Here is a 576,716-nt window from a genome sequence, read left to right on the forward strand (position 1 = left end):
TTTAGTTTCAGCCCTGCTACACGTGTCCCTTCATAAACTCCACTGCGCTAGTTACATGTGGATCAGCAATGCTGTAACTTGTTATTAAAATAGGTGGTGCAAAACGCAACACGGAAGAGGTAAAGTTGACTTTGGGCACTGCTGGGACGCTCTGTGGTCACTGGGCAGGTGTTGTGGTCTTTCAGCAGTTTGGGATACTAACAGTGTGTATGTAACAACTGATCTTTAGCTGAAGAGGCACTTAAATGTGAGCTACCCTGGATAGTTTAAGTGAGGCCTAGTTCTGGAAATACTTTTGCACGCGAGTTAAATCCAACGTGTAAAAGGTCCTCTGAATTTAGCGGGACCATTTACATAGACTTACAGGATTTGCCTTTTAAAAGTACAAAAACCAAGGAAAGAAAATGCAGGTGGCTTGCCAGCCCCGACCATTACTCATAACACCACTCATAGCGTGCACGGTGGTCACGCTGACTTCGGTGCTGACTGCAGGCCTAAGCTCGCTCTCTGTTTTAACGTAAAACGTCCTGCTTTCAGAAATAGATGCTCCGCAACCCTAGCAGCAGAGGTAGGGAGAGATGGTTTAAACACCCGTGATTAAATCCTGCCAGGGTCTGCGCGAGTCTTTTGCTCTCCTTAGCAGCGACGCCATTGTGCTAGCGAATTGCCAAACTACCGCCGTGCCTCCCTCCGGCCCCGCGCCGCGCAGACCACGGGGCGCACGGGGGCACCCCCAATTTAACCCGGTGCCATAGGAGTCTGTGTGTGTGTGTGTGTCCCCCACCCTCCCCCAGCCTTCCCCTGCAGAGGCTCGTAGGAGATTCGGGGGGGCGCGGCGCCGGGCCTGCACGGCAGCAGCGTTATTCCTCGCCTACCTTCGTCTTGCATTTCGGGTGCTTTTTTTCTTTTTTCCCCTTTTTTTTTTTTAATTTTAATTTTTTTTTGGTGTGCTGTCGTCCCCGTCTCCACCCCCCCCACCCCCCCCCCCGGCGCCGCCGCCGGCCCGCGGTGGCTCGGCAAATGGCCTGCTGGCGGCTGGCGGCGTGTGCGTGCCTCTGTGTGTCCCCGCGTCCCCCGGGCGAGGTGTCCCGTCCGCCGGCGGAGGACTCGGCCGCCCGCATCCGGGCTGCCGGGGGGTGGCACCCCCTCCCCGCCCCCGTTTTCGGTAGTTGGTTTTTGGGGTGGTTTTTGTTTGGGTTTTTTGGGGTTTTTTTTTGTTTTGTTTTGTTTTGTTTGTTTTTTTTCCAGGTGGGACTTGGCGGTGACCGGCGAGGCTCGCCTGGCACTGAATGTCACCCTGAAGGTAAAATGAAAGACAAAAAGATGAACGCATGCCTGCTCCCCTCGGCCGCGCCGCCCCGCGCCGCCGCCGCCGCTGCTCCCCCGCGCCCGCCGGCGAGCGGCCGCCACCATCGCGGGGCGGCAGCCCCCGCCGCGCCCCGGATTTCCTGTCCCGGCTTTTTATTATTTCGCTTAAAAAAAAAAAAATCAAAAAAGAAAAAAAACCGCATGCAAAAGAAACGTGCACGTACCCGGTAACGAGCCCAGGAAAAACCCGGCCGCTTCCCCCTTCTCCTGCCAAGTTATCATTGAGAAAACAGACAGGCGGCGTGACGTCCCGGGTCAGGCCGAGTGCGGACCGGCGCTACCAAGGCGGCAGGGAGGCCCGGGGACGCCGCCGGGGCCGGGGACGCGGGGGCCGGAGCCGCCGCCGCCCGCCCGCCCGCCGCTCGCCGCCCGCCGGGCCGCGCCCGCCGCCGCCGCCGCCCCCCGCGCCCCCCGCCCCGCCGCCGCGGCGCCGCGCGGCCTGCCGCCCGCCGGCGGCTCCCCCCTCGCCGGCGGAGGTCGCGGGAGCCCAGTTAAAGGAGGCGTGTGTAAAGATTTTGCAATGTCCCTGCATGGTGTTGTAGACTTTCCTAGCAAAGAAACCGGCTTCGGCTTCTTTAAAATCCCCGACGACTCACCTGATTAACCTGCCTGCGGTTCTGAGCTGACCAGGTAAAGCGAGCCCCCCCCCTCCCCACCCCGCACCTCTGCGAGCTGACATTGCATCGGGGGCATGTTTTTGCTTGGAGACGAGCCGCTGCCAGAAGCGCTCCCCCCCCCCCCCCCATTCCACCTTCAGACCTCGCCAATTGCACTTGCTCAGAGTCATTCCCCCCCAAAAAAATCAGCTTCGTAAAAAGCCGCACAACAGCACCGGCCACCCGGGGTTTAGTGGTTCTCGTCTTTCGGACAATTATTTAAATTATTGGCCCGGGGGGCGGGGGGGGGGAAGGGAGAATGATATTTTTTCTGCTGACAGATCCTACCCCAGCAGGTTTTGTCCTCCCCCCCCCCCCCCTTGCCCAGGGTCAGGAGTGCCGGGGAAGTGACGAGGCTTTAGCCAGCAAGAGTTTGGGGCCGGGGTCCCGGGGTGGCTCTGGCGGTTGCGAGCGGGGAAGGGGGACCGGACTCTCAAAGCCGGTGCCGGGGCGCGTGTGATTGTCGCGGCGGCTGCCCGTGTTGCCCTGCCTCCCTCGGGGTGCCCTTTCGGGAGCCCCGAAGTGTCCCGGCTGCGGCGCGGCGCGGCCCGGGCAGCGGCGGGGCCCGCCCGCCCCGGCGGGGAGAGGCCGGCGGGGGGGGGGGGGAGCCCGTCCTCGTCCCCGTCCCTCCCCCGCCGCCCTCTCCTTCCTGAAACACTTCTGCGAGCGGTTCGTGGGAGCCGAGCAGGCCTGCTGGGAGCCCTGCACGCCGGGCGGGGGGGCATTGCTGCTGCTGCTGGGTGTTGCTTTATTGCTGTCCCCGGCTGGCTGGAGCGGCGGCGTGGCCGTGCCACGCGGGACGCACTTTGCTCTGCTTGTGCCGTAGTGTCAGGACCCGCGGCCGGGCGAGCGGGCGCAGAGGGACACGCACACAACAAAGGCAGCCGGGCCGCTCGCACCCAAAATCAGGAGGGGCGAAGGAAAGTGTGGAAAGTCAACGTACTGCTTGCTCCTCCTGATACTTCACCCTCCCAGCTCCGGGCGTGAGGGGGTTTAGAGAAGTGGTTTCGTGTGTGTGTGGCGGGGGGGGGGCTGCATGTGACCCGGCTGCGAGGAAATTTTTTTTCCTTTTTTATTTTTTTAATTTTATTTTCTCCTGGGCATTAATGCTATGAAGGAGCGAGTGGTCTGGAGGTATATTTTGAAGTGCTGCAGGGGAAGCGCTCCGAGTACTTGGTCTAGTTAATATGTTTCTCGTGATACTAAAGAAGAGAGGACTGCATTTAGGAGATGACTAAATAATGGGGGAGGCAAGTAACAATGAGTAGAATATAAAGGAGGGGGAAAATGAAGGTGAACGGTAGTGTGGGAAGGCAGGCACTGAGCAGCTTGGGTTTCTCTCCTGTAATTACCACCCCCCCTCCCCAATCCCGTCTTTTCATACTATTAAGGAGACTCTAACAGCAAACATAACCCAACAGAAAAACAGATGACCCCCCCACACACTTCAGCCTATCATCATTTGTGGCCAGGAGAGAAATCTGAATGCCTTTTGTATAAAAGCACCAAAGTTTTAAGCATTTATTAGCCACCCTGCCTCAAATACAAAGTGTAAAACTTGCCTGATGATACATTTTGGTGTTATTTCCCTGTTTCATTTCAGAGGACAAAATGTTCTGGTGTAGCATACCTACCGTCACTTTCAGAATGGGAGTAGTTTACAATATAACCTACATTAGATTACACATGGTGCGTGCATTGCATTTCCACTGAAAATAGCCAAAGACTTAGAATGACGAAGCGACTCGTGGTTATGATCTTCCTTGGCTTGAGAGCATCGAGGTAGCTGTGGTTCTGCGTGCTGGGGAGGGGGGGGGTCTGTGGTGTGAGGGGTTTCATGTCTGTACAGGAATCTGGCAGGTCTCCTTTTAGAGGACTTTACAGTTTAAAATGTGCCAGAGGCAGGAGAAGGTAAACACGACATTGAGTGTGCTCATTATCAAAATAAGGAAAACAAATCGATTGCATTAACTGTGTGTGCAGTATCACAGTTATTCCACAGTATTTTGTCAGAAATTAAAAGGTTACCACTAGAGTACTATATCCCTATCTCGAGCCTGGCACCACTTATTACTGCAACGGTATTTCAATATTAAGTGATCTTAGAGATATTTCATCTTTCATTTTGAATCCTGAATTTGAATCAGCATTAGGATGTCAGGGCTGCGAGATAAGGTATAACAAACTAAGTAGACAGCTGAAGGGCTCCTGGTGAAGGTGTTGCTGAGAAGGATATCTTGGGCCGTTCACAGTAACCTTGTTTACAGGGACATTTCAATTGCAACCTGAATTTCAGCGAGAGGCTGCCTGGACTAATGCCTGCGTGTCTGAAACCCATCACGAGTGTCTTTTGCACTCGAAACCTTCTCTCTGCCTTCCTTGCATACTCGCCAAAACTTTTCTGGAAGGTTAGGGTGATTTTCTGATATGAAAATTAAGATGTTTTCCTAAGAGGAATGCTGCTCTTTGAACTCGTGTATATTAGCAACAAAGTATTCATGAGGTTTGATTTTTTTTTTTTTGGTCCTCTGATGTGTCAGGATCAGTAGTTACACCAGTCTTTTTAACTTCACGTATATGGCTTTGATTTATTATATTTAAGTCTCGGCGGTTTAGAATGTATTTTGCAGCGCGTGAAGTCGGTTCAAGTCAGAATGTGAAAAGATGCATATTGTAACAAGGAACAGTTTTGTAGTGATCTGCTAATTTTTTGTTTTCTTTTCCTAAAGCTGTTCCAGGAATATCACGTGCATTTAGCGAGTGGGTGCTAAATGCCAGCAGCCACATTGATGAAGAAAAATGCCGTTGAAATACTTTGGAATAATAAATAGGATACGTAATGGTCAACCACAAGATAAAAATTTTACACAGTGTTTTTATGGCTCTAAATTGGCTGCATTGTAAACCAAGCTTACTACTCTATTAAGTCATCAGAGTTTTCAATTATTTAAGATTTCTAGTCAAGCTATCTAATATAGTCTTCATCGTCCATATCAGAAAATTATACATAAGGTTGTAATTCCTTGTTGTTGGTATGTGAGGGCTTGTTGTGGATGGGGGTTTAATTTTGACTTACCAGGACAAATATTACAAAGCATGCACACAGAGAAATGATATGGAAATAGCCCCAGTCCTACGAAATGGGGATAGTTACAGCACTGAAATGTACCTAATACAATTTGAGATCCACTCACTAAGAAACCTTGACAGTATCTGCCTTGCAGGTACCGTGCATTTGGAAATACTATATCTCCATTTAAATGCAGATCTTCAGTTTTCTCCAGGGGGCAGTTGGCGAATCTTTTGATTGAACCACCGGTACTAGAAAAACTAACTGAAGATTTACCCATGAACAAGAGACCCTTTCAAGTCTGCCTTTTTGAAATAACGATTATAAAATTTCCTAATATTGCAATTTTATATTGATTTTGAATGCCTTTTCAAAAGTCACAGGAAAGGAATAGTGTCTTTTACTCAAGGTAGGCCAATGTTTGCACGCTTGTTTAGCAATCTTAAGAGAGATAACTGTTACAAATAAGTTCTTTGTTTTTACATGGGCATTGTGTTTGCATGTGAGTTTTGTCAAATGGACAGAGCAGTCTTGCTTTGATTTTGACCTAGATTCCTCCTGATTATTCCTACACAGCTAGTACCTGCTTATTTCCCACTGTGAAAATAGGAGAACAACTGTTGATGCTATCTAGCTGGGGCTGCATGGGCAATAGGCACGCACGTCCAGTTATCTCCCCTCCTCCTCCAAGGCTTCATTAGTAACAGATAGAATAGCGCTGCAGTCCAAAGAGGGTGCAAGCCAGTATTTCCTCTCCTGTGAATTCTTGTTCTTTGAGGGTTTGATTCAAAGGAAGACAGGGGGAAAAAAAAAAAGGGTGGAATGAGTGAATTCTACTTCTGTTTCCAGATTTGGCACACAGATTTTGCACGCTTGCAGGGATGAACAGGGCTATGTTTTATTTGAAACAAGTCTCAGATCCAGCTTACTCCATATTTGCTTGAAACTCAGCGCCAGTAGGTGTCAGTCCTCCTTAGAGGGGCTTGTCCCAGCCAGTCCAGTTCTCTATATTGTTTGCCAGCTGTCTAGTTTGCGGTGTAACCCAAGGCATTAAAAGCCCAGGACACAGGGAACGGGAGCTCCCTGTTTGGGGTGCAGGCAGCACAAACTACCTGGTGCAGGGGACACAAAAGGTCGTGACCTTTTCTATGCTGGGTGCCATGCGCTGCACGTGTTCCCGGCCGCTCCGGTCTCCCCACCGTGGGCAAGGGTGCTGCTGGGGGATGCTGTCCTTGTCCCTGTGCCAGAGCCATGAGGTTGTGGAGATATCATCCGTATTATGCTCACCTGGTAATGGCATATAACCCATCGGCCTCAATACCCTGGAGAAAACATGCACTTCAGCCTCTGCGTGGAGTTCAGGCAGATCTGCAAAGTCCAATCTTACATGCACCAGCGTTAGTGGTAGAGCTCCCATTCAGCTTAATTGATATTCCTATAAACATCTGCAGGTTTCTGTTTCTAGTGGAAGCTGCAGCTGGGTGGACTTCTTAAATGAATGTTTTGCATACTGAGGTTGAAAGGAAAGTCGAGCTGATACATTAACTTCTCATCTGTGTCGTTCTCTTGACATCAGTTGGATTACTACAAGCATGTATGACAAGGAGATTAGGTGCCAGATCTTCACACACACATGCTTTTGTTAGCATGTTGATCAGTGGAGATGTTACTTCTCTGAAAACCGTGTTCTAAGTCAAGTCTAGGCAAGCACAAACCTGTGCATGCATATACAAGTTGAGCAGGGCCTATCCTTTATAATACAATTTTTTTCCTTTAATATCTGAGCAAGGTCTCTTATTATAACTCAACCATTAAGGGAAAGAAAATGGAACTTTTCTCAAACAGCTTTTCTGTTGGGGAATCTAGTGGCAGTTGCTTTGAAGCATGTGTAATTGATTATCATACATTTATTTTAAAAAGGAGACATAACAAGGAATCTAACATGATGTTTTGGAATATATCTTCTCTCCACAATGTTCTTGAGGGAAATGTAAGGTTGCAGGCATCATTTCATGCCCTGTATGTTTTTGAACGTAAATCAAAGAAATTGTTGGAGAGTTATAGATGTTCATAGCAACTGTAGCTATAATAAACACATGCAGTATATATTTTCCAAGCTATTTTGTATGGGTGAAAAGCTGAAGCTGGCGTTTTGTACGAACAATTCAACTTCATCACTGAAAATTTATTTCCTAGTTAGGGTGGATTACCAGTGTAGCATGAAGTCGCACACCTTCGTTTAAGTTCATCTGGTTATGAAGCCTCAGTTAAAATTGGGTAAGACTTTAAATTGGATCTAGACACCTTGAATGAATTATTCCAAATGTCAAATTTATTGTGATGCCTCCATGGCGATATTTACATCTATATTATCACCTATATTGATTTCAAAGTATACCGGATACTTTAGAGAGCAAATAAAAGACAAGAATGGTATGAAAAACCAAACAGTTTTAATTGTACACATAGCACAAAATGTGAGCGTAGTAAATACAACAGGAAAGAGAATCCTGAACGATCAGGTAGTGCAGAGCTGCTAATGGGAACAAGAACCAGCTTAGGCATACAAATTTCTTGATGATTGTATTAGTTTTGGTTTAAAGTCTTAATAGATGAAAAGGGAGAAGTGACTTTTATAGATGAATTTCAATGAGGAGAGCATAGTCCCTCGGTGTGTGAGGATGAGGAAGGTGTTCCATATGTTGACAAGGATCCAAATGCATTAAAATGCAAAAAAAGAAAATCCAGTATTCACAGTTAATATGTATATGGATAGACTGGGAATAGGACACATTCAGGATCTGTGCAGAGATCAGACAGATGTAGAAGAACAGAGTTTCGGGCTTAATATTTAAGCAAAATCCCAAGTGTCTGAATAAAACAGGTAGGATGTGTTTCTTGGAGTCTGGCCTTCCAGGTGCTTTCAGGTGTAGCTCTCATTACTCTGTGTACTCCCTATTGGGTTCAGAGATTGATAATTAAAACCAATACTTCTTATTGAAAATTTTGAGACTAGCTAAAAGGTGTGACTTTTAAAAGTGTCACTGTACTTCTGCCGGACTTCTGTTTTATGTGGTTACTTTCAATCATTCCTCTTTTATTACAAGAGCCAGAAATCTCTTTTTAAAAGAGAAAGCTGGTCTCGTATTACTTGACTCCTCGAAACAGGGTTTTAAAATATACAACAAATATCCTGAGATTGGTGCTGAAACTGAGAATTTGCTCTGTTTTACTTGTTTGTAGTATTAGCCTTAAATGACTTCCTCTTGATGATGTCTTTGAATTTTAAGACCTGCCTGAATTAAACAAGAAGCTTTCTAAATTGTTACAACTGATGGTCGTCAGGAAGGCAGGACATGGTGCATCTGGGGCACCAGTAACTAGTTTAGACTTCAGAAGAGCAGGCAGTGGGGTTGATTTCCAAGGGCCAGCCTTTCCACTGGGGACGGTTGGAGGAGGGATGGAGACAGACAGCTTCTGACATCGTGTAAGCTCAGGGTCAGCTTCCCCTTCTTCATTTCTCGCCTAGCTCTTGCTCCCCATCCTCTCCAAATATTTTTTGTGGTCTCTCCTTAGTAGCCAGGCTACTTTACCCTGTCCTCTGAAGGTCGGAAAATGGACTTTGAATTGTTACTGTGCTCCCTGCTGGATACAATGCTGTGAAAACAAAATTCAATGAGAAAATCAGAAAGGAGAGAAAAGGGAAGACAGAGTGTCGCAGGTTGAGGTATAGCTGGGAAGACTGGAAGGAGAAAGATTTGGAAATTCCTGTGTGTCCTGTAATCAGGATCTGTGTATACTTTTACAAAGTAAAAGGGAGCTGTGTCCCTGGATCTGTGTTGACCCAGCTGTGACGGATGGGACACGATTATCAAGGAGAGGTAAGGAGAAGTGGTGTCTAACCCGGAGTGGACGTCCTCCAGCCTTGACAAGTGCCAGTTGGGCTGTGTGGGTTAGGACTGCTGAATACGGTCAGATTACTGCTCTCATGCTGCATTCGGAAGTCTCAGCCTTTCTGCGCAGACACTTGGGTATTCAGAGGCTCTTGAGGAGGAAACTTCATTCACTGAAATTCCTGCTTCCACAGGGATTTTTTTTTTTTACTTGTCTTAAATTAATGTCTTGAGTTCCACCTGACAAAAAGAGCTTGTTTTACTCTGTGCTGAATTTCTAACAGAAAAAAACCCTCTCCTGCCGTATTACAGTCAAAAGAGACCAGGTGGACAAGGGCTGAGAGCAAGGTACGCGGAGTCTGGGCAGCAGGCTGGGCACCGGAGCACAGAGGGCAGGCGGTCCAAGGTCACGGCCCTTCTTACGGCACAGCTGGGAGCTGGATGCACAACCTCAGGTTTTAGTCCTTTACCTTTCTCCGACATGCAATCCCTGTCTCGCAGCTTGAGCAACGGAGGCACAGAAACTGTGCTTTTGCAACACGCGTTAAATGTGACGGTGCCCGTTTAGGCACGGAAAGGTGAGGCGATGTGTCGGAGGTGACACCAGCCAGTCAGTGAGCCCAGCCTCGTAGTCAGGATTTCGATTCCCTGCCTTGCGCTGTCTCTCCAGGGAGAAGAGCAAGATTAATCCTGCTGGTGCCACCACACGCTTTCATTTCGCTGGTGTGACACGGTCCAGGGGCAGACAGGATCCTTCTCCCAAAAGAGAGGGGCAAATTTGGGTGGAAGTGCATGTTGAATCAGTATGGTTACCCTGCTATAAACGGTGCCTACCTTTTATAAAAATTATTTTTAATGTTTTACTAATCAGATTTTGCTTGTTCTTACTTTTTTTAATTGAAGGGGGGTAAGGACATGAACTATGAGTGTCTCTGAAAATTGGGCCACGAACCCTTGTACTTGTTTGTGCTTGTGAGTGAGTGTGCGCGAGCGTGTGCAACGTGCGTACGCACACTCAGATGTTGTGTATGCACAGGATCTCAATTATTTTGCTGTTTGAATCATAGAGCATGCTGTCTTGATGTACTGTCAGTTTTGGTTTCTGCCCTTTGGAATAAAGTTCAAAATATTAAAGAAATAACATGCAATATACTAGTAGCTAGAATAGTCATAGCGCCCGAGGGGAAAAGAGGGTGGTGAATAATCCGTCTTACAAATGCCTGGAAAAAAACCCTTAACTCCTCCTAACCAAACTCTGCAAAGGTGCACTTTTAAAAGGGACTCTTCTAAATTTTGTTTCTGAGGTTTGCTGGTTATCCTGGAGAGAGAAGTAGGTCCTGTTTGGAAAGCAGCGTGCAAGCTCTACGGTCACGCTCTGACTGTGTGCTGGGGGAATGTACGGTCCCAGTTACTCTTTGGAGAATCACCCTGGGCTAAATGGTGAAACAACTAAATCCGAATTAATTATTGATAATTCTTTAACATCAGATGTGAGGATGTGTTTGGAGTATGGCTTCCCAGTTTAAGAGTTGAAATAGCACTAGCGGATGTATTATTTTTAAATGTTGCTTTTCTGGTCTTATTAGTTTACTGGGACAGCAGTAAGAACCGCAGAAGCTGATGCAGGTTCTGCCCATCCCTGGCTGGTTCTGGAGGGCCGAGGTAGGAGCTAAGGGGCCACTAACAGATATTTGGAGTCACACTGGGACATTGGTCAGAATACCAAACTTTGCCGTATTTGGGATGCTGTACTCCACGGTTTTAGTCCAACAGGGACCATGCACAAAGGCTCTAGATAAGATACTAAATGAAAGAACCAGCCCCCTCCCACTCCCAAAATCTTTTAACTTGTACCCTGTATCAGAAAAAAAAGCGCTGAGAAATGTGTGACTGATGCAAGGCAGGCTCGGGATGAATTTAGGATAAACAGGATGCCTATTGCACTTAATTTAGCAATTCTGAGGCAGAAAATGCTTTTGAGCGCAGCTAACAGCTTCTCATCTCCAAATGCCACAGTCAAGACAAAGCAAAATATATTGTGGCAAATTCTGCAGTTCGCAGTCGTGACACAGTCAAAACCTCCTATTACAGTGAGGGAGACTTTTGCTTGTATCACGACTGCCTAGGGTGCAGGATTTCAGAGCGGCGTTAATAAAAATAATACAGTAAATATACAGTTTCAAAAGTCCTGCAGGACATGCAGCAAACGCCGATGATTCGAACTGGGTGAAGTTGTCAAAGGTTGCTTTGCTCTCCAGAGCCTGGCAGTAGCTCCACTGAAATGTGATGCCATTGGTTTTCAGCAAAGGTTTCTTTCTGCAGGGCTGCAAACAGAGATCAGCTGCTACTGTGTATACACAACTAGGGAGCAAATCAAGCAGCACATTTAAGCAGCCTTTTTAACCCTGAGACTTTCCAAGATTTCTTCTTCACGCAGGAAGTTTCCTTTATATTGTCAGCTGTAGCACTTTGCTCATGTAATGAGATCAGAGCTAGGATCACTGCTGCACAGTAGAAAGACTTCCTTAAGACATTTGTCCTTGAAACTGCACCAAACTCTTGGAAGAACCCAGAACCTGTAAGTATGTATGATATAGGCAACAATAGCACGGTGCAAAGCTGCAATCAACCATTATACAATATCCGATTAGCAGGGCAGGAGGGATTTTTTTTTTTTTTTTCCGGATGTTATGTTACATTCATTTTCAATTTGTTCTAAGGAAACAAATCAATTCGGGCTTCTGATACAGTGACTTTGCAGTAGATGAGCTAGTAGTAATATGTTTGATTTAACTATTTGTTGCTCTCGTGTAGCTTGTGGGACAATTATTGTAGCGATCAAACTATAGAGAACTTTTCTTATGTTTTTAGGCATTTTAAAGTATTTGGGGGTCCAGCTTGCAAATAAGTTTTTGCTTTGCTTTTTGATTTTGGCAACCCCACCCTACGCCAAACTATAAATAACAGGGCAAATGGAATTAGTGCGTATTGTTCTTAGGTAGCAATAAAATATATTTGTTTGCAGGCTTAATTTAGTTGTTAACAACGTTGCACTGTTTGGGGTGGTTTTTGTCTTAATTGAATTCTACTCAAGGCTGTCTATTTTGTGTTTTACTATCTTGTCTGTGTCTGTTTAAGTTACTTTGCCGGGACTGCAGTCTGGTTAAACCTGTATTTAAGCACTATTTATATTCCGAGCACATTTCTGGTAAAATAAGTGTTTGAGATTTTTTTTTTTTAAAGCCTTAAACAGTATAGTTTTATTACCAGTGAGCGCCAGAGAAGGCACAACATGGATGAATGTCAGACATAGACCACATAACCTAAGTCTTCCGTGCACTAAGTCTGATCCGAACGTGTCCACTTTTGCGACTGCAACTAATAAAAGCCTTGAGCTCCCTTTCAATAAATTTTTCATACACAACGATACTTCTGTTTATCAGATTAATTTCTCCCAGGTTAGCCTGATTGATAGCTGGATTGTGGTTTCTTAAGAGCTTTCTCCATGAAACCCCACCGAAGAGCTGCATTCCATTTAACCAGTGAATGTAAAAACTGGTAACCATGGATTCAGCCACCACTAACTGTCGAGAGCAATGACTTGTTGTAAACAATACAAATGAGCCAGGATAGCAGAAGCAACCAGACATGAAATGATTTTAATAGAAATTACGGTAAAGGTCATGTGATACTGTATCGGCTTGAATTCAGTGTTAAAGGGAAAGTATTTCAGTTTTTCAGGTTTGATTTAAATTGCACATCTCCACTGGCTTCACGTTTGTGTAAGACCCCCAGAGGGAAAATGAAGCAGTTCTTTGGAAATGCCTCTGCTTAATTGCACGTTGTGACTTAGGGCCTGATCCTGAATATGTAGGAATAGCTCTAATCAGTGGGATTATTCACGTACTTAAAATTAAGTGTGTTTGTAGGGTCGAGGCCTTTCTAGATAAGTTAGTAAGAAAAAAAAATATATTCTAAGGAAATAATAACCTGTCACTAAAGACAAATAATGGAAATGCAAGTTTGACTACTGTTGTGTGGTTTGGTTGGAGATTTTTGTTTGCTTGTTTTGATAACATGAAAACAAGTTATATTTATCCCTTCGTTTTTAAATGTTATGACTTTCATTTCTCATCCACCATTCCTCAAATCCTCTTCCTAATTTATAGCCTCTCTTTTGGAGAACTGGTAAACCATAGTGTCAGCTATTATAATACAGCATGATGATAGGCACATGCAGATCGCATGAGCAGTCGTGTGTCCTATCTCAGGAATTTCCATCCCTACAAAATCTTTGCTGACTCCCAGCTGTCACATGGCTGTCACTCACAAATTCTAACCATAACCAAATCCTCCTCCCTGGGCATGCGCTCACCAAACCTCTCTACGTACACGTAGATGCAGGCACAAATGTCCCTGCTTAAGCACTTTCTCTACGTAAATGGGTCTCTCCCCCAAGCCTGCTGCATTCCACTAATGTTTCTCCCTTGATTTGTTCCTGGGTGCTACTTCCCTGCCGTGCCTGTGCTTTGTAAGGAGGAAACTGGCATGGGAATAGTAGTCAGTAAGAAATGCAAACAAAAATAACTTTGCGCGTTATTTAATATAACAATTCAAATCAGTGTGAATCTGAACTCACAACTTTCATGGCCCCCTAAACCTCTCAAAAAAATTAACCCTTACTGTTCTGTAGGCAGCACTGTCACCTTGCGGTGTACTGACTTACTGTTTTGTGTATTTACTTGTGGTAACATTTATATTATTTGGAAAACTTAGATTATAGAGATTAAGAGTCCTAGACTGGAACTTTGGTTATTTCTACATTTCTAGGTTTTTTCTATATTTCATAGATGTCACATACATCTATGTTGTTTTGTCAGTAATTATGATTTATATATTTTTCAACCAGAAGTATTTCAAACAATTTCTCATCAATCTGTTACAGCTGGCCAGTCTCTGTCAAGCACAGGTTGCAGCTAAAATGCATAGGTAGATACAGGAGAGATCCTGCTTTCCCTATTCTTCTGAGCTGCCTTGCCAGACGGAGGGGGCGATTGCTTTTGCGAGTCAGGAAGGTAAGATTTAGCTTATACATAGATTAACAGCAGGCAAAAATAGACTGACTTCTACTGAAAAGAAATACTTTTGAGAAGTAAAAGGAAAGCACTTAAACAGGAATATTTGAAAAAGATATGCCAAATTGTAAAATATTTTCTGTTGCTTGTCTGTGTCAGTGTTAAGAGCGTATTGGGGTACTCCTGTAAATCAGACCTATAAGTATACTAACACTTTACCAAAAGGGAGGAGGTGGCTGGACAGAAAAGATACCACTGTGACTTTGCGTACGTATCCTCGGACAAATCCAGAACTGAAAGTAAAATGCAGGTGAAAGCACAGTGAGACTCAAGACCAATATCCACATAAATTGGGGAAACCACACTGGCCTCCTTACCATGAGCTTATTATGAAGCATTAGTAATTGCTACACCCCCTGAAAACCAGGTGGGGGATGTTTGAATCATTGTGCCTGGCAGAAGAAACCAAGTTTCAATCTGGAGAGATAATGCAGTGTTCAGGAAGGAAGGAGTACACCGTGGTCCCATGGACTTCACTGGCATGGGACAACGGGCAATTTTCCTTTGTTCAAAGTATCTTTGGCATCTTTACGATCTGTGACATATGTGCTTGTGTACTCTCCTGTATTTTGCATCAAATACTGATTTTGTAATGCAAAACTTGCAGGAGTTAGTGGGTGAGCTGCCAGAACTCTTTGCCCATCTGCAGATAGGAAGAACTGTTTCTCTCCCAGTTTATAAAGTTCAGGTGCTGGTTGATGGGCAGCTGCAGGAGACTTAGACCAGAATTCTCATTTGAAGCAGAGCTCTGTGAAGATGTATTTGAATTCCCAAAATGGAGACCTCAGTGTTTTACTCATAGAGAAATCTCAGTGTGTGCAGTCAGGCAAACGTTGCAGTGCATACTTGGGGACCGGCAGAAATATTGACCATTAAAATAATTAATAATAACTAATTATATCTCCCTTGTAAACACAATAATATAGAATAATAACAAAAAGTTGTATTTTATGATTGTAATTCTAATCTACTACTTTTATGCAAAGACCACTTTTGTCAATTAGATATTTTTTGTATATGAAAATATCATATAGGCAGTCCTGTCAACTAAATTCAAGTGGTGTAAGTACAGGCACCTTTAAAAAAAAGTAGTCTTGATATGGAGGTACCAGGCATAGGGAATATAGGGTAAACTGGTATTTGCGTCTACTCACACTTTACTTCATGGTTGAGACAGCCAACAGCACTGCAGGTAAGTGAGAAATAAATTGGTAGCTTTTGTCAGGTGGACTCCTGGCTATCAGGAACTGGACTGAAATGACTTAATTTCATGGAGCATGGCAAACTAGTTGGTCACTGAATGACAGAATATTGTTCTTTGAATTATTAACTCTATGTAAGCATTACAGCGTTTTATAAATTTCTGCTTCTTCCTAGTTTTACCTCTTAGCTGGTGAGGGTAAGTGAAGGTTTTTTGAGGACTCCTATAGTCGTTTTGTCTTCTGAACATTTCCAAATGTACCTCTTCCCATGGGCTATTGAAGACCCATGATTTATGGGTTATAATGTCCTCCAGGTCAGCAAAACTGTCGTGGGGTCTAAAGACAGGACTGTGATCTGTATCAGCTGCATTAACTTTCCATTAACTTTCTGTGACTAGAACGCATCTTTGATTATTCTGCATTATTCCTTTATACAAAATAAGGTCGTTCTCTGTGTATTTTAGTTTTAACAGAACCAGACTGTCGCTGACCATCAGCTTTTGCATGCATAGACTCTCTCCTTCCTGGCAAGGCTTTAGGCCCAGATCCACAAAAGGATTAGATGACTTAAGTAGGATTTAGGCATTGAAAGCCCAAACTGAGATCCTCAATATCCCCACTGTACTGCCACCTAACCTTAGAAGTTGCCTAACCTGTGTGAGTGCCTAAGTTTTCAATATCCAGCTTTCCCACGTGGCCAAAGATCTGCTTTGGATGTTCTTAAGCACTTCCAGCCTGACAAGGTTGAGCCTCTCTGCTCCCATCTTTCCCCCCACGTCCTGACAGACTTCAGAAAGCATGAGCTCCTCTTGCAAAATGGTGGATTTCTGTATGTGATGTATCTCACTTTCTCCAGCTGTGTCCTTGAAGGAAAGGACTCTCCAGTAGGTTTCTTTCAGGAGCAGCTTGGGAACCTTGAAAAAGATAACAAAACTAAGAGATTTGAATATCACTGCTTAAACACGTAGGTCCTAGAGAAGAAGTGAGACTTCAGATGTGCGTGGCCTTCGTTGTCTCCTACTGGCAGTCTTGGACTGTTCTCTCCTTGGCGATGGCCGCTTGTGAATTTGCTGGCACTGCACAAGACATGGGGGCAACTAACAGGGCTGAGGGCTCTATCTCATGGGCAGAGCACCTGAAAGTTGGGTACCAGGATGTGAAATTATTATTGCTCCTGGAGGTTTTCTTGAAGAATCCAGGCCCTGGTGTTTTGTAACAGCAGTTTTGGGGGGAAGCACTTTGGAGGGGAAGAACTCTTTTCTGCAAGTCACTTAGGGTTTCACCTGACTCTGTGATACATGGCGGATGTTTTGTTTTTTGAAAGCCAGACTTACTGGGGTGTTCCATGTGCGCGCCCGGAAATAATAATCACTTTTTGAGGGCTTCAGTCTCAAGAATTTCTGGAGCTGTGGCTGGATTGATAGCTGTCTCGCTCTGCGGAGGCCAAAGCAAATAATGTCTTGTTAGTAGCTGAGTAAGTGGTCCTGTGCCATCACTTATTTCTCAGCTGTACTCGTGACATTTCATGTGTTCTCAGCCATGTCTGTTGTTTGTTTAAATCCTGCTCAGTTCCTTGATTTATCAGTTTTCTGTAGACTTTTGTTCCAGTAGTCCCAAATGCTATCCTATTTCAAATAGATGCATCCTTATCAGCAAATAGTCTTTCATCAATAACTTTAACTCTTTCATGTAACTCTGCATATGTTCACTTTGACCTTCTAATTTTTAAAATATTGGATTTTTTAATGGGGGCAGTATTTAGGAAATCTGTTAGAATTTCTCCTGAATCATTCCCTCTTTTTATGCAAAAGTTGTACAGGCATTTGCCTGTACCTGTTCTCCACATTAATAGATAAGAGCATTTTTGGTTTTCCCCCCCTTTTTTTTTTCTCCTGAAAGAGAGAACTTTTTCTCAGGGAATTCCTAGTTTTCCAATTTGTCAAAGATAACTAGACTGCATGCAACCTTAATATTATTTATTGCTGCTTTTGATTTATGTACATGTATACAATTCTGAAAACAACAATGCAGAATGTGAAACATATTTGTATAGAGGTATAGCCTAGAAACCATACAAGCACAAAAAAAATGTACGCTTTGAAAATTTAGAAACTGCAATGATAAGAAGCCTATATATAGTGAATAAACTTAACACGTAATAACAAGTGCTATGTGTGTTCCTTACAAAACCTAGTTGTGTTTATACTGAGGTAGCTAAAATTTGTAGGACTGTCTATGATAATGACATCTTAATAGCTAAGAATATTATTCATGTATTTTTAAAACTGATACAGGGAGATCAGTTATTTTAATGGAGAGTGTATGATATAAATTAACCTGTAACTTTCAATCCACTAACTTTGTGTTTTCAGAATAGCATACTTGAATTATTATACATTTATTTTGGTATTTTAATACGTACAAACACTGGCTCCTAAGCACATCTTTCATAATTTCATTTGTACTTTTGAGTTATTTGTCACATAATCTCACTGTGGCATTTCAAGGACAAACAGTTTCATAAAATTTGTTAGGGGCAGTCTTGTGAGTGTTCCTGTCTTGCTGTTTTACCTCTTTTACTGCAGAAGATCTACTCCTGGACTTCCATGAAGACACTAACATATTATACGGAGTGACAAGACTGAGCACAAATTAGGTATAGCCAGGTATATTAGGCTTATATACCTACACCTAATATAATACTTTATATTAGGTATATAAAGAAACCCATTGCTGGCTGATTGCAGGAAGGAGCTGGTATTATGAGTGTTAAATCATCATACATAATGAACGTATGACTGTTGCATGGAACCAATTTTAGGTATAGGAAGTTCAGCAAATATTGTGCCTTGGTGGTTGCCAGATCACTTGCGTGCTTGCTAAATCCTATATACAGTGCTTCCGTTTGCTGGGTTACTCATTGAGCTTTTAATAGTCAACTTAATTTTAGTTAAGGTTCAGTTTAGTAACTCTCGCAATTAGTGGAAAATATTGCCAGCATTCATGTGGTAAACCATATTACATATGATATGCACACACACGGTACATGTGGAGGTAAAAGATAACAGATCGATTCTGATGGATCCCATCGTGACTAGCTTTTAAGGATAAATTACAGAACCTTTTAATTATTGGGGGTAATCTTGCAGAAAATTGAATCTTGAGTTTGCACGTAGGAGGAAGTTTGGTCTCCCTTGCTCACCATTGCTTCCCAATACCGACAGCGGCTCCATGCGCTGGGGTCCCCGGCTATCTGTCAGCCTGCGGGCTTCGTGTCAGCGCCGGTTACATGCTGCTGCTGAGGCGGGCTTAGAGCCGTCGTAAAAGCGAGAGGTCTTACTTTCGGGCAAGCTTCTAAGCCTCGTCTTGCTTATTTGCTTTGTCTCTCTGAAAGCAGCTGAGGTACAGGAGGTAAGTCTGCTACTTGACTCTTTTAAGGCATTTTTATGGGTTGTTTTATGGGTACGGGTAAAGGACTACAGGTGAGATTTTTTTGCCCTCATATAAAATGGAGATATGACTTCAGCCAGCCAGATAGCGTCCTGCGAAATGAAATACTGGGGACAATAACCCTACCCAAGGATTAACTTGGAAATAAAGGCAAAAGTACAACAACTAAATGCAGCAAGAGGGCGTTTCTTCTTTTTTGCCGAGTGAATAGGTTAAAATGTATGTGTCTGGCTGACGTTGCTGGAAAACGAAGGCCCATATGTTCCCACAGGACGGACATTACAAGGACAGTTAGAGCGATGTCTTGCCCTGTCAACAGTGCTCATGTCTGAACTAGGATTTCTCAGATCCATAAATACCCAAAACGCAGGTGTCTCTGACAAAATAAGTAGAAATTGTATAATAGAGGAGGCACAAGGGCATATGCTGTCTTTATCATAATTGTGTCCCTTGCTCAGAAGTAAATGCTGGTTACTTCTGTGTGGAGTGAAATTCAGGAGTGCATGTGCCGATCTATTGGGCTACAAGTCACTGTCTTGAAACTGTCTTGTGTGTGCAGGGTCCTACCCCGGTTAGAAATACACTGATTAAAGTAAAGGTAATAGTATTTTTCTGCCATAGAAACCTAATGTAGAAAAGGTGAGACTGGCAATGGACCCCTATTGAGTTGGGTGAAGAACAGGCAGCAGAGAACTCTGATTTCTAGGCGGGTGTAGGTAAGTGAGGATCTTTGCATACGAAATCATTCTCCAGCTGTATGGAAAAGCGTACAGGATAAAGTCTTGGCTTCGCTGAGATCAGTGGGAATCAGTTTTGATATCATTGTAGTTTCTGCATACTCCTGCGGTGCTCTCGTTGCCGGTGACGGAAACCCCAGTACAGGCTTCAGCAGAATCCTCACCATCACATTAGGTTTGATCTTTACAGGAGAGGTATCACTGCGACTAATATTATGGAATAAAAAATACTGCCAAAGACAGGGGTTTTAAAGCTTTCTATTTTATATTTTGACCCTGTTATTTTGAGTGATACCAGCATAGAAATTGAAATGTCTGTGGGGCTTTTTGCAAAGCAGGGCAAGAATGGTTTTTTCTCCCAGTTTTTCCAGTTATAGGAAACTGAGGATCAAGGTTTTGGATGCTAATCATAAGAGGTCTCGAAAAAGGAAAAATAGCAATACCTACCTTGTAGGAATATTTGTTCGTTTGTAAACTATGTGAACTCCTTGACAGAAAGGAGCCATAAGAAGTTCCAGGCGGTTATTCCTCTGTGGCAGAAGTCTGTGTTTAGGCTTCTGTTAGTCTTTTTTATTTATAACAAAACCTTTGAATATAATTTCCAAGATGTTCAGCTATCAGAAACGATGTGATAATGAGGACAGAGGATAGGTCACGAGTCTGCAAATATGTGTGAAGAGATGGTGAGCTTAACCTACTAGGTGAAAGAAAGGTTAGTATAGCAACTGCATGAACACTTCAAAGCATGCACCTAGTTTGCTGCACTAACTTAATTATCCCTGCTATAGATATGTTTGACAAACATATCTATAGCCCAGATACTGTTACTTCTCAGTGGGAAATAGCAGAAGGCTTCTGTTTGGTTGCCAGTTGACCAAATCCTTCCTTCTACCTCCCTGCATTACTCTTTTCAAGGACTTTCCCTGCCTCTTTGCTCATTTGATGAAGAGAAACTTACCCGTTTCTTTTTAATGATGGAAAATACTATAAGATGGGGAATGATGCAGCCTGATGGGATGGGTGTAAAATGATTTTTAAGCAAGTCTTATGAGTATTTAATTCTATTTTAATCAAATACTGCCTGAGCCAACCAAAAATAAGCTTTTATCACTCATGCTGAATCAATGGTATTCTGGTGTCAGCACTATTTCTCAGCAAGCATCTTGTGTCCTCCATGTAATACTACAGGGTGTTTTTGAGCATCCCAGTGTTGTTGACTTTCTCCACAAACAGTGTGATCTGAAATGTAAAGAGGGACGTTTACCCCAGCACTTCCCATCGCACAGAAACGCAAGCCGGTGCCCTGTTCTTTGACACTAAAACATGGCCTGCTGTTGGCAAGCTGTGGGCTTTAATAGGGAAAGACCGTGGGGAACTTTTGAGCTTTTTAGTCTTTCTGCTTCTGTAGAGTCTGTTATGCAGGGAGGTACAGTTCTTAAACGTGGTCATTTTTAATTCCTGTCCCTGGAGTCTGGTTGGCAGATTGGGAGTGCAGAGGATGGGAGCGGGCTGAAAAGACAAGCTGAAAACACAGGATGTATACGTACATTAAAATGGAGCAAAACAAAAACAAATGAACTTAGGTGAACACAGAGGGGATCTGTTTTAGGGCCACTCTTAATGCCTGTTTTAGATGACCTGTGGTGAAAATCATTAGCTTAAAAAGATGCTATTTATGTCTCCTTTGAACTGAGTTTATGCAAACTCACTCATTAGCCAGCAGTTCTAACTGGAGAGAATGGAGATAAAATTTTGGTAGACTTTTTCCTTTTTGTTCTGAACAAGACTATTTTCATTGCAAACCTTAAAAAAAAAAAAAGCAAAAAAAAAAAGCTGTGACATACGTTCTTTTTCATGCATAGTTTATATTAGCTAACTCCTTGTTCGGAAGCCTGTAGGCATTGGTGTATGCTAACTATTGTTTGTTCAACAAAGACTTAAAAATCAGAAATGTGGTTTCATAGGTGTAAATCTGGAATTTATCCACTGTCTTTTGAGGTGTTACTGTGGATTCCCACTTTTGTAGCAAGGATCAAAACTTGTTTGTTGACGGTAGTTTTCTGATTTGAGAATGCAGGTGAACATTGGTATGTTTTATTGACTCACTTTGCTTTCTGTACTGATTTTGACAGGTCACGCTGAAAGTAACACTTTGAGCTTTCCAAATTTGTATTTGTTCTATGTTGGCCATTTGAATTTTGTTATGAAACCCTACTACTTTGATAATTTCTGCAAGCTTGTCTCTTTTGGAGGAAAGTATTGACTTTTCCCTATTTCTAGCAAACTCTTCATGGTTTTCTGTTTGTTTCCTCTATCATAATAATTTTTATTTTATCTTGATGGTCGTTAAACCTATTTTTTCCTTTATACGTGGAAGAGAATAAAAGTTTTGAGAAGAGGCATTTATAGTTTGATTATTGTCTGCTTTCCTACTGTAACTGAAAGGAGGATTGCACCTTACATGAAGTATTACTTATACATGTAGTAGTAGCTAGAGTAGCATAGGTGCATTGTGAGCTATTATTTTTAAACACAGAGTGTTTGAAACAAGGTATTAAAAGCAATCAGTGTATAGAAAATTAAGGAAAAACTATTCCTTTGATGCACGTATGCATCTTTCCATGTCAACTATAAGAGAAGTGTGCTCATACCTGCAGGTAGTGATGTAGTCTAATGGAAAGAGCAAATGCCTGAGAGTTAGGGGGTGGATTGCATTCTGGCTCTTTCCCAGTCTGCACACCTTTGTAAAATACTTTGAGATTTCTGGATGAAAAGCATTATAAAAGAGCTAAGTGTTATTTAAGCCTGCTTAGTTAGACAGTAGGCTTTAGTCTGTATTATTTTCTGGTTTGTGTGTTACATGAATAAAGTGTGAAACTGCTAGGAGAGGCTTTTGTTCTTGCACACTGGCTCTTCCTTCAGCCTCTTTTTTTTCTGGCTTAATCACATGTTATTGGGTGGTAAAGCATACAGCAGCTACTGGTGCAATAAGGAGGTGCATAAATAGCAAACATATTGAACCGTGAACAACAACTAGTTTTTTGGATGCCTCTGGAAGAGCACTGACCCTCTCGGTGCATTACTGTGGGGAGATGACAGGTACACGCTGTCCCATGATTGTCCATGTAGCTGGTACTTCTTCGGTGTCCTGCGATGTGCTCCCTATCCCATTCTGCTACAAGGCCACTCTGTCCTCTCTAAACAGTGACAGGAGACTAATGGGTAGCTTCAGAGCCCCATCGATGACAGATATGTATTTATGGCTTTATTAGTATATGTGCCACTTAAAAACATAACCTGTAGGGCAAGACTTCCAAAGTGCCACCATCACAGAAGGATCTTTCCTGTTGTGCAATGTAATAGCTGCAGGAGACCCCTCTTCTCTGCTGGACTATGCGCAGAAGACCTGTACAGCAGTTCAAGCAGCACGTGCTGCCCAAATACTTGTTTTGCCCTTTCCTCTGGGATGAGGGCAGCAGGCTGGATTTCTCCATATCGGTATGTAATAGCTCGCTTAGCACAAGAAACATGCGATGTAGTGGAGAACCTTGCTCTAAAAAGAGTCTGTAACTGTAAGGGAAGATTTCTAAAAGCAGATCGCTAATCTGGAAAAAATGTATGTATTGTGTTAAAGGAAGTCTCTGAGCCACAAATAGATGGATGTTGGGAAGAGTAGTCTGGGGAATTGTCACTATACGCCTGCCCCATGACCTTCACTAAGCATCTGCTGTTTGCCACTGTCCCGGACAAGCCTATAAGCGTAAGTGGCCCTCTGGTTTCACCTGCTGTGGCCGTTCTTCTAGATACAGCAGAACACAGATGACCGTGAATATGTATGTGTGTGTATGCATGTGGATAGCTGAGTGGACATTCACTGTGGAATATGTAGCAGTGGGGACATTAACTACATCTCCTCATAATCCCTTTTCTGACAGTTTCTCTTAAAGTTAGGTTTTTTTTCTGGGAGTGTATGAAAATGCTGTTGACTACCTTGCGCTTGAGAGTCAAGCAAATTCAACAAGCTTATTTCTTTCTTGTTGCTCTTTGGGTGTCTTCTGGAGCAAGAACTTGAACTTCTGCAATTCTAGCCCTGTATTTGTAATTCAGTGTGTATGGTCACCAGCATGCCATGGGTTTTTTATTATTATTATTATTTTGTTTAATTCACTTCTTGGCTAGTCCACAGCTGTAAAAATAAGGCCAGGCTGTGACAAAAAGAGATGACCTAAAACTGATGTTAAACAAATAGTCTCCTATTGCATCAGAAATGGAGACTGGACCCTTGCAGTTTTAATCTCTCACAGAGGGGGGATGACACTTCCCTTCGATGTGGAATGTGAATGTCGCCTTTGTGAATGGCAGAATATGATGTTATCCTGTGATATGGTGATTTCACCTGCTCGTTTTTAAGGACTGCCCCACCTCTGAAGCCTAGGAGCTTCTCCGAAATATTATTTAGTTAATTCGAAAACATAATTGTCTCCAAAATATCCTTGTCTAGAGTTTCTACAAAGTCTATGGAGGCTTGATGCATGGTGGATTTTTTTTTATCAAGCACCTGCTTTCTTTGCCTAGCTCAGTTATGCAGCAAGGTTGTTTTTACAGTACTAAGAAGTGAGCAATATATTCCATATGCCACCAAGCTTTGTAAAGAATCCTGCTGATGACAATTTCACAGCTGCTGAGAAATAGGCCAAGCCTTCCCTACAAAGTGACAGTAAGGAAAAGAATATCTGTTCCATTGGGACTGGCCATGCGTCCTCCCCAACTTCTTCCCTCTTGAAGGAAAATGCTAGCACTTCCAAACTATGTAACAACAGATGGTGGCAGAAACCGATTTCCACTGCAAAGCCATTTGGTCAGGAAGTATCAAAAAATGTTTTGGAATTGTGAAAATGAATTCTTGGCTGCAGGGCTACCAGCAGCCTACTAGGAATGAGACATGAAGCAACTGCTTAACAAACCTAAGAGCCTGCTTGGCCCTGAAAGACATGGCTTTGGTCAAACATTTTAGAAATTAAAACCTTTACATGTGTAGGGTCTGGACTTCAGAAGTGTTCTGTGTATTATGGGTGTTATAAGAATTAGGTTCTTAATTTCTGGACACCGATTGCTTGACCGACTACCAAGAAAGCAGCCTTCAAAATAGGCAGAATGACCTCCAGCTGAGACAAGCTTAATATAGCTCCTACTGGCCTAGTCAGGTGGAACCTTCCCTTTTGGCTCAGCCGATTTGCTGCCCACAGACCATGAAAGTCCCAGGGCTCTGGTAACATACAGGGACACAAAATTAATGCGGGAACAGAACAGGCCACTCTACTGATGGGTTACGTCTAGTAAGTTGTGTGCGTCCACGAGTTGCTGGACACAGCAGGTTCCTTTGGTGATTTCTGTGGCTGACCAAATGTGCCTCTTCGGAGAGCACTTTGAGAAATATAATGTGTTTCTTTTTAGAAGTGCACCATAGATGTCTGTCTGTGCCATAACTCTCTGAAATAAACAGCAACATGTTTTTCCCTCCAGCATTTCTGTTGCGAGTCTTAGCTGCTCATATAGCGCCGTATGTTGAAAATGGTTTGAGAGAACTTCCCATAGATGTGGGACATAAATGATACTTGCCGAGCCATCTTGTTTTATCTATTCTGTTAGAAATGTATACCAAATTATACGGTAATGTCATGTCACCAGAAACACAGAGCAGATGGAAGTATCTTTCCACATATTGACTCATGTTACTCTGATGAAAGGAATTTGTTTCTCTCCTTCTGTCAAGCCTGCTAGCCTCTGGCAAAGGATGCAACCCTCAGCGAGGAGAACTTTACCAATAATGTTCAAGTGACCATCTGATTTAAATATACTATCGTTGGCCGATACAGTTAGCCTGCATCAGCCACTGTTTGGAGTAGCCAGTCCTATTTGTTATGTTTGTGTAAGGTAACTTAAACCAAGTAGTGTTGTTCCAGGTTGAGGAGACCTCATGGAATTAACCCTTGAGGAAGCAGACATTCAGCTTTTATAAGGAAACCTTCAAGGCCCCAATACTGGGCCCTTTGGAGACTAATCCTAATCAAGCAAGTGCCAGGTCTCTGACCTGTACTTTTATATAGAAAAGTGACAGCCCCCACAACATGGGTTGTAAGTGCTGTGTGTTAGCTACCAAAAATATGGTTTGCAAACCGCCAGTGAAATCCTGACAAATAAAATATAGATGTGCCGTGAGCAACTGAAAAGCAGGTACCCTCCATATTTCTGTTTATTGTGTGTGGTATTTGACTTGATGAGAGCGCAGTTCTCAGATTGAAAACACGTGAAACTGAAGTCAAAAGGGAGTCAGTGTAATCATTAACTGACTCACCTTCTGGATGTGACAAGTAATGAACCAGTCTAAACTTGCCTGGAGCTTTCTTTGGGACAATACCCACAGGGGAAACCCTCTTACGCTCAAGTGAAGCGTTATCAAATGGGCCTTCTATTTTCCCCAAATGCCAGCTCTTTTCTGTCTTGTCTCTAACCACCTGAGGACATATAAGTGCTGATCTCAGCATCCCAGCCAGCATTTGCATCTCAAGGCTTAAGTACACGATAGTAAAATCCCCAACACAGCCTTTTTTACAAAAATTGCGTATGCTTTCTGTTTGTTTCTTTTTTTCTTACTAGCCTACTCCCACAACCGGGAAACGTTTTATCTGCCCGCACTGGGATTTTCGCATTTGCAAACCTCTTTAACCAGCATTTGGCTCTTTCCACTTTCTTACTTTGATTTGGATGACTGCCTGAAGCACCTGCTAATGGCCTGAAGCATTCAAGCCGAAATTTGCAGTTTGTGTCCCACACGCACTCAGACTGTTCCTTACCTGCCTTCTGGAGCACCTGCTACACGGTTTGGGCTTGAGAGCCTGCTCTCTACCCACTGACAGCAGCACTCCTCACAACACCGGTTCTCCTCAGCTTTGTCCTGCTCTCTCCCCTGCTCTCCGTAGCCCGTACTTCAGCTTTGCCTTGGCCTTCAAGGTAACATCACTGTTGTCCTGCTTGTTCTAATGCTTGAGTGAAGAACGGGGTTTCCCCCAGTACATAGGGACAAAGGTGATGCAAAGGTGAATCAGTCATTGTGGTCATCTTAAAACCTTCACCATGGCATTCACGAGCAGACTTTTAATTTTTTTAAAAAAGGTTTTATAGGGAAATTGTGAACTGGGGCAGCTTGCTGAAATTTGCCTGTAGATCAGTGGTGGTCAGAAGCTGAATGGTAATTTGGTGTTCAGGAAATGTAGGAAACATCATGGCCACTTTACGGAGAAGGACCAAAAGAAACCTGAGAGACCTGAGGAATGCTCCTCTCTTTCTCCCGCTCCTGCTGCCTTTTGAAGATCTTTTGTACGCTTTTCCATGTGGTTGCTCCTTGATACCTAAACATAGGGAAGGCTGTTAGAATTAGCTCTATATGCTGCCTTTCATGCATTGCTCTGGCAAGGGGCAATCCTAATGGAGGCTTTCAGAGGTAACAACTTCCAAGAGGGAATTTTCTTTCCATTCTGCCTTGGGAAGTATTAACTTTTCCCAGAGTCTTGGTCTGTGCCGAGGGTATAATTTACACGGACCTTCCCTTTCCAAAAAGGTGTTTGTTTTCTCTGTTAGAAGGATGCCATTAACAGCTACAGAAGAAGCTTACATATTGGCTTCCCGCCTGGATATTTACGCCTACATTACCTGCCAGTCCCTTTACCGGCAGGATCATCCTCTTCCCCAAAGAGCTATGTTCCTTAATACAGCCACACTGTGCCCTCCACCCACCTTCCATGTTAGTGCCGTGTGGGGTTTCCCCCAGGAACCAAAGCATCTCTCTACGTGCCTAGGCTGCAAACGGGGGCTTGTCCGCACCAGCAACATCTGCTCTTGCAGAACTGGGCTGGGCAAGGGCTGATTTTTTCCTCCTCGCTTTCCTTTGGTTGCCTCAAAATAACCCTAATTAGTTTTGTGGAGAGTGGAGAGTTTAGTTTGCTCTCATGATGGGATTGCTCTTTGTGCGGATCTCTTGCATGCTATATTTAGGTATGGTTTTTGGAACACCATGTGACCCGAATCAGATAACTTCTGAACTACTAATCGTGTCTTTGACACTGACTCCCTCCGTGGCTTTGGGGCACTTTACAGCTGTTTTCTTACATACAGAATGAAAACAGATATACTCATCTGCCTTGTAAATGCTGCTGCCAGGGTTAACAAATATTTAAGGCATTGGTTTAAGCTAAATTTCATTTTATTATTTCTACTGTAGTCATAATTTTATTGTTTCTTAGATGTTTAACTTCAGAAAATGATTCTTTACCATCTTAGTTTTTCTTAATGGATGACCCTGTTTCACCATTTTAAAAGAAACAAACAAGCTGCTTCTGCGTTTGTAGATGAAAATAGGGCAGAGAGAAAAAACCTAAATGCCCTCATTTCCTGCCCCACACAAACTTTCTTCCTTTGTTTACTAGTTGGTTGATCCATGTAGATGGAAAACCCAAAACATTGACCTGAACTATTTCCCCTCGCGCTAGCTATGTCCCTTTTCTTAACAGGGGAAGTTAGTTATCTGCTTGTTTTTTTCCTGATTCTTCAAGTTATGCAGCCTGACTTGTATCCTGTCATCATCCACTGCTCGAGGCCACTCAAGCCCTGGAGGAAGCCAAGCTCCCTTTGGCTCTGCATCCAGCACGGCTGGGGTTTGGAGCCTGTCATCCATTTCAAGGCATCATCTCTTTGTTACTCGTGTCCGTAATTGCTGCTTTCTGTGTCTTGGCTGCTTCTGCAGGGAGCGGTGGTACTGGCATTTCTTTTGGCTTCACCTTTTTTTGCCCTGACCCCTTAAGGCCTTTTGATAGGCAACTGGGTCAAAAGGCCTTTTTGGCCCTCAGTAGTTGGAAAGGAGCTTAGTTTGACCAGGTATTTAGTCAGATAAAGTATAGGAGAAATTATGGGAATACTTCTCATCCTTTAGGAAATAGTGGACAGAGAGGAAGAGAATCCTTCCTTATTGCAAGTCAAATGTATTAAGTCTAATTACAAATAGTAGCTTTTTACCCCCCCCTTTTTTCCTTTTTTTAAAAAAATTCCTTCAGAATTAAATCCTTTGCCCAAGTGCTTATTCTTTCCCTCCTACAATAGCAGGGAAAGCAAAATAATACGTATAACAAAAATCAGGTTTGAGAAAAAGGCAGATAATGAAATATTTGCCAAAGACTCTGCAATATGTGTCTGTCAGAGAAAAAAAGAACATTCTTATATTTGAATCTCTGAAATGTAACTGCACTGGACTAGTTGGGGAAAATTTGTTTGAAGATGTATTACGTTCCACGATCAAATGGAAAAAATGGCACCTGTCATCATATTTAGAAAACAGCTGGGTAACATGGCCAAGTGCCATCGTCTCTTTTCACATGGCCTTTATGCTGAAACCATCCAAGCTCCATTCTCAGCAACTGGAGAAACCCTGTGCCTTTAAATGGTTACAGAAACATCTACTTAGGGGCCAGCTCTTATTGCAGCAAAGCCTGCTTCTGATGCTTCTAATTAGCAGTTAATGGATTATACTTTACTTTTATAACCAACCCAGCAGGCACTCTTCTATAGTATTTTTCAGCTATTTTTGGTAAAAGATATATGCAATTGTGCTGCTCTTCATGCTTTCATTTTGAGCATGCAGAAAATATTAGAAATAAATCACTATCTGAGATTATTTTAGCACTCAAATGCTTAATTTAAGTCCGATTAAGCATTTCCTAAATGTATTTTCTTTCATCTAATATCTTTAGAAAAACTGTAATGGGTTAATTGCCCTATCTGATCTAGACTTTGATGCAGAATCTCCTAAACTCATACATATTGTTAATTAAAATATTTATATACCCAGTGAAAAGCCTGGTTTTTTAAAATTTGCAAACACAGCTCCAATATGTATTCATTTAGGAAAAAATGTTTTTCCAGCTGAACACAATACAGGTACATACAGAAGCTTAGATGCTTCAGAAGTTAGATGGGCTTGTAGAAACTAACGGTTTTTATACTTGCTTTGAATTAAAATAGCAATGAGATTAGTGGCATTAAAGATTTGCAATGCTATATGTGTGTGTGTGCACATATATATGTATATACACTATATATATAGTATATATGTATCAGAGTATGTATACAAACCTGTGCATGTGCACATATATCTATGTTTAATAAATAAATACATTTACATAGGTTTTAATTGGAAGATTATACTATTTCTCCCTCAGGGAATTAATTTTGGTGCCAGTTTCTAGCAGGAAACCCCGCTCACTGATACTGCCTTTGAACCTGCTCTCCTCACTCAGGCCACACTTCCAGTAGGACAAGGTCTAACATTGGTTAGACTGGAACAGGAGGGGGAGCTCTCACTGCACCAGCCAGGAAAGGGGAGGCCGAGGTACCCAAGCCAAGGAAAAGAGGGGGAGCAATCACCAGCTGCAGGTGAGATGTGCCCTCACTCTGCTCCCATTCACTGTGATCCCTTCACCAAAGTGGAGAACTGGGCTTCTCCATCCCTCACATCAGTAACACACAAAAAAAAAGGGTTTGGCTCAAGTGATAAGCAATTCCAGGCTATATCCATGGCTTGCAGCAAAGGAAGTGCCACTTGCAAGGCTCCCAGTTTGAAAGCACGTTTGTATTCTCATCCTGATGCAGCACCGCACTCGCTAGCTACAAGATAGGTACTAAACTGGTACGGTCGTGTTATGGAAGGTAGTGAGTTCCAAAATGCTGTCCAGAAAAAATGTGGAAACGGCTATTATTTTTACACAGTGAATACCAAAAAGGAAGGGAAGAAAAAGGAAGGGTTGGATAGTGGTTATTATGTGAAATAGCTCCCTCGGTGTGATGGGACAAGGGCAACTTACTTTCTGTCCTGGTTTTTGAGGAGGATGGGTTTGGGCTTTTCCTCTGTCCTATAACATCCCAGTGCAGGAGGAGGAGGCTGACTCTGCAGGGGCCAAAGAGCTGTTGTTCCCCTGCCCCTCACAGCCCCTGCCTGTGCTGCAGGTGGGGAGTAGAGGGATGTCTGCTGGGCAGGGCCAGTCCCACCTTGTTCCCGGAGCAGGTCCTCACTCTTTTATCCATTTCCCGTTCCAGCTTTTTCAGGACAGTGCAGCAAGAGACTACCCCTTGCTTGAAGCGAGGCCGTAGTCAAGCCTCTCTGAAATTATTTCATGTTTGCTCACTTGTAATCAGCTGAAGCTATTCTGACATGCTTAAATGTGCTGTTATATTTCCCTTAAGATATGATGTGAAAATCAAGAAGTTCCAGTGTTAACCTTTTTTTCCCCTATAAAAAGCACCATCTCCTCTTGAGTCTGGTAAAAGCTCTGCTTTCTCCCAAAGCTTCTGCAGAGGTAGAGTCCATCTTTTTGCCTGCACTACCTCATCATAGTGCATTATAAACGCAATTTGGGGTGTACAAGGACGGCAGGATTAGCCTCCCTCCAACCTCTGTCTGAAGTGTTGGTCAAAGTACGTGGCTCCTTAGAGCTACATTTCTGACCTCCACACCAGAAGGCAAGACTGAGACACCACCAGTTCAGTGACAGCATCCCGAGATCTGCGTCAGCCAGAGCTCTGGGATGACTTTTGCCTTCCCCAGTTTCATCCCTCAGCAGTTTGTGCCAGGGCAGGGTAAGCCAAGCTTTGCACTAGGTGAGGTTATCAAGGAAAACTTCATCCAGGAGAGTAAAGCTCCTTCAAGCAGACTTTGGTTTGAGTTTTCAGAAGGTCAGCGTGCGAAGTTCCCCGTAAAAGCTGAACTTTGATGTTGGCAGCCAAGACAGATTCAGAAGTTTTGGGAACGTTTTTTTCTTCTTTTTAATTATATCAAATGCAGGAGACCTGTGAATAGGTTATTTTTAGATTGCACATTCAAATATACAGTATCATAGTATGACAGCAAATTAAAATTCTTATCAAATCTTTTTTTTTTTTTTTTTTTAAAGAAATGTACTGTAACTCATAGTGGAAAGTTTGATGAAGAGCAATATGCCGCTCTGTACAGAAATTCTGCTCTTGAGACTAAATTAAACATCACTGGTTGCTCTCATTTAGATGAACCCTTTTGGAAGTTCTTTTTTTAAAGCTAGCGGATTGGACTTCTAATTTTAACTCTTATGGTTTATAATTAGAAACATTTCCAAACTTGTTTACAAACACCTGCACTTGACAGCGTGTGTCTGCAATTTTAGAAGGACTCACTTGTCACTTCTAATGGGGGTTGAGAGGGCATCTGAGTTCTTTTTGTGTTTGTACAGTTAGTGTCAGGACACTGGAACAAAAGTGTGTTTTTTAAAATAAGGTTACAAATATGTGATGTTTTGCGAGGGGGTTGCATGCACCTAATCAGCAAATAGGTCTTATTGACTAGTTGTGGATTATTTCAAAGTCAGAAGGATTGTTAGTTAGTGGTCATTTGGAACAAGACTCAAACTGGCACCCAAAGGAGAAATTCCAGGAACTAATTTTAGCAGTTTGGTCTCTCAGTTGGAGAAGATGGTTTACAGGTTTTCTGTATTTATCTCTTCTTCAAACATACTACTTTCTAGCCAGCTGTCCTTCAGAAGTTATTCAGAAAGAGTTTAAAATTACTTTTGAATAAATCATTGGGTTGTTTTTTCATATGAAGTTAGAAGTAAGTTGCTGAAAGTACAGTGAAGCAACAGAGCATGGTTCCCCTCCAGCTTGAGTGGGACGTGTGTGTTACACAAGTCTGTATGCAAATTGTTTGCAATAGGGTGAATATCATACTATGTTACTCATTGGTCAAGTATATAATCGTGTTAGAGGTAATCAAAATACTTTATATAAAAAAAATCCTTTGTGTCCTCGATATGCTCTTTACACCTGATTTTTAGCTGCATCACATAGGTTAACAATGTTGCTTATCAATTTCTAGTATAATAGGAAAGATTATCCTCGCTAAAAATTGATGCTGTGTGGGAGGGTGGCAGGAAGAATCCTCCAAATATGCTTCAAGGGTACAACTGAATCAGAGGTAGTCAAAGCAGACTTAAGCAGTAGTGGCATAAGGTGTCCTATTGATTGCTTTATGCTTTTGTTGTTACTAATTAGTATGAAAAACTCCAGTTAATTAGATCAGCCTGTTTGGGTGTTGTGTCCTGTACTGGGAACCATGGTCAACGTTAGAGAAACTCCAATATAGAAGAGGATAAGGAGGCCACAGAGCAAAATGGTTTTTATTTTCTGCTGTTTTGTTGTCCAAAAAAGCACGGACCTGGATCCAGATGAGGAATCCACGTTAATGTCGAAGGATCATGTCCTCAGAGGTGCTTACTCTCTATCAATTTCACTGAGAGTTGATCTAAGTGGAATTAGGCACCTAAATACCTTTGTGTATGCATGTTCTTTGAAGTTAAACCTGTAGTCTGCAGCTTGTATCTTGTGCTTGACCCCTCTGCAGAGCACACAGCATATACTCACTGGGGGGCTCTTGCAAAGCAATTGCTTGTAAGTAAACAAACAGATAATTAAATAAACCTTTTGGAGTACAACGTACAGGTCTGAAGAATTAGTTTTTTCCATCTGTAAAACAGCTGTGCCTCGTAGGTGTATTTCTGAATTCCTTTAAGGCAATGATTTTAACAAGCATTCACTTTCTATGGCAAACAGGCATTTTTTTAAATTTTACTTTTTAAACAAGTCAGCTAGCCAAAATTATGATGTTACTTTGATAGTCCACAGCATAATTTCTTAGCAAGTACGGCTGCAATTAATAAACTGTGTTGTAACCATATTAGGCTGTTACCATCTTTGAAAATAGCTTCAAACACAGTTTACAAGCTCCAGTGTTGTCAGGGTCCCAGCTGATCAGAGTTAGAAATACCTAACATTTTAGAAATTGCTCACGATTCAAATACGACCATAGAAATTAGACTCAAGTAGAATTTAATACCACTTCTCGCTTAACTAGAAACTTCTATTTTATTGTGAATTCTATCTGGAGATAGCACTTTCCCAACTGATGTACTGAGGGAAATGTCACTTCATGCCACTGTTTTCAGTGTTCCTCTATTTCTGTTTGCTTGTGTCAGCTCTATGCCCAATTTCCTAAGTGTTAATATGTAGAAATGTTTCCAAAAGGTTAGAGGAGGCACTATGCAAGTGTAGAAAGATCCACCTATCCAGCAACGCCTCGAAAACATGCAAAAACCTCTTTGATGTCAGAAGTCTCGACTGACCATGAAGTTAGTGACAAGCTTTTGCAGATGTACGTGATAAGAAAGGAAGACCTCTATGGAATATTTGTAGAGTTATCCAACCTGCATAAGCCTGACTAGTTCTTTGCTGTGAATCTTTGGGTGAAGTGGAGTGTATGGTGTATGCGTGAAGCGATCCGTTCTCAGGATAATCTGCCTGGCTCCTATAGGTAAACAGCATGGAAAAATCTCTCTTTTGGTGCATTTAAAGGGGTATTGTCTTCCTCAGAAAGTGGTAATTAAGATAAATGGAGGAGCCATGGAAAGAAGGAAAAAGGGCTTCAGAGTTCTGCTTTGGTTCTTCTTAAAATAATTCTCACTTCAGGTAAAATTGTTACTCCTCGCAAAGAATCCCATGGTATGATTGAATAGTATAAGCCACAGCATGCATGGTATACCAGCATGATTTAAGAACTGAATTCATATCCAGGTAGCTGTGCATATGAAGGTATATCGTATACCGTCATATACCATGAGAGGGGAAGCTTGGGAGGCAATATGTGGGTGCAGTTAGAAATCAACTATGGATGTAAGGTGACTGCTTGTATATTGCCAAAGGGAGTTATCCTAGGTTCCCAGTCCTTGAAGTCCCAGCATCGAAGTTATGGCTGCATCCCCAGGGCTGGAACACATTGCAAATCCCTGAGATGCAGATCCTTTGCCTGCTTCTCCCATGGTGCGTAGCTATAAACCAGTTCTTAGGAGTCCATAAATAGGTGCAAAACATGCATTTTCCATAGAAGTAATGAAGGTAAAGAGGACTGTGACTATTACTATGGCCTATTGCAAATTATCTGTAGCTTAAATTTTTGCAGTTTCTTATTACTGGCGCATATGCTTTATATGAGCAGCTGTTTGATATTTCTGAAGTAATCCTGCGCCATAAAAATATGTGTTTTTTCCTTCTTAAAGAAATTGTTACATGCCAGTTGTACCCCAGCTGAATGGATCTAGAGCAAATGTGTATGAAGTGAAACTGCTTCAGAATAACCTGCATTGGTTTAGGGGACAGTTAATGATAAATTTATTTTTGTGACCTGTCTGCCAAGTATTTGTACACTAATTAGGTCCTATTTTGAGGGCAGAGCATGTGAGCTTCTAAGAAACCTCTTGTACAGGATGGGAAGGGCAAGGGGATTTTTGTCCCCAGTGAGTGCAAAACCCATCTTCTTTATGTAGCATCACCTAAATGTGTGCGTTATTTCTAAGTAGCGCATGAATCCCTTGGCTCATATGGAGGCACTTCTTAAATTGGCTCACGGGAGTAGCTGTAGCCAGCTAAGGTGCTCAAGTGTAGAGCACTGGGGAAGAAACTGAACTGACTCAAAGCATAGTCATAGTTTTTAACTCTATATAATGTCTTTCGCAATATAGTAGAAAATTACCTTTATGACTAGTGGCAGGACCTGTTGTATAAGTAATCCAGCCATGGCGCTGGTTGGTATCTCGCTTTTCACTTGAACCTCTCTGCGATGCAGGTCTTGGAGGAGTGAGTGCCTGGTGCAGTTTCTGCCTGGCTCCTTGGTAAGTCATTTGAGTCTGTCTTTCTGTACAGTCACTTTCCAAACTGCCGAGCAAAAATAAGGAAATTTTTCACAGAGTGCTTTAGAAGAGAGCTGCTAATCAATTTTTCTTATTATTTTATGCCCTGTGATTTTTACACCACCCCCACCAGCTGGTTAATCATGCAAAAGCTGAACACTTCATTAGCCAGAACATGTTTGCCCATGGGCATTTCTGTAGTAAATTAGTTCTTTCTATTTATACAGGTAAGTCATGGCCAAAAGTCTTTAAGGTGCCAAAGGTAAGGGTTGGAATTAATTCTTTTTCTGAGTTTTCAAGAGAACTAGGTTTAACTTTGTGCACTGTTGATTTGAAATTACTTTTGAATTAAAGATAGTGTGGATAAAAGAGCATTCTCAGGCTGTTCTGAACTACATTGTGTCTTTCTGGATCTCAAATTTGGCCTTTGTAGTACAGCCTGCCTTAAAAAAATAAAAACAAACCAAAAACACATGCGTGCACCCACCTGTGTGTATATATATATACACACAGTATCTACATCTACATGCAGAGACTCTGCTTGTTTGAGTGGCATGTGGCATATTGACCAGTGTTTTTCCTTTCTTACTCTGTGCCTTTTAAACTATTAATTGAAAATATGTGGTTTGTAGATGCTTTTTTCCCTCAAATCAAATAGTGCCCTCTGAAAGCCTAGTTTAGCTCGACAATGAATTTAGCTTTCAGGCTTTGGCCATTGCAATATTGTTTGAATGCCACCATTTCCTGCAATCAATGTAATTTTATATCTACTTGGAATAGAAAGTCAAGATGGTGATTGCCTTAATTTAACTCAGTGTTGTATTCATTAAGGAGCTGATCCCAAATTCCTTTCAGATCAAAGTCGGTCTTGATTTCAGTGGAACCTTTTGGCGCACAAGGTGTGCGGTAGCCTTCTAAAATGTTGTCATTGTGACTAGTGAATAAAAACTAAATGTGTTGCTAAATTTAGGCTGTTGCTCATGTCAGCTTCCTTTTCTAAATGACGGTAAGTGCATTCCATAAATAGTATGCCTCTTATGTTGTCATATCTCTTTGGCTTGCTTTGCAGTATTTTACAGGATATTTGCAAATGAATTTTGTGTTCAGTAGGCAGGGGATGAAAATAACACTACTCATTGGGACTCCATTAACCCGCAGCTAATGAGGAACCATTTCAAGGGCTGGATGAGTGTAATTCAGATTAGCTTGCGTGCCAGGCTGCTCTGCTCCCGCTCAGGCTTGTGCCGTGCCACGCTCTCGCCGCAGTCTGGAAGGACAGAGCCCGGTGCGGCACAGCTGGCACTCCGGCACGGACTTTTGTCGGTTAAGTTTTCTGTGCTTCAGTTCCCCTTTTGGAAGGTAGGAGAGAAGAGCGAGTGAGTGTGTGTGTGTGTGCGCGCGCGTGCATGCGCACGCGTAGATCGGTGACAGTGATCTTGACCTCCATGGTCAAGTGTTTTGAGATGTAATGAAATACTCTACAAACACTATACTTGTGCTCGCTGGTTGATAGCATTGTTACTTGTTGAAAAGGGTACTACATGATGACAGTAAAGGTGGTCCAGACTGGCCCTTAATTAATTTTATTTTCAAAATCTATATTAGTGACTGTCATGAGGGCACCTGGGCACTTTACATCAATAAAATAATCAATTTAAAAAATGTGTAGACCAGAACTCTGTGTTCACTAACAAAACTCCTGTTCCCCATTATGACTAAAGGTCAGTCCAAGGCTAGCCAAGCAAGCAGGACTCGCATTTCTGCGCCTCGGCGCTTGCCAGACGCGGCTCTGGCGGAACACCACCGGCAGCAGCTTCCAGATGCCCGCGGTCCCTGCGGAGAACGTCTTGCTGCTGGCCGATGACTTGTTAACCCCCTGCAAGTCTCAAATTGGTTTCAGGACCGATGGAAAAGGTGGAGGAAGACTAGTTCGGGGGCAAGTCCCAATTAAAAATGTGACTTTGCCAGTTGCGAGCCACCCACTGACATGCAGGAAACAGGGACGTGGTGGAGCTGTGCTGCTGGAGTAGAGAGGGAGAGAGAGAGAGAGAGAGACCTCCTTCTGAAGAACAGGCTAGAGGTCTCTTAACTGAAGAAACTTTATTGATGATAAATGTTACATTATGCAAGTTTAACAAATTCTCTAGGAATATAGTGCTTCCTAGTTTTTTCTTAACATGTGTTAATATTTTATGATACCTGTGCATTAAGGGCCAATTCCTACAGTGTTTAAGTGAGTTTGGGCTGCTAAATTGCTTTTATGGACTTTTAAAAAAACACTACTGGTCACTACGGATTAGCTAAGTTCCCAATCTCGCTTAACATGCTGATGATATAAAATCAGCTTGTTTCTGGTTTTCATGCATTAAGTGAGCATATGTAATTAAATTAAATGTTGTTGCAAAGCTGCATTTTATTTATTTGTATTAGTACATTTGGGGCAATAATCCCACTTTAATACATATCTAATTGTGCAAACAACACTGAAACGAGGAGTTCCTGGACACCGATGTAATTTTTTAAATGTGAAAAGATAATATATTTTGATGTCTTGAAATCCAATTGAACTCAAGCTGAGCTTAAAAATCCAAGATCTGATTCAGGAGAATTCTGTCCCATCTGGCTGGTGGGTAGCAGGTGTGCAGTGTGTATGTGTAAGGGAGGGAGGTGATTGCAGAGAGTTAAACATTTCTCTTTCCCTCTAAAGCTTTAATTCCAGTTTAACGCTGTGATCTGAGGCTCTCTGCAGTTTAAGTTCTTGCGTAATTACCAACATCTATTGTTGGTCTCCATTTCTACACAACATAATGGTGATGGTGAATGGCAGAAGCAAGTAAGTGTACAGCATTATGGAGAAATACGGTTTCTAATTCTTAAAGTTTTGATTTAGTTTCTGATTACACCCAAGACTCTTCATATGGGAGAGTGCGTTTTTACAAATTGATACATACATGATCCTTGAAGACCAAATGAGAAACGTTTCATTGCGGCATTTGGTATCAAGGTCTTTTTGAGACTTGTTGCATATTCCCACAGCAACATAGAGAAGGTTTGTTTCATCTATTTATTTTTACAAAAGCAAAGAAAATGTATTATGCAATTTCTATTTTCAGCAGATAATAGACATGTTCTACATTTTTGTATTACTGTGATTATAATGAAGGAGGTTTTTTTAATCTTTAGAAGTATTTTAACAATCTATTGGATACTTCAAGCAACTCTACTGGTCCCACTTATACCTTGTAACCTTCAGAAACTTGTCCCAGCCATTCTCGTTTTCCTCTTTCTCCTTCCCTTTCTTCACCTTTTGATCAGATACTGCAGGTTACCCTCTGCCTCTGCCTGGGAACTTTTTACTTAGGAGGTTTAAGAACCTGCTCTTCCTTGACTTTTGGCATTAGCTATCAAGTCAGCTCCCTTTTACACTCCTATCAACTCTCCTTCTTCCAACTTTTAAATATTTCCTGTTCCTTTTATTTGTCTTCACTGCTATATAACTTTGTGCTGGAAAGTCTTTCGGCACATGTGGTTTTTATGGGGTTGGCACGCAAAGCACTACTTACTTAACAAAATAAGTAAGCAAACAGTCATACTTCTTTTCTAGTTTTTAACTTCACACTAATACAGCAGATGACACTTTTTGCTACTGGATTTCACAGGGTTTTTTCATGGTGAACTGACTTAATTTCTAATGTAGAGTGGAGCTGGTGCTGTGTTGCCAAGGGAAGTCCATCTGGTTTGACAGACAAAATGATAAGCGTTTCTCTGGACATCCCTGTAAAGTTCTCCCTTTTATTTGTTTGCTTTATGAAGTTAAATGGAAGAGGTCACCCCCTTTGACAGAGCAAATTCTTTTTTTCTAGCAATAGGGCTTTGCATGAAAACATTTTTTATTAAGCAAGTCATCCATACTGCACCGTAGGCTGTTTGAGTGTAACAGTATGTTACAGTCTGCAAAGTTAATGCAGTTAATATTCAACTGAACTTTTGGGGGGTTGCTAATCCCTTAGGCGGGCTTAGCAGAAAGGGCAAACATATTTATAGCACTTTGAATCAGACTGCAGTGAACGAGTAAGAGTATGTGTTATACCATGCAAATGTTATACAATTTCAGGAAAGCTCAGTGCATAATCATCTTTTAATAGTACTTAAGTCGGTGAAATATCTCGTCTGTAAGCAACAGAGTTGTTGGTTCAGTGGACAACAGGTTTGTTAAAATGAGACTCTGTGAAAGGTCTTGAGATTCCTGTTCTGGTGATAAATTCTGCAAGTTCTGAACAGATTTATGGGCTGTTTAATTAGGAGCTAACTGTATTCTTTAAGCTCTGTCATTTGTATTATTCCCTAATAGGATTTTGTTGGACTTTGTCACATACCTGACTATGACTGAATGCGTGCAGGGTTTTCAATAGCCTATTCCGTATAGACCACGGTTTCTTACTATCTTTGTAGAAGTGAGAAGATCATTCCTGAATGATCTTTCCTCAGAGTGGAAGTGTGACACTGGGTAGAGTTTGCTTTGGTTAGAGCCGTGGGTGCACTGGGCAAAAGAAACGAGAGTGAAGTCACGAGTTGTGGGAAGTTCATAGAGAAGCTGAAGTGCTCAGACTGAGAATGTCCAACAAGGAGGGTCACGTTTCTGTGAGACAGAAACTCTCCACATTTATGTCACAGACAAAACTTGCAGTGAGTGTAAGGTTTGTGGAAAAGCACGTGAAGGCCCTGTAATGCTACCAACCCATTAGGAGCCAGAGAAAAAAAAAATTATGATCTTGGATTTTCCACAGAATTTGATTGTGTAGAATTTTTAGTCTAATAAATAAGAGGTCCATCAACTAGTAGTCAACAAAAAGTCATTTGTACTTTTTTCAGAGAGAGAGATTAATATGACTGCTAACAGCTGTAGTCGGTATGGTAGATTTTTAGGTGAACTTCTGATGCCATGCAAACGTAGAAGACAATGGCTGTTTTATTCTAATTAATATTTTTGATATATTTTACATTTTGGCTACTTCTTCCATTTTTTCTAGATTTTAAATATTGGAATGAGTGACTACAGCACAGAACTTGACCTTAAAGAGGGCTCAGGTGCCTGAATTTATGCATGTAGTCAAGTAATTTGTTGATTTGCCACCTTACCTGCGCTCACTCCTGTCCTTTTCTTTTTGGTCTTTGTAAACCACATTGGCCATTCATAGTCCTTCAGGAAAAAAAGTCCTGCAAAATAATTAATGTGTCAGATTGTTAGGAAAAATGGAACTATTTTGATAAAGATTTTCAAATCTTTTTGTTTATTGTATTTTGAGTTAAAAATAAAATGACTGAATACCGGACTAAGTTAAAAGTATGTATTGGAGTTGTTTATATCTGAAGTACTAGAAAATAACTAGTTTATTATATACAAAATTTCAAATTCCACAATATATTAAAATATTAGCTCAAAGGTCAAAAGCCTTTCCCAAGGAAGGAAGGAGATTAGAAGGAAATTTGGGCTAATCAGGTTAAGACACAGTAGGTCTGTAACGGATGCACAGGGATGATGTGTCTGACATTGATGTGCATTCCTTTGGTTCCTCAGCCCAAATGTCCCCAGCTCATAGTTGGATCACGTAGCTTCTGTCCAAATCCTAAGCAAGATTCAACCTTATGCCTCTATCTATAACAAGACTCCATAACGTTTCTGTCATTTTATTAAATAGTAGATACAGACATCCATAGTAAACGCCTAACTTCACAGAGTATGCTGGTGAAGGTGTGCTGGATCTTAGCTACACATCCTGCAGCCATCTTGGAGCTTAGAAATAAATGAAACCATCTGCAGTTTTATTGGGAAAACAAAGAGTTAACACTCCTGTGATAAAAGGTATGTGTGTGTGTTACTGTGCTGTACTCTATATATTTATGAGCTCTTTTTATAGTGGCATTCCCAGCAGCATTCCCAGGAGCAGTCCAGGTCCAATCAGGACTGGTATGCCATTGTGTGAGGTGTTGTTCTAATTCATGTGTAAATGTGGAGTTGTTACTGCCCTGAGGATATTACAGTGAAATTACGAACAGGATAAAAAATAGTAGGAGGTGTGGAGGAGAAGGAGGGCAGCTGCAGCGAGGTGCACTTGTCTCGTTGGGGTTGCGGTACCTAATGATGTACGTGATACCAAATGATGGCCATTTCATTTATTTATAAGTCTGCTACCTTCAAAACAATTAGCCTTATTGTCTTTCATTTGTGTCTTAGTTATTTAAACAGAAATGTAGAAAGTATGAAATGAATCGCTCCTGAGATCCTTCCAGCCTCTTGTTCTGTCTCTAGCAATGACCAACTCCAGGCGCCTCAAGGAAAGTTGTAAGAGCCTCACAATGGGCAGACATGGGATAATCTTCTCTCTACACGTTCTCATCCTAATCTTTCATTGTTAGGGATTAATTTAAGCTTTGAAGCATGAGGTTTAAAAAAAAAAAAAAAAGTGTTTTTCCCCCTCTTCCACCGTCAACCTTGTTTAAAGTATGAACTATCCTCCCAGGCCTGTGATCTGAGCTCTTCTTGGGGTAATCTGACCTGCTTCTTGGTGCGCTGACCAAATTTGCAGCTTGGGAACTACCATGGTGGTTTTGCTTCCTCTGATGCCAGAAGGCGCTGGTAGATCCTTTTCTGCAGGGAGGTGGGCGAAGGCAGAAGCATGTTGAGCAGTTATGGCCTGGGTATTCCCATGTCGCTGTATGTCAAAGCTGTGATGATGCAGCTGGATCTCTCCCCTTTCTTTTAATATTTTAGTGGCTAATTTGCAGTAAAGCACAATAGGAAATAACCATAAATAAATCTGGGAACCTTTGTATTAATTTCTTTTGCTAGCTGTGTACATATGAGCAGCTTGCCATTTGCATATGTGAATCTTGTCATAACAATTTCGGGAAGTGATTTGTTAATAATCAAGTTCTCAGAACAGCTCTAAATCAGTAATTGATGTAGGTCTGGATAAAGCAAGCCTTCCGCCTGCCTATTTTGTGGAGCATTTTTGGCAAGTTTCAAGCTAGCGTGAAAACTAGCCATCAGAATAAAATTTAGGACAGCTGGGATGCTTTGCAGTGAAGACTTTTGGCTCCACAGTTCAAATAATCACAATAGCAGCTCAATTTAGCCTTTGGCTGGGTAGGTTTGGCAGGGCACAATGAAAAATAATTATTTCATGGCCTGCTTATTTGTCCCTTAACAAATAAACTCTCTGACCTATGCAGGCTTATGTAAATATGCTGCTGTATGTGGGGTTGTAGAACACTGTCATGTCCCCATTTGGAAATATGTTTTATTTCACCCTCATGTTACGAACTTTTTTTAGAGTTCTGTTTGGGAACCAAAGAAAGGGAGAGGCAGTATCGGATACTGAAGCCCAGACAGCCAGGCACAGAGTCTAAAAAGCCATCTAACAAGTCTTCTTTCTGAAAACACATCCATTAGTATGCAGTGTTTTCACTGCTGTAATAATAAGAGCAATCATGATACGAACAAGTCCGTCTCTTCACAGCCTTCCCACGCGGGATGGAGAATGACAGCTCCTAAAGCATTTGGATATTTGCCTGAATGTATGCTGCTTAGCTAACCACGGTTCAACTTGCTCTCCATCTTACGGCTTCCTGGATATCCTTCTCAATTTTTTCAGTGACAGCTTAAAATGTGAGACTTGGAGGGGGGAGATAAAAGCTTAGCAAAAGGCTTTTTGTGTGTGTATTTAAGGGGAAGTTTTATTACACTTGATGGTGGAGAGATGTGCCACACGATTTTCTGTTCTTACAATTTTAGTATTTGCACTTTCTGTTGTATTGGCAGCAGCCAATCTATAATGTTGTCTTTCTGTTTCCCACTCTGGAGGGGGAAAAATACACAGAAGAATACAGATTGATGGTTTTGTCTTCTGACACCACCATTTTGGTTCTGAAACAGTAAAAGAAAGCCTTTTTCCCAATGATCCAAAGATCTCTCTAGAACACCTGCCTTTACACACTCATGCACATATGCACACACGTGCTCACACACATGCACAGGCTCTCGCTAAGGTGGCTATGATCTGTTTTTAATAGTGGCACTTCTTCTCAAAGTGTCATTTAAAAAAACATCAGCAGTCATGTCATGCATCGGGATGAATTTCTAAATGTAAATGAGATTCTCTCAGTAATTTATTTACATTTGTTTTCAGCACAACAAATGAGACATCACGTAGCTTCATAATTTCCCATGACCGAGTCACCAGCATGAGGTGTGTAATTTACCCTGATTTAAGATGCTTATCTAGAGGTTCTTGCAACAATACCTGGTGGGCTTTTTTAATACTACTTTTTGCTGGCTTTTAACCCATCTACTTCACGTCCTTCTCTGTTTTTCAGTTGAAAAAGTAGTATAAATGTGTGTGCTTCATGAGGCCTTTTTTCAATAGAGCTGAGAGAGATGCCTTGTTGCCTTGTTTTGTATATTATTTTCCCTGCCATTTCCTTCTCATTTGGTAAATATCATAGGAGGCTTCCAGAACATATCTTGATTTACAATCTGATGATGCAGGAAGGCAATGCTGATTGTGGACATTTCTGATGGCAAAAAGTTCGTCCAGACATGAAGCATGAATGGGAAGCATCCTGCAGTCGTTGTTTCTCCCCTTTTTTCAGCTGAAATACTAAATCTTAGGCCTGGTCTTGGCTCTGCTACTGACTGAGTTTCTGATCTGCCTGTGGCTGAAGTGATACTTAGATTGAGAGGGGATTTGAACACCAGTTTTCAAATAATGTGGACACAGTCATGTACTACAAAACTCATTTATTTTAAGCCTGTAGTTGGAACATTTAGATGTCTAACTACTTGCTTGAGTATTTCAGGTAGGTAGATGATTAAAGGTGCAATGTACCATGCATACAGTTTTGTACCTCTTATCTTGCAGTCTCAGTTAAGGCTTGACTAAAAATCAGGGCAATAGCTTTTGCTATTTTACAGGGTAACAACACGGGAGAACTGAGAGACTTTGGTGAAAGTTACTGGTAGATCAGCAGCAGTACAAAATGCTATGCTATATAATTGTGCTGTGGCAGTAGTTTGGGATGTTATCATGCAAAAATACTGGACATCTTTATGGAGATCTGCAGGATTAACCTTATGTGGGTTATCTTTTCCTCGCTGAGAGGAAGCATGACACTTCTTTGTGTTAATTCCCAAAGCAAAATTCAATGTCTTCCTTTAAACTGAATAACCAGATTCCAAAAAAGAATAGATTTGGACTGGCTTTTAATGTGCATTGTACATACTAGGACCCAGTTGAGATTTAATTTTTGGCCTGCTGGCCGTTTCCTTAACATTGCACGGGTCTAGCACCAAATTATGCTGATGGCCTGTCTATCACCAAATTATTTACAGAACTGCAGTTAAATTATAGAAATCTTCCAGACGAGCAGTGCTCTGGGCAAATTATTTCATCAAAGTTATTTTCCATGGTATACTTAAGCAAAAGCTTACAGGAACAACATGAATCTTTTTTTGGTATGTGATTATGCATATGTGGTAACAGCCCCCTTTTACAAATAGCTAGCTTTCTACCTGGGAAAACAGAAGAAACCATGATCTGAAAATCACTGATCTCTGTGTTTTTCTTCAGTTTGAAGCAAAAGTTTTACATTATGGAAGTGCAGGACTAGGGCCAGAAGTAGGGTGGCCATTTCTGCACGCTGTCAGCTCGTTCGAGGTCTTGGGACTTTTTTTTCTGTAGACTTACAACTGCACACCTCTGTGCACCTGTAAAATCAGGTACTGCGCAAGCACATCAGCTGGCTTTACTAGTGCTCTGTCACATCCAGGCCCAGTGGTCACTGTCCACTTTTACAGGGAAGTACCTTTGCGTATCTGAAGGCAGTATAGGCTTTTACTGCGTTACCCCTATCTAGTAAGATCTGAGCTGCTGTATGATTATGAAATGTACAAAGAGAATATAAATCCTAAAAGCAGCCTTAACTCCCTATTATAATTGGCATCCTTTCAAACTCTGTTCCAGAGTTTAGAAATATAGTCAGGGTAGAACATCTATATTTGGGTTTATATGTGATGGTCATACCTACTGGTTCACTTGGAAAAACGTTGGCATAGATCACTATTTAAGGACTCTGGATGCAGTGTTTATGTTTAGCTCAGTGGTTTTTATCACTGCATTTTTTTTTTAGTATTCCATTTTAACGTGTTTGCACTGTGAGACAAGAATGCCTTCCCAGCCTCTGCAAGGTTGTGCGCTTTTTGTTTAATGAATAGAGAAATTCAGGTTTTAAACTGACTCCCATGCATAAATTCTACTGGGAAAACAGGTGCTTAAAATTTGTATTTTCCAGATCCCTCTCTGCCCACATCTTTAGGGTAAAACTCAGCCACGTGTAGATGGCAGACTCGAATGGGACCTCTGCACTCAGGGCCCAGATCTTGAAAACCTTACATGTGTCAGGAAGGACAGCAGGCTCAGAGACGCGTGAGAGCTAAAGGTCTTTGCAAACTGAATATCCGATTTAACCTAATTTCCGTCGGGCGTTGGGCTGTGTTTGTTGTTACGTGAGGACTGTGCAGGGCGTTGGGGCCAGACCTGGAGAACCCACTCTGGAGCTCAGCTGGGTCGACTCAATCCAGGCATGTGAGAGGTGGGACTGCAATAGCTGGAGTTTCATTATGTTGTTTGAGGATTTTTTTTTTTGATTGGCAGAATGCGAATATATGTGAAAGCTGGATCTCCTTCGCTCATGATCCTTAGCAGATGCAAGTCTGATTAAGAGCCCCCTTAATTTAGAAATGCTCTTAAAGACAGCAAGATACTTGAAGCTGGCTTTGTCAACAAAATGGAGGAGCTATGCTCTCGAGGCCCATTAACAGTGGTGCCAAGATGACCGCTGCTGCACAAATACTGGGAATTAAGTTTCTAAAATCCCAAGAAGCTCCAAATTGTATATCTCACAAGTTCTTTACTTCCCTAGTTGAAATCCATATCTCACTTATTGCTAGAGTCAACAGTCTAATGGTAACAAAAAATGCAACCTTTCATCATCTATTGATTTTCAGTCTTTAAAAACTGGCAATAAGCTATTTTTTGTCCAATTTCTCAATAAATAGGAACATTTATTGGTTTTTCAGTTTTATTGTATTACATTAGAATATATTTTACTGCATATAGTGGGTAATGTAACATCAGGAGACATGTTTACGTTCAGCAAGTAACTTTTGAAACTGCATAGCTCAACTGAGATATGTAAACAAATTTGTAATACTAGTTTAATTTAGATTACAATGCAGAATACTCAGGCTTGAGCTCATTTTTCTATTTATTCCATTATGATCCTCTAACTAATGGAGGAGAATTGCCATAAAAAATAATTACTGTAGAAAATCAGTAAAGGTGAACATCTACTTTCTTCCCTATCTGAGGGAGAGGGAGGTATTTTGTAGTTAAGTAAGCATCACAATATCTGGGTTTATTTCCTAGAAATCTGCCACAGACAATGTTGTACAGGTTGGGCAAGTCATAAATTCTCTCTGTGTGATAATGTGTGTCAAACGATGTGGCATGAACATCTTCTTTCTCAGTGACCTCTGTTACCTTCTCTCTCCTTTTAAAAAAGGAGACAAACTGGAATATGATTTAGCCGTGGTAGACCTTGGGATGTGGATCCTGAGTTGCCTGCCCACCACCACCTGCCTTCACAGTGGAAGATCACCTGGTGGGTTTTTTCCTTTCCAGAATCTGTCAGGAGACACTGAAGATCAACAGTTGCCTCTTGCTTACTCCTGTGATGAGAAATGGCAATTTGATGATATTTTTATCCCTGCTGTAGAAGCAGTTTAAGCATTTTTTTTTTTTTTTTTTTTTTTTTTTTTTTTAAATTAAGAAGCAGTTAATTTCTCTTCTGGTGACATTCGGCCCAGGTCTCAGTTGTTTCCATCCTACCACCGAAAAACCTGAGGTGGAGGTGCCACTGCTGAAGCGGGGATGTACAAAACAACCTCTGCTTTCAACCAGCTGTGCCACTGCGCCTCTAGCGCTGGCCTTTGCAGACCCAAGTGGTTCTTCTGCTTTGAGGCTATCAAAGTGATCATCCTGGCAGGCTTCTCAGGTGAAAAATTTCACCTAGATCATGAAATATTTTCTGGTACACTATGAACATAGAGACAGTTCTGGCTTATGTTTCATAACCATTGTGCAGTAAGCAGAGAGAGAACCATTTGGGCAAAAGGCTTCATTTTTGCTGAATTGGGTGTGATTCTGCGAGGCATGGGCCCTTTCTCCTAAGCTGCTGTGGATCTTGCTGTCACCTCTGCCTCACAGGATCTGATGCACAAGGAGTTAACAGATATCCAGTGACCAAAGCCATTTATATTTCTCTTTATATACAGAAGTGAAGTGGAGCATGTAAAATTGGAAAGCAGAACCAAACCTGAAATTCTCTAACTTTATGACTTGTGTGTGTGTGTTATTTTCCCATGATCTTTAATTACATTCTGTTCTGGAGCAGGGAGAGGGGGGATGCTAATCTGGTGCACCAACTAGGGGAAAACCAAACTGTTTTACAGCAGGAGTCTAGATGACAGCACACAGCAAATGCAAAATCTGACATTCATATGAAAGTGAGCTAAGCAAGACCTATAGAAGAGAGCCACAATGACTGCAGTAAGAGGAATACAAATGGTTTAAGGAAACCACGGTTTCTGTATTTATTGAAATATGACAGCCGACCTTTAAGGTGGTGGTGATACGATGTAGATTTTGTAGAGCAGCACCAAGAGAGATGGCTGTTATAAAGGGAATGTGTGATTGGATTCAGGTTCATGAGAAGCTAGGTTTAGAAGGGGATTGCCCTTCCCTCTTTGAACTTATAATATAGTGGGGTATTTCTCATTGCACTGAATGGGAAGATGCTATTTTCAGGACTGCTGTTTGCTGTGCTTGCTAATGAATTTCCAAGGGGTGTTTGAGCCTTGGATATTTACTGTAGAGATGCTTGCAGTCAGTTGGAAGAGATGTGACTGAACGTGAAGCTTAGTTCTGTGTACATACAATCCTGCTCTCTGTGATTCTGCCTCAAGTTGTATATTCAATATCAGTCTGCAACAGTAAATAATTTGTGGGAGTCAAGCTGTGACTTAAGGCTTCTCTACAAACAGCATCTAGGGCACAAAGTCACGTGATACCCTTTTTCTTCTCTCACTGGATAAAATAGCCTTTAAAAAACTATTTCCACGTCCAGTCAAAATATTAAAGCCAATGAACTGGGTGGATGCTTTTGCCGGGGTATAGCAAAAATGGTCTCTGCCCTGTTCTTTGGTTCTGATGTCTTCTTCATCCCCTTGGCTGAGAGCTGGGTCACAGCACACTGCTGTGCTCTTCTGCACCACAGGGGCTGAGTTTCTGTGCAGAAGTAAATGTCTTTGCTAAACAGCTTGACTTAGCAGCACTGTACGCTTACTATTTATTGGAGTAAGGGATGAGTGAACTATTTAAAAACAGAATTCCCAGGGTGTTCTAGTGTCAAGTTTGAAAGGCAATGCAGAGTCTGACCTAAAGGTATCCTGTGTAAATAAAGGTATAGGCACAGGTCTTACCTTGTCTCTCTGCTCTTTTTCTTTTTTTTCTTTTTCTTCCCCTTCATATTCATTAGCCTAGTATTCAAATGGCAGTGGCAAATTTTGTCTTGGTGGATAACATGTTCCAAAGGACCCAAGTTCTTCTCTGGGAGGAGGACCAGGGCAACTATGATGTGTGCCAATTTAACACCTTTGAGTGGCATGCGAGGGCATCTCTCCTGCTCCCCAGCAGTGCTATCCCATGAATTGAATAATCATGGAGCCAACGGGGCAGTATGTCTTATATCTCTCTGCACCAGCTGTGACTGGTGTGGATCCCTGGGGTGATATTAAGGATGAAATGAACTCTTGTGTGCTCGGATGTGTCGATTATGAGCAGATCATCACTCAACACCCGTGTTGTTATCACATTCTGGGCAGTTTACCTCTACCACCAAGAACAGTTGTAACAGTGAGCTTTAATCTGGATTCCAATTTAAGTCTAACTTTTATGTGAAACCTTAGAAACAAAAGTTAAATTGTGCTTTGAAAAAGAAAATAAGTGAAAGGTGGAATGAGAAGGTGTAAAATAATCAGGATGCTTTTTTTCTCTTTGGTAGATGCTAGGAAGGAAAAGGAACATACTATGGATCCTCTCCTCTTGTTCATTGTTTTTTGATCCAGCCTATTACACACACTGGTCCCAACACTTTCAATCATTTCCTACCAGCTCTGTCACTCCGAGGCCAGACTTTACTCCCATACCTTTTAGCACTGCACTGGAGTGGGGCATTCCCTTGGGGCATCACTTGCTACTTCTTACCACTCTTAGCCGGAGAAAGCACACTGCGCTTGTGAATCCAAGCCCAACATCACACTTAAGCCATACAAAGGCCACTTGAGATCATTTACATTTTTCATTAGCCTTCTAAAGTAGTTGCTCAAAAGGTACAGTGGCTTTCCTAGCTGTTTGAACTCCTTTGGAAGGCTGTCATTTTGGATCACTAGTCTACCAGTGGCCTATAATTGTTATGCAAAACATTGCACAAACATAACATAACTAATTGCACAATTAAGATTGCTTTCTCCTCATCATCCCATTCATCATACTCCTCATTCACACCTATAGTCAGCATCTGGCATTAACAAAGGCCGTATTTGTCACATTAATACATTCCTTTTGTAGTGAAAACACCTTTTGTATATCCCTTTGTTACTTAGGGATCCTGTCAGCATGTTCAGTAAGCCTGAAAATGGTGTTTAGAAAGCTTTGTAGTGGGCATCCCTTTTTCAAATGTTTAATGGGAGAGTAATGCAGTGGTACTCCAGGATACAAATGCAGCAACTCTCAGAACTTATAAAAGGGACCTGATGCAGATCAGCAAAGGACCCCCCCCCCCCCTTTTCTTAACAACATTGAAGTAAGTAATGCAGTGTTTTGCTACTTTTTAAAATCTGAGGCAAATAATGCAGGATAGCTTTTCTTCACAGTGGACATTTCAAGGTCATCAGTCCTGTTAGCCTGACAGAAGACGCATAATCAGTTCATTCTGATAGTCCACACCAAAACCAAGCAAACCAAACCTATGTTGAAAAGTGCAGGAGGTAGCAGGGAAAAGTCCAAGAATGTCTGTGAAGCAAAACGTGAGAAACTGCCTGGTACCCTTACTGCCAGACCTAGGCAGAAGGTGTTGTGCTTGAAGGTATTGAGCATGTGTTTGCCACTCATGTAAGGACAGGGTGGGAGCGTCTTGGATTGGAAGCCTAAGGAGGTCTGCAGCACTATAATTCTTCTTGGGAAAAGGAAATTATGTAAGTTTCTACTTCTGGAATCTTTCCCCACAACTCTATAAATTTAAAGAAATAGAACACAAACAGAAAATTGATTTTTGAATGACAGTGAATTATTGTCATTAGAGGATATGTAGTTTTGTATCAAGGGAAAAAAAAAAAAAACCTCGGTGTACTGTGTGCTACTTTCTGAAGCATTACTTAATGTACCAGTCATTGCTGGGAACATGGAGTCCTTTTAATGCTAGTCAGGTAATATGTCATTCTCTCTGTAGAAACTCTGTGCAGCAGAGACATGAGTTATATACTGATGTAGTTATCAGAAGATCATGTGGTAGCACTAATGTGAGTCACTACAGTGGAGTTTGCCCCATTTGAAATTTTTACATAATTAAATATAAGTGAGTCATTGTCCAAATTCTGCCAAAGTGCAGATGTCTTTAATTTAACATATGCAATTCAGCTTGCATATGCCTTCCACGGGGTGAGCATCTTTTCCTTTGTACACCAAGCCGGCTTAACTCTGATCTGGGAGCCGTTTCCTTTCGCCGTGCAGGCTTGCAACGTGCAACGTGCAATTCAGCGTGCAACACTCCCATTGAAATCTGTGGCAGCTTTGGTAAAAATAGCTGGAACACCCAGACCTTAAATAGACCTCTCTGCTTCGTTTTATGTTCTGCTGGTAATTCTTTAAATACATGTAGTTAGATCAAAATAAGCGTATTTTTGTTTCTGTAATAACGAAGGATATGGCCTACATATCCTGGTGAAATATGTTCCGTTGCCTTCTATGATATCTGTCTCTGTACCAAGGCAAAGACCAGAGAGAGGATTAGAAAGGTAAGTCAAGTTTCTTTAAGGGAAAGCAAGCTGGATATGCTTACATAAATACTGGACTTTTTTAGTTATAAACTTCAAGATGGTGGACGGCTTAGTACTCGGGGTAGTTAAACCAGATCGTTTTACCCGAGATTAAAACCACCCTCCATGCAGTTAGCTACATCATCGATGTTTCTGAAGATTTCACAAACCATTTGGTTTCTGAGGTCTGAAGATGATGATGTACCATCTCTGAGTCATTTGGCTGAAGAGGCAGCAGCTTTTCTCTCGCTCTTTCGCGCATGCCCCCCCCCTTTCGCACGCTTGCTCTTTTCCATGTGCACCCTCACGCTCTCTCGACCTCTTTTTCGCGCGCTCTCTCGGTCTCTCTTTCTTATTTTTTCCTCCCCCTCCCCCTTTTTCTCAGCTGCAGATCTAATTGTTCTGCATCTAATGCTGAAACGTAACAAAAATGTGATTAACCATCATATTCGGAAGTAGCTCGTAGTTTTGCTGGGCACAGAAGGAAAGAAGAGGCATATATGGAAATGTTGGAAAAATGTCTGATTAACTCATGAGAGATAGTGAAAAGGACTGAGGCTGCTCTGCTAATTTCTGAGTCACTGAGTAGATGCTATTTTTTTTCAAATTTGTCAGTGTCTCTTTTAATAGGGACATTAAATAATGTTTACTACTGTAAATTCTTTCCCAGGAAGGGAAGAGTTGGATTTAAATCCATTTCAGTTTCACTCACAAGTTGGTCTGGATGATGTACCAAACGTTTGATGAACTTGCACTCATTTCCAGATTCATTGCCAGTCCTATGGTCAGGCAAGTTTTGTATGCATTACCGATTTACTTCAGATGTTTAGCACAAACTGTAATGCAGATGACTAGTTCATTTCTTTGGGAGTTTTGGCCTCTCTCTACAAGCTCTATACTTGTAATACTAGTAATACATGTAGGATCCTGTTCTTGAAAAGTAACCTTTGAGTCTTACACCCACAGTTTTCCTTCTGGACTGTAAAATGGTGTGCTACCTTTCTTTGGAGCTCAGAATAGGAGGGTGTGTTACAGAAGAAACTTGTATATTTTATTTAAAAAGTCAGTTGTTCTCCTATAGAAAGACTGCAGGCTTACGCAAGAGGGCAGCATGTATGCTAGCCCATCCAGACAGTAGCCCGCCAAGGGGGTATATGTTTCAAACACCCTCTGGGAGTCTTGAGAGCTGCCTTAGTAATTTATTGATGCCAGAGATGAGAAATAAATTCTTCCCATAGTCTCCCTCCCCATGTTGCTCAGTTAATACTGCCAGCAAAGGAAGAAGGAAGTTCCCACACCTTCACCTGCTGCAGAGAAAGGACTACGCAGGTAAGCAGTCCTGCGTGCCAGGTTAATAAATAGTCAGACTCAGGAGCAAGTGATTTTTGACACCTTCAGTGCCTACTCCCTATTCCTGTTATATTTAAGTGTTCTGCCTTGTTCATGATCTCTGAGCTTTTCCTGTTAACTCCCCCCCACTCCCCGTAAAAATCTTTGTTGCAAAAAATAAAGCTGCACGGATGTGCCTGAATAGCGAAGCACAGTGTCCTAAATGATGTAACTCAGGTTTTGGAAGCAGGATAATTGCAGTAGTGTGACGCTTCTTTTAGAATAATTAGTCTTGCTGAGAACCAGGGTATAAAAGCCTGTGCAGAGCACAGTAATAATGCAGTTACACCATTTCCAGTATTTGTGTGCCCCCGCATAGCACTGCAGATCAGAGCAGGCGTGCCCACAATGGTGGTCAAGGAATGATTTCATCTTTGCAGCCCTGTGCCAGGACTGTGATACAAAATACGTGGGATTCATTCTAAAGAAAACAGTGGCACTCATCTTCCATACTAAACCGGGAGGCCTTTGAGATCATTAAGAATCATTTTTTACAAAGGAGAGGTTTATGTTTCCGTTCATGGAGCCAAAGCCGGTTCTCGTGCCCTGTTACTACCTGGCACTTGCCCATCCAGAAGTGAACTCTACTTCAGCAACATGCACTTGCACATCTTGGGATTTCCATTTCAAAGTACAAACAATTCTAATATTAAAAAGGCTATTTCCCCAGTGGGAATATCGGTTGCATGAGCTTCTTGACTTTTCTTTCTCATCTTTTGATCGTGTATGATAACACCTTTAGATCTCTCTATCACTTTTTTTTTGTCAGCATCACAGTGGACAAAATGTCAGTAGAAGTTAAAGTGGAAAGCATCCTTAGAGAGATAAAGGTTCTTTTCCACCGCCTGCTATATGGTTGACTCTGCTGCTCTTTTCTGTTGGGGTTTAGTCTGCTGGGGCACTTCATGTCTTAACTTAAATTTACTTATCTCTTATATAAATAAGGGATAGTCTTGGCCATTAAGTAAACCTACTGATGGAGGGAAAAGGGATTTTCTAGAGCACCTGTGTGCCTTTCTGAGACATGGAATTCAAAAACATCTGATAATGTAACCTTCAGCTGGCTTTCTGCAATGACTTTTATCAATGAGCCCTAAAAGCATTGATATTTTCAAGCATTATAGCTGAAGAGAACTGCAGTGTGCTTGAACTACCCACTAGCCAAAGGAACAACATCTCCAAACTCAGCTGGTGAATTCCCATGTACTGTCATATGTGACTTACTTTTTCCTTTCTCTCTGGGATGTCTGACTCGTACCAGGACCTTGGCTCTACCCGGTATGCAACACTAGGCTGGTACTGCTCTCAAGTGCTGCCTGGATTTGCTGTTGCCCTCAGAATGTCTGCTCCTATATTGTATAGTGAGGATAATCCTTTGTTTAATTTTTTTTAACATTTTGAAAGGAAAATAGCGGTCTCATTCAGGTCTTTCCATTTTTGCATGATAGTACAGTTGAACAACATGTACATGTGTTAATTAAACATCCCTTCTTATCACTGTTTTGGTAAGTGTCCTGTAAATTTAATCACTACGACACCTCTGTACACATTACAATCCTTTTAAAGATCTAGAGAAAAATCCTGGTGGATTATTCAAAGCACTAAATCACACAGAATTACAGTAGTTATTAGAGGCATTAAAACCTGTGATAAGAAGCTTTATCATGCATTTTTGGGGAGGCTTAGTCTTTATCAGAGATGACTGTAAATAGAAGTGAACAGTAAAAAAACTTGATAACAGTTTATTTTACAGTACATCAATAATTGGGTACTGTAATTACAGTATAATTACATTATAATTATTGCATAGTAGGTAACTACAGTATATTAGTTTTCTTGGTTTTCTGTTATCACAACTACCTGCGAGACCTGAGCCAACAAGGGGCCTTATTCTACTCCCATTTACCCTGGGTTTACACACACACACATATTTACATTATATATGTGTTTTTGACTGACTTCAGAGGAGTTGAGCCTGTGTACATGGAGGAGGAACAGGCAGTGTGACCTGCTAAAGTAGATATGATCTCTTCCACATATACATTTATCCAGACTCAGGACTATAAAAGAAGGGAATCTGATTTTAGCTGTGGTTATATTTAGCTGTCTAATTTATTTTTTTTCCTCTTTTTGGCACCGGAAAAGTTGTGGTATTCTTAATCACTTAGATAAACCTCTCAGTTACAGACCTACTCAGTGTGTGGGTGTTTATATTATATCTGTAGATTATTTATCTCTGCACATCCGCATCTGAATACAGATTAGATTAAGTCTCTGTTAATTGTACTTGGGCTGTGTGTGCATGCCTGTGTTTACATATTTCCAGTAGTAACCCTGAAATGTTCTGTCATTTTGGGGTGTAGGCTAAGTGAAGATAACCAATTAAGTATGACTTCTTCTAATCTAATGCTCTTTGAAATGTTATAGGTTCCAGTTAATTAAGAATAGTTGTGAAGCTGGCAGAAGAAATGTTCACATTGAAATTAAGAGCTTTTCTTGATAGCAAGTGCTGAAGATGTAATACAAAATATAGCCCGTGAGGAGCATGGAGTGACTTCTGCTCTTCACGGCTTTGGTAGGAGCTCAGCTATACCTCTAAGCGCAGATTTGGGCAGCGCACCCCAAATAAGCTACAGAGAGTTTGGATAAAGTCCAAAGGCAAAGCAATCAGGGTGATAAGAGAGTGAGGAAATGTGACCTGTCAGGAAATACTGATGATACTGGGGGTGCTCGGCCTGAAAAAGAGATGTCTGAGGGAGAACATGGCAATGGGCTGTAAGAATACAAAACACTGGTGGAAAAGAAAGTCTAATTTATTCTCCATCTCCATGGTGAGAAATGGGAGGGTATGGGAAGTAATTTGTTAAACAGAACCAAACAAAATTCAGATTAGGTATTAGGAATGACCTTGTAAGGTGGATAAAACCAAACACCAGAAAAAGGCAACCCCGGATGTTGTGGCATGTCTTCTGTTGGAAATTTTTCAGAAACAGGCGTAGATGGTCCTGCCTGGAGGCACAGAGGAGGACAAAAGGCATCAAGACATCTTAACAACACTCCTAGCCCCGTTTTCTGTGACTTGATGATGATCTGTTTAAGAACCATGGCTGCAAGAGGGTGGCGTGTTCCCAGTTTGCTTACCAGTGGGTCAAAAGAAAAACAGATGGATTGCTCATCTGAAATAAGAACTCTATCCAGTAAAAGGTTTTGGAAAGAATCAGCATCCACATGGGTTTGGTAAACTACTGAAACTTCATTTCTATCAAGATTTGAGGGCAGATGCTACACTGGCTGAAGCTGGTGGCAAAACTTCCCCTGGCAGTAGTGGAACCAACGTTAATTTATACCATAAAATCCCTGTGTTTTGCTCATCGTTTTGAACTAGTGATTGCACATGAGAGGCATAGTTTATACTGTTTAATAATAAATTATACAGTGAGAATAATTGCATTTCCAAAAGTAGTGACCCTACTGTTAACTTTAACTTTGTAACTACCATGCAGTTCCCATATCTAAAGTCCAGTAGCAAGTGTGAATGTACACTTAACGTGCTCTAATTTCCTTTTCTCGTCCTTTTGACTGAGTAAAATGTCAGGTAATATATTTACTATCCAGTACTTGTTGATTAGGGGACTCCATGTTTAATTTTCAGGTAAAATAACTCAGGTTTTTCTTTTTTTTCTCTTTCTTGTGTGAAACAACTCTCATTGAGATATCAGTATAACTTTTATAATGCTTTCTAATTTTTTCTAGAATAAATTTTGGTTCTATTTCTATAGTAGCTGGCATTTGTCATAAACACTGAGAGGCAATGACCCAGTTGGAGAACAATTTGCTTGGTACACCAAAAATTCTTCCTGCGGAAGATGATGGTACTGGTTTTTTAGGCTGGGTTTATATAATTCAGTACAGAGAGGTAGTTTTTTGTTTTCCTTGTTTTTTGAACATATAATTGATGAATAAGTACTGTATTTACAACTTTCCAACTGTACTACAAGAGGACCATGCTCTTGGGCACATGGAAAGTATGTTGCATTAAGTGATACTCCTAAACCTGCAGATGCTTTCCCTCTGCGAAATGCTTCAAACTGAGTTTTTTTGAAATTATAACTCCCTCTTAGGTACAGGTGATGCTCATGGCCCCTCTTCCACCTAGCCTATTATCAAATGATGTGCAAAATGCCAGACCGATGAGTAACATGGAAGCGCTGCACTGTCGGGACAGAAAGGTTCAAATCTTAAGAACTAATTTGGAGTTTGTTGGTTCCTTTGCAAATATTTAGCAGGAAACATGAACAGAAAGATGCTGAGGTTGCTGTTTATGGCTGAGGCCACTTCCATGCAGTCCACCGAGTGTATTTACAGTGCTCATTATACTGCTGTGGGGTTTGATCTCAATTTCAGAGAGAAAGGGGTCTCCAGTGGCTATCTGAACACAATGAAAGAAGGACTTTCTAAATGTCTTTTTAGACTCCTGGAATTTCTAATGCTAAGGATTTTAAGGATATGGTTTTCTAAAAATTTGTTTTATTTTAGAAAACATTCTTTTTACAGAGGCACATTAGAGAGGAAAGGTTAGGATTATTTAAGGGAGGGGAATTAATTGTGTCACTTCTATGGGCATTAGGCAAATTGCCTCACTTGGAGTTAAGAGGCAGCATGGGAGTATTTAAGTATAGGGTACCTGCAATGCACTTTATGATAGTCTTAGCTTACGACCTTATATCATTTTATTTCTCTATTAAAGCAAGACATTCCACACTGAGACTGTGATTGTGCACGGTGTGGTAGTTAGCACCTCCATGTCCTGAAGACTATGTGGCGTACTGTGATAAAACAGTGAAGGAAATGTTGAGTACTCGAGAAGTTTGTATGATAATCCAAGAAATAAAAGGTGATATCTGATATGTGGTAGGATGGAAGGTATGTAAATGAGATGGAACAATGTCTGACTCAGAATTACGTTCTATGTGTTTTACCCATAAACTTATTTTAAACAGTACAGCAGATGCCACAGTAAAGAGAATAACTTAAAAAGTAATTATGGGCCACCCAGAATACTAGACCAAGTCCCTGACTCCAGAGGTAGTAAAGACCTTACAGGTCAGTCCAGTGATGGTGCTTAGCGTTTATGTGCTAATTTGGCATTTCACAGAGGAGTGCTCAGATATCTAGGAACAGACTGTGCTGACTTGGAGCACCCTCCTGCCTTGGGGAGAAGGGAGAGCAACTGATGAAAGATATTGTTTCTGAGTTTTATTTTACATGAAACAAGTTCTCACAGGAGGAACAAGAGGATGCCTTTGGACACTAGCAGTACTTAGTTGTTTTCTGCATGGGAGCAAATTCTGACCCTGCTGATGAGTGCTCACTTTAGCCTGACACCATGGATATTGCTGCTTAGGGACTTAGGCAGAGGTAGTTTATGGCTCCTAGATAGGTTTTGGTGCACGTTACATGGTCCAGTCCTTTGCAGAGAGATAACCTGAGCTGTGAGTAGAGATGCAGCTCTAAGGTTCTGTGGACCTTCAAGTCAGAAATGGAAAAACATATCAAGTTTAGACATTTTCAGGGTTGGGGAGCAGCTGGATTCTCAAGATTACTGTTTATAACAGATGAATAAATTCTTCTCCAACTTGGAGGTACGTAGATGCTTCCTTTGACTCCAGCCAAATCCTACGTTTTGTGGGATGGATATTTCAGGTACAGCTGCTTTTGAATGAGAACAAAGCTATCATAGGTACTGTATTGCAAACCAAGCACGGGCTCTTGAACAGACAGCTTTGTGGAGCCAGCTGTTTTTCACAGTAAAGATGTATGTTCATGCAACAGCCAGGCCTTATATTGTCTCTACATGGAATAGTACATCAGCACTTTTTCCTCAATAAGTTCTCCTTCACAAGAATTTAGAGCTTCACTTAAGTGATGTAACACGAGGCCCAGGATGACAAAGAGGTCCAGATCACCAAGCCTTTGCATATTTTAGGCTACTTGGTGCAGTGAGATTCACCAGCCTAAGATGTGCTTTTGGAAAGGTGTTACTGCCCCACTTCATCTAAATGGACGTTGAGCTGCCTACTCAGTGATAAGCCTTTAATTGTCAAACTTGCTAATAATCTGTGTGATCAAAGGTCTGTATAAAAGGAGAGGGAGGAGAGTGAAAAGCTCTTTATGAAAAGCTGCAAGTCCAACGCAAGTAACAGCCAATATTTTACAACAAACAGGAATGAACTGGGTGGTGTGTCCATGCACATTCATTAAATTGATAAAAGGCAAAGGCCAAGGAGACTGGGAAAGCCCAGGGCGGCATCAGGAGCCTCCAAAGGGAGAGCCAAGCTCCCTAAGGCCAAAGGCAGGCAAGAGTCAGCCAAGCTAGAGCAGCCCAGAGGAGCCCACGGGTGTGTGTATCCCTCTCCGTAGGGCAGCTAAGGCAGGGAGCTAGAGAGGATGTTTTTAAACCACTTGTGCATGCTTTTTTGTGAGTGGTGTCTCATGTTTATCTTTGGAGGAAGCTCAAAAGAGAACTGCCACCTCTTTGGTCTAATTCAGCCCTGAATGGGACTCTGTTTGAGGTGTTGGTAGGCAAAATGTGGTTTAGCACTACGAGGCAGAGCCTGGGAAACAGAATTTCTGCATCTAGTGTTTGGCTGCTAATGTATGTAATGGATTACTTCATGTAAGTTTGGCATTTTTGTGATTTGCCATTGCCTTTGAATTGAGCATGTGTCACAGTGAGACACTGAGATCCTCTGCTGAGGAAATGCTGTTCCAAGGGCACTCCTCTAGATGAAGCAGTGTTACCTAGTACTTCTGCATTTAATATTTTCCCTGATGTTAAATACATAAAAACACCAAAGGATTTCCCAGAAGGGTTGGAAAAGCAATTTTAGAAATGTTGTTTCCAGCAGATTCATTGGAAAAACTGAGTATTCATTTCTATGGGAATTACGTTTCTATTCCTGAATTCTTTTTATAAAGTTTATTTTTCAGTAGAAATTCTTGCTGTCTATTCACATCTGATTTTAGGATTCTCATAACTATATGGGAGATCATACCCATGTTGAGTTATTTCATCTCCTCTGTTTCACTTCCTCATCTGTAAAACAGAAATAATGGTACTAGCTCATGGTGTACAGTGCTCTGAGTTCATTAATAAAAATACTGTTGAAAACTTAGATTATGTAATGCTTACAACCCAAAAGCATCACTCTTAAACACTGAAATGATAGTTGTGGGGTTTTTTTCTTTTTGATCCGATTAGTTCAGTGGGAATTGTGTAAATTGGGCATAATTACCACAGAAGGTAATAACTTTAATTATCACCCCTGGAACTACATTTAACCTGTTGACTGAGAAGTGGGTGATATTTTGTGCCCAATATCAAATCTTAAAGCATTAGGCAAACTTTGTAATGGTTCCTGCCACTCTCTGTATGCCAAACATATTCCAGCTGCTCTTAGAGCTGCAGTAACAGTGGAATGGATTTCCAATACATGGGATTTCCAGGAGGAGCCTCCCTTTCATGGGACAAGCGATGCGTAACAACCGGTGCCCGCAGTTTGGCACAAGTGCAAGCCCAGTCTTGGTCTTGCCCCTGGAGCTGCATGGATGGCTGTGCAGAGCAGGAGCTGGCAGCACAGACAACACCGTGACCCGTGTCCAATTTGTGGCTGCTAAGTTAACACGCACACATTTTATGGGCGCAAACTGTAGCTGGAAGAACAACAGAGAGGGTCTTAGCACAGCCTGCAATGTGTGCAAATAAATAGCAAAAAAAGGAACACAGGTTGGCATAGCTGAAATGTCCCTATGTGTGATTAAAAATGTATACCTTCATTTGTTTTTCCTCATGCAGCAAAAGCATAGTAAAAGAAATATACCTGCTCAGGCACCCGGAGTTTCTTCCAGGAAGGTCAGCTCCCAGAAATGAAGTGGAAAAATAAATTAGGTAAGAGTGATGACTAAGGAAAAAAGTGAACTTTGTAACAAAAAGCCAAGAGTGAGATCTCAACATATGAGATCTTTTTGCAGCACAGGATTCAACGAGCAGTAAGTTGTTAAGTTATCACAGCAGAGGACACCATCTAAATATGTAGATAGATTAAAAAAGGTTTCATTTTCTTCTCTCAACAGTAGCTGCTGTGTGGTTTTTGTTGTTATGACTTTTTACAAGCATTGTTTACACAAAAATCACATTATTCTCCCACTACTGACGTAGCTGATGATGTAAATACGCCTGCTCAGGGCCTGTTCCTCAGAGAGGCAGAGCACACAGGGCACTCTGATCTCCTCGGGTTGGTCGGCAGCTCTTAATGCCAGGATTTTGGGACCGGCCGCCTTTGTGTCGAGCTCTCTGAGCTCTGTCACGGGAAACGAGATTTGGTACTCAAGGAAAAAGGACCTCATTTGAGAACCGCGGTGCAGGGTAAATCTCCCTTTTCCTTAAGCAAAGCATTGCATACTGTCTTTTCTGAAAAGAAGTACACTTCTCTGAGTGATAGGAGGCTGTCTGGCAGGATGCAGAATATAGAAACAAATTAACCTTATCTCTGCATTTAGCAGCAATATTAATACTTTCCCAGGCAGCGCTTACACTGTACATCTGTTTGTTTGGTTTTTTAAGTGACATTAAACTATCTTCAAGGTAGATCTCTTCCAAAATCCATTCCAGGCAGAGAAGAGGGATCGTCTGAAAGAAGCCGGCAGCAGCAAGACAGGCTGAACGTGAGCTTCCCGCGAACAATGAGTGCTGCTCCGAGTAAGACATCAGGGAAGGACTTTGTGCAGGAAAATAATGAAAGCACTGACAGGGTGAGACCAGACCGCATGCAGAAAAGGGAAAGCTTATTTCCTTAAGAGGCGCGAACATGCTTTATTAAAGGAGCATTGTAAGGAAACAAATAATGACTTCTCGCAGAAGCAATAGAAAAGGAATTTCTTGTAGGAAAGGAATGCTAGCTGAAGTTTTTTCATGATATACAAACATTCCAGTGTTGTGCTTGCAGCCTGTGAGGAAGAAGGCAAGAAAGAAAGTGAAACTAACTGGGAACGGCTCAAACTAGCTTCACCGTCTAGGCTAAGAGAAATGAGAGATTCAAAAAATAGTTCAATTAATTAACAGTGCATTAGATAACTTTATAAGTGTTTACTTTAACATGGAAAATATTTGTTCTTGTGTGTGTGAATGCAGCCTTTCTTTATTTTTCTTCGGTTTTAATCTGCTTTACTTCTAATGGCGGTGGTTCGATCTGTTTTCAGCAGAAAAGACAGCTCACCAAGACCCCCCGTTTGTTACACACGTAGCTGGAGATTTTGGCAGATCAAGGCGTAAAGCCAGTGGAGCAGAATGTATACTGTAGCTCTGCATTTCATTTCTAACAGTTCATTTTTTGCTGGTTCTGAGCAAAGGTTCTGTATTCAGTCTTGTGCCAAACATGGTTAGCGTTAAACCCATGCCATGCATTAAGCCTCTGGGCTAAGGGATGCAGATTTGCTAGTTAAATGTTTTTTCTCTCTGCCAACTGCTTTGTTCTGGCTGTCTACTCCGTAGCTGTTGTCCCAGTGATCTGAGTAATCTTCTTCCTTCCAGTGGCTCTTGAGCGTGCGTGTTTTCATCAGGAGATGCATAGTTCATTCCATCCCATAGGCAGGTAGTGGCAAAGAGCGTGGGGAGTGGGATGTGAGCTGGGACAGTATATCAGGGAAGACTCAACAAGATAAATGGCATAGTACTTATGCAAGAGGGAGAGGAAAAGTCCTGGCCCAGTGCTGAGTTCAGCCCACATGTTGTCTTCTGAGAGACAGTGGGGTGCGAGAGAACGTGCCCAGCAGCACGTGGCATGGAGGCACTGTCTCCAGCACGTCTCTGCATGCCAAATGTAGCCGCAAGGAAGCAGACTTCGCTAGCAGCTTCTCACAGCTATGGCCATCCACTAGGTAACCTGTTCGTGACTATCACGGTTTACCATGGGGTAGGTATAGATCGAATGGCCCTGGTTTGCCACTTGTGTAGTTGTGACTCAACTGACTGTAGGAGATGTACTTTTGATATGGAATGGCAGAAGTGGAGGTGTATGAGAGCCAACATATAAACTGGTATAAATTGGATCACATTTGGGTCTTTTGTGTTGTCTCAGTGCCCAGGGACAACTTAGGCCATAACACCCATTAGCAACGTGGGAAGATAGGTGTGTAATTCTCACTTTGGAGGAAAATACTTTCCTTAGTGTCCATGTGCCAGCTGCATCGACTCAGAACACTGTAAGGAGCTCCATTAAGTTCTATTGGGTCCATAATCTGCACATTAAGAAAAATTTACATGATAGATGGAGCTGTTAAAGTCTAATTGGGTAATCAAAAATTAGTTAATGTGCCAAAATATGTATTTAGCTGATAAACTCTAATGGTTCCAAAGGGTTCTAGTATTAATAGAAGGCATGCTTGCACATTAAGGAGTTGAGAGTAAGATATTGCTCTTCTAACACTCGTTTCAAATAAAGATCCCAAAGCACTTGACAGATATTAAATCACTTATTGATTTGATTTTTCCAAAATATGTCCATCCAAGGCTCTGGGGGAATGTATGTTAACAATAATGTCAAATTTGCACATAAATAATAAACTATAATTTCCCCCCACTTCCCAAGTCTATCAAGTGCAATAATCACTCCTGCCCTCAAATCCAGTTAAAATCTCTCTAGGCTGGGTCTTCTTTAATTGAACCATATTATGTCCCTGTGATATACTGTATCTACTTGAGTGATAAATAAGTTGAACCCCAGTGAAATGAACTGGTTTCAAAAGGGTTAGAGGTGAAGTCAGTGGCAGAGTCAGTAAAAGAACATGGCATGCTGGTTACTTTTCCTTTACTCTGCAGAGCAACCAACACAGCATTTGTGTTTTCACAGAGCCAGAAGGATGTTTTGGCATTTTGCAAATAGCTTCCTTACCTATTTGTTGAAATTTCATTCTTTTTTAAATGGAGGAAATGAATAAGAATTTTAAAATAACTCTTCTGCTTAATGGTTTCAAAATGTCCTAATGTATTATTAATAGCACGCCACTCCCACATTATAATAGCGTGTGGTTCTGTGTTTGTACAGCATCTAGTGTAACAGGGACCTCATCCAAGAGACTTTTGTAGGCTCTTCTACAGTTCAAACAGATAATGATAGCTTTCAGATGGAAAAAGGTTGTCCTTGTTTTGTGGAGGAAATGGAAGCAGAAAGGTAAAAGCTGTCACAGAAGTAGAACTAGACTCCTGGCTCAGATGTTGCTTTGCTGCTCTGACTACTGGACTACAGCACAGAGGCATTCCTAAACTTGCGCCTGTTAAAAACAATTTATGCTTTGGTTCATATATAATGTGCCTTTATTTCTTTATAGGAGTTATAACAATAACTATCCTAAGTGTATTGGACCTATTGTGCTCTAAAAAAGCCTCTGAACATCTAGAAGTGCCAGACAAATGGCCAAAGTGCCTTCTGTTTGACTAGGCACGACTTTGAGGAGGGAAAGAGACCATCTCCAAGAAAACTCAAACTTAGGGTAGCCTAATCCTATCTCCATATCATGTAAATATTTAAAGACAAAATGCAACAGCCACATTGTTGAATTTCCTACTTTGGATGACTGTCACATTTTTAATGATAGTTGAATAGTTTTGTATTTTATTTATGTGGTGTCATTTGTTTGCTGGGGAATATGAATTGAATGCTTTCCTTGCCTCTGAATTTGAAAATGTATTTTCCCTGATATCATTAGTTGAAGGATGTTAGACAACTGCATGTTTTCTCTTCCACATAAATAAATAAATAAGCCAAGTGTCATGATTGTTTGCTGTCTAATATACATAGATCCAAACGTATACTGAAATGCTGTTTGAAACAGATGAGTCAGTGCGACATTTTCTGACATCTGCCTAGAAAGAGAGGAGAAAAAAAAACCCTCCTAGAGAGGGAAAAAACAGAAACAGTCACTTGGCTTTTTGGGAAAGCTCTGGCCTGAGAAAGGAAGAGAAAAAAAACCGTGGGGAATAATGAATTCATCAAGCTGAAAATGCACAGGCCAATGGAGCGCTTAGATTTCAATAGAAGGCAAATGGAAAGAGAGCCCCCATTACTGTTGAGATGCACCGACACGGCTCCACTAATCGCTTGGTCATGCTTGGTAGACAGTAAGTCATCATGGGCCATGACATGGTGAGAACAGGTGCCAGGGTTTGCTGTAAGAAAAAATTGTTTATTTAACATCCGCAACCAAAATCATCCCCCTCCTTTACCTTGCATCCCTGTGCCCAAATCCATTCCTCTCCGCAGGGGAAGAGCATGCCAGGCAGCACGGTCGGGCTCCCGCTGTGGAGCAGACCTGGGCGGCTCATAACAACGAGGGAATGTTTTTGGTAGGGTGTGACCGAGGTGGCGACAGACAGAACTGGCCCGTAGTGGCAATTAGGCATGTGCTGGTAATGAGAGACAGCGCTGTTGTGGTCTCGGTGGAACAAGCTGGTCGGTTCAGGTGTGTTAGTGCACCAGGGGAAGGAGGGTGGGAGTACTTACTAGTATTAGCACAGGTAGCATGAGTGTGAAAACAAGGAGGGGGGTACTTCGAGATCAGAATTGAAGTAAATTGCTGGATGTTTGTCCTCTGCTTCAGCTGTAGTTGTAAAATGTATTATGGGCCCCTTTAGCAGAGATTCCTCTCCTTTCACAACCAGCTGAGCAGCTAGGTGTATTGTAGAGGCACTAATAAAAATTCTGTATTTAATATACATCAGGACTTACATCAGACATGTCTTGAAATACTTGTCACCTTATGGGTGAGATATCTAAGAGGCTCCTAGGGTATTTGGGTCATGAATTCATTTTTGTAAAGAAAGGATTCAAATAGCATTTTTTCTAGGTTTTGAACAGTCTGTCTCACCAAATTTGTCACCCCTTTAAACAAAATTTATAGTACTTACTAGCTTCAAAATTCATAAAAGTGTCAACATTACTTTTATGTGAGATAGGCTCCCTCTCTTAAAAAAACCAAAACAAACCAACCAACCAACAAAAAAACCCCAACCCCAAACGAAAATCTCCTAGGCTTTCTCTTGGAAAACTGACCACTTCTATTTGAACAAAAGGAAAGACGCTGAATCGAGTGATGCTGAACTGGGAAAATAATGGTCTCTGGGAACTTGCTATTGTAACATTGAGGAAAGTCTCCTCAGAGCCCAGACTTTCGAGGTAGGTAAGCGTTGTTAGAGTTGTTGTACAATGTTACTCATTGATTAATGCAGTGGATGGGAGCTTGGAAGAGCTGGGCTCTATTCTTGGCTCCTGCCACAGACTTCCTATGTGCTGATGAACAAGTCTTTTTAGACCAACGCTTTTTCTTTGTGAGAATTTCCTTGCATTTTAAATCTGTGGGGAATTAAATGGAACGGACATTTAGATTCACTTCCCCACCTCCTTCAGTAATAGATAAAATGGAGAGGATATAGAAACATGTTTAAAAGATCGAATCAATGCACTTATTTTGTAACCAGAAACTAAAGCGAACAAGCTGTTGTTTTGTTAAAAATACACATCTGCTTTTTTTCCCCAGCCTCCCTCTGAGCTAAATCAAAATCAGTCTTTGAAAGATTAATTGAGAAGTCCATATCTCACAAAAATGTAGCCGATGACTGAAAAAAAAAAAAAGGCCTAGTGTTGACTAATAAAACTGTCTAGCTATACAAACCTTTAAAATCAAGAAATTGCCTGTCCATATGTTTTTTCTGCCACATATCTTAATTAGCTCCACAAATAACACTGCCTACTTTCGCTTTCCCATCTATTAATTAGTCCCATACTACTGTGAAGTGAGCACTGAGAAAATAGCCATTCTTCGTTGCTGGTGTTATAATACAGGACATTACCTTCATTCTGACCTGAGGAGAAAGGAAGACTCCTTAAGCTCTTTATGAGAGCTTTGCTGTCTTGTAAGACTCCTGAATTCATTTACAGACTTGCATTATTTCTGTATAAGAAAGAATTTAATGTCCTGAACACACACACACACACACACAAGTATATATTCACACAAAATTAGTAAATCTAGAATACTGAACTGTGGTCTGCTCTAGCGTGTTCCTCTATGATTAAACTAATATTAGGGAAAGAAAGAGACGAGGACACCAGAAGCTAATTTAAAAAAAAAACCAAAAACCTCACGCACTTAAGGCAGAAATAAAGAGCTGAGAATTTTTTGTTTTCTTCCTCTTTCTCTGGTCAAAAAGGAGAAATAATAATGAAGAAAGAAACACTAAAATGAACTCAGCCTGCTCTTTAAAAAAAACACCCAAAATTCCTTGAGTTAAAAACGAGCCTGGATAGCTAGCAGATTCACTTACAAAGTTACCATTGCTCCTCCAGTCCTTATTCAGATGAGGTAAGTTCTTTTTCTGATCAGGCATGTGTGTGAGCTTGTTAACTGAACCCATAATTAACAGACTTCTAACATCTAGAGCCCCAAGTACCTTAAAATGATAATATCTTGAGGGCGCTGACCTGTGAAAGCAGAGGTTTTCAAAGGGTATCGCTCATGCTCGTAAGCTTTCCGAGTGGCCAGAGTAACAAATATAGTTTGGATATTTTCTAGTCAGGTGAAAACTGTATAACCTAGTATCAAAATTTCTGTAATTAGTGGCTTTAGTTTTATTCTTTGCAAACCACTTCCAAGTTGTGGGGATTGAGCTGAAATTGATGGACTTTCCTACTACCTAAGTGTTTTCTACCACCAGGAGACCGCAGACCACCTTGTTGTGAGAGGCAGTCTGCGTTCAGAACAAAGCAGTTTGGAGGGGCTGGAAAAGTAGGGATTTATGGCATGGCATCAAAGTGCAGGTAGGTAACCGCGGCGATACCCACCCTCCAGAAAAATGTCATCCTGCATAGTCCTGAGTTTCCACAAGTCTAACATTATGATATCAGTTATTCAACATCTCTCCAGTGAATAAAAGTTCAGTCTGAGGATCTATCTATTGTTTCATCTTGATGAAGAAAACTTGATTGAGTTTAGGCCAGGCATAGCTAATTTATCTTAATATAAATGAAGCCTGTATACCCATCTTCAAGTTTAGATCATGTTTCCCATCGTGATATCTGAGAGTCTTTAACTATCTGTCATGAGAACTTTCAGTTCCTCACTTAAAAAGGAGTAATTAGAGAATTCAGTATGCCAATTTTATCTGATTTAAAAAAAAGTATATACCCTCTTCCCCCGTAGTTTGTCAAGCTTATTCTATGTATCACCAAAGTTGGGTAAAAAGATAGGTCATTCAAAGAAGACTATGTGGTATACTATGAAGGTTGTTCTTTCAGGTTCATAAAGTGATCTGATTTCATTTTGAGTTCCCAATTGATGTTTGTTTTTATTTAAAATGTCTGTAAGGGTAACTGTTCAGAATGTACTATCCCAGATAATAGCATTAACTGGCATGGCTGCAAAATCAATAATAGTAACAAAAATATACCTCTACTGATTAAGAGTGACATAAAATAAATTTGTTAACTAAAATGGATGTAGTCAACAGTTTGAACACGTGTCTTAAATACTGTAATGCAGTTCATAGCTCTTATTTTAACTTTTAGATAATTTTTTAAAAAGAACGTTTGAAAATATGTACTGCATTTCTGTCCTTACAAAAAGACAAGCAAAACTAAGCTAGAAAGTATTTCACTTCCTCTAATAGAGCCCCCACCCACAAAAATAAACCTGATAACAAAACTGTAGTGGACTTCACCTAGAGAAAATAATTGAAAATGGTAATTCAGAAACCATAGACTAGCTTTGAAGGACAGGTCTTTGTCATCAGGCTTCATGAGAAACAGCAGAGCAGAAATAAAAATAGATCATTGACCAAAAATATCTTTTTCCAGCTGGGTCATTTAAAGAACTGTCTTTTTTTTAATCATACATACAGCTGATTCCAAAACTACCCCAAAAGGGGGTCTAACTCTAAGGTCAAATACTCTGGAGGGTTTTGTTGTTGCTTGCTTGCTTTGGATTTTTTTTGAGAGCAAGAGTGGTTACAGGGATGAAGAAGAGTGATTTGCAAAAATATAAAGCCTGGAATAGAGTCTTTGAGTCAGGTATGTGAGCCTATGTTCATCAAGCTGTGACCAACACTAGGGCACGTGCATCCCAGTCATGTCACTTCCAAACCCAACAGATTCCTACTGCAGCTTTTTGAGGTCTTCTCTGCACTGCCTCATGGGTTTTGGACTTGGCACAGAAATCCACATGTGTGGGCCACATATGCATTAACTTACCAAAGCTGATTATTAGTGTTCTTCACATAAGAAACCTAAAGGCTTTTGGGAACTGAATGGGAACGCTCTGGGCACCCAGCATAGCGTCATTATAAAGACACAGGTCAACAGTATGGCAAGTTAATTTTTACCTAATTTTGAGGGGAAAATGAAGACACTTAGCCATTAATTTAGAGGTTTTCAAGCTGTCGGAAATTTGCTTTTTGGAGACACTGCAGTTGAGATCAGATTCTTATATATCGGGGGTTTTTTTGTGATATATATATGTCGTGGTTTAACCCCAGTCAGCAACTAAGCACCACGCAGCCGCTTCCCCCTCCCCCTCCCAGTGGGGTGAGGAGGAGGAAAGCAAAGGAAAAAAAAGTAAAACTCGTGGGTTGAGATAAGAACAGTTTAATAACTAAAGTAAAATATAATACTAACAATAGTAATAATGAAATATAATAATAATAGTAATGAAAAGGAATGCAACAAAAGAAGGGGGGGGGAAGAAAAAAACCAGTGATGCACAATGCAATTGCTCACCACCGCTGACCGATGCTCAGTTAGTTCCCGAACCGCGATCCGCGCCTCCCGGCCAGCTCCCCCCTGTTTATATACTGGGCATGACGTTCCATGGTATGGAATACCTCTTTGGCTAGTTCAGGTCAGCTGCCCCGGCTCTGCTCCCTCCCAGCTCCTTGCCCACCTGCTTGCTGGCAGAGCATGAGAAACTGAAAAGTCCTTGGCTTAAGATAAGCGCTACTTAGCAACAGCTAAAACATCAGAGTGTTATCAACATCATTCTCACACTAAATCCAAAACACAGCACTGTACCAGCTACTAAAAAGAAAGTTAACTCTGTCCCAGCCGAAACCAGGACAATATATATAGTTGAAAGTCATGGAAATGCTCTGTTTCTGTAGATTATTGCTATTTTCCATTTAGCTGTGGGGATAAGACAGTTAAAAAGTACCTCTTCCCCATGTGGGTAGAGAGGGCACTGAGGAAGTGATTTTCACTGTGCCAGCACAACAAGTCGACTGGAGGCTTAGCAGTACGGCTCCTAGGGTGCCGCGCAGGTACATGTCGCACGATTTCCTTGTATCTCAGCATGTCAAAAAAAGGCTGAGGAGCAGAAGGATGAGTGGCGTGCTCAATGGCAGACCTGCAACAGGGGTTCACCAGCCACCCCTTGAATGTAAGTGGAGAAAAGAAAGGGGGCTGTAGGAGAGGATTCCCCATGGATGTGCATGCTGCACATGCTGACGTGCAGCTCCGAGCAAGGCACCGCGTGCACTTGCTGCAGCTCTGGAGAGCTTTGCCCCATCCCATGGAAGCCTGACAAGAGCTTGAGGTCTGAGCTAACTAGTTTAAAGTTTGCTGCAGTGTAAGCGCTCTGGCATTCGCAAAAGTCTCACCCATTGAGACAGATCTTCAACTTCTATAAACGATTTTTGCTCAAGTGGGGGCCATCGGTTCATACCAGGTACTTATTTTTGCTGCCAGCTAAGATGAAAGTTTGGCAAAGCTTTACTTGTGTCCCCTTCATGCAGTGGCATTTCACAGGAAAGACACATCTGGGAGACTCCTATAGACACTTCAGAAACTGCATAAAATGTTTATTCATCCTAGCTCTTTATTTTAATACATAAGCACAGCTTGAAGCAGAGATATAAAATAAAACTGAGTATTGACAAGAGACACAAATATGAAGATTCTAGTTCAGGACTATCAGAGATAATAATACCTAAACACCTTAACCTCAAACTCATTAGTCTCACATATCTCAATCAATATGGATTCTCTCAGAAATCAATTTTCAGCAGCAAATATGATTGTTAAATAATTCACAAGTTACAGGCCTTCGGGCAAGAAGAGGTTAGAGAAGCAGAAGGGAAGTGGTGATCTCGACCTGAGATGTGATTTCAATTAAAAAGGGAGAGCATCTGTAAAACATAGTTTTATGTTCAAGGTGTCAAACTGTTTAAAGAAAAGAGGATTATAAATGTAAATTACAGTCTTAAGCAGTATGGTATTTAAAACACATTCTTATTTTTTGTACATTAGCAGAAAGAATCTATTCAAGTGATTGGCAAGGAACGTGTCGTTTTAAAAATCCCAGCCAGTACTACTGGCATCATTTCTTTTGTTTATTTGCTTTTGCTTTTTCCCTGTCTGTATTACACAGCTAATTTATTATGAAGTCTCAGTGAAAGGCAGAAGTGGTACAAAACTTCAGGAGATTGTCTCAAATTCTTTGAATATTTCTGACCAAAGGCATTAGAATTTATGCCTATTGTTAATTTTATTTTCTCGTGCTTGCTTGGTTCCATACCTGTGTTTTCATATTCGCTATTAGGTGAAGGACAGTTCTTAGCAGAAACGTTATTTTAGGGATAGAAAGGTCAAGCTGGCAGAAGTCTTACGAGGTGGGATGGTACTAGCACTCCAGTGCTTTTCTCAGGGCCTTATCGTACCTACTGCAGCCCATGGAAAGATTTGTATTGATCTGCTGAATCTTGGATCTGGCTCTAATTATGCTTGTGTAAATTTGGAATTACATCACTGAAGTTAATGGTATAATAACTATATTAGATTAATGCAAATATTCGTATTCAAGCCTTGAATTCTTTGGATTTGTATTTTTGTTGCGATGTCCATAGATGCAAGTTGTACTTTTAACACAATTTAAAAATCATAATTTAATTAAAAATATTTACTAACCTAATTATTTCTATACCAGACATCTCTTTGAAGTAATCGTAATGATACATTTTAATCTGATGTTATCTGTATTCTGCCAGGGATTTTTCAATGGGCATAATTTGGATAAATATCAAGCACTCCAAATGCATTTGAATTCAACCCAGGTCAATAATGGTATTACTGTCTGAAGGCCCTCGATGGGTTTAGTCAGATGAGCTGGTGAGCTTATTCCAGTTTTGACAGCACTTAGATGCTCTGATGTCAGATGCCAGTATAACAATTCAAGCAGATGGAAGAATCGCAGTGAAAAGGTACCTTTAGCGAGGCACAGCTGAGGCTTTCTATAAAGACTTAACTCCTGTCTTAGTCTTCAAAGTGATCTGAGCTAAGGCTCATTGGTTTGGGGTTACCATGCATATGGCAAAACTTGTGTCCCACCCATGTGTTCAGTTTCTTTCCAGAGCACCCCATCCTTCATGGCTGGCTGGCAGCCTTTCACTTGTACAAAGTTTCAGTTACATCAAAACTAAAAAACCAAAAAGAAATCCCAACAAAAACCATCTCCTTCCAGATCTTAGAAACACCATGTAAGCTCACCATCTCTAAGAGTGTGAAAAACATGAACAAAACCCAACCCTTTTTAAAATACTTCCACTATCTCTAAAATTACTTAAAACTTTTTCTCTGTTAGGAGATGCATGAAAGAGTAAAGGAGCTCTGGTTTTCTCAGCTGTGGATGGTGAGTGAATTGTGATCAGAAGTGAAAGGCAGCACCTGGCTGCTGGTGAGAAGAGGGGCAACACTAAGGAAGATCATGGAGATAGTTTTGTTGTGCAGTGATGGGAGAGAGGACTTGATCCCCTTTTCTGTCTCAGCTTACTGTGAAAGCAGAAAATTTGTATCCACGAATACGGTCACGGTCTGAGCCCATGTCCCAAGAAAGTAAAAGAGCGGCAAGGGGAGAGTGTTTATGTTTACTGCTAGGGAATTACAGCGAACCGCGTTAAAAGTGATTTCAGTCAAAAATGGGCTAAAGTAAGTGTAATAGGTATAATATATGCTTATGTTACTCTTCTTTTCTAAATCTGGTTTTGTGTTGAATGAACTTTATTTTTAAAAATATATTTTGAAATGTGATTAGTGGTGAACGTCAGTGAAATTTATTGTACTATTAAAATCCTATTGGGTCTTTGTTTATGAAATGTATTTTCCTGTATTTGAGGTTTAGGGAGGCTTGATAATGAGGCTGTGAAGATTCATGACCCCTTTTCTGCAGCTTAATTTAGGCTCTATATCAAATATGTAAAAGAACATTATATCTTCCTGCAGCCTGTGTATGTGATACATTTTTGTATTATTTCCCTGCCAATGTTATTTCTTTTACAAATGCAAAGCTGGAAAATGGTGACAAACTGACAAGCTTAGCTTTCTGTTATTTTCTAGGCTAGAAAGAGTAAATCTGAAAGGTGCTCTGGTCATAAGTTTTATTAAGTCGAGACATGTGTCCATGGCCACGCGTTCACCAAAGATCGCATTATTCTTGATTTAAAGTAATAATGGACAGCCAGCAGTGAAATTTGTGAGGAGGTGTTTCAGAGGCCCACTGTCTCTGCTGCTGGCTGAGAACTTCCACCTTCCAGTGTAGGACACCTGAAGATAAATGTTCCCGTTGGAAAGCAGCATGGTGCCCCCAGCCATATGCCAGTAACCTGGCAATGACCTTTAGCTTTAGAGGTGTTGCTGAGGGATACTCTTGTCCTCACCTGTAACGAACTTCAGAGGATGGTGATTACAGTGGAAAGGTGTTATTTTGATTTTCACAGAGTTGATCCGATCTCCTCCTCGATTCTGCTGGTGATCAGTGCTGCGATCCGTCAGCGCAGAGAGGTGTGGGTATGGTACAGTCGGTCCCCAGGCCGTTTCGGTCTGTTGCTTGAACACAGCATATCTCTTCCAGGGACGCGTTACAGTGTGTGATTTAGGGCAACACCATATATAGCTCTTTCCCATAATTTAGGAAGATCTTTAATTCCTGTTTTCCTTGTACCGTGGATTATTTCCCTCTCAATGCTCAAATCCTTCCCAAGATCCAGGTTCACCGAGAGTGGTACGTAGGTGTCTCTGGGCAAAATTGCTCTCAATTCTTCAAATACCCTTTTTACTAACTCGGTCAAATGGCTGTCTCCGACCATAAGCAGGAGAGTCGTTTCTGAAGGATGGAGATATAGGAAGAGTAAGGTAAGATGTTCTCATTTGTTATAGGTGCATCCTTAAGTACGAGAGAAGGGCATTGCTTCCCACGTATGTCGGTGTAATTGAAATTAGAACCCTGCCCCAGCAGTCTGTATGGAAACTGATAAAGATCAATTTTGTTACCTCACCGAAAACTGAAATATCACCAATTGATCTCCTCTTGCTTACACTGATATAAACCCAGAGTAATCCCACTGAAGGCTGGGGAATGACATATGTAAAACTCTTGTTCTCTGATCAAGCCCCAAAGTCTTTGGAAGCGAAAGCTTTCACTTGCCGGCGTCTTTTGGATTGGTAGGAGCGGTTAGGGAATGAAACAGTCAGATCCATCTCTATTAACAGTATGTCCCTGTTTGAATTGTTCTGAGTAGTGTCTTTGAATCCTACCTTTGCTATGTCTGAGGCATTGTTTAGCCAGAAAAAAACAAATCTTTAGGGCCAGGCTTTCCTTTCAGCTGTGTCCTGGGATGTCAAGAGAACAAAGCTCTGTTAATTGTTCCTCATTCAAGATGTGTAGCCTAGCATTATAATACTCAAACAATATTCATTAGGCAAAACAATTGCAATAATTATCTTATAAAAAGTCAGGCAGGGTAATTCCTTTTAAAATGAGGATAATCTCCAGAGGAGATTCTGCTCCAGTTTTGTTTTTGTTTGTTTATTTTTGGCTGAATGGTTTTAAATAGAAATTACTGAGGTGTCAATGACCTCTGGGTTCAATTGAATTAAGACATTTAAATGAAGTTTAAGCAATATTGGTATTTGCTGGGAGGTAGAAAATTGTGTCTGTGAAACATACTGCAAAAATGCCACCTACATAAATTTTGTTTTGAAGCCACAGCTAAAAATTGGGTGGTAGAGGGGTTTTAAGCATTTCAGTAAGGCCTTTGAAATTTGGAAAACCAGATCTCATCCTTAACCATCCTCAGGACATTCTGGTTTTTGATGCTTTGAGACATGACTGGGTTTTTTGTGTGTCTGTGGGGACTCATACAGGGCATGAAAAATAGCAATAGCATTCCTTCTCTTGAATTTTCTTTTGCTTCTCAGTTCTCATGTTATTCCTGAGTATTAGCGAGATCCTGGACCTGGGTGATATTATACATGATCAGTACAGAAGAAGGACATGCCCGTAGCCAAGTATTTCAAAAAACAAATAGTCATTTTTACTGGACACCTTGATAATTACCCATCAAAAATGAGGAGTATTTCTAGCAAGCCAAGATTCTCCGTCTTTGGATTCAGTACTGTAGTTTCCAGAAGACACCAATAGTACTGTAAGATTAATGCCATACTAGGATGCAGCTGCATTGATCTTTCTGATGTCATTGCCCTAAATTATTATAGGATACAACTAAAAAACAGGTCTAGAATACATATGAGCAAGGACATGATCCAGGAGTATTTCTTCTCATTCTAATAATGAGTTAGTAGACCAAATCTTCGCTTTGAGAAATCCAACTGTATTTCAGTTTTCATAAGATTCTTATTTTTTTTTTATTTTTCATTCTGAAGGGAGGGGGGGTTCTAGCAAGAAGATTGATCACTGACAGATAAGAGAAGGCTAGAAGCTGATCCTATACTCTCTTATTCAAATTCATGAATAATTTTCACTTGTACGAATTGCCCATTGAAGTCCCTAGCACTTCTTATGTGAGACAGGATCACTCATGCAAATAAAGGTTTACGGGATGAGGATCTAGGATGTGTTATTACAGGGTCATTTCCTGATACAGTCTTGGCTTTTTTACTTCTTACTCACTAATTTTATAGGTTCTATTCTTCTGCCAGAAGAGGTTGTTACATCATTAGTAATGGAGCTTATTATTGCTTTTAATATTTGAATTATATCTGAAAAAGCTTGAAGGTGTATTCATTTCCTCAGGAGCGTTAAAATTAAAAGATGCTAGAGTCTTTGAGTTATACTCTGTATAATTTTAAAATAATTTTGGCATTTTTTCCCCTCTGGCAACTGAAGCCTTTAACCTTATGGGACTCTGATTTACAGTGACACCACAGTCTTTTCAAAGGCAACATTATTATGTCACCGATACTGAAATGGTACAGTCAGAAATAAGCAGAAAGTAATTAAGGGACAAAATTATTACAGTAGAGCAGACTTGACTCAGAGACCAAGGGCCATATCTTGCTTGCTTTATTCGAACAAATAGTCCCGTTGCATCTCATTCAGATGTGCAGCACTAGCATAAACCCAGAGAAAAGCTCACATGAAGTCACCACTGTAACTGAGATGAGAATCTGAGACAGAATTATGCATGTATATGTAGAGGGAGGAAGAGATTGTCCAAAATATTCATTTAATTTGAATATGTATAGAAAGTGAATGAAAGTGTTGGGCCAAATCCTGCTCTCATTTACATTAATGCAGCCCCACGAAGTCTGTTGAGGGTAGAATTTGATCTGACATTAGCACAAACTAACTTTTACATTTGCCAGATTCTTATTTGCTCACAGCGTGTGGCTGGCCAGAAATATAAATAAATCAAATTTGTTTCTAGGAAGAATCCAGCAATCCTTTGAAACTTTCCCTCTTTGCATTACAAGAAAAGAAGGGGTAGAAAAAAGGGGAGAGGATGGAGGGTTACATAAATGAGAGCAGGTGCGGTCGTGCAGAAGTAACTATTCAGCATATGTAAGTGCAGTTGGAAAATCATTGTCTTGCAGAGAATACTTGAAATTGGTCCCTAATGGCCTTGGTTTTTGTCATATGGTCTTGATTATCAGGCTAAAATTGCATTGCCGATGCCTTTAGTGTGAACGAGATGGATGAATAATTATTACGTGCGCTGAATACCTTTCTGCAAGGAGGAACCAGGACATCCCCTGGTCACCGCAGCTACCATTTCACCTTGCTGTCAAGAAAACTGCAAGCGGCCAATTCATCACTTCCTTATTGTTCTTAAAATACATGTTTATAATAATAAACGCTCATACCTGCACTAAGAATGGGCAATGCAAAACCTCAGCGTTGTGAGGAATAATTGCGAGACCCAGTTATTTCTGGGACTAAGGGGGTGCAAACCCTAAGTGCCTTATCCTGTTTCTAAAGACCTTGCTTTATCTTCGTATTCATGCAGATCTCTGTGACTATATTTAATATGAGCAAAATTAGTTTCTAGTAAATAAAATAAGCACATACAAGATACCTCAAATTAGTTTTGGCCTCTGTACAGAAATGAATTACCATCTTTTTTCCTTTTTAGCAGTTAAAAAAGGGCTCACGCTGCCTTACTTCCCTCTGCCTACCTTTGTCTCCATTGCCGGTTACTACTACAATAACAGAAGTAGCAGTAATGAGGTTAACAAAAAATCTTATTGCTAGCACTAAGAATAAGTCTCTGTGGTATTGAGAAGATCACTCCACCCACCACTGGCCCCTCCACAGAAAGGAGAATGTGATGGTAAGGTTCAGAACCGCTCCGAGATTCATGACCACACTGCTTGTTCATCACCTGACTATTTATATTAAATCATGGCAGGGTGTGACTGCTGCTTACTCTCTGTGCAATCCTTTGCAATAGTGACAACTAGTTATGGGATCCACCGGTTCCTAAATGATGCAGGTTGAGCTTCCTCATAGCCACAAATAGAGCACAACAGCCTGCGCTTCCTCTTGGCGTGTGATCAGAAGGATTGCGTGTGCGCAGGGTGCAAGTGTTTCAGGACAAGATTTCTGGTGTCTGCACGTTTTCCTAATTAATTGCTTGATGCCATTTGCCATTAAAACCATCATGAAGCGCCTAAAACCAGTTTTGATTGAATAATCAGACAATCACCCCAACTATTCAGGTCTACTAATTATCTCATACCAGTTGTTGTGGCAGTGACTGCCTATTATGGACCTAAAAAAATATATGTGTATAACTTAAATTTGAAGAAAAGAAAGAAAAAGGTAATAAAAAAATCACATTTAAGAGAACAGGTTTTAACCATGTTTTAGTATCTTCTGTCAAATTCTCCAAATACTCTTCTTGCATGAGTAAATTAATCGTTACAAAACATTTCCCTTGAACTTAGATATTCTTTTATACCTATTTTACAAATGGCTACACTCAAGCGCAGTGTATCTCTACACTCAAAACAAAACATGTAGCTACATCAGGTTAAATATGATCCTATGATCTGGGTGATGACTGATCAAGTTAACAACTGGCGTTAAACCTGAAGAGAAGCCTGAAATGAAGCACAAGCTGCTAGTCTCAGTTCTCAGTTTTCTCTCATTAGCTGTCCCAGGTTATCTGGCCCAAAGTAAGAAGGTTTTCTTTTCCCCCAGAGTACCAAAAGTACCTAAGGAAAAGCCAAGTGACCTGCCTAAAGTAAGTGCCAGAACAGGATGTGAGGATTCGGACTTCACCCAAGCTCCTATGTAATCCGTGAGCGTGCTTGCAGAAAATTTGGGTAGCGGCCTGGCCCCGCTTATCTTTTTAAACCCAGTATGATAGGCATCACTCAAGTGCAACCAAACCATTGACTAATCAAATCACCTGAAGGAAGATCTGATGGTGGAAACTAGTTCTGAATTTTTTTGGAAACATAGTCTATACACTTACATTTTTTACAAGGGCATGTATTGATAGGACAAGGAGTAATGGCTTCAAACTGAAAAAGGATAGATTTAGATTAGATGTAAGGAAGAAGTTCTTCACTGTGAGTGTGATGAGGCACTGGAACAGGTTGCCCAGAGAGGTTGTGGATGCCACATCCCTGGAAGTGTTCAAGGCCAGGCTGGATGGGGCTTTGAGCAACCTGGTCTGGTGGAAGGTGTCCCTGCCCATGGCAGGGGGGTTGGAACTAGATGATCTTTAAGCTCCCTTCCAACCCAACCCATTCTATCATTCTATGATGATTCTATGATGATTCTATGATTCAAGTGATTTGAATCTCCCCCATAGTGCCTCGTTCATTTCTGTTGATACTGATTTACATTGGAGCAGCCTCTGACTTTTTTGAAGTACCCTTTTAAAAGGCTTAATCTGTTCAAATAGTGGACATCAGTCTTAATCTGGGACTGTGATGGACTTTGTGACTGGACTTTTTTGGGTCTCACAAAGGTCTCAGACACCTTCTGTATCATGCAGTGTTGCAAAAGCTCATGCATTTCATACCTTTCTCCACTGCAATCACAGAGCTGCTGCAGGGTGTTGCCAAGGTTCACAGCTATGAGAGTGCAAAGAGTTACTGCCTATCCACGCGTGTTGCTTCCTGATGAACGGTCTTTTGTAAATTCACTCCGTGCCTCTTAGTAAAAATTAATGGAGTCATCTTGCTATGAATAAAATTCTAACCATAGACATCAGGAACATTATTATATAAAAGGATGCTATTGCTATTAAGAAAAAAAAAACAAAACCCAAACCAAAAAACCTAGAGGCTAAAATTTGGTAGTTTATCATGTCCTAGGATTTTCTTTTAACTTTCTTTTCTAATTGAAAAAGCTAAACTGACTGAAGCATTTGAGCCCTGATTTAGCTTTTAAAAAAAGAAGCAAAAGCTAAAAATGGCTCAGCAAAGCAACTGAAATGCTACCACAAGCGAGTGAGATCGATAAGCTAGAAAAAAAAAAGGAAGAAGAAAAGTTTTTGAGTGACAGTGTAAAAATGGGAAATTTAAATACATCTATATCGTTGTATTTTGCTCCATTGTGTATTGCATAAAATACACTTTGACAGTGTGTTTCCATGCAATCTAGAAGGTGATTTATTAGTAACACTGAATTTGTGTTTATGTTCCAAACGGTAAACTACATTTATAGCAATATTTCTGTATTAAGATATTAATGCCAGAAGTGCTACCTAAGCTTAACTTTACCAATATAACTCAAAATGTAGTTTATAGCACTATAAATAGTAACATTGATATTGACACTTACAGCAGCATCTAACTCCCTAGAAAGCTGTTTCTGATGCTAGATGAAAATGCAGGGAGCTGACAGTGTATTTATACATACCAGGGAGCACAAATACTTCATAGTTCTCATTGTTGAGGTTCCCTTGTGCTAAAGAGTAAATATTTAGTGGCATTGCCAAATATTCCAATTCAAAAACCAACGTTTGCATGTATTATTAGATACATGTTATTGTTATTTATAATAATGCTAACCTCACGCATAAAAATATTAAACGACGGGCATAATGCCTGTTACCTGTTGTTGGGGACTGGTCATTCATGATGGTCTTTGACTTTGTTCCTTGCCTATTTTTTTGGAGTCTTCTGGATTTTCACTAGAGATCTTCTCACATCTCTGAAACATCTGGGAGTTACAACCAGGACTGTTGACTTCACCAAAACCTCCTTTAATTGAAGGGTCTGTGATAGGGAGCCACTTAATGGCTTCATCTCTCCTCCTGCAATACACATGGCAAGCTGTTGTATGTGTAACTTTCTCTATATTGTTTAAAGACAGGAGGAGCAAGGGGGGTCATCAGTTCACCAAAACCTGACTTTGACTATTCTGAAAGTATTAACAAAGTGAATCCAAATTTTTCCATACTTTTAATTTAGAAGAACATCTGGCAGGTTAGATCTTTTAAAAGGTTTGTGATTCACTGTCACCTCATTTTAGGCAGTAGCTCAAAGCACTCATTCAGGACATCAGAAACACAAATCCAATTCCTTTTTCTTTCTCAGGGGTCTTGAGCTCCATTCTCAAGAGAAGGCCCTACGCACTGTGTCTCTGAAAAGGAAAATTTCTGAGGGTTGCGTATAACAATCTGTCCAACATGCGACTTCTAAAAAAAATTATCTGCTGAACTGCAAAATGAATTATTCTCACAGCCTTTCACGCTGACATTTTTACTTGCAGCTTGTGGCATAAAAGGGTTTATGTAATTTTTGGCTATATTACACATGCTGAGTACGGCAAGGATGATGTTTTGTGGTTTAGAGTTCCAGGTTTTATTCTCAGCACTCCTAGAGAAACACTGTTCAAGTATGGACAAGTTTATTTCCTGCCTTGTTTTCCTCATTTCTAAATTAAATATGATTGCTTCCTTTAATGATTCCTTACATAAGGATTGTATATTTTGGATTACTGTGGGCCTCATGAGAGGTGCTCAAAAATATAAACTATTTTATCTAAGGTAGATATGTCTATTATGCGTGTATGATATGAATGTGTGCATATGTGTATGTGTTGTATTAGAAGCATATATGTATTAGAGGTTTATCTAGGTTTATGATGCATGACTACTGTGGTGAAGAGTACCAAATGAAATGCCCTTACTTGGATAATTACTGTCACACCATAGTATTCCCTTTTAAAAGGGTATTCTGTCTTTAACTGAAGTTGAAGCTATTCACTTATGTGAGCCAAATTATACCCTCATAGACTATTTAGAACTCATGTCAAACTGACTTTATGATTTTCTCAAACAAGTTGTGGTCCTTAGCATATTTATTTATTGGAGATGAGTTAGAATTGAAGGATCTAAATGTCCCATGTTGACCTGACAGGCATAGGCCCCTCTGAGATTAAGAAAGGTGAGAGGATCCACTCTCTGTAGACCTCCTTAAGTTCTTGCACTTGACTTTTAAGCTCTTCTGCTCCTGTCAGAGCATGTTTTTAGCTGGGGAACAACGGGGATGATTCAGAGGGGATGCTGTATGTGAGTGTTTGGTTTTTTTAATGTGTGGGGTTTTTTTTAATGCTGTGGTTGTGCCCAAATCCCAAAAGTCTCACTGAATCCTAGCCAGTTCACTATCTCATTCTTCTTTCTTTTGCCAAAACTTTTAAAACTTTTTTGCCTTTTTTCTTTTTAAGAAGTTTTAAAAGAGTAGTAAATAACTGTTCAGTTTTATCAAGCCCGATTCCTCACAATACATCTATTGGGAGATTGGCAGCTGCCATTGTAAAGAGAGCTTAGAACAGATGTTCCCTTTCTGCAGTCTGGGTGAAAATGACAGTGGCGAGGTCAGTTTCGTGATTTTTTATAGTTTCTAGCTGTTGATATCTGGGATTCTAATTCAGTGCTTTATATTCTGAAATTAACTTCTTACTTTGGTCCACCAGAGACCATGTTTGGTGTCTCTTGCCTAATGTAAGTTGTGGCCTTCTCAAGCTTTTCCCTGAGAGGGTGACTGTAGGTTGGTAGATGTTTGTCTATTTTGGGCACCAGTCAGTATACTTTATGCTTTGTTGGAGCAGTATGTTACAATAAACGGAAAGATAGCTTGTAGTTTTGTAGCTCTGTGCCTTTATCTGTCCAGGAAATAACAGATTAGCATATTAAAACGCGCTCTGAGAATGCACACTGGTTTTAGAGTATTGCACTTCTGCTTTACATTTCATTTAAAATATCTTTTAAAACCGTTTCATACTGTATTCATGAAACATTCTAGCAAATACTCTTGCAACAAGACCAAGATCTTTCAGAAAGGTTAGGAATATGCTTTCCAGATTATCTTGGTTTTATTTATTGTTAATTTTTTATTTTCTTTTCTTTTCTTCTTTGTTCTGTATTCCCCAGTTTAATTAGATGCCTCCTCCTCCTTTTCCCTCAGGATCCTTTACTTTCTTTCTGTAGCAATTTGTGATTTACTGGCTAATTTGAACTCTAGTTTTCTTTACAGTTGAAAAAACCCCCATGTATATTCAGATTTGTGACTGTGTGATTAGCGTATGGGAGATAAGGTGGGAACATAAAACTGAGAAAGCAAGAGAAAAAGACCGGTCCCAGTATATATGGCAACTGTGTCATAGCTCTGTTATTTATTCATCTGAATAATGGACAAATGGCAAAACTCCCATTGATTTCAGTGGGAGCAGAAGTTAACTCGAAATGAGCAGCTTTCCTACATGTCTAATATTCTGAGGACTCAGGTGTTAATTTGCGAAGAAAGATCAACACAGATGGGAAAAGTTATAGCTTGTGGAAGAATAGCTGGTTGAAATGCAGATCCACACAGTAAGGGCCTAATCTGCTTGATGCCACATACCGACTTCAATAAAAGTCAGGGCCCTTGCAGGAATCCAAGCTAAATGATAGTAAAAAAATCTAGATAGAGGCTAGACAAAGCCCCTCACTGGTGTGAAATCGTGTGTACATATCGCCTTCCATACACAGATTTGTACATATGTTTCCTTAGAATAAAACGTTAATAAAAAGAAAATGGCATCCGGGAAGACAAAGCATCCAAGGCAACCCATCTGCACTCTTGTCATATGATAGACTTGGACAAACCTAAAGCTGCCAATACAACTGCTCAAGAAGTATGCCAAGGGAGCAGATGCTACCTCTGCAAGGATATTTTCCAAAGTTTGGCATTCAGGATCTTGTGATTACCATCCAGAGAGGAAGAGGTGAGGAAGAGAAGTGGAATGATGTTGCCTTGGCACCTCCCGGTGTCAGCTTGCCTTTCACATTCACTTGAGTTAGGTCTTCTCAATTCTTTCTTCTTCTGCCTAAGCGAGGCATCTGGTGTGGAAGTTAAAAAGGAAAAGAGGCATGTATGAAAGTAGAATACTGTGAAACTTGATGCTACCTTTAAAATATTTATTCAAAGGCAAATTCATGAATGTATTTAGATTTATGATGCATAATCATGTTTGGGTTAGCAAAAGGCCCACAGAGGTACTGAATAAATCTGTGAGATCAGAAGCCAGCAGGGTTTTTGTGAACTCAAGTGGTTCGAATAGAAGATTGTTATGATTTTTAGAGAGCAGCCTGAAAACGATGCCTTTTGGAGAAGAGCAGGTCCTGCAGCACCTTTCTTCCTTCAGAAAGCTGGGGCATCCGTTCAGAGCACTGTATGGGTGCTGGGTGAGCCAGCGTTAGTATGGCAGATTCAACGCATGTCTGAGAAACAAGGGACCGCTTTTGTGCAAACTCTTGCACACCAGCAAGACCAGGCCATCGCAGTGAGCCATTGCAGTGTGTGCAGAGGCTCCTGTGCGACATGGTGTGAGAAGTGGGCAGAAGCGGGGGCTGCCGTGGTGCCACTGCTAGCACCTGGTTTGGTAAACTGGGGTTAGTGCTCTGCCCCTGTGGTCAGCACCACCCACAACCAAATATAGATCTTTTCTTTAAAATAAAAAAAATCCTCTATAGAATTGTTTAAATATTTCTCATTGTTTTCATTCCCTCTATATTACTAATTGTAAAGGCGTAACGTGACAGCCAGCAGGCCTGTATTCAGGCGCTTGGCTTTTCTAGTGACCTTCAGCATCCATGTTGGTATGCCTGACGCTAGGCCATATCTGCGAAAATGTCCCTTCTCTGAGCTAATCCGAGGAAACACAAACATATCCAGCCAGTAAGAGTCTCTATTTCCAAAGGTTTATAGTTTCTTTCAGGCTCATGCTGATAAATAATGTTCCAGTGATTTCTTTAACATGAGAAAATACTCTTTGGGGCCATGCTCACAGTTCTTATCAAACTTACTTGGCTTTTGGACTAAGTACGCTTTTAATCAAGCCCCACCAGCACAGGAACTAGTAAGCGATAACCTTTATTTTGTCTTGGGGTTGGAAGAGAGGGAGAAGGAGGCAGGCTAAAACCCGATTCCCGAGGCTCATCCCCGCCGAGCTGCGACCGCCCTGCGCTCTTCCCGCGCCACGGAGAGCGCCTGAACCTTTGCTCCCAGCCCCTCCGAGGAGGAGAGGAGCGAGCGAGGGGGGCTCGGCTGAGCCTCCCAGCAGCTGGCAGCCACCCCGAGGAAGAGGGGAAGGAGGGCCGCTCCGGAGGGGCCCTGCCTTTCCCGCCCTGCCGCGCTCACGCGCAAGCGAGCGTGGTGTTTTCGTACAGCGGCATTTGCTCTCTCCTGCTGCTGGATGCCACGAAAGGTCACCCGAAATGATCCGAATGCATCGTTTCCCTGGTGGGAAGGATGCAGTAGGGAACCTTTGAATGAAGGCGGTGCTTTTATTTGTCCTGCGAGTGTTCCCTTTGCTGTTACAGTTCCTGCAGACGAGTACTGTGACCTGGGTTGAAATCAGCCTCAGACTGCTTTCTGTCCGTGCAGCAGCCTCCGGGGTGGCCGGGACCCTTGCTCACCGCCCTGGAGTGACTGTCTCAGGTGTGAACTCTCTGTCTTACCAGGTGCAGACCCAGGGACTGAGTCCTTGGTCTCATTGGCTCTACACATCCCCGGAGCAACCGACAGTCCGCCAAGGAAGAGGTTTTATACTGGTTTTGGCAGCATTCGTTTGACTGGGGGTTAGCAGTGTCCTGAGCAGAAAAGCACAGGAACTGAATCTCATTTGCTAGGATTGAAATATAGCAACCAAGGCAGATCATCCTGTCTCGCTGTTTTTGTGTGTCCCTGAGTCTAAAGTCATTTTTAAAATGTGAGTGATGCAATTTCTTGCATCTTTCATTTAATATGCTGCTTGGTAAACAGTGTTTTAGATTAGTATATTTGTAATTTAAATGAAGACCATACATCAAGTCAAGTCAGAAAAGAAGGAAGAAGTTTAAGGAATGATTGATGCCTCTTTCAGCGTTATGCCCTCTTCAAAAAGAAAAAAAAAAAAGCTTAAGGAGAGGGAAGAGGTGGGATTATTGAGGATCTAGTGGGGTAAGGGAAAGAGAGAGAAACTATTGTTCATGGGCAGAAATACACTATTTTTAAAACCACAGTCAGCTCTGATAGCTGAATCTGTTTTCTTCAAGCGCACTAATAAATTCTGCCTAATTCATTTTTTATTCTCTCTTGGGGTCTGCTTGCAGATTTGCCTCAACAAAGGAAGCATCATGTTACTTCTTTTAAATAATTGATGGTTCTTGGTCCAAGCCAGCTTGAAGGAAATTCAAAAATAGGTACTGATTGAGTAAATACCCTGCCTCCCCCCCTGCTCTCACCCCCCATCCCTTATTTATTTTTGCAGCCTGGGTGACTGGCAGTTGCCGATGATGTCATCGAAGCTTTGGGTACACCCAGCACTTAGCAGCTCTGATTTCATTTATGTATTTATTTATATTTAAGAAAAGGAGAAGCAGTTAATTGTAAACTGTCTGATGGAGCTAAGAGCTCTTAATAAATCATCAGCAGTCTTGCGCCGTAACAACGAGGGATGGACTTTAACAGGCTGTGGTTGGAACGGATACCAAGAAAAGCATTGGGGAGACTTGCGTATATACGCTCTCCTCTTCGCTGGGGGATGTGGTCTTCTCAGGGTACCTGTGGATCAGTGGTTTCGATTGTGTTGGTTGTTTGCAGGCTTTGTCATGCCACCTCTGACAGCAGTGTTGTTTCCATGGAATAAGTCATTTCACTGGACAACATGGATTTGCTGAAGCTCTGTGATGTCATTTTTAAAGACGCACCTTTTATAATTTCCCCTTTAAATTATTCAAAACAAAAGTGGTCTCAATTAACAACAACAAAACACAGCAATAATTTTTTGATGTTTTTCTCCTTTTGTAGCTAGCCTTGGAGAGCCAGCATGGTCTTTTTCTGCTGTCTTTACAGCAAATACTGCCGCAGCAAGAACATTTTTGGTGTAAAATACTGCATAGGAGAAAATAGTGGAGGAGTTCGCGTCTAGTGAGTTTTGCATTCATACTCTGATTTGTGGTCCACCTGACTTCGTGCCTGCCCAGTTTTGATAGCAGTGTGTTAAACGGCTGAAGAAAAGTTTGTGGAAGGTGGCTTCTGTGTGAAATCGTTATCCCTCTTAGGTTTTCTTTGTAAGGTATATTGACGTTTTGTAACGTTACTTATGCAGTGTTGCATAAGTGATGCTCAGCTATAAAAGGGGCTGATGTCTGTAGAAAAAAATGGGGAACTTTTTTTTTCCAAACAGGCAAGTCCTGCAGTTCATCTCAGTAAAATATTTTAGTGCATGAAACCAGCACTCACCTAGTAAATAACATAAGGTCTTCCTGACCTTGCAGCGTTACGTGGGCACGCATGCCATTCAGCTGAACTACTCTAGTGTCCAATACCTTGGAGAAATTGTCAAGTATTTCCTCTGATGCCATGCTTGTGTCACCCACGCTCGCTCGGTGTTCCTCGCTGCCTGCTAACGGCGCTCAGGCCGTGGAGCAGTTTGAGTGCCGACAGCCATAGCGGGATCAGGCAGGGCCTTTCCAGCTGGGAGAGCAGAGCACCATCAGGGGCATGTCCACATGAGTAGGTGCAGATGGACCGGAGCGGACTGAACATGGTTTGGCTCTGGTCTGGAAGCCATGGAGCTATTTAATGCAATGCTGTCATCAGGCTAATACCCTTATTGTGTATTATTAGTAGCGTTAGATCTAGAAGCTCCAGTATGAAGATTGATCTGTCAGGAGTATGCCGTATATTTTGCTTATTTGTTGTCCTCTTTTCCCTCCTGTAAAGTAAGTATCATCCTCAGTAAAGTAAGCTTTGTAATGGCAGATAATCTAATTTACAAAGAAAGCTTTCTTTGAGAAATGGAGTGATGGAGCCAGTTCTGTGTATTTCTCCTCTTTCCCTCCAGAAATGGACCTCTGGGGGTCTGTATTAAGAAAACCATAGCATTTAGGGGGGCAACACGGAGACATGGGTTCACTGTTTCTGAGGCATTACAATCTAGGCAGCAAAAGGATGATGGAAGAATGAAACTTGAAACAATAATACCAAAAAATGACTGCCAAAGCGAGGCATACAATTGCATATTTGGATATCTACAAAGTGTCCTGTACTCTGAGTACTTCCTCTGACCAATGTGGTGCACATTGGTGCACAACAATGTGTAAGAGGTTTTTCAAGTGATTGTGAATGCATACGCATTTTTATACAAGTGACTGTAGTATTTGGAAACTTTTCTTCTGTGTGGTGCAAAGTTTGCAAGCGGAATTTAGAGATTGTTCAAATTGTCTCTTTATCTGCCAAAAGAACAGGTAAAAAATTCATTTGGCAGTGGGAAAAGCCTAAAACCAGCACACTAGCTCACTTGGCGTGTTAATACAGTCTTTTGCCATAGAGGGAAATCAAGACTTGCTGAAGGCATGGCATACTAAGGTATATCTATTAGTGTGTGCTTAACTCTGTTGCCTGGGAGCTTTTATTAAATGCAATGGCCAGGAAAATTGACCTCACATTTTGTTTTTTTTTCTTTTGGGGTTGGATCCCGACTCATATCACATACATGTATAAAGCTGGCAATTTACTGATTTATCAATGAAAAAACCACTTAGTTGGAAAAAAGGGGAAAACCTTGCAATAACATCATTGGGCTTTGAAATATAAGCTGCATCAGAGGATATGAGTATGTTATTGGGTGTAATAGGGACCCTCTTATCCGTGAATGTAATGCCATATAACAAATATGAGACAAAGTAAAACCAGTTTCTCTGCTGGCTGGACTCTCCAGTTATAAAACGCTATTGCAAGCATTCTGTTTAGGAAGGGAAGTTAAAAGCCTCTCAAGGGTACATAGAAAATGCTGATCCTGAATGTATAAATGGACACATTTTAATCCTTAAGTTATTAATTATTACTCATGATTAATTGTAATTATTTTATTACTACTCCAAACCCTTGGGTCAAATTGCACACTGAAGTTGTGCAATTCTTGTCAAGAATCTCTTGATTTGCTATGTTATCATTATTATATGGAATATTGGACATTATCAGTTGCACTAAAGAGACCAACTGCTATCATGCCATCAAATTACAGGATATATTTGGGTTGCGAGTGTAACTCCATTTCTTTCAGTGTCATCAGATATAACTGTAAATTTAATGCACAAAGGGAAGGGGAAATAATCCCTTCACCCACGAAGACATAAATTAAATGTTGCCCCACGCTAAAAAATGTAACCCTAAATAAACCTTACGTACAGGAAAGTTCAGCACGTACATTCAGTACATAGGCTCTGTTCAAGGAGATGGCAAATACTTTCAGATTTGTGTGTTTTATTGAGGAATTTCCAGTGGAAAAGCTTGGCACCCCCTCCCTCTGGCCAGCCCTACCTTCCGACTGCCTCTCTCTCCTCAAGTAACCAGAAGAATCTTTTTCTTCTGAACATATAGCTTGTAATATACATAAAAGCAGCGTTTGCTTTGATCCTGACAGTGAAACATTTATTTTTAAACTCAGGCTGGGCTGTTGTCCAGCAATGCTCTTTCCTTTGCATCATGCCCTGGGTTTCAGCTCCGCAGCCTGCCCGGGTGCAGCCGGACCTGCTGCAAGAGGGACCTGGCTTGATGGGTCCTGCTGAGCTCCCTCCCTCCCTCTCCCCCCATTCCTCCTCCTCTGGTTTTGAAATTCAAATTGAATGCAATTTTCAGCTCATTTGAGCCAGAATATACTCTTGCTGAGCTTCAGTGGCTCTTAAATTCAAACTCGCAGGAGAAAACAGATATCATCTGTCACCAAGGGTGGGAAAGGGTGTCCTCTGCACATTTTATTCATGGGAGGCAGGGCTGCACTGACTAATTCCAGTCTTTCTGACTAATCACTCACTGGCAAACTAATCAGCTAATCGATGCCACTGGTTTCTTGTAGTTTGGTTTCTTTTTGCAGGGTTTTTTGTATTTCTCCAGCCTATTTAGTATTTATATTTCATGTCCTAGAAGTGCCCTAGCTGGAATGTGTGTGTTCACATTTGACTGTACCTGCTCGTTTCTGGTCTTGTTGTCTCCATCACAGACTATTTGCTTTAAAGAACTACAGATGGAAACGCCCCAAATCGGATAGTTGGCAGAGGAGAGGCAAGGGGAGAGAGATTTTCAAAAGAAGCTTAAAAAATTGAAAGGAGCAAAGGGAGAAAATGTGTTAAATGCATTAGTAGTTGTTATGTCAGCAGGTTTAGGACCATGTACATCTATGGGGTACATGCCATAGCTACTTATACTCTATAAAACCTATTTCATATTAACACATGTACCAATATCTCATGAGTCACCTCATGGGAGGTGGGAGTCCTGCTTAAAAGTAAAGAAATACAACTCCCTATTTTGCATTACTGCTTTTTTTTTAATATTATTTTTGAAATATAAAAAGACTTGCAAAGAGGACCAGCTCCTGCTTTTATTGCACTCCTTTACAAACTCCTTTTTCATTTGGTGAAAATAGCATTGGTCTGGAGACTGGCTACCTTCAAAAGGAAATGTTGCAAGAAACAGCAATTTGGTAGGTGTAAGGGCAAAACTAAAGTACAATCTGTGCTAGTAGGGAAAATAGGTTACTTAATCTAACAGCATGATAACATTTTAATGCTGCTCTGAGCAACATCAGCTTGTTACTGGCAAAAATCCACAACCTGAATTTTTGTTGTAGCAAAATCTACATGCCATAAAGGATGTCAGAAATAGATGGGACATCTGCAAATGGTGAGAACATATTAAAGTCAGGCTGGAAATAATATCAAACACCATGCTGGTCCCTCAATTGTTTTACATGCTCTAAAGCCTTGATATATTACTAAACCTGGCTTATGGTTGGAAACTGCAGTTCTGCAGCTTTCTTGGTGCCTGTTCTTTGTTCCTCATACTGGACAAGGGTTTGCATACAATTAGGGCCCAATCCTGTAAACAGTTTTGTATTTGGTATGCTAATGTCACCCAAACTGAAATTAAACTTTGTGGCAATATCCAGTTGTCACTTTGGGCACCTTAAGTACTTCCAGTTTAGTGTGCTGTAATCCCTAAAAAACCACTTTTTTGACGTGGGCTGAGTCAAAGCAAAAATACTGGCCTGTGCAGTCAGCTGGCCAGTTCGCAATAGCCAGAGACAGGTGCCTTGCACAGAAGCCAGCGCGTTGTTATGGCAGAACTTGTGTGTTTTGTATTAGAGAGTCACTGGCAAAAAGCCGGGATGAGAAAAGAGGGCACCGTTAGTGCGTGTTAGGAGTAGCCCAAGCTCACCTTTGGGACTGGGCCCCTTCACGACACAGGCAGCGTTCAGAGACCTGTATCTGGATCACGGTGGAGTTTAGAGCGGTGACAGGCATGCAGCTGCCAGGGTAGCAGGAACTGATTTCCAGTGGTCTTTATGGTCGTAAATGTTAGCCCTCATGCATTTACAGTTTCTGAAGCGGGGGATTTTGGAATCTCTTTTTTTAATTAGGCAATTAAATTCAGGTTAAGCCCTGTTTTAGGCACCTCAGTGCCTCTCTGAATCTTCTCCTTTGTCTCCAGCGACTCTGTTAGATGTTGACACTGACCTGCAAAGCTGGTACTACAAGTCCTTGTAAAGAAATCTGATATTCCTATGGAAGTTATGATGATGTATGTAAATCAGCTGCCATATCCACACTGTCACCTCTTCGGCTGAAAAAGAAGGGCAAATCATTTCGTTGGTAGCTGCTGAAACCGTCAGCTGCACTGTCATTAATACTCTATCCTCTTTCCTGGAAACTCAATATGTCAGCTACCTGATGTACCCTTCCTCTTCCAAGAATATATCTCTCCATTCCTTCAAATTCTTCTTGAGCTGGGACCTCCCATCTGCCAGTTTATTGTTCTTCTTCTGGCCCATTAGTTTTTCCTCCTATTCTTTTTTCATAGCCTCATGTGTTTTTTATAGAGTTTTATCATGTGCTAATGACCAGAATATCTGAGCTCCTTCCAGGAGCGTATAAAGCGATGTGTCCACCTGCTATTATGCCTTTTTCTTTCCTCTTCTTTCTTGTGGGGAGAACAGTGGGGGGTAAAGCATTAGGTTTTGAATTTTTTTTATTGCTGTGATATATACACCGACTCTGTCACGACCCTGGTCACCCTCTGCTTGTAAGGCATCCCCTGGACTACCCTGCTTGGACTTTGGTGCTGGATCTATTCCTCAGGGAACTGCCCAGATTTCTTTCACTGCTCTCTGGGAAAAGACTCCCCGTGTGGTGTCACTTCTCTGAAGCAGGTCTTCCTGGTTCCTCTCTGTAGATGCCATTGCTGAAATTTCTTGTCCCACACCCCCTACTCTGTCTTGCTGCTTAACCCTGACGGTCCCAGAGATCTTCCATCATCAGTCCCCTCAGCTGTAATTTATCTTTCAGGGGCCACACGGCAGCTGAAGCACTTGCACACAAACTTCATGCTGGGATTTGTATAATAAAAAGTATTTTGCTTTGCAGCAGTACAAGAGCCGTAGAAATCCAGGTGAAATAAGAAGTGCCTGCCTCCTTGCTTTGGTGGATCTCTTGGATCTCACCCCTCTCTGGCACGTGCCCTCCTTTCAGCCCACAGCTGTCTGTCTTGATTTGTGCTTGGCCCATATGAGAAGCTTTCCATTGCAGAAGGAAGCAAAACTCTGGTTGATGTCAGTGGACATTGTCATCAATGGGATTTTTACTTAAAATAAGTTGCTGCAACTTGCCTTTTTGTTGTAGCAGATATTCCTGTACAACTATCATATTACTGAAAAGTAGCAGTTGCACCTGTAAAGTGTTCCATGTGAGCAGAGTCTTGTGTACCTGAGGAATCCTATTAAAGACAGAGATTTCCACGTGAGGAAGAAATGACTGGACTGCAAATCACAAAACTCCTAAAATTGTTGTCCTATCCTATAAAAAACCTGTTAGTGTGTCTATGTGAGTTTTGCATATGTGGGTGTGTATCCATAGAGAAAGACGTACGTTTTATGCTAAAGTAATCTAAATAGCAGATTGCTTGTTGCTATTCAGAGGTCACTGGATGTCCTGCAATTCCTGCCTGATTATAACATGCTCAATAGAGATCACAGTTTCAAATGAATGAATAACTGCCAACCAAACTGTGAGTGCTTGTGGTACTGAAGCTGTAATCGGTTTTTGCATTTTAATTTCCTATCTACTTTTAATATTACATGTGTTAAACCTTCTGATTGGTGGTTATTCTTCTTTATCATTCTGTATATATTTTTTATTTGTTTCTTTACAGCGCTTTGAGAAATTTAGTAGTGTAGGATCAGAACTGTTCTCTTTGAAATTATCTTTAAAACTGCTATTGACTTTAACAGGATTAGTGGTCACGTTAGGGAGCCTGAGAAAGTGGTCTTACAGCACACACAGCATCTGATGCCTAAATAACAAACCTCGTCAAGCCAACTATTTCCCCGAGTCACGTTTTGTTCCGTCCTGGCACAAACCAGACTGGGACGACAAATTGTGTCACCAAAGAGGCATGACATTAGCCTTGCGTATATTTTCACTGGCCTTTCTATTGCCATGGCAACAATAGTTTTAATTATGGAAAGCGAAAACGATAACTTGTATATCAGATGGGGCTCAGTTTTCCCTGTGGACAAAACTCTGATTAGCCATTGGAGAAAAGCTTTGTATCTCGGTTTTCCTCCCAGGCTGGATTTTATTCCCTGCTTTAACAGACAGCTGTTGTGCTGAAGGTGTGAACTTGGAGGGGCTGCAGCCGGCTGGAGGGCTGCTGGACAGTGGCCCGGCGGGAGATGAACTGACCCTCCTGTCTCAGGGGCAGCCTGGCGCCGTGGTGGTTCGCGTGTTTAAGAACGGTTCTCTCACTAAAGGACCGCTCTTGGCTTCCCTTTAAACCGCTGGAGATCTGCATGTTTGGAAAAGCCTGGTGTGAAGTGATGTCTAATAATCGGCCTTGACAGTGTTCAAGATTGTGCTTGGGGGACAAACAAGAAGCTCCACTTCAGCAACAGACGTGAAAATTCGCGAAGCAGATCCACATCCACATCCACATCCAGCTGTGACGTGGGAAATAAATATGTCTGCGTGGTAGGATGGAGGTCAGGAGTGGCCTTCTTCACAGTGGCAAGGGTGGTGTTTAAGTTACTTTTCCAAGCCGGGGCGTGTGAGGACAGTGACCAAAAATGCATGTTACTTAGGGAATTCATACCGAGAGAGAAAAAAACTGATTGATGTAAATCAGTGTCGGGGGTTTTTTTATATATATATATATATATAAAAATCAATTATGTGGACTTCTAATGCATTCATTTCCTATTTTGGATGAATGGTGGCCTTTGGTGGTTATGGTAAGGCTGCTTCTGGGTTTGTGAACTTCCTGGCAGTGTTTGAAGAGCAGAGAGGTTGGTGAGGAGATGGGACGTCACGTAACTTGTCTGGATCTTCTCTGACACGGTGAGATTCCTAGCGTATGTTTTCATGATTGCAGGTCTGAGGCAGTGTCATCAGGAGATTATGGCCAAAGATCATGCAATCACTGAGAATAAGAGTTGCAAGATCACACTGTTAACTAGAAATTCAATTATTCAAATGTGGTTCCAGAATGCAGGGGGCTCAGCAAGCATGTAGGCTAATATTTAGACTTGCTGAATCTCTAATCTCACTCCTTGCAGTGTTACAACAGCCTTTTTTATGACACAAAACCCTGAGCAAGTATTTCACCGGTAATTGTACTGTTGATTCACTTATACTTTTCGAAATTTAAGAAGTCCTGCCTCTGAGATTCTGATTTTGGAATCTGAGATCATAAATTAAGCCCTCTTATGAAAGAAAATAAGAAGTTTGCTGTTGTTTTTAATAAGATTTTACGGTAAGTATGGCAACGGTAGGTCTGTCAGTCCTGGCTTTGCTGCACATGTGCAGCTCTGTGCTTTGAGACCCTTGAAATGTCTGTTTTTAGGACATCAGCAGGGGGCTAATGAAAAGGCTTTGTTGATTTTAACGAATTGCAAGCCACTGTAGCCAAAATAAATATAATCTGCTTTTTGGATTAGTTGTCACACATGATTTTACCTAGTAACAGTGATTAAAGTACCCTGGTGGACCAGAAGCATAGCTGCTCTCTGGTGACTCTTGCTAAAATAGCAATAAACAGAAGTAAATAAAGACTTAGGGCATTAGTTATCTTTAATAAACAGTGACACTGCATATAATGTTGGGGGGAGACTTCAAAAACCTGCAGCATGTACAGCAGTGTCACTCTTTCTAGCGCAGAGAGCGTTGGTCATGTTAGATGTCTGGAAACGATGGCATCACCAAGCTGCTTTCCTTGTGTTACTGACCTGCAGTGCCTCTTCAAGAGCTGCCGACCCAGCCGGACACCTCGTGGAGACCTTCATCGCTCAGCCATTTTCATCCAGCAGCAGACATCACAAACAAAGTTGAAAATGTCCAAAACTAGAGGGATTACAATAGGAAAAAGAAGGGAGTGTTAATTGCTTGTGTAATTATGCAACCTCCGAACCACTGTAATTCCGTCCAGTTAATGAATGGAGGGCTGGTGCTGGTCTCTCTTACCTTTGTCTTTGTAAGCTGATAAAAAGAATTACTTGCTCCTGCTGACATCTTTTGTCCCTGATATTTTCCCAGTAATCAAGGGTGGGTGTGTTTCCTGATCTCCTTCACATTTGTTGTGAGAGGCAACAGTTACAGCTGATGGTATTATACTACTCCTTTGGACTCACTGTTGCTTTTAATCAGTGGATAGAAGAAACAAAACAAACGAAAGCATGTTCTCTCTTCTGAGAGGGAATTATTGCTGCATGTTGGGAATGATTTTAGGTCTGTTGTAAAGGAAAAACACCTTCCTGAGAGTGGCAGGGAATGGAGCAGTTTCCCGGCAGGAACATGGAAAGTCAGGGCTTTTGAAATTAAAAAAGTCAAGGGATAGCAAAACATGAGAAATATTACTTTAAGGAAAAATCTTACCAAAACAGGGAGAGGGTCTGAGCTTTCTAACGAGTCTTCAACTTGTATTCATCTGTCCCTAATTGTACACCCCTGGAAGGCACATGGCACTGTTCTACAAGGAGTTTATCTTTTACATGACAGCTAAAAAACTTCAAATTAATCAAGCAAACATCCTCAGGCTTTTTTAGAATTGTGTAACTCCTTTTTGATGTATGGGGTTAGATTCTTGTTTGGTGTTTTCGGTGAAGTTGTGCGGCGGTTACAATCCACTTCTGGCTTTACAGTCTATGGAAAAAATACTTTGATATCATGCTCAGGAAGGGAGTAAGACCCACCAAGGACCCATCCTTCTCTTGGTTGGCAGTCATTAGGAGTTTGGAGACTTGCCCGATGGTGTAATTCAAGTCTTGACTGCATATCTTATTGGTTAAAAATAGGAGCCAACTCCAGCTCATCAGTTTTGCTAAGAAACTATTGATTGTGATTAGCAAGCTTAAAAATAATTACCTTGTGTGTTCATTGCTATTTTGGACATACTCTCATATTCCTACTCTTATAGAAAGTATTGAGCAGCACAATAGGGCAATTTGATGACTAAGGTGTTACACTGCGTGGGGGGGGAAGAAGGGTATTGAGCACTTCTTAATTGTTCCATCTCCTGGTGATTAAACAAACACGCAACAGCTACACGGGGGAGAAAACCCACTGGCCTTACTGAAGGGTACAAAATGAGCTGTCCACCACCCCCTTGTTCCCATGGGGGAACATATATCCAGTCCTTCCCCGTTTCAGTCATCACTTTCCCCACTCAGCTCTTCTTTGGCAGGAGCCACAGGGCCACCCAGCACCGCAGGTGCTGCACCCTGGGGAGGAGTAAAACACTGATTTGCCTAGCACCTAGGGAAGGGGGGATGAATTTCACCTGGGTTTTAACACCTAGTTTAAAAGCCTGATGGTGCTGATTCATACCTGGTAGTGAGTTGACCCTGAATGGCTGACTCAGTTAATGATACCTGAAAGCCTGTCTGTCTCTGGAAGTTGTTTTTCCTGTAGCAGGGACAGTTGCAGCAAGCAGCTGAATTTTTGTTACTTACGGCACTGTGTATTTCAGTGAACCAGCATCCACTTCAGTCTGCTCAAGCCTGGGCTGCCTGCTGAGCATGTGAGAAGAGCTACCTGTACCTGTCAGACTCCTCATGCAGGTCAGTAGCCACTTCAGGGGGCCACCTTCACCAGGCTTTAACTCTTGAGCACCCTTGGAAAAGCTGATTTCTTGCCATGTTGTTCTTCTTTGTTGAGAGAGTCCAGGAAGAGTAACTTTTCCGTTTAAGTTTGGTGTCAGAAGTTGGATGATGAGAATGCTGTTGCATGATACTATGCCTGTAGGATCTCCCCACCTTGTTCTTTAGGTTTTGTATCCCCTATGAATGTGTCAGTAATTTGAAATTGTAATAATCTGTAATGCCTCGTTTGGTTTTGCATTTTCAGTTTATATTTCTCCTAGAGTTTTACTCTTGCATTGGTTTGGTGTGTACCAGGGTTACCCTCAGCGAGCACCTGATGTGCTGGCAGGGACATGCACAATAACATGGGTTAGAATACAAATTATACAGGTGTTTTGCAACCCTGGATGCTTGCTGTGGTGCTGTGCATATCAAACTGAAGTCTCATTGCACAACCAGATGGTGATGTGTGGGCAGGGTACAGATGAACTCTTCAGGCCACTTGCAAGTCATGTGAAACTGTATGTGTTTGTGTGTCCAGGAGAGGGATTTGTCCCAGTTTTTTGCCTGTTAATAGCAGCTTTTGAAATTCAGAGCTGGAATTTATGGGGGGAGGGGGGGAAATCACTTCTTAAAGTGTTTGCTGGTGCAATGGTCTTCATATCAGCACAGGTGGTAGAGGCAAGTGTTGGGTCACACCGGAGTTATTGTGCCTTATGTGGGTTTTGGGTTTTGTGTTGCTTCAAGAACATAGAAAAATGAAATGTGAGGCTTCAGTACTGTAGTAAAGGAAACCGTGGGCATGTTTGCTTTCCTTTGCACTCTGGTCTGTGTCAGAGGAGGATATGCAGATGGACTGCAGCTGCAGCTCTGAGAAGACAGGGCTGGAGCAGGAGCCCTGCAGGGGTGGCTGAGGAGCCGGTGAACCTTGTGGGAAGGTGCAGCTCTCTTCCTCTTGCTGCCCTGCAAGGGATGTTACGACAGCCCCGAGGAAGGTCTGGGCTGCTTGGATAGAGAGCAGGTGATGGCATGGGAGAAAACTTCACTGACAGGAGTTTCTGACAGCAGCTTTATGCACTAAAGGTATTGTCATATGCTTTTTAAGACTAAGTGACTCTAAACCTGTATACTGCAGTATTTTCTCTATAAATATCTCTGTAAACTCTCAATAGACTCATACACGTAAGCTATGTATTTCCAAAGAATTTGCTTCAAAAATGTTTGGGCTGACTGAGAAAAATATTATTGGAAGAGCTATTTTTTTTCTCCTGTATTGAAAAGGCCTTAGACTTGGGCCCTTAAATTCTGCATCCTTTATTAGGATGATTCCAGGACTTGCAAGGATTTATATAAGAGCTTGAAACATTTAAAATGTATTTTTTTTCACTTCTAAAAACAAATGATACAACTTTAAAATTTGATCTATTGGGCTGTACCAGAGCTAGAAGTGAGTGTTGTATGGCTTTCCTGTGGTTTGAGTACCTTCTCCTTCACCGAGGAGACTGCAACATATTTTTTCATGTCTGGCTGTCTCAGTCTCAGATACTTACATGGCTGCAACTACTGCAGTTTCTGAATGTTTCACAACACTTCTAGGAGAATGTTATTACCTTAAACGTATCACTGGCTCATGAATACTGAGTGCATTTCTTTAGCACAGATGAACTTTGACAAGGCTTTTGGTACTTTTTGGAAAGAAGGGCATGATTTGGAGGAAGTTTACTAACAAATAGCAAGAGCAACTGCAGATTTTGCACGCCAACAGGGAACCCTGGGCTGAAACCCGTCAGGTCTTGGCCATGGAGAAGCTGAGCTAGTCAGGAGTCCCCCATTTACTTTATTTGCCATGTGAATATAACTGTTATACAGCCTATTGGCTACACAAGCAACCTTTGTTCTTACACAGTCATTTTTTTGCGTTATATTTAACACTTTTCTTGACAGAAGCAGTGAGAAACGGGGAGAAATACTTCTGCCTGTATGTAGTTGGTGGCTCAGAGTCAACTACAACCACTAGCCTGGCAACAATTTGAGTTACTGCAAACACATGGGAAGAGTAAAAAAGAAGATGCAGGGCAAAAAAAATAATCATCACCAGGGACATTTCTTAAGGATAATTTTATTAAAAGTTCATGTTTGAAGTGATGTCATCCTTTTCATTCTCTCTATTGAATTACCTTTCTGAAGCTTGGCATAGCTATTCTGATGTGCAGCAAAAATATTATATCAAAGGTGAACGTTTGAATCCTGGCTGAAAAATAAAAAGAGGGCGGTGGGACACAGAGCAGGGGGGAGAACTCTCAAATGACTAAGAGTTCTTAAAAGTAAGATATAAAAGAAAATAATCATTTCTCTCCCCTGACAAATAGTTCAAAAAGTAGCCAACAGTTTGGATCTGGTATGTCACGTTGCATATAAATGAAGAAACTGTCACCATCGGTTTCCTTTGAAACCTTTTGATCTTATCTTCTGTAGTAAAGGGCATGTGACTTGATCAGGGCTTCTCCTCTCTGATACATAGTCAGAGTCCTGATCTACTGCAATATCTGTGACAGGTTTCTCCACTCAATTGATATGATTATTTCTTTTCCTTTCCCTTCAGTGCCTTTGTCTGTGGTGGGTATGGTTCACCCTTCCCTCTCCATCCAGGAAAACCAGGTTTCTAATTTGGCAATTTCCAGCTAATCCTGTATATTATGGCTTAGTCAGTAGTAGTTTTATACCTGTTTTCTCTCCATTTTCCAGGCTGAGCTTTTTTCTAGTAAGAACAAGAAAGTGGAATTGCAATATTTTGTAAAGACACATTGGACACACAATTCTTCTGAAAAGTCACGGGATATGTATTCTGATAAGTAATTAAGGATTGTTTGGTTACAGAGTACCTTTAAATGGACAATTTGAATATGCATGGTCAGTAGTGTCGGGGACAGTAGTGGAAGGAAAATAATTTTACAGACCTCTAATACTTAATCTTTAAAAAGAACAGTTTCTGTGAGGTGTTTATATTTTTAATACGAGCTGTATTAGTTAATGTGCTTTAGCTGATTAATGATTTGGTCCAGAACTAGTGAAGTCGAGGACAATTTTCCCAAAGGGCTGAACTCTGCTACTGTGGCAATTGATGGTAAAACTATCTTTTGATTTCTCTACTGTGAGACTGCACTCTGAGGGAGAGTTGAAATAGGAACTAAGCCCCAGGAGGTCTCACTGGGCTCCTCTTTGCAGAGTAACAGCTGGAACAAAATAACCTTGGGTCCGTGTGTTGTCACTGCTGGGCTTTGCCGCTGAGCTCCTGGTGGAGGACGCCCTTGCTGGTGGTCACCCCGGGGTGGTTTCTGCCCCCCGCCGGCACCCCACAGCTGGAGGAACTAGTTTGCAAAATTTGTGAGTCTTGCAGCAGAGACAAAGAAAGTTTATACTGATTTTCTTTTTTTCTTCTGCTTTTTCTGAGGAAGGTAAGCAGTGATTGAGGTGTCCAGGAATTGTCTCTACCCAAACTCACTAATTAAAAAAAGTGCTGGAGTTACTGAGCGCAAAGCAGCATTTAAATGGGTGAAAGTTAATGGCCAGTGTTTGCACAGGATGTCAACTGGGTGATCTCTTTTAGCCTACAGCCAATTAACCCCCGAGTATGTGATGCTGCCTTGCACTTCAGCCTTGCAGATGGGGAGTTGTCTAAGAGAAACCCAAAGATTTCCCGGTCGTAGGAGTGACCGGCCTGGCAGTGGGCTGCCTGCCTGAGCAGGCTCTGCTCTGTTTGGTTTTCCGCTCGGCTTCTGTTGCCGGCGTGTCCCTGTTACAAGTAACGAGCTGATAGAGACTGGAAGAAAGCCTGAAGCGTGCCAGCTCGTCTGGGAGGTGCAGCTGGGTAAAGTGCAGCAGCAAGTCATTTGCAGTGCTGGTACTGAAAGCCGTTTCACAGAGCAATTTTGTTCTTCAGTGGTTTTAACGCTGCTAGCAATTAGATGCTTTTACATGGTAAGTGTCCCTCTACACGCTGAGGTGGCTTGCATGCCCTGTTCTTCAGAGCTGGAAAAAGGTGGTTGTTGGGTTGCTTGTACAGAAGGGTCTTTTTCAGGGTCTTTCATCGTGTGAAAATCTTTTGGGAGAAACAGAATATGTGGGACCGGTCAAGCAGCATGTTGTCTTCTTGCTGAAGTCCCTCAGCTCTTAGCTCCTGGTTTAGCAGAGTAGGAGAGCATGTCAGGATGTCCTGCTGGGGTCCACATATGTGCTTAGGATGTTGTGCTTCTCGGCTAGCAAGAAAAGTTAGCAAAGCTAACTTGACTTTGTTTCATCTGAAGAATTTGGCTTTTCTCTTCTCTTCTCTGTGCTTTTTCCCTTATGTCATCTGTTGTGTGAAGAGTAAGAACTGGTATTGAATAGTGGTGCCTGAAAAGCAATGGGTTTGGCTGCTGAGTGGAGCTGAAAGTCCTAACTATTGGGATCTTGGAATGCAAATGGCATCCAAATCAACATGGATATACCTTTCATCCGTTAACACAAACGCAGGTCAGATGTCTTAACTATCAACATGGGTGAAAAATCAGTCTTCCCCATGCTCCACAGGACTATCAGTTCAATATATTCTGGATGCTTCAGCCCTGGAGTGTAAATGGCCATGGACAGAAACACCAGGGGGTTGCTTCCTTCTGCACCATCTGGAGATGTTTGCAGTCTCCCCAGCACCATTGATCTGGGGTAGGCAGCACCTCAGCAGCCAGCTGCCAAGCAAGGAGGCCTGCTGGTGGTGCTGAGGGCTGGAAGAAAGACTCAGATATGGCTGGAGATAACAGGCTGCCATTATGACCCCCCCCTCTCCCCTGGCTGGTGGGAGAAGGATGGTGGGGACCTGATGGACTCACCATTTCCCTACGAGGACTGAGGATGTGGGGGAATGTGATGCTTAACACTCAGTGGCAGGGCTTAGGAGATCCAGAAAACCATCCATTTGCTTTCAAGGCTTACTCTGCAATCAGCATAATTTCTCACGAGGAGGGGATTTTACTGTAGAACAGAAGGTTGGGGAATGGAGTGTTTGTAAAGGGAAAAATAATTATACTTATGGACCGGGAGTCTCAGACCTTTTTGGACCCGATCACCTATATCTGTCTGCTTTGCATACAGGAGGCACGTTATTGGATAGTTTAAAATGTTGGCTATTTTATAATAATACTAATAACAATTTAAAGATTTTCCCAGCTGTTGGAGGATGCAATTTTTCTTTCACAGGCCATTATGTATGCAAGACCAATTGGTAAACTGCAATGTACTGTTCTGTAATTATTCTCCCCTGTAGCTTTAATGAGGAGATCTGCGTGCAGTTTGATGGGAGAATATACTCTGCCGACAGCTACATCGAAAATCAAGACAGGTGTAATCTGCTTACTGTAGTCTGTGAATCCTCGCCATGTGGCTATGTTATCTCTAGTGCATGTTTATAGAAAGATGCTTGTAAAAGGATTTAATTTAATGGAATAATGGTAACTGACACTATGAAAATGAAGGGGCTCAAATAATATGGTAAGCAAAGTCATATAAATACTAAAGCAGATGATAAAAAAATTGCTATATTACATCATTCAGTTAACATCACATGAAAGGAAAATACAAATTAAGCCACATTATGTACTAAAAGAAAATGCATTCTTTATTACTAACCTAGTCTTAGAACAGGCTTTGGAGAAAACGCATCATTTTGGAGTATGCCTGTAGAGATATGTGCCCGGTCCCACAGCTGCACTTGCGTGGGCAGATGTGCATGGCTATCGCTGGAGCTCTGCATGGGCACATTTCCAGGACTGGAGTCCTAAAAGCAGAATATCTTTTAGCAGGGAGATACTCTGCTGAGCCATAGCCAAAAGCTGCAGCTTTCTCTCAGGTGGAAGAATAATTGTGTGAGGAAAGGACCAGTTGAGACTTTGTTTAGGAACCCACTCTGTGGTGGGGAGGCTTCAAGACACTCACACATGATGTGCCTATGTTTCCTTACCTGCATGGTAATGATAACAATAAACTATTAGTAGAAAAGCAGCCCAAATAACTTACTATTTTGAAGCCTATTGAGAAAAAGGAGCATCTCCTTGCTAGCAGCGGTTACACAAGATTGTTCATTTGGAAAGATAAAATTATTTAGGCAGAACTGTGAATCTAGTTCTTTTCAGAGGCTGAAAGAAATAATACCCGGTCACTCTCCGTGGATGTGATTTATTAATTATCAGTCATTTTTAATCACCTGATACTGACATATATCTAACACACTGGAGAGTTTAATATCTGAGAGAATACTTAGCATGATTTTTCTCAGCAGTGCATTTTTAAGTGCTGGGGGAGATAATGTGGTGCCAGCACTTTGGTATTGTGTTTCTGATCCTGTATGACTCTGTCCTTGAACGTGGAGTGTGAGTGCACAGAGGATGGCAAAAAGTTGCTAGCAACTAACAAAAGAGCTATGCTAAGTGTTGCCATGCTCCTCACTGAATTGCTTGAAAGCCTTTGGCTTATAGCATTTGGACATCCCGTGACACTTAGGTATTTTTTTAATATTTAACCTTTTTGGTGTTAAGGTAAATGGATCTGATTTATTAACCATACCAAGGATAGTGAAAGTGCGTGATCGGACATATTATGTTACTGCATCAGGCAAAATGTATTTTAAAAAAATAATACTGAAAAGCACTTCTGTTGGGGAAAGTGGGGACTGGATGGGAGTTGGGCATTGCTGTTAATTATTCTTATTATGCTGATCTCACTCAGATTTTGAGTCTGGTGATTGCACTGACAAAGGAGCAGCCTTGATTTCTGCACGTATGTTACAGTTACTTGTAAAACTGGGCTCACAGATTGCTCTGAAGATTTTACTGTTCCTGCAGAACATTTCCGTAGTTCCAGCAGTTTGATCACAAATGCAGTATCTCTCTCCTAATGCTGTGCAGGTTGATAAAACAGTTGCTGAGCTGGAGTCCCTAAAGAAATTATTAATTATCTGGTTAATGTGCATCAGGCTGTGGGAGTGTGAGATTAATCACCAGTGCTGGGATGAGTTGCTGAAGTGGATTTTGGTTTTTCGTCTCCTGTCACTTGGTAATGGCTTTTCCTTCCTTCACCATCAGGTGAACAGGTGCGGAGATGCTGTATTTTCATTTTCCTGTAGTCGGAAACAGCCGGTGACCAGGAGATGCCTTTTTCTCAGTCCTGCTGCATGAGCAGTTTACAACATGGAGCACTACCTGCTTCGGATGTTCCAGCTGCGGGAGATGCTCCTACAGCATAGGACTGACCTGAGCCTTCCCAGATAAACACGTTTGAACACATGCGCTCGGGGAGGGGTGCCAGGGAGGAGTGTTGGGCTGAGCTGGGGCTGGCTCTTCTGTATTCCCCAGGTCTCAAAGGGGTTGACTTATATTTGGATGTGGGATTGCAACTTGACTCCTATTTTGAACATATTTATAGTACTCAGAATTTTTCAGTAAGTGAACATTCAGCGTGCCTCCTTTGTTTAATGTAACAAAAGAAAAATGTGCTCCCTTATTGGAAAGATACAGAAGAAGGTTCTTCTAGCTCAGTCTTTAGTGGTACCATCTTTAAAGTCCACGGGCTGCATAAATATTCAGCCATGGGAGAATGAGTCAGACTCCTTTCTGGTGGTGGTGGATCAGTTGGGGCATTCATGTGTAATGCTGCAGCACTTGTCCTGTCCCGTTAACTGCCATTAACCATCAGCAGCTCCATCAGAAATTGTTCAGTGAAGCCCTGATGTTCTTCCAGAGGCCCCTACTGGATTACACACACTTGCATCACACAGTGCACTGATGAAAAAGCTGAGAAGTAATTTGTCTTTTAAATTTTGCAGTTGTGTTGCTACATGAATCTTGTATGTGAAACTGTAACAGCTCTGCCTCAGGGTCAGGACCATTGACTGGAAGAGTCTTTTGTTTTAGCGACTACTAGTGAGGAGAGGAAGGAAGATGAGATGGAAGGAGCTACGTTGTACGCATCTAAAGCAGACAGTTTGCCTGAGGCCAGGGGAGTATCTTCTAGTGAAGAAGGGAAGAAGCTGTAGATAACAGCATAACAATTGCTCCACTAATATGTGCTGAGGGACAGAAGTAGAGTCTGAACCTCTCTCTTTTTATAAAGTCTAGTCATTTGGATTACTTTATCATGAGTGGTGCTTCTCAGGAAGTTCTGTAAATGACCACAGCTATTGAGACTTTGAGATGCATGGCACTTGAGACTGGAGATCTGTTTTTAACCTTCTACTTGACTAGGTTGTATCAAGCTTTTTTTTCTCATGTGGACATGTAGGTATTGGCCTTCATCAGCTTATGGGTTTTCTTTCTTCTTGGCTGAACTAGTGCGGGTTTTGTCCCTGGTGAACCGAAAATTTTTTATTACCTTGCCACTTCAAGCAGGCAGAGATGTACTTGTATTTGAGATTGCATTGCGCTACTCCATCGTTGAGCTTTTGCTGTCCATATTGTGCTATCCCAAATCCCTCTTCAGCTAAAGATGTTACCTTGGGAGGGGAGGTGAGGTGTGCAGTTTTCAGAGAATTTGCTTTTTATAATAGCTGTGTGCTTCGGTCTGGAATCACTGAAGAGCCCCATGATGGCATGAACATCCATTTGTTTGGCAGGCTATGGTATAACTTCACATTAAATGTACATGACCCATTTGTGTTTGAAACCCCCTAACCAGTGAGTCAGCATGGCAGCAGCAGGGTTTTAAACCTTAAGCAGTCTTCAGGGCTTCAGGTTGAGTATTTGCATCAGAGTTGTTTGGGTTTCTGCTCCTTGTAGAGCTTCCTGAGCTTGTTGTGAGAAGTAAAATAAGTTTACCTTGTTCAGCTCAGCAGTTCCCAGCACTGAAGAGATAACAGGGGGAAAATAAGACCTTTAGGAGACAAGACGTAGATTTCTGTCTGTATGGGGATGCAGGTCGCTCTTTTTGTATGACTTTATGTGGTGGCGATGTACCCATTTCTTTATGCATGGTTGTGTGATCATGCACGCAGGTGTGCTTGCCCACAGTGGTGTACAAAAGTGGTGCAAAAGGAGTGTAAAACTTGGTAAATATATGAACCGTAAAGACAGTAACTCACCAGATTCTTCTGTAGCTGTTGCTCTCTGGTGCTTAAAAATAAGTAGAATAGCAGATTTTCAGATGAGTAAATTGTGCAAATCCATGCCTAATTTACATGTATGATCACCTTGACTGCTTGTACAAATCAGGTAATTGCGCATGCAAATAGCTAATTAACACAATTAGCCGATCTGCTGATGCAGTCTCAGGATCTGTAAGTGTATACCGGCCATGTAGTTGTTATGTATCTGCAAACCAATTGTATGAAAAAAATCTAAGCCCTGATAACTGTTAGCAGGTATGAGGAGTTGCTTATTTTTTAATATCACAGTTTTTTGGCTTTAGGGTGGAGAAGTGTCTGATGGGGATCACAACTGTTATTGCAGCTGGGATCCAAAATCACTTAGGTTTATTAGAAAAATTTCACTTCAAAGTAGCAAGCTGGCATCGCTGCTGAAGCACACTCCCAGCACTGCAACCTGTGACAGGCTAGCTGGTCTGGTGGCATGAAGGCTGCAGTCGTGCCCATCTCATAAATTGTTCCATGTGAGCACAGGACCATGCTAGTTTTGCCCTATGGCTTCATAAAAGTACCTGTGAACAATGCTTGTTCAATACCTACTTATTACTATTTTTAGATAAGGAAAATATTTCAGATTTTAAAGCCGCCTGCCTCCTTCCACCTTGGTAGAAAAGAATTTACTCAAAAAAGATTTAAAGGGCGCATCTCCTGGTTTTATCTATTTGTCCAACTTCGAGATCTCTTCCTTAGCATTTGACTGTGAAGCAAAAATACCCAGGCAAGTTTCAACATGCAAATTGTCAAAGTCTTGCAACTGCATCAATGGACAATAAATATGAGTCCAGGGATTTTAGAAATGTGTTTTTTCCATCTTTGTTTCTATTATTTTCATAACCGCTATGGCGCGGATGGACACCCTTCATCATTGCCATAGTTTAACCCCAGCTGGCAGCTAAGCACCACACAGCCACTCGCTCACTCCCCCCACCCAGTGGGATGGGGGAGAGAATTGGAAAAAAGTAAAACTCGTGGGTTGAGATAAAGGTATTTTAGTAGAAATGCCTTTAATAGAAAAATAAGAAAATAATAATGATGATAATAATATGACAATAATATTAATAAAAGAATTAGAATATGCAAAACAAGTGATGCACAATGCAATTGCTCACCACTTGCCATCAGAAGCCCAGTCAGTTCCTGAGCAGTGGCCCCCGGCCAGCCTTCCCCCCACTTTATATACTGGGCATGACATCATATGGTATGGAATATCCCTTTGGCCAGTTTGGGTCAGCTGTCCTGGCTGTGTCCCCTCCCAACTTCTTGTGCCCCTCCAGCCTTCTTGCTGGCTGGGCATGAGAAGCTGAAAAGTCCTTGACTTAGTATAAACACTACTTAGCAACAACTAAAAACATCAGTGTGTTATCAACATTATTCTCATACTAAATCCAAAAGATAACACTATACTAGCTGCTAGGAAGAAAATTAACTCTATCCCAGCCAAAACTAGGACAATCATAGTAATTATTTATACTTGCAAAGCAAACATAATGTGAACTTGCAATCAGTTCCTACAAATAATATCAGCATTTGTGGCTTCAAGTTGAGTCTGCACAAAAGTAGGTAACAGCATAATCTTCTGAAGGCAGGTATTTCTTGAATTTCCTTTTCAAAAAAGTTCACAGCAGTTTTTTCTATTTTATAACTAGGAAAATGTTTTACTGTCATCTAGGTGGCCACCAGACAAAGACCCAAGGGACTTCAGTGTAAGACCTCGTGCGAAAAAAATCCTATTTCTGGTAGAGCTGTATCCATCTAGTGGTAGTTGGGTGCAGAGTCAGGAGAGAGAAGAGTGTCAGCCCTGATGTGGTCACAAAGTCTCTCCCCTGAGGGTCAGGGTGTTTCTGAGCACGTACAGAGGAAGCCCCTCAAACATGGACAGAAAAATCTACTTAAAGGTACATTTTTAGGAAAGCAGAATGAAAAGCAAAGTAGTGGAGACTTCCACACTTCTTGTCTGCAACGTACACTGTGAAGAAGCATGAAACCCATAGAGAGCCTCCTTTCTCTATCAAGCTGTGCAGCGGCACTATTTGAGGTGGGAATTAACACCCCCCGCCCCCCAAAAAACCCCAAACAAACAAAAACCACCACCCCCCCAAAAAACCGACACCCCCCCCCCCCCCCCCCCAAATCAAAACAAAAAAACCCCAAACCAACCAACCAACCAACCAAATAAAAAAGTCAAGGCTTAGGTGCTAGTTAGCATGCTGATACCCGAGAGCACTTCCAGCCCACGGCTTGCTCTTATCAGCTTCAGTGTCCGAGCCCTGGGAACAGAAGGGAAGAGCTGGGGCCTTGCAAGTATGTGCACAGGCTCTTCCCCCACTTCCAGCGTGTGCTTTGCAATTTAAAGATGCAAAATTCATTGAATGACAAATGATGATTAGTGAGGAGCTGAGGCCTATCTGCCGCAAAAGGGAGCTGGCGAGGATGACTTTACTCCTGGCCCTGTCAGGCTTTCACCTCTGCTGCCCACTTGGTCTTTAAAGGAACAGTGGCAGCTGTTTGTTAAACATTTTATTTAAAAGTTTGTTTTAACAAAAGCAACAGCTTTTATGCTTTTATAACTCATTATTTCTCTATGAATCTTAAAATTTAAAAAATAATTGGCTGTAAAAAATCTTTTCCATTGTCGATCAGCCAAATTTTCCCATTGACTGTACTGGTGATCTGGAATTGAAAACTGATGGGGAATGAGAAGAAAGCAACAAGAAAAATAAGCAGTCTGTTTTTAAAGGCCAAACTGAATGAGACTGGGGAACAAACAAAACTGAAATAAACTAAAAATAAGACAAACAAAGCTTCTGTAGCTCTTTATGTTAGGACAGCTTAACTCCTACTTCTACCAGGTTGCAGAACTGCTTGCAGAATTGGGGCCGAAGGCTATAACATGCTTAAGTGTCTTATAGGTGTGTGGTGTTTTTCCTTCTGACCTGACACTAGCTGTGGGCTATACCGTGCTAGTCAGAGAAAGAAAGAGCCATTTATTGAACTGTTTAGAAGTGGGAAGGGCAGAGATCATACTTAGCTATGGTGATGACATTTACGCTTTCGGTTGGTTGAAATGCTGTTAATATCCATGAATACAGGCTTAAAGCCTTCTTTGAAACCTTAGGAATTACCTGTCTGTTACTTTAAGAGACAGGTCTTTTTTTAGATGATCTATGTCCTATTGAATTCAGTGGGAAAACTTCTACCTGCGATGGGATAAAGTTCCCACTCCCTGCTATGTTTCATTAAGGACTAAAGGAAAAGGCAGGTTTTATGTGCTCTAGAATGGCTTGTGGGCTTTTTTCAGAAAAGATACACCTGCCAAGCAGTGAAGCAGCACCTCTGTTCCTAGGCATCTCACTTGGAAGGTTCTAAAAGTTGGTAGTATTTTTTTTTTCTCCAGTTACTCATAGACATTAAACAAACTGAAAATGCAGTGTTGATACAAGTGCCGAATTGCTGTGATATGCAGATGACTTCTCTCCTTGCCCTTTCCTGTCGAGGACTGTAGTGCCAGCCAGCAAGATGGCTGATTGCCTTTGCCTGAGCAAGGGATGTTTGAGGAACAGCTGATGGCTGAACTCCTCTAAAATGGAGTTGATGATTGTGAAGAGGAGGAACCTGTGCTAAGAGTTGGCAACCATAGTTTATCTAAAAATATGTGCCTGCAGTCACTCCCTCGAGCCTGCAATTCAGAAGCCTGCTTGAAATCTCTCACATTGTGACGTCCACAAAGCATGATCTCCATTATCTCTAGACGATTAGAAGACAATATTTCCTTCTGGCAAAAGATAGCCTCTTCCTAGATATTTACACCTTTGTCTTGCAACCCACAGCCGTTTGGTGTCCCTGGACCTGAAGGAAGTAGCACTTGGGCTAATCTGTTTTGTACAGCATGTAGGAGTGTGTGGCCTCAGCAGCGCAAGTCTCTGAGCATCCTAGCGCTGGCTTCCAGGCAGTTTTAAATCCCATTTGAAATCCTCGGTGTTTATCTCTCAGTTTCTTTGTGGCTGGGCCTTGCTTGGGTATTTTTATTAAAGTCCTGTGACGAAAACTGTGATGAGTGGCTTTGTGCCTCTAGCACAATGGAGTGCTCTGCAATAATGGTGTTAACTTCGCGCCCCCCCCCCCATCTTCTAGTGGAGTCATGGACAGCTATGCAGTGAGTTTAGGCAATAGTTTGGTCATTTCAGGTTTATTGGGGTTCTATCCATTGAAACCTGTCAAAATCCAGTGCTCTACAGCCAGTGCAGAGTTAGTCTGTGCTCCAGGCAGGATTTTCTTGTGGGATGGTCTGAAATGATTACGTGGACTTTCCTACAACTTTCCAGTCACATGTCTGGTCTCATGCACTGAGTGCATGTTCAACATCGTTCTTGCCTTCCCTATCACAACAAGAGGGTCTCTGTTTACAACGCAAACAAAACGCTGCTTGAGTTGTTTCCTTTGTGGAGGGGATGAGAGAAGCAGCAACATCTGAGAGATGGTAATGGTTCCTCAGTGTGATGGTACTGGGGGCAATGTGGCTGTACACCCTAGCACTTCTTGATCCCTATTTCCACGAAATATAGGCTGTTACACCCTTCAGAAAGCAAAGGAAATGTGCCTTGGAACAGATGAAGAAAAAAGAATTGTGTTTTGTCCCGCAGCGCCTTTATTTACAGAGTTTATCCTGGGAACCTCAAAGCATCACTAACTGTAACAGAAACTCGGTACACAATGACTTACTTTTCCCGGTGAATCAACAAGCACATTGTATTGACATTTAAGTTTTGACGTCTTTGTATATCCCTGGTGCAGGAAGGAAGCTCCCAGATCAGCTGCTGCTGGCGAGGAGATGTAGATGCATTATTAGGGATAACTAGGTTTATCTCCTTTGACACTTTTCTGATATCTCTTGATCATTAAGGTCTGGATTAAGTGGGAAAAAACATTACTTGCATGGATGTTATGTAGCTTATGCCTCAGATCTTTTATGAGAGAGTTTGGGTGCTTAATGTCTTCTAATTCAGAAAGAAAAATCAAAGTCTTGTATACAGCTTCCTTCTGTCAGGTGCCGAGATGAGGGTTAGGTGAGTGTGTAACAGAAACCCAGATATTTCAAAGTCACATTTCCAGCTGCATTTAATACAATTGTAGATAAAACACATTGAAGAGGAAGGGGTTGTTTGGGGGTGTTTTTGCCTTTACTTAGTGGGCTTAATAAAGTTTAAGGTGTACTACTCTGTGTCACTCTTGGGAGAGCAGTCACCTATATTTTCTTTCCTGTGAACTTGCATCATGACATTTTTGTGAAGCACTGCTGTGTCAGGAGCTTGCTGTACGTTCATCCGTGGCATCGGGAAGAGATGGCTCTCCAGCAGTGGCATCAGCGGCATTGCACAGATGAGAGAAGGTGCTTGGCAGCTGGCAGGTATTGGAAGAGAGTAGGAAAAGTAGGTCTGTATGTGTCTGGCTGCTCAAAAAACCATACTGATCTTCAGAGAAACGTATTGTTTTTCAGTATTATGTTCCAAATCCCTACTCCACTGAATATGTAGTTATTATTTATACTTAATAAATGAATGGCTTTCATCCTGAACCTGTAACAGCATGCAGAAATCAAATGTTTCTGTCTTTCAGTCCAACCAGAAGTGCCGATTCATGTTTCACAGGAACTCAACAGGCATTTCTGGTACTCCAGAGCTGACGAAAGATCAGGGAGGCTATCGCATTGCTTCACTGTGATAGCAGAAACACCATGGCAATATTGAAATACCTGTCCTAGGGACTGATGTATTTAGCAGCCCGATGCACCCTAACTGGGGCAGTCCTTTATTTATCCTAGTTTGTTCCTCTTCAGCACTTTTCATCTGAGGATTATGAAAAGTGGACTTCACCCTGTGAAGCTGTTACCATAACCGTTTATGGATGGAAAACTGAGGCTCAGATAAATTGCAACTTTCCAAAGGTTACCTCGTATGCCAGTAGCACAAACAAGGAGCTGTGCATCTGTTTTCTGAGCTGCTACTTTTTTTCCACACTTTCTTTAACCACGTGGGAAGAAATCCATCTCTGCACAGGGTCTAGCACGACTTACGTAAGCAAGGATCACTTAAATTGTCAAGTGAGACCTTCTGCTGGTGCTGCACAGAGGGATAAATTGGTCAAGAACTTTGTGGGCTGCTTCACAAAAGACAAATGACCGCATGAAATTTGATTTGCAGAGAAACTGCTTCCTAGGAGAAAGCAGAACCTCAGCATAAGTAGATCTGCAAACTAATGACGTAAAAATAGCTTGGATAATAAAAAGCTGGTAAACAGAGGTATGGTAGCAATTGCAACGTATGCGAGAGACAAGCTAAACTGATCTGAGTTTGGAGGAATTTATTCTCTCACAGAGTTCCTCTGGTTTAACTCAGTCAGTGCGAGGTCACTTTTAGTTGAAGCAGAAGGATATTTATTTGTAGAAGCCTGAAGTCATCTTTCTGTAAAACAAAGCAAAAACCTTCCCAACTGCAAACTCGAGCTTGCTCAGAATAATCCAAATTTGTTTTGAAGGACTTCAGGGGTATATTTCCTTCTGAAGATTCCCATTCTTCTGTATTTTCTTTGCCAAGTGAGTAATTAGTTACTCCTTGATTATTGCTTATCACTTTATACTTTTTCATGGAGACAGCAAGGGACTGTGAGGCTGTTAATAGCTGTACTCAGATCACCTTTCTTTCTCAAGCATGGTCTTATTAGCTTAAAAATAACAGTGGGAGTGAAACATTTTTAAGTTTCTGTACCCTTTTTTTTTAATTACTGGAATCCTGAGTGCTTTCCAGAGCATTCTCAGTGAGTACCAGAAGTGTGTAGTCTCATATTTCTTGCCTTGAATTGCTACACCCCAACAGTGTTGATCAACAGCATCGGACGTGAACGCTTGACTTAAGCGGTCTTAGTCTCTTTTTCATCCCATAGTTGAAAATTTTCTTTCATCTTTTCAGATGTTCCTAAACATGGCAACAAGCGTGGCTCTGCAACAGATGCAATTCTTTCTAGGTCTCTAGGTAACATTTTAACCTGTGTAATGTTCACTGCATAGCATCGTAAGTAATATTCCAGGAAATACGCTGCTGCTTGTTAAAAAGGATAGGACCCCAGAGATGCCTTTAAATATGCCTGTAAAGTGAGAGGTGCCAAGAGAAAGATAATATGGCTGATTATAGTTATTTACCTTACATTTTCATTCGCCCTTAACTGGGTGTAATTTAGGGGCATGAAATCTCTTATTGGAAGTGTATTTGCATTAAACAGCTCTAAGCAACCATGAAAGTGCAGAAGCTGAAAAATTGACAGACTGGGTTCCTAGAATCCCAAAGTAGCATTTTTGTAATAGGCATACAAACAAATCAAATAAACATGTTTTGCTTCAACGATTTAAAGAATATGGTCTTTGGAGTAATTTGTCTTTTTTTTCTTTTTTTTTTTTTTTTATAAACTATCATTTCTAACCTTTTCATTGCCTATCTCTAGTTTGCAGCTCCTCCTAACAATCTGCAGCAATTTCTAACCCAGCTGTTGTGGTTGCAGAGCATTGTGCCTTTGTTTAGCTTTCTCTGAGCTATCAAATCAGCCTGTAAAGGGGATTACCTGGCTGGTGATGTTGTTTTTCAGGTCTGCACTTTTTAACAAATAATTGTTTCACAGTGGCATTTCAAAAAAAAAAAAAAAAAACAAACCCAAAAAAACCCCAAAACAACCACCCCCCAAAACCCCAAAAAACTCTGAAAATCAAACTTTACAGTTGGATGGAATCAAGTCTTGCAAGTAGGCACCTTAGGTTGACTTTGATAATCCCCCTCGCTTCCTTTGCAAGCGATCATAAACAAGTCAAAAACAACTGCGAGAGTAGTGGATCTTGTCAATCAGGTCATGTCTTCATAGCAAGACTTAAATTTTCATGTGTGCTTTATTTAAAAAAAGACCTTTTTCATCTGCTATGTTGATGTGTGCTAAGCCTGCAAAATTTATAATACGACTGTGTACTACTAAACAGGTATGATCTTCCACCTCTACCTCCTAGTAGTTGGTCAGTTCTTTTATATCCATTGCCTCTCCCACAAGGCAGTTTAACTGAAGTTTGTGAAATGTTGTGATCTTTGTATGAATGGAGTTATTGAAGTGAAAACCATTAGCAATATTTATTTCAGCAGGTTGCAGAATTAATGACTAAAGAAGAAAAACTGGTAAAACTTGCTTTTTAGATATACAATAGTCTTTAAGAAACTTAATTCATATTTAAGTATGCAGACGTGTCTGCCTGAGTTTATATTACGGTATATATGCTCCCCGTATCATGCTGTGTCGAAAGTTTTCTAACAATGTATGTTATTGAAATATACCTATAGTATTCATTTTTTAGTATTTTCTTATATTGAGTGTTAAATGGAAGCTAGTGTCTGCCTTGCTCTGCTCAGTACAAAAGATGTATTTACTGTACTTGAGCGTCTTCAATTTTGGTTCTCATTTTGCAAACACAGTACATTTTAATTAAGGCTTATCACTCGAGATCTAATGAATACATTTACTGTAATGTCTCCATCTTCAGGAGGTGAATTTGACTTAGAACTGGTCTCTGTCACAGAGGGGCTGATAATATCAGTTTAAAGATTTCTTCTTTTCCTGGGGAAGAGCGGTTCGCGTGGTTTGTGCTGCTCTTGCTGGGTACGAGGTAGCAGCGCTTGCCTAAAGGATCGCAGAACGATGCTTACTGCAACATACAGACAGACAAGAAAAATCCGTAAAGACACGTATGTGCATTTAGCTCAGAGAATGCACCTGTGTGAGACTGTCTTTTTTTTTTATTCCCTTTTTTCTTTGACACAGTTTCAGAGGTGGTTTATTGATTATATCTGGAAAGATTAAGAAACTCCTCTCCCCAAATCACGCTTCTGTTAGCATATGAGAGGACTTTGTTCAAATAAACAGTGAATTGTCTAATACACTCAGTTAAAAAAAAAAAATTCCGATAATTGACCTTTTACCTGTGCTTGTTTCTACTCTGGTGGGTGGGGACTGCGCATGAGGACGGTTGCCATGCTCCTGTGTCTCCAACTGATGTTGCTGTTGGCGTTAAAACTCCTGCTTTTAATGCCAAGTCAAAACCATAACTAAATTTACTGTCATGTAAACGCCATTTTATGTCCTGTTGTTGTGTGGGAAAGCACTGAAAAGTGAATTTGGAGTCTTTAAGAGAAAGAAACTAAGCAAAGCCTCAAATTTTTTGCCTTTCAGTGTTGCAGTATTTTAAACTGAAATTATTTTCAGCTAGTTAAATCAAGATTATATTATGGTGCTGTCTTCTGGTGGAGTGTTGTGGGGGAAAGGCTTTAGCCCCCAAGCTTCTTCCCCAGCCTCTTCTAGCAGCAGCTTTTACCTTCACCATATCCAAACTGCGTTACATCAGCCTGTGTTAGAAAATGCTGGGTTTTGCATGGAGGAAGGGCGTCGAGATGAAAGGGCGATGCTGGGGGGACCCCACAGGGCACAGGAAGGTGTCCTGCCCCAGCATCTCTGGTGGGGTGGCTGCCCACCTCTGGGCTCTCTTCTTCCTCCCGTCCTTCAGCTGAGAGTGCCAGGCAGCGCTTTGTGCGACAGCAAAATGGCAGGGTCGGACAGTGCCTGTGGCACGGAGGGGTTGAGAACAGGAGGCGCAATAAGAGTGGGAGAAGGCTGGTGGGATCCTCCGAGAGCATCCTACACCGTGTGCAGTACGGGGATGCCCAAAAGAGAAGCCAACGGGGTGGCTGCTTGCTCGTCGTCCTCAGATGTCCTGGTTAGGGACTTATTTAGCAGGTAGTATCCGATTCACTTGCAATCATCCAATGCAAATGTTTGGGAAGTGTTATTGTGTCTGTTTTGTGTGTGAGGAATCATGTCATACCGAGAGCAAAGCCCGGATTTTCAAATGTACTTAGGCACTCATGTGTTGGTGTCCTCATCCAGGGTCCTGGAGGAGCTGTGTGATGGCGAGGGGAACCAAGGTTGCCTCACCCAAATCACACCACGGGGCTCGTCCTTTCCTCCGACAGCCCATGCCTGCTGCAAGGGTGGCAGGAGCAGGCTGGGGACAGGGATGCTCTGCCCTCCAGCTGCTGCTGCGGAGGGGCAGGGAGTTAAGTGCTGTGAAGGGCCCTGAATGGGCTGCCTGCGAGGTGGCGGGTTATGGCTAATGACAAACACGTGCCACTGATAGGTACATGCTTTTTTGACCTGCCTCAATTTTTCTAGCTGGGCCTTTAATTGCCAGGGAAAGGTATAGACAAATGCAATAAAAAAGCCAAACAAATCAGAGCTATAGCAAGGCTCTACAAGGAAATACGTTTTAGAAAGGGGGTTTTTTTTGGTTAATTAATCGGGGTTTTGTTGTCAGGCTAAAACAGACTAAAAATAAACAGCTGTATAGTACTTCATTAAGCTGCCTGCTTGGACTGATTTTCCCATTGATTAGTCTCAGGGCTAATGCTGGTTCATTCCTCATTTCATTGCTAATTAACATCAGCTCTGCTCCTGACCACTTGACCGCACTCTCTCTGTGAACATGTGCTGGTTTGGCAAGTAGTAACTGCTCCCTCCCTCTTAAAAGAGAGAATTAAGGGAGAAAATAGCTATCAAGCGTAGATCTCTGGCTGCTCCTACTGTAAGGAGAGCAAACTAAAACCGTATCGGCCCGTATGAAGGGTAATAAACATAGTTTACAGAGCGCAGGAGTTTGATTGAGGAACTATGTAAATACAGATGATGAGCTCAAGCTGCCGTATGAATTGACAGGCTTGGCTCATCTGCTGTCAGTCGAGTTGATTCAGGCTCTTCTGGGATGCTTGCGGTGCAGATTACCTGACCCAGGGGCTTACGGCTGCTGGCCATCAGGGAGAGGGCTGCTTTGGATGGGCAGCACTTACTTTTCCAAGTCTCCACAATGTTCTCGGAGTCCGAATAATACATTGGCAGCGGGTACGGCAAGAGCAGGAAACAACGCCACGGTTATAGCTTTGTCAGGCCGCTTCCATGCAAGCGGAATATAGATGAAAATAGGGGAATGAAATACTAGAATTGGCATGGATGCACTCTGAGAAAATATCTAACAACTTTAATGAAATTAGCAGCCTCTGTTCTGGGTGAAAAGGTCAATTTTTCCATAAAACCCAACTAAACTGGCATTTTGAAAAGCATCTACTAAACTTGGCACAGAATAAATAACATTATCCCAAAGTCTTGGTTCAATTCCAGATCATAGCATTTTCTTTTAATTGAATTGGGTATTGCATTTCATTTTCAGAAAGTCTTTTTTTTATTATTCCTACATTTTGAAGCATTCATATCTCAGAACTAATCAGAAACTCAGCCTTATACAAATCTATCAATCAGGAACAGTCACTGGAGAGAGAGCTTGCCTGAGTGATAATCCTTTTCTACCTACTTTTGAGCAGAATCCTAATTCACTTGTTCATCAATTATATATTTTATATATTTCCACCATTAATTTAATGGATTTAGGGCTCAGTCTTGCAAACACTTCTGCACGTGAGTAACTTTATTCATGCAAGCAGGCTGCTCATGTGAGTAAAATTAACCATGTGAGATATTTGTAGGATCAAGCCTTGCAGTAGTTGTATGTATCCACGCACAAGGCCATTGCCTTCCTAATTCCCATTCTTTGATCTGTAGTAATGAGAAGCATCTTTTACTCACATGAGTGTAAAAAAAAAAAAAATTTTAGTAACTGTACTAATTATGATAAGACAGACAGTGAAGTCATTCCTATGTTTAAGAATGTAACCACTTTGGGTTAGGAAGGACTGCCTCCTAATTAAGTATTGCATGATTAGTTAAGTCATGTAGCCTTCATGGATGGCTCTGGAATTGGCCTCAGAGCTGAGACAGAAGTGTAGAAAATCCCCAAATCCCATGTTGTTGTCAACTGACTTTAGACAAGGCTAAAATGATATTGTGCTGCAGACTCTGTTCAGTTGGAAAATGGAAACGGAATTTTGCTTCTTGTTCCCAGGATACATCCGGCATCTCCTCTTTCTAAAAAAGATGCCTACGATATTTTTAACTGTTCTCATGATACTTCCATTTCCAGTCCTGGTCAGATGCAAAACAAAACAGCAAACAAATATTAGTTAATAATAAAATAAATAAACCCAAGAAAAATATTTCCTTGGATGATTTTAAACTGTAAGGAGTCCTGTTTGAGAGAATGTCTTGGTCTGTATCTTGCTTCTGGTAGGTCAGTAGTTACACTCTCTTGCTTGCATTCAGATACTTCATATTTTGCTCTCCTGTGGAGAGGTATCGGGATATGGTAAAATACTGATTCGTTGTTGGCATAAAAATAACCCCAAAGTTGTTTTCTTTCCTCTCGTTTCTGTAGTGAAATAAGCTTATCCATGTACTTTTGCACGTACGTATTAGGAGCAAGCGTAGTTCTTCTGCAAGACAGTGTCCAAGCCGCTTGCTGACTGTCCATGTTGATGTGAGCTTTCTGGGCAGCTTCACTGGCTGCGTGATGTGGGGTAACACCGGTGGGCAGTCCCCAGGGCGCAGGGACAAGCTCTGCAGCCCCCATGGCAGGGTTGGAGGGGACTCCAACGGTGATGGAGAGAAGAGCAAGCAAATGAGCCAAGCACTATGGGCAGGACTGTGGCTTGGGGGCGGTGAGTGCCCGGAGTATTGCAGATTTAGCTGAAGCAGTAAATCTGTGGATGGTTCCTTACCTGTTACCAAAGCATTTAATAAAGAAGTTGAAAGCTGGGTGTCTTCTATTTTTCTTCTTTGCCTCTTCATTCAAAGAATGTCAAAGGAAGGAGCTAAGACAGTTTTAAAAACCCTTATGAAGATGGCATGCTTTAAGATCTTAGAGGAGACTGACTTGGGTGACAGAGACTTTGTGATCCTCAGCAGTGGGACTATTTAAGATATAAACCTTATGATGCCCCTTCTGGCCTTGTTACCCTCACTACTTAAAAAGAAAATGAATCTTTGAGTTTTCAGAGTTGAAAGGTACTGTGAGGGCCTCCAGTTGTTTGAACTGTAAGTTGGCATATCATATTAAATAAGCTTCAGTAGCTGCTTCTTTCACTACAGGCTAGAATTTGGTGAATAAAGTATGATTAATAGCTCTTACAAACCTCTGGATGGACACCCAAAGGAGAGGAATAATACAGTTGCATTATTACAAGTCAGAAGCATATTAAACTTTTTTTTTCCTTAGGAAAGGATTTCCTGTAGAGGTCCTGAAGAAAAATAAGTTTCATTAGTCGAGCGTCGAGCAGAGATAGAGCAACAGGATTGATTGTAATAAGCCTCTCCTTTTTACCGAAATCCATTACTTTCTGAGCTATTAAGTGATGAAAGGGATTAAGAGAATAAAAAAATATAAGCGGGACTGTATTCGTAAATCTAATAAAGTTGATAACAGTAGAGCGTTTTGTGAAATTTGCATGTGAATTTATAACATCCTAATCCATCGGCAGGCAGCGTTGCACTGCAGAGGGAAGGGGGTGCACCGTGCATACAGGATAAAAATGCAAGAGCAGAACTTCTGGCCAAGAAGCCTTTTCTTTTTTTTTTTTTTTTTGTTTTTTCCCCCCCATATGGATATCCATATGTTTTATCACAGATTCCATACTTTTGGTGCCAGGATCCATATGTTTAGCTTTTGCTCAAATAAAAGACTAAAATCATTCTTCATTATCTATTTCTTCCTAGCTGGTGTTTTTGTAGACATAACCAATGTGATGCTAGATGTTTGAGGCATACCCAGATAGGATGCAGTTGGATCTCATCAGAGGTATTTAAAACCAGTACCTGGGGATTTCAAGGGCTGGATTATATTCTGAGTATAATGCCCCTTGACAGTGCTCAAACAGTGCAGGGGGTGCTCTCATCTGATTGCAAAGTCCTGGCAAGGCTTTTCCCGTATAAAAGAGAAGCTCCTTTGGGAGCAACAATGAGAATTTTTCTCCTTTTTATTTTGTTTAATTCTCGATGTGCACCTCTGCCTCTGTGCTTCTGCTGAAGGCTGTGTGATGCAGGGAGATGACATGACAGAGCTTTATTTTACTTTTGCCTTTTCTGCTTGCCCAAGGCCTGCAGTTGGCAGAATAGCAGCAGAATTTAGAAGTGCTGATATAGAGAATTTGGGGTTGGCATAAGGATGGTGCATCACCATCTCCTTGACATGACCCAGTCTGCTCTGTGCCAAGCAGATATCACTCACTGAGAATTGTGTCTAAGAAGGTTTTATTTTTCCTTTTCTTTCCCACCCCCCCCCCACCCCCCTTGATGGAAATGTTAATATCATGCTTGTAAAGGTGTAAAACAATTCAGTGTCCACGGTTAGATCTTGGAATAGGTAGCAAGTAACCATCAATAGTAAAATCTGCATGTTGGCTCTCCGGTCGCATCCTATCTTCACTTGGACTTCCAGTCCTTAACTTCTGTGCTGGGACAACATGCAGCAGAAAAGCAGCTGTGGTGTGTGCATTTACTTCTCTTGGGAGTTTGATTGCCTGCCAGCAGGTTCTGACTGTCCTATGGCTATGGCATTTTTAACTTGCAGAAGGGGTAAGGAATACCCTGTAATTTTGAATAGGAGAAAATTAGGGTAGTCATAATTACAAGCATTACAGTACACAGTTTCAAAATAAAGGCAGCAATGTGAATATTTTATTTGCAGTTCCTGCCTCTAGCCCATGAAATGTAACCCTGAGGTAGGCTTGGAGTTATGCTTTATCCCCTACATTCCTGACAATAATAGAAATTATTGTGAAAGGTTAATAACCATTGTGCATCAGAGCTGTATTATCTTTCACATGGAAGAAAGAAAAGGGAACTACCTTCTCTGAATAAACCAAGCAGTAGCATCTTGACTTTAGAGAGGAGACAATCAACGCTGTAAGAACCCCACGAAAGCAGCTACATCTCGGATAGACTCATATTAATTTTCAGGCTAACCCTACTCTCATCAGAGACAAAAGCAAAACTTACCACTGATATCATTCAAAGCAGACGCGACTCCTGATATTATCTGTACAGAAGCTATAGAGAAACTTAACCTTTCTTTTGAGATTTACTTGTAAAAGTATCATCCATTTGAGGTTGAATTTAGTTTGCATTTCAGTGAAAATAATCCATCATTTTTCAGCTCTACCTTTCCTTCCCAGGGCTGTGGCTCTGGCAAGGTCAGTGGCAGGTTTGTAGCGAGTTGCCAGCTGCGAGCTACCTCATGGGTCTTGATTGATAGTGCAGTGAGCCACTATTCAAAAGAGTTGGCTCACAAGGCATGCCCCATGCGTGGTGGTGTGCCCCACGCGTGGTGGCCTTCTGCGTGCCGCAGTTGTTGGGCACGATGGTCAGACATCCCAGTTTGACCTCCCTGGCTGCCTGGCCCATGCATGCCATCCCCACTGTAGATGTCTCAGTGTGAGGAGCTGCTATTTTGACCCCCAAGTTGGCAAGAGGTTGGCAGTCACCTACTTGTTATGTTCATACGGGGAGGATAGACTCTAACTACTAAATGCAACTCCAGCTGATTGTCCAGAGAAATTGAGTGACACCTTTCCTCCTTTCAGAAATGATTCTCTTGCAAAAATGCTGTGCTTTTTTTTTCTTTTCCTTTTTTTCCCCCCTCACCCAGTGTTTGAATACTAGATTGAGCTAATTTTAAGATTCCTCAGGGCAGTGGCACTGCATTCCTTCCACTCCGCTATTCCTTACCACATTACCTCACCACATCAGCACTCGTATCTCCTGCTGATGGCATCCAGTTTCCATTCCATTCACAGCGGCCAAGGATCGTATCTCTGATCCACTTAGAAACACAATGATCTCTACCCCTGAGAATGCAAACGCTTTCTCAGTCAAATCTATTGATCTACAGGGCTCTATTTCTGGCTTTCCATTCACTCACTCGATGTTTGGGATGCTGCATATTCTTTCTGGGGAAAGAGTTAACTTGGCTGCTAGGAACTCAATGAAGAACATTTCTGCAGAATCCAAAGATAAACGTGATCTCTTATATATTTTTGTGTCTGTACAAATACTACACTTCTTAACTGAGCAAAATGAAAACCTCCCAGCCAGCACTGTGACAATGATAGACTTGAGCGTGCTATCGCATTCTTATCCCAAGCCGATTCACTGGGCGTGCTCATGTTGAGTTGAAACAGGGAAGCACATGCTGACTTCGGCAAGGGGAGAGGTAAACAGTTTACACATGGTCTCCAGGCTAGGGGGATTTACAATCTGAAAAGATGAGACCAATAGGCAAGGGCACTGAATGTGAAGAATGATGTGGTTTGACAAACATAAAAAATCAGTGAAAGCACTTCAATGAAAAACAAGAAATTTTTCTGAAGCATTGCTGCTGCGGAACTTGACTCCTAAGGGCTTGACTCTGGGCTCTCTCAGAAGCGTGGTTATGAAGAAAAGTAGTGAGTATTCCAGCCTCCCACACAGGTTATGTATTGAAATAGGCCTCTCCAGGAGGCAAGCCCAACGTGTGCTTCAAATGGTCCTCAGGAAGTCCTCTTCTTTCATCACTGATAGCACAGGCTATAGAGCAAATACACCTATGTGCCTAACTTTGGCCTTGTTGGTGTTCGGAGATGTCCACCATCACCCCCAAATGCGATTTTGGCTCTTAAAATATGGGATTTTAAGGATTTTCAGGTATTGCTCAACATTGACCTTGAACTCATCTTTAAAAGAAATCCAGGCACCATGATGTTGAGTGAGCTGTGCTTGAGTTAATTTAATTATCTAGACCTTAGACAATTTTTAAAATATTACCCGTAATTCATGTCTTCCGGGTTCCAGCTGAGTGCCCTGTTTTCTCTACTTGTACATGACAAATGAATCCACTGTTTCTGTGTGGGTTTTTTTTAAATACAGATATTAGGTTACAACTTGGTCTAAGAGAAGACTTTTATTATTCAACACTTAGACTGCCAGGGGCATAGTAGCTAACCTGGTTTGGTCTTGATTGTGTCATGCTATAGCTAAAGTTTTTTCCCACCACTCATGGTGTTCAGTCTAACAACTGACACCATATAGGTAAGTCAAACAGGCAGAGATGGAAAGGGTCCCAGGTGAAATAATTATGGGGTTGATTACTGTGATTATATACAATTATAATCTTTCTTAGTATATCCATGAAGAGCATTGATGTATGAGAGAATTTGACTTGTGAAAGAGTATAAAATTTTTACATGGAAGCTTACTCGGAAGTTAAACAGATACTGGCTCCTGATGTGCAGGATTAGTACGCAGTTGGTGGTGAACTGCCTTACTTCACTTTCTGCTTGAGCTACAGAAGTTTTCTTCCTCTTCTCTTGTGAGCTTTGCCTGCAAAGATAGGTAATAAGAAATAACCAGTGCACTTTGTAACTTCCCCATGTAGCTAGCTCCTCTAACTGTTCAGCATGTTTGTCAGCATTTCCAAATTTAAACTGAGGGAGGGGCAGGAAATTTCTCTTTTCTAATCAAAAAATGCAGAAAGAATAGTATAAAAATATGAACACTGAAATTAATACATAATGTGATATAATGTCCTTGTCTGGACATTTCATTGCCTTTACAGTAATAATTTAATGTTCTAAAACTCCTGGGTTGCAATAGTGCATGGATGATCCTTCCCTGCTTACAGACATGAAATAGGCTTGTACACGTACATACACGCAGGTGAAAGCTTCCCCTCTCTTCATCTTTCCAGCAGGTACAAAGCATTGATCATCTTTGATTTCGGCAGAAACTGGGGGAGTGGGCAAGCATCTTTTAGGAAAAGCCCAGAGCTGCTTGCCCAAGTCTCTGATAAATCCAGTCCTCTTGATTCTAAGTCCTGTACCTTAGCTGCCTTCTCCCAGCAAATGACACAGATTGTAATTCTTTGGCATAAAATAAGAAAGATTAATTACTTTGAAGATTTTATTACTTTGTTTTTCAGTCCTTGCTCCTAGTACACCGCTCACTAATGCCTTTCCCTCTGAAAGAAAAGAGCGTTCAACTTTTTCCATCTACCTCCCTTATCTGTACGTGCACGTAGCACGTCTATGCACGCAGCACCCATAGGTCTCCGTAGAAGAGAGTGTCTTCTCTAGCAGGTTGTCATGACGTGCCCACCACCAAAAAGGTTTCTGTACCGGTTTGGGCAGTGGCTTTATAAGATTTCAAGCCTCCCTCTTCCCACCCCCTCCCTCTCCCAGTTCCAAATAAAGAACTTCAGGGGGCAAATATGCCAGTGCTGGTAGACATGTAGCTACTGTTGTGTTACGGGGTTTTGTTTTGTTTTTTTGCCAGCTACTTGACATTGTTTTACAGCTGGACTGTGCAGCCATTTCAAAAAGGCTCAGCTAATTCTGTTGTCCTTTTTTATCAAGGAAATTCTTGAGAAACCACAATAAAGCAGCTGTAACCCTGGCGATGCTTACAACTGCGGCCAAAAATAGAAATCGGTGCTTCATGCATTTTCTTAATGAGGGTATAGGGGTTTTTTTTCAGTGTGGTCCTTGACACCTAGCCAAGTTAGGGCTTGGCTCTAAATGTTTAGAGCAAGCTTTATAAATAGCCCTAGATAGATGGGGCATTTCTTTTCCCAGCGGCACGCCCTCTCCAGGCTGGCCCTTCCCGGGGCTGCTTGGGGCAACTGCGCTCTTGGGACATGATAGAGTATCTGCAATGAGCCTTTTAGGCCACAGCTGCCAAATACTTCACAGGAGATGCTGATCGCCTTGGGTCCCCGTTGGCTTGGAGGAGAAGGCTCAGCATCTTGCAGAATTAGAGCTGTAAGCTTTTGTTATTAATAACTGCCTTCGTGTTCGTTTTGCTTACAGACAGGATTTATTTGGCTTTCAACTATCAGTGAAAGTGTCCCTATAACTGGATTTTTATGTTCTCTCTGTACAAATAGGAAACCTTGGTTTGTTTGCCAACTCAAATAAGATTTTACAATTGTGGCACATAACGTGGCTAGTAAATGGGTATGAAATAGCTCGATGCTGGGATTTCACAATGTTCCCACAGGCAGAAGAGAGAGAGATGGGGGAAGATGAATTAAAACTTTGGGAAAGTTCAGTCAACAAACTAAGAAGTGCAGACGTACTGATTTATAAAGATACTATAACTTTTAAACATGTACTTTCAATCTGAAGGACTGCAGTAGGGATTTAAAATATGACTATTTAATTTTTTAAAATTACATAAATTAAGTGAACAGCCCATTAATGGGATGCCATCAGGATCACATGGCCAATTCAGTTCAAGTTATATTATCTTGCTGGCCGGATTTGAATAAGAATTAAGAAATTACTATTCAAAGTAGTATGGGACATTGATCCTCATTCACAATGAAATTCGTCACCATAACTACCTGGAATTCCACTGCTTTCACAGAGGTGTTCCACTGAATCTTCTTTATGGAGCAACTAGAAGGGAATTGTATTAGTCAGAGGAAAAAAGCTGCTAATTAGTTGTTCTGCCTACATGTTAAATGAAGTCTTGTCTTGCAGAGAGTTCACAGATAAGCAGCAAGACATGTCTAATGAATGGTAACCCAGATCCAATAGACAGCAAACTTCCTCCAGCTGGTCCATCGCTTGACTAAAGGTTCACCTCAGGGGCTATTTATCTGTCCTAGCAAGAGGAGCTTGCCTCTTATTTAGCAGGTGATACTTCATATTTGAACTTGGCAAATCGAAGCATGTGTGTTAGGGTTAACCAAGCTGAGTGATGCGCTTTAAGGATAAGTTGTTCTCAGTGAAATATCTTCCAGAGTCTCTGTTAAACTGAATAACCAAAATTTGCCATTACATACAGCTATTTAGTTACTTTTCACAATTTTGGAAACCTGTTTGAAAACACCCAAAAAATATCAACTTAGTTCAGTGCTACACTATGTCAAGAACCTGTAAAGAGTAAAACAAAAAGCTGCTACGCATGGTCCAGCAACTCGTGTTACAGTTTAAAGAAACAAAGTCAACATTATTAATCTTAACTACGTTCAGTTTATTTTATAAATATTAATTTTACCAAGCAACAGCATTTTTCTTGACTGCACTGGAGTGCATTTCAAGTCTAATTTCTGTGATGATTAAAATGTGAATATCAGAATCTAATTCTGCTTTTGCACCATTTTTTTTTTTGCTCCAGTTTAACTCTATTGACTTGCTGCTAATTTACACTGGCATAAATGCAAGACTACTGGGCTCAGCAGTTCAGCATGTTGAGATCAAAACCTTTTAAAGCCTTTTACTGACAGAGAACACTTGGAATGGCAGATGCTGAGTATTTGCATTATTAATAATTTACAAAATGTGATAGTTGTATATAAATACTAAAATGAATGCCACGAGATAAGTTATACGTCCACACCTCAGCTGAAATTAGCATTCTGGAGTGTGCAGTCCACGGGAATAATTGCAGTAGATGGTCATGAATATTTGCATTGCTCACGGTTACCTGATGTTTCATAGGCTGGTACCTGTATCTGATGAAACACAGATGTGTTCCCTTGAAAAGACTGGCAAAAAATTTATTCATGTTATTTTTTATGAAGTCTTTTCTGCACCTGGGCTCCCCTAAGGTCACAAATTACTATCATAGGCTTTTTTTTTTCCCTCTTTTTGCTTATAATGAGTAGCTACCGTAAGAATGCAGTAGCAGGGAGTAATGTCAGCATGACTGTCGGTTTCAATGATCCATTTTAAACAATCGCAAACAAAACATAAGAAGTGTCTGTGTAATGAAGTTAAGCAATCTACCACTTGCTGATGGTTACCTATGTTCCAAGATAAGAAATAAAACCACACTTTTTTTTTTTCTTTTTGTTCAACATTCTGTAGCGTTCTTGCATATCTTTTCACTGCCAGCATCTTACCGGCAACGTAATGGGAAAGGGACTTCTCATAGGTTTTCTAGCTATGACTAGAAGCAGAAGAACCTAAAACCTCAGAGGAAAGACTAGGCTAGTAAGATTTGCATTCATATGTGCAGTCCCAGTTGGATCAGAGACACTTTTAGAGAAGCAGCTGGTGATGATCTGAATTTGACCAGAATTCTAAACCTTTTCATTTAGGTGATGTGCTGAAATTGATCTTGAATAATATTTTTCTGAAATACAATATTTAACTTCATTTTAGAAGGTTCTTGGTACCAGTGTTCTGGTTTTGATGTTTAAATTCCACGTCAGCGGAAGGTTGTCGACGAGGATGCCAATGGGGCTGTGCTCTGCTATCTTCAGATGATGACGAGAGAGGAAATTTATACTCTGAAAACTCACAATTTCCTGGTGTAGCATAAACTACAACCAAAGACTTAAAAAACAAACTTATATTGCTTATCTGTTTTGTAATCACTTCAGCTGTAAACGTGAGCTTGAATTTTACTTGATGAGCTGCTGCAGTACAGTGAATTGCTAAGTCCTGTGCTGGCCATACACTGGTGTTGGTGTATGATTTATGTGGTGGGACGCTGATTTGGAAAATCAGAACAAAATTCTTGGGAAAGGAGCAAATCAAGGAGGATGATGTGGGATCTGACTATGACCACAACATACAAATATTTTTTGTGTGACTGTAAACGTTAACTGGAAGAAGTGAAATGTCCATCGAGCTGGTCATCTGACAGCAGCCTGAGATTATTTCTTAATTTTTTTTTGAAGGATGTTGAAGTGTTATTGTTTGTAGTGTGGTAGCAACTAGAGAATTCTGTCCCTTTGTTCTAAGCAAAAAGCAGGCATGTATCAAAATGACAGTTTCTGCCATACAGTGACTCAGCTGAGACTGATTTTTAAAAGGAGGTTTTCTGAAATTCCCGTGGTTTGCTGCTCTGTTGTTTCTTCTGTAAAGATTTCAGTTTTCACTGCCTTTTGAATACTTTCACCCTATCTACAGAGTTTTGTTCATCCAGCCAAGGAAGAAAAACCCTTCAGTGTGTTTTGTGTAGCTAATGGCAATTAACCAATAAAATTTGGAATAGATTTGTTTCAGGGTCAATAAAATTTATTTTACTTTATTAAAAATAAACCCAGCTAAAACTAAAGAATTAAAAAAACCAAACAAACAAAAAACCAAAACCAAAAGAGGGGACGAATTACTTCAGGCAGGCATGTGTCAGGGGATTATACAAACTAGCTGTTAGAGGGTGGCTGGCAAGCCTTCTACCTACGTGTCAGGCCATTTTTTAATGGCTGTGTTTTCTCCTTACCTGCATCTCATTTTAATTTTGCCTGTCTAATGGAAATACAAAATGAGCTTACATGACACCAGGATGGAAAACTGAGTAGTTCCCCAGTTTGCAAGTCTTCTGTTGCACATGGATCAAGGGGAGTATTTGGCCTCCAGTGCCAGGAAATGTGAAGGGAATTTTCCTATGTCAAAAATGAGTACCTAAGCAAGATGTGTGGTTTTGTTTTTTGTTTTTTGGTTTTTTTTAATTCTTTTGAACACACACACACACAGATGCTTTTGTATGCAAGACTGACATTCATACAACAATGGTGATTTGATCACAGTTCCTGTTGCAGTGCTCTCCTTTGAAAAATGCATTGTAAGCGCCTCTTTTTTGGTTTTTATTTACTGCCAACCTGTGTTGGATCACATAGCTCTGGACAAGAAAAAATACTTTAATTGAAACTTCGCTTTGCATTTATATCTCCTGTTGTTTTGAGGTTCAGTTCAAGACAGTACTTAGGCTCATGCTTAGGCTGAGCTCAGTTCAGGCGGGTGCGTGAGGCTGTGCTCATCTTTAGTGCTACTCAGCACAAGCTGAAGCGTTGCTTTAAATTCAAAGCACTTTCTTGCAACAGCGTTGGCTGGGAGGGAAGCTGGGGCATGGAGAGACTTGACCCTCCTTCCCAGCCGACATCTCATCTGCTGCAGGAGTTGTGGAACACTTGCTGCTGGGCACCATTTTGTTGCCCAGTAAAGCCCATGGCAGAGGTCCCGGTGCCTCACTGGTGGTGGTGGTGTCATTGCAGGGGGAAGGAAGGACCTGCAGTGGAAGAGGGATGGTGCCTTCCCTCTGCTCGGACTGCATTAATGTGGCAGTGTGGCAGCAGCTGTCCTTTTTAAACAGCTTTATTTGTTTTTTCTTTTTCCTCCCGTAGAGTAAGCTGAACAGATTTGCAGTTTATAAAACTGGGACAGCCTAGCAGGGGATAGGGTTGTCCACGCACCATCTTCAGGGGATAATAATATCCATCAGAGAATGACTGCCACGACAATTGCAGAGAGAGGTGAATTGCCGTGTGTGTGTACCCACGCAGTAAACAGTTTCCTTAAAGAGCAAAAGATGGGGAAGGCTCCCAAACTGGGTGCTGGCTTTCACTAGAGCTGGAGCAAAGCGCTTGCCGAACAGTTGAACTCCGGACAACGTGCTCCTGTAAACTCTTCACCTCGGTATTGTTTAGAGAGAAGAAGGGCTGCAAGAATTGGTTTAAATAAATAAACAGAGCTAGTGAGGATTCTTTCAAGCTCTCACCACTCCGGGTTTGCAGCTAGAAGTAAAATATTGTGGATAACAAAAAGAAATCGCTCTCCTACGAGCAGTGTTTTTCTTCTTGCGCTGTGGATCTCTCTCTTTACCAGGCACCCAAGTGCGGCTCCTCCGATTTCTTCTGTCTCAGCTGGTCCCACGGAGCCAGGGTTAGTTGATGTTGGGGACATGCTCCAGGGGCTGCCTGTTTTATCTGGCTCTTCCTGAGGGGCTGGATTAGTGGGGTGCAGCGAGGGAAGGCAAAGCCGTGGTACTGCGGGCGTTTGAAGGTCTGTTAACGTAGCTGTTGGATGAATGACGACTGCTGGACGAAACCTTCTGCTGGTTTGTATGCTCACCGCAAGTTTTCAAGGGGAAAGATTTTTCCCTGTGTATTTTTAACTGATGTATAGAAAAAATGAAACACAATTTGAAACAATCTTTGTTTCTTCTGTTCTGTTGAGGCCTCGGGGGCAAAGAAGAGCAAATAGCCCCGAGCCTACCTGGCGTGTTTGAATACCAGCCGTGTTTAGAAACCTGCTGGTTCAACAAAGCCCTATTTACTTGTTGCTCACAGGACAGCTGATGCTCCATTCCCCTACCTGGTTCACGGTGTTCCCAGGGGCATTAAAAGTAAGAATTACCAACTTGTGCATATAGAAAGGAGGATTGGATTACCTGGGGAAGATTGTAATAGCACAGCTGTCAGTTTTTTACTTTTCCTCAGCCTTTAAAACTGTAGATTCAGTCTTGCATCTTTTCTCCTGCGAAAGTACTACACATGCATGCGCATACATACATATATATATATATATATATGTATGTATATGCCTCTCTGACAGCCACCCAGACTTGAATCCTACTCTTTCAAAGTGCTTTCCAGTCTCTGAACTGAATCAGAGATACTCAATAATATCCTTCTGTTTGGTTGCCATTGCTGGTTACCACCATATATCCCTGGTGCTGCTACAAACCAAGCCATTTGGATTTTTCCATCACAATTAATGTTTTGAATAGTCAAATACAGATAAGTCTCAGCTGTGTCATAGCTTGGTGAATGTCACAAGGAGGTAGATCACTTAATCAGTATGTTTTAACTAAATCTTTGAAAGGAAACGGGAAAGGCACAAGAAATTAGAGACAGCAACATTTTTTTCTTTTAATATGGTGACAGGACCAAATTTAGATGAGGAAAAACTGGGAGCGTAAGTCAGATGTTTTCTCCTCTAACTTATAGAAGACAGTGAACTGATAAAAGCAGGAGGAAGATTGTATTTGTTAAAAGCCTCTTATATCTTGAAAACGATATACATCATTCCATTTCTTGGCTTTCACTCCTGTCTAAACATTTTAAAGACAAAAACTAGACCATCTATTTTGTGTACACATGTGGTTATCTATTTACCCATACGCATCAATGTGTGCACATGTATATATAAACCTGTACCTCATAGGTGTGCTTTAAAATGCTCTTCAGTAATTTTTTTTTCCCAACTCCTAGATTTCAGTGTTTGACCCCCTACTTCAAAAAACCCAAGAGATTAAGCAGGACCCACTATTTTGACATCAAATGGAAGCCCTAAACTGTTGCTAGGATACAGGATGTGGCACTATAATATTGCTGTGGTGTAAGGTTATATTGTCTTAAGTGTAGGGAGTAGGCCATATTATAAATCTAAGTAAGTTGATAGAAGAGATAACGATTGCTGCTCTTACACTGTAATTAAAAGGAAGGGAATGTGTATAAAACAATTTGGTCATATACTCCGCTTTTATTTGGACAGTAAGTGAAGCACTATCAATAAGCAATTTCATTACAGTCAGTATGGGTTTTGTCTACTTTCAGTTTCCATCTGCATTAATTTAGAGTAATTTTACGGGTTTATTATTGACTGACACCAGTTTAAGCAATGCTAAAATTTGGCTGTGATGTAAGATGTGTTAATTTTCTCTCTTTACTTTTCTTTTGTGATCATATTAATTGAAACGTGGCTTCTGATTTCAGTGGTATCAATTCAGGGGTGTTTTCTTACACTTTCTATAGGGCTCAAATGAGCTGCAAACTTGGTGTGTTGTGGAAAAAAAATGTTTGCCTTTGATTTTTGTTGTAGACTTGGGGGAGTTGTATAATTTTTTCAGATGTCACATATCTAAATTGGCTCAGATGCAGCGTCTAAATGAGCCGAATCAACTGCATGTGTGACTGTACAGAAAAGAAGCGGATGTTTTTATTACTTTTATTTTGTTTTGTCTTTTCAGGAGGGAAAAAAACCCAAAACAAACACACAAAAAAACCCCAAACCAGCAAAATGGAGATTTCTTTCTTTTATTTTTTCTTTTAAATCCCAGCGAGTTGTGTTGAGGAAAGGCAGTGGTTTATATGCAGCCCCTGCATGCAATTGCCACTCGTAAAGCAGCTGGCTCATGTGGAGTGAGAGCCTGCGCTCTGCTGTAGAGCTGAAGTCTCTGTCACAGAGAAAAAAAGACAGACCGTTGACTACACAGGTGGCAGACAGGGGTAGGTGCAGGTGGAACGTGAATGTAGCTACCTCCTGGGTCAAGTTGTCCACTAAGCCCACAGTGGGCCAGATCAGCACGGCAGCCTCCTCACCTATGAAAATCAGTGATTTTTCATAGGTGAGGATGCTGCCAGTGATTCTTGGCTTCTTCACCACTGTTGATGCAGACAGATCACAGGCTGCTCCATGGGTCTTATCGAGATGCAAAAGGACCTTTCAGTGTACTTAATGCGGGTGTGTTTGTCCTTATCACAAATGCCAGAGTTGAAGGGACATCCCAGCTGGTACCTCAGAAAAGTAGCCTAAGTTGGAGATGGTTGAATAGTAACTGTGTTTATTGGGGCCAAAATAGTACATGTTTGGATGGAGCATAACCAAACAAGCCATTGTGGGTCTAACTGGTGCAATGAAAGAGGCTAGTGCCTTCAGAGAGAGAGATAATGTGAGTTTTCCTACTCTGGGAGTGGGTGCGGTGAGTGAAGCTGCTGATGGTTGTCCTGGAATGGACTGGAGTGCTCTTGTGAGCAGCTGGTGAGGCTGCGCTAAGAGACCGCTAGTCAACAGTGGAGGGCAACACCACCTTAAAGCAGCAGAGTGGCTTCCAGTGGGTTTCTCTGTCCTTGCTCTCACAGCCACCCAAGTGCATCCAGTTTGGGAAGCACCACAGGCTTTATTCCTTGTGTTGCCACAACAAAAAGTTTCCTTTTCCAGGATTATCAGGCAAGGATCATGTGCTCGATGTTCACGTAGTCCAACCCACTGGTTAATGGCTAAGAAGGTATTTCATAGCCAGCAAATAGCCGACCCATTGACTGATAGAGAGCAGTTCTGGACAGCTGATTCAGGCTGCATAGCTATGTTTTAGCAGACTGGCTTATGTCTGGTACTTATTGATTTCAATGACTTCATAGTGTTACACCACCTATAAGAGGTTCCACTTTGTGCTATTCAGTAGCAATCATTTTAGGGTCATTTTAGTCGAATGATGAAATACTTCCATACCTATTTAATCACATCTGTGCGAATATCAAGTTAATTCTTGTGAAATCTCTTTTAAGATGTTAGCTTTATCTTCCCTATTTTATGCATAAAGACATGTAGGTTCAGCCCCTAGGCTAACAGACACCTGAAAAAATCAGATTTCTGTGTCAGGTGTCTCCTAGTTCTCTGGTTTCAGGACACTGCGAATTTTAGAAGTGCAACTATAAGCCTAATCAAAATGAAGTTGGATGTGCAATAACAGAAGTAGAAAATGGTCTACATATTTTGGCTAAAAAGCCTTTTCCAAGGTCAAAAAGAGAACCAGTAGCAGAGCCAGGAATAGAACCGTTATCTCCCAGGCCTTTTTCTTTTGCTTCTGTCCCAAAAGACACTATGCAAGGTACAATATCCATTTGACAAATTGCACAGTTATGTGATGAATTGCATTTATAATGCACATTTTATGGCCTCTTTTGGCCACTTCCTACTAATCCATCTTTCCTGGGGTATGTTCTTAACACTCCACAGCTCTCAGTGGCTATTAAACAACAACACAAAAATGTTCTTTTCTCCCAAATGTAGAATTTACCTCAACTTCTTTCGTCTGAAGCAGAGGCCTGGAAATATTCAGGCCTGCTCAGGTGACAGGTTTAAGGCCTGATGCGCTTCAGCCTAAGGGGGTAGGAAATAATTCTTGTATGGCAAAAGGGACATGAGAATTTCCCAGTTTCTCATTAAAAACATAAATTCCTTCTACTCCTGCATGTTTATAAGGTCTGGTATTTATACATAATTCTATGATTTGGTACTAAATATAATTTGGACTTTTTTGTAAGACTTGTATCTCCCAGCCAAAGCTTTGCCTCTCATTACTCGTGTCAAATCTGTAGCAATCAGCAAGTTACCAATTACTTCTTAACATCATGTATCTAACATGTACATACATATACTCGCTGACTTATCAGTAACGTGAATATTTCAGAATATAAAACGGTTATTTACTGTGGTTCTAATCTCTTGCAGTAAATACGTATGTACTGTGGTGCAGGATAAAGTGACTGGACTGGGGCCTGAGTTGCTGGGACATATATAGACTTAGGCTAAGGAAGTACCTCCGATCAGGACAGCTGGAATTGAACGAAAGCCAGGCAGGACTTATGGGCGTCCTTGAAGTTAGGCAAGTAAGATCCTGGATAAGGATGCATCTTAAGTATATGCTTCAGTGTCATGTTGAGCTGAAGAGTTGTCAAAGTTTCTGAGGCATCTTCATGGTGACGGTTGGATTTTTGGGGCTGTACTTGTATTGCTACCACTAATGCATCATAGTCTTAGAAACACCACTTAACCTTTCTGTTACCTAGTTTATATACCTGTAAAACAGATATAAAAGCACCTACTTCTCAAAGATCTTGTGAGAATTAATGAATACTGAAGTGTCTTGAAACTCTTGGCCAAAAGTCATTTACAGAGGTACAAAGTTGTCCTATAATTGTCCATGTCTATAATGTTGTGTCTCTATATAAATGCATATGGTTCAAAAACACAGTTCATTTAAAAATAAAAAAAATTCCAGGTGCAAATCTGAAAATATTGCTATAAAACTGGGTCTTAAGCTCCATGACAGAGGGCATAGATGAAAACACCTTTAACAGAAGTTACCTTTACTCTAAATTAACATCGTGAATGTACTTAATTTTCAGCAAACCTTATGACCCCTTTTGCTCTCCATCCTTCTCCCGAGAAGACTGGGAGAAATAAACTTGTTACTACACCAGCTTTATCCTCCTGCCTTTGGCGTTTCATATTGTGTTTCAGAAAACATGAACCATGACCAAAAAAAAAGTGTTTATTTTTAAATACGAAACTATGTGGACAATATTATTGTTGCACTTCTTGAAATGTGTCCAGAATTCAAACCTGGAGGCAATAGACGTGTGAGAGTGAAATTGGCCCTAGACAGTTAATAAATTCTGAGCAGAGATGCATAAATCAGCAAGGGTATTTTTCAAACTTTTTTTTTTTTTTTCTCCAAAGGGTGGGCATGGGGGAGGGAAACGTCTTTGGAGAATTGTTTTCTATCAGTTCAGAAAATAGAGAAAAGAATTCAGCAATACCCAGTGCTGGTTAGCAGATTGTCATTTTTGGGTTTGATGTTCCTGGGTTTAATTGTCTTTCATGTGAACAATGGCAGGAGCTCTCTAGTGTGCCATGCGAGCATGATAAAAGGGGGCCGTTCTTGCATAGCAATGCCTTTTTTTTATTATTAGCGTAAAAAATTAGCAAGCTGGAAGTCGTTAGAAGGAGTTCCATTGGCATTAATTGTAATGCAGCCTGAATTTGTTTGCAGACCAGTGCGGCAAGACAATAGCAGCAGGGAAAAAAAGCAATATTAATAGCCTTTTACTTATTGTATCATTTTAGTGAGCCTTAATAAGGTGTCTGCTGTCAACTGGAATTTATTAAAATAAAAAAAAAAAAGACATGGTAATTGATGTATTGCAGTAAGTATGGATGAGGGCTCAACTTGATTAATGTATGAGTTGGCTTTTTAAGGCATTTTAAAAAGGCTTCTTAACTGGGTCTTAAGAGACTGGCACAAGCCCACTGTAAACTACCTCATTGCAGTTGGAAAACAGCCTGACAGCTGCTGATGTCTCCTGTGGCTTTGCTTTTTTTTCTGATCAGAGAAAACTGAAGTAATATAGTCCTCGTCAATAATTGCAGCGCTTAAAAATCTTATAAAGGGATTTCTATTCTTCCCTCCGGAGATAACTTTTCAAAGGTTAAATTAGTTTTACTTGTGTGTGCTTCAAATATCTTGGCTCCCAATAAGGATCAAGTTTTGTTTTAAATAAACTGCTGGTTTGTGTGTTGCATTGGATTAGCACCTTGCTGAATACCTTCTCTTTCAGTATGAGATGGACACTGCAAAGTGTTTGGCTTAAGTCTAGCTGGAGTCTCCCAAAAGCTTCAAGATATTGACTCGCTTGGCTAGTTTAGTTCAGAGATGGGTACTGTCTGTTGTTGTTGTTTTTTGTGGTGAACTTCCCCTGAATTTATCAGCTTTGCTGTGCCATCTTACTACTCAGCATAACTTCAAGAAGTAGTGGTGGAAAGATTTGCAAGGAGGCCTATGGGAATTAGGGACCCTGGTATCTTTTGACTTCAGTGTGCACCTGATTTCAAGAAGGTCTCAGTCTAAAATATTCTGTCTGTCTAGGTTCTTCTCACACTGCCAAAATGCTGAAGGATATATGATAACAGGAAGGCCCTAACGTGTGAGGAGGCTGTTTTATGTAGATTATGAGGAAACAGTTTTGTAGAAATATGGATTATAAAACAGTAGTATTTCTGTAACTATATGTAGGTTTTTGTCTTAACCCACCTGTTTTGTCCTAGGGCAAAAACCCAAATATTTGGCACACTGTATAGAGAAGTTGCTTGTGCTTACCTGGCATTTCAGTTGTATTTACCAGGTAGTCTGTGAGCACACAGAGAAATGCCTTGTGAAGAACAGATGGAGGTGTCACCTGTAGAAATTGTTCAGTTAGTCTGAATAAATATATTCCATATTTTCTGTTGGGGTCACCATAAGCCTAAGGTGTAAGGTGAAGCAAGAGTGTCTAGTTTTATTAAAAATTTCCAGATTTGTCTCCTAGGATAATAGATGACTTTCTACTGGCTAGACTAATCAAGGTTCTTCTTTCCGTAGCATTGTCCCCATCAGTGCTGCAAATGTCATCCAAGTAGATATCAAAGTCAAAGGGAGAGAAACAGACTTTTAATTTGTTACAGTACCATGTTGTCCTTCCTGATAGCTCCGGGCCTTTCCCAGAGGAAGTGCTTATGCTTCATTATGGATGTAAGCTTTATTAGTATAGACGTCATCAGGTTCAAGTGTTAGGAAAAGCCTCTGCTTGCTAACAAAGGCCATGGCCTTGAATAATGCGACTGTTCTCCTTACTGAAGGTTGTAAGTCAGTGTGGACGATACTCTACTCATCTCCTTGTATTTTTTTTTTTTTTTTAACATCCTGGTCCTGCTTGGAGATCTTGTGTCGTGTGATTCTCCTTCTCTGAAGGCTAAAAAGGAGAACTTGAGTGCTCTGTTTTCAGTATGTTCCTTTTGCTTTACATCCAACCACTTACCAGAGAAAAAGCCTAGTTGAAGTCATTTCAGAAATCTGTGTATAACCTACAGTCAATTAATCCACAGACTGCCATATATGAATAATACTTCCTTTAAGATTTCTTCTTCAGGTTTCAGATACCAGAAGTGCAGCAGCACAGCGTACGCACTTGTGATCCCCCCCCCCCCCCCCCCCCCCCCCCCCCCCCCTTCTGGCAGGTTTGCTATTAAATGAAATTGTTGCATAGCTCTAAATATGAGTTTCAAATTCTTTTTACATTAGAAGTCTGACCTTTAACGTCTTTCTATGCAGGCTATCTTCTGCACGAGAGATGCAGCTGAGGGGTGATTTTTCTAGGAACTTTCTTTTCTTGTCACCTTTATTTTATCCAACGACACTTCGTTCTCCAGTAGCTGTTAGGCAAAACCTTTCTTTCTCCTGTTCCCTGCTAGGAGGTGAGAGAAAACTTGAATGAATTGATAGTGATACAGCATTGCATTAATTGCAGCTCCTGCTCCTTCTTCAGCCTGTTGGCCACCAGGGCTTTCCAGTTCCAAGCAACACTCCAGTGGCTCCCATATGCCATTGAGGATAATATTTAAATACAGACATCTTAGATATTTACTGTTCTAGTTACACTGCTGTGCCAGATGCTGCAGTGGTCCAGCATAATATCTCTGTGATCTGTGCAAAAAAACCCCATGCTGTCCCAATAGTTCCTTCATTTAGCCTAACTCACAGTTTACATAATTCACTTCAAGGTCTGATTCACCTCGAGTCATTTTCTCCTTCTCATTCCCTTCTCTCTTTCATTTTTAGGCATGCACTTTCTGAAATCTGTTCCTGAATATACACAAAGGTTGCAAGCATTTGAAAGTTAAGTGTGGATTCTGATCAAAATTTTACAAATGGTTTCCATTTTATTAAGGAGTCAGATTGAAGACCATTAATAAAATGGAAACTCTGCAGCTTAATCTAACCTTGATATATTTCCAGCCTAATGCATCTGCTTATAGCCCTGTCACCGATGGATCTGAGCACCGAGAGCATTGTTGAATACATTTTAATACCTTTGCATTTTTTCCCCCCCCATCCCAAGTTAGGCCAGTTCTCCACTGTTCCAGGCATCTTTCTTTCCCTGACTTTGGCTAGCCTTTATTTGATACCCTGTTTGCTGCTCAACGTACAACTTGTTTAGTGGAAGAGGAGTGATGCAGAAGGGACGTTGAACTTGTGGCAGATTTTGAAGGTAAATAAGACTGAGTGCTACATAGCTTAATTATCTGCAAGAGTTACGCTGATGAGCAACCCCATAGCACAACCCTATCAAAGCAATAAGTAGTGATGGTGACCAAGCAGAAGTCTGCAGGCCTGACTTATAAGATTTCATTTCACAGAATTCAAGTTACCCACCACATTTGGCTCTGCTGAAACTTCAGCTTTACTATGAACTTTGTGTGGACCTTTGTGTGCATTGGTGACTCTTCTTCCTCCCACCCCAAAAATTCAGTTTCCCGAGTTGATGTACAGAGGTAACCTCCTACTTAGGTTGCAGGTCTGTTGCAAATCTGACTGAATGGATTTATCACTGAATTGTGGATTATCCCTGCTTGCACTTGCAATTTTTGAAGTGCGTGCTTGAAAAAGCCCAGTTTCCTCTTTTGTTCGGGTACCGTTACAAAGCCTGGCACAAAGTCCTTTCAGTAGCACTGAAAGAGGTCTCGTCTCTCACCACATCAGAGCACGAATCTCAGATTCCCTCTTCTGAAAGTGGCCTCTAGTTATTACATGAGTAAAAATACAGACGATCTCTGCCAGACATACACGGAGACTAGGTGTCTGTGCTGACACATCAATACAAAGAACTGTTATCACAGGAAAATTTCTCCTTCTAAACCTGGGCTTAAACTAATATGAACAGACATACAAAGGCCCCAGTGGGTGACCTTTGTTCACACGAGAATATGTCTGCTCAGGGATTTCTTAGTTCATGTTAATTGATTGCCTGATGGGATTGATTAACTAATTGATTTACTGTGGTTTGTGATTTAACAGAAGGATTGGCCTAGGGTATACTTCAAAAGTTTTTGACGTAGAAGAGAAATTTGGGAAAAGCTGGCACTAGCAGTGATAGTCTTTTTGAGCGCAACTCCAGTGTCTTATGCCGGATGAATCCCATTGCTGAGGGTGTTAATACTTAGCATGAGTAACGCTTTATAGGCTGGGTTAGAGCAAAGTAAGCAGAGGAGAGGAATGAATTTACACCGTCTTTGTTAACCCATATTTATTTCATATAAGCCCACTTCAAGTGCATGTTAATAATGTCAGTGTGTGAGGTATCCATCTTCTCTCTTATCCTTTGGCAGGCAAAGTGAGAGGGACTACTGGCAGGGTCTGTGCTCAAAATCGTTATCCCTTCCCTCTTTCTGCGGGAGTGGGCTCCTAGTCATTATTCTCCGTGTGCCTCTACTCCCCCCCCCTTCACCATGGTACCTATATACTTGAGCGGTTTTTACCATGGAGGTGCAGAGAAAGACATGAAAACCCTCACAGGAGACCAGCCTTGCAGCAAAGAGTACCCCCGATGCTGTGGTTCACGTGTCTCTCCTTCCTGGCGAAAAATGCCATTTAGTGTGAGACAGTAGAACCAAAATTCAGATCTATATGACAGTTTTGAAAGCATGGTCTAAGTGCCTGGTGGATGCGGTTGAAATGGCTTTCCTGTTGCTTATATAAACTTGTTTCAAAGAAATCGTGTTGTAGACCTACAGTGAGGGCGCAATAGTCTTTCTATGCATGGTCTGGGTATTTCTTGGTACTTAGGAGACTCAAAAAAAAAAAAAAGAAAATATTTCCTATTAACCTGTTTTGAAAATAGTCTTCCCATATCAAAGCATGTTTAAAAAGCAGATTGCATTTGATAGCAGTAACTAAAATGCAGTAAGAAGCAGCCTTTTGATCTGTTGCAAATAAACTCTTTTGCAGATAAATACGTTACAAGTGTATTTTTGTTCATTTGCTATCAAATTTAATAACAACCAGTGGAATTGAGTTCAACCAAAATGGTTTCATATCAGACTTTGAATACATACTTTTAAATATTAAAAGATAATGATTTGTATGGCATTGTTATATAATGCATTTCTTGTCTTCTCTTGTGTGCATGTGACAAATTCCAGTCGATAAGCCCAGGACTCTGGAGTCAGTTGTCTGGCTAGTTATTAAGATTAAGATAAGTACTGAGAAGGGAAAGATACAGCACATTGTACTGCCCTGCTGGGACGGGGCCACCTCGGATTCCAAGTGTAAACAATGCATTAGTTCTCCCTGGCTTATTTCAAACCTGAGGTGTACACTGTAAATATTTGGGAAATATGATGGAAAGAGTGTGGAAAGACTTTTTTAATTTTTTTATCCATTAAATGTTATTACTAAAAAGTGAACCTTAGCCCCCCCCCCAGGTCCCAAATCATTACTCATCTGTAAAAATCCAAGGCCAATTTCTGTTAATTACTTATGAAAAAATAACTTTTTTCTCCTTACCCAAGCCATAAAAAAGCAGACAGACATTTGGATGGCGTTATCGCTAGGCATTTCATGCTGAATGTGCCACAACAATAACAACATCGTTAATGCTCACACAGCAAAGCTCAATTAGGGTTTTCAGGGGAAAAGGGGAGGAATAGGACTGGAAAGCCTGAACTACAGAATACTGAGGCTAATGCAAAGTCTCCTTATGACTTCAGTAAACTTTGGATTGGGTCCAAAATGAAAGTTAGTGAGGTCAGTGCTTTCTGAGCATGTTGGAGCTGTTATTGCTGGTGTCTCTGCGGTGGAGTCCTAAGGGCATCATGCAGCCTTTGCCAAAGGGGGAGAGAGTTTTCTGTTATTCCAAAATATTACTGAGATATTTGAAAAAGACAAATATTTCCTGAAGTTCAGTTGTTGATTTTCACTAACTATAATAAATATGAGCTTTGCTACAAATTGGTAGTCAACGCTTTCAACACAGCAAAGTTTGACTTATCTGTAGGATCACTGGAGGAGTGATAGAAAGCAGTAATTTAGAAAGTGTATCGAAGCTGCGTGCTATGCAATGTAGACCACTGGGTAGCAATTAATTTTTGTTAATGAATTTAAAACTAGATGTATGGAAATGGTTATATAAAATGTATGCACTGCTAAACAGCTAACTAGTCCTTGGGGTTTGCATTTTCATTATCTGTATGTAAATCATTTCAGTGAGCATGATCTAATGAGTCAAAAACTGCTCTGAAATTTGAATTAAAATTTGCAAGACACTTTTTGAAAATCCTTATGCCCTGCTTCATCATATGGCCCTTACAATGAAGCTATGTCTGTCCTCTGATTAATCACCTCTTATGTGAAAGATAGTTTGTAGGTTTTATTGTGTTTCAGAAGGCTTATTTCTAAACTCTAGGAATAGCCTGCATTAGTGGGGATGGGAAATTAAGGAACATTCAAAACCATTCAAGAGAAACAAGGAGCACAGCTGAATGGTCCCCAGTGACCCCTCCTAAATCTAATGTTTCTTATGCGGTAGGAGATAAATAAAAAAATAAAATAGTTAACTGTAAAAGGTTATCTGACAAAACCATGCAAACTGCTTTTTCCTGAGCACCAGAAAGTTCTATTACTGAATTAGAAGCTGTCTCTTTCCTTCATATGCCAGTTAAATCATTGTACTTCCTTAGCTCCCCTAAGGTATATGTTACAATTTCCTCTTAACCAGCAATGAAGATAAATAGCTCCTGTATCTTTTCTGTTTACAGTTATCTTAAGCAAAACCAAAATTAAAGCAGAATCACTGTGGCATCACAGTTTCTTAAGGAATCCTGAATATAGGACAAAAAGTTGGAATACCTCAGAAAGGATATATAATATATGAAATATAAAATACGTGTATGTGTATATACTTGCATGCATGTTTATAACTTCCATTACTAATAGACCTCAAAAAATTGAGTAATTAAAACCGATATCTAAACTTGATGTGCTGTAACCAGATAAATTAAATGTACAGAGTGGACTGGAATATTTGGAATACCATGCTCCGTTTCCCACCCCTTTTTTCACAGCGTGAGCATTATATCATGTTTGTGTACATTCCAGTTAGCTGCAAGTGAGAAATCACTGCCGAGGTCACTGAAATGTCAGTGCCACATACGCTGAGGACAAAAATGGATGGAATTCCCCGTTATAACTCTAATTATCAAAACTCATATGATACAAGAGGAAAGTGTGTGTGTCCTGTGTGTTGTGCACTGCAGTCTAACAGAGACACTGCCTGGCTGAAAAGCCCTACAAACAAACCTATGCCCTAACCTATTTTAGATTTTTAAACATTTCATATGCCAGGTGAGTAAATTTAGTCTCTGGCACACACTTACGGCTTTATGCTGTATATTCACTGAATACTCTTGAAACCAGCTACATGTTTTTAAAGCTCTTTAGCTGAACCCTGTACGGTCTGAAATACCCAGGTAGTTAGCATTCCTGCCAATTTGATATGATTGAGACCTTTACTTGAACTGACCTCAGAAGGAATAGAAGACTAATTGAGGCAGCCCTAGTTCTAGCTCTCTAGAGGTGTAAAACACTGCAAATGGTATCTGGTGCATGCATAAAAAGGTTTACATAGTGGAAGAGGGACATGGGAAGGAAAAGAAAGACTTTTCTTTCTCCGTCTCTCAGCAGCCTATTCCCCCTTCCCCCTGAAGCTTCAAGAAAAAATAATTTTATTCCCATCTTAATGTCATTGCCTGGTAAAATAATAAGTAAAAACAAAAAGGAAATGCACCCAAACAATGCAGAAGGTAAAATTAGGACAGTACTTGGGTGCCTCAGGGCTGTAATTAAAGCTATCTAGATAAAAAGAGATATTCTCCTTCAGATTTATGTTCTGAGAAGGGAAAAAAAAAAAAAGGCTGAAAGTGAAACACAGCAAAAGAAATCCGTAATTCCAATGTATTCAACTCGCCCATCAGAAGAAATGGCATTAATTCAGGTACCCAATTACTGTAATGTGGTTCAGAGCACCTCAATAGGTGTTTCAATCTCAAGCCAGGACTAACATTTGTAATCCTTTAAATGCACTTAAGAAATTGATGTTACAGCCCCACAATCTGTTAGGGGCCTTGCTTCCTGGCTGATTGCAAAGTATCCCACCATTAATTGGATCATCAGAATGTGATCCGCGTTCTGGTCCCCGGATTATGTAAGACTGACTTTGCTCTGACGCACTGAACCAGAGGCTTCTTTTGCTGGATATTTTGACCCTTAATGTAGATAAGTGGTATTTTTCATCAATCTTAGCTTGCATTAAAAAAGGGAAATGTCAATTCAATGTGGGGCGTTTAACTTAATTCAACATCTTTTAATTTAATACCTTGGAAAAGTTAGTCTGTCTCCGACCTGCTGGAGACTTCTGCTGATGGAATGGTTTGCAGAGCGGGGCTGGAGGCACGTCGTTCCCGCTCCGTAACACGGTCAGGTCCCAAAGTCTCTTCATGCTTTGTCTCTGTATGAAAGGGAAAGGTAGGAAAAAAAACCCTGAACAGCCCCCTGACCATGCTTTGCCGTATTGGTAATGAGTTTCCTCAGCTCCTTTGGACTGTTCCCTAATGACTGCTCTACGTGCCTGAGGGAAGAGAGACAAAAAAATTAATTCACTGTTTACTGCCCTGTTTTCTTCTTGGACTTCAGGTTTTTTTGATTTTTTTTTTTTAAATTTTTCTTTTTGTTTTGGTGGATCAGGGTGCTTTGATTAATTTGCTCAATATTCTTAACATGTTTTGGTGCTACAATAACAGCCAGTTTGGCAATCCTCTACATGGACTAGACCTAAAATCCTGTTGAAAATAAGGGACATTCTTTCTGACAGAAGGAGGTTTTATCTCAAAAAAAAAAAAAAAAAAAAAAAAAAAAAAATTACCAGAATAGGAACAGGACATATCATAACACCTTTTTTCTTTCTTTTTTTTTTTTTTTACTTTTTCCTTTTTTTTCTTGTACTGCAACATAAAATCCCTCCTAGTGCTTCTCTTCCTGATACTGAATGCATTTGTCCCAGTGGTACAGACAGAAGTTCAAAGGCAACTGCAAGATTTTTTTTTTTTTTTCTTTCAATGAAAATAGTAAGCTTCCCAGTATTCTGGGCATTGCAATGAGCATCAGATTCATTTGAGTCTTACCATGGCTTTGGAAAAACCATTATATGGTATGGTGTCTCTTGGTCTCACGGTTGTTAGAAGTGAAGGCGGTGAGGTGAAGAGAATAACATTAGGTTTCATGACCAAGACTTGATGTTTCTCCTGGAACTGACACTTAATAATCCTGGGTATGGCGATAATTTTAGTAAAGTTAGTACCTGCTATCTACATATATATATATATACACACACATCAAAAATCACTGGCAGAATCTGACACTTTCAGTGTTTCAGAGAAAGAGTAAGCTCTTTTCATCTGTGTCACACAGAGGCAGAAGCTCGTAGAAATCATTTTGCAGCTGAGGCTGGCTGACACAGGTCTCCTTTCTTTTGTTTTCTGCCAAGATCTCGGTCTTATTTTTCAAACTCTCCTTTTTCCCCCTCTTTTGCAAGTTATTCAAAAATAGTGCTGTACTGTGGGCAGGAAGAACTGCCGAGGCACAGCAATGGTGAGGGAGGGGTTGGACTTCCATGTTTTGCCGCCATCTTCTAGGCTGTAGAGACTTTTTTTGAGAGGTCTTTAGAACTTTACAGGTTGAGGAAAAACAAGCTTTTGAGGCAGCATCTTTGTTTCATGAGAAATGTTCAATCCCAAGGAGAATCAGACTGAAGAATGGTGGTTCTTGCATTTCTCCCACTCTCCTGCTGGCCAGGACCAACTTAAAGTCTGCCGTGTAGGGAAAAAAGGTCAAAACTTTGAGGCAGGGAGTTTAAATAGGAGGTTTGGGACAGTCTTGTTTTTGCAGTTGCTTAGGATGATACCCTGTGAGCTTTCTCAGTGTGTCAGAGAACATAGCTGTCCTCGTCTTTGGTCCACACTAATGAGGTTTTGTAGATTAGCAGAATACCTAGGTTAGCCTTCTCGCCAGATTTACAGAAACAATAAACACAGATGCATAAAAAGGCTTTTGGTGGGAGATATCTTTGATCTTGAACACTAATAGGAAGAGAACTGGTCTGGTGTTTGGACTGAGCTGACCTACAATTAATTGCACACTGAGCAGGAGGAGGCAGTGTTTCTGGTCTTGGGTTGGGGATTTGGGTCCATGTGAGGTTGCTGTTGCTCATACAAGGTGTGTGGCTCATACGTAAGTGCCTGACCTTGCTTCCCCCCCCCCCCCTTTTTTTTTTTCTTTCTCCTTTCTTCCTGATATGAATTGAATAGGCAGGTAGATATATACAGTTCTGGTCAGCATAATTGGTGCGAGAGGTGATACGGTGCTACGCTAGGACAGGATAACCTTTAGGTTTAGGCTCCTGGCTGGAGCACAAGAAACGTGCTTTCAATTCCCAGCAGTTCTCTGGCTGGTCTGTTTGAATTGCAGTATGTATTGGTCATGGTGGTCTTCTCTCTTTGCACTTGTACAGCTCCTGGTGCAGGAGGATCTCACCTGGAACAATAACCGCTGAACTGTAAATAAGAGCCCTGGCTAGAGATTCCTATAAGCAGGTGACCAGCTTTCAAAAATATAATACTTTTCTACCAAGCGAGTTTCATGTTACAGTATTTGAATCTCTATGTTCTCCTTGAAACTGCCCCCATGGATGAAGAATGTGAGTTCGTGCTGTAATGTTACATACTTGCTATACTAACATGCAAAGAGAAGTCCAAAGATGTATACTTATATATTATCCATGAGGGAATTACACCTATTTAAGCTTAACTGTTTTAACAAGCAGTGTTGAAGGAAGCTTGTTTGGCCATGTTCAGACCTGGTATAAACAGAATCACCTTTCCTGAAGTGAGTGAAGCTGTATCTACTGCCAGACCTAAGTTTAGATTGGAGACTTCCAGATAAGTACTAGTCTCACAACTCGGCTCATTCAACAACGATACAAAGCTCTTTTATGAAAAGAGAAATATAAAGCAATATAGGTAAGTCTAGAATTACTTTGGCCACAGAACAAACATATCGTTTCTTCCTGCTTGGAAGGGCCTAACTTTCTGTAGGGAGAGTAGGATCTGTGGTATCTCCGGTATTGATAGTGTTCCTACAGCAACTGCGTTTTCCAGCAAGGTTTGTACTAGCATAAGGTGCTTCTGAGTTATTCCAGTGTATGGAGGGGAAAGGAAACCTTTTGTAGCTTGTGGCGATGCCTTCCTGGGCAATTGATTTTAAACACAGAGTGTATCTCAGGGTGTTTTGCTGTATGGAGTTGCACTGGAAGTGCATCGCTTCCAATCTGTTTAATTGGAGTCTTGGGTGACACTTCTCTGCTGCCTTATCCCTGGATAGAAAGCTGATCTACGTTTTAGCTTTAAGTACACTACAAGGTTGGAAAGTAAAGTTGAGTTTGCAGTGAAGCAGATATATTGGCTTCCCATGCTTTGAAGACAAATGGAGTCTCATCCATCGCTGCTATACCAGTATGCCGGTGCTGTTTCAGGCTGCTTTGGGTTAGGATTTCAGTTTGCCCTTCCTTCCTAATGGGGTCCCTTGGTGGAGAATGCCATCCAAGCGCAGGATGGATGAGATGCCCTAAGGACCTGTATCAGGCTTGCCTTTTAAGAAGTGCCTTGCTGTACAGTGAACTGGGCTTTTCTTGGAGTGCTGCATGAGGATATGAATTCAACTTTGAAACAAAAAAAAAAGGGAACAAACACCACATACAGCAGCATATGTCAGCCTGAAAGCACACAATATTCGGTGGCAGTATTAATACACATGTAAAATTATTTTCTTCTGGTGTCTTAAGTGTTTCCCAGGGGCTCCTTTCTTTGTTCTAACTCCCTGTGGAAGGGGCAGAGAAAAATGGCTGGTGCGTTTGCTTCGGCCACTGTCAGCGACAGGCTCGCAGCAGAATGAATTCTGTCCTCTCTAATGACCGTCAGTTACCTCATTGCCAGGGAAATGGCCCCCTCCGTCTGCAGGATCATAGCAACTAAGTTTCGTTACACAGGACAACATGCTTCTCTCCTCCAGGCTGCCTGCGAAGGCTGAAGCGTTTCTGCTTGCCTGTATGGCCGAGCCGCGCAGGTTTCTCTGTTTGGTAATGCTTACCTGTCCCAGGGTAGGCTGTGTATCGACAGCTTGCATGTCCACTGCTTGGTGTGTTACTGTTTTTGTTTTTTTCTCTGAAAAGTAAACCCTGTGTTTCCTTCACATGGTGGGGAAAAAAGATCTAAAAGAAGTGGGCAGAATGAAACAAACCCATGTGCTGTATCCATCATGATCGTATCCTCACCTGGGCTTCTCGGTTCCCTGGGAAGATGTGTTTGCAAGACCAGGTGGATATGTATAAATACTGAATGTTTTTTGCATTGGGATGCATACTTTTTTGGGGTTGGACTCCTGCTTGAATTCATGAGTCCACCTTTCACACAGGCCCAACCGCACAAAATGCAAATACTTTTCAAGGCAACATTGATTAATTCAGCAAATTCAGACCATCCTACACAGCGGTGCAAAACAAATGCCCTGTTTCTGTTTCCCAAACTTGCACTCACTACGAACTTTACCTGTGCAATTAGTTGGATGCTGTTGCTAAAAATGTAGGACAAAGGTGTCCTATAAGGGAGCGCTAGTCAGCATATTTTGGTATGTTGTGAGTGATAGCTCAGGTGTACTAGGGTGTGAAGCTGAGCAAGTGTCTTTTAAATGGTTGATTTGGGTTTCAGTGTTGAGCCCAGCTGTTCCTTGAAACACTCTGTACAGTACAGTAATTTAGAGTGTAATGGTCTCGTATAAGGAGGCAGATGTGAATCATAGGTGAACTACTTCTGAATGATGACAAGAGTGTGAGCACTCTCCCTGCCCTTGTCTTTCTCCTCCCAGTCTCTCATTCTCCTATTTTTTTTTTTTATTTTTTTTCTTTCCTACCACCACCTCTTTGCAACACAGGTGGGCATGTTCCAGTGTGACTCTGATGAGCCTGCTATGTACTGGTTAATCTGGTTCTCGTGTTTGATTTTAATGTCTTTTTTCACCTTGCCTACCCTAAGAAACCCATACTGCCTCAAGTAGCTTTGAATGTACCAATAAGTGTATGTTATAGAGTGAGAAGTGAAACAGAGAATGTGTCTTCACCCAAGATTTGGAAGTGGTAGGAAATGACCTCTTACACGTCTTTTGCTTTTTAGATCTTTAAGCCCTAAGCCACCCTAAATCTACTGTCCCTATAAAAAGCTGCATTTTAAAAGGCTTTAGGAGGCTTGCTGACCTTGCAACCTACTTTGTAAGGAGTCTGCACCCACAGCTATTAAACAAAATTAATTTCAGCACTTTTAAATTGTTAATCTTGCAAAAGACAACTTGCTTGCTCTCCAGTGATCCCACAGGTCATCATTCTGTGAGCTGCAAGCCATCACCAGGGTTCATGGCTCTGAACATCATCAGTCTGCTTGTGTTCTCCCAAATGCCTTGCAAAATTAATTCCTCTGCCCTCCACTTTTCCTCCCCAGCAGCTCTTTGAGATCTGGGTGCTTGGTGAGCTCTGTGTGTGTAGCAGCTATAGCCACACCACAGACTGTTCTCATTTAAGTATACTCTATTCTAAATCAGTGCTTCCAGTCCTCAACTCACGGTAATGAACTTTGGGCAGCAGGACATGAATTCAGGTAGGAAATGACAGTTTTAGTCTTTGCAGTGTTAGAGTTTCTATTGAAAGGGCGACGTCTCTTGTAAGTTAAGTTTCTCCATACCCATGGGGCTGATGCTTTACCAGGTACTAATTTATTTTGAATCTTCTTAAATGTATTTTTTTCTGCCTGGCCGTGAAACTCAGAAACGTTGCCTTTTTTTCTCCAGGTAGCGATATGTGTGAATGCACTGGGGGTGGGGGAGAAAGTGTGTGCTGTATCTGGTATTATCATGCCTGGTTGTCCCTGCTCCTTCCACCTCTTTTGTCTCTGCCACTCAAGCCAATTTCAGCCATCCGCTGACTCTCATTTGGGATAATAGCCTCTCTTTTTACTGTTGTCTTGTCATGTTTGATTCGGCAGCACAAGGGTTTTAAATTAGCCAAAACGTTTGCATGCTGGGCTTACTCCGCTGCCACTACCAGTTGTAGAGCCACTAAACCACTTGATGCTGAAATTGATGATTGCTCAGAAGGAATAAGAAATTGTTGGTGGCTACCGGGAAGATTCGTTCACGCCGAGCCCCTTTTAAGAAACCTAGGGGGGAGGGAGAGAGAGATTTCCTTCATTTTCCTGCTGCCTGGCTGGTGGTTGCATTGTGCTTGTGCCAGGTTCCTGCTGAGTGATTACAGCCTTGCTAGGCTGCGTAGTTCCTGTGATTTCAACATAAAAACAGAAGAAGAAAAATACAGAGGGAAAGGAAGGGGGGGATAATGCTCCAAAGACTTGCAGTTCAATTCAGTAATGCAGAATTGTGATGTTTTAACTCACTGCCCACTTTTTTTGTTGTGGTTTTTTTTTTTTTTTTTAATCTAATTTATCCCCCCTGGCTAGAAGTTTACTTGTTAGAAGTTTTACCCAGTAGAAGACTCTCTGTATCGGCCTGTCTGACTTGGTGATGCTAAACCACAGCTGGACTGTAAGCAGTTTTTAATACTCTCTGGATTAAAAATGACCTGTCATTAATGGGAGCTGGGATCACCAAGAAACTACAAAACTTCTAATAATACCCCCACATCCCCCCCCCCAATGCCTTTTACTTGTTTATATTAGTGTTTAAACATACGGAGGGCCAGAATTTATAAGAGAAAAGAAGATGACAGTGCTTGAGAAACTGTACAAAGAGAAAACAAATGAAGCTGTAGAATTAAATGTGAATGACTAGAGTTGTACGAGGGATATAATTATATTTCAGAACTATATACAATCACATATGCAAAGTGAGAGAGGCATCTTTTATTTCCATTGAGTGGATTTGGTTTCTTTTTGAAGAGAGAGTTTGTTTTGGCCTTTTTTTTTTTTTTTTTTTTTATATTCTTGCACTAGCTTCTGGGTTACAGTGATGATAGATAGTCAAATGGTCAGAAAAGGTCAGTAAGAGACCCATGTACAATGGCTCAGGATTTCCAAGTCCAAAGACAAACACTATCTAACAGAAAATAGTAGCAACTGTTATTTAAAAACAAAACAACCAAACAAACCAACCCAAACCCTCTATTAGCCATATATGCAAGTTCCCAGACAGTTAGAAGTATGGCTTCAGATATATAATTCATTATACAGTGTCACAAATGAGACTCTAAATATAACACATGTGGGAATACAATTGCATAGCATCCAAACCAAAAAAGATGTTCTCATTTATATAATATTGCTAACAGTATTATTAGTAATATTCTAGCACTTTTTTCCTGATTGCTAAGCTACATGTTCTCGTGCATAAGATGCCCTTTTTCTGCTAAAAAAAAAAAAAATCTTGTAAATTTGAAGGTGTTGGCATCCTATTTCTCTCTTGTATGTAATAAATCGTGAAGAAATCATGTGAATGACTAAAGCTCTAAAAATACAAATCTAACTAAGAGGCCGAATCTCTGGGGCCCAGCAGCGGCGTGCTGTTGTGCAAGCCTAGCTCTAAGGGCTTCCGTCTGTGCCAATTAACAGTAGATTGGAAAGCCAGGCGACCATGATGGGTTTAGTCCTGTTATCTGTCTCTAACTGCTGCACTGTTCAGAATTGCTGATTTCTCTGCAAAATCATGACAGATGTATTACAGGAAAATGTGTTGGTCGAGTAGCTAGTGAGAGAGTTAATGCAAGGGATAATAAGTAGCTAAGGCTGTGTCCTCCAGCAGACTTTGATGTGGTTTGATAATATATGGGATGGGTCAATCTGCCCTATTAGCAAATGTAGCCAGTTTATGCTCTACATACAAACTAGAGATTTGATAAAGCACTAAATTAGTTTTCACAAGGTATTAGATGTTAGATACTTAATGGGATCATCATGCTTTTGCTACACTTGGTTAAGATGTGTTCTGTAACAGAAGCATGCGGCAGCATGATATTTCACCAGGAAAGGAAGCGTGTCTTGTGACTGAATCATGAGTCTGGGAATTATAACATCCAGGCATCGCTTGGCTTCCGAATTACTGTCTGTCTGATTTACCAGAGAGGTTTCTCTTTTCACATCTGCAGAATGGGACCCTGTCCTTCCCTTTTCTCTTTGCCTCCTCGTGAAGCTTAAGCCACCAATGCTTGTAAAGTGTATTTTTTTTTTTTTTTTAAATCCTTGGATGCAAAGGGTGCAAGTAATCATAATTCTGTGAAGCTTCACTTGCACGAGACTAATACTGTCCCACTCAGTAGGTGCTGGGAAATTCCCTAAACTTGACAGCACAGAGTTTACAGGTTCAAGCAAATTTGAATAAGAAACCTTAGTAGAGTGTGAAAGGAGAAGCTCAGGGATTTGATGTAGTGCTCCACAACCATGCTCTGCGTTCACTCTGTGCCAGTGTTCAACTAGTATTTAAAAGGTGAAGTAAAACCAATAGTTCAGTGAAGCTAGTAAAATTTTTGTACAGCCAAAAATCCATTGGTAAGATACATCACGGGGAACAACGTCCTTGTCTTCACGCACTTGCACCCATTCTACTGGTGCTGCTGCTTTGGTTAGCTGGTAACGCTTTTATAAGCTTGTTTCTTCACTATCAAAGACAGGGCTGTAAAATTACTTTTTTTTTTTAAGTTCTGTGTTTTTTGTCTTGATAAATAAAAATCTAAACCTGCTGACAGCAGTGTGTGCCCACAGCTACCTTCAGAAAACTACACTTTAAAACCCATTAAGCGTTTTGTATTTATCACGTGAATCTAATTTTTGCTAATGTTATTTTTCCCTGTGTTTACAGATACTGTTCTTAATTACATTTGAAATGCATCATTTTACTTTCTCTAACATCTTACTACTTATGCAAGTAGCCGGTCCTGAATGACCACTGCCAGGCTTTGCACTTCTCCTAGCGCTAGGGAAACATTCCTACCTTTTTGTGAAATGCAACAAGAGTGTCATATATAAAATGATCCTGTTTGAAAGGATAGAAGCCGCATCCCAATATAGATCACAGTGGAAAATGACTCAAAATTACATGACAGCTTCTCTCCCCCATTTACCCCCCCACTCCTTCCCTTTCTCAACCTGTTTCCCAGTCGGGCTGCGGTAAGAAATGCGTCGTGTATTGTGACATTTTAGTTTACTGTTACTAATAATCCCTTTGCATCTTTCATTAGCGTGTTATTTATAGGATCGCAAAAGGGCATCGGTACCGCTCAGCCTCTGAGGTGGCGCTGCCAGTGTCCCAAGGACTGAAATGTTTTTTAAAAGCGCTGGGTCCCACCTTGGCCTCGGCAGCGGGCTCGCCTAGCTCTGGCAGAAGCCTGTGCCATGCTTTGGGCTGAAATCCCGCATTTTAAAACCCGCTGAGGCCAGCGTGGGCTTCGGATGCTTGTATAAACAAGAAGGCTTTGCCTCATAACTCCTCCTAAGCCTGCACCTGACGTGCCGCTCGGAGCTGGAGGGCTGCGTTTCCCCTAATAAATTCCTTTTTGTGAACCCACTTGTTAGTCAAGCGTTGTGCACACTAACTACAGCGAGGGCCCTGTGTCTTGGGCATAAATTACTCTCGCGTGGCACTGTCTCCGAGCAGCCCCCCAGTTATGGATTACTTTGTTCTCGACTTGACAGGAACATAATTAGAACTGTTGATGAAATCTACCAAATTGTTCCTCCGTGGCCTCAATGGTCAGGAAATTTGGCTGAGTCGTATTTGTCACCGACGTAAAGGCTCTAAACACTTCATATTAACTATGTTATTAATGTGCCCTCTAATCTGTCCGTGAATTGGTAACACTTGGAGTGAGCTTGTGCTCTAATAGCACCTTGTGATGAATACATTGTAATACGGTTAAAAAGTTTCTGGAGGGTGGGGGGTGGGTGGGTGGGGAACCAACAACCTTAATAAAAAAGTGAACATTTCTAGGTTGTTTCTTTTCTCTGTATGTGCATTTTTATGTTATACAGTTTTGTTTTGTTTAATTGGAGATTCATTTAGGCTTTACATTGACAGACCGTTTTCTGTTCTATAGGATTTGCTGACATTTGGGCTGTTTCATTGCCAGAGGAGGCTTTGTGTGTCCCAAAGGAAGTGAGTGATCTGGCCATAACAAATCCTGCCAAAATATTTTAACACCGTTACGATTTTCTAATGCAATGCGTAGTGAATGTGACTAGAAAAGGATGGTGAGTCCACGAAGGGGGTTTGCTCCCTCTCCTCTGCGATTTGTCTGGTGGAACGAGCACGCAGGAGCTGCCGGGGGTGGTGGGAGACCGCAGCCAGCAGTGAGGGGGTTGTTTGCCTCCTGAAGCATATCGCTTCAGACACAGGAATGGCTCACGCTTAATCTTTAAGCCAACCTTTCAAATTCTGGTCCTGCTCTTGAACTTTCCGAGAGTCCAGGGTGATCAGAGACAGCGTTTTAGTTATGTTAAATAAATGCATTTTGGCTGCTGTAAATGTTCAGTAAGTTAAAACAAGGAAACAAGTGTTAGACACTTATAGATGAGAGAGAGATTAGTGGCTGAAGGTCCTAGAAGTTGACAAGCTGCTGTCTTGGCTAAAACAGGCTCTTACCTTCAAAACAAAGGGCGATCTCATACTTCAGTATGGTTTTGAAGAACACTAAGGTGGTTCTTAACTATATAAGCAACTGTGCTTAGATAAAGCATTAGAACACAAAAATAAGAGTTTTCACATGTAGCGTTCAGGGGATGAAGATAATTCTGACAATCTAATGTTCAGCATAGAGCTGGAAGTATGGGAAAATAATAATTTAGATCCCTGAGCTATTCTCTAAAGCAGCAGGTAAATTAACTGCTGTTTTTCTAATACTTTTGTGATTTGCTTATATTAAATTTAACTCCACCCACTCACCCCCACCCCCCCCCCAAAAAACCAAACCATGGATAAAGTTAGTATTTAGTAAACAATTTAAAATTTAAAACTAGCAAGCAGTTCAAAATGTGCTGACTGCAGAATATCAGCCATCATCTCTCGTGCCCAACATACACCATATTGGATTACTCTGGCAATTAGCTTCTGTACCAGGGTAAACTCATGTTTCTTTGGTCATTTTACACTCACATACTTAAGAATAAACAGAGTAGCTAACCATGTGTACCAGCAAGTTTTGCTGGAGGGAGGAAAGCTAATGAGAAATAGGAAAGTTGAGCACAACCGCAGCTTTGGAAGTTGTTCCACGTGAGCAGATCTTTCCACTTCTACAGAGCGGTCCCAGGTTTCTGACTAGGTTGAACTATTTGCCCCTGACCTGTGTTGTCAGGTGCTCAGATGGATGTAAATAAAGTCAGGCTTTTCACTGTTGATGGTGTTTCCCACTTGGATGTTTCTCTCTTTGTTTGTCTTTGAATACCGAACAGATTTGCAAGTTCTCATGCTCATCTCTGAAGGCCTCGTTCAGTTTTTGCTGGGCTCACTCAAACTGCCTCTTCCCTGGGGCCACTGTATGTGTTATTTCCTGGGTCCCAGGGGCAATGATGCTGTTACCAACAGGAGCGAAGTGTTAGCCTGGGATTTAGGACTTACTTTGAGACTTCATTTTATGATCTTAGTATTCGTAAATGAAATGGGAATCTAACTCTGCACCTTTCTCATGCAAATCAATCTATTTCTAGTAATGAGCAATTTAAGCATTTTTTTTTTAATGTGTAGTTGCCATCTCTGGAAATCAGGATCAGAATTCAGGATGCTCAAATTAGGTGTTAGTGCGTACAGATATTCTGTTGATGACTCTATTATTAGAATAAATAGTAGACCAGTACTTTCCCTGGATCTGTTTCTTTTCACTGCTTTTGTCTCTTTTTCTCTCTCAGTTCATCTTGTCTAAGTTTTTCTTCTATTCTTTAATTTCACCCTTTAATTCATTTCTACCAAAGCCATGGGATCTTGAAGGGCTTTCAAAATAAGTAGATCTCGTTACTTATTTGCAGTGTGTTCAAAACTGAATTACAGTTTCTTTTATCATAGTCTTGTTTTATGACTGTGCTAAAATGGGACATTATTTGGGGCATTCTGACCCAAAAGCATGCTTTATGCTGTCCCGGCTGTACTTCATCTGTCTTTGTAATATACATTTGCTACCAAAAAATTTTCTTTAAGTGAATGAGTATTGTATTATCCTTGAATGTTACTAGTTTTCTGGTTTTTTGTTTTTTTTTGTTTTTTGGGTTTTTTCCAGTTTCCAGTGGGAATGTCATGATACGCGTCCTGAAAATACAAATCTAACTTGTGTCATTCAGTAGACCAAAATGCATCATGAGCAGAGCTTAATCCTGATCTTACTTTTTGCTTAAGAGTAGGAAGTAAAATTACTTCTGTAGAAACCAAGGCCCTTACTCAAGGAGGACATGGGGAATGGGGATTTAATATCAGAATTGGGCCCTGGAATATTAATTTGATAAAACTGTATGATCTTATGGTGTCAGCTGTGGAGAGCATATGCTAGTAGACGCTCGTGTTTGAGATCAGGATTCATAGTTAATCATTCTAAGAAATAGACTTATCACTTCATAAACTCTAGGAAAGACTGTTTTCATTTCCAAACATTTAAATTACTCAGCCATTTTATACATTAAAACCCAATTATAACTTACAGGGTATTTCGAAGAATTTTCAAAGCTATTTCTTTTAGGAACTGTACATAGACTGAGGCTTTAGCACCGAGTAATTCATATTCTTAACTGCATCTATTAGTTTTTTTCCTAACAAAATAGAGTTTCAAGAATGTTCATTACCAGACTAGCGAGTACAAATCCCAAACAGCCAGTACCACTTTCAGAACATGCGATATATCCCCTAAAACTAGTGAAGTGAAATCCCAATGTGGCAGTGAGCTTCAGAATATAGCTTAAAAATACTTTATTTCCTTTCTCTAAGATGGTAATGACCAGGTTAAAGTAAAGGTTTATTCTGTCACCTCTCTTCTGCCACGTTACGCAGACTGCATGCAGAACACATTCAGAGAGAAATAAAAATCAAAATGTGCTGCAGGATTTTAGGGAAAGAGATGTACCTGCTACTGAACGGAAAATCATGTTTTAAGCACCATCTTCTTGGTTCTCAGGGCCAACTTAATACTTGAACTGGACTGGCATACATCAGTGGCATTCTCCTTCTGAAAATTGCCTTTCCTCAAAATGCATAAATCCGTACTGTTTCTCAGAGCATACAGCAAACCTGATTTAACAGAGTCCAGCTATGAAGTTGTATGTTACTTGACCCGTATGAAATCATGACGTTTCCAAAAAATATACTGTCCAAAACTACAGAATAATCTTTCAGATTATTCATTTGGATGCTGATTTATCAGCAGAAAGGTGTATGTGAATCAGATCACACCAATCTAGGTCAGGAAATGACCGGTGTGACTGTACATAATGCTGTAGCTAGGGAGTATATTACGAGTATGAAGACCTAAAAGATGCACATGACACTAGCGCTGTTACAAGACTACTTACCAAGGGCACCCTTTTCCTGAGCATAGCAAGCTATTCCCACAGCATTATTCACCTACTGGAAATTAATAGGACGGTGTGTGGTAAATGTTATATTCCCTAATCAAGGTTTAGCTACCCATGGATAGCAAGGAGCTGAAAAAGAGGTTCATAAGATGGAAAAATCCTACTTTAAAGACCAAATAAGAGAGAATAAGATTTCAAAATCAGAAACTGCTTTCTAAAGACTACTGTGGGCCCAGGATCCCCATATAGGAAAAAATAAAGCCGTTTGCTTTAGCAAAAAGAAATAAAAGGGAGCTAGGCAATTGCTCACCCCTCTCTGTATCTCGTAGCAGAGCTGAAGTTGAGAGGAGAGCCTGGTGCTTCTTTTTGTGAAGAGACTGTATGAATGAGAGGTCGCAAAGATATTAGGATTTACTAAGTAAAGTCATACTTGTCAATAGCTTCTCTTGCTAGATATTTAAAGTTCAAGTACTTGTTTGCTTTAGTTAAGTGCTCTGAAGTGCTTTAAAAAGCATTGGCCCATTTATATAAACAAATAGAGAAACTCACTGATAGTCTTCCCAGTCAGAGTGTGTTACCCAATATTTGGATATCCTTCCTTGGGTCTGAAAAAGATTTGCACTAGCAACTTCTAACACATGTGAGTCTTTGTTAATGGAGTGTTGTATTGTATTATATTATTTGATCACAGACATTGCCTATGTTGAAACACAGTTTCTCTGTTGCACACAACCATGAGGAAATAGAGGGGAGTCAGTAGCCGTTGTAGCTAATGATACTGTTGTGATACTAAAAGCCTAAGAATGTAATAAAATTGTATATTGAAAGTTATCCTCATTCATATGTATAAAGAAATAAGCATTATTTGGAGGAATCACTGGACATACCTTATCCAGTAAGGTCAAGGCAGTTAGCTCCAGAAGAAAAAGTAAAGTGAATGCCTCAGCAGCTACCCCCCAAAATGCAACATAATGTGAGCAATAGGGATGTAGCTGGGTGCTATCTTAAAACTTAAATGGCCTCCTTCATTTAAAAAAAAAGAAGTTTGTCCTAATAATTTTGATCTGCATGTGTTTTCTTTTTACCTATCTCATGTACCGTCTGTGAGATTCAGGGGGTGTCATAAGCAGGTGGATTTAGAGCTGTTGCTAATTTAAACTGCATTTAATAAAACACAAGTTTGAGAGATCTTACAAATCAGTGAATGTGGCATAGTTTGAAGATTGCTTTTGTCAAGTTTGATTAGCTCAAAGAGAAACCTTTTCTAAATATTGGTTGTGAGATTAATCAGGCAATGTAAGACCTTGAATTATTCCTCATCACAGGAAAACAACGTAATGTATCATCTCATCTGATGACCAGGAAAATGTAACTTTTGAGGATTTAAAATTTGTGTTTTAAAGATTGGACCCAGGGAAAAAACTTTCAGACTGCCCTTTTTTAAAACTGACTTGTAATCTTCCATATTATACTTCACTTTCTATAACGTATTCTCATATTACAAGCTAATAGTACCAACATCATTACATTGAAGGATGTTCTCATTATTGACTCCATTCTCAATTAATTATAAGTTTGTCATGTTTTAATGAGTAGGATTAAACTTTCATATTCCAAATATATGTCTCGCGTTGCTTGCTTAGAAACTTTCTAAAGAAGGTTGTTGAACCATTTCTCTGAATGAGTACGAGGAAACAAAATATTCCTTGTGCACATTAAAAAGCGTTTACCGTATTTACCAACACTTGTAGAAAAGCTTTACTAGCTCTGTGCATTGGAACTAAGTTTTGAAATTTGGGCAAAAGCTTTCCTGTTCTTTTCTAGCCTTCTCTGTCACAAACAGTTGTTGTGTTCACTAAACTAAAGACTCATATAGGCCTGTGTTATGTCCTGTAAAATACAGGATAGCAGAAGGAAGAGTACCACTAATGTATTTCAGGCATACCCTAGTTTTCACTGGGTGCTCTTTTTTCCTCTCTAATAAATTCCTGCTTCCTCCTGTAGCTTTTTTTTTTCCCTCTCCCCGCAAAATTAAATGGTACTTTGTACTTTTACTTAATTGCCCTGTCTTTTAAAACCATGGTATGTTTGCAGCAAAGCTGCTGCAACCTGTGCCTTTCAGATTCAGATTGGTCCAATGCAGCTCTGCAGGGCATCTATCAGGCTTTCTCTCCAAAGTTCAGTGTGCATTAATAGACCCTGTTTATTCATCATGTTTTTTAGCAGAAATTTGATGTTCATTTGTCTTTTATTTCCTTACAACTTAACACCTTTCTCACTAGTACAGATCAAATCCTTTCTAAGAATGCTTATTCTTTTGCTTATGTGCCTGCAAAATATACAAACAGGATGGATGTATTCTAGCCCTGTTGTTGATGGACTGTTCTTGCTGATTTCAGTATGGTTATGATTTTTTTCCCAAATCTGTCAATAATAATTGGATACCTGTAAGCAATAAGCACCAATAAGTTTGGGCTCTGTGTCAGTAGATGGACATCACAATATGGACAGGTACTGGTGTCACAGCTCCATAAATCACAGCAGGTTCTTACCAAAAAGAAAATCTTTCATTAAATACGTTTTACATTTCTTGTTTTGTCTGTATCAAATTAAAACAGTAACCTTGCAATTTGAATAGCAATGTCAACTGATATCACAGTTTGGCTGATAACACATGAGCATGATTTGAAGGGGGTTGGACCAGCATGTCCCTCACCAGGTAGAAACCCAAAGTCCTGGTAAATGCTCGGCACCAATCTACACCCCAGGCCATTTCTCATGAGACCTGTTACTACAAATAGCGTGTAGCTACCTTTGGGTATTCAGGTTTCGACAGGATGTGGCTGCTCTTTCTCACTTACCAGATGGCTTTCCATGAACCATCACCTGTCCTAGTGCTCCTTCGCCTCACTAACAGAGTTGTGACAAGAACTGTCGTGATGGTTGTGAAAGCTGCTTTCTGCATGCGGCCATTGTAATTATCACATATAGGCACCTTTATTAAGCAAGTCCACGTGTATATTACTGTTGCAAATGTCTTATGTTTGGGTACATTCATTTTATATCTTCATTTTATATCACCTGTCTGTGGTGTTGATATTCTGCAGCCTAATCAGAGAGTTAAACCTGTGTAAAACCTGCTTGATCTCAAGATCAGGCTTTGTATGTCTGTATGAGAGGGTATGAATTTCTTCATACTCCCGTTTGGAGGAACACCTATAGCTCAGTTGTGGCTTTGCACTACTTGAAAGTAATTCAGTAATCTCATGCATGGCAATGGAAGTTTTATACTACACCTCCTCATCACCAATCCTCACGCACATTTTCTACATGTATCATTATTATCATCAGCATCTGTCTTTTGAGTGATGATTTATTTGTCTCTAGGTCTCTGTCCCTTTATACAATACTAGATCTAAAATTACACGTGCCTAGAGAGAAAGGCATGATCTCAAAGATTTAATACTGGTTTCAAAATTTTATTGCCAATAACTAAATGTGAAATTGCTTTAAATTAACCAGTAATTATTTAGAATGAAGTAGGAAAGAGTTAAAAAAAAATTAAAGAAAAAGGATCCCTTTCCCAGGCAAATTGGACTCCCTCCTTCCAACAAAGCTGTTGCAGGAGGTTTCAATGGTATGAATAAATGTATTTCTTTTAACACTTTTGTTGTTTAAAATGCTATTGTTTCATCTGAGGTGTGAGGAGATGTGCTAACCTTGTCAATGTGGGTGCAGTAGAGCAGAAATGATAACTGTATATACCTTTTTTTAACAAAAATATGGAGTGAGTGTGTGTGTGAGAGAGAGAGAGACAGACAACTTATTTAAATCCTGAATACAGTCAGACCTCATATGCATTGTTAAAAAAAAGCCCTAAAGAATTGCATATGGATTAGGGGGATGAATATTCTATTATTTCAGTCTGTTCTGCTGATCTTCTTATTGTGACTTTGCGCTTCAGAAATCTGCCAGGAATTTGGCTTTGCTGTACTAGGCAGTAATTTTAAATGTGTATCAAGCACTTGATAGTGTATGATTTGCGTGCTGTTGCATTCCCATTCCCTAAATTTTCCACCAATTTATTACTTTTTTCATACTGTTTTAATATTTCAGGATGATGAATATATACAGCATCATTAAAGGTAAATAAAAAATGCATGAAATTAAAAAATGGAATATTAGATGTTTCTGTGCTGTAATCCCTAGGTCCAATAGGAATGAAATGTCTCTGTTCTGTCAAGTAATCCCTAAACATGATTAGGGACCTTGTAGTTTCCACATAGCCCACATAATATTTGTATCATATAAGCCTATTTATGTAAGGTTTGAGTAAAAGTTGTTATTAGAAGACCTATAAACCTATTTTACAATTCAAAAAGATATGCTTGCCTCTTAATCTCTCTACTTTTATTATTTTGCTGGAGATGGCAATACGTCCTTAATTCATTTTTCAGAATTCTGTTACATCTTTTGGGTACTTATATCGTGCATTAACGATCCCAATGAAATGTATTTTTAAGACAGAGGACTGAGTTCAACAGTTCATCTACTTGTGTAGCTTCTCCTTAAATCCGCGTTGGAAGGGATGTGCACCTCTTTCTAGGTCTCTTCTTCGACATCTGGGTTTAATCTGAACTGGGGGTCGGGAGACAGAGAGGTTGTTTTTCTGATTTTGGGGAAGGGGAGGTGGAAAGAGAGGGAGAGGGGACTAATTTTCTCTGTTTAAATGGTGTGATAATATGTTATCGGTGATGTAGGTGCTTCTGGGAGCATCACAGAAAGTTTTAGAAATCAGCTTTTGATTTGACCAGCCAACAGCAGGGTTTTAGGGAGAAAAAGCTGGAAAGAAGGAAAATGGGGAAAAGTTTTGAATGACAAAAGAATAAGACAGGAGAGACAATAGCTGTTTCCAGCTGTTTCTTGTGACACAGTTGTGTTGGGGATGCAACAACCCAACACTTCCCATTCCCTGCCTCAGCTTCTTGCTGGGGCAGCAGAGATGCTCATAGTCCCATCCTGTATGTTGTTAGGCTGAATTCATTAATGTTTAGAGCTATTCAAGTTCCATGGTAACACAAGGAAGATCAATAAATAAATAAGAACAGTAACTTATATGCTTCTATGGTTTGAGCAGACATTCACTAAGAAAATTTTTTTCAAATTATAGCAGGGGTCAGCTGTGGCAATTCGGTATTTCCCATAAGGAAATTTGAGATTGTATTAACCTTGGGCTATCTTCTCAAAAAACCCTGTGGAAATACACCTGTATTGCTTCCTCACTGCACTGAAATTTTACTTTTATTTCATTTTCAGCAGTTAGGGTGGCATTTGAGCAATAGCTCTATTCTTGTATTTATGAACTGAGAGAAGCAAAACTGCTCACTGCTGAGCCCAGGGATCCTCTTCCAGGAAAACTGAGGTCAATAACTGTTATCAAGTCTTCATTTATAGGGAGTGTTAAATGACCGCGAAGTCCTGATGTTCATCAATTAATAGGGTGCGCTTAAAACAGGGCTGTCTGCCCCCCCTCAACCTACCATAGTCAGAACTTCTGATCTTTGCTATCATTTTAAACAGTCACTTTCAGTTATTACAATTTCTTTTTAGCTGGAGATACTGTATTAAAACGGTGCCAGTAAGTTAAAGGCAAGCGGTGTTTTCCCTCGCCAACCTCCTCCTTCCTGCTAGCAATGGAAGGTAGGAATGAGATTATGATACCTGAGGCTCGTTTTATGATCCAAAGCAGGGAATTACAATTATTATTGCAATTATTTTTGCATTTTGGAACTCAGCAAAAAGGCAAGTGCACACCTCAACCGGAGCAGAACAAACCCTGAAAACTGAAAATGAAAGCCTCATGCGCAGATGCGTTTTCAGATGCCTTTATTCCCTCAGTTTAAGTGGAAAAGAGGGATTTGGAAAAGAGAGAGCTTAATTTAACAACATAATATTATGCTTTCGATCCTTAAAATGAATGAATTATTTGGATACTTAGCAGTATAATGTCTTTGAATAATGCTGGTACTTAAGATAGAAAAAATGATATTGTGAATATGCTGTGTTTTGCCTCTTATGATGTTTTTACCAATTTGGCATTTATGGGAAGCAATATCATTGTTGCAAAGTTTCCAAATTGCTTTTTACACAAATCCACAGAAATTAAATCTCCTCCTTGTTATGAAAATGAAGTGATGTCTTGAGACACTGGTATATTAGCACAAATCTGTGGAGACAAGCCCAATTCTGCTTGCAGTTATTGCGTGTCCATTTTTAATAGCTCCAAGAAGCTATGTTAGGTATAGGCTATCAGATGACAAAGTAAATAAGCGTATGCTGAAGTATAGCATGTGAGCAGTAGCAGAGACATCTCATAGGACCTCTTGTGCTTAAAGTTAAGCCCATGCCTGACTGCTTCCCGTGGTGAAGATTTTAGCCCACCATGTGGAGTAGTGTGTGATGCAGGAATAATGGCAAATTATGTAAATTGTGAGCCTTCAGAGAGAACATCACAAATCAATTTCAAGCTCAAAGAAAATAATGTGAATACAAATTGGTGTAGGCCACGTGAAGATTTTGGGAGACGGCATACCATGTGGTGCAATGCAGGTTGGGCCAACTGTGGAGGTCTTCAGCAAAAGCCTGCTGGCGTTATTCTGGTTTCTATTCAGAACAGTTTCAGGAAAGGCCACGCATTTTGTCTGAGAGGTGGGAAAATATAGTGGTACAGATTGTACTACCACCAAAAAAAAAAAAAAAAAAAGAAAAGACATTTAGTAGAAACATATTTTGAATAGCAGTAATGCTGAGCTCTGAATGAAGGCGCTGGGTGAGAACCGTGCCTGGCTGGCGAGCGTTTTTCTGGGTCCTCCCCAAAACCCTGCTCGGCCATAGCCGCCAACAAAGGTGGCGTCAGCAGCGCTGACTCGGGGAGTGCGTGTGTCTGAGGGACTTTTGCCTTGTTAGTAAGAGGCAGTCTAACATCCCAGCCCCTTTCCCCGTCCCCTCGGACTGCACGGCTCAATACCTATTGGAAGGGAACAGACACAACATGGGTAGGAAGAGAGACCAGTTCATGCACAGTCCAGGTGACTGGCATCACTTCCAGGTGAGCTGCCATTTAGCAGGGTGTGACGCAGAATTATTTTAACTCAGAACCATAACGGGTCTTCGTAGCTGAATTTAAACTACATAAAAGTGCTGTATGTGATGCATTTAAATTCATTGACAGAATTAAGGCAAGACTAAGGCAAGTGCATGATTGATTTTTTACAAATACAAATGAATCTAATAGATGGAGGAAAGCGAGATGGATCAAATTTTAAGACCTGGGAGCTGATTTGCCTACATCAGATGTTTAATGGGATGCTTAATTTGATTGCTTCTCCAAAAACTACTCACAATAGTCAAGCCACTGACTAAACGTCTGCGTAATCAAGGCCTCTGCGTGCATCTACATCTTGATTTCCATGTACAAATAACCAGCAATTAATGCTGCTGATTGACTGCAGGGAACAGTTTGAGGTTCAAAATGGCAACTCCAGAGTTTTGGGGGTCTTTTAGCATTATTTCCCTATGTTTTTAGAAGTGAGTACAGACAGACTTATGCAAGTCTATGTAAACAAAAGCTTTTCAACTCAAGCTGCAGAAGGTTCTTCATGGCTATAGCAAGAAAACATCTTTCTTCAGCAAGGTTAGACGCTTTTAATCGTGAGAGTTAGGCTTCTTATATTAAAACCAACATATTAGCCCACTTCTGTGTAGCCTAAGGGTCCCATTACGTGGGTTTATAGTTCCATATTTAAAAAAAAAAAATCAGGAAAGATGTTTGAATGGAAGGATGAGAGCAGTTGTATATATTTTGTAGTAATCACAAGGCACAGTATACTTCTTTTTCAGGATTGAACACATTTCTGAGTGGAAAGTCAGCAGTCAGTATTGGCACCCCTTTTTTTTTTTTTAAATCGGTCTCACTGTAATGTATATGAAGGATGTTAGAATATTGGACTGAGATTCTTGAAAATACTGGTGCTTCCTCATTATTTTTACTGTAGTGTTTCTACAGTAGTGAATTATCAATTACATTAAGTCTTTTTATTTCCCACTGCAACAACTAAAATTAAGGGTGTTCAGCTCAGAGTCCCTTGTACCACTCATTCTACTATGGGCAAACTTTTGCTGTTTTCTCGTGGTAACCTTTACAATGCAACCGATAAACATTATTCCTGTTTTAATGACTCCTGAATAATGTCATATTTAAATGAAATGCAGTTTGCCTCAGCAGGGTTCTTTGAATTTATGAGCATTTTTGTCCCATATCCTACAATAATGTGACAAATATTATTTGCATTTTTACTGTTTTCTTGAATACTTTTAAACACCCATTTTTAGGAGACTTCAGATTGCTTTTGAACATATTTGAATGCATTTTTAGCTATCACCAAGCTTAAAATAGGAACCCTTTTTTCAGCTTATCTTTATTAAACACCTGTAAAAATCAGTGGTATTTCTTTTTTCTTATAAAGCTTTCTTCCTTTAACGAATGCCAGAAATGCTGCACAGTTTATTCTAGTATGGGCTTCTTTTCTTGGCGGTAATGGGCAGTAAATGGTCTGGTAATGTCTGCGCCATACACACAGACATTTACCTACCTGAATGTCATAAATAGAAACTTGAAATTGTAATGTAATGCGTCTGATCTTTAACTATAATCAATCAATTAATATTAGAACTTTTAGGCAACTTTTAGAAAATATTATCCAGAATAAAGTCTTAGAAATTGATCATTCTGTACAAATGGTCATGCTTGCAATAAACGTGTGATCTAAAGAGTAGGTGGCCAGGCATGACAGTGACCAATTAATTATATTTTCTTAGTGAATATTCACTTCGCATTTTTTAAAACCACAGATTTTTTTGTTGGGGGGTTTTATGGTGTTGGGGCAGGGGAGAGGGTGTTGTTTGGGGTTTTTTTAGATAGATACTTATTTTAGAAGGAATTTTATTATTTGGCACCTTTATAACCTAAAGGTGGACTAGCAGCTTAATCTTGCTGTTCATGGGGGCAGATGTTCCAGTGATTTCACAGAGTTCTTTGACTTCTTTCTGTTTTCCTTTGATGCCTTTTTTTTTTTTTTTTTTAAGAATGAAAATTGCCTGATCATTTTTACGGCAATGTTTCATGTGTTGAAGCAGGTTAAAAAAAAAAAAAATCAATTAAAGTAATTCTTGTATCTCTATACAATCATACTAAGACCTCTCTAACATTCGCAGAAGTCAGTGGGAAGCTTTCTTTATTGTTGTTATGCTGCAAAAATAACTTTTGTGTATGTTTTTGTGGGCAAAAAACCCAACCAAACACCCTGTACAGAATTTTGCAAGTGAAACCAAATCGTTTAGAATAAGATTGCGGTCACTCACCAGTCTCCATTTGAGCACTGTGCTAGATGCTGGTTAAAATTAGACCTCCTTAATGGACTAACGAGGGAAGGTAGGAGTAGAAACAAGAAAAAGATGACAAAAGTAAATATGCTCATAGGTAAGGAAACAACATGTTTGCTTTTGTGGCCTTTGATCAAGCCCAGGAGTTTATTTTCAAAGGACATTGCGGGATGCTTGGGAAAGGAACAGCCACCCAGCGTAATTGGAAAGGGGGAAGGTCTGTAGCACGCCGGCTGCTGCTGCTCCTGCCTCTCTGATAAGATTGTAAGAGTTGCCAATATCAGTATTCAGTCTTGTAGCGTGTCAGGGCGCTTTCATGTGAACTGAACTGAACTGTCTGTGCGCGCTCCCTCCCGCTCTCCTCCCGCTCTCCTTCCCGGTGCTCGTCGTCGCATTGAAGTCAGGGGAGAGGAAAAAAAGATTTGAGGATCGCCCAATTTGTTCTGACATAAAGAGATGTTTAGCTCTGTGAAAGGTGGTGGAGGCAGAGTGCCTGACTGACATTTCAACAGGCTGTCTGCTGGGATTGCTCACTTCATGTCCCTTCATATTCCTGCTGTGTCCTGCGCGAGTGCTCTTGTCTAATCTTCACAGCGAGAGCACCAAGAGTCCCCTGGGCTTTGGTGCTCAACACCTTGTTAGACGGGGCATACGGTGCCATAGCTCCTGCTTTTGTACTCGCTTTTGCTCTAATGTTTCAGGTTTGTTTCAAGTCCAAATAATTTTTTTTTTTTAAGGGATTTGCTAAAATAACAGTGTGTATCTCCTAATTGCCTTGGTCTTCTCTTGGCAATGCTAGATTTGGGTGATACCAGGTAGAAACACATGGAGGGAAAGAAAATAAAAGACGCCCGGAAGTCAAAGCTTTAAGCAGCATTCTGTGCTTTTGGTTTTAAATGAAGATGCATTGACCTGCTTTGGCTGGTTTAGAAAATAGATGAGAGAAAATACTCATTGAACAACCAACAGGAGGTATAACACATTGATAATAAAGCTAAGACAGTGTCTGATCAGGAATGCCGAACTCCATACCAGGGGCTGCAGGGAACTTTAGTTGTTGAGGGTTTGTTTGCTTTTACGATTCCGAACACGTTGTGATGCATTCTGGCGTGCCACATCCTGTTACATCACATCAGGTCAGCCCGTGATGCCGAATAACACTAAGAACATGAATTAATGAGAGCTAATGCTCACCTCTTATTGCGGGAGCGTTATCAGGTACCTTGTTAGCCACAGGTCCTATCTGGATTCAGCCCTCCTAAAGCAAGGCTGATATTAAAGATATATGTATTACGTTTTTAACAGATAGATATGTTATTTTTCATTAGCCTTCTCAAAATACATTAATTAGTGGAAGTGGTTTAATCCTTGTTAAGCTATTAAAAATAATCCATGTACTGCGCTCACGGTCCTCCTTTACATCTTTTTAATGGCACTTCTTCTCCTCAAGTGTATTATTGCTGGTGACAAAAAGCAGAATGGTATAATCCTCTCTGCTTCCTGCAGATCTGGGGTCCCTGTACTATTATCCCAGAAACACATTGCATGGATTCCATAGCATATGGTTGCTCATGAATGGTTGCCACTGTTCAAATTTCCCCTCAATTTCAAATTTTGAATAACTATCTCTTAATATACATCTCATCCTGAGGTGGAGTCATATGTCTCACTAGGTAAGAGATTTCTAATGTAAGCTCGTATTCTCAGACAAACTTTTCAAACTTGGCTGCCTAAAGCTGAACCCTCCTCCCTCCCAAAACGCAAGGACAGCTGCACAAAACCACTGATCATGAATAGCTGCGTGGTTTCCTTCAGCCAGTGGGATATCTAGTCACACGTTCTGTTTGCTAGGGATTGGCAAGGACTTCTTTTCCTGCGATAGACTGAACAGGTGGATATTAAAACAAACTTTTCTTCATTTCTGTAGCATCTATAGCACAGAAGAGCTAAACTTAAGTCAGTGCACTGTCACAATTAGAGGATGTTGTAGAGATGCCATAGAGGTCTCACCAGGGTCCAGACTATTCAGAAGACCAAATTCCTGTTCTCAGAAATTAAAATAACCAGGGAATTAGCTATAAGCTTTTTGCTGTAGGTAAGGGCCAGATGACGTCAGAAAGTTTTAAAAAGTGGTTTGGTGAATCTCGGACACTCAAGAAAAGCCTCACACGTACATAAGAATTCAATCTCTTTACCTATTATCCAGCATGACTAATAACTGGGCCCATGCTGTAGCAGATATAATTGATGCCTGGATCATATTTATGTAAGAGCTGCTGTCATGCTTCATTCCCGTTTCAATGTGTCTGTCTTCATTTTGCCTATGAGTTGGAGTCAGTGCAAGCAATCATTAGCATCCCTTAAAATACATACAAAGGAATCACGATGTCTGACATTTTCACTGGGAGAACATTATGGGTGTACTCTGGCACATATAGCCCGATTCTGTCAACTACTGAGATGATAGTCGGTGTATGTACTGTGCAAATTTGTAGGAGAAAAGACTTCTTTGGAGGAGACCCAGGCAGGTGGAGGGGGCATCTCATCATGGGACATTTGGAAAAGAGGATACCAAGGAGATAGTGCCAGTTGTGCCCAGCTTAATTGCTCAGGTATCCCAAACTCCTGCAGACATTTCACTACGAAGAAGCACGTTGGCAAAACGTCTCTGTACTTCAGGCTGTGGTCCAGCAGTTTGTGATATATGTCTAATTTAAACATGTGAATAATCCAAGAGATGCTTGAGGACAAGTCATGTGTAGTGCTGCTCACGTTTAGTGATTTACTGGATTAAATGCTAAGTAAAAGCTGTTTGCTCCACAGCAAGTAGGCAGCCAGTGCATGTGAGATGTTCAGAGGTACACACAGGCAAATGTGTGTTTGTGTGCCTGCCTACAGGCTTTCTCTCTTCCTATTTGCTTTTGTGTGCACACACATATTATTATATAATATTTCATCTATATCAAGAATGTAATTGTTTTATAAAACTTGTACTTGTCTGTACAAGTGTAGCAGTACAAGCCTGCACTGTTAACTCAGGTTGTTTGTTTCCAAACAGCTGGTTACAGAAGTTACCATCAATTTAACAGAAGCTGCATCTATTTTAAAAATTGACTTAAAAGAGAGTAAATGACTCAATGACTCATTAAATCAATTTAAAAATTGACTTAAAGTACAGTAAGTGACTCATTATATTAAGCTATAGAAAGACACTCAATAAAAAGAAGAAAAAAAAAACCGACAGGAAGTTGTAGCTTAGTATCCTGATTTATTTTTGTTGAGAATAAAATGGTCTGGTTACCAAAAGTGGATGCAAGAACATCTACCCGAGTATTACAAAATACTCAGGTAGCAAAAGCTAAGTAAAGTAAAAGTAAGCAAAAGCAAAAGTAAAGCAAGGGGCCAAGTCTCACTGAAATGTTTCCCTGATTTTTGTATCAATAAATGAAGTTTACAATAATGCCTTAGCTGGGAGATGTTTAGTTGCGTACCTGGATACTATTAATTTACTAATATTGAGTAACTGTTCTATATGTCCCTAGATTTGTTGAACATAACGTCTATATGTTAAATAGTTTTCTATGGTATTTAAAAATCGACATTTCAAAGAGTGTAATAGCATAATGAAATGTAAACTGAAAACAGGAATGAGTTAATTAGACTAATGATCCCTTGACTCCTTTATTAGCCAGCTCTTTAGAAATTGGGATTAGCTTTGTTTTCTCTGCTGAATAAAGACAGGAAGGATGATGTTGATTCTAGTAAATGACAGCACCAGAAGAAATGGGTGTTTTCCTGTTCGTTATAGGTTTCATCACTTAAGATAAAAATTTAGCCTTCCTGCACGCATACCTAATTTTATCACACTTTGAGTTCAGTTCAGATTGGAAGAGAGAAATCAGGACAATAACTTAGGAATACCTACTGATTTCATATCATGATTTTAAAGGTGATCCGCTCTATGTCGTTTCTGGACTTGAAACTTTACGATTCTTTGTGCGAACCTGGAGTAGACTGGGTTTGAATTTAAACGAAGACTTCAGAAAAGGAAAGCTTGACAACTTTTTGATCTAGGTTTTGAACGCTTAATTTCTCCTCTCTATAAGAGCGTGATTTACACGTTTCTTGCTTTTAAGGGCTATCAAGAAGCACGAGAATTATCTCTATAGTGCTTCAAACCAAGCATGCACAGAGAAACAAAATCGTTTTTACGACAAATAGGAGGATTCGTAAGTCAGCAGCTGTTAGTGAAACAACATCATTAAAACTTCCAGCAATTTCAGACCTTGCTCTCGGGAGTCACTCAGGCCAAGCAAAACCTCAGATAAAGTGCTGAATTATAGGCAGGAAAAAGAAAACCAGAATTTAAATTGGTAGGAATTAGTGATGATTCACTAAGCTAATTTCTGCTCTCCGTTACCCTCGTGTGATGGCATGGCAGCGCATGGAGCAGTGCCGGGATGAGAGAGGGCAGAGCAGGAGCCGCTGACAACCGGCTTCTAAGTTTGGATTATTTCTGGTAGATCTTTATCCTGCAAAGTAATGAGCTCCTCAGCTTCCCCTGAAACCTGTAGGTATAGAGGGTACCCAGCGCCGGGCAGGATCAGCTCCATAACAAATGCCAGAGGAATACAAAATTTATCACACAAATGAGGCAACGGAGAGGAGGTGGCGGCAGCTGAGTTATGAAGCTTTTTACTTACAGGCAGGGTTCACGTGCTATCCCGCACGCCCTCGTTAAGTGTTCTTTGAGCGCCATGCTGAAGCAGAAGTAATAATATCATTTGTTTGTAGTTTAGTTTTTTCAGCTTTCTGGAGGGTGCTTTTGAAGAGGTGTGGTGGAGCAGTTTGGGGTTGGCAGGACAGCACCCAGCATGCTCGGGCTATCACAGGTGCTCTCCTCCTTTCTGGAAAGGAGCATCTAGTACCCATCGAGTGTCTGTTAGTTGTTTTGTAGGTGCTACTCGGTGGCTCTTTGGTATGAGATTCCCTTGATGTTTAATTTTACTGCACTCTGGGCAGAGGGTGCAGCCCGTGTGTCGCACATAGAAGATTTGAACATTGCTTGTAGTCCAACACCATGCCTGACCTTGCAGCTCAGTATTAATTTGAAGTAGTGGAATTAAAATTTTCCATTCTTTTGCATTGTCATGCCTCACATTGATAAGCACAAAGAAATGTAAATAAAAAAGACCTATTTCACAACCCTAGCTACAACCTTTTTGTTTTATGATAAAAGACAGTTAATTAGCATACTAGCAGTAAGCAGCCTTCCCAAACTCGTCCTAATTATGTATTCTGTTGACCGTGACTCCAGTCATAAGGTAATTGGCTTGCAGCAACATGACATTTCAAATCATCTCTTGAAATTACATCAAAAAGCCAGCCTGTTTTGTTTTGATAGGGGAACAATCAATTTGATAAGTGGTAACACAGCTCATTGTTTCACATTAATTAGACTAATTGCAGCATGTTAGCCTCTGAAATAGACAGAACTTGGAGAAGACAAAGGCTGTGGCCTTTAGCATGCAGTGCATGTGGTGGTTCCACTTGCTTGCACATACTGTAGGCAGAAAACAGAGTTGTTAGGATTCAGCCTTGCGGGAGACTGGGTGTTAACAGTGGTTTGATGTGTTATGCTTAATCCACTGGCTTTCAATTATAAGATCCAGGTTCAAGAGAGAGAAAGGGGAAAAAAAAAATGCCATTTCGATATTAATGATGCCAAAGTTTTCGGTCATCTTTGGTTTTCTGTCTCCTGAAAGATGGAGATCTGGCCGCAGAATCTCTTAGATGTTTGTGGACTGTAAGGTGAAGTCTTTGAGAGAAGGCTTCACTTCCACTCTTACTTTTCCCGCCCATTCGCACTAATGTTTATTTCTTAGTATACCTTAGTTGAGCTATTTTTATTTTAACTTTTATATTCACTTAAGAGTAATGTATTAAAAAAACACTTAGTGGATGGATTACTGAAGACAGATAGTAGAGATGCATAACCCACCTACGCGTTTCTAATTTAGAGCATCTTTGCCTGCTATTGAGATTACAAATTGTACTTAGCTCTGTGGTGATTTTTATGATCAAGCTATGTCATCTGTAGATTGACATGACCAAATGGATTTTGCTTGTGACCTAACTGAAATATAAACCAAAGTTTTAAGAGATGCAAAGTTTAAGGGGTTATCTCAGTCCACAGGCGAGGCTAACTTCGTTGCTGTTCGCAGCTTGGTACAGTGTTTCTTGCAGGTCAAACCCAACATCAGGCCACTGGATATGTAAACGGTGTGTTCTTTGACCAGTACGTTGCTAGTATGTTTGATAAATTGGGTCATAGTTAGCAACTTCTCCAAGACTGAAAAACATCAGAGACTAGATCTCAAAACTGTGTGAATGTTGATGAAATCATATGCATGAGACCAACTCTGACTTCTCTTCTACAGCTTACTAGTCCACCTGGGTTCAAACTGAAGTACCACCAGAGCATTTTACCTCTTTTAATTACCTCTATTCAACAAAAAGTATCCTCAGGTTAAAAAAAAAAAAAGAGAGAGAGATGGGGGGGCAGTTGTTAATAATCATGGAATTGCTTACACGAAAGCTGTAATTCTTCAGTTGCTCTCCCTGGAAAATGAGATTTTTTTTTTTTTTTTCAAGTGAGGCAAGGAGATTTAGGTATCCACATAGTTCTGCTGGGCACAGACTTCACTTACACATTTTTTTTTTTTTTTTTTCCCCTGTTCCCCCCCCCCCCCCCCCCCCCCCCCCCCCCCCAATTATTGACTGGTTAGACAGTAAAGCCTTTGGGCAGAGATTTTGTTAAATTCGCCTGTAGTCAGTGTTTGGAGAAGTGTAATTTTGTTTAAATCAAAGAATTTGTTCCAACAGCTTAACATTATCATTGCTCATGGAAGCTATATTTTTATTAGTTTTGCTTATGCTTTATGTTGGCCCCTTAGCAAATGGTCATAAACTCTGTTTTAAATCCAGCTACCAGTGACTTCATAGTGCTGATTTATTTCTATCATTTACTGGCAAGAATACATTTTTAAAATGTATTCTAAGCAATTCATTCCTCTCCACCTCCTCTCTTCTGTGCCTCCCTTTGCTTTCCTCCTCCTTCAACATTTAAATCACCTTTCATTGAGCTTAAAATTATGCCCGGATTAGCGATGTAACTACCCTAATGTGCCGCTCTTACTAAAAAGTCCTGGGTTTTTACAGGAGGTGAATTGGAAAGAAGCAGAAGATTGAAGCCTTTTAGCATTCAGCTTAAGCGCTGGTTCCACTTGCCTGAGCACAAGCTGGAAACAGCGTTGTTAGGATGCAAGCCTGCACCCTCGCTGTCACTGCTGGTCCTTGTGTAGTCAGGTTCCTGCTTGGAGCAGAGCAAATCTTTGCTCAGTTAAGCGAGCGTCAGTCACTGGCAAGTTTGGCTGCCAGCCCAGGGTTGTTAGACTTTTCCGTGCTACACCTGAATGAGATATTGAGGAGACATGGCTACCTAAACAGAGCTGAGAAGCACTAGATAGGAAAAAAAAAAAAAAAAAAAAAATTAAATTGTCAGGGGGATGACAGAATAATTTTGAGAATATAACTTACACTTCCAGTGCTCACTTGGGAGGCTTGCAATAAGGAACCTGCGTTGCCTGCTCGGTGACAGATCCTGTGTGATCTTGTTTAAATACCTTTCTCTGTTTTCTTGAAATCCAAGACTAGAAGGTAATGCTGACTTCTGAGTCAGAAATGGGGGCACAGGCAAATCATAGCTTAGCAAGCTGAAACACATTGATACCATCCTGCAAGGTGCTGAGCGCTTTCAGAGGTGCTAGATTACTGCTTTCAGCTTACATCAATAGTGGGCACACAGCTACTTGTAGGATTGTGCTTTTAAGTTGCTTGGTTATTATCCAGTCAAACAAAATTGACAGGACCACCTTCAAGTGGAAAAGGAATAGTGAGAAATGAAGTTGCAAAGTTTTGTGTTGCACGAAGACGCTGACAGTGGGTATTCTGCACAGAGAGTAGAGGAAAATCAGGGACAGGGTAAAAAGAGATAAAATAGGAATAGTTTTTAAATAGGAATTACTGGCAGAGCTATTAATCACACAAGTCTTTGAGCTCTAAGGGTTGCATGAGCGGGGCTAATATGAAAGAAGAGAGATACTTTGCCGATATCTTGAAATACACTATTAAAATCAACAAGCAAAATTAAAGGGACATAATGTCTGAACAGATTAATGACATGTAATAATAATTAAAAAAACCCCAAACCTACAGACAAACCCCAAGTATCTTCAAAAATCCGAATCCCCATGTGTGACTTGTTTTGTATGGCATACCTTTTTAATAATCAATTTTGCAAGTTGCTAGTCTTGTCATACAGTCTCAGCTCTGAGCTTTGATCTCATTTACACTAGTACAAATAAATCAAAATTTCTGCTGTTTCTCTGGCTATACGCTGCAACTGTGACCAGAACATGGACTCTGCTAGAGTCTTTGTGGTTTTTAGCAGGAGGTTTCACAGTGTCTCTGAAGTGAGTTAGAAAACGAAAAGAAAAATGCATTTTTCATTGCTGTCTAAGGTAGGCCACCACCTGCTCTTTGCAGACTGCCAAACTAAATGGGGACTTGATGCAGGTAGAGGCTTTTTGTCTGAAAAGAGGAATCAAGAATCTGTAAATATAAGAGAAAGACTTCAGACATAACTTGTATTCATATTTCTTTTCAAAATCTACGTCATTATCTTTGAAATGATGTCATCATTGCAGTCGATTCAGGGCAAACTGAATGCAGGTTTAGGACTTTGCGCAGGGGAATAATCTTTTCCTTACATGGGATGATGATCTTTTTTAAAGTCCTTTTCTTGCTATTTCTACAACCTTCCACCCCTAATGCACAATCGTACCTGTTTAATGAAAGAAAACAAACCTAAACTCTGCACGGAACTGGACTTGCAAAACAACCAGGGTTTTCAGTGAAGGCTTCACAAGCTATAAATCAGTGTAAAATTTAGCTCATATTGCATTCTCATTGGAAAAGGGTTATATGATAATTTATGTTGAGCTGATCATAACTAAGCACCTCATAGTAGTGTCCTTCAAAAAATTTTAATCAAGATTGTCTTTTTCTCTCCACCTCTCTTGGTGCAATTTCAAGAGGTTTATTTGCATGTCAATCTGCACGTGTTACTGAAGTTATTCCACTGAAGCAAGCACAACATCTCGGCTGCATACATGTTTTACAGCTGCATAATGTCAGGTGGCTCTTTGCATTTATTTCTGGTTTGTGCTAGTGGAAGAGTCAGGCCCTTAATTCTCTTCAGCCCTGAAAACAGGGGTATTTCCAAGTGCCTGTCAGATCTGTATTCCAAGTCTTTTTGTGCTTCACAGTGACTGTGCAATGAACAACGTAGAGGAAGAAACTGTTGATCCTATGAAAATCACTGAGATGGTCCAACTTTTACTTTAAAATCTATGTCAAAAAATTGTTTCTAAGTTTGACATTTACTTTTAGATGCATGTTTTCTCTTGACGTTTTCCCCATTTGTTGTACGGTGAACAGCAAAGGGGTTCCAGAGAGGTGTCTTGGGCAGCAAACACCAGGAGAGTCCTCTCCAGGGCAAACTTGCCAAAAGCTCTTTACATCAAGGACCGTCTTATTTTACAGTACTTATGCAATCTCTAATATGATGGAGTTCTGCAGTGTGGACAGAGTTGCTCCATAATTGGTGATAATAAACAGTTTCCCACCTAAGTATGTATAATCAAGATGAACAGGGTGGGGAGAGGTGTGCTGGTAAGAGTGGGTGTGTTGATTTCTCATGCGGGCTTTTTTCTTTTTCATAATTAAAGGCTTATGTTATGAAGTTACACATGGGTGGACTCCTGGTAGAATCCTAGAAAGGATAAACAAGTTTTAAACAGATTTTGAATGGATACTGAAGACAAAGATTATGAGCTATGACCAGAGAAGCTGGGCTCCAGAAGCCTAGCAGAGCATATTTTTAGTTAGACTAAAGCTTTAAGCTCACTACGTGTCAAATTTGACAGCCAAAATGTAAGTAGTTTTCATGCTGTGGTGAAGGTTTGGATTTGAAGGTGGGAGACTCGGGATTTGTTGAGGAGTGACTGAAGTGGAGGAGCAGGAAAACTGAGGTACTGAAAACATACTCAGATGGTAGCGGTAGCCGTAGCCGCAGCAGATGAAGTGAGCTGGGGAAGCTGGGACAACTGATGTGGGAGACTGTGAAGGTAGAGATGTTGGTTCTTTGGCAGACGCTTTGTAACTTGATCTGTATGGAAATGTCAGGAGATGCTCAGTACATTTGCCCCTAGATCCTGCTAAATCAGCAGTCACTACCAGCCTTCAGATTTTGTAAGTCTCATAAAAGTAATGGAGATATTGCCACAAACCATGCTTTTCTCTCTCCCACCCTTTGCTATGTGTCATGTCTCTCTTTCCCACCCCCCCCCCCCCCCCCGCCAGTAAACATTAAAAGTTGAGGGTGAGGTATTTCCAAATTATCTTTTCCTTCCCACCAGTCGTTTCTGGCTATGTTCCAAAGAGGCAGAGAAGACGACAGGTTTTCATTGGTCACTTAATTGTGTATGTCCATTGGTTTTTATGACTTCCAAATTCATATTTTTGTGTGCCTAGGGGCTTTTGTGACAAGGTGCTAATGGGTTCCTGGCTGGGCAAGCACCTGTGTCAGAAAGCGTTTCATTGCATCCCTTATTTTTCCAGCTCTGACTGCTTCTTCTATTAGCTTGCATACGTACCTTTATTGCAACCCCTTGATGTACTTTAGTTTGTGGGGTTTTTTTGTGGACATATAATCTGCGTGTACAAAGGAAGCTATTATTCTCATGTGCCAAAGAAGCTATTACTTTTAATACAGTGAGAAAATGGGAGTTTCAAATGAGAGCTCCACTTGTACATGTGCCTGAGAGACAGGAAACCTAGGAGATGTAGAAGCAACTTGGACCACTGACCTGTCCAGGGATTTTCATCATACAATCTGAGAAGTTCTGCAAGGTGGGCTGGGGGTAGCTGGTAGGTACCATGCTGCTGGAAAATCTCATTTCCAACTGTTAGGCTGCATGAAATGGTAGATAACAGTACCCTACATGGTTTCCTAATAAAGTGCTTCCAAATGAACTCTTCTTGTAGCTGCTCCAGCCTTATGATTGTGAAAGTGAAGAGAAATGGTGTCTGCAGCTTTAAAAGAGAAGCAAAGCATCCACAAGGTGATTTCTGTATTAGACTGTAATCTACGTTGGAAGAAGACCTTAAGTCCCCTCAGGATATTGTGTCTAAACCTGTGTGCTAGTTGCAGCGATGAATATCTTCTGCTTCTGAAAAAGAAGATAAAGACTAGCTTTTCTTGCTTATTTTGCTGGTATTTCCTCTAATTATATAATACAAGTTATTTACTGATGACCTGATGCATTTTGGGAGATAATATTGGTTTCTCATCTTATGTCTATGCAATAATTTAGCATTTTATTCCAGTCCAAATGTGGAAAAAATTTGTTGCAGATTTTGGCCATTTTAGCACTACTAGCAAGTAAATCTAGTCAACAACTGTTACACAGTATGCTGTCCCTTGTTCTAAGGAGCAGTTTCCATAACATGGCTGTCATCAGCTCTTTTAATGGAAAATTATTAGACTTTTTTACGCTTCCTAGTTTGCTCTTGCACTTTGGTTTGTCCTCTGCACTTCTCCAAAGTTAAAGATATAGCTGATGAACTTCTGGGTGGGGAAAAAACAAGGTATGGCAGGTTTGGGGTTCATTTAAAATAGAAGTAGAATAGATTTAGAAATGTGTTTAGTTAATAGACCTTCTGAAACTGAAAACCTATATGGATACAACAAAGACCTTAACTTCCAAATCTATAGGACAAGACATGAACAATAAAGGGTCTATTGAGACCCATAGAGTGTATCCTGGCATAGGTCTTACAAATAGTTTTTTGTGTATTTGTTTATACAGTCACGTTATGAGAGAGCGATGGCCAACAATAGAGGAACAGGGTATATAAATGAGATTTTTATGACCCAAATGTGCATATGAAATGTAGGACAGACTGGATTCAAAGTCAGTTACCTATTGTGGAACCTGCCTTTAACACAGGACTTACAGTATTTTCCGTTGTGCTCCAAAGACAAAGACTATATCGTGCTACAAAAAAATGATTATGTCTAAGCCTATATAAATTTAAATATATCTATTATTTTTCACTCCCTTTTCCAGACAGATTAGCAGAAACTATACTGTATGTGTTTATCCTTTCCAACTGATAGACATCTTCCATGATTTTAACTGATCTATAACCATTTTTCCTAAAAGGAAAATGTCCTGACACCTTAAAAAACAAATGTGTCTGTGACCACTGCTGGTCTGATGATGTATAGAAGCTTTTGTTTTCTCTGTACAGGGAAGGAGAGAGATGATTTTTCTTGGAATTTTCTGTGTCTCTGGGTTTTTTTGTAAATGTTATTTCATTGGAGGCTGGTCTTATAATTCAGCAGTGTATTATAAAGCTTGTTTGCTTAGAAGCCTTCTATCTACCCCTGGCTAATAACAATGACAATGCATTGGGAACTCATTTAACACATGGGCTGGACTGCAAGCTGTGCCCTGCTCGTGCTGCTGGGAGAGCAGCTGCCAAGGAGTCTTTTGAGACTCTTTGGACTGACTTGTCCCCCATCCCAGCACTGCTGTACTTTGAAGCAACTTTAGGGCTACTCTGCATTTGTAGCTGGATATCCGTACATGATACCCACAAAACCATCAAATTACAGGAGAAATCTGTTTCAGTGGCCACTGCCCAAACCCCAGCGCTGTGCTGAGCAAGACAGCAGCTCTAAATCAGATGGATATTTGGGGCTTGAATCTTGCACCTTGAGTCCTTATAATCTGTTGTCCCCACCACCAAATTCACCTTCCAGATATGCTGCTGTGAGAATTTGAGTAATTCAATGTCATCAATTAAGTTATTCTAGAATTACTCCAGTGTAGCTGAGAACAAAATTAGGCCTCTAGTCTGTTCTGGGAAATTAGACAGATATGTTTTTTTCTAAGTGGTTTCTAATACATTTCATTAGGAAATTATTTGATGAATGTCATTTAGGCATTGGGGATTGGTATGGTGTCTGGGGTTTGAACAGCCTGACAATTTGTAGCCGGCCAAAAGGAATGAAAGGCTAATATCTTCACAGAACACTTCAATATTTTTAATCTTCTTTTTTTTTTTTTCCCCCAAGCATTGCATACTTCAAAGATATCATAAAGACATGGAATAGGAGGTTCATTCCTAAGGACCTGGGAGTGCTCCAACTTATTTTCCTAAATGAGCTTGGCTATCTTAAAACTTAGCCGTCTCATGGTATTAGTTTGTATCTGTGTCAGTTGTTGTAATTTTCACAAGTAAGCAGTCTGCAAGCGAGAGATTCAATTATACTTTTCTTAAATTGCAGTAAAAAAAAAAAAAAATCACCTAGATGTTGTTCTGCCATGACTTCACGGTTTCTAAGGTACCAGAAAAACTTTATGCTAAGGCTGATGCAATATTCTTGGCCACAGAACAATTTATCTGAGTTCACTGGAAACCTGAAGGGAGGTGAATCCACCAAGGTCAGTGGCATGATTATATAATTTTTGCATTGTGAATAAACAGATGTTCTCTTTCATGAGTATTCACACCTTTAGTACTGGACATTAGGTGAAGTATCCCAGCCTACTGACGCATCTAACACAGGTTTGTTGCTGCTGAAGACATGGAAAAGTTTTAAATCCTGTTGGATGCTGACGTAAATGTTGAATATAATTCACTGTTGTCGATTTTCAATCCCATTTCACTCATGTTTGGAACAGAGGACTAGACCTGGCTCTTGGTTAAAACTGCAGGCTTTTTTTTTTTTTTTTTTTTTAATAGTAGTGGGGTACTTTGGATTTTTGCAAAGACAAGTGAAAACTGGCCCACTGGACCTCTGTTCATTCCTCAAACTAGGACTTTATTAAAGGGTGTCATTACAAATTACCTGCCATATACAGGAAACAAAACAGCTGCTCAACCAAGAAGTGGTCCTTGAATTGTGCTTTGGGCCATTTTTTCAGATAGTATTACTGTATATTAACTTAATCTTTTTTTTCTATATCAAATTGATGTGTCAGATTTTCTGGTTTCTCCAGTTATTCTACATCACTCTGATGATACAGAAAAAACCTATACTTATTTGGCTGATTATGTGCCTGTGTGTTTTTGTCTTACACTGTCAGAACAATGCTAAGCTATTGAAGTGTACCTGTAACTTTGACGTAATGAATTTTTACTGCTTTTAACACGAGTTCTTTCCTTGTCTTGGCGATTTCTCTTATTTCTTTTAACTCCTCTCTTCTGCCATTCTGTTCTCGGATCTGGACTAATTTATCTTTTCTTACATGTGTGCCAGATAACTAGCTCTTCTTCCTTCATAAATATATCCCTTACATTAGGTGTGTTAATACTTACCTGCCAGAGAAATGAGAAGAGGGGTGGAAGAGGATCAGGATAAGCAAGAAAGTTTGAGAGAGCATGTTGGTCAGTTTGTCCAGTCTCTGTCTTCTAGCTTAAATGTATTGACTGTAATCTTCATCATAACTTGTTAGCAGCATGAAGCATCATTTCAGCTGCACACAGAAATGCACCTGCCTGGCCTCTTTGGCCGCTACGTTACAATGACAGGGGCAGAATAACAGTAAGAGAATAACAAGAGATAAGCAAGTGGAGGATCCTTCTCCATATATGAGAGATTTTTATTTCTTTCTCTCAAGATGCAAATGTTAGCCTGACAGTGGTCAAAGAGAAACGTCAAGAAAGGAAATGGAAAAGCTGAGAGTATTTATTGTGTTGGTACGTCAATCTCTTACACACCCTGTGTAAAGCCAAGAGAGTTCAAGCCTATTAACTGAAGACTTTAAATTGTATTAATAAATGTCAGTATAACCCAGCGCAGTTAGAGTCTAACCACACCTGTATGAATATCTTCAGCTATGTTCAATCCATTTCTTACAAGAAAAACCCCACCCTTTCCATTTTTATTGAAGCCCTTTGCCTTACTCTGTGCCTTTAGTCTTCAGTCTCTGTGGTTTTATGCAATTAGCAATAGCACCTGAGCAGTTGTGTGCAAGACCACCTACTTAATGTTCACAGTGAGTTTCACCAAACAAAGTGGACACACTATGGTTAATACAAAGGTTTTCTTAAAGCTTAATGAGGCTCAACAACAAATATAAATTGAGGAATCGCCTTTTCCTTTGCCTTCCTTTGAAAAAGTAGGAAAAGCAAAAAGGTGGTTTGTCCAGCTAGAACCTTGTTAGAAGTATGTCAGGGAGCTGCAGAAGGAAAAATTAAGTGAGAAGAAAAATATTAATATGTGATATTCATAATCCTTGTATCAAGGAATCTACATCATTTTAGAAATGTGTAATTGGTAAAGTCCCAGTGAAGTCTCTTTGCTTTTACGAAGAGACTGCTGGAGAGGCAGACAGATTAACGGACTGTGAACGGGACCCTAGAGTCACTCACTTGTAAAAATCAAGAACAAAGAGGAAAAATCCTCATATTCATCTTCTGTTCTGACCCACTTACTGTGTTGTTGCAAACAGACAGAGTGAAATAACTCTAAATGTGATATTTCAACCAATTTTGCTAAGGAGAAACAAGCCCAACTTAAAGCCGGCCATAATGAAGTGAATTATTTCTTTTTTTTGACTATGATAGTTATTTTGAAATAGCTCTTTGAAATCCTTTCCTCTTTCAAGTCCTTGGAAAAACTCCTACGATGAGATTCATTTCACCTAACTTTAGACATCTCTAGTATAAACTTTTATATCCAAGCTCCCCATCCTCGACTCTCTTTATAGCTGGTGGAGAGAAATGGGGCCTTCTAGGGTACGATTCATCTTCCTTGTTTCAGATGGCTACTTTAGAAGAGAGAAATTCAACACTGTAAGTATCTGCCTCTCTCTCTCAGCTTTAAAGAGATACTAGATGAGCAAATTCGGTGGCATCATGCTCATCTAGTCAGAAGAAACCCACCTGTTGTGACTTCAGAGGGGATTTGGACACCCACGTCTTTTACTTGGGAAGACATCACTGGCTGTATGTGGGAAAGGCTGAGGTTCTTGCAGACTGGCAGTACGTTTTGGTGATGCTCTCAGCTGCTTTCACACCTCTACCTGTAGTCTCAGAGTTCTGTTGCGTGAAAATACATTTAACTGCAGAAAATCTGCTGGAGTTATATACAGGGTGTTTAAGCTTATTCTCAAAGGTACTGCTCTTCTGTACCTACAACGTCTTCATTCCTCTTCCTAAAACCACAGGTAAATGCTGTGAATCTGTGGACTCACTCATTCACCCCAAAACATCCTGGGAAAACTTTAAGAATCCATTCAGAGGAATGCTAAAAGAAAATAAGTTACTCTGATATCTCTTCTCTTCTTGTACAAGTATTCTTTCCATTCCTAGCTTAAGATAGAGATGAACCAAAGGAGAAATAGGCATGGGCCATAATGCAAAATGGAAAACTTAGGAAATCATGTGCAATTGCTACATGGAGATCAAGGATAACAATGAAAGCATGCTAAGCAGCAGTCAGTATGTAGCAGCTCTTCTGTTGAGCTTTATCACAGTGTCTTGTGAAACAAATTTGATCACTTAAAGGTGGGAAATAGCAGTTTGGCTTTTTTTTTTTTTTAGTGAAAAAGAGACACATTGGGATAATACTGAAGGTGCTGTTCAGGTGCTTTCACTTTTTGTGTTGCGATTAGCCCTTTTTTTAGGATATGTTCCTTAGCAAAGGTTGTCTGTGCAGGGATAGAATAAAATGAAGGTACAAATCTCCTGTGGTTTAAATGGTCTGGTATGTTGTGACTTGCCATTACATATGGTGAGGAGGGGGTTGGTGGCATAACGGCTTAATTCACTGGACTTTCTTCACTGGGGAGTGAGTACGTTTCAGAGCCTGTTGTTTCCTTGCAGCCCTTGCTGGCCAGGTGACTGTGTGGAGGTTGATGTTGGTCTCCCTGCCATGGTGGTCACCTGGGTACTGAAGAGCTGAGATTAGTGCTGAAAAAAACTGCTTTGGTCAACGGGCCATCTCCTTGGCTTGGTGTACATAAGTCAGTGTAGCTTGACTGATAGCAGTTCTTACCTGATCGCTGACAGTCTGGCCTGCTGTTTTTTGAGATAGTTTACTTTTCTGGACGTTAAGAAGTGGAGATGGTTGACTTGAAGGAGCAGTTCCTGTAGCTGAAGAGCATGCATGGAAGCAGAGCAGAGGAACCTTTCATGTCCATGGAAGGATTTCAGGTGTGGGTGGGAAAGAGGAAATCAGAGCCATGAGAGGGTCATAACAAGACCGGGACTGTAGGAAGAAAGCAGGAGAGAAGTTAGGCTGGCAAATGATGAAGGAAGAAAGAGTATTTAAGTTGTCTATAACTCCTCGGAACCTCAGGGATGGAGGGTCGTTCTGTCCATTCACATACATATAAATCCAGAATAACATAATTGCTGCTGTCTTCATGTTATTCTGATGTGTGAGCAAAATCGATGACATTGTGGCTGATGTTTTTTCCCTTGAAAAAGGAATACTTCAGATCACTTTTCATCTGTTTTTATAGTCACCCTTCATGTTGTTTTGGTGGGATCCAAAAGAAACTTCACCAAATCTTTCTTGTAATAGTGAGACAATAACATGTCTTATAAGGAAAGAAGAGTCTTCCATATAGAGGAGAAAAAAAAAACCAACAAAAAAGACTTGGTGAAAATGACAGGTTCATGTGTTCTGTATGTTTGCAAGGGAGTAAAATAATAACTAGCTTTATTTTTTTCAACTTTACATAATTAACTGCCTTTTTGGGGGTACTTAACTGTAAAATATCTCAGCTATATTAAAATCTAAAAATGTGCTTACCTGTTCTATACAAAGTGCTTTAGGATTTTCTCAAGATGAATTGTGTTACAGCAGTTTAAAACACTATGTTGTCGGTACCCTGTGTAATGCCATTACATCCCTTCAGCTCTGTCAGTCTTCCTCTTTCTTCCCCCCATTCTTTCTCCCAGTAAAAATGTCTGCTTGTGTTTTTGCTCCAGAGGTGTTACTTACCAATTTACTTCCTACAATTAACACATCTGTACATACCTGATCTAAAGGCAAGTGAAGATGAGGGATTGTTTTCCCTTCGGATCAGTCGATTTCAGATGTGACGCTCAACAGATGATTATCAAATGCTGAAATTCACATCTGAATAAAGGGGGATCTATGTGTGTATGTATGTAGAAATGCTTTCTTTAGCCTAAGGGATAGCAGTCAATACAGAAAGTGAGATGAAAACTGAATTTTTGCAGAATGGAGATTTCATTTTAACTAACACTTTTTCAAACAGAGAGGAGAAGAATAAAGGGAAAAAAAAATTAAACACATTGAGTCAGGGAGACATTCCTGTGCTGCATTAGAATAGCCATCAACGTCAGCCGAGACCATTTGGATCATGTCACTTGTCCTAAAGTGTGTAGCTGTTTTTAAAGAAAGAACATGTCATGTTCTGTACAGGGATCTTTAATGCATGAAACTTGTTTGAAGCAATAATAAATCAAGTCCTTGCTGCTAAAACCAGTGTCTGATTTTCCCTCGTGACAATCTCTATCTTTCTGTGTGTAAAAACTGAGACAATAGCAAGAACAATTCCGCACCCAGAAGTATTGCAAATAATTTTGATCACAACTAAATACCTAAATCTAGCAAAATAAAGAACTGAGATATAAATGTCCTATGCATTTGCCACAATGTTTAATAATGTACTCTTTTTCTACAACCATCATTATAGGAGGTTGCAAGCTGTGTAGAGTTATTTTCATTATTCATGCTCTATTGAGTAGGCAGTTCTGCAGACATTTTTCTCACCTCTCCTAAAAAAGTGGAATAATTAAGAACGACTAGAGTGTTTGAGACTTATTTGCCTATCATTTTCCACTCTTTTACACAAGTATTAGTTCTATTAGATTCAAACCAGTTACTGGTGATGTAAAGAAAAATCAGGCTTTTGCATTTTTACTCTTTATTAATTACTCCTTTTGACTGTGCGTAGCCATAACTAATACAAGTAAAGGAAATGTAAATGCAAATCCATTTAAATTAATCTGGACTAGTTTAGAATTGCAGACTATTTTAGCAGCATGACTTAGTTTCAAAAGCCCTGTGAGAAGATGACAGAAATCTCAGTCCTGGCAAATGTTATTACTGTCTACAATGTATAGTAGTGTAATCATAATTACGAATGGATGATGCTGAGATCCCCATTTGGGCTTCAACTGGGGTTGAAGTTTAATCAGACAAAGGATTCAAGGGTCTGATTCTTTGTCACCTTGTAAAATGCCTTGCTCTTTCCTCCACTACAGATTTACTGGCTTTGGGCAATAAATTATGGGTATGAAAATGTGTATTTTTTCCTTTCATGTCTAGAAAGAAAAAAAAAAAACCCTCAAAGCAAATTGGTGAAGAGTATTAAAGTGGCAGCACTAAGGGCTGGGGCTTCTGTAACAGGAGTGGACCGTGTCCAGAAGCAGAGCCCAGCCAGGGCACCTCCCGAACTGGGCGAGCTGTCCCAGGGGTGCTCAGGGAGCGCCATGTCGGTGCCCACTCACTCCTCCACTGAGAATATCAACAAAGGTGCCAAGCAGTGCCAGCTGAAATTATGTTTGCTTTTTAAATATCTGTGGGCTCCAGTCCACTAGGGACTGCAGAGACACCAGAGGTGCATTTTGCATAGGCTGGGATTTGAACAGCAGATTGTAATGACTTTGAGTTACATCAAGAGTAAACTTGACTTCAGCCAGTGACCTTGAGCTGAAAAACGTTAGCCTGTTATCAGCGCCCCGAACCACGAAGTCGCTTTGTATGGTTTTGAGTGTTTTTGCTTATGTAGATTGGTTTATTTATTTTTTTAATCTGGTGCAGCATAGTAGAGGTAACCATCAGTTTGTTATAAAACCGAGTGCTCCGTTGACCTTTCTCCTTCCAGTCTGAGTGCAGTAGAAACCTGAGGTAGCCATCGCTTGTTTGTTGTTCCACTCACTGGGCTGCTCGAGAACTTCCAATTTCCAACAGCTCCGCTCTGAGGAGCAAACTTGAGCACGGAGGCACAACATGTGAAGTGTTGTGATTTGTTGCCATGATGACAGTGTCAACTTAACTACAGCTGACAAACAGTTTTTAAATAGAACATTTCAATTCATTATAGTATTCTCCATCTGTTTTTTTTCACTGTCTGCATACATGCAAAACATCTGAGAAATGCTACCACAATGGTTTAGTTTACTTATCTAGCCACTAACATTAATTAGTTGTTGAGAGTGGTAGTTTAGGGAGCAAGTAAAATGATGAAATTCCCCCCTCGGTAAAGGAAACTGTTTATTCAACAAAAGATGCCTAATAGACCTGCTTCCACATTTAGAGAGAGTTTTTCAAATTGATTTTTTTTGAGCACAGGTTCTATATTGTTGGGGGGGGTTACTACTTTGTTACCTCTTGCTTTTGCCACGTTTTGCTTCCTTCCCAAAAGCATCTGCCACTGCTATTTCCAGTGTGCAACTGGTAACAGAAGGGGAGCATCATTTCATAATTAAATCAGGCTGCTGGGGTCAAATTTAGAGGGTTTTATTCATGGCTTTGCCACTGGCCCACTCTATGACCTTGAGCAAGTTGCACATTGCTGTATCTCAGTTTACCTATAGGTAAACTAATATTGACTTCCCTTGAGGGGATATCATGAGGCTTAATTAAGCGTCTGCAAAGATCTGCGAGATAGAGGACTGAAAGCTGCCATAGACATACAAATGACGACGACGACGACGATGACGATGATTTGTGCCCAATTGCACCACTTCCCACAGAACTGCCACCATAGCTGCTGTGCAGATTAGTTGTCAGGTAGACTATGAATCTATCAATTCATCCATCATTCTCCCCCTTGTAGATTGAGCCCAGCTGGCTAGCTTTGCTTATTAGTAGCTTTTAATAAATCAAATCATATTTGCTGTTTTAATTGTATCTTAAAGGATAACGTAGCTCTTTGCTTTTAAATTAAAAACAACGTAACAATGTAGACATTAGAAGCTGTGCTGCTGTTGTACTCTGCTGCTCTCAAATTGTTGACATAAAACTGGGTTAAAAATATGTGTTTAAGGAACCTCATAATTTTAAAACATGCAACTACTAAATTCTGGCAGAGGACTTTCTCTGGGTGCCTCTTTTGCAAAGTTTGGGCATCCTTGTTCGTAAATCCTCTCAGAGCGCTGTCCCAGTAACCACATTTTGAAAATTATAATCTACTCATCCACAGGAATCCAAGGTGAAAGTAGTTGAGGATTGCTGTTTGTTGACAGAAACAGCCATGTCCGTATTCGGGAGGGGGAAGCCAAAATGACGTAAAATCAGATTAATGAATTATTCAAGATATACTTTATTGTGATTTTTATTTTTAAATAACACTGGCCAAAAAAGCAATAGGAATAACAAACTGACATGTTTTATTTTTAATCTAGGGCCAAAACTGTATCTTACAAATCTCATTAAAATGGAGTATATCCACTAAAATATTGATAACATAATTTCCTTTAAATTTCATTCTCAGTCATATGAAAAGCAAAGAGCCTACATGGAAATGGATACTCTTAGAGGAATCCTACTCATTGAAATCTATGGAGGTAGCCCAGCTGGCTACTTTTGCCCATTACTAATTTATAGTAAATAAAGCAATACTTCCTTTTCTACCATAACCTGAATGCCAAGTCATACAGGATTTCCTCACCAAGTGCAGAAGAGGGTTAGGGTTAAGAACAGCAGGAGTTTCCCATTGATTTCAGGTAAGCTTTTGCCCACTGTCTTATTGTATTTTAGATCATCAGCCTTGGAGTTTTGTGGAATTTACCTTTTTGATCATGTGCAAAATTTGATTCAAGGGTGCCTAGTAGGTAAAAATGAAAAGGGGCTGTTGGGCTCTTCAGCCATCCAGACAAACTTCATCCTCTAACTTTACTGTTTCTAGAGGAATTGCATAATGATGATAATTCATTCAAATGGCAAGCAGGAAAATCAACACAGCGTGTGCGGTCAATATTTTCTAACTCCTGAGAGGAGATCAAAGAGAAAGGCAGCAGGGAGGAGGAGTAGCCTTATATAAATGTAAAGGAAAAATTCTCAGTAACTGAGATAGCGCTATGAGGAGATAACAGAATTCAAAAAGATTTATTAAAAAAGCAAACAAAGTAGTTAACTGGAGAATTCAACTACTGGAACATAAACTGAGCACACTAAGTGGAGCAATAAGCTGAAGCAATATATTTTTGGACAGGCTGGTCCTGTATTTGACCCAAAGGCCCCCTTTCACACTGTAAAAGGGTGTGAAAAGCACAGACGGATTTGAAACCTTTACCACCATACACTGGCAATAGGAGGAAGGATCTCTGATCCTTCTGTAGGGGGACGGCCTTGGAATACGTGCCAAAGCTGGGCTTCCCAGCAGGAAATTGCACAGAGTGCTGGGGATCCTCCTATCCAGGCCCTGCCTTCGCAGCTCGTAACTGCCCCACGGTCCTCAGGGCCGAGACAGGACACCGGCAGGGTAAAACCCAAGCACACGCAGGGGTCCTCGCTGGTGGCTGCCAGGTGTAGGTCCTGACGAATGTTGTAGAGGAAAGGCAGTATATAACTATTAGAGCCTCCGCTATCCCTGTGGTGATGTGCATGGCTGAGCAATGCAGGTTTCTTTAGAAGAAGCTTGGGCTAGTATTTTTCTCGCCGAGGTATTTAAAAAAAAAAAAAAAAGGTACAGCAGCAATCAAAAAGGGGTGTTGCAAATAAGAATAGTATCTCATGCAAAACAGCAATGTGTACAGAGCATACAGCCACATTCAGTTTCTTTGAAATCAGTCAGGATTGGGTTTGAACGCCTGTCAGAAGCGTTTAAGAAACTGGAAAGGTGAAACTCAGCAAGAAAGTCTGCACAAGATTTTAAGTATCGAGGTAGATTGGCAAAGGAGACATCGGTTTGGCTAAAGACACTTCTATAAGGAGCAGATGAGGCAGACCGCTGAAGGCCGTTTGAGCTAATGATGCACACAGCGCAGGAAAGCACAAGTATAGTTACGGAAAGGGCCAGACATTCAAAGAATTTTGGCAGAATTTCTTTACAGTGGAATAAACTACAAAGGTCAGGAATCAGAGCAAGAGAATAGTATAAGGAAAATATTTTTGTCTATGTATTAATGTTCTTCTTAGACTTGCCCGCCAAAGGCTACTAGTCCATTATAAAAAAAAACCCCATATATTAATAGTGTGTTTAGGGATGTGTTGTTTTTCTATCGTCAACCTGTAAATTGGAGGGGAGTATTTTGTGGTGAAGTAGCTCATCTTTTCCACTTACGGAAAATTTTCCTCTTTCTCCCTCCCTGACCTCTGGGGTTTTTTTTTTGTTTTGTTTTTTTTTTTTTCCCCTAAACCTGAAAAGTTGTCTGACGTGACTTCACTCCAGGATCCCACAGTTGGCTAAAAAGAACAAAATACAGAAAGATAAGTTCTTAAAATCACTCTGGGCTTTCTTTAATGGTAATCATTAGCCCTGTTCTGAACTCTATTGACAAAATGCTGGAGTAGTCTTGAAAGCCGAGCGAGTGCTCTTTTAAAGGAAGAACTGGTTAATTAGAAGATCTAATGCAAGTGACCTAATGCTGCAGCTCAGCACTAACTTTTCTAACACGCAATAACGTAAAGATTGGAAATGATACATATTGATTCACGTCAGTCAACAAGTTGAAATCTTGATTGGAAAGTTAATTTCTCCATAGCTATTTAAAATCATCATCTTCCTTCCAGACCAATACTAGGTATTTTTTGCCTGCAATTTGATAACCAGCATGGAGCTCATGTATTAATATGTACAGGGAGCCACAGACACACAGAGAAGATATTTAATGGTCAAAGAATGAGGCAACTGTGCCGTTACTCGTAAGTGGCACAGCTCTGAGTTACTAAGTCATATTGTAGCAAGTGCAAATGTTCTTGTTTTCTAAAAAAATAAATAGGGTTTACTTTTAATCACTTACACAGCTATTGTTGAGGACTGAAAGCTGTTGCTAAGGGTATGTGAGTGTTCTCACCATAAATCAGAGCATGCGAAATGTCACTGCATTTTGGTATCCAAATATGCCTCTCTTAAAGGCGACACTATCTTTTGTCCCCTCCCCTCAGCTTTAAGTAACAAAGATGTGTAAAATAATTTTTCTGGCTGCAGATGGATATTTTAGACATAACTCAAGAGGATAGTATAAATTATTCCTCACTAGGCCGGGTAAGATTAATGCGTAATCTACCAGCATTGTTCTGGTTTCCTTTTTCTGTAGGTGGGATGCTGGTAAATTGTGATTACTTACAATGCCTTGCTGTAGTAACTCGCCTGAACTTCAGGAACAGTTGCGCTTTTGTATGTTTATAAAGGCATGCTGCAAAGGAGGATCTTCGCATCCAACATTAGACGTCCAATTAGGGTGTGTGAATAACCTTCTAGAGGACCTCCCCTCCATCCATTGACTGTGTTTGGATGTCTGGCTCCTGTCTGTAGCGACTCTGAGTCACGCCTAACTTAGACATCTATGATATTGGGTCTAGAGGGCTTTCCTATCCATAATTTAACTGCTGCACATTAATATATCATTCCTTTTTTAATTTCTGTGGGACTTTTGTATGAGTAAAATGTACAGGATTTGTCCCAAAAGAGGAAGTATTTCAGCTATAGTAGGGTATGCTGCTAGTGTATTTAGATATAGAAGTGCTAAGGTGGCAAAGACTCCAAAGCATTGATACGTGAATGCTAAGAGGTCTGCAGATCTGGTAGCAGTAAGAATAATTCCAATTATTTTTATACCCAAAATGCCCTGTTTCAGAATAATCTATCCAAAGTTCTAGACCCAGTGAAGGTCCTAAAAAGTATTTATAAATAAAGATACGAGGTTCTCTCAGTCTGGCAGCTGCTCGGTTTTTTTATATTCAAATTTAATTGTGCTGTGGAGTGTACATGTTCTTCTCTGGTGCCTGGAGAATTTGTGCCCTTAACTTCATTTGATTTCCTGGAAGACGCTTTTGGGGCACCAGGTCAAAGCAACTTGTTAGTCTCTTATGACAATTAAGAATGAAGATTTTGGGGTCTTTTCATGAAAAGTGTTGGGAATTTGGCTGTAGACTAAACTAGTTCTTCTTTCAGGCTGACTTAACAGTTCCATAGTGCAAAGGCCGAGCTAAGGAGATAGTGACTGAGTAATGCAGAAACTGGTCATCCTAAGAAGTAGGAAATGCTCTCTTTTTTTTAATCAGTCTTTGATGCTGTTAAATAAATTAGGTGAGCCTGTTTCAAAGAGATAATTTATGGGAATCGTGTATCAAAGAGAAGAGCTAGCTGAGAAAAAATAAGCATTGAGAAAACCTCAAAATAAATGGTAAAAATTATTTGATTCAGGTTTTTAGTCATAAGGAATTACTGTTATATGAATACAATGTAACTAATATTCAGTATTGCCATTTCATGACTACTTCATAGCTCAGACACCGATGTGACATAGTCTGATGCTTGTCTGTGGCATACACTGATGGTGCGACTTGGGTTAAGTCATTCTACCTACTTGATCCTTGGATTGCTGGCTATAGTTTATTCTTGTTCTGTAACGTATCAGTTAAGAGAATAGCTTTTTGACTGAAACTGGAATAAGTTGGGGAACAAGCGGTACACTGGTTTGTGATGAGAGACGGGATCAAATTCATATACGTGGATGTTCCTCCACTAGGAGAGATTCAGACTACTTATATTTTTAAGAATTCCAGTGTATTGAGTTATAATAACGAAAGCAATTGAAGTAAAAATCCAGCATGCTGATTTCAGTAGAGTGTAGTCTCTTGCACAATATGGCAGCATTTACCTCTAATCAGTTGTAATTCAGCTCTAGTTTGTAGTAACTGAATATGATTTCCAGCAGATGGAGGCTTAGGTGGATGCTTATGTGAAGGGTTCAGTTGTATATAGATAATTCTTTCCTATGTAATAAATTTTTCCCACCTAGTTGGTAATTTCACAAGAGAAACTGGCATGAGCACTCTTGTACCTTCTCACCTCTGTAAGGCTTTATTTCTAGAGAAGAGTTAAGCCATGTTGATAACGTAAGGAAGCTGTTGCCTGTCTGGCTTTTTGTTTTGTTTTTTATCTGTAAGAATGAGCTCTGGGAAAATTGGCAGATGTAAAATTATTTAGTCAAATCTACGTGAGAGACTGTAAGGAACTTCAAAAGGACTTAACTGGCTGCATAATGATACATGAAATTCGTTGATGATAAATGCAAAGTAATGACCACTGGGATGGAAAAATTTTACTAATTGCCTAAAAATTTTACTATTTGTCTACCTGGACTGTAAAATAACTATATCAACTCAGGAAAGAAACCCAGCCATCAATGCTCGCGGTTACTTGAAGACATCTGCTCAGAGCACAGCTTCAGTCAAAAGACAGGTTTAGGTACATGAGGAAAGAATGAAGAATAATACAGAAAATACAGTAATGCCATTATGCAAATGGTACTGGTTCATCAAGTGGGTGACACCATCTCAAATAGGGTATTACAGATTGACCAGGAGTTCAGAGTGAGGCAAGAAGAATGATCAGGTGCATGGGAAAACTCTCATATGAGGAGAGATTGAAAAGACTGGGATTGCTACCTTTGAGAGAAGATGAATAAAAAAGAACATGATAAGACTCTAACATTCATTATTTTGCATAGAGAAGGCAGTTTGGGAAGAGCTTTTCTCTCTATCTCGTGATACAAGAACACGGGATCGTTATAGAAAGGTGGCTGATAAATAATTTTTCACCTGATGTGCAATTAGGTAATGGACTTTGCTCTGGGAAGGTGCTAAGGAATTTAATGTGTTTTAGGAAAAGGTCTGGCAATTTATATGAATGAGAATATTCTGTGTTGTTATTATCTATTAAAAAAAGACTACGAAAAGAGATCTGAAATGATATACTTTAGGTTTGCACTCTAATTGCTAGGAGACATTGCAAGGACGCTTTCTTGGAGGATGGGTTATCTCAGATCTGCCTAGAGCAGAGGTTTTTTGCATTTTCCGCTGACGCATCAGGTTCTGCTTATAGTTCTAGATGAAACTAGATTTGAGCCCATGTGGCAATTTCTATGTTCCTGGTTGTTTCATTGTCAGGCTATTTCAATGGCTGTTGATGCCAGCTCAAATTTACAGCCATATTACATTGTGCAAGCTACTTGTGGCATGAACTGTCCTTTTGTTTGGAACTCCTTCAGCATTTACAAGACAGTGGGTCATGGTCTATGAGCACGGTTATAGGCACAGTGGTAATACAAACAACAAATAGTAATTGTCCATGTGAACATTTAGAAAACATCCCCAACTACAAAAATAAATTGCTACTGGTAGTAGCTGTTATGCATCATATATGGGAATTGTTTATTATTGCAATTGTTACGCTTTCTTCTCTCTATGCAGGAAGAGCTTATGGCAGGAGAAGATGATATTAGTGAGGAAAACATTTCCCTGTGGAAACCAGTGTCCAACTCCACCTTGAGATCCTCACTAAAATAATGTTTGTTATTTTTGCCTAATCCCTCACTGGCAGGACTTCATATTGTGAAAGCATCACAAGACCCGCTTTACAATCTCGGCTCAGTATTTGAGTTAGTCAAGGAAAATGAACTACGTTTGGCCTTCAGAGACTCTCAGGGCTATATCCTTACCATGATACACATGTAGTAGTTAACCGTACTACTACAGCGTGCCCTAGAGAGGAGAATATAGTCCTTACAATATTTGCCCCTTCACTGTTCTTCTAGTCATTGCTTGATTATAGAAAAGCAGCCTGTAGACTACATGCATACACACACAACCGTATGTACGTATAAGTTTGCGTGTATATACACACATATATATGTACCCTAATATATAGACAAAAGTCTATATACATCTGAAAATTTTTTGAAGGAGGTGACCACCTCCTGCCGTTGAAAATTCTTCAAGGGAACTGGGTGCATCGGTGTGCAGTCCCAAAATAAAGCACTGAAAATCTCGGCAATCCTATGAGGTTAATAAAGTTCACTGTTGCTTAAATTAGATCAGTGTAATTCACTGCATCTCTAGCGGAAATTAAATTTGTGTTTAAAACTAAAGAGCAAGCTAGCCAGGTTCAGGAGCACATTTGGGATGCAAAATACATTAGGCCTATTGCAAGTTGGTTATTGCTTTCGGTGCCTTGAACGCCTCAGATGAAAGTACTCTATGATATAAGAAGTTACTTGTGGTATTATACATACCATTTAGTATCTGAACTCCTTTTTTTTTTTTTCTCCTTTCCTCTCAACTCTTCCAAGAAAAAAGGAGGAGAAAAATCGGAGAACGTTTGTTCAATCTATTCACTCCTTACGGCAAACTAATGAGATACTAACCATCAGCCCCCTCCTTTGTGCAGATAGTTATCTGCATTGACAAGCAAGTTTGCTGCACTGCTTTGATTCTTACACATATACAAGAGAGAATCAAATGGGGTTGTTAACACAGCCCGTAAGAAGCCATCAAACTTTCCATCTATCTGACATAAACCTGTGTTTTTGTTGTTTTCTGCAAACAGTGTAAGAGGTTTCTGCCACGTTCTGGAAATGGATGCACAATACGGCCAAAGGATTCCCCGCCCCCCCTTTGAAAATGAATATGTGGAGCTTTCCATAGATATTTGGCATGGAAGAGAAGCTGTGGTTTGTCATCAGACTTCATTATTAAAAATATAATAGCATTATGGGTTCGAAGTAGTGGCAGATTTTTTTTGTTACGGTGCTACTCCCTAGTAGATTGCACTAGGAAGTTGGAGATGAAACTACTGTATGCAGACAAATCCATATTGTTGCTGTCTGCATGCTTGCTGTGAAACTCCTCTACAGCTATACAGTTTGAAAGCAGAATCTCATGAAAGTAAAATCAGTATAAAAGTCAGGTTTAGACTTCTATATTCATATTTATGAATTTGAAAAACCTCCACCATGATCTTATCTGAAGCTGTGGTAGCAGTTGACAACAAATGTGCCCTTGAGAAAACTGTGTACGGTAACGCAATGGAATCGTGGATATTCCTTCCTAGTACTACTTGCTTGCATCAATACTGTTATTAATAACAACACTGATAATTATTATCAGAAGCTTGGGTGCCACAGAAGGTTTCTGCTGGCCTGCAACTATTGCTCAGCCAACTGGCTTTGAGTTTGTAATAACTACTGTGCAATGGATTTACCTTTGTACTCTGTTCACAATGCGGGGCGACTCTGTTCTCCCAGACTGTTGTGTTTATGGGCTGCTGAAAATTCAACGTAATTAAATTTGTTCTTCTGAAGTACTCAGTTTATTGCACTACTGCTGTTCAAGCCACACTAGTTTGTATTCATTTCTCAAACAAAGAGTCCCCACTCTCCCCCACCAGGTTTTTCTGTAGATCCATGACCATTCTAAATAAAACTCAAATCTTTTTTAATGAACTACAAATTAAAGTTCCTCTTGCCCCTTTTCATTATTGGGATAAAAAAGTTCTGGTTTTCTACAGTTACTAATACTCTGTTGAGGCTTTTGAGGTGGTCACGTAGAGATGCCTTGGAGCATGCTGTGGTGTTTGGCAAAATCAGGCAAAAGAAGTTAGTGTTTTTTTCTTTTCTCAGTTACCAATCTGTATTGTTACCTGAAAAATGTCTTAATATGAAACTTGACACAGGAGGCTAATTGAGGACTAACGGGCAGGACGTGCCACAAAAGAAGATGCTCCATAGCAAGTGTACATATAGCAGTGTAAAAATAAGAAAAGATGATAAATCTCATTCTGATTCAACCTATATATATTTTTTTTAATGGCCATTTAAAAGATAGAGCATTGTGGTTTATGGGGTGAGTCCTCCAGTCTTTGGACAGAAACTCATTAAATTCAGGGCCTGAAGATGGGACAGTTTAAAACATACCAAGACTAAACAGAGACAGTTTTGGGGGTTTATAGTGACAAGGTGGTAGTCAGGAAGGAGGAACATTTCTTATAATACTTATAACTATTTCTTATAATAATAATTGGGACTCCTAGTGAACAGATTATGAAACCTTCTTTCCTATGGGAATTTCATTCATTGAAGGTGTTCAACTGATTAAGTAAACTGCCCAGAGTGCCAATTAAAAGGGTAGACTTTACTTAAATTTTCCATATTTACAGTACTCAGAAATGAAAGCCAGCCTGATCTGTATGGCAACCTCTGTTACAAAGTCCAAGTGTCTACATTGTTTAAAGGGCTTGTATCTCATTGTTTAAATAGCCTTTTGATAAGTAACAATATAATAGTGTTGGTGATTGCCTTCAGATTAGCCTATCAGGATGGCCTTTTAGGCTGTAGTCCTGAGTGTTTCTTTTTGCTTTGTACCCATATTATTAATAAACAAAGCACACAGGTCTTTGAACTTCCAACCAGCACAAATGCCTGTGTGTTTGTATGCATGGGATTATGTGTTCATGTCTTTGTGTGGCATTTTGGTTTGGGGTTGTGTTTCTTTTTAAATGGAAGTGGTTGCTGAATAGAGTCTTCGGTCAAGGTTTTTTAAATTAGACTTCTGTAATTCAGATTTAATTAAAATTATTGGTCAGGCAGAGGGGAAGCCATAAAGGTAGAGAGAAAAAAGGACAGAGGAATGAATAGAGCGAAGTAGGGGGAATTAATACGTGAATAAGATAATAAGAAAAGAAACCAAGAGGAGGAGGAGCAAGAACTGAGAAAAGGAAGGTGAGAGAAACTGGGAGGTGATTATTTGCAGAGATTATTTTATTTGCAGAGTTACTAATCCCAGTGCTCTGAGTTGTTACTTGTTTGGTAGCATAGTGACATTTTTGTTGAGAAGGAAGAGCATGGCATAAGTCTTCCAGGATGGATGCAAAGATTTGTTTTGTTATGCAAATACAAATAAATCTGAAGCTCATGGTGATCAAGGAATTTTTTGTGTTGCTTCTGCTGGGAATTGTCCTTTGGTTCCTTGTTGTAGTTCCCACCTGAACAAGGTCTTCATGGATGTCTTTACATTGCTGAGAGAGGCAAATAACAGCATCACCCTGCTGCTGTCTGCTCAAGTTTTGCTACCAGCTTCAGTAGCAGGCCTGCTGCCCTCCATTTATACCTGCTGGGGAAGATGAATCAGAGTCTGTGGTGGGAAAGGCAGTTGACAGGTGTGTGGGGTTAGTCTGTATGACAGCATTTGACATAGCAAAAAAGAAGGGAAGAGACCTTGTTTCTGATCGGACTCTAAATGAGCTCTGAGTTTGGGAGTAGGTCTGCAAGATCTGCAGAGAGTTGTTGGTTGAGTTTGTTCTTACCAGAATATATTTCATCTGACCTGGATTGGCCATTGAAAGTGGAAGGTCTGCACTTGATAATTATGGCTTTATTTTTACTGGCTCTTTCAATAATTGAGCTTTAAAACTGGGTACAAGTTCTCGATTATAAAGTAGACAATATTAACCTAATATGCTGGTGCATTAGGAGAGGCACCTTCAAACAGTGACCTATTTTTTTTTAATCTGTAAAGTATGGGGCACACCTGTAGCATCATAAGCATAAAATACCGCTACAACAGTACTGACTCCACTTCTCTTGTTCACTTAGGGGACTACATAGGACACGCACCGCAATACATTTCTGTGAAAATATGGTTTGTAATATTATGTGACTCGTATAATCAGGAAATATTGAACATTATGGAGCATTTAGTATTTGTGTTTGAATTAGGTATAGACTTGAATACCTCTGATGCTCAGAAATAAATCTAATGAAGAAAAGAAGAAAAATGCTGGGATCGATGTTGGTGGCTGGTACTAAGAGCAAATAGAAGTACAAACATTTATTTAACTGTTTCTTATAATCCAAAGATATTCTATCAGCCACTTAGTTGTGAACATGCTTCTTTCTCTTTGATAAAAGTACTTTTTCTTAAAGGATCAATTAATTGTCTAGTAAAATATATTAGAGATTGGGTTTTATAACTATACAGTTATAAGCCTCTTTGCCCAAAATTTTGGTGCAGAGAGCTGTTAGCAGGTTTTTTTTCCTCTTAGCAGTGCTTTGACAACTGATCTTCAGAAGAATTTTACTTGGGAATCAAGATTATTTTTGAATACAAGAGGGGACGTATACCTGCCAACATTTCTCCTCTCTGAAAAAAGATGTGTAGGAGATGCATAAAGATACTACTTCTGCCTTGCACTGGAGAGCTTTCTGGAGGGGTGACAGGCTGGAAACATGGCAGTTAATTTTCCTCCAAAAAAAGGAGGTTTTGAAACTGACTGGCTTGCATGTGGTGTTGCCTTTTTTTTTCCTTTTTTTTTTTTTTCCTTTTTTCTTTTCTGCCCCCCGCCCCCAACATGAGATGGTTCTGTGGAATAATAAGCCTGGCCAGTTTGGGATCTGAACACAATCTCACTCACTCTCATGTTGTTTGGCACTTGAACAGGAGTGACAGGCTTTGGTTCCTTTATCAAATAACTCAGTGTATCTATTTTTGTAAGCCGTGTCATTGGCTGAAAAATGCAGGTCCCTCTACAATTATGGGGCATGACCGGGAGGAATAGAGGCAGCCGGGCTTCTCTTGGACTCCTACCAGTTAATTGAAATTCTACTCCAGCCAGTTGAGATGGGAAGTGATATGAAGATGTGGAAAAACCTGAGCTGAATTGATTTTTCCCTCTCTTCCCCCCCCCCCCTTTTTTTTTTTGTTTAAAGAGAAAAGAAAAAGGCAATTGTGTTTATTAGGAGAGTTTAATACAAGTGCTGAGAGATAGACCACAAAAGAGGGGGCACTCACATATATCACTGGTTTTGTTTTCTTTTTCATTTTCTAAATGAAGAGAGAGAAAAAGTTTTGCATACTTTCATCATATTGACATGTATCTGTAGCTCAGCTTGCTAAATTTAACCAGGGAATATATACATAAACTATATAAGCATTAGTATTGTGGTACTTTAGAAGATGTTTTTGGTATACCTGCCTACCAGTGTTTGCCTGCCACAACTTCTGCTTACCTCTAAGAATTTTCAAAGCGGTGAACACTAATCCTACTTGACTTTTTTTATTCTTTCTTCTTGGTGAACAAATGCTCAGGATTCTTCCGCTGTCGAGGTTTTTCTCCTCAGGGCCTAGGGGATGATACATTGGTAACAGTAAGGCCAAAAAAAAACGCTTCAGGCTTTCCTAGAGCAGCAAAACTTTTTTCCATCCCCGCCCCCAGTCCCCCACCCCCTCACGTGAGCGCTTGCCATCAGAGGTGTCTGTCCTGTTACTCAGACCCACTCATTTGGATTACCACCAGTTCAAAAGAAACTTTTTTCTTCTGACTTTGGAAGAACATACGTATGCATTTGTTCCAAATTCAGGACTTTGAAATTCGTGCCAGACTCCAGCAGATTTAAAAGAAGTGAGAAGAGAGTTAAAATCTATTGTATACACATACATCATAGATGTTATCTCTATATTTTCACAAATACCCTTGTAAACACATGTTGTAATTTTCCTAAATATTTAAGCTGCCAAAATATGCCTACCCTTGTGTACCTGCTAAGGGTGTGGTAGCACTGAAAAGCATATGGGATAAACTTGTTTTCATTTGTCTCAAGGAGGAATATGGTATGAAGCGCTTGGGAAAAGCTATTGTGAAATTTTCTGCAGCACCGGGTTTGGTTGTTGGTGGGTTTTTGTGTTTGGTTTTTGTTTGGTTTTTTTTTTAATGACTGCTGCTGCTATAAATTTGATCCCATGAAGTGATGGGCAACGTTTGCTTCCATAAACATTAATGAAAGTTTAAGGTGATTAATACCCCTTTGGATTGGGCCTTTGTATAAAAATCCTCAATTGTTATAAACACATGTACCATTATAGGCTTAATCCAGAATGAATGATTTTCCAGCACAATTAGGTAAATCTCCAAGTTATCAGTTCACCTGACTGATTAAGCTCATTGAAATACCCTTGTGCACCAACTCGGAAATAGTTTGACTTTACTAATAATGAAAAATAAGCATGAAATGGTATAAGCAATAAATAAATATGTCTTAGGCTTTGGCCACAATTTAAGGAGGAAAAATCTTTGGGAAAAGGCTGGAAGCATGATATTAACTGGGTTTGGTTTGATATTTGGACAAAGAAATCACTGCTCTGAGCTGAGCAGAGAGATAAGCGCCTTGACTTGCAATAGATTAAGAGCCCTGCATTGGTTAGAACAAACCATGTTTGAGACTCTCCCCAAGTGCCGCCACGTTTAGATTTAAGATTAACTGCAGCAGAATGGCGGAGCGGCTGTTTGTTTTATGAAACAATCACTAATGACATTAAACAGACGGTGCCCCTTCCAACACGATTGTTCATTTGCGATAAACTGAGAGAAGCCCACAAGAGATTGGAAAAGAAAACTCATAAGTGCTTCATTTTCAGGCTCTTACAATGTCCTATTGGAGGTGACAATTAGTGAAAGAGAAGAAGATTCTAACTTCTAACGCATTTAGAATTTTTTTTTTTTTTTGGTAAATAATTCGTAAATATTAGCTTTACTCTATACCAAGGAGCTGCATGGTAATAATATAATGACAAGGTTTTCTGTGTGGATTTTTTCTAACTCTTTCCCTCCCCTCGCTCCTGTCTGTGTGAAGCCCACACTAAGCATTAACAGTATTAAAAAGAGTGTTATCTATCAGTTCAATTAGACATCAGACATTTACTTTTCAATGTATTTGAAGACTGATTTGGTTTGGGTCTAATCATTTAAAAATAAGAGAGCAGAGCTGTGTACAGAGCTGTGTACAGATATCTGTAGCTCTGAAGTCTTAATTGCAAATTCAGATAAGGATTAGAAGGGGCTGTATCTCTGTAGACCAAAGGTATTTGCTAATACCTGAGATATAAAAGTGGTTAAATTCAATATTTACTAATTTAGGATTTCCACTTTGGATTTTGATTAAGCTTTTTGGTTGAAAACCCCATGTTATTAAGCTGTGATGAGGGAAAAACCAACCCTTTCATAAAGCCTCACTTTAACGCTTTATTTCAAATAATTTATTTTGAACCTTGTAAAAGCTGCTGCAGTACTTCATTTAGAGAAAGAAAAACCCAATGAAACAAACAAAAACATTGTCAAAGGCCTGTTGTAGCATTAAGCTTTTGTTTTGTACACAAAGAGATATATTAATAAAAAGTGTTTTTAAGTGCTTATTACCAAGATGGTTTGTTTTGAAACACAGGCTTTTTCACAGCAGTTTTTACACTTCATTGTGTACTATGAAAGACACACTAAGTAGAGGTTGTCAGGTTCCCATCTGAAGTAGACTACTGCTGGGGAATGGAGCCATTTATGATGCCACTCAAGCAGGACTAATCTAGAGTAGATCTCTTATAAATAACCAGCCAACAAAAATACTAAATCATTCCCCGTTTCTGATTGAAGCAGGCAGAATTGCTGTTTTAAAGAGCAGGAGATACTCCTTATGAAGACATACCGAAAGAATTAGTGAATCCCCTGAATATAGTTGCACATCAAACCTCAGCCTTTCTGAAGGAATCAAAGCATCGGTTTCACGTAGACTAGATTTTTGAGAGTTATGCTTTGTTTTTCAGGCTATCATTTGACAGATAGGTGCTCTGTTGGTTTGTTTTTGCATTATCAACTCTGGCTGTTGTAAATCTCCTGTTGTAAAACTTCACACTGTATGTACTAACTTGCTGTAAGTGGTCTCCCCACATGGTGTAAATGCTGATTTACAAACCCTGCCTTCTCTGGCCAGGGTTCCTGAGATTGCACCCTCCTAGCAAGGGCTAGGCTAAAATTGTCTTTTGCGCTTTAAGATGTGTTTCGGCAACATGGTGCTCAGTCTTCCAGACCTTATTTACATGGCTAGTCCCTCTTATGAATAATTGAACTTCTGTATATTGCTTATGGAAAAGAAAAAAGAAAAACCACTTCAAAGTCATGTCCTCCCATTAGGAAATAGGTTCCTGCTTAAAAGGAAGGATATTCATAATTTTTTGAGGCTGGAGTGGCCTTTCTGTGTTTATGCTTAGGCATCAGGAGCACGCAATTATTTTTAAAATAATAATTCTGCATTATTGACATGAAGGACTGTGGGAGGGTGAGTAAGAGGATACTTTTGGCTCTAAGGATATGCTCTGCAGTTTGCTGATTAACTTGCCTCTTGAAAACTAACTATTGCTTTAGGGATTCATGAAATGTGAAATGCACTTACCGATTCAGTGCTGCAAGTCTCTGGTACAGAGAGCAGCCAGGCATCGGTAATGGCACACCTTTGTGATGCAAACATCTACCCGCTTTGCTCCTTCTTTTCTCTTTTGGAGGAAAAATCCTTGGCAAGAATTAATCTCAGGATGAATAAGTACTCCTCACACTGTAAGGAGTAAGAGAGGTCCGGTGTTCACCTAGTTTTAAGGCTAGAGAAGTTTTGTTGAGTTTACTTCTGTTTCCATCATCTTGGATTTTTAATTTTTTTTTTAACTCTCCAATTGGTTATTAACATAGTCCCTTTTATTAAAGACCAGGACAGAGATCAAATAATTAGTTGCAGAAAAATTCGAAGAGTGAATGTGAAGAAAATGCAAGAAACTGCATCTATAGTACTTCCTGCAATAACATTTAGTAGCTATATCTTTGTATCTGACTGTACTAGATTAAGTATCTGAATTTGTTCCACAAAGATGGTCTAGAAGTTCTGCAAAAATCATTATGTGGGTGATGTATATACACTTTCTAGGACTTTGGATGTTTTCTGGAAGTTCCTAGTGACTAAGCAGTTGTGCATAACTGTAGTTGAGATATTTCCTAATGCATTTCCAAGCCATGTTGGTTATTGTTCCAGGCAGGTCAATAATAAAAGGAAAAGAATAAAAATGACCTTGCTGGAATCATTGTTTGATAAAGGTCCTTTCTTATTTCATTAGTCTCTAGATTAGTTTTGTGCTGGTATGAGTCCATTCTAACTCTATTGAAGTAAAACCTTTCGAGTCTGGATTTAGTGATGTAACTAGTAATAAAATTTGGCCCAGTGTAGTTATAAGTATCCATCAAATAAAAACTGTGGATTAGGAACCAGTAAATTCTGATACCTGTATTGAGATGGCATCTGGATCACTTTGCATACAGTATTGCCTAACGTGGAGAATGACAGGAAAGTAATTTTGAGACAGTGACTGAGATGACAGACAGACAGGGCAATCAGTATTTTGAAATGGTGGACAACACCTTGGGGAAAATGTAGAGATGGGGTCAAGTAGCAGAGACAAGTCATACCATGTGTCCTTCAAAAGATTTGGAATCTACAGTTTTACGTATCCAGCAGTTTTGTGATAAACTTACTTTTGAAGAATACATATGACTTCGGGGGAAAGAGGAACACTAAAGCCAGCATAGAGCCTGACCTAGGTAAGGACTCTCAAGCAATGACTGCAAGACAGCCAAGTGTGACATATAGGGTGATAGTAGGGGTAGTGGTCATTGCTGAGCTGCTGAAGGCTAGGCAAGGAAAACTTATGATGCATGGACAACTGATAGAAACTTGAATTTTTATGCAATATTTTTTCTTTTTTTGTCTATGGGTTTGACGTTCGTATAGAACTTCTATAATAAAACAGCAATGAGTTGCTCAAAATGATTCTTTAAAATATAGCCCATCAAAGGTTCCTGTCTTTATCCTATTTTTAAACGTTTCTTCTTTTTCAGGTACTCTACATATGTATTATCTGTCTGTGTATTTCTATGCCTGTTGGCCCACTGCAGTTTTATTGTATAGAAAACATCTCAGCATCTATGGCTCTGTCTCCTGTTTACACTTTTAGCATAGAAATAAGCAAGAATTTTTCCATCTCCATGGCCAGAATACGCTTCCTTTTGTGTTGGGTAGCATCACAGATACTGTTTGTGTCTGGCTGTTGCTTGTCTCTCAAGATAGTCAATAAGACACAATTGAGTGTCATCGGTATGATAGCATTTAATATAATACGCTGAATTGGAATGATAATCCCTCATAGCACGGTTTGTATTTTACCTGTTAATTTGCAACGTCTCTTATGACTGCTTGAAAGAAATGGAGGAAAAAGGCCAGTCTCTTGAATGGCACAAAAAATAAAGGTAGAAAAGGCAGAATGCTTACATTAGTCATATTTAAAAAGAAAAACAAAGAAAAAACCCCAAACCAACCAACACAAAACCCTTTGAAGTTAGGGAATAATCTTTTGATGTCAGAAAACTTCAATGAGGGTTGGATGAATAGTGTGTAGGCTTTTGACCTTTTCAGTATAGTCAAATAAAGAATGTCTAGTACTTGCATCGACTATCTCGGATCCACAGCCAAAAAGTCTTTAAAAGTTCCAGATCAGAAGGTGGAAACTCACTATATTTCATACTGACTCAGGACAGAAATTTGAGTTATTTGAGTATTTGAAGTAACTTGAGTCCAGCTTTCAGATTTGAGCCTAGCTATTAACTTGGCCTTAAAGCTGTATCGTTTGACTCAGGCAATGCTAATATCGTAAGAGCTGCTAGAGTTTGGTATCTTTGAAAAGCTGATGCATCGCTTCTGAAATTGAGGAGTCAGAAATTAAGCCATACAATTAATGAAGACTTTGCTGTCCGCAGTGTGTACAGGGATATATATTTCATTTTTCATTTAAATTATGTGCTGAAATTATCACACCAGAATATTAGTATTTGTTATGGTTCTCCAGATAACAGTTATTCTGAATTAATCGAAGTACATTTACCAATTTTTCACAATGTTAGCAACAGTTCGTTAGTTGGTGTTCGGTATTTAAGTCTCTCTTGCCAAAGTTTCAATCTCCAAGGCTGAGAAATAAATCTGTTTCTTTGAGTAGCAACGAGAGAGACTGGTAAGCATTTAGAAAAGGTAGATGGTGTTCGGCTACTAGCAGTTCTAACAAACTTTTTATCTTCTTGAGATTTATTTCGGGAAAAAGGCTGAATTGTCTTCTAAATGGGTGTTTTTAATGCTTATAGAGAAAAGGTAGTTTAAGGTGCAGAACCTTTCTAAAATACTTGCTCTGCGTCTGCCCTTTATTGAAAATACCGCTTTCAGTAGCTGCACCTTTTCAGAGCTAAGTGAAACTGCTTAAAATACTTTAGTGGTATAAAATCCCCCGATAAACCCTTCTAACTTAGAGCTTTCAGGTAGTATCCTAGTATCTCTCAGTTGCTGATGTTTGTAGCCAATATTTCTACATTAGCTTGCTGGGAACACAGGTAACGCGCATGTTAAGCATCCTTTGGCTTCTGCATTTATCAGTGGAATTGCTTTACCTTGAACTACTGTACAGAGCTATAGGTAAACAGAGAAGAATGTGGTGAGAAAGTACACAGAAGAGGGATTTGTATGAGGAAAAGTTGCGTCTGCTTTGTTCAATGAACAAAAGAAAATAACACTTTGAAAGGCTGCAAGTATTAGCGTGTTATTATCACATCCTACTTTCTTCCGGCAAAAAAAAAAGGAAGTTTAAAGGACAAAAAGAACTTTTCTGAGAGACAGAAATCCTCTCTGTAGTATCTACGTATTTAGCATAGATGATGTGGTTTGTGTGCTACAAGTACCACCGCTATTTTGTCTGTCTGGCGCGTGATGCGTTTGCCAGATTAGAAGCGTTAGTGCCCTCTATTGTTCATCAGAGAACTGCAAATATTTTTACAGACTATGGTCCTTATTATCACTCTTGGTATCAAACAGATTTTAACAAAACCCACGCACATTATAAAAGCGTATTTCTATAAGCTAAACTGCTTCATCAAGAAGAGTACATATGTTTTTTTTCACTATATCAACATTCTGCTATGAGTTTTTTTGCTTTATGAAATGCAGTAAAATAAGTTATAACACCCATTAGGGGAAAATGTCTTGAAATACCTATAGAAATAGATATTCTTTTTGCTCCCGTATTTGCTGATAAGTTCACTCCTCCTTTCTGTGTGTAATTTTTTAGTAGCAAACATATTTTTAATCAAACCATTCTCAAGTGTCCGAAAGGAAAGTGTTTTGAAATAAATATTTGATCCTTTGCCTCTTTTTTTTCCCTCAAATTCATGTTTTATTTTGAGAAATCAGACTTTTATTATTTTGACAGACTAACAGAAATATAAGAGTGTGCAACTTTTCAGAAGAACAATAGAAAAATAACATGGCCAAGCTGTGGGTTTTGGGTTTTTTTTACTACATTAAAGTGAACTGCAAGAATGACAACTTCATTCAAGCAGATCATTTGGAATTACATTAAACAGCTGCTATTAAACAGCTGACAACAAAGGAGACCATTTTGATCTCGACAGCAGAGAGATTCGAGCAGCATGCTCCCTCAGTGATGTTATGAAGAACACATTGTGCTCTTGTATACCAACACACAGTGTACTCCCCACTGTGCTTGTTGCCAAACACCGTTTTTTCAAATCACTTTGTATTCAGTCAGGGATCCGGGAAGTCCAAATCCAGCCAGACAAATGCAGAACAGCTTAGTTGAAGCAGCTTTAACAGGTGCCATCAGCACAGACTTGTCGAACCAGAGAGACAACGCAAACAACTATGGCGTGGTGGTCAACAGGGTGTGCATTTGCCCCCTTGCACAGGATGGCAAGGGGTACTAATTAGCTTTTTTTTGCCACAGAGGCTGGTTAATGGCACTTTGGTAAAGGGGAGGGGATGCGACAAGGAAAATACATGGTAGCTCCTTACAGATGGAGTCTGCTAGACTTTTATGCTCACATTAATTTGTTCTTCTCAGTCGTGCCAGACGCCGAGTGGACCAGAATAAAATGAGCATACCTGTAAAGGGATAAATGGAATGAACGTAGGATTGATTTAAGAGGGTGCTTCCCGTGCTTGAGATAGTTGACTGAAGGATGAGGAATAAAATAAGAGTAGAGATAATTGGATGGGTCATTGTCTTGTGCTGTCCTTGTCTTTCAGGGTACGAGAGGCATCCCTTTATTATATCATTGTAATCTGCCGTTGCTCATAATATGCCATGTGTGTTGCCCACTAAGTTGTGTTACCTGTTCCCAGTGTGTAGTTATCCTGCACTTTTTCTGTCTTTTCAGCCGTAACCTTGACCCACTCCATGCTGTTGACCTTCTTCTGTAGGCATGGATTTTTTTTCAGGTGGTATAACAGTGACAGAAAATAGGTTACAGTATTTAAAGCAATTGTATATTCTACTATTTTCTTTAAGTGAGGACTTTGTGTAGTGGTCTCTGAATAACACGAAGAAATATAGTTAATCAGAAGACTAGAATATATTTTATTGCCTTCTACAGGGAGGGAAGAGGGAAATTCCAGCAAGTGGCTTGTCTAAATGTTGAGATTTGAATTTCGAGTTGCAACATAATATTTACTGTGTTGGAGATATATGAAACTTTACTTCCCTGAGAAATTTTGCAAGGCGATAAACTCAATGTTTATGTTAGGCCCTTAGTTTTAGTTTTATATTTGTATTTACATGAATAGTCCTTCTCACTTCCACAGAAATTATGTGAAAGAAGATGTGAAAAGTTGTTGGATGGGGCTCTGCCAGTCACAGACCCATTTTGCAGGCTTGTTTTAAAGAATGCATAGTATTGGCAAGGAAAAAAGTTGAAACTATGCATTAGATGGTGCTTATCTGGGCCAGAAACTGGAGACTTTGTCCGTTTTACTGTAAGAAAAATTCTACCTTTGTTACTGTTGTCACACTAATGATGGGTAAAAACAAGAAGGTGGCCTGCACAGAAGTGTTAGACATTAATGATTGTAAAGGGTGTCTATCCTCTGTTCTTTGCCACAAAAGTAATAAATTGTGTTCATGTTGGATGTGTGCACTTCTGGTGTAGAAGAATTTTGTGGAGTTTGAGCTTAAATTGGACAGTAGTGATTATCAAGCTTGACTGTATATCATGAGTAAAAAAATCTTCATATGGAAACTTTTGTACTTGGGTTTATGCAAAACAATTCAAGCTACATCATATATTTCAAAAAGCACTAGTGCAACAAAAAACATTAAGTGATCCAGAAACCACTACAACCCATAGTTACCTTAATGGTCAGTTCTTCCCAATGTTTCATCATATCTCTAAACTGCATTTGCCTAAAGAAAACTCTGGCCTGAAAACCTTTGTCATATGTGCATTTTGTGAATTCTCATCAAGTCAACTCTCTCTAAGCTAGATTCTTATGATAGTGGAGTTATTCCTAGTACTCTGCTGTTTATGGTGAAGTGACATTTCATTGTGCTTGAAATGCCACAATAAAAAGTATTTTCAAAGAAGAAAAGAAAGCAAAACAAAAAACACCCCCAAACCCCCTCTATCTCCAATTCTAAAGCAATAGCTGCAATTGACTTAAGCATTTAATGTTGCAGTTGCTTTTACTTGCCTGTATTGTGTTGAAGTATTGTACATATAGGAAAGTTTCTCTTGGGCGCGACAGTGAATTAAACCAGTTTTCCAGGATATGAATGTGGCTTGCCGCTCATTGTATGTTTGTGGAATCGAGTGTTGTCCTTAAAAACAATGGGTCTTGACTGGTAGCAGGCACACAACTCCCTTGTGCTCAGCCTCAGGGGAGGCTGTGCCTCCTCCCTGCTCAAGACAGTGGAGGGGATGGGTGGAGTTTTGCTCTCAGTCCTTGCAGAAAGACAGCTAGGTATTTCTCATTTAGTTTTGACTTCTGTCCTGCTGAGTCCAAGGCATTTCTTTTTCTAAGCTGGATTACATTTAGAGAAACACAAGTCTGTATTGATGTGAATGGGAAGCACTTACTAAAGTCAAGCATTAGGCATTCATGTTTACAGAGGTCTGCGTGCATGTTATGTCCAGCATCGTGCAATAGCTTGTACACTTATTCTTAGCCAGTAAGGAAAAATGCTGTAGAGATGACATAAAAACTCAGGTAATGAGCAAATAAAAGGAAAAATAATCTAGAAAGAGATCAGAGTGAGGCTGAAAAAGTCTAACTTTAAAGCAGCCTTGTTTCTTTATGTGCCCTTGTATTGGCTTAAAGTAATTTGTCTTTAACTGATACACATTCTTCTCAACATATAGTTTAGCATTAAGGAGCTGACACTCAATGGCAAGCCACAAGAAGGCTGAAAAGGCAATATCATGAACAGTGAACTCTCTCTTGGTTTCCTTGACACCTGCATAGTGCATACTGCCAACTATGATAAATGGAGCAGAAACATAGACACTTACTAAAAAGATGGAGCAGAAGTTAAAGGCTGGAGCGAGAGACATAGAAAGATGTATGCTTGATCTCACTTGGAAAGAGAAACAAATGGGTAGGGGAGCAAGCGAAGTTGAATGACATCTTGAAGACAGGAAAGGACTGAGGCTGAAGTGGCAGGAGGCCAGCAAGAAGAGCAGATGGGAGGTGGGACAAGTTTATTACCAAAGAGGCCATTGGATAGTAACAGTGCACATATTGCTAGAGAAACAGATGAGGTGAGCTGATCATTTTTCTGAATTCTATCTGAACGTGTCTCCTATTCAGATTCCTCATTTCTTGAAGTTGGTGTACTTTTTGGGAAACTTCTCTGGCAGATGGAAGAAAACTGTGCCATGTGACGCTCAGAAAAGCGATCATCAGAAAGACAGCAGTGCAGGATGGGGGAACGGAGCTGCGTTCCAGAATATTTGAAGTTGTGTTCCAGAATATTTTCTTAAATGGGAAATATTGTGTTCATAATTCTAAACTGTTGCCCATGGAAGAGCAAAGTAACATTAGAGAAGTGTATTTTGATAAAGCTGAATTGGCCTGAACAATTCTTCCCTTACTGTGGGAATCAGCCAAAATATACCATGTTGTTTGGCTTGATAGTGGGGACAACTGAATTTTACATGGCTACTATTGTCTTACAAATCCTGTGTATGTTGACAGATGAGTGAGTCTGACCTGATGCTGGGGAAAAAAAAACCCAAACAGCTGACCTTGTAAATGCCCCAAAGAGCAGAAGAAATGATGTTTTGCCTGCAGGGCTCATTAATTAGTTGAATCTCTGATCTAATCCTTCTGGGTCAGCTGTGTTGCTTACTCTACTCCAGAAGGGACAGGCTTGTAGAAACCATCATGATAGGTATCTTCAAGATTCAATACACGGGCATAAACTACGTATGTATTCAGCAAGGTGTGTTCTACAACTTCTGTCCTCGCATGTTTAAGAGGGGGCAGAGGTAAGGGGTTATTTTCATTTGGATAGCTACGTAAGCCTATTAGGTGACCTGACTTGAGATTAAAGCAGACCTTGGACCAATCTGTGGAAAATCTTTTCCTTGGTTACTTTTCTTCTTAACTATCCAGCTACCATATCTCTCTTCCATCTGTACTAGTTGTCTTTTTAATAAATCGACAAACACAAGTAGTTCCAACAGTGTAGTAGTATGTGATATCTCATAATGTCTAACACTACAGTCTAGAAAAATGTTTTAAAATATTGACATGTTAGTAGCAATTATTTAATTTTGTTCTATGCTTTATTTTTATCATAGCAAGTTTAAGGACTAAATTTTGCTCTGCACTGCACCATATCCACGTGCCTTGTATGAAGTTTGCTCGTATGAGGGTGCACAGTTGAGGGTAGAAGTGATCTGTCACCTTGACAGCATTTGAGGGATCTGCAATGCTTTAGGAGGTATGATACCAGGACAATTGGTAGTTTCATACCTCCTCAGCAATAAAGCCATTTTCAGTGCTAAGGATAATAAAAGTTGGCTGTTCTCTTACTAGCACTTGAAGAGGCAGAATGTACTCCAACCTCTTGCTCCAACTCACGCAAAGGCAACAACAACAGACAGCAGCTTTTGAAGCATCAGTATTAGTAAAATTAAAAACAATGGGCTGCTTTAAGGAGCTTCATGTTTCCTTTGAATCCAAGTAAGCGTTCTGCATTCCTCACTGTCTCTGTGCTTAACTGCCTTGTTTTTTGGCAATAATAATATCATTTTATGTTAACGTGATGATATTCATGCCTGTAAATCTTCAAAACTGTGTGAGTGAGAAAAAGATAGAGAATCACTACTCATCGCAACCACCTCTGGGGAGAAATTCAGCATTTGTTCAACAGCAAAGAGTAACCTTACCTGGAAGTTCAGGACAATTAAAGTATAAGCTAGCAATGTAAAATTCAGTATGCTACGTGAAACGTATATTGTGCTTTAGGATATAATAAGTAGGACAAAAAGACAGACACCCTCCTACCCCCCTCTCCATGCTTGCTACCCCAGATTACTTCTGTATATACAAATAAACATGTGGCTAACCCCCTCCACAACGAAGTTTCTTGAACTCCAGGTTGTGTGCACAAAGCCTATTTTGTTACCCTGAGTATTTGAGAGCGAGGGAGAGGGCCAAGAAGACAGATACAACATGTACATACATATATATATATATATCACGGAAAGCCAGACTAAAGCCAAAGCGTCTATAGAACTGTGTCACTGTAATTTTTTTTCTTGCTGTTTAAAGCCCTAGCCTGTATTATAACTGGCTTAAGTCCTGTCATAACAGAAGTTTGATCTGGAGGTTTCAGCTTGTGCAGGTTTTTTTGTGTCATTTCTAACTTTTAAATGAGACGATATTAATTTTGAAGGAATTAGCCGGAAATTTCCTCACACTGCAATGAAATGGCATGAGTTAGCCAGCCTAGCTGCTAAAGGTTTTCTAATGAAAAAGAGGGCGATATGAAATTTCCCTGATAAAAGGATCTCTAGATTTCATCTGCTGTATTAAATACCAGCCTAAAAGAGACAGCGGGAGTCACAAATGGTTGACTAGATATTATCTACTTTCACATTCCAGGGACACTCCTTTACTTCTCTGTTACGGTCCAAACAAAGCCTGAAAATCTTGAGGGTCGGGACTGTTTTCTTCCTCGAGGCTGGCAAGCTCCTTCAAAAGTCTCGATAGCTTTTAATTTTATTTTATTTTTATTATTTTCGCCGGTTCCTTTTCGGATACCATGTGAGGGTTTCAGGTTTTGGTGTGGACAGGTGTTTGTGTGACCGCATTCCCCACAGGGCTGGGGGCAAGGGGGGGGGACACCGGGAGGTGTTGAGTGCTGAATGTTAAGCTCGTTCCTTTGTATGGCTTAGAAATCTCTGTTGTCCAGAATTGTACAGATAAGGCAGACCCATTTGCTTCATTGTCAGGCAATGTAGCTGAATAGAAATGCAAATGTGACATAAGGGGACTGCGCTGGGGAGGCGTTTGCTGTTACCTACTATAACAGTGCTCCTGGCTGTTGGAAAATTCCTGCAGAATCCAAGGGGGTGTGTGTGTGTGTGTATTTATTTATTTTTTTTATAATTACCTACAGGTTATAGGGAAGATCCTCCAAAAGAAAATATATCTCTCTTGCAGATGCTTTTATTTTTATGCAGTGGAACGGCTTGGTTTTAACTCCCTTATCAAGAGCTGCATGCGCTGCCCAGACTAAATTGGGAGCATCTCCACACTGTTTGACAAATAGATTTTTTGTAAACTGATTTAGCCTTTTCATTGTTTGCATTTCATTATATAGCAGACTTCATGTCACAAAATCGGTATTCATTCAAAATAGAGAATTTAGAGATAGGACTGTAGCCAGATAAAAAAATATTGCACAGGTCAGGTCTATTAACCATAGAATAATAGCAAGTCAGTGATCCAAGGGGTAGTTCTTCTGCAGGGAAGGGCTAACATAACTGAGGTCAGGAGTCAGACCTCAGGACTTCAAATGTGGCTGTCACCAGATTTACAAGTAAATCTACTGGGAAAACAGGGAAAATGAAGGGACCTTGCAGGATAAGGAAAGAGAAAGGCAGCCCAGCTCTTTCATCTTAAATCTCAGGCTTCTCAGTGGATGAAGAATAAAAGTCTGATTTGCTTAAGTGCTTCACTTTATTCAGAAACTCTGAGTTGCATCTTCCAAAGCATGATTCAAGGATCTAACTCAATCAGGTTTAGAGAATTTATTTAGAAAAATAACATTAAAAGAGAACTGATTCTTGTTTTTCTGCCAAATTCATTATTGAATAAAGACTGTTAGCATTCTGAAAATATGTGTACCAAATGCAAACAGTGCTAAAGAATACAGATATGGCCTTTAATAAGACTGGAGCAGTTTATGTTAATGCCTCAGGAGCCGATAATCTGAAGTTGGAGTAAACAGGTCAGTAGGAAGACCGAGTTGCAACTTTTCCTTTTGAAATTTTATTTCTAAAAGCCTTTCCAATTTTTTAAGCCTATTGTTTCCCTGACAATATTAGAGAAATTCTTGCCTGTCTCTTAACAGTCACATTGTAATGGTTGCATGCAGAAATTGCTTTAGATTTTCTTATTATAACAGCTCTCTGCCATCATCCTCACGCTTATAAACTTCAGCTGTTTTGAACACAGTCCTCGACAGGCTCAGCGCAGGTAACAGCAAGGGTGTTCCCTAGGGAATTAGTATTTCATTGGGTAGTATTGTTTGAACTCGTGCTCAGATAAATTGTAACTGTGTTCTTCTGGGTTATCTGGTCAGTAAAGATACTGTATTATGGCGCTAGCATTAAATCTGTTTTCTAAATGCACAAAAATGGATGTGCTTTCAGGAAGTAGGTAATCGGGAATCTGTTCTACTATGCTTTATTGGGGAGGGGGAGCGTTACTCAAACATGCATTTGTCTGAGAAAGGAATGTAAAATCTGGCTCTCAGGTGAGAAGAAGTAAGGCATGTAACACACTGTAACTTGGTGTGCTTTCAGATCAGCTCACCTGGAAGCTCCTTAAGCAGAGAAGTGGGGACTTTGGAGGAACAAAATTAATAAAGTCGCTTCTAACTAGAATGAAAGATGGAGCCATTCACTTCTGCATACATGTGTTGGTTCAGCTTACTTTTTTACTACTTATTTTTTGTGTGTAAATATACGTAGACAACCAGGAGCCTATAATACACATTTACGTGTGTGTTTGTGTAGGTATAGGTGCACACACACATGCACCTACAGTAATTGAACCAAATTGTTTGTGATACAAGTGTCAGAAGTGCAGTAAGTCTGAAGGCTGTACTTTCTGGATCAATTCACACCTTGAGTGAGTGCTTTAGCAGGAAAATATTGACTGGATCTGCTTAAAAGTCATACTGCTATTTTATTGCTTTATTCAGCATACTTGAATCAAATAATTACAATTCTCGCTTTTCTTTTTTTATCTGTGAAAGACAGAAATTTCTGTCAAAAGCAAGTTAAGCTCAATTTCTGGAAACGTAACACCTGAAATGGAGGCAGAACTGGTGAGAGAAAAAAAAAAACCCAATATGAAAATTTAGATTTGCATGTTTCTTAAAAAGGAAATTAGAATACAAAGCCAAATTTGCAAGTACATGAATTAAGCTGAAAGAGCATATGCATAATGTTTACACCTTAACCATTATACACGGAGCTAAATCTATTGATTTGAGATTGAATAATTGAATAGGGCTAACTGTCTGGTCAATAGGAGTAAAGCTGCTATAGGACAGAAACATAGGTGATAACAGAAGGCTTCAGCTGCAGAAGGATGTCGTTACAACTATATTGTCTCATTTAATCATATTTACCAATACAGCCAGAAAAAAATGTTTTCATTGTAATAATGTAACACAGGCATTTTTGCTAATGTGAGATTCTTATGTATTGTATTAAAGATGTTAATATGATCCCGTTAGATGTTAGTCTACAAGTCTATTAGAGATAGCAGGATTGTTGCACTTGTATTGGTGTATACTGGCATATTTTTGACTGGTATTCTAGACCTTACACCCACCACTAAGTGGGAAATTAATATAGGAGTGGTGAACAGCATCTCAGTGCACCCTGATGTGTTCTGTAAAGGCTTCCTTTAAGACCATCAGATCTTTGACTTTCAGGTGGATGCAGCTGTAGGCCCTGGGAAAAGAGCAATTGGTGGCAAATTCCATGTTTCTTTGGAACTGCTGGAACCATACAGTTACCCATCTGGCAGCTGTATATCCATGAAAACCTTTATTTTAAGTCTCTTCATATTAATGATAGGGGAAAAGTACAAGATGCGCTTAACGTCTTCCTGTGCTTGGTTTACATACATACTTGTGTGTCCAAGAAATCATTTGACCTGGAGTCTAAATATGCCTCTATACAAAGCTTACAATATTAAGGGCTCAGTCAGTCAGCTGATACATGCATTTAAAGGAAGGCATGTATACAGAAAGAAAAATTAGAATTCTGTTACCACAGGGAAAGATTTCGGTGGCCTTCATTATGGAAGTCTCTACCTGCTTTAGATCTGGGGTGTCTAGAGATGAGTTAAGAGTAGCTAGTACCTTATGGGGAGGGAGGATTTGTTTACTCTTGAGCATGTGAACTCAACCTTTGTTACCGGTTTCTTCTGTTTCAGAGCTGTTAACTTCCCATGGTGAAAGCTCTGATTCACCAGCACAGTCAGGTTGTCCTGAGCTGAGGACATTTCACTAGTCTTATTTGTTTCCAGTATTAATTCTGCGCCAAATTCTTGCTTCCCAGGTCAGTGAAATGTTAGCAGATAGAGAATCTCATCTCAATCTTGGAGAGAATGGTTATATACTTCTATATTACATTGAATTCTTCCTTAATAGTTATGGATAACAAAAGTAGGACACCCATGTGGAAGGTCCCTGCTTGACAAGCAGATCGGTTTTTTGGTTTTCAGTACTTAAAATAGATGTTTTCCTGCTTGTCGGTATTTATTGTAGCTAATCTGTGAGTGTTTAATTTAGTGTTCCTTGCACCTTTAAAAAGTGCAACCCCTTTAATCTGTTGTTTCAAAAAGCATGCATTACATGTCAGACAACATAAAGACAGCAGGTAGAGATAACCCTGATGTAAGTGATGGTTCCAGTCATCTAGTGTATGGATAAAAGATTTCTGAGGCTATGTTACTTGGCAGTTCAACATGATCTGGCTGTTTGTTAATCAGAGAACACGAGAACAAAGGAGGGAGAACAAAAATGTTGAAAAAAGTGTTGTATAGCTAGCAGATGTGCAGTGGGACAACTAACGCAGTGGTAGGATTGGATAAAGCAGAGTCATGGAAATGAGCCGTAAGAGGGCAAAATTTGTTTCACTTTGTTTCATGTGACTTGAGTTTGTTGGTAAAGGGGATAACATTTTGTATTCAGTCAGAGAGCATGTTCTGTAAATCTCTTCAGTTACCCGTTCCCTGGGTGTCGCAATAGATTAAGTCGCTGTGTGATGATATGACACCGCCATCACTCGTCTTCCTGGGATATTGCTGGAGGCAACAACAAACCTGTGTCTTTGGCACATGTGAAGGAATTTAGTGCTTGAGGGGTTAAATTACAGAGGCTCCCCTGTGGATCAGCTTATGCTTGGACAGTAATAATAGCAATAACATTAATAATAAAAATGCCAGAGCGAAGGGAGTGGAGGGGGAGCAAGGGGAGAAAAAGGAAGAAGGGTGATGGAAGATGGGCTGGGACAGTCGTGGGGGGAGAAAAGGCAGCCTAGAGAGAATGTGTTCTGTACAGCAGGTGTGCCGGCTCCACGTCAGATGTCGTAGGAGCCTCTGCGACATGCACATGCACAAATACACGTTACAAAAGCTTTGAGGATGGTTGGTGGCTCTGTGCGTGTGTGTGTGTGTGTGTGTGAGCGCTCTCGCTTCAAGCCATGATATCCTAGGGCAGCGTAACAAGCAATTCATGTCAGCTCACAGTAAAGATTATTGGTGTTTTCACTGGGGAAATATTTACGCTCCATCTTCTTCTATTTTTAGCACTTGGAGCTTGCAGTCAGGTAGAAGGGCTGGTGGGGGAGCGGGAAGAGACCCATTGAGGGACACGTCTCATCCCTCAATTAGATGGAGCTAAACCCCTAATCTTGCTTAGGAATAGCTGCTGATGCTAAGTTTTCTTCTTTCCTTTCTGGTTTAGTGGGATATTACATTTCACTGCAGTATAGGTGATAGAATGGGATGTCAACTGGAATGTTTTGGTTCTAACAGAAAGCACAAGCGGTTTTTAAGGAAGGTATTTTTACATAGGTGAGGCCTCCAAAAAACCCAGAAGGTAATGTAAATGCAGAATAATGTGGATTTGTTTTTTTTATTCCTGGATAGAAAAGCCATCACAGTAAGGCACAGAAATTTATTGCATTGGGAGGGGGGGAAAAAAAAAAAAAGAGAAATCTGAATTTGTTCTCTTTCAGATTTGTTGTTTATCATAATAATCCTTCTAGTGAAAAGGGCTAATTTACTCTTTCTATAGGAATATTTTAAGTGTGATTATCATAATATCACAGCTGCTGAAAAGGTCTAAAATAGGACATTGACCTTGAACGTGTTCCTGCGTTTAGTATGTGGTGCTTAACATTCAAGAAACAATATAACTGCAACTCATTTATTAATGTATAATCTCAAAATGTTAACTCTTGCTCTGTAAATACATGCCACAAGGATTGTAGAAAGCTTGCAGTATCCCGCGAAGTACATGTGGTATTTTATCAGTGTAAATATGTATAAGATTTTCAAGATTTCTGCTGGGAATACTCCATAACTAAAGTAAGTTTTCCCTTTGGTACTGCACTAGTTTATGATTTAATTTTTACTGACATTCCACCAGTCATATTATTAGCTTCACAAAATGAAAGTGAAATAATCCTGTATTAATTAAACAGAGCAACTGAATTCCCTCAGTCATCTTATCCTTGGCTGTCTGAGGCAGCAATGCACTTCAGCTTCTCTGAAGAAACTTACACTAAAAAAAAGAGCTTGGGGTAATAGTGAGATATCCATATTGAAGTGTGTGCCTGAGTTATCTTTAGGGAGGAGACCTTTTTTGGTGGGTGACAGGCAATGTGCGTGCGGCTCCCTTTCTTTTTCTTTTTTTTTTTTTCCCTCTTTCTTTTTGTCAGAGGCTTTGGAAGAGGTGTTTCGTCAAGAGAATAATTTTCATTTATAGCAATGTGAACGGTTTCTATTCTGTACCAGTGAAGGCACTCATTTAAATACCCATGCCCTTGAAAATAAAACGAGGAGAAAATATGGAGTATTTGAGACCAGATGAATTGAATGTAGTTCGGTAACATGGTAAGGCAATTGCTGTTATTTCACGGAGACATCTTTTATATGCTGGAACCAAGTGTAGCAGCAAAAACTAAAAGCCTTGCTCTGTGTATTCGTGAATGCACTCTGGAAAAGTTCTAAGGAGCATTCGGAGATTGTGTTATGTGAGCTTTTTTCCCTAAGATCAAAACAAGGAGTAATTAATGCTAAATACAGACTGAAGTAGCAGATGGCTTTAAAGTAATAACCTGCTGCAGGTTGTCCAACTATGTACAAACAGGTGAGCAGAATTTGGAACTTTTGTAGCGTTTGTTTTTTTAACTCATTAGCGGTATATCCAGGGATGCACCAAGTGCCTTCCAGCGAGAAGCACAAAAGGCAAAAGACCAGTAGACAGTGACAACACTGTTCCAGTGTTGATCTCACTGTAGCATAGCACATCTGAATTGTGTTTCTTTAATTAGTGACTGTGAATAAAGAGAAAATCACATCTTTGATGATACTTCAATATTTATTTCAAACTCTTAACGATATATTTTCCAGCTAGTCTTTGAATAAGGTGCCATGGTGTATGGCAAATTTCTATCTAAAGTAACAGTATACTTGTTCTCAAATAAATTCTCAGCAGCTAATAGACTCTCTCATATTCTTGCTCCTTCCCAGATGGCTTGAGATTGTTGCCGCTTTTCGTAAATATACATTTGACACAAGGCACTGTGCGGCTTCTGTGAAGTGCCACTGAATCTTACTTCTTCAGTTGCCTTGAGGTAGCTGTGGTTTAAGAATCTGGCTGTTTGGATGCCTTGAAATGTCTATAGTGTTTAAATGTGAAGATGCTTAAAGATGTACTGTTTGGCACACAGGAAAAATTATATGCACAGAGAGACATGGAAATGTTGGTGCTGCTCAGTAATGCCCCTTGACGGGTACAGGCACTCATGATGATTTTTTCCTTCCCCTCTCTGATTCCATTACCCCTGTTTTGTATAGACTCCTTGTGGTAAGATTTTGCACTGTATGTTTTGATAAGTTAGTGCAGATGTGTGTTTGCGTGCATGTTCTTATTCTATATCCCCTGATAAAATTCAGTAAATTGATACCTGTTTTGCTCTTCTTTCCCTTACTACTATTTTTATTTCTTTCTACAGAAAAGCTTGAGAAAATGAAGCTATGCTTAGCCCCAGTTTATTTGCTGCTGTAATCTCCTCCTTATCTTTTTTTTCCCTTCCCTAAACTGATCTGTAACTGTGAAACCCAAGTTCAAGAATGTAGTTGGAATTCCAGGCCCCAGTCTGGTGGAGGTGACACTTTCAGTCCCGGGGGGAAAAGCCAACTGCTTTGTTTATCAACATGCAAAGTACAGCACTGTATTTCTGTTTCTCCAAGAAGCAGCACGGGCAGGGAAGAGAGCTGCTTGCTTGGATGTGAAAGATGGTTGATGGAAAGGTAGTGATGGTTCATGGAGAGGCAAAATGTATTATTTGGGGGTGTAGAGGAGGGTGGGGGACGACAAGCCAACAAGGTAGCGGAAACTATGTGAACATGAAAAGGAGGGCTTACAGGAAGACAGACCATGACAGAAGGAAAGAGACCATCATGTTTCAGCACTTGAATATAAATACATAATCTTAGGAGATAATGAACGAAAGTAGAAATCAAGCTAACCTGTGCTTTGGTAAGTTTCAAAATGGGTTAGCTATCATATTTTAAGGAGGGTGTATTCCAGGGAACTTAATACAGAAAACTGACCTTATCAAATTACTCATGCATAAGGATTCATTATGGGTGATTTTTAAATAAGAAAACACATACACATGAAAAGATTTGAAGGCATTTTAGCACAAAAATATTGAAAAATAACAATTTTGGGTATAAATCTATAAAGAGACACTCAGAGAGACACTCAGTACAAACAATATATTTGTATTTTAACGTTTTGCCAACGTGCACATGTAAATCAGTTTGTAAGAACTGTATTTTGGGTTTATACAGTAATACAGATACCTATATATAAAGACATCATATTCAAGTTCTGATTTGATTCCAAAATCCACATTTATCAAATTGTTACTTAAAGAGGATGTTCTAATACAGTAACATGATTAAATGTCTCTCATTTTAAAATTTGATAAAAACTGATTTTTTCATCTCTGATGTTTCTATAGAGTACTTGGATTTTACTCTACATTTCAGAGCTTTTTAATTCATTGCTCACAAGTGAATTTACATCTTAATTACAGAGTTCACATTTAACAGTATAGACAGCATAATGCTACTAGTAATTAAGCTTTTACTACCTGCTTTTATACAGTAGTCTCAGCTGTAGTTTTGCTGTGTGAGTTTTAATTCCTAAACTTGGATATATTTATACCAGGTTTGTAGGAAGCAGGCCCAGTCTTCACATAAGGTTAAATACATAACACTGGAATCTCTCTGCTGGAAACATATACAAACATGTCTATTGAACTTACATATTTCAGAATTGGATTCTGTTGCTGTATTTATTTGGTAAAATGCTGTGAAACAGATTTGGAGAGGGCATTTGCATTCCCATTTATGAATGGTATTAATGCATTCTGAGGGTGTGCACTGATTTGTTTTGATCTAAAAGATTGCCATTTGCATCATGTTAGGGCTCCAGTCACAAAAGATTTTGTAAGAGTTGAGCTGAATTATAAAAAATTATGGTCTTTCCAGTGGTTTTTTTTTTTTTGTTGCCAGAAATAGCCTGCATCTGTTTTCACTGGTAGGGGCAGAAACACTTTGAACCTGGAAAATAAGTATGGTGTCTTAGTTGTAATATTAAGTAAAAATAGTAGCTTTCAAGAGAAAAAAATGCACCCCCAATTCATTACCAATCATTTCAAAACAGGGTGGGTGTGGGTGCGTTTCAGTGCAAACAGTGTCTCTAAATTTGAGTATGGTTATTTTCTCGGAACAAGTTTAATCGGGGACCTTTCATACGACAGAGATGAGCAACTCTGAGCTGGCTCTAAGCAGTGGTTTGCTGGAACTGGGCATGGTGATGTTTATGCAGGCATATATACAGGGCTATGTGTTTATTTCCCTTTTAGTTCAGTAAAATTTGCTTTACAAAAACCCAACCCCCCCAACACTGTAGAGGTCTATGCACACTCCCAGATTTACTAATGCAGACCTACTACAGTGCAGTCCTTATCTTGTTAAAATGAGGCAGGCTGAGTTAGTCCACTGTAATCCCTCCACAGTTATAGAAGAAATTGATCAGTTCTGGAGCTTTTATTTCTTTACTATGTCTAAATATATACATCTAAATATTCGCACAGGGGCATACACCTTAAATATACCCATGTTAAGATGCAGCTAACCTGTATATGAACATAGACCTGTATACGCTCCCAGTTGCACCCGTGCTGTTAAGGAATGGATTTGAGTGCTCATTTTGTTAGGAATGTCCTTTTTTAGTAAGTACAAAATGAGGCTTTTAATTTTTAAACACATAATTACGTATTTATATAAATTTTTATATATGTATATAATACATATTACACATAATAAAATCCCAGCCCGCCCCCCCCCCCCCCCCCCAGCAACTCGGATGACAATGAAAAGTTGAGTTACCCAGAAGCTTCGGCAGGCTGCACTTGGTGTTACTATTATTTATTTTTTCCCCGGCGCCGAGCAGTTCCAAAGGTTAGGGAAGGCAGCGGTCAGGAGAGCACGCCCGAGAGCCGAGCCCGGCCGGCCCCGGCCCCAACCGCCACAGCGAAACGCCACAACCGGCAACGGCAGCGCAAACTTCATCCTCTACCTTTACGCGCAGTCCTTCGCGACCTTAACCGGGAGCCTGCCAAGGTACCTGCCGAACCGCGCTGGAAGTTCGAGCCGGCCTCCCCGCGGCCGGGAGGGAGGGAAGGGAAGGGAGGGGAGGGGAGCCCCCGGCGGGCCGGCCGCCGGCGGCGCGGACATGTCCGCGGGCTCTGCCCCAACCGCCGCCGCCACCGCCGCCTCAGGCCGCTCCCCCGTCCCCACCCCTCTACCTGCCGCGCGGGCCGCGCGCCGGGCCGCCCCGGCGCCCCTGGCGCCTGATTGGTCGCCGCCCCACCAATCCGTCGTCCCCCCGGGCCGGGGGGACTGCATATGTAAAGCCCTACTTCATATTCATGAGCTCCGAGCGGGGCTTTAAGTCCTTGATTAGGCGCGCGGGCGAGCTTTTGGTCCCCACTGGCCGTGCCTGCCGCCGCCGCCGCGCCCGGAGAGCACGCGTGCCAAGTGCGCGGCGCTCGGCCACGGAAACTTTGATTTACCGCGAAGGGCGCACGAAGAATGGTCGCCGGGCGCACATGGATTCGGTAGAACTTTGCCTGCCGGAGCCGCTCTCCCTGCACTACGAGGAAGAGTAGGTACCGCTCCCCGCCCCCACCCCACCGCCGCCGCCTGCCCCAAAACATGACAGGCGCCTAGACGCCGCTGCAGGTAACGCTGTGCCGGGGCCGCGGGCGTCAGCCGTCGCGGGCGCGTCGGGCCCGGCCCGGGGCACTGCGCGGCGGCTGCGCGCCGAGGAGGGGGGGGGGGGGGGCGCGGGCGGGAGGCTCCTGGCAGCGGGGCGCTCCGCGCCGGGGAGGAGCGGTGCTGTCGGCGGGCGAGCGCCCGGTCCCGCTGCCTGCCCCGGCACTCGCAGTCTGACAGGTGCGCCGGCTCCCCTGTCAGCACCGGGTGTGAGGCGGCGGCGGCGGGCGGGAGGGAGCCCGCGCGCCGCTGGGGCGGCGGTTGGGAGCGGCCGGCCGCCGCGCTGCCCTGAGGTAACGGCCGCCCTGCCGGGGGGCGCCGCTCCGGACGGGCAGCGTGAGCGACCACGGGGGTGTTCTGTACTTTTGCGGGGGTCCGTGCCGCACGGCGCGGCCGTCTGCTCTTGCTTTTCCCTGCAAAAGGCAGCAAAATACTTTTTAACGAGCCGCAGTTCCTGGCTGGCACTTCTTAGCTACCTGGCGGAGTGTCTCTGGCGAAAAGCGTGGCGCCCAAACAAAACCAGGCGGTCTGGGGCTGACGAGTGGCTCCTGAACTTGATTTCAGCCCACAGCCGGGATTAAATATTAGTATATCACGGGAGCTGTCACCGATTCATTTTTCTTTATGTCGAGCCACTTACGTAGCTGTGCCTTCGTATTACGCTGAGAGTGACAGTGACACCGAAGAAAAAACCCAAGCTAATAGCCAGCATCGCCCTAGACGCAGTCTGTGGAAAGGCTGTATCGAGAGGTGACAGTGTATTATAGGTAGATGCCCACTAGCTGTCCTTACTGTCTGCATATTGCATTGCTATTTGTAATTAAGCCAGAGATGAAAAGTGAATTGTGGCGATTGCGTATTGGTGAAATAATACGGGAAGTAACAAATAGCCTGGCTCGCAGGAGTACAATTTGGGAAGGGGAGGCAGGGAAACCCACTGTAATGTTCTGGGATAAATAAAAGAAAAGAAACAGAGGTAGGACACCCTCTCATATGTGGTTTATAGGTCAGTGCACTGTGAGCTGCTGTATAGTGTAAGATAGCTTCGTAAATGTAAGAATGCAGTTTCCACAGCTTTTACTAATAGTGACACGTTTTTTATAAAATACATAAAAACACGGTAAGTTGTGGGGGGTTTTTTTTGTGGATGTTCCCCCCCCCCCCCCCCCAAAGGAGCTTTCTTGAATTTACCTTCTTACAGCTAATTTGAATGATTAGTTTAGATAAGCCTCTTGGAGTAGATGCATTTAAATGAAATCAGGGCACATGTCCTTTTGGCTCTGGTGCAAGATTCAAACTAATTTTTTTCTTCCTCTTTGGCTCAATTAAAAGTCGCCTTAAAACACTCCCAATATATTGTCTAAGCGTAGGGTTTGAGGCATGTGTGGTTCAGTGGACACAGAGAAATGACTAATGTTCAGAAACATGTCTGCTTCTCTGTCTCAATTAATAAGTCCCAGACTTTTACACATTGTTAATATTCATAGTAATTGTGTTTTGACTGGATATAGTCACATGCGTATACACATACAGGCATAAGGACATACAAAATAAATATAGTAGTTTCTGCAGCTCTTATGTTATGGATGAGGGCAGAGAGGATTTGAGCTAAAAATTGCCTGAACATTTTGGGAGTGCACAGACATCTGTCTGACCATCACTAGGTATGCTTTGATTTTAAGGCAGAGCATGTTAAAGAATGCAGTAACTTAAAGCCAGCTGCAACCTTGGCTTTTTGCGTTTTCAGCAGTAAAAATAACACCAATAATTACTAATAGTTAATAAGCTAACAGATGCAATAAATATATCTGCTCATTTTGACATATGTGTTAGTTTAATCATTCTAAATGAATCAGTGTGTTCATAACGTGAAATCTCCTTCAACCTCTGATTAAAATGTAACGTTGACTAAAGGATTATAGAGCGGACTTAATTTTACTGACTGTTTTAACAGTTGTCACAGCTGTTGGAAGAAGGAAAGGCAATTGAAACACTCCAAAAAAAGGGAGGGGGAGGAAACGGGACTAGTTTAGTAAATTTAAACATGATCTCTGAATGCCAAACATAGAAAACTGAGAAGATTTGTAACTCCAGAAAGCTTCTGTGCACTGTGTACGTTTGCCCTTTGTGGCTCACTGTGTTTCATTAATTTGAACTCTCAGCAGTTTCCCTACTTCCTCCATTTAAAAATGTGCAACAGCATTTAAACGTGAAACAAATTCACGGTGTGCATAGATTTTCATCTTACAGTGCAACAGATAAAATACACAGATGACAAGAAATAAAGGTTGTGTAGAATGGCTGTAACATTTAAAAAGTGGACATGGGCGTCACATCATGTGAATACTTCAGTGCAATGATGGTCGGTATACACGTTTTTTATTTTTCTAACCATTCTTGTGTTGCAATGTGGGAATGGTCTGTGGAGTTTCTGTGCGAGTCTGGGTTGTGTTTGTGTATGGATGAGTATGAGTGTGTGTGTGTATACTCACATGCATCAGCATGTAAATATATATTTATGTGCGCGAGGTGATTATATGCTAAACATAAAAGAGTTTGTGTCAGTTTCACTCGTCTTTAAAATATTTTGGCATAGCTTTTAATTCCTGAAGAATTTATTTTAGAAGTGTCTTTCATTTATAATGAGAAGAAAGGGGTGGACTGAAGAACGCTTCTTTGTGAAGTGGGAAGCAGCACTTGATTACACTCCACCGTTTCTCCAGGCTGTGGAGATCTTTAACCTCATGCATTTGTCTTATTAGATAGCTATTTACAGTTGTTATTAAGAAATAAAACCCAAAGTTAATATTAAAGTCAAAAGTCTCCAGGCCACCATACACGTACCCAGTGTGTAATGTGGCACACAGTTCTGTGTTGCGAAGGCAGCCCCCAAGTGTGGGTGAGTGAGCAGACTCTGCCTGTGTTCTCCCCTTGGGCAGCAGGCAGGCCTTGGTCCGTTCTCCCTTCTCTGTTTCCAGTCGTAGGTCTTTGCTTTTTTGGTTTTGATAGACTGCTGGCAAGTTTTTAAATCCTGCAGAAAGTATAAAGGTTTGTGCTGAAATGCCCGTCTGACAGCTCTTCATTTACTGGGGCTTGCCCCTCTTTTAGTGATGGTTGCTCATTTTAATGTGTTTATGGTTGTGCTCTTTTATTTACTGAGCCTGGTGCGTTGCAGCGGTAATTAACCCGTGTTATTAGCAAAGCCCTTGTGGATATCCATTAATTCTCTTGAATGGCTGATCATTTTTTCGGTACTTTTTTCCCCCTATTTTTTTCCTAAGGCAGGCGGTCCTTTTTCTGACAGTCCTTAAGCTTTAACATTTCCTACAAATTTATTTTTAAACCGAGGCAGGTAGAAGGGCACCATCCCCATAGTTCCATAATAAAGAATAACTACTGTTTTAACAAACTGTTTTCAAAGATGCTAATGGGAAGCAAAACAACTGGGAGAATCTGTAGGGAACAATTTATTTAATTATTATTTTTCAAAACACATGCTTAATGATAAGAAAAGAGATAAGAATTTCCTTAGTCTTTTTTTTTTTTTTTGTAGCTGCATTAGCTGTTGTGAATATTTTAGCGTTCGTATTTTAATCAGATTTCAACTTAGTTAATAGCACTTTGGGCATTTAAAAAATATTGAGCCAGCAGAAAAATACTTGTGCTTGCACTGCTGAGAAAAGATAAGGGCCGCCTCATTAGCCAACCCTACTTTTGCAATTAATTTTAAATACATGGTGCTATTCATCAAATACAGAAGGTAACTTGTCTATGATAATTTTTAACAATACTTGAAGCCTACTTTGCTTAGAGTAGCTAAAAACTATGGTATGTCTATTCTCACAGATCTGTCAGTCCATATGCTATGCTGCTGTTTCTGTATGTTACAGAGCAAAATTATGATAGAAAAATTACGGTATAAAAATATGAATTATTTATAAGTGACATGATTATTCATTTTACGGAATGTTTTTAAAGAACTGACCCTTGACCTACAGAGAGGTTGCTTGCACCCCTGTGGAAGTGTAAGTAGGAATGAAAAAAACACTTATTTGAACCTTTGAAGGAAGTATCTCAAATAATTATTTTTTGTTTAGTATAAGTGACATGTACAAGATAAGTAGGAAAAAAAATGTGAGGAACTCTTGCTCCTATTGAAGCTTAAAGTAGCCTCTGTCTCTCAGATAAGCTTTGCTATGAATTCTTCCTCATAGCAAATTCATGGAGGGAAGAAACAATAAAATGTTGATCCGTTACAAGTGCATATGAGCCTCACGCTACCAAGCTCTCTAGAGGAAATCTGTGATTATGCCGGGCCAGTTTGTTCAGTTTTTATCTCTTTTACATCCACTGGCCTTGTATTAAATTGTCATTGTCCTAAAGCACATGAGAGAGAAATGAATTGCATTTCTCGACATGCTCTGACAGTGAAATATTTAGCCTCTCTGTCTCCAATCATACTCATATGTATGTTTGATAGTGCAGGGATGACACCAACAGTCGCTGCAGCTTGACATTCCACTTATTACACGTTCTTTCACATTTTGTGTATCCTCTTTTACTTTTAGACTTGAGTTAGGTAATCATATGTGCATACAGTCATATCTGTAGAAGCATGTATGTGTGGTTTTGTTTTATATATTTGCATTTTATGTGGAAATCCTCTGTCTATGCACAGCAAGTTTTGAGTTCAAATATGTATCTATGCATGTGTGTGTTTCAGGTATGTAGTGTATTCCTTATGCAATTTGTGCAATGTACATCTATTATTGTGTGTATGCACACAGACATGTATACAGTAAGTATATGCAGAGCTATATAACTTCCTTCTATGCAGTTGCTTGTCAAAAACCTGCTGCTTTTATGTGTTTTTTCTTTTTCTTATCCATGAGAAGAGAGCTGGCCAGCAATTTAGATAAAGTATTTGTATCTGATTTTTATATCAGATTCTCCATGTAATCTAGCATTTTCTGTATTTGTATTCACAGTTTAGCTTTTAAAAGATGCTGTATTTTTAAATAAAAATTTCCTCTTCCAAGTAATTTACATGACTAATATTTATTCATATTCCTGTAAGTTTTGGCTGTCAATCAGAGAACTGTTTTTTCAGCTACCTGTGTCCTTGGACACACAGTTATGTTTACACCTAAAGAATATAATTATTTTTACGGGGGGAAGCCTCCTACGTATGGTCGTTAATATAAATCATGATGTCCTCAGACAAAAATATAAAAGACACATTCTATTTTAATGGTCCTTAGTCCTCACCAAAAATCCTGTATTTTTTTGTTACAGTTTGCTTGTCCAGAAGTAAAAATACTGTGAAACATTAAAGAAAAATATTAAACTGAATTATGTACTGCTATTTCAGATAGTATTACTTAATTATTTTAAAGGGTTTTGTTTTGCCTTTTCAGTAGCGCTTTGGAGAGTAACTCCGATAGATACGGTAGAACGTTGCCTTTTGACATGTATGTCTTGTGAAAGAATTTATGTATTTGCTATGTTACAGAAGCTTTAAATCTCTTGGGTTTGCTTACATAATGCTTGTAATGTTTTTCAATTAATTTGTATTTCCTTCAAAGAAGGGCTTTTCTCTTTGTTATTCCTTAATATAGCAGGTTTGCATTAAAGGGAATCTTGTCTAATTTCCAATTATTTTCCTCTTTTAAGGAGCATAGCTTTTTAATCAGAGCATCATTTAACACTTCTTTTAAAATTGAAATAAAATTTATATTTTTGCATCAGCTTCCTAGACTTGCTAGGAAAGTTCTCTATTAACATCCTAATGAAAGTTAGAGCGATATAGATACTTTTACGGAGTATAAGACAAGCATATGCTGTTTTTCTTCACTGCTGAATGTCTAATTCTTACCGTGGGTCACCATTCTGAATTTGAATGAAATCTAGATGGAATTTTCCGATTTAGATCAAAATAATTTACAAGGCAAACCAAAAAATACTATTAGAAATATAAATACATATTTTTCATGACACTAACACAGAACATTAAGCATGAAATTGGAGAAGGGTCTCCATATACCACAGAAAGTTAGTATATCGGGGTCTATGAAATAGAGGTTCCTTGTCCTCTGTCTAATCAAGCCATTTATAATATCCTTGTACAGAACTGTGCACATTTGTTTATATAACCTACTGAAATACGATGAGTTACCTCTATGCACATGAGAATAGTCTAAATATATCCTTTTATCATACATGAAAATTATATTCCCTTTCCCCGAGTAAAACCTCTTTGCAGATTTGAGCTGCAGTCTCTATGTGGGAGGGCAGATTCTCTTAAAGGGTTGTGTTCTGAAACCAAACTTTAAGATAAAGCGATTTGAGGTTTTTTAGGTTATTACTCTGTAGGTTAGCGTGGATGTCTCTTACTCCTCTGTATCTTTTCATGTTGCTATACGTGAAAAAAACTGCACATCTCCTTTTCATCATTTTGATTGGAACTACATACCATATGTAATGTGTTTTGGCAGCACTTACCTAGCCAAAGAAAACAAATTAATATTAGCCATGCTGGGGGGTGTCAGAAGTATCACAGATGTGTCGATTTAGCTTTGCTCCATCACACACTCTTTCCTTAAACAACTGGTCAAGCTGTCGCAACATGTAGTGTTGGCTACAGCGAGATTCTAATAGGTGTGATCAGAGATTGATGGCTTTGGCAAGTTAGAATGAGAAGATGATGTGGAGTTGCTGTTGCTTGTTTTGAATGGCCTCAGAAAAAAACCCAAACAAACAAAAGCAAAAAAAAAAAAGAGAGATTTTTTTTTTTAAAAAGTAAAAATATAATTTAAAAATTATAAGCCAGTCCCCCCCTGCCTGCTAGACATTAAACAGTTTAAAGTCTTGCAGATGTAGAGATATTGGCAAGTGTAATGAAAAAGTCTATCTAAAATGCAGTGCTAACTTGTTCCTGAGCATTTCTGAAACTCCTTCCCATATAAAGGTGCCAGGATGGGTGGGGAGAGGAGGAGGTGGCTTGTTTTATTCAGTCCATCCTTATCCGTGATACTGCTCTTCTTTTCCCCTTTCCCCCTATTTCTGGGTTTGTTTCTAGAGCTATTTTGGGAAGAAACACTTTTTTTAATCTCGCACATGAGTATTTTTAAGGAAATAGAAGATGGGAAAATCTAATAAAGAACAATAGTTAACAAAATGGTGAAATCATACTCCTTTATGTACTCTTAGCTGTGCTCTTAGTATAGCCAGTTGCTGGCAGTTTCTATAATTCTCCATATATTGAAAATGCAACAGAGAGGAAGGATCAAGCAATTTTCTATGTATTCTTTATTTACTTTTGAAAATTTTTTTTCTGTCTTCAAATTGGCTGCAGGGTTTGGTTCCTGTCTTTTCGGAGGATGAATGCTGGTGTCCCTTTATGTTTAAGTTGGTGTTTTCTTGCTTAGATGGACTGTGATATGCTCGGTTGACAAGTATTAATGCTAAAATAGTTTTCAGAGGAATTAATTTCAGAAAGTCTGTGAGGTTTTCTTTAGTATAATTATTCGACCCTTTTTTTTTTAAAAAGGAGAAAAAACATTAGTAGTAAAAATAAAAGCTAAAACTCATGTGCCATCTTAAAAACAAACAGATTTAGAGTGTGTTTCCGAAAGCAAATGCTCATGGATTGCTAGCAAAATTATCTTCGGAGAATGGTAAAATTCTGACAGCAAAAAGTGGATTTTTTTTTTTCTTCCCCACCATGGTAGTTTAATGTTCCGTGAATGCAAGATTTCCTCTACTAAATTATATTCACTTTCCCAGCAGTGAAAGAATTCCCTTGCAATGTTCTCATAGCAGCCGTTAACGTAGTGGGACAGATTAGATGTTTTGAAGTGGCATGAAATGCCACGTCTTTAACCAACTGTTCCCGTGAGCATTAAAGGGGTGAGAATCAGATTCCCGATAACCGAGTAAAGCTCACGGGCACCCCAGCGTTCTTCTCGCAGGAGCTGCTTGGGCCCAGTTGGTGCTGGGTGATATTTAAAGAGTTGAGCAGCCACTGTCGGTGGCTGACATTAGTATGAATGACACCTGTCCCATCAATCACCAGGCCGTGGTGTCACAGATGGAGAAACAACAATCGGCTGAATTACCCGGCACTGCACACTTGGCTTAATTCAGCTCATTGTTCTCCGACAAATCTAGAGGATGGCTCGTTCTGCGCCGGGAGTCCAGACAGAAACACAAGATGGGCTCAGGTGGTGGCACGTGCCTGCCCTTTGCTGCTCCATCAGAGGTATTCAGCAAAAGGCTGTCAGTGGGTGGGGGTGGTGGGAAGGAGTGCTCCACGCAGGGGCTGAAGCTTCAGCTTCTGAAGAAGGCTGTAATTAATCAAGAGCTGAAACTCAGGATTTCTCCCGGCGTTCCAGAACTTTTCATTTAGCTAGCCGAAAGCGCCCAGCGCCCAGCCAGGTTAACGTTTAACTCTTTAAATACTATGTTGTAGCTGTCATTCTGAGAAGAATGAAGGGAGATTCTGCACGTATTTCCTATTGGCTGTGCAGTAAGCAAAATCTTCAAAGCCGTGGCCTTTCTGAAGTAGTAGATCTTTTATTATTCCGCTGTAGTTAGCCCTGAAAATTCAGTATCTGAGACACTGAATGAAAAGGAGAGTTGCTGAGAGGCTTATTTGGAGGGGGAGTGTTATTTTTTGTTTTTGTGGTGGGTCTTTTAATCTTAATGCCAGACGAAGGTTGGATTATGAGAAGTCACGGTCTTGTTCCGGACAAAAACAGTGAAGGCATTTAAATGCCTTCAGACAGTGTAACCATTTTCCTGTCTTTCTTTCTTTCTTTCTTTCTTTCTTTCTTTCTTTCTTTCTTTCTTTCTTTCTTTCTTTCTTTCTTTTGCTCACCTCTTGCAAATCAGAGACAGTTCCTAGAGGAGGGGAGAATAAAATAAACGAAAAAGCAAATAGAAATTATTTCTCTACTCTGTAAGTCTTGTGTCAGGTATGTTTTGAATGCATTTGAATCCTACTGCTTCCATGCTCTTTTGCAGGTAGCACCAGGTAAAGACCTGTGAAATACTGAGATGGAAGTGATCATTCTTACTTCACAAAATTTTTCTCTTTTTTTCCTCCTTTTTTTTTTTCTCCTCAATCCCTTTTGTGTTACATGGTATAGAGTGGCTGTTTTTTTGTTGTAAGCTAATTCAGAGCTGCTGTTTTTGTTACAACTAATGTCAAGCAGAAAACCTGTAGCATGCCAGAAACAGGCTACAATATATTGAAGAAACAGCTTATGTTTGATTGTGTGTAAATACAGTTAGTTAGTTGGGTTTATCTGATAGCGTGGCAGAAAGAGAGAGGAGCAGTACAAACTGTTTTCAGTAACTGTGCTGTTCATACACCTGATAAGATTGAGAGTGCTTTCGAACTACTGATATGCTTTGAATAAGAAAAGAATAATCACATCCATTGGCACCGGCTTATCAGGAATGAAGTAAAATGCCAGCACTTTTACATTAGCAAAAGTAAATGTTTTAGACACTTTGGGCCTTTTTTCCATTTAAATTAAATAGCAGGGTGCTTTTGAGTGTGCTGTAATGAATGGAAGGATTTATTACCTTGACAAAATTACAGGTGAATATGTTGAGAGAGGAGTCCTCGGCAACAATAACAGCTCTTTTGATAAGTGGCTGCATCTATTCATGCTTTTGGTACAGAAATTCAGTAATTTTATCCTCTCTTGCTCTATGAAGTGCAGTGGCTAACTTAGAATGTGCAGTTCTTCATAGTGTAACATACTTGTGCATTTTGTAATAGACTGGCAACACATTTGAAATTCAGCACATAACACAGCTGTTCATAAAATAATGCTTGATCATTTACTAGTATGTCCTCTGCCTTCAGTTGCTGTGTATTTTCATGTTTGAAAAAGAATGTATCTCAGAGTCTTTGCTGGGAAGGCAAGGTATGATTCATCATTAACTTATCCCAGCAGGCATGAAGCATGCTCGGATGCACTATTATCTTCTCAAAGTTTACTGATTTTTATTTTTGTACCTTTTTAAAATTTTATTTCCAGGTTCTTTTTCTTTCATGTGCCTACAATTAATTTTGGGATATTAAAATTTGATGACTGATAGTGCAAGAGCAGATTTGATTGATTTTGGATGATTATTGATTACTGTCAATGAGATCACTGTGACACTCTGAAATCAATGGTATATGATTAAACCAAGGCACCACTGTTCTATACATTAGGCAGCAGTTGGGAATTTAGGAACTGAATATTCACAAGCTATAAATTGAGAAAATGTTCAAATTTAAATAGCCCTTTGTTTGGCATTTACTCACCAAAATATGTTTCTTGGGAAAGTTAGTTTTCCCAAGTGCAGGCTTTCAGTAAAAGAAAGGTCATTGATTTAAGGTTTATTAAATTTTAGCTAAAAACAACTGGCTCCATTTGGGTGTAAAATAATTTAAGTACTTACTGCAGGCAACCTTCATGCTTTAGAGCTGTTGCTCAAAGGTTTCATTCTTCTATGAAGATGTCAACTGTAAATATAAAAATGCATCACTGAAAATGTAATGGTTTAAAGATTCAAACTGAAATAAAAATTCCTGCCTGGGGAAAGCACTATAATCAAAATAAAGTAGTCTTAACTTTGTTTCTGTAGAGGCCATACTTGAAAAGAGCGCTTGAAGGCAGCAGGTAGCGAGGTTGGTAGGGAATGCCAATTTTTATTTATTTATTTATTTATTCTCCCCCACAGATGATGATAGTCCAGCTTTGGAATCAGCAATACACTTCAGCCACTAATACTAGACAATATGTAAGCTGCTGCCACTTCTGAAATGCGATATCCTGGCATTTAAGTCAACTTTATAATCTGGCAAAAAACCCACCTGGCAATATTAAAATCCAGCTTCTGAAGCATTTTTATTTCTGAAAGCTTTTTATGTCTTTTTATATCTTTTTAGCATATATTAAATTTCTTAGGAGCAGTGGCCTGGATGTACACTTGATGGATGACTGGGGCAGGGCTGCTTCTCCCCCCCCCCCCCCCCCCCCCCCCCCCCCCCCTTTTTTTTTTCCTAATTTTTTAACAATGTGTGATACTTGTGCATTAGGTAATGCTGGAACAGGAATACTGCAGATGCAGCTGTTTAACAAAATTACTCTGGGGTTTTTGTACCGTTTTTAGATAAGTTAGCAGAGATTTTCCAAGGTATGAAGGACAGCCTGTCATCTCTTGCATCTGTCTTAAGAAATCTTTCGCTTTTATTGGTAGTGGCCTGATTCAAAACTAAATGGAAAGAATGCCATTCATTTTAGTAGATTTTGGATCAGTCTCTATAATTGATTTAAAAAATGAATGATTTGGTAGTATTTTAAAAGAAATCAATGAAGAAATGGAGCCTGTGTCCAAGGATTCACTGCCAGGATGTGACATTTGCACCAGTATAGAGTTGCCTAAGGGAGTGTGACCAGGAAATACTAAGATTACCCCATAGTATTTTCTGTGTGAGCTTAAAAGCAGTGTTGGCATTATGCCAATATCTTCAGTCTTGTGTTGACTAAAGAGGAGGTAAAAATCCTTCAGATGAAGATGGTAAGACAAAGTGAGACTGACCCCTTTTTTCCTTGGTTTTACATCTGAGTTGTAAGAGAGGTTGAAATGCTGAGTTTACGTAAAGATTGATTGATCTTGGTTTGTTTCTGATGATGAATTTTGGATGAAAAGCTGTAACATGGAATATATATGTCTACTTGATGCATATTATCTTCCTATATAGGCAGAAACACCTTGGTGTTCCTATGCAGAATTAAAAAGTCACAAAGGATGGTCATGGTCATTCAGCACGTCTTTCCCCATGAGATGCAAAATAAATTTTAATAGATGGAGAATTGCCTTGACTGGCCTCCAACCAACATTTTATTTATGAAAAGGTTCATACAGTGTTTAAGAGATATAGGAACTTGGCTCTTGGACAGAAAGCATTTTTCTCCTTTCTCTTTTGTAGAAAGAAATAGGCCAAGATGGCATAACAGGATAAAGGAGGCAGAGTTCACTCTCCAAATATTCTGATGCTTCTTTATTTTATTCTAGACATATAAAGAGTACCTTAAAGTAGGTGTGAAAGTAGTATGTCCTGCCCTCCTTTTAGAGGCTTTTCTAGTGCAAAACTTTGTTGTAGATAACAGTGCCTACATATGAGTCTCTGAGTTGGTAAAGTTGCATGTGATTTCTATCCCTGATCTCAATGGACAATTTGCATCGATGTGTTCACCAAACAAAGGGTTTTTATTGTACTTGGTTTTCCTTTCCTTGATTTTCTTACTCTCTCTGAATATGAGCACTATGTAATTCCAGACCTGTTCCTTTGATCACAGATCACCTTTTTGTCTCTGGTAAAGCATTCAATCTTCTGTACAAATGAAGCCATAGGTGTGTTTTACTGCTGGGATCAATGGGAGGAAGACGTGACACGGTGGCACCTTTTTTTTTTTTTTTTTTAAGTGCTTAAATGTGTAGATCAGCGTTGTGATTAAAAAAAAAAGCTGTTTTCTAGAACAGTAACATTTGAATTTCATGTGAAAATATGTTAAAGGAAGTTTCTTGGAAAATCTGCAAAAGCTGTTTCTCTAAAGGTTCACAAAAGGATGCTTTATCAACATTCAGTACTTCTGTTAGAGCAAAGCCTATTATTTTCTTAGGCAAAAAGGAAAAGGTGAGTTACACAGCATATATTTATAAAGGTTGTGTCCATGACATTTGTCTCTAAGATTTGCTATCTGGAGAAGAACTCCTGGAAAAGCTAGACATGAGGACTAAATATAAGCATGTGCACTTAAAACCCAATTTTAAATTTTGAACACTCGGGAGTAGCAGAGTAAGGAAGATGAGGCATGCGTGTCAGTTCTTGCCTTTTACAGTTTTTGCATAGCAGTTGGGGTTTTGTTTCCACTTTAGTGATTAGTTTTTTGTTGAAGCTGGTGAGGATTGTCTCAGAGCAGCACAAACCACAACCCATCAGCAGGCTGCTAGTCAGCAGCAGGTGTGAACAACATAAAACAGGATTAACGCTGAACCAGAGTGTGCACTAAAAACAGAACCCCTGCCTTGGTTTTACAAGGGCAGTAAGATAGAAGCACTCTTGTCGTGTTTACTAAACAGTGTTCAGTGGACTATGTAAATGGCTCTGCTCAGCTGCAGAGAAATAAGTGCAAGAATTATTATGTATTTGAGATTTTTAAAGACACTTTTTCCTCCTTCAGGAGTAGACCTCTGTTGGTGTTGAACCAGAGGCATAGAGGCAAATGTCAAGGTGTTCAAAGTTAGTGCTTCAGTTTTTGCAGCAGGGGGAAGGGAGGATGGAATGTCAGCATTCAGCGTTTAATTTTTTTGGTCGTTGACACAGGGGAGCAGGTAGATTGTATTGTCTTTTTGAAATTAGACCTTTACGATTTAGGGTTTAATGTCTGCTTATTTCTTCTGCACACATTTCCTTTAAAAAGGCAGCTTTTCCATTCCTTTGCATTTGCATATTTGGGAGCTTTTAAAGCCGTGTATTTATGATATCCATTACATTCGGCATCAAAATCTGCCCTCACTTATGCTCTGTATTAAAAGTAAGGGGGATACATTTGCAGTGGAAGCAGAATTTACTTGTTGTTATATATTAGAATTGTTTATAAGCTACTCCCATTTCCCTGCTTCTATCAGTATATTACCTGACCAGAGAAATTTTCATGTTTTAGATAAAGATGTGTTTAAGGTCGCGTAATTTTTCATAAATATTGTGTGTAATTTTACTAACATGAGGGTTTGTTTTGTTGTGTTTTTTTTTTTTTTCTCCCCCCCCATTATTCCTGGACCAGACTTTGAAAAGAGGCTAGGATCTATCAGGCTGCATTTATACAATAAATGTAGTTTGATTTGAAAAAAAAATCCAACAAAAAAACCCCAAACAAAATTAAAAAACCAAGCACCCAACCCCCCCCCCCCCAAAAAACCAAAAACAAAACCCCAACCCACAAAAAACAGAACTCATTTTTCCTGAAGTGGTTAGCATTTTCAGAAGTCCTACAACCTCAGCCCTAGGAAAACTCATCAGATCTTCTGTTTGTGGAGCTCTAATGAAAATTTGATCCTTTTGAAAATCAACTTCATGGTATTTATATCAAGTCCAGTTTAAGTATAATTATGTCATCTTTCCTATGATGCTCTCATGGGATTTGGATTACGATTGACAGTTACTTTCCTCATAGAACAGAATGAAGTTTTTTTATCATTCAGTGTTCTCTCATCAGCGGTAACTCCTTGCAAATTATCAGATTATAGATATGTATTTAGCCATGCAGATGTTTTTACTGAAATGCCTTTATGAACAATAGCTGCTTTTGTAGGGTCCAAATCCTCTCTTCACAGACACCTGTGCAACTCACCTCCTTTTGCTGTCAAGATGTCCCTATACACCTCTTTAGAGGTACAGGTCTGATTTTTGAGGAGATACCTCAAGCTTCACATGATGAGGGCTTTGCTTATGCATGGTGTCCACAAAACAGTGGCAAGCATTACATAAGCAGGAACATTGCATTCAAAGATTAAATTTGAAGTTAGAGAACTCAATAGGTTTGTTGGAGAGCAAAAAATAGTCAAGTATTAATATATTTTCTAAAATACCTTGAATAGTCACATCACCTTATTAATTAGTGGATTTAATAAATCCATTAAAAGCAATTATTTTAAAATAATACCTAAACTGTGAAAATATGTCCAAACCAGAAAGAACTTAGTCTTGTGGCCTTACAACATGAATTATTTTATTCTTTCTTCCCCTATTTTTTCCCCACATACAGTTAAATACACAAACAGTTTCAATGCTAAGAATATACATGACCAGTTTCAACCGTGAGTTTTGCTGATGAAAACAGAAGGCTTGGGAAAGCTTAATTTTTCATTGTATTAACTTTTTATCAGTAGTGAAACAAGCTTATCAATATAATATGCTTTTTGAATCCAAGTTTGGTTCTATGATTGCTGCTCCAATAGTGTGTGTGTGTTCCTGTTGTGACAACCTGGCAGTGGCTCAGAGGTTTGTTTTTAAAGAGGGTGTTCCTGCATGTTCAGAGTTCTGTTCATATATTGTTGATGAGAAAATAGCTTATATCATCATAGTGAAATCATGACTTGTGTGATAGCATTTGTAAACTGACTGTAAAGTGCACTGCTTTTACTGTCTCTCTGTGATGTTGTGAACTAGTTACTATAACTTGAAATGCTTTTCTGAAACTGGTAGCGCATAGTTCACCATTTCTAGAAGTGGTTGGTACCAAAATCTGTTGCATAATTTTGCCAGTTTGCATGTATGATCCCTGGATTCTTTCACCTTTTTTCTTTTCCTTCTTTTTTTTCCTCCGTCTTTCCCCCTTCTTTTTTTTTTCTTTTTTTTTTTTCCTTCTCTCTCCTTCCCCCCCCCCCCCCCCCCCCCCCCCCCCCCCCCGAGGTGGTAATATAAAACCCTAAAATTCAGGATTTTCAGTTAGGACACATGAGCATACAGAAGTTGTGCTGCTTATCCAAAGTTTATCCAAAACGCTTAACCTCTTTGGCCTCAAAATCAGTCTGGGCATCCCACGAAAGCAGTCTGTCCCTTGAGGTTTTCTGTAATTCCTGGCTTCTGCCAGGTCAGAAATAAACAAGAATAAACTTTTTGATAATACTGCTATGTCTTCTCCCTGGGCCAGATGAAACTAGATGCTATATTACTATGTTTATTATTATTTGAGTTCCTACTGAGCATGTTTAAATCTCTGAAGAGATAAGTTCCTGTTTGTTTCAGGCTTTATTTGCCAGTTTGGACCAGTCCTCGTTTACCCATACGGGTTTATTTACAGTCAGTTTCTTTTTCCAGTTATACCAGTATGCTAAGAGGGAGTAGAATCTAACACAGAACATGTCTCAACTTACACTTTTTCTTTTACCTTCAAGATCACGTAATTACTTATTCTGATTTAAAAAAAAAAAAGATATTTTGACTCAGTAGTTGAGTGTAATTGCAAATCAATTCCATATGATTTACCCTGTTATTTAGTATTTCTGTTATGGTAGTATATAGAGGCCCCTGTCATGCTACTGTGGTGTACAGTGTGTAAATATATAGGTAGTTCCTGTTCAAGAGCTTTGATGACACAAATACAAGCAATTCATGAAAGCTGCAGAAAAGGGCACAACGTACTTTTTAATATGGCAAGTGCAACCATACTCTGTATGTGTGCATAACATTTGTGTGTGGTTTTGTATTTTTAATTTAAAATAAAAGTATTAACTTCAGACTAACAAGGAAGTATGGATTGTTTTATTGTAGATCAGCAGAAAGCTAGCTGGCATTTGAGGGGAGATGTGGGTGGTTTCCTCCATGTCAGTTCAGAAAGGTGCGTGTAATGAAAAGAAGGTAGAGTGAAAAGCTCTGTGAAAGGGAGACAGACAGACCAGGGAGCAACACAGGCTGCTGTTGTTGACATAGCACAAGGGGTGGGAGAAGAGGTTGGAGAGACAAATCTGGATAGTATAGGATTGCATTGAGCATCTAACTGACCGCTTACATTTAATACCTTTTTTCAATATGATTTTTTTAATATTGTCCTTGAAACAGTGATTTCAGTTAATACACTGAATCAGTTGCCTGCTGATTTGAAAAGAGTATGAAGTTAATCACTTCTCCTCATTTGGACAGCAATACATTTTGTATAAAAAGAGTAACTTCTGTGGTACAATGATACTGATGCCAGTCAAACTCTGCCAGATGTGTCAGCAGATTTCTTTTTTTCTCAGTTTCATGTGTTCTTGCTCAAAACGCATATTATAGTTTTTTCTTACTGTCATCTTCGCTGTGTTTTGCCCAGCGTTCCAGAGAGGAAAGCAACATATTAAAATGTTAATTTTTGCAGTCAAAAAAAGACTGACTGCCTCAGCTTTTGTTTGCATTTTCCCTAGAAGTATCAAATCTTTTGTAATAAACTATTAATTTTATATATCTCCTGAAATGGGAAGCAGAAGAAATTCAGTCAAGGAACATACTATACAGATGGAAACTGAGGCTTTTCACTGTATGTATAATAGCTATTAAGACTTCATCTAAACACGGTGAGCATGTACCAGAAGATACATAGATTTATATAAAAAGATTAGACCGGTTACCTGTGAAAGGGTTGAGGTATTTGGAAACTGAAGCTGAATCAAAATGTTTGTGAAGTCATGAGTTTAAGATCTTTATAAGATTTCAGGCATATTTTGTTTTATGCACACCACTTGGGGGGCTCGCTGGAGAACAGAGATGGACTTTTCTCCTTTAAGGGAAGAGGGAAAATGCTTCTTACACACTCTAAGTAAATTGCATTTTGGTTTAAAAAGCAAATAAGCATCTGGTCATTTATTTAACTAATTCATATAGTATTGTATGTAAAGGGTTTTTTCCCCTCTGCGTACTGCTTTCTGCTACACTGATGATAATGTACCTGGAAGGAAAAGGCAGTCCAAGCTGAGGCAGCCAGCGTCAGACAGGGCGGTCTGCCATCTGTCCCACCTGCTGCATTCATGTGTCCATCTGGTTACTGCAATAGCTCATTGCAGGCTTCAACAGAAGAACATTCAGGCTGAAAAGAAGGCAGTGTGAATTATTTAGGTAGCTAGTGTAAATAAAGAGAGGGGGAGAGGAGCAAAGGAGGGGGGTTGTGAGAGGGAGAAAGCACTCTCTTGCTCCTAGATGCTTTGGAATGTGTTAATGCATGAGAGCATTTGATTTGCATATAGATTTAGATGTATAGATCATTGTGAAGATTACAAGCCAATGAGTTTTATCTAGATTTAGATAGCTCTCAGCCTGGTTTGCACATAAAATATAGCCAGTTTCAGGAGGAGAATCTTTGGGGACTTTAAACCTAAGTGAAACTGATGAAATGTAATGCTTTTAGGTATTAATTTAGCAGAAATAAAATATTTCCTTTAAGGGCTTTCTGTGCCCTTTGTTAACCAAGAATTTATAACTACTTTGCATAGTCGATGCTTTATACACACTGTGTGGTTTTGATTTGGTTATAGTTAGTTACATTTGTCGTCATCTGTACTTTATTTTAAGAGGAAAAGCAGTTGACAAATGCTTTTCCTTTTCCTTTTCCTCTCATGTTTATCAGGTGAAGATTAAATCCAGTCATCAAACACATAATTTTCCAGCTGTCAGTGTACATATTGTTACACAGACAAATATATATATGCTTTTCTGCCTATATAAACATACATAGAACACTTAAATCTTTTTAGCTATTTTTAATGGGGGTGAGCAAACAGCATTTCATATTGTTACAGTGGCCTTGAAAAAATAAATAGGTTTATTTTTAAAGTTGCTTGCCTGAATTTCAAAATGACCACCAAAAGGTTTAGACTATGGTGGATTATTTATTGCTAAAATTGAATTATTTTTAGAAAAGATAAAAATTGTTAGTACTAGATTTGAGCATAGGAAATTCATTTGCATCATTTTGTTCTGAACATTTTAATAATAGTGGTGTCGTGTCAGATTTTTTTTTTAAATGCATGAAACATTAGTCCGATGCTGTGTTTAAAAAAAAAAAAAAAGATTGGCTTCATATTTTTCTATGTTTCCTGATGTCAGATTCTTCTTGCTTTCAAATTTTAAATGTCAAACTTTCCTGGGCCAAAGAATAAAACCAGGGTCATCTTAAGAGGAATCCTTGAAATTGTGGGAGGGTATTGTGTCATTGTTTTGCCAGGTTTTAGATCTGCAGAAGAAAGGGACACAGCATCTTGAAATCCCAACAGCCTGGCTACTTCTCTAAGATTTGCATGAAATTCAGCTGCAGCCTTCAAAGGGATTTGAGTGGATTGGATTCTTTAAGGTTAGTCCATGTCAAACCTATTAAGTTCAATTCACATGCAAAACCCTTTTTACGTTTTTTTTAAGCCAATAAGGCTCTAGCTACTATTAAGGCGACATCGTGTACTTGCAGTAGAACGTCCATGGTAATGGATCACCCTACTCGCACGTGTAACTAACCAATAATCCACTTTGTCATCTTTCAAATTAAAAGGTTCTGTGTCCTCTATCTTCCTCAGATTGAAGGGGTTTTGTTTGCAAAAGTTGAGATCCTGGAGACTATTTTAAAGTATCCGAGTCAGTGTGAATATCCATCTTCCATCTAAAATGTGATCCCCAAAGTTACGTGAATCCCCCCATTAAATGAAGATTAATTTAACCTTTGAAAGTAACTTAAACTCTATGTTCTTAACTTTCCAGGTCTTTGAGGTCTCGTTGTTCCTGTAGATTGACTCCACTGTTAAATGATTTTAGGAGTACAGTATATGTTCTGTGGTGAATCAGGAAACAATTGCAGGGGAAAAAAAAAGATGAAAATATTTTATGGTGTATAAAAGGATTAGTGGCTACTTCAGAGCTGCAAGGACACGACTTTCAAAAGATGAGTTTAATTTTTAGTTTAGAAGCCAATTGAAGGAATTCTGTGCATCTCAAACATTTAGGCCAAAGCATCTAAATGCCATGTGCAGAATTTTTGAAGTCCACCAGCAGGCTGTGAAAGGAGCACCGAATGAAGACACTTTGCCTCAGTTAGATATTGTCAGAATAAATGGATGTTAGTAGGAATTTGGGTTAAATAAGGAGCACCCAGCATCCTCTGAGGTTGCTTCTCATCCTGGAGCTTTCTGCCTTACCTGAAGTCTTCATGATTTGCCCTTCATTTTGTGAATGGCTATGTATTGTTATGCTTTGGTTTGAACATTGCATAAGTTTTCATAAAATGCTGGCCAGATCCTGTAACTAGGTGAGCTGAATCTTGAAAGCAATTGTGTGTTTACTGCACAGAATCAAATTCGTCCGCTTCCACAGTGGTTGCACTGGCACTTGGGTCTTCAGTATCTAGCAGGATGCTGGATTCAAAGTTGTATTCTGATGTCACTCAAATTCACTGAATTTTGCTCAGTTTTAAAGATGTGAGGAGAAAGTAGTATCTTCTCTCTGTACTTTTTCTCATCGCAATGTTTGAACTTTACACTTCATGCTTAAGGAAAGCACTGCTTTCAGTTATGTTTAGATCAAAAATTGTTGATTTGTGTGTAGTGATTGAGAACAGAATATCTTCCATTGACTTAAAGTTTCAGCTGCTCCAAGTCTTTCAAAAAAATACATTAATTAGAACAGGAAAAAATACTTACTTCCCATTTACATTTCAAGGAAAGAAGCAAGCATCCATGACACATACTTCACGTTTAGAATGCCCTTTTTTCTAGCGAAAGCTGAAGAAGCTGCTCCTTAAATGAAACACTAATTTTTGAGACTTGATCCTGCAAAGCTTGCATGCATAAGTCACTTGATACAGGTAGTAAATTTCCTGGCAAAGTACTTGGAGGAAGGGGTCAATGGATAATAAACCTTTTCCGGGTGGCCTGGTTCACTTGCATCTTGTAAAGCAAATATTTAGATTTTCCCAATATAGAAAAGAATAAGATTAAGAAGTACTATAATTAATTGTCTTGTGTTTGGCTTTTTTTTTTCTTTTTTGTTTTAAGTTTTCAGCATCCATTTAAAGAACCGAAGTTGCTCTTGACCTATGGTCAGAATTCTTCGTTGTGTTTCATGACCTCTGAGAGTAATTTTTTTAAAAAAGTACCTAAACCAGGAATGTTTTAGCAGGTAAAAGATACATGTCGGGTATGGAATTTTGTATGTGTATGTAAATTCATAATTGTTCATCTAAATATTCTTTATTGATAACACTTAAGCCATTAAGGGTTGTGCAGAGCTTGCAGCTTTTAATACTGATGCCTTATAGTATTAATATGGCTATTTACAGCATTATTAATTATACGGGCTAAGTAGCAAATACTAGCATTTATGTTGCTATTTGATAGTGTTCCATAAGGCACGCTGTTTTCCTGCTTGTAGGTTAGTAAATTGTGTTGTTATATGCATTTTTCATGTGTTAGTATTTGGGGAGGTAAAGTTAGTATTTTGCTGAGGGAGTAAAGGGGATGAAAAGGCTGTCTAGATGTGTGAATTCTCGTTTCCTTGGCACCCACAACTTCGTTGAGAATCATAAATATCTCATTGAAGAGTATAGTCATGTTGCAAGAATTATATATCTGTGTTGTCTGGCAGGGTGGTTCTGGCAAAAGGGTGATTTGCTATCATATTTTTTTAGAGTGTTGGAATAAATACAAAAAGCCTATATTGATACTACTAACTCCAGGTAAAAAATAACAAATCTGGCTAAAATTTTTTGGCTTTAACAACTTCAGATTCTAGTAACATAAGCAGAGGTGGTCCTTCTTGCTCTTGTTTATACTTGTTGTTGGCAGTCCCTGAATGGAAAGTAGAATGGGGGGAGCAGAGCAGAGGGAGAAAGGTTAAATGGCAGAGAGGTTAAATTGCTTCAGTGACAGATTCTCTCCAGAAAGGCATTGAGTTGTTTTAAGGATTAGTTTGGGAAAACTTGAATTGAACCCACTTCTCTGCTGTTCATATATTGCATTGCTAATGTTGGCAGTCTCTTATTTTTTGTAAAAACAAAATTTACTTTCCAAAATGAGTAGAGAGCACTGGGAAACTTTTAAAAAGCCAAGCAAAAAACCATAAGTTTCATCAGCTGCAAAACTGGTGGGGGTTTTAGCTGTGTTATTTTATTGTGAGATTCTTAAAACGTTAGAGCAGATTATTAAAAACAATGAATATTTTATATTATGATCGTTGCAAAACACCAGAGAAATGTTGCAGAAGTAGTTATCAGTGATCTAAGGGGAAATGTAGTTCCTCAGTTAAAACCCGTACTGACTTCTAAGTGAGTCTCTGTTTGTTCCTGATGGAGATCTGTCATTGCAGCAACGTAGTTCTTACAGTAAGAATCTTGCATCCTATCAGCTAGTCTTAAACATTTTCTGTTGGAAAAACCTCACCATATGAGCTGGGAGTCCAGGAGGATGTGTGCGCAGTCCCTCTTCAGAAAAAATGCGCTCAATCTGTTTCAGACGAGTTCCCTGAAAGATGGGTTAAATCAACTGATTGAGCTGATTTTCTCTCTTGAGGTGATATTTTATTTATATGATAAAATGCTTGGAAAGTGATTAATTTGTCAGGGGAACATCTTGTTACTGTAAATTTGCCGAATGTGTAATAAAATTGCCATAACACAGATGGGAAAATGAAGATCTTTTAAAATGAAATAACTGAGCAGTCTGCCTACATTTTCAGCACTTACAATTAACTTAGTTAAATTTCTTTGTCATTTTTACCCCTGGAAGAATGCAGGCTGGGGAAGATTTGTGGCAAATGCATGGTGTGGGTTTGTATGCATGGTGGGTGGAGGGGACAGGAATGGACTGTGTAGTTTTCCTTCTGCATTACAAGGGACTGATAGATTTATTAAATTTCTGCCAGGGTTCCTTGATTGAGTGAATTTTTAGAAATTAAAATATACAGGTCGGATATTCCTTCCCAGTAGCAGAGAATTTAAGAATAGGGGACCTTTGTGGGCAAGTACCTCAAGTCCGTAAGATGTACGTGAAGTAGTGCTTTTGTGCTAGTTTGTGCAGGATTGCTTTCAAATGACAGCTAAATAGTGTAATACACTTCTTAGTCTTTATAGCAATCTCTTATTGTATGGAATATAACTTAGATTATATAGGGGTATACTTGAAAAGTCAAAGGAAGGAATACCTTCCCTGTCTCTGAGTTGCAGTGTGTAACAAGTGAAAATAGCATTAGTGAAGGAACAGTGCCTTTTATTCATACATTTTACTACTGCCTGTCCATCTGTCCGCTGGAATGAGCCACTTATCATGCTTCTGTGTTTTTTCCTTTCAACTTAAAGAATTATGAAAGGAAAATTCAATTTTTCGTGTCCTTTTATGACAGGTAGACTGGAGACTGTGGTCATTTGGATTAAAAACATATCCATCACCACAAGCTGACAGGTTATTATTATGTCTTCTTTGAATATATGAATTTTATCCCTACATGTTGGAAGTCTAAGAATGGGAACTTTTTATATAAATAATTATCCTAGTAGTGATGTACTGCATACTGTTGCCATATTTTTTCACTTTTACAGCATTCTTGGCCTTATCACCCATAACATAAATCTTAGGCTCTCATATTTAATACAACCTGTAGGATAACCATGCCCGTATAACGTACAGTCAGCCAATCCCACATCATCATTTGGCTATCATTATTTATTGTCCTATGACGGATGTCTCAGTTGATGTCCCGTTTTGGATTTGACAGTATGTTTGATGCAGCCATCCAGGGGTAGATGACAGTGGCCTCCCTTAGGTGTTCATGCTGATCTCCACAAACACCCTCAGTTTATTAAGCTTCCAACTATAGGCAGTTAAAATTTTGAGTATATTGGTGTTATCTTGGTTGCTCATAATTTATTTTTTAGAACTCCAGGCTATTCATTCTGTGAAACAATGGTAATACAAAGACTCAGTTGCTGTCAAACCCTCTCCTGTGTAAAGAACCAGCGAAGGAGTGGAGTAGATTTGGTGTATATTCTAGGCAGATGCTTAGTGAAATGCAGGTGGATTTTTATTCCAGACCTTAGTCCTATCATGATAAAAAATGTAAAGCCCAATCTGGTAAAATTATCATTTAATGCACTCCCATTAACTGATCAGGGCTGATGCTCAGTTTGCCGAGCAGCCTGAACTTGCGCTGAAAATAGCAAGGCACAAAACTTCTCAGGATCAAATGTGTGTGTTAATTTAGTTTAATGGTGGAATGCAGTGCTCTCTTCAGGCCAGTCTTTCTTTCATTGCTTACCCAAGGACAGTCGACTTAAGCAGAACTTTTAGATCTACAAAAAAATAAATATTTGATCCAGACTTTATACTGTTGAAATAATTGAAGCAAGTCTGTCATTAAAATACAGCTGAAATTTGCAGTGTGCAATATGGAGTAATTAATACTGATCTGTTCATGCAAAGCTTTTCTTGGACAAGTCTCTCAGTGACTTCTTACGGAAGAGATGACCACTGGTTCAGCATGTAATAATTGCAGCATATTGATACAATTGCTTTATAATTGTAAGTAGCAACATCCTTGTTCTGAATGTAATAATTGGGCCGGTACACATTTGTTACTTGAGACAATTTTTCTGGAATATGCTGAATTTCCTTCTTTTCTCCCTCTGACTCCCACCAAAATAGAAGGCAAAAGATAAAAGAGTAGAAACCATATCAGGACTTTGTGAAAAGCTCATCTTGCAAACTTGCTGGAGTCATGCAAACATTTTAAAAGTGAAAGCCATTACTTCTTGACCTTTGCTGCTTATATCCAGAGGCAAATCTCTGACATGTAAACCCAGTGGCATAAATAGGTTTGAATTACACGTACTAATATGTGAAGAACAAGGAACTGTGAAAAGCCAAAGGTTTATTTATTTATTTGTAAAAATCTGTAACCACACATTAAAATCCAAGACAAACTAGAAAAGACTTAAGCTGCATAGGTTTTGCTTCTATAAATTCTCTGATTTATCTCAGCATGTGATGAATTTGGTCATCAGTACCATACCCAAGTAAAATACTCAACTATTTGTTTTGCCTATTTTTTAATTTCCAGTGCTTCCAGAATCAAGATAGATAAACAGAGAAAGAGTAAGAATTCAAAGGAAGAGGTTCTTTTTTCTTACAGTTTTCATTTTCAAATGTTAAGGGACTTTATAATGTAGAAATATAAATGTTGTGCATTAACAGCCAGGGCTCATATCACTCAAATGCTTTAGTGGGGTTTTCTTTTGTTGTTTTTTTGGTTTGGTTTTTTTTTTTTTTTTTAAATAGACTGCTATGCTCTCTGAGTCCTTTGATGTCAGTGTGGTTTTCTTTGGGTGCAGCAGGTTATGGTAATCCACTTGCATCTTGCATGTCGGAGTATCAGGACCTTAGACCCTCTGAAATCACAGGCTGGGTTGGGGAATAACACCATTAGCTAGTATAAATTTGCAGAGCTTCAGAGTTGCAGGGTCTATTCCCCTGTACCCAAGGTTTTGACCCACAATGAATGGCAGATGTGCTGTACTTGGAACAAATTTGATTTTGTTTTTTTACCTACTCCTTCCATTAAAATAACAAACTAAACACCGTTTATAAAATTACCCAGATGATTTAAGCAATTTGTAAATGAAGCAGTGATATTGGATGAGGAGACTTCTTCAGAATTCATGTTCATCTTTAGAACTGACATTCTGTTCATGGATGTTTCACAGCAGTTACAAATTTGTAATCTTTTCTTTTGCCAGGAATTTGTTTATACATTACTCTTTCATATAATGAAAACTAGCACTCCTTTTTGCATTTTGTAGAATATTACTGTTCTATGAAAATATTTTTTTTTCCTGGTATTGTCTGCCTCTTCCATTTCAAATCCTTTAGAAAAAAGTAAATACATAAAAACCTTGGGCTATTCACAGCTACACATTGCTCACACATTACCCTGTGTGCTGGCTAAAGCCGTTCTTGCCATAGGCTTTATTTTTGGGAAGGCTACACACAAAGAAATCAGGATTACTTTAAAGGAAAAATAAACATTTTAATGGAGGAATAAGAAGAGATTTAATTTAGCCTTAAAATAAGATTCCCATTTAGAAAAAACTATATATTTAAAAATAACAAAGGTCCCATTTCTGGAAGTTCAAGGCAAGTTCCTGTCTTAGAAATAAATATTCAGACTTCCAAGGCATATTTTCATCAAAGCCATGGCAAAAAAAAAAAAAAATAAAAATTAAGAAATAATGCAAAATATACGGGATTGGGATTCCCCAGGACCTTGATTCTGTTCCATGCCATATTGTTGGCCTGCTGAGCAGCGTTAGGCAACTCTTCACCTTTCTGTGTCTTGTTTTCCCCATCTGTAAGAGGAAGATAGTGGTACTCCCTGGAAATGCAGTTTAAGATCTGTGTTAAAATCAATAAGTAAAAGATGAGCATTATTAATAAATAGTACCATAATATTATTGTTAGTAATATTTGTCTAGGTCCTTTTTTTCCTTTTTATGTTGATTTCCAGAGGACCTGGTCAAGGAGCTCTGTGTGAGAACCAAGAAGAAAGCTGAGTCACCCCTACACCCAGTAGGTGAGGGACTGCCTGTCTGAAAACGCTTAGCCACAGGAAAGGCCTGGTTCTTTACTTTGTTTCCAAGTCCCACAAAAGTGATTGGGATTTTTGTCATTGTCACACAGCTAAGAGTAAGACCGTGGCACTCAGGAGACTTTTAAACCACTTTCAGTTTTTGTCCCTACCTTTTTGGTTTCTTACGGACATTTGCATCTCATAATTTGAAAGAAACATTTTCTCCCTCGTAGAATCTTACATTTCACTCCTTTTAGTTTCCTTAGCAAAAACACAGTTTCAAGCTTTCGATACGAGACCGTGACAAAGTGATTTTATAGCCAGTACTGAAAGTGACTAAACTTGACAACAATTGTGTTTTATGACAACCTCTGCTTTCATGTCCACAGCCTACTTTCCTATCATCAGCTGTGATTTCCCCCCCCCCCCATCCCCCCCTTTCTCTCCCCTTCTTTTCCTCTCCCCTCCTCCCCCCATGACTTTATCAAACGTGAGCAATTCTGTATCTCTGCACTGACTGGAAACAAATCCTTTTACTAGGAGTGCATTTTAATGGACAGCATGCTTCACTTAAGTCACCAGAACCTTAACTGTATAATATTTAATTTTTTACCAACCCAGAACCAAAGCTTTTTCTTGAGAGTGATGTTCATAAGAGTAGTGGAAGAATTAGTATTACAGAACTAAACCAGATTAGGAGGGAATGTGAATTAGATTTGGTAACAGATGGTGCCATGGAAATTAAAGGTGCTTTGCGAATGGAAGCGACAGCAGCTTGCCTCTTTTCCTCTCCTGTCTCTCTCTTTCATGCGCTTGATAGACGGGTATAAATCACAACAATCCCGTCTTGACAGCCAATTTCGAGAATTTGATCTGGTTAAAGACATGGCTTTCCTGCTCCACTCACTGAAACTGGCTGCTATTTTATTTTTATACAGCACCTTGTCATATTTAGGAAAGTGGAATCACCTGCCTCCCTTTAATGAAATTTTCTTTAATTACAGTTTTAGCTCTTTAGTGTTAATTACTTTTCCATTCAGCCTGAGTTCTCAGGCTGTCTCATAGGAATGTATTTCTCTCCCCCACCCCACCTCCCTGCACTATTCATGCATATGCTTTCATTTTTCTAAAGATGCTTTTCGTTGTTGGAAGTTGTTGTCAGATCCATTATAATTAGATCCTAATTATCAAAATCATCATTATTGTGTAGGAAGAGGAAGCACTGTAAACAACTGTTAAAGTTATAGGATCTTGAGAGGAGAAACCTTTCAGGATATACATGAATAATAAACAAGCAAACAAAAAGCCCTACTAAAAACTCTGTCTGGGAAGCATAGACAGATCTGGATAGCAAACGCTCTCCTTGGAAGGAAAATCTACCCAGGTTCTCTCTCCATACCTATTCCTCCAATCTCTAATCCCACATTTTTCGGAAAGGATCAGAATAAAATTCCCCTCCTTCAGTTTGCTTATGTAAATATTCATCTTTGCACCTCTCATTCAGGTGTCCAGATATAAAAGTCACTTTTCTGATATGTGTCAGGATCGACTTATAGTTGCCTTAATACAATTACTTTTTGGCATTTAAGGCAGCAAGTGTAAGTGAGGAGACTGCTGTGATGCATGGAGACATGGAGATGCTTCTGCCGTACACTGAAAGTCCTCAGAGTGAAAGAGAAAAATAATGGACTATATCTAAAAAAAAAAACCAAACCAAAAACCTCTCAAAATAAGAGAAGATCCTTAGAGCTGGCAACTAACAGTTGGTAGAAATAAAGCTTCCTACTGGCAGTCAAATCAAATGTAGTAACAACTCAACGACTCCCTGCTGCTAGCTGACAGCATGGTGTAACACACTGGGACAAACATTCACTTAAACACTGATTGCAGGAAAACGTCATTTTCCAACTCACCAAGTAGCTTTTTGGTTGCTTGTGTGTGCACGCATGTATGTGTAGGGGGGATTTGAAACCGGTGGTGTGTGGCTGGGAGGACAGGACGCACGCAGGAGCCAGCTGAGTGAGGGGGTGGGAGAAGGATCACTTGCTTTGTAAGTTTTAGTCCTGAGTCTTTTAAGACGCTCACTCTCTGATACTATTTCTGGTATGTTCTTTCTAATCGCTTCTCCAATTTAACAGAGCTTGGCTGGCAAATTATAATTCTTCTGTTATAAATCTGCAGAGAATCAGTGAGGGAGCTGGGTGGGGAGACAGGTACACGGTGTGCACACACCTACACTCTGCCTTTCAGCGATGGAAGGAAATCACTGCTAGAAATTGTGAAAAATCTGGTGATGCAAACTTTGACTCTGTCTTGAGACTGAAGGCATTTTTTTGTCGTCTTTTTCCTTTTGGAAAGTGATGAATGACAGCTATGTCTCTCTGATCTGTAGTACTGGCTTTATGACTGGTGCAAGTAACTGCTTTTGATGCTGTAATCATTTCAAAATAATCCCTCTTTAGAAAGCCTGTTAAGTTCTTGAATAAATCTTGACTTATTTTTGTAGTTTTGTATTTTTCTCCCTTGAAGTAGCTGAATGTAGCATTTTATTTTCTTTTGCTATTTTAGTTGATTTCTCTTAATAAAAAGAACCCTCTCAATTAATAATTAGATGACTCCTTGACACGTTACCATGTCCTCTGGGGGCTAGAGACATCAGGTGGACTCCACCTGATACCACTGCAGTATAACTGCAAGTAAAATGATGTTCCATCACAGAAAAACACCTAACTTCTTAACCAGAGTTTTTGCTGTCTTCCAACATGTTACATGAATTAAAAGTGTTAGTCTGCAGTTTGAAAAGAGAGTAATAAAATCTTACTCTTCCTGATCAATATACTGATTTTCATATGATGAGGCTTGGCCATCATTCTAGTAGTCACATCGCAGCCTTTTGGTTGAAACTGTTTGGGCATGGGAAGTCTCTTAGTGTGAGTTTGTGCAGCTCTCCACTCTTTCTCACTGCAGAGCTGACTTGTTTGAGGCATGTTAAGTACTGTAGCAACAAAAAATATGTAACATTAGGCTAGAAGCCAGTAAATGAGAGAAGGTAAGTCTAAGGTATTCTAGTGATATGATTGTAACTTCAAACAACAGCCATGTTCTAACTGTGCAAAAATGTTAGAAACACAGGAGAAAAAGAGAAACCTAAAAATTAAGTAGGTATATAAAGTATTTACTGAGGTTTAAGTTGTATCAGAATCATAATATATACACAAAACACAAAATCATACGTTTCTTCTATGTATAACTTTCAGGCATTCCAGAATGATTTTGATTTAAAGTGCCATGTACTTCTTGTGTTGCCTTCTTTTTTTTTTTTTTTTTTTTTTTTTTTTGTATTTGAAAACTGAATCATCAGAGCATACAAAAAAAGTACCTTTTTCTACTTGAAATACATGAAATCTGTAGAAGTAGGCAAGTATTTCTGCAGGAAACTTTCTGTGGTGATGGCCTGCTAGTAGTGGCGCATAACACAGCTTATAGGACATTTGTTGCATACACACATGCAAAAATAAAGGTCAGTTTTGTGGGTTTTATATCGGCTTTATTTTTTGCCTTTCAGTTGGAGGGGTTTGTTTTTGTTTGTTTGTTTGTTTTTGTAAGTATGTTGCACTGAGATCTATTGGATGCATTGGACAACTGTATTACTGAGGGCTGGCACCTCTTCAGATGTCTGGGCTTTTGGCTCAAAGGTCTTTGAATATTCTTCCCTGTTTACTTTTTGTTCCCAAAAGAGTACCTGATGTAAAGAATAATCATTTTGCAGTCTGAAAAGATTTAAATTCTGTTGGCTATAAGTGCTTCAGCTTTTAAATTCGGAAGAGTAATGTTATAGTCTGTCAAACCATAGGATCTGTATGCTGCAGAGCTTGTGCATGTCTAAGGATACATTTAATTAAACCAGCATTAGTGCATCTATATAGACTTATTAAAACACTTAGTTTGTCTCAATAATATTGATTAAATAGCAGTAGTTTGTTTAATCTAAGTGTATTTCTGCTATTACTACATTACTTCCAAGTAATCAGGGTAATAGTCATCATCAGTGAAATATCACGTTAGTTATGAAGTAATGCCATAAGAATTGATTTAGACTTGGCAGGAAAGGAAGGCTTTCTGTCATATGGTGCCAAAGCCCGATTTGGATTATTAGAATGAGAGTTTTAAACGTAATTTCTGTTCGTATAAACAGGGTGTGTTTTATAGGCTTATAGGTTATTCCATACTCTTGAGTATCCATTATATCAAGGAACACCTCAGACAGTTAATTATGCAAAACATCATGTAAGTAATTACACAGTATTATTATGCATTTAACAGTTTTATTGATTTGCCAGTTGCTCACTTACAGTATTTAGAGCTATAAACAAGAGATGCTCACCCTCAGTTGAAATAGGTCCAAGGAAATGAGCTAAAGATAAATGACACTAGTATGCATTGTTGCATCAGATGTAATCCTTAAACGTAGAAGCTGTCAACAGTGATAATTTGCAACGCATTGGGGTATCTCAGGATCATTTCCTTCTTGTTAACAAAGTTTATCAACCAGGAAGCACAGGGAATCAACTTGAAATAGAAAGGGAAGCAATAATGAATATTTATATATGGGGGGGGGGACGACGGGGAGGTTAAAATAATTCCCCCTCATTTTGAAGGGTCTGCAGTAGTTGCAAGTCAGCTACTTGAAAATTTTGCTTTTTTAAAAACGTCATGGAAAACAAACTAAGTGCAGCCTCACAGATTAGGTGCAAATGTGAAGGGCCTCAGGTTATGGCTTGTTTTGTTAAACTAAAAATGACCACGCAGTAGTGTAGTCTTCCACTGCCTTGTGTGTAGGAAGTGCTTTAGCAGAGCTTGGTAGATTGCATACAGAGCCATAATAACTGTTTGGGAAGCTGGATCCTCTGTCAGCAATCATCAGCTAACTCAGGCCACTGCTGGTAACAACATGATGGCTTCAAGCGTTGCTTCTTCTGTTCCGGCTGCTAGTGGCTATGACAGCTGCTCTGGAAGAAGTCATTGGCTTGCTTTGCTTTCCCTTACTAAGGTGAAGTGGTGAAGGTTTCAGGAAAACATAAAAGAAAGAAAGAAATTACAAGAACCAATGAAACATTCAACATTTGTTTAAAAAAAAAAAAAAAAAGCCAAACAAAAACCTCCACCACAGCTGTTCGTTTTGCACAGGGTACTCTTTACTACATGGTTGTACATGTGTGTTCGTCAGTAAAGACCTAATGCGTAATAACAGTTTTGTTTGTGCGTGCATGGGACAAGATTAGCAATACTTTGCATTTAATAGTCTCATCCACTACGTTAACCAAGCAGGCCTCATGATATTTCTTATTAAAAGAAGGAATCCTTTCTTTTCCTTCCCCCAACTAAGCCAGTGCACCTTAATGCAATGATGATATGTTAGACCCAGCAGTTGTCAAAGCATCGTATTACTGTGATGCCATAATGACACCCTGTCTCTGTAAAGTAGTCATGTTTTCTCAAATCACACGTTGCACCGTTGATTTCTGACATGACACTTCATTCAGTCACTTTCCTTTTCTTTGGCATCTCCATTCTCTGACAATAGCAGCTGGTGCCCATTTTCCTACTAAGTGATTCACATTTTGCCACTTTACTAGAGTGCAATTAGCTGAAGCAGAAAAAAAATGCTCAATGTAAAGCGGCTCGGCTGAAATTGTTACTCAGCTCTTTAACAGGACCCGCTGAAAGTCTTGAGGTGTTGTAGGCATTGGTGCAAGAAGCAACATTTTCATTTCTTTCCGCACAAACTTTTTTCCTTTTTACATTCAGAGAAGCAGAGTATGGGAAATCACTGGAACATGCTGCACTGTTTTCTGTCTGCTGATTTTGGTATAGAGCTGTGAAATGATACTGAAAGTAAGCACAGTATTTGAGAGGAAGTGTGGTCTTTACAGTCAAAGCAAGGAGCTGGCTTCCATTCCTGACTCTGCTACAGATTTACTGTGTCACTTAGACCAAGACTTTCTTTCATGCATTGGTTTTCATAGGTAAAGTATGAGGATAACAAGTTAAGACCTTTTTGGTCGACATCCATGTGAGTTAGAGGAATGTATCAGAGGAAAATGAGATGGATTGCACTGTTAGCATAAAAAGTACCTAGGTGTGCATAATAACACCTGCCTTGCTGATGCTCCCACATAGTAGCTGTCATTAAAAATGTCAACTGATAACAACTTATTCTGACGTTTATGGAAATAGGGTAATTCTCTCTTCAAGAAAAGAAAAATTTCATGTGTAGGTAAAAGTGGACTTTTGCGTTGGTGTATAATAAAGGTGCTCACTCTAATTATTGTGACTAATTATTGCTCTCACTGAAACCACCAGCGCAGCTCTGAAGTAGCAAATGATGCTGTAAGCAGAGCTTTTCCTACTTGAAAAGCGAGCATGAAATGTGTTCACGGATTGTGAAGTATTGGCATGTTCTTTTGACCTCCTTTAGGTATTGGTAATAAGGGAGATGAGGGGAAAAGTAACTTTCTGAACCAATTGCATGTATGGATGGAATATAAGAAGCTCCCGATGGCTCGAAAGGGAAGGCTTTCTTTTTTTGAGGCTATATACTGTAATCAGATGCAGTTAATTTTTGCACTCCACTTGTATATTGATACTGATTTAGCCAGTGTCAGCACTGTCAATATCATTAGTAATGTGGCAGGTAGATGGAAATATGACTGTGATTGCATTAATAAATTCTTAATATATTCAACCTTTCATAAGCACATGGCATTACAATTTATCCGCTATTGTTTAAGACCATTTTAAAGCAGGAGTTGCATATTGAAGTGCTCTGTCATTGTACCTTTCTGCCAGCAGTGACTGGCTTCAGGTCTTACTTAAATGAGGAAGTTTTGAAGTAAATTCAGTAGAGATGTGAAGAGTTATGCTATATATTGCATATTACTCGAGGCTTGCAGCACCCTATGTAGTTTCTCTTCTGTATGGGCATGGAAATGCTTCTAGAGCAAATTAGTTACTTTCCCTATAGTTAATTGAAAGGAAAGTTTACCCAAGAGCTGCCAGTTGTTAGAAGACTTACCTGAGAACAGCACACCACAAATGGAGCTGCCATTTATTTGACTTAAAATCTAGTAAAGAAAAAAAACAACCCCACCAAGGCTTTAAAATAAATACTGTACGTTTTTATATGACACATGTTATTTCTATTCATAAACCTTAACTAAATTTAGATTTTTATTAATCCAATGTGACCTAAAAATTTTGCATTAACAGCACAATGTGGAATTGGGCTTATTCTCTTTGAATGCAGATAAAGCCATCATCTTGAAAATAGCCCTTTCTGACAAAAAGGTGTTCTTTTGAAATAAAGTCTTATTCACTACATTCCTCTTAGAGTTAATGTGAATTTTAGTGCCTCTAATTTTAGATTGAAGTGAGTTCTAGAATAAAACCCACCGGCTGACAATTGAATTTATAGATAGTTGTGAATATTTCAGGCTTGAATAATAGAGCTGTAGAATTTCAGACACAGAGAGGAAGAGAGAATTAAGCTCCAACTGTAGTTTTAGACTGTAATGCAATGGTGTCTAGGAATTCTTCAGTGTAACAAGCTAAGTAGTAATTAGGAGGGAACTGAGGGAGGGATTTTACAGAGATCTAGCTTAGGCATTATTCCAAATGTTCAGCATGATAATTTGATGGTGGTCCCACCTGCCATCCGTATAAGATGGCTCTTGAATTACTTTCGTTCAGATGTGGTACAGTAACGAGGGAGTGAAAGCAGTAGGTGTCTGTTGCCCACCCACAGCTAGTACCCAGCCTTGTCTCTGGTTCACCTTCTTCGGGGGATTAAGAAAGTTTTTGTTCCCAGAGTCAGGCGCTGTTGTTTTTGCTTTTCATTGGAATGGTTAATGTTTTAACTGCATTTGTGCTTTGCCAGCATGCAACAGGCCAGTCTGTACTGTTTAAGCTGTAGCCAAAAGCAGCTCTATCTTGGTTAGTACCAGAAACTGCTACTTCAGAAGCATCAGCAGACTGGCTTCAGCCTAAGCAACACTGGTGATCGGATTTTAATGCTTGTAGAACTGAGATTATATTTTGGTTCTGACCGCTTGGAGTGGGAGATATCCACTTTTGCACTGGCTAAAACAACATGCATTTGGACAACTAATTAATTGCAAATGGTTTTTCTGGGAAGGAAAGGGTGACATTCGAGCTCATTATTGCACAAATTAGGAAAAAAAAATCGGCAGTGGGAGTCTTAGGCAAGAACGTACCATCAAGCTGGTTATGACAGACTGTAGGCAGTGACTGCTGTTGCTGTATTTTGAGACTTTATATGTGGAGCCTCAGCAGCAGGGAGATGAAAAGAAGACCAAGTACCTGTTTAGTCAATAAAAGGACCTTAGTGTTAGTGTATAGAAAAATAATGTAAAAAATAAGTTGGTAGAATGTGAAAGTTAATTGATATTTCTAATCGTAGCTGTATAAAATACAGTGTCAAAGAAAGAGGAGAGAGAGACAGAGAGACACCATGTTTTAGTACCCTAATAACTTCTAACTCTAGTCTAAGATCGTAATGTATGTGAGAGCGGTCCAGTAATTATAAGGTAATAAGTGAAGTGGTGGTGTAAGTGCTCTAAATTAAAAAGAATTCGCAGAGCTGCTCTAAGTCAGTGCCGACCCGCTTTCTTTCAAACGTTGACTTGAGAAAAGTGCTTAGCCCAGAGTGCAAGTAGAGAGACAAGAGAGAGCTATCTATTAATTACAGCACTCATTAACAGTGACGGCTACAAGGCAGCAGATGCAGAAGAAAAGGCACACGCTACTGCAGGCTGGCAAGGGGATTTCCCCCCCTCCAGTTCTTGAGGAAAGGACAACACAAGCAGGTGGTCCAATGTAATAAGATATTTTCACGGCTTTAACCTTCCCATTTCCTTGGTTTATTTGCTGACACCAGATCGCTTGCTCCTTCCACCTCCCCAAATAAGTACTGATTTTAGGTTTGGAGGGTAACATTTCTGCACATCAATCTGGCTGTTTTCCAAATTCACGTGTCGTTTGTTTTCAATAGAATTTTACAGTAAAGATCACAACGATTGAGAGATCCTTAATAAGATCCATGGGCACTTATTTTAGGGTAAATCTCATCCTAAGCAGATATCTTTAATGAAGGGTCAAGCTTTGATCTCAGTTACCCTCATTGGGAAGGAAGTGAACTCGCTGGATTTATGTCTATTTTCCATTGGTGAATTTGATTCCAGATCTTGAAGCAGAAATTAATTTTTTTGGTTTTTTATTTTTTTTAAACACAAAAAGGTGAAAAAGTGAAGACAAGATCTCAAAAATGACTTTAGAAAGTTAAGTCAGTCAAATTGTCTGGACTTACACATTTGCTTTGAAAACATGAATCTATAGCTCCAGGTGGATGGCCTTACAGGGTAGTTGCTTTTCTGCTGATAATGTTTCTAGAGAAATGCTCATAACTGTCATCTGTACTTTGGCAGCTTCTGAGAGTACTGTCAGGAAAATGCTGGGTAGGACATTTGCTACTGTGGTCTCATGATCGCAGCTGTAGAAAATGAAGATAGTATCTGATTCAGAGCTTTCTAATTATTATTTTTGTCCCTTGTTCTCCCTAAAATATGTTTAAAATAATAAAAAACTTGGGGATGGAACAGACAAAGAAGATTCCCCCCCCGCCCCCCCCCCCCCGTAGAAAGCACTAATTTGTCAGATCAAATGTTATATGGTTTTATTTCAGATGCTTAATTCTGAAAACATGAGAACTGAGAAGTAAGACAGAATCTCACCTTCTGAAAGACAAAACTTCTATCTAAAATTTCCTCTAATATATTTTTTTTTAATCCAAGAATGGAACACGTAAAATGTCAGATCCTGTAGAGCTGGAGATATGTGGGATAGTGGCGTAGTTATTACTGGTTAGTCTGAGGATAATGGCTAGAAAGTAATTGTAGCCAGAGCTGATGAATCATTTTGCTTAGATTTTGTGAAAATGGAGTCCAGCCTTAATTATTTGTTAGAGTTCCCAGTTGATGTGCTACTCTGTTACTAAATAGCTGTATCTATAATAAAGCAATATCAAAGCAATATTAAGGAAAAAAAAAAGACTCTGAGAGACTTGCTCTTCACTTCTGGGATCAGATCAATAGATGATGGATACATGTTTTAGTCAAGTGTCTTGACAAATATTAATTACAGAGCAGAACATTTATGTGATCAAACTTAGAAATACTTGTTCCTGATTATGATGGAATTTACAGAAGGAAAGTACTGATGGAAAAAGGAAGACATTTAACAGCCAAGTCATCTAATAGGATTTTTTTAATTTTTTGACTCGCTGGATGACAAGTTCAGAATTGAGAGTTGATGTGAAGTTGACACGTAGCCTAGAGGGCAGGTGGAGGGGACAACAGATGGATTTGGTCTCTTTAAAGTTTTTGTTTACTGCCTGTCTGGAGCTTTGACAAAGCTCTGTCATGCCCTTATGCTGATTACCTTCATGTAGAACAAGAGGTATTGACTAATGAATGAATGATGTGCAGTCCCTAACCCTTCCAGAGCAGCCTTAAAGAGCACTGTCTTTAATACACAGATTCTTCTTTCTCTCTCTCCCCACTACAGGCTTCTCTGCAGAATGTCAAGCAAAGATCGACACATTGATTCTAGCTGTTCGTCGTACATCAAGACGGAACCGTCGAGCCCTGCCTCTCTGACGGACAGCATCAACCACCACAGCCCCGGTGGCTCCTCAGACGCCAGCGGGAGCTACAGTTCCACCATGAATGGACATCAGAACGGGCTGGACTCACCTCCCCTCTACCCTTCGGCCACAGGGCTTGGGGGCAATGGGCCGGTCAGGAAACGGTATGACGACTGCTCCAGTACCATCGCTGAAGATTCACAGACCAAGTGTGAATATATGCTGAACTCGATGCCCAAAAGACTGTGTTTGGTGTGTGGTGACATTGCATCAGGGTACCACTATGGAGTGGCTTCCTGCGAGGCCTGCAAGGCTTTCTTCAAGAGGACAATTCAAGGTTGGTTATTCTTTAAACGCCTTTTCTTTCTTTTGCTCCAAGTGAAATAGTACAATCTTTGACTAAATCCTGTTAGGACTTCAGACTGTACCTTTTAATTTTTCGTAGTGTTTAGTCCTACAGATGTTACTCATGAAAAAGCCCCTTTGGGCTTCTTTGGGAGTTCTCTGTGTCATGTTAAGCCCACTGCCACGTTTATTTTGATTATGAAAAATAGAAAAACACTGGAGCTATCCGGTGCATGTTCAGATTTGGTTTCTGTATGCGTTTCTCATGGATTCCCAAATGATTGTTGTGAAGAAAACTGATTATTTTCTGAAGGTTGTCGTGGATGCTCTTGAACACACCTTGTGGCTGGCACACAGGGATTGTGCTTGGGTTTTGCTCCTAGTTACACCACTACCATACTTAAATTGTTACAGAAATCCAGTTTATTTTTGTTAAAGTACCAGTGCATTTAAAACTGGAACAAAATGCAATGGTGTAGTGCTTTGTGCATATCGGTGTACTAATAACTGGTCTTTCACCGATATGATATACAGTGGCCTTAAACAGGTTCAACAAATATCTGTAAGATGACATTCTAAGGAGAGTAAGTTGGCAGCTTTTGGTCACTGCCCAGTACTTTGTACTAATCTGCTCTTGATACCTGTTACAAATACACCACATATTTTGGCATAAATTAGTACGAGTGGGATAATTTGCACGGCCACTTGTTCTAGCTTCAGAACCAATGGAGACAAAATAACCTTCTACTTTGATTTAGATATCATCCTTTCAGGTAAAATTGAAGGTGCTTTATTTAAAGAACATGAGGCCAAGCTTGGCCTGTACAGGAATACAGTGTCACTTTAAATTAAATTCAAACTTCAGAGACTAAAATTAGGTTGCTAAGTCCAAATTTAAGCTCCTCAATAAAACCTGCTTGATTTTCATAGATGTTGAGCACCTGGAATTCTCAGGAAAGAAAATGCAATCTGGTGGTATACTTTTCTTTTTAAAAATTAGTTATGATAAGGAGCATAAAGGTAGTTTCAGTTTGTAATTTCACATAACCCAAAATTTGAAACATTTGGCCAAGATTTCTTAAACATAGTACTTCCATATTTAATGTAAAATTAATAAGGAAAAATAATGAATGTTATTTTAATTTATCCATTGCTGAGGCAATGGCCATTTTATTCTCCTCTCATGCATTTTACTACTGGGGGATTTGGGCCTTCTACCAGCAAGAAGTACCAATTTTATGATGGTCATATAGCCACTAAAAAGAAACATTAGACTTCAGTTGTTCTAATGGAGCTGAGTATTGCAATGTTTGCAGCCAGTAAACAAACATACCAGTGAAGATTCCTAGTGGCCTGGGTTCATATGTAAAATGAGTGCATATGCAGAAACAGTGTGCTCATTTCAAGTCGTTGTTTTGGAAAAAGTAAAAAAAAAAGAGGTAGGTGATTTCACTTGACCTTCAAGAACATTTTCAGAAAAGCTCAAAAAATGTTTCCACTGAAGCAATTTGTATTTTGTGGTTGCTAAATTTCAAGCACCAACTTCAACTAGCAGCTCTGTTTTTATAAATGGTACTTAATTGCTATGTAATAGCTGTCCTACAGAACTGAATTGATGCACGATTATTTTAGTTGTATTTTGAGCATGAAAAAATGCCACAGAAACGTTAACTGGTTAAAGTGTTGACTTCTGGCAGTAATAGGTAGCCTGAAATTTTACACCACACCAGAGACAGCAGGTTTCTGGGCATGGAAGCACAAGACAGGGACGTCATTCTCCAGATTAGCAACCTGGACTTGGCCACGCAGCTCAAGTTAGAACTGGCAGCTGTGCAAAAAGTCTCAGTATGGTTGGAGCACTAGCTGCATCAGCAGGTGACAGTGCTGTGAAGACAAAAAAAAATATGCAGTAAGGCAAAACCAAGCATCGAATGGAAAAACAATAATGAAGAAACGAAGAACAGGAATTGTGTTACCATCATAATGTCATGGCAGCATCTTCAGTAATGGTGCTGACTAAACTGACACAACTACTAAGAGTTTTCAGATACCATCCAAAATAATGGACGCTACTTACTTTGATGAATCAAACCATGGATTGTGGTAGGTGACAGGAAGTATATAGGAAAAGGTACTCATGTTTTGAATGGGCAAATTCTACCTTTAAGCTTGCATGAAGAATAATTCCCCTGAGGTTTTTTTTACTCTAAATGACAGAATTTAGTCCCAGTGTTCCTAGAGGTCATTCTTCCCTGTACCATTTCAGTTCCTGGTTCATATCACATTCTTTCTCTGCTTGTTTTTGAAATAAGCTGATTACTGCATAACTGCAAATAAGAAAACAGAAAAAACCCAGGAAATTTATAAATACAGAATAGTAAACCAGACTACCTGAAGAGTCAAATATTGTAACTGTGCATATGTAAGGATAACAAGTCTTCACTCAAAGAATTGCTTATTTTAAATGCTAATAATTTAATTGTGATGGGTACTTAATTATAGATTCCGTGAAAAAGAACGTTTGACTTCCCAAACCTTTCTTGTCATTCATGAGTTACTAAATTAGCTCAGACTTGTAGAACCTAAGTGCTACTCCTGTTGAAGTCATGGGCAAAACTGCCCTGACTTCAGTGAGAGCAAGGCTGAGCTGATAAAGTTAAGATTATGAAGCCCATCTTGTGTTCACGTCAGGCCTGATGTCCTTTCCACTAAGTCAACGGGAGTCTTTCCATTCTTTCCATTTCAAAGGAGTCTTTTGAAATCTCAGTAAGTGAAAGCCACAGGCAGCTGTTCAGAGAGCCAGCACAGTGTCTGTACACCACCAGCATCTTACATAAGACAGAAGTGAAGTGCATCACAGGATACCTAGTAGCCCCTTACACGAGGCGAATTTCCCTCTAATGTAGAGTATACACCTGTTTTTAAGGGTAATGGGAGATTATCATTCCTTTTCAGATGACAGCAGTTTAGTCTAAAAAATGTCTCTTCCTGGCTGATTTCTCCTCCTCTTCTTCCTGCCTCTTGCAATCCCTGCTAATTTTCTTAAAAGTAAAAAAATTAAATGAACCCTGTCTTGAATTATAGGAAGGAGTAATTTTGGGTATTTTTAATATATGTTTTTAACATAGCACAGAAATACATTTGGGGCTGTGGTAAAGAATGCATAGATAATGATAAAAATAAATAATATTAGAAAAAATTAGAAACAAGAAATTACGTGGCTAAAAACCCAAACCAAAACCCACCAAAAAACCAGCTCAATATATAAAATCAGTGTCGTCTTAGGTCATAGTAGAATCTGATGACGTTCTACCCGCTTTTGTGACATATAAGGGATGGGAGAACTGGATGTTCTCTCTGCTCAGCCTAGTGCTCACTCAGCTGTGGCTCTCAGTTTGCTTCTGGGATAATTTACGTGGTGGCTGATTGCAAATGTCTCGCAGAAACACACACACAGCCAAATGTCCCCAAAATTGGCTTAACATCAGGGAGAGTAGAAAATAGCAATGTCTAAAAACAGTTACAGGTCCATTGATTTTTAGGGTCTCTCTACAGTTTTTGCTGTGCACTGTATTATCTTGAAAACTCCAAGCTTTCATTAAAAGAAAGAGAGAAAAAAAGAATTTTCAGTTGTCAGCTGGGTGCAAAGTCTTGTATTCAGCACAGAGGTCTTGTACTTACTAGATATTTTGTAGTGAATATTTAGTGTAAATACATTTCTCATCATTTTTATTTGCTCAGTTATCATGAAGACTAGTAAGTACACATTTTGCATTAATAATACGTAATTACTCAGTGCCTGTAACTTAAACATTTCTGCAAGTGGATTGAAATGGTATGCTTGCTTTCACTAGAAGGTTGATAGGACTTACAGACTCAAAGACAGTTTACTATTTTGTTTTATTTTGGCCTTCATCTCTCTAAAATAATGGCCTGCATCTAAACAACCTTCTTTCTCCCTCCTTCCAAATCTTCAGGACTGTCGTGTTTGGACTTTTTAAACTAGCATGAAACGGCAGTGTGAAAAGCCTAGATATTGATATGTTGCCTTCCTGGTAAGGCTTGTTGCAGAAGTGTCAGAGCTTGCTTATTACTTCCTTGGACAGTGTTTGAATTTTCCCCACAAAATATTTTGCATTCAATAGTCCTTGTAGTTCTTGGGCTTTGGTTTTTTTGTTTATATGTTTATTTTTTACGGAAAAACTGTTGGATGAACAGTATTGAGACAGCAATCTTCAGTTTACATGCAGGGTGAGTAAAGCAATAGGTAGTCCCTGAGAGTTGTTGCCTGTCCATGTCTCCTAACACAAACAAGAAATATTCCATCCTGGGAATACTGTTGTCTTTTTGGTCATTACGGGAACTAGACCAAGTCTGCCATCTCATTTTATGCTGATCACCTAAGAGCCTTCAGCTCTACAGTTCTGCAGTAATGTAGTTCCTATGGTCTTCAAAGCCTGCCCAAACTAGGAGCTAGATTAAACTGCTTTGTACTTTGTTCACCTTTTTGGTTACTCAAAATTGTTTTTTCACATTCAGGTTTTTCAGCCCTCTTTAGAGTCTTTACCCATTACTAAACCAATTTGATCTGTAAATGTACAAACACTTTACAGTAAATATATATTTTTTTTTTAATCAGGAAAGTTAGAACTAGCTATGTAAATTCTGATAAGGTGACATTTAAAATGGGCAACATAAAGTTCGATTCGAAGTTGCACTTGACCGAAGTGGCTTCCAAAGGTTAATTTGAATCTCAAAGCTGACTCTTATAATACTGCACATCATTTTTGTGGAGGAAATGAAAGCAAATTAAGTAAGAATTTATGGCTTTTCAGCATCTTTACTGGTAGCAAAGATTGTAATTTTTTATAGAAAGATAGGGTGGAGGCTTGCATCTTGGTGCAATAGTCTGTGGACCTTGGCTCTGGTGCAAAGATGGCAGCCCTCCAGTGAACCTAACACTAAATGTCACCTGAATCCATCATTACCTGATTAAATCATTCACCTTCCTTATATAAGTGAAAGTCTGTGCCTCAGCATTTCTTTCAAAGAATATTTTAAGCAAGCAATGATAGGTATCTTCCCTTTTCCCCTGATTTCTCTGTGCCTATGGGCCAACCAAACTAGTGAGCAAGTATTTTTAATTCCTTCCAACACATCTTTTAATCCTGTCATAAAGTCACTGTGTAACTATGGCAGCCAAACACAATGAGACAATAAAATATAAACATGCTGAAATCTGAGAACCAGAGAGAACTTTAAAAGTATACAGATGGTTCTATCCTTTTTACTATCTCTGCTTTCCTTACAGCCTTGTAAACTATATGCTGCATTTAGATTATTAGGGAATAAGAATGAGCATCCTGATTTGTGCATGGGTATTTCGAACCCGTCAGAAATACTCAGAAAGAGATGTGGTTTACAAATAATACTGGTACAGTGGTATGTATCAATGCCATTATAATTAGGTCTGGATCTCTATTTGATATAAACATCTCTGAAAGCTTCCAGCTCACTTATGAAGCTTTGTCTAGTTTGAAGCTAGAGACATGTGAAGTCTCAGCTAGCAAGTGATTTATTTTAATGTTTCTATAACTTTTTTAATGACTTTTTTTTTTTTACTGCTGTGAAAGTAATTTGGTTTGCAGCTTTACAGACTGAGATGTTCTGTGTGCTCATAAACAAACAATGACAATTTTCCATGCTACCTTGGTAGGATGTATCAAAATCAACCTAGATAAAATACCAGTAGGGACAAAATGTAGATGGTTCAGTCTTTCTGACTTGGACAACTCTTCAGTGACTCCCAGGCGGCGGAGGATCAGTTCTATTTGTGTCTTCAAAGCGTTGATTCTCTCTTAAGATGACCTAAATGCCCTTCATTTCTGTTGAAGATAGAGAAGTTGACTCCAGTGGGAATCAAAGGCAGTTGGGCCCTTACAGGTGTCATTCAACACCCCCTAATATCAGCTGTTTTAGTGGCTATATGACCATCATATTGAAAATTATGGTGGTTTTTATGATGCTGGAAACCCGTCTACCTAAAGTTAGAGGCTGATGCAAAAATGTCATGCAGTCAGACCAACCAGCATCACCTTTACACTTTCATTTTAAATCTCCATTCATGTTGCTTTCTAGGAATAAAAGAAAAAGAAATAAAAAATACATTTTAGAAGTTCTAAGTATGTTATAGTTCAGTAACATAGTACACTGGCTGCTTTTAAGCAACTCAACATAGTGATTTCATTTAAAATGTACTTTTAAGCTGGCTGTGTCCCTCTGTCAAATACCATCTTACACTGTAGGCTTATTTAAAAACTAGCTGCTTCTTCTGAGTTTCTTATTATAACAGAAAAGGCAACACAAGCAACAGAGACGTAAGCATAATCCTTCATACATGGTCCTATCATCTTAAAAAATATATTTGAGACATTTAAGAACCAAATTTTTAAATGTTCTGTAACTCTGTGTGTGCAATATTGTTTCTGAAGTCATCTGGGTGAAAAATTGTGAATACGGTCAACTTTAGGCTTAATCAGGTCCAGATGACATGTAGCAGAATTCACAGGTCTATAATTAATAGAGCTATCTTACAGTATCAGGTGAATCCATCTAAGGATTTGTCAGCCAAAACTGGATTCAGTTAGGTTCAAATCCAACCTCATTCCAACCTGACCCCATTTCTGAAACCTTATCAATAAGAGTACTTTTACTTGTGAAAATATTTACTCATAATTAAATTCAGTTGAGTTCTGCCTGCAAAGTAGGGAACAGAGTCTACAAGAACTGAAACTTTAACCTGAGAGAAAATATTTTTACTTTCCTCAGTTGAGCTTTGCTAAGACCTGTGAATGTCAAATACATTTTTAAGTCCGTCTGGGACTTTTTCTCTATCCTTCTTTTCCTAAGTTAGCCTGTTGCTCTTTATTTCCAACAGCACCTACTTCTCAGTTTCTCAGGAACTGTTCTTTTCTGTTCTGGTTGGATTACATATCAAGGTGTGACCTCACATACTGTAATTCACTCTCTGTGTTGGCTTAGATTCTCCTGTCTCCCTTTCTAAGACTTCTTTTTTTTATTAATTCCCAGAAGACCTATGGCTGTAATCCTGGCTACCTTTCATTTTCCAGAGTTTTCATGCATGCCAGTCCACAGACAAGCAGGTGTATTCCTTTGGGTCTGTCACCCACAAAAACAGAGCATGAAGAGGGGGTACCTGGGTGTGGTGGGTTGACCCTGGCTGGATGCCAGGAGCCCACCAAAGCCGCTCTATCACTCCCCTCCTCAGCTGGACAGGGGAGAGAAAATGTAACGAAAGGCTCATGGGTTGAGATAAGGACGGGGGGAGATCACTCAGCAATTACCGTCACGGGCAAAACAGACTCGATCTGGGAGAAAAAAAAAATTAATTTATTACCAGTCAAATCAGAGTAGGGTAATGAGAAATAAAACCAAATCTTAGAACACCTTCCCCCCACCGCTCCCTTCTTCCCAGGCTTAACTTTGCTCCCAAATTTTCTCTACCTCCTCCCCCGCCGAGCGGCGCAGGGGGATGAGGAAGGGGGGTTTGGGTCAGTTCGTCACACGTTGTCTCTGCCGTTCCTTCCTCCTCAGGGAAAGGACTCCTCACACTCTTCCCCTGCTCCAGTGTGGGGTCCCTCCCATGGGAGACAGTCCTCCACAAACTTCTCCAACGTGAGTCCTTCCCACGGGCTACAGTTCTTCATGAACTGCTCCAGTGTGGGTTCCTTCCACAGGGTGCAGTCCCTCAGGAACAGACTGCTCCAGCGTGGGTCCCCCGTGGGGTCACAAGCCCTGCCAGCAAACCTGCTCCAGCGTGGGCTCCTCTCTCCACGGGGCAACAGCTCCTGCCAGGAGCCTGCTCCAGTGCGGGCTTCCCATGGGGTCACAGCCTCCTTTGGGCATCCACCTGCTCCGTCGTTGGGTCCTCCACGGGCTGCAGGTGGATATCTGCTCCACTGTGGACCTCCATGGGCTGCAGGGGGACAGCCTGCCTCACCATGGTCTTCACCACGGGCTGCAGGGGAATCTCTGCTCCGGTGCCTGGAGCACCTCCTCCCCCTCCTTCTTCACTGACCTTGGTGTCTGCGGAGTTGTTCCTCTCACATCTTCTCACTCCTCTCTCTGGCTGCAATTGCACGTTTTTTTTTTTTCCTCCCCCTTCTTAAATATGTTACCCCAGAGGCGCTACCACTGTTGCTGACGGGCTCAGCCTTGGCCAGCGGCGGGTCCGTCTTGGAGCCGGCTGGCATTAACTTTATCGGACACAGGGGAAGCTTCTAGCAGCTTCTCACAGAAGCCACCCCTGTAGCCCCCCCGCTACCAAAACCTTGCCACGCAAACCCAGTACACTGGGGTAAACCTTCCTGCAGAAGGACTTAAATCCAGTGATGCAGTAGCCTCTGTTAAGAATAATGAGAACACTTGCTTTTTAAATATAAGTTTTTGAAAAAAGGTATTAGGGTAAGCTCAAAGAGAAAGTTTGGGAGAAAAATGGGGCATTATTGAATATGAATACTGAAATACAGTTTCATGAGCCTATTATAGCATAAAATTATTACATGGAAGGAATAATTAATTCCTCTGTTGGTTTGCTTTTTTTTGCCTTTTTTTTTTTTCTTCTGTACCTACATTCCCACAGAGTAAAAGTTTCAATACTGATATCTTCAACATTCCTCCTGCTTTTGTAAGTGGCTCATGGCTACTCTTTCTAAACACATTTTCACCCTGTATCTCAGTCTTCCTTATGTCTTCTACTTGTCCAAAGATTTTCTGAACATATTCCAATAGCTCATAGCAATCCTTTTACATCTTTAGTGTTATAATATCAAATGTCGCAGTGTGAAAAGGGAAATAAAGCTTCTGCTAAGAATTACTGTTTGCAGCTTCTATTCTTGTCGGTATTTCTGGAAGAGACCCCTGTTTCAGCCTGCGCCACAAACTGGAGCCAGTTTCTAGAGCCAGCTTCGCACTCTTGATATCTGTGAGGTTCTAAAGTTGTAACTGTTGATGACAATAACTTCATTTGGGCTAAGATGCTAAGGCATAAGGCCCAGTGCTTTCAGTGGCCTCTTCTTTGTCATGGTTCTCATGCCTCCTCTTCTGTTAGTTTGAGTGTCGCTGTCAGTTCCATGCAAGAAATGGCCAAAATGGTGTCGAGAATCTTAGCTAAGTCTAGTCGATTGCCTGGCTTGTAAAGCCATTGAGTAAGTCCCTGTACCATTAAAAGTGCACTGTGACTCCACATCTCATTCAGGTAACCTGCAAACCTCATCTGTGAAATGAAAAAAAATGGTATCTTGGCCCACTTATCCTTGAGCTGTGTGTAAAGATCTGACAGTCTGAAGCACCTAAAACCAGAGAGCTGATTCTGCAGGGTAAGTTTTAGCAGTTCACCTGCTATCTCAAGATCAAATGGCATCATATTTTTAGTGAGTCAGTTGCTCTTGATGGGCACAGTGTGTTGAAGTATTTTCTCATCTTTTGGCTGAGATAATAAAATTTAACAAATTAGTAGAAAAAAGGAACTGTTTTTAAATAAACATTCCTCAGTGCATGAGGAGAGAAGAAGGACTCACTCAGGCTGGCAGAAATCCTGTTGTATTATTATAGCACAGGGCAATGTATTTGGGGAGTGAAGATTTGACATATATTTTTATTTTCAAACGTCATACTAATTTACATTACTCAGCCCTTTAACTGCCAAACTGTAAAAGTCCATTACGCTACTGGAAGGAATATACAAATTATCCCCTGGCACTTCAGGCAGGAGTTTTACATATACGCTGTTATTCTATCAGCCAGCTAGCTGCACGATTCTATTAAGGAGTAAGTGAGAAAATTATATTGCCTGCAAACTAATTGTACAAAAGACTCTGAAATAAGTAATCAGAGCCCAGTCCTTTCTGAAAACCAGCCAGGAGATATTATAAATTGCTCGATCGTTCTTGTCAGCCCGGTTTAAAGACTCAGAGTTGCCATGTTGATTTTGTTCACCGTATAACACAGCTACCTCTCCAGCTGTTGGCAGGACTGGGCAAACTCAACTTATACTCTTAGTAGCTGCTCAGTTTCAGCCTCTAGCATCATGCACTACACAAGTAAATGGTAGAGCTTCCTTCTGAATCTTCCTCATTGAAATAAAATGCAAATCTGAGCATCTTGAATGGATGTAGTGTACCTATGAAATTGTACAGATTCTCAAACACTTCTTAAAATAATTTCTGTTTCTTTATTTTTAGTGTATAGAACTAAATAAGAAATTATGAGAGCTCTAATGACCTGCAACGTGCAGTAGACTTAGGTTTTTACCAAAAATATATCCACTAATACTTTGAATGCTAGGTAAAAATACGTTTTGAGTATGATATATATCTGGGTACATATCCATTGCAAAATTCCATGAGGTTTTTTTTTTTTTTTAAGGAAAGCTCACTGACAGAAATGAAGTCTATCCGTGGGGCTATTTGATAAAATACTGCATTCATATGTGAAGTGGTGACAAAATGTTAGTTCCTTGAACTCTTACTGCAGTCCAGCCATATTCTAAAATGCTGAAACACTTCAGGGGAACCAGCTATGGCCATTGGTAAGATGTGGATCGTTGCTGCAGCAATAAATCCAGTTAGTGTAACTCTACTGCGTTCATTGGACGAACCCTTTCCAACATCTTCCAAGTTTATTTTCTGATATCAAAAATAAGATTGAATATCTGCTGTAAAATATAATTCATTAAAGCAAAGCAGCCTAAATTGATAGACAATTCCTCCTCTAAGCTAAAGTACTGGAATCTAAGCGACTAGAATAATAGCTCATTTTAGAGTTCTTTAGGTGGCAAGAATTTGCAGGAAAAATAAGTTAACATTGTCTGTGCATAATGGGCTGCACGCTACAGACCCTTGCCGTGTTTCACAGGATTTTGCACAAAACAGAAATGTCAGGGTGTGGATTAGAAGTGTCTACTTAGGGAAATAAGCAATCTTGCTTATATGTTTCTGGTTTTGAATACTGCTTTTTGGTGTCGACATCTGTACCTTTGTCATCTGTGCCTTTGCACAAGGGCTCTGGCTATAGTGGGAGTGCTGCACTTGCCCCAGTACAGAGCTTTGCTGCTTGAAGTTCTGTGTTGTAATCTCAATCTTGTTTTTGATCAAGATCATTTCTGACCTTGTGCAAAGATACCTTTGATCTTGTGCAAAGTATTTCTGATTCCTTGTTTCTTTTTTTTAAATAGGGATGATAATACATTTATTACTATAATACGATGAAGTTAGATACAATTTGTGAGAGGCTTTGAAGGTCTCCATGTGTAGTGGTTGTGCCTCACTTAGAATGCCTCGTTAGAGTGTGCGAGGATAATGTGAATCTTTTTTTAAGCTTGCCCTTACCATCCTTTCCTACATATCCTTCCAGAAGTGTTATTCCCTAACTTCGCTAATGCGTATCGGAAAGAAGTTTTGCAGGAACTGTTGTGCTGAATTTCCTACCCACCGTATCCTTCAGTTTCTTAAATAGCTTTCTTCTCAGGAGCTAAAGAAGGGGAAAAGGACTAAGCTGAAGTTTGAGTTTTGTCAACAAGAACCATTAGCATTCAGACATACCAAGATCTGTTTTACTCGCCAGCATTGCTAAGTCAGTCATGCAGCAATGTTCAGGAGGAAGAAAGCCCGCAAAGGCCTGAAAGGTGCAAAGTATGCTGGTTGTATTGGCAGAATATACATCGCACCATGCAGACCTCCTTTATCATAAATACTTAACCAATTTTCGATATAAGTGGTTTAAGTATTGCTTCCTGTTGAATTAGCAGTTGCTGAGCATTTGAGTCTTTGTGCAATCCTGCAATCCACTAATGTGATATTTAATGAGGAGACATCAGTCTGGAGAAAGGTAGTCAATATAAATCAGTGTTTACAAAGTGTGATTAACTCTGAAATATTTCATCAATGCTGTGGTCCCAGGCAGACTCTATGCTAATTATTAGAACCTGCGCATGTTTCAGGGGACTTTGACGGACCCTGAGTGCAGCAAACATGGAGCAGCAAAATTGCAATTATGCTCGGACTGTCTCTGATGACAATTTATGCATTTGGTGTGATGACCTCTTGCTTCCCAAGAGGGCAATAAACAGAATGCATTTTCATTAAGATACTAATGCACTTAATCACAGGGGGAAAGGGTTAGAAAATAAAGAAATACCTTTAAAGCAAGATGTGACAGTCTGATGGGGAAGATACTTTATTTAAAAGTCAGTTTCCTGGTGAAACTTCTGACTGCTGCAAAGTCTGTCATACTGAACGTAGTCATGGGCAATAGGATGCATGGCTGGGCAGATGAATAAGCTGAGCTAAGCTGTTTTATGAAACGTGCAGTGGTACTAGGGCAAAAGAGAACAGATGTTCTCCCATTTGGACTTGGATACCCAAAGATGTGATTTTAAAAAATGTAAAGAAAATTACTCATATGTATTTTACCTATTAATTTTCAGGCTTTTTTTTCTTATTTTTGAGGACAAATAATATGTACTAAGGAGTAACAAAAAAAAAAAAATGGAGACACTGCTTGCCCAGGAGGGCTCACATTTAAGGATCTGGGCCTTAAGGAGAGTTGGGAGAGGCAGAGGCAAGCATCTCCCCCAGTTTTTGTTATTCTGACAACTTGGTAGGAATGATCCTATCTCTGATGCCTCTCAGTACAAGAACTCTGTCTAAAATATAGAAAGAAGGGGAGATGTCCTGGCTCAGAGATCTGACCTGGCAGCTGTAGAACGTGCTAGATGTGGTGGTAGCAATGCCGGTGAGCCCTGCCTGATACACTGTCCCTGCTGTTGTGGAAGGAGAAGGGTGAAGCTCTGTAGTACCTGTTGCAGTTGATTGTGCAATGAAGCATGACAGTCTGCTTTTTGTATTCTAGACAAAGAAAGACTGATGAAATTGGTGAAAAAAAGGAAAGGAAGAGTGCTCAGGCTAGGAGCCTAAGCATGTGGCTTGCTACAGACAACAAATGACAAAATTTCCTCCTCCTACCAGCAGGAATAAGCTACATGAAGGATTTTGCTAGGGACCATGTATGGAGCCAGACACAGACTCACGTTAATTGTGGTTTTGTATATTTTTTTTCATATAGCTGTCTAGATTAAAAAAAAAAAGTCAGAAACCTCATCCTTTAACTTGGTTTTTCATTTTTACTTGAAAGGTGTTTCCTTTCTATAGCACTGTTTACTCTTGATATATTCCAAAATTAAACACAACAGCAATTGTGTGAGTACTTTGTATATCCATTGTCTTTTCCTGTACTTTCTATTACAGGTAACATAGAGTACAGCTGCCCAGCAACAAATGAATGTGAAATCACAAAGCGCAGACGCAAGTCCTGCCAAGCCTGCCGCTTCATGAAGTGTCTAAAAGTTGGCATGCTGAAAGAAGGTAAGACTGATCAAGTCAATATGTGTATCTCTGCAAATGCATGCAACAATTGTAGGGCAATCAGGAAAGAAGAGAGATCGGTGAGTGTTCTAATCAGTTATTGTAAAGGCAATTTTCATGTATACTTGCTCTTCCTGACAGTCTGTTTCTAAGCTATGGAATCACAGTGTATCTACATAGAGTTCGTCTTCTCTGGAATATTTCTAACTATGTGTAGTACAGCAAAGTGTACCCCAGCATTCAGTCTCCTTCAGTAGGTAACTAACAGAATAATCATCAGAATATATCCTCTCATTTTCCTGAATGCTTTAACATCATGAATTCTCAAAGATTTCTTTCCTCCATTCCTTATCCACTGTTAGTCTGTCCCAGTTCTGGCAGAAACACACACTGTGCCTTCTTTTCCCTGTTTTTACTCAGTCTTCATTTCATCAGGACAAACAAAAGGGTTACTTCTCAATTAAACAAGTATAAATATTGAGTATGTCTACTGAAGTTACTGTAACTACACTGGAGCAAATAATGGCATACAGAAGAGGAGAATCCACCTTTTTTTTTTTTTTTTTTTTTTTTTTTAAAGCGTGTGAGAACCCTTGCCCCTCACTGTAAGTATATGTTGAGTGTTCTAATTCATCAGTTACATTTTGAAGATATTGAATAACAGGTAAATATAAGAAAATGTTTCCAAGAAACAGTACTATCTCACCTGGAACCTGATTCATCTATGTTACAGAAAGAGGCAATTCCTTAAATCTTGGTTGCCTGCTATGTACTTCTATTGCTGTTAATGTATATGCAAAAATACACTTTTATGTGCATGTATTGTATACATTATTATTGTAGTGCACTGTTACCACCAAGAAAGAGTAACAGAAGATGTCATGGACTTCTGAGCTAGATAATCTTTTAAAATAAAATCAACGTAATGTTTTCTAAATACTGTCTCCAATGGAGAGTACTTTGTGTTAAGCAACCACTTTAAAATAGTCCCATGCAATTTTGCTTTGTCAGTGCTTAAAAAGTCAGCTTTAACAGATGGCTGATTTTTGCAAATCATTTGATGGTAATTTAAAACAGGTTTAAGTATACAGCTATCAGGGTAAAATCTAAGAAGAACATAGACCAGTGGAGAGTTGATGGACAAATTAGGCCTATCACGCACCTACAGACATATTCTTATTGGATTATACTTACTAAGAATAAACCTTGTTCTGTGCAACTACTTTGGCAGATGCTATGATCCTGTGAGCCAAATCCTGCTGTCCTTAGTCTTACTTGAGCAAAACTCCTGTCAGATTCAATGGGGATTTTGCCTCAGTAAGAACAGCAGGATTTGACCCTCTGTTCCAGTGGTGATGGGCGGGTTCTTCAGTGGCCAAAATCCTCATACAATTGACCACTAGGAGCAGTTACTTAAAGGTTAAATTGTGATGCTCAGATAAACTGTAGAAAGAAAGGAATGTCTGAGTATGGCACCTTTTGAAAGGGTCTGTGCTTCTTAACATCTTCTTTTAGTAAGTTAAGACCCCATATCGGTAGTAACCTAATACACAGATATATCGAGCAACTCGTTTGGAAACGAAACAGTGCTACCAAGAGTACGTACAGGTGAATTGGTTTAGACCTTTTCTTTTAAATTTTGAGGGCACCATTGCACATCCATTAACATATATATTTAAAAATCTACTCTGTGTGCAGCTTCTGGGACTGCATGAGAAAATTAAGTGACTCTTCTACAAATGAGTAATTATCTCAGTTACCAAAATTGTGCGCAGATTTACTATGTTTCTGAATATGATTTTGGTAACTGAGATAATTTAGTTAGACAGTTCAGATGCACATTGTGAATCAGATTTTTTGCATGAATGATCATTGTCCATGGATGCAAATCAATCCCACAAGTTTTCTTAATCAGAATTTCATAAATTGTCTACACGAAAAGTACATACCTTTTTCTGAAGGTTCTACAATGACAAAATAACTAACTCCTTTGCAAAGAAGGTTCCTTTGTTAGCCCCACTCCTGGGCACATCATAGTTCTTCCACTCTCATTGTGTGAGGTTTTTTTGTCAAAACACAGTAAGATTTCTACTTATTCTTCATTACTGAGTCTTTTCATCTAGGGGAGAGTTAGCTTATCTTCTTTTCAGGTATTGCTTATCTACCACCTAATAGGACAACCTAAAAGAACCTACCAGGGCGTTTTTTTTTTCTTTCCCGCTTTAGCGGCCACTTTCACTTTTGAAACCATACTGATTCATAGTGCACTTTTAGGACTGTACTTGGAATAGAGATTTTTTTTTTCTTTTGTTCTTGTTGGAAGGTAGTTTTGGAGACAGGTGGTGGGGTTTTTTGCCTATGGGGAAGTCTGGAGATAAGTTTTTGGCTTTCACCACATCCTTTATGCACAGAATGAAGAAAGGTGATATACTTACTTCTTTGATGTGTAAAGTGGTGTAAATTTATTGATTAGCATGGACTTACACTGAGCTTGAAATAATTCCTGCTGTATCTTAAATGTTTCTTTATGTACAGACAAGGATTTCAGTCCCATGCAGCATGTCAGAGATCATGCTGCAGTAAATCTATTCAAATGTAAACCTGTTCAATTCAATTACCAGTTTATAATAAAATTTGCTGCTGCAGCTTCCACGTTTGTCACAGCAGTCTCTACATGCTGATGGCACAGCATGCCTGGAAATTGACAGCCTAAATCTATTTACAAAAAAAATTTAGTTGCAGACCTGAAATAAAATCAAGTTTAAGCAGCTTTGAGAGGAGCATCATATTCCTTACAAGAACTTCTGCACATCTGCCAGTGTGCATCTTCTCCAGAAATCTTACCCTGTTAGTGGGGAGTTTTATTCTAGAAATTTTCCTTAACAAACAGTTTTTAAATGTAATCCTAAGTGAAACAATTATCAGACATTGTGCTTCCCTTCACATTTGGAAGGACTTTATTACATTGTCATTTTGTGAATTGTCATATAAAATTCATGACAGGAATCACAGTGCCTGGAAAAAGATCCTGAGTTTTATTTTAGCTTTCAGGGCAAGGTCCGAAAACCACTTACAGCAAATATATAGAGTGGCTTCTCTTATGACAGCTGCATGTTAAATCATTTATTGTGGGAAGATAATGGTGCTTTTCATCCAGCATCCAGTGTTTCTGCGAGAGACCGAGTGTTAGGATTTTGGGGCCGTGTCTTGGGGTCAAACCCTGGGAGGGAATTGGATTTCTGGTCACATGTAGTACAGGGTGGAGTGAGGAATTTCTGTACATATTCTCAAGGATGTTGATGTGACATAGCCAGCAACACCTAGACCAAGGTTGTTAACAATTTATAAGTTGTGGGCCAGAAGCTAGAGAAGGAACGGTAAAGCAATGTCATACTGAGCTGAGCTGGAGTGGGACTGAAGTCCTGGCTCCTGTCTGCATCTCCTGTTGAGTAGCACAAGAAAGTTACTACAGACTGATCCAGAGGAACACTTCATTTTGGTTTAGCCCATGGACTGTTACTTGAAAATATAACTAGGTGTATGGATGTTTTTTGAGTATGTGTTGTGCTTTATACTGAAGCATTCAGCAGATACTGATGAGCTTTCATTTACTTTCCTAGGTAACGGTTATTAGCAGCACAGCAGAATGCACTTTACTCAAAGAAATTTTACATTTTTCTATTTTTAATTTTGTGTGTCAATATTATGAAAAATCAGATTTTCAAGGATCATAATTGGTTCTTCTCCTGAAATACAGTTTCTTTGACTGTGCTTATGGTTTGGTGGATTCTCTCAGATTCTCAAGAACAGATGAAACAACATAAAGATTCTTGTGTTGTCTAGGGAGAAATTGTCAAGTGTAATCCTAGTGATGTGTCTTTAAGTAATATTGCAATTGCTAAAAGGGGGTGGGGGGGGAACAACAATTTGCCCTTTTTAAAAATGAACACTTTTAAGACGTTCTCTAGTTTTCAGTTCTGTTGGTTTATGATCAGTCTTTTAAGTTTGGCCTTTCAAACACTTCGGAAGCCGGTGATTAGTTTGCTTCAGGTGGTAGAATTAAATCTGTGTTCATGTGCAAGATTTGGTGTTTTAGCTATTTTCCTTTTTATACAGCTAGTTGGAGTGAGAAAAAGGGGTTGATTTTTTCCTTTCTAAGAAGGAAAATTGGATGTAAAACTGCGTAAGTTGATATGGGAAATCATGGGTAGATATCTGACTTTTTTTTTTTTTCCCCTATTGCTAGTCGATCTGGTTGAATTCTACTTTTAGTCTTCCATTAGTACTATATGCCTTTTAATACTATTTGTGGGACTACTTGCTGGCATGTGTCTGTGATAGAAGATATTATTCCAAGTTTAATATAGCGCAGATCTTGCTCAGAATAGCTGCCCATGTGAAATAATTCCACTGGAGTAATTATTCCAAAATCAAAGTACTTTTTGTTTCAGATGCAGCGTTCATATAACTATTTTTTCAAGAGGTCATTCTATATGTTTCCATTTTCTCCATGGAGGCAAAGCCATAGCCTCAGTTTTATCTGTCCCTATATTGTAGCAAGGTTAAAAATTACAGTTCAGAGGGGAACCTATTGAGTGGCACTAACGCAGCTTTTAGACTGTCTGAAATATTGTATCCTGTCTTAGCTCTCGCAGTTCTGAGCTGTGCTAGTTCATACTTCTTACAGGATTGTTGACACCAAAACATCTCCCATATATCTCTCATCTCTGATATCTGGATGTTTTCAGAATTTTTTATGGGCTGTTTGCAGTCACTGATCTGCATTGCTTGTTATTTCAGAAAGTGTAGTTCGTAAGCAGGTGATACATAAGGAAACAAATTTAAGTTTATTTGAACAGTAAATTACACTTTAATGAAATGGCAGAAAAGCTGGGTTGCTTCACATAAGTATATTTGTATTTTCCTTATGAATAGATGGCCTTTACAAATTATCGTCAGTCACTTTGTACCCAGTTAGAATAGACAGTGACAGAATTCCAGCTTAATTAGTCCAGCTATTAAAAATGGGAGGCCAGATCCTCACCTAGTATTAATGGAAGCTGGTGGAGCTGGGTTAGATTGCTGTTCATTTGGCAGGTTTAGCAATCTATGCTATGGGGAAATCAGCAATACACCTTTTCGTGTCTGTGAATCTTTACTGTTGCTAGTATGTTAGCCATCATTCAGGCTCTAAAAATGAATAGAAACTCTCCAAGCTCGTCATCTGGCAATGCTGATTTCAGTGTAACCCTTCCCATCACAGTAGTGCAGTTAGCACGTTGTACTTACCCTCCTCACTGAGTAGCCCTTAACGTTTCTCATTCATTAGTTTGCTTGGGTTTTTTTAAAAGGTTTCATACAGTCCCTCAAAGTGACTTCAGCATCTCTAGGGCAGTGTTAAGGCAGTAGTCAGAATCTGCCTTGTATGTAAAGAAATTCTGTATTTTAAGTTTTTTCCTTCAGCACTGATCTGAATAAAAGCAATTACTGACAGTTTTTAAAATGCTTGAACATTTTAGATGGTCACAGTACTGTAATGAATGAGAAGATTATTACACATTAGTTAAACTTTTTCATAACATGTTAAAATGGGGGTTCTCTAAAGTATTTTTGCTTCACACTTTGAGAGATTTCATTAATTCTAATAAAAGAACACTTTTTTTTAAAAAGGTATGTGTATTTCAAAGCATAAATTACTGAGTTTATTATGCAAAGATTACTGTATGAACATCTTTGGCTTGTGTTAAGCAGCAGATCAGATTAAATTATCATATTGATCCTTTCTGGTTTTGACAATCTATGAAAATGAATCTGATACAGCAGGAGACTAGGCAGCTTGAGTTTACTCTTAACATAAAGAGATGCATGATATACACAGGAGCAGATTAATAGATTCTCTCTCAAAATAATAAATAAAACTAGGCAATCCTCTTTATAACTAAAAATGTGTTATCGCCTATGTTTTGAGGCTAGCGAAAAGCCTGCTTAATAGGATTCCTCCTAACAACATCTCCTTTGAAAAGACCTGTGCATAAGACATTGCCAAGGTAAATTTCTCTCACAAGTCTAATACCATTAGTCTGCCAAGAAGAAAGCAGAAATTATTGTGGAGGAAGTTTTAGTTTCTGCTGCCTTCAGAAATTAGAACAAAGGGAAGGAGAAAGCATTAATGGTATTCAAAGAAAATATTTCTGTACAGGATGACAGTTAATAGAGCGGCGTTGACCTCAGTGATATTTCTTATGCTCTCTATTGTAATATTACACTTAAGGAGCTCCTTCATTAATGCAGGATATTAAACAAAGCTCCTGTGTTATAACATCAAGAGATAACACAGTGTGTCTTCTGTTGAAGTCTTTTCTGAATATCTGCCCTTTTCTATGTTTCAATGTATTATGAGGGAGTTTGGTTTCTAGTGCAGATGTTTTTTGGAAGTGTTTCTTTTCCTCTTCTTTTTCCTCCTTCCCCCCTTTTCCCCTTTCTTCCTCCCCTTTCAGCCTTTTCTTCCCCCTCCCTTTTCCCCTTCCACCCCTTCCCCCATTTTCTTCCCACCTTCTTCCCTTTTGTTCCTCCCTTCAATTTCTCTCTTCCCCTCCCTTTTATTTCCTTCTTCCCCCCTTTTCTTTCCCCCTTCCCCCTTGCTCTCCTTTTCTTTCTTTCATTCAGCCTGTGCGTGGTTTAATATATACTGGGACCTGTTAAATCTCCTTGGAAACAATAGAAACTAATCTCTAAGTGTTGTTGGTGTTCATAAGTAGGCCTCTTTCCTCCTAACCAAAATGTGGCCTGATAGCCCAGTTCACACATTAGAACTGACAGCCCAATTTGTCTGCCCTAAAACACGGCTCATGACTATCCACTCTCTGTAACTGATGAGGAAGGACAAACTATTCAACTGCAGGTTAGTGTTTATAGTGAGCTCAAGCAACTAGCATTTCTATTCATCCATTAAAAAAATACTCAAGAAAAAGCAAATATTGGAGATGTGGATATTCTTTCTGGGTTTAGAAATCACACGAAAGTACCTACAGCTAAGACCAGCTGTCGGCCTACTGAGAAGTTCTCACAGTGCTTGCGTTGCAGTGTTGTGCCAGTCTGGTTTATGTTCTGCCTCTGAGCATTTTTGGTCCCCATAATCGCATTGGCAATGAAAGAGAAGTCCCAGCAATTCACTGGACTCAGTCTTTAAACAAAGTTTCTCTTTCTAGGTACAATTTTGTTTTGCAGTTGTCCCTTTATACAAATACTCCACTTTCATAAAAGAGGCGGTATGAAGTGAATGTAGAGAAAGCAGTATCATTTATATGTCTGTGTTTGAGAACTATTTACATTTCTTGGCTTCCCACAGATTTGTGAATGTACTTTTTTTGACGTTAGCATCTGTAGATCTGGGGTCAAGGCTGTTTGCTGCCACGCTCATCTGCAGCTTCCTTGAGATTAGATGTTAGGCTTGATTCTGCTCCCGCAGTCGTCACTGGTGAGAATCCCAGTAACTGCAGTTGTTTGCAGGGTCAGGCAAGCATCAGTGAAGAACGCATTTGGCCTATAGTTACTTCATAGTTTTGTTATTAAAAATAGTGAGTTTGAAAGATTTTGAATGGGATTAAAATCTACAGTATTTTTCTTAGTGCACATACCTTACCTATTACTTCCTCAGAATTAGAAGGAGTAGGTTGTGCAGATTCACAAGTCTACTTAAATTGGAATACCATTAAAAATTAATCACTTTATGATGAGAAAATATTAGTACAATCTGAGGTTGTTAACTGAACATCCTCATTTGTCATATTTCTTTTTTTGATCCTAAAATAAGGAAGCAGTATTTTTCTAATTTTACAGAAATTATTATTCCATTTTAAAAAAAAGATATTCAGTGGATTTAGCCCCTGTGAACATTTGCTTATGCACTGAAAGTACAGTGACAGCAATGTAAGTGATAAGGGAAGGTAGAGACAAGTCTGAAGGATGTAGGGCTGTGTGTGATATGGCATCTTTTCCCATGAGCTCCCAGACAAATAGCTGCCTTTCATTCTTGGTCTCTGCCACCCATAAACACATACATCAACATGGCACTGCCATTTATTGCAGAGTGCTTGAAATCTTATATGTGGGTCCTGCCCCATATTAAATAGGGGTCATTTTGTAAAGAGTGTCATTAATGTTATTTGTATTCTTCACTTATCTCTGTTTCTGCTGTGCAGATATTTGCACATCCCTGGCTTGAGTGGAATAGGTTTAGCATCTCGGGTAGAAGGTGCATTTAGCAGTGATGCATATGCATATCTCTAAAATGCCGCTTGGGAGCCAACCCCTTTTTGTATTTTACTTAGCCCTTACTTGGGCAGCACTTGCATCTCCTCAATAAGACTTTTGCTGTGTAAAATCTTAGTAGAAACAGCAGGATGTATGGTAGGATTATTTGGGGTGAAGTGCTGAAATGATGTAGGTGCTGCTAAGTAGAACCCATGTGGCAGATGTACAGGCAGACTTTTACTGCTTGGAATGGATTGGCACCAAAAAGCATGGAGGTTGAAGAACTCTCTTGACCTCTTTACTCAGCCAAAGCAATGAACGTGTTGACAAGCACTAAAATTACTATCTGCAGTTGTTACCTCTGACCTCATATAGTGCTATCCCCCAAAAGTTTCACACTTCTAAATCTCTGCTGTCCTACAAAAAAAAAGTTCAAATCAACATGGTTTATTGGGACGTTAATGTAACTAAGCTACAGTCTTCTCTCTGGTCAGTCGTTGTCTTTTTTTAAGCTGGAGGTGTTTTTACCAGTGGTGAGTCTTTGTCACTTCTACTCACTGAGTCACTATGTGAGGCTGGAATATTATTTCATTTGCAGTTTGTAATGTGGCTGTTGTGGTTGAAAGTCAACAGCCTGTAATCTGAAATAAATGTCATCTTCAGCAGTGAATTGTCATAATGTCAAATTTTGCGATGCTTACTAGCTATGCTAGTAACAGATCTCATCTAATCAGCCTTTTCTTTTTTCTTTTTTTCTTCTTTTTCTTTCTTTTTATTTTCTTTGGGTATTTATATGACAGAAAAGGGAAACTATGGGGGGAGTCTGTTTCCCTCATAATAGTGACTTACTATAGCTATTAATCATTATAAATGAAAAACATCGCTTTATTTTAAGCCTCAATAGTCTTTTATTAGATTAATGATTCTGGAGAAAGTCAAACACAAGCTATGTTAAATATATTCACTTACTGAATAATATCAATATTTTCCTGTTTGCTCTTTATTGTTCCAACAAAGTTAATATGTTTATCTATTTTTCTCTTCTTAAGCGTCTGGTTTTAGTTCTCAGGATCATCAGGTATAAGATCAGATGTCAATTTGATTCACAGTTTTAGTGCAGCAGATCCAAAATCAACACCCTGTACAATTTGCTTGCATAGGATCTTATTGCAGTCCCTGTTAAAACAGTTAATTATTAAAATAGTTAATGTAGAAAAATTAAAATATTTTCTAAAAGAAAGTCCGCGTGATACCATTCTATAATCAGCTTAACTCTAGTCTGTGCCCTCAGTGGCAGAATTGTTGGTGTGCTCTAAATGTTTTGCAGCAAAACTGCTTGACTAACAAGAGAATGTTGGTGACTTGCTGCATGCTGAGCACATGCAGACCCTAGGAATCAACAAACAATACAATACAAATCATCCTCATCTTTTGTCTCCTTCTTTTCTTTCCTTTTTCTAGCCAAGAGGTAGTCCATACAGCCGTGCCATTCTTGTCGTTTTTAGTCAGCCATATCAAAATTATTTATTGCATCACCATTGCCCTTTGTCTCTTTCTGATATTCCTTTTTAGTCCTGTGGGTGGCTGACTGAAGAAAGGCTTTCCAGACTGGCCATGTCTTTCGTTCTGGTCTGAATCAATCAACAGATCGGTCTTATATCATTTGTTAAACAGTTATACAGCCACATGTTGTTTTTCATGACAGCCTGCCAGATTGGGTTTACAATGGTGTCTAGTGTCCACATTTCCTAAGTTCTATCTAATTTTCCTATTTTCTGTAATTCAATGAAAGCTTAAGAAATGGGCACCTTAGATTTCATTGCGTGGCCAATCCTAAGGGTTATCCGCTGAAACGTGAGAAGAGGAGCATATTTGTCATAAGTCACCAGAACTACTGCATTTCTGGATATAGTTTGTAGCATCAGTTAAGGTAAGATGACTTAAGAGATGGCATAAATATACTGTGGATCCAAATTGAGGGTACCTGCCCATGATTATTGAATGTTAGGAGAGGTCTTGCTCTGAACTGATTTTTAAGTTCACAAGCCACTTGCTGGTTTCGCTGTGAACTTTTAATGAAAGCTCTTAAGCTTCCAATTTCAAGACAGATTAGACTGCTAAATATTGAAATAGGAAAATTAATGTTTACCTTAAAAAGTAGAAAGCTGTTTTAAAATACCAGTTTAAATGTATTGCTTTTGTGAATTCTCGCTCAAGGATGTACTAGGAAAGTTTCTGCTACTTTATACCTCAGGTGAAAGATCAGGCTGAGAAGGGAAGCTCTAAGTCTAATGATCTTATTATAAAGGGACTGAATAGGCTCCTCCTTTTCAACAGCCCTCAAGAGCATCACCCCAAAATACAAATCTCTGACTGTATTCCAGACAAAAAGAGAAGCTGGAACACCTTTGAGTCTGGTGTGTACAGGCGTAGTCTTTGCTGATGCTTTTCATCTGACAGAGCGTGCCACATGCCCCATTGCTTGGTCTTGTGTGAGATGCAAAGGAATGCAGTAATCAGAGAACAAAGCCACAGACTAGCTAAGATGACATAAGATTCTTCTTTCTTCTTTTTTTATCTTCTCTCATTTTCATGATTTTCTATTCTTTTTCCTCTTCATACCACAATTGTATCAGAAGAATGCTGATGAGAAAATAGTTGCTGCAAGCACATATCCTCCAGGCAGTCTTATTCTGGCCAGGTGGGAGAGAGAATCATTAATTTCTTGAGGTGCTCGTTACCTGACCTGCACTATTTTGTGAGTACTAGTCAGGCTGAATGACTGTATTTCCTCCTGGGCATCCTGGTATTGCTGGAGATATCCGTACTGGCAAGATACTTCAGCTCATCTCTAATTAAAATACTTGTTATGAAGTATTCTTAAACACGGCTGCTTAATGAAGTTAGAAAAAGCATTTGGATGCAGAGTGTGAAGGCTTCAAACGTTGGAGTTCCTCTCTAGGGAGATGCGTGCAATCAGAAAGCATTCTGAATGCTAGCAATCCATCCCATTTTGTTCCCATTTGTTTTCTCTAATTTCCTGCCTTTTTTAATGCTGGTTAGCTGAAATAAGTCCTCTTTCCCTCCTCTTCACAGTTCCCTCCCCCTTTATGGAATAGCCCATGACACGTGCCTGTAAAGTGGCTTCTTGGGAATTTGCAAGTCTTTGAATGTGTTATCTGATTAAAGGGATGTATGTGTCTTTAATTCTCATCTGCAGTTCCACCTTTGACCCCATCTGTTAAAGTGGAAAGGAGTTGAGAGTCAGCAAAGTCCCAGATTCAACCCAGATAACCTGCAATGTGCACATTTGAATGCTTTAACTCTTTGGTTGCCCCTGAAAACTACATACTTAATTAAGTGACAGGTTTGGTTGGAAAATGTGGCAGGTCTGATATGAGGCAGGTGAATTGTTTATTTTGTTGATATGCTTAAGGTAGGATAATTTAGTTCTGGCTTCACCTTTTATATTAAAGAATGAATGAACATACAGTTGCGTGACACGAACAGGTATAATATCTTGTTTGTGTGTGTGTGTGATTTTTTTTTTTTTTTTTTATTAATAGACCAATCTCTTGCTTACAGAACAGGAGGGAAAGTTCAGCCCCCCACATCTATTACACATACTTCCTTTTTGAATAGGAAGCTGAATTACATGGTTGGAAATGATGTTGCAATTTTGGATGGGATTTTTAGATACTCCTGAATAACACAGAAGAACTTGTTTCATTGAAAGATTAAAAAAGTAGATGACACGAGTGTCATTTTCATTATGTCTTGCTAATATTATGCATTTTCTGCAGAACAGATTGTGAGGTTTCCTGTGCTTTACAGACACATAACATAAGTGACTAGAATACCCCAATACATTTGGACCTGTGCATGTTTTCATCTTTCCTCTGATCATTTTCTTTCCTAGCTTTCAAACACTCTTAAAACACTGAAAGGGTTTTCAGTATCCCAGATCTATCCCTGTTCTCTGAAAGCTAGAGCCAAATTCTTCCCCCACTTACATCTGTTCAACTCTAGTGGTTTCACTTATGCTGCATGGCTGTAACAATGCAGAATTTGTCCTAATCTGCCCTTTCTTTTTCAATGGAGAATATGCACACGCAAAGTGAACATCAACACAGTAAGTTGAACTGCAAATAGGAAAAAAAAGGTATGTTTTTTGTGTGTGTGTGTATACACAAATAGAGACAGATAAATAGCACACAGATAGGTTTGATAGTATATCTACTGTACATAATATTGTAAATGGTATCTTGCTGTGCTGGAATCTAGGCAATATGAGTTCAGTACTAAAGTGTTCAAGTTGCACCTGAGCTAGCTGGAGCCTGCCAGCCTCTGCAAGCCCACTGAGAGCATCTGTCTCGCCACCACCTTGCTCACGCTGTGTCCTCTGCAGGCTCTCCGATTCTTCCGACTATGAGCATAAATCATCCACCTGTCAGGAGCTCTAGCTGCCTGGATTATGCAATGCCTGCCTTCATTTGGAGATGGTGTGAGCAGAAGATTGCGGCAAATGGTTTGCATTCATTTTAATGCCGTTCCAGCATCTCTTCAGCTTTAATGAGGGTTCAGGGTGGTGATGACTCCCTGAGACAATGAAAGTCCTATAGACCCAAGCTTGCTTTGTACGTTTGTATGGCCTAGTTTAGATTTTTTTTTCTTTTTTTTCCTTTCTTTCTTTCTTTTTTTTTTCCTCCAGAGAAATGAATGGCTTGAAAATTGAGGCAGAGAACTGGTACTGCACAAAGCCAGCTGTCCACAGCTCTGTTTTTTGGCCTTGTAATACTTCCCTCCAGCTGAGCAATGAAGAATTTAAAAATCAGTCATGTTTAATGTTGAGATTGTCCATTTGTGCTGTCTAAAGCTGTGTAATGCTTAGTTGCCTTCACTTAAATGTTTAAAAATCCTACCTTTCCAATTTATTCAGTTACAGGTATATTGGATTACACTATCAAGTGTGGAATACCATGTTGTATATCCCAAATTTAAAATACAGCTCCTCTATATAAAGTTCTCCTCTTACTAACACCAAAAAAAAAAAAAAAAAAAAAAATTGATTGTCGGTAAAATTGTCTTGTTTCAGCTTGTTAGACCTGAATTAATCAAATTCCTTATTCACTTATAATTTTAATCATGAATTACAGGCAGAATAAATACGGATATTATATTTATTCATATGTGTAAACAGAAGAAAAAAATGGAGGTTGTAAGACAAAAGCAGTGCAGGTCCTTTCAAAGGCAAATGTTGAAGATGATGAAGGTAAGTTGCACCTTCACACCTATAGTGTCTGTCTGTCCCTAACCTCAAACAAATTCCACCAGATTCTTGCAGGTACAGCCTTTAGACTGTAGCCTTATATGACCATCAACCTCATGTTCTTACTTGCATGAAAAACACTAGGTGGTACTAACAGTAGAATACTTAGTTTTAATACTAGTCAGTAGTTAGCAGAGGAAACCCACGTTTGGTATCTTAACACTACAGGTTCACTATTTTTCACAAATATTTAAGGAAACAAACTTGTTTAATAACTTTGAAAAACATTGGGCTTGTGCAACATGATTTTTCTCTAGTGAATGTGTCATGAGCTTGTCAACAATTTTTTCAGAGAATATTTATTTTATGTTTTAGAGCACTCCTGTGATGTAGGCAATAATATCCCCATTTTACAGTATTTAACCTAAGACAAAGAGAACAAGAGTTGCTTAGTAAAAATCACGTGTGGTGTTAGAGGCACAGCTAGAAGTGGAACTTCTGCTCCGAGGTTAATGTGTCATTCAGCCTGGGACTTCAAAGTCCAGCTGCTGACACCCCTTTCTCACCCAGTGACTGAAAGAGAGAAAGCTTTATTGCTTGTTGGCTTGGGGTTTTATATTTCTCTTTATAACACTTCCCTTTATTTGTGGATTCCTCAATCAGCTGCTGATGGAAAGAATCCTAAAAGGTGACGTCAAATTAAGGCCAGTTTTTGTCAACAGGGAAAATAAAGCACTCTATTTCAATGCACCTGTATGTTTCGTGTTGATATTAATGGAAGATGCTTACACACATGCAAAGGAATCTGTGTTGCCAAAATATTTTAAATCTTCCTCTGGGTGAAAGTTTCCCCAGCTGATGAGTGCCACTGGTGGCAGCTGAACATGGAATACATAGTGTTGCAGTCTGTACAACAGTCTCGAGTCATAACAGTACTTGAGAGCTCTGCCTGTGTCTGTGTTCTCCCCCCTTGGTCTGAAAGCCAGAGAATTTCATGCAACTTGGTCATACTTAACTGGGACCACACAGAGCAAGGGAGATTTTTTTAATAGGCTGTTTGGGAAAGAGTGAAGACCCTGACGAACGAAGTGTGTAGACTTTGAGATCTTTACTGTGAGCTTTATTTGCTTCTGGTAACAAGCTAACCTCCCATGCCATTCCCTCCTCCCTCCAGTTTTAATTTGATGGAAAGCCAGCAGTACTGCAGTTTTATGCAAAGCCTCCAGTGAACTCAAAAAAGATTATTATTTCTCACTTTGTCTTTACAGATAACTTTAAAATTTTATGCGTCAGAACGCAGAATTATCTGAAGACACAAATGCAACACAACACTGACAAAATCAGATGAAAAATCTCACTTTTTAGCTATGAAGAAATTAGATTTATCATCAGAAAAGCATTCTCTTTTCATTTACTGAAAGGTGCTTTTTGACAGACCCTTTGCAGTGGACGTCATGCTCACAAAACATGCTGTCACAGGGCTATTTGAATATGGTGACAGGCTCATTATCATGTTGAAGACAACTGACAACACTGCAGACTAGAAATGGACAGGCTTGCCAATCAGCTGTTGAAAGGATTGCAGTTGAAATAGAGGTTTTTTTTGTTCTGAGAACAGTAGTACAAATTGACTACATTAATTCTTTTTATTATAGTTGCATACACTGTAGTTAAGGGTCCGTCACTGTTTCCATTATAAATCCCTGTTTTCAAGGGTTTATTAGTAGACCATAAAAAATGGTTCCTGTTGAAATTTTGCATTAAAAATATATATTACCCTAACAGAACAAAATTTCTGTGGTAACTGTGTGGAGGAGGGAGGGCAGAGAAGAGGGATTGACTGATTTTTAGCTGAAAATTGCATAAAGCTGAATGCATTATTATTTTTATAGCACCTTAGATGTCCAAGAGTTTTATAGACAGGTTTGTGCCTCAGGAGTTTATGATTTCGGAATGCAGTGCTGCCAGCACTTATTATGGGATGGGATTTTCCTGGTAGTTTCATTGGAATTAGTAAAGCACCAAACATTATCCACAGTAGTAAGTAGTTGCAGATTCAGGTTGAGTAGTCAGACAATCTTGAACAGTTTTTTTTCTTTTCTTGTAACTTAAAAATGGCTAGAATTTTTTTTGTTTTGTTTAATATTAATCTGGAATGTTAAATGACAACCTGAGATTAAGGGAATTTTGCATATATAAGCAGGGAATCAGCAGGGAATTTTGCATATATAATAATAATCCAATTTGAAATGATGCTGGATTCCACCAGGATACTCTAGTTATGTGAAGTGGGGAGTTAGGTGGAATTTATCTGCTTTAATCCAAAGTGGCAGTCCTGAGAAATCCTACTCATCTTCTAACTGTGGAATTTCCTGATGTACCCAGGTGCTGGAGTTCGTGTCGCTGGAGTTTCTATAGTGCCCTGAAAATTTCTGTAGCCATCTACAGTGGCATACTTCCATGCAAACACAGAAATGTCTTGTGTTTTGACAGGTCTGAACAGCTTACTAGTTAACTTCTGTTTAACTCTGGAACCAAAGATGTTCCTCTGAGTCCCCTGAGAGCTCAATCTGGCAGGCGTTCTCAGAGCACACCTTCACACCTCAACAGACTGATACAAAATACAGTGTCCGTGGCTGCTTTCTTCTGTAACATACTGGTGATCCCACTGCTATGCCTCAGCAACTTAAGGCAGGCCACCAGTATATGGGAAGGGAGAGATGTGGTTTCTGCATCCAGGATGATTTCTCTGTTTCGTCCATAACAGTCTCACCATAACAGTTAGAGAGAGAGCTTTTTCCCAGGAGCTGGGATACCTTTTCATTCCTTCAGACAGAGGAGGGTGTTAAATCTGTGTAAGTGCTCTAAACCTGAAGGCACTGATGTTACTATATTTTCTAAGAGAAGAAATCCAAATCTGCTGGAGAAAAGGCATGGTGACCTACCTTCCTGCAGGAATAGGCATAGAAGGCTATGAATCCTGAGTGGAGCAAGGCATTTCCAGAAAGCCTGGAGGGATAGGTCTGAAAGTTCCATATAAATTGACCATATAAACTAGGTAGAGGTGGAAGCAATGTGTGTACGTTGGCTCATTTATATTCTACCCTGAGAAGCCTAACTTCCCCCATGCTCTGCACAGGGAGCCTGGGTCTCTGTTCAGGTTCCAGCTCTGTTTGGTGGGTCAGATGGAAGAAGCTAGGCATTGTGGTATGTAGGAGATACATATCCTTTTGTTGGATTTGGTTGTTAAGTATGAAGTGAGATACTGAAATAGAAAAAGACCACATGTAGACCCCTCAGGTATTAAATTCATTTATCACCCAGTCTGAATCTTTAATATATTCACTAAATATTAGGTGTGAGGCTGATCTAGAAAGAAGACACAGCTTTGCCTAGTGTATTTTGCTGAGAGCTTTGCAAGGAAAAATAATTTTACTTGTAGTTCTGTGGCTTCAAACATTTGCAGGCTTAATTGATGCTCATTTGATTACTTGATTTCAAAGCACAATCAATTACCTTAATGCATATCACTGTTCTCACAACTACGGTGATTGCAAAATTGTGAATGTAAAAATGGAAGTCACTTCTGAAAATTAAGTCTGCAGTCCTGTTTGCAAAGTCAGAACTGTGACTCTCATGAATTACAGCATGACAGAGCAGAGGACTATATTGTCGTATTGCCAGAGCTATTATAATATATCAGGTCAAGTGTGTGCATACTTAAAATCTTTAAAACATTTACTGCTTCTCTGATGAAGTCAGTCATCTGTTTCTAGGAGGAAACTTACTGAAGATACATCAACTAATGCAGGATATTGAACCTAAAAAGTAGTGTTCAGTTGCAAATTATTAAGGAGGAATTTTTTGTCTTTTCATGAAATCGTGGCTCCATTGAAGTCAGTGACAAAGCTGCGGTTGATCTGGGGGCAGCTAGGTTTTCACGGAGAGAGTAATTCTAGTGGTTAAATCAGAGGATTGGAATCAAGACCAATTTCTATTCCAGAACAAGTCACTTCTCCTTTGTGTGCCTCCAGAAAAAATGTAATAGATAAAATAACATGGAGCTATCTCACCGGCATGTTCTGAGGCTTATTGAATTAATATTTATGGAACACTTCAAGATTCTTTGATAGAAAGTGCTATATAGCTGCGTCTATTACAATAAAATCTTGAAAAGCAAATCAATCTGGAGTTAGTTTTATCTCATCCAGTTATAACTAACTACTGGAGCTGCCTACCATGTTACAGAAAAAAAGTCAGAACTAGAAACAAATGATGAGTATTTAAAAATCCCACAATTATTTGGAAAACTCTGGGCTTGATGTTTCAATTGACACTTAGTTTTTATGGTGATAGGCCCTTTTTTAATACTTTTCCAGCTAGATTCATAGTTGAAACCAAGCATAACTTAGTAACTTTATGCGGTTTGGGAGAGTAAATTAATATTTTCTTCTTATGCTGTAAATTGCTTCACAGAACACACATCCTGCACCTAGCCTACTATACAAGTAAATAGCATTGTCTTTGAATCATTGGTTCCAATGATTCCTTGTATGAACAACTATTATTGATTCATTGAAGTGGGGGGGGTTGTTGGCTAAGTATTTTTATATTTGCCTTTGAAAAGAAAACAAATATTCTTACCATCAAAAGCTGCATTGATTTGAAATGAGCTACACATGAGGGTGGACTAATTACCTAATTTTTCCGCTCATCAATCAAACTCTCATTACTTTAAATATCCCTCTGAAAAGTTAGCAGAAGTCCTGAACAGCAGTCTTTAAAGAGAGTATTATAAACAACGCTGCACAGAAAAAAACCCACCCAAAAATGTATATGTACTGAAGAGACATTGGTTGAATAAAGTTATTCATATCGTGCAAACAAAGCAGCTTATCAAGCGTGTAACTTAATTTTGCCTATCACCAAGTGCAGGAAGAAAACTCTGAAATCTAGGCTATGAAGCCTGGAGGACATCAGTGTTTTAGCAAAACAGCGCAGGCATGGAATATTCTTTTTCCCCAGGACTGACCTAGTAAATTGTGCAAGCACCAGGAGAAATTTTGCCACCTGTCCCTTATAATCAAGGCCTGTCCCTTACTTAGTCTCATTTCAGTGATATAATTAAATGACACCATTTTCCCATTTATGTTGCATGAACATGCTGCCAGAATCCTATAGTCTTATCCAGGTACCCAGGAATGTGACTTAATTTGTTTCATCTAAAGCCAAAAAAATAATCATTTGAACATGGTCCCTTGCCCTAATAGCTAACCCAGCATGGTGTATTAGAATACTATTGTTGCAGCATTCATTGCAAAAATCAATAATCCACTAGATGGAGCAGAATAGAAGTGTAAAAATTAAGTTAAGTCTGGTATTTTAAGAAACAGAGTTGAGTATCAAAGTGGCAGGACTCAGACAAAACAGCAGAAAAATGCAATGGTAGTATTTTTGCAGTGCGTAGTTCTAGCAAATCGACTAGCTTTACAGTCATTCATGGTTTAACATTACAGTCCTCCTTTGGTGGTCTCTGTTTTTCTCCAAGCGATAAAATGAGGATTAATCTCTGCTCGAGAAAAGATGATGAGAAAATTCTGGGGAACAAAGATCTGTCTTGGAAAGAGAATTAATTTTTTTCCTTTCCCAAAACAAAGGCAATTTTTTTTTTGGAGAAACAAGATGAAATAAGAAGACAATCAGGGAAAGGAATCATAAGATTGGAAATCAGGTAAGTGAAAGAAGGGAAAAGTTGTTCAAACATTCTGAAGTTCATGTAATTTGTTTTGAATCTCTTGAACCTTTAAAATAGGACTTGAAAGCCCATTAGATATTTGAAAATAGTAAGATGAGCATTTCTAATGATGCTATCACTTCCAGCCTGGTTATCAATATGAGTCTTTTTATGAAAGACAAAAATGTTTCTAGAATCATGGAAAATTCAGCATTGCATGCAGATAATGTTCTATAAAAGTAGGTAAAAATTCAGTCAGTTGTTTTTCTTTTATGGTTTGGTATTGGTGAATATTGTGAAATGTGGATAGCAGTGCTTCATTTTTTTTAAAGTTTCTGCAACATTCTGAAGTCATGATCCCTACAGAGAACAAAGTGTTAGTGTTAACTTGCTATATTTTTTAATTAGTGACGTCTTTTATTCCTCTCTATCCATCTATAGCAGAGTCAAATTGCAAATTTTACTGAAACCTTCAAGTTGCATGCTGAAAAGAAAGAGATGCAAACTCCAGTTTTAGACTATGATGTGTCTTTGTTTAGAAGGAAGAGGGAGAAGAAGTAAAACGAAAAGAAGGATGGGTCTAGTTGTCTTCTGAGTAAACAAGTCTACAAGTTGTGCCCTATATGAAAAGCCCAAGCACTGCATGGGTATTTGCATACAATTAAGATTTTCATTCAGGTATTTGGTCAGCTGAGAATCCCTTAAGTTTTGAGCTGTTTGAAACTGGTTTTGCCAGCAGCAAACATCTATGTATAGTGGTTATTTTCTAGAAGTTGTTACTCATTATTTCATGGATAAGCTGAATTATCATGAACATGGAGATTTTGGCTGTAAAATCACAACCTTTTTCATATAAATAATCCTTACATTAATATCCTCTTAAAAGATGTGCGGGTGACATGATGTTGATGGCAGTTGTATCGGCAAGTAGTTGATGAAGATGGCCGAAAAGGCTCCAGTAGCACAATTCAGCCAGTTTCTACTGCCAGTGTACCTTAGGCATGACCTAAAGCCTGCTTATTCTGTCCTAGGTCTCCTATGAAAAGGGGTGGCCAATTATGCCAATATGAAGTGGTTGTTTGATGGAAACACGTATGAGAAAGATTGCTCTTAGTGCTGGAGTTATATATTTTGCAAACACAAGGAAAGCTATAGTTAGTATTTCAGGGAAACAGCTATCAAATTCGGGTTGCAGACATCTAAATGTGCTTCTTTGTTGTCTAAGCAAGGCTTTGAACCCAGGTCTCCAGAGATGAAAGCCTCAGGCATTAACCAATTGCAGTATCTCACCCTCAGCTTTGTATTTAATAAAATGCTGTAGATAGATGCAAGTGAACTTTATTTGTTTAGCATTGATTGCTTTGCCTTCTTTGAACAAAGAATTGTAGGAACTTTGATAAATTAATTTAAAAGTTGTCCAGTTCCATGGTATCTTCTGCATATTTCTGTGTATCTGAAGCTGCATTCTTCAAATTACAACAGATAGGCTTCCCACAGAATAAAAGTGGAGATGATTAATTTTTTTTTTTTTAAATGGGAACTTAAAACAATTAAAAGCTTCCCATTCTCAGTTCTAACCTCCCTCAAAATGTTTTGGTGTATTATGGCAGTGCAATCTGAAGTTTTTTCTTTCTCTGGAAAGGATTCTTTGAAATTCTAATGAATTCTATGGAATTCTAATTTTGATGATGTAAAGTATTCCTGTTACTTCCCATCCTAAACTACTGCGCAACATCACTGTGAGCTATCTGCTGGACTTCTCCCCATGCTTATTCTCTTTTTTCAAGATATGATTGATTGGTGAAATACTTTGGAATTTGCTGTTGCCACAAAAATAGCAGGTGTTAACATTTGTAGTCATGCATGCACTTTGGGAAAGAATAGCCTGAACTTCCTGCATTACAAGATGTCTTTTCTCTCTCCTCTTCTCCTTCCTCCTCTTCTCCTTCTCCCTTTCCTCTTACAACACAAGTATTAGTTTTGTCCATCAACAGATGATTTTTTCTTTATTTCTGCCAAGTGTTCACATACACATTTAATTTAAATCAGTACAATATGTACAAAATGAATATCAATTTTCTCTGAAATCTCAATTTTAGTCAAAATGGCTGATAATCATCAATTTTTCTTAAAACTGTAAAGCTGTGTTTGAACCGATGCATCGTCATGAGCCCATGGATTACAGTCCACAAAGGTCTTTGTGTAATACAGTCCTAAGTTAGTGCTTCTCTCTTTCTTATTCCCTATGTGGACCAGACACAGAGAACCTTCAGATGTCGTGTTGGGACAGGATCTCCAAATGAGCCAGGTCCTGTGCAGGAGAGTTGTCCAAGTGCTTTTAAAAAAACGGCGTCATCTTGGTGCACACTGGTTGTCACATAGTCTATAAGTAATCTATCTTTATTCAACTAGCGTTTTCCCTTAGTCTTCATGTTACAAAATGTAGTATGTGAGCCTAAACTCTGTTCTTTAATATTTCTCCTTCCATTCTCTCTTTTCCGAAGGACGTCTGTGCTAGGACACTGTTGTTCAGAACCCATGAATGCCCATGGACTGGTCTCACGTTACTGAAATACAGAAGGTGTCCATGCTCAGCATGTCTGAAGGAAAGTAATTTTAATCTCAGTTTTATCCTTTCTCTGTTCGGCAATTCTGATGCACACAGAGGGCTAAGATCCATGAGTGGAAAGTTCTGCTGGGTGTCACTAGGGCCAGGTTCAAGATAATTACGAAGATCATTGGCTGTAGCAGGCTTGGGCCCTAAGTAAACCACTGGTTTTGTGAAGGGGGTGGAGTGTGGAAAGGGCATAAAGTCCTCTCCTCTCTCTTTTTTCATCTATGTTGGGCAGGAAGAAAAGATTTTGTGTGTATTGAGGGAAGATTAGAGAATGAGAGAATTCTTTGTCTAAAGAACAACAGGGCAATAACCAGTTAGTCACTTTTATGTTATTAGTCTGAAGTGTTTATTGCTGAACCGTGGAGTTTTACCCATTGTCTACTGTGTGATAAAGTAGGTTGCAGATGGCTTTGTCACACCCAGGCTTGGGAAGGAGCAAATGAATTTCAGTAAAATTAATTTGTGTCTTGTCCTCAGTTTGCAGAACAAAGTTGCGAATTCAGTCATGACTGATGATATAAGGCGGATTCAGCTCTTTGCAAGTGTACACGTTTGCTACAGTATGTAAATGAAGACATGGAAGCTTAAGCACATAATTCAACAATACTGGGGAATATGTTTTAATCTAGTGGCAAGGTATACACTGGAGTACAGAAAAGGCTCAGTCTGGCATCCTTTGTTTACAAGCTCTCACAAAATAACTTGTTGAAGTTAATGAGAGGGAGGTGAAGGGGGCTCATTCTCCTTTTTGCACAGAGCATCAGGAATGAACAAAGCAGTGACAGCAAAAAAAAACCCTGGTATGTTGAAGCAATTTTTATTTGTAGGAATACAGGCTGTGAACTTATTTAGGATGTTTCCCTACAATTAATTAGAGAAATAATTCCTAAACATTTCTATTCAGTTTTCAGGAGGTTTATTTTTTTAAGTAGTTAAAAATTTTGTGAAAGAACAGTTTTAACCAGTAGTTAAAAAACCCCAACAAAACCAAATAGGAACAATGACAAAAAGTGGAAAATAAAAAACTTGAAAAGATGATGAGACTGAATGTTCTGATGGGATTGTCCTAACAAAATGGAAACTGCCTAATTTGGAAAGATGTTTTGTAAAAGTATGCCATCACACACTGAATTCTGTAATATTGTTTTGTGGTTTTGTGTGTGTGGTTGCATGTGGTTTGTTAGCTCTGCAGTGCTTGAAAGTCCTGCTCAGGATTATCTTGTTAGAAGAGAGAAGTTAGTTTTAAATTGCAAAACTGATAGACTCCGTAGAAGAAATAGGTCTCGAATAAAAGCCGACTTGCCCTCAAAGGGACAGTCTGTGGTAAAAGAGAAGTGTTCAAAAGAAGCGTTTCCAGGTAAATACTTATTTGCATATTAATAGTTATGTGCAAGTAATGAAAGAGGAATTAAAAGGCAAATATATGTGGCAAATAAGCTAACCTGTGCAATATGGTTGAGGGTCCTGTGCTTAGAAAACTATTTTGCAGAAATAAGTCTCTGTGAGTGTTTCTCAAGATGTTAAATTTTTCATAAGCATGAGTACTTCATCTGTCGTTAATGTAGACTGATAAACAAAACCCCAAGGCTTGATTTCAATGATGTTTAATTTTAATCCCACATTAAATGCAAGCTCAGGTTTACTATACTACACGTATTATATGATGGGTTAAATAGCAAGAGAACAGTAGTAGGTCATCTTTTTTTTTAATTGTTATTCTAATACCCTGACTTGGCCATCAAATGTTAATGGCTATTGTCTCTTGTACAACAATAACTGTATGCTTGAATTATTTTGTGGTGCAATACAATATGTACATTAATTTTTGCATCATGTTTTAACAATGTGAATTTTAGTATTAAAATCACAATAGTAAATTACTAATGCCATTAACCAGCAGCATTGATTTATTATGCAGATTTAGTTATAAATTAGGCCTGATCCATAGTCCATTGAACACTTGCTAAAATCTTGAGACTTCTGTGGCTAGACCTGGTAAATGAGAGAGAGATTTTCTTACCTTTTTCTTTTGATTAATTTTAACTGCTGTACAATTTTGTTCAAGTATGAGTAGTGGCATTTTCACACAGAGCTGTGATATTTTAGGATTTTTGTTTTGTTTGTTTTTATTGAGTTTAGCATCAGAAAGCATAGGCTACCCCACCAATGTGAGAACTAGAAATGAAATAGATGTGTCTTTATTCATTCCACAGCTAGAAGGAATGAGCAGTAAGCTAGCAGTATACTTGCCAAAGTAAGTGAGAAATACAGATGTTTCAGTAGGAATAGAAAATATTAGTTACGCAACTCGTGACAGAAATAGCATTGTTTGCATTTAAAATACATAAAAAGCAAGCCCTTATATTCTAATTGGACATTATCTCCTTAAATTCAGTTTCCCCCTTTCACTCATCCACATCACTTTTGATAATAAGACTTCACCTTGCCCAGTAGAAGAAACTGTTTTATCCTCTCCTGAAATATTTCTGCAGTGATATGCAAGGTACTAATTATGCCGCTGCTTATGACAGGCATTCTTACACTTCGCTGTATAGGCATCATTCAGTTGGGACCCAGATGATTTGCCCAAGCAGTGCGTTTGTAGACTGTTGCTAAAAACAATTTCACTCCGAGACCATTGGACTTCTTACAGTCTAATTTTGGCCATATATGAGGGTTACTTAAATACAGAGATAACATTAATCTTTCACTAGCAACAAGTGCTGGCTGTGGTTAAGACCAGGAGCTTAGCATTCCTGTAATCAAAATGTTGTTGCTGGACATGAGTAATACAGTATGTGATCATTTCTGAACATTAAATCTAACCTGGATTGGGTTCAGCTCCGCTACATGATACCATGTTGCCTCACATGGCACTGTTCTACCCCTTTGGTCCTTGAAGATACGGGACAGTAATTAGCAAGTACCTCATTTAATTGGCAGGAGTTCATATAATACCAGTCCATGTCCTCATGATGCTTGCGTAAATAAGTGTTTCTATTTCTGTAGACAGTAGGCATTTGGATTTTTTTTTTTTTTTTTAAACAATATAACTGCCTGGGCTTAGCGTTACAAATCATGAAACATTTTGTTTATGCATTATAAATAGTGATATCTATTTATAAATCAAAGGCACTGTGTTCTCGCTCTATTCCTAGGAGGCCTTTGGTTGTGTTAGCATTACCCACACACGTGCTTCCATGTTGTTGCCCAAGAAGCTAAATAGAAATATATGACTCTTAGCTGGCCTCATTAATGAAACAATAGATACGGGTTGGGTGCAGAATCTGAAGGAGTCACTGAAAAACATAATAAGCAGTGAGGGGGAAAAAACAACCCCAACAAACTGAACATATTTTAAATTATTAAAAAATGTTATTCATGGAAAGCAACGCGGTTTTATTTAGGGAGGTGGAAGGAAAACCCTGAGGTGGCAGAGGATTCCTAAAGGGCGGAGAACAGTTTATCTCTATCCCGCATAGTCATGTGGGGACAATTTATCCTCATCTTGGAGGAACAGGAAATATTTTAAAGTTAATAATGTTTCTGCCACCTTTCTCTCCCCTCCTGTCATGCTTACAGTCAAAGGTGAAAGCCTACCCTACATCCCCTGTGACTGGTACAGAATCTACATCAGAAGCAGAGAGATGAGGGAAGGAAGAAGAGTGGAATGAGATCAGCTCTGTGGTTTGCGACAGCCTATAAAACTAGAAAAGCCTTTACAAAAACTGGAGCCAGATAGAACTCATAAAAAGCCAGTAATCTCCTCTAAACATGGGCCAGTTGGCAATCCCATGCTGTGGTTGTTTGTCATTACAATAGGATATCTTGCTGCAAATCAACAGATGATTTCTAATACAGTCGTGTATACAAACAGTAGAGAAACGTTTGTTGCTGTTTCTTTCAAGCCTTGTGGACTGAATTTATCACTGTGCGACAATCCCTGCCCCAGTGATCTTGCAGTTTGAAAGAAACTGCAGATTCTAGTGCAAAGAAGTTGCTGGAATAACTGGTATTGATGACTGTTTTGTTGCGCTCCCCCGTCGCTGCAAACTGGGAAGTATCTCTTCTGCTCAAAGTACCTTCAGCATTTACCTTGTTCATCTAGGTAATGTAGTATTAACCCTAATACTGTGTTTGAAGTAGGTCCCTAGATAGTTAATAGCAAGAGAAGTGGTGTAGTAAGCAGAAACACTGCTCTTGCCTTGTTGCGTTATGGCTTTATTTCTGAGCCCACTGTTTTACAGGGGTTTTTTGGCCTATGATATCCCTGCTGGCATGCTATACTGTACACTTCCTTACTGAGAGCGTGTACTGTTGCCCAGCACAGCTGTAGGCATAAGCTATTGCAGACGCCTCTGATGCACTCCTGACATAATAGACCTGATGACCCTGGGGCCTTGCAGCGCTCTGTTTAGGGTGAAGTGCCGCTTTGCTGCCTACGTAAACTATATACATGACCGCTCCCCCCCTCCATGTGAGACGGCTGCAGAGACCCTGCCTTTAATAGGCAAGGTTAGAAGGATGGAGTGTGGCACATGGGCTGAGTCTTCCTTTTTATAAATCGGTAACAATAGGGTGTTGACAGGCCTTGAAGCCTAGACAGGCTACGAGGGTCATCACGATAAGGAAGGATTAGTGTATATAATTTGCCAAATATGGGGCCAGCCACTAGCTGGGTTTTTCTGCACATGGCAAATTATCTACAGTAGGTTTGTGGCATGCACCTTAGCTGCTGGCTATATTTATTAGCAAATTTACTGCCACTTCCAGTTAAGAACTATATGCTAAACAGGGAACGTATGCAAATGTGGTGAAAGAAGTTTTGGGTTGCATTTTGATTGAAGAATAAAAATGGAGTGTGCTGTATATGTCTTAAGTATAAATACTTTTCAGTGTACCATATCTGTTTTCCCCCTAAGATTTTCACTTGAGAGATTTTGTATGCATCTTCATTCTTTGTAAATAAAGCTGTTTCTAACTTAATTCCCTGGAGGGTACAGTTATCCAGCCCAAAGATCAATGGTCAACAGAAAATATAAAGAGCCCCTAGATCAGATCTTTGACTGCTTTGTGGTAGATAGCTAAACTGTCCACCTTAAAACGTTAAGAGAACGATAAATGCTGTAAATTCTTGGCTGCGGTGAAGAAGAACTTGTTAACCCCAAAGTTACTGGAAATAGATATGGTCAAAATCTAACAGCATTGCTGTGTTGTAAACTGTATTTATTCCTTAGAAGAAGAATACAGGGATTTAGTCAATTCTTGCAAGTATTCTCCAAATCAGATTTTCACTGACTTTCTTAATTTGCAGTTTGGGGCAGAGTTCGTACTTTTGATCTTCCAAGTGATACTGTGCCAATTTATGGCAATTTGTACAAATGTTTAAGAATTAATACACATGTAGTTACTTTTTTCTTTATATTTACTTCAAGGTTTTATTTATTAGTATGACAGTTTCTTTAAAGTAAGATGCCGCAGTCTCTTTGTGGTTCCTTCCTCAGTACCTTGATAAGCTCACCCATTAAACAAAAGACACAGTGTAAATACAATTTTGCAAGTCATTTGAGGATGCAGCAAAAGACATAATTGACTTTTTAGTCCATTTTTAGAACAAACTCTCTCAAGGCCTTTTTTTCCCTCACAGGAACACTTCCCACTGCACTGGAACTGACAAGACTGTATGCATTACTTTATTTTGATACTGACATTTAAACAATAAAATAAAGCCATTTTAAACAAATAGTGGTGCTTTAAGTGTCTGAGCTGTCAAGATATCAAATTATATAACTTGGAAAAATCAGAATTCATTGTTAATGGTATGCACTTAACACAAAGGGTCGCTGGAGTACTAACCAGATATATATTCAGCTACCATGTTGGAGCTAACAGGCTATATTCCTTTAGATAGAATTGACTATATTCACTTAAATGGACTTGACTCTAGTACAATCACTGTATTCAAATGTCAAAAAAAAGAGAAAGAGGATGTCACGTAGGGTCACAAATTATGTTGGATTTTGACAGATTGTAGCCTTGCTTTACAAGAGCAGTAACATCTCATTTGTCACCGTTTGATCTGTAAGTGCGGGAATGAGAGCGGAAGGCCCTCCATCTCCACCGCAATTTAATCGCTCTGAGGCCGACAGTGGCAGCTAAAGCCACCTGCCCATGCACTGTACTGCTGATCTGTTTTAATTTAATCGTCCGTCAGCTGGGATGAAAGCATAAATCGTCTCTCTTTGATCTGCAAACGGTGTGGTTTTTTTGTAAAGCATGGTGCAGAATCAGGGAGACAGTTTTCACATTTAGTGCAACATAGACAACATGGGCTTTAAAAGCTTGTAAGTGATATTTCACTGTAGTAGTAAAGCAAGAAGTTGCTCTTTTTGTAAATTGATATGAAATAGCGTAAGTTTTTAAAAAAAAATGGTCGTAGGGGAGGTTATTGATTCATAATGTATTAATTATTCAAGTTTGAAAAGCCAACCTCTACCCTTAAATAACTTAAACATCTTTAAAACTCTGAAGAACCTTAAATGACCTTGTTTACAAAGGGCGGGGATAGGAAAAATTATTTGGCAATAACACTGGGTAATTCTGTGAACTGTCAGCTGTATACTGGGCATGTTATTTAGTTATATCATTGCATGTAAATGAAAAAAGGAGGATCTTTTTAAAAAAAAAAAAAAAAATCCCTTCTCCAGTGGAAAGTTTTGCCCTTTCCTGGTATTGTTGGAAGTTTCGTTTAAGGCCAAAATGTTATTTGCACATCAAATATGGTTGGTAAGCCAAACCCTGCTTTTGGCTGTACTCATTGAAATCTTACACCCTTTCATGGAAAGAACCAGCATGAATACAACTGAAACTAAAATGGTAACATTTGGACAAAGTCTTTCTCGTTATTATGTTTTCTTACAGAGTAGCTAGTGCGCAAAAAATCCTGATTTCTACATCGCACTTCTCCCTCTCAGCCCGTTGTCCCAACCCTTTACGGCTTCCTTTTTCAGGCTTGTGCTTTCTTAGGTTTCACACTTGGCCTCTCTCATGAGGTACGTCATTCATAATTTTGACGTTATCCATTTGTGAGGAGAACCACCTCCTTTAGCTCCTTGTCAATCCCAGCTGGGTCTTCAAGTGCTTCAGTCTTTAAATCTGAAGAAGCACAGCAATGGAAGGCTCACCGTGAGAGAAGGCTCAACTGTGAGAATTTTGACTGACCCCATAAACCTTTAAATGCACTGTCTCCTCTCCCTTTCTTATGACAGCTTTAGGGACTGTACTCCCAGTTCAAATTCCTGATTGCCAGTATGAAAATCAAAATCTCACAAACTCCCCCCAAAATTCATACAAACCTGAAGAGTTGCATATATTTTCTGCAGTGTTATTTTTCTGACTGGAATTGGAGGTATGAACTGCCCAGTGAGATCTTTGAATATCTTTCCATTAGTGCTAAGACTAGACTGTGACTTCCCTCTTGGAGAAGATTTTTTTGTGGTCAGATGTCAAAACTGGGAAGTTCCTTTCCTAGTAACAAATGCAGTGTGTTTTCTTGACTTCTCAGAGAGCACAAAACACAAACCACAGCTTGTAAGAATCTCCTCTTTTTGAGTGACTAAACATCTTTTATTTACCGAACAATCTTGCAACGTTTTATTTGAGAAGGTTTTCCATCTCCATTATTTGTAGCAGGATTTTATTATTTGGCAAAGGATTCTGTCCTGGGGTAAAGAAATGTTTATGCTTTCTCTTGTAAAAATCCATTCAGCCTATGCTGGAATACAAATAGTGAAAAATTGCCTTTGTCCTTCTTTTGCTTTCATTCCTCATGAAGATTTTTTCAGGCTGACAATATAATAAATAATTATGGAGTTGCTGTGGCCCTGGAGCGGGGAGGGAGACAGAACCAGGCTGCTGTCTCCCAACACAGATTCAGCTTATGGACCAAACGGGGCCTGACCACTTTGAGAGCACTGGTTTTGTCTAAAACACACAAACACATTTTCTTGGGGAAAGAAGAAGAAAGAAAACAGAGAAAAAACTTACTCTTATCCCCAAAATTGGCCTCTGGGACTGACCCAGATCGCTGGGGCATGAGCTCACACAGCATGGGACCAAGGGAAGACAAATGGGCCAGACTATTCCTAGCCCTACTAACTGACCCTTGTCTTGTCTCTGAGTTTTCTGCTACAAGTTAAGGTGGCAGGGATCCTCTGGTAGCAATCAGTGGTGCTGTTCTGAAATTTGAGTGTTAAAAGGTTGCTAACAAAGCATGTGAAAGAGAAAGACTTCTGTACTCGCAAATACTACAAATTGTTTTCTTTCTCAGTTTCAAAAATGCAGCTGGAATATCGTATGTGTACAGGCTAGTAATAACATACAGCAAAAGGATATTAATTTGCAAAGTTGAGCATTATTTGCCTAATTTTCTGTATAAAGTCTGATGCAAGAGAAAGCAGAAATTAAAGTTGGATGAACTATCATCAGTTCTGATGTTTTCTAACTTCTGACTTCTTGCCTTTGCAGAGCAAACCTGAGGATGGCTATGCAATGTTTGTAACTGTAAGGGTTTTTAGATGGAATAATGAAGTGCACAGACGCATGCACCCTGTGTGGAGTAAATGGTGGTGACAGTTATCTTTAGTCGTGTGTAGGTAATGATGACACAAACAGCAATAAATGTCATACAGCCTTATACTGAACTATCATCTAATCAGTCCCAGGAAGGTTTATTTAAATGTATTTAAATAAAAGCAGTCTGAACTAGCAAAAGATGACAAATTAATTTTCATACTAATTTTTTATCTGAGATAAAATTATTTTGCAAGTTTGAATAGCTTATTTTCCCTAAATATAAAAGATTTCTACCAAATTTTAGTCTTCATGATGATGCTTAATGTGCATAGGGCATTGCTCCACTGAATTTATAATTGAGCTGATAAATTAGCTCTTCATTTTTGAGTACTGATAAAAGGCACGTTTTCTAGTCCCATTGCAGTAACTGGCAAAACTGTCACTGAGCTACTGGATACAGGATGAAACTCTTAGTACTAAACCATAACATCCTGAAAGATATTTCCAACAAGTCTGACTTTTTAATTCCAGCTTTATGAAAGATGATGTCAGTCTAGTTTTGTATCCCTCTCATACATCCAGTCCTTTTCCCTCTTACTGCGTATTTTTTATTAGCTTTTCTACTGGAATTCTGAACTTCATTGCAGTGCAGTCAGATAAGTACAAATATAAACCAATCCATGCTGCTATCAATACAGTCCTCTCTTAAAACTCCAGCGCATACAACAAACACAGATAACTCCCTCCTGATAATGTCCTTGTATCTACTTAGACTAAGTAGGGTAATGAAAGTGAAGGCAAAGACACAAATGGTATACAGCATATGATAGGTTAATGGAAAGTGCAGTAACAACTAATGAGTAGGGAGAAAACCATTCAAGAGTGTTGCTAGTTATTTATAGGCTCTCACTAGTCCATTCATTTGTGTTGCATTTGTGATGTTTGTATTATTTTTGCTAACGTGTTCTTCATTCATACTCTCCGTTCTTCTGTGTCAATGTTACTTTCGACAGCAATCACCAGAAATCCCCTCTGTTGCAAAAAGCAGAAGCACTAATAGAAGGATATGGTTATGATACCCTGATGGCAATATGGTGATAATGTATACATGATAGTTAGCACTTCTGTCTTTATTTTTCTTCATATATTTTGGTGTTTTGTTTACAGCTTGAGGTGTACGGCTTGTCCATTTACATAGTCTTCTTCAATGTGGGTGTAGTTCAGTGTACATCGTGAGTTGTGGTGGCACCATTATGTACTGAATTCTGCATGTACATGTACACATACACAGGTCAAACCACCTGCTGTCTGCCTGTGGCACACTTACGACTGTAGCTTTTGATCTTTTAGGACTGTGTTTTATACTATTGGGAAACCTGTTTTGTTCCGTGGTATGAGTTGGATCAGAGAGTAGATACTCTGTGGGCACACTTAAACCAGGTATTTATTTCTATGGTTGCTTACCATTATGGAGCACAGAATTCAATGACTCAAGTAGTTCAGTGCTTTGTATGAAAGGTTAGTTGTTTTATAGCTGGAAAATTAGAGAAACTCTTAACTTCTTTACTAATACTTTTCTTAATGGTTTGTAAAGTGGACGCACACATTTGCACACATCTGTCAGAATATTGTGAATTACACATTCAGGAGGTCTCCATGATCTAAATGGCAGTATTAAATATTTACCATAACTATATAGACCATGGCAGCCAGAAATTTATTATGAGTACAAATAATTTTTCAGCCTGTCTGTTCTTAAGACAAAAGCAATAAAGCGAGATATTATTTAAATTGATAAAAGATGCAAACACAGCTTCACTGGGTTTCTAGATTCATATTAAAAGAATAAATATTTCATCAGTGATACTAATTAAAGATTGGTCAAAGATTTATCCATGTCTTGTACTGCAAATACCTATCAGACCTGATTAGGAAAAGTAACATTTGTAGTACTGCCCACTAGTTGAAAAAAAATTTTCTGTGAAGCCCACTTTACCAGATAATGATTGTTTTATTAGTCTTTTTTTAGTGAGATGTTACCCAAGAATTCAAGAAGCTAGTTTCTGGTAGAAAAAATCAGTAAGAATTCATTTTTTAAAAGGCAGATCTTTACAATGGCAAATACTGTATCAGGGGAAAGCTGTTAGAATACTACCATTTTACTAATTAATTTCCATGTGGATAATGGATATACACTAAGGAATGGAAATAGATAAAGATCTCAATAGGACAGGCAAAAATTAAGTAAAGCCTAATGGTAATATCTTGTGTCCTTTTTTATAACATCTGATAAAAAAAACCTAGAGCCTAGAAATACACTTTTGTAGTGACACTTTCTAAATTAGAAACCTGGGATTTCCCTTATTTGATCAGGTTGAAAATCTGTCATTCTGATACGTTGTTTCCATCGGAGACCTAATAACTGATTCTTTCAAGACAAGCATTCAAGTAATTAACTTCCTTATGCAGATAATATTTGGAGAGTGGGTGAGTATTTTTTCCAAATGTTCTTTAATTCTCTGGCAAGTTGATAAGGCATATTCCACTGTTTTGCCTATCTAGTCTTAATTCTGGTCCTTTCTTCTGCAAGTGGTCTAAGTCTGCCAGGCTACTTGACTGCAGGATTTGGCCCCAAAAGTACTGAGGTCAGGTAGTAGCTCGGAAAAAAGCTGCAAGTGCTGTTTCTGTCTCCTTGTGTATGTGTCTGGAAACCTGTATGTCCTGTGTTTCTGTCTCAGACCTATGATTTTTTTTTATACAAACTTTAATTGAATTTTTTATTTTAGAACTACAACAGTAAATATAATGGCTGAAGATGTTTCTGGCTGTGAGAATGTCTTTTGTTTTCAATATTTTTTCTTTTTCCATATTAGTAAAAATTATTTAGTTTTAGTAAGTGCAATACAGCCACACTCTGGTTGATACATTAATGAAGAATTTGGCTTTGAAAATTTTTTCTTCAAGAGACCCAAGTAGATACACAGATTAGTCCTGGAATTTATCTAAAAAGAAGTTATTCCTCTCTGTTACGAGGAAGAAGATTCAGAAGTTATGTAAAGCCTCTGCTTCTCCAAATGGTATATTCAGAGTATACTTACTTGATACTGTTTTCATTAATGAAAATACTGAGTAACTGTTAGTTTAAACCATGTCTTTAGTGACCTACACAAACTAGGTACCTGCATGTGTTCACCATACACTCTGTCTCGCTTGCTTTTTGTTACTTACCAGGCACATTAAAATTCACATTTAAATTTCAAATGAGCTAAATAAACCATTTCTTTCAGATAAATAGCTGATTTTGTTCCTCTCATGTTATATTAATATTAGTATTATGGAGTCTTCTGTACCCTTGCTTTACTTCCTGACTATCTGATAATTGGGTTGGCAGAGTATACCTGGGGTCATCTTGTTTAGCTTATCTGCACAAGAGAAAGAGTGGCAAATAATAAGGGAAAGCAGCAATAAAATAGTGAAAAAAAAAATTGAAAGGAAGATTTAATCTTTGACCAATTTGAAACATATCCTAGAGAATCCATGGAGAAAAAGATAAAGTGTGACTATGAGTAAGTTAACTAAACACATTACAGTGTGTGAGAGCAAATGGAGTTAGTCCATTGTACATGTTTAATTTCCTATTAGTCTCTGGCGTTTACTACTCCAGTCTGAGTTGGGGCATCTGTAAATTCAGTTAAATACAGTGCATTGTCTAAACATATCACAGCTCCAATCAGTCACCCGGGCTGCTGATAAGAAGCCTCTTGTATTATTGAATCTACAATAGGGAGGCTCTGCAGGCATGAAGATAACAGCTAGGTATTTCACTTTAAGTATGAGAAAAAACAGTGACTCGCCTTTGCTGCTACAGCTCTGACATTTATTACTACTCCCTGATTTGTTTTATACTACCGATGTGAATTTGGTTTCAGGTGCTTTATCTCTCTTCTTATTCCTAACTTAAGACCTCTATCTGGAAACAGGAAGGAAAAACAAGTAAACCAAAATCAACTTTCATGGTATTACATAGATAGCAACAACTTGAGCACTTTCTAGTGCTTTAAGAACATCTTACTGCTTTCATCTCTAAAGGATGAAACAGAGGCTTTTGTTTATTCTTTCACCATTTTGTTCCTTTAGAATTGAAGGAATCTCAGTGATGTTGCTTCAGAAATGCAGCTACTCCAGAGGAAGTGTGAATCTGGCCGTAATAGTTTGGGAGGTTAGACTTTTCCAGTGTTTTAATGGAAAAAAAATGAGGCATTTTTGTGATCTTTTCATAGAGCCCTTGAGTTTGAAAAAAAATAATAAGCAAGTTCTATCAGCAGGTATCAAAGCAGATAGAAGTACGATGGCAGCATGTCCAGAGTATGTTACATACAGAAAGACACTGCGGATAAATATGGGATTGGTAGTGACTGTCTTTCAGAGTCCTTTATGTTTCTCAATTTAACAATGTCTTTTTAGTCATAAAATTTTGGCAAACTTTAGCTGTTCAGGATAGAATTTCTTCTGCCCAAATATACTACTTAAGCTGATTTTTTTTTTTTTAAAGTTTTGGCTATTGTCAAGAATAAGGCTTAGTAAAAATGTAAAAAAAAAAAAAAAAAGACATTTTTTATAAAACCTTAGGCTTTAGTGCAAAAAGCCGGGATTATGGAAGGACTGGTGATTGTCAAAGCATGTGCCTCTTGCTTTCCCCAGAGAAATTGGTTTAACTTTGGCCAAGACTGTTGGCCAATTTAATGTGACTTTGAATAAGAATATATTGTTCAGTGAGTATAAACTCATATACCTTATTTCCGTAGCATATATATGCTATATATAGACACATAACAGGTCTATATATAGTAGAGAGTATCTGTATATATCATATCATATATTATGTAAAATTTATATATTATTTATTTACTCATAAGCTATATTATATTTAAAATTCAGCAATTCTGATCCTGAAATGTCATGGCAGATAGTTTCCCATTATTTCTGTCTCCTAGAAATATGCCTGTTTTATACTACAGTTAATATATTTGCTATTCTTAATTCATTGGAGATTTTATAGACTTTATTTCTGGTTTGATACATTTCTGAGAGGCTATAATTAATTGTTGAGTAACTTTGCAGTAGAAAGTCCGTAGCTTCTCAAATGTTCATCATTTATTTCCTAAGGCTTCTTTTGTTGTACATGTATGTTGAATTACAGCTGTATTTCTTGAAGTAGCTTACATGAGTTTGTTTTGTTGGAGACCTCAGTTATAACTAAGTTTTATTTCTGCTGCCATCTGAGTGGTAACTGCATAAAGTTCAGTTTACTACTTGACGCTACACAAACAAAATTCCTAAAGGAAATACCCCAAAGGTCAAAATAACCCCAAACCCCTCAGCAAGATCCCTAGTATATGCAAAACCAAAACAAACGAAGAAAACGCTAAGATTCACTACTGTCTCTTGAACCAAGGCATTGCAGTATATTATGTAGATGCAGATTCTGAAGCAAGTTAATGCTCTATTCTGCTGTGTGAAAAACAGGTCTGATTAAGCATTCAGCATCTTGTCTCTTTGACTGCTCGTAGCAGAGTTCCTGGTAACAAATATATTGTGGCTCTCTATGTAACTGAGATTTAGCAAAAATCCAGCAAATTTAAGGCTGTTTTTAACTTTCTGCATAAGCTTAAATCCCTTTTGTGTTCAACCCAATGCAATTAAAAGGCACTCTTGAATTGGTCTGTATGATTCAAGAATCTCAACTGATGGGCTTCTAAAGGAATACCATGTAGTCATCCACTGTAGAGAGATAGTCGCAGTAATACATATCCTGGAGGACAGAAGGGATATGAAAGACTCATTTGTAGTAGGAAACAAAAATGTGGAAAAGCCTTATCCTGGGCATTTTAAAATTAAAGGTATGTGGTATTGCAGCTTTTTTCCCCCTTGCTTTAAAAGAAAATGCTTGCAATTATTGCAAGATTTTTTGGTTTGTGCCACAGATACTTGCAAAGCTGGTGTTCGTTCAAGTTTGTAAGATCACAGTGCTGGGCTTTATTGTTTCTGATGTAGTGAGCATCAAAGGTATGGGTAACATGGCAGGCTAGCACATCTGCTCTTAGCGTTAAAGGTATACCTATTGTAAGAGTGAAGCTTTATGCAGCCAAAGATAGATATAAGAAGAAGAAAGCAGCTAAAGGAGATGGCAGGTAGGAAAACTGTGAAGGGGAAAGAGCTACCAGTTTATGATAAAAACAAAGTCAGAGGTGGTGATTAGGCTGCAAAAACTAATATGTGCATACATACTGGAGTATAAAATTGCTCCCAGTAGACAAAATTCAGGATGTGCCATGCCTTTAGAAAAACCTGTTCATTTTGTAGAAAAAAATGTAAATCACTTCTATACATGGATACGGCCTCTAGTGCACACCAATAGTGACCAGCAGGGATCTCTATACTAGTGAGATCTGCGGGGACCAAGGATAGATTGCATTTACTCTAATCGAAGGTTGAAATTACCAGGGAAAGCCAAGGTGGATATTCGTTTCATGAGAATTAATGAAAGCCAAATTTCTGAATGGCTAGAATTCAGAGGGGGAAAAAGCATCATGAATTGAGAGTGACCTGACATGAAATATTCCAGTCTAACAAAACCAAAGTTGATTAGAACACTGTTTTATGCAAAAACACAATCATTTCCAACTTTTCAGTGAGGATTAGTAATATTGAAATATATTTTCCATCAGAGTTTTCTTGGTATTTAAAAAAGAGAGCTACCAGAACAATTCTAGAGTTTGTAGGAGAAATACTTCAGTAAAGTTTCATCAGTGTAAATATTCAATTTTGTAATCACTATGCTTGTTTCAGTGTATTTTCAGCTCAACTGTTGTTATTCCTTTAACGTAGATCTTTGTATTAGGAGGGACTAGTTGCTCTCCACGTTAATTTGGTGTTGTCTTAAGTGGAAACCTAGGTTCAGCAGTGGCTTACATAACAGAAATTAAATATTGCAGTTTTTGCCCAGCCTGTCTGGAGTCTGTCCACATCACCAAACCAGCATCCAGATTGGCATAGCTTGAAATACTGGCATCGTCTCTGCCAGGATTTCATTATCCAGCGTGTTACATGTTGGTTACAAATGTATGTCAGGATTGTTTGGAAAGCTTGTGAAATGTCTGTCTGGACTGGACTCCAGTTTCTCTCATCAAGTAACTCCTAAATTTTCAGAAACATCTATGTATTTGGCCTTGCTGCTGGAGTTGTCCCTGGCTCAAAGCAATGAAATGGGACAGTCTGTTTCCTGAGGGTCAGAAAAATAAGGTATCTGTGTCACACAGATACACGCTGAGGCTTGATCCACAAAAAAACATACTGCTCTACCACTCACTTCTATATGGTTACTCCATACGGTTACAAAGATGACTGTGAAACAGCCTTGATGCAAGCGTTCAACCTTCAGTAAAGTCAAACTGGTAAGCAGAAACCTTCTCTAGTGTCTTCCTTGCCATGGCGAAGTGGAATAGTATCAGTACCTGTGCTTTGGCCCAATTCCAAGATGAATGTTACCTGTTACAATTTTTCATTGAACGTTTCATATGGCATCAGTAAATTTGTAATTAAAATGCAATGTTATTCATTTATCAATATAAATGGTGACTACTTTTTACTAGTTGATAACTACCATAACCTGGAAAATATGTAGAATAATCACAGTTTAAAATAATTTTGTGAGAATATCAAGAAGAAAAAATAAACCTTTTTTTTGTAGCAAATCGAGTCTAATGTTGATCTTTCTTACAACAGTATATGTGATCTGAATAACCGGTTTTTCTTCAGTTAATATAGCTGACTTTTTTTTGTTTAAGCCCAAGATCTTTCTTTTCCCTAGTAGACAGCCTGTAACTAGGTATTAGCAGTTTTGGGAAGGTTAAATTGCTCTTTCATAGATTAGGATTTGTTAACAGATGTGGTTATTGGTACTGTGTGCTTTCCTAATCCCTCTTCAGTATTGGTGCATCTCCAACCCTACCAGTTTAATTAAAATTGAAATTCTCATATTATTTTGGTGTGTGCTGATTACAGGCAAAGACTAAGTGGAAGTCAGTTTGACATCCCAAGAGGCTTCAGTGTTAACAATGCAGAAAGGTTTTTTTTTTTCCTTTTCTCCCCCTTCATGAACTCCAGATAAGCAGTAGGCCCCAAGTTAGATTTCATTACTATCACGCACTCTTCATGGTCATCTTTTAATATTTGAAAGGATCATTTGTTATCTGGAAATGGTCAATTTTTTTTTCTTTGGCTTTTGAAATATAATTTTCAATTTTTAATTTGATTCATTTAGATGAAATCATTAATCAGGGTTGAAACTGAGTTAATTTTCTGGAAAATAAATGAGGTTGTTAGAGTGAACGTTATTAAGTGAGCTCTTTGCAAGAAAGGGATAATAGCTGAAAATATGGAAGACTTTGAGAACTATAGCAGTTGAGGGATAAAAACCAGAAGGGTTTTTTTTCCTAGCTAAGTGCAGTAATTTTTTAAAGGAAGCTAGGCATAGGAGTGATATTTCAGAACTATCACTATGAAGGTAAGAGTTACAGAGTAAATACTCTCATTAAATATATATATGACTTAAAATGCTACAGAGCCAGAATATAGATAGTGATTTTTAAAAATGCTCTTATATTTTTTACAAACAATATGTTTCTCCTAAAGCTCAGTATTTGCTATTCCAAGCAATGCCCACTTGATTTTTGAGACAGAGAAACATTATTCTTAGTAATTCAGCAGAGGCACAGCCATCCAGGTAGAAAGCTTCAGTACACAGGGTGTGCAGGCTACTAAACCATTTTTTTTAGTCTGACCCAAATTCAGCTGCTGGCGTTGAGAGAGTTTTGTTTGCTTATTCTCTGGAGTTTACTGCATGATACAAAGTGATTAAGATAGCCAGCAAAATCTCTTATAAACACAAACCAAAGAAGAAGGGATTGGACTAGACAGGCAACATCCTAGATTTACCATTCAGATTTATTTCAGTTAACTACAAAATTCGTTTTGCATTGTTTCCTAATGTCATCTACTTTCTGCTAATCTTCTATTTAAAACAGTGCTTTTTTTTCCCCCAGAAGATAAGGCTGCCTCCTCTGTTCTGATAGGAAAGAATTTTCTCCCTTCAAGTGTTCCAGTCTTTGCTCAAGAGTTATCATAACACTGAGCACTTAGTGGCCTTAGGTCAAAATTTTTGATGGAGCACTACAACTCTGTTTAAGTTTTCTTTAACACCCGTGTGCTTGTTAAGGACCATTTCAAAGTCCATTACTGTGAATGAATGGTAGAAATTGTAGGTGTCTAACCCAACAAGATGTTTCCTTGTACGTGTTTTTTAACTGTCCTGTCCAACAAGATATTAAATACTCTCAACTACTTTTAGCTGCAGAGGGAAACAGGAGTGCATGCCACGTTAAAAAGAAGAATTCTCAAATGGAGAAGGGTGGAAAAGTTTCTGCGGTGGAGCAGACAGTCACATGGAAATGGAAATGATGCTGGACTGTAGTTGCTTTCCTTTTGTGATGTACCTTTCCATGATAAAAGAAGAGAGACAGTAATAATCTGACTTGGGTTAAGCTTGAAATATTTTTCTTTTAAAAATTGAAATCTCAGGGAGCACATGAGTTCAGTTTTCCTTTCCCTTTAAAAGCAGACAAACAGCAGCAACCAAATCTGAACCCTGGCAGACACCGAAGTTGAGTTTGTACATCCTCTCTGCTAACAATGTTAACTTGAAGAGGTGATAGCTGCAGGCTTTTAAATGTCCAAAACGGTATTTGAAAGATGGTTATTTTGAGACAGAGCAGAACAAATGTTGATTTACAATTTCATTTTCAGTTACATCATCGTGATGTAATGAATCACAGTGATGTAACAGCCTCAAGTGAATAGAGTATAGCATGTTAATCCAAAATGGCAGCTGCATGGTATAAATATTGTTGGGCAATGCTAACTGGTTTTGAGCTACATGAAGCAAGTACCTCTTCTAGGAGTGGCAAAAGTACCTCTCTTCTGGAATAAGAGAAGGTCCTGAAGTCCCGCCGCATGATTAAGATCAGTCACTTGTCATCAATTAGTCAATTGCAATTAGTTACTACTAATGGTTTTTGTATCCCGCCTGCATTATAGACCCTACATGCTAATAGGAACAGATTAATGGCTCGGCCAGGGAGGCCAGAGGCCCCTGTTCTTAATAATATAATTTATTATTAAGAATAGTAGGTTTATGGTAGTATTGTGTAGATGCTATGAGAGTATGAAGGGGGCCTGCTAATAACGTAGTCCTCTGCCTTTGAAGTTAATACGCTTTTAAAACGGCTGTAAGTAGCAGAAGCAGGATCAGGCCAATGCTGTGCCGTGAACTTGTTTTCAGATCTATCCTGCATACACACCTTTGGGTTTAAAGGTATTGTTTTCAATATGCAGTGTATTTTGGTATGCAGAAGCTATTTCTCATAGGATGTATTTACATAACTTCTTAAAATCACTCAAATTTTAAATTAGGTTTTAAAATGTTCACATTGAGAAAACAGTTGTTGTTTCTGCATGACTTTTAATTTTGCTGCTTGATTTGGTTATAACAATGGCTGCTTTTCTCACAACTCTACAAAATGTTCGCAGAGTCGTGGTCCCTGCCACAGTCAGAGCCAAGTAAGACTCTTGCACTCATAAGTGAGTAAGGTTCCTGAGAACGTCTAGAGCGTTTACATAAAGTTGTTTCCTAGCCAGGCTGTTTCCAGGATGTTGCTGCATTTGATACTCATGAATATCAAATAGCTTGTGGTGGGAGGAGGCACCAGGGAGCATGAAGATGGGATAGGGGCAAAAAGATGGCGAGGATTGCCTAGTTAGATGTGTAGAGAAGGACCCACTTGTCAAGCTGAGTGTGTACAGCATGGTTACTAAACAGCGTTTTGCTACTTACTTGGAGGCAGTTTCTGACGGGTGGCTTGGCTACTGGCTATGATTTCAGAAGTTGGTTCTTTTGAACCTTATCAAACCATCTCCCAAACCCCCTTTTTCTATGGTGTAGGAAGTGCTTCTCTGTCCAGCTTCCTTTTCATGTTTTCTTCGGTGCTCAGTCCTGGCCAGCTTCATATTTTCTTGTGGTGTTTTGTGGTATCTTTGGACACAGCCATATCTAATCCTTTCTTTCTTCAAGAAGTTTCTTAGAGGGAACGTTGCATTGCATTTCTTATTTAAAAGTATGTTAACAGAAATTTGCTGTAATTTCGGCATGGAGATTCTGCCCTCCAATGGTCATTTGCAGTTTCTGGATAACCTTCAGTGTTTGTCTTATGATGGTGTTAAAAAAGTCAAGACTTCATTACATACTTATTTACATTAGAAGTCTTTCCAGTCAGGAAAGGCTGGTTTGCTTCCCTCTGCTGTGTTATTGACTCTGTTTTGTAACTGTGCCATTAAAACTGTGTCATTAAAACAATGAGGAACTTGCTATCTAGAACTGCCCAAAACTTACAATGTACAGCAGTGGACAGCAATATTGGGCCTCTGAAGATGATGAATCGAGAAATAGTAATAGCATATCTAAAACTCCTCAAGGATTTTTGCAAAATGACCACACCTTACTCCCACATAACCTTCCTTTAAACCCATGCTTCTGGGAAGTTTTAACTGCAGAGATCTGTATTAGTTGGGCCTTCATCTTGAGCTGAACAAGATGTTCTGCTTCTTTGGTACATTCCTGATGTGGACAGATTAGTAATATGAGAACAGCAAATAATTTTTATTTGAGTGGATTTTAAACCAGATGTTATACAGTAGGAATACCTGTGCCCTGAGCCACTGCTCACTTGGTTCTCCACCTGGCCTGATATGGAAGCAAAGTATTTTAAGAGGTGGATAGTTAATTTGCTTTGTTCCTAAGGACACATTTTATGTAAGCTTTTAGAAACATAACAAATTTTTGTAGCCACTAGACAGTAAGTAGCTGTCTGGTGAAACAAATTTCATGTATAAAATCAAACAGCAGGGGAAGTCTTTGTAAAAGTTTTTTTTCTTTCATGTCTCCTTATTGCGCAGCAAACAATGGTAGGAATTGGACATTCACACAATACTTAGGATGTCACTGAATGAAACATGTCAATTCAGGTTTGGCCCAAGTCATTCTGTACACAGATGCAAACATAAGCCACTGATTGCAAAAAATTTTAATTTATTTGCTGTTTGGATAAGGAAGCTGAAGCTGCGATTCACATGTTTTTGAACGGAGTGCACTGGGATGGGATAACCATCTGTCCTGTAAGTGAGATGTTCAGCTATGTGCAACTATTGATAGTAACATGGGGTACTGGCTAGCAGTGTTATCTAAGCAGTCGCCAAATGTTTAAGAGTACACAAATAAAATTGAGTTAAAATGACCATTTTTAAGGGACTTCTGAAGCTTTTAAAGAAAAAGCAGGATTTGTGAGTGCAATAGTCCTGCTTCAAGTTTCTTATTTCAAGCTAAGCTTACCAGTTTAATTTTAATCCCTTTCAAACGCCTTGGTCATGCTTTGAAGATAGAAAACCGCCCCCTCAAGCTCTGAAGCTGAGCAGTGGCCCTTTTTGTTTCCACAAGCCGAAAATAAAGTGTTCGCATGAGCTCATTTACAGAGAGTAGAGTTGGCAGCCTTATCAGGAGAGGCGAAAGGAGCTCTGAAGATGAAAAGCTATCGCTGTGACAGAAGTCTTTATTAGGTTGGGCAGTAATGGAACGTGGTGTACATGGGATAAAGTGACGGCTACCTAGAGCATTTAGGGAAAACCAGAAGAGTAATAATGTTTTATGTTGTTCTTAGGCTGGCTTCTTTGGTGATCCCTCTGGCCCAGGAATGTTTGGAGTGAAAAAGGGGACTATGTAAACAGCATACTGTCTCAGCTTTGCTTGGTTATTTGAGCCTCTGCTGATCACAAAAAAAGAGTGAGTCAGAAAAAGGAGACGTAAAGATGAGTCATTATGTAGTTTCATAATTACTCAGCATTCCCTTTTGTGCCAACCCTCTACTATAGAGCTTGCTGGGAGACAGACTTTGATTGAAAATCCCTTTATCCAGTTTCACACATATGTCAAATCCCATTTACAACAAATACTTCTGTTGTTGAAATTCAGGTTTCTCAGGATAATTTTTTTATATATTAAAAATGCTAAATGTATAATTACATTAAGATAATACTTTAGTAGTTTATATAATAGTCTATATAAAATATAATTAGCATGAGAGTAAAACATTTGATTTTTTCAGCTTGCTCCAGTGAGTTATTTCTTTTGCATTCAAGGTGAGGTGGCACTTTTCTATCAGTTTCCACAAAAAATCTCTATATTGTTGTTGCAAGTTTTGTTTGTAGTGGTTAAAAAGACTTTGTACAACAAATAACTGATCACCCAAGCCCACTGAAGTTAGTGAAATTTTTGTCATTCGCTTTTCTTTCTGTGGATTGGGACTGTAACGTGTGATACGTACTATGTAACCAGCAGATACGCCCTCTGATGCCTTCTTACCTTATAGCGAGCAAGACTGTGAATTTCCCAAAGCTCATCTCAAGTCTTTGCCAAGGATGTGTGGAGCATCCTGTTTAGCCTAGCGGGCAGTAGTATTGCAGGGACCTGTATTCTACAAGTGTTATTTAGCCCACCTTGTGCTCCTGTTCACTAGGACTGAGAGGGGTAAAATGGCAGTTACGACCGAAGCCTGCAAAATCCACTGCATGTCTGGGAAACAGCCTGTTACTTGGGTGTACATTCATAGCTGTATATACATACATCCATGAATAGAGGAAGGATTCCCTGAAAGCCAGTTCACTCAGCAACTGCTGATTGCAGTTTGGAAATACAGTCTATAACTGGGGCTAGTCTTATCCTTTTAAGACTTACTCCTGTGACTTCAAAATGCTGTGTTAATACTGTTTCAGGGGTTTAAGGAGTTTTGACTTGCGCAGAGGTCTTTGTTTGCTCTTTGTGTATTTATTTTACCTATGTGAACCAAATGATCTGAATTTGGCCCGATGGGCTTTTTCAATGTGGAGGGCTCTTTTTCTTCCAGCTGAATGCAGTGGCAAAACTTCTGCTGACTTTAATGGGAATAGGACTGGAACTTACTGTCATCACATAAAAGATCAGCTTTATATTGATAATAAACAGTATAATTCCACTAATCTTCCCCCTGTCATTGACAACCTGTATGGCTTTTTATTGTTGTTTTTACTTCAGAATTTTTCCCATTCATTTGTTAGATTTCCTTCTTCATTAAGGATTCTTTCTTGCTAGCCCAGGATTAAAGTCACAGCAACATTTTGTAGGTAACAATGTCTTCACAACCCAAACCCATTAGAACTAGTGGTACTTTAGCTAAAAGAAAAAATGGATAGCTAATTGTTTCTGGTTCTTATAAATTTCACAGCTGCTATGAAATTCAAATAGAGACCTGCATTGCTTTTATAGGCATCTCTGCCCCTCAGTAAAAACAAAAAGGCTTTACTTCAAGTTTTGAATTGCCTTCTTTAATGCCTTTAAACAATAGACCCATATCTTCATTTAATTAAAACAGTAAAAGTTGTGCCTCAACCATACAGATTGACAGAGGACTGTAATTGATTTGGCTCATTTTTTTATCACAATTAACAATAAAACACAGTGCATTTTGCTGGAGAAGTAACTGAGGAAAAAACAATGAAGAAGAAAGATAAATGGCAGTAATACTGCTTACATTAATTAGGAGGGTATGTTGAATATTATTCATGCTGGAAAAAGTCTGCAATTGGGATTTTAGTGGCATGGGAGTTTCAGTCGGAGTTTTCTCTGAGTAAGGACTGCAGGCAATTGTTCGTCAAGAAAACTGTATAAAATCACTGGATTTTAATAACAGATCTTTGTGCAGTGGGACATGCCACTGATCTTTAAGCATGTCCTCAGGTAAACTGCTCCTTAATAAAGTGTGAGGGAAAACCTTCTCTTGAAAGATAGACTTACCCGTTTTTTCATGGGCTGTGTTAAGATCCCATATTTGGGTGGGGAAAAAAGCACCAATTTTCATTGATCCTACATCCAAATTAAAGTTTTGTTAACAGTTGTACCTCAAAACTGAAAGGAAGGGAGGACACGTCCACAAACCGACTTTCTTAAATGAAGTTTTTGCACCTTTACAATAGTTTTGTTCCTTTGCAATGCTTACTTTCTTGCAAAACAGTATTTAGTCTGGTTCCTCACATTAATAATGTAAATTGAAACTAGCACTAAGTAATCTACCCCTTTTTTTTTTTTGTGGTATCTATTGATGAATGAAAAGGACATAAAGGAATTCTTTGTCTCTCCCTACCTGTTCTCAGTGGAGGAGTTACTAACGCAGCCATTGATCTTTGCCATTGGCAGGATGGACTGTGTTGCAATTGCATGTAATAAGATATGTTTTCTGTTCTAATTTCTAAACTGACTTAGTTTTACACTTCTTAAAATCAAATAATATGCATTAACCAGTTTTGGCATTATACTTTTGGAATCACCATTCATTTTATGATGCATGACATGTGAGACCTGTGTAGAAAACATCTGATTAAGGCCCAGTTCAGTAGCAACAGTCTGAGATGAACAGGTAAATGTCTGTTCACTTCATTATGTGTTGTTTGGTCCACGTAACTGAAGTTGAACCCTTTTCTATCTCTGCCAGCAGAGGCAAAATTTCTTTACTGGTACTTCAGACCTTATGTACATAATAGTTAACCTGTTTGTTTGTTTTTAATGTTGTGAAGTACGTTCATGATAGACAGAAACTTTTATTTTCAATTTCCCTTTAAAGCTCAGCACATAGAGCCTTTCTTTCTTATGTATATGCTGCCAAAGGAGGATTTCCTCTAGATAAATTATGCCCTCTCTTTCTTAAACAAGATTTAAGAGCTTCTCCGGCTGTTAAGTATAGTATCCGGCACTTGAAATCGCAGTCTGTTTAGTTCACTGTGACAATTGCCAACTGCATGGAATTTTGACAAGGATTGTATACCTTAGTGGTATGGTGTACTGCATGGCTTAAGAAATGTAAAGTATAGAGTGCATTTCTTTATGTTTAGTTCAAAGATTAAAGTGCATTCCTCAGAGTAGAAGCAATAGAATAGGACAAATAAAAAACAAGCATATGAAAAGCTTTTTTTACTCTATCTTATATACTTATGTAACTAGGAGGAGAATTTCCCATCTTTTAATTAGATCATTTTAAAAATGAAGACGTCCATGTAGAGGATTTTTAACTGTATTTTAGTGCTGTTTTGTGGAAATGGCTTTGAATAAAAAAATGGACCACGCTGTTCTGGATGTAGGGAAGGTACTAATCAAAATCACGGAACTCTGGCTCTGAATTTATTTGAACTTTAGGAATTTTTTTATGTGGAATTTGAGTAATCTTTGGTCTGTGGAACTTGTATTAAAATTCACTCTGAATGTGAAAAGGACTGGACAAAGATATGATTCTCAATTTTAATTTTGCAGTATAGTCTCATTTTGCTTTTTGCTCATAACCTTAATTTAAAGGTCCGGTTATCACTAAAACTCTGCTAGGTTGAGGTATTTAGGCTATCTGGCCAAGTTTCCTATTGATCTAGTGCTTTACTGCAGGTTAACCTAGTTTCAAGAAATATGTAAGTACCATCACTGAGAGAACAACAGACCCCACACAAACTTGGCACAAAGTAGAGAAGTTTACTATACTTCCACTCTTCGTGGATAGTTTGAAAAGAAGATCACTGAGCAATCTAAAAGGAAAGGCACAAGCTGGAGAGAATAATAAAGAGGTATCAATCCACCGTACCACACCATCTCTGACACAATGGCATGACAAGTGGAAAATAACTTAACTCTGTAAAATGGGGAAAAGGCAGTAAAAAATGAATTGTGTTACAGTTTCTAAAACCTGCCTCAATTCAAGAAACAAATGCTCCTGAGCATTGCCAAGGTGTACGATGTTCACATAAATCTCCCATGTCAGCAAATGGGAAACATGTAAAACCTTAAGAAACAGTGTCAGAAAATATCAGATTTGTTAAGACCATAGAGATCACTGATTAAAAAAGGTCCCATCTTCAATCCCAAAGGCCGTCCTCATAGGATCCATCCTCAGTGCCGTCTGTTTTGCTTTTCTCCAATAAATGATATGGCTGACGATTCCCAGAAAACATATTGATGTTTCCTATAACTGACACACAATTTTGCTGGATATAAGCATACTTACAGGCGTGTTCTTCAATGGTGAGTTCCTTTCTTTTCTGCAGGTTAACTAAGTTGAGGCTTCGAGGAAGAATGTTTGAATCAGTTTCCTTTGAAAATACAGACAAGATCTTATTCCTGTTATGTCGTTATAGTAATGCAATAAGCAGTGCTGTCTTGTTCAGAACTCTCTGCATGTTTTTATACCATTCTTCTGAATATATCTAGTCCAGATTAAAATTAGTAGGAAAAAACTTGAACATCTAAAAATGGATCCAAATTTGACCTCGGGATCAAAATACCTTCTGGAACAAACAAAGCACATTGCAGAGGGAAGTTCTGATCCAAAGCAAAAGTTGTAAGGTCAAAGAGAGGGAAAAGAGGAAGAGGAAGAAAGAGGCTTGTTTTGCTTAAAGGACAGTCCTAGGTATAATTTTGGATCTTATGGGAGTAATCTGGAGGTGCGGGGATGGGCAAAATCTAAACGCTGAAAACTGAACCACACAGAGACTTTATTTGCCAACAGCTCTCAAGACCTTTGTGTTCAGTTTCCTGTATTTGTATTGAAGGATTACCTATGTAAGGCAGGATAAAAGAATGAGTACGGAATTTCGACTCTTAGCTTTTATTAATCATTAAGCAATGCAGTGTAATTTGTTCGAGTTACACTGTGATGTGCAAAGCACATGCAGCCTTTGGTGATCATTCTCTCAAGAGTTCCTGCTGGAGAAAAAGAAGCGTACTCGCTGCAGCACATCATGGATCGTGTCATCTCCTTTTCCTTTAAACCTATGTCTGTTTTCCTGATCACAGAGGTGACAGCAATTACATTTTTTCATGGGGAACTCACAGGACCCAGAGAACTCATCTATATTCAAGAACAATTTGACTGCCCTTTGTATCCAGTTAAGAAGTTAGAACTTATATATAAAGTTTCATAATCTGACTTTCAAAGGAACTAAAGAAGTCTTAAAACTAAATGATGATTATGCTAGAAGCATTTCTGATACTCTTGGCAATAGTATCGAGTAAATATTTTTCATATGTTGTATTTCCACTTTGCATGAATATTTTAAGCTGTGACTGTCCTCTCTTGACCCAAGAATTTTAATGTCTTTAATATCATAGCAAATGTATATAAATGTTTCAAGTAAAACCTTACATGAACTAGCCTGTACACTTTGACTATATAGACAGGAAAAGTATAAAAAAAATACAGAAAGTGAACTTAAAATTGCAAAACAATGTTAGGAAAACTTCTGTTGAAATGATTGCTTCTGAAGGCAGAATAACAATATTCTTAGTAATTCAAAATTATTAATGTTTCAGTCAAAAAAAAGGGGGGGGGGAAAGAACAGCTGAAAGAATCCCTTGTTGAAATACGGCAGGAGGAACATATACAGTAATAGGTGAAAGGGCACTACATGTTTCATGGAAAGGGACACTGGAAAAGATGCTTCATAATATGTCCAAGGCTCTTTCTGCTAGAAATTTTGGGTTTCTGATGAAGATGAAATACAATTCAATTATTACTGAATTTTATGGTGAACTAGTATGGTAAGTCTCTTCTTATACTGAGAGTATGACGAGAAGAGACTTGGATGTTGCAGTGGATGTCACAAACACAATTTTGGATTGACTTGTATGTATACTTCATGGTTAAGTTGCTCAAAAACTATCCTTGTGAGAGGATTATACACATTTGTTTGTTTTGTGGGTGCTAGTTATAAATATCCTGAAATATTTCTCTAGGTTTCTATTTCATTAGATTATTTTGTACATAACCTGTCATCTTTTTACCCAGTAAATTCTGCTCTTGTTTTAGCCTTAATGTCTTTTAAACTGGATGTCACAGTCCATAGGAATGAAATCCAGGTAGAAATGTATAGTTATATGTTCAAAATAAAAAAGAAAGAAAGAATGAGTCCAATGTATGTGTTTTAATGGGGGGGAGAGAACTTTGGGAGAGAAATAGGAGAGAAAGCAGAAAACTTTGAAAGGAACACAGTATTTGGAAAAAATACGAAGTCCATGAAAGTAAATTGTTTTCTCTTCCTGCCCTTAGAAGTAACTCTGGAGAAATGTACAGACTTCAGTAGAATTATGCTAGATTTGCAATGCATTGAGTGAGAAGACCTTCGTCTCCTGTTTAGTAAATATTCTTTTTATGGCCCCTAGAAGAATAAAATATGTGTGTGTTTAGCATTGCACACGATGAATATTCCCATTGAGATCTGCATTCAGAAGGGTAAGCGTGTGCCAATTCAAATAAGACTATGCTTGTCAGGAATTACTGACTTAAAAACTATATTTTTTTTAAGAAATTCTGCATCTGTTAAAGTTCTATATGAAAATAATTCCTGGGGATGAGGAAATTTTATGCTTTATTTCCTCTTTCAAATAATGTTTATGTAATTATGTCGCCCAATTACTTGTATTAACATACCCTTGTACACTTTGTGCAGTTTTTTTTCATCGCAGTGGCCATTACAATTTAAACAAAAATATTCTCCTCAGACAAACATCTTGTATATAAAGGCATTTTTAACAGGGAGGAATTGTTTCTTGTGGAAAAGAATAATTCTCGTAACAACAATTGTTGACCTTTTTTCTCTTTCTTTTTGTTTTGTTTTTTTCATTTAGTCTGGCTAAAATTACATACATATTCATGTATTTTAATAAGAACAAAGCATTACTCATGGATATTTTCCATAAATTTGTTCTCATAAGCAATTTGATAGACATCTACTATAACTGTAATGGGAGAAGTTTGCAGTAAATCAGTCTGCCTGGTTTAGAAAACTAGAATTTATTAACCCATTTCCCAAAGGCCCAACATTACCTATGAGACTAGAAGAAAGTTGTCACTGTTTTCTGTTTTAGAGCAGGGGCATTTTATAATCAGAGTATATTGTCTAATTGTTTCAAAATTTATTGTGTTTTATTAAAGTGAAATCAATTTACCTCGTAGTATTAATTGTGTGTAGCATTATGGACAGTCAAAAAGGCTGGAAAACACTGAGCACATTACAATCATGTTTTTCAGCTGGGATTTTCTGCATTAACTCTGATCCACTCCTATTGCTAACTACGAAAGAATAGTCAATATGCAGGCTAACCGTTATGCTTTTGTACGGAAAGCTGCTAGCAGTAGCATCAATAAAGTGGTATCACTAATAAACTTTCCATTAATTGCTCAAGTATTACCTTGAGATGAGATGCAGAGGCCACAAACAGGATAACTTGTCACTTCAGCGTGCTAGGCAGTATGTCAGGTTATGAGGCTAGCAGGATATATGAGCTAACGTATAAATCAGTTACACTCTGGGCATGAATGAAGTGTTAAATATGTTTGGGAGAATACTTAAAATTCAAAATGAAGAGTTACTTAGATATTTTCATTTATGTCCACAGAACTTTGCCTGTACCTGTTAACTCCTTGTGTTTCATTTTCTTTTCCATTGCTTTACCAAGACGAAACACAGAATATATACACTTGTTATAGGAATTGTAAAAATTTAATCTGGTGTTCTTTTCAGGCTTTAGCTGGTGAAGCCAGATACTATCTTAGGATTTGTATAAATATGTATATACGGGAATATTTCAGTCCTTTTTGTGTTAAGGGAAAAGAAGTGAACATTAGAAGATTCGAAAAATAGTATGCATTTTTTAATCTTATGACTTTTTACCAAATCTGATACTTTTATATACTGTATAGATCTGCCCATATAATTCAGTTGAAGGACTGGAGCCTTCTCTTATAAAATTAAATAATTTAAAAATTTTATTCCCTGTTTTGCTCCTTACTTAACCTTAGCATTAGAACTTGATTAATTAATTTTGGGGTTTTTTCTGCTCAGTTTCACTTTCTGATTCTCATGTATGCACAATTCATTGATACTGGTATTCATGGAATGACAGGGGAAAGGTTATATAAAGACAAAGGAAAAGGCATTTTTAAAACACTTGTTTCAATACTGTTATGTAAATATACAAATATCTATTTAAAAATGTAAAAGCTTTGACTGAGTTGACAGCATCCCTTCAACCATGTCTTCCACTGACACCTACAGTATTCTCAGTACTCTAGAAAATGCTGGGGCAAATGTTTGTACACTCTGAAACTTTGTATAAAATACAAATACTTATTTCTTAAGAAGAGTCCTGTGGATGGGATTGTGAGCCTCAAAAAAGGCCATTTATAAAATCCCTTCAAGGCAAGGCCATTTTGAGTGGATCACTCACGAGTTCAAAATCAGGTGATTTGTAATCAAACACACACTGGGGATTTAATGTTACAACATTTTGATTTTATGCGCTGGTTTAGTCTGTGACTGTGAACACTTCTCATATGCGTAGGAATGTATGTGCGGACACAAATAAATTTGCACAATGAGGAGCTATGATAAAGAACCATTCCCTTAGAAATACCCTATTGTAATACCCTCATTTCCCTCTGCTTTCAGAAACTTTGCAGACAGGTTTTTAATTCTGAACTAAAAACTAGTTTGCTGTATTTAGCCTCTGAGTAAACATTTGAAATTAATATTAAGGACACATCAATGACATTCCTTAATACCAGAGGGTGGTGGGGGCAGAAGAAAGTTTCAGATTAATTGTAGCACAGTGTAGACGAAAATATTCTGTACTAATGCTCTTGCAGGACTTCTGAAGCTGTTACTGTCATGACCAGAAATTACAGAACACTATGGTAAAGGGTTTGTCTAATTAATTTATTTTTCTGTTGATTACTGAATACAATTTTGTAAGTAAATTATCAGGATTTTTTACAAACTCTACCTTTATAATCATCATTAGATACACTACTACCCAACTTTTTCTGAGGAAGAGACAAACACTTTCTTCCTGAGTGCTTTTTTCCCAGTGTTCATTAAGCTGCACACATTGGAATGTTTTTACCTGCCACCTCCAGAAACCATAATATATGCAAAGAACATACCTCCCTTCTTTGTTTCCACCTTTCAACACAATGCTACAAGATAACACTAACAGGAAGCAATTCCACCACATTGACATTTTACATTATTTGCTTTATTTTACTATGCTGTGTCTTGATTTGATGCCCGTCTAGCCACTTAATTTTGAAGTTTTAGTTTTGTTGTTAACAATCATCACTTTAACCCGCTGCAAATAGTGAAACAAAAAACCTTACATTTATTCTTCTGCATTAACTCTGAGATTTTCAGGCAGGAGCAACACCGCCCAGGAAGATGCTGTGATGTGATATGTCAGTACCTTCCAGTCTGAACATATTAACGTAGATCAGTGGTTTTTTCCTACCTAAGTAGCAGATAAAGATTCCCCTTTTTAAAATAAGCAACTGCTCAGAGAAGTCAGAAAGGGAGTAGAAACCAGGAATTTCAAATTCCTCACAGTCATAAAATGTGGCTGCCTGTACTATGAACTCATGTAAGCCACTGTTGAACTTGACTCTTGTAGCAGATAGAATTTTAAGAAACAGAAAGTTACAGTATGTGGACAGGAAGAGCAAAGTACAGAAAAGCCATGTCATTTGCCAAAGACACCTGAAACTAGTAATTTAAGATCTTCTTTTATCTTGAAGTTAGAATTATCCTGTAATTGTACTGCAAGAGTACTCTGAGACCCCGAATGAAACCCTTTGTGTAAGTGCTATCTAATCCTGAAAAAAATTTGCAAACAAAATAACAATACAGAAGACAAAATGCTCATATTTTGACTGCAAAAGTAAAGCCAAAATGTAAGACTATTTATCACATTTTCTAAGCCTACATTTTCATATAAAGTTGATGCTTAGGTTTAAAAGTACCCCATTTTTTCTAGTATCAGGCTGGCATGCACTCATTAAATTGCTATACACATTCTGGTTTCCAACACAGTCTTCTGTGTAGGTAAAACTGATAAAGTATACTTAGACTGTAAATCATGATAAAATATAATGCTCCTAAAAATGTGTTAGCCCCAGCCAGAGGCTGGGACATGGTGTAAGCTTCTTGGGCTGTTTTCCCGTTGTGCCACCTGGTCTAGATTTTGCAGTGCCATAAAATAGCATGCAGAAGAAAGAAGGAATAAATTCAGAATTCTGCCGTACCTTTTGAGGAAGCTTGAAGGATGAAATGTGACATTGATAAGCTTCCACAAATCATTATCTTACTCTTTAAAAGAATAAAAAAAGCAGGGAAGAATTGCATAGTGCTTCACCAACAAAAATGTAGTTCATAATTACTCCATACATAATATGTGAAAGACTGCAGAGATAGTGTTGTTATGGGTGTGCTAAGAGAAAAGACAATGTCAAAATGGTGTTTCCATTAAAAAGCCTTGGAGAACTCCAAAATTCTGTGAGAACACATATTTTTGCACTAATGCCAATTTAGACTCAACTGGCAATATATAAAGCCACCTTATCTGAAAAGGTAAGTCTCTCTTACTTTGCCAGATGAGTGCAATTTGGAAACTAAATTTTGCTCATCTTACTCCTGTACAGTTCAGCACAGACTGGCTACTCCTTGAGGAAGATCAGAAAGATTTTGTCCCAAAGGGAAAAAAAACAAAAAGAGAAGAGGATAATAAAACAGAAAAGAAAAAACCCAAACTTAGGGAATATGTTTGTTATGGTAAAGAACTTTTAATATTTCAGTGAATTGTACATCTGTTTTAAAGCTCTAGTATGATGAGAGTGATCCTTTAGTTTTCTCTGGTTCTGTTCCAGCAAAATGAAATCACTTCCTCTAGATAGAAATCCTAATTCTAAGCAAGCTATTTCTTGGTCCCAGTAGGACCGATATGATTTTATATAACTGTTTCAACTCACACTATTAAGAACTTCCCTGTGACTTCTGGATCTCAGATTAATTCTAGAATCCCACATCATCCAAGTCACTAACTGAAATATTGTGAAACTGCACATTATTGTATCTGAAAAGGGTATTGAGATCTTGATTCATGCTACTGGTACTTCACAGTCCGATTATTATAACGCATTTCATTTCGATCTTCCCATCTCTCTTGAGAGTCGCCAGCAAATGGTCCAGAACTTCAGTTAGACTTCTTTTCTATTAGAGTTGACACTAGCATTGCTCTTGAATTCTTTATAAGCTCTGGTGATGTGATCTAGAATAAAGGCCTGCTTTTGACCTTCAGGCATTGGTATGGCCTTGCTCAAACTTACTTTTTGACCTTTTTGTCTCCTGATGTTCCATGCCCTCTCCTTGGATCATCAGCCAAGCTGACTTTCCTAGTCTGCGCTTGTCACCTTAAAGTAATGGTTACAAGCGTATTGATGCAGTAATGACTTTACAGCCCAGCAAGCTCCACTTCATTAAATTGGTTGTAATTTGAACTCTGAAACAAGATAGCATCTTGTGTAACTATATTTAAATAAATGAAGGTAAGAACTGTGGTATTTAGTTAGTGATAGATTGCCTTTATTTATTCTTATACCTTGTCCCAGGACGTCATATGCATAGTTAAAAAAATAAGGCACGTACTATTATATAGTATGATTATGATATATAAGCACATTGACATGAAATTTAATGGGGCAATTAGCAACAGTATTTTCTGTGTTATTCATAAAAGCTTTTTCAGTATTTCACACTGCTTCCTAGTTACTAGTATATTAGTAATCCAGGTGATGTGGAGAGAAGTATTATGTGATGGTAACTGTTTCATTTCAGAAACATCAGGGCTTTATATATTCACAGTCTTAGTTCTGTATCGCTTTTCCTTCAGTTTACAAATATGCTCATTTTGCTGCAACATAGACTCTTCCTCACTTCAGAAAAGTGAAGGAAAAGAAGTGGAAGTTTTGTAGCCTGTATTTAGTGGCTTAATTTCAGTCTCTTTAAAATCACCATGAGTCTAGCATAATTCTAATGAAGTTCTGGTAGTATAACACTCAGAAGAGGCCAAATTTAGGCACTAGGAACTGAGTGCATAGAGTGTATCTCTTCCAGAAAAGAAACAGATTTTTTTATAAGTTCTTCTGTGAAGTGTAAAAGGTACTCTTTTGAAATATTTGAGAGCTAGTAATGGGTATTGCATGTTTAATGCAACAGAGTAGCTATCCTGTTTTTCTTTCCTTTTTTTTTTCTTTCTTTTTGCACATTCACCTCTTCTTGAACAGAAATAAAAGGTTCAAGGCTTGTCAGCATCAGTTTATAGATAGCTGTTTAAAAATAATGAGATATTGGGTATTGTAAGGCTCAGGGCTGTCTTGCCAGACTCATTTATTTCCATTCACCTTTTGTCAGAATTGCAGACAGAAGACATTCAATTAAAACTTGTCACCTGTTGCGTGTGACCTAATTTGTATTTGTGAGTGTCACAGATTAGGATGCTTAGCTTCATATGGAACCATTAAAAATGTAAAGCAACGGCAGTACTCTTAAACATTTTATGCCACATTTTCTTCATGTGAACATCTTTGTTTATGGACCATTCTTCAATGGAAATCACTTGCGCTAAGAAATAATAGAATTTATTTACACAAAATCTCATTTGCATGGGAAAACTAAGTGGATTTTATGCATGTTCTTTTATGTTTTAATGCATAAATGACAGTGCACAAAAAGTCAGCATGTAGATGATTAGTTCATGCAAAGTTAATGTTCCTTTCAAGAGAGGTTGAGTACTGAGCTGTGTAAGTAACACATTTATCAGTTCTTTTGTGAAACTGATAAAAAAAACCGCTGGGCTTTAACCAAAGAGAATTTTTTTTTTTTTCAGATCCTTTGCCAAAATCCAGCCTTCTCATCCCCTCCTCCCAGGAAAAAACTGGATTTTCCAAAATGTTGCTTGCATTTGGTTGCCCAGAAACATTTTAAAATATTAAACATGAGCAAAATCTGAAATTAAACATTAGTTTGAAACACTTGTTTTACAAAAGCAATATTTTTCTCTTTTGATTTTTCAACCTGGAAGAATTCACTGAATATTTTAATTGGCCCAATACTTCTTTTTTTTTTTTTTTATAATAAACTGTTTGTTGCAAATCTTTGTCAGAGGAACACATAAATTAAGCAACTTATTCACAGTCACAGAGCAAGTTGGATATTAAAGTAATAAACACTGTTTTGTCTTTCAGTCCATTATATGGGCAGGTTCCTGAACTAAATTGTTTTATAGGCACTTCTTGAGGACAGGCAATTTTATCCTATATTAACAAATACTTTTTGGTACTGACTGAATGTAAAGTAGGAGGATGATTTTTAGACTTTCTATGCTATACTAAATAGTGTATTTAATAGTGCAGATAGCTATCAGAAGACAAAACACTAAAGCCTTCCCCTGCTAATTGTTAATTCAGCTGTAGATCAGGAAAGCTGTAATGTAAGCATAGCTTTTATCTTCTTTTATGACTTAGGACTCTGTTTTCAAAATATTACCTGCCTAATGGACACATATTTTACATCTCTAGCTGAATTTTTACCTGCACGTAGTATTATCCAAATACTTTGTAAACTGATTTCAGAAGCTCTCTGGCATCCTTATAATTCAGCACATAAAACAAATATGCAGATCCAGAAGAAAAGATAGCTCGTATTATCCTTTTTCTTCATGCTGTGTTACTTCCTGCATGTTTCTACTGTATTGAGAGAGGTCTTTTGTGGTTTAAAGTGGAAGTATTTTTTCCACTACAAATCTTTCAGACTGTAGGATTAATGCACTGGCCTGACACTTCTCTAATCCCAAACTATAGAGATTACTGAATTGTCTAAAGAGTTTCTAGATGACCATGCATTCTTATCTCTAAATACATTCTGTCTGTGTTCATGGTGGAAAAATCAGCTGGTTTTCCAGTTCTATGTGAATAAATGCAAAACCCAGAGTTTATAATATTTACCCAAACTTACCCAGCAATCTTACAAATAAGCGCAGTATGTTCAAGTGAACCAGAACACTCTATCAAGATAGTGTCCCAAAGGAGAACCACACCAGAACCTGCCATTAAAATTCCTTCTGCTCTTTCCAGTTTTGCTGTTAATCTGTTTTTTTGCCTCTGCTACTGGTGTTCCTCTAAAGCTTGGCGAGATGCAGTTATGTGGGTATCCATTCTTACCGGTCTTACTGTAAAATTTAAGACAATGCTAGCAATCTTACAGACATCTGTAGAAAAAGGATCATTACCCAGTTACATATCTCAAAAATTGAGATAGGAATATATTTAGTATATATAGAGTGCTGTGTTAGAGGTGGAGCTTGCCCAGAACGGTGTTGGTGTAGAATGTGTCTGCTTGCCACAAATCTCTGATTTAGGAGGGACGGAAAGGGAGCAGAATTTGAAATTTCCATAGGAAGTCAAAATTGTGGGTTTGGTTCTGATCTCAAACCTGTTCTTTACTGACGTGCTGGAAGGAAGAGAGGGAGTTTTGATTTATTCAGATATTAGTTCATATTTAAGTTAATTAGATTTATTTTTTTCAAACTAAAGCGCTATCCCCAATTATAGGTAGTAAGCAATTTCTTGTAGGCAGTCCTGGTATTGGTAGGTCTTGGTTTGAAAGATTGAACTAATGCCTTCCAAGTTAGCCTGAGGATTTTGTGTGGGTATAGAGCTCCAGGGAAAGGACAAGAATGTTTGTGGGACAAGTGGACAAATGAACACTGGAGACTTGTAGCCGAGGTAAGAAGGAGGGGATGGAAGACAGGACGAGAGGTAGATTATAAAGGAGTAAATAGTATACTTTGGATATGGCTTGGATTTATATGGAAAAATAGGTGACTGTTAAATATGATTATCATACTGAGGACCTGAATTGCAAAAAGAACGATATACAAGGGTAAGGGCAATCTTTTTGATTATATAGCACCAGTCACAGTGGGGTACCTGTCCCACACAAGGGGTTCAAGGCAGTGTGAGAAAAGGACTACAGAAAAGGAATAATAATTTGTGTCTGTTGGTGAGGGAGGAACAGATGAGGAAATACACAGAAAATGAAGAGTTCAGGTTTGCCCATGTTAAGTTTGTTTAGATTGAAGTACCTGGTGTGTAGCTCATTGTGTGCATCAGCTCTAGTCTTCAGTTATTTCTGTGCAAGACTATGTGGACACTTTCCCTTTAGAGTAAGTACCTAATATCGTTTTGTTGTGTGTTGGTAAGCATTGATAGAAAGTCATGGAAAGATTGTGTGAGGAACCAGGAGGTGAACCTTTTTTGTAGAAGCTTGTGTAGTAACTATGAAGCCATTTTTTTTCCTTAAGGCCAGCTGGAGAAATTCTTATGTTGGATTAGTATGTGTAATTGCCTTCTTTTTAAAAAGTAGCTATTGCATTGATTTACATAGTTTCCATCTCTCCATATATTGCAGTTCTAGTCTAATCCTTATCTTCTGAGCTTTCTAAATTACGTCAAAATGTGTGACTACCCATCGCTTCTGAACAGATGAGCTCGTGAGTTGTACTTGTCCTAAGGTGTAAAGTGAATGTGTTACACTTGACTGTTGAAATCATATTATAACTGGTAGCAGGCCTGTTCTTTCTATTTGTACCAAATAAGATGCCCTGTGGTCATCTGTGTTTTTCTCATTTGGGCTTTTGTTTTTGTTCTGTTGAAGAATTTTAAAATGAAACTAGGTGTTGGGGAATGCGGAGAATCAGCTTGCTTGTCTTCAGTGGAGTTTTGTTCAGTGACATTAATGGATGTTTTGACCCTAAAAAACTGTAATGATAACACGTACAGTGCAATTCATTCAGCGATGTGCCGTGAGTTCATATAGGTGGGGTGGATATCTTTCTTTTCACTTTATGGCTGAGGACTGATAGGGTGAGTGAACGGAGTTGCTGAATACTGTGGCAAGCCACATGGACAGCAGAGTTAAAGCAGAGGTCTACTTAACTTCTCCCTGTACCGTAGCTAGATGCCACAATACCCTCTTTAATAGTCTGAGTACAGAGTATGTGTTGAATTATAGCAGTTACCTCTGTGATCAAGATGTTAAGCCCCTTCCACCCCAAATTAAGATCTTTGTGGATAAAATTGTTTTTCTTTCTTCCCTTTGTTTTTCTAACAAAGAAGGCATCAGCTGTTACTGTCTTGAGAGCAGATAAAAATATCTTTATGTAATGAATTCTGTCATACAAGCTATTGGAGTTACAGGGGAAAATGCATGCATATGCACAGAAACCTGTGGATTTCAGTTTGCTAGCCACCAAACTCCAAGTTTTTATGGAATATCAGATGGGTATACTCTCTTAAATGGTGTCTTGCATTGTGTTTACTTCTATAAAGGCTTTTGGGAATTAAAATACCACTTAGGGTGTGTTAGATTATCAGAAATTGATTCTAAAATAGCTACTTTGTAATGGTACTAGGAGCAAGGAAAGCTTAGGAGCTAAAATGATGGTAAACTCCATATCAGTTTTAATGAAAGGGCTATAAACCTCTAATTTATGTTCTGTTGGTATTATGTTATAAAAAATGTTTTCACATTAGAATTGGAATTCATTATAGATTTAGGTAATTTTAAAATGTGTAATACTGTTATTCCCCAGTTATTTAGAATTATAATTTTTTCTTTTTAAAAAAGAAAGCTGTATTTTTAGCTATAGCTATGTATAATGGGTGATTACATGGATCTATTTATAATTTTGCTATTGTGACATTCACCTGTATTTCCTTCCATTGAGTATGTGAAAGGCTTGAATGTGTATCTTGGCAAATGCAAAGGAGGTAAAAAAATTGTTCATCTTGGTAGATTTATATTATTTTAATTTAAGCTTCAGTTCCATTACTTTTTGATTAAACATACTTCAATCTGATGCTATCCATCTTTTATCACTATGAAATCTGCTCCCAAGCAGAAAGAAGGATGGCATCTGAATTATGCAGAAATCATTTTCTATCTATTTTTCTTCAAATGCTGGGCAGTCTTTTTCACAATCCTACCAATATCGCTTGTGGCTTGTTCTAATCCTCTGCCTATTTCTGAATATTCAACTGTCAAACCTTGGTCTTTTGCTGTTTGTTTTTATGGCAGTGTATTGTCCTGGATATCATTTGCTTCAGGTGTAGCTCAGACTCCTGATTCAAGGGTGGAGAACACTGAGTTATCATTAGTTCTGAAAAGCTTTTGACTATCAATTTTTAAAGTGTTGTTGCAGTTCATGCATTTCTAAGTATAATTTTCAAAACAAAAAAAAAATAGCCATGCTTTGATGATTGAATCACTATGAATTGTATACGATGGCTTAGACCACAAATAGGTCACAAGTTTGGTAGTGAAACAGGTAAATACCGTATATAAGATTTCATTCATAATTATACACTGACCTGTTTGGGTATGTGGTTGATTGGGTTTATTATTTATATAATGTGATTCACAAAAATGTAATTGGTAACATACAGTGAGAAATGTACTTCTGAGTTTGAGGGAGTGAAATACACAGTCTTCTGCAGTAAACCAAATGAAATTTCACTATTAAGTAGAGGTGACCATTACCCACTTTCCTGGTGAGCAAAAACTATTGAGCACTGTTGTATACAATTCACTGCATTATAGTTACAGACATTGGTTGTGTCCTTAAGCCAAGTATCTCCTGTGTTACTAACCTTTATAGATACCAACAGTCCGTCTGGGCGAATTGAGAACCCCATGCACACAAAGCCTTCCCTGCTGGTAGACGAGTACAGACTTGGATCTGTAAACTGCTGTCTTCCTTGGCTCAGCTAGTGAGTGTTCTGATGTGTTAGTTTCATGCCAGCTTGGAGAGTAGGAGATGGAGCAGGAAAAGAAAAAAAAGAGAAGCAAGAAATATAAAAGAAGAAGAAACAAAAACAAACCAACAAGAGCTGGCCTTGGATTTCTGGCTCTTTGGCAAAATGGCTTTTCTTCACCAAAATCGTCATTCCTCCTTGGTTTTTGAGGATGAAAGGGGACTGACAGATGTTTCCTGGTAACTAGACTGCGTTACCAGTGCAGGTTCATGGGCAGCATGTAAAGTCTGTGCTGTGTTCTTCTTGCTGTGCACATAAACTGTAACTTCTTTGGTGGTGGCTTCTCTGCTGTCCAGAAGCCAGTTCTGGAGGTATTTCCTGCAAGGGAGAGATCAGGGAGATGGGAAGTAGTAGAGTAGGGCAATAGAAAAGATAAATAGAGAGAGGAGAGCTAAAATAGACAATGAAAAGAAAAGTGAGAAAGTGAGCTGCACTTCTATTACATCGCTCACAGGGATCATTGATACGTAATGTTTCCTTGCATTCTGGTCTAGTTAAGTCCATGTCATCAGGGACAAATTTTGCACTTGGTATTACTTGTCCTGTTGCCCTGCATATGTGCTGAGTTTTTCAACTTCAGTGTTATGTTACTACTTGGTTGTACTGACATTCATCCTGGTTGTCTGGAAATCTGCCTGGGTGACTCAGAAGGACATAAAAATACTTCATTGTTTTATAGGACCTACCATCTTTTTTTCCCCCTCCTTTTTTCATTTTGTCTATGAGAGCAGCTATAGCTTGTTTCAGGAAGGTAAACTCCTATATATCCGTACAAAACAGGTAGCAGAATGCTTTATTGAAGCAATGAACAATATGGAGGTAGAACACAAATGTTAATTCAGCATTGATGACATCTAAATGAACAGCCATACAATTTCTTTCAAACCCTCATGAACCGTTTCAGGTCTTTAAACCACATGTATGTTCTTATTTTACTAAGGATACTTACTTTGTATCCTCTGGCCATGTTAATCCATGTTAATTAAAAGCTTTGGTTTTGACTATCTAAATTGTATACAGCACTCATTGTTTCTAAAGTCCTAATTCTCCGTACTTCTCTACTCATAATGTTATCCTTGTATGTCCATGGTGTTTATTACAGCTTTGAACTTCTGCTTCTGGCAAAGACGACTTAAGATCAGACTCTTTCAAATGGAAACTAAACTTGTTAGCTGTTTTTAATATATGTAAAAATGAACAAATGGTTTTAAACAAACAGGAAATTATGTTGTATACTTAGTCTTGCATGTGTGAAAATCTAAACAGCTTGCAAATACTTGTAGTTCTGCTTTTCCTTGCTTTCTAAAATTAATCTTTTGAAATAAACATGCATTTTAAATAAATATTGGAAGGCACGAGACAGAAGATTGTTACCTGAAAGGCATCCTCATAATATATTTAATTACATGTTTGCTTATTTTTCCCAACGTAGGTGTCCGCCTAGACAGAGTACGTGGAGGTCGCCAGAAGTACAAGCGCAGAATAGATGCAGAGAATAGCCCATACCTGAACCCTCAGCTAGTTCAGCCAGCAAAAAAGCCATGTGAGTACGCCAGATATATGAAATTTCTCTTTGAATACAAGGTATTGACTCCTAGCCCTGTTTGCTAAGCTCCTTCTGACTGGGACAAGGGTTTGGTCAGAAGATATTACCATGAACACTATATCCATTTAGCTGTTAACGTACTTTGTTTTAAATATGCTCATCTTTCTCAAGTGAAGTTGAACAAAGAATATTTTTACAGGTGGAAGTGTATAAAAGCATGGTTTATGCAGTGCAAATTTTACATTTACAGGTTATCTTTATTTTCAGTGGTACATAAAATGGTTCATACTGTGATCATTAGTTCATTGAAGCTTCTAGTTTCAGATTTCACAAGAAAGTGATTTTTGTAGTTTTCACTAACTAAATGAGTTTGACTGCTCAACCTCCCAATGAAAATACATTAAGAGCCTCATTAATTTATACCTATAGATTAATACACTACCTAGCATTAGATTAAAACAGCAATGTGCCACACTAATAACAAGCATAGATTGGTAGTTTGGGCTCTAGTACTCTCATGGATTTTTTTGCTTTGTTTTGTTATGTTTTAATAATGTCCTTGATTGTATCTCGCCAGGCTGAAATTAAGAGAGATGATCATCTCATTGCTAAAATACAAGTTCCATCCTCTTTGCGATTAACTAAAAATAGTTAGGGGTTTTGCTTTGCAGCTTATATAAACTCAAGCAGTGACTGTACTAATTCCATGAAGTAAATTTAATAGCATTATAGCTGTAGTGCAAGAGGCTAGTGTATTACCCTGCAAAGGCATTCATGCTGTATCAAGTGTTGTAAACTCTTCCGAATTCAAATAAGAATACACACATCCAGTTGCTCGTGCTGAGAAGGTTAATTTGCTCTTAAAATAGAGAAATAAGCCAGAGAAACAAGGAGGGCAAACTCCTCCTTGCCTCCCATTTGCCTCTGCCCCTACGCCTCTGACAACACATGTCAGTTTTAGGCTCTTGAAAATACTTGGCTGTATGGAAAATGGAATTTGTTTCTGTTCGTGTTCCCCAGTAGGGGACAGTGCTGTGTACAATACGTTTGAGCATATGGGGATCTGGAGAGCAAATAAACAGTCTTTGAACTGTAAGTGAAAGGGCATTTTAGCTGTGTCAAAGAAAAAACAGCCAGTTTTACATAAAATTAAGGCTTAAGTGAACATATGGCATAGTTTCCTTTTGCCTTTCCAAAAAACATTATGCTGATTATATTCCTTCAATTGTCCAATCTGGCATCTTCTACTCAGCCTCCATAAGCTGTCCCACTGTTCTGTAAATACAATCTAGGGCTGCACTAAGCAGATTTTGCACATTATAATAAAAACTTTCTGATAATACAATAAAATTTAATAAACTCTAATGCTTAATTTCATTAGAGGTTTAGTTTTCCTGGGTGCACAGATTGTCAGTTTTTCATTTACTTGATATTGTCATTCAGTAGAAATGTTGATAGCCTAGCATACCAAAAAAGCCAAGACCAAACAGGCAAAAAAAAAATCCAACCCAAAAACCCCAAGCCTTTTAATATGAACAGAGGTTAACGCAGTTGTACTGAAACACAAGAATCTCTGTGTAAACCCAAGATTACTGCAAAGTAGTGCATTACATTACCTTTAAGACGATAACTACACCAATTTCTGTAAGCTCCATTTGTCTGAGATAAACTAACCTCTTTATAAATCATTACTCATTATCTAAGTGCCTCCCTTCATTTTCCTTAGCTCGTCCAATTACAAACATTTTTGTAACAAACATTTATAAAACTTAATTTTCAGATCCTGCCAGATAAGTGTCAAGACTTGAAACAGTTGAATCGGTTTTTTGTGGAAGTAGCCTGGGAGATTTTCTGGACCCTGACTGATAGTTTGTGCATAACAAAGGCACAGGAATGAAAATTGGGTTCTATTGATTCTAATTAGGGAAACATTAAATAAGATTTACCTAGAAACAGTGCTCATGGCTATTCAATTTCCTGAGTGATGGAGCTTTCTGAGTACATTCAGAATTTTCCTATGGTTATACTAATACACGCTCCAATACATGTAGCTTTTTCCCCCTATAGGGAAAGAACAGGTGTTTGGAGGCTGTTTCCTACACCTACTTCTGGTCTCCATTGTATTTTCCAGCTTCACCATGGAATCTAATGGCCTGCCTGTACATCTTGTTGATTGCAAAAATAAAAAGAATTTGAGATTTTGCAAATCCTGAGTCAAAATATACAACATTCCTGAATCATCTACAAAAAGCCATTGGTGAGGAACCTAATAAAAAAATGAAAGAGGTTCTTTGGCCATTTCTTCTGTTTGCAGGGAAAAAAAAATCAGAACTTGAGGGTGAGAGTGCTTCTTCATTCATTTATCACTGGTTAAAAAACCACAAAGTTGAAGTCCTTGGCTACATATATTTTGATATTAAGAAACTCTAATTTATTTATCCTACTTTTCAATACATGTAAAAATACTGGAATTTGGGAAGAATCAATGTTATCTTTTCTCACTTAAAAAGATTATGTTTTCTGTGTGAAATTAAACAGGATATGAAAAGACTGTTTAAAAAATAAAAAAAATTATGTGCAAAGGCTGTTTGCCAACATAAGTTAAAACTACCATCTGTCATCTTTAAATAAGAATAGAATTCCTCATTAATCAGTTTGATAATCAGTAGAATATTGAGATCAAGAATTACTCAGTTGGCATAGTTTCTATAGTTCATACAAAGCATGAATATATCCCCTTGTAATAAAACATGCTTGATGTGATGGTTTCCAGTTGGCTCTTGCACTTATTTTATGAAGGGCTAACATATATCACAACTTCTGATGCACAAATTTGGAATAAGGCAAAAATTGTAGAGACAGTAGATCAGAATCGAGGAGTCTATGTCGCAAAAGAGCAGTAAAGTATCAGAAATCTGAATCAAGTGAGTATTTTATGGAAATCTGTCATGGGCTGGTAGGGAGCCTCTCTGATGCTCCTGGGCAAGTCACATCCCCGTCAGCTTCCATTGCAGCTCCCCCACAGGAGGACAGTGTGGTCCGTCCTGTGACTTACGTGCAGAAGGGGGAAAATGATACTAATTCTGGCGGCTTTCTCTGCAGTCAGAAAATACTTCGCACCTTCTCGCAGTGGAATCCCATTTATATCAAGCCCCGTAACTCTTTATCCTAACGAAGGGAACAGATTTGTGTAAATTCACTAAAGGGTGCCATTTGGGCTTTAAATTCTGGTGGTGCATTTGAGGTCACAAGATGTACCTACCATGAAAAGTAAAATGTAAATATATTGGGAAGTATAGTAATGTATCCTGCATTAGGAGGCTTAATGAATTAGTCCTTTTTCCATTTTTCAGTTCTGCCTTCTCAGAGTAACAAATCAGGCTCCTGTACAGAGAAAAGATATTTCCATTGTGCCTCCACATGGATATAATGCTCATTTTAGGTTTATCCTACTTATAGAATATAGAATAGCAACACTGTATTGTAAATTTTCCAGGCTCTTCTACTCTTTTTTTTTCTCTTCACTTTTCCTTATAACTTAATTGATTATTCCGAATAGATTTCACAAGTCATCTGGATGAAAAAGTAAATATTAAACACGTGAATGAAAATGCTATATAGATAAAAATAACCAGTGTGTGAACATGATAAAGTATTGTTCTTTGCACAAAACCAGTTTTCTGAGGCAGAGTCTGCATCTGTTGATACTTTCCTTAGTTTTACACTCTTTATTCTCATTGACTTTAATAGCTGTTCCTGGCTGGAAATGAGAGGAGATCATTAGTCTATTTTTGTACTTAAAGAAGCTAATTTTATACATGATTCTAAATTTGTGTGTTTCACTGAAAAGTGAATATAAGACAACACCTCACTTTTCTCACAGCATAGGCCCCAAGGAGTACAGATTCATTCTTAACATTTCAACAGGCAGGATACCCGTAATGTAAGATATATGGGATAATGAGCACTGAGAAAGTCCTGAGACCATTTTTGTTGCAACAGCTTAACAGTGACATCTAAAATAAAGAATGGTAGTTGGAATCACTGACAGAAGTTACAGATTTCAGTGACTGACTAATTGCTTGTGGTATTTACTCGCTCAAAAAATACACCTGCCTTTGGGGATGGGGGGGTGGTTGCAGGTAATTAGAGGAAGGCAAAACTTCTCTATTTGCAGAGTCCAAAATACATTATAATGCATGAATATTTTTCTACAGAGTTTGTATTCCAACATTAGGAGGTGATCATGTATTTCTACATTCCATTAAAATTACTGTCTTAAGATGTCATGGTTTAACCCCAGCCAGCAGCTAAGCACCACGCAGCCGCTTGCTCACTCTTCCCCCCTCCCAGTGAGTTGAGAAGAAGAATCGAAAAAAAGAAGTAAAACTCGTGGGTTGAGACAAGAACGGTTTAATAACTAAAGTAAAATAAAATATAGTAATAACAATAATAATAACAATAAGATATAATAATAATAATAGTGATGAAAAGGAATATAACACAAAAAAGAGAGAAATAACACCCAAGAAAAGACAAGTGATGCACAACGCAATTGCTCACCACCCGCTGACTGATGCCCAAGCAGCGATCTGCCCCTCCCGGCCAACTCCCCCCTGTTTATATACTGAGCGTGATGTTCCATGGTATGGAATGTCCCTTTGGCTAGTTCAGGTCAGCTGCCCCAGCTATGCTCCCTCCCAGCTTCTTGCACACCTGCTTGCTGGCAGAGCATGGGAAACTGAAAAATCCTTGACTTAGGATAAGCACTACTTAGCAACAACTAAAACATCAGCGTGTTATCAACATTGTTCTCACACTAAATCCAAATCACAGCACTGTACCAGCTACTAAGAAGAAAATTAACTCTATCCCAGCCGAAACCAGGACATAGGAACATACATGTCTAGCTTGATAAACATTGTTAATGGATCAGATTTGTTTGTGCTGTAACCGCTTGTAGAAGCCAGTGAAGTTACAATAAGGTTTAATTAGTTCCAGTATCTTAAGACAAATTCTTGTGCACTTTGAAATATGAGCCATCTGTTTGAAAAGTAGAATGATGCTACTGGTGATCTTGTACTGTTCCGGACCATTTTTACAGATAACAAGATTGTCTCCCATTTGCTGGTGGCTGAACCAGAGAAGATCTACGCTATGCCTGACCCCACTGTTCCAGACAGTGACATCAAAGCACTTACCACTCTTTGTGACCTGGCAGACAGAGAACTGGTGGTGATCATTGGATGGGCTAAGCATATTCCAGGTACATACAGTATTTATTGCAAATAGATGACATACAGAAATCATTGCATGGGTTATTCTGTTCTGGTGAAAAATGTGATTTGTTCTCTCACTACAATGCATAAAGTTTTCTTAAGGCTCCAGATTATTCACATAGGACATTGGTTAGATGATAATATATCTTACCTTGGAAATAGCATTATTGTTGCTATGAGTGTTAATATGTTAGTAAGTTTTAGATGCTGCTCAGTGAATGCATTTGTTTCATGTATTACTTTTATTAAGATAAACTTACCTTGCTATCCAGAGCATTAGCCTGGTGTGAAGGGTAGTGTAAGTCCTCTCCTCTGTACTCAGCTGATTCAGCAGTAGTTGAGTGTAAGTCTGGTTCCTCTATTACATAAATGCAGCACTATCTTACACTGACCACAGGAGGTGGAAAAATTCAGTTATATTTTGGCATGGCACAGAGGAATTGTTCTCTTCATTGAATGAACTAGTGTGAGAACTGAATTGTACCAGCAGTTCAGTAGAAAGAACTGAATTGTACCAGAAGGTCTCTTCTTATAGCTTAGTAGTTCCTTGGTCTGCATGAAATGGACTGCGGTCTACATCACGTAAATGTGTTGATATTATAAAAGCTGACTGGCACTCTTGTTAGCAAGAAAAGTGGGGGTCATCAAAAGCAGTTTCTCAGAAGATTAGCGATTTCTTCAGATAACATTTCAGGTGTATTTTATTTCCCCCCAATGCTGAGGTATTTGTGCTTACTCTGTGAGCTAGCAGACAAACTTATAGAGAGTCTCCAGGGTTCCCAGTCTGTCACCTCTCACAAATGGTAAAGTCACACAAAAAAGGTCAGCTTTTTTTCTTGTTTCTTAAGGTATTTTTCTAGTCCAGCAGATGAGTGAGCATGTTGGTGTGTTTTCATCAGCTCATTAGTTTTCTCATTTTGATAGTGGAGCCTTATTGAGCATAGGAACGAATAACTTTTAATTCCTCTGAGTAATACATCATCCTCATTTTAGATGTGATTTTGGGATACCTTAATAGTAGAATAAATAATCCAGTCGGTTGTTTGTTTATCAAAGTTAAATATATTTTATTTCTAGTATCAAAAGAGATCACAAAGAAATAAAAAGAAATAGTCTTCCTGGTTTTTTTCCCATTGTGCTAACCAGCACGAGGCCTCAGTTCTTCTGGTACGTGCTTCTGGGTCATCTTCGATAAATATAAACACTAACAAAGAATAATAATAAAATAATTTGTACATTTATGGAGCATTATTTTACTTCAGATGAGAGATAACAACCTACAGACTGTAAAATAGTCAGTATGCAACACAGTTGAAATTTAGTCATTCTCTGTGCCACAAATGGTGTATAAACAAGCTTTTGTATCACAAGCAATGTTTTTCTGGTACAGTTAACTTATTTCTGTCTCCTTAAACTAGTTTGTCTTTATGCTTTGAATGCTACAGTAATTTCTTTAATCAAATTGATGGAAGTCCCTTTCCCAGCCCACACTGAAACCAATTTATTGGTCATGATACGCCAGCTATGTTGCTAACAGTCGTAACGAACTGTCAGGCAATATCGCAGTGAAGCTAATTTGAAGTCATTAGGTGTGCAGCGTTCAGGCAACAATTTGTTACAGTGGTTAGGAACACAGCTGACATTTCTGAATGGCTTTGTTCAGAGCAGTTCTAGATGAGCCCAAGCAAATTGTAAACTAATTTAAACATCACTCTATATTATACTAGCTACTTTGTCTTACACTGGTTGCTAATAAAGCACCCCAAATTAAGTCAAAATGAGTTAAATAGGTGAGTTTGAGTTTCATCTTTGGAAGATACCTAGATCACCTTAACCAAAATAGAGTAGCTCTCAAAGAAGTCAGTCATGCTCCATAGTAGTTGCAGGGGAACTTTTGTCAGTTTGATTTGTGAATACGCTGTGTAGGTTTGATTTGGCTAAAGGAGTAGGAAGAGCAGAGGGATGAGACTGAGCAGCCTTTAAAATGATGGCTTTGGTTAGCGTGGAGAAGGTATTGGATGCTGTAAACTGGCCTTGAAAATTTAAAGTCTGTGATCTGAACCAGTTGAGGAACATTTCTGCCATGAGGCAGCCTTTTATTACAAGGTAAACTCAAAACCACACCTGCCGTGGTAAAGCCACGCTAGCTAAGTTTACTCACCTGACTCCATTTAGGAATAAGAAGGGGAAAAAAAACCCAGGAAATAAAGACAATCTTTTTATAAGCCTTCTGGTAACAGAGGGCAGTGATAAAATCTGTGCTTGCTGTCTGGCATTTGATCACAAAAATCAAAATGCAAAAGGGCTTGACATGCTAAAGGGCAAATGCGATGAGCTTTTCTGTAGTTTGGTTTTTAATGATGGAGTACTGCTGAACTTGGACTGCCTACGCTCTGGCACAAAACAAGTTGTAGAAGAGCCTGGATTGGTGCTAGCTGACTGTTTTCTAAGCTTACAAATGTTAATGTAGGCAGAAACATAACAGAATTGGAAAAAGGATGAGTTAGAAAAAGGGTGCAAATTGCATAAAAGTTCACTGTAGCTTAGCGGACTAAGTAAATCCTTGGTGTAAATCTCTTGGAATCGATTAATTATACCAGTAGTGAATTTGTGCCTAGCACAGCAAAGCAGCAATCAGCAAATCTTTCTTTACTATAGTGATTTCTTAAGGTTCAGTATAATTAAAGGCCCTTATATATCAGGTGCTTAATAACTAATAAAGATCTCGGCTGTAAAGCATTGCAATTCAAAGTAAAATTTGTCTTTGTGGAAGAAACCAAAATAATGTTTTTGCTATTCTAACAGAAAGTCTTTTAATGAGATTATCTATAGAAAGGTAACAGTGCAATATGCATTCTGCCCTGGCCAACCATTTCCCATTGCAGTCACAGACTAAAAAATATTTTAAAATTATACAAAGTTCAAATGCTTTCATAAAATCATTAGTATTTTTGTGCTATTGGAAACATTTCAATAGTTGCTTTTATGGAACAAAAAGTCTATGCCATCTACAAAAGGAAATATTGAAAGAAAAATATATGTGGAAAGCCTTTATCAGTAAATAGAATTAGTCTCCTTGCATTTATAAATCAAATAAATGGAAAGTGTGTTGTTATGAAACATGACCATGTCTTATCTGAAGAAGAAAAAGATCACAATGGCATTAGGAAATGCTTGACTTTAGTTAGAGGAGCGTAAGGGCACAAGAACAGATGATGGTGCCCTAATAGCCCTTTTTAAGAATGACAGGGCCCCGCCATTAGCATCCTTTTATATCCTTGGAAATTGCTCATGCCTCGCTTTTCTGGTTCCTATCTGCCTGACTCTTTTTTATTTCTCTTTCAATTTCATCCGCGCTCGGATAAGCGCGTGCTAACACAATATGATTGAGCTGTAAAATGGAACGCTGTCGCCTCTAATCTCTTTTATGTAGATATGGAGGTACTTCCACACTCCACTTCATTCTCTCTCCATTGTTGGCCTTTTTAGAATGTGTTGCCGAGTAATGGAGGCTCAGTCAAATATTAGAGCTAGGTTTCACAGGGTGTGATAAGAAGATTATCAGCCCAGCAGTCAGATCTATTGTTGTTCTTTGTGTCAGATTAAAATATTCCAATGTACTGTAACTTTGTTAGTAAAATACTGAAGGTGCTTAGGGAGAGGCCGATGCTGCTTCGTCTCCTGCCTGATGAGACAAAACCCCTATTAACTGACCTAAATAAATTGTAAATATATTTATGAAGCCTCTGCAAGACTTTTCTATTTTACTTTATTTTATTTTATTTTATTTTATTTATCTTTTAAATAAGAGAGCCCTGCTTAATTCAATATTTACTGGTGGTTGAGTTTCCTACCCTTTGCATTGTATTTTGGGGAGATTCCATTTTATAGTGGTTGCATTAGATTAATTAAACTCTTTTCCAGTATGGGGTAGAATTCTGCTGATACCTAGTCACAGTATCAGAGTCGTTTAGGCATGATTTCTGTAATGTAACTATCTCATTGACATTCAGCAAAAATGTGCAATGTTCTCTGATATTAAGTGGAGGCAGGAAACATTAAGCTTTTAAAAATGTGCATAACAGGAAGCTAAAGACAAAATGTTCTCTGAAAAATTTGCATGCATGAAAAAACATCAACCAGACCATAGAAATCAACTTTTTGCACTTAAAATGAAAAATTTGTTTGGAAACAGTAAATCAGACTAATACATCAAAAATAACTAGTTACATTATTTAGTAAAATAAGCCTGCTTGTCTTCAGCTGTGTCCCTGTTTTGCTAGCAGTAACCGTGTTCAAGAAAGGGAATAGTTAGAAATTGATACTGCCACTGGTGGTAGTATTAAAAAAAAAAAAAAAGGGCATGATTTTGATGGAGCAAATCCAAGGATGTTTTGAATATTTTAGTGTTAATGTTAATGTTTTATGAAACATTATTGTTCCGGCATACTCTTTGTTGAGGACAATATTTAAGCTTTCCTTTCCAAAGCAGCTCTCAGGGGTGTAGTTTAACTTTCTAATACTGAACAAGAACATGATTTGCTGCAGAGTTGTCATTTCTAAAATGCCCCTTTCTCATCATCTGTTTCAGAAATACCACCCCATGTAGGTAAAAGTACAGAGAAAAAGTTGACCATAATCACTTTTGGAAAGCTAATGTTCAAGAAAGCATGAGAGCGTACATATATGGTACATCCATGCAGATATGAATTAGGTATGTATGTACCTGTTCTCATGCACACAGTTGTTTATGTATCTACATCTTAGTGGATGTACAGCATGTGTTTAAATGACAGAGGAAAAAATGCTGAGTGTTACTTCATGGTAGTATTCACGTTGGTAGGACTTTGAAGACAGACTGAAATCATATGTTGGAACTACCTAGTGTATGTAATCACATACAGTAGCTATAGCCAGCATCCTGTTTATGCCCAGATCTTTCTCTGGATTGTTATTGGGGCAGCTAATACAGAATCTCAGCTCTGCGAGGGGAATAGATGTCTTCCTGTATGTCTGTACCATGCTGTTTGCTGCTGTAAAATTTGTTGTTTCTGCTGAGGTTGAGGCATTCTCTAGTCTCTTGTGCTGCTAGCTGAATTCAGGACCATTTCAGACAACATGACTCCTGCAGCTCTCTTAGAGCCCCTATCACAGGGTGCCTGTCGCTCCACAGACAGGTGGACAGGTAAATGTGGTGTTTAGTGCTCATGTAACACAGAATGGAGTATGAGCTGTTTCATGCTAAGAAGTTTGTAGTAATAATAACTTGAGGCCCCTGGGGAATCAGAACATCCTGCCCTTTATCAATGTGCTATCTTGGACACTTTGCAAGTTCTCTTTGCCTTCTGTTTATCAAAAGCCCACTATCTGCTCTTCTTTTAACTCCTCCTACAAACATGCACTAATTGTGGGAATCAGACATGCTCTTCCTATGATGGAAATGTTCTTGAACTCACAACTTGTATGACATACGTGATCTGAAGTAGACCATTCCCTAGGCCTTACAGGCAGAGATTCCAGCCAAAGGGTTTCTCAAAAACTACTGACTTCCTTGACCTCTGTCACTAAATTGTACAATATGGGAAATCAGTAACTGACTGTCAGTTTTATTTTTGAGCATTAGCGTGGACGGACCACCCGACACTGCCAGTGTTTATATCACCACGTTGATTCAAGCTTCTCTGAGCAGAATGGAACAGCGGTGTGTCAGCAGTTCATCTGTCCTATCATTTGAAGTGCTAGGAATGGTGGCATTTTTTATTGTTTCTCATTTTCTGAAAACAGTATCACAGGGAAGGTTTAAGTGATTTTGCAAGGCAGGGAGGAGGAGGTACGATTTCCAGGATAATGCGTGAATAAACATGTCCACAGTCTCTTAGCATTTTTAAAACAAAACAGGGATCTGCAGTGTGGTAAAAGATAGTTACAGAAAGGTCTGTTTGTTTATTTTAAAATTATTTAATATATCCACCTGAGATATGATGACAGACTATTCTTGATGGATCTGTTACTGAAGTCAATGGCAAAATTTCAGCTGATTTCAGTACAAAAGAGTAGGCTTTGTGTGCAACTAGAGATGCACACACTCTTAATGTGTCTGCTTATCTGAAAAGACTGGTGATAGTTCAGAACTGAGCGAGACAGCAATGGAGAGGTGAGGGGGTTTCTAGTGCTGCTAGACATAGATGTCCTGCGGTAAAAAGAGCACTTTAGTTTCCAGGATAGTCACTTCTGGCATTTTTTACTAGAATTAAATTAACTGAGGGAAAAAATGAATATAATCCCAGGCATATAAACATCTCATCACCTGCAAATTATACATGAATATAAAATAAATGTGCAGTAAGACTCTTAAAAACTCTTGCGAGTTTTGACTTTAAAATCCCTATCTATTTGTTGAAAAAGCTTGTTTAAGAATAACCATCACCAAAAGCAAAACAAAAACAAAAAATAGAATTAACAGGTACCAAAAGAACTTGGCTCAATTCTTATGTTTTACTTAAAAAAACAAAAAAATCCTTCATTAAAATCCTCTTCTGTCAAGATCAGAATTAAACAGTGACTTTATGTCTCTACTAAGTTCACCTTTTATTCATATACAAGTACGTGCCTCTTCCTTCCAAGTGCCTGTCTTTTTTTGTTTTTTTTGAAACAGTCCTCTCCCTCCACCCATGCCCCCAACATACACACTATACTGTCTGGCTGTTGCACTTTTTTTTTTTTTTTCCCAGTGTCCCCCTTTATCTGCCTCAACCAATCTCCAAATGAATGCATGTCTATCATGGCCTTAGCTTTGACACTCTGGATATATTGATTAATAGTTGCCCTAAGCTCCTTTTAGCAAATCAAATTTTCACTTTTAGCAAGGATTTCGCCTCTGATTTATTCAGCAAAGTGAAATGCACTAAATTGACTTTGACATTCAGGGAAAATGGCTGAAAAACAAAGAGGGGAGGAAAGAGATATAAATTGTGTGGCAGCTGGAGACTTCAAGCATAAAAGAGGCAGTTTTCTATAGAATATCACTGGTTAATTTGGAAACATGCATTTAAACAGGAGTGGAAATTATTTTCTTAAAATTAGATGTTTTTTAGACTGAGGATTTGGGATATAATAAGGTTTACTTAGCAAAATGCAATATATTCAGCCCAAATTCATCACTTGCTAATCATGGTGCAAGTGTGGGATCCACTTTTGTTGCCACTAATAATTATTATGTTAAACGAGAGACAGAGAGGTTTCTGAGTAGTTTTATAATGAGGTGCTAAATTGGTAAATATCTTCCTACCATTGCATTATGTTATTCACGCCTGTGGCCCTTTAAAAATAAGAAATGATTAATAAAAAGAGAGCAAATCAACAGTAATGAATGCCAGTGCTTTTCATTTTCTTTCTGTAAACAAAAATGACTATTATTTGATTCTTAAATGCAAGAGTATAAAAAGGTGTAGCAGCCATTCCCTATTATTCTTCTAGCAAAATCAAGAGTGTTGTATTACCCGGGATGACTTGTAGACTGACTTACACAGCCTGCTTCCTTACTTGCAAACATTGTAGTACTGAAGTACTATGAGGCCGAAAATACAGCGTTGCATATTTAAAAGTGTTCAAAGGTGATGTTGAATAGAATAAAGGAGGGAAAAACATGAAAAAAATATTAATCCATTCCATTAGCACATATGGGGATTTTTTGAGGGGGAGTGTAAGGAGATGCAAAAAAGAAACATAGGAAATGGTTTGGTTTTATTCAGCGAGCAGGCATTACAACAAGAATTGTAAAAGAAAATACATATGGTAGTTTGCCCGGTTAATCTATAGAGACAGACCAAGAGCCTTGGGTAGGATCAGTTGTCATGGGTGTACAAGTCAAATGTGCTCTGCCAGCCTCTGTTGTTTAAGGATCTGGCCCCAAAGGGATAAACCCCCATCAGTAGCTAGTAGATCAGTGGGAGCTGAGAGTTTTCTTTGTCTCCTGTGTGTACTCACCACCTCAGGACTGCAGCAATGTGCAGAATCGAGCTTTAAGCAAGTATTTCCACTTCGAGGACAACAATACTCACCTTTGTACCCACTTCTTGTGCGACAAACGGGTTTACTAGATTAGGTCTGTGTAAATCACAGATGACTCAGTAACAGTTTTCCTTCTTCTGAACCAACAAGGAATTAATCTTATTACCAGAGGGTAGGAAGTCTAAATGTATCTTAACCTTTTTAATTTTACTGTATTCTCCATTCTCTTTTTTTTGTAAGCAAGCTGAATCTGAGACTTCAGCAGTAATGGCCTTTTGCAAGTGGCAGAGCATCTGGAGTGCCATACAGGAGATAGCCGGGCACATTAGATTTTCAGGCCTGTTATCTCTTTAAACCATTCCACCGCCACCCCCCCATAATTTAGTTCAACTGCCAACCACATTAAAAGACTGCCAGTTAAGAGCATACTGTATGAAAGAATTTAAACTTCCGAAATAGTCTTTGAGGGGGTGTCCTTTCCCAAACTTTCCCTAACTGTACAACTGAGACCTCAAGGACGGCCACCTTCTTACAAACAATGTGTGGCCGCAAGGCAGGAAGATGCCTTGCTCAGAAACACAGTAAGAAAGTTGGAACAAATCTTAACATTATTCCTTAGGTGAGGAATTTGCAAAGAGGCAAATGCTGCAGAACTGAGCCTATCATTTATGTTCACCAAGTATCACTTCTGTATTTACAGGACTCCTCTCCCCTAGAAAAATAAGGCTTTTTTCAACCAGATTCAGAATTTAAAGAACATACAAACAAATTTTTTTGTCAGTTTTAAAATTCCTGAAGGCTTTGTGGAAATAAGATCATGAATGTTACGTGTCATTGAAATTGGCCTGTGAAAGGATCATAGCAGATGCTGGGAATGCAGAAGTAAAATTAGAGCAATATAGCCTTCTTATGGTAACCATTTAGTCCATTTTAAACTAAACAGGTGACTTAGTCATCTAATTTAGCCTCCAACAAAAATATGTTTACTTTGTTCTGGGTGGGGAAGAACAGAGCAGCTTTTCAGTCATATGTGTTGATACTGTAAATCCAGGATGGGAGGAAGGAGGGGAAAAAGAGCCAGTTGCTCAGACTGGATTTAGAGCAGACAGGTCTCCACCTATATGACTGGGTCAGCGGGACAGGATGGTCTAGTTTCCTAAAGTCAGCTGAGACCAGTTAAATACTATAATTCTAAGGATGCCTCTACTTTCTCTCTGGATGAGTTCAGCTTCACACCTGCTTAACCTACATTAGAATAGGATTAATTACCTGAATTGCAAGGCCCCCTTAGCCAGTCAGCACGTTTCTGGCAGGGCACATGGTGACCTGTGCCTGGTTATATATAGTATAGAGATAGCAGGGGAGCACCTGTGTTGTAATGGTAAGGCTCAATCCAGCCTGATAACAGAATCAGCAGTTTTTAAAAATGAGTCTGCAGTAATCGCCTTCTGCATCAGCTGGATCATACAAGAGCTTTATGAACTCATGTCTTCACTGCTAGTAAGCTTTTTTATTGTGCAATGCTCAATTTATGCACACACATATATATACATATGTGTGAAGAAAGAATCCCAAGAAACACAGGTGACACAGAATCCAAAGAATGCAGATACCGAATGCTCCTGTATTTAATTATTTAGATGGAACACTTACTTGGCTGTAACTTTTAAGTCAGTTTTTCATGTTATTTTAATTCATTGTCTCCAAGTTTAATACTGTATAGCAGGCAGGAATATTTGGGTAATTTTCCATGCGAGAAAAAAAACCCACAGAACCTTCCTTTCATTTGAAAACATGTTCTACAAAGAGAAAATTCTCTGACAGTATGTTGGTCTGCCCAAGGGATTTTCCACCCCAAACTCCTGAGGCACGTATTATAGACGAGTGGAAATTTCACAGTATAGCTCTGAACCTCCTCCCCAAGATGTTTTCGTATGCCATGTTGTGCACCATCAGTTTCAATCAGCTGCATTAACAGTTGAGGTGAAATCAAATATTGAAATGAGATCCAACTACAGACACAGAAGGCTCCAAGTTCAATGGAAGTGGCACTTGAAAAGTAGAGTCAGCTAACTTACCAGGTCCTGACATGTTACGCATGAGAACACTATGGCAAAGAGTTGTGATGAGGGTGGAGAAGAGGCGGGGGCAAATCTGCAGTTCACATGCATCTAGCTGTTGGAGAGATCAGCAGGAACAGTTTAGCATGTAATGGCTGCTGCTCATATGTTTGTTCAAAGAAGCAGCTGCACTTACTAGCATAAATATATCATGACATTAGCAGGTTGCAGGATATTTTCTAGCCAGAGGTTTTCTTATAACTCTGCAATAGCATCATGCCTGCCTAATGAACAGGCATTAGACTCTGAACTTGCTACGATTCAAGCTATATCCGGTAGCATATGGAAGTTACCGTGACCCTTGTGTCTTTCATTAATTAACTGTGCTTGCAGTGAGAAGAATTTTGAGTCCTTCCCCATATTGGTCTCTTGTAGAAAGCCGTTCTACTCTGTGATCTGTTCTTCACTTTTTACTACTTTGAAGTTTCCCAGAGGTAAAGTTAACTGTTGTGTAGATTCAGGAGCACGTTGCTTAGTGTCAGTGAATCTTCAGCTACAAATTTAACATGCAATATGCATTGTGAATTCCAGATGATCTTCATTCAGTGAAATTGGTAGGAGTCTATTTTGCATTTCGAGTTACTGAACATTTTCCAGACACCATTAATGACTTCTGCTGAACACTTTGCCTAATATATTCAACACAAATTTGGAGTTCACAGTGATCGCAGGATTGCACTTAGCACTTCAACGATGATCAGTAGCTTATTGTGTACTATAATCCTCATATATGAAGCACACCATGGTCTCTGTAATCAAAAGGCCACTGGGAAACAGGGTGCTTCAGAAAGGCACTAGGCAGGGAATGCAGGTAGGGTTGGGGACGAGCAGTGCACATGCTGTGCAGGATAATTCCATCAGTATCATAGACCTACAGAGGGCAGTGTCTGACAGGAGGCTTAGACGGGCATTTCAGGAGATAAAGTCAAAAGAAGAGGGTGTTGACAGGGAATGTTTGCATACTCATAACGGTAATCAGCCAGCATCAGTGACAGACATACAATCTTTCAGAGAACCTGCTTGGAGGAAAAAAATGCACCTGAAAAGAGCTTATGACAGTGGGAGATAGGAACACAGGCTGCCGTGGGTCTCCCAAGTTCCAGTGCTACAGCCAGCACAGGTGAACTAGAATTTGCCATCGATAGCTATGTGGACAAGTGTACTGTCTCCATGGTAGAAAGTGGTAGCTATTTATATACTGAATGGCAACACTAAACAATTTAGGAGAAGCAGTGAAGTGTGTCCTATCCAATTAAAAATGCAGTGAGAATTTTAGGTAGGCAAAATGTAATTATTTAATTGGAATTTGACCGGGATGCTTTTCCACTGTTAAAATAAGTATAAATTACATGAGCTGTAAAACTTTAAATTATGAAAATATTTTGAGGTCTTTGAGCATGGTAATTGGAGCTATATATTCAACTTTGTTTTTAACCTGACACTTCATAATAGCTGTTCCCTAAAGCAAGGTTTTTTTTTTTTTTTACATTATCGAATATCCCTTAGTGAAGCAAATTAGCAATCAGTCTGGAAAATATTTAAGTAGTACAATCACATTATTTACACAGACACTTCCATTGTGCAGAGTTCTCTGTGTTCCCAAATATTTGTAGGATCACTTCCTCAGCTGCCAACATTCAAACCCGAACCTCCCTCTTTAGTAAAGCTCTATATGAAAATCCATTAGGCCAATAGAAAGACTTGCCTTGATTTCACTGTGCTTTGGATCAGTCCCTAAATATGCACGTCACAATCTGAAACCTTTGTGGACCTTAGAGCTTTATTATTTGCCTTCTGCTTGACTTACCACTTTTGTTTCAAAGCAGGAGGGGGACTTGGTGCAATTCCTTGCACAAAGCTTTTTTTTTTTAACTATTATTAACAAGGAAGAGAATCCTACTGTGGAGAATTAGGGTCATTTACTGTAAGCAGAATAAGAGTCTGCTCTTATCTAGAACCATATTTCAGCCCTTACGGAAACAGCAGCATCTGGCCAGAATGATAGAATGTTTATTGTGAAATATATTATTTAACTGTTTATGTTATCAATATGGTGCAGATAAAAATCTACAGAAAGCCTCCATTTAGTATTTGGGAGGATTTTAAAATCCACCATCCAGCATGCCTCTGGAAATAGGTTCTCTGATGCTATGGCTACAGACAGTGATTCCAATTGCTTGAATCATATTGTCCAAAATACACTCCCCAATTAACGTTCCATCAGGTTGAGGAATTCCAGGTATTTATTCTGTAACTTTTGTACTGGTGAGGAGTGTTCTCCTGGGGTTCCCTAAACTAAAACCACTTTTCTTTTCTTACGAAGTTTTTTCCCCTTCACTCAGTAAAGGCTTTTTTTATCATTGAGTTTTGCTCTTTGGCTTTTTGCTTACTGCTTTTTAAGGACTGAAGGCACAGTAAGTCCTGTCTTGGTACTCCCATTGATACATTTGTACAGTGCTGAGGTACAGGCTCCATGTTACATCCATACTTGGCTCGTTATCCTCTTATCAAGCTCTTTGCATCCCTTTGTTTATTTGAGGAGACAGGAAGACTGTGTGAAGGCTGCTTAGTCAGGGATATCAGCGTTGTTGGCAGGGGAGTGATTGCCAGTTGAAAAACAAGGCATTATTGCTCATTTTTTCCCTCTTATTAGTTTGATTACATTTGCAAATCAAATCAATCCATCAGACATGATCAGGCCTCGTCCGCATTTTAAGGAATAGTAATCTCCGTCTAATAAGATGCAAATGTGTCACATCGGTAAGTAACCAATAAATCATCGTCTTGTCTTTGGCAATCATTAAATATCAGAACCAACAGTCAATTTTTAGTATTTTCAATTTGCGATATGCCGCTGGAATATAAAGATAGATGGACGTAATTACACAAACCAAACACTATTTCAGTTCATTCCAGACAGCAAATTTAGTGGAAGGTATAACTGGCTTGTCATCACACTACATTATTCCTGGCGGTTCATGCAAAGTTCACAGACAAGCTTCAAATGGACATTGCTTTTTTTACTTCCCTTAACAACATTCCCACTACCACCACCAAACTTCAATAAATGACTTGAAATGCTGTAGGACATCACTTCCATCAGTGCACAAAAAGGCACAGAAAGAGAAACATTACCCCTTTTCCCAGTGCAGGCACCTTGTGCATGTATAAGACTGAAATCCAGAAGTTTCCTAATACTTGCTACATCCTTCCTCTCTCTCTTCTTTTCTTTTTAGACATTTTAATCTGAAACATCAGTTCTTCCACTGACACAGAATACGTTTTTCACAATTTTTGCAAGTTAGCTCAAATTTAGTTAATTTCAGAACACAGTGAAGACAGACGGTGAGAAGGATTGGCACACCAGCTTCCCCCTCTCTCCTCCTCCCATCCCCATCTTTTTAAAGCATTGGAAATTCAAATTGTTTTTCTTTATCCTTTTTTTTAAAATTGATTTGGGATTTGGGAAAATTGATTGCCTCATATGCATCCCAGGGATTAATTGATATGTCTGTTGTCTGATTCGCAATGTCTTGCTTTCCATTAATGACTCTATTTGTATACAACAATTTACATACTTTTCAAGAGAGAAAAAGACATAAGCTTATATCCTGGCAGCACTAGTGGCAAAAGAAACCCAAATCTTGTCTTAAACAGCATAGCTTTTACCCAGATATTGTAGACTGTTTTAATAGTATAGAGTACAGATCCTAAAAGTACAGACCTGCAGGCAGACCACTAAATTCAACAAGAATTTGGGCCTGTTGGAAATTATATTACTGGGCCTTCTTACAATGCTAAGTGACATGAGAGAGAGTGCAAAATGCTGTCTCTCTGCTACGACACAAGCGGCTGTGCGGAAATAAGAAAAGAGGATTTTGTAGGCTTGTGCTGACTTATATAGGTTTCCAGCGCGCCGAAGCCAGACAGTGGGCTTACTGTATTTGACCTTAAGAAACTTCTTACCATGAGCTGTGTGCCCTGCGTGGACCTGCTGTTGCAGCATCCTGTCAGTTATGTTTGTTTCAGCTAACTTGCTTTGAGAAGGTGAACCTCAGGTGCTTTGGAGTGACTTTTGGAGAGATCCTTTAGCTCCCTCCGTGAGAAAATAATTTTCACAGTAGCAGTTTGATTTGATTTGGTAAATGAATTAAATGGAAATTAGGGAAGAGACTCGCTTGTGAGCACACCTACTTGCTTTGGGTTCCCCATCGTGTTGAGCTCCTGTTAAGGAGCAAAGGGTGGGGAGAGTGACTTTGCAAACATGAACATGTAAACTCCTGGATGGGCACTGCATGGTATTCATTCTTGACATCAAAACTCTTGTTCTTTGATGAGGGAAAATTGCAAAGAAATACTTGTGAGCTGCACACAGTGTTGATTCCACGTGCCAGAGATTTAGACAACTTAAAATGTACCAACAAATATTTCTTTTTGCTATTTTGAAACAAAAGATGTTATTACCTGTTTTTACCTATTTTTATCCTCAAACTGGTGTAAATCTGTAGCAGCTTCGTGAAAACAAGAGGTTTATTCCAGATTTAAAATGAAGCAACTAAGCAACTTTAGCTCTGTTGTCTTTACAAAGTTTGAGCTTCCTGGCACTTTTTTCCAAAGATCTCTTTACATTAACATATTCTGGATGTTTCATACCTCAGTTGCTAGACTAATGCTGCCTAGGTCTCTTGCAAAAGTCTCCCCTGTTTCGGTAATCTCCAGAGACTTTGGTGAGTAAAAGCTGCTCGCAGAGGCCATGTGCCTAAGAAGCTCAGTACCAGAACCTTATGTTCTGTCTAACCAATTTACATACTACCATGGTATGCTTAATTTGCTTTTTCATCAAATCAATAATGGGTCTAATTGAAAAAATTGGCAGGACTACGTACAACCTAACTACCAATGTCAGTGTTTTCAGGAAATCAGAGATGTTGCACAGCCATGCAAGTGACACCTGTGTTACTGGTGCACCTCTGCTACCAATGTGTACAGAAACAAACATTACTCAGGTGCAGCATCTGTACCAATTGATCACTATGCTATCAGAATTAATCACCTGGTGTTCAGCTCAGAGAATAAAATTTACATCTTAATGTATGACACTTATTCCAGCACATACATGCACTACTAAAAATGGTAGTATTCACTCCTGTTCAAAAGTGTGCATCTGTTTTTGTAGGCAAAGCCTAGCAATTCTTGTTCTTAGCAAATTCCCAAACACCTCAGATGGCTGCTTCTATTAAGTTACATCCTTTCAAAGACAAACTCATACAGGACTGTGTAATAAAACAGATTTTGTCCCTGGAGTTACGTGTCTCAAATCCTGCCCGCACTGTCGCAAGAAAAAGGGATTTTTGAGGATCTTCAGTGCTCCGCAGAAGATAACCCGTGTGAAGATAAATAAATAAGTAGAGTTTGGCACTGTACAAGATTGGCAGGCCTTCACCAAGATGGTCCAGCAGTGTTGCAGGTGCATTGGCTAGCAGTGTGGAGAAGCTTGGGTGAGAACTACACAAAATTGTAGCACGTGCTCTCAGTTCCTCACTGACACGAGTGCTCAGCTAGCGCTGCTGCTGCAAATGGAGCCGTGCTTTATGCAGAGCCTGGTCGACGTCTGTGGGGCTGGCAGGAAGATTCAGGCCAGATGCACCAACTGCAAGATAAGAATTTTAAAATATTAATTTGAAAAGAAAGAAATGTGGGTTTCAACTTTATGTTCTGTATAATTGCAGAGCTAGCAGGATTTTAAAATATGGCAAAGCCTTAGTCATTAGCATAGGGTAATCACCTTTGCTGTTTAAAAGCAAAATAATAACAATAGAAAAGGTATTGTACATTGACACATGGAAATTTAATGCTTTTCAGAGAAATTTTGTAGGGATTTTTTATTATGTGGCTAATTACATATTTACATGTAATGGCACTAGCAGAGCCATTACAGTCCATTGGGTAAATAATATGCATTTTAAAAACCATTTATAAATATGTATTTATTTGATGGACCAGAACAGTTTTTTGAAATCGTTCTCATCCACTGAGTAAATAATATATGGATTGCTTTTAAAAATAAATATGTATTTCTCCAATAGACATTCCAGGCAATTGGGTAAATAATATGCATTTTTCAAATATTAAAAAAATACATACAAATGTATAGAGATCTGGCCTAAATATGTATTTTCCTGAGAGATCAAACTGACTCGAAAGGTGTCAGGCATAGCTTTGAAATTTCTGTTTTGGAATTGTCAGTCTGTGTCACAATCTAGAGTTAATTAAATGTATTTTATGCATTTTCATACATACAGTATAATATCAATGTCTGTTTACAGTTTTATAACACTAGTGCACTTGACCCTCTTATTCAGTGTTATAAAGTCAGCACTAGATGGTTAAAGATCCTAGTTTTACTTTGTGTTCATCTTAATACAATGCAAAACGCATTCATTCTGTGGGCATAGTCCTGCATCCATAGAAGTACATGGGAAAAAAACTGGTCACCTTAGTAGAAGCCATCTCAAACTCTGTTGTACTGCTCAAATTAAGCTTCCTCTTTATGTTCTTCTGGTCTTTTTCTGACGATTGGCTAGCAGGCATAGTATGAGAAAACATGAAACTGTTTCATTATGTGGGCTTGATTCAGAGCCTATTGATGTGAGCAAGACTCTTTCCACTGGCCTCAGAGGTCTTTAGTTCAAGGCAGACATAAAGATCTGCCATAATCCATAGAGACCGCCCCACACTAGAAGCTGAAGGCTAAGTTTCCTTCTTGGCTCTGACACTGACTTACCGTATGACCTTGGGCAAATCATTTAACTTCCTGACGTTGAAACCGTGATTTAAACCTCCAATTTTGGGAGTCCTTTGAGAGCTATAGATTTAAAACATTAAATATGATTCACAGCATGCTAGGATTGAAAGATGTGAGCACAATGCATCACCGGTTTATTTCTTTTATATACTATGGGCTAGAGCTTATCCATCCTTTTCTAAACATTTTAGCCAGTTTATCCCTTCATCCATTTCGTATACTTTTCAAGAATGTTGAATATACTTTGTAGACCTTTTTTTCGTGAAAATATTGGTGGTTGTTTTCAAACATTAAATGAATAAAACAGCACAGCAGCCCTTTGAATTAATATATATATCTGTAGCTTGCACAGAAAGACTGCGAGACAGAGGGGGATTAAGTGACTCCAACAGAATCACAGAGAAAGTCAGTGGTAGATTTGGGAGACTAAATTGTCTTTCTCATATTCTTCCTGTATACATGTACCTTGCACTTCATCTATGCCTCCAACATCATCTATGATACACTCCTGAAAACTGCTGATTTTAGTAAGTTAGCTGTTTGACAAGGGTGCATTTGGCAAGTGCCAACTATAAATGACATGTGCCCTGTGCAGTCAGAATAGCTAAGTGGGATCTGTTGTCAATCTAATTGTTACTTTGATACTGAAGGAATGAAAATATAAATACATAGTGAGAATGTTTCAACTGGAGCTCCATTACAAAGCCAGTCACAGCAGCAGTGAATTATTACAAAAGACCTTTTGGAGCCATCTCTCATGGCTATTCTTGTACAAACATCACTGAGTCAGTGCAGATTTGGCCTTGGTACCCAACATTGCCTGAGAGCCCAGCAAACATGGTGTTTTGACAGCACACGTGAGGAAATTCTCACCTCCTTCCTTCTCAGATCACTGATAGAGCAGATGAAGTCCATAAGGAAAGCCATAGTGAGTGGCTGGTCACCATAAAGAAGGATCAGCAAGAAACAGGCATTTGAAAGCGTATCATGGGACAAGAAGAAAGCCAAAGAAACAAAAGATGATCCAGCAGTATTAGCACATTAAAATTTTGTTTCAGACCTCTCTAATGGCACATCCACACAAAGCACAGCCATGCTTTCTGTGTAATTTCTAAAACTACTGACAAATGTGTCCCGATACCAGATGATAGAGCCCAACATTTTGTGGTTGCAAGAATGTAGAACATAGGGTGAGGAATGCAAAATAAAGCCCAACTCTCATGTCATAATCAAAGTAAAGCTTTCCGGAGCACCAAGAGCTGCATAGTGGAAAAAACGTGTAGGTAAATTAGCGTGCACGAATTAAGGACCAGGCTGCATAGTGAAAAAAACATGTAAGTAAATTAGTGTGCACCAATTAAGGACAGGGCATCACTGGTGATGCTTTTAATTGACCTGCTGGTGCCCAGAAGGAATAAGAGGGTCCGACAGGAGAAGAATGCAAAGAAAGGGAAGGCTGAAAGCAATGGTGAGAGAAACGTGGTTACATGAACTAGCTCTGAGCATACCTAACACTTCTTTTGTAAAGCACATAAGTAACTGAGATACTATTGACTGCCTGCCTGGTCGTTATCAGTCACTAGTTTGCTAAGACATAGCAGTGGGAGTAGCTCGTCATATTGAACGTGAAGGAAGAGAAACAAGGTGGTGATATTAAAGATCAGCTAGGGAAGGGTATCTATACATTAAAAGATGGGAGACTTGAAGTAAAATGTGAAGGTGCTGAGGGATAAGATGGCACAACTGTAAAAGAAAGAGTTTGTTTCTTAGTCACTCTGTGGCCATATTGAATATGACTGTTAAATTCTCTGTATAATTGAAAGAGATAGGAGCATTCATACATTTTGTTGCAAGTTGATATGATCTTTTTTGTCAGTGATCTGAATAAGATTGTACTATAGTTTTTAATTTAGCAGATTAAGAAGCACAATTAAAATATCATGAAAAAGATCACAATCTAAACCTCTGGGTTTTTTTTGCTTATCCCTGGCAAGTTGATAACAAGAGCCGGTGTATGTAACAATTACCTCCACTACTGTAAATTTACTCTAGTTTGTGGGCTGAAGTGTTAATAAATACCTTGCAGTATTCCAGAGGGAGAAGCTTTCCATCTAATTAATAAAACTGGGAAGAATACCCAGGACACTGAACCATATCTTTCTTATTAGTGTTGGCTTCTACAAAGGAGAATCCCTGAATCTCAACACATTAGTAAATGTCATACTCCTGGGTTGCACAGAGACCTCTTGAAAAACTGCTGATTTGCTGTGGAAAAAAATCACCATAGACCTCAGAAACAATTCAGCTAGGGAATACCAAGTGTAGAAAATCAGTGTAAAGCATAGCATGCATTATAGCAGCTACAGATTTGTGCCACATTTGGTGGATCTTGAAAGATAAAACATACAATTATACCCCCATTTCCCTTCTATTTTTGGCCTGTACTTATGCTAATATCTTTCTCTATGTCCAAGTACAGTCTTATTGCAGTTAGGTTTTTTAGAGACTTGGCAAAAACTCTCTTTTACGTGTTCTCTAAAACATATACTGATATGTAAGCTGCAAGTAACTGTTTATTAAATGGGGAAAAAAAAAAAAAGGATCACTTGAAGAAGGAAAATGTTTTAAGCCCAATACTGAAATGAAAGTCTTTCACAAAATATGTGATGCTGATTTCCTTTTCCTTTGCAGTAATTCATATTTGGCAAAAATAAACTTCGTCTCACTATGCCTGAGCCAGTTCTGTTTCAACGGCGGTTTGCAGTAAACCACAAATTAACAGCCTAACTTTCTGACCAGCACATAATACTTTGCTGTGCTTTATTAAAATCATAGCGGTAACCTTACATTATGGAATACTGATATGCATTCTCTGACAGACTGGACATTTACCGAAGAGAGTAAAAATTCATGCAGTTCTTTTGTAGAATAAAAATTGTAGGGTGGTATATATGTGTTTTCTCACATTATTATCATTATTTTTATTAGACTGATGTAGCAAACTGGTATTACTGCCTCCAACAGAAATAGAAATAATATCTTTGCATTTACTTCTTACTTGAAGTTTCTGCTCTGAAAAATGCTCCTGCTGAGTATATTTGTATCTGCTTTTCATCCTATTGATATGAGTGAGTGGGAGGATAAAAAGAGGTAAAGCTACAGAGCTTATCCGTGAGGTTGATGCTAATTTGGCTGAGTCAACTGGATGGGAAGTGGAGGAGGTAAAAGATCTGCCAGTTTTTTTGTCTACATCCAGTCTTCTCAATTTTCATAGTCCATGCTTTAGCTGAGGTCTTCACTGAGTTCTGGTAACTTATTAGAGCACAAGAAGGCAATTTAAAATGCTGTCCAGGAATCAGTCTAGCGGTGTCTGTATAGTCTAGTATTTTAGATGTTCTAATGTACTGTATATGCTTAAACCTTTCGATTTGGGTTTGGTTCCCCCCCCCCCCCATTAAGAATGTTTATGATGCTTCCACATACACTGCAAGGAATAGATCAATTCACACCGTGTACAGTGAATACCTGCCATACGTGCAGTTTCAATAAAGCATGTTAACAGCAGATACTGGTCCTTAAAAGACCATATATCAAGCATCCTCAGCATTATGCTGGAAGAATCTGAATCGCACATTCCCTTGCCTGTCTTCAGTTGCAGCTTTGTTGACTGGTGACCTTTTGTGACTCTGTTCCCTGTTTCAGGAAATACTTCTGATCTGACCTGCATGTTTACATTGTTATTTTGTCTTTCAGCAAGACAGTTTTTTGTATTAAAAAATACATCTTTAATAAGCAAAGAATACAAGTTAATGAGCAGGTGATCCTTATTCATTTTGGTAGCTTTTAGAATACCCTGAGTTTGCTTAGTACAAATGCATGCCTACATAGGCTTATGCAAACACACGCTTAAACATACACCTGGCTGTTTTTATGTATATGATAACACTGTGGCTCTTCTGTATCCATTATTGTCTTCTTTCTACAGTAGCAGCTCCAGAGTGAGAGCTCAGTTGCTGTGATTTTGAATTCTTTGCCTGGGGCACATCTCTCTAAGCTCTTCTGTTCTGAACTCTAATTGTAGGAGTAGGCTCCAAACACCTCAAAGAAAGGCAGCCCAAATTCTAAGGCTTCAGTTTTTAGGAAACTAGGAACTGAATGCTATAGGTTATCAACATATACTCTACTGTCTTCAGCAGTGATCAGCCTCGGGGGAAGAGACATGGAACCCATAGTAGGCAGAAGCCTCAGGAAAACTTTTTCTAATTCCTTATGCTTAGAGGTTAGACTAAATAAGGAAGAAAAATGTCCTTGTCCTTTTAATGTGGATTTGGAGTATTATACCTGGAGCTATTTTGGCTGTCCATGTAAGCATTAGCTCCCTCTCTGAGTTCTTGGCTTCAGTGACATCCTTTGGCAAGGAGTTCCCCAGTCCAGCTACTCTGTGAATGAAGAGTTTCCCTCCTTCCTTCCATTTTGAATTTCCTGTGTTTCACTGTAATGGTGCTTGGTCTGTGTTATGATACAGGGAGAATAAAAGCTTTAGACCTATTTTTTATATCATTAATTTATATATACTTTTAATGCATTCTCTCATACATCACTATTTTGAGGAAAACAATTCCTGCTTTCTGAGTCTCTTTTCATCAGAGTTTTCCCAGGTACGCTGTTCTGCTTTACTTTCTCTGAACCTCCTCTAAATCTGTCATACTTTCTTTGGAAAGGGCTGAGCCATTCTGTCGTTAATATTGGAAATCAGAGAGTACTGTTGATATTTTCCTTTTAACTTTTCTTGTCTTCTGAGGTGTTTTTAGCCTCAGCCGTGAGCATGACATCAGCTTCACAACTAACCTTGGGCTACTGGATGGGGTACTAATACATGCAGTTTTCAAGCTAATGTTTTCACACTCTTCCCTGGACTCTTTCAGAGTTGGTCAGGATGCTGCAGCTCTCCATCTTTTTTTCTCACCTAGAGATCATTTAGTCAGCCTTGTCTCACTCTGGAGGGACTAACAATACGTACTTGGAAGGCCTTGTGTCTTAAATTAAAGAGGGCATTGGTGGAGGTCACCTCCATAAAATACATTCTGGTGATGCAGGTACTGAGATCATACATAATTCCCTTGGTCCTTTAGCTTGCGCTGAATTTTGAGAAGTATTTTCATTTCCAAACTGAAAATAAAATAATGTAGGACAATGTTGCATGAAATTGCATCTCTGGTGCTGCCTCCAGTGAAAGCCTATCATCTAACTTCAACTCTGTGCATCTGCTGAGGATAATGCATTTAGAAATCAGGGATGTTTTGCTTTTTTCAGTCTCGGAAGCAAGTGACCTGGATTCACTTTTAAGAATATGATTTGCAAACTTGTTGACTAGGATTCTTCATTTGGAGGATGAGTTGATTTGTCCATATAAATCCCCTTTGTCAAATTTAATAGATGGATGAATTGATCCCTTGCCTTCCATAGAAAAATGCATAATCCTTAAAAAACATGTAATTTTTTTGAGAAGTATGAAAGGGTTTTACATCTTTAAGAAACCAAACAAATTCCAAACTGAATAAGAGAGACAGAGAGAGAAGGTTGTCTTTCTGCAAGCCGCCAGCTTTCCCAAGTGTCTCATCCTCTCCCCTCTGTCATCCTGAGGCAATGTGCCTGCATTTGTGTGTAGATTTATAGTTTATTTTTATCTATGGCTTCATCTGTAGGTAGCTATTATAGCCGCCTTGCCTGGATATTGTTTGGGCCTGATAGATCTGTCTGTAGTTCATCAAAGGGGAGCTGAGTGGCTAAAAGCCATTGGGTCCAGCTGAGGATGAAATACGAGCCATCAGCCTTGGTAATGGCTGTAAAATTTCATAATTACACGGCCTTTATTACATTGCATAATGATCCTGAAGCAGTATGGAACAATTAATTAAGATTTTCAACCGTGGCTCTTTCAGAAATTAAAAGGTGCTAGTGGCTGAGAAATGGGGAAGTGTCTTGTCCTAAAAGCATTAGGGATGCTTAAGAAGTACTTCCTGGGTACTTAAAAAAAGGGGGGGGGGGAAGGAAAAAGAAGTGAAGAAAAAAGACAAGAAAAAGAAGATCAACTAGTTAACCAGCTAATGTCAGAGTAACGTTTTTGTACTTCACTGCTAATTCTTAATGTCAAAGCTGGTTCTAAAACTCCTGCAATAGTCACTGCCATAAAGCTGTTCCTTTTCAGTTCTGTAAAAATGTTCATGCCTTTTTCCCCCATGTTCTGTTCTAGCCATTTGTCACATTTATAGAAGTTGAGCTGTGCACATTATTAAATAAATGCATGCCATGACTTAGGAGGAGGGTCACTTAGCTGTGTATTGGGGTGTACTGACCAAGAATTTTCTCTTACACACTTTCTCATGTCTGAGGCCATTGAAATTCTTTGAAGATCTCTGCAGTTTGACAGACATCCCCAAGGAAGACTTTTTTTTCTTTACTGTTTTGATATTTTTCTTCCTTCCTTTTCTTCTTTGTAAATGCAGCATGTCAGATGTAATATAATATTTTCCATGAGATTGACCTCAGACCTGATCAGAAGTAATTAGATTCCTAAGGTGCTGCGAAGGTGTCTCACGGGTTTCTGATGTACATACTGAAAGAAAAAGTGTTTATATATGTGCAAGGAATACGCAGAGAGAAACAGGAGGCCTGAACCTGTGCATATACACATTACCTGTTGTGATCAATCGCTGGATGTAATTCTGAAGGCCAGCAAATTGTGATCCAGATGGGGTGTGGAGTACTCACTGTGCCAATGGTAGTAAAACTGCTGAAAAGACAGCAAAAATAACCCTGGCGTTCTCCACACACTGTCAAAACTTTCAGGTCTTACGGGAAGGAATCTTGTTTTCACTACGTGCCTTTCCCCCCCCCCCCAAACTATTTTGATTCATACAAACTCTCGATATAACTCTTAGATAGGATGAGCATTGAGTAGTATTGTTTTTAAATTGACCGGTCATCATGTAAGGTCCTATCGTTCTAGATATTTTATGAGAAGCTAAGGTTTCCCCAAGGCACCTCTAATAATAAACTTTCAGCAGAAAATTTAGAAAGGATTATGTGTTTCAAGGAGGAGCTGGCTGCTTGAAGTAAATTCTCTTGTTGAGTCATTTATTCCCTTAATAGGAATTTTCTGATCTGCTGTCATTCTTGTTCACACACTGGGTGTCACTGCCTCTAAAACACTTGTCATTCTTTAATGGAAACAAAATAGTCATTGCAGTCAGAGCCGCAATGTCATTCCACTACCCCTTGCTGCGTCGGCAATAGTGAAAATGACAGAGCGGCTCTCAGTAGGGGTAATTAAAATGTAAATATTGATATTTTATTATTTGAAATTACTTTCCAGTGCGGCATTTAATATCTCTCCATCTGTGCGGCTCTGTTTAGCGGTCACTTTAGTGCAGCTCTGGGATGCCAAGCGGCGGCTTGATCCCCGTTATGTCAAAATGCTTGTTGCTGCTTAATTTTGATATCTAATTAAGTGGAAAAGTACAGTCCACACTGTAATCCATGGCATCTTAACCAGCTGCTTGGGTATATTTAGAATTAATCTCCACTATGGAATCATCCTAATGTATGCAATTAAGAGTCTGCCGATGGCTAATTAGGTGTATTAGAATCAGGCAGCTTCCTTTTTTTTTTTTCTTTCTTTTTTCTCTTTTTTTTTCTGTATGTGGACTGTTGTAGACTTAAGACACCACCTCCAGAGATGATCTTAGTGGTACATATACACTCAACTAGGTAAACTAGAAATTTCACTGTCATGTAGGAGAATATGTGTGGCTCTCTTCCCCCAAACCAGGGAGATTATAAACATCATTTGAATTTTTTGGCATCTGCAGCACATTAAGAAAGTCAACTAACCAGTAGAAAAGTTTTAAAAATTGGGAAGAAGAATGAAGATGTGTAGGACTGTACTGAGCTGTTGTTTTCCCGCCAGAAGGCAAAAGGGTATATTTACCCAAACTTTTGCAACCTGAAGTTTTTGGTTTGGCTATGGAAAGAGATTTTAGATAGCTCAGCACATACAGGGTTAACACAGATATGTTGGTAGGATAGTAAGCATGGTTGTCTCCATATGCTAATAGATTCCAGTATTGGATTCGTATTATTAACATGATAGGGGAATTCCTGGAAACCTGACTTTTCCTGATGGAAAGATGGAGGGAGCAGGGATTGCCACAGCTCTCAGCGAGGAAATGAGTGGTGGCTTCCCCAGGGGAGCAAAAGGCAAACAGCAGTGACCCAGCACTCTTTGAGGAAAAGCACTCTCAAAGCAGACCCGTAGAGGTTATTAATAAAAGGCAGCACGTATTAAATGTACAAGAAATCCCTCCATTCTTGGGGGGGGGGGGGAGATATGAAATAATCCAACAAACTTGGTTTTGAAGCCTAATATACACTAGGCTGAAGAAGCTTGAACTCTAAATTTCTTGATATTCCCAGTCTGTGTGTGCAATTGTTGGGAAGCTGATGTGTACAAAGATTGAAGTGAGCAGTACCTGACCTAACACTGATTGTTGTTATTAGTTTAGTTAGGTTCCTCTCTCAAGTTCGTGTTCTTTTTTTTTATTTTGCTTAGTTCAGTAAAAATTAAAAAAAAAGAAAAGGGATGGACTCTTTTTGCTTAACTATGTGTGATTATAATTTCATTTCTGCTAGCTGAACTCTTTGAAGGATCTAGGTAAGGCATATCACGCAGGATATGCACGTATAGTGCTGACTATTCTAAGCTGAACTGTGTTACCATTTTCTGGATTGGACTTTGAGAGAGATTCAGCCCTATTCATGATACTTGTTGTTTTTCATCTACAGTCACTTTACTAATGACAGAATGTAGTTTTTGCTTTTCACCCACAAATCTGGCTTTAGTGTACCCATACTCAAATACATACATCCACAATAGATTGAAGGAAAAGTTGTGTGAAATCAATATTTATGTTGAAAATATGATTGGTCTTTTTATATAGGCTCAGTGAAAGAAAACAATCAGGGTCATAAATACAATCCTGTTCCATTTTCTCCCACGCAAATGTCTGGGCACACAGGTGATACCTCAAAATATCCCAGACGTTTTAAAAAGCAATTTCATATAAAATGCTGTGCTCTAGCCGCAGGCTTTTGAAGTCTAGGGGCAAAGATGGTTTTAGGAGCACAGCCTGTCATGTCATCTGCCTCTGCTGTCTTCAATGAGAGGACAAAAAAACCCCCATAGTCTAAGCAAACCATGTTCGAAGGTTACAATTTAAAGAACTGCAAGAGTTAACTTTAAATAAGCAGATCCAATCACAGATGTAGTGCATTAGAAAGATCACACTCAGGAATCTGCAAGTTCATATTGCTGACCTTAAGGAGACGTACAGCTACTTTGGGCCATATTGGACTGCTAGTCTGAATTTTAAAACTTTTTCATTGTCCATATGTTAGAATTCAGAACCTCACTACAGAGAAGGTAATACACAAGGAGTGCCAACTCTCTGACATACAGGGAAAAAAAAAAGAAAGCAGTTTACTACTTATCAGGTCTTCCTCTGTTCTCAGAGCATCTAGTGATAAATCAAAATATAAGCGTTTGGCCTGGCTTCTTTTTAATATAAGGTTGGTATGAGTTTGGAGTAAAGCTATTTAAAATTGTGAAGTAAATACCTGGGTGAAACCAGCCCAAAGGGACAATCAAGTATTAATCTGTTTAAATCTGTTGTCTTAAATTTTCCTTTTTCTCGGTGAATACTGAAATAATAAGATATAAAATGAAAATTAATGGAAATAAAGAGTACAGTACTTCAAACCATATGTTTCCAGAAATGCCATTATAAAGTACTCAATACATGGAGGTCTTACCAAATCTGTCCTGAAGCAAGGGTGACTCACCAGTTTTTTTCATCTTTAGTGTTTCACTTCAGAGTATTGGCAACTGAAGGTGGTTATGTGAAGTCAGGGAGACATTCTTAATCAGTCACATTTTCCAGCTCCTTTCCATTACTATTGCTAAAGAAGCAGCTCACAAGAACTTGTGCTGTAACTAGAAATAAGAAATTTAAAAGTAGCTGCCTAGAAATATTTGGGTGGTTAGAGAGGGGTGTCTCTGAATCAAAGTACTGAAATCAATTTGAACTATAGTGAGTTACATCTCACTGTATGCATCTTACCCTGGGAAGAAATGACAAGCTTAAATTGCTCCTGTTTAGTGTTATCATGTAAGGTTTCACAGGGTAAAAGACAAACCAGAAATACTTCTAACTGGTATTTAAATTACATTAACACCTTTTTGTATAGCTTGAGTGAAAGGTCACGCTAGACAAGCAGCATCTTCACTGTTTGTAAATGTCTAATTTGCTGCTTTGAAATTGCTGTGAATTTCACTTACTTAGTCCTGCTGAATGAATCCAGTGTTGCAAATACTTCTGACAAGCGAATATTTGCTTAGTGAGAATCCATTGTTCGTAATGGATTGAGAGGGACATGCAGTGTGAATGCATTTTTATTGCCATGCCATCTCTCTGCTGTTGTTTCAGTGAGATGAAAGTAGCGTTGTGATAAAAGCCCCGGGTTTCTTAGTGCTCTGTGTGGCATTTCCTGTCTTACTGGTAGGTGTTAGTGAAAAACTGCTTATCATAGGCATTTTTCCATGTTATAAAATATAAAAAAATATGTATATTTTATAAGAACTTGGACAGCAGGAGTTAGGAATACAAACACATTTAAATAAAACCCAAGAAAGTGCACAGGCTTGGCTGAAGACATCCCAGCGCTCTCTGAATGCATTTTGCTTTTTGTACTTGAGTGAGAGTAATTCTTGGGCACTTCTGTGTATGCAGTCTGATCTTCCCTCTCCCACGGCCGCACAGCTAACAGATGGCAGTCACAACTCGTAGCACAGAGCGTGCCACTCGCAACAGAGCCCCGGTGCTGCTTTTGCAGTGCTCTGCTATAGGGGCAGAAGGAGACGCTATATAGCAAAGCATCGCTCGGAAAAGGCGGTGGTTTTACTGTGTGAAAGTTGTTGGATGAAACTAATTTCTAAACATAACTTTAATTGTAGCACATCAATTCTAAATAGCTTGGAAGCTGAATTCAGCAAATAGATTAAGTTGAGCCTTTGGCTGTGTTTCTGGTCAGTTGTGGTTTGTGCTTTGGGACTTGATTTGTGATTTTCAAGATTGGGCAAATACCTGTGCTTTTTGTTTCGTGAGCTGACACCTTTCACATGAAAATCCTCAGTCATACTTAAATTTCAGCTTGCTATGGCATCACGTGCACTTATTAGCCCTTTGACTGTGAGCAAAAGGGGATGAAAAAAAAAAAGGATTCACCCTGGCATAATGAGTCATATCTGTTTCTGTTCCAGCTTTCACCAAATTTCATCCATAATCTGTGAAATATGTTTGGTGATTAGTGAGAGCACTCTCCTTCTGTTTAATGGTTTTCATAACAGCTGAAATGTTTGTGGGTCTTGATATATATTTTTAGACTACAGAGTATTTTGAAATGCAATTAAATCCATTTTTTCTTGGATTAATATAATAAAAAGGATCTCTTAATTCAGATCTATGTGGGAGATTCAGCTCTAGATGTACCCTAAAAACATGAATCGTGCCATCCTCTTGCTTGGATTTCTGAGAGAATAATATTAAGTGGCAGTCAGGCTATGAAGGTTTACTTCAGCAAATACTGTGATCATGTCTAGAAAACATTATGTAGCCCTAGCAGAAATTTCACTGCTGAAATTTCCTGGGCCTTTGTTTGCATCCCTGGAAGCCAGCTGAAGTTGTACGATGGGTCTGGGCGAGCGCTGAGTGCGTGCCAGCAAGGGAGAGGAGGGCAGAGTGACAGCTGTACATCGAAGAGCGCACTGGACCTGAATCTGATCTTGAAATGGAGTGGAGTTTCTTTACATTCACTTCTGTGCAGCCAGGATAAGCCTTTGGCCCACTGTTTGTCATTTGACCACGAGGCCACACACTGTATAAATAAAGGAATCTGGGCTGAAAGAAAAGGTTTTTTAAAAAGTGTTTACCATATCAGTTTGTTCTTTTGACAGTGGTGACTATACATCATTTTTTGAAATAAGGAAATTGCGCTGAAACATCAGTACCCATAAAACATTTAGAAGGAAGTTAATCTATCAAAATTAAGTGTAAATAATTTAAAAATCTAACTCTGATATTTCAACTGTGTAAATATATTGAACCTGCAACACACTAGTGAACATGTCATTTTCAAGCACAGCTTTGATTATACAAAATGTAAATGAAGATATTTGAAGTACAAACCAGGGCAAGATGGAGGAATATTTTACTCATAAAACTAACAATCACAAAAACAACTGGTAAAATAAATGGGAGGTGATTATCAGAAAAAGCGAGCAGCTCCCAGATTTGCCAGCAATTTCATACCTGGTTTGATAAAATATTTGGATTTCTAAACACGTAACAGAGAGGAAGGGAAGTTCATTCCCTGCAAAGTGAAATAAACTGGGATTCGAGTCAGAGTAGCCTGATTTAGGCATCGCATCAGATGTTTAAGGCTGAAAATAATGGTAGGGATAAGTCCAGCCACTGTCTTTTTTTGTCCGATAGGTCTCGGAGTGCTGTGTGCAAGGCACAGATCTTACTTTGGCACTTGACCATCTGCAGCTGCTTCACTCTAGCCCCTAGTGAGTTAGTGTCCATGAAGTCCATCTTAATGAAGTAGAGGAAAGGGTCTTCAGGAATATAAAAGATTTACCCTGCTTAGCATGGAGCTGCGTGCAATGTGAAATAGAGAGCAAGTAGTGCATGTGCTGATATTTGAAAAGATCTGTGATTTAAACAGCCCCATCTAAGAGACTGTGAACTGTGTTTGGAGCTGGCTTGGAGTGCTGAGCGCTGCAGAGCACGGTCAGCTCGCTGCCAGTCATTCCTATAATAAAAATACTAAGGCCTTTTTACCTATTTATTTCTGCTTCCTTTGAGCTTTGGGTTTACTGGTATGCGAAAGGAAAAAAAAAACAAGCATATGTTCAGTTGCTCAATCAACCTTTTCTCAATCCACACTCAGTGATCTCAGTGAGTCATTACGGCATAATTACAATTTGAGTGTGATACGCTGTTTGTAGAAAAGTATCTATTTTTAGCTGAAGAAACACTACAGTCCCTGAAAGGAGGAGAAAGAAAGAAAAAAAGGAAGGAAGAAAATCTGTAACCAGCAAATCAATGCTATTGTTAACTGATACTACGAGACACCCTGTAGATTTACAATGCTTGCATTCAGCCACATAAAAACTGCACTGAAACGAATGCCTACCAGGGGTTAAATTCATATGCCTGCGCTGCAGCCTATTTCTGTCAACACTCAGCTCAGGAAATAAACATTTATGCTTTCTGAAATGAAAGTGTATTTTTGAAGACTAGCCGTCAGATATTTTTTGCCCTTCACACTTTCAAATGCTTAGCCTTTTTTGTAAGTTGACTGCAAAGTGCATCAGTTTGCTAGGCAAAAAGAGAAAAAAAAAATCTTGACAAGTGCCAATGGCATCATTGTCAAGCACACGAGTGTCTAGTAGAAGATGGCAGGAGGGTTGGCACAAAACATGCTTCCTTCAAGCTTCTTACCTCAGGGGTACCTGACTCTTGAGAAGCCTTTCAATCCTTCCAAATGACGTTATTGCAAACTGTCATCTGGTTTATTTGGAGTGCGCTGTATTGCAGATAAACATGCTGTTTAACTGCAGGTCAAGGTACAGAGTCATTCTGCTAGCAAATGCCTGAGATACGTTAAATGGCATTGACTTGGGGAGGGAGATGGAGAGAGATCAAAGTTGTCGCCAATATGGTACATGCTAAGGGGGGAAAAGGTACACAACATTGTATTTTTAAAAGGCATTATGCAGTTCTACATTTAAAACATTGACCTGTAAGACTCTTAAGGGTTAAGGACCCACACAATGCACGACAAAGTTCAAAACCACACCATCATGCAGCATCTCAGGGCAGTTTGGAAAGAGCTTACAGTTGTGACTGGGGAGGCTCACACTGGTCCAGAAAGCTGAAAGTGTATTTTGTCTAATTTGGAGACGTTTTTAAAAATAGTTACATTTTAAAATAGAAAACGCCCACTTGTCACAGAACATGGTTGATCTAGGGGATTCATATAACAAAAGCTCACAGAATCAGAGCACAGTTTGGTACGAAGTAAGTATAACCTCTTCCAAACAGTTAAAAATAAATCTCTGTATGTAAATACATACGCCTGAGTCATCTATTCTTTTAACTGTGACTTGCTGAACATCTTTTAAAAGGGCATTGGTGTGATACAAGAGACATGCTGGATGCTTTCACATTTTCTGAAAAATCAAAACAAAACAAAACCAGATTAATTACAACATGATGCAGCTTTACATTCCCATGAGGGATGTCTTTAAAAGTTAAAACATGCTTTCACTGAGCAGGCTTTCAAGGGAAAGTTACTTCTATCAGGAAGAAAAGAATCGTGTTTATTTGATTTATTATTGGAGAGCAGAACAGTGAGGTTTATATTTGCCAATTTTTCTATAATGTAAAAAATTCCTTTTGATTTTTTTATGTGTCATATAAAAACAATTAGGGTATTTACTGCATCAGAACGCGGATTTTTCAAAAGTGCAGTACAATAAATTATAGACAACATCACATTTTTCCCCCTCACAGGGCATATGTAATTTCCTTTGACTGTGGCACACAATAAATGTTATTGAAACATAGCATTATTTGTTTAAAAAAAAAAAGAACAAACCTGTACTCAAATAGATAAGTAAATAAAAGAAGGGAGTTGGGAGTTTTCAGAAGGAAAAAAATAGAGAGAAATTGCAGGTTAAACTTTTTTTAATCAAAACTGATTTTATTGCTTTTTGCTTAATTAAACTCCTCAAAGTGTGTGAAACATTGTTATACCTGAAAAATTGTTAATTTGTAAATCACAGGGACAAAAGGGCTCCACTGCAACTTTAAAGTTTCTATGCACGTAAATGTCAATAGAGTGCCTTCTCCATCATCAGCACTAAATTCACATTGATGCCTCTTTTCTTCTCTGTATTGATCCTTCCATGAGAACGTAGATTTGTATCTGTTAATTAATGCGTCCTGAAACAGCGTTTGTATTAATCAGGCAGATAAGAAAAATTGGATGCCTGCACCCTCATGACAACCGTAAAAGTGCTGGCCCTGATAAAATCGTGGATGGACCTCAATAAAAAAGTTCCTCCTTCCACTCAATAAACTAATCATCCTGCTTTTAATTATTCGGCAGAAAGATGTGTGGAGATTGGAGAATGTGTAAATCTATTTACTAACAGCAGTGTCTGGGAGGGAGAATGGGGCTGTCACAGGACGGTGCTGCAGGCTACGTTCTCTGTCCATCTGCTACTGCAGAAAAACTGGTTCTTGAAAGACGGGAAGGAACAGAAATGTTGAAGCTAATTGAAATCATGAATTCCTCCCTATAACCTTTCAAATGATTATTTCTTCTCCATTTCCCTCTTATTTATTTTAATCGCAGATGTGTTATTTTCCGTTGTCACCTCTTCAAGGGTTTCCTGTTGTTGTTGGCTCAGTTTTTGTTGGGTTTTTTTGAAGGCAGAGAGCTACAGTTCTATCACAAGACTCAAAAGCCAGTAAGAGAAAATGAAAACAAATAAGGAGGGGGAGAAAAATGAGAGAGAGCATGCATCCAGTTTTATGTTTCATTTTTTATGGATGCCTGGTGGTTTGGATGTAGGGTTTTCTTTTTTATTGTATTAGTTTTGCTGCTTAGTGCTTATAGAGAAAATCTTGTTTGGAGTAGATGCGTTGCAGATTTGCTAGTTTATGATATATTCCTGCTTGACTGTAACTCTTGACTTTCAAAACAGAAAAATGCATTTAAGTGTAATTGAACGCCAAAAAGAATGTTCTTACAGCAGGAACCCTGTCAAAGGACATGTAAGCAGCTCCATAAACAACTAAATGAAAGCCTCAGACATGTCTTAAGACCCTGTAAGAAAAGCTTGACTAATCCCCTTTGATGATTTTATTAAGTACTTGTGGTTGATGGTGCCAACTGGCAAACTACTGCATTTCACCAACAGGCCAGGAAAATCACTTCCTCTCCCATATTGTTTTGTAGCTCCTAATGTGATGGGATATTAGCAGTTTGATGTAATAAATTAACAGGTACTGTAAACGAGTCTGAAAAGGTAAGACAGTAAAGATGCTTGCCCTTAGTGATCCTATTAGGAAAGACAGCAGGAAAAAAAAAAGCAAAAGTTAAATTCATTAAGAGGCATTTATTAAATTTTGGTTGCCCTCAGAAAAAGGATGGTGTGACTGCTATTCAGTTGGCACTTTAATATGCCACCCTGTTATTTCAACAAGTGTAATAGAGGCGGGAGCCATTACAGAAATAATTAGCATCTTTTCTGAGGAGGGTAGGTGTTACTTCTCTTTCCCCTGAGGTTAAAGTTCAAAGAGAATTTTCCTCTTTGTGATAATCACCTTAATTCTATTAAAACATCAAATCTTCCCTTCTAAAAAAAGTTGGTTTTTTTTCCTCTCCTATATTGTCCTTCTTGGTTTATGGTAATGATGAACAGTCTCATCAGATCTCTGTTTCACAGCATCAGGTTTTAGAACTAAGCATGAGTGTTTCAGAACAAAGACGACATCATACAAATCACAGACTATCACTGCAATACTCCCCAAATTAATACGATTCTTACAGAAAGAGCCTGCAAATTGCAAATTGTTTATAACTTCGTACATTGATTAGAAAACGTTTGATTTTATATTGATTTACTTTCCTGTAGAAGGATGGGGAGGAGAGGCACAGAAGCAGAAGGGAGAATAATGGAGTACGTACATGTTTTATCACAATGTATATAAAAATAAATCAAAGAGAGGAGCAGATTTCTGACAAATGCAAACGTGCTTAATATTTTTCCTGTATTTTTTTCCTATTCAGGATTCTCCACTTTGTCTCTAGCTGACCAGATGAGCCTTCTGCAGAGTGCTTGGATGGAGATTTTGATTCTCGGTGTTGTATACCGGTCACTTTCTTTTGAGGATGAGCTCGTATATGCCGAAGATTATATTATGGATGAAGACCAATCCAAATTGGCAGGCCTTCTTGACCTTAACAATGCCATACTGCAGCTGGTAAAGAAATACAAGAGCATGAAGCTGGAGAAAGAAGAGTTTGTCACCCTCAAAGCTATAGCACTTGCTAATTCAGGTTGGCAGAGTGGCATGACAGTTGCTACATTTTTAATACATCACTTCTTTTTTTTTCCTCCATAATACTTTCTGCATGCTTGTTTTAAACATGATTTTAGAATAAGAAATTGCTAATCGGACCTTAGTCTAAAAGACAACAAACAAAGCAGTTCAAACTAAGAAGAACTTTCTGGTTCTAAGTAACTGTGGAATATGTTCCTAAGGGAGTGGAGAATATTGCACTGTATGATTTGGCGAGTATTTTACAGGCAAAGATCCCTTCAAATGAATATAGATGTTGTTCTCCTAAATCTATTCCATAATCCAGACAAGTCTAATCATTGCAATTAAAATGAACAGAAAGGATGCATGAGAATATGCTATATATGTTCTCTTTAAAGGCAGCTACTGATTTATTTGATAGAGTGAATTCAGCATATGGGAGGAGGGAGGAAATTCTAATTTAATCTCACAAGGACCACACCTTACCTTATGGATCCTCTGCATTTATGAGAATGCTTCTGCAAAAATTATTACCTGTGCAGCAAGGGTTAAAAATCTCAGAAAGAATTTTTTTTCTACATTTGAATTTAAAAGTGCTGAAGCAGTGAATAGCCTCAGATAAGTAAAAATCGTTTGTGCTTTGTTGTTTTTCCTTTTGTGTCTCCTTAATGCTTTATTGTGGTCTTAAGTCCCTTTTAGCATTTGCATAAAGTTCACGATAGATCCCTCTTTAATGACGTGCTGATCATTAGATACCTGTGTGTCAATAACATGCTCTGATGCTATGTTCCATTGACAGTCACACCGTGCCCCTCCATCTGCTTTTGTTTTGACCCTATCTTTGAACTTTATCTTGGTTGCTGGCCAGTAGTTTTCCCTTTAATTACAAGAAGGAAACTGTCAATAAAATCTGTTAAATGGGATGCAATGAGTGGCTTGAATGGGCGGACGGCTATTTGTTCAAATTCTGCAGCATTCAAGGTATTGACAGTTTGTTTTCTGGGGCCATATGTGACGATCAATCTCAGGCTGGGCTCAGCCGCGCTGAAAAATGAAAAACCAGATTGCTTTTGCTTACTTGTGGATGACGACTTGTGATTTGGCGCGGTCCTAGTGAGATGAGACCTTCTGCCCAAATTGCCCCCCTGAGAGCCAGGACGCGTGACTGTTTTTAGAAATAATTTTTTAATTGATTTTGTAATTAACAGTTCATCTACAATATTGATGCATGAATCCTCAGATTGATAGGAGGGAAATTGTTTTCAACAATGAAGTTGTACTTTCCTATTTGTCTTTGTAATGTGATTTAGCACTCTGCATTTTTAATTGGAAATATAATTCAAAAACATGCAAAGCCAAAATGCCTATTAGTTTCTTTGTAAAATATTCTCCACCCCGCTAACTCTGCCCTTAGTTTTAGAATATTATCTTATTTCCAGAATAAACAAAATGCTGAAATGCATCTCAAAGATCAAAATTATTTTTAATTGAAGATTTATTTTTAAATTTTGACCATTGTTAATAGACACTTGAGAATGCTTTGCAGCTTAAAGAAGGATTTTTCTCAAAATTGGTCATGCTTAATGAACAGAGCAGGAAAGTTATCTGGAATTAGGAGTCTAAATTGAGAAGGTTTTTTGTATTTATTTTGATTCTGTAATTCAAAGACTGAATTAGAAATATTTCTATAGTTTACTGGATAAAAAGGATAAGAGGCTAGAATATAGGGATATGGTGTTAAATACCACTCACACCTTCCCCCCCCCCCAAAAGACATGCAGTGTTTAAGTAATAATAAAAGATACTGCTGCCAAAAAAAGTTTAGTCATACATTGTGCATAGAGTGTATCAAAATCATCTGTAGCTTCATTAACTTCGCTGGGAATTACAACCAGGATAATGTCAGAGATAAATACAATTCAGCATACTAAAATTCAGGGCACATTTAAGTGAAAAACGTTTCCTTCCCTCATCTTAAAAGAAATACAATTGCTGTTTTAAAATGAAACTATTGCGAGGAGGCGTTAAAAAGCAGCCAGCCAGTCGACTTCCCTTTCAACAGAATGTTTTGACTGCTGACATTCAACATTTCAGCTTCAGGTTGTACATGCAGCAGATACCAAACTTCTGTCAGCTGTAGCTGCGCTAACCGGTAGGTGTAAAATAGCACCTGCAGAATTACAGCCGATCAAAGAATATCAGACCCCTAGTGTTTTAATTTACAGATGCTGCTAAAATTAAAGTGAAATTGAAGTAAAATTAAAGCAAAATTAAAGTAAAATTAAAGTTTTTGTCTTTTTTTATAGACAAAACCAGAAATAGCTTATTTTCACATAACTATGAACTTGATTAATGTAAATGCAGCTATATTAAAAAAAAAGAAATAAAATGCCATTATAAAATCAAATCAGTTAGCAGTTCACGTTTTAATGTATTTTGTTGCTACATCTGCTTTCTTCCAAAACTTCCACTATTTATTTTTCTGGTTTAAAATATATTAGCCTTTTTATAGCTGTAGAGAGAATGGATGAAGTATAATAAGAAATCTTAGGCGTTTCAGACATTTTTGCCATATCCGCACCGTCTAGAAAGATTCCCAGGTTGACTCTACTGTAAACAGTAGACAAAGATGGTTTTATAGCTCTGTATCTGTGTTAGTGATTTATGATACAGTGTCATAGTACTTTCCCTGCTGGTGTATAGAAGCAGGAAAAAGAAATTGTAGATCGTCTTCATATTGATTGTATTTTGTTTGAATAAATACCACAAGCTTTGTTTTGGCCAACAAATCTCAGTATCGTGAGCATTAAAACACCCCTACTGCTAACTTTTCTTTGGGCCTGCAGAGTCTACTTGTGCAGTATTTGATCTGAGATAATCCTGCCGTTTGGTTTCTAAAAGGTGGGGAGGAGAAGCCGTTTTTCAGGGAGATTCTCTGACAGCCATTATCAAATGTTCCCTTTGCAGGGTTGGCCAATGCCACGCCGCTTCTATAAATTTCCAGAAATGCAAGATGAATCAACTTTGTAGATTGTCACTGATTTCAAATGGAGTGCATATAGCATCTGAAAAGTTTAAATATATATATAAGAGCACAATACTGAAATGTGTAGACATTTCAGTCCTGTGTATGTTAAAGTCTATACAGGCATGATTTCAACAGTTGTGTTTAATATGTAGTGCTTAATATGGAATTTATCAGGTTAGTTTTAAACATCTGCATTGATTCGATAGTAATTAATACAGCCTTTATGCTTGAACTCCAGAGAAGTCCCTCACACCACGACATTGCCCTTGTCCTGTCAGTATCACGAGTTCCTTCCTTCTTTCTCTACCTTCTCTACACAAAAGCAAGTAGGTACCTTGAAGCTGCAGGATGCAACTGCCCGGCGTTCCACCTCACACCGCCCAAATGAAGCAAGCTGGCACCAATGAGCTCTTTGTTTACCCACGCAGAAAATCAACTTTGAATGGTTTCCAAAACATGCATGTACCAATTACTTCCTCGTGTGTAAGGGAAGGTGAAATATTTACAAAATATGTTTGAAGTGTACACAAGTGCGCGCACGCGCACGTGAACACTCTGACACAGAAAAGATGACCTGCTTGTCTCTTTTGTATTAGAAAATGCTTTCATGTATCGATTAGGTAATACTAAATAGGGAGTTGCAGGTGAGCAGTTTTTTGAAATTGCCTAATCAGTAAGGACTAAATTGTGCCTTCAGGCCAAATGTTGCAGAAGAGCTTAGGAGTCACGACTGAGACCAGATTTTTAAGAGAAGCTCAGTTCCCATCTAAGACCTAACATGAGGAACTAGAGTGTCAAAATACATTAGCACATTTGAAAATCTGATCCGTGTGTGTCTGCCTAATAGGCTGCTGGCACCTTGAAAAATCTGACCCAAATGTAGATGCTATGCACTTAAAAGTATAAGCCTATGCACTGTTGAAAATTTAATCTTAAACGCTAATACTAGCTGTCTAGCCTGTACCACCAGAAGGAGAAAAGGACCTCTGCTCACCATCACAATTTCTGGTCTCTCTTATTAACTCTCTTAAAAAAAGCTCAGCATCCTTTCAGTACTGAAGGAGTGAGAACCAAGAAGTATCTTGTGCATTTTAGCGTAATGAAGCACAGATCAACATTGATGCCAGTAAAGTTACACAATCATCTGTCCTGGTAAAAAAATTAGTTTGTTCTTTCAACTTACTTAGCTTTCCAGCCACCAAAACAGTGTACTCGGAGCACTAGGCTATCACCATTGAATAATATTATCATAATAAAAATTAACTGGTAGAACTCTATAAATCACTTACTCCACAGGACATCATCTTTATTCCCAGTATAGACTGTGGCTTATCTTATGTCACATCATACTATATTTAGTTTCTAATAATGCCTATTTTTTCATTTGATTTTATTTACTCATCTTGGTAGTGTTAGAATTCATGATTAAAAGTCTATCTATTGTGAATAGGCATATATAAAATATATATATGTGTGTGTTACTGGTATGTTACCAATGTTTATTTTGCCAAATATGAATAGCAAGGTCTGTTAACTCTTTCATGTAATTCTGTATAGAGAGTGGTACAGCACAGAAACCAGTTTTTAGAAAAGGATGTTGCCACTATAGTCAGAGTTTTCATGTTGCTTGAACAGTTTCTTCCTCATATTCCATTTTCATGTAATCAAATAGATGGCACCCACAATTCTTAGAGAAAATAAATAACTCTGCTACCATTTGCTTAATGATAGCATTAAGCAAATGGTAGCAGAGTTAATTACTGGTTTAATTTTTATTTTTTTTTTCTTTTTCTGGTAGTTGGTCTAGTAACTGAATAACTTTGAGATATTCCTCACTTAGTTATGAAATAGATAGATTTTATTTATGTGTTAGCAGCCTGAGACTCATGAAGGGCAAGAAGCGAGGCCGGCCCAGTGGCCAGTGGGAGGACAGAGCCCCGGGTTCCTTACTGCTGGGGCAGGACTGTAAGGGGAGTGCTGTGCTGTGTCTGCCAAGGGCCAGCTCTGTGCTGACAGGCAGATTTTCTGGGTAGGAAAGCAACGGTATGAACCGCTGTGTCACTAATGCGATTGCTAGTCTTCACTGTTACTCATCCTGCTTTTCCACAGCACTAAACTAGTGGCTCTCAATGGTAATTATGGCAATTACTTCTATCTTGTAGTGGATAAAAAGGATTTTGAAGCATTCATTCAACATTTTCTTTTAGTTGGTGTCTTACCCCCCAGCTCTGTCATTCGATTTCCCCTTTTCCGGAGTTTTAGTAGCCTTATTGAGTAGGTACTTGAACCAGTTCATAGTATGCAATTTGTTCTGCATTGCAGAAATATTCCTTTATTTATTACCCTCACTACCTATCCTAGTGGAAAGCAAGCCATTTCAGGAATAAAAAAAAGGTGGTTTACTGTGTTTTAACTTACCTTATGCCTGTGGTTTTAGTTCACTGCTAATCCAGTTAGCCCCTGAAATAAATAGGTGTGTTCTGTGAAGTAATTTCTTTTCTTACTACATCTTCATTTCCTACTGTGTTTTAAAAACTGCTTTGAGCCTTCAGTTTTCATATCTCTTCTTAAAAGTAGGCCAAACCAGCGCAATCACGACTAAGACCTCGTTCACTAAAATCAATCATACAAGCCTTTGTTTTACTTTTTTGGTTTCCACTGCCTATGATTCCTATCAACAAGGAATTCTTAATTTATTCCTCTTTAATTTCCAGCATATATTCCGATGGAAGTGTCTGTTTCCAACAGAATAATCCAAATGTCAGACCGTTTTTGCCATACTCTTTTGCAAGGGAAAATATTCTGTTTGTCTGTGTGCTTGTCTCTTAGCCTAACCATGCAGACCCCAGTAAATAGTTCTGTTCATAAAAGACAGGCAAATAGGTGGTCACAATTAAGTATATTTATGACCCAACACAGGGAGGACCAAAGTAAGTATCTGGGGCAATTTCAATTCTAGACTGGAAAAGGATAGGAATTCTTGCTGGGTGAGGGAACCAAGAACCTAGTTTGATTTGCTATTGACAATTTCCGTGGGTTGCTTCTATCTTAAGCAATGTGCTTTTCAAAATGTCACTGTGGTGTGTTTCTCATAAAAATTACACAGAAACACAGTGTGGGCAAGCACTTTGCAAAAATGCAAGTTTCCCTGTGTAAATCTGGCATACATTTCAGGCAGGAGAGGAAGGGGTTCTGTAATTCTGAGAACAGTTCACCCGTCAATAAACACTGCAGTGATTTTTGTGGGGTTTTTGGATTGGCAATACAATCTAGATAATAAATTTCTCTTATTTGAGACATAATCCAGATTAGGATTTTGTTGTCCTTATGTAAAGCAAAAACCATTTTGCCTGCTGTTCTTACTCTTCATCCCATCCAGTTCTTCCAGGATCCTACAACTTTCTAAACTGATTTATCCAGCTTGGGTTTGTGAAATGCTCAGCCATATGGAATCAGAAACGTCACAGCGATTGCTGTTTTTTGAGTACTTGTTGATATTTGCCTCTCTGATGTGCTTTATCAGCATCTTAATGTGTGCGTTTGCTGCTGCATATTCCCTGCTGCTTGATTCACTATAATAATTTCTTCCTTTATGCTGCCTGAATTTTCTGACATGAAGAAATACTTCATTTGAGACCCTGGGTTTCTACCGCTTCTTAGTGATGTTATATACAACATACACACATACCAGCCTTTAACTTTCCTCTGAGCAGTATTTTGAGAGGTCTCCTTGCCCTCAGTTCAAGTGCTTTCCAATCTTTAGCTAGTTGTCACCCTTTGTGGTGTGTTCTAAATGATTCCTGGGTGGCTGGATGTTTGTTTGCTGCATTTGAGATGAAGCTTGAATTTTAAACGAAGTAGATTGTAATCTGAATTTCTGTCTGGACCTTGTGGTGTTTTTCTTGCATAAGAACTCTAGTTTTCTCCCATTTCTGCACAATGATACAATCAATCAGCTGATCAGAAGAGGTACAATTCTATTTTCCCATCCTGTGATGGTGAAGGAAGGCATTTGCAAGGATAGAACGAGATTCTCCAAGCAGAGCTCAATGAGTTGATGTCCTCATTTGTTGATCTCACTCTTTCCCATCACAGCACTGATTGGTAACAACTTTTCCTCCTGCTAGACTGAAATCCCATGTTCTCAGCAGCGTGTTGTATCAACAAGTCTTGTGTTTGTGTGTTGAGCTCTTCAGTTTCACCAGCCTGGGATCCTTTTTTTGCAGGGCATTTACCATCAAATCCTCCTGCTTTCAAATGACAACACTTTCAAATTACCCTGTTTAATTTAATTGTTTATGTAGGCACTGATTTTTAAGTGTATTACATCTGGGTGTAGGTTTCCTCTGGATATTACCTGTGTAGGATGTAATTGTAAATTATCCAGACTGTCTGCAAAGCCACTTAAAAAAAAAAACAACCCAAAAACAAAAGAAGAGGGTTTTTCTTGGTATAGGAAGAACATTCAAAATCTTTGTACGTAACGTATAATTCAGTTTCATATTGTCTGTGGAATTATTTCTTTATTTCTGGATTGTCACACAGACTCTACGTTTCCTTAAATTATAGTGGTTCTTGTTGACATTGCCCTCTCTTACTAGTGAGGATTGGGTTTATCAGCAATAAGTTAACCTGCTCTGAATTCACTTCTACATCTGCCAGTCTGTAGTTACTGAAAAGATTTCTCTTTTCTTTTATTTTTCCTCCTCTTTTCCCCTTGGCTAGTTCAGCGTTTTCAGCCGTTTTCCTTATTTTCAAAGGCTTACGCCTGAGGGATTAAGATCTACATTCGTTTAATATCGGAATAAAGTGGAAGTTCCAGACTGCAAGGCTAAAACTTGAAGAAGGATCTTTGTAGAGATTAATATTTTCCCGAGCAATCTGCGAGCTGAATCATGGTCTAATTAAATAGCACAGATTTAGTGAGTTTGCATTTAAACATTAGCAGACCCTAGAATGGGTAAAGCTGAAATGAGTTTGAATCTTTTCTGTAAATGGGAAGTTAAATTATCACGGTAATTTGATTAAATCATTTTTAAATCTTTCACGTTAAATCACCGTTTTCAAAGAACAGTTTGAAGTCTTAATTGCTGTTTGGAAGTGCCCCTCTGCTATTTTTTCTTACCCCATTTCCTGTGATAAAATCTGTTTCCCAAGGCACAGCTTCCTAAACTGCTCCATGAACCGCTGTTTGGCAGCGGAGTGCTTGCATTAGGCCAGTGGAGAGCTGGCCAGTCACGTTCTTCCCAGCTGCTAAATTGATTTCAAAGACAGCAACAAATACATTAAATGCTTTACTACTATTACTTTCCCATGTAAGCAATTGCTCTGTTTACTGGAGGGATGGTATACAATCACCCCTGCAAGGAGAGGATGAGATCCCTTCTTTTAAGATGATGTCCACACAGTGGAAGAGTTTGAGAGCATGGAGTGTAATAGCTGTATCAGAGGGCAGGTTTTGATTCACCTTCCGTTCTTGCATTTTCTGAGGGTGTTCTCTTCCTCTTTTCCCTCCTCGCTCAGTTTCTGCGTAAGAAATACGTAGAGCATAGATATTCCTAACGCTGCAGGCCAAATTGCTATCCAAACTGCAGAGCTAAAGATCTTGGGGAAGTTTCATCTCTGTGCAAAAAATATATTAGTCTGGACTCCATCCATCTGTTTTCAAACTCAAACACGGTTGCAGTCACAAATACTGATTCTGGGAAGAATCAGACTGGTTTTGTACAGGATTAAAAACTAAACATTTATAGTCAGGTTCTCCAGAAAGACCTGTCTCTATGCAGTATGGTGTAAAAAAAAATTCACAAGAACAGTCAGTCTTTGACTCGCCAAGCATTTGTTGCTGATAAAATGCTCCTGTTTGGTTCCCCAGCAAATCTGGCCCTGGCACTGTGGGTCTGGGGAGAGGAGGAAGAGATGTGTAATTTCTGCACAAACTGTGCATAGTTTATGGAAAAATTATTTGGAGTAGCACATCGTGTGTTCTGTAGCACAATGGTGAATATCCAAGGACTCGTAAAGAGTCAGGGAGTACAGATGACTATTTGTTTGGAGTTTGCATTCCAAATTAAGCCCGGTGCTGGACACTATGCTTAAGACATCAGTCACGTTTGTATGTGTGTGTTAGCATGTCTGTATCGATTACATCTGTTTGTAGGACATAAATTCAGGGATTTTCTCCTATTGACACAGAATTATTTAATAGAATTGCTGTATTAGAAAACTATCAAAAATGTATGGATTTGGGGAATGGTCTCACATTAATTAGAACTAAATTTTGCTAGAGGTAATATTTCCCTGTCATCTTTTCTAAAATGTTGTAGCCTTCTTTTTCCCCAGGAGAGATATTTTTGCGTTTCTCTGCTTTCAGCACAGTGCACCTTGATGTGCGGTATCACATCCCTGCAGCGTCTTAACTGCATGCTTCTTAGAGCATGTATTCGCTAAGACTCAGAATTATTAAACATGTAAAATTCCCGTAGGACTCCATTATGTGTAATTAACAGATAAACTGTCATCAGAATCAATAAAACGTGCTAAATGATCCAAACTTGTATATAATTAAGTGTCTGTTTTAGAGCGGGAGCTGTAACTTTTATTTTTTTTCTTTTCAATTTGCACATTTGTTTTGACAATAGAAGCTGGAACATTTTTGTTAACCTGTTATTTACTGGTTTGTGTTTTAGTTTACATGTTTGTGTTTGAAAAGAGAGAGGTATTTACTGTCTGGCCTAATTATCTGAGGAAATAGTTGCACGCCAGCTTTTAGGAAATGAATCTTAGATGCATCTTAATTCTCTGAATGTAATTCAGATATTTGAAGCACGTGCAAAATTTGATGTTGTTATCATCAACAGGGTAAAACATGAGGCTCTGTCAAAATACTGATCCGTGGCATCAGGCTGCTTAATACAGGGCTTGGAAACGATGATAGAAGTGGGTTCTTCACCATCCAACTCCTCAGTCATTATTCTATCTGGGAACAGGAGCTTTATTCCAAAACCAAAACTTAAGATGCAAAGCAGCATTGTACTAACTAGAGTTTTCAAGGATATACTTTAATAATGCCATGACCCACTTTCACCCTGAGCTAAGCTTGCACAGTGTAGCCTATCCCTAGGACTTGTACCTCGCAGCAGTTATAGTCTCATGTGGCGTTTTATTGGCTCTGTAAGTCTGTTAACCATCCAAATTTTGGTAGCTGTTAGGAGCTGTTTGGTGGCCTCTTTCACCTATGACTGTTCTTCCTTACTTGCCTTCACCTCACTTTGGACCACATCAGGGTTTTTTTGGCATTTATGACTACCTAAAAGTCAAGAGAATTAGGGCTGCTCGTCCGAAGTCATCTCAGCATGGTCCAGTAACTGTGTGTTCTCACGGATATCTTCCCTTTCTGTATCTATGCTGTTGAGGGTTTTACAGTTATTTCAGTTAGATCTGATCTTTTTATTTCACACTTCCATTGCTTTAATCTTTCTGGGTCATGCAGCAGTTTAGTTTAGCTCCTGGTGTGCGTTGTGTCTAGGCTTGTCACTCAATACTTACACCACCAAAACCTGGAAAGGTACAGGGCGAGGTGCTTGCTTTGAGTGATTTAGAAAAAACACAAAACCCCAACAGTCATAAGATGAACCACCCTCTGAGTGGGTGGGAGAGAAGGATTATGCCTTGTAGGAGATGTTAGCTTCACAGAACAAAAGCTGTTCAGGAACATATCAAGTGTTGCCTGTCTGTCTGAATGTGCCTGAGGGAGAAAAAATTTACTAAACCCATCAGGAAATCACATCAGACCCGCTTTTCCCTTGTGTCAGTGCAGTGGTCCTAATCCCGTGATTATCATCTCTGAGCAGTGGGTAACGAGCATGGCTCCCAACTCCACAGCCTTGGAGCCTGACGCAGAATTTTACTGAGCTTTTCCATAGCAGGGCAGTCATTCTTGCTTCCCTGATAAAACGCAGGCCTCAATTCACACAGCCCTTTGGTGCTATCATTTCTTCAAAGCAGTAACTGTAAGAGATGGTTTATGGAGCAGCAAGGGTGACTGTTTTACTTGTTTGAGGAGGAGGAGGAGAAGAATTACTTGCACAAGAGTTAATTGTATATTTGTAGTTCCACAGTGGTTCCAGATATTTTCCTGAAAGTCAATATAGAAATTAGTGGGTAATTATCTTCCTTCTTTGTGAAAGAGGATGGACAGAACCAGTGAAAGTGGTGTGCAGCCATAGCGTTATCTGACTTTTGGCACACCAAACTGAAACCTCCTGTTGCTCCTTTGTTTTGCAGACTCAATGCACATAGAGGATGTTGAGGCAGTGCAGAAACTTCAGGACGTCTTACATGAGGCTCTGCAGGATTATGAGGCCGGGCAGCACATGGAAGACCCACGTCGCGCAGGCAAGATGTTGATGACTCTCCCGCTTCTGAGGCAAACCTCCACCAAGGCTGTGCAGCATTTCTACAACATCAAACTGGAAGGCAAAGTCCCCATGCACAAACTTTTTTTGGAAATGCTGGAGGCCAAGGTCTGACTAAAGCATCATGGGCTTCCCCATCATGCACGTTTTAAAAAAAAAAAAAAAAAAAAAAAAAAAAGGGAAAATAAACAGGATAATAATGGCAAAGAAACTTAGTGTTTAATTAAGGAAAAAATGACTGCACTGATATTTAGCAGCAAGACTGTGAAGCAGCTTTCAACTTTTTCTTCTGTGTCTTTCTGATGCAGTTTTTCTTTTCCTTTTCCTTTTCTCTCTTTTCCTTTCTGTTCTTTCCTTTCCTTTTTCCTTTTCTCTTTTTTCTTTGCTGCTGAACTTTTTAAAAGAGGTCTCTAATTGAAGAGAGATGGAAGCCAGGCCTGCCAAAGGATGGAAATCCATAATATGGATGCCAGTGAACTTATTATGAACCATAATGTCCCCAATGACAAAGGAATCAAAGAGAGAACCACCGTACCTAGCAGTACAGTACAACACGATGAACTGACTGAATGCAGTATTAGATTTCATAGGAGCAGTCTCTAATTAGACGACTAAGCGACGATGCATCGGCTGCTTCTTATCATTGCATTTTCCATCTAGATCAGTTACAGCCATTTGATTCCTTAATTGTTTTTTCAAGTCTTCCAGATATTTCTTAGGTTAGCTACAATGTAACTTTTTCAGGGAATAGTTTAAGCTTTATTCATTCATGCAATACTAAAGAGAAAGAAATACTGCATTTTTGTGCTGGCTTGAACAATGATGAACAATAATGAAGGACAAATGAATCCTGAAGGAAGATTTTTTTAAATGTTTTGTTTCTTCTTACTAACGGAGATTTTTTTGTACCAGCTTTACCAGTTTTCAGCCATTTATTAATGTGGGAATTTATCTTACTAAAGCAATAGTCGAAGGGAAGGTGCATATTATCACGGATGCAATTTATGTTGTGTGCCAGTCTGGTCCAAAACATCCAGTTTCTTAACATGAGCTCCAGTTTATAACTAAATGTTCACTGACTCAAAGGATTAGATTACACCTACAGTATATCCGAGTAGTCTAACATATAAATACTCCATGTCAAATACCAATCTGTAACGGTGTTAGGAGACAGCGACTGTACAAAGGTATAGTTGCTACGTGATTTCTAACTGCTTCAGTTGCAAATGAACGAGATACTGCCTATTTGCAAAATTATAACCTCACATGCAGAAAAACCCTATGAACCAATAGTAGCTTAAAGGCAATAAGGCAAATGCCAACGTTTGCAAAATTAAGAAATCAGAGTAGTAGCCTTCTGACCAAATTGAAGAATTTAACACTTCTATACCTTATTTATTGATTTAGATTTTATTTTGTAGATGGCAATCTTTAACACGTAGCTAAACCAGTATATGTGCTTTTCAACCAGTATTGTCACAGCATGAAAGTCAGTCAGTTTCAAGACTGTTACGAGGTGTAATCTAATGTATAAACCGATTAGATGCCCCCAGAAAACTACAGTCGCTAAATAACCAATAAACAATAACCTCCATCAAATGCTATACCAATGTACCAGTGTTAGTAGCTGCTCCCTGTACTATGTGAACATCCTTATTCTATGTACACAGATGTAATTAAAATTGTAATCCTAACAAACAAAAGAAATGTAGTTCAGCTTTTCAATGTTTCATGTTTGCTGTGCTTTTCTGAATTTTTATGTTGCATTCAAAGACTGTTGTCTTGTTCTTCTTGTGGTGTTTGGATTCTTGTGGTGTGTGCTTATAGACACAGGGTAGAATTAGAGACAATATTGGATGTACAATTCCTCAGGAGATTACAGTAGTATATTCTATTCCTTACCGGTAATAAGGTTCTTCCTAGTAATAATTAAGAGATCGAAACTCCAAACAAATACTCGTTATGAACAGATACACACTGGAATCATAATATTTTCAAAACAAGGGATAATTTCTGTAACAGTTTATTATAGAATACCAATGTATAGCTTAGAAATAAAACTTTGAATATTTCAAGATTATAGATAAGTCTAATTTTTAAACGCTGTAAATATAGCTTTTATTCAATCATCTCTCAGATGTTGTTATTAACTCGCTCTGTGTTGTTGCAAAACTTTTTTGGTGCGGACAAGTTTCCAAAACTATTGCTACGTTGTGTGCTTTAAACAAAATAACAATGGGCTGATGCTCCATCGGCCTCGTGCTAGGAAAAAAAAAACTGTGTATCTATCATTAGCTATATGGGACTATATTGTAGATTGTGTTTTCTCAGTAGAGAAGTGACTGTAGTGTGATTCTAGGTAAATCATCATTAGCAATTCATTCAGGTGGTCAATAACTTGAAATTTATAGCTGTGATAGGAGTTCAGAAATTGGCACATCCCTTTTGAAAAATGTCGGAAAAAAAAAATACAACTCCTGGGAAAAAGGTGCTGATTCTATAAGATTATTTATATATGTAAGAGTGCAAAAAAAAGTTTATTTTCCAGAAAGTTTGTGCAGGGTTTAAGTTGCTACTGTTCAAGTACACTATATATATATAAATATATAATATAAATATTGTTTTTGCTGTATCACATTAAAGAACTTGGGCTTCAGGGTCAAAAGCCAATCGACTAGAAGTATACAAAAACACACAAAAAATGGAGATGTGTTAAAGGCACACGGTGCAAACTTTAGTTTTCATTTTCCGTAATTTTTTGGAGCTGCAAAAGAACAAGTATCTCAAGACTGTAAAAGCATTACCTGAAACATAGCTAAAAGAACTGCACGGGCTTTATAATGTTGTTCATCTTAAACCTTGCTGGAGAAGAGTTCTTTCAAGACCACTTACTTAATGTGAAGTGTTGGGAAAATTTCAAAGGGTGTATGTTTTAGCCATAACGATTTAATTTCTATTTTTGCTTCATTTTTTAATTTTTTCTTATTTAAAGCAATATGATTGTGTAACTCCCAGAAGTTACACATTTGTTTCAATCAGATCAGATTGTTGTATTTATTCCACTATTTTGCATTTAAATGATAACATAAAAAGATATAAAAAATTAAAACTGCTATTTTTCTTATAGAAGAGAAAATGGGTGTTGGTGATTGTATTTTAATTATTTAAGCGTCTCTGTTTACCTGCCTAGGAAAACATTTTATGGCAGTCTTATCGTGCAAAGATCGCAAAAGGACAAAAAAAATTAAACTGCTTATAATAATCCAGGAGTTGCATAATAGCCAGTAGTTAAAAAATGAAACAGAACAACAAATAAAAACAAACATGTCTATAGCTGTAGATGGGCTTCACATCTGTATAGCAATCAACTGTATATTTTTGTGATGTGTATCATACCGTGTGCTCCAACCAATGTCCATTTGTGTAAATGTATTTATTTTATATTGTATATATTGTTAAATGCAAAAAGGAGATATGATTCTGTAACTCCAATCAGTTCAGATGTGTAACTCAAATTATTATGCCTTTCAGGATGATGGTAGAGCAATATTAAACAAGCTTCCACTTTTGATTGCTTTTATTTTATTTTTTGTGTTGTGGGGTTTTTTTGGTTTTATTTTCTTTTTCGAAGGAGGAAACAGAGCAATTAGCATTACCTTTTGTTACTTCCATTCAAAGAGGAGCCAGCGTTATCACTTCTTCCTTGAAGTACAATATGAGTGTAAATAAATGCTATATAAAGCCTTGTCAGAATGAATTCCAGTGTGGTACAAGACATTTTGCATACTCTTAAATATGCAAAATGTCTCATAGCACATTAGAATTCAGGCTGGCAGGCCTTTATATAGCACTTATTTAATCTTAAAGCATCTTCACATCAACCTGCATTACTCAAAATCATTGCCTCTCTGTCAATGTCATAAAAGAAAACTTTCCCACTATTTTAAGATCACATTAATATCATCTAGAAGTACTTATTTGCTTTCTCCATCAACAACCGAGTCTATCATTCATTTCCTACTGCAGAGACTCCTTTTATCTGTTCTGGGTAAAAAAAAAAAAAAAGAAAAAAAAAATCTGTATTATTTGATCCAGCTTTTCTGAATGGAAGTAAATAGCCACCGGAGCAATAATATAGATTGGTGTTAATGAAGAGCACTGATAAGTTGTCAGGATCCAGGGGGGGTTAAGCAGCACGGCTGCAAGCTGGCAGTAAATGGCCTCTCCGCCTTTTACCTCTGAAAGGCTGCAGCCCCGTCGCTCGCTGGGGGTCAGCCTCTCTTTCCTGTGGACCCTTCTGGAACCGTCACCGAAGTGCTAATGTGTGCTTTTCTTGCTTTTTAGCCTATCTTGATAGTATTCTGTCGTTGTGTTTGCCAACGTCTTTCTCACCTTCACTGCTGGCCGTTCTCTGGAGGTTCTGGCTGATGGCACAAAGGCTACTGAACAGAACGGTGATGCTCAGGGACGGGAATTGTTTCAGCCAAGGTACCGGGGCAGCGCCAGGGGCTTTCTGTGCTTCGCAGTTTTTCAGTAGCAGTATGCCTTGAAATGGGAGGGCACCTCTTCCCTGCTACCAGTACCTTCTGTATGGTAACTATCCTAGGAAACGGGGGGGTTTTCTGAGTAAAAGGAGCAGCAGAACAATAGAAAGATGAATCCTGTGTGGACTCTTCAGGGGAGGTCAAAATTGGTTTTTAGTGTTGACGGTGCCGTGTACACAGGCATATGTACGTACGTACGCATGCACGCACAGAACTGTTTTTTCCCCCTTTTTAGTGCTGTGGTTTTGAATTATTGCAAAGTACCTCTTCAAAGGAAAATGTAATACTGCACCATAACTTAAAGTGAAGAAAGTAGTGTTACAAATACTCACACACAAAGGGGGAAAAAAAAATGTAAACAGCGGTACTCCTAGTCTTCCTCAACATGTGATTGTCTCTAATCATTGGTTAAAGTTTTCACATACAATTAAAAAATTGTAATTAATATTTCTGTACCATTTTTCATGAGAGGATCATGAAGCACCACACAATCATAGATGTAGCATCACAGAAGAGAAAATAGAGGGAACACTGAGATGAAGCCACTTCTAGGGATGCAACTCTGCAGAGTTGTTTTGGTTTTTTTCTTTCTGTCTTCTCCCGCCACTGTCTCTGCAGTAAAGCCAGGACGGGCACCGAAATCCATCGGAAACGTTTCGGTAGGCAGAAATCTTTCAGTGGGTATCTGTGGGGAATTTGGCTAGGAGCACAGATCTCTCTAAACTATGGAGATAGCTACTAAATCTTTAAAATAAAAAAAGGGCTTGGAGCGCTGGCATTCGTAGCTTGACCAACACGTCCTGCTACAGCTCTCAACCGCTGCAGCCGCAATGTGTGGCTGCAGCAACACCACGTCGCTAAAATAAGAAGGAGATGGCAAAGCGACAGAGTCTTCCCATTGGGATATGGCTTCGCTCAGCGAAACTAGATTTTGACTGACGCGGTTTACATCTCCCTTCCCCTCCCTTAACTCCCCTCCCCCCTCCAATAAAAGAAGCCACCCCAGTGTAAGAGCGTGGTTTTGCCACCGTAGGTGCTTGTTTGACAGCCGCCTACCCCTAGCGCCGCGCCAGCCTGGCCGGGGAGCGCTCCGCTCCTCCCACGCTGTTACGCTGGCACCCGTGCCCGCTCGCAAGCTGGCCGATGCCGTCAGTCTTGATGCAAAAGGAGAACGCGCCGCTTGCTGAGCTGGCTACTAAATGGCGTGGGATTCCCGACGGGCTCCGGGTTTTCTCTGGAGCTTCGCATCCAAGTCTAACTTGGTGTCATTTGGGCTTTTTTGTTTGGTGGGCGGGTTTTTTTTGAGCTTGTGTGTTCACAGTGTGAAAAGGTCTGGCAAACAGCAGTAAAAAGTAGTCTGGTGTGGTCCCTCCAGCTGATTCTTTCTTAGAGAAAGAAATGGCATGAAAATCATGCGCCAGGCAGTGCTATTACACAGGCAGTTATGTGTGCTTCTTAATACACAAGGCCAGTGCTGCTGAAATACTAACAGAGGTTAAATATGTAAAAAAAAAAAACCCAAACCACCAAAAACAAAACAAAAGAAAGATAGATTCTGAAAGATAACAGAGACGGAAATATTGTCCTTAGTAGGACAAGCCCTCATGCTGTACATCTTTAAGTGTCCTCCTCCAGCATTGCCCAGTAATACCCTACTGGAAAAAAAAAGCCCTAAGCACAAAAACACCTGAGATTTTTTGCACACAGGCTTTTGCAGCAGAAAACACCTCTTTTTTATTTTTTTAACGTTACCTGTCCTGGCTCCTGCACTAAACTCAAGAAGGGGACAGCTTCCATCTGTTTTCTGAATTTTTTTCTACAGCCTTTGTTTATTTTCCTTAACAGCTTTTTTTACTTGCACCTTTCCTTTACTTTGCATTTCATCTCTCTTGTGTAATGTCAGTCTCTGATTTCACATGGTACTTTGCTAATTACTATATCCTTCGTTATACAGCCTGCCTCCTGTAGCTGCCTCACAGGGAGTGTGTTTTTCCTGTCTGATAAGATGCTGATTCTGTGTATATAGGTTGTCTCTAACATACAGATCACAAACTTCCTCCTTGTGGTTGCTATTAAAGAAGAAAAAAAAACCCTAACTATAGAAAAGAATATGGGTGCATTTATTTGCTTTTAACGTTTTTATTCACAAGCGTTCAAAAGTGTTTGTGTTGCCACATCCCGGCCATGCTAATCGTTAGTATTTTGTTAAGATTAAAGGCCACTCTTTCTTGGCGTTCAGATTCCCAAGCCTGGCTCCTTACGATCTCCGTTAATATAAAAAAGCAAGTGGCGGTAGATTGATTACACGCAGGCTCTTATTATTAAGCAGAACAGAAAAGAAAGGAATTTCAAAATATAATCCTCCGTTCCCAGGAGTATTTGTCTTGTTCTCCATGAAGTTAAAGGTCTGAAATAATGTGCCCATCAGGAGCTCAATGTTGCATGTCCATGCCAGTTGGTCCAAGGGCTTGTTATGATGGTAATGACCTGCTGAAACGTGAGCTTTGATGGCAACAATACAATTGCTACCAGCTCACCCGCTGGGAGAAATATTTTATTATTGTCAAATGCCCTCCGCAGAGATTTGTTTTGCCTGTTCCTGTTTAAATTAAATTCAGAGCAGAACTGCATTATTATTTCTCTAGAGTATATTTGAAATAAACAACTAGTCTCCAAATTTAGGATTCCTGGTTAGTTTAAATTTTCTTATTAGCAGAAAAATTACAATAGGTGACAACATAGCTGCAGGAATATTATTATGGCAGCCATACAAGAGATTTACACACTGAGAGCATGGCCTAAAAGCACAAGAACTCCCTTCTACTTTACAAATGCCAGCCAAATTAATAATTAACTGTGCCATAAATTCTCCAGCCTTCAGGAATGATGTCAATGCTCTTCTGTGTCACACTAGAGGAATTTTGTCATAAGACTAAGTGGTGTTCTTTATAAAGAGCGTTACTTGTATGTAGAAAGCAGCCCAAGAAAACAGCCCTTGCCACTCCATATTACAGCAGCTCAGCGAACGAGTGACAGCAGGACTTCAGAGTCATTTACTGCTGCTTTCTCAAGGCAAAACTATCTCCTTACGCCTGTGAAACAGAGCAAATTTTGTTCCACATTAAATGGGCCAGATTATCTCTTCCACAAGCTAAAGAGACAACACTAAATCCCAGCTCATGTAATTTCCTTCAAAATTGTTCTGCTCGGGCTGGGTGTTCCCAGGAGCGCCACCAGCAGAATTATCCAGCAATTCAGCTGTACTTAAATTGGCAGATGTCGGAGATTTAAGACAGTCCCGAAGCCTTAACACAAATCCTCTACTTCTGTACTGCCTCGTGGCCTCTCCTCGCTCGTCAGCCGATGCCACCGTTGCTGCCCGCTGCCGCGCAGCTGATCCCGTGGACCGACAAGCTGCCGGGCAGTGTCGTGATTGCCTTGTTCAATCCAGCACCGCGAGCCGGGAGCGGGGCAGAAGACGTGCTGCGGGTTTGCATCTCTGTCTTGCTAAAAACAGGCTCTAACCCTGCATTTCTCATTCATGGGGCCTGGTTGTCCGCTTGCTCTTTGCCTTTTCCCCCGTCTCCTGAGTGCTCACGCCAGTGAAAAGCTGCTCCACCTCAAGACCGGGTGATTTTTGTACCCTGCTTTGCTGAAAGATGCTTTACCCAGAGAGGCGCCTGAGCAGTGCAGGGCAGGCATCTTAGCACGAGCAAGGCGATACCTGTAAGCTAATGGTGCGAGGGCAGGTTATCTGCCCCACATCAAGATGTAGACATCTCTTAGAGGAGCTACCATGCTCCTGAAGCGGGAGGAACATTTACAAGGGAGGGGAGGGCTGCTGGGTACACTTCCCCTGCAGTGATCCCCCTTCGACTGCACTTCCCAGCCCCTTGCACAAGCTGCCAGCCACTCACACCAGCCGTGGTCTGACCGGCAGAGAACGGGGACCACTGTGGCCAGAGCCATGAGCCGGTGTGGTTGAGGATGGCAGTCTTTACAGGCTCTCCTCACAGGCAACACAGGCAAGGGTTGCAAACTACGCGCGTTCGCCTGGCTGGGCGCTGGGGAACCTGCTGCAGTAGCCCCTCAACGTGCTTTTTAGGGAGAGAGTTAGAGGGTGAATGGCAAGTGAAAGGGGATAAAAGAAAAAAATATTTTTAAATCGCAAGCGCTTTATGAATCGCGCTCCTAACGCTCTCCAGTTCAATCTGCCATGCTCTATCTAATTTCACAGCTTCATTGGCAATGTCCACAAGGTGAGGGACTGGCAGTAAGAGGAAGTCAATAAGGGCACAATTCTCATACCAGGCTGCGAGGGAGTCACAGAAGTGCCAGTATTACTTGCTAACTTGGGGTTCACTTGGGGTCTGTGGGGCTCCTCGATGGTACTGAATGGAAAAACTCTGTAACATCCTCAGTAGTTTCCTTCTTCACTCCTACCCCGATTTAAAGAAAAATACCTGGGTCTAAATCCCAGTGAGCATCTCTATATTCTGACACAGAAGTGCTTCAGTCTTCCCTAGGGTCTGCAAGCTTATCACCCCACACACTTGCCAGGTACACAGGTCTCTCTCCTTACCCACAGCTGAACCTTCACTGAATATCTTAATGAATCAGATGCCTATAGCCCATCGAGGCTGAGCTGTACAGCCTAGTCGCAGACATGGAATAACCTCCTCAAGCAGGGGCTGAATCCCAGACCGTGCCTGTGGTTTCCACCTCAGCTAGCTCCTGGCAGGTTGTTCCCACTCTGCCGTGAAACCTCAGCGTAATCGTACAGCAGTTTTCCATGATCACAAAAGAAGTGATAAGAAAGAAAATCCTCCCCCCACCCAGCCTTTTCACTTCTCCTTCTTCCCCTCCAAGCTCCTCCCGCTCCTCCTCTCCGCAGGACCAGCACTGTGTTACCAATGCTGGCCCGAAACACTGGATTTAAGGCGGGGGGAGGAGGGGAATGATAATTGCCTTCCAGAAAGTGTGCTTTCCCCACCCTGCTGCCCGGCACAGCTCTTGCCTCACAGCTCTGCGCTCAGGGCCCCAGCCCACGCTGTTATTTTCATCTGAAAGAGGTATCTACAGTAACAGCATAAAGTTTATTGGGGCTGGCCCTGGGGATGCTGTGGAATAGAGGTTACCTGTGTCCCCAGGATTCGTGCGAACGGTACTTAGTGGACACTACAGATGTTCTAAGCTCAGGCTTGAGACTGGGCATTACAACCTAGGGCAGCCTCTCTAGAAATGCAGAAAGCAGTCCTGCTTGTTAATAAAGAAAAAAGCAGGGGTCTGATACAACCCGATTCTCGTATTATGGAAAAACCTACAGGCTGCATTACCAAATTCTTCCTCCCCTCCCTGGGAAAGAAAAAAAAAAACAGAAGAAAGAAAAGAACACTGTACTATAATCTCACTAGACACATGTTTTTACCCCTTCTGTCTGGCTGTCACTGTAGTCTTCATGTGACTTCCGTGCCATCAGCTTTCTCTGAAAGGGCTCTTTCCGAAAAGGGTGGCACTCTCCCATCTCCCCATGCTGCGCTCTTGTGGTTTAAAGACACTTTTGGTTTTTCCCCATTCCCAGGTGACTGGCTCAGTGTCAGCCCACCCCGGCAGTCATATATTGCTCCAGACGATTGAGATCAGCCATATTCTGGAGCATCCTGGGTTGGCTCCTTTTCTCTGCTCAAGGTACCCTAAAAGCTGCAGCACGAGCCTTGTACACCAGCGGCTGCTTCTGCGGAGTTCGAATCTGCAGAGTGCAACATGAATAGCTGACAGCAGCGCCACCGACCTGGTCATGAGTGTTTTCTAATGAGCAGCAATGGGGCGAAGGAATACAAATCCGTAATAATACGTTTCTGTCTTGCTTTATTTCGGTGATGTGAACTTGGACATCCATTTACTGGCTCTTTTCCATCTCTAGGGTGGAGATAAGCTCCCATGTCCCACTAATACTGTGGGAAATAATGAATCAGTCCATGTATGTAGGCAAGGACTGATATTGTCTATGTATTCCACTCGTTACACATGGATAAAATAAACTCGTGTGTGAGGGAATAGGTCGCTTCCTGAGGCCAATTCCGCACATTGTAAGGCAACAACGAAGGAACGCAGACAACTACAGCACCGCGCTGGTTTTGCTTTGCATCTCAGATCGGAGTAAAATGAACAAGTTCTTCAGTTTCTTTCCATGACTTTTTGTCCTCTCCCATTTATATCTTATCCTCCGACTACAGCAACAAAAAAAATTTGTCTTTAATATATTTGAGATTGTGGTACGTTGATGGATTTCGGGCAAATTGTTAAGATGGGCCTTGATAATGCTGTAAGATGTAAACGTGCCTCTACTTGCAATATATGAGGTTTTACATAGTTCCTACATTGATTCCCTTGCTCCTTTGTCACCTCGACACAGAGACCCACTCACAAGGTGACCATGACAAAAGTGTACAATGGAGGGGGGGATCCCTTCCCCCTCCTTCCCTTGCTCCTTTACATTGACCAAATGTCTTTCTAAATGACTTGCTGAGCCAGGCTATTCTTATATCTTACATATAAATGGACTCTGTCTTACAACCAGAAGATTCAGGGGAAAAAAAATTTCAGCTCCCAATGTGAAAAGATTAAGGTCAGTCACTTTACGCTACAAATTCTTTTCACAAGAGCAGCCTAACAAAAGGATCTGCAAGCCTATCCGCAACATGGTTTATAGCTCCAAGAAAAACAAGAGAGTCTACGACATCCGACATCCTTTTAGAACTGTACCACTTCTTTATAGACTTACAACAGAAACAGTTGGGGAGAGGAAGGTGATACTAAATAGGAAGAAAAGCTAGCTTGTCTCCCTACTTCCATTTACTTACTGGTATTTTTTTATCGGGAGAACATCTGCAGCGTAGTTCAGCGTGCAGGATTCATAGAAAATGTATCACGTTTTGGATCACATTGGGTCACACCGCAGTGAATGCAATGGTACCTGGTAAGCAAATCCCTACAACGGGTGGCTCTGAGGCTTTATTCCTCTTTGTTTACTCCATCAGCGTCTAAAAGCAGGTGACAGAAGCTATGGCACTCAATACCTGTGAAGCACAACACGCTCCTTGGACTGAAGCAGTGTAGAAGCGCCATTCATGAAGTCAAATGATCTTAACAGATGTTCCAGCTTAAAGATAAATTATTTGTATTTGGCATTGTGGCCCAGCCAAATTGCACTTCTTTCAGTAGACTTCATTTTGGCAAAGCAATGAGTATCAGAAAGGACTTAACAAATGCATAAAAGAATCTGTTTAAAATTTATAGACCATGCCAACAGCAATGGGGGTCTGGAGCAGAGGTTGGTTAATATAAACAGATTAACAGTAGCCAGAAGGGGTAGCAAACAGTAGTCATCAAGCATGCCCACGGATTTGGAAGAATCTGAAGATGAGAAGGTCATGTCCATGTTAGAAGAGGGTGGCAAAATCTGCAGAAAGGAAGAGAGACATGTATATGAAAGAAAATGCAGCTGTGGGGGGCAGAGAGAGCCAAATACGGACAGAAAGAGAGAAAGAATATACGTAGGAATGGAGTATGCATCAGGGAAGAGGATAAAAACTCCAGCTTGCCTTTTTGTTATGTCCATTTCATAACAGCCTACCCCTCTTGGAGTCAATATAGTTATATTCATTTATTATTATTATTATTATTATTTTTAAGTCAGTGCAGAACATGAATTAGGCCCACAAGTCTAATGAGGTAGCAGGCAGATACTGGGATACAGAGGCATCTTAACAGAAAAATCAGAACATTGCTCTTTGATTTTGTGATAGAGAGTGCTAGATCTATCCTATGTTTTGCTTAAGCAGCAGGACAATTCAGGGGGCCATGGAGAGCCGTAGCGTCCTGGCCCTGTTTCCCCCTTTGCCACTGCCCTGACCGAAGGGTGGTCTGAGCTGGGCTCCCCTCTGGAGCCGATGGGGCTGTTTGGGTCTTCGCTTACACCTGCGCCCAGCACGAGGCTTCCAGGTGCTCTAGCCTAATTTGCTTTCAGCTGGCATGAGTTTAAGTGATGCCCTGGGACAGTTAAGCCTGAGGAACAGGAGGTCCTAATCCCTCTGTATTTAAGGCAGAAAGAGACAAGCTAGTGTTTTGCTAGCTTGAGTTAGATGTGTGTTAGAGCTTGGGTACAAGATCTAGTCTAGGGTGAAACAGCTTTTTCTCTGTCCTGCCTTGCCAGGTGCTATCAAAGAGGAATGCTGGCATTAGTAGGAGCTACTTCAAATACATCAGGTTGGTGGCTTGTTTTAACTGCAATTAAAAGCCTGGGCATACTGAAGCCTGCATGGATTATTGCCGTTTGGACTGAGTGAGTGATGAAGCACTTTATCAGCACGTACAATGAAAGTACTTCCGACCTGAAGGCCTTAGAAACTAAAGTATTGCATGTAAAGTAAAATGTAATTAAGAAAAAAATGGTGGGTGGGTACAAATAACAGTGAGAGGATCCTGATCAGGTCACTATGTACCAAGTGCTTAATCAAGCGTGAGGGCTTTCCTATAAGCTGAGAGCAATAAAGTTTCATCCTGGTCAGTATGCAAACTGTTTTGTGCACTTTGGCAGCTGAAGTTGAACTATGTGAAGGCAAGCTGAGCGTCTGTGTTCTCCCTTCTATATAAGCAGCTATTTTTGGAAGCTAATTACCCCTGTTTAGGGAGTCAGGTTAATATATATTTGTGGGAGACTGGATTAGAAAGCAGAAGGCCTCAGCTTGTTGGAAATCAATTTTAATATCCCTATGGCTCTGGTAGCATAAGTGTCAATATACCATATACATGTCTTACAGAGGCTTCTCTTTTACAATTAAGCCACTTGATTTACTGCAGGCATGACACTTGAACTAAAAGAGCTAGGGAGGAGTTTTATTTTCAGGGAAAAGGGAAGAACCAAAGATACCGTTCATAAACTACTCCAAAGCATAACTGCTGATTTCTCTTAAGTTACCATATGACTTGTTATCAATTGTAAGTATATATTTGTGCCCGAAAGATGGTCATTTGGAAAGGAGAATATTTTTGCCAGTTTGGACTTTTCTCTGTGTTTTACACTTGCAGTGTCATTGCAGTGCAAATCTTGCTGACTTCTCTTCTGAACCCTTAGAACATCAGCCCTCAAGCTGAAGGGATGAATCTTTGTACTGGTATGAAGCATGTATCTTGAGGTGGACACAGAGACCTTAAAAATAAGAAAAATCTACCTGCATATCTCTCTTTCGCAAAAAGCTCCCTATTTGCCAAGCATATGGAAAGAATAAAATTGCCATGCTTTATCCAACGGACCAAAATTTGTCTTACATTGAAGTAAGTCCCGCACACAAATCAGTAGTGTGTAACACCTCCTCTATCTTTCTTAAACCCTGAGTAAGGACAAACTTCTATACCCAATAACAACCAGAAAACAAAAACTACTTCATTTTTATGTGAAGGAAGAGCACAACACTTGCAGCTCCCTCTAAGGAGAGCCCAAGGTCACTCACTGAGGAGAGACCTGCGTGAGCGGGGACAACATGCTCTCTGAGCAGCCTTGAGCAGACGAGCTGGGGTATCAAGGGTGGATGTTCCCGGTGCTGTGAGTCCTTCACACCCTTTTTGTGGAGGGGCATTCTGGTGATGGAAAGGTGAGCTGCTGGGGAATGCACAGAATAATTGCATTTAATAGGTTAAGCTGGGCAGCGCTGGTGTTGCTGGAGCCTGAATTGTAATTATTTTGTGGAGGGCAGAAGAGGGAAGGGGAGAAGACAGTGTGTGTCTCCAAGGAGCTGAGGAAGGCCAGGTTATGGAAGGTGTGTGTGTTGATGGATGAGTGGAGGGGGCCCAGCTATCACAGAAAAACAAGCAGCATTTCATCAGAAAAGCTTGCTACTTGCTGCTATCGAATAGGGACCACGGTGAGAGTAAAGGCGCGGAGATCGGGTGCTCCCACAGCTCTTTCTAGCTGCTGGAGTGGCTGCGGCCCAAGCGAGAGGAGGAGGGGAAACCCATGGCAGGCAGGCAGGGCAGTTCAGCCTTCGGGCAGTGGCAGGCAGGAATTCTGCCACTGTTGGGGATCATTTTGTGGGGACAACGCTTTACTCTAGGTCTTCTAGGCACTGTATTCAGTGTCCTTTCCTTCAGCCTCCAACTTTCTCTGGAGACTGCAACATGGGTATTCATTCTTTTTTTAATTTCTTCTAACCTGATCTGCACTAGGTCCTGCTCAGAATACAGGATTTTCTTAACGAGCATATATGCCATTTTAACACTGGCCAAATGAGGAAAAATCTTGGGTAAAACATCTTCCATTTTGATTTTTTAATAAATATATTAATCTGAAGTAATTTTGAAACAGTCTTAGCAAACAAACCAAAATAGGTAGCACTAATCTGCACAGATTAATTTTGTTCTCTAGCCCCTGTCTGTGGGGCACCAATCTTGCCATGCTTATTGATTATCAGACAAGAGTACTAATCCCCTTAAGGTCATTAAGTGTACTTAATTAAAGAGCAGTTAGCAAGCTTCTCTTTACCAAGTTAATAGTGGCTGTTGAAAGTGATTTGTACATTACCAATATGGTAGCCATTAATCTAAAAGTCAATTTGTCATTTATATTTTCCCAAACAAATACATTCAGTAGGCTACAAAGGTGGCTAGAAAGCATTCGGCATCTGTTCTTGCAGTTTGTGTAAGGAAGAAATTCTGCTTTCTTAAACTGTAAGGCTTAGACTGTAGCAATTTCCACCTACTGTCTTCTATATCCCACTGTCTTATTCTATCTTGAATTGGCAGGGAGAGGGGGAGAGGATAAAAATCTTGGGAATAGTCAGTTCTGACAAGTTTCATGAAAGGTAACAGCAAGATGGAGAAGCTCAAATTAAGTCTTCTCTGACAGAAAGCTTGAAGCTCAGTGTTACTTTCTTTGGCTTTTTGACTGGCAATTGGTGCATGAGAAGTTTCAGAGAAGCTTCTCATTACAGGCAAGGAAGGAGGCTGAAGGTACGGTCTGGGTGACTTAAAAGATATGGAAGGGGAAACCAGGGATATTGATGATGAGAAAGGAGGGTAGGGGAATGCAATTCTATAGAAATCTGGATTTCATTGTTCTGTGAATATCAGAATTAATTTTTTCATTACTCCATGCAAACACAAATACATATAAGTTTTAATATGATATAGTTCAAGATTAAATGTATAATGAAATACATAATGTTTTCTGGTTCTTACTGCATACATAATTTGTTTTGTGAGATGTGTATATAGGTTGAATCTTCAATACAGATGTTGTTTCACTAGCAGAAACCTATTGCTACAATTAAAACAAAAATTCTGTAGCACAATACCATGCATCTGTCAGGTACTCTGTTCTACAGACTTAAATACGCAACTTAAGACCAAAAGCAGGTCTTAAAAAAGGGGATGGGGGTGTAGGGGTGATGGTCATTTACAACAGAACAGCTGCTTCTGAGCACAGCCAGCCGAGCTCTGCCAGCAGGTATCACCAGCCGGTGAGGAAAGCGGTTGCTTTCCCTGTTTGACCCGAGTAGGTAGCTTTGCAAGAGTGGGAATTTAAATTCAAGCGACTGGAGAAAATCTCAAGGTAGAGGACTCACCTGTAGAGTACTTTAGACTTGGGAAACTTGCAAGGATAAAATGTCAGTCACAGAAGTATTGTTTTAACCCATATTAAGGCTCATTTATTTGCCTCCAATATTTTATTTTTCTGCTGTATCTGAGATATATATGTATATAAATCTTTTACAAAGATAGACCCCATGTTGTAACTTTCTTTTCCCATTAAAAAATGGATTCTATACTTGCCAATGGGATAAAATTCTCATTTTGATCTCTAGATGCAAATATAGCCATAAGCCAGGATAAAACATTATCTGTCCTGATCATACAGCCAGTGTCATTCTAGGATAACACCTGCATTTGAGAACTTCTTTATAATATATTATTTTTGTTTTACTAATCAAGCCTGTTTAGAAAGTTAGCAGGCACCTTGACTTATGGTGAAGGTCTGTCTTTGGCAGAAGTACTGATTTAAATCTTTTACCTGCTTCGGTATGTCAGCAGAGCTTTCTGTGATGATGCTGGGAACAAGACTAGGGAACTGATCTTGCTTTAAAAAAAACCCAAACAACCAAAAAACAAACAACCAAATAAAACAAACCAAAAAACCCAACCCCAAATGCGGCAAAAAATTTCTATTCCAAGTGAATCAGTTCTCCAATTAAGTTCAAGGTTTGGCTGCACAAAAAGCTAAGAAAATGAAGGGTGGAAACAAAATTAAAGAGGGGAGAAAACTGTGGTGGAAAGGAGGAACTGTGATTTCTTTCACGCTGGTACTATTGCTGAGAAAATGTATATGGGACTGTTCAGGCAAGGTTGAACAAACTGTGTGAAGTAGTGCAGTGTCCACCTGGGAACAGAAACTTGTTGCCTGTGTTTAATACAAGCTTAAGAGCACAACTTAGATTTTTTTGTTTGTTTCTTTTTTATTCTTAAGGTCAAGCACATTAGAAAACTATACAATAACTGTTATTTGTGTATAACAGAAAAGAAAGAGAATACCTTTTAGTTGTGAGGCTTTTTCAGGTTTTATCAAACCTGATAACTTTATCAGAAGTTAACTACATGACTGAGGGCCAAACCAGCATCTCTCCTGAAAAATCCTTTGGTTCCCACTCAGGTGCCAAGGAGAGGTTTTTCACAGCAACGGGCAGGGGCAGCAACAGGCTTGGGGCTCAGCTGCAGCACCTGTGCAGTCATCTTAATTTTGAAAATGTATATACTGTTGAATGACAGAGCTCCCTCCTGGCAGAATACATTTAATTTGGAAATTTCCAAGCAGCTTATCTGCTAACAATCTTTTAATATTCTATTTATTTATTTAATATTGTTGCTTGGGCTGCTCATATAATCAGATAAAGGTCATTAAACCAAATTTATGATTAAATAGGATAAAACTATTTATTCTCTTTACTCAGCCTATTAATGTTATAGCTTATGCTGACTAGATGTCGATATTTCAAATGAAGTTACTACATTTTTCAAATATAATCATATGAAAAAGCTATATTATTATCTCATTGTGAGGATTACTTTCCACTACCTTATCTGCCATAATGTCTGCACATATTGGCCTTCAGATTTCCTCATGCTGCTAACTGCAGATACTTCTCTAAGTCTCCCATCTGGTATCTGCATTAACCTCCACATAGTTTTATTTTGTTATTTTATTCCTTAAGTCACTGTTAAGGATTTAAGGGACTGTTTCATACATTAGTTAGGCTTTGTGTTTTCAGGTTGGCTTGCAAACCAAAGTATCAAGTGTTTTCTCCTTTAATCGCAGCCAAATTGGTTGCGCTATGAGAATGTCACAGCGTAAAGCAACAGCCTCATGATTTTGGGGTGCATTAAAGGAAGAGTGTTCTTTCAAAGATATATTCACCAAAATGTAATTGACTTGAGCGCCTCTCTTAAAGCTATAGACTCTTGCAAGCTTTCTGTTTTCGGAGAAGCAGACCTTAAGCTGTGTATTTTCTGTGCCAAGCTGGAAGAGACCACCCTAAGGCACAGTGCATCTTGCATCTCCTTTTGTTTTAAAAGCTCTGTGGTATTTGAGGGTTTTCAAAAGCCAAGTTGCTGCAGTTTGGGCTGTTACTCTTTTGCTAACCTTTTTTCTCCTTTTAACTGTCTGTGACCTTGTCTTCAGAAAGGTTTAATTAGAAGCTCATAATGGTCACGGCCAATTTGACAGGTTTTGTGTAAATGCAGACCGCAAAAGGAAAGCTGAGTTCCTCCAACTGTCCCTATTGTTGCAGATAGCTGGCCAGTTAACTCCAATTTCTAAGATGCCTGACAGAGATCTGAACCCATCCATGTGTGGTAGAGTCCTAGAAGAGAAGTGATGACGTGACCAGCCTACCTGCAAATGACACCCTCCTGCTGTGGATGCTGAGACTGAGTCTCCTTATGACAGACTGGTGACCACGCAGCAGCAGAGTAGGTCTGGATCCAGCAGCAAATTAAAAACATGGCAGAAAAAACATAAATTTTACCCAGAAAATATTTTGTGATAGTCTATTTGAAAGGTTCCCAAGTAGTTACAAAGCAGAAGCATAAATCAGATTTTAAAAATAATTTATTCACCTTTTATATGCTGAAAATTTCTAATAACTTAATTTACAATTTTTCATAAGAATGAGTGTTTTAGTTCACCTCCAGATTGTCTGCTTTCTTGACTTGTTCCCTATAAAAATTGGACAGTTTTCTCCTCATTGCTGACTTCTGTCTTCACCCTCATTCTTCCAGGTTTTTCTGAGTTTCCTGTTCTCTCAACAGCTGGCCTCAATTTCATCATCCAAAACTTCATTTCTCTAGGCAATCAGGCAAATGAATTGTCTTCATCCATGTTTAAAACAAATTCATTCTAAATTAGTCTGTGCCCCTTCAGCGTTAATTTTCCATGACTATTATAGTCATTGAGCTTTATAGCATGAACACAAGCAAATATTAAGTTTGAAGGCTTAAATGTTTTTCAGTGAATTTAAAATTGTGGGCTACATCTTCAGCTGTGATTTGAGTCAGTAGGAGTCTTCAAAGCCAAGGGATATGGTTTACATGATGTAGTGAGAACAGCAGCATTATGTTGTCTTCATGCTAGTTGAAGAGCTGGCCTGTAACTAGTCAAAATAAGTTGTTTCAAATTATGAATGTTAACAACTTTTAAAACAAATTACTTAAATTACTCAACTATGGAGCCAAAAATGTTGAATGTAGCTAAGTATCGCTTCAGCATAGTTCAAAGTTGACATAAATGAGCTGCTTGCTATTTTGATCTGGGAAAGTTGGCTGAAAACTATTTAATATTTATTACAGTCGTAAACATTTAAACATGAAATGCACTGAAGAATTTTGCTGTTGATTCAGAGAACCTGGAAATCTCACACAGCCATAAGGTTTTAGAACATTTCTTCTATCTAAGTAAGATATACCTCTGACATATGAGTATTCATATGAGGAAATCACGATACAAATCTTGGAGAGTCAGTCAGGACCAGAAGCAGTGGCTTGGCTCCTCCTCTGAACTGTTCTCCAAAGGAACCTAATTTAGGTGGACTACATCACCCCTCAGAAAAGCCTCTCTATCCGCACTCAGTACAGAAGGCATATAAACCTATTCATCATGTACTTAAAACTCGTATAACTTTATTCTACCTGCAATCAACTTAGTTGAGGCTTATTCCACAGGTCTTAACATTCTCCCCTCGTGAATTAGGGTACCGGTAAATATTATCAAGTTGCTTAATATTTGAAGCAAGGCTCAAGTGGAAAAGGAATGTACAAGAGTATTACTTTAGTCTTATGTATATGTTTTTGGAATTTAATACCAGATGATGGAAATATTTCATTCCTTGTCTGCTGGTTCAACTTGAGCTAGTTTGATTTGGTTACAACAAAGTTATCATTGTGTGGTGCTTGTACGAAGGTAGATTTGACTCAGTCAAGATATGTCAGGAGGGAGACAATGTAAGTATCCAAATAAAGTAGTTTCCACTGAGCAGATCTACTCATCACAGAACTTGTTCCCCTTGTTGGCTTTCTAAAGAGAGAAGTAAAAGGCTGAGAAAACATGGACTAAGTTACTCCTATAGAGATCAGTCCTCCACATCCAGGCTAAAGTATGTTGGCAACCTGTCTGTGAATATTTTATTTCTATATTCATCTGCAATACAGTCAAATAAGACCTCAATATTTCCATGGGGGCTGGGGGGGAGGGCAGTTTCTATAATAAAAAGCTAGTGTTCAGTCTGGCAGCTTCAAAAGGAAGGTTTTCAGCATCTTTGAAGTTCCCTATCACTGCTGTCCAGCCGTCATTGTGGACTAACATATCAAACAGGTTCCAGATGATTTCAGCGATGCTCAGTGTTTTATTTAAATTTGTAAAAATGTGTCCTACTTATCAGACTAGTAGTGTTTCGCATATGCTTTTTATAGCCAGGAGTATTTGGTTTCATGGCATCATGTGAAACAAACACCCTCGAGTCCCTGCTCCTCATGCTATTTCAGCTCTCTTTTTATGTGTTGCTGCTGGTGGTTGGCTTCCCTGATGTATCAGCTCCCTCAGGAGCTTTACGTGGCAGGGAGAAGTATCCCAGTTCTTGATTATAAGAGACTGACACGTTGGTCACGAATGCTGAAGACTAGCAGGCACTTTCTACACAAAAGCCTTTACAGAAAACGCTCAAAATAAAAAGACTGGGAGTTGGGGAAAGGAGCAGGGGGAAGACAAGACACTGTATCTTGTCAGCTTCCTTTTTATTCTATTTGCCTACAAGGAGATTTCATCTCATTCAAGCAGGAAGGAGCACTGGCAAAGGAAAGAGGCCAAGCCTGATACTGGAAGAAGATGTGTATGACAATGCATGGCTTATGGGGAGCAAACGCTTCACTCCAGTTCAGTTATCCTTTCCTTAAATAGATGCCAAGGAAAGATTATGGATCAGCTTTATGGAAGCAGGCTCTACTTCAGCATTATAGAGCAGGAATAAATTTCAAATTGCAGATTTCTGTTTTCTCCCTCTTCTTGTTAATTTCTGAACTTACTTGTGATTAATTTCTTTTCCTGGAAGTAAAGCCTCAGAAGACTGTCCTTTGTATTTTTATTGCCTTAATTGTCCCACAAATTGAGTATGATCTTTACATAGGGTAAAGTATCACAAGAACATCTTAGAAGCAACGAAGATGAGAACAATTCCTAAAATCCCATTTAAAATATCCTAAGAGGAACAATGTCTCCTATAAGTCAGCACATGGTAGGTGGAAAGAATCCTACATTTTGACCAGGAAAAAAGCTGGAACTCTTGTCAGCAGCTGACTGCGGTCTTCGTCATCTGGCTAGTTCTGCTGTTCGGCTGTGTCACGCTAATTTGAGAATCTGTCAAAAGAGAAAGAATACATCTCCCAGATTGCACACTGTGGTGGGTTGACCCTGGCTGGATGCCAGGTGCCCACCAAAGCTGCTCTATCACTCCCCTCCTCAGCTGGACAGGGGAGAGAAAATATAATGAAAGGCTCGTGGGTCGAGATGAGGACAGGGAGATCACTCACCAATTACCGTCACGGGCAAAACAGACTCAACTTGGGGAAAAATTAGTTTAATTTATTACTAGTCAAATCAGAGTAGGGTAATGAGAAATAAACCCAAATCTTAAAAACACCTTCCCCTCCACCCCTCCCTTCTTCCCAGGCTTAACTTTACTCCCGATTTTCTCTACCTCCTCCCGGCCAAGCGGTGCAGGGGGACAGGGAATGGGGGTTGTGGTCAGTTCATCACAGATTGTTTCTGCCACTCCTTCCTCCTCAGGGCGAGGACTCCTCATAGTCCTCCCAGGCTCCAGCGTGGGGTCCCTCCCATGGGAGACAGTCCTCCACAAACTTCTCCAACGTGAGTCCTTCCCACGGGCTACAGTTCTTCATGAACTGCTCCAGCATGGGTCCCATCCACAGGCTGCAGTCCCTCAGGAACAGACTGCTCCAGCGTGGGTCCCCCGTGGGGTCACAAGCCCTGCCAGCAAACCTGCTCCAGCGTGGGCTCCTCTCTCCATGGGTCCGCAGGTCCTGCCAGGAGCCTGCTCCAGTGCGGGCTTCCCACGGGGTCACAGCCTCCTTTGGGCATCCACCTGCTCCGGCGTGGGGTCCTCCACGGGCTGCAGGTGGATATCTGCTCCACTGTGGACCTCCATGGGCTGCAGGGGGACAGCCTGCCTCACCATGGTCTTCACCACGGGCTGCAGGGGAATCTCTGCTCCGGTGCCTGGAGCACCTCCTCCCCCTCCTTCCTCCCTGACCTTGGTGTCTGCCAAGTTGTTCCTCTCACATCTTCTCACTCCTCTCTCTGGCTGCAACTGCTCCTGCGCAGTAACTTTTTCCCTTTCTTAAATATGTTACCCCAGAGGCGCTACCGCTGTTGCTGATGGGCTCGGCCTTGGCCAGCGGCGGGTCCGTCTTGGAACCTGCTGGCATTAACTTTATCGGACACAGGGGAAGCTTCTAGCAGCTTCTCACAGAAGCCACCCCTGTAACCCCCCTGCTACCAAAACCTTGCCACACAAACCCAATACACACACATAACTTTACTTTGACACTGAACATTTCAGTTCAGCAGCTGAAATGAGAAAACAAAACAGAGAAACAAGACTTAAGCTGGGTAACCTGAGCTGTCTTGTTTTGAGTCACACTGGAGGTCCTGAGTCAGTACCCTGGGCTACCTCCAAACACCTTGAAGGCTTGAGTCAGCTTCAGGATTTCCCAGATTCCACTTCTGTTGTATGACTGCTCTGACTTCAACCATATCTTCCTGGATCGTGACTTCCAAATTAAAATTTCTTTAGAGCTGCTACAGATACTTATATCAATTTTATGTCCCCCAGCCCTTCTGAGTAAGTTTTCTTGCAGATTTCGGTCAGGTTATTCATATAAAGCCAAAAGATGGGACACACTTCTGTAGTACTGAATTGTGAAGGACGAAAGCGTTCCAGTCTCAAATTTCGTTTTTTGGATATCCAGGCAAACGATACCTTATTGTGTAAAATAAACTGAGAAGGATGAATCCTAACTATGAACTTTCTTTTAATATGCTAAATTAGAATGGATTGACAGGATACCTCCTTCAACCTGTGCAGCAGGTTAAGGACACATTTCATGATGGAGAAACGTGATTTCAAAGTGCACTTGCCATAACTACAAATGGGGTGGCCTTAGTCTGTCCCATAGAGAGCAAATACCATTGGAAGTGCAATCTAATGCTCCGCTCATGATGATAATGAGGTCCCAGTTCTGCTGGACCTCAGAGAAACCATAGTAGTTACCAGTACTTTCACCAATATGACTAAATATCAATCTTTTTGTAGTTCCAAAACATTCTTGTCGTTTACATTCACTAAAAAAGAGGAAAAAATAACTTAAAGTTGCTTTATACCTTGATTTTAGGTAAAACCAAGTTGGAAATTGTACATAGAACCCAACTGGTACAAGAGGATTAAAAGCCAGCAACAAATTTTGATGGCATAGAAACTTTTAAAGCATTTTCCTTAAGTAGACAGGGATTTTGGTTGCAAGAATAATCATGGAAACTTATGTCTGTTCTGAAATCACTTAGGTTTCTCCTTTTTATTTAAAGAGAAAAATTTCCCAGCAGAATAGAAATGATGTGGTGTAGGTGATCCGCTCTCTGCCCACAAATAATGAACTGTCCAAGGTAAAAGAACCACCAACCTGCCATCTCTTCATCCGAACCCTGATGCCGTTACTAGCTCTCCTGAAAAGTTAATAAGCCTCAACAGAAGATCAAAGTTCAGTCCTCACAGGATGGCTGGCAAGATCAGAGCTACAGCTGGGACGGATCTTTGTGAACAACCTTATAAGCTGAAATGTATCCGAAAAAGTTTACAGAATATCAAATTCTATTGAATTTGAAGAGTCTACTATCTCTAATTAACTGGAACTAGGATGGAATATCACAAGTCATTTGTCATTCAGAACAGATTTATTTCTAGGGTGGACTACTGAAGTCAGTAGGTTTTGCTTTCTTCTAAATACAGTGCCTTATGCATGAAACTTTCAAACACTTGTTGATTTTTCCAGCTGTAGAAACACTAGATTGCTACGGAGATAACTGGATAAATTTCAAAATTAAAAATAATTTTAAAACTGAAAATCATTTCAGTTGTTGAAAACTTCTGGAGTAGACAACAGAAGTGTCACAAGGCTGGATGTACAGTGAAATGCTTAGGATACAAACCATGAAGTATACATCAGTCATATTTATATGACTGAGTTAATTTTTAGTAAGTTTTAAAAAAGTTTAAAGTGAATGTTTCTCGTTTTTTTGGTAGACAACTACTTCTTGAACAATTTGTAAAGATTAACCAAAAAATAATTGCATTCTTCTGGAAATTAGTTTCAACCAAAGCAGTGTGTATTAGAAGGACTTCTGGAATCTAGTTTAGTGACTAGGAAGTAAATTGCGCCTTTTAAATATGCAAATAAGATGATTCATTAATAGGCATCTTGCCCCTGAAAACTGGACTGTAATATGAGGCCACTTTCTCATTTATACTTGGTTATACTCATGTTATGCTGATATAATGCTGGTATCTTTAGTGTTACTTGGTAAAATTTATATAATACATTAACATCAAGTGTGTGGACAATGACGGTAATTACTTCTCTCTATCCCAAACATCCAAATGCGGAAAAGCATAAATACAGACGCGTGTGTGATTTTTGCCAAGGTGTCCTTGAATGAGAGGATTTAAACCTCGACACTGTTGCTTGGGCCCAGGCCAAGTCATGTGTCCTCATCGGTCTTGAGGCTTTTCCCGTGAATGCAGCTGTCACTCTCCTTTGCAGTGTATCCTAATGGGATGAGACTTCTCGGTCCAGTCCCTGTCTAAGACTATGGATGTGTAGCTGAGGCTGTAGGAACCCCTAGCTATTTAGCACCTCTCACTTGAGCGCGGTGGTTTTTCACTGCTCTGAGACCAACTCTGCAAGAAAAATCTCTTAATTATGAGATTTATAAAATATGTATTAAGCAAATGAGCTTGATTAAAAATATATACATAGATCATATTTAATATAAATTATGTGCAAAGGGATCATTGCCTGCTATTTAAACCTTCTCTATATGCATAGGCTGCATTGTTTTAGCAATATTGATAAAGCTAAAGCAGTGCATTCCCCAGTCTTCAGCTCTATCAGTATAAGCATATTGATGCACATACAGTTTATTTCTCTTCCCTTAGGGAAACTGGGATATTAGGATTTACCTTTCCTCAGAGATTTCAAAGAGGAGTCAATTGGACTGTGGCTGTACCAAATTGTTTGCATTTTTTGCATACTCCTGATGAAAATTGCACTGACATTCGTGCATATTCATTAGGATGGTCATGAAAATGCAATGATAATGGCGTAAAGTAGTTCTGCCTCTCACAAAACAAATGGAACACATTTTCCTATGTTTTTGTCTATTGAGTGATGCCCTATTTCTCTTACGCACACACTCTGTCCCTCTTCCTCTGTTCTCTGATGTATCTGTTAAGATCCTGGACATCATGTGCTGTGCTTTGTCAAGGAGGTACATGTAATTACAGGTGGGCTGAGTACAGCCAAGGAGAATGTACCGTGACTGAGTTCTGCCTCCTTTTGCATCAGTGGTATAACTAATTTAGATATCCCTGTTTGACTTAGCTAGTGGTTTTTGAGTTCTCTGGGGCCTCTTCCCCTCTAAAGCTCCTGGGAAGGAGAAAGACACCGGAAGCATAATGTCCTAGAAAGTCATGCCTCAGTCTACATAACTGGTTCAAAAACTGCCACTAGTGCTGGCCTTGGAAGGAGACTTTAAGGATCAAATAAATACACATCTTGGGATATGTTTCCTCGAAGCAGACTGAGACCATCTAAAAGCTTGCTGCGTTTAGAACGGGCGATCCTGTTCTTGCCAATACCCTTGTACCCAATTTTGGCACTCACTTGACTCCTTGGTGAGTAGATTCAATCTGCTAAATCCTCTGGGCGGAGCGGGACTGCCTATTTGGGCAGCAGTCAGCTGTTAGATTGGTTCTGCTACATCCTCTAGCAGCACCCTTTCCCTCTGATTGTCCTGACATACTTCCTATGCTGTGTCCTTATCTCCCACCGGACTTGCTTATCGTGCTTTCTAGATTTGCATTTATTAAACTAGAATGCGGTTAAATCAACCTTTCCTCAAAGAGCTACTCCACTGGGAGTTTTGTGGAGAAAAACAAAAGGACTGCTTCCTCTACAGTCACTTCTCTTACTGTGGGAGGCTCCTCTGCCTCCCTGTGCTGTCACCCAGCACTTGGAAGGACTTTCTAGTCTTTCTCCTTTAGAACATCTTCACCAGTAGAGATGCAAATCCATGACTCCTTGCTGTGAGTATTAGATTGTATTTTCATGTTATTGATCCTATTTCTGTTTTACCTGATCATATAGGAAAGGTTTATAAAGATGCAGGGTCCTACTATCAATTTTCCTTTGCTGTGGGATATTAATTATTGACTGCCCTCTAGCATTTCACAGGACCGGTCTGTTGGAGCACTCAGCCATCATATGCTACTTCCATTTTTTGGCTTTTAACAGTAGATCTTTTTGTTAGTAGCTGAGACTAGATTTACTGCGAAGTTAAGCACTTTCCTGAACTTCAGAAAAAGGGTTGTTTTTGACATTTGACAGTTAGACTCAGAAATTTTACTGCACTTGATAATTCTTTGGTATTTTGTTCCTTCCTGCACATCTCATAGTGCTTTGATAAAGTGAGTATCAATCTTCTCGATTTGTAGATAAGGAAACTAAGATACAGACACACACAGTTACTAATTTCTGAGCTCTGATTAGAATTTCAATTTTCTGACTGTTTTGTTTCCTCTTCAGATAGCCTCCCTTAATCTAGCATCTGAATTTTATTACGAGAAGGATGTCCATTTATTTTATTAAAACTAGCCTACATTTCTCCTACAATTCTAGAAAAGTACAAAATCCTACAGTGTACGCTAACGTTCCTCAGAATTTACGGTATAGAATAAGGTACACAAAATGACTTTATGCAAAAATGTGTATGCAGTTACAGCAGATATAATACTTGTTGAAGACAACTGGGAGTAATGAACATCTCAAAGTTAGGATGATGAATAATGTTAAAGTGTTTCACTTAGAGGTGCAAGTATAACGACCTTAACTCAGTGGCTCTAGGGAGACCGCTGTCTCTTTAAATGCAACACACCTTTTAAATGATTCTTGAAGAAAAGTGGTGCCAGGAGCAGAGGAATCACTACTTTAAAGAAAAGCATGTGGCTTCTACAGGCACTGCATGTATTTGAAAGATGGCACATAATATAACAGGGGAACTTTGGAGCGGAATAGTACTGACAGTAAAGTTCTTGCTCCATATCAGTCTGAAGCGGAAGAGGACCTGACGTCAACTGCAGTATGCTCCCGAGGCAGCGGTGTCCTTTCAGGGCTGAGGGAGTAAATTGGTCCCGGTTGCTGGAAATGATTTGAAGAGATAACCGTTACTTGAGAAGGCAACACTGCACCGTGCTGGCACAGGTGAGCTGTAAAGGGGTGGGAGGAAGGGAAGGAAACAGGCCTACACCCAGTCTGGTTTCTTCTTGGTTCCTCATGGAGGGGAGCAGATGGGGGACAGTAGCGGCTCCTCCCCTATGTCTTGCTCTTGCTGCTCATCAGGGATCTCGTTGGTGCAACAGGAAGGGTTTAATTGCTCCTCCTGGCATGGGGAGACCTTGAATGTGTCCTATACAGGAAAGAAGGGCAGTGTGACTCTGCTCTGGAGATGATGAAGGTCCTACCTCACCATTACTGGGTCTGCTACCCCAGCAGCTAGGCAAAGCACCGCAATAACAATTTTATGGCTCTGGAGTTTTTCCTCCAGGTCTCTCCATGAGGACATATAGAAGACAGAGAGCCCTTGAGAGGAAAAAGGATTTACCACAAACCTGGGAGAACTTCGGACTGAGGCGAGTTCAGGGTGGAAACTTTCAGAAGGAAAGGAAGCTGAATAGGAAGAAAGAGGGAAAACTAAAGGTGGGAGAATCAGTGAGGACTGTGTGCTGTGAAGTAGAGGGATATGTTGAAAAGCAGCAGAAGAAACTGGTGGGAAATAAGGATTCTGAGGGTACAAGATAAAGGTTTGAGGGACCTGATGCTGGTTGAAGAGCTGGTCTGAATAGAAAGCGGTAAGATCCTTACAGGAGCAAATAGGAGGAAGATGTTTGGGGAAGGAGCATGTCCTTGGGAATGATAAACATGAGTGAATTTACTGTAGTGATTTGCAAGAAGCAACAGGAGGGACTGTGAAATAAAAGTGAATTTAGAAGCTGAAGGAGAAGGATATAAATGCAGGGGTTTGGGCAAAAGAGATGATAAAGATAGGTGAAGTATTTTGAGAACTGTGAAATAGGAATTTTCAGGAAGAAAAAGCAGAATTTGAACATTTATAGGAGGAAATGATTATGCTCATGTTGTATGGTGCAGTCCTGAACTGAATACCCAGTTCATCTGTCTTCAGAAAATTGCCTAATTATATGAAACTTGGACAAATCCTAATGTAACTTTCCAGTCTGTCAACATGTGTATGCCAAGTCAAAGTCCACCTCCTCTGCTGTTACCTGAGGACTGTGCTGAAGACACACTGACCGTAACAGAACCAAAACAGAGAAGAGGAGGCAGCTGCAGAGCTGGAAGATCCTCCTTTGGGATGGAATGAAAAGTTGGAAGATGATGTGGAATCATCTTTTGCTGAAAGAAGGCTTGGGGCAAGGAAGGTGAGATCAGCTTGAATGCTCAAGGTTGAGCAGAACGCTTGTTGCTTAACGATGATAAAGCAGAAGAGGACGGAAGGGGCTGCCTGGTAAAGCAGCCACGGATTAAGCAGCTGTGAAATAGGGGATTAAAGGAGAAGGTCTAAAGGAAAATGAAGAATAGGGGCAGGGATTTGACTGAGAATCTGGAGAAGGTGTTGATAATCATTTGATGAAAACAGAGCATTGATTAATTAGGTATGGATAATGTATTGAAAGTGTTGAAGGCCAGAGGATGGATTAGAAAATGTTTTGTGGAGAATGGGCTAATAAAGGAAAAGAGAAGCTGTTACTTGGACATATCCTGCGCTGGGAACTGGCAGGAAAGCATATGATGGATTGGGGTGGGGGGAGGTGTGGAGGAAATAATAGATGCTGTGGGGAGAGAAAAGGTTGATTACGAGAGCCCAAGCGCTCCGGCTGTATAGCATGGCCCTTCCTGCTTGGACAGGCCATTACTACAGCCTACCATGGTCATGCAAAAGAAAATCTGCGTAAAGAAGTCCTTGCAGAGGTTTCCTTTCACTGGATTTACCATGTGGAGATGTACAGTCTAGCTCAGTATTTTCAAGTGAAGGAAGCCTGTAAAACTTCTTGCCTAAAAGAGTCTTTCATTTCTGCCTTTCTAGTAACAAAGAAAGTTTTCGGTGCTAAAATAAGCGATGTGATGTACTGTACTTCTAAAGCTGTTAAAAGGCTCTTAACAGCTCTATAAAATACTTGCCGCCTCCTCCTGTGCTTTCAGAAAATTTTACTCTAATATTTATTTCACTGGCTTATACAGAATTTCCTCCCCTTTAAAACATAAGTTGTTAATTATTTCTGGGTTGTCATGATCAACTCCCCTCCAGCTATTAAAATGTACTTGCATTGTAGTTTTATTATTACTTGCAAAATATTGGAAAAAATAATTTTGCTAGACAGTTAAATTTGAAATAAATATTGACTCAGCTATGCAAATGGATCTTTTATGTTAATTTCCTGCAAATATTCAAATGGTGTAGTTTTACAAGAAAAAGCACTCATAAAAACAAGTCTTTATGAATATTCACTGAAAGTGAATTTTGAATTGTACACTTGAGCCTAATCTTTGAAAGTCATGCTGCGTGGGTTAGCCTACATAGGTCACTTCATACAATAGCAAAAATAGTGGCATGTGACTAGTCAACACTGCACAAATACAAGCTAATATTGGTATAAGGTATTTGCAGAACATGATACAAATGGAAGCTTTCAATACAGTGCAAAATTCTTCAGTTTTTCAGAACTCTTTATGAACAGAAGGCAAGGCAAAATTGATGAACAAATTAGTTGTCCAGACTTTGCTCACCACTAATTAAAATATTATTTAAAAACAATTGTGACAGTGCACAATACCCATGGTGTTTTGGGGAGAGAAATGGAATACCTGAAATTCTACCTCAATAATCCCAGGAATTATGATTCTAAGGAATTATTTTAAGTTGGTATTGCACTGTGTAAGTATAAAACACATGCGTGCAATTGCATATTGTTTGTGCAGACTAGTTTTCTATCATTGGAGTTTTGAGTTAAGCATATTGCTGCATTCCCTGTCTCCCTTCATCCTTTTTTTTTCTCCTACTAGATGATCATTGTTACAAAGTCAAGCACACTGAAGCTTGGAAATGGTAGTGTTAAGTTTTCCCTGTATGCAAACTTAATTAGTCCCTGTGGTTTTACCATCTCCAACAAGATGCTCCACTGACCTCCACCGAGCATGCGCAAATTGGTATTTTTGAGGGCTTATAGCTTGATTATGGAAAGATGACTTCTCACATCAAATCCCTGCTTCAGAGCATATAAATTTTAGACATGTGGTCTTCAAAATTTTCCAGGCAAGGCACAGACTGCTGTATAACACACTAGGCTTTATGGTTTCTTTTCCTTAGTAACCTGCCCCAACCTCCTAGAGTGGTCAGTGGGTCCCAGACTCTGCTAACCATGGGTTAAAAAAAACAGCTGGTATGGAAAGCTTTTTTGGATGATGCTGTCTGCCATGGATAAGGCATCAAATCATTAGGATCAGGCTCCCAGTTATGTCACAACTTTTAATGCAGGTCAGAGTCTCCGATGGCATCTGTATCGCTCAGAGCACCCCAGTGGCTATTGAAAGCTTTCTTTTCTGATGAGATGAACAGTTGTAACTAAAAGCTTGAAGCATTCAAATTAGGTCATTTTCCTTGTGCCGCAATTCTAATTCTGTTAAATGGGCATAATGAATTCTTCACAAGAATTCATTGCATAATACTAGCACACTTTCTTGCCTAGTAGGATTCCCTGTTTTCATATATGTATATTGAAGAGCCTTCAAAACACTCCTGTGAACAGGATCCATAATATTTCCTGCAAAATCACTCTCAGGTTTTTCGTTTGTGGTATAGTTTATATTGCATGTCTGTTCCTGGCTGCAAAGGCCTTTGGATGCTTTCTCATCTATTTAATCTCCTGCTGGTAGTTTATTCATTTTACTCCCGATGAACAATGGTATCCTTGACAAAAAAGTAGTCATCCTTGACCGGGGTAATTGTGCTGTTGGCCTGCAATGTGGTTTTGTAAGGTTTGTACTATTGTCTTGTGTATTTGGATGAAATATGTAAAGGGAAAAATCATCATCTCTGCGGGGCTGGTTATCTTTGGGGATAGAGGGTGTAACAGGAGTCAGGGACCAAACTGAGCATGGACTATGAAAGATGCGATGGTGTACTTGGGAGGTGGTGGGGCTGTCAAGTATTTGCAGAATATACCAGGAAGTGCATTTTGTGATGAATGTGCTCTGAATTTCCTTTCAGATACCTGTTAGACCTGCAAGGAGTCTTGCAGCAGGCCTTGCTCGTTGCTAGAAAGAGGTGGGACAGAGCAAAACCTGATTTTTTAATATTTCAGGAATGCCAAGAAATACACGTAAGTCACGGTCTGATATCTTTGGTCACCTGATAAGCTCCCATTTTTGTTAGGTGTGTGCTCCATGACTCACAGCTGTTTCGATCTTGTTTGATGTCCTGAGATGGTAGCTAATGTCTGGGATTTTATTACTGCATTGTCTTCTGCCTGTTCGCTTTCCATCGTGTTCTAAAAGACCTGGTTTGCTCCTGATGTGTAAACACTCTCACTGTTGTATTATTGATGGCACTGTGGCAGCCTATGGTCTAACTGTATTTATCTAAAGTGCTTTATGCGCTGAGGTGTTGCACCAGGCCTCAGACCAATGTTTCCCCCCCATCCGTTCTGTGGTAAACAAAGTTCTTCACATTTGAATACTTTTGGGAAGGTAATTCTGACAACAAACAGAGCTACGATGTTTAATGACTACCAGAACATGAAAACACTGCAAAGTGACTGATAACACTTTAGCAGGAATTAGTATTTATCTTTTATGACCTTAGGAAAAAAGATCTGTATTAAAGCAGAGATGTTTCAGGAATGGTCGAGGAGCTTGTTTGATGCAGGATGAAGGGCTTGTTAAAATGCATTAAGAGTTATGACAGAGGATGATTTCTTAGCAATTGTATATGTTGCCAAAGAATTTTGTCACTATGTAGCTAGTAAAAGTCCAAACATGCTAAGGTGACAAGTTACTGGAGGCTATTTCAACAAAATTGTCAGGAAAGATACCAGCCAGGTTGCAGCTCATGCAACTTCCATAATAGATAAAATTTATAGATGCTTTATATATCCTCAGGGGACGTATTAATTGGCGCTTCTCTGTCCAGAAATACATATAAACAACCTATTGTAGCTCATGCTCAGCTCACTGATGACAACTTTGCAGCTTGTTTGTGCTTGCTTTGCATAGCCGTACCAAAGAGAGAAATGAGGTTCGTGTCAAAAATGTCTGAAGGTCCTGACAGTGTTTCTTCTTTGCACTTTTTTTGCTGCGGAAAGCGTACCTATGGCACTTCTCTGCTCTTGTTCGTGCTCTTCCATCCGTCCTCTGACTTCAAACTCCCACCCTAGTTTCAGTGTGTAGAAGAAATTCATTCCCGTTTCTTTACCCAGTGAAAGTCTGACCCTAAAACTTGAGAAAATCGGACCCAGAGACAGCTAACTCGTCGCTTCCAAAACTTTATAAGGCTGACATTGACAAACGCGCCCTGCAGAAGGCCTCACCCCCCCACCCCCCCCCAAAAAAGGCGGCCTGACCCCGCCGGCATTGAGCCACGGCGGACTGCCCCGCAGAACCGCAGCCTGAAGCGCGGGCCTGAGGAGAGCTGGGGCCCGCCCGCCGCAGGCCGCCCGCCTCTCCTGAGGCGACGTGCGGCCGCCCAGCGCTGTGTTAAACACTTCATACCGCGCACCCGAGTGGCAGCGAAATGGCTTCCCGCGGGCCGGCATTCCCATCCCGGGGGAGGGGTGGGTGCATGTAAAACTAAGCCGGGGTAGGGTGAGGGGACGAAGGAAGGACCCGTGCGCCCCGGACTGCCTCCGGCTGCTGCTGCCGCCGCCGCCGCCGCCTTACAACGCGGCAGGTGCCGGGCCGGGGGGGCCCGGCGGGGCCGCGGCGGGCCCGGGCCGCGGGGGCGGGGAGGAGGCCGCGGCGTTGCCAGGCGACGGCGGGCGGCGTTGCCGCGGGGAGCCGCCGGGCGCCGCGCCGCGCTCCTCGCTCCTCTCCCAGGCGGAGTAAATAACGGTAAATCAACTTACTTATCGGCTGCCCCTACCCGGCCTGCTGGGGAGCCCCAGCGCAGGCGTTCGCTATTAGAAAGATCCACACGGGACAGATGGGGAGCGCGGTTTTAATCAGCTTTGCCGAGCGCTGAAAGGAGCAGCGTGAAGTGGGCAGCAGGGTAAGGCACGAAGCGGGCCGTCTACTTGAGGGGACGATGGATACGTGGCTGGGGGCTCAGGCTGCCGTTGCCGCTCGCTGGCACTCAGCGCGCCTCGGGAGCGGAGGCAGGGGGGTGTCCCTCAGCGTACCCTGAAATAGCGCAGTGGGGATGGTGCCGAGCAGCTCCCAGATAGCAGTGTAAAGCTGAGGTAAGCACCGGGGGATTGTAAATGTGAGATTCAACCAACTAGCTTGAAACCCACAGGAAAGGCGCTCGGATGCTGAAGTTGCATGCCTTGGTTTTGCTACCTTATTCTGTACTCATTGCCGTAACATGCAAAGCTGAGCGTCGGCCTCGCGTGACGCGGCAGATCTGGGATAAACACCGCTCGGCTGTGAGCGTGTGCGGGCTCGAGTCAGCCTAGCCCCGTTGCCCTTGCTTAGAGAGACATCTTGGCCGTAGCCAGCAAAGGTGTGCAGGTGGGCCTGCTGGCTGAAATGTGGAAGAAGAATTCAAACCCTTAAAATCCCTAGCGGGGCATCGCCTCTGTCGCCGCAAAAGCGCACGTTCCTCCCATGGATTGTGTCTGTTTTCTGTGGTTTGCAGATACCGGCTGTCACCCACGTGCGTTTTGCTGGCCAGAAGACATAGATGTCCCCTGCGACTGAGTCCTTGCATGAGTGTTTTGAAGATGAAACGCTACATAAACTCTTAAAGCCTACCACCTGAGGACATTGCTACTGACATGGACATCATTATTTATTTACGGTTGCTTTAATCAGGAGGAGCTTTTTTGTAAACATGAATTGCTGGGCTCTTTCCTTGAGGTGTCGTTTCTTGTTTCATGCTATTGAAACATTAATCTTAACTTATTATGACTCCTTTGTGTTGGTCAGCTCTCAGGGACATTTCCCTAGGCTTGAAAATGTGGGAGCTTTCAAGAATGTGTCAATCGTGCCAACTCAAGCCACTTGTGGGCTGCCAGACCGAAGTACTTTTTGTCATAGCTCAGTAGCTGTTGAAAGTATTATGTCCTGCACCCAGAGGTTTTGTGTTCAGGAATGTCCATACAGGTCGTCACCTTCTTCCTACAAACTGCTTCTTTCAGAAGGCTTTGGTACCTGTATCACAGAGGACAAAAGGGACTTGCGTCCAGGGTCCTTCAGCAACGCTTCCAGTTTTATTTTTCATAATCACAAGGATTGCTTCTCTACTCCCCATTCTCCGAGGCTTGCAGCTTCATTTACGTTAACTGTATGGTTGAAACCTGAGCAAGAAGGTGTAATGTAAGTAGTACTGAAGGTGTTTACTTTCCTGGTGCTCTTAAAAAAATTGATCATTGTAGTCACAGTCATTATTAGCAAGCTATTTAAAATTTTAAAAAGGTACAGTGAGAAACTGTGACGTTTTAAAGTCGTATTTAGGTTGAGGTCTTCGCAAATGTCAAGACAAGTAGATTCAGTTTCAGCGGCATTGACTCAGATGATAGCCCAATTGCTTTCAGTGGGAACTATTCATATATAATGTGCATGTCTATTCTTAAAAATCTAAATTTATATTTCTAATTCACATTCCTCCTTCTAAAAGCTGCTAGAAAAACATGTTGTCAAGGCTTTGTGCTGTTGCTGCTTTCATGAAGGAAAAAAATGATCTAAAATTTTAGGCATCCTCCAACACAAGTTTACTCCTTAAAAACAAACAAGGAAAACCCACAGATGTTCCAAAAAGAATATTTCAGAGCTATAGAAGAGTGGTCATAGTTTTTCTGGAAGATCTGGAGAATGTTGACTGAACAAGAGATCATGTTGCTACTTTAACAGAAGATTCTGCTGTTCAAACTGCTAGTGAAGTTTCACTAGGTGTTCACAAAATAGACGTGGCTAAGCATGCTTCCTCTCTTATTTGCCTACATGTCACATTTTTAGCAAATATTGCTGTTATAAGTGGCCCTTCAGTTTGACTGGGCCTTACTATAATGAAAATTTTGAAAACAGCTTTTTGAAAAATGCATCGCAAATCCTGCAAAAAAAGTTCCCTTCTTCTATCACAAAATGCAGAGCCTCCTACTCTTTCTTACCCTGGTTGTGCAGATCCTCTTTAAAGTGAAGCACACAAAAAGTGTAGTACATTCCTTCAGAGTATATGTCGCAAATGTTTTTGTACTTGTGCTCATAACTTACTCTTAGAATGAAACTAATGATCTGCTCTGTTGTAGCATTCTTGATCCTTATTTTGCATGCTGCTGTGAAACAGTAGGTTGTCTACGGGTGTGAAAATCATCAGAAACAATAGAAATGTCTAAAACTATAATGATATAACTAAAATTATAGTCTGCTTTATGCAAGGATAATTACCTTTAAAAAAATCAAACTAGCTATAGAAGTTGTGGTTATGGAGGGGAAATAAATGACATCTGCAGAGCAAAAGTGGTTTTAGTTTGAGCTTAAGTTAAATCAGCTCAGCTGAAGGTATGTGTAAAGGTGTCTCTGGAGCTTTGCCCTAGTGTCTTTTGTAGGCAGCGTTTTCAATATAATGCTTGAATCTTGAATGCCAGAGAGTCCATGCCTGGCATTGTCCTATGCCATGAGTTCATGTCCACACACATGCGGGCATGTCAGAGTCTTGTTCAGCAGAGCATATGCCTAACTTGAAGGAGAAATGTCCTGCTAATTTCCAAGCAAGCTGTTGCAGTGATGTGTTGAGTAAGATCTGTGAAACTCTTGTCAATGGAATAGGCTTTTGCTTGCATGGAGCCTAAAACAATGAAATGTATGTCCTTAGTTTCAAATGATTAAGTGCTGTGCAGAAACCAGACTCTACCGATGTCTGATTATCCATGGACTAGTGTAAAACATTAGCCTCCAATTGCTACTGTGTTAATAACTACACAACGTACATATTCCTGTTCAGTGGGTTTTATAGATCACTTTAAAATCTAAATGTTTTTATTCAGTTTTTGTAATAGATCACTTCACTCTTCTGTCTTATGAGATTGCTACTACTCAACATGTAGAAATGACAATGGTAGAGCCCAGTCCTGAAAACTGAAGTTGGACAACAGTTATTCTAGTGGTCAGGATGACAAGCCACTGTCCGGACTCTTTTTTTTTTTTTTCACTGTTCACAGAAAGAAGCATGTTAATTTTTCTTTCTTCATAAAAGGAATACAGAGCTCAAGTTGTGGTGAAACAGTAATTGCACACAAATAGCCACCGAAGCTCAACTCAGACAGCATCCTACAAAAGAGAAATAGTTAAACAGCAAACTAAGATGTTTTTCCTTTTATTGTATTGGTTTAGTGAGTTCTTCAGGTTGGCAGAAGGAGTTTGACTTACCAGATGTCCTACATTTTGCAGTCCCTGATGGGGAGTTGTCCCTGTTGGATGTCATTTGTGAGACCTTTTAAACCCCATTATCACAGCAGAGGGACTTCATGGACCTGGGACTCATTCTAACAAAGTCTTTGCGCTGCCACCAAAACACTAGGAAGATGAGCCAGAACCAGCCACTCATTTTACTAGTAGAATAATTGAAAGTTTAACAAGGTATTTTGTTTGCTGGTGAAGTGTTCTTACATCAAGTACAGCAGACCTGTGGTTTTTGAACATGCTGTACTAATGTGTTTCTTCGTGCTGAATGTTATATCATTTGGCTGCTAGAGAGTGCTTAGGAAAGAAGCTAGGAGTGTTGCTGTATAGTATCCCATCACATCCTTGTAAAGACTGTGACCTTTCTCTGTTAGGCATGTGCCCATGTAAAAAAGAATAGCAGGATTTTTCTGCTAGAAGTTACTGTGCTGGCTGAAGTGAGAGATACTCATGTGAGGATCCAACATCTGAAGGCCCTTTAAAGATTGTGACATTCTGGGGGAGCAGATATATGTGGATAGTCAAGACACCAAGAATTTTCTTCATCAATTTCATACAGCAAGTTTTCTTATGTGAATCTGGGAAAGAATACACTTTCATACAAAGAGAGAGGAAAGTCAAGTCATGTCACGGATTTATTTGAAGCCCAAATGTTCTTCGAAGATGTATAGTATAGATATTTGTAGATATGCTTTTAAGTCACTGCATATTGGAAATCTTGAAGAAAAGCAAGAGAATAGAGAGAAAATACTGACATTTGTACTCCAGTCTTTAAATTTACTTTCCCTTTAGGCAGTAAGTGCAGTAAGTGAGCAGAGCTCTTGTCCCTGAATTTTATTCTTTCCCCATGTTTCCTCTCTTATTGCATGTACTCATCAGTTAATATAAATGCTTTCAGTAAGCCTGTGCGTAGCCTGTAAGTAAGCCTTAGCACAATATAGGAAATTGTATATGATGATAACCCTTTGCAATGGAATAGGATAAGAATATGAGTAGAAGCTTAGCATATATGAATAATCATTACAGGTAGTTTATATCAATTTAGCTTGAACTGGGCTAACTGGAAGTTAGATGACCAGAAGACATTGGTGGTGGGAGAGAAATGAGCTGGGGCCTTTTACACGCAGAAGGGTCAGGGGGCATGGCCTGATTGTGAAGTGGGCAGTAGATGTATTTTTTAAAATTTATTTATCTAAAGGACTAAAATCATATCCTATTACTTTATATACATTCAGATGTTTTACATTAGGAATTAGACTGAAAGGGGGATTTGCCTTAAGATACCGTACGTCTGATTTTGAACCTGTACAGATGTGCCCATTTGCAAGTGCTCCAGTTAATGTGTGGGGATCACCAGTGCAGCCGTGTTAGATTCTCTAGAATATTTTTCTCTTTGAAAGCTGACCAGGCAGATTTGCGTTGTTTGCTTTTTCTCCCTTCAACCCCGCCATAGAGAATTATGTAGTCAGGAATTGGCTCTGTGGGACTGCAGGTTACAAGAAGTTGGAAACTTCACAAAGAACAGTGGCTTCTCTCTGTAACCAAGGCTGGAATGGAAAATCGTGCTCAGAGTCAGAAGTAATGCTTATACCTATTTCACCTATGTTAGCACTAGTTTGGGTTTTTTTTCTTTTTTCTCCCCTCCCCCCCCCCCCCCCCCCCCCGTTTTCTGTGTCTTGGTTTTTTCTCTTTTAGTAGTGAGTCACAATTCACGTTTTTTCTTTCCGGTTTTCAAAGTGATGTACATCAAGGTCACTTCCATTCTTAAAGTCATGACACCTTTGGGGATAAAAACAATGTGGGGATGTTTGTTTTAGATAACTAAAATAAACAAAAAACTGGATTATCCAATTATTGTTTATCCAGGAACTGGGTAAATCCAGTTCCTAAATATTTTGCTACTTAGCTGAGCCTTCCCTCACATTTATTATCTAGCAAAGCTAGCATGTTTACAAGCAAACAAAATATTGAAAAGACAAGTCGACAATATATTAAGAAACATGTTTTTAGTAAGGTTTGGAAAACAGAAGTCTGCATTTTGCAAGTTGTTTTATTGACAACGTTCTATCAGGCTAAAATGGTAACAGTTAAGATGAAATAATTTTTCTCTTGGATTTAAAGGTGAATTAGTGAATAATGGCAGTATCGAAGAAGAGCCTTTTTGATACTTTTCTTTTATAAATGCATAGTAGGTGAAGATGCTTATCAGTAGATAAGTGTGTTGTTTTATTTTTTTCCTGAAATACGTCTAAATAAATCCTGGTCTCATACAAATTTTATATGCTTCTCTCCTGTGACTTAGTGCACTAATTTAGCCTGGTGTAACTGCTAAAATATTTGACTTTTCATGGGTCAGTAAATTGAGGACTGGGTTTTTCAAGCAGCTGAAATGGGAATGCAGAACTTCATAATTTTTGTTGTACTGGTGATTACCTTAATAAAATACATAGCTATTTCACAAGCATATATAACCTATGCTTTCTCAGGACCCTTGACATCATGGTGATTGTATTGGCAAAAATATTTCAGCAGCTAGATATTCAACGTGGGTTGCTATGGATGGTATTCTTTGTAACTTACATGTCAGTGTTGCGTTTGATATTGATGCGAAATCTTTGTGGGGAAAAAAAAACCTAACAAGTGGCTGGATAGCCTTCTTGCCTTGCTCTGGTTCTCTTAGGTTAAAGAAAGGCTGTGTCAAAGGGAGAGTGTGGGGGAAGCTGGTGTTGTTGCTACCTTACCTGGACAGATTTGGTGGAAAGATGGAAAACTTATTTCCAGAACATGTCATTCGTACTGCTTTTTGTGGTTATATTACATTTGCCTTGTTAGACTAAGAAAAATGTAAGTGCCTCCACAGGATGTACTATGTTGCACGGCTGTGTACGAAAAGTGCAGCAGAGACCTGCGCAGTGCTGGCCAGCCACTGTGGTTTCTGTCATGGAACCCTGAAGAGAGGAGGCAAAGTGGACCCCTCTTCCACCCCCAAGTGAACTGGGGTTACATGCACTAAATTAAAAAGGAATAAAAAAATCTCACAGATTAAGACAGAAAATATCTTTGTTAAAGTTCTTTTACACTTGGCACATCCTGTGACTTTCACAGTCACTGAGCATCTTCTCAAGAGCTGTATTTTTAACGTTTATTTTAATACATTCTGGTTAGCATCACTTTACAGCATAGCACCTTGGCAAGAATGTGTATATGTGTGTGCCTCTGACCTTATGTTGTTTTTCTTGGTTATTTCCAAAGGTGTGTGATAGAAAAGGCTGTCGATGGGCAGACTGTGTTCAAACTCACAATCTCTGAGAAAGAGACCATGTTTTATTATCGCACAGTAAATGGTTTGCAGCCACCAATAAAAGTAATGACACTGGGGAGAATTCTTGTGAAGAAATGGATTCATCTTAGTGTGCAGGTGAGTAAAATAAAAACCGTTTAATATTTGTTGAAATACAACATTTGTGTGAGAATGGTACAACTGTATAAATATAAAAGGGTAAATTGGGGGATGTAAACGATAACTCTTGAGCCTTGTAGGTAACAATCTTAATTTGGGAGCTCGTTTTGAGGTGATTGCTAATTTAGCACTGGAAAGAAATGCTGTGCCCGTTCCGAACAAACAAGACTGAAAATTCTCACGCTTAAGAACATGAGTATTTGGGGTGAAGAAAAGCTACTTATTTCTAACATTACCAATAATTCTTAGGTCTCTGAGATTATTTCCTAAAAAAGAGAATATCATCCTCATCTATACATGCTAATGTATTTGTCTTACAGAGGTGTGTCCCATTTAATTTTAAAGATGTCTTACAGTGCACATAAGTAGACATGTATGAGTTTGTGCAGGATCAATCAAGCTAGTAAGTTACAGAGCTAGTACCTCTTATTTTAAAAATATGATTCAGAATTGTTAAAACACAATCCTTGTGTTCTGAAAGTCTTCTGTTGACATAACTTCTTAATAAGTGTACAAATATCCACTGAGGATAAAGCAAAATTGAGTTTGTTAAAATTTAAACTGTATGTACAAAAATCAGTAAACAAACACAGAAGTTAAAATTCAGTTATTTGCATGTCTTGTAATTCCCAACAGACGCTTTAGTAAATTCTATTTGTAAACCAAGTTCAACTAATAATTATAAAACACAATTATCAGGTATTGAAATGTTTATCTTCTCCTTCCTTCATTTCCTTTATCCATTCTATTAAATTTAATTTGGTTTATGGCACAATCAAGAATAGTTTTGCTGCTTTCTTGAAACTTGCTAAAAGGTATTGACTGTTATTTGGATTTTTAGTGTTGATCTTGTCACTTGTAAGAAGTATCTAAGCTGATGTCTTGATTTTTTTGCAGTTCTCTTTTTTTTTTTCCAGGCTAACAGCATGGTAGTGCGAATAAGATTTTGGCTGTTGGATTAAAAGAGTGACCTTAAGGTAGAACTAATGAACTTTACACTTCAAACACTCCAAGGGTGCTATATTACTGCTGTTGCTGTCAGCCACATTTTGTACTAGCCTTAGAAACTGCTAAAGCCTGGGATAGCAAAGTGAAGAGTGAAAGGGCTGGATTTAAATACACACATGTATCTTAAATTGTATTACAAATAACCCTCAAGCACTCTGTAGAATTTGGTCCTTTGTTTCTTTGGGGAAAGTTGTTCAATGCTTAGCAGGAGTAAAGAACTGTAGCTTCTAGACCCTTAAAGGGAGTGCAGGCTTAATACCTTTTCCAAGTTTCTGAGCTCAGGGTAGAACCTTACGTTCTGTGGCTTGTGGTATTGTAGGATCCAACTTCCCATTAAAGGTGATAGTGGCTGCAGCATGATCCATTTAGCACTAGATCTGGCTATGAAACTTTAGGCAAAGAGTTTTTGGTTTTTTTCTTTTAGCAGCTGTCCAAAAGCATTTTTTTCTATAAATGGAGAAATAAATGGAAAATGAGAATATGAGAGAGACCATACAAAAATATGCAAAAGTAACATTCGTATGGAAGTGTCTGTGTCTTCAGACAATAGTAGTAGTTGATGATATTTATATTATATATTACGTTTATATATCATGATGAGATCTATTTGAATATAGGTGTTTCCTTAAGCTGATGAAAAAGTCTTCTGAAGATAAAGCACTGTGTAGTTTCAGGCATTAGTAATTTTAATTAAAAACAGTGGGAGATCCTGGAGTTTACACCTACAAGTAGAAATCACCTGATCTTATCACAAGTGTGACTTTTGACTTCTCTGACTAACCAGCCTTCTCCCCAGGTGATGCCCATGTGGTAGGTATGGGCACTGTAGGTGGAGGAGAGACCCTTCTGTGGGCTGTAGGTGGGCTACCTGGGATAGAGGCAGCAGAAGGGGCTGAGTGCAATAATGACCTACTACTACTTCGAGCTTTTCCAAGTCAGTCAGACCATGTAGACTTCTATGCTGTCTTGTTGAGACAAAACTGCCTCTAATACCTGTAAAGGATTACCAGTCTCAGTTCTGTGTCGCTGTTGTAGGCATAACCTTTATTTTCTAGCAAAGACAAGCCCTAGGACTGAGCTCTGTGGCCAGTAAATTAGGAAAGTTTGCAGTCATCCTACAGCCATGCTGGTTTTGAAGTAGGTGTGGCGTTATAAGTGTAGTTGCTATATAACCTCCTTCTACAGAAACACAAAGGAAATTGTTGTTCAATGTGAAATGTCATGTATGTGGCTGTGATGATTGGCCACAAGCTATTAGGTTTAACTAAACTAACAGTAGATTCAGCACCTTTTTAGGTATTTTGAAGAATTTGGAACATTGTTTGGCATTCTTTTTACTGGGGGTCTAGCCAGAGCTGGGTGACGTGTCCCGATGTGTTAAAAAAAAAAAAAAAAAATCTATTCACTTGTCTGACAGCTTGCTTGATATGATTTTTGGACTAAAAGAAAATAATGTTTATGAATGTTCTTTCATGGGGAAACTACGTACTCTTCCTGATAAGACAGCTGAAAATGTGGAATGGATGTATTTTCGTGCACGTAACAGAACTTGTATACGTGGAAAAAGTGTAATTAAAAAAAAGAATGAGCAAATAGCTGCATTGCCATATTTGGAGTTGTAGGACCCCTAAAAACCTCATCTGTGAATTTAAGAGAGGGAGGGTTGGGATGCGATGCTGCTATGCTAAACAGAATTTTACATGAATAAATTATATTCTCTATGTGTGAAGCATAGTAGGCACAAGCTATTCAGATTATTTTTTAAAAAAGTGTGTACTTTTACAACTTTTAGGTAATATAATTCAGATACTGGTGGTAACTGAAGGTGTATGTGATAACACCTCTTTTGTTTGTTATCAAAATGTTTTAACTTTATGCCAGAGGTGTGGGCATCTAACCTATTGACAGTTGGTTTGGTTTCCCAAAAATTTAAGTTAGAAGAATTAAATGCTGCAATTAATATCCATGGTCTTCAATATGCATGTCTTTTCTGGTAGATGAAGCATATTTGGTCCTTATTCTCCCTGAGACTACAAAACTTTTTAACAGTGTAGCTTTTCTCTTAAATTCTGTGGTGGTTTAGGCCTGTGTAGGAAACGCAGGTGACAACAGTGGGTCAAAATAGTTACCTTGTAAATTGTATTGGATATAAACTTGACCGGATATTCTCTACAGCGTATTGCAAAGTATTGTTCAAAGCCATGCACAGTATTGCATGTTTGTCTGGTAGACAGGGAGGAAAAAAAGTTTTTGGCACGATGCCTTGTTGCTCAGTGACTGCAGACCAAATTACAGATATGTCTAATTTGGGGTGAGTCCGATTCAGGACAAAAGTTCTTTTACTGAATGCTAGCACTTAAGAATACAGTTAGCAAATAGGGCTGTCTAATGGGTCCTGCCCCTGAGAAAAAAAACAATCCTTGTTGGTTGGCTCACAGGGAATTTATGCATCTTGTTTGTGACAGGACATGGGTGAAGGACGGGGACGGGCTGGCTGGCACACCCAGTGGCTGCAACCAAGGAATCGAGGATTGAGGCATAAGGCTTTGCATGCCGAGTTGGTGACAGGAATAACGGCTAAGGGAGACCATGGGATCTGGTTTTGATAAGTCTTCATGGCAGATTGGTGAATTTTTGTGTTTGGTTTTTAGCAGGTTGATTGTAGTTTGTGAAGAGTGTATGTGTGAGTGATGTAGCTGACCATGAGAGAGACTGCTCTGCCAAGGAGCTAGGGTCCAAGTCCATCTCTGAACACAGATATGCCTAATATGAGACTGATTCGGGCCAAAGGTCTCCAAAGCCAAGCAGTCAGTAGGAGCTGGGAGCCTGCAAACAGTGGAGTTCCTGTGGTCAGGAGGAAAAACTGAAGTATTTGTGCATAAATGCTAGGCAACAGACACCATGACAGAGGAGTGTGAAGTATTGGTTAGGGATGTGAAACTGAATTTAGAGAGAGCAGAAATATGGTAGGATGGCAGATATGTTTGGAATTCAGGTATAAGAGCATATGCCTATTCAGGAATGATAAAAATGAAAGCTAAATGGTGGAATAGCACCAAATAGTAATTAAATGATAAGAGGAAAGGAAAGAAGAAAGGACAGCACAGATTGAAAATAATTTCTTTGGAATAAAATAATTCTAGGGGAAGAGAAGGCTAGTAAATTAATTCTACTGAGATAATCTAGGAATTTAAATCCTTGGGTTTGGATTTAGATGTGTAATTCGTTAGAGAGAACTACTACTGAGAACTGTGTCATTGCAGAGAGTTATTCTCCAGTTTATAGCTGGGAATTAAAGTTCTACTAACAAAAGCAGGGCCTAAACATTCCTGTATGTTCTGCATGAAAGGTTTCTTCATCAAGTAGTTGCTGAAGCAGAAAGTCTGGATACCAGCTTTACGTGATGAGGGCATTATTAGAGATGTGGGTCTCAAAAATAATGTTGGGTATTCATAACTGGATTCAGATGAAAGAGAAGAATAAACAGTTCTTTGGTTCTGTAAGCACACTTTTGGGTTTCAAAAAGAACAAACAAATAGGAGTATTTTAATAAAACAAGGTGAACTGCGGAGCCCAGAGATTGAATGGGAAAAAGGCCTGGAGATTATTAAAAATAAAAATAATAAAATTAAGAGGAATCTCTGCCCTTAAAGGAAAAAAAAATGGAGATGTAGTGCCCAGGCTTATCTGAGTGAATAAGCGCCTTTGCAGTCAGAGATGGCAGAGTCTGCAAGCACTGGGGAATGGGGAAGCAAATTCACAGAGAATGCTGTGTAGGAATAGAAATAAAACTGTAAAGATGTCAAGCTGAATTAGACTTTGCAATGACTGTCAAATGGTAAAAAGTTCTTACAATTTTTTTGAGTAAGAAGGCAAGACCTCTGTACAGTGAAGGTGTGCTTGAGATTGAGGATGATTTGAGTAAGGTCTCCAAAATAAATGCTTTGCTTCTGTTTTCGCTAACGATAATGATAACAGTCACAGAGGAAAAACAAGCTGGGTAACAGAAATGAACGTATGGAAACAGAAGTGATCATAAAGAGGTAGAAACATGAATTTGCTAGCTTATTGTGTACATGCTGATGCAATCAGATGGTCTTTGTCCAAAAATCCTGAAAGAACTAGTACATAAAATCCTTTGACAAAGAGATATTTTATGCAAATCTACCAAGTCAGAGGTGGAGCTATAATGTTTACATTTAGGAAGAGTGTCATGCATTGATGCCGGCCAGCAGCCAAGCACCCGGGCCCCCCTTACCCCCGCCAGTGGAACAGGGGAGAGAATAGCAGTAGCAAAAGTGAGAAAACTCATGAAGGAAAGGGAGGTGGGAGGGGAACAAATGACGCAAAGGCAATCACTCACCACCTCCCACAAGCAGACCGCTGGCCAGCCAGTCTCTGAGCAGCAGCCACCTTGGAAGTAAAACCCCTGTCTCCCCAAAGTCCTCCTTCTACCCCAGTTTTTATTGCTAAACATGAGGTTATACAGTCTGGAATATCCCTTTGGTCAGTTTGGGTCAGCTGTCCCAGCTGTGTCCCCTCCCAACTACTTGGCCCAACCCTAGCTTACCGCTGAGGTGGGATGGGAGGGGGCAGAGTGGGAAAAGAGAAAAGCTTGACACTGTTCAAGCGATCTTTAGCCATAGCCAAAATATTAGTCTGTTATCAGTGCTGTTTTAGCCACAAATTCAGAACACAGCGCCATACAGGGTGCTGTGAAGAAATTTAACTCCATTGCAGCCAGAGCCTGTACAAAGAGGAAGGAAAAAGGATCTTGGCAATGCAGACCTATTTGTCTTGACACAGTGGCATATGAGGATTTAGAAAAGATCTTTGAAGGAATAGATAAAGATGTGGAGCTAAATGAAAAAGGGGATAAAATGCAGTGTGGATTTACTAAAGATAGCTCATCACTGTCTAACCTCTTAGCTTTTTTTGATGAGAAAACTGATTTTCAGGCAAAGTAAATGTGTCAGATTTCCTCTATCTGGAGTTCAGTTTAGCATTGATGTGACAACCCAAGAGAAGTTGTAGGGTCAAAGGGAATGCTCATGGGGAGGGTTGGCAATAGATACTGCTCAAAGGAACTTGCTTATAATCCTGGGGAGGTGGGAGGCAAAAAAACAATTTTATCCCTTGAGAATTAGTCTTTGGACCAGCCTTGTGTTATATTTTCATTAATGATCTTGGCAGAAATATTAAGAGCGTACTGATAATATTAGCTGGTAACAATGTGGAGAGACATCATCAGAAAGAGCAACAGTAAGATGTCATACAGGAAGAATGGCATGACTGAAAGGACTAGGGTAACTGGCATGAAATAAAATTTGGTATTACAAAATGCAAAGTGATGAACTTGAAATCCCTCACAAAATCTTTTGCTAAGTAGTTAATCATTAGAAAATTGCTGAAGTAGTAGTCCCAGGTAGTAATGATGAGTTACTGGCATGATGTGGCTACAAAAAAGGCATGTGTTGGGGAAACATATCAGGAGAGACATTCCCAGTAGTGAGAGAAAAGCATCATTGCTGCTGCTGCTCCAGACTCTGGTGAGATTTCTTGCAAAATGTTGGGTACAACTTCCGTCATTCATGTTTAAGGAATATAATTCAGAACAGAGCTACTAAGCCTATGATGACAGTGAAAGGCTCTATGCAGGCCTTACAGAAGATGATTTGGAGAACCTTCTTTTGGGAATTAACTATAGTGAAGAGTAGGAAGTCATACAGTTTTCTTCTGTAAGTCTATTGGAGTGTAAACTCCAGGCAGAAAAAGGGACTATTTAAGTTGGAAACTGAGTCTGTTCTATTGCAGCAGAGTGCTTCTGAAAAAGCATTCTGATCAGAATAGTGGGGATAAGAAAATGTTTGGGGGGTTTTTTGTTTGTTTTAATTTAAATTCAGTAACTTTCATTAAAAGGGTAATGTGGTGTAGTGCATCCAACAGGAAAAGATGGGAATTCATATCAATCAGTTGTTATGTAGGTGGACTGTGGGTTTTTTCACACACACACACACACACACCCCTTTCCTGCAATATTACTGTAACAACCAGTGCCAGCAGGATATTGGATGTGAGTCAGTAATAGTCTTGGAATGGACTGTTGAAAAAGCTTCTTGAGACTAGATGGCATCAGTCTAAGAGTAACTTCATACTTTTTAATAGTTTATGCAGCCTTCTTAATATGCGGTATATTGCTGACAGAACTATTGGCTATCCATTTGTTTTCTCTTTATACCCAATAAACATTTGAGAAGAGTCATCCTTGAAGAGTTCTGCTGAGGTAAATTGAAGTGGATTTGCAACAAAAGTGAATTTTGACCATTTTTTTTCTGCTCTCCAATTAATATGACTTATTTTTCCTCTAATGATGTCTGTCTTTATTTTCCACTGCTTATGATTTGTAAAGGAACTTATATTTTAATTTTGCAATTTCAAACAGTTTTGTTTGGTGTTGGTTTTTTTTTTTTTTTTTAAGGCCATAAATTGTGGATCCTGTTTCCTTGAAATTACTGCCACTATTCTAGTTGATTTCAGTTGGTGAGGATCAGGTCCTTCACGCTTCTGAAAGTTTTAGAGTCCTTCTGTGTGTTTGGTCATGATTTAATGATATTTATCTCTGTATCTTTTTAGATGTCTATTAGCAAAAACTGAAGGTACACAGTGGAGTAAAGAATATATAGCCTTAACTTAAAAGAATCTGATATGCACTGAAGTGAACCTCAGGAAAACTGATGTCTTAAAAAATTAACTTTTAAAGAAATAAATTTGAAAGCATAGCAATGCATAATTAAGGGTAATTGTGTACCTTATTATCTCTGCATAGTGATACCAATATCAGGTTTGTGCCACTTAGTAACAGCAGCTCCATTATGTATTTTCTTTTTCAGATTCACTGTTAAGAGTCTCTCACTTTCCCTTTGATACTTCAGAATTTATTTAACCAATTAAGAAAAGTGGAATTTAAACATAGATTTTCAGATACAGCCAATCTCCTGCTGAAACAGGAGATTCTTTGAGAACATGTCAGATTGATGTATTTGTTTCATATTTAGTGTCTGCAATTATAAAAGTAATCTTTTTACTAGCCTTTATTTTGCCTGATCATATCTATGTAACTCTGCCATGTTTTGGCAGACTATAGCACATTAAAAGCTTTAGAAAGTAAGTTTAAAATCTAAATGCAGAGAGGTAACCATGACTGAATTACTCTCCTGGGAGGAAAATGCTCTTAGAGTGCCTATTGAAATCAGCATTATCATTTCAATACATGTCAAATATGAGTCATTTCCTAGTTTAGGCAAAATTTCTTTATAAATCTTTAAATCTTCCAGTTCTTTCAAGAAAAGGTTAAAGTACTTATGATTTAATGAGACTGCTTTACATCAAAACTGTTTGACTATCAAGAGAAAACTTGTCCTTTCCAATTTGTGAAATCCTTTTATTTTCTGCACAAGTTTTTGAATACTTTAAAATTTATATTAAAAGCAAAGAACCTGAGACTTAAAAGCAGGGAGGAAAACATTTACTCTGTACACTCTCTGTGTATGTATTACTAAATACGAGGTGTTTTAAACTGTATATTCCCTAAGTTTAGTCAGGACATGAGAAAGCAAGGAAGCATTTTAATTTAACAAATCACTTTGATCTCCTGTTTGAAGTCATCACTTGCTATCTATTAGGAGTAGTTTGTCAGTCCCAAGAAGGGAGGGGAGAGTTTGCATCAGTTCTACATATTAGAGCTTCTTGTCTATTAATTGCAATTGTGTGTTGAAAATATTTAGGAGGATGCAGTCTGTCCATATGTTTGGTACTATGCTCCCAACAGACAGCAGAAATAAACCACGTTACAGTCTGTATAATGTATTTGAGTGTCTGTTTAGAGGGACTGTTCATGGAAACAATGAGTATAGCTCTCTTGGCAACTGGTTCATCATTTAATCTGCTACGGTTGCAGGCCATTCAGATACTGCTGCTGAACTGGCAGCCTTGGGGTTCTTTGATATTAGTAACTTGCTGTGCTGCATCCAGAAGTCCTGCTGTGGTGCTTGCCTCTTCTTCTCCTGGTCCATGGGTACTAGAATGTTGACTGTTTGTGTTGATTTGAAAGCTCTTTGTGGTTATAACTTCAGCTCCTTGGGAAACTGGGATATTTCCTAGATGCCTCTATCTTCTCTTCACTTATACTGTCTTTCAGGCAAGTTCTTGTATATTTGCAGATTTAGATTTGCAGTCTAACTGCTGCCCGGGAACACAAGACAAGGAACTTCATCTGGGCCAAGATTTTAATTTCAGAGAATGCCAAATATACAGATTTTGTCAATGCCATCTTGACTACCCTTCTGGAAATTGCAAATGTTTTTTCAATTGCAAATGCAAATCCCAGTAAAGTCTGCCCAGACGCTATATTATATATGGTAGGAATGGAATTAAGCCTTTATATGACCAATGCTGGGAGGAGGTAGTATTGAATGGTTTGCAGAAGCTATGCCTGATTTGTCTGGGGAGTTTCAGATGAGATTTGAAATCCATCAAGTTCCAACTTGTTTTACAAGCAGTTTGTTTCCTTATACAAAAATATGTGGCAGCCAATTAAATTGTGTTTTTAATAATGGAAGCACTATGTTAAGAATGATTTGCTTTCTTTTTTTCCCTTCTCAAATCTTTAAATGTCATGCAATTCTTAAGGTTGTATTTTTGGTGTCTGGCGCTTTTTTGCTTTTTTATTTAATTTTTATTTTTTAGATAAAAATGACTAAAGTAGAGATGAATAATGGTCTGTGCTACTCTAGAATTGGGGGGTGGGTGTGTGTGTGTTAATTAGAAAATAACTTTCAGTCTTCCTAAGCATACATAACTTTTTTTTTTTAGGATAATTAGTAGCTGTGAATCAAACTTCTAGTCACCATTGTAATATGCAACACATCTATTTCTGTCATGTGTAGTTACAGGACATAAAATATAATTTGTAACTGTATTTTTTGTTGGAAAAAAATTGTTATTTAATATTGTGGTGGCATATGAATCTAAAAGGTACGTCATGCCATATGGAAGTAGCTTGCCTACTTCTTAGAGGAGAATGTTTTGAAAGGTAAAGAAAAAAAGATGTTCTTCAAGTGTTCAAATTCAATATTAAGAATAATAGTAAAAATTGCATAACTGGAGTTAGAAGAACTGAAAGAGATGTGTACTGTTTAACAGCATCCTGTGAATTCAGCTGTGGTCATTGGGATCAATTATTTTCAGATTGCTAGAAATCTGGAGTCCTACTGGGAGAAACATAAGCAAAAAAATACTGTTTAAACTAGATAGCCCTTGATTCTGAACTAATCTCTTAAATACATGTTTATGTATACCACTTGTAAGTGGGTTCCCAGATATTGCTTGGTGTAACTTTAGGTACGCTTCTGCAGCTGTATGACTGCTCTTCCGTTTGTACGTTTGCGTGCCCTTGAGTTGTGTAGGGAGCAAACTTTGAGAGATTGCAGTAGCTGCGTGTAGTTGATGCGGCTGTTGGTATAAAACATTAAGATGACACTCACAGGGGACATCTACGTTACCAGTTTTGTGTATGGGAAGGGTTCTTCTTGATACAGGTTTGCCTTCTGTCTATTTGGAGTCTTGTGTTATTGAAGAGCACTGCTGATATGCTTGAATTTGATTCCTTTCTGGGGAGACCAAGCTTGAAGTTGTACACTAGAGTATCACCATTTAGAGCACACCATTTGCGATGTGGGCAGAAGGTCCTCCAGCAGGTAGTTCTTGGCATGCGCGGTGTGTAAGCAGAAAACTGGCAACTGGTTTGAACTTCTTTGCTGGTAAAGATGGATCACAGCTATTGAACCATTTTCCTTCCCTCTTTATGCTGTGCCAGTTACGTAGTAGATGTTTTCACAAGATACTTGAAACTCTTTTAATAAAAGTCTAAAAACTTCATGAGTACAGCCAGAGAAGCTTCTGCTTTTCCTGGTTATTTAAAAAAAAAAAAAGTAATTACCAAATTTGGTTCAGGTTTCTGTAACTTAGAGACTTAAGTCAGAAGTCTGATCAAGAAATGGAAGATGAAACTTTCAGATTGTCCTTTATGCAACCTCCATTATTCATGGGTGAACTCTCTCATGTACATCTTGCATTAACACCTGTGCATGCAGCAAATGGAAGGTGACATAAACGACATGTGTAGGTCCCGTACAATGCAAAATCCATATGTGCTGGTGGCCGTCCACAGGACGTATCTTCTGGTAAGTCTTTGCACGTATCATTTTCTCGTGGGAGCAAAGAATATTTCCTGGCACTGAACAACTTGTCAGCGTGGTTGGAAAGTAGTAAGTTCTGGGATGGAAGAGGGGGAAGAACTCCTCCTCTCCATGTATCTCATTCCAATACCTCACCTCAATAATGCTGTAATTTTTGCATCGTTTAAGGACTGCTGTGTTGGTTTGACAGTCTGTCTAGATACTCTGTCTTTGAGTATGAAAGAAGAGTAGGTGCATAGGAACAGCTTTCTTTTAGATACATCACTGACCTGTTTTCTGACAACCAGTGGTTTTGAAGCTGCTTAAGCTAGACTGTATTGAATAGTCACTGACTGACCTATTTTCAGTTTAATAGTCTAGTTCTTTTTTTATAATTTATATTTTGATATTGCTAGTATCTTGTGGCAATGAGTTCCTCATGTGCAATTATGGCTGTATGAAATTGTTCTTTATTTTAAATCTGCTGTCTGCCAATTTCTTTTTGCCAATTTCTTTTGTCAGTTGCTTTCTATTTGTTGTTCTCATGCTATTTGATATTTTGGTTATAGAACGTGTTGTTATTGTTTATAAACTGGATCTCTCCTTATATTGAAGCCATTCTGCAGCTTGGTCATCCTCACTGATCTTTTGTGAAACTTTTGGCGTTATACTATTATAATTTTGGGGATGCAAGGGTCAGAACTCCACTTGTTATTCCAGATACTTTGCACCATAAATTTCTAAACAATGAAGTTTTGTGGGTTTGTTCTTAATTTCTTTCCCAATAAGGAATGTATTTGCTCTTTGCCATTGAGCATTTTGCTCATTAGTGGATGACTATCTATGGTAACTCCAAGACCACTTTTTCTGAGCAGTGCCGGTTCAGAACTTAATGTTATGTTTACGTAGATAAGAATTTTGTCGTCGTGTCTACTACCTTGTGGTTAACACATTTAGGCTGCTACTTTATTGCCTGTTCCTTAACAATTTTGAGATTCTTCTTTGAAGTAAGCTTTGACTTTTACTGTCTGGATGTATTAACTCTGTTTTCAAGCCTATATAAAATGTTAAATAGCAGAGATTGTTGGAGTTACCTACTGATAAACTTCTGTCTGTGTGAAATGTGGCCATTTAATCTCTACTGAGTTTGAAACCTTTCTGGAAAGCCAGTATGTTATGTTGGTCAGTTCTTCTTTATCCACGTGCATTTTGACTACTACAAAGAACTCGAAGTTGGATTTTTATTTCCTTCCACGAAAGCCACATTGCCTTTTCCAGTATACAATATTTATCTATGTGCTTTTCCAACCAATTCACCCTGTATAGACTTGATTTGATGGGTTATCAGAAAAATTGGTCCAGGACCTGGTCACGCATCATGTCTATAATTTTAATTTCTGCATTGTTCTTTGGTCTGTGCAGGGCTAATTGAAAATTGTATTTTCTGTTTCTGCTGCTTTTCTGATCTCCCATTGAATCTGAAGGTGCTGTTTTTTCATTTTTATTTTAAAAAATGGGCTGGAATATCAACTTCTGTAGTCTGTTCTAATACAGTTAGCTCATTTACTTTTATCAAAATTTGAACTTTCTTTAAGGTATAGCAACACTTTTTCAGTGGTATGATCTATGTAATTCTTGCCATTTAGGTTTAAACATCTTAGGCTTTAGATTTCAAAGATAGGCATTTTTTGTCACAGTCTACAGTCTGCATGCATGGTTAGTTAGGACTTTTTTTTTTTTTTAGATACTTTAAAGTTATTTTTGTCCCTAAACCTGTTTGGTTTCTTTCCTAATTTGATAAAAAAATAAACTGGCCCTATTTGGGAGTAGGAGAAGCTTACCCTTCTTTGATTCTATCTATTCCAGAAAAGTGTCTCAATTTTCCAAATTGACCTAAATCTTTTTTCCATGCACTGTTTGTTTGGTTGTGTGCAGAATCATGCAACCTTGCTTGTCTGACCCTTTGTGATACTGGCAGCATTTCAAAGAATGGCACTGGCTTTGATCTTCTGCCTCCTGAATTGAAGCCAAAATATTCTCCTCTTGGACCTCTCCTCTCTCCTTTCCGGTGGTATTTAGGTGTACCCTTGCTATTGACTGTGATTGTAGATGGCCTATACACCTTGTGAGGTTCATCGTCGTAGCACCTGTGGGTGAATCAGCATGTGATATTCAGTGGCAGCGTAGATTAAACTATCAATATTGCTCCTAATCTCACATTTCAGAACTGCAAGTTTCTGTTTCTTTCCACTGAAATTCTTACCCTGAAGATTTATCCTCAGTACTCGGAGATGTGTGCCTTTCTCTTTCTAGCTTGATGACCATGTCCCATGGGACTTTTGTGGTTCTTGGAGTCAGGACTGGTCAAAAGAAAGTCTTTCATCTCTCTGAGCTTCTCTAGGTGGCCTGCTTGAGTCTTGATAGTAGATATTCTGTTTCTTCAAGTTACTACTTACTTGTGCCTTATGCATGTACCTCTCATCTGTAAGGCAGGTAATTACGTGTGTAACAAGTCGGTAAACTGGATTACCACTTTTCTGCTGGACTTCTAAGTGCATTTTATTATATTTGAAGGGCTTTTATCCTTTTCCTTAAACTGTGTTTATTGGCATCCTCATCTTTGCTGTTGATCAGTAATCTCCCTGGCCTTTCCGTGCCTTAACTCGAGGCCTGCATACCCAAGTGCGCAGGAAACCACTATGAACTTTCTGAGCAGCCTCACCTAGTCCTCTCCTGGCCCATCTCCAATCAAATGTGGTTGAGGGAGCTGCTGCATAAACTTTTTCCTTTAGCTTTTTCCAAAAATAAGCTACCAACAATAAGCCACCAAAACACAGCCCTCCTAAATCAGGTTTGGTCTATGTTCAATTAACAGTACAGTTTGGATCTACTGCAAAGCTTTGCTGGTAAGATGCTTAGTAACTCTGGAGAAAAGCAGTTATTATCAAAAAATGAAAATTGAAGCTTACAGTGAATTGTCATCAAAAAGAGTGTTGGAGACTTACAGTACAAAGGAATAGTTGAATGACCATTTCTAAAGGACTTTGTGATGGAAGGAAGAAAGCAGAGCACAGAGGAGGAGGGAAGGGCCTGAAGTAAGGTTGTTGGGAGGAATATGAAAGGAATCAAAGGCAGAATTTCGTGGATCCTTGACCATGAAGAGAAACTAAGCCTTGAAAGAAAAGATGAGACTTTATTTGCAAAAATCCTTTAACTGGATACATGGAACTTCTGTGGCAAGGCATTCAGAGGGCAAGAATAATTGCTTTCTTGTTATGTAAATCATCACAAAAAAAAGACAGAGGGATGGATTTTCAACCTTCTAGTCCCAGCAGAGCTGTTCAGCTGTTGTAGAACCAATGTATTCTTGCATTAAATTTGGGAATGACTTACAAGTCCCAGTACTGAGCAGTGCAAAGTGGTGCAAAATTCTTCACATATAATCAATTCAAAAGACTAGAATTTAATATACAGCTGATAGTGTAATACAGGGTTAATAATTGTACATTAGTAACAGCTCCCTTCATTTGTGTGGGTATCTGCTTATTCTTCCCTTCATTTGTGTGGGTATCTGCTTATTCTTTGACTAGTGAAGCACAGAGACTTTATTCAGAAGGGACGTTTCATTTGACATCTACATCTCATCCCTAATTTACATGATTACAAGTAGTTCAGGAAAATTCAGAATCAGTGGTTGTGCTGTATTTTAAATGGAGGGGGCAGAGAGAAAATGTGCATTGTTATGGATTATCTAAAATGTACTTTCAGACCTTTTGTTTCAATTAATTTTGGCAAGTCTATGTAACTGTTTTAGCTGCTAAAAAGCAGCTTGTTGAATCCTTAATACTTGTCTCCTTTCATGTTACTATAGTGATCATCAGATCTTGGATCTGATTTGTTCTGTGACTTGGGGAAAATAGAGTCATTATGCAGCAAGAGAGCAATTGTTCTCCATGTATTTTCAGATCTGATGACTAGGATCCTCTTATTATGTTTTATTGTTTGGAACTCATTTGCAGCACAAGAGTCACTTTTTAAACCTTTCCATATAAAAAGAAAAGAGATTGATCGATGGTTAAAATAGTAGTTAGAGCAACGCTTATTTGTTAATTACTTTAGTCTTTAACAGAATCTTTATTTGCAAGTTCGAGCTCTCAAGTTCTCTCCGCCACTCCCGTGCCCAGATATGTTTGTTCTGTTCTGAGGCATCAGTAATAGATTGATAGAGCTCTACTGACACAGGCAATAAAGAATATTTTTCATTGGTACAGTGCTGGTTGGGGTAGAAAGTGGCAGAGCTGTAGTTAACCATTTTAATATTACTTCATACTACTGAAATACTGGTAAAGTACTCACCAACAAAAGATTAAATGAAAATTGCCAGTCCATAATTGGAATCTATACTCTGTGGCAGAAGGATCACTAATATCTGATTCAACTGTTTATTTTAAAACAATGGTTACTTTTTAAAATACTAATTCTTTAAAAATAAAGACCATTTCAAAAGCTGTCTCTTTTCACATTGATCTTCTTTGTCTTCGGCCTTGTTTATCAGATAATTGACAGTGTGGGTTATATCACTCAGTTTTTAACATAGTACTAAAATTACCCCTGTCCAAAAAATTAATGACATACATGATTCTTATTTTGGATCCTTCTGCTTGCTGTTACTTGCATTTTTGCGTCTTGAAGGCTTTATTAATGAAATAGCTGTTAGTTTTTCTTAAGCCTGTAAACCACCTTATGGATCGGTCTGCATTCCAGTTGCTTCTGATTTCACTGTTTGGGGTCAAATTTGTATTAATACATGGTTTGTTCTTGAACAGAGTTAATTGCTTCAGGAGCACGCCAGGGTTCCATCTTTTTCTTCCCCTTCCCCCCACCCCCCCTTTTTTTTTTTTTTAAATTTATGTTGTTCTTCAGGGAATTCAAGCTGAACTAGTGGATCTATGCACAAAAAGAAAGACTTGTATTGAAGGAAAACCATTTCCCGTTGAGAAGGGATTAACATTGTAGGAGATAGTGAAAAAGAAAAGTGAAGGAGGGCAAAGAGAAAAGCTAAATATCTTTTATACAAATGCTAGGAGCATATGTAATAAGACTGCTGAATTGGAGTGACATGTTTTCAAGGATAAGAAAGATATTATTGGAATAAGAGAGACAACCAGGAAAATGAAGGGGGATTTAAAATGCCAAGATACACAGTTTTAGTGAAGGGAGAGCTAATATAAAGCTGGAAGAGATGTAGCAATATTGCTGAGGGATGATACTCAATCTGCAGTAGGAAACACTCCTGCTCCCCTCCCCCCCTTTTTTTCTTCTTTTTAAACGAAGTTCAGTGGTTTGCATATAAGGTAAGGACAATTTAATATAGTTGTGATTCTTGGCTGTTGCACTAGACTTGCAGGTGGTCAGAAAAAAGCCCAAACAATAAAAATATTTAAGACATAAAATGGGTCCCTAAGAAAACCAGAACTTTTATTTGAAGAATGCTGGGGTATAGAGGAGGAGACAGTAGGAAGAGAGATTGTTAGAGATCAGTTAGCATATTGACTGTGTTAAAACTACAAATGAGAGCATGTTTCAACTGTTGCTGTAAAGTTGTTGCCTTTATACTGTTATTGAAACAGTATAGAATATTGTCATTGTTGTCATGGAAAGATTGCAGGTATGAATCTGTATATGGAGATAAGAAACAAAACCAAATGATCATAAAATCATGAAATTTGAAAAGGTTGTGGGGTGGGGGTATGTGCTAGACAGAGGAAGCAGCCCTAAAGTTATTGATTTTAGCAAAGCTAACTTTGAAGGAAAGCAAAATGCTCCCGGGATTTTTGCCTGCAATCCTGTGATGAATGGGAAATCCACTCCACACAAGGAGAGAGTACATAGTGTATAAAACACGTAGAGAGGCTGCAATTAAAATTCATCCCAGTTAAGTCAAGAAAAGGAAAGGCCAATATGGGCCTGAGGCGAAAGAAGGAAAGGCAAAGAGACAACTTGCCCCTCCCGACCTTATGCTTTTTCCTTCCCCTTCGCTGTTCTTTACCATTTCTTCTACTGTCCCTTTATCTTCTCCAGCCCTTCTGTTTTAAGACAGTTCTGTCGCTGTGGTCCCCTGATGAGGTTTCTTCCTCAAGTCTCTGTTTTTTGTACACTGGATTTCTTGGAGCATGGGCATAACTGTTCAGAGTGCTCATAACATGGGCGTGAGCCTCTCTCCCCCTTTCTCCCCCAAAATACTTACGCTGTGCGTCCTCTTAAACATGGTTGCAAGTTGTATGTAGTCGACATATTTCCTCTTCCTCAACTTCCTTTATCTGTTTGTGGCTCTGGGATGATTTCAGTTCACTGTATGGTGAGGGAAGGAATAAGGCAGCAGGAGCTGGGGAGGGCAAGCAAGTGGGTACATAACAACTCAGGTAGACAGTGGGGCTATATGAAATTTTTTAGAAAAAGACACTCTGCTGCACTGGAGCCTCTGCCACTGAAACGGCAGGAGTTCTCTGAGAGAGAAGGGTCACACAAGCACATAGATGGTTGCAGGTGGCGTTCCTTTCTTTTGTGCAAAGTTAGGACACAAATCGGGTCTTCTTTTGGGACCCAATATGCAAGATGCTTTATTGTCTGACATCTCACATACACACGTTATCAGATATCTTGTTTCAAGGTATAAAGAACAGCTGTGAGGAAGAAAGTAAATTTAACATATTTGAGGTCTGAATCTCGGCAGGTGTAAAATGGCATTGCTAAAGCTGAAGGCAGTTTATAATAGCTGAAGATCTGGCCCTTAACTAAAGCAGTTTGAACAAATTTTGATCTGGCATTTTATTTTTAAAAGGCGAACAAAGATGATAATGGCAAAAGTGGAATTCAGAGAGAGATTTAATGGGACAGTGATGAAAGATTGAGTGGTCTTTTTCTGTCAGTTAATCTGTGTTCTCTCTTTTTCTTTTTTTAAGTCACAGTGATTTGTTAACTGCAGAAACTGGCAACAGGCAGAGAGGATGACCATGTGGTCTTATGGCATCCAGGTGACGGCCAGTTTTCTGAAGATGGTATGAGGGATCATGAAGTTTAGTTCCATGTGTATTGTGATGATAGTTGCATCTATATTTAAAGCTTTCTGTCACTGAAGCACTCTTGGTGTTGTCAGATGTCTGTTGGACTGGATGAGCTGCAACTTCTTGCAATTGAATGTCAATAAGACCAAAGCAATTTTGGTTGATTCATAGCACCAGCTTAAGCATATTCACTTGCACAGATTACATTTGACAGATAGTTACCTTCAGCTGAACTCTGTGGTTAGAAGCCTTGGTATACTCTTGACAGTGAGCTTAGAGCTGATGCCTTATGTTTATTTCATATCCTGTTTTTGCCTTCCTAATACTGCATGTGTATGTCTACATTTAAATAAATTCACAGCTGAAGTACTAGTCAGTCCACTTGTTATCTCTGGACAGATGTTGTAATGAGTCAATTTCAGTATTTAAAAAATGATGTTTTTTCCCATTTAGGCAGTTTTAATTTCAAAAGCCATCTAATTGAGTATTTTCTTTTTTTTTAATCAGGAACTCCTGGAAAAGTATCTATCTGTCAAAGTCTAACAACAAGAGTAAAAGAAAGAAAAAAGTAGAGGACAAAACCAAAGATGAAAAAGTATTATTCCTTTTGGAATGGTTTCCTGGTATTCTACCAGTTTGCTGGCCTGCAGGAAAATATATTCAACACAGGTGTTCTTACCCTGTTATATTAGTGAAAGTTATAATCCTCTGGATTCTGCAACAAGATTGTGCACAGTGTCATCAGATACTGATGTGTGTGCACATCCCCTATAAATCTCGTAAAGAAAGGTATCTTTCCAGGTCTTTTCTTGTAATGGTCCTAAAATAGTCTGGGTTAAAATACAGTTTAATTCACTGATTCAGTTAGTTGATCCTGCTTATGGTGAACTTACATGTATTGAAACTTCATTTGGAGCATACTGAAGAAGAATTAGAATTTTGAATTATTTCAGACCATTTCTCTGTGCAGGCTCCTAGTCAGCTTAAAGCAGCATCCCGATTTTGAAGCAAAACTCAGTGATTTAACGCCAAATAGCTTGTGCCTATACTGTTTCCACTCACAACTTCAGTTCCTGTTTTTAAAGGCCAAAGGTGATTTTCCTATAGAGCTTAAGGAGGTGCTAAAAGGGAGATTTTGGAGTTTTTACTTCCTTCTCTCAGTGAAGAATAGGAATGCAGCATCCTTGAATTTTGATATGAATGAACTAAAAATAAAATAATAAATTAAAACATTTGTAGTTGCGTATTTCGGCTAGACTGGCACGCTCTGGTGAGAGGGCAGAGTTGACTTTATATTTTTGGCTACGGTTAGATAATGAATCTCAGCCTAGAAGTGTATTGTCAGGGCTTCCTTCTAAAAATGACAGAATGGTTGGAAGTAAAGGAATCTCCCCTAACTGTAAATGCTAACTTAAGCACTTTCTTTTTTAAAATCATATTGATGAAGTCCCTGACCATGCTGTTACTTAAGTCAGTGGTTGCAATGAATGGCCCCGAGCCCTCTTTGTTTTCTTCCTGTAAAATGCTCTTTGGCCTGAGAACCAAAGATGTGCGAAAAGCATCACATTGAAACCTACATAGATGCCAGGGTTGCAGCTTGCCTCTATCTTCTTGTGCTCTTTTCCTTCATGCTTGCAGCCAAGTTGCTTCAAAGGCTTGAAATACAGAGGGGTGGGTAGTAGGTTTGGGTTTGCTCAGAGGTGCAGAGTTCTTACAGCTTAAAAACTTCATTTTTTGCCATGTGAGGGTAGTATAGGATTTGAATAATGGAAACACTGGAATTTAGTGAATAAAGTCATTTAATAACAGCAGGTAAAATAAATTTTATTATGTGCGTATCTTTTGCATTTGCTATAAGATAATGGGCAAACAATCTAAAAACAGCATTGAAGATTTTAAGTAGCTGTAATGGCTATATAAGGTAGTACTCCTTTTCTCCTGTAGTTGGTAAGAAAGAGAAATGCATTTGAAATTGAGACAGGGTTCTAGCTGAAGCAGCACCAAGCTCACTGGCAAACTCATCAGGAAGTTGTTTTACTGGTATAGACGGTGCCATTTGTCTGTCAAGTGTTATGCAGATAAATTATCTGAGCTGGCTTGTCCCCCTGGATATTATTCTTTAATTTCCATACCTCTCCCTCCCCCCATCCCCCTGTCCCTATTAACATTGTTATTTGCATCTTTTTTGGTCTGTTTGAGAACAAGATCCCAGACAAATTCCTCCTGACATATTCTTGTTCTCATATGTTTGCTACATAAATTCATTATCTCTTGCCAAGCTTTAGATCTGCCAAGTTCCCTCTGTGTTGTCTCAATTTTCATTCCAAATAAAAAAATTAAAATGCAAAGAGCAAAAGACCAGAAATCAACTCTTTTTATCTTAGGATTGTAAGCTTTGTCTCTGAGAGGGGGAAAAATAAAAAAAAAGAGCACGGGATTTTGATGTAGGTAAGACATCTGCCCAAACATCCCTAGCAATAATGTCATCACTGCCAAAATGTACTTACACTACAAAAATGTGCGATAGTGATTATTCCTGAATTATCCATTCAACTAAGGTTTTAAATTTGGGTTAGGCTGTATGTGGTATGTTGTAAGGAGAGATAAGCAATATAAGACTGTACGAGCGGGCTGTGCACCAGTGCCGGTGAGTCATGTGTGCAGTAGGAGGTGGTTGAATGTGGCGTGGAATCCTGACGCATCTGCAGAGGTTAAGCTGTGGAAACTACTGCACCTCTTTATTTTCTAAAGCAGTCATAAGGTGGCTGACAGAGAGATTACTTGAAGGCTTGGGAGCAGTAGAGGAATTTTGGGATAAACCGTTTATTTTGTTCTCTGTTTGTATTAATGTTTGAGAAAAGTAGTCCTTGGGGGCATGGAATCTGCTCCCACCTGGATTCACTACATTTTTTTGTGGTTTGCTTTTTTTTTTTTTTTTAAAAAGCTAAATGTAAATGTAGTGGATTAAAAAGAAGAAATAAAAATTAGTAGAATAATGAAATAAGAAGAATAAGGCAGAACTAGGGGGTAGGAAAGGAGCCTTTGAGATGAATGTTCAAGATGTGTAAATTCTGCAATTTATTCAGTGAAGGAAGGTGTTGAATTGTGGCAGAAAGTTGTCTGCCATTTCTGATGCATCAATTTAGGGGCACATAGACGCCCAGATTTTAAAAAATATGTAAAATGCAGCATTGTGGTTTTTGCTTGCTAGCTCTGCTTAAATGACGGCTGAAAGTAAACTTGGATTCATGCTTATGGTTTCATCCTATTTTTTTCCCCAAAATTCCATTCGTCCACTTTGTGTTGCTTAAGTCCATATCACTGACCTTTCCTCTTTACAGAGATTCACTTAGGAAATATTAAAGCTGTGTGGAAGCCTTTGTAACTGCAGCTTCCGCAAGATTTGCAATTATGCAAGAAAACACCGAAATACATACCTGTGTGCGTCTCATCTCTTTGATATGCAAAAACCCTTTACTGTATCTTTTATTAACTGTTATGCTTCTGTTTCACACCTGCTTTCGCAGAGTAGAGATATGAACCCACATGTCCCCCAGTGGTAGAATATGCCGTATATCTTTATATGAGCAGGCAGAAAGAGCATATTTAGACAGGTTGAAGGTGAAAAAGATTTTTATGCTCAAGTTTCTGATTAGACCATTATAGCAGCATCACTAATTCCCCTCCTTCCATCTATTGTCTTCCCTCATCTGTTGTCATCAGTGACCACTGTTGATTTGTTGACTCTATTAAAGTATTCAAGGAAGCCACAGGCCTGTCATTTTGGTCATAACCTTAATCTGTTTTCTCACCTTGGGAGAAAATGTGTTAATACACTGTCTGTTTCTATAGAATGAACTCATTGAAAAAGTTCCTGATGCAACAAATCTGCAATACGTTTAGAAGAAAAAAAGGTTTTCTGAATCTTGGTTATTTTAACAGATAGCAAGCTGTATTTAGGTAGCAACTTTTATAAGAACCATACCAAATTAAGTGACGGCAAGCAATTGTAATGGTATGTTGTGTCGTAATTTTTGAGCTGGATGAGTCACAACTTCTCTTGATTTCTCATAATCTCTGATTCCTTGTTATTTCTGAATGATTAAGCAAATCATTTATGCTAACTTCTGCTTTCATTTACATCTCTGTAAAGCCTGTGTAACTTTATTGATTCTGGAGTTGCTTTAGCTTTTATAGCGACTAGGGGAGGGGTCATTTCTGCCAGTTTGCTGATCTGGAAAACAAATGGAACTTTCTTTTTTTTTTTTTTTTTTTTTATGCCTTACAGGTAAATTGTATAGCTACCTAATTGCACTTCATAAAGCACTTCCAAATTCTTCATATTGTGTATCACCTTCTTTATAATAATAAAATTATTTCTATTTCTGAGAAACTTCTTGCTATGCAAATAGAGCTTATTTAAAGGATAAACTAATACAGACTTGTTTGAGTTTTCTTACAGTTTATTTTTTGTTCACTTATTTGGAGGAGAACTTGCTTGTTTTCTCATATTTGAGAGACAGGCTTTATGTTTGTATTTAATTTTTAAATTTAGCTTGCATTTGCAGCTAGCTAAATTTGCATTTTTAACTTAAAAATTAGCTTTTTTTTTTTTAGTTTGCAGATACCTGATATTTGGAAGTATCTTGTTCAGTGTCTGGTCCATATTTGAAAACAGTGGTGTCCATTACATGTGCTGAAATGTATTCCATTTCCTAGTATTTATCTGAAGATGAATTTTTGGTCCTTGTCCTTGTTTTATATGTGGCGGTCATTCCTGCCCCTGCCATCTGAGACTTTCTTTGATGGTATAAATAGCCTTAAGAGCTGAAGTTACAGTTGAAGTGCTTGCCATCACTAAGTTGGCTGGATAACTAAATAGGCCAGGGTTGGTATCATTTGGCTTGAATGACTGGAAAAGATTTTTTTTTTCCTTTCATTTTTGGTGCCAGAGTTCTCTCTGTTGTGGAACTCCTCATTTATGGCCTGCAAATCTGGGAAGAAATCCATCTGGTTTCTTCATCTGTCTCGCCAGACACTGTGATCTAGTTATTAGAACAATAGATGATGAGAAGAAACTTTAAGATTCAATTGTATTTTATGGTTACTAGAAGCTATGATGAATAGGAGTAAAAAGAATGTGTGTTTAAGCAGTAGAAGAGATTAATGTTGCCTTGAAATAACTCCCCTTAATTTATCTGTAATATTTTAATAAATCTTTCCCATGCCATTAAATACTGGGATAGGAAAGATAACCTAAAGGGAAAGATTGTACTTACTAAAAAACAGGTATGTCTTTGAAACATATAATAATTATAAATTCTAAAACATTTGGGAAAGAGACTACCGCATCTGTTGGTTGTATGTCATTTAGTGCAGTGGAGTTTTGATCTCTGGTTAGTGATCTTGAGCTCTGCTATGATATATTTAGATATTCTTTATTATTTTTTAGTGGATCATAAAGGATTCTTTTCCATGTCTCTCCTTCCCATCTTACTTATTAGAAATAATTTTGCACAAGGTATGTGGGTAGTATTAATATTAGGACTTATTTTTAATGGAAAAATCTTACTGATGCAAAAAGATCATAGCATCCACTGAAGAAGAATTCACCTACTTAACTTCATTTATTTTGGCTGAAATGATGCAATTCAGTTCTACATGGAAGAGACTAAAATTATCTCAGTTGCCTTTATATACATAAATATGTAACAGGACATTTTGATGACAGGATGATTAATGTGTGAAGAAAAAGTGTATGTTGCTTAAATGTGCCAGATATCACACACGCATGTTGCAATGTAATATATGTGTGTGTTATTACCTGAAAGCCAAAACTTTGTAGATTGGCGTCTCAGAATTCCCCCAAATTGGCTTTGGCTTGGAAAGTGCCATTGGAGCTCAAAAAAGGGGAATCAGCTGTGTCTTCTACTTGGTACACAGAATGTGTTCTGCCTCTGTGTTAATGAAGAGGAATATTAGGCTTTTCTTGAAAAAAGCATGTTGATAATTTTTATTGAAATACTAAATATTTTTATTATACCTCTTATACTGTTTATTTATACCTGTTATACTATTTATTTATGTATACATTTGTTATACCATTATAAGTTATACCTAACACTACAGTTCAAGGCTTTAAAAAAAAAAAAAAAAGAGAGAGAAAGAAAAAAAACCCATGGTATTCTTGAATCAATCTATACAGTGGATGCCTTTGGGGGAAGTACAAGTTTTTGCATTCAAGGAGCAGCTATACAAAGTCATGTAAAAGAAATCCATGAAAAGCTACTAAATATATAGACACCATGGCTGGCTGATGAAGTCTCTGAGCTGCCGGTGGTTTGAGGTTCAAAGAGTATTCAGGAGCAGTATCATACGTGCTTACCATGCTCCTGTATGCTCCCCTGCTTCTGCTTTTTGCCATAGTTAGTCCCTTAGTCTTAGCCAGTACAACTGCTCTGAAGTGCAGTATTTGGTTGTGATGCTTCTTTTTTGTCACACAGATTACTGCAATATAGTGGAAGTTTCTGGCTTTTGTTTACACGACAGCTCTGCCTGATCCAAACCAAGTGGCAAAATTCATGTTAAATTTCATTGCTATGTTTTCATGGGTAGGGTCTGAGTAGCACAGAACTTCAGGTGAGAAAATAAACAGTTGTAATACCTTTTCTGTCCCTATCTCATTTTATAAGCAGTAGCTTGTGCTTCAGTGTGTCCTCCTTCATTCTGCACTACAGTGACCCATAGGGCAGCGAATTTTTCCTAGGTAGGGTGATTGGATTTGGTATTGCTGGTTCTGATGGGCAATGTGCTTGTGACGGAGGACCGTAAGAGCTTCATTCGGCATTCACTGAAGGAACTTGTCTATCAGCTCATTGGCCCAGCACCTCTCATCTTTGAAACTCTTCTGGATCATAACAAGAATGCTATTAGAGGAAAGATTATGGATATCTTTCACCATCTCAGTTCACCATCAAATGGATTTTCCATTGCTTGGAATTGGTATTAGGCTCTGCATTGGCAGAGGCTAATGTAGTTGCAGAGTGAATTTATCTTAGTAACTAATCCTTGCCACCTCCCTGTGAGGTGATTTGCTAAGTATCTGACAGATGGGGAAGCACGGGAGGGAGGGATGGTTTCAGAGCTGGGATTAGAGCGCTGATGTCCCAGGCTTCTGGTCCTGCGCTCTGCACAACCATGAGGCCAGCCTTTCCTACCTATCTCCTGTTACTCTCTTGGGGCAAATTCCTACTGAACGTTATTAATAAAGACAACGGGAATAATCCTGTTGTCCTAGTCAGGAGTGAAATTAATCTTCTATTTCTGTGGTATTGTATGCAATTTAATGCTAACGGTCAGGAGACCTTAAATAACCACATCAAACTGCCAATTTGGTGCCAGCCTTCCTTCTTATTTAGCTTAGTCTAAACTGACACCAAACTTTGAGACATTCCTCTCCTCCCACAGTGGAGAGCCGCTGGGATTTTTTATACCACACATGGTTTCCCTCCTACATTTTCCTCCCATGTCAGATATTCATACCCCCTTTAATAACCAGCAGGGGGATCATTACATTGAGCTACTGCCAAATGCATAATGACTGCTGCCTTTGCCTTACACAGTCACTGCACTACTGATATCCAATTCAGCATTGTAAAGTGCTTAGGGCTACCTTGGGGATGTGCTATATTAAACCCAACTATTCTAAATCCTATTTAATACAAAGAGATTGGTGGTGGGGGAGGGGGGGGAAGATTTAAAATTGTCATTAGTCACCTATTTTCAACAGGTAAAAATACCTGGTCACTTAGGGCCCAATTCTGTCACTCTTAAGTCATAAATAGTCCCACTGATTTTAGTAGGGGGTGCATGAAGGCGAGCACTCTGCTTACCACTGGGGGAGGCAGAATCGGGTCCTATAGAAGCTGCAGCTGAGACGGTAAGTTTGCAAGGAGCTGATGGGGATGAGTGCGCCCATTTCTGAATTCCACTTACAAATGTTTTACAGTGAAAACAGGAAAGCGGAAACATGCTTCATATCTGACTAAAAATAAAGGTACTCTTAAACTTGTAAAAGACAACATTTTTATTTGAATGATATGACAGAGCTGCCAGAGGAGTGTTACCTGCTATAAAGAAAGCTTAAGAATTATTACCTTTATTAGACCAGTGACACTGAGCTTTAGCCATACATTTCTAACTTCTGTCCCTCTACAGAGACAATTTTCTTTTCTTAAATAAACTGTCATGCTAGTGTTAATATATTGTTGGCTCCCTCATACTCTGAGAATACTGCTGATATAAAACATGTATATGTTAGATTGGTAATAGTATCTTTAGTGTAGCTGACTAGAACAAATGTGTTTCCCTCATGGCTGTGCTAATGTGATAAAGGAAAATTGGCTGTTCATCAGCTTTTGGCTGGGTAAAGACAGTAGAGATGGAACCACATTCTTTTTTATGCATTAATACCACTGAGAACTTTTCACTAGTTATATTTCATGTGTGGGCATGTTGTGCAAAGATGTTGTAAAACATGAGATAATGCTACAAATAACAAAGTAGAAAAGCCTGTATCTTTTATGATGATAACAGTCAAACACCAAATGACAGTAACAGGCTGTAAAAAATGTGATGCAGAAAAAAAATGCAATGTAACCACCATATACACATATACTTAGGCTCTTGCAAATAGGGCATCAGATGTTTAGAGGGCTTTGAATTAAAATTAAATAAAAAACTGTTGTATTTAGGTCATTCATGTGTCAACACAAAAGATAATTTAAAATGAAGAGATGTATTTTGAGCGGTGAAACTCATGCAATAACTTTTTGAACAAATCTCAAGGCTTAGTAATTATGATAATAGCCTTCAAATTTCCATCAGTGGAAGGGCAATAAATATTCCTGTCTAAATTTGGGAAATATTAACTGAATGTGGAAATGGCAATAAAGCTCAGCATGTATGTGTATGTTTGAAAGTGCAGTTTAAGGAGAAAAATTCATCTGGACAATTTTGTGTGAAGTCTAAATAAAAAAAAATCCAAACAAAACCCTCCATCTCATTTCATATTTTCTTCCTTAAAATACTGATAGACTCATGTTGCCCGAGGCACTGATGCTGATCATCTGAGCTCAGATTTATAGATAATTGTGTCCGTTTATCTTGATCTGAAATTTGAAAGACTTTATTGGTGGAATAGCATTGTGAGTGCTTATATTGTGGTTTTCAAACTGATATTTTTTCAGGTTCTGGCTTTCCTCTTTGCAACAAATTCTTCTGGCTTGTAAACCTTCTGTTTGTCCTCACATGTATATTGTTCTTATGGAAGCAATTATTCCAGGTTTATTTTGTTTTGATTAGCGTGGGTATCAAGATGGACTAAAGCACTCTAGTTTTATTTGGCCTCTGTAGACACGATTCACCAGGCATCCGTATCTGCAAAATTAAAATAACATTCTGTAAACTGGCAACAACAAAACAATGTTTCAAAATCTGAAGGCTACCAAGCTCTCATGTGAAATAAGCCTTATGCAAGCTAAATACTGCTAAAAATCAAGTCGTTTCAGTTTTGCAAATAAATCACTTTCTGAAATAAATGAGATTAAGTTTATTCAGTAAACAATTCAACAGAGTTCAAAAGTTTTGAATAAGTTGAACTTAGTTTCTATAATTAACTTCATTAATGGGAAGCTGACTATAGCCACGATGCCTCCAGTTTTCATTTTGTATGTGCCTGTATTTTTTAAATGAGAGTATTGAATTTCATAAAATGTAAGGCTGAAAGGCACTCCCATATTATTAAACTTTTTCTAATTTTATGTAACCTAAACATGAGGATTTCTAATGCAAAAAAGTACTTTGTAAAAGCTCAGCATCTTGTGACTTTGTGGAGCTGGGAGAATGCCATAAAGTATTTCTATGAACGTTAGCTCAAATTTAAAATGAATTGGCAGGGAAGGGAATGCTTGCAGAAAACAGTACCCTGGGGTGCTGGCTGAGTGCATATTCCAAGCCAAGGGTTCCATTGATGTAAGGGAATTACCCACTGGGTGTAAAGCAGATGTAGCCAGTTCCTATACCGTTCCCTTCAGCCCTTGTAGAAGGAAACATGCTGGGGTTAGGGAGGCATTTTGGAGGGGTGTTAGAGGCCTGGCTGAAACGTGCTGCGTTTGGTTATCCTGAGTATGGTATATAGCCCCTTGAGGCCTGTTTGAACTGATGTGTGTGAGAAGAGCTCTGACAGCTATAACATGTGCCCATGGCCTGAAGTGGTGATGTAGCTGTAACCAGCCTCGTACCTTGTGAAACAGGCCCACCCTTCTCCTTTTCCTCTCTTCCCCCTCCCTGCCAGATCACTCTACTGTAGTTTCTTCTTTGATTTAACCACTGTAGAAATTTTATACTCCATGCATCTGAGTGATGATCTTATTAACTGGATTGCTAATGGATGGACAGAAAAGAGGTAACTACTTTCAGTAGGCACCGAAAATAAAGACACACAGCAAGTAGGTTGAAGTAATGTTAACGGTTAATCAGTGATAGACGCAATATGTAGAGAAATCAAAGTGATTGCATAATGAAGCATGTGTTTGCCCCTTTGCATTGGTTCTATAGGTGCATCACAGCAGAATTAGTTTCTTCTTGAATGGCTGGGAAGATGACAACACACCTTTTGATTCAAGGATTCTTGTGGGAACAGTTGCAGATACTGATGCTGATGGTACACTGCAAATTGGACAAAGCTTCACAGGTAAATCTTGTAGTATTTTAGTGATCCCGTAGGATCATAATTTATTCTCTGTGTTATTGCATATAGGTAGGTTTTCCTGCATTCTCCAAAACATAGGTATATAAGGTGACACATTCCATTAATTTACAATCATAGTTTTTCTGAGTAAATATATGAAACTATTTCAGAATGGGATTGTGCATGGCCGCTAGACTACACTCCTCTCCAGAGTCAGGAATAGAGCTGAAGATTTCTGGCTGTTCATGTTCGTCAGTTCTATCAATACTCACATAAACCACTAGCAGAATGAGAATCCCTCAGCCTCTAGTAATGCATGATAGCGTTACTCTTCATCGACATCTAGAATTTTATATGTTCTAACAGCATGACATGATCATTGCAGAACAGCTGGGGGATGTTTTGTTGCTCTTCCACAAATTCTTGGCTCTGCAGATGTACGAACACTGACTGTTGCTCTTCAGGAACATGCACAATTTGAAGCTAACTCCTAAATGTAACTATATGTCACTTAAACAAATTTATTGTGCTCTTGGGCAAGAAAGTCATTCTGTGCCCCATTTCTTAAAGCTTGTGTTTGGAAATGTGTTTTGTTGTGATTTTGATTCTGAATAGTGGATAACTAATAAACGTATAAAAGAAAGGAATATTTTAAAATGCTTTTTATCTTTATTGTATAAATTGATAGGTACAGTTGTACCTACTGTATCTCTTCTCTAATTAGAGGTGGCACATGGACTGGCTCATTACTTCTGTCTAATGAGCCGATCCTTGTGCCACCTCTCTAATCAGAAAAGAGATAGGTACAAAATGTTCTTATAAAGTTATTATAAATCATTCTTTTTTATCAAAAAAATTAAGTCACTGCCCTCTATAGTTTTGTCCAGGTCCAAGATGGTTTCATTCAGGAGGGGTAATTGTGCAAGAGAGGTCTCAGAGTGCTGGATTAAAGGTGCTCTCATGCAGTGCAAAGCTGCCTCCTGCTCAATAGATTACTTATTTATAGTATATTTTCTTAGGTTTAGAACAATTTGTTGGAAGAATGCAAGATTTTCGATTTTACCCAGTGGCACTTACAAACAGGTAAAGAACCTTTATTTTTGTGAACAAATAAGAGTGTGGTGAGAAGAAAGAATAGGTAACAATATGCTTATTTCCCAAAGTATAGCGCTTTTCAGATGTCTCCTTTAGATGATTGCTTATGATGATGCAGTTTACTGAACTTCATTTCAAAGATGACTTTTAATCTAAAAAATATTGAGTTAAAATAAATTCAACAACTTGATGTGTTTTGCTTTTGAACTGTTGCTTAAACATAGCTAGTTCACGTAGTAGTATATGTAGTGAAACTCAACACTCAGTAATAAATGTGTGCTTTCCATGTTATTATTGTCCCTGTTACAACCTGACTTAGTAAGTGTTCTTGCAGAGAGTAGATCCAGTTGCTAGATTGCAATCCTTATAAACTGTCTAGGTGTTATCAATTCATCATAATTCTGACATAATAGTGTGTGCTGATAAGCTTAGTCCTGCTAGGTGAGGCTTGCCAAGCTTTCCCAGAGCTCCATGTAAACTGTAGGGTGAGGAAGGGAGCATAGCAGGCCAGTCCAGTTTAGATCACTCAAATACTGGTGATCCAAATGAAGAGGACAGGCACTCCATCTGGTCAGCATGCTGGCTTTGTGGCTGCGTGCTCCCGTGCTTAGTAGTTCCTTTCCTCTGGTTTCATACCTTCTCCATGGTATCAGACGTCCATGTCAGGTATTCTTGATGCTCCCTCCACCCCATGCACGCACCCCTGCTCTGAGGTGCTATTGTCTTAACTGTTCATTGCTTTCTATATTAGATTGTCACCATAAGCCGCCAATGACTTCACTAGCTCAGCCCACATAGCCCTAGGCAATTGCTTTGACTTCCTCCATTCCTGAGGCCAAATTGCGGTTGCCACTGCAATTTCTGTTGCCCTCCAGCCTCCCTTCCTAGCGCATTACAAAGAAATGTTACCTTTGTTATCCAGCTCATGCTGGATTAATCTAGTTAATTCAAACTGGCCAGAAGTAGTCAGGTCCTATTTGTCTGTGTGGTGCTTCTGGGTAGGCTACACGCAACGGTACTCATGACTGCAGACCTTAAGGCTACTTAATGATAGTCTTTCAATAAGATATAGAGCAGTTTCCTAGGAGCTCAGCTGTCTGCAGGACATTAAGATGAACTGAGCTCCTGTGAATTTAAAGTATTAACAGGAATCTGAATTCCAAGTTGTATGAAAATCATGTTGGCTGTACTCTTTCAGAGCAATGCTTGTCAAATCCTTTGAACTACGGTTTAAGTCAGTGAAATGAATGAAGTTTAAAAATTGAAAGATAAGGTATTTTACAAAGTGTTGTGACCTAATGATGTCTTTGTAGATGTAGTTTTATATCCACAAATAACTTGGTCCAAAATGTTTATCTGGGATATAGATAGGGATATCCTTCCTATCTGGGAAGGAAAGTCTTGCCTGCATATCAGTTAATTTAAGTCTATGGCTATCTAAAAGGTCCTGTAATTTTGGGTTCTGTGGAATTTGTAGTGGCAGCTAGCAAGTATTTATTTGCTTAATAAGTATACAAAAATTATGTTCTTACTGATAAAGTAGGAAAATGGGAAAAGTAAGAGTTTTTTAATTTAAAAATTCAGTATCTTCTAGGCTCACAAAATCCTTCTTTTACACCAGAGATGAGTAGATAAAGGTTTAGGCAACCTGCCCATGTCGTTCATATGTCTATCTGCTTGCCTACCTACCTACCTATGTATCTATTTCAGTTGCTGATGTCAGAGGGAACTAAAGTGACTCAATGGCTTTGACATGGGCTGTAAGAAGCAACTAGACTGATCACAGACTGGGGCAGCTAAAAAAGTGGGCATTTGTATTAAAGTTAGTTAAAAGTGAAAATATTTCTATCCAGATTTTCTAAGGTGCAATGTGATATTGCTCAAGCTGGTCTTTTTGGAGGATTTGAGTGCAAACATTCAACTCATCTGTGGTTATAGGCAATATGACAATGCTATGGTATGCTTAAGAACAGTGTTCAGATCACTGATTGGAGTCAGACATGATGCTGTAATAAAATATTTTTCTCCTTGCATCTAGGGCTGGATTCAGCCTTTAGCTTCAGACACCCCAACAAGGAGCTCATTTCCCTTGGCTCCATATATGTCTGTGGAGCTCCATATATGTCTGTGGAGCAATGAAAGCAACTCCAGAGTGCTTCTTCACAGACACCTTCTGAAGATGCCTGCTGCTTACCATCGCTTGCGTAGGGACCCTGAGTGGCCTGATTCCTAGCTAATTGCCCCATTTATGTGAGATGAAACCAGGCCTTTAGGGCTTCTACTATAATCTAAGCTGAGTTTTGTTTATTCTATGAGCCTAGAGGCACAAAGTGGCACTTGTCCTTTTCTATCATGTATGTAATTACTCTTTTATATGCTGTGACAGAGACATTTTGGAAGTATTCTCTGGAAAATTTCCTCATCTGCATACCCAATCTGAGTGCCGCTGTCCTGGAAGTCATCCCCGGGTACACCCATTGATACAGAGGTACTGCATCCCTAATGGTGCAGAAGATACCACTAACGACAGAGTGCTGAGGTTGGATGCAGAAGCCCATCCGCTGTATTACATCAATGATGATGACATTGGGACCACCTGGATTTCATCTGTGTTTGCTAATACTGCAGGTCTGGATCATGGTGTTTCAATCACAGTAGATTTACAAAATGGACAGTATCAGGTAATGAGAAGATTACATTCGCTATTTATTAAATCAAAACTACGAAAAGATTTTTGTAGGCATTTCATTACAATTTTGAGGAAATTCAAACCTTATGCTTTAAGATGTTATCCTTAGAGGACCAGGAAGAAAACTTCCTTTATCAGCATGAAACAATGCAAAAGGCAACAGAATGCATTATGGTTCTTGTCATTCTCTTTTGATGTGCCTTGGCTGTTGTAATAAGCAGTAATCTAGAATAGATATACCAGAGTGGATATCCTGTGTGAAGACAAGAATATTTAGGACTTGGTTGCTCTCTTTTAAGTCCACTTTTGTAAATTTCAACTTTAATTTCTATTAAAACTTGAGGTGCTTGTTTTATACCTTCTGGTAGAAAGCTGACTGCGGTCAAATGGAATTTAACATGTCTGCAGCACACTGACATATCAGAGGGGATTTCTGTTTTGTGGATGTTCTGGAGATGGTAGTTCAGCCTCCTGAAGAATGTGGAAGGAGAATGCGATAAGCAGGCAAGGTTCCTGAAGGGGCCAAGCTGCACCTAGCGCTTCACTATGCTGTTGAAGAGTGTCAGGATGTCTTGGAAGGAGGGACATATCAGTAGTGGGGCTGTATTCACAATAGGGGCTCTACCAAATTTCCATATATTCTTGCTAGCTTATCTTTTTTTCTTTTTTTGTCATTAATGGTGAGAAGGGAAAGAATATGGTGTCAGGTTTTGGCTACATAAGTAAGAATTAGTCCTTTAGTTAAAAGTGAGTTCAAATGCCTGTGAAGTTCTAAGACTTGGCTTATTTGACACACACATTTCTGTGTAAGCAGTATGCTGGGGGAAGTGCTCTTTAATACAACACAGGGTATTTGATAAGATTCCAAGCTAAAAATAGGGAGATTCCTAGGGGAACAAAAAAAAAAAAATAATTTATTTTTACCTGCTATCAGACAAACTACTCATCAAATATTTGGCAACACAAAGGTATGCCCTTTAAATGAATTTTTGCCAAAATAATATTACTGTAACAAATCGTGCACTCGACTTTGTAGTGCATTTTCAAATGGTCTGCAAGAAAAAGTGGAGTTCTGATGTAACAGTTCAGTTGTTGTGTAATAATATCTGAGAGATCAAAGAGCTTGTTTAACAAAAAACAAGCTTTGGTTTTAATTGGGAATATGTGGACTGAAGTATTGGTTCTTTTTCTGTCTGTAGGTGGTAAAGCAGACTATATTGTCATATTGAAAAAAAGGTTATATTCTCATTGTTTTACAACTTAGCCATTAATATCAGTTTATAAATTTGTTCTCTTCTTGTAGGTATTCTATATTATATTGCAGTTCTTTAGCCCACACCCTGAAGCAATAAGAATTGAAAGGAAAAAACGAGATGATCTAAACTGGGAAGACTGGCAGTATTTTGCTAAAAATTGCAGTATTTTTGGAATGGATAACAATGGATCTCTGGAAAAACCAGACTCTGTCAACTGTCTCCAGCTTCCTAGGTATGAGTGGGTATTATCTGCATAATACATATGCTTTGAACAGGTAACATCCTGACACAATTCATTTCTATGTCCCAATGAGACAGAATCTTTTAATTGGGTATACTCATTTATTATGGGCTGCTGAGTATATAAAAGATCCCAAATCTGACCTTTCGATTGAAGATTGCCAAAAGGTCATCTGTCATTTTATCAGATTTCAGACATTGAGGAATGTGACAAAATTGATTCCTCTGTTATTTTTGAGCTAGACTTTTGAAATTTTACATGCTTGTGTTTTGGGGGGCTGTCGTCAGTTCAATTACAGAACATTGAGATGAAGAGTGGAGGAAGGTACTGATATAACACATTGTTTTAAACTATCTAGTGAATGTGAAAGTGTACTTTCTGATCTCCGAGAGTGCAACTTGTTCTGAAGCTTAGAAGAGAGGCCAAACTTAAGTACAAAAGCCAATCATTCAGCCTTACTACTAATTGTGCAAAACATGTAAGAAAAGGGTTGAAAATGGTATCTTGAAGCTTTCTAATCTTTCAAAGCAAGAACCAAAAGAAAATGGGGGGGGGCGAGAAGGATCATTACCTTTTACAAACATGTTGCAAGCCTTTTTACTAGACAGTTAGCATGTGCAAATTTAAAAATATATGATATATACAATATACATTTCATAAATATAGCATATAACATATATAATATATAGTTCATATATATTATCTTTTTACACACACACATGCATGTATGTACATATACATATATTTGAATCTATATCACTACATATATTCAAATGCACTATCTCTTGCCTGAATTCAGATGCCAGTCAGTATTAGGCTTGTTTAGTACTTGGCTGGAAATCAGTGAAAAAATACAGTACCAGGTGCTGTAGGCATTTTGCTTTTTTTGTTGTTTCACTTTTGCTACCTTCCTAAGACTTTTCAATTGTCAGCATCTTTGTCTGTTCTCCAGGAGTTCAGTATTCTGAACAGAGGAGCATAAGGTCATCTGAGTTACACCAGTTTTCAGCAAAGGACTTTGAGCTTTATTGCTGGTCCTTGGAGCAAGGGGGTAGAGGAGAAGGGGAATCTCTTAAGTAAGCCAAACATTTTTGGATAAATAACCCAAATTGAGGTGTAATGCCCTTTTCAGCCCAGAAATATGTATTTGTATATTTTCTAAAAAGAACTGAGGAGTTAAATATGAACTGTTTCCATAAGTGTTTTGTAAGTAGTACTGTTTCTTGCCTTCGATTACAACGTAAATGATGATAGGAAGTGGTACAAATGAATGATTTCAGGTACAGCTGATGTACAGAAAGCTTTGTTTAAAAGATAAGGAAGATACCCTGTAATGGTGAGTATTCTGTGTACTCAAAGAGAAGTTACTGTTGGAAAAATGCTCCAAATTTGTGTCAGCAGTGTAGCAGAGCTCCCTGCGGAGACCTTTATAGGAGGGGAAGGTGATTTTATTGTAAAACAAAATGGGTTTCTCTCTCTCTCTCTCTCTCTCTCTCATATCTACATACTTCTAAGTGCCAAGATGTGTCCAAATTGTCTGTCCAGGATTTAGACACCAGTGTGCTTGTATCCTGGTGGCCTAGCCAGGACTCCTTGGGTTAACATGGAAGGCAAGTGACCTTGGCTTTGAAATCCTTGCCATGGCTTGAGGCATCTTGGTTTGGTGACCACATGCTAGTACCGAATGGACTCTTGTGTCCTTTAGGAGATGAAGGTGATTAAGGGTTTTTGTTTCTCCATCCTGTACCACCTCTGTAAGTCAGGAGTTGCTCGCTGTCCTTTGTCCCCCTATCAGAGGCTTGAATCTTTGCTTAGTCTGAATATTGGCTGACCCTTGTTTTAGGATCTCCTTTGTTTTCCTGGTTTCCAGAGCAGCTGTGTGTAGATGCCCTAAGATCTTGATGACCTGCTTATCTGGGTGCCATCAGCCTTACAGTCCCTCTGCTGTTCCTTCTGGTGCTTCCGTACCAAGAAGGTGTCATTCATCTGCCATTCATACCCCTCTTAACATTTCCATCACAGCTCTATGTGTCATGGAAGAAACACACTTTATTTAACTTTCTACAGAGGGGAAGAGAGGACATTATTGCCCAGAAAAACATACAGATATGTTCCACTGAGATTTTTGTGAAGCACTGACCTGGATAGGGGCACAGTAAATTCAAAGATCCTTCATGAAGACAGAGGAGTATGACTCAGCAGACCTAGTCTAACTACGAATCTCATCTTTCAAAAGCTCAGAGATATTTTGAAGTGATGAGAATTACATTTTTTGAATGTTGTATGTCAGGTGCCAGGTGGTACCATGGGATACCTATTTTTAATGAGCCCATGTAGGTGTGCGTATAAGCAGGCATTCTTGCCTCTTGCAGAGGCAAGTTCTACTCATAGCTAAATTCTGCCTAGTAAATATACCAACATGAGATATGATTCATACCATACTTGTTTGCTCAGCCTTTGCATGAATTCTCAGGACTGTCCTTCCCCTTCTTGGGCTTAAATATACAGTTTTACTCTCAATTCTGCTGCATTCCATTAAATTCTCTTGCACTCCACTCACTGGAAGGTGGCGTGTGTTTCTAACTCTGCTCACTCATTGGATGAGATGATACAGTCCAGTGACTCTGGAATTCAAAATATAATTGTTTCTGTATGCTTTTTATATGTGTTTAGCAGTATATAATTAACAATATGGGCATGTTAATTATCGTGTTAGTCATCTGAATGATTTCCTTATGTAGTTCAAGCAATGTTTCTCAAAGACATTGTCTTAAACCTTTTGAAAACTTAGTGCAGATGGCACTGTATCAGTCACACTTTATTCATATTTTGAAGTTGCCCTTTAGAGGCTTTACTTTTAATTGGAAACTTACGGTCTGGAGAAGAGCGTGGCAGTTTGGGGAAAAAGAGACATATAGAGGGCATTTCTTTTCCCCTGCTTGAATTCTGGTGACTGGGAATCCACTGACATAAGAATTTTCCCCAGAAACCACAAAAAACCTATGTACAGTTAAGTGGAGACCCTCTGTGAGAAAAGGATATTAGGAGATAGAATCTGTAAAATATGTGATATTTTGATTTTCATTTGTCTTCCTCTCTATTTAAACAGCTTTACACCGTATTCCCGTGGTAATCTAACTTTTAGTGTTCTTACCCCGGAACCAAATCACCGCCCTGGTTACAATGATTTTTACAATACTCCATCTCTCCAAGAATTTGTAAAAGCTACACAAGTGAGAATTCATCTCCACGGCCAGTATCATACTAATGAGTCTTGGGTAAATTTTAGGCATAGATACTATGGAGTTAATGAAGTTACAGTCAGCGGAAGGTAGGTGTTATGGAACTCTTCCCCCACCCATCACTGCCTTTGACTGTTACAGCTGTACAAAGTATATAATGACCTGCCTAAAATTTAATGAAGTTGTTCTGCTTTTACATTTATGAATGAGAAGGGAATTTGGTCTGAAGCAGTGCATCAAGTTTGAAATGATTGGTGTACTGTTTTTTTAAAACATTTGCTCACATGTTATTTTAAAATTAATTATACTTATTACACAAATCTGTCAAAAGCAGTCCTTTCCTTGGAATTACCAATGCCTCTAAGCAACGGCTTATGATTGAAACCATGGCTTGTGCTTTACTTCAGTAGCTCTTCCAAGTTTCATTATAGATTCCCAGACGTGGCAATTTTAACAGTCTTAATGCAGAGCTCATTCTTTGTTTTAGCTGTAGTTTTCCTTTTAAAACTGGGCAGCTGTCAGTAAAAGTGTTACATTATCTGTGACTGACAACTTTATTGTATATGATAAGTGTGCTGTCTTGTGAAAGGACTAATTATGCCCTGTAAATAATATGCAAATTTGGCAATGAAATAGTTTCCAAGAAGCATATGGTGCAGATTTTTGTTAATAAGTATTATTCCTGAAATTATTTTGGTAGTTCTCATTTTAAGAGAAAGCACCTCATTAGAGGTCATGTTTACCTTAAAATTTTCTACACTACTAATATGTTTTGATTATTGATTTAGATGTGTTATGATAATGCTTTCACTAAAATAGCTACAATCTTGGTGACTCTGTAATAGTAAAATAATTTCAGCTGTAGTTTGCAAAGCTATGCCATGCCTCCAGAAGAGCAGCCCTTCAGGTAGAGTGGGATGGTTATTGCCTATTAACTAATACTCTATAAAGATTTTATTTTAATAAGAAATTTTAACTGAGATCAAAATGGGTTAAACTAGAAAATTATGCTTGATAACGGTTAAGATTTCTTGAAAAACTATAGCCACACTGTAAGGCTTAATATTGATGAACAATTGCCATTTATTTAATAAAGTTTTACGTATTGATGTTATATACCGAAATGTAGTTTTCATTACATATTATATAAGGTAACAGTAGCTCTTCTACATGCCAGTTTTTATTTTCTTGGAAAGCAATTGTTGATACTTAAAAATATGTTGAGTGAAGTAGTCTTTTGTAGGTTACTGCACTTAAGAAAATTCTCTTTGGTGGTGTTTATTTGTTCTTAATAAAGAACCAGACTATGTAATACACAAAATTGTCTTCGTGACCATGTTATATATTGTTGGACAGATGTGTTTCCGTGTTTTAATTTTTTCTTCACTACCTGTTGTTCTTTCAGGTGTAATTGCCATGGCCATGCTGATAATTGCGATGCAACCATGGAACCATATAGGTGCCTGTGCGTCAAGGAAAGCTATACAGAAGGAAATAATGTTAGTCTCTCCTTTGTCTGTGTCACCTATGAACCGCCTCAAAACTGGGATTTTAGTCTTGGGAAAAAGTGTGTGTACGTGTGTTAGTGTTGTCCTAGCTTTTATAGGGAAACTTCCATAGCAGGGTATGTATTAAATAAGGTAACAAAAAACTCCCCCCTGGCCTCTGCCAAAAGCCATTCCACCACAGACCATTAGGAGTGCTGTGTTCAGGGATTTGAGTTCTTGTTAGAGGATTATGCCACTTCCAAATATTAGATGCAAACCTGAATTTAGACTGACTGTCACCATCTAATACAGATTATGGCTCTACCTGTTGTAGTAACTAGTAAATGATCTGTAGAGTGAAAAGGTAATGAAGACCCAATGTTCACAGCTGATGAGCTTCAGGGCTTTTTTTTTTTTTTTTTTTTTTTTTTTTTTTTTTTTTACTCTACAGTAGTTTTAGTGTGGTCCTATGGACTCCAGCCCCGTTCAGTAGATGGAGTGCAGTAGGCACAGTCCTGGAGTTCAGCTTCCAATTTAGTTTCATTTGAAAGGGAACAGTTCAAGTGGTCCAAGACAGCTCCATGATGCAAACCAAAGCACAGTAAATGCAGAAAATGTGGAGATTTTCTTGAAAACTGCGTGCCTAATCCAAGGTAAAACACTAACATAGATTTATCTTCTGATACTTGGAACATCTGTAGATACTTAGGACATCTGTAGATTGCAGTCTCTGACTTCAGCTAAGAATGAGATCTTTTAATGCAGTTGTTCTACAAAATATGTCTAAGATAGGAAGAGTTAAAACATTTTGGACTTGATATTAAATGTCTCTTGCATAGTTGAGCACAGGTAAGAAAATACTGAGACGTGCCCATACATATGTATTTGGAAGTTATTTTCTTGCGGGTCTTATTCATTATTTTGATCTAAACCAGTGATTTGGGTAGTGCTTTTTAAAACATTGAAAACTGAGCTTTGAACTTATTTATTTAAGGACAGCCTGTAAATGTCAATTTCCCATACTTTTTACAGTCATATATGACATTTGGTTATCTTTAAAATAATCTGTAGTAGCAACATGATTGTTCTAATAAAAGAATAAACTTAGTATTACTTTTTACTGCTCTGTGTTTTCAGATAGTCGATATTAAGGTTAAATTTCTTGGAATTAATTAAAAGGCCATATTAAAAAAATCTAGATACAATTTAGAAAAGACATTCTTATCATTGCTTTGCTTTGCTCTTAATAACAGCATTTCTCAATAAAAAGAGATTTTGTGAAGTGTAGTGTGTACTTGAAACTCGCCAAGTTGCAAAATTATAATTTTCCTACTAGTTTTATAATTCTTGGCCATAGGAGAACCAAAATGGGGTTGTTTACTATAAGTCTTGGTCTTCTAGAGAAATATGTAGAGGAGAGCTTAGAATAATGGTGCCAGTTTACAGTTATTTCATGCAACCTTTGGTTTTCTTGGAAGCTTTTCACATACAACTTAGCAAAAGCAAAACCATGATGTATGAGTTAAGAAAACTTGCTCAAAGAAGATTCTGTCCCTAGATTAATTATTTATCTCAAAAAAAAAAAAAAGGGAAAAAGAAAAAAAAAAAGAAAAGGAAAAGAAGTTGAGGTTAAGAAAGAATGAGCTACATCAAAGGAATGAATCCCACAATCCCACTGAACATTAGGTTTCCATCATGAGTACATGTTGTATTCCTTGCTACATTTATGTCTTTTGGAAACAGGCTTTCTAAAAATTAAGAAGGGGTTACGGAATAGCAATAGCAGTAGCAAAGGAGAGACTACTCTCACATAAAAAAACCCCAAGCAGTCTGTGCTTGCTAGCACAGAGCAGGAAGTGTTAACCTGAGAGCATTTGATATTGCACTTACGATCATGTGAAAGATCTTTGTAAAATTTCATAGGGGATCTAAGTTTTCTAGTTTTTTAAGCAGAAGTGTAGGATCTACAGTCTAAATGGGATTTGAACAGAAATTTGAAGTTTTTAGATAGGTCAAATTAGAAAAAAAAATTCAAACTGACAATGTCCCTTTAATTAGAACACACATTGTGAAATGTTACTTTGTAGGGATTAATTATAAATATTTAATAAGACCTGGAAGTTCACCAAGCACTCTTGCAAGACTTATGCTACCTTGTGAAAACAAACCAAATACGTTTTAAAGATGTATCTGCCTTATCAGATATTTTCTGTCAATGTTAATGGGTTGTTCCAGTGAGTGTCACATTTTTTATTTGGCATATATGCATTGTAACTATAATTGAAATGCTTGAATTAACTGTATTCATTCAGAGTACAATAAGGATGTTGTTTAATTATTTTCCTCATTCTTTAATGACCATGTCAGTATCTACTAAATATGAAATAAAATAGAAGTAGTAATAAAATAGAATTAATATTTGCAAATATACTAACAAAGCACTAACTACTTTGAATTTTATCAAGGATTTACATGAAATCCAAAGAGCTTAAAGGTTTTGATTTTTTTGTAAGGCAAGCACTTGAAAGCAAAACCAAAATCCATCCTGATTTTTGACTATCATTGGCATTGATAAAACTGTCTTATAGACTTACACCTATGTTTCTCAGGCTCCCACCCCAGTGAATTAGGCATTTATTATTTTTTTATTATTATTTTGGATTCAGTTAAGCATTTGATGAAGTAAGTTTCCAAATATAAACTTTTTTGGCAGGGAGGGGGCAAATGTTTTTGAGAAGAAATTGCATTGTCAGCAGGTTTTTTTTAACTTCTGTCCTGTTCTAGCAGTAAGTCACCACAATTGAGGGGGTATAAGAAGGTTTTTGGGTTTGGGGTTGGTTTTTTTTAGTATCTTGGACCAGAAATCAGAAATCCCTTGACAAGCTCTTAACATATGGCAGAGTATGTCCTTGTCACATTTACACTTAGTACAACTAAAATTACCATCTTGAATTTATCTGGCATATACATCTGGATAGGTGTTGCGCAGCAAAGTAATACCATCAACTGAAAATTTGCATAATTCATTACAAATAGAAATCTTAGTTTAGTTATTTGCATCACCATGTTATGAAATTTGACATACCAAATGGAATTTCTTTTTTTTTTCCTCTGAGTTCTGTTCTGATGAAGAAATAGGTTGCTATGAAATTTGAGATGATGGGAAGATGGGAATGCTTAAGAATGACTTGCAGATGTTGAGGGGCCAGATTAAGAAAGAAGAGGAAATAAATCCTCACAGAGCTTGTCTCTCATCTTATGAAAAAAATGTTCAGCATCTTCATTTACAAATTGTTCTGTAAATTCCCTTGTGTCCTGCTTTGGGAAACAGCTCTGCCTCTTACAAATGGAAACTGAGGCACCAAGAGTGGTGTCCAGATTTTGGTAACATTTATATGCAAAGACTAATTCATAGACATGAGTAATAGTATGTTCAAAAACTTTCCATGATGTCACCTGAAAAACTGGAAACAGCCCATGAAAAAACAAGACAATCGAACAAGGTCAGCCTTACCTTAGAACCTTAGAGCCTCCTTTAAATCAGTCATGCGGAACCTAATAGAGAAAGGTAATGGCAAAATATACAGGAATAGTTGTAGAAATAATAATAGAAAATAGAATTTAAAATAAATAAAGCAACTCTGATAAGTGCTTGAGAGGGTATGAATGGAACTGAGAGAGTAACTGGATAGAGTAAAAGCTTCAGGTCTTCAGAGTTTTCCATCCAAATAATTAATGGTCTTAAACATCTGCTGTCTGAAAACAGGATATGGCATTGTTGATTTACCAAGAATTGGATAAATAAGGCTTTTTATGTTGTTACAGAAGAATCTATTTAAACCTTAGTTAAAGGTCAATCCGACTCATCATGTTAGATGTTGGAATTAATGATACATAGTATCTGAGGAGCTGTAAATATTAACTATATTAAGTGGTCACTCACTTAATAACAAAGACTTCTAGCTCGCAGAAGGAAGCAAGCTAGCAAAAAATGCACTTTTTGGTAAGCTCTGTGCCATAATTTGTGTATCCAGAGGATAGGCCTGGGAGGAAGCTGGCTATATCAGAATAAAAAGAAAGGAAACCAAGCAGGCAGTTGATTGACTGGAGTTTTAGGAAACAGCAAGCGGAAAGGAACCTAGTCCAGTAGTCTTACCTGCCTGAAAATTTTAGATAACTTTTGACATGTCTGTGGAAGTTATGGGTTTGTCCATGAATCCGTCCCTGGAAAACTGGTGTAATTTCACAGTTCAAAGATCCAGGCTTCTAAAACAATTTGTGTACAAGCATTGCTGAAATACTGAAAGAACTTGTTGCAGTCTCGGATACCTCATGATTTGTTGCACGGGTGATGACATGCCGAAGGAATTGTGAAGCGGTCATTATCCCTTATACATTTTGATCTGATGTTTGTTAAGTTTTACTTAAGAGGTAGGCGGATGGCAACTAGCATTATGGTTGTCATTGTTACCTCTCAGAAATTAAGAAGGGTGGTCCAGTCTGAAAATGATTTTCAGGGGCTTATTCACTGTGCAGGATATTTATTTCATTTAATGTGAAAGAAAACTGAGACACAACTGGGTTGATGCTTCACTGTTGTTGGAAGTAGCTGTTGTAAATCATAGTGCCACATATATTTATTGAATTTCTATGATTTTTCACATATTCCATATAAGTTCCCAAATGATTAGCCAATCTGTTTTTTTTCCTTCTTTTATCCCACTAAAACTGTTATTAAAAAAAAAAAAAAATTCCATGCAATAGCTCCCTCAGAAGAGTGAAATTAACCCTAGAATACCTAGTAACTGTGGCTACAGCGCTCTATAATGTTACAGGAGAATGGAATTCAAAGGCTTATTCCAAATAGACAAGGTAGAAAGAGGGAAAAATAAACACAAGATCTCTTACAATTTAATATCCTGAGCAAGTCAGAGCTTTGGTAAAACAGAACACATGCCGAACTCATCAGCTGCAAAACATACCTTCTCCCTCTCTTTTATTTTACAGCAGTCCTACAGGGTTGGAGTCTAAATGAGAATTAGATGGAGTGGATGCCTGATTTGAAAATAGCTTTGAATTTTAATCCCAGAGAATTTAAGTGTGAATTAATTGACTGAGCAGCCTGATTGTCAGAATTAGTGTGGTTGCATACGCTTTGATTTTGTAGGACTTAGTGTGGCTTCAAGTAACTTCACCCCAAAAAAGCATAAATGAAAGCGGAGTTGAGTAGAAATATATCTTATGCTGCCTGACAACATCTGTGCCAGCGTTTGAGATCTCAGTTGTGTCCCATTATTGGAATGTGGCATTCAGAATGGTAGATCTTATGTTCTTTGCCAGTCAGGTTCTTTGTCAGTCACTTTGCCATTGCAAAGCAGCAGTAGTATCTTTTCTTAGAATGCTATTTGGCATACGGTATTTGTAAACCATCTGTTACATCTGTGCTTAGTTTCTAAAATTATGTTGCATCCTTTTAAGGTACATGGAGTGTTACGATGGAACCCCATAAGACGCTCTTCTTTTCTATTCTGTCTTCCTTAGTCACTTGGAGTCACTTAGAGTGTTCAAGCTTTGTTTTTTCCCTAATAAAACCTGGCTTTTGAGTTTAAAAGCTCTTTGGTCTTTGGGGAGTTCACAAGAGAGAGATATGGTTCAAAGCTCTGCTAATGTGTGGTCTTGATAGATAGTCAAATGCTGTAGTGAGGGTGCTGAGGAAAAGCCATGGGGAAATTAAGACAACTTCAGAGCAAGGCTAAGCTACACTGGAATAGATATTGCCTAGAAGCCATATTTATTTGGCTAATGAAGCTAAATGGAGTGAAAGCATACTGTCCATTTGGGTACAGACTGGCATCTTGTAGGAGGGAAAAAATAGTAAGTGATTAACTATCCTATTAATAGTCAACACTTACAGGGCAGCATAAATAAACATGGTTGGGTGATACACATAATGGAGTTTTTCAAAGACAAGACAGCCTTTCAAAATGCCTGAGAAGGTGGCATTCTAACCTTGATATCACTTCAGCAGATTTTTAAATCTGTGTACTGTTAATAACATATGTATATTATAGAAGCATATGTATAATATAAGTATTATAGGTGTGTATGTACACTGGTTATTGCAACTGAAGTTTGACTAATGGGTGTGAGATGGGAACTCCTACACTGCTTGAGAAAAGAAAAAAAGGAATAAATTCCAGATAACATAACTTTAAAAAAATAAAAAGTATGCCACCCAGAGGCAAGCAGCGGGATATTTTAAAAGCGTTGGGAGTAGAAGGTTCTAGTTGATCATGACTTGTTGCAAGTCTTGAAGTACTGTTACCATTGCCTTCTGAAGTATTTCTTTGAATATTTGTTGACTGTTTCTTCAGAGGCACTGTCGTCAGCGTTCTTAGTGACTAATAAGGAACTTGGCACATATAGGCTTAGGCTGCAGTCACTGGTGATCTTTCCGTAAGTGTGCTGGATTCAGGAATTTTGAGAAGGTAAGTTTTTAATAATAATTTTAGTAAAAAAAAATCCTGAATTCATTATTGGAAATAAGTTTTTGATCATAATTTTAGACTAATGAACTAGGCCAAGATGAGCTAAGTTTTTTGACCATCTGGCTCTATGTAATGTTTTCTCAGAAAACTTTTCACAGAAGATGAGTGGTTCAGATACTGTACATCAAGAGGACATGTTTGTTATTGTCCATAGGGAAAGCCATATATTTAACATGTTTTCTGAAGGGCCTAGATGTAACTGAGAATAAGGACATCTGCATGTTTGGGGGTTTTACGATTATGGAGAAAGGCTTGTTTTGTCAAGAATGACATTCTTTGTAAATCTACCTCTAGACCTTGTTCAGATTTGTCAAAGGCTTTTTGGGAATTTACCTATCTATTTTACACATGGTAGCCAAGAATCGACACCTGAATCTCTTGTTACCTTTGAAAATCTCAACAACTATGCTTTGGACAAATGTAGAGTTTACATTTGGTGAGTGAAGACCTGAAGACTGCCAAATGTACATCATCATGCTACCAAAAGTGAAAGTTAAACACAGCAGGTCTGGAAGTTAAATGCAATTCTTAACCTAACGAAGGTGTGACAAACTCAGCAGGGTGAGTGGGGGGTCCAGTGTGCATTTTTAGTGCATACAGGAGTGACAACTGCTACAACAGCAATTGTTTCACAGTCATTGTCAACTTTTGAATGACTACTTTTTTGCCAAGGCTTTTAAAAAGTTTTGTCAAAGTTTTAAAAGTCACAGAACAAGAGATATGGTAGTTCAAAGAGGCTCCGTGCTATGTAATCAAATGCCATCTTTTTCTCTCTTACTCCTTAGTGCTTGTGTGTCATTTAAGAATAGGTGCAAGCACAAGTGTGCGTAAGTAACTGATCTAAGATTAAATCTGAAATGAAATGACATGAATGCTCTCAGCCGCTATGTGGCTGGCCATGCTCAAATGGAGATTCAGGGCTGGCAGGTTGGTAGCTATTCCTGTACTGTTTTCCTTTCAAGGAGGACGTATTTCCGTAGACACGCTGCGAGGAGGAAGCTGCATGAGTGGGATGGTTTGGCTGGGAGCTCGGGTTTCTTTCTTGCGCTTCCCAAGTTGTGCAATGCCTGAATGAACCCTCTTGTCTCTTGTTGCTGGTGCTGTGTAATGCTGGTTTTCTTCAATGTAGAGACAAAGGGAGTGACCAGAGAGAGGAAAGATGGATGTAAATAAGGGAAGGACTTGAATAAGTTTAAGTTGTGTAACTTGTGTAACGGTTATGGTCAAGGCATTCCCCTCAGTGTACTTAAACTGGGCTAATCATGATGAGGCAGTGATTCTTCTGATAAACAAAGGTCAGAGTTTAAGGTCTCAAGTGAAGCCCTGCTAATTTTCATCCTGAAACCTCCTTTTTCTCTCACTGTGGTGATGTTGTGGTTTTTTGTTGTTTTGTTTTGTTTTTAACAGATTGCAAAAAGGTGCAGTGGCTATTGTTATCCTACCTCTTACTCTTAATTTAGTTTATTAAAACTAAATTTCAACAGATGAATTCTTGTGCTTTCATTTTCTCTCCCAAGTTGCTTTTGTTATGAGTTGTGACTGCTCCACAATTCTTGGACTATCTTAAGCTTATGTCTTCTAATTCAGTTTCTCACTTTACCCACAGTTGATGCTTTCCCAGCATCAGCCGAGTGAAACAGTTTAGAAACTTCTGTAGAGTTTCCTAATTGTCAGGGTATAGTGATGTAGGCACACTGGGCCTGAGTAATTATAATAGTGCTTGGAATAGTAGCCATGAAGAAAGATGAGCACGCTTCTGGAACTTAAGAAGAAAGAAGGTGCCCAAAGACTTTACAGAAGCAACTTATTTTGAAGCATTTAAATTCCTTCTGAAAGATGGAAATAACAATTGCAATATATTTTGTTTCTTAGATCCAGCAAGGCGCCAGTATTTTGGGAATGGACTTTTAGTAATGCTAGTTAAATTAAAAAAATTCTTCTAAACAAACATCTCTCCAGTGCCAGCATGTACCATTTTTTGAGCCAATTTCATAAAAACTAGTTGGATTGCTCACCATAAAGAGAATGTAATTGTCCAAAATGCTATCCCTTCGTTAACTTTAAGAAATCCAATTTGTTTTTAGTTCTTGATGAACCAGTAGGCACAATAAATTTTCTCCTTGAAGTTTTGTAGAGTCTATTATGAACTGATGATTATTCCAACTTCACATTCTTCAAAAAGCTCTACTTAGAAGGTAATATGGTGAGTTCATCCAAATAAAAAGTGAGCTTCTGAGGTGCTCCTGAACTACTTAAAAAATACTTTCACTGGTTTGGATTTAAGCTAATTAAGTACTTGAATATCATTAGTCTTTGTATCTAATAAATTTGAAAAGAAGAAAACAAGATAATTTGTTTAGGTGTTTATTTAAACGATGTACCTGGTATCCTAGTATTCCATTGGTGTCATTTAAAATATAACTTGACAGAGTTGATTGTGTGTAGAAATTTTGTGTTTTTTGCTTAAAATTTCTTTCTTGAAAATTTCATGAAATAAATGCCCATTAAGAAGTGCTGATATTTCAGATACTCTGTACAACATCACATATTTGGCCACAGGAGGCTTTTTGTTTCACTCACAAGGTCAAATGGTAACTCTGCAACCTACAGTTACTACAATACTACAAACTACAATAACAGACATTGTTTAAAATGTATCCAAATGGATGCATTAGGTGAATATGTCTTCTGTGCCTCAAACACAGTAGGCACCATTTTGCATCTTTAGAGGTTTAACTGAATCTGAATCTGAGGACATTAGCCTGTGTTACGTATCTAAATACTTAAAGTTTTATTCTTCTGCCTACCTTCCTTGATTTTAATCTGTTGTTAAAATAACTTTAAAAGATAAAAAAAGAAGAAGAGATGGTTTTGTTATTTCCCTATATGCTTTCTCACTTCTTGTCTGAAAACAATATTTTTAATATTTAAATGGGGGAAAACACAGAACAAAACATGAATATAGAGAGTATAATAGTGTTCTTGTAAGGTAAAGAAATAGTATTTTCTTTTTTTATTTTTTTTATTTCAGTGCGATCGCTGTTTGCCATTGTACAATGACAAGCCTTTTCGTCCAGGTGACCAAGTTCATGCCTATAATTGCAAACCTTGTCAATGTTACAGCCATGCAGTAAGCTGCCACTATGACTTAGCAATAGACCCTTTTCCTCAGGAACACTACAGAGGCAGTGGTGGAGTGTGTGATAACTGTCAACACAACACAGCCGGTAAGCCACACAAAAGAGAATGGACTGTTTGTTTTACGGTCACTTTTTGGCTAAATCTTGTGTCAGCTGAAATTAGTTAAGCTCAATGGCTGACATTCCAATAAATTCTCGTGTATATGTATTTTGAAACTATCCAGACAGTGCAGTAATTACAATTGAGTCAATACTTAAGCTACAGGGAAAATACTGCTAAAATTTGATCCAATCTTGTATAAAATCTTCCATGCAAAACACACTCTAATAAATAATTAGAACGTATAGTTTCAAAGCTGTTTCCATTACACATGCTAGAGCATTTAAATCTAGAATATTGTCTTTCTAATTGAACAAATTTAACATATAACATATTAAAAATGTTGTCAAATTTTGCTCTCATGTCAGTTTCTTGCTTATTGAGTAAAGGTTTCTATTCTGTGTAAGTAGTATATTTGAATACTTTTTTTTTTAACAGTTCTCTTCTATTTCAGTTTTCTTGGCTTTGTCTAGTAAAGGGAAAAAAGAAAAGTTTCAGGTTCAACGATAATTTTTCCAAAAAATGTATAGGCATTTGCATGGCACAGCTTTTATATAAGTGTGGTATTATGTAACAGATGGAAGTTTAATGGAGTAAAACATAGTTTGTAACAGGTTCATTGTTTCATATGCTCTGGATCACTAAATTGGCAGGTAGAGATGAAAGGTGCATTAAAATGGACGTCCTGAAAATTATAGAATTCTCTCAAAGGAATAGAGTCTTTAATTTTGAATTATACAGCTAATTTTAATGAATTGGAAGCCATAATGCATAACCTTTCTTTCATGCAGGAAGGAACTGTGAGCTGTGCAAGGATTTCCATTACAGACAAGCAGGCACAGATCTTTCAGCCATTGATGTTTGCAAACCCTGTGACTGTTACGCAACAGGCACCAAAAATAAGAGCCTCCTGTGTGATAATGTAAGTAGCCTCAATACAGAAAAATGACAAAACATTTTAATCGGCTGGGTAGACAGCAGTAAGCTTTTACAAAGTGTATTTAGATGGTAACTACTTTATAAAAAATGCTTAAGTTCAGCCTTTTCAAAATGATAATTGCCTTACGTCAGAGACTGAAAGCCGAGAAAACACAGAAAGCAATTTGAGATCTACTGTTGAAGAGTTATTCATCTAGATGAGCAACAGACGTAAAAGATGCTGTATGAATTTTCAGAAGTGAATAGTAGTTTTGGGATACTAACAGGTACTCTGTGCACTCAGTAGCGTTAAAACATCCAGGTTTTGAGTGTTTTTGAAGGTCATGATACTGTCTTAAAAGTACTAACAGATTTCGAAAATTCAGGCAATAAGCTGAGCCTGAAATTGAACTGAAATTAAGCTAGTTTTCTCTGTAATAAGACAAGGATTGATCTCCCTTTTAATTCATAAAGTCCATTAAAAAAAAAAAAAGAAACTCACAAAGTGATGCTGAAAAGAGAACACCATCAGCTATGCTTTTTAAGCCTATGGACCTCATTGACATGCAAGACGTACAGTCTGATAATAAATCTATCTGTAACTTTCAAAACATGCATGTTGAAAAAAAGCAGGAAAAGTGACTGAAGTCTTGAACATATATTAAAGATGTATTGTGGTTCATGTTCTATTCACATATGTCCTGTCCATTGCGAAAATCCAAATTTTGTTAGGAATAGGGAATAAATAGCTTCTTTGTCTGAAATATATTTTTAAAATATTTTAAAGGTAGAACTTGTTCTACAGGGAATTGAGAGAGAACTTCTTCAGCTTGTTGCTACATTTCCCGTCTCTTCTTTTTTTTCCGAACTTTTTTCATAAAACAATCTCTAGCATTTTGCATAGAACATTCTTTAGCATTTTTCATATGATGTGTTTTGTTATTGCATTTTTTTTGTCAGTAAGCTCTTGTGGATCCTGTTGTATTTTCATCCTTGGTTCCCTAGTGGTACAAAAACATGCCCAGTTTGACTCAGTGCACCTTCACAGGACTCGTGCATCAGTGCATATGCTGAGTGATATGTAAATTTAGCACAATGTGCTATTTAAAATAACCCCCTGTAGTACAAATAAAAAATAATTTATAATTTTTTGTCTTCTGAAGATGATACTTTTTGTCAGCATCACAAAAATGAAAAAAACCTTGAAAAACACAGGTATCATGTTAGGACTATTTGTTAAGGTAGAGGAAAAATGAAAGCAAATGCTGATTTGCATGTCCATGGTTTGTGGTGAAATGTTAACCTAAAACAACTTTGGCTGTGATTAATAATCAGAGGAAGAGTAGGTTACAGAAATCACTGCTTTATAGTGAAATATACAAGAATGTTGATGAAGCTTGACTATGCAAGTATGAATGGGGAGATAAAATGGGAAAAATGGGGGAGACTGGATTGCTCAATAAAGCATCAATTGACTGCTGCAGCAGAAGCAGAGCAGGGAGAAATGATTAAGAGGCATTAAAGAATAGATTAATAAGGCTGGGGACTAAAGGCTGAAATGAATTACATGAAATAGGAAGGCATCATTGAAGGAAGTGTTTCCAAATTTGACCTGTGGAAGATGGAATCGTAAGGAATAAGGACCCTACTCATGAAAATTAATTGTCACGTCACAATGATAATTTTCAAGGAAATATGCCAAAAATGGGGCAGAATACACTTTTACTGCATAACTTACCATTTTCTGCAGTTCATCAACATCTTTTTCTTTTCGCAAAGTGCCAGTTGTGTCACTAAGTTCCAAGAGGTACAGAGTTCCAAAATGAATCCATTCAATCACAAATTAATGTACTGAATCACACAGAAAGAATATTTACTCATCAAATGAAGCATTATTAATGTAAATAGTTTACAGGATGGGTAGAAGAGCTTACTGTAACACAGTTACTCCCATCTCAGTTCTTTGGACTGATCATGAAAACTTTATGCCTGTTCTGTTCACCTATTTCACTCTACCCTTGGTGAGAAAGGCATGTAGGTGTGTAGCGTTTCTCCCTTGCGTAGGTTCTCAGTTCTCGTACATCTGTAGGTCATGCCCACTTATAGATCAGTGTGTAACTTCATTTGTATTTTAAAGTGTGAACTAACATATTAAAAACTTCAAAATTATAACTTTATGGCTTGTAGTAATGAGTGGGATTTCGGAAAAGAAGTGTAGCAGCGCATCTATGAGCAGTTCATTAGACCTTTTTTGCAGAGAGGTCTTCCCTTGAGATTGGTGGGTACAAGAGAGAGAATTGCTACAGCCTGATAAAATTTGTCCACTTCTGTGCTGGTTACTGACATCTAATCAGTGTAGAAAAGGTACACGTTGGTTGCATTCTTTTTGTGAACATTTGTCACAAAACATTTCAAACAATCAGAAAGTCCAGATGAATTATTTGAGGTGCCTGAGTTTTATGAGAGTGAAAGAAGAATTGGCTGCCTTCTTCCCTTCTCCCTAACCATTCACACATGAGAAAATTCTGCCAGAATACTGCTGATGTGATCATTCTTGCTCTGTATGGAGAGCTGGAGATTAATTTCTTCTGGCCCTTATACCACAATCCTTGACTCATTTTCCTGTGCAGCTTTTTACCCAGACTGCTCTACAAATGCTTACATATTCAATCAGGCGCAGCAGTTTTTGTAGTCCTTTCATGATTCTATTATAATGTGCCATATATAATGGTGTGAAAAAAAGCACTCTTTTCCAGGGCTTTTGTTTCTAGGCAAAGCTGAAAGTGCTGCTATTGTTTTTACCCAGTCTTTGGAAGTACCATTCTGGTCTCAGTGAATTTAGGCATCTTTCTTTACTCAGCTTTTGCTGATTTTTAAAAATTGACTCTTAACATGCAAATAAATATGTATCATATACTTATTGGTGCAAAGAAGCTGTACTTTACTGCAGAGGATATTGTTCAGAGTTGCAAAGACTTAGTTGCCTTCTGTCAAGGTGGCAGCTGTATTGTCCCATGTTGCAAGAAAACTCTTTTTAAGGCATGAAGATGAACAAAATGTTAGTTACTGTTTTCTGTGAGGAGTCAAATGAAAACAGATTCCAGTGCTACCAAGTAAGTTTTTGAACAGGCTTCAGATTTCACCTTTCTGTACACTCCCTAAGTGTTGCTCTTGAATTTCTTCATTTTTTCCCTCAGAATTTTGAATGTTTGATTTCATTTTTTTATACATAATGGAAAAGCTAGCTAATAGCTGTGTATGTATATGTATTTTAAACCAAAGTAGAATCTTTATTTCTGATAATTTTACTTCTGAGTTGATAAATTCTTTGATCAAAAATTAGAATGAACATTCCTCTGTTCTCATTTTTCTACCTACACAGTTTTCAACCCATTTATTTTGATTGACAATAAATAAATAACTGGAATGTGTGTTACAAGGGAAAGAACATAGGTAAAGCAGTTAATTAAGGGCATTTCAGTCAACAGATATATCAAATAGAATAAGGAATATAAAGGATGCAAATGTGTCAATGAAAAGCTCATGTGCATAGTGGAGTCCATAAAAAATCAAGTTATAAAACACTGTGTGTATTCTGAATCCTGGATTTCCCTTCATGGAAGGCCTTTGATCTTATTGCTGAAATGAAGGAAAATGAGCTTTTTATGTTAAATAATTCCATGGCTTCATTTCTAATGGGTTTTGTACCATGGAAATGCTGGTTTTCTGTGATAGTTTGTCAAGTTATTTTGGTGATTTGGTCCATTCCCACCCTTTGGAGTGTCATGGGCAGAGTGTAAACACCTCATTTTACATTTTGAGCAGAAATGGTAGAAAGCTACTGACTTTTGAAAGTCATCATATGCAATGACAAGAAGAGATAGCAGGAGAGTGAAAAGGAACTTCATTATTACTGCTTATTCACTTTTCAGTTCCCAAAGCTGACATACCGAGAATACTCTCAGGTATTTGGTGGTCAGACCATTAACCTATGTGTGTGAGCCAGCACACCTTGCAGTTCTCATTTCCTAAACTGAAGAAAAGGAAAAGAAAAAAAAAAAGTCCTCAACCCCCTGGCTTCCCCCTCCCACTTCCTGAGATTGCAGTCAACTGAATGCTGGGGTCCTTGCCAGATTTGCATCAAGTAAGAAGGTAGTGAGAAGTATATGATTAGCATTTATGTCAAAAAGGCAGAACATTGAGATTGGTACCAATCAATTGCAAAGCCAGGAATGGCAGGATGAACAGAAAGAATTCCATGCAGGAACAAAATAATACCCATGGGTCTTAAAATCTAAGTTTTAGGGCACTGCCAGCTGGTGAAAGGCGGGTGCTTCTGTCCTGGTAGAGAGTAAATAATTGAATTTAGTAAAGACTCAGCCAATCGCAAAAGTTTTTTTTTGTCATGCATTTTGGGCTTCAAAACCAGAAGTTAACTTTGGTAAAAGAAACTTAGAAAGTGTCAGCTTTAGTTTTTTATTTAGTAACATCAAGCCACATCTCATATTTATTCTCCAGAATTGGAGAGACTTTCTGGTTCTGTTTGTGGCAGTATGTTTCTTCTATTACAGACACCAAAGAATAGCTATTTGAAATTATAGGCATATCCAAGGAGAAGAAGATAGTTTTAACTTTCAGAAAGGCTTAGGCCAGCTATTTTTTTCAGCAAATTCCATTTTATACTTTATGAATACATATGGTCAACAAGATTTTAAGTAGTCAGAAGATATATTTCTGAGACCATGACATGTACGTGTTGAATATCTACTAGATGAGTGCTACGGCTAAATAGTTTGCTGTACCCTAAACAATAATTAAGACAATTCTTTGGAATATGTCACCCTTTGTCCTGGGTACTTAACTCTCTTCTCTAGTCCTTGTATTAGTTTAATAACTGGACATTGGGAGGGTTCCTGAACAAGCTCCTTTTTGAATTTGTGATTCTAGATGTGATGAGTGTGGTGGGTTGACCGTGGCTGGATGCCAGGTGCCCACCAAAGCCGCTCTATCACTCCCCCTCCTCAGCTGGACAGGGGAGAGAAAATATAATGAAAGGCTCATGGGTCAAGGTAAGGACAGGGAGATCACTCAGCAATTACCATCACGGGCAAAACAGACTCAACTTGGGGAAAAATTAGTTTAATTTATTACTAGTCAAATCAGAGCAGGATAATGAGAAATAAAACCAAATCTTAAAACACGTTCCCCCCACCCCTCCCTTCTTCCCGGGCTTAACTTTGCTCCCGATTTTCTCTACCTCCTCCCCCCCCGAGCGGCGCAGGGGGATGAGGAAGCGAGGTTTGGGTCAGTTCGTCACACGTTGTCTCTGCCGCTCCTTCCTCCGCAGGGGGAGGACTCCTCACACTCTTCCCCTGCTCCAGCGTGGGGTCCCTCCCACGGGAGACAGTCCTTCACGAACTTCTTCAACGTGAGTCCTTCCCACGGGCTACAGTTCTTCGTGAACTGCTCCAGCGTGGGTCCCATCCACGGGGTGCAGTCCCTCAGGAACAGACTGCTCCAGCGTGGGTCCCCCGTGGGCTCACAAGTCCTGCCAGCAAACCTGCTCCAGCGTGGGCTCCTCTCTCCATGGGTCCACAGGTCCTGCCAGGAGCCTGCTCCAGTGCGGGCTTCCCACGGGGTCACAGCCTCCTTTGGGCATCCCCCTGCTCTGGTGTGGGGTCCTCCACGGGCTGCAGGTGGATATCTGCTCCACTGTGGACCTCCATGGGCTGCAGGGGGACAGCCTGCCTCACCATGGTCTTCACCACGGGCTGCAGGGGAATCTCTGCTCTGGTGCCTGGAGCACCTCCTCCCCCTCCTTCTTCACTGACCTTGGTGTCTGCCGAGTTGTTCCTCTCACATCTTCTCACTCCTCTCTCTGGCTGCAACTGCAACTCCCCTATAACTTCTTTTCCCTTTCTTACATATGTTACCCCAGAGGCGCTACCACTGTTGCTGATGGGCTCGGCCTTGGCCAGCGGCGGGTCCGTCTTGGAACCCGCTGGCATTAACTTTATCGGACACAGGGGAAGCTTCTAGCAGCTTCTCACAGAAGCCACCCCTGTAGCCCCCCCCCACTACCAAAACCTTGCCATGCAAACCCAATACAATGAGTTAGATTAAAGTGTCCCCCAATTAAAGAGTGGTATCACTACAGTCTAAAGCAGTGTAAACTGTTCAGTATATCCAAAATTCAGAAATCTCAAGTAGCCTGCTTCCTGATTCATAACAATGACACTGTAGCTGTGATTTGTGCAGGAGGAAATTGCTTGCATGCTTTTTATAACTGTTTACATTCAAGGATATGGGTCTAATGTGTATTTCATATGTAAATTATAAATGACACAAGGGATATATGCCAACTCAGTGTCAGTGATTTTCTGTATCAAATAACAATTGTAATTATGAGATCCCAAGATACACCACCACTTGGTAGTAATGCTCGGCTAGACTCATTTTCATAGTGAACAATCTAGACAGATATTTTCCATACGTGATTTAGTACCAAGATGGTCATGTTGATAGACAGGCTGTTTCTGTCTGCTTACTGTTTGGGTCAGAACCAGGCCTCTCAGGCATAAGTAACAGGAGAACAGATTGCTTTCTGCTCTTCTATAACCAGTATAATTAAAGTCTATTTCTTTAAATGACAGATAGCATTTGGATTGGGGGGAGGAGGGGAAGGTTCAGTAATATCTCCAGTGTACAACTGGTGAAATCCTGGTTAATAAAATCTTTAAATATTAATTGCTACTAGTATTCTCAATGATACCATTGTTTCCAGAGTAAGTTAGATTTACAGAAATAATAATAGTAATAACAACAACCACTACTTTGCTTCATAATTCACTTAGATTTTTAAGTAGTTATAGAAATGGTTTGTTTTACCCATTTTGATGTAGACTTCCATATTACAACCTGTGATACACCTATTTCTGCAGCATTATAAACATTGGTCAGCTTGTACAACTTCTTTGTAACATTATCCATTGCCAAGCATTTCACAGTGCTTCTGGATTATTTTGGCGCTTTTCTGTCTGTACAGACAAATTAAAGATATTATTTTTCTTTATTTCCCATTTTTTTAAGCCAAATTTTCCCCAAATTAAGTCCAATTATTAGTTTCTTTCCTAAATTCATGCTGTAACCAATTTTCATATGAACTTGAGAGTGCATATGTACCTTAATTTTGCTTTTCTCTTTTAGCTAAAATTCCAGTTCTTCAAAACTATTTTTAAATTGCTTTTTACTGTACTCTTTCTAATTCGTGTGTTGTACCCTTCAACTATTTGAGCTGAAGCCTTACCTTTCCTTCTCATGTCTTAAATATGAGATTCCTTTTTAGTACATTGCAGAACGACATTTACCTTTTCTGGAGTGGTATCATATTGTTCATATTTAATTTGTGGAGGCCCAGTATCACTTCCAGGTTATTTTCTGCATTATTGTTTCTTCACAATTTTTCTTTATTTCACGTTTGATGTCTCCTTGCTACGTGTTGTGTTTTGAACTTCTGCATTTACTTCACCTTTACTGATTTTAGAATATTTGCACAAAGAGTAAAAGTCATGTTGAAAATCAACCCGCTGAGGGTGATCCCAGCACAATGGTGCCCACCCCAACCAGGGCACGGTCCCACAGCATCGAAACATGGCCAAGTGCTCATAACAGGGTCCATTGACAACCCCAGACAAGGCAAAGTGGTAAATCAGGTCCAGGGTCCGTGCAGGGAGTCCAGTCTGGAGCCAGCAAGGGATGAGGCTGAAGACGTGGCTGCAGCCTAAGTCCAAGGGATCCCTCCAGGAGGCAGGGGCCAGACACAACTGCAGCATAGCCTAGGCGAGGTGCCAGTGCCCAGACTGGAGCTTGTCTGGAACTCCTGGGCTGTGGGCAGAGGGTGTGAGTGGAGGCCCCACGTGAGGTTGCTCAAGGCCATTAAGGCTGGTTGGTGCCCTCAGGGTCGTGACGGTGCTGGCTGTGCATCCTGAGCTGGGGTGATCTGTGAGGCTTGTAAGCGTATTCTCTCTTCTGTCTTCAGAGTCTGCTACTGAAAATATTGAAGAGCTTAGCATCCAGGGCAGACAATTACAGAACCCTACAAACCTTCCCAGTTTTACAAGTACTTTTAACTACTCTTTTCCCCCTCCATCTACTATTTTTATCTGGAGCATATTTCTCAACTTTTTCTCTAAAATTCTGCACAGCTACTTGAAGTGTATGCGGTATATGAAGGATAAAAACTGTGTAATATGGGGTGCCTTATAGTGGCATATTTCCCTTAGTTGGTATTCATGTCTCTTATAGTGCCATGCTTTCTATAGAAGGCAGGGTTAAAGTGGATTTATATAATTGAATTTGTTATTCTGTATTTCGGAGGCTAAACTTCAATAGATATCTTTCATCTTGATATCCTATATTGACAGAAAATGGCTGAAGAAGCAGAGTGAAAAGGCTTCTAGTCACTTATAGCTAAGACAAAAACAGAATAGTCATTTGTGAATACAATCAGAGGCTCCTTTGTGTCTTGTCTATAGAATGACTTTTTTCTGCTTGGCTTTTTTTCACAAGACTTTGAAATCAGTCTTATGGAAGAACGTCAGTGGATTATTTACAGATCCTCTAATCTGCTACATAGAAACCTATTTTCGGATCTATTAAAAAGCAATCTGATAAGCCTCCCTCTCTAACAAAAACTTTAGTTTCCTATACCTTCCTCTAACTGCCATGAAAGACTTTCACTCTTATTAGAACCAGGAAACCAGTTGCCACTTGTATTGATTACAGATGGAAAACTCTTTTCTACGTGACAGCAAGGTAGGAGGAAATTTATATAGGGACATCTCCAAATGGTTTCATTGGCTGGTTCCTGGGGAAAATTTGAATTGTATTCTTCAGTTGGCCAGATATTTTTCCCTCATGCTGAAGAGTTATATTTATTCTTCTGGCATAATTGTTTACCCTATTAAGAGAAAGTGTGGGAACATACATTTTCTGCAACTGAATGGGATGGAAATTACTGCTTCTTGTAAAAGCTTGACACTTAAAATTATACTGAAGATACTGGTGTTCTTTGCTTCTCTTAGCACTCAGTAATCCACATATTTCACTTGTCGCATCAGGACATGGCTACTATCTGCTCACAATTAGACTTGGGTTTCCATGTATTTATGATAAGAACAGCCATACTGGATGAAATGACTTTCCTCTAGCACAGTATCCTCTCTGATAGTTGCCAGAAGCTGGTGTTAAGAAGCATGATCCTTCTGTGATATACTTTTCTAGATTCCAGTTATTTATGGTTTTGGGACTACTGAGCCAAACTCAGAGGTTTCATCTGAGTTGTCATGTTTGGTGTCCACATACGGAATTAATCTAACTCATTTTTTAATGCACTTCAAAAAAAGGTGTATTTTTCTGTACACTTGAAGTGTATAGAAAAAGTAATTTTTCATTCTTTTAAGTTTGCTTTCTGATAATTTCTGATAATAAGAAAGGTGTTCTTTCCTTCTTATATTGTGAGAAATAATGAATATTCATTCTGTAAGCTGTTCATGATTTTATAGACATGTATTCCCTTCATCTTAGTAATCTCTTTCCAAACTGAAAAGTCTTTTTTTTAGTCTCTTTTCATTTGTATCTTTGCTTATTCTACTCACTCTGCGACTTCTTTTATTTTAGAGAGGGTAACCAGATATACAAATTGTGCAAAATGTTGCTACACAATGGATTTTTATGACAGAATTACATTTTCTGTATAATTTTCAGTTCTTTTCCTAATAATTCCAGTATTCCTATTGCCTTTTTAACTGCCTCAGAGCTTTCAAATGATTTTTAGGGGGAATGGAGCAGCTTTAACAGCTTCTTTCTTGAGTGATAATAGCTAATTTTAGACTCATCACTGTCTACCTATAGTCAGCACTGGTTTTCCCCAGGCATTAAGTTTGTACTTCTAGATGTAGAAATTAATTTGACTTTTTGATCATCCGTTTGGTTCAGTATATGCGATATTTCCAGATGTTGCTGACTTAAAGAAATGCAGTAGAATCATGAAGCATGATTTTTCTTTGCAAAAAAAGTACCAATCTTTTCCAATATATCAAACTCATGTTTTCATTTCTATTAGATCGCTCTGTACAGAAAAAGGCTACTAATCTGTAGATCTCAGAAGCTTCCTTACAGCCTTTTAAGGAGATTGATGTAACTTTTATAATTTTATTCCTCTTTTACCGAGGTTGATTTAAGCAATTAATAACTCAGTAATTTTATATTTCAGTTCATCTAGAACTCTTGACTCATGTGTAGTCACTTTTCAACAGATGAGATTTTGCTAAAATCTTTTCCTTCTGACATTTCGATTTGAAACTAGTCTTGAAAATCATTCCTAATACAGAATGGCAACACCTCTTTCATAGTGAACAGCTGTGAAATACTTTCTTTGCAATCTCTGTTGTGTTTCTCTTTCCTGAATGCTACACAGAATCATAGAAGCATTAGTTGGTCGTCTGCTCCAGCTCAAAGCAGGATTGTTGTCAGTGCTAGATCCAGTCAGTCATGATTTTGTCTGGATGAGTCTTGATACCTCTGGGGACGGAGATTCCACATCCCCTCTGGGCAACCTGTTACTGATGCTGCACTTCTCTCTTAGTGAAAAGTTCTGATGTCCAATCTGAATCTGCTAATCATACCACTTTAGTTATTTATTGCCCTCACTGATTCTCTGGTAGTTTTCCTTTGTTTCTGACATTTGAAAGATGGGGGTTTTTTTTTCCTTCATGCCTTAAGCATGTTGCTCGTTAAAAGCTGATTTTTGTATTGCCTTATTCTGGTTTTAAACTTTGGTGGTGGTTATCCTCTCTTATTTAACTTCCTTATTTTGACCTGATTTCCACTTTTTGAAGACGACTTTTTGTATGTAATGCTTTCCTTCATGTGGTAGCTTGTGGAGTAACTTTAAAGTCTTTTTCAGTATGAGTTTTATGTTTGTTGAGTGCTAATGAGGTATCTTTATATAATAGTTGCTATTGTGTAATCTGAGTATGCTATGATCACGAACACAAAATGTTTCTTTTACAGTTATGTAGTAAACTAGGTATTTTTCTTCATTTAGGATTAAACTCAGAGTTGCTTTTCACATGTGAGTTCTCTGATGAATGGCTGTGACGCATGACTGGCTCTCTTATAATAAACTAAATATCTAGATCAAATCCAGTCTAAAAGGGAATAACTTGAAAATCCTTGTTGCTGTGTTTTCTGCTGTTGTGGTCTCTTAACTCTTACCTTTTTGTACTTGCTGTTGTCTTGCCTTTTGTTTATAAAATATTGTATTCTTGCCTTTTTAATATCTTAATCTTCTAATGTGAAAATTTAATATCTTAATCTAATGTGAAAAATGTGGCTGATACATCAGTAATAGATCTCTATCATGAAAACATATTGAAGAGGTTTTATTGGACTACAGAATCCTTTTATGAGGAAAGGGGTAGAGAAGCCACATGCTTCTCTAACTTTCATTCAGTGTTTTCTGCACTGAGAATTTACTATTAGATGTTGAAATACTCTATTTTATCTTGTATTAATAAAGCTTAGAGCTTGATTGGAGGGTGTGATAATAACATTTATTTTAAGTGGAACTTCCAAGTAGCTTTGTCTCTAATGCCACAGGACTCTCCTGTTGTCTCAGCTTTGCTTGAGTCGTGGGTTTAAGTTGAAAAAGACAACTGTTAAGAGAAATTTTTGTTCTGGTAGCTGATTAAAAGCAAAGTACATTGAACTACAGCTGTTGATGTTGTAGATGAATAACTAGTTTTGAATCACTGTACTTTTTTGTATTTGTAAATATTTGCACTGAAAAAAATACACTGACCCAAAGAAAATGACTTATAACACAGTTTAATTGTTTACTGCCATCTCTGCATTCCCCAGAACACTTGAGTTAGAAAAGTTAGTTTCTGTTCCTTGATTATGAATCCTAAACCTTTTGCCAATTCACATCTGCATCTCTGTGTTGCTTTGACTCCCTGTTCTCATCTATGTTGTGTATTGACTGATGTCTTCCATTCGTTTCTCCATCCCTGTGCCGTTGCCCTTTCCCTGTGGTCAGTTTTCCCACCATATTGGTAAGTGATGAATATAGAGATCGGGTTTTTTCTGGCTTTCAGAGGTTTGAAATTGAGATAGCATTCCAGGAGCCCTTTAATCTTGCGCAAGATGTGAGACAAATACTCGCAGATCACGGCCCAGGCATAACAAAGGATGCCTCAGCTCCTTCCAAATAGCAGTGCTACCCGTTTAGGGAGTAGGAGAGGACCTTTATATCCCACCACTGAAGTGGAACGCTTGGATCCTAGCTGAACCAAGAAAAGATGGAGAGGGTTTCAGATACTGAGCTGTTGGGTCACATCCTTCTGTAAAGGAAGAGAAAATTTATCTTGGATGAGTAATCAGAAAGGAAATCTTTCAACTTTGCTTCATTCTTATTTAACTTTTTCACTAAAATAAATAAGCATATAGTCTGAACACAAAAATGCAAAACTTGACCTTTGAAAATGATACAGTGTTTTGCAGTAACTGCAATTCAAAAAAGTACTGTTTGTTTTAATAGAAGTCACCATTTATACAATGCAATTTTAAAATTATTCTTTGCAGTTTTCTCTATCCAGATGGTAAATAATGCCACGTTGTTTACTCAATTCTTTTTTCCTTCTGTTTTGAAAGAACAGGACTTTTGAACTCTATTTAAAAATTGAATAGTTACACTCTGTTTAATATGTCTCTTTTTTCCTCTTTCTCAACAAATTAAAAAAGTATGTGTTACACAGGCTTATTTTTTTCTGTTCCATTTAAAGTTTTCTCCTCTCCGGCTCATACTCCCATTCTTGTTGCTAATGAATGTATCATCTAAAAATAGATATGTTCATCATTCTATAATATTTTGTATCTTTCTAGATTGGAGGCCAGTGTAATTGTAAGAGACATGTGTCTGGCAGACAATGCAATCAGTGCCAGGAAGGATTCTACAATCTACAACAGTCAGACCCTGATGGCTGCAGTCCCTGTAACTGTAATACCTCTGGGACAGTCGATGGAGATATTACCTGTCACCAAAATTCAGGCCAGTGCAAGTGCAAAGCAAATGTTATTGGTATGTGTAATGCAAGAGTTTGGAGCCATTTTTCTTGTTTTCTCCGGAAATAAAACACACTTGATTTCTAAATGAAAAGTGTAGTAAACTTCTTTGCTGAAGGCAGATTATAAAAATGAATGAAATTAACAGTTGAAAAATTATTAATTTAATAATTCTATCAAACTACAGCTTGAAGCTTAGTTTAATCAACCCTTTAGAAGTTTCTTTATGGCATAGCTACATTAGCTTACATAGCTCCATACTAATAAGTCACAGAAATAATGTAATTTGCTTACTGCATAGATGTTTCTTTTAGGAAATTAACACTTTTTCAAAATGTTTTATACTTAATGAGTTCTAAGCAAATCGTTTCCATGCTAGTTTTCTTAATAGACCAAAATAAATGGATTTTTTTCTCAAAATATTCTGTGCTACAGGGTCCTTTGTGATAAATCTATCCATTTTTTTCTATTATATTTCTTTGAACTGTTCCTATGAAATGCAAAATAAGTCAACATAATTCCACAGATCATGTACATAGCTAGGGTTAGTTATCAAGGGCCACATAATTTTAATTTTGTAATTCAATGCCAAGCTGATTATAATAAACTGCTGCCTTCTGTGTTATTTATCATTTTTTTTACAAGACGTGCTTTTTTGTTTGTTACTCCCACAGGTATTTTTCAGAAATTAGATTTGATTATAGCAATTTATTACTTCCAGCATATTTGAGGGGAGCCACAGCCACATAAGGACAAAATTTATCAAGTGCCCAAAATACACAGTATATATAATACACTTTGAAATGTTGATGTATGGGAATATTATGCAAGGAGAATTTCCTGATAAAGTGAGCCTTGCATAGTAACTGTACATGTCTCAGACTATACATATGTCTCAAAAAAAAAAAAAAAGAGATCCTTTTCTGCTTTGTTATTAACACAATTAGTAATCTATTTTTTCTTTAGCTAACGATGGTTGTGGGTAGTATTAACAATGTTCAAGTATATGTTAATTTGTAACTCACTGACTTGTGAATATTGACTTATTTGTAATATTGTGAGTCTTTGTTTCTTCTTTCTTCTAATATCCAAAACCAAATACAAAATAACAACAAATAATGAAAATAACTCTAAACAGACATAAGCCTGAGCAGTTTCTGTCCTCTTTCCTGTGGAATGCCAAGTACCTATGTTTTCCATATGATAAAAAATGTGCTAAGAGCAAAAAAATAACCTCTATGCATCTTAAACCCACTCTCTACATTTGATAAAAAGGACTTCAGAACATTCTTAATTATATATTCTTATATATATATGAGTGGGAGTTTGGTATACAAGAAATGCACAGTCTGGTTCTCATGTATTTGATTGTCTACATATTATTTTAAATGTTTTCTCCCTTTGATGAAAACAATAAGAATTATTTTTATTTCCACTGAAATAGTAATACAAAAAATGTGTAAATCTATGCTTTCTGCAAATTTATCTGTAACTATGGTGGGGAGCTGTAGTTATGCAAGTGTTTGTTCGCAGGATAAAGACTTAATTCTTTCCAGACTGGATTCTCTTTTTTGTTTTCCAAACCAATTGTAAATAAGCTTCTGTATATTGGAATGTGTGCAGCAAACTTTAACAAAGAGCTTTCCTCTTTGGATTTCTAAATTGGTTTTTAGAGCAATCTGTCTATTGCCATTTTATCTACTTAAACAAACACGATAACAGAAAAATGCAACTATGGACTGCAGTGTTATGAAACGTGAACTGTTAGAGTTAACACAACTGTTAAATCTTACTAATGATTCTATCACCAGTAAAATACATTAGCACCAATAATTTTATTAAAGTAGGTCATTCATCTAGAATAAAAAGGTAGAAGAATGTGAATTAAATGCCAAGCATGCTAACTCCCCTGTACTTGTTAACATTGAATGTGATGCCCTGTAGGCCTTCCTCAGTATCGTTAGGAATAGATTACCTGTCAGGAATATGTATGGCATATTCAAATAAGCACTGCGCATATTTTTAAAACTGATATGATATGAATCCATGTAGACCAATTTTAATAGTTCAAAATGAGTCATAATTCTTGTTAACAATACAGTTATTTTTAAAATTTGCAGCAATAGTGGTCCTTTTTTATTTTCCTTATTGAAATTAAATGATATGCCTTAGGTGAGTCATTCATCACTGTTAAAGGAACTTGCCTTCTGTTGGAGTTTTTGAGTTTTTATCCATATGTATAATGCATTTCCTACCATTTTTAGTTTTATTTTTCTACATGTAAGTTGCTAGATGTATTTTTGTATGGTTTTGTATTTTTTAAAATGATGACTATTTTGCTAGAACATTGTATTTATATTTTGCTGTATGCAACAATTAAGTGATGGCTTCATAGTGAAGGATTTTCGTATTGCAAGGGAAAATACATAACTGTGAATTTGCATTTTTCATATAATAATCTAGTTTGCTTTCTTGTAATGTACATTTTGTAAACTAAAATACAAATGCCATCCCTTGGGGCAGGGATAAAGCAAGTGATGACTTTGAAAACAAAGCTAATAAAACTACAGGATGAAGCATGAAGAAAACAGTTTAGATTTTAATGTACTGCAGGAGTTAACTAATACATACATTTAGATAAAAATATTTCATTTTGGATTGTGGAAAACATTTTCTGCTTTCAGTAAGGGCTAACAATAAACACTAACATAAATGTAATCAATGTTAAAACTGAAGTACAGTGTTAAGTAAATCATTCATCGTAATTAATCTAACTTGTGTTGTCCTAGAGTATATTTAATGTTTTTAATACAGTATATAAATCTGTTATCAGAACAGATTGAGAGCCCAGTGCAATTCCCTGTATATTGCATTTCTGTGGTATAGGGTGAAGAGTTCACGTAAGCATTGATTGTGCAACAGGTGCTGTTCTGGGGGACAAAGAGATTAATTCTGGTTTGTCTTAGAAATGTTACAAAGAATCTCTTGCAGAAGTATCTTAAATTGTATTGAGAAGCCAGCAGAAACGCATCGCTTCTGAAACAAATTGGAAAAGTAAACAGATTTTTGGAATGTCACTGTTATTCAATTGATTTGTGCAGCCCTGACATTCCTGTTAATTATGCTGGTGAAGAATATTAGTCCTTTCCCTTCTCTTTTTTTTCAAGTGTAGTATACTTATCCTTTTTTAAAATTGAAATTAATAGCTTTTCAGCTTTTTTTTATTAATACTTTTTCTCTTTCCAGGTCTTAAGTGTGATAGTTGCAATTTTGGATTTAAAGCACTCAGATATTCTAATGAAGATGGATGTGAGCCTTGTTGGTGCAACAGCCACGGCTCAGTGAACCAATTCTGCAACCCTCTCTCCGGGCAGTGCAATTGTAAAGAACGAGTGAAAGGGCTTCACTGTGACACCTGCACGGACAACTTTTATGGACTGGATGTAACTGGTTGTAAGGCTTGTGAATGTAACGTTGCAGGGTCATTTTCCGGAACTGTGTGCGATGCGAAGACAGGGCAATGTGCATGTAAACCAAATATTGGAGGGAGACAATGCGACGAATGCCTAGATGGCTACCACAAAGTACAGGAAAATCATTCCTTTGTTTGTCTGCCATGTAACTGTGATAAGGCAGGCACAGTAAATGGCTCTCTGCTTTGTGACAAATCAACAGGACAGTGTCCTTGCAAAGCTGGTGTAACTGGCCTTCAGTGCAGTCAGTGCATGCTTCATATGTACAACCTCAGCACGAGCAACCTCCTCGGCTGCCAGCGTTGTGACTGTGATGCTCTGGGCACATTGGCAGGAACAGTTTGTGACCACATTTCTGGACAGTGTGTCTGTTTGCCTCAGCGTCAGGGGAGAAGGTGTAATGAGTGTAAACCAGGTAAGGAAATTGGAAGACAATCTGTTTGATGTAGTAAGTTTTGCTTTGTTGGATGTCATCATAGTTCCTACAGTTTTTAATATGTGTTTAGACAGCTTCACGTCTGACATGTCTCTGACTTATGTTATTAATTATTTTTCCATTTCTTCCTAACTGTGTGAGCAAGAAGGAAGTATTACCGTCCTGATCGTCATCAACTATTTATTCTATTGCCAGAGGTTGTATAATTTATGTTATTACTGCAGTTTCAACATGTCCAAAGTAAGGTTATGCCTAGTTCTTCTAGATATTGAAAAAACATACAAATCGTCATGGCCCATTCACTGAATAAGAGGTAAACTAGCGTAGTTTGATGAACAGCAGCTATCCTGGTAATGAAAAATGTGGATTTGGAAGGCAGACCGCAAGCTGTTCAGGAAGGGCACTTCATGCATAAAGCTGAGCATGGCAGGGGGCACAGAGATGGTTGCTTAAACTTTGATGAGGCTGGCAAACATGCCACTTAAAAGACATTCACCTGCCTTGCTGTGTTGAGGATATGCTGGCTTTCACAAGGACTGCTTACAGTTCGGCCCTACAAGTATGTGATACTGCAGTTGCTATGTATCGATTCAAGATTTTGTACCATATTACTGTAAACAGAGTTTAAATGTTCATTATAAGTGGGAAGCTCTGTAGTTATATTTTAATGTTTTTGTTTTAAAAAGTAGGTGGGTAAAATGAAAATATAGGTAATATTAATCTACCCTTAGTAATAATATTAAACAGATAGATTTAGTTCAAGTTAAATACATATGCAATTTATTAAAATAGCAGGTCACATTAAAAGGTACATTATAGCTCCATTGGTTTTAATATGCCATTCAATAATTTGAACAGAGGTTAAAAAAGCTGCTTAACCTCCATTAAGTATTTTTAAAAATACTTTCATTTAAATTATTTTAGGTACATATACTAATAAATAAGGCGGCGTTCTGTTTTGCTTAGTTCCTCCTCCAGTGCTATTTGACCTGCTAACCCTCTACAGCAGCCACTTAATCAGAGATCGGCAGAGGAGTGATGTCAAGGCTTCCCGAGTCAGTGACCGCCCTTGTCCTTGAAAAAGAAAGGCCAGGGTTTATGCAGAACTAAATGGTTTAAAAAGGTTTAATTGATAGTATGAACAGACTGGTTTGTAGAAAAGCTTACATGGCACTCAAAGGAATACTTCCACAATAGTTCCTGTTAAAAAAAAAAAAAAAATTAAAAAAAAAAAAATCTTGCTGTAAGAATTATTTTTAAATTTTCTGAGTATTAAGTATAAGCATGTATGTGCTGAACACTGAGCTCTCTTCTGCAGGTGAAAGTGTAAATCCTCGTCATTGTAAAAGCATTGTATTGCTCTTAGTGTAGCACAGCATACTATGGTATTTTCGCTGACATTTTAGTGTTGATCCTAGCGTGAGGTCATTTAGACATTTAATATAGCTAACTTTATATAAATATTCTTTGTTAGTACATTCCAAAGGAGAGTTTTCTATAAAACAGAGGTGAGTATAACCTGCTAGTAATACTGGTATTAAGCTGTAGAAGTATGGAAGAGTTTAACTGGTTTCAAGTACTCTAAACATGTCCTATGGCTTTGCCTTGGGGCAAAGGTAGGAAAACATACTCCAACTATATATGTAGCCAACACAGCCTAATTAAAAGCACACAATTAATTAGTTAAAACTGGCAGCCCGAAAAGCATACTGAGGATTTCTTAGGCTGTTGGGACATTTCAACTCTGTGGTCTGAGTTTCCTTAGTGGAATACAGGTAATACGTCTTTTTTTTATTATTATTATTCTGTGTAATTATAAGTCTGTTATAGTTAGTGGTACTTAAAATAACGTCCCATTGTAGCATATGTTCTGTGTGTTTTGATAAAATTTGAGAGGTTTCCAAAAGTTACTGAAGTCTTAATGCAGGAAGAGTTGCCAATGGAGAAAAAATCAAACTGGATGTAACTTTGGAAAATAATTTTATCATGAGGTTTTTTGTTTTTTTTTTTTAAAACTCTTTCCAGAGCATTCAGCCATGCGTTTCATATATTAGGCTGTATCCATGACCTGCTGTCTTCCAGTTTGTTCTCACACAAGTAACATTTTTGGTAGATTTCTGTACATCTAAATTTTTTTTTAAACTAATGGTGTATGCAAAGAGAGGAGCACTTGATTCTAACATGAAACCAAATGAAAGAGCAGTATGTTGTCACTGTTGTTATCTGTGCATTTTAAAGCACTGACTGTGGTTAAGAAATGAACATTACCGCCATAGTTGGTAAGCATGTAAAAGTGCTAAGGAATTGTTCGAGTGTTCCTTTTCCATGAGCTATATACAGTGGGAGAAATAATAAGAGGATGATTAAAAAAGGAAGCTGAATACTTTGCTATGACTTTCATTCTTCCTTTTGAAGAGTATGTTTGATTGACAAACGTGATCAGTTATGGTTGAATTGGGAAAAAATCTGAAAAAGAATAAGCATAGTTATATACGTAGATCTTGTAGAGATTTGCAGTGGCTGTCTTAAAATTGGAAATTGGCTCTATTATACAACGGCGGATCCTTCATAAAGCAACTTTTATGAGCCCTTCTAACCTTGCTGTGAATTAAGCTTGCATTAAGTTGTTTCTTACGCTTTCCTGCCAAATTCTAGGTGGTGGAAGTAAATAATAATAATGGTTATGACAAACAGTATGAATTTGTAATCCAGTGTCTCTTCTCTTTTTGTCTACATTTAATCATGTTAATCTACTTATAAATTAGTTGGGGCAAGGACTTTCTCCCATTTTCCTATCCCTCACTTTTAAAAAAAATTTAGTTTTACTTGCTACTTCTGGAAAAAAACCCAAACCATTGTGGTAGTATCCAGAAACTTAGTTAAACTTTTAAAGCATTTCTAAAAGATTATCATCAAAAAATATCATACCAAATCCTTCGCTGCTCTACAGTGGTTTAGGCGGTATGGCATTAGAAGAGCCAGGATGTTTAACATGAAGGTATAGATTCTTTATAATTATGACTTTCGCTGCCATGACAAAAACAATATATGCTGTAGTGATCAATCCTGCTCAGCAAAAATGATTTTATTTTCTAGAGATGTGCTTATTTACCCACTATAGTCTTTTCTTAGACGTTAGTTTCATGCAAAATTTCAGATGGACAAGGATCTGTTTTAGCCTGAGTGCTTATCATTTACTGCAACTATAAACTGGGTCCTGAAGAAGTGCTTTGACCTTCTGCAAGAGTCCAGGCTTAAACTTGTTTCCTATCTTCCTGTTACGTTCTCTGAGTGGAGTCGTTCATTGTGCTCAAGAGTGACATTGCCGGGAAATGGTCTCCTCTATTTATGCACAGGATGGGCACTGTACTGCGCAGACGACTGCAGTATGAGATAATACATGCTGCCTCACTAATAACTTCAAGCTATTCAGTCTCTGTGGTGGCTCAGTTCGGGGCCTCTCTGGAATAAAGTGCCAACAGCATGGGTTTTTATGATGCGAATGTATGTTAACTGGAAACTGATATCACTTCACTGTCCACTTGAGATTTATCTCACTGAGGACCAGAGGCTAAACTTGAACAAAGATTTGAGCAGTAAAATTCTAATGTTTTCGATTTGTTTAGTTCCTCTGCTATTTGGATATGAGCTCACAGCGCAACACTGCTGCAAAGACAGAGAATACCACCCTAGGGGTGTATATATAAAGCTATCTCTTGTACAACAAAATAAATAATAAGGCCTTGGGCGATATGACATGTTACAATACAGTTTTGGGCTCTTTATTATAAAATAGGACATCAGGAAGTTATTGGACAGCAAAAAAGATTCGATAACTGAGAACATGACTAAGAAGAAACTGATTGAACTTTATCTGGAGAGAGAGAGAGAAAGTGTCTGAGAAGTCTGTGCAAATACTGCGTATCTGAGTAACGGCTGAAATTCTTCTACTGAAGTTGTGCAATAATAATTAATAGCAATCAGCTGACAGAGACAGAAACTCCTATCAATGGCCCTATCTTAGGATTAACGTTCAAAGACAGGTACTTGCAGTTGACTAGTGCCAGTTAATGCTGTGTCACCATCATCATTTGCAGAACTCTCATATGTTGCCACGTTTTTAATCAACTGTACCACTCAAAAAAAAAAAAAAAAAAAAGAGCAGAGCAATTTGTGTGAAAAACCCAGTTAAATGTCCATTAATAATCAGGTAAAAGTAGAAAATAATTTTGGAAAATTATGTCATTATATTTCTTACTGGTATGCCATTGAATTGTCTTCTATCAGATATATACAAAACGAACTAGTAAGAATGGAAGAAGTCCATACATAGCAAAATAGATTATGCAAGTGGTACAGCATCATTAAAAAAATGTGTGTAAAAGCTCTTTTGTTTGGAATTTCAGGCAAGGCTGTGAATAATGGGTAAATTCTTCAATGACCAGATTAGAGGTGTATAAACTCTATCTAACTGTATTTATCAGTAATGTGTTAGAGACTTGCATAGATAAAGATTGCTCGTGAGGGCAATAGGATGAAAGATAGTATAGCAGAAGCATACCAAATATACTGTGGGGAAGGTGAAGTGAATGCTCCAGTTCATAATTGGAAATAATACAGGAACAAAAGATAGGATTCAGAATGAAAGCTTTTTAATAGCAGATAAGTGACTTTTTTCACCAGTTTATTAGTTTCTGTAAAAGTATTTGTGTAGGATACAGGCTCTATGTTCAGGGGGAGTAAAATATAGATTTTACGTAGACCTGGGAATGCTCATCAAATGTCATTTTTCCTAAGAAACATCATCATGTTTCAAGGATTAAGCCAACCACTGGTTGAGAAAGATTAAGAGACTTTCTTAAGAAAATATGTGCATTTCTTGTGTTTTGCAGCTGGCCATTGTCAGAGATGAGATCCCAGACTAGAATGGACAAATGTCTGTTCTCGTATGTTATTTTTTATGTTTCTACTGCTTGTGGTGCATTCATTAGTACCTCTCATGTCCTTGAGTCTTTACGTTCCCCACAGACACGTTAATGTAGTCCCCCTATTTTGCATTTGCTCTAAAATAAAGTCTGAAGAGAGAGAATAAAAAATTGGAGTTGGCAACTGGAGGATGAGTAATAGCTTCACAAAGGGCCAATGAGAAGATTTAGCAGCTCAGCTCTGCAGGAGGACTATATTGCTTTATTGGAGTTGATGTGTGTGTTACCTAAGCTTTGGTCCTGTTGTTTCATCCCTGATTATACACAAGTTAATAATAATCTCACTGTGTTCGCTTTTTGCATATTGTCTATTCTCCAAATCCCTTTCTTTTCCAGGTTTTTATTTTTCTCCATCCAGTGTCACTGGCTGTCTGCCATGCCTGTGCCACATAGCTGGTTCAGTGAATCAGATCTGTGATAAACTAACTGGCCAATGTACTTGCCAAGATGCCTCTGTAACAGGACAGACATGTGAACGTTGCAAAGAACTTTATTTTGGATTTGACTCTGTCACAGGGAGGTGAGTGTTTCTTTTTTACAGGTCACTTATAACCTCCTCGTTACTTTTTTCTCATAGTAGCTCATTTGAAGATTTAGTGACATGAAAAGATGCGCTCTAGTTACATTAATCCTTGTCTGAATTCATGTGTGCACTCTGATTTACGTGCGGTACGTTATGCAATCCTCTGTGCTCCCATAAGCTGAAGGAAATAGAAGTTTTGCCACAGATATAAGCGGAAACAACATGAAAGCTGTATAATGCTAATGCTATCTAATGTTATAGCTATTTGGTAATTATTTCTCTACACATTCTCTGCATCTTCAGGAAGATGTGTTGGTTTCTGAGGTGTTAATCATTGACTATTAAAATGCACATAATGTGCCATTCTTATAACCAGTGAATGCTTTTAGAGATCTCAGGAAGATATTTCAATGGGAAAAAAAAAGTAAAAGATATCCCTGTCTTTCCAAATTTCTTTTAGCAGCAGCAGTAGAAATACTCACAGCACCCTTCCTCTTAAAAATCAGTTTTTCTGGAGCAGTGTATTCTTTTTCAGCATTTAGTTATGTGCCACAGGGTAAATTGTTTATCTAATGTAGCCTGGGGCCTCTAGGTACACTGAAATTATATGGATATATTCCCTGGAATGTAAGGGGAAAAACATATCTATAGGTAGTGCATTGTTATTCCAACTATTGCTCTATCTTTCTTTTCCAGGATCATCTTTCTTGCTTAATCCCCACAATCTCAATTTGCTTTTAAATATTGTCCAGAAAGATTGCACAGCTCTAACGCTATCATATTTTCATGCAGGCTGATGGTGTTAAATTGTTTTGTTATATTTAGTATTTTTGCCTTTAAAAAAAAAAAACAAACCCACAGGCAGAAGCAAAATCTGTACAACGTTCCCCTCCCTGTGCTCCTTTCCCTCAGCCAGTGTGGCGTAGACATGCTTTTAGGCAGTGATTACCACTGTCGTCTTGCATATATTTGACATTATTCTGCAGATTTTTCACTTTAACTTTTATGTTACTGTCACTCATTAGGAGATTTTAAAAATTATTTTTTACTGTTGCGGGTCACAGAGGCATCTGCTAATGGCCATAAAGTAATCCGTAGGAATAAGGACTTCCTATTTTCACTTCCTGTCATTTCTAATGGTAAGGAATGAAATCTATGTAATATTAAAGTTCCCTTTTAAATATATTTTCCTTATTATTAATGATCCTTTTTTTTTTTTTTTTTTAGTTACTTGGAATAGATTCCCCCCCCTAGTTTTAGCAGGTGATGGAGGGGTTTGTGTCTGTGTTAAGCATAGCTTTCCTGAACTAGATATTGGCCTTCAATTAGCTGCATTTTGAGCTGCCGTCTGAAATTCAAAATGTGGAAATATCTAGAATTATCTAGATCCAGATCTTGTTGTAAAGATAGAAAGTTTTTACAGTTCTGGAATTTGAATCAGAGTTGGCTTTAATGCCTTAATACTACTTAATCCTCGTGACAGTATTGAAGACTGCTCTGGTAGTACATTAACATGATTAACTTGTGTTGCATATGCTTGGCTTCCTTTTGGTTATCATCTACTTGGGCAATGTACCTCTGTTCCTCAGGCAGAAACGTTTATCCACTGAAAATGATAATCCAAGTCTTTATTTGTTAATCTATTTTAATCCATTTCTTTAACTGTTAATATCTTCTTAAAAAGAGTAATATGCTTTTTCTTTATCTATAAAGTTGCAAAGTAATTTAAACCATCCTTGCTCCAAGTGTCTTTTAAGGACTCTGTGGTTACAGAACGAAAAGGATATGAGCTATCTGTAGCGGCAAAGACATATCTGTCTTGGCACAATAGCAGAAAAGAAGCAAAAGTTGTGACACACAGAGACTGTGAGGCTTTAAAATTCTCCCACTCCGAGGCATGTATATGTGAGCTGATTTATCTTATGATGTTTTTGAGATAAAACAGGAACTCCGTATTTTTTAATGCATTTCAGTTTATGATGCAGGAAAACTTCCTCAGCAATTAAAGAATTAGAAATACTGGGTGTTTGCAGTGGTCTGAACAGATCTGTAATGGTTGTGGGCATTGGTACACATTTGAAATGCTTTACCTCTGTATTGTTTACTATAATGAACTGGTCAATGAACATCACAAATTGTTTATCTATATATATATATCTTGACAGATTACTGTTTATGAAATCCATTTAGCAAGTGAGGTTTTCCCATAAGGATGAAAAATGAAGATTTTAAACAGATTGCTGGAGAGGCTCTAACTGCACCTAGAGAGTCAATGTAATAAAGGTTTCTCTATATTAATATTACAAAAACCATTTATCCTCACAAAATCAATATTGCAATTCATCTTGGCCTGACATGTCTCTTTCCATGTTTTAAAAGTCTGTTTTCCTTGATTATATATAATTCTGTTTTAATAAAACTCAAATATATTTGACTCAGAGTATCTTGAAGAAGTAGCATTTAACAAGAATGCTAAAAATACTTCTCACATGATTAAAAGTTTCAAAGAATTAGTTTTTTTAAAAATCCTTAATTGACTGAATCCTTAATCCTGACTGAAAAGCATGAACTATGCATAACAACAAAGCCAGTTCTAGTGTTTTGCAGTTTAAGAAAATTATGCATGTGATTACACAAATACAATGTGTAGTCCTGTGGAACAGAATATGATGACATGTATGCTGTTGTTTGCAGGATCTGGAGCCTAATTCAGTATAGGTGGAGGTAGGGAGCCTACGCTTTTCCTAGAAGAAAATGCAACAAGCAGAAAGAAGCAGCCCCACCCTGCCAGGCACTGAAAACTATTGCTGTGACTGTACGTGTATGTGAGTTTGATTGTCTCATGTGTGAATGATAATGAAAACTGGAATACTCAGAGGACCCTTATTCATAAGAGGTGCCGTGATATACAGGAGCAGTAAGAGAAGCTTGTCGTTTACTGTTTATCTATTGAGACACTTTTGTTAACACCCCCCACCCCCCAACTAAATATGTACTAAATATCATCATGTAATGAACTTATGAAATAATAAAGTACTGTCCTATTGAGCAAATAATTCTGTCTTTGTTTTTTCTCTAAACTGTTTTTTTCAGTCATGACATTCAAATTGTCTAAACAAAACCTCTGTTTGAAGGGGGATTTGGATGCACTGTCTACAGATGAAAAGACTTAATACAGTTTGAAAAAATTGCCCTTTTCTCTTGACTATAAAAGAAACCAAACTACAGTGTAGTGGTTTCCAAGAGAGAATGTATTTTATTTATTCCCAAAAGGATATTAGTCCATAAAACAAATTTGCAGCTTATTTTGCAGCTTTAGCTTTTATCAGCCTTTTTAAGGGTGTTGAATGATTACCCAGGAGATCACACAGCACGAGCTGCTGTGGAGTAAAGGAACTCCAATAGAGAGAGCTCTGTGATGGGCAGAAAATGTATGTGAAGAGTTTTCTTAAACTTGTTTAAAGATCTGTCACATTTAATGTCTATTTCAGTGATTATTGACCTGAATTTTAGTGTCCTAATGTGAAAACAGTTTCCACCCTCCCCTCGTCTCTCCCTTGCCTTAAAAAGCCGATACCTAAAACATAACTGAACTCACTTTTATTTCTGCCTTCATATAGATAGAAAGAGATAGAGCAAGGTGATGGTGATGACTGGGAAAATGGCAAAGTAACTTGTGTAAAGGCACCACCACCTATTTCCTTGGATCTGGTGAAAGTGGCCAAGGAAAGATCAGCCAAATATAAATCAACAACTCTTGTCTAGTCTTAGGGTTAGCAGAGCAAAGGGGACATGGCATGACTGTCTCTCCCTTGGACTTCTCCAAGCTCTTTTTGCTGTTTCATCATCTTGGGACCTGGCATCTGGAGCAATTTATGATTCCCTCAAGGCTGATGTTGCTTATGCCTGAGAATCGGACTTTGCCAGCTCAGGGCAAGAGGAGTGAAGCGTAGATTTCCCAGTATATTTTAGCTGCACTGTAGAGTCCCACATTTCTCCCAGTCCGTGTTTTTTCAAAACTCTTTTAGTCTGCAGCAATTAAAATATAGTGAAATTAGAATCTAAAGTACAAAGTTTTATTTGTCATTGTTGACTTTCTGTTATGACTAATAATGGCAGTCTGTATTGCAATGGATACCATAACAATATTTGCAGTAAGGAAAAAATTGCTTTGCTTAACTTCTGAGATGTTCTGAGTCTTTGAATATTTGCATAATCTAACATTGGTATCCCTGCTATAAATAAGTGCCAGTGGGGAAATAGTATATCAAGCGAAAAACAAGTTGATCGCAAGAGGTTTCACATGCAAAAGCCAAAGCATAAATTAATCCTGAAAGTACTCTACTGATGCCAGAGAGATTTACAGAATTGAAATGTGGCATTTCTGTGATATCAATGCTTTTAATTTTTTTGTTCTTTTTAATTAAAAAATAATTTAATTTACACATTTAATTAAATATTCTTTTTGGTTATTTTCAATTTTGTCCATCAGGCTGCAAAGAAAATGTGCTTTCTGTTATAATATTCATATTTCTGCTATTTTGTTTCCTTTCACTGTTTTAATCTGAGGGCTTTTTTCTCCCAATTTTTGTCTACATTCATTCTCCTTTATTCACAGTGTGTTATTTTTTTTTCAACTTCGAGTTGCCTTTGTGGACAAGAAATTATTAATTAATTTCTTTTTCAACAACAGCCTAGTTTCCTCTAAGTTAGAAAGTTGCATATTTTGTGCGCAAACCTATGAAACCGGTTACATATGTATCACTGAACTCTACAGCTCTGCAAGAAAGGTTGTGTGAGTAAGTGTTGCAGGACTGAGTGCATAATGTGGTTATTACCAAACAGTATTATCCAGTTTGTGTATGGATCAATACATATAAAAGCTCTTTAATTCTAAGCAGTTTTTATCTAAATTACAATATTATTCTGGCATTGAGATGTTAATGTTTGTTTTTATAATGGGCACCTTTTTTGTAAGTTACTTTCTTTTTATCAGGCTAATAGATTTTCCACTGCGTCTCAGGCTACTGAACTGTTTATGATTTTTTTAATTATGTTACCCAAGAATCTTTTAAACAAAACCCTACTGTGCTTAACTGAAATGTTAATGTGTTTTGATCACTTCCTTGATTTGTTTTTGTTTGTAGATGTCAGCACTGTAATTGTCATCCTGCAGGAGCCATTAGTGGGACTTGTCATCTTGTTACTGGACAGTGTGTTTGTAAACAATTTGTAACTGGCTTGAAATGTGACAACTGTGTTCCCAATGCTAGTAATTTGGATGTCCACAACCTATTTGGCTGCAGTAAAAGTAAGTGGATTTTAGGTCTTAAAAGCATGTCTTTCAAATTAATGTTTTTTTATTGATTTAGTGAGTATTAAATTAGGTCAGCAGTACTAAAACTAGGTTTGACTTTTTTTTCCCCTCATATTTCTGGTCCCTGAAGTTTGGGTGATTTTCACTGTGAGTATCTTAGGAGCGTTGTCTAGAGTGATGCACAGAATGCCTCGTTTCATACACACAGCTTATGCTTGCAGTCTAACCCAGGGGAGAAGTAACGGCCCACCGTTCCCTTGCACTTCCCGCCATGTTCTTTCTAGTGACCAACGCAGAGTTCACCTTTTAGTCACATGAATGCAATAGTATTTGTACAACTTGCAGCTGAGCCCCCTTTCCTGCCATTGACAGGAGGCAGGAGACCTGCCTTCAGAGGGTCTGAAGAACAGAAGGTCTGTTGAAGACCTGCTCCTGGTGATTGATTCAAAGTCCGCTCCTCAGGGCAGTGTAGCTTTGCCTTTCTCCTCCTGGGGCTTTTTTTCAGTCAGTTTGGGAAAATATGCGATGTGGTGTAACAGAGCATCATAAACTGGCATGTGTGAGGCGGGGCTAACACTACGTTGAGGATCAGATCATGAATTGTAATGAAACACGTTGCAATGGAACATCTGCACTTCTGCCCTTGCAGTGAGTCTGGATGTGAAGAGATGGCACAATTTCAGCCTTTGTGTTGTAGTTAGTCAAAATTAAATGTTCAGATTTGCTCACCAGTGCACAGTCTCTAAGCCGGCAGGGATTTTAAAGGGGAGGAAAAACATGTGTAATAAGAAAATTAAATTTTGAAGCGGTCTTCAGGTCAATGTTCAGAAATGGGCTTTGAGTACATCATACCATACAATGCCAAACTGTGTGGGAAGGACCTCAGCCAATTCTGAAAAAGTTGTGTTACATTTTTGTGACACACCTTACTGCTGTACACAGTTAACAGCCCACTCTTGGAAGTCATGTAACCAGTGAATGAGGTACTCTGCAGATGCTAATTGGTTATTTCTGTCAGCGGGCCTAATTAATAATGGCCATACTGGTCCTACTGTGAGAGTTAGCTCAGGTAGCCACGTGTAATGCAACGACAGGGTTAGACATTCCCAAGCAATCTCTGGAGTATGTTTTTTGCATCTTCCGTCAAGAAAATATTTATTTGTGTATTCTGCATAGGTATTTATATGATATTCATCATTGTGATATGTGCACACTATAGATTTGCAAGCAGAGATGTACATGCACAAAGAGTTCGTTTACAAGGACAGACAGCTCTCACTTTGATTCCAGTTTGTATTTCAGTGTAAATCAGTTTAAATTTCAAATAATATGCATTGCAGAATGCACAGTGCTATAAATGGGATAGAATGAAGAGACTGATTTGTTTCCAAAGATGACTTTTTTTTCTCAAAGTTTGGAATTGTTTAGATACAGTTTTGTTTTGTTTTTCCCCATGCTCTTCTGTAGAAGGCATAGTATCTATTCATTGTGCAGATAGTTGATTGGTTTGTTGTTTCTTTAAAAAATGTAGGATATTTCAACTGAATGTATAATAATAATAATGCATGGCACTTTTATGATGCTGTTCATCTTCAAAGTGCTTTACAAACATAAACCAACCTACTTATTTATGTTGGGATATACATTGGATAAAGGTCAATGGCAATTCAACTATAAAATTGATTAATAATAATATGACATAGATAAATAATATCATAGATTTTAGTTAGAAAAAAATACATCAGGCAGTATTCTAAATGACAAGCGGAGTCCTCTTCTGGACATAAATGATATAGCAATTGCGCTCTTTTGGTTATTCATACCAAAATATTTTAACTTGTTGCACAGATATGGAGCTTTGCCTAGCTTGATATTTGTGGTTACTTTCATTGCAGAACAGTATTTTGTTGGCACATACCATTACTGGTTATAAGTCTGCCAAGGGAAGCAAACGTAAGTTGCCGTCACTGTCCAACTAACATTCTTTAAGGAAAAGACCTATTTTAAATTTTTCTGCCCAACAATATCTTAGATGCTCCATAAAAAGTCTGAAATACAGTACTTTGCTTACACACCTAAAATGCAAAACAGCAAACGTGGGAGCAATATGCAGTAGTGTGAGACTGAGAATGGAGAATGAAGGTTATGCCGGTAAATTTCTATGATTGCTTGGGTCTTGCAAGCGTGTATTACAGGGAGACAAACTTTCAAAAATGCCAAAGGGATTTAGAAGCACTTATTTCCTTTGATTCTCAAACTTAACTCCTGTAGACACTTTAGCATACATTCACTTTCTAACTCAGCTGGACTCAAAAACTCTAGATTGGCAGCAAAACAACCTATGCTTTCTAATGGGGGATGATGATGATGTGTTCTGTTCAATCCAATGAATTCTAGAAATATTTTCTGCTATTTCTTGGCTTAGAGACTGCAGTAGGAGTAGGGCTTTTCATTATCTTACTCTAAATAAAGAGCTTCAACTCACGGTTTAGATTTGTATTAAAAACCCATATGTGATGTGACCCACCGATGTTGGCGTAAGTCTCTACATCTATCACTTGTGTGGCTTGAGGTCCTCATGTCATTTTCTGTCTGCAGCTTCACTCTTTGCTTCTTGTCTCCTGTTAGCTTGGCTGAAAGGATTTTGATAACTAACTTTTGGTGAACTGTGTGTATTAAGCAAATATCCATGTAATGAAGATGATGATAGTTTATAAACAGAAGGAGAAAAAAATTAATGAAAAGCCACATGTTTCTAATGTTGGTATTTTCCTATAATGCTTAATGTAAGGGAGAAAAACTTATTGGGTGGTTCTGGATCCAGCTTCTGGTAGCTTACTCCGTATGCTGATTTCTGTGCTGCCCTCGGCTATTCTCATTCCTGGAACAAAATGTTTTCCTCTAGATCTACACTGCCCTGGTTTTCCCTCCTTTGGTAAAGAGGGTAGGGAAGCGACACAGCCTGCCTTTGAGTCAAGCTATAACAATTACTAGCTGCCAAAACAGACCAGTCTTGTTCTGTGCTAATGCACGGTGTACTAAGGGTCAGAGTAGTATAACAGGCTGGCTGGAGATCTCATAGCAGGATATGGACTCATGCTCTGACTTGAATAATAACATAAATACAGAATCATAGAATCATTTAGGTTGGAAAAGACCTTTAAGATCGTCGAGTCCAACCGTAAAACCGTATGTTTATGTGCACATGTGTGTATATATGTATATGTGTTTATCTATGCATATAAAGTTTAACTTCTGAGTAATAGCCATTATCTTAGAAAGGACCATGATTGTACAGCTGGATTACAAAAGAGACGTGGGAGGGACTTTGCTCTTTCTGAAAATGTGAGACTTTTTGCTTGTGAACTTCAGGTTTGTTCTTGTCTTTATTGATACTGGTGAAATTAAGTAGCACATTTTCCAAAGTTAATGGAGGTGATAGCAGAGTAGTATTTTGGTAAATAAGAATCTTAAGCTGATTTCTTAAAATGTTAAACACCTCGCTCTCATTGATTTAAATTTCATTGGAAACAAATGGAAGTGAATTGCCTAAACAACCTTCAAAATTTGCCCTTTTATTTTTTTTGTCATTTGATTAAGTAGGCTTATTGTAACACTTCAGTAAAATTTGTAGTTAGTTGGACTTTCCAATTCTATTCTATTAGAGGAAGTTATGCCTGGCCTATGCTAAAATGGAATGAATCCTCTGAAAAAATAAATTATAATTGAAGTATAGACTTCAATAATGTGACCAGATAAACATGTTCCTGTTTTATAGAGGTCTTGAAATACATTAAAAAAAAGAAAAAAAAAAGTGTTTGGAAAACTGTGATGTACTTGCTTTAATTCGGGGGGGAGGAAGGGGCATTACATTTATTTGTCGTTTGTTTAAATGTATAAATTTGTTTCATGCACTTGGATAAAAAGCTTTGTTGGAGAGCATTTGGATGGATCAGTTTAGTCTGTTAATGTCTTGCCTGGGAGACTGTATATTTACTTGACAGTTTTTCTTTGAAGAAAACTTAGCAGTTTCTTTGCATTTTTATTTAAATTTGTGTGATTATTGATTACCTTCATTTTTACATCTTCTGGTTTTGTGTATGTTTTAGCTCCATTCCAGCAACCTCCTCCTACAGGAGTAGTTCTCAATTCCTCTGTTATCAGTCTTTCGTGGAGTTCCCCTGACTCTCCAAATTCTAACAGGCTTACTTACCAGCTGTATAGGGATGAGGCTGAAATTTACACAACCAAAGACTACCACCCTTATAGTAAGTATTTATAGTAAGATGACATCAAAGATTTTGTGTGTGTGTGTATACATATCTATATATATGTGCAATTTTTCCTAATTATTTCTCATTTTGAATATGTTATTCTGTTTTCCTTTAGTGAGTTACTGTTCTGTGTTATTAATTTTGCTTGAAAGAGATGAATGCCCCAGTCTAAAATCTGACAAACTGATTTGCCCAAAATGACTGATAATTTTTTACTTTTTAATCTGAAAAACTTTAACATTGACTCACCAAAAGCATTCCCTGCAAATATACACAGGCTCCAAAATCTAAAAGAGGCAAAGTCCCAGATAAAGAATTAGGGTGAATGGAAGAGACCATAATGTGCTTAAACTCCTTTTTTCATCCTCCCAGTTTTAAACTGTTAACAGATTAGGAAAGCTTTTTGTAGCCTCTAACTTTTAGCACCTTCTGTCAAGCTATCAGTGTAGCTCCTCATTTCGCCTTTAGCAGCACCACTTCTCTCATGTTGAGGCTTGCAAAGGGATCCTCAGAAGGCAATCCTCAAGGATTCAACACTCTGTCCTAGCTGGAAAGGCCATTTTGCGCTACTATTGATCCTCTTATCAACGAAAAAGAGATGGATTTGGATACTGGTTTTATGTATATATGGCACACAAATGTTTTTTTTAGGAAGATAGATGTGGTTTAATGCCATTAAGGTTTAATTTCTGTTCTAGCAGCTTCTTTAGTTTGTCGCATTTTCATACCAATGCAGCATTAATATTTTGCAGAAGTTGAGTCTTTCTAATTATTGACATGTACCCTAGAGGAAAAAAAAAGACAATTATTCAGTGGAAGCACAGATCCTTTAGAATGCACCTAACATTTTCATGTTCTGGGTCATGCCGTTGTGCTACAGTTGATTACTCTGTGGCTTATGCTGTGAATTTGGACACTCTGCAGTACATACCATGAGGAAAGGTATGCGACCCCATGTAAGCATGGGATTAAGTGATAGAGAGGAGAGAAAGAAACATTACAAAAAAGTTAGAGAGCTAGTAGAAAATATTTCAATTCCTTAATTAGGTTTAAAAGCCTAACTTTAGTAAAAATATGAATTGATTTCAAAAGAAAAGCTTTGTTGTCATAAATTTGTGCTTAGTAATGTACTTGAAACTGAGTGCATTGTTGAGGATGTTATTTCAAGACTGTACCTACATTGTAGAGTGAAAAATTCTGAATGTATTGGATAATGAGACATTAGCATGTTTCTATTTAACAAAACGTTATTATGTAACAACATAGATTTGGTTTCAAAAAACATTTTTGACATTTCCTGGCAATCCCCCTAATTAATGATGTGAAATCGTCTGCTGGTGTTTGAATATCAAGAAGACGTTGTTAATGATGTCAGAACTTTTGATAATGTTACTTTTTTCTCAGTATAGTGTGGAATTTGTAATGCTTATGAAATGACCAGGGAGTGCAACTGGATGAACTTTATCATAAGACTAAATGAGAGTTTTATAGAAACACTGAACTTCCCAAGGAAAATTAAGAATAATCTTCTAAATCAGCCTGGTGATCTGGCTGATAGTATTGCAGAATGCCCAATTAAAACAATGTTTTCCTAACTGTTCTGGGAAATCAGAGACTCAGGAGAAATCAATACTTGTCTTGAGGATAAAATGAAATACTTGCTTTAAAATGTGAAAAAAAAACCCCACCCCAAAAGTTACTTACAATTCTAACTCCAAATCACATTGGTTCTAATTATTTATAAATGTAGCTAAATATGTGGTGGAATTGCTCACCTGAGGAATGTAGAACCTTCTACCTTTTGGCTTTATCCAATTTTATCTAGCCTATATTCCTATTGAAATAAAGTTACTACCTGGTGATCAGGTGTTCATCACATCAGTGTGGTGGTGATCTGACTCTTCCAATCCCTGTACTTGAAAAGGGGAAAGTAATGTCCTTGCTGTCGACATTAGACCTGGGGCCCTAGAGTCTGGGTTGGCCCTAGAGTCCGGATCTGTTCCAGAGGCTGGGTTTCGGGGGTTAGTTGGTTGTGGAGCTAGGGTGGTATTCGTGCAGTTGTTTGTGTTTGGTAGGGAGGCGGGTCTAGATCGGGTGCTAGATAACTTCATGGTTCTAGATCACGTTCTTGATCACTTCATGGTTCTAGATCACGTTCTTGATTGCTTCATGGTTCTAGAGTAAGTTCTAGAGCACTAAGTTCTAGAGTAAGTTCTAGAGCACTTTAAGGTTCTAGAGCAAGTTCCAGATCACGTTCTAGCTCACTTTGTGGTTCTAGATCACGTTCTAGCTCACTTTGTGGTTCTAGATCGGGTTCTAGCTCACTTTGTGGTTCTAGATCGGGTTCTAGCTCGCTGTGTGGTTCTAGATTGGGTTCTAGTTCGCCTGGTGGTTCCAGGTTATGTTCTAACTCACCCGTTGTTTCTACATCATGTTTCTAAGTAGGTGGTTCCACATGTTTGTAGGTGGCTTGATGATTTCGTATCACGGACTAGTCTGCTCGTTGGTTCCAGATCACGGACTAGATCGTGTGCTAGATCGCTTTCTGGTTCTAGATCATGTTCTAGCTCACTTGATGGTTCTAGATCAAGTTCTAGAGCACTTTAAGGTTCTAGAGCTCACTCTGTGGTTCCAGATCGCGTTCTAGCTCGCTCGATGGTTCTAGCTCGCGTTCTAGCTCGCTTGATGGTTCCAGATCACTTCAAGGTTCTAGCTCGGGTTCCAGGTCAGCATATGGTTCTAGAGCGCAGTTGGGTTCTGAGGCAGGGAGGTCCTAGAACCGAGTTCAGGAGGTACTTGTCATCTCGCAAGGATTTGTGGTAGTTGCTGCTGCTGATAGCAGTCTTGCTGGGTTTTTTTTCTTTCTTATTTTCTTTTTTTTTTTTTAATTGCGTGCTTTTTTTCTCTGTGGCTCTTTCGAGTCGAAGGCCCATAGGATGGGGATCCTATCATCCCATAAAGTGCAGCTCTTCCAAGTTTCTAGCCTCTGTGGCCATTCTTTTCTCTGGAGACAAAACCAGAAACGGGACACATGGCAAGCTCCTACTTGCCGGTGTCCTTCACAGCAACTGGTTGTCACACTCCTGCTCTGAGGATTCTTGTCAGCCTGCCCAAAAGTCTTGTCTAACAAACACTTGTCGAAAGACTTTAAGTATGCAAATTAAAGTTATTTTTCATGTGTTAGACTGATGCAATTTTCTTCTCACCTGTTTGTTTTAGGTGTTCAGACCTTCACCGATACCATGTTATCTCCATATACCTTCTATTCCTACTACGTCCAAGCGAGCAACGTTCATGGTTTTACAAGAAGTGCCTCAGTGACATACAGAACAAAATCTGGGACGCCTACAGGAAGCTTGCTTTTAAATCCCATCTTTCCTGTTAGTCACCACTCTGTTCTACTTTACTGGACAAGCGCCTCCAATGACTCTGGGCCCATAGAGAAATACATTTTGACATGTACTGGCTTGGTTGATCTTCAGCCTTGTGGTCAGTACGAAGGCTTAAGAACTTCAGCAATTATTTGGAATCTCATTCCATTTACAAAGTATGTTTTTTCTGTGCAAGCTTGTACTAGTGGAGGCTGCTTAAAGAGCCAGCCAGTAACAGTAATTACTGCGCAAGCTCCTCCAGAAGGGCTACACCCACCGATGATAGAAACCATCAGCTCTACAGAACTGGCTGTGGAATGGTCACCACCTGAGAAACCAAATGGTAGGACATTGTATTTACTTTTATAAGTTACAGATTTTGCAAAGAAAAAGCAGCATTTTGTCAAATCTGGTTAGAACATCCTTATCCATGCGACATAAACTGAGAATGAAGTAAGGCATTGTCTTAATTTGCCTGTCTGCCACTAAATGTATCCTCAGAGTCTGTGTTTTATTCTTTTGGACTCCAGAACTCCAGCTGAATGTGTTGAGTCCAAGATTTAGCCCTTAGTGGCATCTGCTGCAGCAAAAATCACATTTATAATTAAACATTTACAGTAGAATTAGTTTTTTCCTAATTTGCCAGATCGCCTAGTTCAGACAGATGTGGCGATATGGCCTGATAAAGAATAAATAAGCAGATAACAGTTATGGAAAAAAAAAATCCAAGAATTAACAGAGAAGTCTGTTTTTAAAACCATCCGTCATGTGTAGTAACTAATTCTATTACCAGTATAACTTTGTTAGGGATCAGGCGATTGCCAAGAGTTGCTTGTCTAACTTGCGTAATAATATTTTAGGTTTTTGAAACTGAGAACGCAGCTGTTGTAGGATACTTTTGTGATGCCACAGATTTTACTGGTAAACGCTTTATTTTTTAATATAGGTGCAATGGAGTTTTGCAAACTTGCACTTACATGCACAAGTATTTGTGCACGCGAAAGCAAGCATTTTGATCTGTTCACAAAATGGGCATCGGTGTATGGGGAGCTCAGCTTTCTCTTCAAACATCTCATTTGCCAGCTATTACCAGATTAGACAGGAAGAATGCCCGCACAAGAATGCCTGTATGTATTTAGAGGGGCAGTTCCTACAATGCAGGTCATGATACTTGTTGTTAGCACTTGTCCCTCAACCTGTAGCATAGACTCTTCATAGTTTACTCCATAGCCGTTACATGCATGTAATGGCCAGCACAGGCAGATTTAAGCAATACTCTCATATTTCTTTTGATGTCTGGTCAGATTTCCTGGTCTTTCCAAAGACAAAGAGAGAAGCTGTTTCTCCCAAGCGACCTCTCCAGTTCTGTGCATGAATACAGCCCCAAATATATACTTTTATATGGTAATTATCTCCTGGCTTTGCTATGTCTCTCATCTTTTCCATTTAGGAAATTTCCAGTCAGCTTTCTTACAGTCTATTCTTACAGTTAAACTACTTCCACAATCCAGCCTAGACCATGTATCACTTCGTACCACAATACTGAAGTTTTTTTTTTTTTTTCCAAAGTGGTGAGACCTTCCTGCATACGTAATAGGTTTACATTGATGGAAAACTGACACACGCACACATCTCATATCCAGTAGTATGTTCTAAAAGGTTAGCATTGAACTGTCACTCAAAAATTCCCTACCCATTGTGGGGGAAAAAAAAAAAAATTAAAAATCCCTTTGAAAATCAAAGGCCTGAAGTAATTTCCAGTAATATTTGATCAGAATTTTAGGATATCATTTTCCAGTGAGGGTAGTAAAACTCATACTGTAATCCAGCCATTTGTTTTCAAATCCCAAAATTGCATGGAGGGGAAAATAAAGTGTAATGCAAGAAATGCCAAAGTGAGCATTTGGATGAAAATAGCAGAAATGAAGAAAACTTCTAATGCTATATTTTCAATGATGTTGATTGATTGATTCTTAGCTCATTAAATATATTGGCATTGGTGTTTTACTAGAACTCCGGAAATCATTTAAATGCACCGATTTTTCTGGCTTGCTTTTTTCTCTAGGCATAATTATAAGATATGAGCTTTACATGAGAAAAAAATTAAAACCAGCTGGGAACTTTCTTCCTCCCGAAATTCGTATTTTCCAAAGCAGTGGATGGCTCAGTCCTCAACCAGTTATGGAGTCTCCTAACGAAAATGCCCTGGCTCCACCGCAGACCAGTACCACAGTCAGTGATCTGGAGCCATTCACAGAGTATGAATTTTATGTGCTTGCAGTAAACATGGCAGGTAGCATATCTTCAGACTGGATATCAGGACAAACAGGAGAGGCTGGTAAGTATTGGTTTGAATTTGTTTGATACAAATGAGAGGAAAAACTAAATTAGAATGCATTCTTAATTTTTTTTTTCTCCCAATAAAATGTGTCTAGTGATGATTCAAATAGGGACAAATTATCTTTTTTTAGCTAATGAAAGATAGGTTGGATTATCTCAGCACTTAGCATGTTAAGCAAAAACATTTTCTTCACCATAAAATCATACTGTTGAAGAAAATCATCCCTGTCAACTAAACCAAAATTTCAAAACTACAAGACTGCAAAATCTACCAAGCAGTGTTTGAATTCTCCACTGTTTTCCCAGTTGTTATTTATATGTTCTTTAAAGGGAGAAAACATGAAAAAAGATTGGTTTTGCCACAAATGTATCAACAGTTGGTGTGAATCAGGAATGTTGTCCAAGAAGGTGTGTATATTCAGAAAGGAGGTTCTAATGAGTTTTCCTGAACTGAGGCTTTGATTGTTTAGAAAGCAATTTTTTCTAAGAACTTGAGAGGGTTACCTTTTCAGGAATATAGTGCTTGAAACTTTTTATGTGCTTTTATGGAGGCCAAGTGTCATAATATGGACCATTTTTTCCAGAAGTTTAACCAGTTCACAACGGCTCTTATTACGACCCTTCTGTTCAGATTTTCAAAAGGGCTTGCCACTTGACATATTATTTGAAATAACAACTATTGATTTCAGTGCTTTCATTAGAAATCTAAGGTTTTTAGGCTGATTGAGCCTATGTTTTGCAATTAAACATCTCCGTTATATCACTGATGCTTTTGTTTGCTGTTAGCTTGAAAATCATGTCCTCAGTCATTTGCTCCTGCAAAACAGCAGGTTAAACTAATTCCCCTTTCAAAATGAGTCTTTGTGCTTATCTGTTCTTAAATACTATATGTTATAAAAGTGTTAAATTGTATTTGGGAAGAGGTCCATTAGTGTGGTGGTTTGTACGCAGCAGAAGTGCTATGAGTTGGTATCCTATTATTACAGAGTAATCAGGTGGGGATTTAACTGCAGTGCAAACAATCCTTTTACAGATTTACTATGGAAGACAGGGGAACTGTTTTGTAAGAAGTGAGAGACATGTTAATTTCAAACTGGCCTAGCAAACAAGATTGCTTTTAAGGTGCTGAAGTATTGAACACTTTTTGCTTTTATCAGTTTTTTCCCAGGTTGCATGAAGTTCTTCTTCAAGACTTTTTCATTTGTATGTACTTTCCTACCAGCTACGGGGGTTAGGACTTTAGTGTCGATTAGTATTTCTTTGAAGACATAGGCAGAGTTTTATTCTGCATTCATGGCCAGAGTAGAAAACAGGAGAATGATGGGTGAGGTACTTTTTATGTACTGTCAAAATAATATGAAAATTCCAGTTAGACTTGAAAATAAGGTTAAAAAAGAAAAAGACAAGACTGTCTGAAATGGTGTTTTACAAATACGAGACAGCTTGCATTACACACATTGCTCACTTATTTTATGAACGTTATCATATTGATTTTATTTCAGCCCCAGTGTTCATGCCATCTCCATCAGTATTCCCTCTTTCACCTTATTCCCTCAACGTGTCATGGGAAAAACCTGAAGATAATTTAGCAAGAGGAGAAGTGATGGGATACAGCATCAGTTTGATGACTGAACAAAGGTTCTTGCCACCATTTTCCCAGGTATTATTGTTAGTTACATTAAGTTTTTCCTAACTGGTAATAGTAAAATTGATAAAGTCTGATGTCCTCCTTGACGTTGTGATGAATTGTTTCCCTGATTTGCTGTATATCCTCTGATATAAGTTTTTCACCTATCAGTTAATCTTGAGTGCTCTGTAATATTATACACTACTTTTAGGTTTTAGGTTGTATTCCTGAGCTGACTTGTTTTCAGTAGTGAGTGAGATTCAAAATTAGGAGGGATGAGATTGAGCAACAACATCTAAATTACCTTGATCTTTGCATGTTCTGATTCTGTATTATTGCTATATTTGCTGTTATACTTAAAGCCATGTTGTTTTGTAGGAATCTACATTTTCATTAAGAAGGTACGTGTCTGGCTTCCTGGATAATGGACAAATCTTTGAAGTGGGGAAACCTAAAATAGCAGAAAACCAACTTTATAAAGTCTAAATATGTGATTTTAAAATACTGTTATAATTTCTGAGTGACTGGATTTGGCAAACAAATACCATGGCAGTAGTAGTAGTAAGCTAAAAGCTTAGGAATGAGCAAAGAAACACGATAGGTAATCAGAATGTGGGAGTGGATCTGGTGCTCTGATATTGTATTTCTCATTTGAGAGCTGATTTTGTCTTTCAGTGGTACCACAGATGGGCCTCAGTTTATTTGTCTATGAAGTGGGGATACTATTGCTCCTGGGGCTGTTGTAACAATACATAAATGTAAATTACTTGCAAGATTTTTCATCTAAAAAACCATCTGATAAAGAAGTTATCTAAAATACAACAGTTTATTCAGTTCCACTCTCTCTGATAGCTTAAAGAAATGTTAAAGTAATGCAGATTCAAATGCCTGTAGGTATTAGTTATTCCCCTCCCTCCTAATGCCTGCTAATCATGTCTCTCATTCAATGGTGGTCAGATTTCACCACTTAATAGTGTCATCTTCGTCATCTGGATTGTAGCTGCACTGTTTGTAGTGATAGCTGCACCACCACACAGTTTTATGAGGCAATAACTTTGTTTCCTCATTTATCCACTCAGGAACTGGCTTATTACCTCATAAAACAGTGTGATGGGAAGTATTATCACCTAAATCCTAGCTTGTTCAGATTCTCCAAAATAATCCTCTCCCTCAGTTGGTCTTTGCAGGCTTTTCCACATCTAAATGAAGGAGTCTGCAAATTCAGAGACAAGCTTCTTATTAGTGAACATGTCATCAATTAATAGGAATGAAAATATTATTAACCAACTGTCGTCTTCCAATCTGTTTGCTTTGCAGGTTTTGCATATAGCCGAGGCTCATGAGCTATCCTATGTAGCGACGGGATTAAAACCTTACGGGACGTACAACTTTACTGTTACTCTCTGCAATCAAATTGGTTGTGTAACCAGTGAGCCAGGCATGGGGCAAACCTTGGCAGCTGGTAAGGAAACAATCTATACCAAAGTGCAAGGCTGACACAGAGTTTACTAATGAATAACATTAAGATGATCGTAGTTTGATGCATAGTGACAGGGGTAGGTGTTGTATTAATACAAAGTGACTTGCTTAATCATTATTTTTTTATCTTGACAGATTAAAACCAAAGTGTTTTCAATGAAGGTTTAAGGTACACTATTATGGCAATAGGATTTGTGTACTGCTCGCTCAATTACAAGTTATGGATATGTATGGTTTTGTTCCTGTTTATTTAAACGGTAAATATACATAGATGTGGCTGAACTCATTCATTCATTTATGATGCTAAGAAGTTGTTAGTTTGTTGTTGGGGTTTTTTAGTGTGTGTGTGATGTTTGTATGACAGGGCATGTAAAATACACATGCTGTGCCATTGCCTTGCTTAACCCGTTAAGGAGGAGTTGCATGGTTTTTGTATTAAACTCTAACATATGTACATAGTGTATTTGCGTGTCTAAATCAGAAGCAGCATACATGCTTTGGGTCTGCTCTTTTGAAAATGTTTGTTAATTTAGCCCCTGAGATTTATGAGATTTTGCTTTCTAGATATGTATACTCACACTTTCCTATGGAAACAATGTTTAAGAAACTGCATATATGTGCCTGTGCACCTTAATAAATTTTCAGTCTTTGAGTTAATTTCAGCCACATGTGTAATGGATTTCAAAGGTACTAACTTTCTACAAATTCAGGGGAAAATAAGCGTCAGTACAGAACAGAGATGGAGAAAGCCTGTATTTACTTTGAAGAAAAGATTGGCATGAACTCACTTCTTAGACATCAAGAGGGTTTTAAGAGAGAAATCGTTAGGAAAATCAGCTTCACAAGTCTCTCTATTCATGGAACAAGGTAGTCAGTACAGCTCTTTAATACTATAAATATAAGCTCAAAATCCATGCTATGTGACATACTGGTGGTCACCTGCAGAGAGGTGACTGCTTAACATTGTGGTTTCCTTTTGTATAGGCATTTAAAACACATTAATTACTTTCACAATATTAGCATTTTTAGTTAAGCAATTAGTGGTGTTGTCATATGGATGTTATGATGATGATCTTTGAAATTACCTCTCTTATGTAATTTGGTCTCCCGTAGGAAAAAAATCTGAAAATTTCTGCTGTGCAGAATGTTTTCCTAGGCTCCCTGGGCTGTATTTGAGTTGCATGAATTCCATCAAAGCTCCTCTGCGTAATCAATGAAGAGATACAGGAGCTGCCAGACAGGGAATCAGGAGTTGCCCAGAGCCAGTAAATGGGAAGCTTTATATACATGAACTGAAGTGGAATTTAAGCTATTGGGATATTATCTCTAGTCTGCCCTCTGTTCTTCATCTGTCTATTTATTTAATTGCCTTTCCATTTTTTCTCAAGTGGAAGATAGATGATTTGTTCCTTGATTCAGCATATCGTCTTTGTGTTTCGGTGGGCAAAGATTGTTCTGTCACTCTTCTCTCTTATTGAATTGCGGATTTCAAAATTTATTTTGTTTCCTCATACTGCTACCTCATAAAGTTTCAAGGTGGCCATCTACGGAGCCTCCTACTTGTATGAGTATGACTTTATCCCATACCACGCAGCCATGCAAGGAACAGTGTTCCAGTCTCTGCTGATAACCATGGAAACAAATATGGCCTAAACGGCACACCTTATTACTACAAATGATCCAACTTTGCCTTTATACATTTATTAAAAGATTCAGAAACAATAGCTTAGTTATGCTTGACAGCTTGTTTATGACCATCTCCTCTCTGGCTGTGTTAATACTTAGAGACCTATCACATTAGAGAAGACAGGAGAATACAAAATAGAATAACAGACATGTCGCCATTTATTAGCTGTTTTGCAGTGTAGCCTTTTCCTGCTTACTGTTGTAAGCCTTGAAAGCAAAGAATCAGTCCTGTATTGGGTTCCTTTTATGTTTTTAAAGCATGTTAATGCAATGTCTTAATTTTTGGCAAACTAAAGAGTAAAACACTTAAATTTTACATGCAATTTTATCTTCCACCATTCACATTTTTCACTTCTGGAGAAAATTGTTTAATAATCTACATCCAGGGTTTTTTTTTGTGTGTGCAAGCTCCATTTTATGAAGTTCTGTAAAACTGTGTTTCCAAAGAAAATTTAAAAAACCCCACCACTTATGTGATGACTTTTAGATCAAAGCGAGTTTAAACTTGGAACAAAGTTAGGAGAAACCAGTCCCCGTCATTTGTAAAAACAGATGATCAAGTCTTAGTCCATTAATATCCTTTTGTGTCATTGAATGATGCAAAATGAAAGTAAAATTGCCTTTCTAGGACTGTTGAGGAGTTCTGTTTCATGAAGGAATGTCTCCCTGGCACAGAGACAGCCTCCCTGGCTGGACGCCAGTCCCCCTCCATGCCCTGGCAAAGGGAGCTTTTTGGAGGAAGTCTTGACTGAAATGTGCTCCAGCATGATGGTCCCCTTGCATTGTAACACAATCCAGGAGCTTTGAATTGTGTTCCAAGTTGGGCTAGAGGTTATACTAAATTAGACTAATTCTTCTCCTCTGATCCTGAGGAGGATAATGGAAAACCATCTCTACTCCTTCCATGTGTGGAGTATACTGATTTATCACATGGAGCATTTAAATCAATGGGTACCTTGACGACTGTGATTTTAGCGTGTCCAACTGATGTATATTAGCAAGGGGCTTGCATTTGGAATTGCCAATGCCTTCTAAAATTTGCCACTAGAAGTCTCAAGTAATTTTTAAGTTTTGTTCATATCCATTAGGTTAATTTGAAGACTAGCTATAAAAAAAAATGCTCTTCAAAATCTATCATCCTTCTCTTTCTCTGGCAACATGTTTTTTTTTTTTTTTATACAGCGTAACACAGCAAATAAAAACAAGGGCAGAAACAAGGGTGTGAAATCATTAGAAACAAAAATGCTGAGGAAGAAAAGTAAGAGGTTTTGAGACAGGATTTAAAAGACAAAGAAAGAGACTTCTGCAGTCAGGGGCAGAATTTAAGGGTAAGATATAAGGGAGCAGAAACATCAGAAACAGTCTGCTGATCTTTCAATGAGAAGTCTTTTGTAGTATAACTTAAAATTGTTTAAAATAATCCAGGAGCAAGCATAACAAGTAGATCCCTTCTAACCTGGTTCAGTATAGGCATCCATACCAGGGATATCTCAAGAGTTGCTTTGCAGGAGGAGAGTGAAAGAAAACTAAAATCAGCCATATGTGCTTTCGTCTGTCAGACTGGCAAAAAATCTCCTCCTCACCAATATATACACCCGCAATATTTGTAAATGGTAATAGAAGAAGACAATTAAACCAGAAGAATGTGAGGAGAGTGAATGAGGAAGCAAACAAAATAGAATTATTGAGAATCAAGTTATTTTATAAAAAAAGCTGAGTGGAAGCTGTCACAAATGCATATGAAATCAGGAAGAAGTGTGATAAATAAAAGAACTTGCACAGGTATGCCTGATGCGTGACCAGGTCTGAAAATGGTAAAAAGTGTTGGAAGATCAGTGTTACGTGGTAATGCAGTATTGGGATGAAAGATCAAAGCAAGCATGTCAAGGTAACAGAAGAAGAGAGCTGTTACTCAGAGAGAAGGTGACTGGACAGAAAGAGAACCTCAATTTGGTACGTTCAGATACAAATACACAAATAGTTGGCTTTTAAAGACTCAAATAATTAAAGTGTTTCATACTTTTTCAATCAGTCTTTTAAACATTAAGAGGATGTGCATTCCACAATCCTTGTGGTATTTTAAATACTCTTTATGCACCGCAATATTGTGCACATGCTATTGAAAACCTTGGCTGTTAGATGAGGAAAAAGTTCATTTTTAATACTGTGTTTGAAAATTTGGAATCCAATTTGAGCTTTGTTTTTGTCTTTGCTATGCCAAGATCATCAAGTGGAACTGCGTGTATGTAACTGAAAGCAATATTGGACATTTTATTATTATACCATTAAAATTATACATTTTTTAATTTACAAAAATTTACAAAAAAATATACATTTTTCATCTCAACACCTACAACCACATTTTACTTCATTCTTTTCTCCAGATTCTGCTGAGTTCAAATTCCTGTTTATTTTTGAGAATGGCATTCAGCCTGTTGTTGTTACCGGGTCTTAGGCTATTTTTTTATTTCCAAAAGCACTTTTTGCTCTCTGGTTTTATCTCATGTAGGATTCTGAGCTGGTACCTTGGAAACTATAGAACTATCTAGTTGGTACCAGTGAAAGACCAGGTCCCTTAAAAGTGGGGGGTTTTTTTGGCAATGTATTTGCATAAAATTATGCATTACTTGCATTATTCTTTTCGGCATCTACCAAGACAAAACATGCATGTTTTCCAAATTTTTCAGTCAGGCAGAGAAACACCTTTTTATTCCCAGCAATTTCTGACATTTCAACAGGATGGACTTAGCCATGTGAGTGCTTGGACTAGTACAATTGCTTATGCTATCCCTCTCAAATCAGATAGTCAAAGGGTGCCTTAAACAATCTATACAGCTATGTTTCATTAACTACTGTGTGACTGAGCTTATTTCTTGTAATTAAGTTCATCTTTCCTCTGCCCTTCTTAATTTTTTTTTTAAACTTCATTTAAAAAACATTTTTTAAGACACACCAAAGTATGGCTTTGTGATTGCTGCCATTTACCCCAGCACATTGTATTCCTGATTCTTTGCTTTTGATGGCAATTACAGGGTTCAGAAGCTAATTTGTAGAAGATATTCTTCCAGCACCAGCTGCATCTGGCTTCTTGGCAGACTTCTCAAGCAGTTGTATTGGTGGCTTTGGAGTTGCCTCTGGGTTTGCTGGGGTAATGATGCTGATGGGCTTTCTGGGCTGTCTTACACTCCTTGATGTCGTTTTCTTTTTGATTACCCTTTTAATCTGAGTAATTTGTCCATTTTTTCCATTCATGAATAAAGTCTGGTGCAAGCCCTTTTCAAAAGCCTCAACCCATTTGTCATGGCAATACGGCATTTGTTTATGCCTGTCATAGACTGCTTTTCTACAAAATGCTATGCCTCAATTTTAAAATCACAAATACCCATTAAACAGGTAATAAGTAATGTATATTTTCCTTTGTTACAGAAGAGAAATAAAAGGGCCATTTGCTGCTGGCCTGAAAACACGGATTGTTTTGCATGCATGTACATAAGTCTCTTCGTTGTGAATAGGACCCAAAGTGATTAAACAAGCACTCTTAATATGTTAATTTATAATTTTAATTACAACAATCTTGTATATATAGTCATTAGTGAATACTAATATAAATATTTTTCTACCTTTTTATTCATAATGCATAAACCAATCATCCAGTTACTTCTCGGCAGTTGCCTGTTTCCGTTTCATAATACAATCTTTGTTCTTAGTTATGAATGCATTTTGTTCATTCCTGTCTTGAATAATCCCTCATTAAGCTAGTCACTTTCTGCTCCATGCTAAAAAGGAAAAATTATCATGCAAATGTGGCATGCCATATTAAAAAGCACATTACCAAACACTTTTGTTGCTGTCCTTCAATTAGTTTCCCTTCTTTGAATTTAATTTCATTTGTTGTTAAACTACTGACTTGATGTATGGACTCATGAATTTGAGGCTGCTGCCAAGAATGTAGCAGGAAAAAAATCAAAGCCTCTTCAGAAAGCTGCAGAGGCAAAGCTGAAATGAATTTGCTTCACCTTTTGACAAGAACACTTGAGCAGCATTGGAATCCTCTGATGATTCAGCTTGGCTAATTATCCAATTATTTATTTCAAGAATAAAGACACTGTTTTACAATTAGAAAAGTGTAAAGTAATCTGAGAAATTTCGTAATGACAGATGACTTAGGTAACTTCTGAGATAAATAGTGTCTGCTCAAACTTGTCTTGCCAAGTGTTCAAGCTGTAGTTAAACTGCTCTTTGAGTTTCAGGAAATCAGTAGGCACTCAAAAGTTATTTGTTTCTTCTCCCCTACCAACCACATATTATACTTCAGAAAATAGCTCAGTTTGTTCTTTTCCCTCTGTGTCAAATTTGCAAGGTTTTTAAGCTATGTTTAAGTTGCATTCCTCTTGATTAAAAGCTTTTGGTTCAAAGCAATACTTTTTAATTGCCTAATAATATAAGTCAGTTCTTCGGAAAGAACCGTGCATTTAGGAGTTCATTTGCAATATAACTGAAAAATTCATTGCATGGCAGTAAAACAATTTACTGTTAATTACAAGGAGAAGAATTTGCTGTACCATGCTCACAGATTGCCATGAATCATGCAGCACTCCTAGAGATTTATAACAGATGTGTAAGTGGGATGAATTAGCAGGGTTTAATAACAGAGACACAAATCATGCAGACTTCAAGGAGCTTTAATTGATATACTAGAATGTGACGGGCATGAATCACTCAGCCATTCAACAGCACTGTAACATATGGTCAGCTCAATATGCTGCATCTTAAATCGGTTGGTGAGTCGTTGGTTGTCCCATATGGTGGAAGCAATATATTTTTCATGATTTTTAAAAAATACTGTGTATTACATCTATTTTTAAAGAAATATGATTGTAACATATCCGTGTTCTTAAATTTTCTTTTGATGTCCGTTATGAGTGGTTTTTATTCTTTTTTGTGGAAGAGTCCAAAATGGACTCTAAAGAATCTTCTAAAAAATCAAAATATTGACAGAAGACGTAAGTATTATTTCTTCACTCATTTACTGTTGAAATGACTGATACTATTGTGAAGCGCAGAGAAATAACAGATCATACCAGAAATGCTATGGCAGTCTCAGGGTCCTCTGGACTAATAACTTGTAGCAAAAATTAAATGAATGACCAATAGTGAGGCATGTTATTTTACCTGCAAGGTAAACTCCAAGATGAAAAAAAAAATATTTTCTTTAAGTTTTTTGTCCTCAAATTTGCCAAACATTTCTGTTTTAATTTGTATGTATGCATTTTGAATTCAACTGAGCAACAATTAAAAACCGTATACTTTTTGTTACTGTTACCTTCCTGAACTATTCAGAGTGGCTAATTGAAGGCTTCTGTGGAAGGGTACACAAATATCTACCTGCAGTATGCTGAACAGTAGTTATTCAAACATATGTAAGCCTGTTAAATTTAGCCGCAGTGTAAATATGTTATTCCTGGGACAAGATTCTGGCAAGGTATGGAAAAGCTTTAGCAGTTGTATTAGTAAACCTGACAGACTTGAGAAAGGAGTATTGTATCCTTAGAACAGTGGCTGCCAGAATTTAATGTCAACAATTAAAATTTATTTTGATCCTTACCTAGTGTTTATTACTGTTTGTATACACAACAGACCTTACTAATACAGAGATGCACTATTAGATGGAATTACCATCTGTTCAGAGCGAAATGCTGGCATCTGTCTTCGAGTCTAAAACTAAAATGATATTATTTCAAACAAAACAAAATTAACTGCTCTTTACTTACCAACTTCATTTTTGTGTACATGTGTGTGCATAAACACATGGGAAAGGCTTATTTGTAATGACCTGTGTAGCAACGTCTATATTTAGATATATGACTTCAACATAAGCTGTATGGACCATCTGTCTTTATTGGTCTTTTTTGTGCCCTCTGCTACACAATGGCATGCAGCAATCATGGGTTTTTAAATACTGTTTTAGCTTTATAATATTTTAAATATGTATTATATAGCAAGGCATTAAAACTACATAATTAAAATACACAAAATGTGACTTTGAATCCACTAAAATGTAGTACGCTCATTATTTTGACAGATATGTCTTAACAGAACGTGACTAAAAAAAATTACATAGGTAAAATTACAGTCGATTCATCTTTCAGAAAGTAGCTACAGGTACCACAGTGACACCTTTAGGAAAATATATACTGTATCTTTTAGTCCTGAATATTTTTAATTTCAGCATTTAGTACCCTGCTGGGCTAGTGCTACAGATTTATTTTCAATCCTGTCTGTTCCCGTGCCGAGTTTGGTTTTCTGTTTGGTGGGTTTTTTTCTACTTATGTAACCTGTTATGTACAGTCTTCCACTGTCTTGATGCACAAGAATTCTCAAGCATCAATGAGACTGTAGTTTAAATACTAATGTTATAGCAAGGATGTTACTTTCTGAAAGGGTAGGCTTCTGTTCCATATATCACAAAATAATAAATTGTGTCATGCCAGTGTTTAATGCATGTACACAGTGCATTAACTGTAACTGTAGTACATTTATTTGTGCTAGAGGAGACTTGAAAATGATTAAAAAATCAATACTTCCCTGTCAGAGAAGCAAGTGTTACGATGCATTTAAGTAGTTAATTGCATAAGCCCCATAAAAGCTTCAGGTTTGGGTATCAGAGATGCCATAATTATGGTCCAAGTAACTGCCGTTTATTAATACTAGACTTTAAAGGAAGATATAGTTATTGTCATGAGTGTTAGTTAGCTGTATGCGTTTTAGAAATAATGAATTTTAGCATTTCTGTTTTACCATCAGTAAGCTGAACTGGAGGGCTCAACCTCTTATGTTCACATTTAAAATGCTGACGTACACTAGTTCCCTCAAAGGTGAAGTTTTGATTGTTAAGCCATGTTTTCTATTTAAACTTGTGCATTAATACCACAATTCATTAGTGCTGTGCCCTACTTATGCAGGAAAGCTTATGACCTCACGCTGCATTACTTCAATTTTGACATTGTAAATTTCTGCCATAGCATGAGATACTAATTAGATTGTGAAGTCATAAATGATGCCTAAGCAGGAATTTACAGCACATAGTGCCATTGGCAGTTTCCCAGTTCCCCCACTCCCTGCTTTCTCCAAGAAGAATATTTATCAAGTTAAAGGGGGGGCAAAGAAAAAGAAAGGAAGGAAAAAAAGTAGCAACATGCTACAGGCAAATAGGAAAAATGAAAAATATGTTAATGATCTTGGAAATGCGCGAATGTTTAAAAGGATGTTATTAATTCATTCTAAATGAAGCAATCTCTCCTTCTCTAAAGAACTCACGCTATGTACAATGCTGTGCTGTGAAGTAATATGTCAGATTTTGAAGGCCCATATTTTAATTCGGGTTTTATTGTTCTTGAAAGGCTTTTATTGCTCTTTACTATGTCATTATGGGAACAAGTAATTTTTACAAGTTGTCATTGTATTTCACTTCCTGGGTACAAATGAAGTTTCTGTTGTTAAATCCTTTTCTTTATCAGGGAAAGAAGGTGAAGAAAAAAAGGCATGATAAGATGGATATAGATTCTATAGGAGGTAGAGTGTTCTTGTACTTCTCCAGATGACGTCTTTTATTGTTTCAGTGATGGTCCATTTCTTTCCCACCTGTATGGCCATCATGCCATTATCCAAACAGGTCATGCTGCCCTCCAGTGGCTTACTGTACAGTATTTAAAAAAAAAAATAATAATTTTTGTTCATAACTCAGCTACCGAGTGACCAATGCTATCAGAATGTTTAAAAGAATATCAGAGTATTGGTTTTAATGATAGGAGGAGCATTGTAATAACATAAAACTATCTTATGCTGATACCTTCGTGGAAACAATCTTGTATGGAGTCTTACTGTGCACCAGTGTTGGTGGAGAAAAGTTAGAGAGGATCATTTTCTTGGACTGAATAATTATCTGAACATATGCTAATGTCTTGTGTGCACGCCATGAGGAAAACAACCTGATGGGCCTTCAGTATTGTGGATGGATAGCTGTTCTGCTCCTGTTGACAAGGATAAGTTCAGTGATGAAAGACTCACGTTGTCATGTACCATACTGCTGAGATGTAACAAGAGTTAATTAACTGTTCAGATTCTCCTTTGGTCTTTCACTCAAATCCAATGCTGAAAGTCATACAGATACATGCTTACAGTGGGTATGGCATGAGAGGCTGATCAAGGAAGGAATACAAATATACTTTTAATGAAGATGTTGATTCACATTCTTAAAGATTAAGAAAAAAAAAATATTTTGGATCTACTACCAGACACATTTATCCAAAGCCTGAATAAACAAATAAGATATTTCTTGTGGAACTGAAAGTAAGTTCTTATAAAGATTAAGAATGTTTTTGTTTTGGTTTGGTTTTTTTCTAATTAAACTTCTGTGGATATCTGTGTTTATTTTTAAGATGATCAGAAACTGAAGCAGGATGTTTTGCAGAAATTATGTTACATGCAATAAATAATTTCCCAAGTATTATGGACAATGATACCTAGATAATTTTTTTTTTATGCACAGCTCCAAGAAAACTTAGTGCCCCTCGTGTTGAAGGCATAAACAGCACAACGGTAAAGATAAATTGGAATGAACCTGAAGAACTTAATGGGCCTTCTCCCATCTACCAGGTGGAAAGGATGGATTCATCTTTAGGTACATTGAGTACAGAAGTAATGAAAGGGATCCGTTTCCCAGGAAATGGATATTACAGATTTGCTAGTTCCACTCTCCCCACCAATACTTACTTTACAGGTAAATGAGTTTAAATGACTTACCAAATGTACCAATTGTACTCTGCATTTGTTTTACCATTTATTATCATCTTCTATATAATTTTCATGGTACAATCCGTAGTTTTTAATTTACGAGCATAATGTGATTGTTAGTTATGTATGGGCTATTTCGATTATTCCACATAAAAAGCCTGTGGAAAATGTTATTGGACACGTGAGATTTGTATTCCCTTGCCTTTGGACGTAGAGATGTACATGATGGTGAATGTTGCTGCATATATGACTCATTTCCCAGTGGTAAATATAAGATGGATTTTACTTATTCTTCTGGGATAAAAACTTTTCGATTAATTTGCTGTGAATATTAAGGCATGTTTTCTTTGGTATCTTTTTGAGGATTTCCGAGGTTGCATAAGCACTCAAAAAGCGCTCTCTTCTGTGTTCAGAACATTTGTGTTGTGGTCCTGTTTTTTTTGTTAAGGAAAGAAAAAAGCCTGCCAATCTGACAGAAGTCTGCTGTTTCTGGGCCTTTGGGTATTATCTCCTCTCTTTTTTGATTAGTTATTTATTTCGGAACTGGGAGTTTTTCAGATCGAAGCAGACTGATTATCCTGTGTTCTGTGATTCTCGTCATTTGCTGATGTCTTCACTTCTGGGATAAAGCAAAGATATAAACAGTATGTTTTTTGGGAAAATGGTTGGTTGCATGTTTGAGATGTTGTAGAGGTCTGTAAGTGAAATATTGCATTGGTGTACATGAAGTATGAGTGTTTAAAAGAAGAAATGGCAGAGCGGAAGGTTTAAAAAAAAAAAAAAGGGTGTATGAAAGGTGTGTGGGGGGGTGTGTGTACGTATCTCAAGTCATGAGACTGAGAGCAGCAAGGGGAAATCCAAAAGGAATCTAGGCAACAGTGAAAGCAAGCATTAGATGGCATGCTGATGGTGCAAAGGCCACACCATAGTGTGATGCAACTTAACCTGGTACTAAGCCTTGTTTGTTAAGACAGACGAGGGCTGCAAAAATATTGCACAGCCCTGTTGACATGCAAAAGAATGCCGAAGATTTGAAGAGCACTCAGCTGACATCCTTTGTCTTCTGGGCCGTCACAGGTAATTCTGGCAAGAATATGTGAGCACAGGTATCTTGGTACTTGCAAGTATGTGTGTGCAAATTCAGTTTTTGTTTAAAACAAAAATCACCTTCTTGCCTCTCTGTGATCACTCAGTGAATGTGATTTAAAAAAAAAAAAGTTGAAGATCACTTCCACTTTTTTCCTTGTTAGGTGCTTTCTTGACTGATAGTCAAATAAAAATAACAAGTGATAATGTGTTAGTTAAATATTGACACCATGTTGACTTGCAAAACCTGTCTCTGTGCAGGAATCTGTAGGAACAGCTGTTGGTCTCCTTTCCTCATCCAAATTGCTCAATGGTTTTCCTGACATCAGAGTTTGCACCCTTTACTGTATATTTAGTAAAAAAATCTTTGATGTGTTTCTTCTGTTGTCAGTTGTGATGATCTAAACACCAAAGGAATTGTGACCTGCAGTTTTTCTCACTGGAGCTCCAGTCAGCCCCATAGCTGCAGTATAGTTAAATAGTTTAACCAGACAAGTAAAAAATTATGAGTATCCCTGAATTTCCTACTTCCCATCAGAAGTCTCTGAGAGTGTTGGGGAAGAGGGTGTGGTACTACTGGGGTTGTTAACATGCCTGTCTGCTTGTAACCAAGCAAGCTCAACACTAATCTACCCAAGCACCAATTCAGTCTGCGGTTCAGTTATGCTCCGTGAGCTGAGACTGAGGGCTTGAATAAGGTTTATTGAGATGGCTGAGGTGATTTGAGAGAGCTTGGACAGACAGATTGGGAGAAGATGTTAAAATAAAGCTCACTTCATACTGGCACCTGATGGCTGATAATGCTGTGTGGATAAAAATAATTTATTATTGCTTTGGATTGTGTTCTTTCTTTTTGTCCAGCTATTAGTCTGAGTATCTGGAGACGACCTAGAACTAAAACACGCTAGGCAATTTGTCCAGACATCTGCCAGTAATGATTGACAATCAGGTTAAATCAACCTGTTTGGTACCTAAAAATGTGTAATTCAGGTACTTGGCAACTCAATACATTTTTTGAGAAATATGAATCTGGGTTTTTCTGAGTAGATCATCAGTCCTTCTTCCAAAACATGATGGAGGGAAAATTATAGCAAATCCAGGAGAGTTTAGAAAGACAGACACTTAAGGGAATGAAAAATATTCTTTAACTGTACTCTGCACTTGTTTTGTTGTTGAGACCCTCTCTTATTACCCATCTCTGAAGACAAGCAGTTGGCAATTGTGCTTTATAGATGGAACGGCTTTAGAGTGCATGCAGCTGTGTACATTTTTGACACAAAAGTGTGCCAGCTTGTATATGTCAGTCAGCAGACAGATACTTCTTAGCGCGTCTGGGATCTCCCACTGCTAATCCAGAAAAAGACAGATCAGTTTATTCATTGCTAATAAACGCAGTTGTCCTCACTACCTCCCTGGCTGGTCTTACACTCTGAGGTGCAAGTAATAGGGGCAGATGTATTATCTGGGAAATTTTCCAAATTCATCTTTAAAAAAATTAAAAAGTTAGGCAATAAACACTGGCTACGCTAAGCAGTGTCCTTCTGTCTGTAACAAAGCCTCCAGCTGCACAGGAAGATGTGCTCTGAGTACACATTAGATAAGAGGAAGTCAGGTAAAGAAAAGGATTGTTTCTGCCAGAACTGTCCACATGTAACTTCTCAGCTCTTCAAACTGTGAAGAAGTGTTTTAGGCATCTGTAATATCGTTTCCCAAAAAATGCAGACTTGATTTTTAATACTTATTCGTATCCCTTGAAGTTCTTAGATACAACAGCATTCATTATATCTATCAAAATACCACCAGGCAAAGGAACTGTTAGTGTTCTTGTTTTAGCTAAGAAACTCATCTGTCTCCCATCACTCTGAAGATTGGGGTATTCAGGTCTTTATCTTCATATCTTCCCCATGAAACAGCAAAGTGCTATCATTCTGATTTAATAGATGGGGAGCTGAAGTTCAGATTCTACTTAATGCAGGAGTTTATACTTAAAAGGCCCTCTAGAAATGGCTAGAAGGTTTTAGAAATTAGTTGTTTTGTGTGGTTTGCTTTATCAGTACAGCTTGTGTGATGCGGCTGTTGGTCTGGAGTCAGAATGCTGCAGTAACACTGTTGTGTTTGTCTTTCTGGTTCTCTAGAAGTCAAGAGAGGTACTGTCTATTTTATACAGGGTGTAGACAGGAAAGCTTGGAGTTCAAAGAACTGTAAATAGCTGAGTGTCTGAATATCTTTTAAATTCAAATTATACTTGTATTATCTCTTTAATGACTGAGTCTAATGGCTAGGTCTAAAAAAAGCGTAAGGATGAAGGTAATGAGCATGATGTCATGTTAACCTGGCTTTCACTGCTAACAAATGGGTGACAATAGTTTGCTCTGCAGGGAAGTTAGCGTCATCATGTACTTTCTAGCAGAGGCGTACCAAGGCTTACAAGTAAGATCCTTCAAGATCATTGAAAAAAATCCATGGAAAATAGCATGCTGAACTGCTGAAGTGTGCGTGCGTGTGTGTGAATATCAACAAGCCAACAGATATATTTATGAAAAGAGTTTTTCCTCAATTCCTTTTTGCTCCTTGGTTGAGGGTTAGGACTTGAGGTGCCTGAATGGATGAAATAAAAACTGATGTATGAATTTTGACCTGTGTAAACGAGCCCTGCTTAGGATCAAGTTTGGCTCTAATTTGAGGCACTGCCTTCTGTTCAGGATTCATAACTTATAAATATCTCCTGAGGGTTAGGCAGCTTTAACTTTTTGTTTTACAGAGAGTAGAGGATCACATTTTTCTTTGAAAACATGACTCCCTGAGAAAGCACATGTGCACCCTATTGAGTATATTGGTGGATACTACGCCTTCAGATAGAAACAGTGCCACTGTTTAAACTTTGTAGAAAATCCTGTCAAAAAGCTGTGCAATAGCTTTTCCTAGAGCAAGTATACTGGATTAAGCTCCTAAGGACAGATAAAGGGAAGTTTAGTTTTCAGGTTTTATTGAGCAAATAGATGCCAAACTACTGAGTTCTTTCAATAAGGAACTTCTGCACCCAAAGAGCAACTGGTTGAAAATTGAACCCTGAATGTCTCTGGGATACAATGACATCCAAGCTAGGAGTTTCAGGACTGCAATTTAGTTGTCTAAAGTACAGTCATGGATTACACAAATCACTTTTTGAATCTTTCCTCTGATTGATCCATTGCCAGACAGAAAGCCTGTGGCAGAGCTGATGGGATAGGGCCTATTATAGTTAGAAAGGATAGAAATTGCAATCAGTTGGACACATGAATGAACGAGAAAGCTGCTTGCCTCCATGCTATGGAGATATAGTTGGGCTCCATGAAGAGGAACTCAGTGTATCTGTCAGGGTACGTGAAAACTGCTCACTGTGTAAAGAGTGACTCAATTGCTACAAAAGAAAGAAATTGCAGGGTAGCAAGATGGTTGTGTGGAAGGTTACATTCCTCCTGACCTCTCAAAATAAGACTACTTTTCAAATATAACTTTCAACATAAATTGACAATTCTGTGGCATTGTAGTGGATTTTGTAAATAATATACATATTCTTTCTATGAAATGGAGCAAAACAAATCCTCCAAGCATGCTTTATGCATTGCTTAAAATACAGTTTGAGCTTGAAGTCAGGAGTTATAATTACATATCCATGTAAGAAGGGAGGCCTTTACTTATTTAGTGATAAAATAATTCATTTTTTTCAGGTGGATGAAAGAGTCTTTGTGATATTTTAAAAAAAGTTGAATTAGCTATTACTATTTTAATGTGATTGCTCTTGGATGCTACTTGCTTAAAAAGAAAATTATTCATGTAATATTGATCAAAATGCAGTCCACTCTGAAGAAACTTTTGTGTTCGGCCTTGCTTTGAATCCAAGTTTTCTGAAATAGGATACTACACTTAAAAAGAAGTGGGTCTTGCCTGGAATATGTACTCTTTGCCAACCTCTACATGATGTGAATTCAGCTCTGTAATAATTAGGAAATAACTGTATGAGGTAAGATGTTCATATATTCAGCATTACAAGCAGAGCTTTTTTACGACATTTTTAGTGTCGTGAAGTGGTCTTAAAACCGTGTATTTAAAAAAAAAATCTCTCTGCTAGTGTTTTTACTGCCAAATTCTGACTCAGATACACACGCATTTCTCAGAGTGGAGAATCTTTCCAGTAACGATGTTTCTTAATGAGTTTGCCATGGAACACTGCACAAGCATCGTTTACATTTGTTCTGAGCAGAAGTGCTGAGAATGGCTGTGGTCATTCAGTGTTGGATCTCCCCGTAGCTCTTCATCACAGTGAATTCTCTTTGCAGTAATGTGAAACAAATTCTACTCCATATAATCTTGAGCAAACATTTCATAGTTAGTAGAAGGTGCAAATATTTTCATTAGCATATAGAGCCAAATAAACAGGCCTTTTCCAGCATCCCAACAGTAATTTATGGAATGCATTAAGACTGAATACCAAGAAAATGAACATGATTGGAGGTCTAAAAACAATGTCAGAGGAAAGGCTGAAGAAAATGGCATCGTTTAGAAAAATGAGGACTAAAAGGAGACGTGATAATGGTGTTAAAGTATATAAAAATCTGTAGTTTAAAAGAAGAGAATGAACTTTTCTCCGTGTCTGCTGTGAGTAAAGCAGCAATGCACTCATAATAAGCTTAAAATATAGCAAGGTAGATAGATTGTCTTCTCACAAGAATTTTTTTCTAAAAGACTCAGGCTAGATGAGCAAAGGAATACGTTGTTGTGAGAAAAAAAAGAAAGCTCTGACACTGCAGATTTTAAAGAATAGTTGGATGAGCATTTGTCAGGAATAACCTAGGTAAAATTGATTCTGCTTTGGAGTAAGTGGATTGATTCTGTGACCTCTAAGAATGTTTTCCAAACATATATCCTATTATAAACTCAGATTAACCCAATGAAACTAGGAAAGATGTTCATTTCACCAAATAACTTTTAGAAGGAAAGAGCTGCCTTCCCCCCGCCCCCGTGGGAACTTTGCATAGAATTCTGATTGACAATTTTCTATAAAGAAGGAAGGTTACGTAAGTTGAACAAGTTTTGCTTCTATTTTATTTTTTCTCCTCTAGGTATTTTCCAGCATTTCTTTTTATGACTACTGATAAGGTTTGAGATGGTTAGAAATGGGTTTTAATCACTAAATCAGAATAATATAATTTAGATTAGAAGAGAAGTCATCTAGTCCAACCTCCTGCTCCTAGTGAGTCCAGCTAGACTTATTTAGGCCTTTGTCTACTTGAGTTTTATCTCCATATGTAGTCAAGTATATTTCCAAGTACTGTTTCAGTTTCCAATCTGACCAGCCTTTTGGTAATCTTTTCCCCCTTATATCTATACAGAATTTTCTGTATTTGAACTTGTGTCCATTGCCTCTTGTTCTGTCACTATATAGCTCCAAGAAGGTGTGGCTCCATCTTCTTCATATCCTTCTGTGAGGTAATTGGAGAAGGCAAGATCATCTCCTCCATCCTTCCATGCTTAAGACTGAACAAACCCTGTTCTCTCGGCCTCTTCTCATATGTCATGTACTTTGGCCCTCTGTCTATATCAGTGCCCCTCCGCTGGATTCATTCCAGCGTGCCACTATCTTTTTTTATGCCAGAGTACCCAAAACTGCATTGCAGGACTGGCATTTGCCTTTGTTGAATTTCACGAGGTTTCTGTCAGCCCATTTCTCCAGCCTGTCAAGATTTCTCTGAGTTGCAGTGTATCCACTGCAGCCCTCAATTTTTTTTATTGCCTGCAAACTTTTTGATAGTACATTCTGTCCCATCACCCGGGATTCATTTTAATGAATAAAACTGTTAAACAGAATTGATCCCAGTACCAGTTCCTTGTAAATGCTGCCCACTGGGCTTTGTGCCACTTGTCACAAGCCTTTGAGTCCTGCTGTTCAGCCAGTTTTTTACCCACTTTTATAGTCCACCTGTGGTCCATCTACTTCTCCAGCCTGATGGCAAGGATCCTGTGGGAAACCATATTGAAACGCTTGCTAAAGCCAAGGTACACTACACCGGTTGTTTTCCCCTTTGCTGCTGAGCCAGTCCTTTTGTCATAGAAGGCAATCAGGTTGGTCGGGCACAGTTTGCCCATAATAAATCCATGTCGACTGTTCCAAATCATCTTCTTGTCTGTGTGTCTGAATAAGGTCTCCCGCATAGTGTCCCTGGGGACAAAGGTTAGGCTGACCAGTGTGTAGTTTCCCTATTCTATAGACACAAACTCGCAGAAAATGCTATTAAATTTGTTGCTTCAGCCTTACCCTAAAAAGATGAAGAGAACTGGAACAGAAGGAGAGAAATCTGACCTCTTGCTTAGTTTGGCTTTATGTATTCTTTGTCTCTCTGCTGGTATTTTTTCCTTACATAGCTTTTTAAGAATCATCTTTTTTTATTTCATTACATTGAACTGAAGAAGGTAAACAAGATTTTCTGAGGGAAAAGCTATTACAAAAGAAATTCTGACACCAAGCTTTCTAATAGTGAGAGAGAAAGGAGGAGAACACATTTGTTTAGCTGACTTGGAGAACACGCTTTATATCTCGGGGAACTTTTGGTAGTGCCACTCCTTTTTCAGACTTTTATATTAAATCATACACTAAAGAGTTCTTGGAGAGCTCTTATTTTATTGCGTCCTTTCTGTCTAAGTTGTTGCCACAGGACTTCTCCTTAGAAATTCTTCTAATTTTTATGCCAACTTCTTACATTTTCTCTTCTTGTCTTCACAAAAGTACAATTTGAACCCACGTCTTCAACTTCTGTGAAAGAAAGATAAAGATCTTCTATATCACTGTCAAGTGGCTGGCTTCAGTAAGAAGGGGAACCATCCTTTTTTCTGCCTGAGAACCGTTTGCACAGACATTTTAGGTAGAATTTTGTCCTAGTACTTAAAATGAATTCACATTTTCATCTTGAAAAACACATTCCTTTCTTCCTTCCTTCTGAATCCCAAGAAGCCTAAAGGTAGGGAGCGAGAGAGGAGCTGCGTATAGAGAAAAAGGAGTGATCCAGCACAACAAAGTGAACTGTGCTGCTTTATGAACAAAACAACTTAAAACATTTTCGAACATGCACAACAGGGACTTAGGCAGCAAATAAGCCAAGCTGATGCTGACCTTGCCAGTGTTACAGGGGTAATATTTTCACTAAGATGAGCTGGTTTTGTTAGGCACCAACATACTTTCTATCAGTATCAAGTATCTGCTTTTTCCATTTTTTTTATTGTAGAAAAGATTTATTGTAGCCACTACAGGGGAGGGGAAAAAAAAAAGATTCTCCCCTTCTGTATTATTTCTCATATTTGCCTCTTGCGCTTTAACAGATCAACTGTGTAGCACAAGCTTTGGCATGCAATTGCAATTTTTCTTTTTGCATCTTCTTGGCTTTAGTGCCAAAGTACATTTTTGCCAGTGTTGTGTGACATTCTGCACTGCATGGTTAAAAACAATTTTTCCTGCATGGAAACTTTCAGAGCATGTAGTAGTCCCAACCGTGGAATTTGTAAAAGCAGTAGCTTTCCTATTGTTCTATCAAGCTGCCAGTGGAAAAGCCCTTTCCCAGACTAGATCATAGTTAGTTTCAGCTGCCTGCTTGTGCAAAATCAGTTACAGAATTGGCTCTTTTGATTATCACAAACACGACACGTGACCTGTACTCTGTAAAAGAGCAGTTCTTCCCCTTTTGTCACAACCCTAGTTGTGCTGCTGTTAATTTCGTGCAAACATGATTCACTATTTTGAAATGTAGTGGACATTCTCTCTGTAGGTGACAAACCTAAAAATTAGCAGAAGAAAATTTTTTTATCAATTATTGTTTAGTCAAGGGTAATAAAAGTAGTTACTCTCTACCAAGTTTGTATTTTTTATAAACTGATCTGAGAGTGTAACCACTTATGTACCAAGCTACTTTATACAAGATTAATTTCCACCAGTAAAGCATACCTATATATCTGGTGTTTCTTTTTCTTACTCGTCTCCAAACAAAATGCTGATAGGATTTGATGTAGGAACTTTGTATAGGAGTCTGCGCAAAGAATACTCGTTGAATTTAATGAGAATGACTGCGGAAAAAAAATATTTTTTGTTTTAGTATCTAGTCTGGCCTTTGCTCAGTAAGAATGGAGTTCTCATGTATTTGTTCAGCTCACTGAAGAAGCCAAAGGTGGGATTATATTCTGTGTTTACAAGGGCAAAGAAGGGAAGGAGAAAGTTCAAGGAGACTTCTGTACTCTGTGCCTCTTCTGTGTGCAGCAAGGATAGTGGGTGCCCTCATATATGTCTCTTAAAATAAACAGTTATGGAAGCTCTGTGTTTTGCTTCAGGCATGACGTTTTCTGGGATTCCTTTTGTGCTTGTTCGCCACTAAGAAAAGGTGCGAGATGGAGGGACTTGTTGGGAGGGAGATTTAGGGTAATATAAGTTGCTGAAAATAACAAACATAAAAAAAAGACTAGAAGGTAGAAATTGCACAAATGCATGAAGTTTATTTAATAAAAATAAAAAAAAAAAAAAAAGGAGGCAGGGGAAGGTGCCAAGCATCTCTTGAAAGTTTTGCATGTAAGAGGTACATATACTGTGTGTTAAATGGAGGCTCATTGCATTTTAGGTAAAGCAAGGGCTGAAATGATACAGATCAAAGAAAGAACTTGAAGCAGGTTTGAGCATAGAAAACAGTAGTTCAATGGATGTTCATCTTTTAGAGTGAATGTATGAATGCTTCTGGAAATTCTTGGACTCAAATACCTTCTGGAGCAGAGATAGGTGAAAGAAAACTGACTACTTCCAATGCTTTTCATTTGCTAGTGCAATTGTGGGTCTTCCACACCAGTACTTCGGTACTTTGTAAGATTTTTGTAGGATTCTTATGTGCTGGTATAATTCAACTTGTAACCCAAAGTAGTTTTAAAGAGAGGGATTTGATGAGAAGTAATAGCCAAAAAGGAATATTCCTGTAGCTTTGACTTTAATAAATGTCAAATTTCTGATGTCTTTTATTTCTAAAATTTTATGGTTTTAGTTTGCACTAGGGCCAGAAGGCAATAACAATGACACTTGGTCAAGATTTTAATCTAGGCTAATCATGCTAAATCCTCTTCTTGTGTTTTTAGCAGTGCAGTTATACTGCATCTACTTGGAAAATATTGGCTAGTCCAAGGCAGGATGGCAGGAATTCTGTTATTTTTGATGCTGCCTCTCTCTTCAAAGTTCTTCCTTAATTCCAAATGATACATAAATCTAGTCCAATTGTTTCCTCACCCTTTAAAGTGCCATTATACTGAAGAAAAGTCTGTTTCTTAACCCTCTTAAGAAAGGCTCCTGCATATGGACAAAAGGACCCTAATTTACAGGAGGGTACTTAGAGTGACATGAAGGGTTGTGGCATGACAAGCTCTTCTATGTATTAGATCAGTTATTTATTTATTTATTTATTTATTTTAAGGAGCCATTTGTGGACAGGCACAGGAAGAATCTTATCTGTCCCTCCTATTCTTGGATTCATAGAATCATAGGATACCAGGCTGGAAGGGACCTCAAGGATCATCTGGTCCAATGTTTCTTGGCAAAAGCATGGTCTAGACAAGATGGCCCAGTACTGTGTCCAGCCGAATCTTAAAAGCGTCCAATGTTGGGGAATCCATCACTTCCCTGGGGAGGTTATTCCAATGGCTGATTGTTCTCATTGTGAAAAATTTTCCTCTTGTGTCCAATTGGAATCTCCCCTGGAGTAATTTGTATCCGTTACCCCTCGTCTTTTCCATTTGACTCCTTGTAAAAAGGGAGTCTCCATCTTCTTTGTAGCCACCCTTTAAATACTGGAACATGGTGATGAGGTCTCCCCTAAGCCTTCTTTTCTCAGGACTGAACAAACCCAGTTGTCTCAGCCTTTCCTCATATGGCAGGCTTCCCAGTCCTTTGCACATCTTTTTTGTATAGCGAGGACCCAAACTGAACACGGTATTCCAGGTGTGGCCTGACAAGCGCTGAATAGAGTGGCATAATGACTTCTTTATCTCTGCTGGTGATGCCCTTGTTGATGCAACCCAGCATCCTGTTGGCTTTCTTTGCCGCAGCAGCACGCTGTTCACTCATATTGAGCTTGTTGTCCACCAGGACCCCCAGGTCCCTTTCCACAGAGCTGCTCCCCAGCCAGGTAGGTGCCAGCCTGTGCTGCACTCCTGAATTATGCTTTCCCAGGTGCAAGATCTTACATTCGTCTTTGCTGAACTTCATAAGGTTCTTGTTCACCCACTCTTCCAGCCTATCCAGGTCTTCCTGCAGGGTGGCTCTCCCTTCCAAAGTGTCCGCTTCCCTACTCAGTTTGGTATCATCGGCAGACTTCATCAGGGTACACTTGATCCCATCATCCGGATCACTTATGAAGATATTAAACAGCATTGGGCCCAATATCGATCCCTGGGGGACCCCACTTGTGACAGGTTGCCAGTTTGAAAAGGAGCTATTTACCACCACCCTCTGGGTGCAGCCTGTTAGCCAGTTCCCCACCCACCGCACAGACCACTTGTCTAGACCGTAACGCATCAGTTTCTCTAGGAGGAGGCTGTGGATACAGGAAACTGTATCGAAAGCCTTGGAGAAATCCAAGTAGACGATGTCCACTGCTTGCCCCACATAAATTGAGCAGGTTACTTTGTTGTAGAAGGCGATCAGGTTTGTCAAGCATGATTTGCCCTTGGTGAATCCGTGCTGGCTTTTCCCAATCATGTGCTTCATTTGACTTGTGATAGCCCCCAGGAGGATTTGTTCCATAACTTTCCCAGGGACTGAATTAAGACTGATGGGCCTATAATTTCCTGGATCCTCCTTTAAGCCCTTCTTGTAGATGGGGGGTGACATTAGCCTTCTTCCAGTCTTCTGGGATGTCCCCCAATCTCCACAACTTCTCAAAGACTATGGAGAGTGGCCTCACAATGACATCAGCCAGCTCTCTTAACACCCTCGGGTGGATATTGTCAGGGGCCATCGATTTGTAGGGGTCAAGCTCCTGTAATAGTTCACATACCAACTCTTCCTTCACTGATGGTGGGTCTGTGTTTGCATCAACCTGGATATTTGTTCCCAAGGTCTGGGGCTCAACAGTGTGGGTAAAGACAGAGGTGAAGAAAGTGTTGAGAACCTCTGCCTTTTCAGCATTGTTGGTGACTAATTTGCCTCTCCTGTTTAACAGTGGACCAATATTTCCTTTTGATTCTATGGAGAGTTTTCAACAAGGGTGCAGCAAACAGAGGATTACCACTGTATTGGCTGGTGAGATACTTCAAGTGAAATTAATGCTTTCTGGTGCATGCTTGGCCCTTATTTAGATTATTTCTATAAAGGGTTATTTAGTCTGATGACTTGAGACATTGCATTTGACTAATACTGAGCCTTTAAATTATGCCTGCTTTTAAGATACAAATTCCTTCCGATATTATTTTTAAATGGTGAAGATGTAACTACTGAATTATGTATTGACTATAAGTGTGTGAAGTGTCATGCATTGATTATGATTGCATTGTGAATTTGATCAGGAAATTTTCATAATAATAATATAAGGAAGCTTTTCACCTTCTAATTGATTTTCAGGGTGATTAAATTAAGACCTTGTCTAAGTATGACTGTCCTTATCAATTACTGGCAGAATAGAGAAATTAAAGGATTAAAAATTTACGTGTGTTAAGATTCAGTATTTAAGGTCTAAAATCAATCAGATCATAGACTGAATAATTCCATTATGACAAAACTATCATTCAGGATTAGACTGTGGTAATTTGGAGAAAAAAAGGCTGTCTGCACTAGTTCATATGGGAAAAATTAAGATTGCAAAATTAAGCACCTAAAACTTAGGAAATGGAGTTAAAATAAGCAGCATGAACTTAATTCAACCTTGTTATTTTTAAGTGTTATCATGGCATGTAACCAATTGATTAAAAACTAGCTTATCCATAGGTTCTGTGTATGGTATGGACCAGCTGTTGCCTTTTAAAAATTCTTACTGTTCTGTATATGGCTTGATGTCTGTCTTACTGTACATATCTAATTCTTAAGTAAATGCAGATTTTAGATTTTTTTTTTTTCCTGTGCTGTTTTCACTGGAGTATCTGAGTACTTTGTAATCATTGATATTCACTTTTACAACACTTACTGGTTTTGTTTTATGAATGGGGACTTTGGGTAAAGAAAAAAGAGGACTGAATGCTAATTTTGAGTGCTCAGTTTTACATAGGTAGGACTTGAGTTTTCAGAGTAGTTCATGTGTTTAAAGCAGAGTTTCCACCGACCCCTGTTCAGTTAGGAACACTTAACACTTCCACAGATCTCCGTGGGGTGTTTAAATGCAAACACTCAAGAAAATGAAGAGTGCATAACAAGTGAATAACTGAAAAGTTTGACGTAAACGATTTACCTCACATTGCATGAGAACTTTGTGGCAGAGGTAGGGACAGGTTTCTCCAGAGTGACATTGAACTGCGCTAGCTATGAAACTGTCCGTTCACTTTTCATACTCCCCTTTCTCTTTCATTAAACATCTGCAGAGCACTACATCAAATAGGACAGGCTTCTGTGCACAAAATCCTTATTTGCTACATGAATTCTGTTTTAGTTGCTGAACATCATAAAATCCTTGAGGCAGATATCTTAGGGGAAATGTGTGTTTGTATAATTGTAGACTATATCATTATTCATCCTCTATTTGTGTATGCATTAATTTTTTTCAGACAATTTTGGTTTTGCATTTCTTAAATTTTGAGAGTTTACTTTTACAGACCTATGTGGTCTAAACAGTTATTCTGAATAGTAATTAAAAAAAAGCCCAATGTCATAGGAGAATCCCAGACATATCCATCATGTGGAACATTGCTGACTAATACAGATGTCAGTGGGTAAAAATCTTTAATATTCATGAAATCTCTTTCTGATCTGAACTATTAGAGACATTGACTGCTGCACTAGGTGATCATCTGGATGTGAAGGATAGAGTGCATGCTTTTCCACTGTATTCTGTGTTTACTAGCAACATATATTTTCAACTGGATTTCTAAGGAGAGTTTTTACTAGTGGTTATAGGTTCTCCTGTTTCTCTATTTATTTCCCCTCTTTTTTCCCATTTCTTTTGCTTTTTCATCCTTTTCCTGTTTTGACATTATCTATGATCTGTTTCTTGCTTCACAGCCCCCCCACCCCCCCCTTTTTTTTCCTCCTGGTTTGACCATTATAATGTCCTTGATTGTCTTCCTTCTGTGTTCTTCAAGGTGTTGTCATCTTTTTCTTCATATTGCCAGGCACCAGGTGATAGAAAATTAAGAGGCCAAGCGAAACACTCTTCACCTTCCTTTCTAGTGTCTAGCACACCATCAGAATTTGGTGGCCAGGACCAATTTCATGAAAGACCCTTCTTAGCCCCTACATTATTAAGATGCAAAGTCTCTATGCAAATGTAATTTTTCTTTGAGAATTTCACTACCATCCTCTAGCTAACCATCCTGCAAAGAGCTATTTCCTGACATTGATAAATTTAGACTTCCATCTTTTTTACCTCAGGATAACCACACTAACAAATTCATATCTCTGATCCACAGAAAGAAGGAACCAAAACACTTCAAAACTTTTGTTATTTAAGATTATGAGAGTGATTTAAATTAATTCTTCAAAATAATAATGAAAAAGTATTTGGCACGAAGCAAATATGATTATAAAAGATTTTCTTTGACTTAAGACAGAATATTTTAGAAAAATTTTATGCAACAATGGTGTCAAGGATCTGGGAGGTAAACTTAGCAGTAAGTGCTGCTGCTATTCAAATTTGCAGACCTTGGGGAGGAAGTACTGTCTGCATCTGAGTGTTAGTGATTTGTTTAATAAATGCACTGCCTTAAAAAGTATGTTGAAGTTGCAACATTTTAATTTGACTAAATCTTTCTTAGTTATTTTGTGTATGTACAGAGTTTCCAAAGATTATAGTAAGCTTTGTCATAGGATGGGATCCTCAGGAAACAACACACAATGCGTTTGACAGTAGAAGACAGGCTTTCTCACATGTTACTTGCTAGTGTTTTTCTTCGGTAAGTGTGTATTTTAAAAAAATTGAACTGAAGAGTGCAACATGTATTTGATTAGATACTGGTTATCTGTAGTTTGTTGACTTGTGAAGTGTAATCTCCTTCCTTGTTTTTTCGGCTATACAATGCTGTCTTTTTCAACTATGAAAACAAATACCTCTAAAACGAATTATTTTTCAAGATACTTCTGTAGAATGAGATGGGATTACACATTTTTCCAGAGTCCCTATCTTTTCCACAGTCTGTTCATACTTTCCAGGAAACGCACTGGACTTGATAGATGATCCCTAAAGCAAACGTAGACGGACAATATTGTAACCTTAAATAGCAGTGCAGTATAGCGACTGAGAATTCAGGAGGCAACTGTTAGCATAACTATTAGAATGAAAATGCAAACCTGCCAAGTTATGTTGTTCTGGTATAAGGACCATTTAATATGGTGACAGAAATGTCATATACTAAATTACTGGAGGATTCATTGAGCTCGATAGTGAATTGTTGCATGACTTTTTTTTAATTTAAAGACATTCTAGAGAATTATATGCTGTATTGTAGAAAAATCTCAAAAAGTAACTATACTTTATCTCCATATACCCAAAATGAGATTTGATCGAAAGTAGTTAGATCTGTGCTTACTGACTTAAGATCTATAATACCTTAAGATTAATTGGGAGCATAAATGGAGAAGCTGACAACCTGGAACCTTGACTTCTTAAAATTGCTGACCCAATTACTGCTAAGCCCTTTGCTGACATGTTAATATGTCTCTTTAAACTGGTAAATCACCACCATTTCGGTGTGTGCTAGAGTTGGTCCATCGGATGAAGGAAGATGTAAGTTTAATTTAAATAATTATTGACCTATTATGACCTTTTCATTTCACTTGTACTGCTCCTCTCAAGGTAAGCAATTATATTTTTATAGTGTTGGATGGTAATCAATGTACAGGAGCTATCTTTATTGATTTAAGTAAGGCCTTTGATCTGGTAATCACCAACTATTGCTATCTAGGCTGGCCTTAACTATATTGGATATTACTACAGTTATTTGGTTTTAAAATATGCAGAATTTAGAATTGTATTAAGATGTTGCAAGAAAGTAGAAAAATTTTTGGAAGTCCATAAGATTCCACTTCATAATCTTCCTTAGAAATTGGAAACAGATTATTTTATGCAATACATGCCATTTTTTAACTTATAACTTATTTTAGGTTGGCAACCTGATTTTTTTTTTTTTTTTTTTTTTTAATATATCAAGCAGAAGGTCCTTTTGGGGTCAGTTTTACTTAGTGGGGAAAGCCCGGCTTTTCTTTATTTTTTTAATTAGCTACCCATATTGGACATTTTTGGGAGGAACTTTTAGTTAGTTGGTTGGTTTTTTAAGTCTGTTTTATACTGTGAATTCAGAGTTGCAAACTTTTGCCCTTCCATTTGGGGGTGGAAACCGATCTGAAATTCTTATTATATTTTTTTTTAACCGATGTGCACTTTTTGCACATGCATTTTGTGCAATTTTTTTTTAACCAATATTCATATCGATGTATTAGGTAAGAATAGTAATTGAAATATTGGACTTTTATCATAGTTTGTAGGTGGTACCTGAGTATCTTCCAAAGCACAGTCATACTCAACCAACTTCTTCTCATCTTTTTCCTCACTCCTCATGTATCTACTTCTTTTTTACCTCTTCCCTAACATTCTTCTCTGGACATGTTTCTCTTTTTCTTTTCTCCTCTCTTATGTTTTAATGTATGACTTTGGAAAGCCTGAGTAGATATGGGTTTAAACCGTCTTTAGAAAGCTGTGAAATTTGTGATCATTTTAATCTGCTCCTCTAATGAGTTCCAGGGCCTCTATCCTTCTTGCAAAGGGAGTTCAGTCTTGCTCTGGTGAGCCTTGAAACTAACAGCAGTTGTTCAGAGAGGTCACCAACATAATGAGAAGGGCACTCTCGAGATATCTTGAACCACTTCCATAGATGGCCATGAAGATTAATACTGGGACCTTACATTTGACCTAATATTCTATGGAGAGTTTGTGTAGTGAGCAGAGCAAATGGGATGATGTGCTTGTGGCAGAGAGTGTAAATAAAGCTACTGCAGTCTGGATTTTTTTGTTTTGTTTTGTTCCCCCCCCCCCCCTTTTTTTTTTTTTGTATGTAAGCTAAAATATTGCATCTTGTTCTTGCTTAAGGTCATGAAGGTGTGAGTTGTTATGACCAGGTCCGTTCCTGAGAAGCAGTGGCATAATCTCCTTGAACTTGTTGTTTTGAACTGTGTTCATGAAGAAGTTGATGATACCGTAGAACTGATAATTAAGCACAGCAGTGTTCTTTCCACGTTTTGTGATCTCATTACCTCTAAGACCAGTAAAACTGTCATTTGAAATAATTTGTTCTTTCTTTGCCTTTTGAAAAGGCATTTTATTCTTTCATTTCACATTTGCTCTATTTTGGGTTTACTACCCATTCTTTGTTTTTAATTTCAGAATTCAGTGTTCTATATTTTTATCTTTTTTCATATTGCCAATAGGTTTAATTGTGCAAGCAAGCAGTACTACAGTTAGCTTAATGCCAGCCTTGTTTTCAGTCACGCACAATACTTTTTTTCAGTCTGCTGGTCAAAGGCTAAATGAGACGGTAAGTAAAGGCTGGGACTGATCAGCAGGCTTGACAGTTTTGCCTTAAGCCTTACCATGATCCCGTTTTAGGACTGCAGGAATTCGAAGTGGAGTGGCAGATATATGCATGTGTGAATCTTTTTATTTCTAAACACCTATAGTAGGAGCACATTCCAATATAGCATTTGATTTTAAAATAATGTAGGTGCTAAAGTAAATAGAATCCCTGTCTGCCAACATGGCTAAGAAATAAAAATGACTCAACACTGGGACATGTAATCTTATATTGGGTAAAATTATGAATTTTTTTCTCCTCTTTGGAAAAAAAAAGTTAAATTCCTAGGAACTATGATAAGCCTTGAAGTCATAAAGGACATTTACTTGTCTTTTGTGATGCTACTAAGGGCTTTTTTTTTTTCCTTCTTCCTCTGGGGAACCTGCCAGACAGAGGTGTCTCTCCCACTCAGGAGAATTTTTTGTCCTGCTCAACATCTTCTCTCTGTACCATTCCACCTTCTTTGGGAGTACTCTGCCAAAGCTAAAAGACAATATAAAAGCTTTAGATATTTTCCTTATAGCAATAACTTTACAGCTGCGTGGAACACCAGTGTGAATCTTGTATCAGATTCTTTCTTAAAACTTTTTGTATTAAATAGCTATATGGGCAAAATATTAATTCATTTTACCCAATTATGCTATAAATATATACTAATATGAAACAACATGTTCTCCTGAACAACTCTAACCCTAAACATGCTCCCTTGGCCACCCATTGTATCACATGGTGTTTTTCAGATTGCAGGAAGGGGTTGAGATAAAAGCTATGTCATCTGGTTTTGGTACAGTACTGGGTATATAGGTATTTAATATTGATGATAAGAAAAAGAGGCTGCCACGTTTCAAATTAAAACTATTGAACCAGGTCATATCCTGGATGTGTATGCTCTTAGGACTACACTTGCTGATCTGAATTTCTGTCTTCCGACAAAAGTTCATCCAGCTCTCACAGGGTACCAGTTTATTAACCATTCCCTAATACACATTGCAGATGGCAGGTGCTAGAGTCTTTGTCATTGTGCCCAAGACTAAGGCACTCTGCCTGAAGATATTACATCAGCCAGTTTTATCTGTGTTTATAAAACTGGCATTTGTATTTTCTCAAGTTTTCCAGGTAGCCAGAGTGAGCTCTGTAATTCTTTTTTCTTCCCCCCCCCCCGAAACTCATGGGATATTAATCATATGAAGTTATTTTAGACTTTTACATTACATTGCAAATATTTTTAAACTGATCATATACAGCGTGCAGGGAAAAGGGGAAGCATAAGCAAAAAAATTTAAAAATCTCTTGGTCCATCGGATAAATTTTCAGTACAATATACGAGCATTTAGCCACACAAGTCCCATTAATGTTAATGGTCCCAAGCTTTCTTTTATTCATCACAGCACTGATTGCACTTGGTCAGCTCTTTATCAGTTTGAAATATTGACAGTAGGAGGAGGCGTTCCCTTAGCCAGGCCTGGCTGTTGCAGTGCTCTTTTAACTTAGTCATCCTGCAAATGCTCCTATAAATGGATTTATTTCAGCAGATCCAAAATACATCAACCGGATCATCTTACCCTGGTGCTAGCCCCTTTACATTGGCTTCAATTTGCAAGAGCATTGATTTTAAACATTGATCATTACTTACAAAGCACTCTATGGTTTTGCACTGTCTTATTTATTAAACTAACTTGTTACCTGTGCCGCTGCTAAAGTCCTATCTTTATCTTGCTAAGAAGTGATTATTTGCTCTCTGTGGTTATGATTATGATTTAGATTAAAAAACAAGGCTATTCCCTGAAAATATGTTGGCTGCAATAACTCAACATTTCTAAAATTTCTGCTATGCAGCTCCACTTTTCCTTTAGTGGTCTATATGTCTACTGCAAAATTCTTTCAGTGCTTTCTGTAGATGATATTATGCTTAATATAGTTATTGCAGAAGAGATTTTTCTTTTTTGGTTGTATTCTTATGGAGTACTTTGTTTTGTTTTATTTGTTGGAAAAACAGGCTTTACTTTGTTTTAATTGTGGGAAAAACAGGCTTTTAGGGGTCATGCCTTCTGCTTTCTGAATATTTTTTAAGGTGTCTTTCTCTGCTGTCCTATAAAATCTATGCAATGTTGTACAAGCAAGTAGTTGTAGCATAGAATATTTCCCTATACTAAGCAAGGTGGGGAACTACAGAAATATATTTCTGTTCTATTCTTTAATTCAGAGAGTCATTGTTACTTATACTGATGGCACTCTCTGGTGCTGTATAGAATGGTATTCTTGGGGAGTTCAGAACGGAGCACACTTTCTACTTCAGGGAGGGGGAAAAAAAAAAAAGAAAAAAAAGAGGAAATAATCCAAATTTGACCTGATATTTCATCTCTAGGCCTGTCTGTTTAAAATTCTTTGTTCTGACCATGCTTACATGGACATAAACTGGGATTAGTGTTGTTATTCTAGGGTAGTTAGAGTTATAAAAACTGATGCTTAGAGAGGAGTGTGCCCTCATATTTTCTCCTGAGTAAAGAAAAAAATTGCTTAAATAGTAAATAGTGTCACATTTTTATATAGACCATTTTTTCAGGCTTGGTAATTAATAGTGCTCTTTTATTCTGGTTTACTTTAAAAGTTTCTTAATTTACTAAAAATGAAACTTCACCAGCAGAGGTGCCACCAGTAACAGAATGCATTCTCTTTCTTCTGTAGTAAATAGTGGGAATTTTGGAGTAGTGGAGTTTTAGCCCTTGGGGGATTTTATTTTACACATTTTCAAGTTGTTCAGTGACTTGCTGCAGAGACAGGAAGGGAGGAGAGGGAATCTATTTACACAAATTACAGTCTTTGTTCCCATCAACCTTCATAATTGGATGAACAAAACGAAGGCTAGACTGGCAGGTACAACTATCCCAGGTAATATCTTTTGAGCCAGAAACAAATTAAGTGAATTGTGGAACCAAGGCGAAACCTTGTTGGGAAGATTCAAGGAGGGGGTGAGGGATAAGTGTTTTTGAGAATGTCTACCATTGGGAAGACTTACTGCATTGTAGAAAGAAAAGAGAGAGTTTTATCTTGGGATGAAAGTCATCCCTTCCATGAAAGTTTGGCACTATTCAGAGTGAGTTCCTTTACAAACAATCTGCACATTTAATTATTATGTTTTGGAGGTTTTGTTCAGTATTTTTGAAAAATGAAATGTATTATAAAGACACTGCCTCTGCACTCTAGCTTTCAAATTTAGGTTTTTCTCTCTTTTATGTTCCTCCTTTAGGATTCTTTAATCTTTTTCCATCTGTTTTCTATTTTTCTCTCCCAAATTGTTCCAATTCAGTGATCAAAATATGCCAATTCGAGCTACTTATTCCAAACCCATGTTAGATTGTTACGTTAGCATCATTAATTTTCAAAAAATTAGGATATTCCTGTGTAAACTTGGTTATGCTACTGAGCTGCATGCACTAAGGGGGAAAAATGAGCTGAATGGGAATCCTGGCTGAAGCAAAGACTGCATAATTGGTTTTATGCCAGACCTTCTGCCTTTCACATAGGCAGGAAAGGGCCAGGGAAATGTCAGAGGTGGAAAACAGGGCAACGCAGTACCCCTGCAGAATTGCAAAGTGACCGCCAGCTGCAGCCAGCCTGAGAAGTGGCCAGCGCTCAAGGTTGCTTTAAGACAGACATGCCCGGTTCTCCTGGCTTTATAGGCCACCGGCTGAAACCTTCCTACACCTAAAAGCCTCAGGATTCCTACTGCATATTACGGGAGGAAACACGTTAATAGTTCACAAGCAGTCCCTCCCAAGAGCTCTTACGATGGGACAGGGCTGAGGTGGGTATAAGGTTTCAGGGTACTCGGGAATCAGCCTTGATAGTCCAATAGTTCCTTTCTGCAGGAGTCTGGGATCCGGATTAACTGCCAGTCCTCGTGCCTGAAAGCCCCGCTGTCAGCTGCTTGATGCAGCGGCAGCGTTCCTGCACCGGCATGGCTGAGAGCCACGTGCTGTTCAAGAGCCATTGGCCACCTTTCCTGTAAGGCTCTGCCATTTTACACTAGACATGCCTTGCTGCTACAATTACAGAGTTCACCCTTCTAGTAGCAAAACACAGTCTAGGTTGAATTTTTGTAGAGGCTTTTTTATTTAGTGTTTTTAAATGCATCTATAAATAAGGTTTTTGCATTGTTAAGGATGAGGTGAGTAATTTTTTCCCCTTTCCTTTACACTGCCCTAGCATCGCAAGCAAAACTTTAATCAGTGGGAGTTAAATAAGCTGGCTGTCGTCTGAATCCTCAGGCAACACAAGGGACAGAAAAAGAGGGGACTTGGAGCCATTGTTACAGCACATGGGCAAGGATTTTTGCTTTTTTTGTTTGTTTGTTTTGAATATGGGTGTCTTTCTATGAGGCATTACAAGTGGTAAAGATACAAAAATGGTCACACTGGAAACAAAAGAATATAAAATCTCGTACTTCTTAGTAATGTTGTATGTCCGATCACCCACTTTTCGATTTAATCCATTACAATATTGTAATCAATCATGATTTTCTGTGTTGCAGAAAGTCTCATACTCTGAGAGAAAGGGAGAGGGAGAAGAAAGAACAAATTAGCAGTGAATTTTGCAGAAGAGGAGAAATTTCCTTATTACCATCACTCAGAATTAGTCAGTCATGTTCTGTAATCATATTTTAAGCAATACTGTAAAAAACAACACAAAGACAGGCTACAGCAAAGTGGTCTTTAATTCAAGAATCCCATAAGGAATTAAAATTCTGAAAAGATGACATAGGATCAATCAATAACTGCCTGAAAATATCACAATATATGGAGGCTAAATGACATCATGCTATGTGAAAGAAATTGTTAAGGAAGGTATTTTCAGTATTGTACTTATCTCTTTTTATTTAGATTAATAAAATTTGTTGGATTTTAAATCTTTACATGTCTCTCTTGTATTAGGAACAAGAAGTTGACAGAGTCTGCCCTAAAGAATTTACAGTCCAAGTCTAAGACAGGATCAACTACACATAAGTAGAAGGCAGCAAAGGGAAATTTTATGGAAGTTATTTTTTTAATCCCTGTGCCCTGGCAGTTTAATTTATTCCTTGTTTAGTGTTGCAATTTACTTACATTGGGCAAACAGAATTATGACTTTATGTAGTAAATCTTATGTGCTGTATCAATTTCCTGTCATTATGGTTTTCTATATTCCTCATTTTCTCATTTGCCTTAAGTTGAATCTTTGTGTAAAATGTGCCCTTTATTTAAGCCCTTACAGCTTGAGTTACATGGCTATTCATACCATTGAAATGTCTTTATTCATGCTTATTTCTGGATCACCTTTTCTACTGATCACACCAAAGGATGTAGTTCACACTTAGTTTCCTCCAAGTATTGATTAGAGTCACAAGAAAATTGTGTATTGGTTGGCTTACTACTTTTTTATTTGCATCCAGACACACAGTGAAAATCTCCAGCTCAAATCCTCAGCTGAGCAGCAGCTAGCCCACCTGGGTAGGAGGAAGACATTACCTCTGTGTTCCTCTATTGCCAGCATTATTATGTACCATCCCGGTTGCCCAGATAGGTGACTGTACACAGGACTTAGCGTATTATCTGGCTGTATCTATCCCCTGCGAGGTGTATTTGTCACATGAGCTGTATTACTGGATGTAGTACAGGAGTTTTTCCATGTCCACCGCATACCACTGTATTGCCTTCCTAAAAACCAGAGGAAGGGGAGGGTTTGAGTTGTATTAATCACTCTGAAAGTATTTCATAGTGTGTGATTATTCTGCTGATAGATAAATGCTATTTCGTTACCATGCTAGTTTTGTTTGATGCTTCTGTATGTGCTTAACTCTTACAGTGAGTGCAGGGGTTTGATTCTTGGGAATAAGCCAGACTACAAATTGATGATGAAACCTCCACAGCTGGCTTACTGCATTGGGTCATGTTTTCTGTGGCACATCCTTTACAGAAGCTGGGCAGAGCAGAGAAGGTTGGTGAATTTGGTGAATATGGCCTTAGTGTATGATAAATAAGATGAAATCCCCTGTTTGATTATTGGGCCATATACTTATCGTTGCCTTTTCCTTTCATGGTATGTCACCATAACAGCAGCTGATGCCGAACAACTACTACAGGTGGTTCTCCCTTCCCTCCCCAATTCTGTTTGCAGGATCAGTCCAGGGACTGTGACTGCAGTATGCACGATAAAATCTTCCTTCTGTGCATTTGGAAACATTAGTGAGAGTAAGCAGGGATCATACATATGCTAAAGTAATTTCTAAGAGAAACTTGCTAGATTTCCTAGCTTCCCATGCAGCACTTGCCTCTGTTTTCTGCATATTGTAGATTGTGCATAATAGTTTACTTTTACAGCAACAGAGCCAGCATGTTAGCTTTACCCTGTTGACTTTCATGCCTCTAATCACATGGTCGTTTAAAGGCAGCGGGGCCAAGGCCGTCTTTCAGGATTACAGCTAACCTACACGTCCAGTGCAAGAGAGGTTGGACTGAACTTTTCTGTTTCCATTCTGTCCTGATCTGTAAGGGCGATGCTTTCACTGAAACTGAACTTGAGGTGTTGAAGACAGTGTTTTGGTAGCTGTGGATCATATTCCAAGTAAAATATTCTGTGTAAGTGCTACAGAGTGTTTGGATATGTTTTCGGTGAACATTTCATGCCAAACCCCAGAAAGCACTTAATGTACAGAGTGTGCAGTTCCCAGGTACAGAGGCACATGGATAACAGAACAAAATGTAATGGAATATTATTAACTCTTTCATAAGCAGGACCTGCTGCACTTTTAAGGTGTAGTTCCATTAGGTGGCAAATATCTTAGAAGGCAATGAGTGAGCCTTTACAATTACCTACACTGATGGAGGGTGAGGAAATAATTGTTCGCAGGTATGTCATACTGTCAGCAGCTATGTCATGGTATATCTAGCACACTCCCTTGTAAATATGAGAAAAGTGAGTTTACTATCTATATATAACACTAGCACCTGATGATTCTATTGAAATCCTTTTGTGAACTTAGTTCCTGCAAATAAAACCAGTTTTAGGCTTCCTCTGGAAAAGGTCATTTTGTCAATAACAGTCAGGGGAAATACTGCCACAAATACTACTGGATGAAACTAGGAACTATTCCTTTTAATTAATTCTTAATTTGGCAGTTTTGTTGCAGTTTATTTGTCTGCCTTAAAACTCTGCATTAACTTGGATATGTTGTTAGCTTTTCTTGCAGTTTTACCATGAGTAGCATTTGTTGCCGAGTTTGTAACTTGAAACTATGCTTTTTGCTGAGCGTTTGCTTTGTGGTGCTGTATTTCTGTCTAAAAGGTTTGGTGTTTTTTTTTTTTTTCTTCCTTGTTACATTTCCGTTTTTGTCCTGTAGTATTCCTCAAGACACTCATTATCTTATTTTAGTGATTCTTCTGTTCCATATGTACACTGTCTAATCAATAATCTTCTTCACTTGCTGCAGGATTTCCACCTTATTGTGCTTCCAGCTTCTGTGATGCTGTGTGATGGGATTCTGCCTTGGCTAGTGCACTGTTGTCTGAATTTGCTGTGTTTCAGATCACTACACTGACTTTAATTTTGATGTATTTGCATTTTACTCAGTTCTAGTCTTACTCTTTTCCCTTGATCAGTTAAATTACTCTCTGTGCAGTGTTACATTTGTACTACTGCTGGAAATACTAACTAAAGCCTTATAATTGAAGAGCTATTTACAACTACTGACCTCCAGCTCATTTCTGATTTCACTGTGATGTTGACCTTTTATAGATTGCACTGTTGTAAATCTTTGAAGTGATTCTTCTTGTCATCATATTTCTAGTAATTATGATTTGCATTGCATTAACACCTAGAAGCCTCTCCCACCTTACCCTTGTTGCATAAGATGACCTTTTTTATGCACTAATTCACATATGGGTAACAGAATACAGTTCTTGCTCTAAAGAATTTATCCTGAAATGAAGACAAATGCTTGCCTCTATTTCAATCCTTTAAATATTATAGTTTGAATTAATGAAATTGCTCATAAAGGATTCTTAGTCCTAGAAACTATTTTCTTCCTTTTCTAACAAAATCAGAGTCTGAACTTCTTTCTGGCCTACGTAAAGATAAATAAATAAAAATAAAGATTACAGGTATTATTTGAGAGAGGCCATATTTGAGTAAAATTTTTCTCAAATTTTGTTCAAGTTGTCCAATGACATCAAAGAAAGCACTAGCTGAATATTGGGCTGATGTTTCCTCTTTGTTCATATTTCACTTCAATATTAAGAGCAACACAGAAACAAGCTTGCAGCTGATCTGTACCTGAAGCAGGACTTGACTTCTGGAGTTTCAAGATTACAGTTATTATTTCTAGTCTGGTAGCTATGCTCTGAAAAAATACTGTTGGTTGGATATATGCTTGTTGTATACTGTCCCAATGTACACAAGTGGCAGACAGTTATGAATTCTGTTCCTAGACTTGCTTAATAAATGAATTTGAGTCAGGACACTAGTTTCTTTAATGATTGTATTGCTTTAAGCGTCTGTGTAAACAACTGGACATTGACTCTAATGGCAGAGGAATGCTAACAGATAATGGTGTCATCTGCATCTCCATATCAGGTTTCACCCTGATCTCTCATATGTGGTTTTCTGAGGCCTTCATTTATTTGTTTAGATAAATCTAGGTAGTCAGACTCCTTTTGGGTCTTGCTAAACTCTCAGATACTACTTGTGTCAATATTTTGCAGATTGTCCTGATTACGTTTCTCTTCTCACTAAGAAGTTGTAAAATACGTGTGAAAAGGTACATCTTTGCTTTGAACTTCTTCCCTTTTACTTTCCTCGAATGCTGTCTTGTTTGTGTGTGGAGCGTGTGTTGGAAAGCTTCTCTGCTCCCTATCTGCCTTTCCTAGACAATCTCGTATGCTTTATTATGTTCTCTTCCTTGTGCACGAAGTGCAGCAATCCAGTCTTTTTCACTTTATCTTCATATGGAAGTATTCTTATGCCACGATCAATCTTGCTCTGAGCAGTTTTTTTTTTTTTTTAAGAACTACTTTGTATAAATATAAAATCTTTAATGTATAAAGTATGGTTTATTTATTTTTTCCATGGTATAAAGAACTGATTGGACAGGTCTGGAATGGCCCAGTTAATTCCAAACTGCAACTATAGATGTGCAGAGTAATATTAATACAGGCTGAGAATCTGCTCTTTAGGGAAGTCTTGTGATGTTCTGCATAATATGCAGTATTTGGAGAAGGCTAAACTAATAGCCTTTTTTTGGATATATTAGTGTTTCTCAAATGTCAGTAAATACCTAGTGTCTAGGTAATTTTTCTGAATACATGTGGGTATTTTGCTGATTTTATATATATTTTAAGGCTATGGAGAACAAAACAGTAATGAATTTTTCAAACATTACAGAACCTTACACAAGTGATATTGGCCACCTTTCTTCAGGAAGGAATATGGAGGCAGAGGGTTTAAATGATGGCTCTTGGGTGACATACCTCAGTCATTGGCTGAGTGCAGACTCAAGGTCTCCTAATTTTGAATCTCTTGATTTAACCACTAGGTATTACACTATTCCTGAACAAGCATCACTCTGTAAGTGAGGGGATAAAGTGCTACTAATACATCAAATCTTATCAAATGACTTTAAACTTATCTTAGCTTTCTTTTCACCAAGGTTTGCTGTAAATCTTTCTTACTAGGCAGTAGCAGGACTTGTGTCCTTGCTAAAAGGAGAAGATTGATTTACTATATTCATATGGAACCAGCAGCTTCCTATGAGTATGCAATAATGAATTGGAATATCCTATAGCTCTTACCACTGTGCAATACTTCGGGAGACCTTAAAGACTGGAATATGTTACAGAAGTCCATTTGATAGAAACTTATAAATGTGTGTCTTCTGCATAGAATAACAGCATAACAAATCTTTCAGTATGTGCAATATTCTTATTCTTCAAATACTCTAATTGATTGTTCCTTGGGCTCAGTCAGCCAAAAGTGGAGAGAAACTTTGTACAGACATCATTAGTTTTTCTCCATTTAAAGATTAATCATGAAGAGCTCTGGCTCTTTAATTCTGTAATTTGTATATTTAATGGGCTGCTGCAGAATCTATGACAGTAATTAGCATAGCCTGAAAACTCATTAATACGCAACAACATGATTAATGCAGCATTAATGCAAACATGACTGAAGTTATTTGGGTTATGTAGTAAGAAGATTAAAGCTAAAATGTCCTGTTTGTTTTACCAGGAGTGAGTATAATGGGGTAGCAAGCAAAATAAGAAAAAACAGGTATTAAATTAGTCATTTTAGTGTAAAAGAAATACTCAGTTCTCATCAAGAGGATTTGGGGTTTTACCTGATAGGTGGTTTCTGTAAGAGGTGTTACATATTTCCCCCTTTCATTCACTCACCATATTCTGTGTTTATGCTTGATCAACCTTTTAGTTTGACTTAGCTTTTTGGCAGTTTGAGGTATTAAGAGTATATATAAAAAAGTCTTTGAATTGTGTAATTCTGAATAAAGTTAGACTTTTTCAAAATATGGGGGTTTTGTACAGTCTGATTTTAAAAACAATGGATTTTCAGCTTCTCCTGGTTTTACTATCATCACAAAAGAAAAGGGGCTGCTGACCTGCAATTGGACACTCCAGTTACAGTTTGGGAAAACGTTTGGGAAAATTTTTTTGTCTGTTTGTGTGTACAAATATATATGTGTGTGTACATATGTATATGGACATATATATATATGACTTTTAAGTATCTATTTTAAATTGCTCCTAAAAAACTAAAACAACTTAAAAATGAACAGCATTTATTTCATCAATGGAATTACTAACTGAATGTAATGTTTGTGACGATGAACTTTGAAAATATTTTCAAGTACATTAAGGTAACAGTAAAAGATGGAGCCTATTCCTGTACCAAAGACAAAAAAGATGTTGGACAGATTTAGGAAGAATACTTTCCAGCTTCTTCTCTCAACAAAATGCAGAAAGCTATAGGCCATCGCAAAGTGTGAAGAACTGCTCAGCAGAGTATCTTCATGAGTATGTCCAGGAAAGTGTCCTCGGGGTTCCTTCTTTTCCTCTAGTTCCACTGTCCATTATGTGAAACTGCTTTAAATACTGATCCATTTTTGTGAAGTCTCCCTTCTTATTTTTTGAAGGATGCATTTTCTTATTAAAAATACATTTTAAAATGTGTTTTAGCTATTGTAATGACATGTAGCATGCAGAATCACTCTCACAGAGAGAATAACGACTAAATATTAATTCAATGGAAGTGTATAGTAACTGAGAGTTTTACTCCCCATCTATCCCCTCACCACTTAAAAAAAAAAATTGTTTTATGATTTCTGTGGTAAAATGTACTTTGATTAAGCAAAAGCATTTGTACACAGTGTTAATGTTAAGTAAATGCTTGACGTTTGTCATCCTGAACGGAATGCTGAGAGCCTAATGCTGTAGTCAAAATTTTATGTACGATTTCTATTAATTTTAGTTGGCGTTATGCACAAATAAGGGCTTCAGTAAGCATAAAGAGATCGCTTTCTTTGCCAACAATTTCCTGTTCATTTGATTGGAAGGTACAATTATATAATTATTTACACCGTTTCATACAGCGATATAAGTAGAATGGAAATGCAAATTGTGTATGTACAATTGTACAATTCTGGGAGAAATTGCACTGAAAAATGGATGTGCTTCACAGATTATGCAAAATTCATTTCTAATAATGCTTTGTGTTTTTCCAGATATTAGGCAGGTTTGGTTTTTTTTATTTTTTCCAATCGTAATGTACACTGTTTTCCTTTTATGATTTCCTAAGTCCACAAAGAAAATGTCCATAATATGCTAGGGTATCTAATTATTATTCATACTTTTTAATCTTATGCATATGGGTTGGGATTTGGTGGATTTATGAAAATTAAACTAACACTACTCTTGCTGACTGCATCCAGGTTGGAAATACGTTTATGTGCCTGTTCTTGACACTTTTGGACAGATTTGTTCATGTGGTTATATATAGGTTTTGGTGAAGGGGCATGGGACTTTTGAGACTTGTAGCAACTTCTGTGTATTTAACGAGTCTAATAACTTATGTTGGTTGGCTATTTTGAGCTGGACTCTGAACATCCAGTTGTAGAGAAAGGTACTTTACAGGTGTTTTAGCTGAGTGCATGGGACAAAGAGATTGGTTTTAAGTAGGCCACATCGCTGAAATCTCTCAGCTGTTATTGTAAAAGATGTCTTCAATTACCTTGCCCCTCTGCCTACATTCTCCCCTCAACTCCTCTTCCCCAAAATTTCAAAAAGTCAGAAGACATTTTTTGAGTACTGTGAATGTTTTTGCATTTTGAAACGCTGATTTTTTTTTTTTTTTTTTTTAAACTAAATTCAGTTCAGTGAAATTGGAAAGATGTTTCACAGGAAACAAAACCTCTTTAGCCTGGATGAATAGTTTCTTGGTCAAACAAAACCTATTTTAAACTTTTTATTTTGCAAGAAAAAATGTTTAGCATTAGTCAGTGAATTTTATTGCTGTAATAATTATAAATTATTAGTATATGTTATGCTAATCTGGGAGCTGCTCTAATTTATTAATATTTTCCCCCTGATTACCAACTGTCTCTTCTAAACTCAAAATAACCCTGTGTGCTCTGTAAACTTGCTTTAAGCAAAAACCACAGCCAGCCTCTCAAGAGCACATTCTTGCCTGTTAAATACTTTTGTGCAGATCTTGCAAGCCATATTGAATTGTGCCAGAAGAATCTGAATCCACGTGTGAATCTGAGTCTGAATCTGAAATGTTGCTGAAGTTCTCAGACTTGCTAAACTTACATGAGGGAGGCAAAGAGGTGGTATAAAAATCGCTCCATATGCGTTTTCTGTATTACACAAAAAACTGGGTTCTGACTCATCTAACATTATAGTAATAGTATATCTTTTTACTTTTAATATCAGCCTGTTACTAAAAGGAACTCTCAAAACTGTGTGCACTCGCAGGGTAGCATGCTGATATTGCTTCTCAGTTGAATGCCTTTAAAATGCCCGCATTGGTCACTCACATCCTCTACTAACCTGGATGTGCCATCTTCGAAACTAGGCTAAAAACCTAATCACAATCCACTACTGCCTAAGTTGAAACTATGTAGATCCTGACAGAAGGTTAGTCTGCCCTAATACACTTTGGGGTACTTTAAAACATTAATAACAATATTAGTGATTTATTTTTCTTGTCCTTTTATTACTGTGTATTCTTCTTTTTGTCTTTTATGTTCACTGTATACAATGCTTGTATTAAGTTTTGTACACTGCCATTATAATTAAAGAAATTCAATTACAGAAATTGAAGAAATTTGTTTATTTATAATTAACGGAATTCTGACACGTTCTCCAATTGCAGCTATAATTTGAAATGGAATTAAAGATTTTATTTGACTGACATACATTCATATTTCATTTGTAGTAAAATTTCCTGTTGTTTTTTACCCCAGAAATGATAACAACTCCTTGTGGACCAATAATTTTTGTCACATGAACAGGCCTGTTAGGTGAATTCTTGAGTTGCAATTCCATATTCAGTTGATTAAGAGTACATTCCTCCTATGCCCCGCAGATGGTCATGTTTTCCATCCAAAATTTAGTAGCCTCAGTAGTGTGGATGAGATGCAGTTTCTGTATATGACAAATTACAGAAGTAATTGTAATGTCACTATTTTATTTATGTTTCTATTTATCTGTTACATTTAACATTGAATTTAAGGTTTTAGACATGCGTATTGAAATAGTAGACACAAGTCTTTGAGAAACTTTCTTGCAAAATCTCCCCCTCCTACCCCCCCCCAAAAAAAAAAAAAAAAAAGGAAAGTTTTTCTGGTGATCCAATGTGGTTTTCAAGTTCTTTGAAACTTTTCAGGTTTTCATAAGAAAGCTTTCTGTGTTCAGGTTAAGTAAGATCCTTTTTCAGTGCTCAGTGTCAATACACCAGAAAAATGACATACACCTACCTGTTACAAGTCTGAATGGGATTTCTGGCTGTGTTTTGTTTTGACCATGAGGTCCAACCTGGACTTGAGAAAACTTTTCAGATTTTTTTTTTTGTTTTAATTAGTATGTTTCTGTGAAAAATATTAATTTCACAAGTTTTTATCTTCCAGTGAAAATATTATCTATGAGGCAGAAGTTTGCTTAATATTTGATTTCTCCATTGCACTCATTTCTAGAAATACAAGAAAATATTAACATTGAGGTATGAAAGTACTTATTTAGAGCTAGCTTATATGAACTTCCTTATGTCATGAGAAATTCCAGAGATACCTGAACTTAAAGGGGCAGAGTCCTTTACTGAATTATGTAATAGGTGACAAAAGAATTCAGAAGAATTTGTTGTGTGAGCTATGGCTGAAAACGATGGTTCCTGACTCATCAATACTTTATATGAAGCTATGGCAGCTCTACAGGCAGGAATTAAGGTTTGTAAGCCTCTTCAATATCCAAAGAAGAAAGAAAGCTCCTGCATAACATTTGAAAACTTTTGGAATTACTGCAATATTACTGTTATGAACCATTAAGTTTATATTTTCTAACACAACATTATAAAATAATGGTGTTTTTGCAGAAACTCAATTATTTTGTTTGTATTTGTCCTTCTGAATTAGGTATGAGGAGGGATCCTCTGGTCTTCAGAAATGTCTTTTGGCAGCTCGATAAAAATACTGGCAGTTTGTTAAATTAACTGTGCTCTCTAGTGCTGGGATGAGAGACCATCAGTCTCAGCCTTTCCAGCAGATATCGCAGCTGGAAATACCTGGAACCTCAAAGTACAGCAATAGCGGTTATTTCTGAGCCAGGCAAAGCTATGCTTTTCCTTAAGTGTGGACACCGTTGAGTTTTTTTACTTGCTGGGAATTACTTATGTACAACTGCTTTTTGCAGGTATTTTAATGGCAGGACTGATTTTGATTGCCTAGAGAATGTTTCGTATCTGTGAGTGCATCATGTGATTTGCATGAAAACATTTATGTGATTAGGGAATGGGGTCAAAGGATATTTCTTATGGGTGTAGGTAATTAACAGGCATGACCTAGTATGAATGTGCATCAGACTTATAATTTTTTGATTTTTTAAAAATATAGATGCTGTCTACAAGAAAAAGTTTTGTCACTTATTGTTTTGTCACTTACTGTTTTCTGCCTGACATAAGATAGTGAAAATGCGTGTGAAAAGACTGAATGGCTTGATGGAGTTGGGCAAAACCCAATAAATTATCTTGTTCTGTAAAAAGCATTTTATGCAGAAATGTCATGGAAGTGTATAGTATAGGTAGATGTTGCTATTGCTGCCTTTTCATTTCCATTTGCAAAAAAAATTAGTACAGTAAAGGCATAGCTCCACCATAGACTCAGCCTGCGATATCTGGATTTGCACGTTAGAAAAGTGAGGCCAAATTGGGCATATGGTTTTGTAATTTTCTTATTTGTTTCTGTAAGATGATGTTCCAGGAGATAGCTTAAAAGAAAGGCATTATAGTCATAAAAGACTGGTGGTTATCCAAAACTTGTTTATTCATAATTATACTTCTCAAAACTGGATACATAATTTATGAATTGTTTCATTAATGTGGCCTTAGATAGTTACTGAGTAAGTTTATATCATGGACAATAATATTCCAATACTTACAAGCTGTTTAATTAGCTTGTTGTTTTGATATTTTATTTGTGGTAAAAAGTAATGTAAAAAACCTACTTTTTTTTCCTTGTATGTCATTTGAATGACGTTTCATGTGCTGAGACAATATTTTATCAGAAGCCAAATGGAGGACTATTGATAATGATCTGGAAAGTTCTTAATTAAGCTTAGGTCATCAATTATTCCTTGGGATATTTCCAATTTTTGTTACAACTTGTTCTTCCTCAGGTGTTCTTTGTGCACTTAGATACATGTATTTATAAAAGAATATATAAAAATATACATATAAATACGTGTGTGTGTGTCTGTGTGTATATATATAAGTCTTTTGGAACCAACCCCCCACTATTCTTCATAGAAATCCTTCCATGCAGGAAACTCATTCCTACTTTACCAATGGAAATGTTAAGGGACAAGTGAAAATCCACAAGTAAAACATCAACTATTAGAATAGTATGCTAATATTTGAATTACATTTTTTTTAAGAAAGAAGTTACTGAACAGCATAAGTCACAATTGCATATCTTTTCTTATGGATGAGTAAGGGCTCCGAAATCACAGAAATTTCTCTCAAAGGCTGATTCAGTCTGGATTAGTAAAATTTCTCCTGCAATGACTGGCAGGGGGTTTAGGTGAACAAAACTTCCATGATTTTAGTTTGTCATCTTACTGCTGTTTTTAAAACAACTTTTTGTTTGTAATTACACTGTTAGAATGCATAAAAACCATTTTTGGCATTAACCGTCTGCTCGCTTTTTCTAACCAGGTATTAAAGTGAAATTTAGAACCCAGGAACCTGATGGTTTGATTCTTTTCTCTGCATCACCTGGGAATCAAGAGGAATACATTGCACTTCAACTGAGGAGCGGGCGTCCTTACTTTCTTTTTGATCCACAGGTACAAAAAAAGACAGGATCCTATAAAAATAGCTTATATGATTTCTTTCAGTACTTCTTTACATACTTAGCCTTTTTTTTTTTTTTTTTTTTTTTAATTATTGATACAAGTTAACTGACTCTTCAGAACCCCTAGGTAGCTGGAGATTTTGGGGAGAGAAACATTGAAACACTAAAGCTTTGCTCATTTTTTGTTACACTTCCCACAATTTATGACTTTATTTTTTGCATTTTTATGAGCTGGGTTTTTTGTCAGTACCACCAAACACCACTACAGCTTAAAGTACCAAGATTTCAAAGGTGGGCAGAAACTAGTTTTTGAATTAGCAAATAAAGGTTATATATATATTTAGTCAATTATTTTTAAGCCTCCCATCTTGAGACTTTGTCTTTTCCTACTGAAATCAGCATGTTGCCATTAATGTGATGAAAGTAGTCTCTCACTTTGTCCTGGTTTCGCCTGGGACAGAGTTAACTCTCTTCTTAGTAGCTGGTACAGTGCTGTGTTTTGGATTTAGTGTGAGAATGATGTTGATAACACGCTGATGTTTTAGTTGTTGCTAAGTAGCGCTTATCTTAAGCCAAGGACTTTTCAGTTTCCCATGCTCTGCCAGCAAGCAGGTGTGCAAGAAGCTGGGAGGGAGCATGGCCAGGGCAGCTGACCTGAACTAGCCAAAGGGGTATTCCATACCATGGAACGTCATGCCCAGTATATAAACTGGGGGGAGTTGGCCGGGAGGCGCGGATCGCGGCTCTGGCATCAGTCAGCGGGTGGTGAGCAACTGCATTGTGCATCAGTTTGGGTTTTTTTCCCTTTTTTTCCCTCTTCTTTTTTTTGTTATATTCCTTTTCATTACTATTATTATTATTATTTCATTATTATTATTATTGTTAGTATTATACTTTAGTTATTAAACCGTTCTTATCTCAACCCACGAGTTCTACCTTCTTTCCCAATTCTCCTCCCCATCCCACTGGGAGCTGGAGGGGAGTGAGGAAGCGGCTGCGTGGTGCTTAGCTGCTGGCTCGGCTTAAACCACGACACACTTCTAGTAATAATGAACACAGCAAAGACATAAATAATGAGGGAAATATTATCAAATAAATTCCACAAAATTAAAAATAAGGCCACTTTCCTTGCATTTCTGTTTGGGTATTTTCTGTTTAGTCTGCACCCCAAAACTGGATTTCCTCATGGAATAAAAAAGCATTACAGACTCACTTATATTTCATAAACATGCAAGAAACTGTAAGTACTTATCAGATTTTCTAATGATATTGGCAGAATGTGGTATCATATGTATCCATATATGTGCATCTTTTTTGTAAGGTTACCGCTGCCTCAGTGCTGCTGGAAGGCCTTGGTTGCTATATCAGCTGTATCTTCCATCACACCTCAGTGTCTAATTATGTGATTGGCGTTGTGTCTACTGCTCCGGAGGGTTGAACAGAAATGCTTAATGGTATAAAATGGTGGGGATTTAGAGGTTTGACGATCCACTATTAACCTTTGTTTCCTGAGCTCTGCCATGGTCCAGGCACTGGTGCTCCGTGAACATGCAGAGGTGTTGTGCAGCAGTGAAGCTCCTCTTCAGCTTTGGAGAATCTGTAGAAGAGGCATGCTGCTGCACAGAGGCTAGCGTGTATGTGAGCCCTGTGGTAGAAAACATTAAATCTGCTTCTGACCTCAAGATATAAATTTCTATTATTACCACTGCATTTACACACAGGCTTAATCTTCTTTTCCTCGTTGCAAACTGAATCAGTGTGTACTTCAATTTTTGGGACCATGCTTAACGTTGTTAATGTTGGCCTCATCCACATTTTAATAGGTACTAGTTCTGTTTTATCTCTTTTACACTTATACCTTCACTTAACTGAAAAGGATTTTTTATTTCTTTTGCAAGATCTTTCTAGGTGTAATAGTCCGATGTTGTTGTTTGTTTTAATGGGAGTGGATATCTTTCAACTAGCGTTTTAGTGCTTCAAATAGTATTCCTAGCCCTCCTTGCAGATGTGCTCCTTCTGAAGTAGATTTATGTCAGCTAGGTTGGACCCATTCCCTAGAAGATGTTGTATTTGTTTGGATTCACGGTACTTGGGGATGGGGAGGAAGCGGGACAGGTGGGAGAGTGGCTGGTTTGGGGTTTTTTTTAATTTTCCTTCTCTTTTTTTTCCTCTTTCCCCTGTGTTTTAACTGTGAAAAATACAGGTCTCATCCATATTCGGTCCCTAGAGCGTCTCAGTTCAGCTAATATTTTCAATAGTTACTATCTTGAATTTTAACAAATTACTTGTTTATTAATATATCTTTGTTTATCTTTGTTTCATTTGAATCAGACAACTCTGTCCCATGCTGATTTTTAGGATCATGACTTCCGTATTGTTCCCTCTTCTTATAAAGTCTAAAATAGCCTATATTGCTGGTTCAGTGACTGTTTATAGAAAAAAAATACCTGTCATTCAAGGCATTTAGGAATAGTGTAGGTCGTAACATTTGATTTACTATCTTGAAAGCTAATACTTTCTAATTTCTCATTAATAATGATGAAGAGATCCCTGTGCATTCTCAGATTCAGAAGTAGGGTACTGTGGCCTACATCAATATGTTTCTTGTAGTATCCTTGAAAAAAACTTTTACCTGTGAAAATTCAGTTATCAGATTTTTTCACTCTTCTGTATCCTTAATAGGCTGTGCTGCCTTACTATCTTTACCTTTGTTTCTATGTTTTCTATATAGTTTGGTTCTTTTTTCTTTTTGCCGTTATTTGCCATTCCTATCCTATAACATCAAGTATCATATTCTGTAGCAGCAATTCTTATTCCTTCATTTGTGTATCACAGTTTGCATTAGTGACAACATGTGGTTTCCTAACCAGGTTATATGCATTGTTTTCTCTAATTATGGTTGCGGCATATATGATAAGCATTTATGGCCCTGCCTTTGTGCTCTGCTCTTAAAAATGGCAAAAATTCTTTTTGATGACAATTGTGTCTCTGCTGCTTTTTATCTAGAGCAGCGTGTTGTAATATTCTGTACTCCCTTACAGCTGTGTCCTGTCACAGGTTAATTATTTTTACCATTAGTCCCTTTCAGGATTCTGGTATGTATCTTTGCTCATGATCAGCAGCATGTTTTCTCTTTGTTGTATCTGCTCTGGGGATAGTCCTGCCAAGTCTTCTCAGTGGGGAGTCTTCAGCAGCCTAACTTCTTCCTTCTCTAAGTGTTAATTTCAAATCCTTTTCTTCCTGTCCATTCATACTTCTCTCAACTTTTATGTACACCACTATTCATCTAGCTGTTGTCTGACCATCTCTTTTGTCTCCCTTTTGTGTTGTCTAGCTGCTCTTTTTTCCTTCCTTATTGTTTTACTGTCATTCTTTGCAGGTTTCTACTCATGGTCCAGGAAGCATGAGTTTTTTTGCTAACAGATGTCTTCCTCAGTCTTGTCTGCATAATCAAATTGTTCCCTAGACCTTCCTTCAAACTCAGTGTGCCTGCAAACCTTCAGCTGTCTGTGGATTTTCTTCTCATCATGATGCCTTTACATCCAACCCTAAATTACACAATCAACTCTAGCTAAATTTATAGTTATCTTTCAGTGGCTACAGGTCATTTGTTCTGTCTTTTTTCCAGGGAAGCACTGAATATTTTATACAAAGTGAAATCACTAACAGTAGAAATTTAAGGCCAATCTGGAGCACCTTTTTCCTTGGTGATTAGGACAGTTTGAGGATAGAGTATTGGGATTCTTCTCACAACAGGGAGGGAGTTGAATCCAGCTCTTCCACTTTAGAAGATGATCCATTTACTAAACTTTACAGCAAAAAGGAGGAACACCGGATACTTTTCTTGTTGCCTATGGTTTGTGCAGAAGCTGAAGTAGTAGGCACAGTCTGAAAGTGAGCTGTTACGCCCCCCAAAAAAGGAAGAAGGAGAATACCTGGCTATGAATCCCAGCTATACCTTGTTGCTTGGCGTTGGCGAAACTTCGGTATTTGTTCACCTTCTCAGTGGTAGGAGTTTGGGCATTGAAAGAACTTGTCTGGGAGAAGTGTAGTTACATTCAGACTTTGGCACCTAGACAGTATCTTTGAAGATCCATATTTGTGATGTTTCTATGTATTTTCATGAATGTAAGCGTCAGCATGAGGAGCCAGCGATTCATATTTACTTAGTTATTACTGAGAGCTACTAAAAATTAAGACTTACTGTATGGCTCAGCAAACTAATCCAGATTTGGTTCCCTATGCGTGATTTCCAAAATGCATAACAAGCCGTTTCACAACAGGATATTTGAATGTGATCACAGAGTCACTCGGGTAGTTCTGGATAAAAGGTCGTATAGAGGCCTCCAATGCAGTGCATGCTGAACCATGAACACCGTCTTCCCCCCCTTCCCCCCCCCCCCCCCGAAATAAACCACAGATTAGCATATATGGTTGTGTGGTCCCAGATTGAATTGGCTACAAATATATGTGGTTTCTGATGTATAAAACTGTTAATGCTCTAGACTGTTGCCAAACATAATATGAAGAACCACTTATTCACGCACCTGATCTTTAGAATGCAGCATCATTTGTAACAATTTTAACGCTAACTAAGTACACTTTGATGAGACAGCATTTAATAAAATGCTCATTAATTTCATCATTAGCAGGGGTATGCTAAGAAGTAAGCCAGTTTCTTATGTCACGCCCAATTAGCATCCCATGCTAGTAATCCCATTAGTATTGTTGAATTCACTAATGGAAAAACTAATGGGCATGCTACCAGGGCACATTAATTGGGCATGACACCAGTTCTGGTTTTAATTATTAAACTACGATAATGAAATGTGTGTTTGTAAAATATTAAAATGTTGAAATAGGAGAGAAGACAATAAAAAATAGTATATGAAAAAGTGCACATTAGTGTGTAAGGATATATAACTTTGTGTTGTTATCATGGGACAGAGGACTGCTGTACAGACTGCCTCAGTACCAAGACGTTGGCTGCATGGAGTAGGAAACATGCTGTAAATATTCACAGGAAACTATTTTTCTGTGATTGTGTACATATGTACACATCCTATATATTTTCATACATAGGATACACAGTGACAGTCCCCAGTTCAAAAATGTGCTGTAACATGTATACTGTGTTCATAAATCTATATGCTGACCAGCAATTTCTAATGGATGCAAGTCACTAAAGGCAGAATACTGAATTTTAACAGGAGGGTTTTAGTATTAATCACAATAGGTAGTGGTTTTTATCAACAGGTTTTCTTCATATGCATAACTCTAAGGTCCTTGAGCCAGAAAGAGTACTAGAAGATCTGGAAAAAAAAATTCTGAACTGTCTGGTTTGCTACTGCAAAGTAACAAGCTAGACCCCCAAATTATAAGGAAACTTTTATTTTTCTTTTACATATTTTTTTTTAAATTGTTTTTTTGAAGCCTGTCTTAAGCCATAAAGTAACTGCAGAGGTCGTGATTCTTTAATATTATGTAGTGCCTATGCAAAGAAATGTTTTTCCATTCAGTAGTTGCCTGCCACATAGGACAATGCTATTTTGTGAATTCAACAGAATAACTTCGAGTTCCCAGATGGTTCAAGTACGGTATAAAGTCCTGAGACAACATTACAGGAATTATGGGGAAGTTAGAAGATCATTTGGATATAAATCTCAGGAAAATTCTTGAAATACATTAATTTTATTTTTATTGCATCATTATATGAATTTATGTGGTATTTTGGTTGTTTACAGTCTTGAGATTTCGTTTGGCAACTGCATCTGTTCCTCTAACTCAGCAATTCAGAAAAGATTTCTCTGTATTTTGTCATAGATGTCTCTAAATTCACCCCCTCATATCATTATATTTTTTTGTTTTAATAAAACCAGGTAAAAATTCTATTTAAATTTAAAAACATTTTTACAAGCTTCCCTTGTACAGTAAAAACATCCTCAATAACTACCTTCTTTTTTTTTTTCCTGAATTTCTTGGTATGACCTTTTCCTTCATAAATGTATTATACTTTCTCACCTAAAAATTCAAGTCCTTTTGATACTGGGTCAACAGGGACAGAACATGCATCTTCATACTGTCCTACAAATACAGCTCTCTTTTGGGTCCCTTCCTGTAGACAGGTGCTGCAGTCAACGATCCTGTTATGCAGTTGCTTTCTGTGGATGGCACATTGAATCACGGCCATTGAACTTCACAACCACAGCAATCCATGAAGTAGTTAAACAGAGACTTAATTAAAAAAATAAATAAAAAATAAAAAATCTGAGTGACATGACCCTCAATAATTTGTGCCTCATTCTTGTCTTTATCAGGGGAACTACACAGGGTTTTCTATTTTTAATAGAAACTGAACTGGATCCTTGATCCCTCATTTATTATTTGAGAAGGTTAATTTAGTGGGGAAATCAGTCCTAAACATCATTCAGCATTCCGAAGGAAGTGAAACAGAGGACTTCTGTCTTTATTTTTAGATCTTATATACCACAGTGTGTTATAAAAAGTAAGGTATAATTCTAAATCTTACCTTCATAATATTCTAAATCAGATTCTTCTGTTAATAAAAAGGGATCTGCGGTAGCAGTCACTCCAACTAATGATGGTGGAAAAGAGTACAACGATAACAGTTGGCACCAAATAATTGCTACAAGAATTCAAGCACTGGGAAACATCACAGTGGATGGGCAGTACACAGGTAATCAATTCAGTTCCATTTTGCTTTATTATTTTGGTATTACTCAGCATATTGCTCACTTGCTTACTTTTCCACTACCTGTGTTCATTCATACAGCAAAAAATTCACTCAGTTTTCTGACAAAATCGCTACTGTTTTGTCTGTGCGTCTGAACTGTCTGTCCACTGTGAATCTCTGATAATTTAATACTAAGTGGAAGGAGTTTGTCTTTTTGTGCTTGTGAATCTATGATTGTGTTAATATTCTTTTGTAAAATAGAGCTGTAAATATTTCCCGGATATGTATGGGAAAGCATTAGGATATTTTGTTACAGTAGCCTCTTCTATCAAATATCAATATTCTGCTATTGAGTTGAAAATCTGTTGAAAGCATTGAACTCAAGAATAACGACCTATGTTGTTCAGGTTCTTCCTTAGCAACTAGTGGCAGTACCATTATTGGAGAGAACACGGGAGTTTTTGTTGGAGGACTTCCACAGGGTTATACTATTGTAAGAAAGGATGTAGGTGAGTATGATTGTGGTATAACGAATCCTACACAGTGGCACTGACTTAACTGCTTTTCCAGTGCTGTAGGCTGTATTGACATTGTGTCAGAAACATGAGGACATTTGCATAATTATTTACATAATTGTTTTAATAAAAAATAAGTCTGTACAGTTTCTCGAATTTTATCTTTCGGGACAGACTGAAATATCTGTATAGCTGATTTCATCAGCAGTAAAGCAGTGTATGAGGTCTGTGTATATTTTAATGAATTTTATACACAGAACTGGTATGCATGTGAAACTTATGGGTATGTTTTACATTCTAGATTCCCAAATTCTTTTCCAAAATACACATACAAATTGTTTTTAATATCTTAAACACAAGGTTATGCATCCCACCTGGATGCAGGGATACAACATGCTGGCCTTTTTTGGTGTGAGTTTGGATCCTTCAGGGACTGTTGCGTTGAACTCAGGGGTGTATGAATATATCTGTATTCTACAGCTGTATTTATGTGGAGCTGGATCGTAGCTGGCTTCCAGAAGAATCAATAGACATATGTTTTCATATATAAACTTGGTATGTATGCCAAGTATATATTCTACCAGCAGATAACAGAGAGGTGACTGCATACAAAACTGGTATACAATCAGCTGTTCTCAGTGGATTCATATCCAGGCTTTTGTTTTTTTCATAATAACCTGAAAGCCAAATTGTTTATTAAGTTTATGTTCCCACCACTGATAAGGACATGAAATCTAGTTGACGACTTGATGTGAGGTACACTAGAGTACAACTCCCTCTTTCCCTCTTTATGTCACTTTACTAAAACAAGAAATACGTGGATGTGTTCTTCTTCATAAAGTAATCCAGGATACCTCCCTCAAAAACCTCAGCTAAATAATCAAAATGAGATTGACTATAAATACGACTCAAGAGAAGGCTGTCTATAAAACCTGTTTTGTATTTCTGTCCCCAGTAAAGAAAACGAGATAGCAGCCATGAATCACTATATTTTTTTTTCCAAACAAGGACCGAAAAACTTCCTGATGAAGCTTCTAAACATGTATTCATCTGCCTTAGCTTTTGCAACACTATTTCTTCCTATTCAGCAGAGGCATGCCTTTCTTCACAATTACTGTTTTGTTTAAAGAGGGTAAACCTGAAAACTTTCCTTGGAATCTTCATGGAGTAGACTTACATTGTTGATTTGAAAGTACCTATATGCAAAATCTCAAAAAGTTTAATATTTTCCAGCTACATAGCAGTAGCTGCTGTCTTTAGTGACTAGACTGATTCAGAAATCTGGATTTAGCTTGGAGACCAGCTTTATGAAGTGATTGATGGCTGGTTATCAGTGCACACATGGACATATATGATAGGGTGAGCACGTATAAAACATAAATTAATCCCTGTGTTTAGTTGCAGATGATTGTCTTAAAAAAATTATTTTCCTTTTTTGCAGGGATGAAGATGATAGTCCAGAAAGGATTTGTGGGGTGTCTCAGTGACATATTTTTGAAAAAAGTGCATACTCCCTATGAAAACTGGGAATCTTTGAACTGGCAGGATGCTGAAGAGCAAAACAATGTCTATCATATTTGGGAAGGATGCCCCATTGTCCTCTCAGAAGGAGCACATTTTCTTGGCAAAGGTAGTTTGCTGTATTATTGCACTAGCCAAGTACGTTCTTGAGATATAAAAGGTGACCATAGCAAAAGCATTGCAGTGATCTGCTTTTCAAAGCAGTTTTAGTTATATAGGATTATTTTTGAATGGTTTAAAATTTGGTTTCTGGGTTTACAGAAGACTACTGCATGAAAGAGGAATTGCATTCACAAACAGGTAGTGCTGCTGTAACTGTATGCAGATTTGATATGCATGTAAAAGGTGAAGTTTCACTTGGGAAGAGTCACAGATGCCTATAATGTATCAAAAAAATGCCAGGTAGCAAAATTTAGGACATTGCAGCAATTTGGTTTTTGCAGTACATTATGAATAACTGTCCTTTCAAAAGCTGAGCAGTAGAGTTGTAAACCTTAATCTTGAAACCTCCAAGTTCTTCATGTCAAAGTAGAAAGTAGCACCTGGATTTTTCCTTTTGGTTTCTTGAACCTATTTATTTATGTATTTGATTAACTTATGCATGTATTCACTTTCTTTCAAGGGTTCCTGGAACTGCATTCAAGTGTTTTCAGTGGTGGACTGGAATTTGAGATCTCATTCAAATTTAGAACAGATCAACTGAATGGATTGCTTTTGTTTGTATACCATAAAGATGGCCCAGATTATCTTGCAGTAAGTTCAGAAATACAAATAACTATATTCAGACAGGACCTGTGAGTTTTGTCTACTAAGATATGTCCAGCACTTAAAGAAATTTCAAAACATAAGTTACTTTTGTGTTTTACTTGTTTTGAAATGCTGTGCATAGCAAACTGTAAGGGGAGCAAAAAGACTCCGACTAACGCTCAGAATAAATTACCTGTGTTATTTATATAATAAATAAGAAAGATATCAATATATGAAAAGCAGAATTATTCTCTTTGCTGGATTAGAAGTGATTAGAAAAGAGAATAAAAGACAGGTATTAAAAGCTGTTGCTTCATTCCTGGGAAAGTATAGAGTTACCTGGTTCCCCAGTTCTCATACTAGAACAAAATCAATTAAATTGTAAATCAAAAAGTTCATGACAGAAATTGTCTGGTATCCTAATAAAGCTTTCTCTTTAAGGTATATGTATTTTTCATAATCAATACGATTTCTTCGTTTTGATTTGAAACATACAGACAGAAATTAGTGGTCCAGCTTAAGCCCATCTCATCCCTATCACTCTTTTCCCAACACTGTAGAGGAAGCTGCACAAATCCTGTATTAGGCAGATTTGTGAGATAATGCCTATGAACTTTCTTTTTGGTGTCTGTTAAATAAGACTGTTTTATGCTTAGAAGTACTCGTGCCATCTTTTCCAGGATTTTGTTTAAGGTTGAATGTGTTTGTTGCAGTTTTTCAAATTTTTTTATTAAATACATGGTTCTGGATTTTCATATTTTTCTTCCCTCAAGGATTTTGAACGTAATTAGGCTGTGGTCCCCATTGCTTAGTGGGTCAACTGTAGTTACTACTTGCACCAACTAGTAGGTATTACATTGAAAGTAATACATCTTTTTAGTTGGTCCAAGAAGCAATCATTTACATCTAGAGATTTTTGAAGGTATTGTTAGTTTCTATGACCTAATCTGCCCTTTCTGCATTTTTATTGAACTTCATTTATTTATTTATTTATTATAATGCAGCTGTTTTGCTAATGGTGTCATGTCACAGCCTGTTTTATTGCACAGCATTATATCTAATGTGCCTTTTCTTTTAAACTTCTGACCTAAAATGTATAAATATCTTTTTCTCCTTTTCAGGTCAACTATAACTTACTCTATATTTACTTTTTATATTACTGACTTTTCCAGCAGATGATTTTTTCTTGGATTTTGAATTCTGCTAGACCTGATTGTTTCCTCTTTTTCAGGCAGCCTTAGTACAAAAATTATAGTGAGTTCCAATAACAAGTCTTGCTAATTACATGTTATTACTTTAGTTTTGCCCTCAAGTAATGATCAAGATCATGAGGTAATAGCATAAGATGCTATACACACACTACTGTCCCACCCTAAAAAGACTTATATGCATGTAATTCACAGTACAGGGGCACTATTTACATGAATGGTATTTACAGGGACAAACATGGGGCTTGGCTTCTTCTGGAGATTCTTGTGGTATATGATCCTTGTTTCCTTTCTATTGCTCTGTGAAAGACTAACAAATATGAAAAAATAGCTTTTGACTATAAAGGAAAAAGGGGACTTACTAAATTGAAAGCGCAGTCAAAAGCGCACAATAGTTAGACAAAATGTTTTCCCTCTCTACTTATACTTCCAGATTTTTGGCAGTTTTATATTTATATTATTTTTAGCACTGAAAACTGTGATTAGATAATTTTCTTAGCATTTGTCCTAATTCAAGTAAATTTTTTAATCTCACTTTACTCCTGACCTCAACATCTCCATAGCCTTAAGATGAGAAATTTCAGAGTGGATGAGTATATGCATGCTTTTCCAGCCCTTGCAGCTTTGTGTTCTACACATACATAATGATGACAGAAGGTTTTTCCGTACACTTGAGCTCACAAAAAAAGGTTAATAGAAAGTGAAAATGAGGTGTGTAGCATGTTGCGCATGAGCTACGATGTCTTTGTTAGGAGCTTTGGTCAGGAGACACTTGCAGTGCAAAACAGATTAGAAGCTATACCACTTATCCTGGGTGCCAATGTAAGTTGGTATTCCCTGACCCTTCCCTTTGCATAGATCACAGGTCTCTTATTAGCTTTATAGATTTGGAATGACTATAGCTAGACACACGGCTGGCCTGCTACCAAACAGCCAAAGACTCTGTCTTGTCTTCTGCCCAAGACAAAATTATGTCCTAGAAAGGTGCTGTGTGTAAAGGTCACTTCTTCCATGACTTCCATGCCCTGAGAATTAACTCAAGCCAGAGGTGTCAATCTGATTCTCTTTGGATCCAGGCATAATAATTATTAGCAAACTGTGACCAGATAAACTAGTATGAATCACTAGCTCTTACCCTGGCATGTGTTTCCTCATGAGTTTATGTGATTGAAAGAAGGTACTGTGACTGCTGATAGAGTTTGCATTACTGATTTTGATGCTGACCACTTCAACAGCAGCGAAAGCCTAAGCACTGCCAATCTTATGTGTGACTGGCACCAGCTCCCAAGACGTTGTAGCTGATGTTTTGCTTCTGCAAAGCTGCAAAGTAAGAAAAAAAATCCTGCAGGAACTTTTGAAAAAGAATTGCACTTTTGAATAGCTGCATGAAGTAAAATAACCAGTGTCCAAAATGGAAGCCTTACCTGTGATGGAACTAAGGAGGGCTGTGAAATAAGTGCTTTGAGAACTCAAAGTGGAAATGTTTTTATTAGCAAAGAAGTGACTGGTACTCATGTGGGACTCGTAAAGGGGATATTCCTATTGGTCACCAGTGATTTCTCTCTGTCCAGTGTCAGGAAGAGATTCCCTTTCCATTAAAGAGTGACTGATTCTGAGGAGGCTCTTGAGGGGTCTGTGTTTGGGCCTCTGGCTGGCGGGTCTGAACAGGACTAGTACCAGTACAAAACATCTCTTTAACCTTATTGATTTTGAACTGGAAAGACTGGTTCGACATCAACATTGGTACCATGTACTTTTTCTTTCAAAGGGCTCACAGACTGACTGTCATTGCCAAGTTCTTTGAAGTCCATTGCTTGTCTCTGCTGATATTCCTGAATCTCAGGAAGACTTCCCAGTTCAAAGGAGATGAAGCCATAATCAATCTTGTAGCTCTACATTGGTTGAGACCGTTTTGGATGGCAGGTTTAACAAAGCGTCATTCAGCCTCTAATGCAGCCCCTATCCTATCTGAGTTTTGTTTCTCAGAGCTATGGCTGGATATTCCTTTCATCTTCAAAATCATATGTTTATAAGCAGATTGAGTAAGGTAGGGACTGGTCCCTGCAGAGAATGAAAATACAGAAACACAAAATAATTTAAGTTGAAGGGACCTTTTGAAGTAATTTATTCCAAATCTCCGCTAAAAGCAGGACCAACTTAAGTTTGATAAGGTTGCTCCAAGCATTTTCTGTGTGAGTATTGTGCATCTCTCTACAGACAGACAGTCCACAGCTTCTCAAATTCTACAGCCTGTTCAAATCTTTGACCATCCTCATTATAGACAAAAAAAAATATCCTGATATCTAACTGTGATTTCTCTCATTACAACTTG

The 576,716-nt window shown here is 38.9% G+C and overlaps 2 protein-coding genes across 4 annotated transcripts in view; both read left to right on the forward strand.

Moving 5' to 3' along the window:
• Positions 1–96,696: 96,696 nt before the first annotated feature.
• On the forward strand, positions 96,697–387,605 carry ESRRG (estrogen related receptor gamma). 3 transcript variants are annotated; one of them, XM_050894411.1, is made up of 7 exons: positions 96,697–96,851; positions 259,780–260,195; positions 273,529–273,645; positions 336,457–336,567; positions 341,675–341,836; positions 375,768–376,037; positions 387,336–387,605. In XM_050894411.1, the coding sequence occupies exons 2-7, from the start codon at positions 259,793–259,795 to the stop codon at positions 387,578–387,580; spliced, it is 1,308 nt and encodes a 435-aa protein (XP_050750368.1). In that variant the 5' UTR covers positions 96,697–96,851; positions 259,780–259,792; the 3' UTR covers positions 387,581–387,605. The 3 variants fall into 3 exon arrangements, with proteins under 3 accessions (XP_050750368.1, XP_050750370.1, XP_050750369.1); XM_050894413.1 differs by lacking the exon at positions 96,697–96,851 and adding an exon at positions 97,902–97,955; XM_050894412.1 differs by lacking the exon at positions 96,697–96,851 and adding an exon at positions 153,411–153,447.
• A 33,719-nt stretch (positions 387,606–421,324) lies between these two features.
• USH2A (usherin) overlaps positions 421,325–576,716 on the forward strand; it is a 396,109-nt gene continuing 240,717 nt past the window's right edge. The window contains 27 exon segments of the mRNA XM_050894852.1: positions 421,325–421,424; positions 421,823–422,502; positions 427,837–428,002; positions 456,969–457,104; positions 458,121–458,184; positions 460,583–460,877; positions 462,189–462,373; positions 465,492–465,713; positions 467,030–467,123; positions 476,691–476,886; positions 477,691–477,821; positions 490,763–490,958; positions 494,189–494,830; positions 500,173–500,356; positions 505,507–505,670; positions 509,786–509,944; positions 513,170–513,664; positions 515,387–515,659; positions 517,164–517,321; positions 518,606–518,750; positions 529,002–529,232; positions 563,561–563,691; positions 570,270–570,396; positions 570,801–570,902; positions 571,720–571,725; positions 572,365–572,538; positions 573,052–573,182. Coding sequence (XP_050750809.1) covers positions 422,018–422,502; positions 427,837–428,002; positions 456,969–457,104; positions 458,121–458,184; positions 460,583–460,877; positions 462,189–462,373; positions 465,492–465,713; positions 467,030–467,123; positions 476,691–476,886; positions 477,691–477,821; positions 490,763–490,958; positions 494,189–494,830; positions 500,173–500,356; positions 505,507–505,670; positions 509,786–509,944; positions 513,170–513,664; positions 515,387–515,659; positions 517,164–517,321; positions 518,606–518,750; positions 529,002–529,232; positions 563,561–563,691; positions 570,270–570,396; positions 570,801–570,902; positions 571,720–571,725; positions 572,365–572,538; positions 573,052–573,182 — 5,292 coding nt within the window. The 5' untranslated portion in view covers positions 421,325–421,424; positions 421,823–422,017.

The sequence above is a fragment of the Gymnogyps californianus genome, chromosome 3 (genome assembly GCF_018139145.2).
Source record: "Gymnogyps californianus isolate 813 chromosome 3, ASM1813914v2, whole genome shotgun sequence".
Taxonomy (NCBI): domain Eukaryota; kingdom Metazoa; phylum Chordata; class Aves; order Accipitriformes; family Cathartidae; genus Gymnogyps; species Gymnogyps californianus.

Bases quoted from the DNA above. Each gene is read 5' to 3' on its own strand.
- ESRRG (XM_050894411.1), top strand. From the start codon at position 259,793: ATGTCAAGCAAAGATCGACACATTGATTCTAGCTGTTCGTCGTACATC. The intron at 336,568-341,674 runs GTGAGTACGCCA...CCATTTTTACAG, and splicing joins TCAGCCAGCAAAAAAGCCAT to ATAACAAGATTGTCTCCCAT. The intron at 341,837-375,767 runs GTACATACAGTA...TTTCCTATTCAG, and splicing joins ATGGGCTAAGCATATTCCAG to GATTCTCCACTTTGTCTCTA.